Source organism: Kogia breviceps, chromosome 9 (genome assembly GCF_026419965.1).
Source record: "Kogia breviceps isolate mKogBre1 chromosome 9, mKogBre1 haplotype 1, whole genome shotgun sequence".
Taxonomy (NCBI): Eukaryota; Metazoa; Chordata; class Mammalia; order Artiodactyla; family Physeteridae; genus Kogia; species Kogia breviceps.
This window is the reverse complement of record NC_081318.1, coordinates 102718312-103295027: the sequence shown is the minus strand read 5'-3', so window position 1 is coordinate 103295027 and position 576716 is coordinate 102718312. Positions and strand designations below refer to the sequence as shown.

General features: G+C 41.3%; 4 protein-coding genes across 40 annotated transcripts in view; 2 read left to right on the top strand and 2 right to left on the bottom strand.

Moving 5' to 3' along the window:
• Positions 1 to 26942, bottom strand: part of HECW1 (HECT, C2 and WW domain containing E3 ubiquitin protein ligase 1) — a 463589-nt gene extending 436647 nt beyond the window's left edge. For 2 of the 6 annotated variants that reach the window (XM_067042890.1, XM_067042895.1), the window contains exon 1: positions 26394 to 26942. In XM_067042890.1, the coding sequence (XP_066898991.1) occupies positions 26394 to 26423 (30 nt within the window). In that variant the 5' untranslated portion in view covers positions 26424 to 26942. Of the gene's footprint in view, positions 1 to 19624; positions 19683 to 24934; positions 25341 to 26393 lie in introns of those variants that run through there. The other 4 variants (XM_067042893.1, XM_067042892.1, XM_059074683.2 and 1 more) reach the window with 4 other exon arrangements.
• Positions 26943 to 114189: 87247 nt separating this feature from the next.
• MRPL32 (mitochondrial ribosomal protein L32) lies at positions 114190 to 118325 on the bottom strand. Its single transcript, XM_059074693.2, has 3 exons — positions 118155 to 118325; positions 116884 to 117065; positions 114190 to 114748 (listed from the first exon to the last, which is right to left on the bottom strand). The coding sequence occupies exons 1-3, from the start codon at positions 118282 to 118284 to the stop codon at positions 114494 to 114496; spliced, it is 567 nt and encodes a 188-aa protein (XP_058930676.1). The 5' UTR covers positions 118285 to 118325; the 3' UTR covers positions 114190 to 114493.
• Positions 118326 to 118470: 145 nt separating this feature from the next.
• Positions 118471 to 128870, top strand: PSMA2 (proteasome 20S subunit alpha 2). The gene is made up of 8 exons (XM_059074692.2): positions 118471 to 118564; positions 122162 to 122238; positions 123261 to 123393; positions 124822 to 124944; positions 125680 to 125761; positions 127260 to 127333; positions 128446 to 128503; positions 128591 to 128870. The coding sequence occupies exons 1-8, from the start codon at positions 118524 to 118526 to the stop codon at positions 128705 to 128707; spliced, it is 705 nt and encodes a 234-aa protein (XP_058930675.1). The 5' UTR covers positions 118471 to 118523; the 3' UTR covers positions 128708 to 128870.
• Positions 128871 to 133673: 4803 nt separating this feature from the next.
• Positions 133674 to 556147, top strand: C9H7orf25 (chromosome 9 C7orf25 homolog). Of its 32 annotated transcripts, none has more exons than XR_010842304.1 (17): positions 133710 to 133876; positions 147816 to 147889; positions 244586 to 244646; positions 358828 to 358931; positions 368397 to 368539; positions 375889 to 376022; positions 376565 to 376640; positions 376738 to 377355; positions 381848 to 382048; positions 424301 to 424401; positions 429433 to 429529; positions 431006 to 431230; positions 448136 to 451575; positions 470516 to 470574; positions 549255 to 549474; positions 552258 to 552377; positions 555485 to 556147. XR_010842304.1 is itself a non-coding variant. In XM_067042886.1 (3 exons), the coding sequence occupies exons 2-3, from the start codon at positions 134578 to 134580 to the stop codon at positions 136090 to 136092; spliced, it is 1419 nt and encodes a 472-aa protein (XP_066898987.1). In that variant the 5' UTR covers positions 133704 to 133876; positions 134505 to 134577; the 3' UTR covers positions 136093 to 136459. The 32 variants fall into 32 exon arrangements, 3 of the variants coding, with proteins under 3 accessions (XP_058930667.1, XP_066898987.1, XP_066898988.1); XR_010842301.1 differs by having other exon boundaries at positions 376722 to 377355; XR_010842299.1 differs by adding an exon at positions 416752 to 416870 and having other exon boundaries at positions 376565 to 377355.
• The last annotated feature ends 20569 nt before the right edge of the window (positions 556148 to 576716 follow it).

Sequence of the window (576716 nt, the reverse complement as noted above, 5' to 3'; positions counted from 1 at the left end):
GTAAGCCCCACTAGATAAGCTCCAATAGAGAAATGCCAAGGAGGCGCTAAAATCTGGCTGGAGCTATGTAGCTCAGCAAACCCCTAGTGAACATTGGGACTCCTCTGATTCTAGCAGAACTCACACAGAAGTGAGGAGAGCAGACAGGAACATGGGCTGCTAGTCATCTGGTAAACATCAGCCTGGATGGTTCTACTGTCCAAAGGTGAATAAACTGAAACAAAAATGTGTAACAGGTAGATAAGGGGAGTACAACTCTAAAGATTCAGGGAAAAGCATACTTGGAGCTACAGCAAATAATAGGAAAGTCTAAAGTGTATTTTGCATTCTGAATAAATGTCATAAATTCATGAAAGGCCTTGTGAGACCAGATGAAAGATGAGGTGAAAAAGTACTTAAGAAACTTAATTTCAGAGGAAACTTAAATTCGGAGACAAGAAGAAACTGACTGAAGTGCAAGTTGAAATAACAACAAAAATATAGCAAGAAAAACTAAAAGTCAACAATAGAAATAAAGTCTGCTTTGGAGTGAAAATTCAAATTAGAGAGGTGAAAAAGAAATAAAAAGCTCTCTGAGAATACAAAAGAAAGGGTCAAAAGAAAAAGCAATGTATGAAAAGATGATAATTGTAGACAGTTTACCTTTAGGAAAGAGGTATTTGTTTATCAGAGAAGGATTTTGTTCAAAGACATTGACCAAAACAAGCCACTAACGGTGGCTTAGCCAAGAGACAAGTTTATTTTTCCCTCCAGTAGCAAGAAGTCCAGAAATGACAGATCTGGGCTGGTAGGGCAGCTACCTTACCAGGGACCCAGACTTCTTTTAGCCCTTGCTACACCATCTTTAGTGTGTGGCTCTCTTCCTCAGCTTACAAGACGGCTGCTGGCACTCCAGCCACCATAACCACATTCCAGATTGAATGTGGAGGAAAAGGAAGTGCAAATGCAGCATACCAGATGAGTTGGCTTCCCTTAAAGAGCTTCCCCAGAGGTCCCCACCCAATGACTTCCAAATATATCTCACTGGGCTCAAGTATGTCATATAACTACTTTTACCTGCATGGAAGACTGGGAAATAGAGCTTTTAAACTGAGACCATTCCAAAATTAAAACAGAGTTCTATGAGTAAAGAAAAAGCAGAGAGGGGATATCAGTTGACAAAGAGCAGCCTATAACAAAATTCCTGAGATGAATGACAAAGGAGCAGAGCCAAGTCACAAAAATATACAGATGAAGATTGTCCTGTGCTGATTTCTTCCAATGCAAATCAGAAGATTTCAACATGTTTCCAGTAAAGTCCAATAAAAACAATAGCGAGAAAGACCTATATTCCTAAATATCTTGGCAAAATGCTCTAATTCCATTTTTTAAATCCTAAAAGTATCCAAGCAATAACATTAAAAAAAATAAGATTATCTGGAAAGAATATAAATTTAGGCTATCCTCAAACTTATCCATGATCTCCAAAAGTAGAGAATCACAAAATAATATCTCAAGAGTCTTGGAGGGGCTTCCCTGGTGGCTCAGAGGTTGAGAGTCCGCCTGCCAATGCAGGCGACGTGGGTTCGTGCCCTGGTCCGGGAGGATCCCACGTGCCGTGGAACAGCTGGTCCGTGAGCCATGGCCACTGAGCTTGCGCTTCCGGAGCCTGTGCTCTGCGGCGGGAGAGGCCACGGCAGTGAGAGGCCTGCGTACCGCAAAAAAAAAAAAAAAAAAGCAAGAGTCTTGGAGAAAAAGTTATTACACAAAAATAATAGTCACAGTCCAAAAACTATTAGAAATAAGAGAAATATAAACCCCAGAAATCAAAAGACTCAGAAAATAGCCACTTAAAAACTTGTTTATGAATCTATGAATAGGAAACTCATTCTGTTCATGTTTAAGAATAAATTTATTCTGGATAGACCTAGAAGTTATCATACTAAGTGGAGTAAGTCAGACAGAGAAAGACAAATATGATATCACTTACATATGGAATCTAAAATGTGATACAAATGAACTTATTTACAAAACAGAAACAGACCCACAGACATAGAAAACAGACATAGGGTTACCAAAGGGGAAAGAGGGTGGGGAAAGGATAAATTAGGAGTTTGGGATTAGCAGATACAAACTACTATATAAAAAATAGATAAACAACAATGTCCTACTGTACAGCACAGGTAACTATATTCAATATCTTGTAATAAACCATAATGGAAAAGAATATGAAAAAGAATATATGTATGAGAATAAATTTATTCTTAAAATTTAAGAGTGAGAAACATGGCCTATAACAGACCATAATTTGGGTAAACTGGAACATAGTAAAGAGGTCTTGCAACCAATTATATTTTCCAAAGATGGACACAGCCATATCTCCATCCTACATGTGACGATGTATGGCTCCACGTTGAGAAGAATTCTTAGAACAAATCTGTGCTCAGCAGGAAAGGATGACTGGCTTAGGATTGTTAACACAACAAGATGGAAATAAACAAATTAACTTTTTATCCAAGACAGCATAAAGAGAAAAAAGTAGGACCTTATGGGGCCTTCCCAGAACAGACCTCACCTCCAGTGTCCTCTACCTGCCACTTCTCTGTAGAAAAACTTTAGCCTCCTAGGCCTTCCCCAAGTTCCAAAGAGTAAATTTAATCAGAGAAGTGAGAAAATGCAGAAAGGAAATCAGTCAAGCAAGACAAAATAATAATACTTTAGCCATTATACAAAGTCAAGGACCTTTAGTTCCTCCTCAAGAGCTATAGATAATATTCTGAGCCATGTCCTTTGAGCTGTTTTGCAGATACTGAAATCCCCACCAGGTGGGAGAAGTTAACTGTATGCTGCCCGCAAGCACGTAGACCCCAGACGGGTTGGAATCAGAAGGCTGATCATGTTGACTCCTGATTATCACACCACCACCAATCAGAAGAATGTCCACAAGCTAATCACACACTTTACAACCCCCCTCAACCCTGTGTTTAAAAACCTTTTCCTGAAAGCCTTGGGGAGTCCGAGCCTTTTAAGCACTAGCTACCTGGACTCCTTGCTTAGTGCTCTGCATGCACTTTCCTTCACCATAACCCAGTGTCAGTAGGTTGGCTTTACTAAATAATAAATATATTTATTACATGTATGCATATATAAAACTAAGCATACTGAATCAGCACAGAATTCAAAAAACATAAACAACGTTCAAATTGAGTGTATCTGAAGACATAAAGATAGTTTAATTACAAGGAAACCTATTAATGTAATTGATTGTTTCATTAGGTTAAAGGAGAAAACACCCTGGTTAATTCAGTAAATTCCCCCTTGAATGCAATGTTTACAACATGATTCTAAACTAGGAATAGAGTAACACTAACTTTTTAAAAACTGAAATAAACAGCCTGTACTATTTAATAGTGGAAAACTAAATCCAATTTAATTAAGCACAAGAGCAAAATAAGATCTCTTTTTACCCTTATAACTTAATATTGCTATGGTTATAGCCAAGGTTAGAAACACCTCCTACCCCCAACCAAAGAGACAGAAAAGAAAGAAGGGATGGACGGAAGGAAGGGTAGAAAATTACAAAGACATGTAAGCATTCAATTTCTTGTGTGTGAAATAACATAAAAGCTCCCACTGGCCAAAACTGGGTTAATTTGAGGATCAAAAAGAATCACAACTGTAATTGATTATATCACACTGAGTAAATAAAAATCTATTAGGACACAGTGATTTCTCTCCTCCCAAAAGAAGAGAGCGGAAAAGAAGGGAAAGCTCTTTTTTGCAGAAGAACGGCAGCTAATAAACATGGAAGAAATTAGATCATTGGAAAGTCACGGATTTGCAGTCCCCAGTGGATAACGGATTCTGAGAAGGAAACAGTGGAGGATAAAACAATAAAGTGACAGGTTATTGGGAAATAGGAGTTTGTCCCTATTGTGAAGACCAACTGTACCTTTTTTGTTGGAGACATCTGAAGATCGCCAGCTTAATTAGCAAGTCATCATAAATAAAATTAAAAGACATATTACAACCCCATCAAATATGATAGAGTTAATACCTGTAATAATAAAGACTTCATACAAATTGGAAAAAGAAGCACCAAGACCTTGCCTGGGGAGGAGGTGTTGGTGAAATACAGGTATAGAGGATTTACAGAAACAGCCTCACTGTCCCTTTGTCCCTTCACCGGAAGTGGACAGGATGGCACCTGCCTGAGTGTCAGAACCCCAGCATCAGAGACTTCATTAATCTGGGGTATTTTTCCCATGAGGTACGTGGAGGGACCCAGGGACCCCAGGCCACTTTCCTTTTGCCTGCTCTTCCTAGCCTGCAGCTTCCTGTCCTCAGCCGGAAGAAGTGGAAGGGCAAAGACTTGTGCCAACCGAACCTGTTATTTTTCATCCAGAAAAAACATCTTTCCCAGAAGTCACTCTCAGAGGAGTCACCTGGTCACAACTACCTACAGAGAGCCAGCCTGCAGCACCCCTCTTTCCTTGACAAAAGAGCAAAAGTAAAATGGATAAATCATAGTACTTGGTACTGAATATTTGGAGATCGGCACCTCACAGACCTTTGGTATATGGCGTATGTTGTTACAACTTTTCTGAAAAGCAACCCTTCAGTGTGTTTAAGGAAACCTCAGTGTACCTCTAGATTCATCACTTCTGCTTTGGGGAATCATTTCTATGGAAATAATGTGAAACGCAATTAATGGTTTATGTACATTGATATTCATTAATGCAATATTTCTAATATGCAATCCCCTGACAAAAACAAAAGGATAAATTTAACTTCAGTGTCCAGTAATGGTTGAGTGGTTGAAAATCCAGGGTCGGTTGTCAGAGAGCTGTGCGAGTTGGCAACAGAAATATTTCAGGTCTCATTTGTAAAACGGAGTTAATAATACTTCCCACATAAGCACTTAGAAGGATTAAATAAAATTTTATATGTAAAACATACCTCAAATACCACAATAAGAATCAATGCGTAATATGGGGAACTCCCTGGTGGTCCAGTGGTTAGGACTCCGTGCTTTCGCTGCTGAGGGCCAGGGTTCAATCCCTGGGCAGGGAACTAAGATCCCACAAGCTGATGGTGCGGCGCCTCCACCCCAAAAAAAAATCGCTGCATAATAGATATATACATGGAGTATTATATAGATTATTATATAGTCGATTAAAACAGCATAGATGTAGAATATTAAAAATTGTATGACAAGCAAATTCATCTGCTGTTAAATGAACACAAAATTGTGTTTATAGTGTGGTTTCAATTTTATAATGTATCTATGCATTAAAATACATTGAAAAGCCAATGGTTGTTACATCTGGTCATTGCAGGTGGTTATTTTATGCTTGGTACATGTTCTTGTTTTCAGATTATCTATCTGGTATGATCACTTTCATATAGATCAGGGGTCAGTAAACTTTTTCTTAAAGGGCCAGTTAGTAAATATTTTAGGCTTTTTAGGCCTTATGATCTCTGTCTTCACTACTCAGCTCTGCTATAGAGAAAGCAGTCATAGATAACATATAAATGATGGGTGTGACTGAGCTCTGATAAAACTGTACAAAAACAGGAGGCAAGCTAGCCCTAGTCTGCAAACCCTTGCTCTAGATAATGATAAATACATGCCGTATTAAAAAAAAACTTTTTTAAGGTGATGTAGCGAAAATCAAGAAAAGAGGAATTTTCCTAGTGGTGGGTGGGGATGTAGAAGGTGAAGAAGGCTTACACAATGTTTCATGGACAAGAAAGAACAGAGCGGGTTTCCCTGGTGGCGCAGTGGTTGAGAATCCGCCTGCCGATGCAGGAGACATGGGTTCGTGCCCCGGTCCGGGAAGATCCCACGTGCCGCGGAGCAACTGAGCCCGTGAGCCATGGCCGCTGAGCCTGCGCGTCCGGAGCCTGTGCTCCGCAACGGGAGAGGCCACAACGGTGAGAGGCCCGCATACCGAAAAAAAAAAAAAAAAAAAAGAACAGAGCAATTATGGGGGAAAATAGGAAGTAATCCCTTGGTAGAAGGAATCAAGCTGATGGGGTTTTATACGAAAAAGAAAGAATGAGAGCAAACTATATACACATCATTTTATCTCACTGGATTTGCCCTGAAAGCTTTTGGCCCATTTCGCACGGCATACTGAGGCAGCAGGAGACTCCCAGGATGACTGCAACGCCAGTTAGAGAACAACCTTGGAGTTTATCACCAAGTCGGTCATGGAAAGTGCCGGTACCCTAGGCCTCCATCCAGCATTCCAACAAAGGGCCCACTGACCTCTGCTCAGTAGCACCCAGACACACTCATGCCTCACTCCTCTTAAATCATTCTGAGTAACAGAAAATACTTATGATTGAGCCGAAATCCTCTGCCTGCTAGTTTTTTTTCCAGACTTGGAGCAAGTACCTCTGCCACCTTTCAGATTTTAAATATTTGCAGCCATGATCATGGTCCTTTCTTTCCATCCTAGAAATCCTCAAAACACAGTTTTCCTAGAGAAGGTACAAACTGGAGATTTACAGTTATACCTGGTTGGGCCCACTCGGTATTGTAAAATCATTAAATTCACTTAGTAAAAAAAAAATCTTGAAATCATAAAATTTCTCTTAAATATCCAGTCTTTTGGTTCTCCTAGAAAAATCAGAAGAATTACTAACATTGGATCACCATCCACATGCCAACAATTGGCTTGAAGCTGACTAACGACAAGCATGAGCTCCTGGTCCAGTCCCCCTACCCGCCCCCGCAACCCCGAAACCCACATCTGCCTGGACCCCAAGGATATCCGAGTTTCCTGCCCTGATCTAGATGAGCTAGCAAAGGATGCTGCAGAGCGCTGAACCAGGAGCCCAGAGGCAGCTTTTCCCATCCCAGGTTTAACAATTGCAAGTTCTGTGACCCTGGAGCTGGCTGTTTCATCACGTGACATATTAGGGGGTTGAGTGGGATATGGCTTAGGTTCCTTGCCCAGCCAGCATTCCATGAATCTATAAATGGCTTAGCTATTTTTCAAATCTCACTGAGCTCGTTGCCTGAAAAATGCCTGAAGTCATGAGTTCCACGTGCTAATAGCACTTTGAAAAAAAAAAAAAGATTTGAAAAATAAAATATCTGGATCTCTCAAAAGCAATTTGCAAATTCATCCCAAGATATGCTAAATGTAAAAACAAAGCCATTCACTCTTTTGCCTCTAAAATGAAATTTCAAAGGCAAGAGTTCGAAAAATTAAGAAAAAAATCCTGTCCCAAAGCTTAATGTTTCTGTGAAAATAGCGCATCAATTACACTATTCAGTAGGGACAAATGAACCCTGGAAAAGGGAAGAGGTCAGAACCACAGAACTATGGGTGAGCTTGACACTTCTCCCACCCAATTCCTACCCTCCCCAATCACTCCCACTCCCATACAATGTAGGTTTAGATTTGTTTTATTTCTCTTGCCGTAAACCCTGAACTTTCTCTATCCAGCTGAAATGCTTCATTCAATGCTTTCTCCAAGAAACTAAAAACTATGCCAGGTTAGCGTCATCTACACCATTAAAGCAAGAGCAAGACGCAGACCTCTAGAGAGAAGCATCTGGCCTTTGGTCACCTTGCTTCCTCTCCCCTCCCCACCAGCATCCCACCCCACCCGAAGAGCTTCGATATCACTATTTCACAGCATAAGGTAGGCAAGCAGGCTGGGGCCTGGCATTCGGTGCAGTCTGTGAATATCTGACACCACTTGTGCACCAAGCCAGGCCATTCACTTCACCTGGTCCTGGGAGCCTGTGGATCCTGAGCAGGTGGTGAATCTGATAAGAAAAAAAAAAAAAAAGTGCTTCTTGTTCCAGAAGATTCTCTGGATCCGCGGGAAAAGGAAAATTTGCGGCAAAGCTTCAAGTCAGGAGGGGAGCGTGTTCCTACAACTGTGAGCTCTCAGGTAACAGACTCGGTGTCTTGGCCCTAAGGTGCCTGAGATCAATGACAGGAGCATTCAATTTTGGTAAAATTAAGCTTAATCAAAGAATATCACAGTAAGTAAGTTCTAAGTCCCTGACAAGGGTGATGTCCGTTTAATGACCAGGAAGCAATACTGTAAATTTGAGGACCCCACTCTAAGAATGTGACTGTGTATCTATTCACCATTATAATCCAGTTCCCAGTCCACTGTCTGGTATATAATAGATGCTCCATTAATAGTGTGAAAAATAAAAGAATCACTCTTAAAGGACACAACTTTTTCAGTTTGCCTTCTACAACTAGATGTTTCTCCATGGCAGGGATTTAATTCTGCTTTGTCTTTTGCACATTTTCACCTTAAACTGTAAGCAGATTTGTCTGGATGGAAAAATCTCACACACAACAAAAACACTTTTATAATACTCATATAATAGTATGTATATATTACACTATACACATAACATCAATACTCATATAACAGAAGCTTAAGAAATGTCTCTGGAGTGAATGAGTAATTGAAAATTACTGGAAAACAGTTAAGAAGGATTTAAAATATATATACATATATTTCTGTCATATATATTTATATATATTCACATATATAAATGGGTGTATACATACATGTAAATGAATTTTTATTTTTGTTTGTGATCCAGCAGTCACTTGGTCAAATTTCTCATTAGAAGCCTGAAGCCTCCTCTTTAAAAATTTTTTTAATTTTTAATTTTTTTTAAATTTACAACGTTGTGCTAGTTTCTGCTGTACAGCAAAGTGAATCAGCCACACGTATACATACATCCCCTCTTCCTTGGATTTCCTTCCCATTTAGGTCACCACCGAGCATTCAGTAGAGTTCCCTGTGCTATACAGTCTGTTCTCTTAATTCCTTATTTTATACATAGTAGTGTGTATGTGTCGATCCCAATCTCCCAATCCATCCCACCATCCCCTCTTGGTATCCACACGTCTGTTCTCTACATCTGTGTCTCTATTTCTGTTTTGCAAATGAGTTCATCTATACCATTTTTCTAGCTTCCACATATATGCGTTAATATACAATATTTGTTTTTCTCTTTCTGACTTACTTCACTCTGTGTGACAGTATGCATATGGTGATATTTTTCCTCTATCCTGGGAAAAGGATGAAAATAACAATTTGTGACTTTCAACTCTTTTTCTCTGGGATGTCACATCATGATTCGAATGTATGTTTCTAAGAAAGATAAATTTTACTTGCTTGCAACAAAAGGATGGTGAGTGTTCGCCAAGTTCCTGTGGGAGATATCCCATCAGAAACTGTGCTAGGTTGCCATTGGAAGTTTCGTCAAGATGGGGAGTAGCACTGCCAATAAGGCCCCCATTGAAACCGTGACTGGATAACTTCACTGCCAATTATTTCTACCACTGCAGAGATTCTGAGACACACTGACAAGTAGACACCAGGTTTAAGCAAGAGTCCCAAGCACAGCCCAACAAAGTCAAGGGTCCACATCTGCTCAGGTATCTGCATTTGCAAAATGAATGGACCACACAAGCAGAAAGAGAACCAGTGTGGGAACAAATACATGTTGTCTCCTTTTGCAGTCTCCAAGTCCTTTGAAATTCTGCTGTTTCACTTTGTTGCTTCTTTCAAATGATCTAAAAAGTTAGGCTTCTTCTGGAGAAGGAAGTCCCTCAGACAGTATTATAAGGAAGCAACACTGGTGAGCATCACCAGTGTTGGAAAAGGATAACAGGCATTCTTACTTCAGCTCTGACACTGTTCATGGAAGAAAACAAGTTCCCTGTCCAACTGTGTGATCTCGGGAAAGCCTCTCCAGCCCACAGGTTTGCTCATTCATAAACAAGGATATTGGAAATTGAAGATGCCATCCAGCTGTAAACGTCATTCAGTCTTTAAATAGTTATTGTGTTCTGTTACCAAGCACTGTTCTTGGCACTTAGGAGAATCAATGAACAAAGCAGATAGAAATTCCTGTCCTGTAGAGTTCACCTCTTCCTTGTTCTACCCACCATTATGATACGCATTCCCTGGATGCACACATGACGTATGATGCTGTTCTAGAAGGAATAAAATACAGACCTTCTCAACTAATTCATTTAACGTTCAGAGAAGTACCTGCAGTGGCGGATACTGGGACAAGTGTCTTCAGGATACTAAGATAAATGTGACACAGTCTTAACCTTGGGGAGTCGTCATTTGGTAGAGAGACTGACAGGCAGGAGAGTTAGTCACGAGCATACAATGATACCCGTCACAGGGTAGCTCAGTGTGGGAGAGTCATATCTATTGGGAGACTGAGTGATGGCTTCTGTTACAAGGTGAGGTTTAGGCTAGATCTTAAAAATGGGTAGATTTATAGAGGAGTGGGGAATCTAAGAGTAGAAAAAGCAGAAGGAAAAAAGTACATAATTATAGGAAAGCACAGAGCATGTTTAGAGAAATGGAAAAAAGATCCACTTGGCTGTCGCTGAAGTCAAATGGTACACTGGGCACAGGGCGGGCCACAACCCACAGACCTATGAGGCCAGCCTGGGGAGCTGGTTCTTTATTGCATAGACTTTGGCGGCTCCCAGGGTTTTGAACACAGGAATGACAGGCTCACATTGAAGATGACAAAGTCAAGTGGCCCAGAGGAGGCAGAGACCAGAGGGCAGAGAGCAGTTTTATTGAGTCCTGGCAACAACAGTAACAACACAGGAGGGGATATGGGGATATATGTATATGTAGAGCTGATTCACTTTGTTATACAGCAGAAACTAACACAACAATGTAAAGCAATTATACTCCAGTAAAGATGCTAAAAAACAAAACAAAACAAAAACATAGGAGGGGCCAATTCAACAATAACTGAGTGACCAGTGGCTGCCTGCTGGATGTTGAGGAGGAAGCAAAGACAAGCTCGAGCTCCAACTGTCAGAGAACACTGGCCAGGATAAACAACACAGAGACCCAGTACCAACAAAATGCCCACCTTGAGGAGTGGGGGAAATAATTATGGAAAAGAAAAAGTATTCTCAGAGGATCCAGAAGCCTAAAAATACCATCCAAACTTGAATCCAGCAGATTCTAAAGGGATTTTTATCCTGTAAAGGATGTCCATTATATTCCAAGCACTGTTCCAGGCACTGGGCAAAGAGACAGGTCCCTGACTGAATGAGTTTACAAGTTAGAAGGGGAGACAGACAATAGACACATAAGAAAGAAAATACATAACAACAGATTGGTTCAAGATGGCCGAGTAGCAGGACATGTGCTCACTCCCTCTTGTGAGAGCACCAGAATCACAACTAACTGCTGAACAATCATTGACAGGAAGACACTGGAACTCAGCGAAAAAGATAGCCCACATGCAAAGACAAAGGAGAAGCTGAAATGAGACGGTAGTGAAACAGGAGGGAAGGAGGCAGGGCACAACTTTTGAAAGAATGACATAGCCAGAGGACATGACATAAACTGATTAGAACCAAATGGATCCAAGATGGTGTATGAGTCAACTTTTACCACTACACCTTGAGCCTCAGAATCAGCAAGCTCATATCAGCAAGCTAACTGACACACCCACAGGCACCATGACAGTTCCAAGACTGACCGTAAGGATCAAAAGTGGGCAGCGGCCCAATTTCTGGAAATCCCCACCCCTTCCTAAAATAGCTGGAATACTCCTCCCCTTCATTAGCCTATGAAATTACCCACTCCTATTAAAACTGACAACCCCATACCCTGGTGTCTTTCTCACTTTCTGAGATGGCCCACACTCTGTCTGTGGAGTGTGTTTCTCTCTAAATAAATCCACTTCTTACCTATCACTTTGTCTCTCACTGAATTCTTTCTGCAATGAGACATCAAGAACCTGAGCTTCATTAAGTCATGAAACCAGGTGTGTGATGTCAGTTGGAAGACTACAGGTTTTGGCTGGGTTTGAGTCCCAGCCGTGTCAGTTCTAGTCCCAATCAGGATTTTGGCCAGGTTCAAGTCCTGGTATGTAGGTTCAAATCCAAATCTGAGGTGCATGGTTTCGGGGGGGGGGGTGCAATCACAATAAAATCAAATCACATAACCGCTGGGTGGGTGACTCACAAACTGGAGAAAAATAATACCACAGAAGTCCACCCACTGGAGTGAAGTTTCTGAGCCCAACGTCAAGCTTCCCAACCTGGGGGTCCAGCAAGGGGAGGTGGAATTCCCAGAGAATCAGACTTTGAAAGCTAGTGGGATTTGATTGCAGGACTTTGACAGGACTGGGGAAATAGAGACTCCACTCTAAGAGGGCACACACAAGTACTGTGTGCATCAGGACCCAGGGGGAAGGAGCAGTGAATGCATAGGAGACTGAACCAGACCTACCGGCTAGTGTTGGAGGGTGTCCTCACTGCGGGGACAAGGACACTGGCAGCAGAAGTTCTGGGAAGTACTCCTTGGCATGAGCCCTCCTGGAGTCTGCCATTAGCCCCAACAAAGAATCTGTAAGCCTTCGGTGCTTGGTCGCCTCAGGCCAAACAACCAACAGGGAGGGAACTCAGCCCCACCCATCAGCAGACAAGTGGATTAAAGTTTACTGAGCTCTGCCCACCAGAGCAACAGCCAGTTCTACCCACTACCAGTCTCTCCCATCAGGAAACTTCCACAAGCCTCTTAGATAACCTCATTCACCAGAAGGCAGACAGCAGAAGCAAGAAGAACCACAATCCTGCAGCCTGTGGAACAATAACCACATTCACAGAAAGATAGACAAAAAGGAAAAGGCAGATGAAGGAACAAGATATGTACCAGATGAAGGAACAAGATAAAACCCCAGAAAAACAACTAAATGAAGTGGCAATAGGCAACATTCCAGGAAAAGAGTTCAGAATAATGATAGTGAAGATGATCCAGGACCTCGGAAAAAGAATGGAGGCAAAGATCGAGAAGATGCAAGAAATATTTAACAAAGACCTCAAAGAATTAAAGAACAAACATGTAGAATTAAAGAACAAACAACAAGTGATGAACAATACAATAACTGAAATGAAAAATACACTAGAAGGAATCACTAGCAGAATAACTGAGGTAGAAGAATGGATAAGTGACCTGGAAGACCGAATGGTGGAATTCACTGTCACAGAACAGAATAAAGAAAAAAGAATGAAAAGAAATGAAGACAGCCTAATAGACCTCTGGGACAAAATTAAACACACCAACATTCACATTACAGGGGTCTCAGAAGGAGTAGAGAGAGAAGAGGTACCAGAGAAAATATTTGAAGAGATTATAGTCAAAAACTTCCCTAACATGGGAAAGGAAATAGCCACCCAAGTCCAGGAAGCACAGAGTCCCAGGCAGGATAAACCCAAGGAGAAACATGCCAAGACATATAGTAATCAAACTGATAAAAATTAAAAACAAAGTATTAAAAGCAACAAGGGAAAAACAACATACAAGGGAACTCCCATAAGGTTAACAGCTGCTTTCTCAGCTGAAACTCTACAAGCCAGAAGGGAGTGGCATGATATACTTAAAGTGATGAAAGGGAAGAACCAACAAGCAAGATTACTCTACCCAGCACGGACCTCATTCAGATTCGATGGAGAAATCAAAAGCTTTACAGACAAGCAAAAGCTAAGAGAATTCAGCACCACCAAACCAGCTCAACAAATGCTAAAGGAACTTCTTTAAGTGGGAAACACAAGAGAAGAAAAGGACCTACAAAAACAAACCCAAAACAATTAAGAAAATGGTAATGGGAACATACATATTGATAATTATCTTAAATGTGAATGGATTAATTGCTCCTACCAAGAGACACAGGCTCGCTGAATGGATACAAAAACAAGGCCCATATATATGCTGTCTACAAGAGACCCACTTCAGACCTAGGGACACATACAGACTGAAAGTGAGGGGATTGAAAAAGACATTCCATGCAAATGGAAATCAAAAGAAAGCTGGAGTAGCAATTCTCAGACAAAATAGACTTTAAAATAAAGAATGTTACAGGAGACAAGGAAGGACACTACATAATGATCAAGGGATCAATCCAGGAAGAAGATATAACAATTATAAATATTTATGCACCCAACATAGGAGTACCTCAATACATAAGGCAACTGCTAACAGCTATAAAAGAGGAAATCAACAGTAACACAATAATAGTGGGGGACTTTAACACCTCACTTACACCAATGGACAGATTATCCAGAGAGAAAATTAACAGATGAATAGACAAAGAAGATGTGGTACATATATACAATGGAATATTACTCAGCCAAAAAAAATGAATGAAATTGAGTTATTTGTAGTGAGGTGGATGGACCTAGAGTCTGTCATACAGAGTGAAGTAAGCCAGAAAGAGAAAAACAAATACTATATACTAACACATATATATGGAATCTTTAAAAAAATGGTTCTGAAGAACCTAGGGGCAGGGCAGGAATAAAGACGCAGACGTAGAGAATGGACTTGAGGACACAGGGAAGGGGAAGGGGAAGCTGGGACGAAGTGAGAGAATGGCATGGACTTATATATACTACCAAATGTGAAATAGATAGCTAGTAGGAAGCAGCCACATAGCACAGGGAGATCAGCTCTGTGCTTTGTGACCACCTAGAGGAGTGGGATAGGGAGGGTGGGAGGGAGAAACAAAGAGAGGAGATATAGAGATATATGTATGTGTACAGCTGATTCACTTTGTTATAAAGCAGAAATTAACACACCATTGTTAAGCAATTATACTCCAATAAAGATGTTTAAAAAACAAAGAAAAAAGAAACACAAGATTTAAATGACATAATAGACAGATAGACTTAATTGATATTTATAGGAAATTCCATCCAAAAACAGCAGATTACACTTTCTTCTTAAGTGCACATGGAACATTCTCCAGGACAGATCACATCTTAGGTCACAAATCAAGCCTCAGTAAATTTAAGAAAACTGAAATCATATCAAGCATCTTTTCCGACCACAATGCTATGAGATTAGAAGTAAATTACAGGGAAAAAACATAAAAAACACAAACACATGGAGGCTAAACAATATGTTACTAAATAACCAAGAGATCACTGAAGAAACTAAAGAGGATTTCAGAAAATACCTAGAGACAAATGACAACGAAAACACAATGATCCAAAACCTATGGGATGCAGCAAAAGCAGTTCTAAGAGGGAAGTTTATAGCTATACAAGCCTACCTCAAGAAAAATCTCAAATAAACAATCTAACCTTACACCAAAGGGAACTAGAGAAAGAAGAACAAACAAAACCCGAAGTTAGTAGAAAGAAAGAAATCATAAAGATCAGAGCAGAAATAAATGAAATAGAAACAAAGAAAACAATAGCAAAGATCAATAAAACTAAAAGCTGGTTCTTGGAGAAGATAAACAAAATTGATAAACCCTTAGCCAGACTCATCAAGAAAAAGAGGGAGGGGACTCAAGTCAAAAAAATTAGAAATGAAAAAGGAGAAGTTACAGTGGACACCGCAGAAATACAAAGCATCCTAAGACACTACTACAAGCAACTCTATGCCAATAAAATGGACAACCTGGAAGAAATGGACAAATTGTTAGAAAGGTATAAACTTCCAAGACTGAACCAGGAAGAAATAGAAAATATGAACAGACCAATCACAAGTAATGAAATTGAAACTGTGATTAAAAATCTCCCAACAAACAAAAGTCCAGGACCAGATGGCTTCACAGGTGAATTCTATCAAACACTTAGAGAAGAGCTAACACCCATCTTTCGCAAACTCTTCCAAAAATTTGCAGCAGAAGGAACACTCCCAAATTCATTCTATGAGGCCACCATCACCCTGATACCAAAACCAGACGAAGATACTACAAAAAAGAAAATTACAGACCAATATCACTGATGAATATAAATGCAAAAATCCTCAACAAAATACTAACAAACAGAATCCAACAGCACATTAAAAGGATCATACACCATGATCAAGTGGGATTTATCCCAGGATGCAAGGATTCTTCAATATATGCAAATCAATCAATGTGATACATCATATTAACAAATTGAAGAATAAAAACCATATGATCATCTCAATAGATGCAGAAAAATCTTTTGACAAAATTCAATGCCAATTTATGATAAAAACTCTCCAGAAAGTGGGCATAGAGGGAACCTACCTCAACGTAATAAAGGCCGTATATGACAAACCCACAGCAAACATTATTCTCAATGGTGAAAAACTGAAAGCAATCCCTCTGAGATCAGGAACAAGGCAAGGATGTCCACTCTCACCACTATTATTCAACATAGTTTTGGAAGTCCTAGACACAGCAGTCAGAGAAGAAAAAGAAATAAAAGGAATACAAATTTGAAAAGAAGAAGTAAAACTGTCACTCTTTGCAGATGACATGATATTATACATAGAGAATCCTAAAGATGCCACCAGAAAACTACTAGAGCTAATCAATGAATTTGGTAAAGTTGCAGGATACAAAATTAACACATAGAAATCTCCTGCATTCCTATACACTAACAATGAAAGATTCGAAAGAGAAATGAAGGAAACACTCCCATTTACCACTGCAACAAAAAGAATAAAATGCCTAGGAATAAACCTACCTAGGGAGATAAAAGACCTGTACTCAGAAAACTATAAGACACTGATGAAAGAAATCAAAGATGACACAAACAGATGGAGAGATATACACAATGTTCTTGGATTGGAAAAATCAATACTGTGAAAATGACTATATTATCCAAGGCAGTCTACAGATTCAATGCAATCCCTATCAAATTACCAATGGCATTTTTTACAGAACTAGAGCAAAAAATCTTAAAATTTGTATAGAGACACAAAAGACCCTGAATAGCCAAAGCAATCTTGAGGGGAAAAAAGGGAGCTAGAGGAATCAGGCTCCGAGTTCAAACTATACTACAAAGCTACAGTAATCAAGACATCATGGTACTGGCACAAAAACAGAAATACAGATCAATGGAACCGGATAGAAAGCCCAAAGATATACCCATGCACCTATGGTCAACAGTCTATGACAAAGGAGGCAAGGATGTACAATGGAGAGAAGACAGTCTCTTCAATAAGTGGTGCTGGGAAAACTGGACAGCTACATGTAAAAGAATGAAATTAGAACACTCCCTAACACCATACACAAAAATAAACTCCAAATGGATTAAAGACCTAAATGTAAGACTGGACACTACAAAACTCTTAGAGGAAAACATAGGAAGAACACTCTGACATAAATCACAGCAAGATCTTTTTTGACCCACCTCCTAGAGTAATGGAAATAAAAACAAAAATAAATAAATGGGACCTAACGAAACTTAAAAGCTTTTGTACAGCAAACGAAACTATAAACAAGAAGAAAAGACAACCCTCAGAATGGGAGAAAATATTTGCAAACAAATTAACGGACAAAGGATTAATCTTCAAAATATATAAACAGCTCATGTAGCTCAATATTAAAAAATCCAACAACCCAATCAAAAAATGGGAAGAAGCTCTAAATAGACATTTCTCCAAAGAAGACACACAGACAGTCAAGAGGCACATGAAAAGCTGCTTAACAACACTAATCATTAGAGAAATGCAAATGAAAACTACAATGAGGTATCACCTGACACTGGTTAGAATGGGCATCATATCAGAAAATCTACAAACAACAAATGCTGGAGAGGGTGTGGAGAAAAGGGAACCCTCTTGCACTGTTGGTGGGAATGTAAATGGATACAGCCACTATGGAGGACAGTATGGAGGTTCCTTAAAAAACTAAAAATAGAATGACCATATGACCCAGCAATCCCACTACTGGGCATATACCCAGAGAAAACCATAATTCAAAAAGACACATGCACCCCAATGTTCATTACAGTACTATTTACAATAGCCAGGTCATGGAAGCAACCTCAATGCCCATTGACGGGCAAATGGATAAAGAAGATGTGGTACATATATACAATGGAATATTACTCAGCCATAAAAAGGAACGAAATTGGGTCATTTGTAGAGACGTGGATGGACCTAGAGACTGTCATACAGAGTGAAGTAAGTCAGGAAGAGAAAAATAAATATCATATATTAATGCATATAGGTGGAATCTAGAAAAATCGTATAGATGAACCTGTTTGCAAGGCAGAAATAGAGACACAGATGTAGAGAATAAACATATGGACACCAAGGGGAGAAAGCGGGGGTCGGGATGGTGGTCGTGTGATGAATTGGGAGATTGGGAGTGACATATATACACTAATATGTATAAAACAGATAACTAATAAGAACCTGCTGTATGAAAAAGTGAGATAAAATAAAATTCAAAAACTAAAAAGAAAATACATAACCAAGCGGGTGGTCCTAAGGGGTGTGAGGAAAGAGGGGACGTAGATGGCACAGTGTAAACAGAGGGTCAAGGAAACCCTTCCTGAAGGTTTGTTATTTCATTAACTGAGGGGGCAAGCTCACGGAGCTGGGAGAGATCCCCTCGGTTGAGGGAACAGCATGTGAGATGAGAATGTGCCCGGCATGTTCCAGGAAGAACAAGGAGATTGGGGGCTGGGACCCAGTAAGCAGGATGAAGAGAGAGTGAGGCAAGAGCTGTAGGCCCAGGTATATAGAGCCTTGGAGGCCAAGTAAGGGGTCTGGATTTCATTCTGAGCAGGACGGAACCATTGGGGGATTGTGGGCAAAGATGTAACAGGGATTTGTGACTGTTTGTGTCGTGTTTATGCTACATGCCGACATTTAAAATAAAGCCTGACACATGGAAGATATTTAGTCAATATTGAATGAATGAATGATCATTTGGGCTGCTGTGTAGAGACTAGGTTGCAGATGGGCAAGAAATGCAGGAAACCGGTTAGGAGTCAAATGCAAAAGTCAAGCAATCGTGGTAGCTTAGTTAGGGGGGGTGGTCCTGGATGGATCGGATGAGGTCGGGGAAGAGTCATCTACTGAAAACTAGATTTGGGTGAGAGAGAGAGAGAGAGAGAGAGATCAGGGGACTCAAAGGCACTTGGCCTGAGCAACTGGAAAAACAGAGCTGCCGCTTACAGAGATCGCTGGAGGGGAAGCAGGTTTGGGGAGTGGAAATCCGGAGTTGTGTTTTGCACTATAAATTTAAGAATGCGTGGCGTGCGAGGGGAGGTGCTGGTGACGGCATATTCAAGTCGGGCATTCGGGGAATGAGTCAGGACTTGGGAAATAAACTAAGGATCATCAGCATGAAGGCAGTATTGAGACCGAAGGCGGGAATACATAGGTACGGAGAGACCTGAAAGCCAAGTCCCGCAGAATTCCATCATGTAGAGGCCAAAATTCAGTAGGTCAGTAGGGATAAAACTTCAGGGGCCATCAAGAATGCCTGAGAAAGAAGACCCAAAGAGGCAGCAGGAAAACTTGGAGAACGCGGTGTCCTAGAAGCCAGGGGCTCGAGAAAGAGGGAGTGGTCCCCGGTGTGAGATGCAGCTGAGAGATGGAGAATCGTCTTGTCCTCCACAGGGCAGACAGCACTGGTGACTGTCATGGAAGAGTGGAAGGGATGGATGGGGACAGAAGCCTGGCTGGGGTGCTGCCGAGAAAGGCCGAGGGAGAGATGAGACAGGGCCACCAAGAGAGCCTCAAAGGAATGGACGGTGCTCTGGTCTCAGGCTGCATGGCGGGTATTTGTTTTGCTTTGCTTCATAATCTACATGTGGGTTAAATGTGTTATTTGTCTAAATCAAACATTATACATGAAAATGTGTCTTACCAGCCTGAGATGGAGAGAGCGGAGAAACCCCGTGTAGACCACTTTCTCGAGGCTTGTTCTAGAAGAGGAAACAGACCATCGATGATGGGGGGGGTGGAGTCAGAGGAGTGATCTGTAAGGTGTAACATTGCCGCCAGCCGCGGCGGGTCCTCAAAGTGCAGCAACAATCGACGAGAGGGGGTAGGGAACTGAACGCACCAAAGTATGGGATCAGAAGGGCACAAGCAACTGATGGTTGTAAGGCAAGTTTAATAACAAAGCGTAGCCGTATATATACCCCTAAAGCAGGGAATTTGCTTAGTCACGCCTTATCGGCATCAGCTGGTTGATTGGCTTCTCGGCTTCTCCCTCAAAGGCACCAATTTCCCCTCCAGGGTTGCTTTTCCTAGCTTTAGGGAACAACCAGGGACTCCCAGTAACTGAGCAGGTCCCTGGAACGATTTGGCCAAAGGCCATCTCCTTTTTTACGTTCATACCATAAAGTCCAGGATGCGTACCAAGGAGAGTACAATCGGGCCCTGAGGCTTATGAGGGTCTTAATGGCGCCTTCCTCAGAGGGCAATGCTCGCCACATAACATGTTAACAGTGCACTTGTGCGCCCACTGTTTCCTTACCATGGTCCCCTTTAGCGGCAGGTGCTGTGCCTGGTGACTGAGCAGACACGGAGGGCTGGGGGGAGGGGAGAGAATGCCAGCAAAACCCTCAAAACGATTTTTTTCCCTCAACTTCGAAAAACTCACTGCCACAAAAATAACTTGTGCTCAAAATAGAGGGAAACGTTTGTTAATTAAGTAGTTTTAACTTTTGATGGCAAAGGGGCTTAGGAATAACAGTAAAGAAAAAGAGAAGTCCTTTTAAGGATAAAAAATCTATTGATTGTGTTCTGTAGTTTTTCGGCTGGTCAGTGTATAACAGGAAGGAAGATGACGATAGCTCGTGGGTCCATTAGCTTTAAGCAAGCAAGGTCTAATGTGTTTATTTCTAGTCTCGCCATCTTTCCCCCCTTAACCCGAATCTCTGAATTTCAATAACGTGTAGGACTGAGATTTCTGTTTCTGAAACTGCTGTGACTTTTAAACCCCGAAAGCAAAAGCAGGAAATGTTTGTACAAGTTAAATGGGTGTCGATTTAAGGACAAAGTGATTGAATTACAATCCGTGGCGGTGGATGTGAATTCTGGTCCTTTTTTTTTTTTTTTTTTTTTCTTTCACACGCATGATATTTCCCTGACATCTGTGCAATACAAATAGATCTAGAAAGTGTGAAAGGGAAAATCTGCTCTACTAAATATATAAAAGGGACCCCGCATGAAGTCTCCATGATAACATTCGTCATCGTGGGCACAGATGGCGTCCTTTCCCAGCTCTCCCCACCTGCCCCCCCCCAATACCAGTTTAAGCTCCATCCACTGAATTATCCCCAAGATATTGCAATGCCATAGATGCCTGATAACACCAGAAGAGCCCGTCTGTACAATATATCCTCATTTTTCAGTCCTCCCGTGTGCTTCAAACTTGGGGCCAATAAATCAGGCGGGGTCTGAACTAATCCTGTGAACAGCGCACATCACTTGTTGCTATGGAATCCAGACGTTTTCTCCAGTGACCTGGGAGCTCAGTGGTCCCTGTGATATCTTGCCAAGAAGCAGCCGTATTATTGTCATCCCACACCGACTACTCATTTTCCCTACTGTGCCGTGTTATAGAACGTGACAGCCACTTACAAATACCCACACATCCAAGTATTATGGAGTGAGATATATAAAACATCTATCTCGTGCTTTGTTTCCTGAAGTGTTTAAGGAGGCTTTAAGACAGAAAGGCCCAGTGGTCAGAAAGTCTGTGAGCCACACACAACTATTATAAGCACGACGGGCCGACGAGCAGGTCTGCCTCTATCCCTCTGTATCTTAACTTGAGAAGCAAAGCTCACGAAGAGAGAAAAGGCTGCGACAAGGAGGAAAGTTATGAGGCTTCGACACCTGCATTTGGTGGGACAGGGTGGGCAGCATAGAGGCATACGTTTTATGGGTGGGACAGGAGGTCAGCGGAGTTAAGGAAGAACAAAACCAAGAGAGAGCAAAATGAGAAGCAGACAGAAATGGAAAGGGACGTTGCTGGGTGAATCTCAGGGAATACTTTTTTTTTTTTTGCGGTACGCGGGCCTCTCACTGTTGTGGCCTCTCCCTTTGCGGAGCACAGGCTCCGGACGCGCAGGCTCAGCGGCCATGGCTCACGGGCCCAGCCGCTCCGCGGCACGTGGGATCCTCCCGGACCGGGGCACGAACCCGTGTCCCCTGCATCGGCAGGCGGACTCTCAACCACTGCGCCACCAGGGAAACCCCTCAGGGAATACTTTTGAATGCAAGGGTTAGTTACTCAGCTGGGAGACACACTCAATGACCAGAATAAAAATGCTTTACAGTAGCTCTTGGAACCTTTGACCATCAAACCCTAAAACTCTAAACGTTTGATCCAGGAGTTAGAGATGGTGTGTTCTTCCACCACTGTTCTCCTCACTGGGATCAGGAACTGCCACAAACCTTTGCCTTTAATACAGCAAGTTTTAAAAATAAGAAAGAATTACTATACTTATAAAGAATTAGAGTGTTAACAGAGAGCTCCAAGGGATTATTAGATAACACGAAGCTGACACATGTGGCCTTAAGTATTTCTACTCTATATACCGCAAAGTTAAATTCTCGTTGATACTTTCTGCTCTCCAACTGGCACAATTGCATAAACCAAGAAAAACAATCACAGAATCATGGTGTTAATCCTTTGGGATTACCTGGTTCAACTCCCTACTGTTAAGGAAGAAGGAAGTAAACCTCAGAGAGGAAAAGTGTCTTGATAAACACCCCTCTGAACATATCACACCTTTTTCTCTTAAAGTCCATGAACAGCAAAACATGGCCAGGACTGAATTTTAGAAATGGCACGTGGGCACTTAACTTCCTGGTTTCCTAACCATAACCCGTCCTGTTTTCTAAGATGGAAAGGCAGGAGGTGATGGGAGAGAAGCAGGGGCCTCTCTGATGGGAGATCCCATCAGGGTGGGCTGGCCAGCAACAAGGGTTGTCTATGGGCTAACTGCTGGCTTGTTTCAGCAGCTCAGCTGAAGGTGGTTAAATGTGATTTGAACAAACAATGGGTCCATCAGTGGCTTTCCCTGGATGACCCCATCATCCTAGGAAAGCTCTGGGGGGTGGGACCAAGACGTGGAGAGAAGGAGGGCTGAGGGGAGCTCATCCCTTCCGGGTAAGTGCAGGTAAGAGGACAAAGTGCTTGGGCTGGACACATTTCCTTCTAAGGCTACACCAAGAACAGAGCGGTGGTCAGCTTGGGGTTTCTCCACTCTCTCTGTCTCAGCTCGATTTGTCAAAATGGACAATCCAGGTCTTAAAAAGTTTTTTAAAAATGCTTTTAGTTTGAAAAATAAAATAAAAATAAGTAAAAAAGAAAAAGTTTTTAAAATAAAAATAAAACAAAAACTAAAGAGCCCCAACCTGCAGGATCTGAACTTGCAGCCTACATGGCTTTTTACTGAGGGTGGAGCTGGAACCTCCCTCTGCCTGGATTTGAGGCCCGGCTCACTGGTTCCCTCCAGCGTCTTACATAACCTCTCTGATTCGCCCATCTGATTCACGAAGGGAAGATTTCCCACCTACTTCCTGCCTAAACAAGTAGAGGACATTTTTCTGACCTGAAACCCACTCAGTCAATACTCCTGAGCACACACCGTGCTCAGGGCAAAGTCTGAGGTGCCAGAGAGATGAGAGATGAATTTAACAATGCCCTTGTCCTCAAGAAGCTCACACCAGGAGTGACACCAGGGGACTGTGCCCATTCACAACTCATGTAACTGCAATATGATAGGTGATGCCTTAGCGGTGTGGATGAAAAGGCTGTGGGAAAACAAGACCGGAAGTGATACATTATGCTCGGCAGGTACTGTTATTCCAGGATGTTATTTTGTTCGTAACTTTAAAAAAAAAAGAGCACACCTACTGGGGAAAATTGTGTGGATAACCAAATACCCCAACCACCCCTAAAGTGTAAAAATTGCTATAAGTACGTGAAAACACTTTGCTTGCCTGTTTAGAATAACTGTTGCCTTATCATTTTTATAACAGCCAACAGTCCTAGCAAGTTTTATGAGCAACACCAAATTCGATCAGGGAAAGTAAGTTGGATGCTACTGACAATTGCTATGTAGGATTAAACAGCTACCCAGAGTCTTTCATTCAAAGCAGACAAACAAAATCAATGATTGGAAATAAGCTACATTCTCGATTATCCACAAAAGATGGGGCAGGAATCGATAATGAAGCCACAATAAGGAGAAAATCTGTTATCCAATTAATTCAACATTCTTCTCTGTCCCCCCAATCCCCATTAAATCTCTTGATATAGTGGAAAGAAAAATGACCTGTTTGAATTGTTGGCTAATTGCATTTATGGGAAAAATGCAGATGCTGGGGTTAAAAAAATGCAGGTGTAAAAATAAACCATAAATTCTATAATCAGTCCGTGGTTTGCTCGTATAGTTTTGGGCTATAGTTAGCCTTGCTAAATTGGGTGACTTTTCTTACTTCTCTACCATTATCATACAACGCTGGAACTGGAAGGAACCACAGAAATCAGCTAGTCCAACTTAGGTTACAGATAAGGAAGGGGACAGCAGAGGCTTGCCCTCCCATGGTCACACCTGGCCTTTTAGCATTTCCTATATTAACAGTCATATCTGATGCAAGTACCGTAGAAGGTAAAACTTAAAACAATCTTCGAAAACACCCATCCTTAAAAGCCAGAAGTGTAAAAGGAACCCAGTGATGCTGTGTGCACACATCTCAGCGGCTGCAGTCCCTCAATACTGATGCATTGATAGGCTGTTCCAGCCTGGGATGTGGTCTCCTTACCCAGTCAGTGATGTCACAGTCTGAACAAACTTAGGTGATTTGCCTTCATGAAATAAGTACCCCAGACAGAAACAACCGGCATTTCCACAAAGCTGCCAACTTGCACTAGCCTAGGATCCCAGAATTGGTCAGAACATGGTTTATTAAGCAAAACACTCTGAAGTCCAGCATGCCTGTAGGTCTAAGGAATTAAAATAGTGCCGTGTTGTCTCAATGCCACACTCCAGAGGAGGGAGCAAACAGGAGGGGGCAACAGGAAATTCTACCACACTCTATCTCTCTACCAAACAGACACACACATCATAGCAGGGTAGACATGTGGACTCTAATCCCTTCTTAGTGGAAAACACACATTTTCAAAATGAATCCCCGATCTAGGATGAATTACCGTAAGAGCCACAGCCGGAGCTAGTCCGCTGATGAGAAACGCAGATCTGGCCACCTGCTTTGAGATGGCTTGGACCACGACACTGCCGGGGTCTTTAAAGGCTGGCCTTTTCGGGTAGGCATCTGCCCTCCTAAATCGCGTTTAAACTCCAGGAAAAGAGAGACGATGCCTCCCTTGGTTTTTGAACTATGCTGCTCTTCCCGTATCCATTTCTGCTGAACACAGCTTTACCTCTTCAAAGAGAACAAAAATAAAAACAAGAGGAGAATTGCACCACTGCAGATCCCAAGAGAAGTAGGCACAAAACTACAGCAACGTCAAATAATATCTTCGGCAACTAGGAAAATCCCCACATGCTAGCTGGTGTCAGCCCAATGCAGACCGGGGCGCGCTGTGCCCGCAACCACAAGAAGCCGGGCAGCTCTGCAGCCTGTGTCCCTGCCAGCTCCCCCCACGCGCTGAAATTCGGCAGGAAGAACTTACGATGCCCAGCCTCTGTATGCAAGACAGACAGACAGATCACGCACCCACACACTGCAAATCTGCCAGGGGGCCGGGACATCAAAGAAGCAGAGCAATCAGAAGGCCCTGGGGAAACGGGTGATGGAGGGCCCACAAGGTGTGAGCCCTCGGATTTTGCTGCAGTGTCACGATCCAGGAATGGAGCGGCAGGAGCAAGCGCACCTCCAGCCAAAAATGGACCGGACGCGTTTTTGCCAGCGGCTCCCTCCCCGCCTGCGTGCAGGTCGCAACACGGTAGGCGAAGTGACGGGCAGCTCCCTCTGAAACTCGGCTGGCAGGCCCGGCTGAGCGTCCGGGGACTGGGAGGCGCTCGAGCAGCACCCACGCCGCGCACCCTCCCCGCCTGCCACCGCCCAGGGGAGCAGGGGCCGCGCCTGCCACGCGCCCCCTGAGCCGGCACCAGCGAGCACCTGCGGGGCTGCGCGCGCTCGCTCGGCTAACCCAGGGCATTGCCTGGGACACAATTGTCCAACCCAAAAGGGAGCCCGAGGCAAAGCCCAAATCCAGAGCTTTGGTTCACAAGGGGTGGGTGTGGGCTGGGGAGGGGGATTACGTAGGTCTCTCCGCCCCCTCCCCTGATACCTCCTCACCACCGGGAGGGCGCCGTGGGGGAGGGAGGGAGGGAGGGAGAGAGGGGGAGGCGCCGCGAACCCGCTTGGGGACTTCTTTGTTTCTCTCCGTGCCCGGCAGGAGGGCCCGGTGTGCCCGCCGTACCCAAGCCGCGGTCGCCACCCGGGATGCCTGCCCAGCCCGGGTGGCGGCACTCCCCAAGCTGACGCTTGAACCTCGCGGGAGAAGCAAGAGGGTGGGGAGGAGGGTGGATCCAGGGCCCTAGGGAGGGAGGGCGCTGACGGGGCCTCGGGAGCGGCGGGGAAGCCGCCCAGAGGAGGGAGGGGGAAGGGGCGGTAGGTAGAGTCCCCGCCCGGAGCCCGCTTACCTTGGCAGCCCCGGCCTGGGCACAGATCATGCTCCCATCCGCGCGCACGTTGGAGCCGGGGGGCGCACGTGCCCTGCCTGGCGCGCCGGACGCTGGGGACCCGCCGGGGGCGGGGAGGACCCGGGCGCTCACCCGCTCTCGTAACGCTCCTGGTGCCTGGGCAGAGCGGCGTCCACCGCCACGGCGGAGGGGCGCGTACGACTTGGCGAGTGTGTACGCGAGGAGAGGGCCGGCTGGGTCAGAGACGCACCGTATTTCTGCTCCAGCAACCGCGCCTGATGCGCGGTAACGCGGCGCACTTCATCGCTTTATCCTCCCGCCCGCATCCCCTCCCTCCCTGCCTGCTCCTCTGTGGGTACCAGACTCCCGAACCAACCACAGGACGGGCTTGCTCTCATTAGCGCTGCCCCGCCCTGCAGCCTCCGCGCACCCGCCTCCCTCGCCCCCGCCGTAAATATATATTGATTCTTGTTACCACCGGTCCCATCCTTCCAACCCCCAGCACGCATACTGGGCATATCCAGCACCAGACCCAGCCCTTTTGTGTGTGTGCAAACAGTGCGTTCAGAAAGGATGTGGTAGAGACGCCCCAGCAGGTACCCTATGACAGGTGTTCTTGGCCTCTGTCTTACACACTTTCCTTATCTACGTTATGCACCGTGTGAGCATTCACACATGTCTGGGCACCGTCCTGTTTTGCACCGCAAACACACGAAACAAACATGGTAATTACAAAGGCAAAGGATGAAAATCGCTCCCCGCCCCCCGAATATCTATTGTTGGGCAGGACTAGCTTTCAAACTGGGTTTCACATTAAACTGCACACGGTGTCAGAACACTGGAACTGGAAAGACATAACCTCCACGGTCTGTGATTTCCTGACCAAACTGCATTCTTCACAATGCTTTTTTAAATTTCTTCCACCTCCTGCGCAGCATCCTTTACAGTAGATGTCTTTCACATCCTGAGAAGTTATCTTTATTCCCATATGCCAAATGCCATCCTCCCTAAACTAGACAAAAGACCCTGACTCCAGACACCTGACTGAACACCAGAGGACAGACCTCCCAAGTCCCAGACTGTATGATGGGCTGCTTTTCAGTGGCTCTCATTTCACTGGCCCGCCTCTTGGTTTTGATTTCTCTCTCCTGACCAGAACTTTCCAGAAGTGGAAACCTTGGAAGATGTGAAGGCAGCTTCACCAGCTGTACCCCTTTCTCCAAGGAGACACACACATCATCAAGCCTTCCCTCTCCTCATTCCCCTGGCGATGGGGGTGCCCAGGCCTCCACCTTCCCTGAGAGACACCATCTCTTTGCCTGACGCCCTTAGATCTCAAACCTCAGCTAACGATCCATGCAGAAAGCTGGGCACACATCTCTCCAAGAGATTTTTACACTTCAATTATTATCAACTCCTAGATGAAGAAAATCCTCCAAGAATAGACTAGGGCAGGCTGAAGCAGTGAACAGCAGCATCAACCAACCATGTGATGTTTCCAACCAGAGACTTGCGTGAAAACGAGAACTCTGCATCCATGCTTTCTAAATTGGCACAGGATCACCAAACCACAATAAAGGCCTTAATTAATTTTTTTAAAGCCAATATTTCATAACAATTGTAAATGGAAAATGACCTTTAAAAAATGTATGATTAAAAAGAAAGACCAATGACAAGATTTTGGAGAAGACTAGTAAGTTATTCTTCCCAAAATTTAAAAGAGAAAAAGGGTAATTCTTTACGTCAATTAATTGCCAGGATGTTCACCTCACTGTTTTCAGTGATGAAGTGTCAACTTGGCTCAGAGATCCTCCTCTCTGTTCTCTCTATCAAAGAGATAACTTGACAAGTCAACATCTCTCCTAAAGATGATTGATGTAACAGTCCTGAGATGGGCTTTATTTTCCTCTGGAGAGTTTCTTTTCTTATACCGAAGGCAAAAGATATGAAAGCAGAAGTACACAAAGTTTCACATTTTAACATGTTGGATTGATAAAGTCCTTGTCAAGAGCCTCCTACATGCCAAGTGCAATGGCAACGTACACCCCTGTGTTTTGTCCTGTTTATCTCTCACCTCACGTGGTCTCATTTATTCCTCACGGTCCCACTGCAGTCTGGGAATAATAGCATCGTCTTATTTTACAGAGGAGAAGAGCAAGGCTACAGAAGGCTCTATAATTTCCTTAAGGTCTCATTGCCGGCAGAAGACCTCAAATCTAAAGTTAACTGACTTCAGCTACCCTACCCTTAAAGTGAGGCATATTTGGTGGAGAAATGCCAAGACTTGCCATGGATTTTAAAGCCACCCGTTTATTAATCACATTTATCAAGCTTCTAAGATACTCCAAAAACTGTTAAAATACAATAGTAATGTCACAGTCCCAATGACCTCAACAATACTAACCTCATATAATTGCATAAGCTGGTGAGGGCATTTGGAGAAGCATATAGAAGCGCCGGGTACTATCGTGATGCCAGTACATCCATCCCCATGTTCCCACCTTTGGCAACTCGGGGTCCAGCAGGATGCAGGGAGGGGCTGGCACGCCTGTCCATCTCAGGCTACATGCAGGGAAAGGGGAGCAAACAGGGCAAGTGGTGCCTACTGTGCTGAGAAAACTATGACTTGGGCTGACCGGGGGCTTCACCTTGGGGAACAGACCTTCATCATAACGTCAGAAGTAAATACTCCGTGGCTAAGGGAGGGAAAGGACCAAGCTGTTGGAACTGCGCTCCTGGTGTCAAGTCTGACACAGTCTAGCGCCGCAGGACTAACTCTAGCCAATGATACCAAATTATAATTTGAAGACCCCTCTGGTCCTAAGGCTTAGGATAATAACCCAGAGGGCAGGTGTCTGACTTGGTCAGCTGAGCAAGTTACCGCAGAAAGCAGGCCTCCTCTGATGAAAGGATTTTAATTTTGAAGGGTGATTATACCTGCACATGGCTGAGGAATGGCAGTGGCTGTCTTGGCAGCTATGAAAACCTTGGGTGGTTTGGGGTCAGGGAGGTCAAGCAGAGCCTGAGATTACATGAGGGAGCATTGGACTCTTCTTATGTGAATGTATTCACTCAGTCCGCCATTTGTAATATGCTAATTTCTGGGGCTGTAACATTAAAGATGGAGTCTCTGACCCTGGAGATCAGAGTTGAGAATATTAACATCTCTAATTAAACCAGTTGGCACTACATATTTGATAGATGAAATGCTAGGTCAAATGGAGGGCCATCATCACAGGTTACAAAGGCCACTAATCCAGACCCAGGTGAAGGGAGTGAGGCTGGAGTTCCAAGGGCAGACTTCTTGGAATCAGTGGTACCCACCTTGAGTCTTAAAGGATCAGTCGGAGTTGGCAGGTGAAGGGAGAGAAGGAAGGACATCCCAGATGGATATGGCAACGTCGGAAGACAGACAGAAATGTCTGTAGTACATTCAAGAAAATTTCTGTCCTATTGAAATGCAGGCAGCTGCATATGTGTAGTAGAATCTTTTTGAGATTTTAATTTGCATTTTCTTAATGACCAGTGAGGATGAGCATCCTCATAAGTGCTTATTTTCCATTTTTGCTGAAGTGTTTGTTTAAAACTTTTGCCCATTTTTAAGGGGGTTATTTCTCTTCATATTGTGAGTGTCGAGAGTGCTTTCTACGTTCTAGCTATAAGTTTTTGTCAGACTGTGATCTCTAAATATTTCCTCTCAGTGTGTGGCATACCTTTTCATTCTCTTGGTAGCATCTTTCACAGAGCAAAGATGCTAAGGTTGATGGATTTAAATTTATCAACTTTTTTCTTTGATGAATCAAGCTTTTAGCACCATATCTATTATTAAACCCCTTTGAATAACCCAAGAGTTTTGTTCATGTTTTGTTTTACAAGTTTTACAGTTTTATATCTTAACACTCAGGTCTTTGGTTCATTATTTTTTAGTGAAGGCATGGGTTGTTTTGGCTTTTTGCATAAGGATGTCCAATTATCTCAGAACTACTTATTGAAAAGACTATCTTTTCTTGATTGAATTGCCTTTGCAAGTTTTCAAAAATAAATTGACCAAATTTGTATGGATCTCTTTCTGGAATCTCTATTCTGTACCACTGATCCATCGATCCTTTTGCCAGTACTGCACTATCTTAATTACACAGATTTATATGGTCTTAAAATCAGCTAGTGTGAGTCCTCCAACTTTATTTTTCTTCTTTTAAAATTATTTTGGCTATTCTTATTTCTTTGCCTTTGCATATACATTTTAGAATCAGTTTGTCAATATCTACTAAAAAATTTCTGCTGGGGTTTTTTGTTTTGCTTTGGTTTGGTTTTTATGGTACGCGGGCCTCTCACTGTTGTGGCCTCTCCCGTTGCGGAGCACACGCTCCGGACGCACAGGCTCAGCGGCCATGGCTCACGGGCCCAGCCGCTCCGCGGCATGCGGGATCCTCCCGGACCGGGGCACGAACCCGTGTCCCCTGCATCGGCAGGTGGACTCTCAGCCACTGCGCCACCAGGGAAGCCCTCTGCTGGGGTTTTGATTGTGATTGTGTTAAATTTATAGATCAATTTCAGAAAAACTGAAATTTTAACAATCTTCCAAATTCATAGAGTATTCCAATCCATAAGCATGGTATGTTTCTGTATTTACTTAGGTTCTTTGATTTATTTCATCAGTATTTGGAGTTTTCCAGCACACAGATTTTACACATTTTTTTGTTAGATATATACCTAAGAATTTCTTTTATTTGGTACTATTGTAAAAGGCATTGATTTTAATTTTGAATTTCACCTTGTATTAAAATGTATCTGGGGTTTATTTTAATCAGTTATGGACATGTAGACACAAAAATGATTTTCAAGAAGGAAGAAGTTTATACTCACAGATCCCTAGAAACAGGAGCCATGAGGGGCCCCGTGGGGAAGCACAGGGGTCAATCAGGAGGCAGAGGGGCAAGAGGAGAGCATGGTCCAGAGCATCTATTTTGTTCTCTGCAGGAAAGGGTAGAAGAATCAGACGAGGAAAATTTGAACAAATTTAGGATTTGATAGCGTGAATAATTTTAGAGGGCTCTGGGCTACAGGGGTCATCTTGGGTTGTTCTGTACTTGGCCCTGGAGTGACTTAGGGCAGGAAAAATATTGGCTTGATGTGTGAGAGTTAGACATAAGAGGTGGCAGGGAGCATGAACTCAGAATTAGTTGCTTTGTATATGGAAGATGTGCTCATAGGAAAGTTGTTTGCTGTCTCTAGGAATTAACTAGTCCTGGGAGGGGATCTCTCCCCAGACAACAAGACCCCTAAGATTTCAAAACATCATGAAATACAGAAAATAAAAAACATGATTAATACAGACTTGTTCATTGCTAGAACAGAGATAAAATGTGGGGTTTTTTTGTATATTTACTTAGTATCTTGTGATTTTGCTAAAATCATTTATTAGTTCTAGGAGCTTTTGTGTAGGTCTCTTGGAATTTTCAGTGTAGACAATCATGTTGTCTGTGAATAGAGAGAGTTTTATTTCTTCTTTTTAAATCCGTATGCCTTTGGTTTGTTTCTTTTTTTGTATTACCTTTTCTATTTCTTGAATATATTTTAATGTTATTAATTAATTCAATAATTCATTATTTGCTGAGCTTCAGTTGGAAGATGAATAATATTTAAAGAGCAAAAAATGTGTGGTCAAGTTCAATAGTTAAGTACAATATGATGTAAGTGCTAAGGCAGATGTGTGCTGTCAGTGTGACAGGAGCGAGCTTGCTAATTATGGCCAGGGAAACTGGATACCTCCACTAGGAGAGTTTTAGAGGAATAACAGGAGTCTGTTGAAAGACCAAAAGGAGAAGTGCATCCTAAGAAGAAAGAACAGCATAGAGATCGAAGGAATAGAATGTACTTGAGAAATGGTGAAGGAGAGCTCAAATTAACTGGAGGAAAGAGAGAGTAGGGTCAGGAATAACTCGAAAGAAAGATTTGGGACAGAGTATAATGGGGCAAACATGCCCTGCTCCAGATTTTAGAATTAATTTTGTAAGTGATGAAGAACCATAAGGATTTTAAAGTCAGGAAGTAAAATAACAGTATTTGTAATTTATATATACAGCAAAGCAAAATTTACATTGAGACTTCAAGTTTGTAATGTTTTGATAACAGAAGTGTCAGGTTAGGATGGCAGTTGACTAATTTGCCCTCACCCACCTTTCTATCAAAATACTTCTTAAAGAGCACAAGACGTAGAAAAGTGGCAGACCATTATGAGGTATGCATGTTCATCAACAATTTGTCTCACTCCAGAAGGATTTTCACTAATCCTTCATGGATTAGGAAACATGGATTAGACATTGAAATATAGCCAGACAGAAAAAGAAAAAAATAATATGACTGGTTTCCCTTTCCTCCGAAGTGCAATGCCTCCATTCAGGAAAGGAAGATAGTGGTGAAGAGTTTGGACTCTCCAATGATCTGGTTTAAAAATGTGATTCTACTATTTACTTGTTCTGTGTTCTTCAAAAATTTATTTAAATTCAATTTTCTTTTGTGTATAAAATTGACTTATTTATATTGTTTACCTTAAAAATTGTTGAGGTTATGTGGGATAACAAATGTGAAGTTCATAGCATTGTGCTTAACATACAAGAGTATTTAATGTTCCTTAGCTTGTTCTATTAATAATGTTCTTTATAAATCCATTTGAAGATTCCAGCATGCTGTAATGTATATGACTAAGTTTTAAAGTGTTTGCTCAAAAGTTAGATATTCAAAATATGTAAAGAGTTTTTCAGAAAGATTTTTAAAAATCAATTTGTATAAGAGAAAAATGGGACAAAGGACATTCAAAAACTTTGACAGATGATTTAAAATTAACAATGAATGCATGAAAAAATTTAAAATACTCCTATGAATCAAATAAGTGCAAATTAACAGACCATTTTCACTAATTAGGTTGCACCTAAAAAAATACACCTTTAGGAAATTCCCTGGTGGTCCAGTGGTTAAGACTCTGCACTTCCACCGCAAGGGGGCACGGGTCTGACCCCCGGTTGGGGAACTAAGATCCCTCATGCCATGCAGTGCAGCCAAAGAAAAGAAGAGTACACATTTGGCATAATTGCTACTTAGGGTGCAGTGTATTTATGCTGGTGAGAAAGTAAAACGTTCCAACTTACCTGAAGAGAAATTTGCGACTTGTTTCACAGATCTTTAAACAACTCATGTGTCTAAGTGTAGGTGTATTAGTTAGTTGTTGCTGCAAAACAAACATCCCAAATCTTAGTTGATTAAAACAACCATATATTATTTCTCATGAGTCTATAAATTGGCTGTAAATTGCTGATCTGGGCCAGACTAAGCTAATCTCAGCTGGGCTCATTTATATGGGCAGTTGACAGGTTTCCTGAGAGCTGGCTGATCTCGGACAACTTTATCTGGGACAACGGTGCTCTCTTCCAAGTGATCCCTCATCTTCTCACAAACTGGTCCAGGCTTGTTCTCATGGCAGTGGCTGGGGCTGAGGAGAGAGGGCAGAAATACATGAAGCTTCTGAAGTCTAGGCTCCCATTGACCACAGCCCATCACAAGGCCAGCCCAGGCACACGGGGAACAGAAATAGATCCCACCCCTTAATGGGAGGAACTGTGAGGTCCCATTGTAAAGGGTATGAATATAAAGAAAAATTGAGAATTGAGGCCCCCAAAGTGACTGTTATGAGAAACAAGAGACAAGACCACATTGACCAAGATCTTGGATTTGAACAATTACATCCTTGATATGAAGGACTGAGAAGTACATTCTTGGACTATACTTCACAAGTTCCATCCTTTAGCATAGATCATATGACACCAAATAAAGTAAGATAAAACTTTGGATCCTCCCCCGTTTTTCTGCAATCTTCTGAACTAGCTAAAGAAAATCTTGCAACTGCCTCCTTTTTTTTTCTCTATGCATCTACTCAGATGTCTATTTCACAAAATAGACATAACAAAGAATAGAACAGCCAGCCATCGATGCGTTGCTCTCCAGAATGCTTATTTATCCATGATAAAAGCTTTACAATCTAAGCTTGAGCCAGGATAAGCTGTGGAAGCAGTGGATACAGCAGTAGGAGTACAGACTAAAATAAACCATGCTGTTCAACAAAACTGCAAACTGAGTCTCTAATTTAGCTAAATAAACTGAGCTGTCAAAGGAAGCATACACTTAACCACAATCCTGCATGCCCAGGTCACCTGAAAGTTTCTGAATATTAAGTGGAAACTGTGCACCCACACCTGACTTTCAGGTTTATATCCTGAAACCATCAAATGAGCAATGACAGGGCTAAGAACGTTCCAGCCAACCCATGTCCACTGAAACTGGATAACCCTCTGGCCATAAGACAAACAATCTGAAAACAAAAATGGGAGTTCTGAAAGTATACTTTAGTGAAAGAAAGAGAGAACATTGCTCCTAGAAATTAAAAAGCACATCTATGAATGACTTTCTATTGAAAAAATATTTTTAAAACTTAGAAGGTATATCCTAGGTACCTTCATGAAGCTGACAAAGGAAATAAAAAGAGAAAATATCTGATGCAGGTAGAGATGTAAAAAGGAGAGTGGGAAACAATAAAAATGCAAGAAAACTTCAAAGGTACAGACTGAAAACCCATATTGGAGACTGAAAGGGGAGAAAAGACACTACAGGAAAAACATAGATTGATATAATGATATAAAGTATAACCCTGAGAAACGTGTCAAACTCTAGAAGAAATGACAATGAAACAAATGAGAGAAAAAACCGAAAGCCATATATAACAGGTAAAGGAGCTCCACCCTTAAAACTGTTACATATTCCTTGGGAGAATGGGGAAACACTTGAACCAAAAAATCAAAAACATTTTAGAAGCAATCTTTCCCAGAATGAAGTAATCCTTGGGTCTATAAATCTAGAGGATTCTTCTGTTCAAAAGAATAAAAATCCTACACCTAAATATGTGCTAAATTTTAAATCATCATCAATACAAAAAAAAAAAAAATTATACAGGTTGCCAGTAGAAATAGAAGTAAGACAAAGGAACGAACAAAGTCTGGCTGGACTCAGATTTCTACTCTGCAACATCAAATGCTAAAACACAATGAAAGAGCATTGGGGAGGGCAAAATATTTTGTAAACAAAAATTCTCTATCTTTTCAAGTTAATCATTTGCAAAAGTGACAAAAGCTATCTCAAGATGCAGAGGAATTCAGAAACATAACACTCATGTTCTCCCCCCCCCAAAATAATTCCTCTAAGACTTGTCAAGGCAGCAAGATATAAGTGAAAATGAAGAAATGCAGGACTACCCGTGAGCATTGGTACCCATGAGCAAATAAATGTGTAGAGTTCCGTGTGACTTCGGTAAATAGAGTCACATCAAGTGCAAAAAAAAATTTTTTTAAACTCTTATTGAAATAGATCTTTAAGAAAAAAATCATAAAATAATAATTGTGTGATGATAAATTAGCTTGATAAGGACAACAAAATTAACGTCAGGTGGGAGGTAATGATATACCGTATTTCCTGTTCTGATTCTGATAATTAAAAAAATTAAAAATTACATAATCAGAAATTTTTTGACAAATCATAGAATTTAAAATAGGGATTCAGGACTTCCCTGGTGGTGCAGTGGTTAAGAATCTGCCTACCAATGCAGGGGACACGGGTTCAAGCCCTGGTCTGGGAAGATCCCACATGCCGCGGAGCAACTAAGCCCGTGTGCCACAACTACTGAAGTCTGCGCACCTACAGCCCGTGCTCCGCAACAAGAGAAGCCACCACAATGAGAAGCCCGCCCACCGCAACGAAGAGTAGCCGCTGCTCGCCACACGTGCAGCAACAAAGACCCAACACAGCCAAAAGTAATTTAAAAATAAAGTTGGGATTCGACTACTTAAATGTGGACTTTGAAAAAGGATTTTATCTATATAAATAGTAGAATTTAAAACAAAATTTTAATTGTTTCTTCAATCCAGAAGATAGAAACAAATAATAGGTCACATTTTTAATAACATAAAACAAGGACAGAATTGAGGTTAAGCATACTGTTTAGGGCTGATGGAAGTTACCCCATTTAAAACCAACGGGTTAAATTTCTCTATTAAACTTCTTCAAAAACAAAATACAACAAACTAAATCACATATATAAATTACATATGCATATATTAAAAGCCTAAGAATGCTAACATAAATTAAAAATGAACAGTAGACAAATTAGGATAAGCAAGTGAATACATTAAAATAACATTTGCAGGCTTCCCTGGTGGAGCAGGGGTTAAGAATCCGCCTGCCAGTGCAGGGGACACAGGTTCGAGTCCTGGTCCGGGAAGATCCCACGTGCTGCGGAGCAACTAAGCCCATGAGCCGCAACTACTGAGCCTGTGTGCCACAACTACTGAAACCTGTGCGTCTAGAGCCTGCGCTCCGCAACAAGAGAAGGCACTGCAGTGAGAAGCCCGCACACCTCAACCAAGAGTAGCCCTCTCTCACCAAAACTAGAGAAAGCCCGCATGCAGCAACAAAGACCCAACACAGCCAAAAATAAATAAATAAATTTATTTTTTTAAAAATAACATTTGTGACCCTGTTAACAGGCAAAATTCCAGCCTTAAAAATACCAACAAAGCAAAAAAATGCATAATAAATAATTTTACATTGATATGAATTATCTATAAGAAGTTTTAAAAGTCAAAATGTAGAGAGTAGCCTTTTATCAAAATGTTTACCAGTGTTAAGCACAGAGATTTGTTCCTAATATCTTTTTTTAGGAGACTTTAGCATGTCTCCAGCAGTCAAGGTCAGACTGCCCAGGGAAATTTAAAGTACATATGGTTAGAAAAATATGATGGAAAATCTCAAGTAGGAGACATATATCAAATATTTTAAAAATCAAACAGATGTGTTTGATTTAACCAGCCATGAAACATTTATAAAAATGGACTATATTACAAGGCTACAAAGTAAACCTCCACAACATCTAAAGTAAGACATTTTATACTCCACATATTATATTAAAACTTTTGCATTCCCTCACATTTTCCTCCACAGGATAAATATTCTCTGGTTATTTCTGCCTAGGTCTCAACTGCAAAATCTCCGATCTTGCTGGTACACATTAGCCACGTCCTGCAATTCCTTCAGTGTGAAACCTATTTCCTTCTGGAAGATAGACAGTGATCATTAGTACTTGACCCTAATTTATCAGAATGGAGACAAGGACAGGAAATGAAGGATAAGAGTCATCTTGTAAGGCTCCCGTGTCAGGTGAACCTCTACAAGGCTTTAAGCTGGGGAAGCTTCTCTCCTCTAACAAGGGGCATTGTCCCATGCCTGGGACTGTTAGGGCAATCAACCAAATTTCCCATTCTCCGTTCTCAGGGTCCCACTGTTTTCTTATCAGAGACCTAACTTTGACATAAGGAACCTATCAAGGATCCTCTGTATCACTATCTTACAATAAGATCCTAGGTCCAATTTTCAGCAGCGCCTGCCTTGCAGCTGAAAGACCTAAGCGTTTCCCAAAACCCTGCCTAGAGACCTCTGGTTTTTTTGTAGTGTGCCGTAAGTGGATAGTTTGTTAAAGAATTCCAAAGCAATTAGAAAAACCCAGGCAGGTTACCATTCCCGTGCACCTACAAGGAGAGGGTTACACATTTGTTTTGCTTTGTTGCAAATAGTGTGCATCCCAAAAGGTACCCATCCTCTTTCACTGCCGTAATCTTCACCCTAATATTCACTGCCTTCGTGACCTAGATGTCATGTGGAACCTCTGTTCACTATGGTTCTTGATATCTTCATGATTGGCTCAAACTCTAATTCCACACTCCGAGAAAGTTCAAAGCCTTTTCAAGGGTTCTTCAAATTGCTAGTGTGCCTGCATCTTCACAGTCATCGCTGGCCATGGACAACTTCTTCCTTGAGTTTTCCTAATGCACAGATGTGTTGCTGTTCTCCACATACCCGAAAAGGAAACAAACAAACAACTACTGACAAAAGTATTTCTGGATGTTGGGGGTGGGTTGTGGGAAGGAGAGGTGGCATTGCGAACATTTCCTGAATCAACGTTTAACAATCTCTTTGTTAAAATTCTTTTCTTCGGGCACCCTGTCACAGGAGCTTTGCCCCATCCCTCTAACTCTTCTCTTTCCTCTGTTCCTCGCTTCCTCCCACCCAGATTGCCTTGGAAACCAAAAGTTTTTCTCCTCACCTTTGTAGACGGCAATTCAGCTTTCTGCTAACTCTCACTCCCAGACTTTCCCACACGAACTCTTCAGCCGAACCGGAAAGGCTACTATTCAACTTGTAAACTTTGTTATCAACTACACAGACCGTAAATAATAAAAACTTTTTTCTCTTACACTTTTCTGATTCTATGACTTCTTGTTACCTCCCAGTGGTCCCAGAGATGTAGCTCCTAAATACATTCTGCCAACTCTTTGAAGAAGACGCAAGAATACTCTTCAAAGGTCAAGGTTTATTTATCCCATGGTAAAAACTTCTCAAACTCTGCCATACTTTATCACCTTATGTAGCCCTAAAGCCCAGTGCCTTCTTTTTCTAATTATTTCCAGCAAAAGTGGCTCAAATGTCTTTGGGTATGTTTTTCAACCTTTGTGTCAGTTTCCTTCATTTGAAAATGGGAAGAAGAATAATGTCCTCAGCATAAAGTTTGTTATGATGATTAAATAAATACACTTAGAACAGTGTCTACCTAGCACAAATAAGTGTTCAGTGTATGTTAATCATTTTTGTTTTCATTATACTTATCATATACAGACCCAAGAGTCTCTTAGCTCCCAGAAAGAATAAAGTAAAGAAGCATAATGTCACAGAATGTCAGCTAGGGGCTGGACAGGGGCTATTTGGAAACCCTACTGCAGGATGAAAATAGAACTCCCTACAAAATCCCATTTTGTTCCTAACATCTGACTCCATATTTAATTTAATACCTCTCTAGCTAGAGACTATCAAAATAGACTGAGTCCCATGTTTTCTCCACATACACCTACACTTACATATACACAATGTATGAAAAGAGAAGCCTAGATAGTATCAGAGAGATTTGAGAGAAGATCCACATGACATCTTTTCTAGCCATGCCTCAAAAACATCCAGATTTCAGAGCTTCCTCTTAGACATAAAGCCCATCTGTGACAGTCCTGTTTCTATGCATGTTGAGCAGCACTTTTTCTCTCCCAGGGAATATTGGGAGCATGTACTGCCAACATCCTGGCAGAGCCTTCCTGGGAAACCTCGCTCCTCTTTTCCTTTGGCTCTCAGAAGGGACTTATACTCAACATTTGCCTTTGTCAAATGGAGAAGACAAGCAATGCGTCTTAAATAGCACTCTTATAATTAGAAATATGCATGCAAAGATTAATTTTGGAATTTATGCTTTTTTTTTTCCCTGAAGAGCATAATTTTCTAAAACCTTGGGGGAAAAAAAGTTTATGTTCTCACTACCTTTTTAAAAACAACAGTCTCAAAAAACCTTCTTATTCCCTCAAATTTCATCTTGCAAAGTGAATTTTGTAAGTTGAGCATAAATGCAAAATGCAAATGGTAAGAAAAACTAGGCAACTTTTTTGGTCACCCGTATGATGGAGAAATCCATATTTAAAGATTACAAATTGATGAGAAAAAGGAGTGATCTGTTAAAGAAAAAAATAACCTAGATATGAAAGAATTGCAAGTGACTAAAAAACATGAAAAATGTTCCACCTTACTAGTAATCTAAGATAAACACGTTTAAAAACAATAATGATGGGATTTCCCTAATGGTCCAGTGGTAAAGAATCTGCCTCACAATGTAGGGGATGCAGGTTCGAGCCCTGGTCAGGGAACTGGGATCCCACATGCCATGGGGCAACTAAGCCCACGTGCCACAACTACTGAGCTCGCACGCCTCAACTAGAGAAGAGAAAACCCACATGCCACAACTAGAGAGAAGCCTGTGCGCCACAATGAAAGATCCTGCATGCCTCAACAAAGATCCCACAGGCCGAAACTAAGACCTGACGCAGCAAAAAATAAGTAAGTAAATAAATCTTTAAGAAAACACAAAACAATAATGATAGCTCATTTTGCCTAAGAAATCTGCTGATACTAATGATAAAGTAAAAAGAAAAATATTTGATTTTGGTGATGGGGGTGGCAAACTGACACTCTCTTATAGCATAGAATAGAAGGAGGAGAATTTGGTTCAAATTTTGTAGAAGGCAAATTGGCAATGCATTCAAAATTTTATCCTTTGATCCCCAAATTTCCCTTGTAGGAAACATATCTAAGCTATATTTAACTACTTATCTCTGGCGATGCTTAAGGGAGTATTTTTTTGTAATGAAAAAAATTATAAACAACCTAAAAATCCAAAATAGCAGATTTGTTAAAAGTAATATGGCACATTCTTAAAATGGACTATTATGCTGAAGCAGAAAATGATAATTTATGAAGATTATGTATGATACGAAAAAATATTTATGGCATTTTTAAGGGAGGATGAAGGTGAGAAAACTCTCCCTAGTCATACTTCTTCTTTTCTTAACACGATTCAAACCATCATCACTCCTCCAAATCCCTAGCCAACACACATTTTTTTTTTTTAACATCTTTATTGGCTAGCCAACACACTTTATTCATCCACAGGGACAATTCTCAACTCTTTAACGGAAAAGAATCTGCCAGACAGGATCTCTCTCCACTTCTATCGTGACACTTACAAGTTTCCTGACTTATACCCACAGCTGCTTAATTCTCTCTCATGACAACAGAAGAGACACCCCCAATTCTAGCCTCAAGCTCATTTTGCCACCTGGGTTTTTGGTAGCTATCTGTCTACCTGTAATGTACAAGGGACAAGGCAGATTTCAAATGGAAACTCATATATATGTGTCTAAACATTTTAGTCATAAATCAAGCTAACTCTTATGTAAAATATGTTCCATCTTTCTGATGAACAAATATGCCTCTCTGAGAACCTGAGAAATAAGAGTTGGAATTCAAATTCTTGGGAAGTACTGAGCCAGAATGGGAGATGCACTCTCAGCCTGCTCCCCTTCTTTCCCACTCTCATTGCAGTGTCTTTTCTTGCTGCGGAGCACAGGCTCCAGGCCCACAGGCTTAGTAATTGTGGCTCGCGGGCTCTAGAATGCAGGCTCAGTAGTTGTGGCGCATGGGCTTAGTTGCTCTGCGGCCTGTGAGACCTTCCTGGACCAGGGCTTGAACCTGTTGTCCCCTGACTTGGCAGGTGGATTCTTAACCACTGTGCCACCAGGAAAGCCCCCTCCAGTTTCTTACTGCATTGGTTAATACCTCTCAAACACTGTTGAGAACTGCAGGGACAGCAGGCTTGGTCTTTGTCCTGACTTTTTTTTTTTAACATCTCTATTGGAGTATAATTGCTTTACAATGTTGTGTTAGTTTCTGCCGTATAACAAAGAGAATCAGCTATACATATACATATATCCCCATATCCCCTCCCTCTTGCGTCTCCCTCCCACCTTCCCTATCCCACCCCTCTAGGTGGTCACAAAGCACCTGGCTGATCTCGCTGTGCTATGGGGCTGCTTCCCACTAGCTGTCTATTTTACATTTGGTCGTGTATATATGTCAGTGCTATTCTTTCACTTCATCCCAGCTTACCTAGGAATATTTTCAGTATTTCCATATTAATTACAATATAGGTGGTAGGTACTTATTGCATTAAACAAGCCACTTTTAATTTTGGTTTTTTTAAAGTTTATGCATTTATTTTAAAATCAGGATAGATGATTAATTTTACAAATACTTTTTTAGCCTCTGTGACTCAAGGATCTCAAGTCCAAGTAAAGCTAAGTCTGGCTGATCCTGGGTAGCCCAACCATGCCCAGGGAAGGGAACCAGGCCTGCAAAGTCCTCAGGAACTGGGGGGCATCACCAAGATGACCCCCAGATCATTGCATGAACCAGTGCAAAAAGATCACTTCTGAATGCCAGATGACCCAGGTGATATTCCCAGCACAGCTACCCTGCAGCCCCAGAGCTTGGGACATGATACCACCACTGTCCCTACTTCTTTGCTTTACCTACTTAATTTTGATTTAAACCCAGTGTCAGTGTGGCTGGCTAATCCTAGGACATGTACTCATGCCCTGGATGCAGGAGTAGCTGCTTTCATCTTCGGCCTCACCCCAATACTCACAAGGTACAGGATTCGCCCAAACAAATGAAAATGGTTTTGACGCTGGGTGGTCACCCACACACAGTCAAAAAGTTGGCTTCTCCACTTTAATTTAAATTATTGAATGGGTTGTCTCCTTTAATCTATTAAAGAGAAATATATATATATATATATATATATATATATATATATATATATATATATATATATATATAATTAGAGTTTCCAGTGCTGCTCATTGGAAAGTCAATTCTCCTTGGCTATGGTGCATTATTCTTTAAATATAGTCCTGGGTTTCAACTTGCTCATATGTACCTATATTTATCATCAAGAGTGGCCAGTAGTTTTCTGTGCTAACTCTGTCAGGGTTTTCAGAGCTACACAAAATGTGTTGGGAAGATTTCCAATTTTATCTAGGTCCTTGAGAAACTCATGTAACAGAGACATCATCTGTTCTTGAAGGGACTGGACTAAATGACCAGTAAAACAGCCTGGTCTAGCATATTTTGGGACAGTTCTTTGACAATATCCCCAAAGTTGTCCACGATTATTGATCTATTCAGGTTTGTGTCTCTTCTGGAGTGAAAATCTTAGAAAATGGCAAAGGTTGAAGTTAGTATGTTAAAAGCTGTGAGAGGCCAGCAAGAACTGATTTCTGGTCCATGAACACAAGTTATAGAGATTGCAAATGAATTATCTTTAGAGGGTGTGTAAGAGAAGCCTTTTCAGCTTAGTAAGGCTGTCACACTGTCTGTTGTTACCTATGCTGGATATATCGAGAAAGCTTCCGTCCAGAGCTTGAAAACTGGTGGTGTTTGTTTTGACATATAGGGTAGATTTCTTCTTAACTGAGCTGGTTCATTCTTGTTTGCTACGGTTTCTCAAATTCCCAGGCTTTGTCACACATTCACATCATCTACAAAGCCCTGCAAGTATCTAGGTCCGTTTCCCTTTATGGCACCATTTTTTAATTCTTTTTTTGAGCTTTGAAAATTATAACAATAATACATGCATGTTGCATAATAAGTCAAATAGTAACATTATTGTATATATCTGTACATATGTAAATATGTATAACAAAGCTAGTCCTCTCCCTGACCCCTCACCCATCCCTTTGAGGTAACCAGTGTTAACAGCATGCTATATACCTTATTCATACATACTCATTTAAACATATATGCTTTCTTTGTATCTTTGCTTGCTTTTACTGACATGGAATCCTACTATACTCAGTCAACAAATTGTTTTTCCTTTAAGGTTGTATTGTGGAAAAATCTCAAACATATATAGAAATAGAGGAAATACTGTAATGAATCCCTATGTACCCACCACAGAGCTTCAACAATTATCAGTTCAAAGTCAATTTTGGTTCAGACTCTACCTTCATTTCTCCACCCCCCCAACCCCTGCCCATATCTTGGATTATTATTTTTGTAACATGTAGAATTTTCCCCAAAAAATTTTAGTTTAAAAATTCAAACCTATAAAAAAATGTTTGTAGGCTAGTACAATGAAAAATCCATCTATCCATCACCTAGATTTACCAGTTGTTTTTCATCATAGACAATATTTTATGGATAGCTCTATAGTTAGATATAACTATCCTTTTCCCCCTAATTTCTTGATGCACAACACACACATATATTACTTTATATAATTACTCATTTTTATAGAGCACCACTGATGTGTGGAAGCAAGAGTTGGCTGAGATGCTTAAAGAAAGGTGGCCAAGTTCACCCAAACAGAAGGATTGAACCAAAACAGATGCCAAAGGGAGCAACATAAAAAGAAACTGTATAACAGTGGCACTCTTCATGCTTAGCTGGGGAAACTCCAAAAACCTCTTCTGCCAATGTGCTTGCAGACACCTTGCTTTGGGCCCAGGCAGCTGTCTATGTGAAGTAGCCTCACCCCCTCAGGGGAGAGAGGGCCCATGAGAGCACTAGCTCTTGGCCTTGAGCTCAGCAGACCTCTCCAATGGCCAATTGCTGGCCAGTTTCCTTTAACGAACTGTTGGAACAGTAAGTCATTCCAAGACAACTATTTTTAGATTGCTCCAATTGCCTTTCGGGTTGGGCAAAGTTTACCACTAATCTTGTATTTTTTTGTCAATTCTCCTTGTATTTCTAATTGTGCTTTATATACTTTCCCAAAATATTATTAGGCACATCAAAATTCACGATTACAGCTTCATTTTATTTTATTTTTTTTCCCATGGTCTATGGAATTGATGATATTATTTTATATTGCTTACATGGGGTTTTTGTGTGTGTGTGTGTGTGTGCTAGGCGGGCCTCTCACTGTTGTGGCCTCTCCGGTTGTGGAGCACAGGCTCTAGACGCGCAGGCTCAGCGGCCATGGCTCACGGGCCCAGCCACTCCGTAGCATGTGGGATCTTCCCGGACCGGGGCACGAACCCGCGTCCCCTGCATCGGCAGGCGGATTCTCAACCACTGCGCCACCAGGGAAGCCCTACAGCTTCATTTTAAATTTCAGTTTTTACGAAAGAAAAGTGATCCAACTTGACCCTGACTGGTAACAAGTAGCATACATTTACCTAACTTTCTCTGAGCGTATCTCCCACCTCCCCCTGCAGCAGCAGGAAGCAAGCCTTCTAGATCTGAGAAAGTTTGAATACCAACCCCTTCTCTCCATATACATTTTCCTATCTCGGACAATGATGAATTACATCACAGACTAAACCCCACTTACGTAGTGTTTAGATCTCCTTTCCAGATTCAGATATGAAGGGGATGTTGGATTTTGACCTGAAGTCTACAGCAACTAACATTAACGCGATCCCAAATGCGTTTTGGTTTGCATTTCCCTGACTTGCTGTTAGCCATTATAATAGGTTTAATGTATCCTTTTGTTTGAGGTTTGTTTGCTTTAACTTTGTATTTGTTACTTACTGCTGCACAACAAATTACCCAAACCTTAGTGGCTTAAACTGTACCCATTTATTATCTCACAGTTTCAGTGTGTCAGGAACTCAGGAGTGGCTTAGTTGCCTGGTTCTGACTCAGGGTCTCTCATTAGGTTATAGTTAGGATGTCACCCAGGGCTGCAGCCACCTGGAGGCTAGTCCAGGGCTGGAGAATCTGCTTTCAAGATGGCTGTCTCTCATGCCAGGCAAGTTAGAGCTGGTTGCCAGCAAGATGCTTCAGTTCCTCACCACTGGACCGCTCCACAGGGGTGCTTACGTGTATCCTCATGGCATGGCTGCTGGCTTCCACTGCCGGGACGGATCCAAGAGACAGGCAGGGAGGAAGTCACAGAGCCTCTTGACCTCTTGTTTCAGAAGTTACACATTATTGATTCTGCCACGTTCTATTCACCGAAGCAAATCACTGAGTTTCCACTTAAGGGGAGGAGAATTAGGCTCCACCTTTGGGAAGGAGTGTGGCGAGCATTGCCCTCTGAGGAAGGCGCCATTAAGACCCTCATAAGCCTCAGGGCCCGATTGTACTCTCCTTGGTATGCATCCTGGACTTTATGGTATGAACGTAAAAAAGGAGATGGCCTTTGGCCAGATCGCTCCAGGAACCTGCTCAGTTACTGGGAGTCCCTGGTTGTTCCCTAAAGCTAGGAAAAGCAACCCTGGAGGGGAAATTGGTGCCTTTGAGGGAGAAGCCGAGAAGCCAATCAACCAGCTGATGCCGATAAGGCGTGACTAAGCCGAGAAGCCAATCAACCAGCTGATGCCGATAAGGCGTGACTAAGCAAATTCCCTGCTTTAGGGTTATATATACGGCTACGCTTTGTTGTTAAACTTGCCTTACAACCATCAGTTGCGTGTGCCCTTCTGATCCCATACCTTGGTGCGTTGAGTTCCCTACCCCCTCTCGTCGATTGTTGCTGCACTTTGAGGACCCGCCGCGGCCGGCAGGAAGTGGCGCCCGAACAGGGACTTGACCAGAGGGACATCTGAATCTCGGTAAGTGAATCCCCGGAGTGAAGAGTGAAAGTGTGGCCACATAGTAAAGTTGATAGTAACTCGGGGCAATAGTCAGAAGTAAAAAAAAATATGGGACAAAAAGTATCCAAGGAGCGACCTGAGATCACTGATCAAGAGAAGGAGTTGTCCACCAGTGCTTTCCAGGCTTTCACAGCTAGAAATTATGATGTCTGTCTGCAACATCTTGCCTGCCTACAAGATATAAACAAAGACGATTATAAAATAATTTTGAATACGGCAGTAGCTGAGTTTTTCAAAAGTAACCAGACAACAACAGATAGTTTAAGACAGACACTTAACCAGTTGAAGAATCAGGTGCACTCGGCTGTTAAAGAAATGGATGGATTAGATGATGTTGAAAACAGTATGTTGTATTACAATCAAGCAGTCATCCTGTATCATGTCCGACAGTATACAGAAGCCATATCCGTTGGTGAAAAACTTTATCAGTTCATAGAACCTTTTGAAGAAAAATTTGCCCAAGCAGTGTGTTTTTTGCTCGTAGACCTGTATATATTAACCTACCAAGCTGAGAAAGCTTTACATCTTCTTGCTGTTCTAGAAAAAATGATTTCACAGGGCAACAATAACAAAAATGGAAAGGATGAGACTGGTAATTACAGCAACAAAGATGGGTCTAATCATAAAGCTGAAAGTGGAGCTCTAATAGAAGCTGCAAAGTCAAAGATACTATTTTTGTGTTGAAGTATATGTAGGAGGACAAGGGACTTTACTGGCCGGCCATAGTTTAAAGGTAGTTAAAGCTGTTACAAGTTTGAAGTTTCCCTCCTTTTTTCCTTCTGATTTTCCCCAGTCTGATTTTGAATTCTCAAATCTGGTGCACCTTAAATTATAATGATGGTACCATTTTAATTTCTTCAGTTTCTGTTACTAATAATAGTTTGGTTTTTTATAAGCATTGGGATTTGGGGAAGTTTGCATTGTCTTATTCTTATCAACCGGTTATTACTTGTGTTACACCCTCATATGCCTTGCTAATAGGAGATTTACAGATTGAGTTTACTTCTGGTTCCTTAGGATATAATATAACTTGTCAGAATTGTATTTTTAGTACTTGCATTCTGCCTATGAAAGGAACTTTTTCTGTTATGATGTTAAAACAACCTTCCTATGTAATGCTGCCTGTGAATATTTCTGAACCATGGTATCATAGTACTAGCATGCAAGCTTGGCTAGAATTATCTGAAGCTTTAAAAAGACCTAAACGATTCATTGGAATATTAATATGTAGCATATTAGCCTTAGCCGCTTTAACAGCCACAGCCGCTACCGCCGGTTTAGCATTAAGTAAAACTGTACAACAAGCACATTATGTTAATCAATTGTCTAAAAATACCAGTATTGCATTAGCATTACAAAGTCATATTGATACTCAACTAAACACTGAGGTTGATGAGTTAAAAAATGCTCTCATAGGTTTAGGAGACCAAATTATGGCTTTAAAATTGAAAATGCGTTTGATTTGCCATGCTAAATATACTTGGATTTGTGTGACTCAACACGCTTATAATGAAACTGACTGGGATTGGAACAAAGTAAAAATGCACTTTTTAAGTGTATGGACTGATGGACACATTAGTTTGGACATACAAAAACTTAATGGGGAAATACAAGCAATTCAAGAAGCTCATCTACAAGAAGACGGGCCCCAACAATTAATTCAAGGACTCTTGGATCAGCTTCAATGGTTAGACCCAATGCATTGGTTTCAAAATGGACTCACAGGATTGATTACCGTGGGGTCATGTGTATTGCTGATGTTAATGGCATTACCTTGTTTATTACGCTTTGTTGTTGGCCGTCTCGCTGCTCTTCGTCAGGAGGTGTATGGGTTGAAATTGCATTATCAAGCTTTAAAAAATAAAAGAGGGGGAAATGTGGCGAGCATTGCCCTCTGAGGAAGGCGCCATTAAGACCCTCATAAGCCTCAGGGCCCGATTGTACTCTCCTTGGTATGCATCCTGGACTTTATGGTATGAACGTAAAAAAGGAGATGGCCTTTGGCCACATCGCCCCAGGGACCTGCTCAGTTACTGGGAGTCCCTGGTTGTTCGCTAAAGCTAGGAAAAGCAACCCTGGAGGGGAAATTGGTGCCTTTGAGGGAAAAGCCGAGAAGCCAATCAACCAGCTGATGCTGATAAGGCGTGACTAAGCCGAGAAGCCAATCAACCAGCTGATGCCGATAAGGCGTGACTAAGCAAATTCCCTGTTTTAGGGGTATATATACGGCTACGCTTTGTTATTAAGCTTGCCTTGCAACCATCAGTTGTCTGTGCCCTTCTGATCCCATACCTTGGTGCGTTCAGTTCCCTACCCCCTCTCGTCGATTGTTGCTGCACTTTGAGGACCCGCTGCGGCTTGAGGCAAAGGAGTATTAAATAATTTGTGAACCTCTTTTTAAACTGTGATAAACTCTCATATACAACAATAGTTGGAATTTGTTTGGGGACACAATCCAAGGCTCTTTGTCATCTAACTGTAGAGTTTAAAACATTTACATCAATTATAAATCATTGATCTCTTAGAGAGTCTTCCATATCTTCTTATTTTATTCCTTCTGATTTTATGCATTCTAGCTGTTTTGCTCATTTTCTTGAACTGTAGGTCTACTAGTGAGTTCTTTCAGGTTTTGTATCTGAAAAACTCTTCATTTCACCTTTGTTTTTAATTTTTTTAAAATTAATTAATTTATTTATTTTTGGCTGTGTTGGGTCTTTGTTTCTGTGCGAGGGCTTTCTCTAGTTGTGGCGAGCGGGGGCCACTCTTCATCGCGGGGTGCGGGCCTCTCACTGTCGCCACTTCTCTTGTTGCGAACACAGGGTCCAGACGCACAGGCTCAGTAGTTGTGGCTCACGGGCCTAGTTGCCCTGCAGCATGTGGGATCTTCCCAGACCAGGGCTCGAACCCGTGTCCCCTGCATTGGCAGGCGGACTCTCAACCACTGTGCCACCAGGGAAGCCCAATTTCACCTTTGTTTTTTAAAAGATATTTTTGCTAGGTATAGCATTCTAGGTTGACAGTGTTTTCTGCTTTTCTTGTTTTTCTGTCAGTATTTTAAAATGTATCATTTTTAATTTTTATTTTATATTGGAGTATCATTGATTAACAATGTTGTGTTAGTTTCAGGTGTACAGCAAAGTGATTCAATTATAGGTATACACGTATCCATTCTTTTTCAAATTCTTTTCCCGTTTAGGTTACTACAGAGTATTGAGCAGAGTTCTCTGTGCCATATAGTAGGTCCTTGTTGTTGTCTATTTTAAATATAGCAGTGTGTACAGTATTTTAAAGATATTGTTCCACTGTGTTCTGGTTTGTAACAGCTTATATTGTTCCCAATAAGAAGTCCACTGTCACCCACAAGTTTTGTTCCACTGTATGCAATATATCTGTTTTTACTCTGGCTGCTTTCAAAATTTTCTCCTTATTACTGGTTTTGAGCAATTTGATTATATGATCTTCCACAGTGAAGTTTTCTTCATATTTCTTATGCTTGAATTATTGAGCTGTTAAAGTCTGTGGGTTTATACTTTCATCAAATTTGGAGGAATTTCAGCCATTGTTTCTTCAAATACAAGTCCCCACCCTTCTGTAGATTTCATTATATGTGTACTTGGCAGCTTGAAATGTTACCACGTATTATTGGTGCCTCATTTATTTTTCTAAGTCTTCTTCTGCAGTGTCCAATTTGCTGTTCATTCCATTATATATATATTTTCTAACTTAGACACTGAATTTTTCATCTTCAGAAGCTTAATTTGGGATTTTTTTTACACCTACCATGTCTCTCCTTCACATGCTCCTTCTTTGTTCCTCTTACTTGAACATATGAAGTATAGTTGTTCCACTTTGGTCGGTAAAAATGCAAACTATTCTTGGCCCTGGGTGAGTTCCCGGGATTGTTCCTTCTAATCCCCTTGGGTAGGTGTTTCATCAGCACCTAGTTGTTTCATCAGCTACCTTGGGTAGTTTCCTCACACACGTGTGCAGACTAGTGCTCAGCCGGAGATTTGAGGGGAACCCTCTGTAGATCTCCAGAGCTCCCTCTTTGTACAGCTCTCTCTTCTCTAAGCAGGTCCCTACTCTCTGGTACTTTGCTCTGTAAATTCTAGCCTCTCTCAAATCTTGAATTCTCAATCTATCTCCTTACCTTAGGGAGACTGCCAGGTCCTATTCCCTTCCCTGCACTGCAGTCTGGAAACTCTCTCCAGGCAATAAGATGAGACGATCTTTGGGCTTATCTCATTTATTTCTCTTCTGTCGGGTTCTGTGCTGCTTGTTATCAGCTGTTTGAAAATCCTTGATTCCTATATTTTGTCTGTCTTTGTAAATACTTAAGAAAGGAGAATAAATCTGATCCTCATTACTCTGCTGGGGTTGGCAACAGAAAGCTCTCCAGAAATTGGTTTTGAGATCAACAGTCTATATAATCATTGTATCTGTTACCTATGTTGTGCAGTAAACCTCCCCCAAACTTGTAGTTTAATATCTTAACGACTTATTTGTTCACAATTCTATGTGTTGGCAATCTGGGTTGAGCTCAACTGGAAAATTCTTTTGCTCACTATGGTATCCGTTGTGCTAACTCATGCATTTGACGTCTGGTTGCTGGCTGGGCCAGGAAGACCTCACTCATATGTTTGGCTATTGGTAAAGGCTTTTGGCTGGGCCCCTTCCTCTTCATGACCTCTCACCCTCCAGTACCCTAAACTTGGCTTTTTTAAAAATGTGATTACAGAGCATACTGTTCTTTCTATTTTTTATGGGTGGCTATATGGACCACACTTTCTTAACCTTTCTTCGTCTACTGTAGTATTTTGTAAGGTAAACATGTATGTATTGATGATTGTGACAAAGAAGGCCAGGGTTACCAATATTTAGTTCTACTCTCCTTCCTGGACTCAAAACTAACTACATGTCAAGCAACTGTCCCTCCCCCAACCCACATCAGCTGTGACCTTGTGACTATCCATTGAACATCAACCCTGGTTAGGAAATAGCCAGCACCATCTTCCTCATGTACTTTCTCTCTCTTCCTCTGCATGGCTGGAAGTGATGCTCTCCAGGATGGTTGGAAGAAACCCCAATTCCCGAGGAGGGCCATCCAACCAGAAGATCTGCATTGGACTTTGGGTGAGTAAAGAAAGAAACCTCTGCTGTGCTAAGCTACTGTGATTTTGCTACAGCAACCTGTTGCTTACTCAGTCTAATATAGTTACCTTCAATTTTCAAGTGTTCTTTACATTTCTCTAATGTTGAATGGAGAGCATGTTTTATCCATGCTACTTAAGCTGAGGACTCTGTAAAGTTTCAAGTTTCTTTCCTTCCCATCCCATGCAATGGTTTTTACTTTCTTTATTAATATAACATAAATTGATAATAGACAGGCAGAACTCCCTTTATTGTGCTTTGCATATACTATGTTTTTTTACAAATTGAAGGTCTGTGGCAACCCAGCATCAAGCAGGTCTTTTGGGGCCATTTTTACAACAGCATTTGCTCACCTCTTGTCTCTGTGTTACATTTTGGTAATTCTCGCAATGTTTCAAACTTTTTCATTATTATGTTTATTGTGTTGATCTGTGATCTAAATTTGATGTTACTATGGCAATTTTTTTTTGTATTTTAAATTTAAGGTAGGTGCACTTTTTTTAGACATAATGTCATTGCACACTTAATAGACAACAGTCTAGTGTAAACATAATTTTTATATGCACTGGGAATCCCCCAAATTTGTGTAACTCACTTTATTATGGTATTTGCTTTATTGCAGTTGTCTGGTACCGAACCTGCAATATCTCTAAGGTGTGCCTGTAATATATATATATACACAAGATTCAATTTTCAAGTGTTTTCTTAGGAAGTGTCTAGATATAAATCTCTTTCTTTTGATTTTTGTTTAGAATATTGTGAGGAAAAGGTTTATAATTTGATGTTTTATTAGCTAAAGAAAGTTTTCTTAAATGATGTCTTTAATTTTAATTGCTTGTTTCACTTTTCTGTGTTTCTTGCTTAAGGGAACTGTAATTCCTCAGTTGGATCTCTGTTCTCTGCGTATCATATACAGACTCTACAGTCCCTTGTAATGTTTGTTTTTCTCCTTTTGTCTTGCACTCTGGGAGTTTAACCAGGTTTGTTCCTCATGTTATTTACTCTGTGGTAACACATTTCCTTCTTCATTTCCTGCCATCACATGTGCTTTAATTCTTCTGATGTATTTTGGGTTTCCTTGCATGACTTTCCTACCTTAACAATCTCACTCTGCACCTTTAAAATTTTCTCAGGCTGTTCCTCCTTATGGATTTATTTTAGAGATCACGTCTTCAATTTGATTTGAAGGTACAGAAAATTTTGTAAAAATCTCCTGCTATAAAAGATACCTGAGTAAAAGGGTTTCAATGATATGTGCTTCTTCTGAGACTTTGTGATTTTACTCCATTTGCTGGATTTCACATACTTTTTCCTTAGCACTCCCTTCCCTACCCCTATGATAGTGTGAATTCATCCTGGAGTAAGGGGTTATTTGCAGACCGGGGTATGTTAACTTGCTTTTTACCCTTTTCACTGTCCATAGGTGGTGTTGCCAGACTTTCTTTTTTCTCTTTTCTTTTGTTTTTAAATTTCAGATGTTTAAGAAAAAGATCTCTTAAACAGAGTTTCAAGTAAAAATAACAGATGAAATTTTTATATGGACATAAGTCTGTTCTTGTTATTTGCAGTAGTTATGTTAATAAAGTTGCCCTTGACATCAAATTAGTAAATCCTGAACCATTACTCCTACTGGAAGTATGGGGTCTTGTCCCTGCAAACTTCTGGTAACAACATTTCGTCAGCTGATCAAACATAGCCTTGTTTTATGTGACTTTCTGTTTAAAGATACCTTTTTTAACATTTATTGTTGATTCAATAACATTGAACTCATGGCCAACAACAGCACTATAGCTCATACCTGAATGCAGTTTATCTGCACACATGTTTTCTCCGTAAGGCACACCAGAGCCTTCTTGTGTTTGGGACAACTGGACACCAATTCAGCACCACTCTTGGGGCCACTTTAAACAAAGAAATCACCATCAAAAACAACACATGCAAAACGTTGCACTGAATAGACTGCAAAAAGGACTAGTTTACAGTGTAAGAACTGAAATAAGAAGGTAGGGCATCCCCTTATTCAATCTCAGCTGGGAACATGCATGTTTAGAAACTCAGATTTTTTGTGGCTCTGCACATGTCTGTGAATGACTTCGGAAGTGCTGCTAGGATTGATTTGGGGGTTACAAATACATTTTAGGGAGCAGGAGAATTCTAAATCTGGAATCAGCAAATAATAAGGAACAACTGTGAATGTTTTAAAAGACTTTCTGGTCCTTCTGCTTCCAGTATCTACCATGTCAAGTCCATCCAACCCAATGAATGATCTTAACGAAGCATAGATATAATCACATTATTTCCCCTATATATGCTCCTTCTATGGATCTGTATTTCCTACACAATGTACCCAGCAAATATGCTGACCAACTGCCAAACAGGTTGTGACACAGTGGGATAGTATCAGATTCCTGAAACTGTGCTTTTGGATATAGTTCAGTGCCTGGGGTACCAGAAGTAGCAAGTGAAGGTTACAGTTGGGTGATGTAATTCCCTAGTGACTGTGGTTTCCTTTGTCTCAAGGCACAGCAAGCCTACTAAATATGCTGAAAACACCTTCTCAACTCAAATCAGCCTTGAGACAGTTTCAGAAGATGACTTTTAGCTGCCCATGGCAGCAGCCCAAGGAGCTTGGGCCCCGTTTTTTAAAAATCTTGATGTGATTGTTAAACTTCCAAACAGCTTTCCATCTTTTTGCATTCTTTGACATCTCCCTTTGAAGAACTTGAAAAAATATAGCGCTTTCTTTTGTCTTCCTGGCCTTCTGAAGTGTTGGGATAAGAGTCTGAAAGTTGGGCTTCCCTGGTGGCGCAGTGGTTGAGAGTCCGCCTGCCGATGCAGGAGACACGGGTTCGTGCCCCGGTCCGGGAAGATCCCACGTGCCGCGGAGCGGCTGGGCCCGTGAGCCATGGCCGCTGAACCTGCGCGTCCGGAGCCCGTTGCTCCGCAACGGGAGAGGCCACAGCAGTGAGAGGCCCGCATACCGCAAAAATAATAATAATAATAAATCTTTTTTAAAGCCTGAAGGCTTTGCATCTGAAAGACTTAAAACAATCTGCATGGCAGAATATCAAGTCCCACCCACCGCTTCTCCCTGCCAAATAGAAAAAAAAAAAAAAAAAAAGCAAGCAGTAAGAAGGAAGAGAAAAGGGGAACATCAGTGCTAGCAAATCAGTCAAGGTCCTGTACAATAATCTTTTTAAATCCATCCCTCAAAGTGGGGAGGGCCTTCTTTGGGTTTTTGGTGAAATCGACACCAAAGTCTGTCGACCGTCGCCTGGTTGACTGTCCACATTTATTTCTATTTATCTGCATATCAGGATCATCCTATGGAAATGATCCACTAGCACAATTATATGAGTACTTAGTAATTTTATCCCTTTACTCATTAATATTAATTAGTGTTTGGAGGGGAAAGAGGACAGAGAATGGCTTCTCCAATCTCAGCTAATTAACTTTGTCTAGCTTCTATGAAAGTGAGAAAGCACTTTATTAAAAACCGTAAGATAAGCACTCAAGGGACTCTTATTTTCTGCTTAGGCTAAACTGTGATAATTTGGATTTGAGAGACTCCCAAGAATTGCCAGTGAGAATAAAAGGATCATTACTGGAGAGCAAAATCTCCAGCGTGGTTTCCAAGGCACCCACTCAGTTGGTGGTAACATAGATTTGATGTTTTCATGCTATTTTAGGAAATGAAGAGTGGTTTCCAAGCCTCCTATACAGGACATGATAATATTCCAAGTGACCAGGAAAAGTAAGAGAACAGAAGTAGCTGTTACTTCTTTTTTAGTAACATGGATTGATATGTTATCAATACTGAAGCAGTGAGCTGAAACACTCTGTAATCTAATGCCTAAAATGTAGTTGGTGTCCAGCTAGTATTAGGACACTTTTCTAAACCAAAGATTTCATGAGACATATTTACTATGCCCTAGGAATGAAACACTGTAGCAACTACATAAGGGTGGGTAGCACTTAGAAGCTATGCATTCCATGCGATTTTTACCATAATATTCATTCATTCATTTGTTATTTTGGCAAATTTGATGGAGTGCCTACTATGCAGGAGGAACTATATGGAGCTCTAAAACTTTAGAAATCAATGCAAAAAAAAAAAAAAAAAAAAGCTATCCTAGTTTCCCCTCATGTTTATGCTCTCTGTTTGTCCAAGTCCTTTGAGAAGCAGACACGGAGGCGGGGTTAAACATGTGAAGATTTTATCCGGTGATGAAATAGACAGAAAATGGAGAGGGAGCTGGAAAAACTTAAGAGAGCTATCAGATTGCATTGCAAGGCTGTCCTCCAAGAGGAGAGAGGGAAGGAAGACTGTATGGGAGCCGGTCCAGATCGGCTTCTTTATGCAGCCAGCATAAAGAAGATGCAGAAAGACTGTCCAGGTCGGGGTGGGGAACTTAAAGGACGGTTGCCTGTCAAAGGAGTCCCGTTTCTCCCCAAATGGGCCTATTTTAATATTCCTGCTGTGCTCATTTGCTGGCTGGAAACATCCCATGGGAAGCGTGGCTTTGACTTATACAGGGCAATGAATTTCCAAACAAGTAGCTGGGCTACTGGTCAGCTATAATTCTTGCACTTAGAGGCTGTGAGAGGCGTTCTCATGGCTGCCACAGGCTCTGTTCATATCTTTATTGCAACGTTACCTATTTTAATTTGTCTTCCTGACTGATAGTGAACAAAAAACTGGAATCTCATTTATGCCCAAATCATAAAATGTTGATTCTGTTCTGCAGAATTAGATTTTGGAAACTCCACTGTAAAACCCCTAAAATATCTGGTATTTCGGTCCAAAACCTAAACTTATTTCTGGTTTATATATTCAGTGCTTGATGCTAACCTAATGGCAATGAAATGTATTTACAAAAAAAAGAGCAAAGTTTAAAAATCTTTTATAGCAAAATTGCATGTAAGATATAGACTATAGAGGAAAGCTTCTGGGATGTCCTAATAGTATTTTATTTCTTCTAAGCATCTTGAGTTGGTATTTTTGAATTGTTATCAAAGTTGATGTCTTTCCATTGTTTGAAAACAAGGTCATTGTGAATTCAAAGCATTGTCAAGTCTCATTGATATCTTTTACTTCATGGTATCAGTCTACTTTGAGGCCACTGATTCTTACTGACCTTTTGCCAGTTTGGAGCTTGATTTTTTTTGTTGTTGTTGCTCTTTGCTGACAGTAATTCTCTATTTTAAAATGGCCTTACTGCTTTAAGGATTTGTTTATTTTTTAAGCACTTTTGCAGCAGAAGTTTTGAAGGCTGTGCCATGTGGTGTAAAGATCATGGCCTTTGAGGTCAAATGGATGTATTTGGGTCTCACTTCTACCACTTATTCATTGCATGACTTTAAACAAGCCGATGAACCTATCTGAATTTGCTTTCTTCTCTGTAATTTAGGGATAAAAATTCCCACCTCTCAAGTTGCTGTGGGAAAGAAATGAGGCAGCTGCACGAGCTGATCCTGAGGCTCCCCATCTGGACTGTCACGTTACCCAGTGTTTTGGCCTCCTTCTCACTTGGGGTCACTGGAGATACACAGACCCCAAACCTGCTCAGTCCGATCTCCCAGGTCTCCAGCACAGCCCCTCTGCGCTGGTTGCATGGTGCCTGAGCTGACAGGGCCATGACTCCTTGGCCTCCTAGGGTCTTGTGCAATCCCTCCTTCAGCACAGGTGTCAAATGCTACCTCATCCTCTCATGTCCATTGCTATCCCATGATTATAAAAGAGGGAGAGTATGTTGTCTGAAGAGGCCCAGGAGTACAGGAAGCAAGTCTCTCAATGTCCCATAGACCTAGACCAGCCCATGGTCTGCAGTCACTGAGGTCCAGCAATCAGATGTGGCATGACCCCTTTTCTTGTCAGGTTTGCCATTCATCTTTGAAACTGAGCAGGACCCTGTGGGGCCTTCTCAGGGACAGACACCCCCTGTATCTCCCACCTGCCTCTTGTCTGTAGAAAAGCTTAAGCTTCCTAGGCCTTCCCCAAGTTCCAAAGAGCAAATTTAATCAGAGAAGTGAGAAAATGCAGAAACAAAGGAAAACATTCAAGCAAGACAAAATGATAGTTTAGCCATAAAACAAAGTCAAAGACCTTTAGTTCCTTCTCAAGAGCTATATATAATATTCTGAACAGTACCCTTGAGCTGTTTTGCAGATACTAAAACCCCCACCAGGTGGAAGAAGTTAATTGCATGCTGACCACCAGTATGTAGACCCCAGACCAGTTGCAACCAGAAGGTAGGTGACTGAGATTCCCAAAATATCACTCTGTTACCTCAGCATCAACCAGTCAGAGAATTGTTCATGAACTGATCACACACCCTGTGACCTTCTCCTTCACACTGTCTTTTAAAACCCTTCCCTGAAAGCCATCAGAGAATTTGGGTCTTTCGAGCATGAGCTGCCCATTCTCCTTGCTTGGCCCTACAATAGCTGCTGTACTTTCCTTCACCACAACCCAGTATCAGTAGATTGGCTTTGCTGGAGACACAAGTCTGGTTGGGTAACATCTTCTACAAGAGCTTGCTCAGTCAAGGTTCTCATACCTATCATCTTGGCTCTTAAAATTCTGTTCACCCTACTCTCTTAACTGCACTCTAATTTCCCACCTCCGCACACTTCAATCACGTACCCTCACAGACAGAGGGTCCCTACAGTGCTGGGCACCTGTGTGGCAGGGGCTCAATAATGCTCTTCTCCTGGCTTCCTGCCTCTCAGTCTGTGTGGCCTGAGCTTGACAGGTCTGCGGTGCTCGGCACACGTCCCTGTGTGAGATTCTCCTGTGAGCTGTTTGGTCTTTGAGAGACTGTTTTGGATGTTCCTTAGAGACTCTAAAGGACAGAACTTCGGCTGAAATATTTTTAAAGCCCTTTTTGTTGCATATGCAGAGCTGCAAATAATCTTGTGTACTTTGTCCATAGTGTGTTTGCATTTCATTCGTGAAGTCACAGAAAGGAATACATGCTGAGCAAGGAGAAACTTCGAGTTTGTGTGATTACCCATTCTGTGGTCCACTGGGAATCTGTGGGCAGGGCATTTGTTATATGCCTGCTGCTTGTTTGGTTTCCTCAACTTTTTGTACCGAAGAGAGCATAGTCTCGATTGCAATGAAGGGTCTGGTGAGTAGAGGGGCTCTGAAAGTGCTGGGGGAGGTGCTAACATCTCCATGCTTGTGACAACATGCACAGACCAAGGGTTATTACTGATGTTGGTATCCAGGGATAGAGAGTGTTTGAATATTGAGAGGTAGGATCAGGGTAAGGTAGGTAGGCACTTGCCTTGGGTGAAAATTTTGTAAATAATATTTTAATGCATTATTTTTTTTGCCATGTCCCATGGCATGAGGGATCTTAGTTCCCCCACCAGGTATTGAACCCACGCCCCCCTGCATTGAAAGCGCAGGGAGTCTTAACCACTGGACTGCCAGGGAAGTCCTTAGTGCATTATTTTTGAAAACTCAAAATGTATACAAAAAATCCATCATGAATGAAATGTCAAAACTGTAAACGAAGATAGGGTTAGTTACAGTGTCTCATCAAGTGTCAAGCCGTAATGGAGCCTGCAGCAAAAGGGAAAACCAGGAATGCTGGTTTTATTTAAATTTTTAATATTTTATTCATCATGGACATTTAGCATTCACTTGATCTTTCAGAAGATTGCATTAAAGTATTATTTTTCTTCATTACTGAGTCTTTTAGCATCCTTTAAACGTTGAGCCCAAGGCCAGTGTTTCTCTCACCTCATCCTACTTCCAACCCTGCTGAGAGCTGCTGGATTTTAAGGTCATCCATTTTGTTTCCTTTCATCTCTTGCCTATTGGTTGAAGGTAGTTATGGCCCAAGGGCACAAAACTGCCGCATATCAGAAACTGCATTGACAATATTTAATATGAATTTGCATGTGATTTATTTGGGCTTTGTAAATCAATCTTCTTCTCCACCAGAAATCCTTCAGGGGGGAATTGAATAGTACTAGAATAAATTAGTAATAAAAAACAAAATGATTTTTTTTAAATAGATTTTTTTCAAGCACTATAAACCTTCAGGGTGTGTTTAAGTAATGGCATTATTTTTCACTCCAACGTGCTTTCTAAGTAGAACGATAATCATCTTGTTTATGAGATGACTGCATGCTGGTGTATCTGAGGCATATTTCAAACTTTTGCCAATTGGGGGTCATCATAGACGTTAGCCTGTGTGTGTAGAGCAGCTGGTAGAAAGCTTGTGCTTCACCTTATGCCTCGCTTGTATCACAAGGTAAGATGACACAGGGTAAGTGCACAGTATTCACAATCAGAAGTCACTGATTCCTCATTCGCCACTTATTACCGGGGTTAAGCTTCAACTTCTCTAAGTCTTGATTAACTACATCCTTTCAATAGAAATAACAATAGATTCTTCCCAGGGCTATTAGAAAGAACAAATTGAATCATAGGGGAAAGTGCTTCGTAATCTGCCAAAGGGCTTTACAAGTAAAATGAGTTCTTGCCTTGATCAATGTTCCACCACAGAGCTGGTGAGTGTCTGATAGAGCTGAGGTTGATTTCTCTGCCAGAAGTCGAGAGAATATCTACCAGCTAGGTTGCATTTTCAGCTGTAGCATGTTATTCTAAAACACACTACCTAGACAAAGGGATGGTGAAAGGAAATCCTTCACGGAAAAGTTTATGCTTATAAAACGCAAAGTAATCGATCGTAAAGAGTAACTTGCAACAAAGCTTCCTGAGAAAGGTATAGACTTCAGATGAACTCTAGCTAACTGCACAAGATTTTAATTGATGTGGCAGTGTCAAAATAATGAACAAAGGAACGGAAATATGCCCCATGGAGAAGACAATTGTTTCTTCAGGAAATGCAGTATCTGCACCAATTCCTGGAAGCCGAGGGCCAATACATCCTAACTAACTGGACGAGCAGTTGGTCATCTTGACTTTAAAAGTATCCTACCTATTGGAGACTGGAATAGTCCCTTAACATACCTAAGGGGAAAACCAAAGGGTTAAAATTATCCTTTAGAATTTTCATCTGTCAGGTAAACAGACACCATTTTTGAAGAGTAATTACTTTTCCAAAAATCCCCTTAATTCAGAGAATGCAAGTTTCATTGATTTTGTTGCCCTTGTTTTGTGCAAGATGTATGGAGCAGGTGATATACAAAAGTCAGGTCTTCAGTTAAGCCACTGGCAATTCCTGTGGCGAGGAGAAAATGTTCTTAGATGGATCTGTATGAACTCAGAAGAGAGCATGCAAATAGTGTCGATTTTTTTTTTGAAAACTCAGTTACAACAGGAAGAAGGAACAGAGTAATATGTATCGTACACGAGCCCAGTTCTGTGGAAGAAAATGGATGTTATGATTTTTATGGCTTTCTAGTCATGACTTTTATTTTCTCAGGTAAATTTCTCCTTGTTCATTTGCAACTTCCCCATGAGTTTTTTTTTTTTATGTCAAATGATTTATGAACTATGGCATAACATAGTATGTTTCAAGAGTAGTAGTGTAGTAAATAGGTCCTAAGTGATAGGAAAGTTAATAATCCATACAAACTAATAAACACATTCTAAAACCTTAAAAAACAAACAAATAAAAAAACATTCTTTGAGGACTGCATTGTAAGATGGTTATGTCTGAACATGAACGTAGAGGTGAATCATCTCCTAAAACCTCAAAGCCCCAGAAGAACTCTCCAAGGGAAATAGCACTGCCTTGAAGGAGAAAGTTGACAGGGGCTTACTTCTACTGTACACTCATCCCAGGTCCCAGGAATGCAATTCCCTGCAGTGGAGGGTTTACTTGGTGCTGTGTAGTGGTCAAGTCTCCTACAATATTTGTCGATAGTAAACTAAAATATCTTGGTAGGTGAGGCTATTTTAAACAACACTGCTCATTGGGCAGCATTTTAAGAACTTGGGTATTGTATAGAAGCCATCAAAGGAAAGTAACGGACACCCGTTATTGATGTAAATTATTTTTCTTATACTGTTACTTAAAATACAATGAACACTGTGATGCAGTGAGCAGAGTTGTAGTGTGTACACACTGGGTTGCCTGGGTGATGAGCCAGCAGGGACTGTGGGACCCTTCTCCCCTGGGGCTGGCAGCTCCTTTCTCCCGACAGCAGGGCCTGGGCCGTCCTTTGCAGATCCACTCCTGCAGACAGGAGTCGGCACCCACATCCGCACTAATGGTTTGATTATCCCCATTGAGGGGGCTGCATCCCATACTTGCCATATAAAGAGGAAGACCTGCATAAGGAAGGTCCCTCTATTGAGATACAAGCTCTAGCGGGTGCCTGAGCTTTCCTCTCCATGGGGCATGGGAAGGTGGGATATCCCATGACTTCTCTTGTGTTAATGCGGTCTTGTCAGTTCTTTTCTTTACTCAGTAAAGCCTATTCCTTATCTTTTTCCTTGTGGAATGTGTCCCAAAGCACGATAGATGACAGATGAAAAACGGATCCAGTTTTTATGACAAACGTGAAGTTAGGTATAAATGCCCTATGAGTTTGGCTCTTTTATAACCATGAAACTAAAATTTTAAAATTAACTGCAAGTGTAAAAACTCATAACATTAATTATTATTAATAACAATTGTTGTCTTGGTGAAACTAGATCATACAAGTTGTGTTGAATAAAAGAAAAGAGTATCCTTAGTTTCAGTTGTATATTAATCCATTTTATATTTTAACTTAAATGATATTAAATTTAGAGAATGCTCGTTTGGGTAAGTTTGATGGGCAAAGTGATATTAATAACTTCAAGGCTTTTTCAGTAGATAGAGCCTCGTTTAACCAAAATTCTTGCAACAATTCTTGAGTGTGTATTTTGAAGGGATGTCACATAATAACTTGGAAAGCTGATTCGTTCATATGAAAATAAGGTCAGCATGGTGATGATATTGAATTCACTATACTCAGCGTCTAGTCCAATTACTGGAGGAATTAGAAATAGAAAAAATTCTTTATTGTAATTCTGGCAGTTGCTGCTAATGAATAGCTCCAAGTCACTGCAGAGGAACATGAGCTGGACTGTATGCTATGCGCCCACCTGAGATGGGAACACAGGGCTATTGCTCACCTGGTGCAGGCCCTTTGAGTTTTATGAAATTAGTACCACACGCTGTGTGAGAATTCACATCTTCCACCACTGTTCCCTATTTTTAGCACGATGAAACTTCTATTTAAGCAATGAGTTATGTGTGATTTGGCCTATATTCCACTCATCCATTCGTCTGTCAGAAACTTAGCACATACCATGTTCCAGGCACTGTTCTAGGCAATTACACACATCAGTGAACAAAACAGATAAGATCCTTGTCTTCATGGAGCTCATACTCTAGCAGAAGGAGATAGAAAACAAAGCATGCTAATAAGTGAGCTTTATAGCGTGCTTAAAAATGATAAATGCCTTTTAAAAAAGAAAAAACAAAAAGTAGAAGAGGGTTCAGGGAGTGCCAGGGCTGGGTGGGGGAGGTGCAAGGGGGTCAGGCTAGGCCTCATGGAAAAGGTGAGAATGGAGAAAACACTTGCAGGAAGTGAGGGACTGAGCTGAGGGGATATCAGGAGAAGAACCATGCAGGCAGGAGGAAGGGCCAGGGCAAACCCACCAGGTGGGAATGTGTTCAGGAAACAGCAGGAAGTCGGTGCGGCTGCACACGAGTGAGTTGGGGACACTGGTAGGACAGGAGGTCAGAGAAGTAAGGGGGGAGATTGTGTAAACTCCAGGAAATCAGGATCAGCTCTTTGGCTTTTACTCTGTGTGGAGTGGGGCGCACCTGCTGCGTTTTGAGCAGAGGCGTGATGCGATCTGACTCACAGTTTAGAAGTACTGGGCAATTCCCTGGCAGTCCAGTGGTTAGGACTCTGTGCTCTCACTTGCAAGGGCCCAGGTTCGATCCCTGGTTGGGGAACTAAAATCCCATACACCGAGTGGCATGGACAAGGGAAAAAAAAAAAAAACAAAGTGTCACTCTGGAAGGATGGAGCTGCCTTCAACCAAGGTGGGGAAGCTGCAGGTAGAGCAGAATTAGGGTGTGGGGAGAGAGATAAAGTATTTGGTCCTGATCCAATTAACTTTAGGACCATTGGTAGGCTTCCAAGAGGAGAATAAGCTGGGTACAAGAGTCTGGAGTTTGAGAGAGAGGCCTAGCCTGGAGATATAAATTTAGGAGTTGGTGCGTGTAAAGATGGCCGTTAAAAACAAGAGGCTGAAAGAATGAGACACAGGGAGTGGGTGTAGATAGAGAAGAACAGGACCAAGGATCATGACTCTTATAACATGGAGGACATGTTCACCAAAATCCTGCAGGTCTTGGGAGAAAGCTATCATCCAGATTGTCCAGATTGCACTGCAGTTACATTGTTCCAAGTTGTCATTAAAATGAAAACACACTTTATATACTAGAGAATTCACAGACCCCATGATATGTCTGTGGACCTTTATTTGAGAAATCCTGCCCCACAGACCTCAGTCATAAGCAAGGTATTTCTTCAGATTAAAATGGATTCATGTGACTCTATAATCATGCTCATGACTGACTTGCTCCAGAGAAGTGATTTTCACATTTATTCCCAGGTTCTATTGTATCGATATATTAGAAATTATACTCAAAATATTGTACACTGTAGAAAAAGTGGAATGTTAAAAGTGGGAGTTTAAAAAATAAAGAGTTGTAATACTTTCCTTCCACTCCCCACTAGGCTGTATCCCACTTGCCTTGGGGACCCTTAGCCTGGAGCAGCTGTGTTCTTTGAGATTCATGTCCTCTGGGCTCCCATGAAGACTTCAAAGGAATCAGTTTTCAAACCTCAACATTCATATGAATTCTTTCCCAATTCTGAACTCACCTGCAGCATCAATGCTTTCTTGCATCCCCTATCAAGATTTCCTTTCATGTAACTTACAAAAAATTCATCCACCTGGAATCTGATTCTGGTCCAGTGGCTCAAGGTGTAAAAATCTCTAGGGCTCCAGGCAAAGGAACAGTCACAAATATCACTTAGGAAAGTCACCTTTAATGAAGGCCTCATAAGCTCCCTCCAATCCATCTTATTAAGAGTTGCATTTCTAATAAATTTTTCTTTTCGTGTTTAAAAATTATTTATCGGGCTTCCCTGGTGGCACAGTGGTTGAGAATCTGCCTGCCGATGCAGGGGACACAGGTTCGTGCCCCAGTCCGGGAAGATCCCACATGCCACAGGGCAACTAAGCTTAAGTGCTCTAAAGCCCACACGCCACAACTAGAGAGAGGTCCACGAGCCGCAATGAAAGATCCCACATGCCGGAACGAATATCCCACGGGCCAAAACTAAGACCCGATGTGGTCAAATAAATAAATATTTTTTAAAATTCATTATAGGTTTAAGGTATTTTGATTTATAATAATCGCTCTATTTAAAATAGAAAGTTTAACTCTAGGGACTTTTAATATAGGGTACCAAAAATAAATTTTAATACGTGAACATATTTTTGTTTCAAAGAAATCTGATGGCGTAGAGAATAAAAGATTTTTTTTAAGAATAAAAGATTTTTAAGCATAAAAATTGTATTAGGATACAATTCTGTGGGGGAACTGGGATAGAAATATGATTTTAAGAGGGAAGTGGCTGATGTCCATTTTCTGATTGTTGAAGAAATGTTCAAGTGTTTTAAAAATGAATGTTATTGGGTATCAAACTGCAATAGTGTTTTTATTTCATTTTTTATAGTATATTCCATATTTATCAGAGCAATGTAACAGTTTTATTTTAAAATGTCAACGTACAGTATGTCAGAAATCACATCCTTTGCAACTATGTAACATGAGAAGTTTTAGATATCATTTAAAAAATATGAAAGGAATGCATCATTTTTCAAACTCCATTCAATGATTAGAATAGTTTTCAAATTTCACAATTACTTAAACAGCAACTAGGATAATCTCAACAAGACCTGCATCAAGGGTTCTTCTCATCAGCAATGGAAAACCTAATTCTTCAGAAGTAGAAAGAGCCATCTTGAGTCAGCTATTTCTTTTGTAAGTTTCTTTCCTACTGTCACTGACCTGAAAGACCTTGATAACAAATCTTCCTTGACTGTGGATTACACCAGGGAATATGTATCACGTTTAACCATTAACTGCAGTGATGATCACGTCCCAAACTCATTTCTTACAATGGGCAGAGGGTTATATAAATTTAATATACACAAGTCACTCAAGGTAGCATGAACCCAGTGGCTTGGTGTTTTCCCTTCACAAGGCCACACTCAGTATGACCGTTGTCACTAGAGAAGAACAGGTGAAGATGAAGGTTCTTCCATCTTGACATCTTGCTACTGCAGCAGCCCTCCTGTCCCAGTTTTCACTTTTTCTGCCACCAGTTTTCAAGCCTTGCTAGATGTGGCTGCCTGGGCGACTACCTTGTCTGTTCTCCTTATGCTTCTATTTAGCAAGCAGGAAGGAGCACTGGTTTCTTTCTCTCACTGTCACTAGCTCGTCCCCTCTCTTCTATCACTTTTCCATTCTTTCCTCAGTCCTGGTCTCCTTCCTGATGTCCTTCCTCTCTCCTCAGCCAGCCTCTGACTTCTGCCATCACCAACATCTCTGCCTAGATGTTAGAGGCAGGGGGACGGAAGAAGAGACACAGAGAGGTACATAATCTGCAAGCAGTGGGCTTCCTTACCCTGGACAAGACCCTGCACTACCCCCAGGCATGGATATTCCATTCCCCTCTTCTTTTCCTGGGAACTGTGGCCTTAGACATTCACCTCCATCAGGCGTTATGATGAAAGAGGAAGAAAGAGGTGACATAGTTCAAAAATGAAAGCACAGAGAAGATGCAGTGGGAAGGAAGACCCTTAAGGCGGTACATTGTTAACATGGTACGTTGAAGAGGTGGAGGGTGACCAGGTCTGCGATGGGGACTCTTAAGGGAAATGATTCATATAGAAAGGAGAACACTCACGGGAGAAGACATGATAGCTTGAGCATTGGAAAGAGGGCCAACGTTCTAGAACCATGAGTGTGATTAGAATGGGACATGCATGCATCTCCTCTGACTTTGGGAAACAGGTGCAGGTCAGTGCTGGTGTGACACCTGGAGAGTGCCCTGTCCTCCCACAGGAAGGGCACAGAGGCAGGTGCACACAGCATTTCGATTGGCTTCCCCTGGAACCGTGCCTGCCTCGGGAGAGGACCTGGTTCTCATGAAGGTGTGCTACTGGGCCCTTTGTCTCATGTCTAGCTTCATTTTGAGTAAGTTTAAGTATATTTTGAGGACACGTTTGTTCAGGCTCACTCATGATGCAGGATTCCCTTGGACTTTCCTGAAGGTAGGCTGGTAGCTCAACTCCTACTCCACACATCCAGGAGGAAAGGGCTCTCAAAACTATACCTCATAAAGCTGAATACATGATAACATGGGGTAGCCTTCTATTCTGAATTACATATGCGTGAACCTCCCCATAAACATTTATTTAGGAAACAGATGTTTCTATGCTTCTTTTAAAAATAGAAAGATCAGGGTAAGCTGTGACAATGTGAGAGAGTGGCAGGGACATGTACACACTACCAAATGTAAATTAGATAGCTAGTGGGAAGCTGCCGCATAGCACAGGGAGTTCACCTCTGTGCTTTGTGACCACCTAGAGGGGTGGGATAGGGAGGGTGGGGGGGAGGGTGATGCAAGAGGGAAGAGATGTGGGAACATATGTATATGTATAACTGATTCACTTTGTTGTAAAGGAGAAACTAACACACTGTTGTAAAACAGTTATACTCAAATAAAGATGTTTTAAAAAAAAAAGACATGGTACAATTCTAGATTGTACTCCATATGGTCCAGATCCAGGGATTATAAAAAAAATTTTTTTAATAAAAATAAATAAAAAATAAAACTAGAAAGATCAAAAGAGAAGTTGATCACAACTGGCTTCCACCTCGAGCCACTAATAGAAAAGGATGAGAGAGAGAAAAGCAGAGCACCAAAACTTTCGGTGAGGAAGGGGTGCGGCAGAGAATGAGCTTCTCCTGAGAAGCCATTTAGGTCTTCCCAGGACCTGCCCACTGGAGCCCACCAGAGCTGCAATAGGTCACCCCCTCTCTCCCAGTTGGTCTCCAGTCAAGCACGTTCTCCAGTAGAAACACCCTGAAACCTGCTCTCATTCATCTATTGACCTGGCTCAGTAAACTGTGGGTTAAATGAGCTTCTTGAGCTTGCCTGAAAGTATTTTTTCTTAAATGGAAAAGTTCATTTTGCATTTCAAACAAGCAACTTATCAATTGTAACAAAATCAATTGTAACAAAAGACTTGTTCGTTTCTTCTAATGTGTTATAATTGTAATTGACAGTCTCTGGGATTGTTTATCAATATTTCTCCCATATTGTGTTTATATATTTGCAGTTTATATTTGAAAGACTTTAAGTTATATTCATCACATGTGCAATTATATTGTATGTAATGATTGATATTCTATGCAGTGTTTTTCCAATTTACCAGTTGCTTGATTTGGAAAAGCATTGTCTTGAAATGGTAAATATTTTTCAAAGGACATTGTACTAAGCCCAACAATTCAAGGTGTGTTTCATGGAAAAAGAATAAAGAAGCAGAAGATCCCACTGATTTCAGCTTTGTTTTCTAAAAGAGACCTAATATAGCTCTAAACATGCCAATTCATAGTTGTTTTATACAAAACAACAAAATTTGGACATTATATATAGCCAAAGTAGTTTTTCTGTGATTGTGTGGAGGGGAATTTTCCTATAATATATTCCAAAAGTGTAATTTGACATCTGGGGTTTAATTCCTGCAATATAAAACTGTAATGCACTATTTCCTTCATTGAATTGTTTCTGAATTTTTAGATCAAAAAGTAAAGAACTACAACACCTCTTTCCACTGATAGACCCATCATTTGAATATGACCAACAGGATTTTTATGTCAATTAAATTTTATACATCTTTTTTCTCTTGAAAAAAATAGTACATGCTCATTGTGGAAAACTAAGAAAATTCAGTTAAACAAGAATGGTGCATGTCGCAAGTAGAGAATGTATTTTTTTTCAATTTACATGAACTATATATAAAAATTATTCAGGTCACCATCTCTGAGTACATATGAAAAAACTCAAATTAATTCAAGAAATAAAATTAGGGAATTAAAAGCAGACTCTTCTAAATAAAGCTTGAATAAAAAGGAAAATTAAAATCAAATCACAGACTATTAGATAATATACTACATGTCCAAACTAATGGGATATGGTCTAGGTCATACTTAAAAGAAAATTCCTGACTTTAAATATTCTTATTATTAAACAAGAAAAAAATACTTGGTTAAGCATTCAGAAATACAATGTAGAAAACACAAATGGATAAAAGACACCATAAAGAAGAAAATAGAATTAAATGTTAATAATTTTTTTTTAAAAACCCAAATAATAGAATTGTTTCATTTAAGAGCAGGTAATTCTCCACTGTTTCCAATTTTGCTCATCTGAGGAGATTTACTAGGAGAACTGGCTCCGTATCTTTTAGTGCTGTGTTTGGTTGGTCCTTTCATTATTCTTGACAATTATGTCTTTATTTTAGGTCTGCCTTTGATTTATGATATGGCCCCCATTTTTCCCGTGCTTCCTTTTTTTCCCTTCATTCTAGTTGGTCTGATATTAATATTGTCATGCTACTTTCTATTTGAGCTTATCTGATGTATCTTCGTCCATCCCTTTAAAACATTTTTTTTGCTTCAATTTGTTTTACAAGTTTCTTGAAAATAATATTTTGCTAGATTTTGTCTGACCAAATTGGAAACCAATCTCTGTTAAAGATGGAATTTGACCCATTTGCACTTCGTCTCAGTTAATGCAATTGTGTGTCATGCTTCTCTGTTGTTCTTGACTTTCCCTGTGGTTTTGTGGGGGCTTGGGGGAGGTGTACCATATTTTATCTTTCTACTGATTTGGAGAATATACATTCTACTCATAGTCTATTAAAAAAAAGAGCATCTTTCATTAAAAATATGTAAACCCTTCTTGCCCTGTTAATATTAACAATAAAGCCTCAGTGTCTCATATGAAGAATTTAACTTGCTCTACATTTTTTCTTTTTTCCTTACCTCCCAGATTGTGTTAGAATTATCTCAGCTTTTTAAACTAGGGTGTTACACTTAAGCTTTTCACTCTGTAGCTTCTCTTTCAAAACACTTTGACATTTTAATTACATATAACCATCCAAACAACAATTATTCAATGGGGACTTTGTTTCATTGGCATTCCTATTGTTCATCTCCTTTACTTCCTTCTTGGGCATTTTTCATATGACAAGGGTGTTCCACTGTCTGAATAATGGCATGTCTCAGAATATGTTTATCATTTCCTAGTGCTGGGATGATAAATTGTCTCCGTTTAGAACTCTGGGCCACTCCCTTTTCCCTCAAAACTCTGTGGATTTTGTTCCACTATTGTGGCATGATTCTTTTACACGGAAGATGGGAGCTAGAGCCTGAAGTTAACTGGGTTTTACTGCTTGTGTCCTTGATCTTTAAAAATCTGAAATGTCACCAAGACATTTAGATGTAAGTCTCTTTTTGTTTTCAAGGCAAAAAACGAATCAAAACAATACTCTGTTATTCTGAGAGCCTCATCAATTTGAAGTCTCAGAACTTTCTTCTCTTATTCCTTTGTTTGTTTTTTCTTCATTTGCTCTGTTTTTTTCCCACTCTGAATTTCCTTACTCCAGAACTTCAACCCACTGTCTTTTTCACTGATATTCTAGTTTCCATCTAAGTCTCTTCTTCTAGCACATTTGGGAAGGTTGCAAGGTTGGGGAAGAGGCAGGGAGAAAGGTGTAGGACTTTAGCTGTCTTGCAAATTGGCATCACCGCAGGGAGCTGTGGCCTATTAGCCCCCCTGGCTGCTGAGATGGTGCTCACAGGCTCTCAAGGAGTCTGGATTCCCAGCATTCACATCACCTGCACACTTGAGCCGTTCATGGACTCCGCAGACCCATTTGTCTGTGGCACCTGAGCTTCTGTGTGATGGATATGATCTCTTCCTTCGTAACTAAGATTAATCTGCTGACATTGGCCTGCTGTAAACAGAATTCTCAGTCATCATCTTGGGCAACTTCTTTCGCTCTCTCTCCTAGAGATGCATTCCACAAATGAGTATATTCCAGCATTCTTTCTGTTGCAGTAAGGGGACCCTTTCCAGGGCTTGTCTAACACTCAGAAGTGAATTGTTCAAGGAGACGCGTGCTGACAAAGCCAGAGACTTTAGTGGGAAGGGGTGCCCTGGCAGAGAGCAGTGGGGTGAGGGAGCTCAGGAGAACTGCTCTGCAACGTGGCTTGCAGTCTCGGGTTCTATGGTGATGGGATTAGTTTCCAGCTTGTCTCTGGCCAATCATTCTGACTCAGGGTCCTTCCTGGTGGCGCACGCATCGCTCAGCCAAGATGGATTCCAGCGAGAAGGATTCTGGGAGGTTGCTAGGACATATGGACTGGCGTCTCCTCTCTCCTTTTGACCTTTTCTGAATTCTACCGGTTGGTGGTAGCTTGTTAGTTCTACCAGGACCTCCTATTTAAGATAATTCATGCGAGTGGTAACTATCAGGCCTGGCCAGGGCAGGTGGTTTCAGTCAGTGTGCCCCCTAACATTTCCAGAGTTCTGACCTGCAGCTGGGGTCCTGGCATTTCTCCTTCCTGCGTGTTCCTTCTCTGGGAACATCTTCTTCCATTCCATCTCTCACTTTTCTTCTGGAGTATGTTCAGGCCCGAACATTTTCACCGTAAGCTTTTGTCATGGTTGTTTCCGTCTCTCATCCCACCAAATCTGCAACTTCTTGACCAGAGATTCCCTGGAAAATTGACAGGTGTCATATTGTTGATTTTAGTTTTTAGTTTGTTCCTTTCAGCCATTAACTCCATACATGGTCTTTGGATATGGACTCCAAAATACTGTAAATACCTTCAATAAACGTGAATGGCCTGTACTCGGCCAGGCCCCATTCATGTACAGGCCCCATTCATGGCCTGTACTCGGAAATAATCCAGCAGCAAAGAAAGTGCATTACAGAAACATTGACTTAAAAAATACACACAACCTAAAAGTTGAGAGTTATGTTTTATTCCGAGGGAATTTTTAGGACTTCAAGCCCGGGAGGTAGCATCTCAAGTAACCCTGAGAGACCAGCTCCGAGGAGGTGAGGGTGGGGCTAGGATATATAGGAGTTTTGCAACAAAGGGCAGGTAGTCTGAATGTCAAAAGATTACTGTTAATTAAAGAAAACCAGATATCCCAAGGTAAGGAACATAGCACTTTTCTATGTATGGGAAAGATGCAGGGGTCTGGGCTCACTGAAATCATTCCTTTGATATGCACCTCAGCTCTCTGGGGCCAGTATCCTGTGTTTTCACAACCGGAGTTTCCTCAGGGCTCACCTTAGGGAGGGGATGCAGTCTGATGGCTGCTAGATGGCAGGTATTTTTTTCCTTTCTGATTTCTCCCTGGGCTCACCAGCTCACCAAAGGCTGTGGCTGCAATCGCTGATGACCGTGACATTCTTTGGTTACTGATATGGCCATGGCCGGAAATATTCCGTATCTCAGAATGAATTTCCATGCCCTCACACTGGTAATCAGATTCCACCTTTCCCAGACATAGGAATCCTTCAGTCTTGGGACTTTGTTCTTTCAGACACCTCTGGCGTTGTACTGTGAGAAGCAAAATGTCGGAAGACCATCATATATTCATTAATTCTTGTGGGGAAGAAAGGGCTGGCTCCCGGCGCTATCTCAAGCTCTCAGATTCTGCTTTTGATTCTGTTAGCGCAAGTTTGTGTGCTTGACACACAGTGAGGCCAAACACACCAAAACATTGAGTCTGGAGCAGAGAAAGGTTTACTGCAGGGCCAGGTAAGGAGAAGGGTGGCTCAGCCCCTAAAAAGCTCTGAGTTCCCTGAAGGGTTTTGTCAAAGCATTTTTAAAAGCCAGGTTGGGGGTGGGGTCCGCAGGGTACGCCATCACCTTCTGCACAATTCTCTGATTGGCTGATGGTCATTCAGAACAGGGCATTGTCACAGGGGTTAACTTTATCAATCCTCAGGCTCCAGGAGGCCTGGGGCCCATGTGCTCATGGTCGTTAAGTAGTTAACATCTTGCATTTGGTGGGTCGTTTTAGCATCTGTAAAACCACTCAGGAACTGTGCATGGTATACTGTTATCTAGTACTTCAGAGAGGAGCTAAAGCAGAGGATATGGGGGAAGACCCGTCCCAGGAAGGCCCCATAGGGTCCTGCTCCATTACAATTCCTCTGCCTCACTATCCACCTTTTAGGAAGGATTTGACACATTTAACCCCAAATTCACTTTGAGGAGTGCCTTTCTTCTGCCCACCAAGTAAGCCTAAGAGGTTAAGTGTCCTTTTACCATTTAGAGATAATTTCCCTGAGCCATTTACATTGAGCCCATTCTCCCTTTCCCTGCATTTTGTCCATGGATCTCCAACTGCTCTACCAAGAGATGGAGATTCAACTGGGATGGCCAATTTGCACAACAGAATCTAGAAACCTTTCTTCAGCTCCTGGCCTTTCAATAGTGTTACAGTTTGTAGCTGTGTCCTGCCTCCTAGACCTGCAAAACTGGTGTCTTGTTTATAGGAACTAATGACTTACTAGAACAGCAAATGTCAGCATGGGGTCGGGGGTGGGCTGGGCTGGGCTGGACAAGCCACTAGGGGCCTGGAACACCTGCTCACATTCTTTTCTGCACCGACCTCCAATTATGTAAGAGGATTGTGACTCTCTTCCTCCTCTTGTCTTCCAAACGCTCCTCTGCCCTTCTCTCCTTACCAGGAACCCAGTTTGGAATGGAAACCCTGAGGTTGGATAATTAAGAAACTTTGCAATCATGGAATAATTTTTTATCAACCTTCTGTGGTCCTCAGTGACTCTCACGTTCATGCCGACGGCCCGCAATGCCAAGTTTTGAATTTACTGTTGTTCCCCCTGCTTCGGTTTTGCTTCCTCTTTTTAAATTTCCCTTCTCCATTTTAGTTAGTTTTGTATCTTTTGTTATATGTTCTGTATACTTTACTTTCTCTGGAGATTTTTTACTTATAAGAAGGATTTTTTGATATATGCACTAGTTTAAATTCTATATTTCAATGATAGTGTCGTACCTACAACATTTATATAAACCTGCAATTTACTTATACCAAAATTTTGCTATTCTTTTATTAGTTTTTCAATTAACTGGAATATGTTTTGATAAATCTTTATAGGAAGGTTACATATGAGGTATATTTCAAAATGATTTCATATGTGAACATATCTCTGTTGTTTTCTCTTGGTTTTATTTTTATATATCATGTAATATTGTGAAGGTGACATCTGAAACAAGCTTGATTTTTTTTTTTCATTGTAGGTAAGTTAGGTGAGTTTTTGTCCTAGGCTGAAGTAGAATTTTTAATTTATACGTGGGGTTGTTTGTGTGTATGTGTGTGTGTTGTCTCTGTGTGTGAATGTCTGAATGCTTTGCTAAAGTCTTTCTTTAACTTTGAAAATCAAAATTTCACTATGATTTGTTGAGATCTTCTTGGATCAATGCATGGAGTGGAAATACAGAAGACCAGTGAAATTTAAAAGATGTTCAGTCTCAGTGGTAATTAGGGGATCCCAGATTAAAACCGTTAACACGATACTTTAGGTTGTCAAGCATTTTTAAACTTTTTGTTTGAAGTATAATATATGTACATATCCGAATTGTACAGCCTGACAAATTTCCATAAACGGAACCTCGGTGTGTAACCAGTAGCCAGATTAAGAGCAAAACCGTGCCAGCTCCTCAGAATCCCGCTTTGAGCCCCATCCAGCTAGCTCTTCCTCAGCAGAAGCAACAGACTTCTAACAGCCTAGATAAAGTTTGAGTTTGGTAAACAATTTCAAGTTCGAGGACATCAAGCAATGACAATATTGGGGGAAAGACTTCTCTCTCACAGCCGGGGAAAGTGTAAATTTACGCAGCCATTTGGAGAGCAGCTAAACAATGCCCCGGTTCTCAGTCTGTCGATCTTCCTTTTACACATCATTCCTTTCTTACTCTCCTTGTCCTCTTTTTTTTTTTTTTTTTTTTTTTTTTTTTTTTTTTTTTTTTTTTTGCGGTACGCGGGCCTCTCACCGTTGTGGCCTCTCCCGCCGTGCAGCACAGGCTCCGGACGCGCAGGCTCAGCGGCCATGGCTCACGGACCCAGCCGCTCCGCGGCACGTGGGATCCTCCCGGACCGGGGCACGAACCCGCGTTCTCTGCATCGGCAGGCGGACTCTCAACCACTGCGCCACCAGGGAAGCCCTCCTTGTCCTCTTTAATGCAGGTTTAATTGTGTTTCCTCTTCCCTAATTAGGATCTGGCCAACCAACATTTGCTACTGTCATTTCCTCATTAAACAAGCTTGCTATTCGAGATGACTGTGAATGTTGACCTACAATGCCTCTCACCTTCATCAATTCTATGCTGCCTGTCAAATGTATCTTGGTTCCAAATATCTTTTTCAATGCCTCCCTGTCCTTCCGGTCATCCCCAATCCATTGACTACTCCCCTGAATAAAAGTGAAATTTCTGCCAACTGCAGAAATATACTCAAAGCTCCCCACAGATGGAATAAACGGAAATGAGAGCTCTGAGGCATCAATGACAACTTCTAGCACAGAGCGTGTAGTTAAAAATGGGAGTCTCCTTCCTTTGCCCCTTAACTTCAAAAGCCTCACTTTTAACCTCAAAACATCATGCGAGGCCACACTGGAGCACTTGCATAGAGTGGAGACAATCCGTTTCTCTTTCAGAGAAATGTTAATTGGTGGGTCAGAGTTTTTCAATAATATTTTGGCTTATTCTTTTGACAGTGATAAATACAATCTGTGAAAATGTAATTTCCTCCCGATTAATTCAAGTGTTTTCCAATTGGTAAAAGCCCCGTGGTGTTTTGTACTCTGAGTTGAGCAGAAAGAGTGGGGACTGAAAGCAAGCAGTGAAGCAGAAAGGCGTGGCCGGGGCATGCCGTGTACATCACCTCGAAAGGCAGGACAGGGGCTTCCCTTCCCTAGTGGCGCAGTGCTTGAGAGTCCGCCTGCCGATGCGGGGGGCGCGGGTTCGTGCCCCGGTCCGGGAAGATCCCACGTGCCGCGGAGCGGCTGGGCCCGTGAGTCATGGCCACAGAGCCTGTGCGTCCGGAGCCTGTGCTCCGCAACGGGAGAGGCCACAACAGTGAGAGGCCCGCGTACCGGAAAATAAATAAATAAGAAATAAAAAGGCAGAACATAGTATTGTTTGGGGTAGACGGCAGAATGTATGCCAGCGCACGGTCTCCTGGGCTACTTCAGGTACTGCAACATGGTGACATTTAGCCAGATTCTCCCCATTTCCATATTCCTCCGAAGTGACTTCCCACAGCTTGCTGTGGCTTAACTTGTCCGACTTAAAAGTATGCCACAGTGCCCCAGAAAATATTTACTCTGATCGAGACCTCATTTTTTTTGGATCCAGAGAAGTAGGCAAGAAGGCTGAGAAATCGAAACGTCCCTTCAAAAATGAGCTGCTGGAAGATTTACAGAAAGGGTTGTAAATTTCATGAAATCACTACTGGCTTATAGACACCAAAATAAAATGCCATCCTGCACTCAGAGAAGGCTCTTTTCTTTCTATAGTTTAAGTGAACGTGCTAAGAAGCCATGCAAGGATTTATATTTGGAGGTGTCTTTTATTTTCTGGTTCGAGTGGATTTGTACATAACTCCTTCATCTGCCTCTTTCTCCAGCGCCCTACATAACCGTGACACAGAGCTTTGAATTTATTTAACTTGCTTATTTAACTATTACCCAAAACTTAGAGAATAATCTGCAAATAAATATCCCTTTCAGAGACTGCATCTTTAATCATGGTCTCATTAGTACCTCTGCCCGTGGAAATAACCAACATCCTGGAAGGATGTGGAGCTCCAGTTAGTAATTGAGAAGTCCTTTGTTTGTTTCACCATCATCACTAAGGTTAAGTGGATAACTTCTTGGCCCTTGATCTTCTGAATCTCTGAAACACTGTTTGTATAACTATGGCTACCATCATCAAAGGACTCAATGACTAATCAGAACTCGAGGGAAATTGGAAGACCAGCATGGAAACAACTATTCTTTCTTGAACTTCTCTGCCTTCTCTTTTTTCCTGCCCCCTGGCCACAGCCTTGCCCTGCAGCTCTATCCCAGGGCATCTGTTTTTCTCTCACTGTACCTGGATGCTCAAGGTCCTTGTTCACTTCCTTATTTTCCTTGGGAGGAGTTCAGGACATGCCACCCCTAAACGTGCCACTTCGGTATACTGATTATTTTGAGCTGAAGACACTTGAAAAACAGCAAATGCAGGGAGAGGCTTTCTTTTTCTGAACTCCCCTCATCTGCCTAAAACCTGATCCTCCAAAAGGAACTCAGTTGTCATAAAGCCCCTCCCTGGAAGTTTCATCAAACAGGGAAGATGGCTAATCACCAGAGAGGAGACGAGAAGTTGACACCACATCCAGACACACTTCGTCACATGCTGTCATACCTCCCGTCTATTCTGTTAAGGGCCCATTCATCTTTGCTAAAAATCATTTCCCCTCCTTTAAATTGCCTACATCCCTTCTCTCTTTCCCCTATTGAGACAGGTATATAAACTCTCAAATCTCTTTAGCATATTCATATTTTTTTCCCCTGTGATGCCCCTTGTATGGAATATTAAAAACGAATTAATGGGGCTTCCCTGGTGGCGCGGTGGTTGGGAGTCCGCCTGCCGATGCAGGGGGCGCGGGTTCGTGCCCCGGTCCGGGAGGATCCCACGTGCCGCGGAGCGGCTGGGCCCGTGAGCCATGGCCGCTGAGCCTGCGCGTCCGGAGCCTGTGCTGCACGGCGGGAGAGGCCACAGCGGTGAGAGGCCCGCGTACCGCAAAAAAAAAAAAAAAAAAAAAAAAAAAAAACAACGAATTAATGTGTCTACTTTTTCTCCTGTTCATCTACCTGTTGTCAGTTTATTTTATAGAGCCAGCTACAGAAGTTAGGAAGGGAGAAGGAAAGCCTTTCTTCCACTGCACTTTGATCACTCCATCCTGATTAGTACATATCCAGTCTATAGACACATGTGATCACCAATTTTCGATTTTCAGCGTCTTCTAGGATATTGCCATTTAGATGGCTCCACCTCCCTCACTTCAAGTAAATGCATCCAGAACTGCTTATTTCTCCCTGTCTCCTAAAACCAGCTTCTCTTTCGCATTTCTGGATTCATTCTGGTTAACTTTTCCAAAAGACTGTTGACCTGATCTGGAACCTGAAGGGTACAAAGTATTTATTCTCTCTTGCATTGGTTAGAACAAGGGATGATGAGTTTCTTGAGGGTAGGAATTACTTTTCATGATTTGTATTTCCTATAGTGCCTAGTAAAGTATCTCAGTGAATATCTATTAATTATTGACTGACTGATGAAAATGCCATGATAAATGAGGCAAAATATTATACTCCCCCAAATGCGATCAGCCATTAACTAAAAATGTGTAAGAAAATGTACAGTCTCCCCATTTCTGCTACTACCCAAACCCTTACAGGTGCCTGGCTTGCCTGGTGGGTAGGTAGCAAAGTTTCTGATCCCTAACTGTCAGCTTTGGTCCTGTTTAACCAATCTTGTGGGGTGGACAGAGATAGAAATGACTTATGCTTTACTAATTTAATTTTAACTGGCCTTTGGGTGTAAAGGATAATAAATTAACCCCCAATGGTGAAATCCGAACACTATCTTCAATCATGGCATTATCATAATAGTAGCTGGAGTGACTAAAAACAAAGCAAAATAAAAACCAACAACCTTCATTCCCCAAATATTCAAACTTCCTTATAAAGGTAATGATTCTGTGTGCATAATCACTTTGTGTAATACACCATTAAGGGGACTGTGTATAGCCTAAATTCTTCAAAGGCACTTTTTTTTGAGAAGGAAAATGTCTTCAGAGACTCTAACCTATAGTGATTCATGAACTGTTTACTTTGATGCAAGAAAAACAACAGCTGAGGCTTACTGAGAGGGGCCTGAGAATTAACACTCCCTCCTTTAAGAATTACCCTGGCGCCCTAGATAATTAGTCAACTGTGCAAGATTTCTTTCCAGCTTTACAGACTAACTGTATTGCCACTCAAGATTAGAAGCTAGGTCGGCAGGATTAAGGGCTTTGCTATTAGAAAACAATGGCTTGAATACCTAGATTGACTTTGTTAGAAAGATGTCACAACTCCCCGCTGTGATGTCCTTAATGGAAGGGATACAATGTGAACTGCTTTGGAAAATAATTACCTTTTCAGGTGATTGCTGTGAAACCTATATACAATATTCTTTATTTAATGTCTTCCTGCTTATTGCATCTTCTTTTTCTAAGTCTGGAATTGACAATTAAATGCTTTTTGTGGGCTATCATCTAACTTTGGGGTTAGATGGGTTTTTAAAAGGTGTTTTCCTAGTGTTTAATGATAGGATTATGTATGTGTGAGTAAATTAGTTTCAAATTTACAGAACTAAAAAAAAATGTAGCACGTACCTCATCTTGGAACATAGGACCCATCGTAATGGTCCTAGCTTCATTCTGCTGCACTCAGCACAATAGGTTGTGTCAGCAACTTGTGTTTATTGTATTCTGCTAATGTGTGCACAGCCTGGCACCCATTCACTTTCTACTACGGACACAAAAAGAAGCGTAATTCCCCCCTGTGCACTGTGAACAGCATATCCTGCTTGGAGAAGCAGGGCTGGGGGCCGGTTTCCTTCCCCATCCATAAGTGATCAAAGGAATCATCTTCTGTTTCCACTGTGATCATTAGTAAGGCTGACGGGCTGTTTTTCAAAGCTAAAAGTAGAATAGGCATCTGTTGAAAGAATTAACAGGATTGCTTATTTTGTTTTTCAATGAAAAATAAGAGGTTGTAGACATTGGAAAAGAAGACACACATCTCATCTGGCTTGGAGCATCATTAGGATAGGTTTTTTGGTCTTGTGATCTCTCAACAGATATCTACTGCACATCCAACCTTCTGATAATTACACATCTCTTCTGCAGTTTTGTGGATGCATTGGAACCCCAATTGCCTAGGCTCTGCTGGCCAAGGGAAATACTAAAGAATAGAGGAAAAGATCAATAAAATAAAAGAACTAGCATGTACTAGATACATTTTGTGTATTATAAATACTTCATAATAAGCCCACTGTAAATATTAGAAACTATTTTGGTTAGCTATGGGTGGGATTAGAGGAAGGTTTGCAAGAATGGATTGGAAAATCTGGAGGTCAACCACATGTCTGTGACCACAGACGAGAACTATACTGCTTCTCTCCTCCCACTTCAGGTAGAGGGAAGATGCCTGAAGATGAGTGGTTGTGTCAAAGAGTCACAAGAAAGTATGACCTCTTGTTCTCAGCCTGTCTTTCTGCCTTCCACGAGGAAAAATATTTCTCTGCCTCAGCCCAAGCCTCACCAGCAGAGAAGACAGCCACCCGCCAAATACTCATTGTCAGAACTTGGGCAAATGCTTTTGTCTTTAAGCCTAGGCCTCCTCCTCTGTGGACCGAGCAGGTTCTCCCCAGCGATCTCTAAAGCGCTTCTTGCTCTAAATTTTGATTATTCTTTTTATCTAGGGACTTGCCCTCTAAAATAACTCATGATATTATTACTTTTAATTCCCCATTGAGAAAGGGATAGCTATTCTTCCCCCTCCTTAAGGATGAATAAAGAAAGATGGAGAAATTAATTTTGTACTGTATACATAATAACATATGATTAGTGAAATAACCAGAAATAGATTACAAATACACAGATGACTTGACTTCAAGTCAGTTTAGTATCGGGCTTTAGCAAAGCACATGATGTAAAGGGTCAGAACAGAGGTCAGAGTCAGGCAGGCAGGAACCTGAAGTCCAGTTCCACTTCCACTTGAGCCCAGTTTACTTTCCTCCTTCTCTGGGGAGTGGGAGACACCGTACAACTCAGAATTATTGCAGGACTGAAATTATTAAGCTATGTAACTAGTACGATGTTTGGGGTGCAGTAGTTCTCAATAAATCTTTGTTTCTCCCATAACCACTCTCTACTTTTTCTGTTTATCTTCATTTCACTAGCCTTTCTAAGGGTCTATCCAGGAAAACCTTTGATTTTTGTAATCACCCTTGCCTATTACTACATTCTGATTATGTACCTGACACCATGCTAAATCCTTTACCTGCATTTCCTCTTTCAATATTTACAAAAACTCCCTGAGGTAGACACTATTCTTATTGCCCACATTTTCTAAATAAGGCAGCTCTGTGTTTAGAGATGTATTATTCACCAGGGTTACACAACTAGTAGGCCCCAGGATTTGAACAAAGTTCAATTAAGTACCAAAGTCCATGCAATCAGCCACCACATTATAATTTATCATTTCCTGTCTTGAGAGGTGTAGAATCAGAGACCATCATTCTCTTTCCTGGTGGAATAAATAACAAATTAGTAATCAACTGCACTGCCAGCCTTGGTTTTGTTACCTAAAACCTAGAAGGTACAGTTTAGACAATGAGTCTTCACGAATGAAAAATGTCCACATAACCTTCTGGTTCTTGACTTTTAGGTAATAGTTCCAGTGGCTGCTGTCACTGGACAAAGCACATGCATTCCAAGAGTTAATTGTTGCTATTTTGCCTCCTGACATTATATCAACTAAAAGAAATACACATTCTCCTTTAGAGATAGAGAGAGAGAGAGAGAGAGAGAGAGAGAGAGAGAGAGAGAGGTTGCAGTATAATTAGTGATTATGCAAGATATCAACTCTTTGAAAGCTGGGATGCATACTGAGTTTAATAAACAGATATGTACTTTCCATTATTGGTATTATTTGGAGTAATAATTCTTACATGCAGCAATGAAGATGTAAAACACATGTGAGTTAAAAGAATTTTTTCTGAGATATGCATTATTACTCGAAGACTTTGGTATAAGTTTCCTTCTTTAACAGAAGAAAAAAGTAAAATATTTTGATTTTGCCTAAAGCTGTTCTGCATTAAATTAATGGGTATATTTTCTTTAAGTGCAATCTTTGCTTAATTAGAGGAGAAGGTGTCTCATAATGGCAAGGATATTACGGTATACAATGATAGCATACGTTTTAGCGTCAGACAGACATGTTCCAAATGTAGCTTCACCCCCTACTAATTGAGTGGCCATGAAATTTCATATATAAAATTAGCACAGTTATTCTTAGTGTTGTTGAGAGAACTAAGTGGGCTTCAGTTCAAACCTGGGAGCTTAAGCACACACTACTGCTACTCTCTTCTTCGACCCCATCAGAATGGGAGAAATAAAGTAAAAGCATATAAACCCATAAGGGAAAACAGAATGGGAAAGAAAAGGGTAGCAGTTGAGAGATATCAATACATTTTTTGGAAGATGAAAAGGGGAAGAAAAAATGGCAACTTACCTATCAGAGAAAGTTAAATCCTATGTGTTTCAAGAAGGATGAGAAGCAAGCAGACTGTGTCACAGAACTCCAGAAAGACCCAGGAACTGGAGGGATGGGTGGGGAGTACACTAAATACAGGAGGATTTATGAAGAGCCTTTGCAAGGAATACCTAGACCCATAGATCTAACTCGTATCCCCACACAGTCAGGTGACTGCCCCTCTCCTACCCCAGCATAAGAAGGGAAATGTACTCTCTGAAGGAACAGAGCACAGGTGGCACAGAATTCAGAGGCAACAGATGTGGCAGAAGGTAACTGTGAGGGGTGCAGTGAAGCAGGAAGATTAAGAGAAAGTCTACTTACTGAATGGTGACGCCAGCATCATTGATATAAAGATAGAGAGACACAGTCAGAGGATGTAAAATTTCATTAAAATTTGGCAAATATGAAAAATTAGAGAATTACATGAGCAGAGGACAATATAGCATGAGTCCAGATGGAAATGAAGGTTTCTTGAGACACTTAAGTGTTCTTTAAAAGGTCACATGCTGCTGCTGTTATCACTTGCCATGCATGAAGGAAGGACAACCCAGTTCTCCTAACAGGGTTTACCCTTCCTATAACCCAATTCTACGTCACTGTTCTGCAAACTTCTTACAGATCCACATGATCACCAGGTATAAGTCAAGACTGAAAAGCAAACCCAGTATATCCCTGAAGTTTTACGAGAAGATTGGATGGACTGAAGATCGATTGTCCAGTCATAGCACATCTCAGCCTGTAAGGTCCTTTCTGAAGCCACCTTCCATAAAGCTGCAAGTTTCATGCCAGATTACTCCACTTAGAAATAAATGACAAGATATGACCACATAAAAAGACTGTAATCAGTTTTTACATGCTTCACTCTTAAGTAACAATGCACAGTCCAGGAGAATTAGTCATATGAGAAAATAATTCTCTAATTAAAAACAGATGAAAACCAAACAGAAAAAATAATGACAACACAAGGAACATGAGAAAGTTACATGCATATGTGTACACATAGGTATGTATATGCAAGTGTGTGTTCCAGACAGAAATTTAATAAAATATCATGAAATATCAATAAAGTGCTATATAAAAAAAGAAAAATTAGAGGTTATCCAAACTCTTACACTAAAGAGAATTAGAATGCTGGAACAGAAATACATAAAATCTGCTTGACTGAACCAAGAAGGTGAAAGACTTGTACATTGAAAACTACAAAACATTGCTGAAAGAAATTGAACAAGACAAGATAAATGAAAGGCATCTTATATTCATGACTTGGAAGACTTAAAATTGTTAAAATGTCAATACTACCCAAAGTGGTCTACAGATTCAATGCAATCTCTATCAAAATCTCAATGACTTTTTTTTCTGGAAATAGAAAAGTCCATCCTAAAATTCATATGGAATCTCAAGGAACCTCAAATAGCAAAAACAATCTCGAAAACAAAGAAAAAAGTTGGAGGGCTCACACTTCCTGATTTCAAAATTTACTATAATGCTACAGTAATGAAAACAGTTTGGTACTGGAATAAAGACAAATATGTAGATTAATGGAATACAATAGAAAATCCCCAAATAAATCTTTACACATACAGTTTATGAAAAGAGTGCCAAGATCATTCAATGGTGAAAGGGCAGTCTTCCAACAAGTGGTGTTGGAAAAATTGGATATCCATATACAAAAGAACGAAGTTGGGCCCTTACCTTATACCATATCCAAAATGGATCAAAGATCTAAAGTAAGACTTAAAACTATAAAACTCTTAGAAGAACACATAGGGGAAAAACTTCATGACATTTGATGTGGCAATGGTTTCTTGTTTATGACACCAAAAGCACAGGCAACAAAGGAAAAAAATAGATAAATTGGACTTCCTCAAATTTAAGAAACACTTGTATATCAAAGGACACTATTAATAGAGTAAAAAGGCAACCCACAAAATGGGAGTAAATATTTGCAAGTCACATATATAATAAGGAATTAATAACCAGAATATATAAAGAACTTCTAAAACTCAACAACAAAAAACAAATAACCCAATTCAAAAAAAGGGCAAAGGACTTGAATAGACATTTCTCTAAAGAAGATATACAAAAGACCAATAAGCACTTGAAAAGATACTCAACATCATCAATCATTAGAGAAATGCAAATGAGAATGACAATGACGTACCATTTCACATCGATTAGAATGGCTTTTTTTTTTTTTAAAGCAAAACCAGAAAACAAGTGTTGGAAGGATGTGGAGAAATTGAAGCTCTTGTACATTATTGATGGGGAGGTGCAATGGTGCAGCCACAGTGGAACACAACATGGGAGTTCCTCAAAAACTAACATAAAACTACTACATGGTCCAGCAGTTCCACTTTTGGGTATACTCCCAAAAGAACTGAAAGCAGGGTCTCAAAGAGATATTTACAACATGTTCATAGCAGCATTCTTCATAATAGCTATGGTAGAAGCAACCCACATGTCCATTGATAGATGAATGGTTGAACAAAATGTGGTATACATGCAATGAAATATTATTCAGTCTTAAAAAGGAATGAAATTCTGATGCATGCTACAACATAGATGAACCTTGAAGATATTATGCTAAGTGAAATATATGTCAAACATAAAAGGGCAAATATTATTATTTCCCTTATATGAGGTACAAAATATGATCACTTTCATAGAGACAGAAGGTAGAATGGTGGTTACCAGTGGCTGGGGGAGGAGAGAATGGGAACTTATTGCTTAATTGACACAGAGTTTCAGTTTTTGGATGATAAAAAAAAGTTCTGGAAATGGATAGTGAGGATGGTTGCACAACAGTGTGAATGAGCTTAATTCCACTGAACTGGACACTTCAAAATATTTAAAATGTTAAGTTTTATGTTATGTATATTTTTACCACAGTAAAATAAATCTGTTTGAAGTTATCAGAGGCCTGACAAGAAGGTAAAGATAACTAAGTCAAGTCTCAGAGAAGGCAGCCAAAACCAAGCAAAAAAAAAAAAAACTAAAACCAGAAAACAAGAAAAGTAAGCCCATCATTTGGGGTACCTTTCTGTCCAGGGACCATTGCCAATGTAGACAAGGTAGCTGACAGTCTAATCAGCATTTTTCACAGTATTGTGGGGTCTGAGAGAAGAAAGCATTCAGGAAGAAGTAAGAGCTCAAGACTACTACAGCTGAGGTCCCTGGTAAACTCCACGTGCTCAAGGGTGGGTCCTAAAAGGTTGCACCCTAGGGAAGGAGAATTGGAAGAAAATGCTCATTCACATTGCATCCCATCTTCAAATCATCTGAGTGGCCCAGAAATGTCAATTCTGAAAATGAATTGATGTAATCTGGATTGCTAGGACCCTACAGGGACATGGCAAGAGTAAATAAAAATTGGTTTTGGAGGAAAATGATATGACCCCAGGTTTCAAGTTACTTCTACAAATTTTAAAATACAATTCTTGAAATGCCCCTCTCCACCTCCAAAAAAATAAATAAATCACAATCAGAGTCAATACTACATAAAGGAGAATCAGCAGAAACAAACTGCAGTAGAAACAGCTCTGTAGCTCCAGACATTGCAATTATTAGGTTTAAAATCAGTCTTCTTATTCTGGATTAGGAGCTAAACCACAGGATTTAAACCACTATTCATAGATCTAGAAAACAAAAAATAACATGGCTTTAAAAAGAACAAAATATAATTACAGAAAAAAAGTTTAAATATAATAACTAAAATTAAGAACTCCATGTTAGAGTTAACAGAAGACTAGAAAAATTTGAAGAGAAAATTAGTGAATTGGATAAAAGATCAGAAGAAAAATATCCAGAAGAAAGCATAAAATAAAAGGATGGAAAACACAAAAGAGAGGATAAGAAACACAGGGAATACAGTTAAAAGTCCTAACAAACATAATGGCTTTGAAGTTTCCAAGACGAATGAAAAGCATCAATTCACAGATTGAAAAATTTCAAACAAAATCCAAGCCAGAAAAATAAAAAGAAATCCACACCTAAAACTACCAGAGTAACACCATGGGCAGTGGTGGCAGAGGAGGTGTGGGGGTGGCAGGGGTTGGGGTAGAGAGACAAGGGAAAATAAAAGAAAAAAAATCATAGAAACAGTCAGAAAAATTACTTTCCAAAGAACAAGGTTGTCTAAAGTTAATGGGATAGTATCTGCAACGTTCTGAATCCGATTTTGCAGCAAAAACGTCCTTCAGAAATGAAGGTGAATTAAATATATTTTCAGACAAACAAAAACTGAAATAATTCACCACTAGCAGATCTAGTTTTAGAGAGAAAACTAAAGGATATTCTTCAGGCAGAAGAAGACTTATTCCAGATAGAAAGTTTAAGATGCAGAAATGAAAATAATAAATATATAGATTAATCAAAACTAATATTGACTTATGTTATTATTTTCATAAGGTTTCTATTGTAGGCAGACTTAAAATTGCATAACAGGAGAATAAACTGAAGCAAAGTGTTCTAATGTCCTTGCAGTACCCAGGAAGAGGGTAAAAGTGCAGAGTAATGTACAACTCTGATGAGTCAGGATGCACGGTGTGATCTCAGGAAGAACTGCTAAAAGAATCATAAGGGCATATCTTCCACATTGCCAAAGTAATGAAATAATTTTTTAACCCAATAAAAGTTAAGAAAAGAGAGACAAGAGAATATGGAATAAGTAAGAAAAATAGACATTTAAGGGTTATATATAGAATTATATTCAAATATAATATAATATACAAATATAATATTTGTATGTTATACTCAATATAAAAGAATAATAGCTCAAATAAAAGACAAAGCTTATAAGTATGATAAAAAAAAGTCTATATGCAATTTAGGGGAGGCATCTAAAACACAAGGATACAGAGAAATTGAAAATAAATGAATAGGAAAAATATTTCATGTAAACATAAACCAAAGTAGAATGAAGTAGCAATATTAATATCAGAGTAGATTTCAAGGCAAAATCATATTGATATTACTAGATAGGAGGAGAGGCACTTCAAAATAATAAAATATCTAATTACATAGCATTACATGTATGTAACTAATAGCATAGCATTACAATTAAGTCCTTACACGATCTATAGTATCAATTTCTAGTGAATTTTAACTGAAACGTGAATGAAAAGTAGTGAATCACAACATCATCTGTCATCAAGAATACATACATTAAAACCACAATAAATTACTATCTCACACTCCTAGAATGGCTAAAATTAGGAAGCTGACAAGTCTAAGAGTTGGTGAGGAGCAACTGGAACTCTCACACTTTTGGGTGGAGTGGGAATTGGGGGAACATATTGGCAAACACTGATTTTTCTTTACTAAAGTGAGGATGTGCTGACCCTATGACCCAGAAATCCCACTCCTAGGTATATGTCTAACATAAATATCTATCAATAGTAAAAAGGGTTCATGCATTCTAGCATATTTATAGAATGCTGTAAAGACTAAAACTGAACTTACATGCAACATGGATGAGTTTCTCAGACGTAATGTTGAGCAAAAGACGAAAAATAACATATATACTATAATTCCAGTTATATAATGTTAAAAAAAGAAAGGCAAAACTTAGCTGTAGTTTTTAAGAATGCATGATGTGATGACTATTACTCTAAAGAAAGCAAGGAAATGGCCATTCCCAAGGTCACGACAGTGGTTACATTTAGGGAGTAAAAGGAGATTCTATCTGGGGAGGAGTATGTATGAGCGTACTGGGGCAGCTGACAGTGTTCTATTTCCTACTTAGACTGGTAGGTAGGTATAGGGGGCTTATTTTATAATAATTCATTAAGGTGAACATTTATTATTTATACACTTATTCTCATGTGTTGCTTTACAATTCTTAATAAAGTTTAAAAAAAGGAAAAAAATCACAGAATAAAAACATGTCTTAGAAAATCAAAATGTGATTTCAAAAAAAAAACCCCAACAACTCTGGAATATAAAGTCCAGTATATTTCCTAGAAAGACAAAGAAATAGAAAACAGAAAATCAATAAGATAGAGGATCAACCTTGAAGGTGTGCGTTGAATGGTTAGTAGATCTGAAAAAAGAAAAGAGAGAAAGTGGATGGGAACATATTCACAAAGAGACAATGAAATAGTTTTCCAGCATGGGAGGACATAGTTTTTTAGATCGCAAGGGCCCCTTCAAAATAGCCCACACTAAGGCACATTACTGTGAAATTTCAGAACACAAGAGGTGAAGAGAAGATTACGAAGTTTCCTGGAAACAAACAAACAAGATAAGCTTACATAAAGGATCAGGGATCGGAATCCTGTTGTGCTTAACGACAGCAATGCTGGAAGCCTTCCAGTCTCTGGAACATTATTACCAACTTCTAGTTCTACCCCAACCATGTTGTCAATCAAGTGTGAGGGTGGAGCCCAGAATTGTAGACCTGTGAAGTCTCAGTTTGCTTCCTTGAATTCTTTCTCTGAAACTGAACTAATGCTTCCTAAAATGAGTTAGTACGAAGTGATAGTCATCTGATGCAAAAGAGAGAGGATTCAAGGTGATAGAGTGAGAGCAATTTCAGGAAGAGGTTAAAGAGGAGAGCCAGGCTGCCATCGGTGCTGGGAGAGAAAAAGACAGATCTGACAGGCGGTGAACAAAGGGTCCTGGGAGTGTGTCGGAAAAGAAACCAGGAGCTGGTAGATTTCCTAACTGGTGACTGGTGAATGTATTGAGGAATTCTAGAGCTTTTAAAGCTTTGGGGCTTTGGCAAGATTTAACAATAGTATACAGAAAATTAAGCAGATGAAAAAACAAGGTAATGATTAAATCCAGGAAAACAAAACAAATGTAAGAAAAGAAATGTAACAGTGAAAGAAAAATAATTAGTATCGATTCAACCAAATATTGTATGAAACTGTATTGAAAGATGGAAGGAGCGGGAGAGAGTGTAGGGTAGTGGGGACGGGTTTGAGGGCTAGAAGGTCTAAATTGTAATATTCAATCATTAGGAAGTTAATCAATAAGGACTAAACTTGTAAAGTCAAGGAGTAGGATAGGCATGTTATTTAAACATAAAAGCTCAAGTATAAGACTTCCAAAAGAAAGCATAATAGAAAATCTTTGCAACTTTGAGCTAGGCAAACAATTCTTAGACAGGACATATTTTTATATTATATGCATTATAGCACAAGCTATAAAAAATTGATAAATTTGACTACAATAAGATTGGCTAAATCTATACTGTCTTGATTACTGTAGCTTCATAGTAATTCATGACGTCAAGGAGTCTAAGGCCTCCAGTTTTGTTCTTTTTCAAGAATGCTTTGGATATTCTAGGTCTTTTACATTTCCAGAGTCATTTTATTTTATTTATTTTTATTGACATATAGTTGACTTACAATATTGTGGTATACAGCAAAATGATTCAATTTTTAAAATATATATTTATTAAAATGTCACATTCTTTTTCACTATGGTTTATTACAGGATATTGCATATAGTTCCCTGTGCTATACTGTGTGTCATTGTTGTTTATCTGTTTTATATACATATAGTAGTTTGTACCTGCTAATCCCAAACTGCTAATTTATCCCTCCCTGCCTTTCCCCTTTGGTAACCATGTTTGTTTTCTGTGTCTATGAGCCTGTTTATGTTTTGCAGATATGTTCATTTGTATCATTTTGAAAGATTCCACATGTAAGTGATATCATATGATATTTGTCTTACTCTTTTCCAAAGTCATTTTAGAATTAGCTTGTTAATCTCTACCAAAACAGCCTGCTGAGATTTTGACAATTTATTTTACTAAAACTTTATCAAAGTTCTTGACAGTTAGCCAAAAAGCCCCCAAATCTCCATGTCTGAGTTCCGCTGTTAACTAAGCGAGTATTATATTTGTGAATTGGGGGTGTGGCTTAGTGGTCAGGATGTCAGGGCCATAGCTACATGGCTCAGGTCAAAATCCTGGCTCTGTCAGTTACTAGCCGTATGACACGCACATGGTACTGAATGCTCTACGTCTCTACTGCCTCATCTGTAGAAACCCTGCAATAATTGCACCTAGTCCATGAGACAGTAGCGAGGTAGATGAGTTAATATGTAGAAAACTCTTAGGTCAGTGACTGGCATGTATCAAGTACTATGTAAATCTTTGCTCTTACAATTATATACTGTGTATATATTCTCCTTACCTCATCCCCAAATTTCTTTAAGGTGGCTTACAGTGGTACATAAAACATCAACATAGTTAAATTAAAAATCAGAACCAAAGCAAAGAAAAATAACTTGCACTAACTGATTCTGGATTTTTCCATATTTTCCAAAAGTTCTCACTAAAGATTTTTTTTTCTCCCTCTCATGGGTGTTATTTTTATGAGGAATTTTACATTTCTAATTCAGATACGTGGATGTAAGAGAAAGTAGATCCAAATGGAGCAAAAGTATGAGCAAAGCCTCAAGGAGGCCTGTGGGAAAACAAGCCCGGCAGAGCGTCCAGAGCAAACGCCACTGGGAGGAACAGGCAGGGAGAGGAGCTCCCACAGAGTCACTTTCCAACCGGCGTGGAGCTCACGCTGAGGGATCCCATTGAGGGTAACAGGCTTTGGAGAAAGGAGTTTGCATTATTCGACTGATGTTTCAAAATATTAATCTGAGCTTGGTTCTTATTAATTTCGTAATCAGATGTGTAAGAGTCATCATGGTGAGATCCAAGTAAACTTTTAGGAAAGGGAAACAGAAATGTAAAGTAAAATGACGGTAAGGAAATTAAGCTCTTCTCTTCATAGGGTCGACCATGCATAGCACACTGGCGATCACTCGTTTTCAGAAATCTAGGTCTAAAATACATATGGCCTTTAGGTAACTTATACCGAGCATCAAAGGGAAATATTTTAAGGCCTCAGAGCTCCAGACTTTCTTACGTTTTTCGTATCATTTTCCATAGTGCAAAGACATTTAATAGAAAGAGGGAGAGCCAGCGTTCCTGAGAAATGACTTTCCTTTTTCACCCTTCTTTGCAGTCAAGGTTGAAGTAGCCTGGGAGACATGTACCCTGCAGGGTCCGGTGGCCTGGGACTCTCACTCATCCAAGCTACTTCTAGGCAGCTGGTTAAGTTCACAGCTTTGCGGTAATATCATACCCAGGACTGAAACAGAAAACCCCTGAAGACAATGGACATTTACTACCCTGAGGGGTGATCTGCTCTTTCTCTAGTTTCCTGGGATAAACAGGGAGGTGATGGCAGATAAGCCCTCAGCACAGAGCAGTGATACTCCCTCCTTATTTTCCTAAATTTTCCTTTCTATAAAACTTTCCCAGTAAGTCGTAGAGTAATAGAAGGTGCAGGGGCTTGATTAAAGTAGAAAAAAACACATTCCAGATCACTAACATGCAACCAACAGTATTTCAAATGTAGGAAATAGAAAATAGAACAGAAGGGAAAATGGCATAGGGTCCAGTTACAGTATCTATATTGCCAAACCTACAGAATAGGGGAAATCTAAATATAAAACGAAATAGATGTATTTGTTGATTTAAAGACAGAGGGAGGTTAAAGATAAATAAATAAGGTTGGCTAGGACACTATATCCCACATTACAGGTGAATTTTAATTTGGACAGTAATAGTTGTATAAGCAGAGGACCATGATCCAAAACATTCCATCAACAATATTTCCTTGTTCCAGAGTGTCATTCTTTCCTTTTGAGAGGAGAACAAATTTTTCTTCTGGAAATAGCTGATATGTCAGTTTTTAATTTAAAAAAAAAATCCCTCAGTTGAATGCCTGAGCTGCATTCTGTGCTTCCTGAGTCAGAGTCTCAAGGTGGATGGAAGCATCTCTACATTCTTTTCATGCCAAAGGTGATTCACAGGGTTCTTTTCCAGCACTATTCCTAGTTTGGCTGAGAACTACCTAATGACCGTATTCGATGCTCAGGCTCTAAAAGCCAGTTCTGTTTTTAGCCAATACTTTTTTCTTCCCTTCTAAATTACAAAAGAATCAGCTTTTCTCTCTCAAGTTTCATCCGGATATTTTTCAAGAGCAAACGAATTCTGAAGCAGGAGAGGAAACCGAAAACGACAAGTTTCAGTGAACGGGTTTTATCAGCCTAGTTAACATTAAAAGTAACTTCAAGGTAGGATTCCAGGGGAGAATAAAAACATCTCTTGTCATGCTAAAGCACTGTAAGCGTTCATTTCATGGTACATTCATGTTGCATCTTTGGGTGACATTTTTAAAAAAATAAAGACATAAAGAAAAGGGAAGCTGTGTTAGTCATGTATCAAATCTCGACTCAGTCTGCTGTACAGTGAAAGGCTGAACGTGGGCGCAAGTGCTTTGTGGTTGGAAACCTATTACTAATTCAGGAGCAAATGCATTAGGAGGTGCTTCAGAGCAGCGGTCCCATCAGATACTAGCAAAGAGCTGCACAGGGAGCCAGCCTCTTCATAATTCATGGGGCAATTCCACTTTCTTTCAGCTGGGGGGAGGAGGTTTCTTATCAACAGAAATGTGTCCTTGTGAGTAAATTGTTAGGAATATCAATTACGTGCATGAGTATTTAATTTTACAGATCTTCTTAGTTAAGTCGTGAAAGCATGTAGCTGATCAAAATCGAATTTCAGCATCTTCTTACAGTGTCATTCTTCAAGAGCTCCAGTCTTGTTAAATGTGGGTTAATACAAAAGTAAAGTTTATTAGGAATAACATCTTTGATGTTCAGAATAGTTCTAAGGCTCCCCTTCTCCAAAATCACTGAAGTATCAATGCTCTAGCTGCCCCCTGCCCCTCAAAATGCTCCTGACTTTGATGCAAGAAAAGGAACATTTATTTTTTATTCAGCGTTTAATGTTCTCTTCTTCTTGACTTAGCAATGAGAATGATTCCCAGCTACTGATGAAAGCAAGTGAATTCATTTACCCAAAAAGGGACCGGGGAAGTCCCTTTTTAACATCTTAAAATACATAGGCAACTGATTGTAAATGAATTCACTTGCTTTCATCAGTAGTGTGAGCTGGGAATCATTTTCATTGGTAAGTCAAGAAGAAGAGAACATTAAATGCTGAATAAAAAATAAATGTTATTGGCTGCTGTGGCCATATGGGTATTAGGCCTAAAATGTAAACACCTTATTAGGGATTTGAGCGATAACTAAATCTTGAAGATGTGATTTGAAATCATCATTGTCCTCTGAGTGCTTCAGATTTTAAGAAAGCATTCTGTTAGAATCTGGTAATATTACCAGAGGGCGGAGGGGGAGACTCCGCCCTCCCAATGCAGGGGGGCTGGGTTCAATCCCTGGTCAGGGAACTAGCTCCCACATGCATGCCACAACTAAGGAGCCCTCAAGCTGCAACTAAGGGGCCCATCTGTTGCAACTAAGACCCAGTGCAACCAAATAAGTAAATAAATATTTTTAAAAGATGTTAAAAAGAGAAAAACTTGGGGAGGTTTAGATTGGGATTTCTTGCCTATATATATATATATATATATATATATATATATATATATATATATATATATATATATATCTTAATGACTCTGTGTTTTTTAAAAAAAATTATTTCCCATCTACTACTAAGAGTTACTGAGTTTTATGTGTCCATTTGCTGGAATTCAGTCCAGTGCTGACAGCACTTAAGGGCATAGTCTCATATAACATTAATTCATTTCACAACTAGACAGGGCAAAAAAAGTTAAAAGTTTAAATGGAAAACAGTGAAAAGTCTACATAATCGCTGAGATTTTTAAAAACCCCTAAATATTAGATCTTTACCAATTATGACAGAAAGGGACTGATTCCTTTTCTCAATGTAAGAATAATCCTAGGAAACCAAAAGGAGCTTTGAAAGGAAGATACTTAGGGAAAAGTACTCAGTCTTCCAAAAATTTATAGTGGGGAATATTTTACTGGAACATACCCAAATACCTTTGCCTTTTTATTTCCAAGAGTGTATATTTTAGAATTCTAAAAATAAAATTTTTGAAAAAGACATCAAAATCAATGAATGTAATATACAGCCACTGGAAAAATGAGGTCTCTAAGATTTATTTATACTGAGTACTGAAAAGTAGGCATGAGTACTGAAAAGTAGAGGGGAGTTTAGGCCATGGCTTTTTTCTGGGGGTGCCCACTGGTGTGACCTAGAAATGTCCAGAGCAAAGGGGATTTAGGGGAGAGAGAATTTCCCAAGTGGATGCAAACTAGCAGTGTCTCCCTTTCTACCGTAAATGATAAAGGAGTCAAGATTCTGGTGTTATGCAAGAGGGCAGATGTGGCATCCAGGAAGAAACATCAGTTTTAGGAAGAGATTCTCAATGGTAGACATTGAGTGCGGTTTGCTGTCCAAGTCTAAAAAGCAATTGGAGAGGCTGACCCAGATCAGGAGGGTGATTGGTCTGAAGATGGGGCCGCAAAGGTACAGCAGACCTTAGGTTAGGATGCTTTGGTGAGAGGACCAGAGGTTCGAGAACTAGATTTGGGATATATTCAATATTAGGGGCAAGGAGGGTGGTAGGCCCTAGTGCCAGAGACAGGCTTCTCCATGGCTTTTAATTTAATGCACATTTAATTCTCAGTATAGAGATTTATTTAGAAAGTTGGGTTATTTTCTTGATATTGGATAGGGAGAATTTCTAAGGGTTTATGTTAATCACTAAATTACTTTAGGCTTAAAAATATCATGTTTCATACAGACTCCCACTGGGTGAGCAGAGTGTAGTAAATAATTTAACATTGTTCAGCCAGGCAGGTTTTTTTAAACTGAAATACAGTTGATTTACAATATTACATAAGTTTCAAGTGTAAGACATAGTGATTCACAATTTTGAGAGGTTATACGCGAGAGGTTATAGTTATTATAAAATATTGGCTATATTCCCTGTGCTGTAGCTTATTTATCTTACACCTAGTAGTTTGTATCTCTTAATCCCCTACCCTTATCTTGCCCCCCCCTTCCCTCTCCCTAGTGGTAACCACTAGTTTGTCCTCTATATCTGTGAGTCTGCTTCTTTTTTGCTATATTCACTAGTTTGGTTTACTTTTTAGATTCCACATATAAGTGATATGATCAAGTATTTGTCTTTCTCTGTCTGACTTATTTCACCAAGCATAATACCCTCCAAGTCCATCCATGCTGTTGCAAATGGCAAACTTTCATTTTTTTTTTTTACCAGCCAGGCAGTTGCTTTCTTTTTATTATTTTTTTCCCTTTACTTGTTACCACATCTAATACTGAACAGCAATTTCCCTGCAAGGCAAGGTTATTCTCTATTTCTTTATCTTCCTCACAGGTCTTGAGAAATAGAATTAATTTTTTAAATTGAAGCAGTCGAAAGATTGCTGACTTGATGCAGTTTTTTGCATGTGTGAGTTGTAACAATATTGGTTCCTCCACAAGACATTTTCTGCATCTGATTGGAGACAAGCTCTTGCCTCCGTTAATATTACCAGATTCTAACAGAATGCTTTCTTAAAATCTGAAGCACTCAAAGGACAATGATGATTTCAAATCACATCTTCAAGATTTAGTTATCACTCAAATCCCTAATAAGGTGTTTACATTTTAGGCCTTATACCCATATGGCCACAGCAGCCAATACAAAGGCGAATTTATGATATGGGGATGGAAGCCTAGCTTTCGTTCTATTGTACCTAGTACTTCTAGTTGCCTCTAACTCCTGGAAGAGATTATTCTCTCTGAAGGGAAGGTGGTAGCAGGGCCACGTGGCCAGAGTGAGGTTGGGTCTCTCAGATTGTGGGTTGGGAGCAGGAAACTGCCACCTGGGAGAAAGGGAGAAATCAAGGAATAGAGTAGTTGGAGAATCCTGAGCTCATAAAGGAAATGTGAGGATCAAATGCTTGGGAGAGTAAAGGTGGAGCTGCCTCAAGATGAAAGCTGAACTTGGAGTTTGGGAGGCAAGAGGATGTGAATGAGAGACCAGGCACAGGGGCCCCGAGCTGCTTTCTGGAAAACTACTTTTGGGAAGCCTTCTTTGATTTCTCTAGCTGGTGTGTCCTCCTTTAATCTCCCTATTAGTATCTTTTTATGGTACAACTAGTAATGTGCTTTATGATCTTTTGAGGGTATATTCACTGTGCCAAGTCCACAGCACCCTTCATCCTGTGTCTTAGTACAGGTAATAAGGAGATAAGAAAACAGGCATTTATGGAGCACCTGCTATGCAGTAGGTACATTTATGCATTATTTAATTAAACAATTTATGTAACTGACAGATGAGGAAACTGAGGCTCATGATCACTGAACTAACAAGCAAGGGAAAAGCCAGGACTGAGTTCATGCCCTACCCCGTGGTCTGCTTCTCAAAGCATCGTCAGCCTGCTGGCCATGAATGAGAGAGGGTTCCCTGTTCCTGCTCTTGAAGCAGGAGGAGACCCACAAGTCACAGCTAGCTCCTGTTTGCTCCAAAGTGGACGCTCCAACCTGTGCATTATTCAAGCCCTGGCTTCTTAATTTGCCTGTTCTCCTCTTACTTCATCTTTACTATGACCTCCACCCAGGGAAGCAAAGGCAGGAAAAGGAAGGAGAACTCTGGTGTGGATTTTACTCTTCATTGGAAACTCTAGAGAAATTTTGCAGATAGAAATTATTTGCTTAAGTTAGTTTTATGGAGTGACTTTCTGACTTCAGAGAAGCTTAAAATTTCCTTTTTTTTTTTTTTTTTTTGCCACACAGCAGCATGCGAGATCTTATTTCCCCAACCAGGGATCGAACCTCTGCCCCCTGCAGTGGAAGTGCGGAGACCTAACCACTGGACCACCAGGGAAGTCCCAAATTTCCTATTTTGAAGGCGTCGAAGAGATCACCTGTATTACGCATTTGCCTCCTATTTCTCATGACAGATAAAAGTGACTTATAAGCACACTCCGGAGATCTCCGGAGATCTCCGGAGATAAAAAGGCCTATCGTTATCTATTGTAGATAATATATTACTATTATTTTTTAAAATATCTCTATCATTTTAATAAAAAAGGGGGAAAAGCTAAGTCTCCAGAATGCCTTCCCTTTCAACTGTAGAACCTCAGAAGGTAGATATTTAGCAAGGAATCTGCTAAGCTGGAGACTAATTCCCTCCAACTTTGGTTTAATTTCTGACCCCTCCATCTAAACCTCCAGTAAAGTTGTTAGGAATATTCATTCCTGTCTAAGAGCTGGGTGTGAACCCCAGATAGTTGTCTTTTTTAATTTTAATTTTTTAAAAAAATATTTATTTGTTTATGCTGCTCTGGGTCTCAGTTGCTGCATGCAGGATCTTTAGTTGCAGCATGCAGACTTCTTAGTTTTGGCATGCATGTGGGATCTAGTTCCCCGACCAGGGATCAAACCCGGACCCCCTGCACTGGGAGCACAGGGTCTTACCCACTGGACCACCAGGGAAGTCCCAGGTAGTTGTGTTTTGAGCACAAAGGTCCCGGGCACAAGATTTGCTGCATCACTGAGAACCCTTCCAAACATCTCTTTCTAACAGATACTTTCTCTTTGTGGCTTCCATCATTATGATCTGATCCCAGGCTCCATCTCCTCTGTAACCTCTCAGACAAGTAAAAACTGCAGTTGTCTTTGAATGACAGGAAGTAAAATGAAAAGTAATGAGGAGTTTCTGCCAGAGAGGTTTTGTTTTGATGCTTTCTTCCATCTTCCTTTACCTCCCCTGTGGGGAAAATTAGGGCAATGCGTTCATCAGCTTTTATTATCTTGATTTATAACCTTAGGTCACAGTTGGGAGGTAAAACATAAAGGCATAGATTTAAATACTGCTAGTCGTGCCTTTTCCATTTTGTTCTGATCTATCTTTTGCCAGAAATGAAATTCCTCATGCCCTGTAATTGTGTATAGATCTGCCAGTGCAGAGAATGTGTCATTGCTCCCTTGTCTTTACTTAACACTACCCTTTTCTACATTAACTCCAACCCACACGCTATACATTTGTGTCCTTTCATGTCTGGTTTGCACCCATTCAATTAGATGTACAACGTGCCTCCCCTAGTTTAATGAGTTGATCATAACAAGACTTGAGAGGAACGACATTCAGTAGCTTCGACTGATCAGCCAGAAATTTTCATTGTCCGACATCGATCAGGGAATTAAAAGAATAGCTAGTAAGCTGACCTATTGTGAGTCTTCATTCTCTTGCATCATTTCACATTCATTATGATTCACAGTGCAAAACGATGACATTCAGTCATTCATTCAAACAAGGTTCATTAAGTTGCCTTCTATGTGTCAGATACTAGTTGAGGTCCACGGGCAACAACAGGGAGATGACAGGCAAAAATCCTGGCTCTCAAGAGGCTAGCCAGCTAGCGGCAGGAAGGATCACAGACCAATGAACAGTCTGTTTGTAATACATCCAGGGGGATGACAGTAGGCAAAGGGCTTGTGAGCCATGGAAGGGAACTGGGGTCCCAGGAGTCGGGAAGACCTCTGGGTAGCCTTCCAAGCAGAGGAAGCAGTGCACGTCACGAAGCCCAGGACGGAGCAGGTTTGGCATGTGTGAGGAACAAAAAGGACACAAAATCTGGGGCGCAGAGAGCAAAGGGAAAGTGGTTGAGAGAGTAGGTGGCTGATGGACAGACTTAGGTATGGCCTTGTAGGTAAAAACTAGCAGCTTAGGACTTCCCTGGTGGCGCAGTGGTTAAGAATCCGCCTGCCAATTCAGGGGACACAGGTTCGAGCCCTGGTCCGGGAAGATCCCACATGACGCAGAGCAACTAAGCCCGTGCACCACAACTACTGAGCCTGCGCTCTAGAGCCCGCGAGCCACAACTACTGAGCCCACGAGCCACAACTACTGAAGCCTGTGCGCCTAGAGCCCGTGCTATGCAGCAAGAGAAGCCACCACAGTGAGAAGCCTACGCATCGCAATGAAGAGGAGCCCTTGCTCGCCGCAGCTAGAGAAAGCCCGCATGCAGAAGCTAAGACTCAACGCAGCCATAAATAAATTTATTTTTTTAATAGCAGCTTACATTTCATTCTGATAAGGTGTGGATAGCACAGGGGGGTTTTGAGTAGAGGGGGCATAATCTGACCTTTGTTTCAAAAGAGTCACTCCAACTGAGAATGGACTATAGGGGTAACAGTAGAAACCAGGAAGCCAGTTATGAGTTAATCACAGTAAGCCAGTGAAGGACCAGGATAGGAGTGGTGGAGGGGAGACAGGCAAGGTTAGGTTCATGCTGTACTTTGAAGGTGAAGCCAACAGGCTTTGCTGAAAGACTGGACATGTGGTAGGAGAGAAAGGAGACAGGGATAGCTCCAAGAGCAGGGGTCGCACTAGATGAATAATGCTAGTGTTTACTTAAAGAGGGAAGCCTGAAAGAAGAGAAGATCAGACAGAAGGAGAAAGAAATAAAGGATTCTCTTTCAGGCATACTAGCTTAGAGAAGGTTGTTGGATCTGTAGGGGAAGATGAATTTCAGTGTTGAGGTTAGGTTGCAAAGGTGAACCCAGCCTCTTTTGACATCTATATATCAAGCTAACCTTAGGTTTGAGTCTCTGTTTATGTCTGAAGTTTAGTTCCTTTTTTTCCTCTTCCCTTATCCTCACATCCTTTTATTTCCCCTCCGGAGTACACCTTCTGAATTCCCCTGTCCCCAGCCCACAAACCAAGTATTCCCAGAGTGCTGCATGTGAACTCAAGCACTTCTTCAGAAAAAAAGCAAATTCGAAAAAAAAAAGCAAATTCCTCCTCTCTAAAGTGTGTCTTGATTACTCCCTCATAAGCCACTTACACAGTATGACCAACAGCCTTCACATTTTGAGAAATGTGAAAGATTCTTTTGGGGAAAGTAGTTGCCTGTAGAATAAAGGCTGAACTTGTCAGGCTGGCATTTAAGTTTCTGAATAATCTCACCCTGTCTCACCTCTTCAAGGCTCCACGTGTTCAAATTCAGATCTCAGATCTGACCTCTGAACTTCAAGAGTTGGTCTAACCTTCACTCGGCAGGTACAGGCTGTTACTCCCAGACACTCAGGCAGAACAGGTGGTTGCAGCATAAAAGGAAGATCCACATGAACAGAAGCTCAGTCCCAGAGGGAAAGACTTTTAATTTTGAGGACAGGGATGGCCCTGGAAAGGTGATCTCCTGTGTACGGAGGAGCGATTCCACCACTGCTCAGTGCTTCCACGTTGTTTTGTGATTCCATGCTCTTTTGTGATTACACATCCCCAGAGCGATTCCACCACCCCCAGAGCCTCCATGCTCTTTTGTGAACATCTAGTATCTTGTTCCTGCAAAGAGGGGTGCCCTAAATTGCAGAAAATGTATTGGGATCACTGGAAACGGGGCTCCCGTCATGATCATCACTAATTAATAGATGGTTGTTCTTCTTATAGACAGATTAGTCTCATTTGCTGCAAGAACTATGGTTGAGCCTGGTCCCTGCTGCCTGTCTACCTGGACTTGGAACCTACCCATCCTGGGTCTGTGATGTGGAAGAAATGACTTGACTTTTCTGTAACTCAGTTTCTTTCTTTTTTTAAACTTGTTCTTTATTTTACTTATTTATTTTTAAAATATTTATTTAATTTATGTATTTGGTTGTGTTGGGTCTTAGTTGTGACATGTGGGCTCCTTAGTTGTGGCTCTCAGGCTCCTTAGTTGCAGCATGCAAACTTTTAGCGGTGGCATGCCTGTGGAATCTAGCTCCCAGACCAGGGGTCAAACCCAGGGCCCCTGCATTGGGAACGAGGAGTCTTAACCACTGCGCCACCAGGGAAGTCTCTGTAACTGCGTTTCCACACCTGCAAATCTACTTCAGACGGTTGGGGTGAAGAGCAAGTGACTTCATACACATAATGTGCTCAGAACCATGCTGAGCATGGAGTCATTGCTTAGTGAATGAGAGGGATTGTCATTACCACCCGTCCACCAGGACTGAGAATCTGATCATCTCTGGGTTATGAAGAAAATGCAGTTGAAGGAACTGAGAAAGCCTGACTTAGAAACTGGCTCGGCCATGGTGGTGTCCTTGAGTGATTCTGCCAGTGAAGGGCCACCTCTCCACGGCCCTCTCCTCCCAGACCCAATCCTGACCCCCATCCAGGCAGACCCACTGTCTTTCTTTGTTTCCCCCTGAAAAATACTTCTTCACTGGGGTAAAGTTAGTTATTGCTGAGTAAAAATTACGCTAAAACTTAGTGGCTTAAAACAATAAACATTGACTATCTTGCAGGATCCAGAAGGCGGCTCAGGCACACAGCTGTTGGTAGGAGGCCTCAGCTCCTCACCACAGAGACCCCTCTGCAGGGCCACCTCATGCAGTGGCAGCTGACTGCCCCCAGGGTGGGTGATTCAGGACAGCAAAAGGGAGCCACGTTGCCTTTTATGACTAGTTTCAGAAGTCACCTCCTGTCACGTCTGCACATTCCATTTGCTAGAAGTAAATCTCTAAGTCCCACTCATGCCCGTGCAGAGAGGAACTGAGCTCCACCTTCTGAGGGGGAGATTGGCAAAGAATTGTAGACATCTTGTAAAACCACAACAATCGGTGATTGAGACTCAGAGCTAGTGAGTTATAACATTTAGGACAATATAGACTCCCTCCTCTTTAAACCCCTAACTGGTTTATAAGACCTTGGGCCATCTACCCAGATGTTCAGTAAAAACTCTGAGAACCCCAAAGCAGTGCTCTGTGGTCATAAAACTGAGCAGGGCGCTGCAGGGTCCTCCTGGGTACGAAAGCCTTTGTGTGTCCCCCGTTTCTTGTCTGCAGGAAAAAGGCTTCAGCCTCCTAGACCTTCCCTGAGTTCCAAAGGGCAGATTCAAACAGTAATTAGGGAAGTGAGGGAATGTAGAAACAAGAGTGGATTTTGTTTGTTTGTTTGTTTGTTTCAAACCACTGAGATTTCAGTGCTGTTTTAATATAGGCAGACCCTAGCCTATCCCAATAGATACAATTGTTAAGCAGAAAAGGCAAGTGTTAAGAAAACTTTATTTCTTCTGTGTCCTTACATGAAAGGAGGGGGACAAATAGGATAGATATAGGTATTTGCTTACATTTTCAGAAAAACAGTGAAAGAATAAAACAAGAACAAAATTTTAAAAAATTATTGATAATGAAAGAGAGGAAATAGAGTTAAGAGGATATGGATGGAAGCCTGACTTCTATAATTATGTCTTAATATACAGTACTCATTTTTGAATCATGTAATTATCTTTCATATAAATCAGGAGGGGGTCCTTGTGGTGATGGAATTGTTCAGTATCTTGACTCTGATAAAATTATTTAGAGCTAAACACACACACACACACACACACACACAAAGTACAAGTAAAACTTGAAGAATCTGAATAAGATCCATGGATTGTCTGAATGTTGATATTCTGGTTGTGATATTATACTAGTTTTACAAATGTTACCATTGGGGGAAACTGAGTTAAAGTACATGTATGATCTCTCTATTATTTCTGACCATGTGAAAAATAGCATTTCATCACAAGAAATTTTTAAATATTCAAAACACAAGGAGAAAACTTCAAAAACTCAATTGTCATGGAAAGCTTTAACTCATTTCTCATACACTATGATAACAGATGAAAAACATACTTAGATTTGACTAATTTTATTTTTAATCCGTTCATCTATTTAGATAAATGGATATTTATGAAATAATAAAGGCAAAACTCTGATTAATGAATTGAACAAGGAAAAGAGGGTAACATTTATAAATAAGGACAGAAATTGCTTCTTTTGAAGAAAGGATCATAAAATAGAAACACATCTGTAAAATGTATTCAGTGTTGGTGATGTCGCAGTGAGATGGATTTTCACATGTAAGCCTGGGGAATTGTACATTATCATTCATTTAACTAATATTGTCTTAAGTATAAAATACAGAGATGAGTAGAGGTGTGTTAACCCCTGTATTTTGACACTAAGGAGACTTCGAAAATTGATAGTGTTCAGAGTGAACTCCATCAAATCCATTTTAATCCTTGATCAATTTTCTGTAGAGCAGTGCTGTCCCACGGGCCTTTCTGAAATGATGGAAAGGTTCTACATGTGCACCATTCAACATGGTAAACCTAGTGTTAGAGGAAATCACCAGGTCTATTATACTTACTGCTCTTTGTATAAACTGCTATCATAACCATGAGGAAAGAAGCATTGTTACCTCCAGAAGTTACAAGGAGAATGTCTCATCCCCTCAATTTCTGATGACGTTTGGTATTAGTGTTATTAAAAGAATGAACATGTGAAAAGTCATGTATGGCTGGGATCACGGTCCAGGTAAACCGTTCTAGACCCACGTGTAACATTCATTAGCTTTGTGATCTTGGGTAAGTCTAGGCTTGAATGTCGTGAGCTCCAAGTGAAGCCATTGGACGCAACATTTCCTTTCAAGCTTGAACAAATTCTACTATAAGTATCCATATGCCATCTGGGAAGCTGGCCAACATTTGTTCTATAGAATTAAAAGGTGCCGCTTTAAGATGTGCACACATCAACTCTGCGGAGGCCGTGGGGCTCACGTTGAACAGGAGCCCAAGCTGGCCTTAGACTCGGCCTCCCCACTGTGAGCTCCAGGCTGTGGGTAGGTGTGTGTCATTTTTGCTGTCTGTAAACCCCAGGGCGGTCTATCACAGTGACAAACCCCTAAGATTTCACTCTTTTTTTTCCTCTCTTTATTTATTTTTTATTTTTGAAATATAGTTGATTTATAATGTGTTAATTTCTGCTGTACAGCAAAGTGATTCAGTCATACATATATATATATACATACATTCTTTTTTAATATTCTTTTCCATTATTGTTTATCATAGGATATTGAATACAGTTCCCTGTGCTGTACAGTAGGACCTTGTTGTTTATCCATTCTCTATATAATAGTTTGCACTTGCTAACCCCAAACTCCCAATCCATCCCTCCCCACCCTCCTCCCGCTTGGTAACCATAAGTTTGCTTTCCAAGTCTGTGATTCTGTTTCTGTTGCATAGATAGGTTCACTGGTGTCGTATTTTAGATTCCACATATAAGTGCTGTTATATGGTATTTGTCATTCTCTGTCTGACTTACGTCCCTTAGTATGATCATCTCTAGTTGCATCCATGTTGCTGCAAATAAGCCCCTAGGGTCTCGGATTTAGAACCCGGTTTAGGTTCAAATGGTAGCCCTTTTGCTGGTCTGACACTGGCCAGGCCTTGCTTCTGCACCTGAGTCTACCTCACAGGGTGAGGCTCCATTTTGCCAGGGGATAGGCCCGGCTGCTGATTCAGGGTTCACGGGTCCCCCCACCACCACACACACACACACACACACACACGCAGCACCCTATCTTTCTCAGGGACGTTTTCCTTTTTTCCCTTGAGAGTTTGGAGGCCTTACCTAGTAACAGGTGACAGGAGACAGGGAAGACATAGGCTCTCAGTGTCCACTGAGAAGCCATCACCCTGTCTAGCCCTCTGGTCTTCCATCCACGTGACCTGGAGTGTCACCCTTGGTTGCTGTTGGCAACACGCATCAGGACCAGACCTTCTGTGGCTCCTCTCTTCCTCCCTGGAGTCCATCAGACTCCCCGAGTCTGCACCCAAAAAGGAAGACTCTAGGCCTCCCTCCAAGGGTTGAGCTTGACTGGGGATGGGGTGGAGCTGGGGCGCAGGGCACAGGGAACTTTCTCAGACTCCTGCTGTCTGGCCCGGGGCATTTATCATGTCCTTGGGACGAGAAACCGTATTTACTAATATGTGCCTTCCCCAAGACTACAGTTCTTTGCTTTCTTCCTTAACGGCCAGGATTTTTTAAAGCTTTCTTAATTTTTCTCTCTGTTTTTCCTTCCTTGAGAAATTAAAATATCTGGCTTTCTGGATCAGACACAGGGAAATATCACAGAAAAAAAATGTCAGAATTTTCCAGCAATATATGCCATATAAATTTTAAGAAGTTATCTATGTAGAACACTTAGCACTGGGCCTCATGCATTGTAGACACTCAACAAACAGTAGCTATGATGATTAATATCTACTCTACAATGTTATTTTAAAGATTATTTATAATGTATGCAAAATGTCTGACATATAATAGATGTTCATTAAATGTTCCCCATCACAGTGAAGAAAATGGTTTTGAGTTTAATATAAAGACTGATACTGTTTTCGAATGATGGCGTTAACTGGAAATAATAATTTTTTAAAAGGCTTTGAGAATTTGTCTTTCCTCTTGTTCATTTTTATCTCCTGTCAACCACATCCGATGCTAGCTCAAAGTATACACTTAGATGTCCCTGGCCTTCATATTACGGAAGATTGTATCAGCAGAAATAACCATTAAGCCTCTGGAATGACACATGACACATAACACCAGCCATTAAATCATCAATATATTGACCAAATAGAATTATTTGCTTCATCTAAGTCTAATGGCAGAAAAATGGGAGAAGCAAAATTATAGACTGGGCTGTTGTGAGGGCAGATTCAGAGACCCAGACTTCTAGGCATATTCCAGAAAAGTATGGAAATGAATCAGGCTTCTCCGATTTCTTTTGGCTTCTTCAGCTACTCTGGTAAATAGGACATGTCTGATGGAGGTGGAAGCTCCACTGGCTGACTAATAGGATACGGTCTCCTCTCCACTGCCAACATTTTGGGTCAAGGGCATTGAACTGACCCTTGCAATGAATGCATGGGATCTGTATGAGGAAAACCAGAGAGTCTTAATTAAGGGTAGGAAATACGGTGAAATAAATATAGAAAATACCATGTTATGTAGAAAGACTAAATATGCCAAATTCATTAAATTTTAGGGTTAATATTATCCCAAGCAAAATCCCAATGAATATAATACTGGCCCAAATGATTCTAAATTCTGTTCTGAAAAACAAATATAGAGCTGATTTTTTTTGAGACAATGAAGAGTAAGAAGGAGATACCTCCTTCACTACGCAGGAAAATGCATTATAACGTGGCAGTAATTAAAATGGCATTGTTGTGGTTCACGAACGGAAATGGGAAGGAATAGCCTGCGACAGACCCTACCATACGTAAGAATTTATAATGGAAAAGTGTGTAAATGTTAAATAGTATTCATCTTTTGTGCATCAAAGGATGCCATCCATAGAGTGAAAAGGCAATCCACGAGAAGATATCTGTAAACCATATATTTGATAAGGGGTTAATATCCAGAATATATAAAAACTCCCACAATTCAACAACAGCAACAAAATCAAACAACGTGATTCAAAATGGGCTAAGGACTTGAATAGACATTTCTCTAAAGATGAAATCAGTGATGCACCCGAGGATAAAAAAAAAAAAAAAATCATTGTAGATTCTGTCCGTATATCACATATCAAAATTAATTCCAGATGTAGTAGAGCTCTGCATGTAAAAAAAAAAAATCAAATCATAGGAAAGTTGAAGAAATGATTTTTGTTAATCCGACAACATGGAATAAGGTCATAAACATAAAAATAAAACCTAAGAAGTTATCATACATGTGGCTACCAGCCTGGGGATTCAAAAGAGTTAGGCTGCAACTGTTGTTTCCTTTGCAAAACCAATTTTTAGTTTCTCCCCATAAATACTACAACTACTCTCTACTCATTTTTTAATTTTAATTTTATATTGGAGTATAGTTGATTTACCATGTTGTGTTAGTTTCAGGAATACAGCAAAGTGATTCAGTCATATATTTATCTATTCTTTTTCAGATTCTTTTCCCATATAGGTTATTACAGAGTATTGAGTAGAGTTCCCGTGCTATATACTAGGTCCTTGTTGATTATCTATTTTTTTTTTTTTTTTTTTTTTTTTTTTTTGTGGTATGCGGGCCTCTCACTGTTGTGGCCTCTCCCGTTGCGGATCACAGGCTCCGGACGCACAGGCCTAGCGGCCATGGCTCACGGGCTTAGTTGCTCCGCGGCATGTGGGATCTTCCCGGACCAGGGCACAAACCCGTGTCCCCTGCATCGGCAGGCGGACTCTCAACCACTGCGCCACCAGGGAAGCCCGATTATCTATTTTTTATATAGTTCTACTCATTATTTTTAATGAGCAAAACCATTTCCTTGATACGAACTTGGTGCAACCTTGTCCCAGGTCTTCCTCCTGGTTTAACCTTCAGATGTTAGGTTAGAGGGCGCATTCCTCTTTCTGAAGAGTGAGCCTTGGCACCAACACACAAATGAAATCGCTTTCGTCATGTCACAAATCAATTCCATTTGCCTCAATCGTTGGGCCCTTTTCGCTCCTCATTCCAGGCACATTTGACAGAATGGATGGCTTCCTCTCCTCAACATGCTCTCCGCTCTTGGGATCTGTGGCAGGACAACATCTCCCGATTTCCCCCTCAGTTTATGGTTCTCTCCTCTCTCTTGAATACTTGCCCTGGATAATCCCATTCATTTCCATGGCTTTAAAAACATCCCATCTGGGGGAGTTCCCTGGTAGCCTTCTGGTTAGGATTCCAGGCTTTCACTGCCATGGCCCGGTTTCGATACCCGGCTGGGGAACTAAGATCCCGCAAAAAAAATTCCATGTGCTGACCGTTCCTGAGTTTACACACTCACGTGTCCATCAGCTGCCCCTACACATCAGCTTGGAGGTCCAATAGTATTTCAAAAAAAACTTGTTGAAAATGGGCATCTTCAGTTTCCCGAATAGCCTGCCTTCACCTCACAAAGGCTTCCTAATCACATCTTCTGTGTTGCTCAAGCTAGAAACTTGGGAATCATCCTTGATTTGTAATCACGAGTCCCATGTATTCTGCTTCTGAAATACATCTCAACTTCCTCTCGTTCTCTCTTTGTCCACTGCCACCATCCTGGTCTGTACTGTATCATCTTTGGCCTAGATTACTGCCCAAGACCCATTCTTACCCCTCCCTAATCATTCTCTTTGCATTCCTGCCTATGGCTCCAAACCAATTGCCTCAGGTCTCAGATATGTCATTGGGATTAAGTCAAGAGGAGTTGCTTTTGCATTGCATGTCCAATGAGAAAGGAAGAGAAAAATCAAGAATGACTAGGGTTTTGCTTGAGCAACTTTGCAGGAGGCAATGATTGTTATCAAGGTGGGAAAGTTTGGGTCAGGTACAGGTTTGGCTGATGGGGATGGGTTGGAGGGGTGATCAATAGTTTTCCATGTGCTAATACTGAAATGTCATTTAGCCAAGCAGGAGTGTGCGATAGTTGCAAAGAAATGTTAGACAGGATAGATGTTTGTTGAATGAATAAGTGAACCAAACTAGGCTACCAGAGAAGCAAATTCTGGGGAAAAGATTTGGAAGAGTTGGTAAGGCTGTGAGGTAACATTCTAATGGAAATCCCTGGTATTATTTGGATATATGGGCCTGGAGAGCAATAGGAAAATTAGACCTGGAGGCTTAGAACCGAGGGTTATCTCGAGAGTTTATAAAGTGTGGAAAAGATAAGATGAAAGTGAAACTTCTAGAAAACTAAAATATTTTCTTTTCACATATTTTATTCAACATAAAATTAGTTTTATTGAGTTTGATGGGGAAATGTTTAGTGTCATCCCTTCCTTCTACCCACTAGAAGCCATTAGCTCTCCTCTCCCTCCACTCCAAGTGGTGACAACCAAAAATGTCACTAGACATTTCCCATCCCCGGGGTCGAGGAGAGAATCTCCCCTTGTTGAGAAATACAGGATTACAGTAATGGAATTAAGAAAATCGGTACTTTTTAGCCACTGAAATGTTAATATTGGAGAATACTGGAGAGATAACTACAAAGTAGTGGCGTTCTGAGCTTTTACCCTGCAAAAAGCTCTTGGAAAGAATTTGATCATGAAGCAGGCTGCGTGCACCGCGAGGGCGTGGGGTAGGGAAAGAGGGCGGAGGAGCTCTCCCACGCAGGAGAGCATCGCCGAAGGCCAGGGCAGCGGAGAGCAGCCAGCACCTGGGCTCAGCGTTGCAGACAGCGCTGTCTCCCCCTGAAGAAATCCTTGCTGTTCTCCACACGCCGATGGCTTTGGTGGAAACAGGCATGTCCCAGCATTGCCGAACCCGATGGGTGTTGATCTCATTGGAGATGACTCAGTAACAGTTCACCTGCTGCCCCCTAGCGAGGCGGCTCGGGATGCCTGGTAAGTTGTGGTACCTCCCGAACTGCGTGTCCAGGCTGAACTGCCAAGCTGGCTCTGAGCGTGAATAACAGGGGTGGTGCCCTTTGCAGCAACATGGATGGACCTGGGGATTGTCGTGCTGGGTGGGGTGGGTCGGACAGAGATCGAGGTGGTGTCGCTTATGTGCGGAATCTAAAAGAAAGGTGACGGGGGTGAACTTATTTGCAAGGTGGAAACAGACAGACTGACAGAACGAGCTTGTGGTCGGGGGGGCGGGGTGGGAGTCGGGGGAGAGATAGTTAGGGAGGTTGGGGTTGACATGTACCACGGCTGTATTTAAAATGGATGACCGGCGGGGACCTGCTGTGTGGCTCGGGGAACTCTGCTCAGTATTATGTGACGCCTAGATGGGAGGAGAATTTGAAAGAGAATAGATACACCTATATGTATGACTGAATCATTTTGCTGTGCACCTGAAGCTGACACGGCATTGTTAATCAACTATCCGCCAGTATTTTTAAAAAAGTTTAAAATAAGCAAAAAAAAAAAAAAAAAAAAAAAAACCAACCAAAACACGAAAAACCAGGATCCAGGAAACCAGAACAGGTTGGCCTTCCCGTCCTTGCTCCAAATAGCATCCTTAACAGTCACTAGCGACTTCCCAAACGTGGCGAAGGGGACGGCACAGGACGTCAATGGGACAGCGGGGGCGGGGGTTTGGTGGTGACGGAAAGGCTCGACCACTGCAAGTGCTCCCCAGGCGGTAAAAGAAACCCTGCGAAAAGTGGGCTGGGGCAGCCGCTAGGGCACCAGGAACATGCTCTCTCTCGGTCGCCCTCTGCTGTCGAGACGCGTGAGGACAGCCCCTGCAAGAGACACCGTTCTGTTCCGGAGGCACGAATTAAGATGCTAGGCACCGATATAGGCCACGGGATGACACTGCTTCTTACCAGCTGCAGTGAAGACAGATCATCTATTTCAGTGTGTGTGCCAGGAAAAGAAACGCTAATCATAGACCGTAGAGTCCCAAAGCACAGATTTAGAGATATTGAGGGACTAATCCTGTCCCTGTCCCTGAGAGTGTTAAAATGATCTCCATACCGGGCATGTATGCAAGGCCCCTACTCTTTGTACTTCTTGTGAGAGGAAATCTTGAGTTTAAGTCATACCACACGAATTATGAAAAAAATCATTCATCTATTTAAAAGATTTATCACAACTTCTTTAAATAGAGGTCATTCTAAATACCTAAAATATTTTTGATTTACCAAAACTTATGAGGAATTTGTATATGTACATATGCTTGTGTGTGTGTTTGTGTTGATCACATAAAGCAAAAATTATCATGTATGTATCTGCATGTTTCATCTGAGTCAAGGTTTTGAATAAAGGAATTTGAAGAGAGAGGAGACATGATTTGACCTGTTTTGAAAGGATTCTGGCTGCTGTGTTGGGAATAGACTGTAGGAGATCAAGGTGGTGGCAGGGAGACCAGTTAGTGGGGTACTTTGGTTTTCTAGGCAAGATCATGGGGGCTGTGATCAGGGCGGTAGTGGTGCAGGTGGTGATGAATGGTCAGAATCTAAGTATATTTTAAATGTAGAACCAGTGGGATTTGTGGATGTGCTTACAAATTGGGTGAGAGAGACAGAGAGACATCAATGTCAAGGATGACTGAGCAGCTAGGAGAATGGAGTTGCCATCAACCGAGACGGAGGAGACTGTGGTCGGGTGGGAGGGGAGGGAATAGTAAGACCTGGAGAGAAAAGATTCTGAGTGTAGACACTGAGTGAAGACATCTGTTAGATATTCGACTGAAAGGCCAAGCATAGTAAGTCTCCTACATACGAACGAGTTCTGTTCTGAGAGCACGTTTGTAAGTCCAATTTGTTCCTATGTCCAACAAACGTAGCCTAGGTACTCAGCTAACACAATTGGCTATATAGTAGCATACTGTAATAGGTTTATAATACTTCTCACACAAATAATACATAAAAAACAAACACAAAAAATAAAGAAAACGTTTTTAATCTTACAGTGCAGTACCTTGAAAAGTACAGCAGTTGCAGTACAACAGCTGGCATCCAGGGGCTGGCATCGAGGGACCAGGCAAGAAGAGTTACTGACAGCAGGAGGGGGAGAAGGTGGGAGATGGTAGAGCTGCAGGATCGTCAGCAACAGGAGACGGAGGGCAAGCTGCAGTTTCGCTCACGTCTGACGCTGACGGAACGTGCTGATGCACCTTTGAAAGTTCGCAACTTGAAGGATCGTATGTAGGGGGCTTACTGTACACAGTTGAATATGAATCTGGAGTTCAGGGGAGAGGACTATGCCAGAAATTTGGCCCATACGAAATTGGAAGGCGTCAAGATAGAGTTGCCATTTAAAGCCGTTAACAGTGTATGAGATCCCCAAGAATGGGGCCTTGGGGACTCTCAAGAGGTTAGGGGGGAGAGAAGGAATCAGTAAGGGGGTCTGAGAGGGAGACTCAGTGAGGTGGGACAGAGTGGGCCCAAATGGGAATGGGGGGGTGATGTGTGCTGAGGAGGGTGTCACAAGCTCTGCTACACGTGGTTATGATTTCAACAAACTGAAGGGTGGGGTGTATACCTAGCTGTGTTGGGAGGTGGGCACAAAGACTGGGACAGATCGTGAGGACATCAGAGAGGGTTTCATTAGGAGTCTGGTTTTGATCAGGGAGTGACAGATCAGAAGTGTTTCAGAAACCACCTCGTGGCAGTGTGGCATTTCGAAGCATATACTCCATAGTGGTAGAGTAACAATTCTTCACTTTTCGCTTATATACTGTGCATTGCTTCATTAACTATAGTGATGTATTAATTTTGTAATTGAAAAGCTATTAAAATGAATGAGAAATATGAGAAGACTGGAAACCAGTAATTGGAAAGTGCATTGTAACAGCTCGGAAAAGAGATGATTAGGGTTCGAAGGAGGACCCTGGCTGGGAGACGCAGTGAAGTCAGACGCTTAGATCTTCAGCATCTGGCAATCTGCTAGGAACTGGCTAAAGGAGACAGGAAGATGGAGGGGACTGTCACCAAGCTCAGAGGGGACATCACCTCCTGACCCACCTCTCCCAAACAAAACTTGGATCCCTCCTTCCAGAAGTAATCTGTCTCAACATCTTGACGACACAGACAGGTAGGGATGAAGTTCATCTCTACTGTTCAGAACATGAACGAATCGGTTACGTAAATGGCTTTATTCAAACTCATGTGTTTTCTTTTTCCTGAGAGTTAAAAAAAAAAAATGGAGGTATTAAGTGATATAATCTGTTATAAACATAACTTTGTGGGGACAACCTCTTCAAAAAAATGATAGGCACTTTCCCTAATGACATGGCTTTCTGACATGAACCAGATATCTGGTTTTGCTAATTTGGGGATGCATTTGATGCTTATCTGTCCATGGGTAGCAAACAGAAAAGTGGACCTGCCCACACATTCTCATTAGGTTCATCTGTGTAGCTTTCTGCTACATCAGTGGACAATATGTTACCCAGACATACACTTTGCAACCTGGTAAGATAGTCAACTGAGATGCTGAGTAGGCGGTAGAAGATTCAGGTGTGCACTTTTTAGCCTTAGCTTCCAAGTATACCTGCCTGAAGTTTGACACTAGGTATTTCTAAGGCTTGTCAGGGTGAAAAATCAGTCATCTGCAGAGGATTGCGTTACTAAGAATATGCAACCAATTCCTCCAGAATTTGGGTTTTTTTATGTGTGGGTGGAGCTAAGTCTTAAAGAGCTATTTACTGGGACTCTGGTACTTTGGAAGATTTAAGGATTTGCTTTCACTGAATTGCACTCCAATATCTCATGGATCTGTGCTGTACCACATGACTTTGGTCATTTTACTTCTAGGAATGTTAATATGGATGACCCCATCAGAGTCCTCATGAAGTCCCAGGGGCAAAACTTAACCTTAGGCCTCAATACCAGGATAGAGGTATACTTCTGGATTATGTGTTTTTTTTTTTTTTTTTTTTTGGCGGTACACGGGCCTCTCACTGTTGTGGCCCCTCCCGCTGCGGAGCACAGGCTCCGGACGCGCAGGCTCAGCGGCCACGGCTCACGGGCCCAGCCGCTCCGCGGCACGTGGGATCTTCCCGGACCGGGGCACGAACCCGCGTCCCCTGCATCGGCAGGCGGACTCTCAACTGCTGCGCCACCAGGGAAGCCCCTGGATTATGTGTCTTAACTTGTGGAGACTTATCAATGGACGTCCTTTTCAAGGCAAAACAAGTTCAGGGTTGAATTCACTGCCTAATTCTTGTAAGTACTCAGGCTACTGTAGCATGCATTTTGTTTTGAATATATCCCTGGGCTTTATCTTATTTTGTCTATTAATTTTCCATTCAACTATAATTCTCTTACTTTGTGTTTTAATACACTACCTCACTTTTATTATTTTTTTCAACGAGGCAGGAAACAGCAAACCTTGGACTCAGGGTAGACACAGGAGTGGGGGAAGGAGACGGAAATATAAAATGAATTGCGTTAAGTTAAAAAGGCCATTGCTATAGAGATAAATATGATGAAATGTGAAATAAACTAACAGGTCATCCTAGAAGGAAAATTCAAGGGCAACCCCCTCAGCACATGTTCTGTGTGCTACTGAATTCACTCACATCTCCTTTAAAAAATCTCTCTCCCCAGACTACAAATTACAGATCTCATGAGCCATCTAATGAATTCTGAACGTCATCTTGATTTAATGTGAAATGTCAAGAACTACTTCTAAGTAAATGAACATGTCTCCTATAAAGTGCCATACAAAGGCCATTTTAATTTGCTAAAACAAACAAACAAACAAAACAGAACGAACTTTTTCTTACTGCTACATCTACCATCTTAAAAAAGCGATACCCAGAATTAAAATAACCTATTTTCAGGTGTTACTTAAACAAAAGCATTTGTGTAAGTATTCTTGTAAGAAAAACCAGTGGCAAACAAAAAAAAACCAGAGCCCAGACGTGTAATTCTGGCTACGAATTTTAAATTATGTTTTATTTTTCTGTCCTGAAAATTCTGTTTACTAAAACTTCATAGTATAATAGAAACAGACACAAATCTACTGAGCCTCTGCATAAACAAACATCTTCAGACTTTACTCCTGATGCATTCCTCAAATTACCCGCAAAAAAACTAACTGCTTATAAAGAATGACTTAGGCTATGCCGATGATTTAAAAACAAGCACACAACCAATATAAAAACAAAGAATCTTTCTCTTTTTCAGGAGAAATGTCTTGTGTGAAGCTATCCTCTCGAAACATGTTTGCTGTCAATTCTGGGTGAACCAGGACGGCCGCTTCCGTTCTCGCTCGATGACCCTCTTGCCCTGGTCTTGCTTGGAGGGTGTCTCCCCCAAGTACAGCACCACGGTCTCCACGGCAGGAGCCTTGAAAGGGCCTCCCTCCTGCTTCCCTATCTGTCGTCTGATTTCCGCTGTCTCTTTACACACCTTCTCATAGCAATAGCCACAGAGGATGTGTTTCTGTTTCAGGTGACCACATTCAGGACAAACGTCTATATTGTTCTTAAAAAAAAAAAACAACCAAACGAAAACATTTTAACAAGAGGCAACATAACGCACACGTCATCACTGACAGGAATGAGGCTTATATGTAAACTTTCTTGGAATGTCCATGCGGCACAAGGTCATGGGACCACCCAGTTCAACCTCATTTTAATAGGGTAACTGAGGACACACATTGATTTGAATTAGTAGAAAAACTGGGACTAGAACTCAGGTCTACCGACTTCGAATCTGGTACATTTTTACTTAAATACAACAGTCTTATTATGTGAAACGGTACTCCATTCCCCCATCCTCAAAAACTGAACATCTGATAAAGAGCCCATCAACACACTGGGGTGATCCACACAGCCAGCATCTTAAATAAGACACCAAGGTAAAGAGAATTCACTTTTTCTTTCAGTCTATCCTGGGAAGAACAAGATGATAAACACGTTACAAGTTGGCTTCCCCTGGTCATCAGAGTGCAATTCAAATTCCCATATGAAGTAGAGCTGGTATGTGGTGTGAGTTTTCTTCCTATAAATGAACACTGATTATTCCTTAATGTAAACTCCCTATATATTACAATTGGAGGGTATTTTCATGAGTTTTATATATCTACCCAACTTTAATAAGACAGTTCTAACCTCTAAAGAAGTCCTTTCATTGTGTTCTAAAGGCAGGTTTGAAATAGAAAGATAGTAAAGGAGAACATCAAAGAAACTCTGAGCACTTCCGAAGATTAATCTACAAACACCTGTGAACAGACGACAAAAAGAACTCCATCTTCTGAAAGAAACAGAAAACCCTGCAAATCATGTGCCTCACCGACTTCTCATCTTACTCCAATCCCTGGAAAACTGGATCGCACATCCAACTTCGAGGTATGGAAAAAATACCCACTGTCACTTGGTGTCCTTTACCTAACAAATCCCTCAGCATAACACACTATATGTAGCAGAAAACAATTCACCAAAGGAAATGAATGAACAAGACGAGAGCTATTCTCTTCCCTCGGAAAAAACAAAGTCAGGGAAGTCATGTAACAGATCTCATTCCTAAACTCTTAAATTCTCTCAAGCAAATTGTATGAATTACTGGTGCCTCAATTAATGAAGTATTTTTCCGTTGCACATTTTCAGTCTGGTCCCAACTGTGACTCAATAATACTTTAGCGCTTAAGTTCTAAGGGTTTGGTTTAATACTGAATGTGGAGGCTCATAAAAGTCCATTTCCTGTCCTTGAGTTCCATCTGTACTGCCCCACTGCTGGGGAATGCAGCGTTGTAAACAGGAACTCAAATCACGGCTGTTAGAGCCATAAATTAACAGATCAAAGGGAACAAACCGCTAACATTTTTGTTACTAGATCAATGAAGAAAAGGTACCCATGGGACATGGTGGGGGGGGGCGGTGAGGGAGAAAGGGCACTGAGAGCTAGAATTGTCTGAGGATAGGAATACACAGACACAAAGTTTCAAGAGAAGAATGTGACTTCAATAGGAGACTCCTAGGGTTCAAATCCTGGCTTCACCTTTTAAGTCTGGGACCATGGGCAAATTCTTTTTGCCTCAGTTTCTTCATTCTAAAACTGAGCAAAACAATATTTACTCTGGGGGGTTGTGAGGATATGATGAGAAAATTCATGTAAAGAGCTTAGATACATCATCAGCACTTAATAGATATTAGCTATTTTTATTACTCATCTAAGGATTTTCCTTTACAGTACCTTATTGGATACAGTGAAGAACAGAATAAATCTGTAAGGGCTAGTAAAACCCCATAATCGAATAGATCTACGCTTCTGACTTTAATTTTAGGGTCTGCCATAGTTAAAATGTTTATTCATATATGGCTCAAAATCACACAGCTTAGGACTAGCACAGCTCACAATACAAAAGTCACATAGACTCTTAACAATCCAGTCCTCTGTCCAGACTTTAATCTCCTTCCTTGACTATGTTTCTAAGACTTAGGCTATAAGACAGTAGATACACACACATACATAACGAGAATATTGTATTCAATTTAGGCCAGAGGAAGGTAGACATGTAAGATCTGAAAATAATTCACTCATGGGTTATGTGAATAAACCAAGAGAATATGCAGTGGTGGACATGAGAAAAAGCATACCCACAAAAATCACCATATTACCTTAACTTTAATAAGCTTATGAGGGTTTCTTCTCCTACACCTGTTAACTTCAATGCTGCGTCTGTTTTTGGGAGCTGCCATCCAAAAGATGTTGTCCAAAAAGCTGGAAATCTCCTTACTTCCATTGGTATCAGTTGCTGGTTCTGTAAACATAGCTGGACCTTGGACCGCTAAAGCTGGTCCTACAAAACAAACATGGAGATACAGAATCAGTTTCTACCTTCTAAATGACCATTTACAGGTATCATTCTCCTTAAAAATCAACAATGATATATCAAAAGGCACATATAACTTAAAATATTACATTCAACAGGCATTTAACAGGAAACCTTACTAGCTATTGAAATATAGTAAAGCTTATACATAAAGTAATTTTAAAAAACACAGAATTTTTCTTAGTGGCACCTGCTTAAATAAATCGGTTAAATTCTACCAAGAGTTTCTCATAATACAGAACTCAGGGGTTTAGTAGTAAACATGAATAAATCTAAGCTTGAGATTTCCAAAATCCACTTCCTACTGGCACTGAGATAACTGTTGATTGCCCTTTTATATTATATTCAAATTGGGTTAGCTCCTCAGTCATATCCTGGTGGGCCCTTTAAGTCACTTCGTTCTTCATAATATTTAATCTCAATCCGTCAGTTCTCTAAGGAAAAGAACTAGTTCATCACTCTTTGTAGAATGTTAATTTATTTATGTGACCATCAACATTTCACTTTTGTTTTTAAAATTGGTTATAAAATCAGAGAGATTCCTTTACCCTCTCTTTGCTATATTCCTCAGACTTGCAACAGTTCTTTTGACTTCAGGAACTCTTAAAAATATACAAAGCTGTCTAACACTTAACAACTGGTATATTCCTTGTCAGTATATCTAAAAGTATAGCTATGCATAGCCTGATGTAATAGCGCAGGCTCTGGAAAGTCTGTGTGACCTTGAGACCTTTCTGAGCCTACTTCTTCAGTTGAAAAGTGGAGACTGTTTTGGAGATTATCTCAGTAAACATATGTAGGACGAATGGGACGATCAGAGGACTTTTTCCCCCTTTATTTGCAGGGGACTGGGGAGCAAAAACAGGTGTCTCTTGTTTCTAAGTAAGTGAATGTCCGGGACAACGTCCCCTGCGCGTGGCCCAAGATCAGGACGCGGGAGCAGGGCAGAGTACGAGCGGTGCCCACCACTCTGTCTGGGGTCCCCTCCCCACCACCCCTCTCCGTGGAGAGGGGTGGGGGGGGGACCCCCACCCTCTCCATGTTTTCTTTACGTACCCCATTGAGGACTGGGAAAGCCTTGCCGGCTCTGCCGAAGTTTCCGCTGCAGTTGCTCCCAAAAGTTCCGAAGGAGTCCCTGGGCTGCGGGCCACCTCAGAACCTTCAGCATCAGCATGGCAGACGCCATGTTGCTCGCCCGAAAACCACGCCCACCGGACCGCTGGGTCCCGCCCCTACGTCGAGCATGCGCACACACGCAGAGTCGGGCAAACCCGCACCTGGAACTACAACTCCCAGCATGCCCCTGAAGCGTCTCTGACTTTCCTCCAATCAGAGAGAGGGAAAGGAAGGCGCGGGGAGGGGAAATGAAGAGAAACGGGCCGCAGTGCGCATGTGTGCGGATGTGCGCTGGGTCTTCGGGTAAAGATGGCGGAGCGTGGTTACAGCTTTTCGCTGACTACATTCAGGTATGGAAGGGGCTCCGGAGGTCCTCCTCGTAACCGAGGTTGCAGGAACTCTGCTGGCCCGGTTTTTACAGTCCTAGTCTCTGACTTGGTACTTCCGGAGGGCCCAGCAGGGAATGGGGGTGGAAATGAGACTTTGCAAAGTCATTTGCAGGGCCCTCCCGCGGCCTGGGGAGCAGTAGTGCCTGGGGTCCGTGGGAACGCGAGTCGGGGGGTCCGGGGCGACCTTGACGCTGCAGGAGGTTGAGGCCCTCACCCAGGGATTTTCTTTAGCTTTGGAGATTAGGGAAGAAAGCAGCTTTGCATTAGCTGTCTCCGGGTGTCCCGTTCAGAATTCAAGATTTCCTTCCTGTCCGAAGTAGGCCTGATTCGGGGGTTTCTGGAGCTCGGAATCTTGGTCAGACCTATGGGGTCCCTTTTTCTCGGAAAGCCCTAACTTTACAGTTTGGTCCGAGTCTTAGTCTCCATTTGGCACTAATGTCTCTCGAAACCTCTTCTCGTTTTCGTTTTCTTTGGTGCCTCTACTGGAAGCTTAACGACTGAAAGTGAAAGCGTTATTTATCTTTCTATAGTCTTTGTAGGCGCCAAACTACTAGGCTACATTTGCGTTTTGGCTATTATTTTGGGAAGGGGATATATTTATTTAAAAAGAAGATTGTAGGCTTTTTTATTTTAGAACAGGTAGATAAGAATATTTTTCAAAGTAAACTTGAGTTAAACTATCATCATTCCCAAAGTAAGAAAACCGTCACCAAAGGATTTAATAAATCGACCGGGGAAGGATTCAATTTGGCCATTTTCTTACAGACCAGTGATGCCCCGTTTAATTAAAATGTATTCTTATCTGACTGCTGAAGGTGGGCCCATCTGACTTGTTGAGGACTTTGTGTGGGTGGAGCTTAGTCCATCTCTGGGCTACCATCTGTGACAAATGTTATCTCAGCACCTTACACAAGAGCTAACTACAGCTCAGGCAAATTCAGTAACTCGTCCCTGGTCATAGGTGAGTAGCTGAGTTAACATTCAGACTGGGTTCTTTCTGACGACAAATTTAATACACTTTCCACTACTGTGCGACGTCTTCTTAAAATGCTAAAATACCTTTCTTTTAATAAAAGGTCTCATCATATACAACAATAGGGAACAATGTTTGCCAAGTAGTCACTGTTCATATTCGTGAACAAAGCAAACCTGGACCTCTATCTTTAAGAGAGTGTAACCCTAGTGGAGCTGAAACATAAAACAATCATATGTTATCAGGGACTGAATCTTTCTATAATAAATTTCCTTATTAAAACACACTCTTTTGCTTTTTAACGTGATAGTGCATTTCTGTTTTAGATTAAAAAATTTGTTTCTAGCCTGTTGTACTCAGTTAAACTACTAAAGGTGGAATGACAAGAGACTATAGTATAGGAGGTGTTCTTGAGGATTACATTTAGTTGGGGATATTGACAATAAGTGGATAAACAAATGGGTGCCTGCTAATGCATTCTGAAGAATGTTTTTCCTTTACTCAGGAATTTTTACCAAGAGAGGGAGAAAGAAGGAACAAAACTTTAGATTGGGTAGTCAGGAAAGACCAGTGTTCTGGGGGACTGAAAGATGAAAGAGAGCCAACAATTTGAAGATTTAGGGGTAGAGAGAGTTACAGACAGAGGGAAGAGCATGTATGAAAGTGCCAAAGTTGAGAAGGACCGAACTGATAAGAAGGCCAGTGTGTTAGAGTATAATGAGCAGAGAGTTAGCATGGGTCAGGCCAATTTTGCAGGGCCCTGTAGGCCAGAGTAAGGAGCTTTTATTGTAAGTGAACCAAGAAGTTATTATAGGATTTAAATGGGGAATGACATGGTACAAAAGTAACTCCGGGTGGGGGAAGGGAAGTAAGAATGGAAAAGATGAAAACTAGTTAGACGGCTATTTCAGTTATCCCTGGTAGAGATGCTGGTGCTTCGGAATTGGGTAGTGGCATGATTGAATACAAAGATGGTTGATAACTCGGTGAGTTCACAGGTTAGCGAGCTTTCATACAGAAAGATGCAGTGATAGAAGTGTGTATGTGTGATTATGGCAACAGAAGAAAAGCTAACTTTTAAGTTTACCTAATATTTTGAAATGTCCCCAGAGGTATTTGAACTAGGTATTGAAGAATAATTGAAAGCTGGATGGACCCAGAATGTCATGATACGATTATTGAAATAGGGACCATTAAAGGAAAACAAGTACAGCCTAATTTAAAAATTTAAATGCTTATTGCTGTTTTTCTGCTCAAGTCAGCTAATTTTGTCATTTAACAGTCTTTAAACTGCTGCCCCTAGGCTTATTCCTTAAATAGGTCTAGATGTGCGTCTGTCAGTCAAATGAACCTGGTCATAGGCTGTGTGTTGGAGTACTGACTGAACAGAGCTTACACTTTGTAAATGTTGAAAAAATAATTCAAGTAGGATGAATCTTAGCCAAAGAGGAAGCATGAGACAGTATAGGTATGAGTGTGTGGGATTCAACCTAGTCTGGGTGGTCAGGGCAGCTTCCCTGAGGACATGACATTTCTACTAGGGATTGGAGGATGACTTGGAAGGAGTTCACCAGGCAGTGGTGACGTGCCCGGCAGACAGAGGAATTCTCTTGTCAGGGGTTGAATGTGAAGAGCAGTAGTTGTGTGTCTGGAGCAAGGTGGGATGGTGTGAGATGAGACTTGAGTGACAGAGAGTATCTATAATTTTATGAAGATGAAACAGATGACCTTCTGAAACTGAAGATTATATTTTCAGTAGTAGACTAGAGATGTGGACCTAGCTATGTGTCACTTTGTACAAATTACTTTCATTCAAGGACTTGGTCAATAGGACAGAAAGGTTGGTGACATTTATAGTAATTGTTCTAACTCAGCAGCTAGATCGAAATAAAGTGTGACCTAAAAAGCCAGTTTGGGCCTGGCTAGTAGCATTTGGCTGCCAGACTCACGGAACCAGAAATGTTAAGTATAGCCAGCTCACGGCATCTCAAAATAGTTTTGTATTATATAGCAAATGCTTTGTTGTGACTGATATCTAGGTTTTATGTCTTAGGCCATGTCTGCTTTATAAAATGTTTAACTCCACCCACATGGATTGTTTGCTGTTATTTGGTATTTAACAGACACATACATGTTCTTAATAATATTACTATTTGGTATTTACTTGGCTGCTCATTTTGTGCCGGGAACAAAAGGCATCGCTTCATTTAGTCTTCACAACAACCTCTGAAATATTGATAGGTAACTACTGTACTACTCTTATCCCAGTTTTACAGATGAGAAGACTGAGACACAGAGAGGTTAAGTAATTTGCCCAAAGTCACAAGGTTGGTAAGTGGTGAAAGGCAACAGTAATGATGCTGCTTTAAGTGGCAGACAAGAGAAAACAACCTAAGGAAAGAGATTAGTGTTACACTATGAATAAACTTAGTTTCCGTACAACTTCATGATAAATTTTCAAAGCCCAGCTGTTCCTTGGTGCTTGATTAATGGATTTGGCCTATTTACCTGCCCTTTTCTCAGAGGTGTTCCTCTAATAAGTATTTGAGAATGTGAATTTAGCAATACCTTTGTTTCTCTTTAAGCCCCTCTGGTAAACTTGTCCAGATTGAATATGCTTTGGCTGCTGTAGCTGGAGGAGCCCCTTCAGTGGGAATTAAAGGTAATTAAATGCTTCATTCATTTCGGTTTCCTGTTATTAGTTGTCGTAATGTGTTCTTTTGGGATTAATAGATAATTAATGTAAAAGTAAATAGCTGTGGCAGCATAATTTTTTAACAGTTCTTTTTGGGTTTTTTGTTTTATAAATTTATTTATTTTTGGCTGTGCTGGGTCTTCGTTGCTGCGTGTGGGCTTTCTCTACAGGGGCTACTCTTTGTTGCGGTGCGCAGGCTTCTCATTGCGGTGGCTTCTCTTTGTTGCGGAGCATGGGCTCTAGGCGCATGGGCTCAGTAGTTGTGGCTCGCGGGCTCTAGAGCGCAGGGTCAGTAGTTGTGGCACACGGGCTTAGTTGCTCCGCGGCACGTGGGATCTTCCCAGACCAGGGCTTGAACCCGTGTCCTGAGTTGGTAGGTGGATTCTTAACCACTGCGCCACCAGGGAAGTCCCAACAGTTCTTTTTATTAATCTGCATTATTTTGATGTTTAAAGAAAGTAATAAGCCAAAGAAGATGATTAATTTTTTCTTCAAAATAAATATAGCGCCTTTATCTATTGTGATAACCCACAAATAGTTTTTCCTATTCAGAAAACTGAGTATTCTTTTGTTTTTTCCACTGATTATGTATCACTGTTCTCTGGCAGTTTCTGTTCTTTCCATAACTTAGAAAAGGTTAATCGTAAAACTTAAAGATAACTTATAAAAAGCATATCATTGGTTGTAAAATTTCAGATTATTAGAACAGTAGGCCAAGTAGGCAGAATTCCGTTATTTTAAAACATATGGACTCTTTCTTAAGAAAAGTTGTGTAATACCTTTAGCTGAGGGATTTCTTAGTGCAATACAGATGACCGTTGAGGGAAAGTTGATTTACCATTCCTTGGGCAATTTTAATATAGAAATCCAGAAGGAAAGGTTTTATAAATAAGAAAAAATAAAGGAGTTAGGCTGAAATGCTTCTGCAGCTAGAAAACCGTTGAAGGAGAGTCTCTAAATAACATTTAAGTTTTTTTTTATTTTTAAAGCTGCAAATGGTGTGGTCTTGGCAACTGAGAAGAAACAGAAATCCATTTTGTATGACGAGCGAAGTGTCCACAAAGTGGAACCAATCACCAAGCATATAGGTTTGGTGTATAGCGGCATGGGCCCAGATTACAGGTACCTTGTACCCTTTATTCTTTTTCTTACCATCTCATGAATTCCTTGTAATCTGTACTTTGAGGAGAAAAATCAAAGGATGTTTTTCCTTTAATCTCCCAACTTCTCATCGTTGGCAGCTGAACTTAGTTTGCCAGTATGAGACAGACTGGGGCTTATTTGAAGGAGAAGAACTCAGTGCCACTCAGTTGTAAAAGAGGAGATGGATACAGTACTTACCCCTCTCATCTCTGTTCACTGGTTTTCCCTTCTGATCATAATCCCTCTTTTACCGTCCAAGGGCTCAGCAAGGGCTTTGCTGTTCTCTAAATGTATTTTCAAAACAACAAAAGCAATACATGTTATAATAAACTATATTTTTTTAAAGTTGTCAGACAGCATACCATCCAGAGTTAACCTCATTTTATTTATTTCTGTTTTTAGCAAAGGGACAGAATTCTCAAAAGGCCACTGGAAGTTGTGGAGTATGACAGCCAGTGCGAATCCAGATGTTTATATAATCACTCCTTTGCTATTTCACAGGAAGAGAGTAATCCTGTTACATCAGGGCACCAGCAGGTTTAAAGGGATTGGCAGCTTTCTGGTTGTCATGTAAGAAGCAAAAGGAATATTATTACTTCATTCTTGATTTTTGCGGAGTAAGATAGGTAGAGCCAAAATTTCATGAGTTAGAAAAAGCACCAGTGTCCCTGGCATGTGATCAGGCTTCACTACAGTGGATCCTGTTACCACTGCATGGAAGGGAGACTGCAGTGTACTAGCACTCAGAGAATAAACTGACACCACAGGAGTATTGTTCAGAGGGATAATGTGCAGAGCTCAGATTAGTACACGAGCAGGCAAAGGTAAATCCTGCTGCTCTTGCTAATATATTTAATTGTTACACTTTTGATAAATTTGACATTTTTTAAAGTTATAATTAGTTTCACGTTGTTCATTAATCTCTGGAGGGTCCTCTTTGAAGTCCAGTCTGTGGAACAAGATTGAGGCAGAGTGAGAAAAATATGCCTGGACTCGTGTGTGTGTGTGCGTATTAGCCTGTTGCCTGGAGTGAAATATAAAAAGACAAGGTGCCTGCCCTTGGGATAAGGGGGCACAATCTTGAAGATGCTGTCGCGAGATACAAAGTTCTTGTGTACGCTAGAGCTGTGGCTGCTAAGCTAATGGGTACCCCCCCCAGTCCATAATTTCCTTCCTTTTGCCTTGTTCTTGTTCATATATGGTTTGTCTCCTCAGTGATGCTCTGATATTTTCTTGTCAGTTAACCATAATCGGATGTAAGAACAAGACTGGCTTAGAACTAAGAGCTACTGTTAGAGATACATGTCAAACTTGTGCTATAGGTATATGCCTATAGAAGGAGAATGAGTCTTTAAATAGTAAAGCATCTGAATTTTAATTAAATCTTATTTCTTTTCTGTTTGTCAGAGTGCTTGTGCACAGAGCTCGAAAACTAGCTCAACAATACTATCTCGTTTACCAAGAACCCATTCCCACAGCTCAGCTGGTACAGAGAGTAGCTTCCGTGATGCAAGAATACACCCAGTCAGGGTAGGTTGATTTTATTACTTGAAATGTGTCATGAATTAGAAAAAAAATCATTTTATGAGTAGACATATTTTTTTTAAAAAGAGGGCTTAGTATTCCTATATTTTCTTAATCAGTGGAGAAAATCACTATGATGAACATCTCTGATCTTAACTGAACCCGAAATATTTTTTTAAAGAGAAAATGGGAATGTTTTCTTGCTGTTCGTATGGTAGCAGAAACCAACTTCTAGATAAAGTCCTTTTGCTAGTAATTAAAACATTTCTGTATGGGCAGACAGTCATTGCTGCTTCCAAATTTATCTTCTAACCGGAAATTATTGTAAGCACATGATGAAAGCAATAACTCTTTGACACATTCATATTTATTTAATTCCAGTGTTCTTGAGCTTGGGTGTGAACACGGATGAGGTAGCTGCTGATTTGTAAAGCCAGTGGAAAAGCTGCGTTTGTTGAAATGTGTCATTTTGTTAGGACACTGTTACTCCACACTTAGTAACCCTGATGTTTGTATCAGTCCATTTACCAAAATGATTTGACTGTCTTTCCTCAGTACCATAAGGAAAATTCATTTTGAATTGATTTGTTTAGAATGGTGTTAAATACTTTTTAGGGAAGTTAGAAGTCTAATTCGGTTTACCTGATCACTTGCTTTACTTGAGGGTATTAATAAATTCTTAGCTTAGGTTGACTTTAACACCATGAAGATGGCAAGTAATTTTCATTTCTCTCTCTTCAGTGGTGTTCGTCCATTTGGAGTTTCTTTACTTATTTGTGGTTGGAATGAGGGACGACCATATTTATTTCAGTCAGATCCATCTGTAAGTATCATTAGATGTGTTTGAGGGATTTGTCGGAGGGCTCTTTGAATATCTAGTAAAAATGGAAGCCATAAAAAGCTTAAAAACTAGAGTATTTTCTCTTTGTTTTTCATTTGGGCTTTAGAAGTAGTATATACTCACTTGCACGTTTAAAATGTTGGTAATTCAGTCTTCTGATAAGGAAGCTACTTGAGTTCTGCCCCCCGTGTTCTTCTGGTATGTTGCTCGGCTTCACATACCTTGAATGATTAGTTGAAATAGTTGTTATCAAGTCTCTTTAAATCTGTGGAATTCTTTTACTTTTAAAAAATTATAATTAAAGCTAAGGTCTGGGTGGGGGCAGTGCCCTTTGCAGTCAGTCAGTTTAATCTTGGGGCTGACTTTAGTGTGACTCTTCCCGTACAAATAATGATGTCCGTCTTGAATTCGCTGTTTTGCACCATGGATGAGCTGTCTGCTCTGAAGCAGAAGGTTGGTGCTCAGGTTAGCAGGTGTCTGCAGAGGGTACCTCTCCTCCACAGGTGTCTCACATCTGTCACTCACGTTTGCTGTGAGGAGACCTGGAGCAAAACACTCGTGATTAGATACTGATCTTTCATAGTTTATAGATCACTAGATAATGGCAAGTTCACTCAATTCAAACTAGCTTTGTAATCTGAAAAGGCAAAAAATATATATATTTTGGTTGTTACTTAAATCAGAAAAATTAAGTGTTTAGGGAACTCTGACAGTGTCTGTTTCCCCATATCTGAGCTTCTGAAGCTAAATGACAAGCCCTCTTACCTTCCTTTCCTGGGGGTAGCAGAGCCAGCATCACTGGCATCCAGCTTTCACCATTTGCCCTTTTTCCCCTGTTGTGTCTCAAAGGCAGTTGTTTCTTTTAAAATATGTTTGGTCTGTTTCTTTCAGTGTCTGTGTGTATGTGTGTGTATGTATTTTTTCAATAGGTGAGTCATGTTATATACAACATACTGCTGCTGCTTTCATTTAACATTAGATTACAAAATATCAACACCTTTGAAAAATTTTAATGCAAAGCTGTGTCTTTAATTTATTCGCTGATGATGATAACTGGTTACCATTTTTCAGATATATATGACAGATTTCTAGAGCCCTTCAATCCTAGTAAGCTACAATATTACTTTTGATTATTTGCTCTAAGTTAACCAGTTTCCTTTTTTTATACATAAATTTTGTACAATAAGTTACACATATTTAAAGTGTACAATTTGATGGGTTTTTGATGTATGTAAATGCCTGAGAAAACCATCACCACAGTAAAGATGCTGGACTTCTCCATAACCTCCAAAAGTGTCTTCATGCCTTTTTGTGATTTATCCCACTGACATATTTTATGACGTATTCCGTTGCATTCCAGTAAATATTTTGTGACCTTAGAAGTTAGAGACGAACTATTGAACTGAGACAGAAATGTCAGCATCCTAGGTAATTAGGTTAATGATTTAAAATGTTCTTTTCCTCTTCCCTTCCTGACTAGGGAGCTTACTTTGCCTGGAAAGCCACAGCAATGGGAAAGAACTATGTGAATGGGAAAACTTTCCTTGAGAAAAGGTGGGCTCATAAAACTAGATCCATTAGCAAACTTACTTTACAGTTTTCAGCTCTCTTTAAATAATATCATGAATCTAAACTAATTTGTTGTATGACTGTGTATTCAAGCCTGTGTACCTGATAGAACAAACAAACTTTTCTCTACTCTGGCTCCCCGGCCTTCAATATATTACGTGGTAATATTCATTTCTTATGAACTTCTCTTTCTGCATTCTCATGCTTTTTTTCCTAAATATTATTTTTATTTTTTTACTTCATTTTTCCTACTATCTCAAAAAAAAAAAAAAAAGACCCTTGGATTTGGAGTTAAAAAATTGGGGAGGAAAATTTTTTAATGATTTAAGTGATAACAGTTTACATTTTGACAATTACAAAAAAAAAACCATTGTGAAACCAAACCTGGTGTTGATGGTGGATTAAAGTTGTGATGTATGTACTTGATAAAAAGTGGAGCGATATGTAAAAATCTGTCCTGCCAGCACAGCAGACTGTTCTCACTTACTTCCAGCTGTATTCTAGACTCGGCTTTATTGTAGCCCACCAAAAAATGTCCTACATTTTGAATGGGAAGAGTTCGCAATTGATTTTAACCACCAAATGAACCTTCTCAGTACATTTCCACATAATATTCATGTTAAGATTACTTAAAAATCTTAAAAACTCGGGATTAATTGGTAAATTTAAATAAGCTTAGGATCTTAAAGCATTTTTTTTTCCTTTTACATATTAGTGAGTCTTCCAAACATAAAAACCATAAGAAATTTTAGCAAAAGTCTGATTTCTCTGCTTTATTTTTATAAGTAGTTATAATATTGCCACCACACTCTGATTGTATTAAAATGTTTATACTTAAGGAAGTTTCCTAAAATAAACTCACGTTAGGGTTACGCTCTTCATGATGTCGGGAATGCACACCAAATAATTGTCAATTTATTATCTGGGGGCAGCTAGCTCAGTGAGGTGGCAAAAAGAATTAATCTGTAACTTAATATTTTTAAGAGTGTTTTAGATGTTTAAAAAATCTTACGCTGTTGCTGTCATTGTGTTTACATAGCCATAAATAATGTTAATAGCGCCGTAAATCATTGGGTTTTTTTCAAAACATTCTTCAGATATAATGAAGATCTGGAACTTGAAGATGCCATTCATACAGCCATATTAACGCTAAAGGTTAGTTCAGTATCTAACAGTTGGATTTGTAGTGATTGTATAATTAACTGCTTGGAAAATTCAAATTTTTCCCTCCTTCTTGATCAGGAAAGCTTTGAAGGGCAGATGACAGAAGATAACATAGAAGTTGGAATCTGCAATGAAGCCGGATTTAGGAGGCTGACTCCAACTGAAGTTAAGGATTACTTGGCTGCCATTGCATAACAATGAAGTGACTGAAAATCTGGAATTTCAGAACCTCTCTACTTAAACATGTTTAAAGTATGTTTTTGTTTTCCAGACTTTTTGCATACTTATTTCTACATGGTTTGATGGACTGATGTTTTTAAAATGAGACTTATAAATCATAATAAACTGTTAAATTCAACTTCCTGATTTCTAGGAATTAGTAAAATTTTAACATAGTTATATCCTGCTTTTCATCACAGTTGATTTCTGGAAACTACATTACAAAGCAGAATGGTGACACTGTCTTGAGTCCTCACGCAGCTTGGGTTAAGCCAACTCTTGTTACTCTCTTTACATTACAAAGCAGAATGGTGACACTGTCTTGAGTCCTCACGCAGCTTGGGTTAAGCCAACTCTTGTTACTCTCTTTGCTGTCAGATGTCTGCTTCAGTAAAGCAAAATGTTGATTTCGGTAAACATCACTGCTTTTAGAGTGGTGGGAGAATCTGCAGACTTTCATGGGTTCTGAGGCAAGGTGGAAGCACAGGTGTGTTTCAGGCACCATTAAGTGTGGGTCAGGGAAACCCTAGGGTGCTCTGTGCGATTGCACTGGAGCTGCCAAGAGTGCTAAGCCAGACAGTCTCCTATAGGAGACATATTGTGTACATACGTCAGAAATGGTGTGCTCGCTCCTGTTGGTTTTTCTGTCGCAAGTAGGTAAATGTATTTAAAAAGAGCCCCCTAGAATCTACTAAATCTTTTTAACTCAAAGATGAACGTGAGTGCTGGAAATAAAATACTAATACTTAAATGTCAAAATCATGGCTTAAGTCTCTCCCTCGTTCATGTAATCTCAGTGTAATCAGAACCTTCACTGCAGGGACTTCCCTGGTGGTCCAGTGGGTAAGACTCCACGCTTCCAGTACAGGGGGCGTGGGGGTTCGATCCCTGGTCAGGGAATTAAGATCCGACAAGCCTTGTGGCATGGCCAAAAAATGGAAGAAAAAAAAAAAAAAAGAACCTTCACTGCAAATTAAGGCTCATAGAAGCAAGCAGATAATGGGGTACCTGAAGCCTGTTTTCGTTATATGTGAAGGCATAGCACTTAGTTTTCTTTTTTTTGTTTTTTAAGGCATCATAGGATAAGAGAAATCGTGTCATTAGTCTTGCTCACAGAACATAGAGTTTATGAATGTCACTGTTCTTACCAACAAAGAGATCGTGGGCATTTCTGTGATTTAAATGTGGCTCAAAAGATCTTGGTTATGATCTAGCCAAGTTTAGCCTGGAGCATTTTGTCAGGATTCTCAGTTCTACCCACTCTCACTGTAACACCCCTGTAGTGGCTGAAGCGTTATGATGGGAGATACCAGCTTGACCTATTCCTAGAAGGCCTCATTTAACATAACAGTCTCTCCTCATGGGCTCTTGGTACGTTGTGAATCCAGCACGCTAGAAGGAGAACTTCGCGTTAAAAAGGAATGGTTTTTGGAGTTAGGTCTCAACTCTCCCACTTAACTGGCCGAGTGACTGTACAAGGTAATTATCTAAGAGGGTTTTCTCAGGACTAAACTTGATTATGCAAGTGAAAGGCCTGGCAAGGTTAATGGTTAAGTACCCCATAAGTTTTAGCTCCTTTGAATTTGCTTAGGCTCTCTCTAATGTCCAATATTAAGAAACCAAAGGAATGCCAAAATTCTACAAATCAAAGAAAGGAAGAGTAAAGGCATTTTTATTTAGGACAAAAAGAAAGCCCGTGGAGGTTCTTATTGGGTGCTAACACAGTAAGTCCAATGGAATAAAGAGAGGAAGAATTAGCTGAAGCAGATCTGTGTCCAGGTTCTATTCTCTGCCTCTTGCCCCGTTAAGTACAAAGCCCAGTTCAGCTGAAGCTGCCTAGAACTCCCTTGGTTCTCAGTTTGTTCTTTTCATTGACCTTAATTTTCAGTTGTCCCCTTTTGTTCCAGTTCTTGGGAAACTCAAGTTTTTGGTCTGACAGCCCATTATGCATCCCTGAATGTTCTCTGACTCTTCTGTCATTTCTAGCCGGTGGATTCTAGCTTCTTTTAATCTTATTTAAGTATCATAATGCTCCTAATATACATTCCCCTCTCCATTTTTGGTCCAGTTTTTTTATATCTTCTCTTAAAAAATTTTCCTCCACTTGTTTTTCTCTTCCAGTTCCTCAACTGAACCGTGAATCCAAGTTTGCAAAACAGTTATTAGCAGTGAAACATGGAAATGTTTAAACATTGAAAATGTTTAAATGTTTAAAAACATGGAAGAGGGAGTTGAAAAGGAAAGGGAAATAAGGAGGAAAGTAATACTGATCTTTATAATTATCCAGTGCTGGCTTATTGGGCACCGATTAGGTGAGAAGGGTGATCAAAGGATTTTTCATCTATTGCTCAGCTATGTTCTGAAACCGCCAACTCTAAGGCTTAACTTCACCTCTTTATCACGCGTCTCCTTGCTAATGTAGGCAAGCTCTGAGCCCCTGTTGTAAAGAAACACAAGGTGATATTCAATGAAGTGCCTGAGAACACGTAAGAGTTGGTAACTCCTTTGGTTTAGAATCCTAATTTCCTGAAACCCAGTCCAGTGGTCCTGTATTAATGTCACGTTGCCTCACACGGTTCCTTCAGTTCAGACTCCTCCCTTGACCCTGCTCTCAAGGACCTTAATTATCGAACCAGCAATACCTGCCTGCCAAGTAAGTGATAGTTTCCTAAGCATGAGCCTATTTTAAAAGTTACATAACTTTTAACACTTGATCAAAGGCCCTGTCCCTGAGTTTTATCACTTTTCCCATTTTAAGTATTCCATCAGGTACTCCCATATTTCAAAACAGTGGGCTTATTATGGTTATTTCTGGATTCCTGAAGGTCAGCCATCATATAAACATTTTATTCTGCAAGATGAGAATTTAGAACTCTCATACCACCCTCACTTCCCTCCTGCTTTAATTAGATCACAATGTTTAGCATAAAAGATTTTTATTAGGGGTATTGTAAGTATACTGTGATTGCTTTTCCTCACTTTTTTGCTTTGTTTTCTCTGTAGCTGTCACTAATTCTTGCCAGTTCCCCCCTAATGGGATTGCAAAACGCTCTGCACAGTTTTCCTCACTGTCAGATACAAGGTAAAATCTGACAGTTCTCACCCAACCCTTCGCAGCCCCTCTCCCCCAGCACCATTCCAAGAAGTTTCTTGAAACCCTCTCTTTCAGCTCTAATCCAAGCTGGTTGTGTCTTTGAAACTCTTTCTTCTCTTGTCTCTTGATTGGCTGGGTTTTTAAATTCTAGGTTAGAAAGAAATGTCTCCGCATTTAAACTATTAATTGGATACTGGAGCCTTTTGTTTTTGCTATATTTTCCACCTATTTTTTTAATTCTACTTTTTAGTAGATTTTTACACTCTTACATTTCTATTGATGTTTTTAAGATTTGGGATATTTTTAATTTTGAAGAACTCTTTCCTATACTCCATTATCTCCCCTTTAAAAAGAAAATTCTTCTTTGATTTATGGCTGAAATATCAAAAAAAATTTTTTTGTTGTTCTGCTTTCTGTTTCCTTTAGATTCCAAACAGAAAAATGTTTGGAAGTGCTGTGTTTGTGAAACCCAAACCTACCTGCTGGGGGATGCCAAATATCAGCACCTATAAACCATTTCTCTGTGGTCTTTCATTTGCTCTGTTTCTCCAGAGAAAAAGGGTTTGAGGGAGAGGGTGATGAGGGGAGTGGGACAGGAGTGCCAGCGTTCCGTGAGGGGCAGAGAAGGGGCCGACAGCATTTTACTATTCAGGACGAAAACTTAAAACTCTTTTCATAATGTGTCTGGAACCCCTCTGATTCCCTGTCTTCAACATCATAAACTCGACTTCTGCTTGGGGAAGGGTGGGTAACGGTCCCAGCTTCACAGGACAGGAGAGGGGACTTGGTGTCTGTTCCTTATACAATATGTAAACAATGCCGATTTTCAGCTCCGCCTCACTGCCCCCCTCCCTTCCAGGCACCTGTAGTTCAGCGCCTTCCTGGGGTCCTGATTTGTGAATCACTTGATGCAGCTTCTCTCTGCTAACTGCTCCTTCCGCAGAGAGGCTTCCTGGCTTCAAATAACCTCTCTCTGGCGGACTTAACTCTAAACCATATCTTTTAGGCTCAGAGGACTGAATATGTTGAAAAGCACTTGGAACAATGCCTGCCACATAATAAGCATTGAATAAGTGTCATTATTGCTCTTTGTCTTGAAAAATGTATCGACGTATCTCTTGTTCTTTTTAGTCTTGTGGGTTTATTCCTTTCCTGTCATTTAAGTAAGGTTTAGGAAAGGAGCAGGCAGACATAGGATTAATTTTAAAGTCCGCTTAAATTTTTTAAAATTAGCCTTTATGGGTGACTCTGGACACTCTACTAAAGCTAATATCAATTTCCCAGCCCTTCAGAAGCCAGCCACCGATCGTTTGTCCTCTTGAGAAGGGCAGCGCGTCTCTAATATGACACTTTCTAATGGAGAGCCCGTGATGGCGCAGTGGCAAGTGCTTTGGGGTGGGGTCAGAAATCCCAGCTACAGCACTTACCAGCTGTGAAACCTTTGACAAGCCTCTCCAGCCAGTTTTCTGTTAAAATGAGCCAAACTTTTACTAAGACGACAACCACTGTCTGGCACTCGTAGGGGTTTGGGCTTGATAGCAAAACGGTGTACCTGACCCGCGGAGAGGAGGTGGGCGCGATCGGGAGGTTTTCTCCACCAAAACGCACCGACTGCCGCCCCAGGCAGTCTAACCATGATTAGATGGTAGGATACGGGTTCAGCCTGCCTGGCACGCTGGGGATCGAGCGGCCGGTGCCCCAGTGGGAGATCATCTTTCCTGGGGCCAGGTGGCCGCGCGCCCTCGCGCTGGCCTAGCGGCGGGAGTGCGAGAAGCCTCTTCCCTCAACAAACATGGCCGCCGCGCTAGCGTCAGCCCCACTCTGGAGGCCGCGCTGCCGCCTGGGAATAGCGGGCTCGGCGTCACCCGGCGCGGGGCCACGTGACGCGGGAAAAGCCCGAGGCGGCGGGGCTGGCGCAGGCGGAGCTCGTGCCAGCCGAGCAGCAGCGGAGGCCCGAGTGAGGTGGGGGCTGCCCAGTGAAGCTACCCGGCGGGTTCCGGCCTCGCGCGCACGTGCCCGCCTGCTCGCGCTCGCGGTCCTGGGCGCTGCCGGTGAGGAGCTGGGGAAGGGGCGACGGTGTGGGAGAGCCGGGCGCCTCTTCCGAGGCCGGGAGGGGGTTGGGCCGGGTCGGCGGGGTGGGTGGCGAGCGCCGAGCCGCCGAGCGCCCTCCGCCCGCGCCTCGGTCCCGGCGCTGGCCGCGGGGGCTCTTGGAGCCCAAGCCTGCCCGACGGGGCCAGCGGTGCAGGTGGACCGAGCAGGGCCGGATGCCCGCCCGGAAGGCCCCGCCGACCTCAGGCCCGCCTGCCCGGGCCGCCGCGGGCTGCTCCGTGGAGTTTATCTTCGGGCTTTTTCCTCGGAGTGGGAGCGGAAGCCAGGTTGGTGGGCTCCTTCGGTCTTTAGAAGTGGGCCGGGTTGACGTCACATGCAGGTACGAGGCGATCTGGATTCCTGGGCGTGTGTACCGTTGGCCCCTGGGAAATCACGAGGCAGCAGGTTGAAGGAGACCCACTCATGGAAGGGTTAGCGTGGTCAATTGAGGAGAGTCTCCTGTTTTGGACAGTTTGTTCACCAGCTAGTCTGTGTGTTTATTTTTATTTTAATCATTTTATCTTGACCCTTCTACTAAAATTTCTCAACAACAGAACAGTAAGGCTGATTATAAGGGAATTCTTTATGTAGCAGGTTGCCAGCCCCCTGCGTTTTATCCTAACCCGGGATATACTGTGGATCCCATGACCTTCAAGATGAAGAAATGAAGGCGCAAAGAGTGTTAGAACCCAGCGGACGTAAGAAGCAGCTCAGAAGTCTAGCTATCATCCTTTCCTTAGCTCTCAGAGGAGGAGGGAGTCACTCCAGAATCAGACACGCAGAATCCCAGGTTCATAGACCCGGCCTCCATAATCTTTGTGGTCCGATTGAAGTCTTGTAATCCTGAGTGAAGAATTGCTTGCGGTTGATTTGTTTCTTTTCATAGGAAAGGCATAATGCTGTCAGCATGTCTGCACATTCCATGCTCTGTGAACGGATCGCCATAGCCAAGGAACTGATGAAGAGAGCAGAATCACTCTCCAGGTCAAGAAAAGGTGGCATCGAAGGTAGTGCCAAGCTGTGCAGCAAACTGAAGGCAGAATTAAAATTCCTACAGAAGGTAGAAGCTGGGAAAGTAGCCATTAAGGAGTCCCATTTACAGAGCACTAACCTGACACACCTAAGAGCCATCGTGGAATCAGCAGAAAACCTGGAAGATGTGGTCAGCGTGCTCCATGTCTTTGGTTACACAGACACCTTGGGTGAAAAGCAGACCCTTGTGGTGGATGTCGTTGCAAACGGTGGTCATACTTGGGTGAAAGCCATTGGCCGGAAGGCTGAAGCGCTGCATAACATTTGGCTGGGCCGGGGCCAGTATGGCGACAAAAGCATCGTTGAACAGGCCGAAGACTTCCTCCAGGCCAGTCACCAGCAGCCGGTGCAGTACAGCAACCCTCACGTCGTCTTCGCATTTTACAACAGTGTCTCCAGCCCCATGGCCGAGAAGCTGAAAGAAATGGGTGTATCTGTGAGGGGAGACATAGTAGCCGTGAACTCTCTGTTAGAGCCCCGTGAAGAGCTCCAGGCCAGTGAGAGCGAATCAGACGATGATGGCCCCGAACTTTTGCGGGTGACCAGAGTAGACCGAGAAAACATCCTAGCGAGTGTCGCGTTTCCAACGGAGATCAAGGTTGACGTGTGCACAAGAGCCAACCTGGACATTACTACTTTAATCACATATGTATCTGCCCTCAGCTACGGAGGCTGCCGCTTTATCTTCAGAGAAAAAGTGCTCACCGAACAAGCAGAGCAAGAGAGGAAAGAGCAGGTTCTGCCACAGCTGGAGGCATTTATGAAGGACAAGGAATTGTTTGCCTGCGAATCTGCCGTCAAGGACTTTCAGTCTATCCTGGATACCTTAGGAGGACCCGGGGAGAGAGAGCGGGCCGCTATGCTAATTAAGCGAATTAACGTGGTCCCAGACCAGCCTTCTGAGCGTGCCTTGAAACTAGTGTCCAGTTCAAAAATCAACAGCCGCTCATTAACGATTTTTGGGACAGGAGACACCCTAAAAGCCATTACAATGACTGCCAATAGTGGTTTTGTCAGAGCTGCCAACAACCAGGGTGTTAAGTTCAGTGTGTTTATCCATCAGCCCAGAGCACTTACTGAGAGCAAAGAGGCCCTAGCTACCCCCTTACCTGCACAACTGACAACAAACACTGATGATATCCTTTAAATACTGTCATGGGAATAAGTTATTTGTACCAAAGGCTGTGTCTTCCAGTTTTTAATTGGAAAAAACCCCCAAATGGTCTATAGTAAAAATAATACTCTTTAGAGCTCTTAAACCAATCAAGTTGACTGTGTGTCTCATCTATAAGGTATACAACTAAAAGTAGGAAAAAAGCACAAGAGGCAACCTTATTTATCAAACTGGCTACATTATAATTAGAACAGAAATACATCTATATAAGGCTTGTAGCTGTATCACAGTATTTTGATTTGCTTCACTCAGTAGGGCTACCACTCCCCTAATGGTAACCTCATCTCTTGGACTGTGGCTACATGGCATCTTGCATTAAATATCTGGAGAAACCTCTGAAGCTTGTTTTTCATTATATTGATTTAGCAGTCGATAATGGGTTGAGGCTGGGAGGTAATAGTTTTCAATTAATTTTAGATTCCAAAGTTATGGGTGTTATTGAAAAGACACTTATTTGATTGCTTTCTGTCAGGTGCAGTCTGGTGGTTATGTTTACAAAGAGGACATTAATATAGAAGGAAATAAAGGGAATTCTGATCATGGGAGTCCCATGAATCTCTTGATACACCATCGTGATAAGATAGACAACAGTCACGCTACTACAAACCTAAGGTATTTAAGGTTAAATATTAATTTGAATATATTGAAAAAGAATTATATAAAATAATAGGTTTTACTTTTAAATATAAATGGCCCCCACATTAGCAGTATTTGGATTATGAATACTACTTTTCTCATTCCTTTTGCAAGTGGGGAGGGACAGCTGCATTATTACGTCTCTCTCATGAAACAGTGGCAGGGAGATTCCATGCCTGTTTCATGACACAGTTGTAATTAAAAAGAACTTGTTATGTCCGTATTGTGCTAGGTGTTTCATGAATGTGCAGTGAGGACAAATTAGCAAAGTAGGTACGTATTCACATTTTAAAAATGGGGACTTGAGTCTTAAAGCTGAAGTATTAACTTGTGCTAAGTGTAGGAGCCATTATTAGAACTTGATTTTGTGTTCCCGCAGCCTGGCCTTCCCACTGAACCAGCCGCTCTTCTGTGAGTAGGGAAACTTCAGTTTCCAGCCACAGTGTTGAGCGGGTGGAACTCGCTTGTCGGGGCCCATGAAATGAAATGCAAAATTAAGTGTGTGTGTCGGGGGGGTTCTCCTGGGAGAGATTATATTACTAACTCAACACGTTTCCTAGGGGAAAAGGCTGTGATTGGGGCTCCCAGTTAGTGTGGAGAGGCAGATTTAACTTTCACTGCAGCAGAAATTGTCTAGTGCTAGAAATTGGGCTTAGGCCTTTTCAGGCACCTATTAAAGTACTAATTACTTGGTACTATTACGTACCAAGCATTGTAACAGTTATTGGTATAAAAGATGAATAATTGCTCTTTGGTCTAAGGAGTTCTTCGTGTGAAATGGAAGGAAACAATTGAAGTATAATTAATGTACTAAATTTTCTAAAAGAGTTACGTTTAAAAGACTGGGAACAGGGTGAGGGACTAATTCGTGCTATGGGGACAGGAAGTCAGAGAGGCAGTGACCTCTGAGGGGTTGGGTGTGAGACTCAGCAGGAAGTGTGCAGGGAGTGGATGGGAAAGGGACAGAAGTGTGAAGATGTGGGCCTGTTCAGAGACAGGGCTCGTGTGGACAGTTTATAAAACTGGAAGTGAAGTAGAAAAGCAGGCAAAGTTCTCTGAAGAGTTTGGCATTAGAGAGCCATTGGCCATTTTTAAGAAAGGATGGGTCATGATCAAATCTCGTAGTAAAACAACGAAGACCTGTAGTGTGGAGGAAGAATTAATGGAAGGAAAGATGGGATTATAATGATAGCTAGTGCAATATGGTGGAATGTAGTATATGCTGGGTCTGTTCAAGGCAGAATTGATGTGATACTCATTCGTTTAATAAACATTTTTCAAGTTCCTGTCATGTCAAACACAGTTTGCCATAGAGCAATATAGTTGCGGGTATCAAACAGGAAATTTTACTGATACTACAAGTGAAACCAAGCTGAATCACTTCCAAGTGAGGGGCAAGGGTGGAGAATAAATGTGGTCCATATAAGAGAAGACAAGTCAAAAGAATTCTCAAGAGAAGCATAAAAAACCAGAAAGCACAACATAAGAGAGCTGTAAGACCAAGAAGGATATAAAAGAGCTTTGGAGAAACTATAATTTCCCTAGTTAATTACAGGGAAATATACAATAGCTAGATACTATTTTGATAAGTTTAGAAATCTCAGTGAAACATGATATTCTTAGGAAATATGAGTTAAAATTGAGGAAGAACTAGAAAATCTATTTAACCCATAGTCCTTGAGAAGATTGTTCAAGTAGTTAATTAACGACCTCCAAAAAATTTCCAGGTCCAATTAACTTCTTTAGGTAAGTTTTTGTTTACGTTTAACTATCAAATAATCTCCTTGCTCTAAAAAATAATATGGGCAAACTGAATCTGACCCATAAGTATCATGCCAATTCTGCCCTAAACAACTTGGGGTGATGAAAATGTTTTGGCACTATATGATAGAGATGGTAGTTACACAACATTATGAATGTACTAAAGCCACTGAATTTTTCGCTTTAAGTCAGTTAATTTTATGTTTTGTGGAGTTCACCTCAATTAAAAAAAATAGTACCCCATAAGTGGGGTGGAAATATTTAGCATGGTAAGATGTGATGTTCCATTTTCTCACCCTCCCCTACCCCCAAATGGGAACTTGGGCTGCTCCTGCTTGAGGACCGTGTCCTGTGAAGGTGTGCAGCCCAGGGGCTGTATCTTCATTTGTGTAATTGCAAGCTGGTTGTCTCAGATCATTACTGTATTGGGAATGTTTTCAGATTCATTTTGTGGAATGTAAGCATGATTCTGATACTAAAACAAGATATCCTAAAAAAGAAAGCTGCCTGAAGATTTCAATCCCAGGCAAAGAACACCTCGCCCTGTGGGAATCTTGTTTGCCAGAGGATAAAAGACAGAGACGAACCTCCCAACTTAAATATTAGGGACTTGGGGATTAATCTCCATGCTGGGATAAAAGTGGAGGCAGGAGGCTTACTTTGAGGTAAAGAGGTAACCCCAAGACGCCTCCCTGCCTGAAGCCAGAATCTTGGAAAGCCTGGAGTCCCTGAGAAAAAGGATCTTGTAAACACTGCCCATGGCGACAGCAAGGAAATGTGACTGCAGTGGCTCTGAGTGGAAGAAAAGGAGCCCAGGCCTGTGGAATTAGTATAAAAATGGGTCCCAGGTAAGTACTATCGTTCAGATACCTCACAGAAACACTCATGGCATCATTCGTGACTTGTGGGACACTTCCGTTTCCCAAGCTTCACGGAGTCCAATGGAAATGAAGCTTTGCTTGGATGGGCTTTCAGTGAGACATTGTGAAATCATGTGAGGAAATCTTCCACCACCAGTGAGTCAGCAACACAAAGTTCCTCAACAACTTAAGATCATAGTAAAATAATCTGATAAATAATATTAAGTAAATATGGGGGTCTTTGATGTCTTCCCCGCGTATATTATTTTTTTAAAAAGAGGAATGAGTCAAAGACGCAGAGGCTAAACTACCATGTGTGACAAAACACTGCATGTAGCTAAGATGGAGGAAGTGGTTTATATCTGCAGAAAGTGGGCTGAACCCCAGAATTAGGCATACACTACCCACCCAGGTGCAAGTAGTGCTGGGCGTGTGATGGGAGAGCTTGTCTGGTGCAGAGGACACCTCACTTGTGGGAAGCTTGTTCCCAAGAGGAAAAGGGCAGAGATGAGCGGAGCATCCCAGGTGGTCCAATAAATGACTCTTCCCAGAAGGGGAGAAGGGCCAGGAGTGCACTGTGGGGAAGACCTCCCCCCACCTGGCATCATGGAATCAGAAATCCGTCTCCATATAAATAAAAAAATGTTTTAAGAAGGTGGTAAAATAAAGTATAGAAACCATAAGGAGAGAATACAAGCAATCGGGAGTTCTAGTAATAGAAAAAGCCTCACTAAAATGAGAAGTTCAGAACAAAACTTCAAAGAAGTCAATCAGACAAAACTAAAGAAAAGATTTTGAACTGAAACATAGCTCTTAATAGATTTCCCAGAATGCAGCAAAGAAGTAAAAGGATGGAAAATCCGAGAGGCTGAGACCTGGAGGACAAATAGGTCCACGAAGGTCACAGCAGATAGCAGGGGCCAGCCAGCACACTGCACCTGGTCCAAGTTCTCCCTGCCTATGCCTGCCTGTCCTGTGGGGGCTGGAAACACCCACATCCTTGCTCTCTCAGCCTGAAATCCTTGCCAGTGAGACCCGGGGGATGTCTGTTAATTCTGCTTCCTCTTCCTTCCAGCTTTTTCCTGGTTTGACGTGGGCAATGGCCAGGCTTGCCCCATGGAGGAATGATAGCTAGTGCGCCAAGGAAACAGTAGAGTCGGGGAAATCTCCACCTTGTGACTGAATAAATGATTTTATGAGGATGAGAGGAAGGCCGAGGGAACGTCATAGACTCTGGTGCTGATGTCAGCTTTCCTCAGGACTTCTTGCTGAGAGAAAATATAAAACCCCGATATATTTAAGCCACTGGAGTTGGCTTTTCCTTTCGTGTATTAGAAAATATTTCTAACTGCCATTAAGGTTTATTTGTCCCCAAAAGGAAGAATAGACAAAATGGGAGAGAAGCAATAAATACAGTTTACAAATGTACAGAAAAACAATTAGAATAGAGTATGAGCGTTCATCTATCCATCACCTCAGTTAAACAGGTGTTATTATTTTGCCCTATTTAACTTTTTCTTTTGCTGAAATATTTTCAAATAAGTTACAGACACCATGATGTTTTACCTATACCTCCCTCAGTATTCAGTTCCAGAAAGAACATTTTTTTGCACAACCATGATTCCATGAGCACACCTAAGAAAATTAGCAATAATTCTGAACATCATCTAATGCCCAGTTCATATTCTGATGTCAGGGGTTCTGTCTAACCAGGATCCAGTCAAACACTAGGCGTCACTTTTGGCTTTCATATTTCATAATTCTATTTTGATTTAACACATAATCTCACTCTTTCATGACTTTGGCTTTTGAAGATACCAGGACCGTTGTCTTACAGGATATCCTATATTCTTGATTTATCTAATTGTTTCTGGTGGTAAATTTTATTTCCTGTAAACTGAGAATGAGATCTAAAAGCTGGCTTAAATATTTTATAGGTGATACTGTATTCTTCATTTGCATTACACCAGGGGTCGTATCATATCTGGTTGTTCCACTGTTAGTAATGTTAAGTATTGTCCCTTTGGATAAAGTGGTGACAGCCAGAACTTTCCATTGTAAAGTGATGTTTTTTCCCCTTGGGACTAGTAAATTAACTATGAAATAATACTTTTGCACTATGTGAATACTCAGTTCCCCGTTGTCCTTTCACCTGATGATTTTAGCATGCAGTAATCATTATAACCTTGAATCAGTTATTTCATTCAGAGTGGCAAAATGGTGATTTTCCCACTTCTACCATTTCCTTTATACTTATTAGGTATCGTTCTTCTGTAAGGGTACTGAAAAGCTTTCCCTATGAGCTGGGGCCATTAGGTTGTTCTGAAATATAGTTTCTTCTTGAATGTCAGGGTATCCTTAATTCCTTTTCTCTAATGAATGGTTTTCAGAGTATGGGGTTGGTGTAATAGTCACCTTCAATAACAGCAATGAATTTTTTGGAGGGAGATTCTATTTTGTGAGTACCATATTGGACTCATGAGTTATTATATATTTAAATGTGCCCAAATCAACTACACTTATTTTTTGTTATAATAATTTATTTCATTGTATTTTCTTTTTTACTAATGATACCGAAAATTGGCCTCTGTATGCCGGCACCAAACTGAATCTCGGAGACAGAGTTTGGATGAAGTAGGAATAACTTTATTGCTTTTCCAGGCAAAGGCAGGCTAATGCCCTCAAAACAGTGTGTCCCGAGCCAGGGGGGTTGGTGGGGAGTATTATGATCAAGGAGCAGTGCTGCTGATAAAGATCAGGGTGCCTGCAAGGCCTGCATTCTTTCCATCCAGAGGTCATCTGGCTTCAGGTGGTTTTGTGATGGGCTTCTATGACCTTCTCTCTGGAATGAAGAATGCTTCATTAAGTAGTTAACATCTTCCATTTGGTGGGGGTTTTAGTTCTGTAGAAGAGCCCAAAGATAGTGTTAGGTATCCTTGAGGTAGGGTTAGGTATCTCTTGAGGGGGAACCGGGACCCTGTTCCAAAGGTATCCTTGAGGTAGTGTTAGGTATTCCTTGAGGGGGAACCAGGACCCTGCCCCAAGGCTACACTCTTGTTTCTTGACTGCTCCTCCCTTGTCTCCTCAACCCCTCACTACTCTGATTGGCAACTATTTGAACCTACCCTTTGGAACTCAGGGAAGGTCATGGAGGCTGAAGGAAGCCTATTTCATACAAACAAGAAACAGGGGACATGGAAAGACTTTTGTGCCCAGGAGCCCTACAGGGTCCTGCTCGGTTTCACCAAGACTTTATTTTTTTTTTTAGAGAAATTTTAGGTTCACAGCAAAACTGAGAGGATAAAGATACAGAGATTAATAAAGTACAGAGATTTCCCATAGCTGGCTGATCCTTGAAAAATGCAGGGGTTTGGGTGCTGAGCCCCAAGCAATCAAATATCCACATATAACTTTATAGTCAGCACTCTGTATAGGCAGTTCCACATCCAAGGATTCAACCAGTTGCAGATTGTGTAGTACTGCAGTCCCTATTTATTGAAAAAAATCTGCATATAAGTGGACCCGTGCAGTTCAAACCTGTGTTGTTCAAGGATTAACATACTCTCTGACCCCCATATGCACAACCCTCCCATTATCATCCCTCACCAGCGTGGTACATCTGCTACAATTAATGAACCTACAGTGACATTTCATAATCGCCCCAAGTTCATAGTTCATATTACTGTTCACTCTTGGTGTTGCACATTTTATGGGTTTGGACAAATGTATCATGACATGTATTCATCATTATGGTATCACAGAGTATTTTCAGTGCCCTAAGAATCCTCTGTGCCTCACCTATTCATCCCTCCTTCCAACCTCCCCCAAACTCCTGGCAACCATTGATCTTTTTTTTTACACTTTTTTTTTTTTTTAGAAGATGTTGGGGGTAGGAGTTTATTAGTTAATTTATTTATTTCTGCTGTGTTGCGTCTTCGTTTCTGTGTGAGGGCTTTCTCTAGTTGTGGCAAGCAGAGGCCACTCTTCATCGCAGTGCGCGGGCCTCACTATCGCGGCCTCTCTTGTTGTGGAGCGCAGGCTCCAGACGCACAGGCTCAGTAGTTGTGGCTCACGGGCCCAGCTGCTCCACGGCATGTGGTATCCTCCCAGACCAGGGCTCGAACCCGTGTCCCCTGCATTAGCAGGCAGATTCTCAACCACTGCGCCACCAGGGAAACCCAACCATTGATCTTTTTACTGCTTACATAGCTTTGCCTTTTCCAGAATGTTATATAATTGGAATCATCCAGGCTTTTCAGACTGGATCCTTTCATGTAGTATTAGGCCTATAAGGTTCCTCCCTGTCTTTTCATGAGTTGATAGCGGGTTTCTTTTCAGTGCTGAATAATATTCCATTGTCTGGATATACCACAGTTTATCCACTCATTTAGAGAAGGACCTCTTCATTGCTAACCACTTTTGGCAATTATGAACTGAACTGCTATAAACATCCATGTGTGGGATTTTGTATGGACATAAATTTTCAACTCCTTTTTGCAAATACCAAAGAGTGTGATTGGTTCTCCCTTCAGGTCCATTAATATTTGCTTTGTATGTTTAGGTGATCCTATGTTGGGTGCATAAATATTTGCAAATGTCATATCCTCTTGATATCATTATCATTATATAATGATTTTCTTTGTATCTTTTTACAGTCTTTGGCTTAAAGTTTATTTTGTCTGATATGAGTATAGCTACCCTTGCTTTCTTTCATTTCCATTGGCATGGAATATATTTTTCCATGTCTTTACTTTCAATCTCTGTGTGTACTTAAAGCTGAACTGTGTCTCCTGTAGACAGCAAATAGTTTGGTCTTAATTTTCTGTTTGTTTGTTTTTATCCATTCAGCCACTCTGTGTATTTTAATTGGAGAATTTAGTACATTTACATTTAAAGTAATTATTATTAGGTATGGACTTACTATTTCCATTTTGTTAAATTTTCTGACTGTTTTGTAATTCCTTTTTCCTTCTTTCTTTGCTCTCTTCCTTTGTGATTGGTTGATTTTCTGTAGTAGTGTGCTTAGATTCCTTTCTCTTTATCATTTGTGTATCTAGTCTAGGTTTTTGCTTTGTGAATACTACACTGTTTTGATCACTGTAGCTTTATAATAAGTGTTGAAGCCAGGTAGTTTCAGTCCTCCAACTTTATTCTTCTTTAATATTTTGTTATCTATTCTAGATCTTTTGCTTCTCTATAAACTTTAGAATTGATTGTTAATATATGCAAAATAACTTGCTGGGATTTTGAATGAGATTGCATTAAATCTATAGATCAAGCTGAGATAAACTGATACCTTGACAATATTGAGTCTTCTTATCTATAAATATGGAACATCCCTCCATTTATTTAGATCTTTGATTTCATTCATCAGTTTTGTAGTTTTCCTCATATAGATCTTATGCATATTTTGTTAGATTTATACCTGAGTATTTAATTTTGGTGGGTGCTAATGTAAATGGTATTGTGTTTTTAATTTCAAATTCTACTTGTTCATTGTTGATATATAAGAAAGTGAATGACTTTTGTATATTAAAGTGTATTCTGATGTCTTGCTATAATCATTTATTATTTCCAGGAGATTTGTTGTTGTTGTTGTTAATCCTTTCAAATATTCTACATAGATGATCATGTCATCTGAGAAATAGGACAGTGTTATTTCTTCCTTCCCAGTTTGTATACCTTTTATTACCTTATCTTATTTTATTGCATGAGCTAGGACTTCTAGTATGACATTGAAAAGAAGAGGATATATCCTTGGCTTGTTCCTGGTCTTAGTGGGAAAATTTTGAGTTTCTCATTATTAAGTATGATGTTTGCTGTGGGATTTTTTGGCTATTCTTTATCAAGTTAAGAAAGCTTCCCTCTATTCCTAGTTTACTGAGAGTTTTTTGTTTGTTTGTTTGCGGTACGCGGCCTCTCACTGTCGTGGCCTCTCCTGTTGTGGAGCACAGGCTCTGGATGCGCAGGCTCAGCGGCCAGGGCTCACCGGCCTAGCCGCTCCGTTCCATGTGGGATCTTCCCGGACCGGGGCACGAACCCGTGTCCCCTGCATCGGTAGGAGGACTCTCAACCACTGTGCTAGCAGGGAAGCCTGAGAGTTTTTATCATAAATGGGTGTTAGATTTTGTTAAATGCTTTTTCTGCACTTATTGATATAATCATGTGATTTTTCTTTTTTAGTGTTTTGATAGATTACATTAATTGATTTTTGAATGGTGAACAAGCCTTGCACACCTGGGATAAATCCCACTTGGTCATTGTGCGTAATTCTTTTTATATGTTGTTGGACTCAATTTGCTAATTTTTTTGAGGATATTTACATTTGTGTTCATGAGAAATATTGGTTTGCAGTTTTCCTTTCTTATAATGTCTTTGTCTTTGTTTGGTATTAGGATAAAGGTGGCCTCATATAATGAGTTAGGAATTGTTCCATCTGCTTCTATCCTCTGAAAGATTGTAGAAAATTAGCATAATTTCTTCCATCAGTGTTTGATAGAATTCACTAGTAAGCCCATCTGGGCTGGGTGCTTTCTGTTTTGGAAGGTTATTAATTCTTGAAGCAATTTATTTTGTATATATACGCCTATACATGTTGTCTGTTCTTCTTGTGAGAATTTTGGCAGATTGTATCTTTCAAGGAATAGTCTGTTTCATCTAGGTTATCACATTCGTGGCATAGAGTTGTTCACTGTGTTCATTTCTTATCTTTATGTCCATGGGTTCTGTAATAATGTCTCCTCTTTCATCTCTGATATTAATTTGTGAACTCCTCCATTTTTTCTTAGTTAACCTGGCTAGAGGGATTGATTTTGTTGATCCTTTCAAAAAATCAGATTTTGGTTTTACTGATTTTTCTCTGTTGATTTCCTATTTTCACTGTCATTGATTTCTGCTCGATTCTTATTTTCATTATTCTTTTTTAAATAAAAATTTAAATTTTGAGATCATTATAGATTCATGTGCTGTTGTAAGAAATAATACAGACAGAATCCATGTACCCTTTACACAGTTCCCCCAATACTGTAGTAACATCTTGCAAAACTTATAGTACAATAGCATAGTAAGATATAGAACATATCTATCACCACAGGATTTCTCATGTTGCCCTTTTATTATGCTTTTTGATGCTTAAGTTGTTCAAACTTTGGCCAGTAGGAACCCTTTTGACTTCCCTGTGTCTTTTTGATGTAATTACATTATCTTCATTTTCTTGCTTTCTGGCAGAATGAGATGTCTCAAAATTACCTGTACTATTCTACCAGAGACCTGGAATCAGCTATTTCTTCAAGGAACCTTTAATAACCAATGGCATTTCAAAACAGTATTCTGATGGCTAGGGCATCATTTCTCCTGGGCACTTTCAAAGCATAAAGATGAAAGTGTTTACATATTTCAAAGTAATTATATTGATGTCATCAAATTAAATCAACATTATAAGATTTTACTTAATATTAATTTCAAACTCTTTTCTCCTGCTCTGAAGATCTTTTCTTCCTAACAAGATTGCTTATTTGACTTATGCTACAATATACATTAAAAATTTCAAAATTCTATTATTCTGATTATAATAAAGTCACTAAATAAATGTGAATATTTCTTTGTAGTTCTTGTCCTTATAGCCCATTAAAGAGATATGGTTAAAGTACTGTTTTAAAGTCATGTAACAATTTCTTTCCTTGCAGTGTTATGTTACTAATTACATATCTAGTTAGGTTCACTAGTATCAGTTTACTATTGATTTTAGAGTTTTAAAAATTAATTTTATTCTTTAAAATATGTAAATTTATGTGGTTCAAAAGTGAAAACTATATAAATGTGTCATCAGAAAAATATTGTTTCTATCTCTCTCTCTCACATCATTTCCCTCCACCCCCATAGAAACCCATTTTTATTCATTTCATGTTTTTTTCCTTCCTTCATTCCTTCCTCCCCTTCTTCCTTGTCTCCCCTGTCCCCTCCCCTCAGTTCTCCTCCCCTTCCCCTCCCCTCCTTTGCATCCTTTCTCCCCTCTCTCCCTCTTTCTGCTATTTGGCTCTTGTTATTTTATTTTTTTAGCTTGAAATGATATAATCTGTTTCCCAACACTTATTTACAAGTAAATCAAGGAACTAATCATACTTTTTCCTTTCTTTTTTTCTCCTTTTTAGTTGTGCTGTTTTTACTTTGTCAGGTGGTTTAATGTTTACATACTGTTCTTTCACCCTTATTCTCACCTTTGTTTTAGTCTTAGATCTTCAGTTAAATATATTTAATGCTCACTACTAATTTCCTTTTACCAGTTTTTCCAAGTATGAACTTCGTCAAAAGGAGCTCATGGGTCATATCCCCTGAGTTTTTGCATGTTCAGAACTGTTTTTCTGTAGCTTTGATATGTGAAGGAAGGTTGATTGGATATAAAAGCCTCATTGCACACTTTCTTTTCTTGTTTTATTGTAGATGTTTCTCCATTATATTCCTGCGGTAAACGTTACTGTCAAGAAACCTGATGCCAACTTGACTTTCTTCCTTTGGTAAGTGATTTGGTCATTTTCCTTGGAGGTTCAGAAGACTTTTTCTGTAAATTATAATAATTTCTTTGGTTATGACTTGGAGTCTATTTTCATATATGTGCTATACCTTTTTAATATGTAGATTCAGTACTTCTTTTTTTTCAGGAAAGTTTTCTTAAATTATAGTTTTACATATTAGTTCTAGTTCTTGTATTTCCTTTTTTCTTCTTTGGGTATTCTACTTATATTTGTGTTAGATTTGATTTGCATTCTTTCCTCTCTGCTTCCGTTTTCTTGGCTTTTCTCATTCCTACTTGTGATTTCTATTTGTGATGTCCCTTATGACATTTTTTTGGTCATCCTATTCTCCCTTAGGCACCTAGTAATTTAATCTTTATTTCTGAGATGTTTTGTCTTTTATCTCAAATTCTTAACTGAATTAGGTCAGTTCTTATTTTCGTCTTATTGTTTATCTGTTTTCTGAGATGTTATTTAATATCTCCAATTGCTTATTTAATTATTCTTTCCAATCAGAAACATTACCCTTAGAAGTAACCATTATTCTGACCTGGATAGGTCTTATTTGTTTTGCATTCTATATAAATGGAGTAATACATTATGTATTCTTTCGTTTCTGCCTCTGTTACTCAATATTTTTTCCTCAGGATTCATTAATATTGTTGCATGCACTAGTAGTTATCTTTCATTTCTCTAGGGCTCTATTGTATGGACACAAGACTTACTTTCATTCTAATATTGATGAAAATGTGTTGTTTCCAGCCTTTAGTTATTATGCATAAAGTTGTTATGAATGTTGTTTTATGTGTATTTTATAGAACATATGCACTCATTTCTATTAGGTATATACCTAGAAGAGGAATTGCTGGGTTGCAGAGTATATGCATGTTTAGTTTTGCAAAGTACCACCAAGCATTTTTCCAAAGTGGGGGTACACATTGACACTATTAGAAACAATGTAAGTGTTTTAGTTATACCGCATTACTATCAAACACCCAGTATTTTCAGTCTTTTTATTTTAGCCATTCTACTGAATGGAAAGTGTTATCTCATTGTACTTTTAATTTGTAATTCTTCTTACTGATGATATTGAGCAACTTTTGTGCTTATTTTGGCCACTTTAATATTCTTTTATGGTAAAGTTCAAGTGTTTTTCCTATCATGTAATTGGCTTGTCTGTGTCTCCTTATTAATTTGTAGGAATTCTTTATATATTCTGAATATGAGTCTGTTGTTAAAGCATGTATTGCACATATCTCCTCTCATTCTATGGTTTTCTTTTTCACTGTCTTGTGTTGTTTCGTGAATGCATGTTCTGTTAATGATGTCCAATTTAATTATATTTTATTTTTTATTAGTAGTTTTTGTTGCATGTTTAAGAAATATTTGCCTACTCTTATGATGATATTCTCCTGTATTATTCTCCTATATTTCTTTTATAAGTTGCCTCAACTTTTATATTTAGGTTGGTATAAGGTAGGGGGTCAAGGTTTGTTTGTTTTTTCTGTATAGCTGTCCAACTGACCCAGCCCCATGTACCTTTTCCCACTGAATTGCAGTGGAGTTCCTCCCTCACAAATGAGATGCAGGAGACTTGTGCATCTGTTCTGAACTCTTATCTCTATATATTGGTCTCTTTGTGTATTCTAGTAACAGTACTGCATTGTCTTAATTTCTGTGGTTTTTTAAGTATGTTTTATATCTAGTGGATTAAATGTACTAGCTTTGTTCTACTTCTTCAGTATTTCCTTGGGCATTTTAGGTCCTTTGCACTTCCATATAAATCTTAGAATCAGCTTATCAATTTCTACCCAGCTCCCCAACAAAAAAGAAAAACAATTAGGATATTATTAGAATTTCCCTGAATTTATAAATCAATTTTGGGAGAACTGATATCTTAACAACATTGAATTTTCCAGTCAATGATTAGGATACACCCTTCTATTTACTTTAGTCTATTAAAAAAATTCCCATTAATGCTTTGCAGTTTTCAGTGTAGACATTTTATACATCTTTCATTAGATTATTTAGAGATATGTTATGTTTTGATGCTATGGTAAATGGTAATTCTAAATTTTATTTTCTGCTTGTTTGTCACTCTCATATAGAAATACAACTGATTTTTGTATAGTGATCCAGGACCCTTGATAAATTTCTTAATTATCAATAGTCTGTTTGTAGGTTTATTTGAATTTTCTCATTTTTCTCATTTATTTTGTTAATGTCATTAATTACATTGGCTTTCATATGTTAAACTAGTCCTTTATTTCTGGAATAACCCCCATTTGGTCAAGATGTATTATTTTTACATATACCTGCATTTGATTTACTAAAGTTGTGTTCTATGTTCACAAAATATATTGGCCTGTGGTTTTCCTTTTTTATAATGTATTTATTTACAGGTTTAGGAATCAACATTCTGATGGCTTCATAAAATGAATTGGAATGGATTCCCTCTTTTTATTTTCTTTCTCTCTTTTAAGGGTTTGGTTATGACGGGTCTTAGGTTTTTCTTAAATATTCGAGATAATTCACCAGTGAAGCCATCTGACCTAAAGTTTTCTTTGGGGGAAGATTTTTGAATAAAAATATGTGTTATTACAGATTCAGTATTGTTCACATTTTCTATTTCATCTTGTGCCAGTTATGGTAAATTGGGATTTCAAAGATTTTTTTTCATGTCATCTAAGTTATTGACATAAAAATTTCACATTTATTGGCATGAAGTTTTTCACAGCATCTTTGTATTATCTTTTTAATATCTGTAAGATGGTGTGATATTTCTTATTTTATGCCTCATAGTGATCACCTGTATTTTCTTCTCTTTTTCCCTTGACTAGTCTAGCTAGGGGTTATTAATTTTATTACATTTTTCTAAGAAGCAACTTTTGGTTTTGTTGACTTTCCATATTATATTTCATTGATTTTTGCTTTTACACTTATTATTTCCTTCCTTTTCTTATCCTTGTGTTTAATTTACTGGTCTTTCCCTCATTTCTTGAGTTGGAGACTTAGATGAGTGATTTCCAATCTTTTTATATGTATTTAAAACTATTAATATTCCTTGAAGCAACCTTTGTGGTATCCCATACATTTTGGTTTACTGTATTTTCTTTATCTTTCAGCTCAAAATATTTTTAAATTCCCAAGTGTTGCTTTTCTGTTTCTATTTAACTTTCTGTTATTGAGTACTCATTTATGTACTTCATTATGGTGAAAGGATATATAATGTACGATTTAAATCATTTGAAATTTGTTGAGACTTGCTATATGAGCCTACAAGATGGTCTGTGGTAAATGTCCTATGTGTAATTTATATGCATGTGGATGAATATATCCAAAAAGATATATTCAAAAGAAGGGAAGGGAAAACACACAATACATATATAATATATACAGATATATGATAAAATTTCTCATATTTTAATCCATTAAAAATATTTTTTAACTAAGTCCTTGTCTGCTAACTCCCAAATCTGGACCTTCTATTGATGTGTTTCTGTTGATTATTTTGTCTCCCAATTATCTGTAACTTTTTCCTGTTTCTCCACTTGCTTAGTAATTACTGATTTTTTTTTTTTTTTTTTTTTTTTTTTTTTGCTGGACATTGTAGATGATGAGTTATAGAGGTTCTTCCTCTAAAAACTGTTCAATTTTGTTTTGGTAGGCAGTTCATTTACTTGTGAATTACCTTGATCGTGTCCATGTTTGGTTTTTGGTTTGATAGGGCTAGTGTCATGTAACTTACTGTCTAAACTGAGAAATGTCTGAAAATAAAAGAAGATGGTAAGACAACAGGGATGTCCCTGTTGAACTAGGCTGTCCTGGGCAAATTGGACACCCTACCTTGCCCTAAACATAAATTCCTAACAATAGAATTAAAGTATTAAAATTGAAATAGAATTTTATTGCCAAAATAAATTGAGATTGAAAGTATTAAAACTGAAATGGAAACTTACTGCCAAATTGTCCTCCAATAAATTGTACCAATTTACACTTGCGTAACTCATTTCTGAAGGTGTCTTTAACCCACATACCCATCAATGCAAAGTATTATACAACCTTTTGAAAATTTTAATAAATCTGATTAAAACTTTTTAAATATTCTAAAGGAATATACATTTAATTGTGAGGGAGATTGTTGATGGCTTTATTGGCCATTTATACTTCATTTGCTTTGAATTACTTTACAGTTTTTGAGCATTTTTCTTGTTATGTTTTTCTATTTTTTTAAATCGACTTATAGGTACTCTTTGTATATGACGGACGTTCGTCTTTTGTTTATAATGTATTGCTAAATCTTCTACTTTGTAATTTGTGTGTGTGTGTGTGTGACTGGGAAAATGCTATTATGTTTATCAAACCCTATTTACATTTTCTCCTGAGCACACAGTGGAAGCACATTTATCAGCCTCCTCTGAAGTTGGACAGGGCTATGGATTATGGGTGGGGGTGATAAACACCACTTCCAGGCTTGGTTCCAAAACATCTTGTGTGATCCTTCTCACACTTTTTCTCATCTATAACCAGATATGAACGATCCTGTGGAGGACTCTGAGCCTGGGAGCAATTCCACCAGGCCTAACTGAATGACTCTCCCATTTTTTCTTCATTACTGAACTACATGCAGGTTTTAGGGGCATTATCTTCTCATATCATTGTAATTTGAATGGACTTCTTTGGATGTGATCTACTCTTTTCAGTCTCTTTGCAGAGTTTTGTCTGGTTCTTTGGATCTTTCTAAGAAGAAAGCAATACAAACATCAGTATAAAAGATTTTCCAATTTAGACACTAGGATTATCCCAGGAGATAAACACTTTTAATCCAAAAGATTTCATTTCAGGAAATAATCTTTTTTTTCTCCTCCACCTGTCAGATATGTTACCAGAGGGTTTAAGGAGTCATATAAAATGACTACAAGTCCAAACTAAAATTAATTTCAAATGGAGCATTTTGTCTTATTTCTTTGATGACAACTCCTTCTACCAGAGAGGTGTATAGCAAACACAACACATACCTACAACACAGACATAGCAATTATACACATGCACACGTGTGTGTGTACATGTTGCATGGTTTTCTTCCTTTAAATACAAAACCTCCCCCTAGTTTTTTTCTAAAATAAATTTATTTATTGATTTTTTGGCTGCGTTGGGTCTTCGTTGCTGCATGCGGGCTTTCTCTAGTTGTGATGAGCGAGGGCTATTCTCCGTTGCGGTGCATGGGCTTCCCATTGCGGTGGCTTCTCTTGTTGTGGAGCAAAGGCTCTCGGCGTGTGGGCTTCAGTAGTTGTGGCACACGGGCTCAGTAGTTGTGGCTCGACACTAGAGTGCATGCTCAGTAGTTGTGGAGCAGGGGCTTAGTTGCTCTGTGGCATGTGGGATCTTCCTGAACCAGGGCTCGAACCCGTGACCCCTGCATTGGCAGGTGGATTCTTAACCACTGTGCCACCAGGGAAGTCCCCCCACCCCAAATTTTTGTAAGTAATTTTTTCTCAAAACTGTATACACTAAGGAAAATAATTGTTCATAATCTAAAGATTAAGGGTGGAATTGCTGAATGAGTTGTGTGTGTGTGTGTGTGTGTGTGTGTGTGTGTGTGTGTAGTGGGGACTAAAAGAGGGCAGAGGGCTGTGGTTCCTAAATCTCCAGCTCAGAAAAAAAAGGCAAGAGCCTCTGACACTTCTTCTGGGATATTTCACAGTGAATAAAGAAGGAAGAATTCTCAGCCAGTAGGACCCTTAGAAGATGAAAATGATGACAATAGTAATAATAATACTGGTAATACCAATATCGATATAACAAAAATGTCGTCTCTGGGCCTAATTTAATCACTTATAAAACAAAGAGAGTGAACTCAATAAATTATCTTTAACTTCAATTCTAGCTCCATTAGCTCCATTTTTTCCCCAGTTTTTCTTTCCTTTTTTGAAAAAAGACAAGTGTGGAGGTGGCTTAATGGTCTTACATAGGTCCCTGAGGATGTGCTAGTCGTTTCTGAGGCCCTCTGGTGTGAAAGACAACTGTTCCCAGTGCCGAGAATGCAAAGGTGACACAAATTAGTCATAATGTGTAATTTATAAATTCCAGGCTGAATAAATTGCCATCAATGTGATCATGCGGTCAGGATACTTAAGAATCAATCTGATACGTGGACATATTTTTGCAAATCTGGTGCAATGAAGAATGCTGGATAAAAAATGGACTTTGGAGATCATTTTTGCCCAACCCATCTCATCTTATAGGTAGAAACCGTTTTAGAGAAATGAAGGAGGAACAGCTAGAATTCAGGTTTGGTAATTACCAGCTCTTGCCACTGGGAGGCAGCACAAGGTAATGGTCAGACATCACCTGGGAGGCAGGCAGGCCCTGATTTGATTCCTCATTTTGCTGCTCTTGGCGTGAACCCTGAGCAAGTGACTTAACCTCACCAAGCTTTAGTTTCCTTATCTGCAAAATAAGAATAGTATCTATTTTACACGGTTCCTATGAGGATTAAAATGAAATAAGACACTGTATGGACAGCATTTAAAGCAGAATCTGACACATAATAAATAAGGCCTAGTAAGCAACAGTCCTTGCTAGTTGTCATACTTTTTATATACTTTACATATGATTGCTTTGAGTTTTCATGCTGATTATTTCTTTTTGGAATAATTTATACATGTATATTATATATACTACATATGCTGCACACACCCAAACTTTGGGAACCCTTTCTTTTGCACCATTCGACCCTTTATTATTTTGCACCTCAACTGCGTTTCATTTTGAGAATTTCAATTCCTTCTGATTTTTGTTTGAATCCTAAAATAATTACTCCCCTTTTCTTAACTCCTGGTCATAATTCTGGCAATAATTCAGACACGGCAAGTAGAGGACCTTGAGAATGGCACTGCATGACCACACAGCTTCCAGAACAGGGCAGGTATTGTTAGGGGATACCTAACAATTTTAATGAGGGTCATTTTCAGTGTCTGTGATGAAGAGTACATAGACTTGGGATACCTTTCCCGTATGTCTGTGTGTCTTTGCGGGTGGGGAGTGTGGAGTCGGGGAGGTTGGGACTTTTGTGGGCAGATAGGTCGTATGTGGGTCAGGGGAGTTACAACGCTGATGGCAAACAATTCAGAGATTTACAAATGGATCTTGGTCTCCAGATTCAAGACTGTTCATCTACATGTGTGCAGCTTGCCATCTGCTAACTAAATTCTGAGTTTTACCCCTGCCCAACCACAGGGGGGTGCTTGGGTTAGATGATGGTGGGAGAGAGGCCACACACATTAGGGTCACCCAGGTGGAGCGAGGGGAACTGCATGGCATTCGTTCCTAGAGGTCTACTTCAGTTCTGATTCTAGGTAAAGTTCTGGCCTTAGTTTACCCTTTTCCCTTCTCACCTCATAAACCACCCTCAATCCTTTTTTGCATCAAAGTGGTGATACAAGTAAAATAAGCTCCTATTAAATGTCCTGCGATTGTAATAACCATCAATTTATTATTTAAAGTCACGTATGAGAAAAAGGAGTGAACCATACAATATCACTTGCAGAGCGTTTTGGGACGTGATGCGTGATTCTGGGTTCCGTATTTTACCACGGATGATGTGGAAGAAATGAAACGATTTGGCAAGAGGCAGAATTGGGGAGGGGGGAAGCCGTCTCACAGTATTTATATTCTTTGTGTCATTTTCAGACTTGATGTCTCTGTCATCAGTTCTAGTTTGTTCCATTATTAATGCCACCATCTGGTGAGATTCTAGCCTTCTTGGCATTTCTTCTGTTGAAGATTCTTGTGATCCTAGTCTATAAAAGAAAAACAAATGGGCATAGTGTGAGGAAGGACCAGAAAGTAAATTTACTTCTGCCCCCTAAAAGGGTGCCCCATGCATTCCGTGCTGTGTCCCTTGCTCCTTCTGTTTTGCAGTGTGTATTGGAGATAGGGAACATAGATTCTGCCTGCATGATTTCTCGAACATAGAACGTTGTTTCAAAGGACAAAAATGTGACAGTAGAGCAAGGTTACAGCTCTAAAGAAAATTCTGCAGGAAGAAAATCAAATGGGAGATGCTAATAAATCCCACTGATTTTTGAATTTCTGAGAACCGAGTGAGGCGATGGCTTGACCACAGCAGAGTGGTTGTTTCGTTTCCATGTTTGTCAAAAGGGTGGTAGGGTGGGAGCCAAGCAGACTGGTGGATTGTAAAAGGTACATGAATGAAGAGGGAAAACCGGCAGAAACAGGGTGAGCAGAACAAATCTGGAGGGTCAGCCAGGAGCCCCTACCTGCAGTCAGGGAGCAGAGTGTGCTTACAGACAGCGGAACTCCCAGGTGGGTCTGTTGGTGTTTCCGCAGTGGCACCGCCGGCCTCCGAGCAGCCACCACGTCATCCAGGTCGGTGACGTTGCTGACGTCTGGTTCCTGGATTGACTCTTGACTGGTCTCCTGGGAGAGAGGGCAGATGGTCCATCCGTGGTTGCTTCATTTTCACCTGGCTACATAAACCACAGTGTCATCATCTGCTGAGCCCTGGCTAGACGGAATAGTGATTTCTTCTGTAAGCATTGGACTTAGGTTCTCGGGTGGCAAAGTTTGAGATAACGCTGAAAAATAACAATGACAACAACAACAAATGAAACAGGACTCTCTGTTAGATTATTTTCTTCATTCAACTGCATTTATCCCGTTCCTAAATCAAGGCCGTTAAGTCAGAGAAAGGGGACAATGACAAACTATTTTAGGAAAAGTTTGCTTTCACTAAAAATCACGCCTGATGTAAAAAGATGCTCAACATTGCTAATTGTTAGAGAAATGCACATCAGAGCTACAGCTTCACCTCAAACCTGTCAGAATATGGCTGTCATTAAAAAGTCTACAAATCACAAATGCTGGAGAGGGCGGGGAGAAAAGGGGAGTCCTCCTGCACTGTTGGTGGGAATGTAATTGGTGCAGCCACTATGGAGGATAGTATGGAGGTTCCTTAAAAAACTAACAGTAAAGTTGCCATGTGATCCTGCAATCCCACTCCTGGGCAAATACCTGGAGAAGATGAAAACTCTAATTCAAAAAGATACATGCACCTCAGTGGTCACTGCAGCACTATTTACAATAGCCAAGAGACAGAAGCAACTGAAGTGTTCATCAACAGATGAATGGATAAAGAAGATGTATATACATAATGGAATATTTCTCAGCCATAAAAAAAAAGAAATACTGCCATGGATGGACCTAGAGATTTGTCATACTAAGTCAGAGACAAATATTATATGATTATCACTTATATGTGGAATCTAAAAAAAATACAAATGAATCTATTTACAGAACAGAAACAGACTCACAGACATAGAAAACAAACTTACGTTTACCAAAGGGGAAAGGGGGGAGGGATAAATTGGGAGTATGGGATTAACAGACACACACTACTATATATAAATAGATAACAAACAAGGACCTACTGTATAGCACAGGGAACTATGTTCAATATCTTGTAATAACCTGTAATGCAAAATAATCTGAATATATATATATATAACTGAATCACTTTGCTGTACATCTGAAACTAACACAATATTGTAAATCAACTATACTTCAATAATAAAAAAAAATAATCATGCTTGCATCACATGGTCCAGTTAATGCAAGCTCTCCTCCATTTCCTTTTATAAGAATTGCTCTTGGCCTCTAAATGTTGATACAAGTGATCAGATAACCAGGTCTGGAAAATAATGAATTTACCAAATTTGTATATTATAAGGCATTTGTTATGTTAAATCAAGGCAATGCCTTTCCATAAATATGGCACTTGTATTTGATTGTGTCCTGAGAGGGGAAATAATCTTTCCTATAACTAGAAATCAACAGAAATACATGATAGTCAACCCAGCATATTTAAATTTCAAGAAATTTCTTTTACCATGCTTGCTTTTCCTTTCTCAAATCTCTCCAAACAGTGGTTTAGATGACTGACGTGTTCTATGCTTAGCCAGGGATGGGACAGTTGCAAGCCAGCAACACAGAGAATAAACTTTTCATTCAAGAAGAATCTTTTCATTAAGGAAGAAACAGTCATACTGAACAAATTTTCTTATCGATGAACTCCTAAGTCGGAAAGTACAGAAAAAAAAAATTTTCAACTTCAGAATCATCATAGCAAAATACAAGCAAAGTACACGCTAAGATGTCTGGCTGCCAAAAGTCAACTAGAGTATAAAAGCACTATGTTTTTAAGAACTCGAACATAAATTCATTCGCTCTGAAAGTGTCAGCTTCTCCGAAGGGTTTGCGGTGACGAGGAAAGAGAAAACTCAAATTCCAACTGGAAAGCAACTCAATTCAGGTGCTGAGCTAGAAATAATATAGACATCAAATGAGGGCTGGAGGGAGTGCTGACCTGAGTTATCCTGCTCCAGCAGCTGATAATTAATATTGTGTTTCATTCATAACGCCTGTGACTTCAGCCAGCTGCCAACTACAAACTGGCAGTTGCCATCTGCCTCTAAAAGGACTAAGTCACAAACTACTGCAGCTGCTGACCTTCAGCACCCCCTGAAAGGAGTTCAGGGTGGAGATCAGGAGTGAGGCACCCAGTGCTCTGGGAAAAACTGGCAGAACAGGCCTTTAGATAGTTAGATATTTTCAGGAGAGGAATTTGGTGGGGGGGGGGTGTGTGTGCGGTGTGTGTGTGTGTGAATCTTCCTTTTTAAAAAAAAAATTGTATTGGAGTAGAGTTGATTTACAATGTTGTGTTACTTGCTGCTGTACAGCGTGGTGAATCAGTTATACTTGTACATATATCCACCCTTTTTTAGATTCTTTTCCCATATAGGTTATTACAGAGCAGGAGAGGATTTTATGAGCCCAATTCTTGCATCTTCTTACATCTACAAAAGCACTAAAATCATTAACGGTGAATCTGCTCCTTGTGACTAGCAGCCAGCCTCTGAGAAAACATGTGTGCGTGCCCCCCCCCCCCCCACTTCACTAAAACCATATAGAACACTGACCTTCCCCCCTACCCCTTTGGAGCAGTTTCTCGGAGCTATCTGAAATGCTGTCTCCGGGACTATCGTCCTCATTTTGCCCCAAATAAAACTTAACTCACAGCTCTCACGTTGTGCTTTTTCTTTTCAGCTGACAAGGCCCAGTCAGTCATTCATCACCCACCTTTCCCTCCATCTTTCCTCAGTGAGGCATGGGGGAACCATCTCCACATTTATCCTGTCTGAGAGCATGTGTCCAGAAGGCAGAGGTGTGAGGGAAATAGATGAGGTGTGTCTTCTGAGCTACGCTCCATTCCTACTTCTTCCCCAAACTGCATATTTCTTCCAAAATCTAGTTCATAGTTTCTCCTGCCTTAGTTAGTACATTCCCGAGGCCACCTGGGGTCTGGACTGTTCCCAGTGCTCAGAGCACTTTCTCAACCGCAGCGATCGGGCTGTCGGGACAGCAGGCTCACCTTCTTGGGTCCTTGTTGGACCTGGTCACCTCTGTCACCCAAGTGGCCCAATGGCCCAGGCTCAGAGGCACACTGGGATTTAAGACGCCCGGTCCAGTGGGCAGAAATTGAAGATTTTACAGAAAGATGTAAAATAAGACCTTCTTAGTCTCACCCCCAAGGATATTCTCTGTCAACCATTTGGTTATACGTCCCTCTAGATATTTTCATCTCATATGCTACGTTATCATTGCAAAAGAGTGAAACTCTATGGACATTGCTTAGGAATTTGCTTCCTCCTCCCCCTCCCCCATTAAAATACATATAAATTGAGCATTAATCATATCAGCTCCGAAAACCTGTCTTCAGGCATCCTAGACCAAAGGGCCAGTTTCTTCACAGGAGAAAAATGTGGGTTTGTTTCCTATAGAAATGTACCTTTCCCTTATTTATTTTTTTTCTGTAGGAATGTACCTTTTCCTTTCCAGAGATTTTTACCTTCATGCCAAGTGAAGACACTGTGTATCTGCCTTTTATTCTACAAGAACGAGGCCTAACCAAGGATAAAACAAGAGGCTTTCTGAAGACAAACCCCACTACCACCCTTCGAACCAGTGGGTGCCCATTTCTGAAAGTTTTATGAGTTTTCTTTCCTTGAAATTTGAGAACACCACTGAAGAAATATTGTGGTCCAGTCTCAAAGTAGCAATCTATTTTCCATAAAATTTGTAATATTACTAAATAAACTTTTGTGCGATCATTAGTTATTTTTCGCTTTACGAGACAGGAAGCAAAAACCCCAGACTGTCTGCTTCGTCACATACGTGAAAAGAAATCCACAAGAATTCATTGAGAGTGAACTTAGAATCATTGTTCCACCGAAGTAATTTTGGGTTTCCTTGATGAAGCTTTTGTTATCTGTTCAACCAAATCGTTCTGTCCCTTAAGGCCTGTGAGATTGTCACTTGATCCTGCTGATTCTGTCAGAGAAGACCTTAGGAAGATTATTCAAGACATCTTTAAATAAACAAAAGGAAAGTCCAAAGGGCATGGAGACAGGCGCTGGGAAAAGGCTCACCAATTAGCCCTCCGAATTAGATATTCAGGAAATGTGAGTGAGGGAATTTGGTTTATGAGCCCTTTATTTTTCCTTTGAAAGATGATGGTTGACATCCCGAGGTCCTAATGTACATTTGATCCCTCTACAGGATCTCAGTTGTTAGGGGATTTGTCTTGCTCTGCAGACATAATAGCAACCTTTTAACCCTTTGGTTGGAGATGTCCCTGCCATGACCAGCCCAGTGTGTGCTCTATTGAAAGGTTTCACGTTTCTCTTTGCTCTAATCCCATCCTGCACCTGGGAAAATATGTACCACCTACATCCCGGATCTCTCTACCAGCAGCTTTCCTGTCACAATGTTTTAGTAGGGCATCTGGACCCAACAGCAGCTGTGGATCTTCACCCGCCCATGAACCGGAGACTCTCATCATGTCCCACGGTGCCTCTGCATCACTGAGACATAAACAGGAGCCGGGCCGGATGTTCTGGGTGGGCCTCTTTTTTAAAAAAAAATTTATTTTATTTTTTGCAATTTATTTTATTGAAGTATAGTTGATGTACAATGTTGTGTTAATTTCTGCTGTACAGTATACACTCTTTTTCATATTCTTTCCCATTATGGTTTATCACGGGATATTGAGTATAGTTCCCTGTGCTATCCAGTAGGACCTTGTTGTTTATCCATTCTATATATAATAGTTTATACCCGAGCAGGCCTCTTTAAGATCTTCACCAGGGGGTTTTACCAACCACTCCTCTGTCTTAGCTTCCCCAAACACCATGACCAGCCCTAGCGCATCGCTGGTCTTAATGGGGACTCCTTTGTGTAATGCTGTCACTTTATTCCTTCAACTGCCCATGACTTTGGGAAAGGAGACCAATAAATGTCTCCTCCGAGGACATTTCCCTCTCTCTGGTCGCTCCTTTTGCATCTACCAAAGCCCCTCGTATCACATGATATGGTTGCCCTCTGTGGCTCTTCTGTGCTTTGAAGCGTTTTCCCAAAGCTTGTTGAGGGTACTGTCTGCTCCCGGTGCTCTCCTACCGTAGAACTGTGTACTTCTCGGGGAGAGGGACAGAGAAGTTATGGCCACACAGCACGGTCACCAGTTCAGATGGTTCCCTGGAACAGGTGTGGGATTCACAGCAACACACCAAGGTGTTTAGTCCGGTGGACTCAGTTTTCAGGTGAGGAAGCTGGGGCTCTGGGCGGGTAAGTGACAAACCCACAGCGACAGGGTCCTTGGTCCCGTGGCTAGACTAGGGACCAGCTCTCCTAATTCTTTTCCGCTCACTCCCGTTCTCACCATCTGCTGCAAACACAGCTCTGCTGCAAACAGGTATAACCAGGCAGGATGGGAACCCTCGTGATTTTGAGTTAGAAACACATATACGCTTCAGAAATGATGAAAATGCACATGTATCTTTAAATCAGGAAATTCACCAAGATGTAAGACTTCATCAACCGACACTTCCTATTACTTGAGAGATCTATCTAGACAAGGGTCTGTTTTTCTAAGAATTAGCTAGATTTTTTTCCTACTACAGATAATCCCTGGAAAGGTAACTTTTCTTTTGTCTTTTAATTTTAAGACAAAAATAATTTTGTCTTATAATTATAGGTTTCTACTACTATGACAGTTTCTAAATTCCTGTCATATTTAAAAGCATTGTAATAGTAACAGATAACTCTGTTTCTGAAAATCCAAATTTGGAAAATTTTGTTTCTAAAAGTGCCCTGGTTTTATTTGTTTCAACCAGGATTTCATCGTTAACAGACATTCATATATTAAAATATGTATTATGTTTATTTTTCCAAGTATAAAAGTAACATGTGTATTAACAAGAACTTTGGAAACCACAGAAAGTAGAAAGGACTTCAAAGTACTCCATAATTCCACTCCTATAGTTAACATTTTAGTACCTTCTTTCAGTCTTTGTGTCATTTTTTGTATATTACATATATAATATAATATATATAATATATATTAAAAATATATGTAATATACATAACCTCATGTAAATTTCATATATATGAAATTTATGAAGATCACTGTGTTTTATATATACATATATATGGTAATTTGAACGTTTGTAATGGAACATTAACAATAAAATTATCCAAATGTTATTTTAAAAATGTAGATAGAAAAGACAGTTGGTTTTTTTTTTTTTTTTTTAAGACAGTTGGTTTTTAAAAACAGGAATATGGTTAAAATGATGGAGCCTGTCTTCAAATGTAAATAAGGACACTGATGGACTCAAATAGCTATAATATAATATAATAGATGAATGAAAGTATAAAAATATGCATACCAGAAGTTAAGGAGGAATATAAATAGTACCTATTTACAATACAAAGCACTTTGTTCCAAAAGGTCATTTGGGGTTTCCCTGGTGGCGCAGTGGTTGAGAATCCGCCTGCCGATGCAGGGGACGCGGGTTCGTGCCCCGGTCCGGGAAGATCCCACATGCCGCGGAGCGGCTGGGCCCGTGAGCCATGGCCGCTGAGCCTGCGCGTCCGGAGCCTGTGCTCCGCAGCGGGAGAGGCCACAAGAGTGAGAGGCCCGCGTACCACCAAAAAAAAAACAAAAACGAAAGGTCATTTGCAGATTGTGCTGGGAAGTTTGCATTGAGAGGCGGAGGACATCTTCCCTGGTGGTGGTGGGGGGCGCACTTTCATGCCCGAACACTGGTTGGGGGTCCCGGGGTTGTGCCTGGCTGGGCTCCAGATGTGTAAGTGAGGGGCAGGCAGATGAGGCTGCAGAGAATGGGGGTCAAAGGAGTTCCTCTGTGGGTACAGCTCTCTTTCCTATTTGCCTTCCTCCCTCCCCTCTCTTCCTCTGGCTGCTACTGAGGACAGCACTGAAGTGGGGGTCAGAGAAGGGGAATGGTGGGGGGCTTCCCTTCCCTCTCTCCTTGCATCATCTCCTCTCTTTCTTCCTCTCCCCTCTTTCCACCAGATATGCTTTCAGAAGACTAGATGCTCCTGGCCCGGGACCTGGGGGTCAGAACCAAAGAAGTGTAAGGATGGTGACAGGTGAGGGTGGCCTTGAGTCTGTAGGTAGGTTAGCAGGGGGTGGGCCAGGCCGGAGACCCTCTTCGGCTTCACAGAGAGAAGGGGGTTATTTCACAGCCGTACGCGTGCAAACAGCCACTGATCTACAAGGCGCGTGTGTGTCTTGTGGACAATTCAGCAGCATCACCTTGATTTAAAATCCTGGTCACATCAGTCAGTAGACAAATCAGTAGGTATATCCAGCTCTAGGAGTTGAAAGGAAAGAAACTGAAAAAGCTAAGTCTACAAGGTACAGGGCATCGAGATATTCTTATTTAAGAAGTTGAGTGCACATTGGAACTTCTGCAAATTCAGAAGAGGGTGACTCGTACCGTACATATGTACGTATGAACTTAGGAAATTTTAACATTGGTTCCTCCTCAATGGTTTTTACACCTCCAAGAGGCACATTGTTTTTCTTTTAAGAGATTCTGGTGCATGTTACCTAATTCAGGTTTAACCTTCTTATTCATAGGTGCTTATTGTTACGTTGGGCCAAATGACACCAAGTAATGAAATTTATCCAGATCCAACATCGATAGAGGGTGTAGATGGTCAACCCTTACGTGTACCACCAAGCGTCAGAAAAAGTCATACCGGGATAGCAAGGGAAACAAAGTTAAACACAACAGTATATTACTTCCAGATTATCTTGAGGGTAGAAGGAAGGCAGGGAATATGTGATGATAGGGCTGAGCAGTGAAATTACAGCGCTTTTGGGGAAGAGGTTCATTGGCAAAGTTGAATGGAGACAGACATAGAAAATGGGAAAATAATCGAAATCAGGCATAAACAGCCAATAACTCTTTATTAAGTGCCCACAATGTGACGAATGTTGTTCCAAAACAAGGCTAGAAAATGTGAAGAAATTATCCCAAGTAAATCTTTCTAAATGGTTTGGTTGGTTAAATGTTGCTAGAAAGAAAAAATGGCCTGGCATTCTTAACTGAGTCTCAGTTTAGAGGCAGGCAGATTTTGTTCTTGGCTAGAAAAGTGAAATGAGTAAGTCAAGTTCTAAAACAGTAGGACCTTGGGAAATGTCTGGGGGACGGCCGTGAATCCACCGAAGGTGGGTGGTTCCTGATGCAGTAAAGGAGACAGCCTGGCCCCAGGCGTCCTGTTGCCATGGCCCGTCATTGGGTCTCAACACTGTTAATCTGTAGGTTGTCTCTTTTGTGGCAAGGGCCGGAGCATGGGCAGAATTGCCATAAGCAAAACTCACAAGACACGATGACGGGAAACCTCTCATATTAGTCTTTTTAAAAAATGTTTATTTAGGGCTTCCCTGGTGGCGCAGTGGTTGAGAATCCGCCTGCCAATGCAGGAGACACGGGTTCGTGCCCTGGTCCGGGAAGATCCCACATGCCGCCGAGCAACTAAGCCGGTGAGCCATGGCTGCTGAGCCTGCGCGTCCGGAGCCTGTGCTCCGCAGCGGGAGAGGCCACAACAGTGAGAGGCCCGCATACCGCAAAAAAAAAAAAAAAAAAAAAAAAAAAAATGTTTATTTAATATTGGGGTAGAGTCACAATGTCGTGTTAGTTTCAGGTGTACAGCAAAGTGATTCAGTTGTATGTATCTATTCCTTTTTTTTGTTAAAGATTTTTTTGTTTTGATGTGGACCATTTTCAGAGTCTTTATTGAATTTGTTACAATATTGCTCCTGTTTTATGCTTTGGTGTTTTGGCCCCAGGGCACGTGGGGTCTTAGCTCCCTGACCAGGGATTGAACCCGCACCCCCTGCATTGGAAGATGAAGTCTTAACCACTGGACCGCCAGGGAAGTCCCTCTATTCTTTTTCAAATTCTTTTCCCATTTAGGTTATTACAGAATACTGAGCAGAGTTCCCTGTGCTATACAATCAATTTAAAAATAAAATGAAAAAAATTGTTCGTTTTAAGACTCACAGACTTAGAAAACAAACTTACGGTTACCAAAGGGGAAAGTTGAGGGGCGGGATTAATTGGGAGTTTCGGGGATTGACAGATACACACGACTACGCTTAAAACGCATAACTCGTATTAGCCTTCATCCAAGCCCGTGACTGTTCCGCCGGCCAGAATGCTTTGTCAAGCTGATCGTGTGGTATCGGGGGTGATGACACCCAGGAAGCCCAAAGACCCTGGAAGTCACCTAGGAGCAAGGGCACCCGAGTTAACTGGACACTTACCCTGGCCTGCTTTTCATCCCTTTCGTCCACCCAGCCTTTCTTCAGATTAACTAGAGTATATTTTCTTTTCTGTTTGGTCATTTGTTTCGTTTCTTAGCCTGGTCTCTCCTGATTCTGCTTGGGAAGTGGCATGCCTTTTAAGAGGCGTGTTTGAACAGATCTGTATTGTTTTTACTAGTTAACTCGCAGACCGGGAGCTGGGCGGGCCTAATCCCCAACCCTGGGCGTGGATGGACGACAAGGAGGCTTATCACAGAGGGTCCTCGGAGAAGGTCCCTTCTCGAAGGGACGGGAGCAGGCAGAGCAGAGTTCAGGTTTGCTTCTGTGCTGTCTGGTGTGTGGATGAATTTCTAGGAAATATGGCTAAAACTATGTGAAAGCTCTTGTTTTCCTCCCTACTGTTTTCATCCAGTACTCCATTAAACAGCTATCCGCGTTGCTCTAGTCACATTTAGTTTCCTGCTTCTAAGTGCATCTGTCCTACTTCCTTATCTGTTCTCCTGCGATGGACCTCTGGGTGGCTGCCAACTGCCCACGAATACAAATAACTCTGGGATGAAAATCCTGATGTGCCTAGGAACCGACTCATGAGAGTTTCTCGGGGTACATCCCAGAAGGGGGGTTTCAGGATCCCGAAGGATGAGCGTATTAAACCCCAGAGTGACTGCACCCCGTTTCATTCCCTACCTACACTTACCCACACTGCCAACAAATGCATTTTTCTCTTCACTGTGCCTAGAATCGCGTGGAAGCCCACTTTCTAGAACGGAGCCCAAGGTTGCCCGTCGGCTGGTAGTATGGAAATACCAGTCTGACCCCTCCAGATAACACTTAGATCCTCGGGCCGGCTGAGTCTGTAGGTGGGGTCGGGTGGTCTCACCCAAAGGAGGGTGTGTTCGCGAGGCAGTTTTCTCACCCTGGCTGTCTAGACTCACGGAAAGAGACATTTAGGCTCCAGTATCTGCCTTGGTCACAAGTACTGCCTCCCCACACCCGTTACCTGCCCAGTGATTCTGCTACAGCTTGAGAACCACTGGGTTAGGTCAAGCTTTGATAGAGTAGAGATAGTGAATCTGATGGAGTGGAGCATTAAGCCATTCGCTTTCATTCATCACCTAATATCATTGTCTCCATCAATCCCTAATGCTAATAGTATAAGAACCGAAAGTTACTGAGCCACTTTCCCTGTGCTAGGCACCAAGCTAAACCCCTTATGGCAAAGTCCTATTCAGCAATAATTCTTACAAGAAACCTACCCCTGGGCACTACTCCCACTTGAGAGATGCAGACCCCTGCCAGGGAGATACACGTCTCACACATACCGCTAAGACACCAGGCTCCTGGAACCCCGCAACCTGGCTTTCATTCCCTCGCTGCTGCCTTGGATGAGCTCCCTCTGAGATGGAGGTCTGTGGGCCCGTGGAGGTCTCTTGGGGGGTGCCCTTGGGGTCAGTACTGCACAGAGTAAATGGAGCAGGGCTGTGCAGAGGGACCAGTTAAAACTCGAGGCGCAGCTGAGGCTGGGGAGGCCGGTGCAGTGGCGGCAGCCCTTCAGAATTGCCCGACGTGAGGCACCAGGGCTCAGTCTCTGTGCCCCTCCTTGGCTCACAGGTGTGACCTTTTCCCAAAGGGGGACATCACTTTGGGCAGGAGGCTCCCCTTGGCACAGAGCCGAGCTGAGGGGGAGAGGCCTGTGTCCGATCTGGGCAGTGGTTAAAGTGTAAAAGCGGATTTTATTCAGGACTATCGCAAAAGGGGAAAAGTGACCTCAGGAGAGAAGCGGGCTCGATTCCACGCACAGTGAGAGCAGGCGGGGATTTATGGTGAAGGAGCAGAGTGGGGGCCAGAGGATGGACGATTACTGACAGGATCCATCGGGGGTGACGGGGATTCTGGCTAAACCGACCTAACAGGATCTTTGCTGGAGGCGGGACCCAAAGAACAAGCACGGAAGGGCACCAGTATTCACCCCATTGGGCGTCTGTTCCGACTGAATGTTGCCCTGGCATTTGTCGCAAAACGAGGAAAGTGGCCACCGAACAAGCTTTTCCTAAACTTAGTCTCTGAGCACGTTTCAGTTTCAATCATTAGAGAAATGATAAGGGCTTGGCCTCTGAATGGAATGATCATCTAGCCCGATGCCCTGATTTTGCAAAGAAGCATGGAGGCCGAGGGTGGTCATAAGCTGCCCAAGACCTCACAGTCAGAGAGAGCTTCCCTGGCAGCAGATGCGGAAGGGAAGTGACTGGGTGAGGCAAGCCGGGCTTGTATGTCTGCTCTGCCGTGTGTGCCCGGGCGGGTCACATCCCCTCTGTACTACGAAGACAGGAACGCCGGCCCCCTGGAGCTGCTGTGGGGACTGAGTCCGGAGCGGTCGATCGCTCTTTCCCTTTCTAATCCCCAGGCCGTGCTCCTCCTGCTGTCTTGAGGCTGCCCCATTCATTTATGTGGACGGAGTGCCCTCTCGGAGAAAGTCAGATCCTTTACACTATTGTTTTTTAGGATTCTTCTCTATTTGGACCCATTAATAATTTACTATAAAGCAGAACAAAGTGTCTACACCTTTTTATATGCCAAAGAGGTAGAAGTCACCTAAGACATTTGCAGCAGCTAATGCGTAAGACCACAGACAGACAAAATATCCAAACCTTTTAGAAATATTATGATTGGAGATTGTTATTCTCTTCCAAAGAGAAGTAATTTATTTTTGATTACAATTAGGATAGGAGATCTTGGTTAGCATTTACGAGCGTATCAGACCTGGGACTTCCCTGGTGGTCCAGTGGTAAAGAATTCATCTTACGATGCAAGGGAGGCAAGGTTCGATCTCGGGTCAGGGAACTAAGAACCAACAGGCCGCAGGGCAAGTAAGCCCGCGCACCACAACTACTGAGCTCCTGCACCTCAACTAGAGAGAAGCCCGTGCGCCGCAACTAAGACCCGATGCAGCCAAAAATAAATAAAATAAATAATAAATGTTTTTTTTTAAAAAAAAGTGTATCAGACCTGGCAAAGTGCGCTCTCTTACAAGATCTGCCGTCTTAGGACAGAAAGGGATAAGGAGGCATCCAGCCGCTTTTATGTGTTAAGCGAGGCACGGCTTGCTTTAACCTGTGCTGGCCACACGGAGGCGCTTTAGTCCTTTCCTGCTTAGTCTAGTCGCCCCTCTGATATTAATTGGGCGGCTCCAGGACCAGAACCACATTTTAACCAAACGGATGACCCCTCTTCTAACAAGTACACGAAATGGTCATTTCAGGCGCGCTGTGTCACTAGAAATCAGTTGTCAATTTAAAGATACGTAGGAAGACAATACAGACATTGCGAAGATTGCTTTGTGGAAATGGCCTGTGTGGAACAGGTCATCTTTGAAGAGGAAGAAAATTTGCAAGTACGTCCCAGACTGCATATGTTCTGTTTTTACGGGATCAGTAAATAGAATTTGTCGCCAAGTTTGGAAGGGGGAAAAGACGCTACTTTATAAGGGTTCTTGAGCTCTTTGAAAACTTTTTTATTACTGAAAATTTCAAACATATACAGAGAAAACAGTACAGTGAACCTGATGGATGATTACTTATTCATGTATATCCTATGCAACTGTAATTATCAATACCTGGACAATCTTATTTCAACTATACTTTCTTCGATGTTATTTTGAACCCAAATCTGGACCAGACCTTCTCATTTCATCTGAATATTTCATTATGTACCTCTATAAGAGAGTCATAATACTGTTATTCCACCCAAGTAATAAACATTAATTCCTTCATATTCCTGGATATCAAATATCTAGTCAGTGCTCACAGTTTCCAAAGTTGAAACAAGAATGGGTGTAATGGCTCACATTACAAAAGGACCATAGGGTCTCCTTAAGTGGCATCTTCTTGGGAGCTTATTGCAAATCATTAAATACTTAACAGAGGGAGAAAGAAATAATTGATGTGCTCTGGGCCACTGGTGTTTAAGCAGCAATCAGATATAAAAACAAATCGGATCTGAAGTTACACTGATTTATGTGTCTGATTTTGAAATTTTGCCTTTTACTGGCCAGGGAGCTAAAGAATGAAATGATGCAATTTTATATCTAGGGACCTGCCAATGAAAAGTTGTTTCTCCGGTCCATACACACCTGCTGGTGTTGCCTATGCGGTGCATTTCAGTGTGCATACCAGGCCCCTAGGGATCTTGTTAAAATGCACAGTCTGGTTCAGAAACTCTGGGGAGGGAGTGGGGCATCTTCATTGCTGACAAACTCCCAGGTGGTACCAATGGTGTTGGTTTCTGGACCACACTTTGAGCGGTGAGGGTCTAGGGAACCTTTCAACAGAATCGAAATTTCCTACATTGTTCCTCTCTTGGAACAAATTAGGACCACTTTTTTTTTTTCCCCCCTACAGATAATAGCGTTCAAAAATTAGAATCACTCACTCGAATGAAACAGACACCACTGACCAACTAACTGATCAAGAGACTAACCAAATACAGACACCCCAGAAGTTTTCCTGTTCCTTACAATGCTCTCATGCTCTTCACCAAATCCCGCTTTCATACTTGTTCTCTCTTCACTCGTAGGTTTAAATACAAACAACTCACAGAACTGAAGAGCCACTTAATGAGCAGATACTGAGCACAGTGTGTGATGTTTTGGGGGGTTTCTCAACACTTTGGACTGTATTGTTATTTGCTGTGGAGGGCCGTCTTGTAGGATGTTTAAGAGCATCTGCTGGGGATTCCCTGGTGGCGCAGTGGTTGAGAGCCCGCCTGCCGATGCAGGGGACGCGGGTTCGTGCCCCGGTCCGGGAGGATCCCACGTGCCGCGGAGCGGCTGGGCCCGTGAGCCATGGCCGCTGAGCCTGCGCGTCCGGAGCCTGTGCTCCGCAACGGGAGAGGCCACAACAGTGAGAGGTCCGTGTACCACAAAAACAAAAAACAAAACAAACAAAAAAAGAGCATCTACTCACTAGATGGCAGTAATATTCCAGCTCCCCCCTCTCCCCCAGCCAGACACTGTTCTGGACATTCAAAAATGTCCCCTGGGGGATGGGGAATCACCGTGGTTGAGAACCACTGCTCCAGACTGTGCGTGGCTTGGGGGAACAAACAAGAAAAAACCTTAGAGTGGAGCAAGGAAGAAAGCATCATTTTCGATTGTCGAATCTCGACATCGACAAAGTCAGGGACAAGGTGCTGGGATCTCTGCTTCCGCCACCACAGAGTAAGGGCCACTGTACTTGAAGATCTTGGCTGCCACCTTCCAAACTTTGTATGGGTACGTCTCACTGGTGGAACCCCAAGTATTTGCTGAACCCTACTTGCAAGGGTGTTCAGGAAATGTGGTGGTTAGTTTTTCACTTCTGCGGTGAAGGAAAGGCTCTCTAGAAGAGTGTGTAATGGACACAGAGTGGGCCAGTCCATAGGTCCACCCCTCCCCTAAGCCTCAGAATTCCCTGGTAGCAGCTACACCTGGAGAAATTGAACTCTGGCTAAAGCCAAAAGCCCATTAGAGCTTTCTGTAACAGCAGGGCAATTCTCCTGAATAGTTTTAACATGATCATTTGCTTCTTCTCTACCAACATAAGTAAGATTAGTTATCACTAGAGAAATATACAAAGCCTATAGGAGACATCTGTCACCAGGCTCATCTATGGCTGATTGTTTATGATTAAAAAATGTGCAGACGTTCCATCAGTAGAATGGCCTTTCAACCTGGGACCTCATGAAAGATTAACAATCATGGCTGCTGCTAATAGATGTTTCCCGTGTACCAGGGACTATTTTTAAGGACTTTTTTCTATATTAACTTACTTAAGCTTCACAGTAATCCCCAGATAATGGCTTATAGACATGAGAAAACTGAGGCCCTGAGGTCTTAAATGTGTTGCCCAAGGTCACCCAACCAGGAAATGGTAGGGCTGGGATTCCAACTCAGAGAAATTTGGTTACAAAGGCTGTTTTTTTTTTTCCCCCCGGTACGTGGGCTTCACACCGCTGCGGCCTCTCCCATTGCAGAGCACAGGCTCCGGACGCGCAGGCTCAGCTGCCATGGCTCATGGGCCCAGCCTCTCCGTGGCATGTGTGATCTTCCCGGACCGGGACACGAACCCGTGTCCCCTGCATCGGCAGGCGGAACCACTGCGCCACCAAGGAAGCCCAATTCAAAGGCTGTTTTTTAATAACTATGCTATAACTAGGATTCAGTTCGATTTAATCTTATTATTCATAGGAGTAATGTGGTCCTAACAGGGAGAATATGAAAAAAAATGCAGAAGTGTGTCAATTCAAGGTCTTTATGGCTTGTGAGAAGACATTTAAATATTGTATGAAGGAAAGAAATGGAAAATTCATCTAAGTGAATGGGGGTAGCAGATTTTCACTGAGAAGAATTCAGTTAGATGAAACGAATCTAAGAGACATAGGCTCTCTGTGATGTCAACCCCTTCACTACGCTATGAAGTCTCCCTTATAATCTGTACCTGTGGTTGAAGGTGGCCCACTGGGCTCACTGGCTAGAATTTAGTCAGCTTCTTGCCTGATACCCCTACCCACCTGCAAAGCCTCAAATACAAAGTCATTCATGAAATAGCAAAAGCCTCTCCATGTGTAACTAACAAGAAGGCAGACGCATTTAGGAAAGGACAGAGAAGATTCATACCCTTTCTCCAAATTAGGAGCCTAAGTTTTTCAATTGAAAGAAAAAAAAATCAAATGGAATGTTTTGATCAATAATGTATTTCAGCTCTTTTGTGTTTCATCCTCTGCTCTCTTCTTTCAGAAATTTTGGGATGAGTTTCCCCATTCAAAGATCAAAACAATGAAGCAACTCTTAATAGCAATTATGAAGTTAATGTATTTCACAATAGACTGACTCTAAAGAGTCTATTGTGGTGGCTTTAAATGCTTCTCAGAATATTTCCTACTTTACTTAAGCAAAGGCAGGCCTTCGTCTTTGAAAACTTCAGTCTTGAGGACAGGGCTAAATCAATGTATCGTTCATGAAAAATTCAGAGTAAGATTTTATCCATTTGGCTTAGAATGTCATTGTTTTTAAAATAATTGATTTGTATCTATTTTATAGATTCTGGAAACTTCTAGCTGTAGAACTGGTTTTATGAGCAAAATAAATGTATTCATTGGAAAAAACTAAACAATATAGTGAAAATATTGATGAGTATTCTTTTTATAAGAATTAATGTAATTATGGAATTATGTTTACAAATATGTACCTATTTCCTCATTGAAATTGTGAAAATTCATGTCTTCTATGCATGTGCTTTTCGGTTTCTTTCCCAGAACCAGGGCTGGTTCTTGGTCCAGCGTTTGCAAAGGGTGGGGCGGGGTGGTGTGTCAGATGCTTCCATCTTTTGCCCCATCTAGGCTTTGGATTCTTCATTTTTAAAGGGAGGGCTCAAAGATAACCTCGGAAGGATGTCTTGGCATTCATAGGATACTGTTCGGCGGTTTAAAACCTGGTTTACTATTCAGAAATAGTCCCTGTTGGTGGCAAAAGCAGGGGAAAAATTGTAATGACTCTATTTACGGCTGTCTGAGCAGCCCCAGTTTAGGACATCTAGATGGCACAGACTTTTCCTCAGAGCAAAACATACTTAGCCCTGGAGAAGAGGCTGAACCTCGGTGTGTTCTAACTGTGAGATGGCAGGGTGCATCGCTCCTTCGAGGAGCCAGTGATCGGGAACTTAGCACAAAGCCGCCTCGTAGCACGGCGCCCAGCACTGTGGCAGGAAGGAAGAGCCGCTGCTAATCATCAATAGCAGGAAACCTCATCCCCTCTCGGCAAGACTGCAAGGTGACCCAGGGCTCTGGTTAGCAATTTTATGGCTCCTCTTCCCAGAAATTCTCTCCCACTTGGGGTCGTCACCCCCTCGCGCCAACTTCTCTTTTGATTAGATGCCCACTGTCTTAGGTTCATTCCTCCCCTTGCTTCCCCTTCCTCCCCTCTCCCCCCTTTCTTAAGATAGAATCTCATGGGGCTTCCCTGGTGGCGCAGTGGTTGAGAGTCCGCCTGCCGATGCAGGGGACACGGGTTCGTGCCCCGGTCCGGGAAGATCCCACATGCCGCGGAGCGGCTGAGCCCGTGAGCCATGGCCGCTGGGCCTGCGCATCCGGAGCCTGTGCTCCGCAACGGGAGAGGCCACAACAGTGAGAGGCCCGCATACCGGAAAAAAAAAAAAAAAAAAAATAGAATCTCATGGCTTTAGCTCCTGCTTTAAGCACTGTTTTGGACAACAGTCCACAGGTGACGTATAACTGCATCATCCAGGGCACTTAGGAAACTGAGGTCCCTCAGTCCCAGTTAAGACTTGGATCAGGTGCTTGTTTTAACAGACTCGTTTTTATATTTTGCAGTTTTCTTTATTATTTTCTTTTATTTTTAAAATTTTTACCAGAAGTACAATTGATTTACAATATCGTGTTAGTTTCAGGTGTCCAGCACAGTGATTCAGTTATACATATATATATATATATATTTTTTTTTCATATCCTACACCTTATAGCTTATTACAAAATATTGAGTATACTTCCTTGTGCTATACGCTAGGTCCTTGTTGGTTATCTATTTTATATATATAGCAGCGTGTATATTTAACAAACTCTTGAGCTGATTCTCAGTGCCCTAAACTTTAAGAGTCAATGCTCTAGGTACGAATGGTTCCTCAACTTTAAACGTAAAAAAAAATACTTAAAAGGGATACATGGTTTTAGGTCAAAAACGTGGAGCTTAAATTCCGTATTTCAGGCATTAGGAAGAAGGCAGGAGAGTTTGAGACACTAGTGGGAACTCTGGAAATTCTACCCAAGTTGTTATTCACCTTCTCGGTCTACTTGCAAAACCGGCCTCACTAGACCTGGTGATTTCTGGCATCCTCCTCCCCAGACAAGCCATTTCGGAGGTTAGAGTGACCTCTCTAGAAATGAGTTATTCGGGAGTGACAAATGTTTCAGAAGTCATAATTCAAGATCTTCGGGCAAGGAGGGGTATGGAATAATGACCAGACTAAATCCCAGCGTTTAATTGGAGAATGCTAACTTGAAAACTTTGGAAAATATCAGGGCACTAGCTTGTGTTTGTGCGTGTGCTGTGCCTGTGTGTACAGGTGTGTGTGAGTGACAGGTGTGAATATGAGTGTGTGGCGTATGTGGGATTGTGTGTATACGGTATGTGTGTATGTGGGGTGTGTATGTGCTGTGTGTGTGTGTGTGTGTGGCAGGTTTTGACCTCTGCTGAAGCAGCAGTGCAGGTGATGGAAACCTTCTGTTCAACCACAAAACAGATTGTTTTTCTCCAGATCCATCGGACGTTGCCAGACCTCTGAGCCAGGGTCTCTATCCCCCCACCATGATAAACACTGTAAGGCTGACAGATTCCCCAAACGAACTTTAGCTTGGGCTCCTATTTACTATAAGTTCCTAAGAAAATTATTTGAGAACATAATCTGTGCTCAAAATGCCTCAATCGGAGTGAGCTGTGGGACGGAAGAGATGATTTGAGTGTTAAATCTGTAAAAATACCATATCACGTCTTTTTAAAAAAATTATATCTTTATTGGAGTATAATTGCTTCACAGTGCTGCGTTAGTTTCTGTTGTACAACAAAGTAAATCAGCTATACGTATACATATATCCCCATATCCCCTCCCTCTTGCGTCTCCCTCCCGCCCTCCCTATCCCACCCCTCTAGGTGGTCACAGAGCACCGAGCTGATCTCCCCATGCTATGCAGCTGCTTCCCGCTAGCTAACTATTTTACATTCGGTCGACATATATTCATGTCTTTTTTTAAAGATGTTTTTTAGAAGCAGCTCAGGCAACATCAGTAGCATTTTCTTCCCTGGCCAATGTCTACTTGCTCCTTTTTCCTTCGGCTTTTCTTTCTGATCCATCACCCATCATTCCAGGACTTGCTAATGCAGCACACGCTTGCTGTTACCAAGTCCAAGCGCATTCTGCCTTCACATGACAGGCCAATAAATTGGGAGACGAGGGCTAGGACAAGGAATAGTGACTTTATTCAGAGAGCTGAGAGTCCAGGAAGATGGCGGACTAGTGTCCCGGAGAACCATCTTACTGGGGTCTGGATGCTAGTTTCTTTTATAGAACAGAGAGAGGGGGAGGTGACGAGGTAAAGTAAAAAGGCCATAAGTTTTGCAAGTATCTCCTGGTTTTGCCAGACTCAGGGAGGGGATGTGTTAATTTCTTCTTTCCTGCAGCTGTTCATAGGTGGGCAGGATCGGGACGTTTCCCTGTGAGCTGAGCAAAGGTACAGTAAGTCCCCTACATACGAACCTTCTAGTTGCAGGCTTTCAAAGATGTGATCGTGTGTTCCATCAACGTCAGGCATGAGTGAAAGTACAGCTGGCCCTCCGTCTCCTGTTGCTGACGATGCTTCAGCTCTACCATCTCCCACCTCCTCCCCCTCCTCCAGTCAGTAACGCTTCTTGTCTGTTCACTCGATGCCAGCCCCTGTATGCCAGCTCTTGTACTGTACTACTGTACTTTTCAAGGTACTGTACTGTCAGATTAAAAATGTTTTCTTTATTTTTTGTATTTGTTTCTTATGTATTATTTGTGTGAAAAGTATTACAGTACAGTACTATATGGCCGATTGTGTTAGTTGGGTACCTAGCCTAACTTTGTTGGACTTAGGAACAAATTGGACTTACGAACGTGCTCTCAGAATGGAACCTGTTCGTATGCAGGGGACTTGCTGTATTTTAGTTTAATATTCAGGCGGAGGGGGCAGGGTTTCCTGAGACGGGCCATTATGTATGCTTGTAGCTATAGGCAACATCCTTTTAGTGACTGACTTGTAACGAAAGCAAAAGAAAGCAAAGGTTAAAGTAAAAGAAACAGGGCTTCCCTGGTGGCGCAGTGGTTGAGAGTCCGCCTGCCGATGCAGGGGACACGCGTTCGTGCCCTGGTCCGGGAGGATCCCACATGCCGCGGAGCAGCTGGACCCGTGAGCCATGGCCACGGAGCCTGTGCTCTGCAACGGGAGAGGCCACAACAATGAGAGGCCTGCGTACCAAAAAAAAAAAAAAAAAAAAAAAAGAAACAGATCTAATAGGAGTCAGATTTGTTCTTCCCTGTTACATCACCACCCTAATGATCCCATGGACTCGGACACAAACCTCCAGGTGGAATATACTGGACTCTTCTCAGGCAAAGAATCAGGACTCTGAACCAGCGCAGAGGAGCTTTCTATCCAAACTGAACCGCCTCCGAATTTGCTGCATGGATCCATAGCCTCTCCCCTTTTAAAACTTTAGAAGGAATTTTCATGCAGCCTGGCTGAACTTGAAATCCCAGCCTGGCTTGGTGCACCGAATGGCCTGTGTAATTCCAGATCTAAGGCATGTGTTCAAAGCTTCTCACCAGCACCTTCCATGTGGTGGTTTGATGCTGAGAGAGAAGGCCTAGGACATCCTGTGGGTTGACTTCAGGTTAACTTTCCGAATCCTGTTTCACCGTCCTGCCCTTGTCAGAAAACCGTGGTGTGAGATTGGACTCTCTGTGAACTTTCTTGTTCTTTGTTCCTTCATTTATAAAACGAGGCTGCTACAGCTATGTGGTAAGACAAACAATGACTTCAGCAAAAGAATACAACGCTGTGCTAGAGCCAAAACCAGGATCAGAGCATCACAGCATCTTGAAGCTGGGAAGAGATGGGAGGGGGCACCTGATCCAGCCCCCATCTGAGAAGGCAGAACAGCTTCCAGGATGGAAGGGCGGTTTTCCCTTGGCAGCCAGCCCAGGACTTGGGATCGCAGCCTGTTGTTATCCAGGATATTGGGTTTCTGCAGCCTTGTGTGTGTGACTCTGGAGCCACAGTTTTTGACTCTGGGACAGGGAAAATGAGCTCTCTGATGTGGCTGACGCATGACCCCTGGGTCCTCCCATGAAACAACACCATTTCAACTTTCCTCTGTTGCTACTCCATCTGCAGAACTCACTTGTTTCATGTGCTCATTCATTCAGCAAATACTTTTGAGTTCTTCCTGAGTATCGGTTACTGGGCTCCATTGTGGGGCTCTTGCCATGAGACATCACTGCCTCTGCACAGCTTACAAAGAAAGCTGGGATGAATGCAGCCCATCTGACCTTCTTACGTCTTCACCTGCGTCCACATCCATGGGTATGGCCTTCTGTCTGAATCTCCATGCTGAACTTTGATGCCGGTTGAGTTCCTGTTTCATTTACTTTCCATGGTGCCATTCATGTAATTCACCCAATATTCCCAACTGCCTTGCAGTTTGCACCTTCTGGCCCTCTGGACTTGAGTGGAGTCACGTGACTGGTTCTGGCCAGTGACCTGTGAGTGTGATGGGTTTTGCTTCTAGGTCAGAGCATTGATCCATGGGTTCCAGACTCTCCAAAAAAGAACAATTCTGGAGGAGGACTGGTGGCTGCTCTTCTGCCTGGTACCCTAAGTGACTGTTAACAAACACAGTCTCCTGCGGACACACCAGGACCATGTGTTAGGAATGAGAAAAAAACGACCACTGGGCTGTTTCTTCACCAGGAGCCTCTGCCAGCTGATTACTCTCTTATAGAACAAGCGGTTTGGCTCCTGCTTTCTCTGGGCTAAGCAATGGGATAAATTCATTTATCTATTCATGAATCCAAAAATAGGTGTTGAGTGCCTCCTGTGTGTCAGGTGCAGTTAGGGGTTTGCAGCGTGAACACAGAGTCAGTCACTGGTCCCTCATGGTGCTTACTTTCCAGCAGAGAAGAAGAGACAGGATCACAATAACCTCCAAATAAGAACAGAAACACAAAGCCCAGTGGGCTCCACAGTTAATGAGGCTATTCCTGATGAATCCTGACATTTCAGAGTGTTGTGCACAATACGTGTGGATGACAACACCAGAAACTCCCGTACTGTCATCCAATAGATTGTGCTCAAAGGACTAGGGGCCCACAGCGTATGAACATACCGGGTACCACTGTCGAATGTTATTATTATTATTTTTTTAGATGTTGGGGGTAGGAGTTTTTTAATTTATTAATTTATTTTGGCCGTGTTGGGTCTTCGTTTCTGTGCAAGGGCTTCCTCTAGTTGGTGGCGAGCGTGGGCCACTCTTCATCGCGGTGCGCGGACCTCTCACCGTCGCAGCCTCTCTCGTTGCGGAGCACGGGCTCCAGACGCGCAGGCTCAGTAGTTGTGGCACGCGGGCTCTAGAGCGCAGGCTCAGTAGTTGTGGCTCGCGGGCCTAGTTGCTCCGCGGCACGTGGGATCTTCCCGGACCAGGGCTCGAACCCGTGTCCCCTGCATCGGCAGGCGGACTCTCAACCAGTGCGCTGCCAGGGAAGCCCCGTGGCGAATGTTTTGAGGCATCAGGTCATGTGAGGAAAGACCTGGAGCTCCCCAAAGCAGTCACGTGAATTCCAAGACTGAGGAGATTCTCTCCACTCATCTGCTTCCCAACTTCTGCTGTCACTCAACTCCATCCAGCCTATTCTTTTGCCACAGGGTTGGGGTCAGGAGTTAGTAGGAAACAAAAAGTAGTCTTCGAGGGAGTAGAGGGGACCATCTGTGAAAGGCGGGGTGGTCTCTTTCCCCTTTTTCTCAGGCACAGAGGTGAGAATGAAGCTCACAGAGAATGACTGTTACTGTTCTTTAGAATCATCTTCAGGTGGACTTCTAATCCTCTGCTTTCTAGTCTATGTGGCCTTGGCAAGTCACTTCCCTCTTTGAGCCTCAATGTCTTCCTCTGAAATGGGAATGCTAGCTACCTTACGGTATCCCTGTAAAGATGGGAGACAATAGGAAGAGTGCCTGAACACACACAAAGTACTTACTGGTGGCCTTTATTTTATGGAGGTAGAACATCTTTCTCCAAGGGTGTTAGAATCTATTGTCTCCTTCCTTATTTACAACACCCCCAAAGGGGATGGCGGAGAGGCACTGCCATTGTTGTGATTCCCCCAAATAAGAAAGATGCACACGGTCTACATAATACTACCTTCTTGTTATTAGGTCACTATGGTTTTTTCTTGAGATGTCTGCTTTCTCCTGAACATCAACTTTTCTATTTCAGATAAAGAAACATCTGTAAAGGTGATGTCTGATTGAGCAGAGAAGTGGCAAGCCCTTTAAATACCTGAGTCATGGGGGTTCTGAATGCCAAGTTCTGGGTTGTATTTGGGACTCATGAATTAAGAAATACTTCTAGTGGAACAAACTCACAGACATAGAGAACAGGCTTGTTGCCAAGGGGGAGGGGGGAGGGGGGAGGGATGGATTGGGAATCTGGGGTTAGCAGATGCAAACTATTATATATAGAATCAATAAACAACAAGGTCCTACTGTATAACACAGGGAACTATATTCGATACCCTGTGATAAACCATAATGGAAAAGACTATGAAAAAGAATATATATATATATATATACACACACTTATAACTGAATCACTTTGCTGTACAGCAGAAATTAACACAACATTGTAAATTAACTATGCTGCAATAAAATAAATTTTAAAAAAACAAAGATTTTGGTGCCAGTGGCTTTAAAGTCACTAGGTATTCATCCGTTCAACTAAAAAAAAAAAAAATGAAATGCTTCTAATGGTACTTATTAGTTGGTACCTTAAGGAGCTTAACATCTAGTCCAAGTATTTAGACCTGTCCCACCTGTGGTTGTGGACGCCTAGGAACAGACATAAGCCTAGAAGGTGTGAACTTGTGACTGCTCACCTGAGCTGAACCTGTGGGCGGGACCTGTGGGCTGCCCTTTCTCAAGAACTCAAACTGGTTCTTAAGTTTATTCTGTGTGGGAGGTACCCTGGACTCCAAGTCCTTAAGCAAGCGTCCAGATTAGAGTTCATGGTGGTTTATACATGAAAGCAACCTTGACCATTTACTTTTCCTTTCTGAGGTGTTGGTTAAGGAATGATGGCCACCTGGGCACATTATACTATGGAAGACCTATTGCTTTCTTTTTTTTTTTTTTCAGTACGTGGGCCTCGCTGTTGTGGCCTCTCCCGTTGCGGAGCACAGGCTCCGGACGCGCAGGCTCAGCGGCCATGGCTCACGGGCCCAGCCGCTCTGCGGCATGTGGGATCTTCCCGGACCGGGGCACGAACCCGCGTCCCCTGCATCGGCAGGCGGACTCTCAACCACTGCGCCACCAGGGAAGCCCTGACCTATTGCTTTCTAGAAAATGGTGCCTTCCTTTACATATGTCGTGAAACCATGTGTGGGTGTCAGCCTTTGGTGTTTTAGATGATGAATAATAAGAGATACTGAATCGAATCAATGCTTTTTGTTATCACTCTAACGGAGTGTTGGACATTATTGCTCTAATGCCCTTAAAATAACTGAGTGAAAAATGAAAAACCCTCTTTCTGTTCAACTACAGCCAGTTAACTTCCTTATATAAAAATGTAGGTTCCTTTTTTTTATTAAGCTACAAAACTATTTCAAGAAAATGAAAACCAAATGTATACCAGACAAGCCCATGTGTCATTGGTCCTTGCCTTTGGGCTCCAGGGCAGAGGTCAGCCAAGTCTCCCTCTTTCCCTTGTGCCTTGAGGTGGGAATAAAATATATACCTGTTAAGAACATGCTTGTGTCACTGGATTAAATAAATGATGTATTAAAATAGCCCCAAACATTTTGAATGGAACCATTCCAATGTTTGGTTAAAAGCTACTTAAATAATAAATACATGATCATTAAGCTGCAAATACTTACTATGGAAGAGAACAGTTCTTTATAGAGATTAATCTTAGTTTTTAATCGTCCTGAAATTGGAATATCTCTGATTTCTTGAAGTCTGTTGAGCAAGGGCCTGTGAATCTCTTAGTCACCAATGCTAATGGAATTTAATGCTCTAAAATGACAATTTCCACTTGAAATCAGTAGGAACTATTTACGTACCACAAAAGTCTGTGGGGTAAGAAATGGATGAAAATATGACCAGAACAGCAAGCCATCAAGGAAAAGAATTAGATGCTACAGATGCATACACATAGTCAAACCCACAACCACCTGCTCAGACACCCAATTTGTAAGGCTAAGTTTAATCACGGCAAACATGGGATAGTTAAAAATATTTTGTTCCAAAATTGAGAAAAATGGTATTAAGTGGAAAAGATTTTGAAGAAAATATCTTTAATTTCCTTGTATATTACTCCTTGAGCCTTCCCTGCTCTCTTTTAGAAGACTGGATTCACATAATGTTATCTTCTTGGCAAACTAGGCCACTGTGGCACACACAGTGTAATCAATAAACAAGCAATTAAATGCCCTACTACAGAGGGAAGCAAGGCTGGCCATAATCCAACAAGAGCCTTCCCTATCCTCTGTATTTATTAGACTTCGCATTACCCTTGTTCACATTAGGCTTAATAAAGGCTAAAAGAGGTGCCAAAGAATAGATTTGTTGAATATTTGACGCCCGTTTTTCTCACCATCAAAGCATCAGCTCTGATTAGGAGGAACACTGTCTCCAGCAGGACCCAGAGCTGGAAGTAGCGTTCGGTGGGCGGATGTCAAGTGCACAGATGTGATCTTTGAACAACAGAAAATCAAATGAGCTAAAGTCGGACCAAACCAGATGCAGAGCCTCCAAGCTCAACCAAATGAACTGTAAAGAAGCAGTTGTTCTGCTAAGGCAAAGGGATCCAAAAGTTATCCATTTGATGCTGAATTTAATAGGACTCTCCCAGCCTCCTCCATACATCATCTTGAAGTTAACATCCCTTTTCCCTAAGATGAGGAAATCATCTTAGCACGAGTGCTGTAAAGGGATGCAAAGAGGACGGCAGTCTGTCAGAGCCTTAGAGATGCAGCATCTTGATGGGTCCAGGGCCTGGGGGACGAGGTACTCATGCCCCAGGCTCATTCACTCAATTTATCAGTTCACCCAGAGGTAGTTCAATGCAAGGGAAGTGATTCAGGCTAACCCCAAGTTTGTAAACCAGAGAGACAGTGTTTTCCCAGCAGTGCCCATGCCCCCCTTTCTTGGTATGAACTTGCCTGGGGAACCAAATTTGCTTTCAAGGGATTGCTTACTAAGCCTCAGAAGTGGAGCAAACATTTTGAGGACTTGTCATTCAGAGCCTTGTGAACTGCTCCCTCCTTCACTATAAATGCAGCTTTCTGGGGAGAGCTTGGGAGGCCCCACGGTCTGTCTCACTTGACTGTCTCACTTGACTTGAGGTGTAGAACCACTGATACAACTTTACCTGTGTCCCCATGTCCTGCCTATGAAGAAAGTCTGAGATCCTGTCTGTCTCTTTTGCATTTGCTTTTTTTCAATTCAGTTTACTTTCATGGCATGTCTTAGTGTGGGTCTGTTTGGTTTCATCTTGTTTGGGATCCTCCATGGTTCCTGTACCTGGATATCTGTTTCCTTCTTCAGGTTTGGGAGTTTTACAGCCATAATTTTATCAAATACACTTTCAACCCCCATTTCTCTCTTCTTCTGGGACCCCTATAGTGTGAATTTGGTATACGTGATGTTGCCCTAGAAATCCTTTAAGCTGTTCTCATTAAAAATTTTTTTTTTCTTTTTTCTGTTCTGATTGGGTGATTTCCATTATTCCGTCTTCCAGATTACTTATGCCTTCTTCTGTATCAGCTAGTCTGCTGTTAATTCCTTCTAGTGTGTTTTTCATTTCAGGTATTGTATTCTTTAGTACTGTTTCCTTTTTATATTTTCTAGTTCTTTGTTAAAATTTTCACCGTGTTCATCTATTCTTTTCTCTATTTCAGTTAGCATTGTTATGACTAATTCTTTGAATTTTTTATCTGGTAAATTGTTTTTTCTGTTTCATTTGTTGTTTTTTTCAGGGGTTTTTCTCTTGCTTGTTCAATAAAACAAACTCCTCTGTCTTCTCATTTTCTTAACTTTCTTTGTTGTATGAAATTAGGTGAAATAGTTACCTATTGTGGTCTAGAAGGGGTGTCCTTAAGTAGGAGTGTCCTATACAGTCTGTGTGTGCCCAGTGCCTTTGGTAGGAGAGCTGGATTTGATATGAGCACAAGTCATGACTTTCCCCAGGTGTGCTGGCAGCGATCACCTTGGTAGCAGGTGGGCCTAGATGATGGAGGGGCTAGGGCCAGAGACATGTGTGAGCCAGGGCTTCTCCTCTGCTCATTGGCCATCACTGCCCTATATGGGTTGGGGATGGGTTCCAAGTTGCTCAAGTAGAAGACCTGAGGCTTGGGTCCAAGCTGGCTGTGTTTCCCACCCCTGCCCCAGCACTGGCACTCTTGCCCTAGAGGGGAGCAGGGCTGGTACAGGCACTTGGCATGGGTCCGGGTGCAGGCCGTGGCGGTCCAGCTGCAGCCAGAGGCCCAGATTGCCCCTGATGCTCTGCCTGTATGAGCTCCAGTAATGGCTGCCTCTGCCCCGCTCTCACGTCACGTCAGGTCTGAGCCGCCTTTGTGCCTCACAGCCGAGTTCTCTTCTAGGTCACGGCAGCTCTCACCCCAGTGTGGAGCTTCACTGTGGAGCAACTGGGGTCAGCGAGCTTGCTCTGTTCAGGCTGGCACATGCGCTGCTGCAGCCCCGGAAAACTGGCCAGCAACCCGTTCGGTCTCAACCCTCCCTCTCCGCCTGTTTTGGGAATAAGCAAGCACGTGTGCGCGCTCCCTACACGTGTGGTCTAAGCTTTCCGTGGCCCTCCTGTTAGTCCCACCAGCCCTCCAACCAGCCTGGGGAACTAGGCTGTCCAACCTAGTTGGACTGGGGTCCAGCTGGACTTCCCAGTGTCCAACCCCAGGACTGGGGTGCCCAATATGTGGCTCAAACCTCACTCCCCGGCAGGGTTCGCTGCCTGTGTGATCTCCCCCCTCTTCTGAGACCCCCTCCCAGAAGCACAGGTCCTGACCTGATTCCTTCTTTTCCCTTCCTACACAATTCCATGTGGGTCTTTCCTACATGCTTGATTGTACAGGAGTCTTTCTGTCAGTCTCCAGTTAGTGAGAAATTGAGAGTTTTTCCACACGTAGATGTATATATTTTTTTGCCAGGCGGCATGCTGGATCTTAGTTCCCAGACCAGGGATCAAACCCATGCCCCCGGCAGTGGAAGGGTGGACCTCCAGGGGAGTCCCCGTGTAGATGTATTTCTGATGTGTTTGTGGGGGGAAGTGAGTTCTGCATCCTCCTACTCTACCATCTTAATTTTTATTAATTCTCTCACTCTAGCCCTCCTGCTCTGGCTCTTTCCATGCATTATTTTGCTTATATAAGGGTTTTAATTTTTTTTTTTCACATTTGTTCCTGTCTATGGAGTGTCCCAGTCAAGAGGTACTGGATCTGATAGTATCCAAAAGTGCTCTTGTGAGGAAGACTAGAGCCCAGGACTCCGCTGGACGAAACCCCAGTAGGAAGTAGGATAGCAGGCTGCAACATGAAGAGTCAAATCCTTTCTCCAAAGGAGTCATGAGTGGAAAGAGCAAAGACAGAATTTAAATGCTACCAAAACTTAATATCCCATAAGACTATCTGGCTGAAATTCAGGCTCCATTTCTAAGTAAAATAGCAAGATGTGGCATATAGAAATATAGGATTTCAAATATTGCATGGGATATCCCATCTGTTAAAAAATTCCTTGTTTATCTCAAACTCAGGTATAACTGGGCTTCCTCTTACGTCTAGACATTAGGATGTACCTGGCAACCTTATCTCTAGAGGTTGTAACCCAGGGGTTCGTAATCTATCAGGTGGGAAACATTTTTAACCAAAGCTGTCCTCTACGTTGGAGACAGTGTAGTGTTTTCAGAGAAAAGAAGGGCTACCTTTAGATAATATTTCTTAGACCTGAAAACGTATTTGTTCCTTCAAAAGCTCATATTTCTGATCAAATTAGGCCAGCTCTGCCCCACACTCTTTCTAGTTGGATGTCCTTGAACTTAAGGTTGCTTACCTTCTCCAAGTCCCAGTTTACTCATCTCTAACTGCTTCGAGGACTGAATGGTGACTTATAAGGAAAAGTACTTCACAGACTTGTAAAGTGCTGTACAGACATAAACTATTATTATTATTTCCTCACTAATTTTCTTTTTAATCTCTTTTCTACCAGAATAATGATGCATGTTTTGATGTATTTTTAGTCTACTATACCCTGTAGACGTTTCAGAAAAAAATATTGTAGTCTTTTACAGGGAATGATGTCTCACTGGGCACCACTTAACACATGTTCCAAATTTATTTCCCTCCAGGAAGTCCTATCTCCCAACTCCCAGAAAATCACAGACATTTGGACTTCAGATAAACATAGAAAATGCTTCCAAAACTTTTCTTGCTTCTCTGACCCAAGTAATGAACTGCATAAATTTTCCAAATCTCCAGTATTTCCTGTTGACTCCACATTGCAGGAGGCCACTTGGTCACTGGATCACAGGTGATCTCACGTGGCTTTATTGACACTCTGTGGTGGGTGAGAGAGGTCAACAGATTCATGGGTCCCACAAAATTCCCTCCGTAAGTGGTCAGCCAGTGTACCACAGCTGACTCCAAACCCTGTCACCACCAAAACAAAACCCAAAACACGTTTCAGGGTTAACTGTAGAAAATGTTCAAAGTGCAAAAATGTATGATTAAGGAATTAGAAGTAATCAGGAAGCTCACCACCTAAAGAAAACCACTGGTGGCATATATATATATATAGTTATAAAATTTTTTATAGAGTTGGGATCATACGTCATACTGTGGAATTAAGAGTTTTGCATCCTACCTTTTTCACATACCATTATGATTTTTTCAGGCTATTTCATAGTTTTCAAAACAATAAAAAAATAATTATCTTTATACTAGTCTATCATATGGATGCACTCTGGTTTATTCAAGCATTTTCTATATTCTGAGGCATTTTAAAGCACAATACACCCATTAAACAGGTACTATTCCAGGGATATGTTCCAAGTGCATATTTATTTTTGTTTCCCTAGTTTTTCCCCATCCTATGGCAGGACCTGTGGCTCCTCTGTTATATCCTAGGTAATAGAAGGTCCTAGGACTTTCCATTTGATAATTAGAGTGCCTAGTCTGGTGTGTATTTCAAAACCTCTGAACTGGATTTAGAGTTAAATCTCCTTTACTAGCCGATAGCAGGCAAGAAGCTTCAGTGTGGAAAGTGAGGGTGGCTTCTCCCTATTGTACATTTTGAGCCTGGCTGCTGTTGAAAGCTGAGGATTTTCTCCAAGAGCACTTCCTGGCTTCTTCAGAAGGTCCCCTGCTGGACCTTCTGACTATGCCCTTGACATGGTAGCACCCCCCCTCACCATGCTCCATCTCACCTGGACTCTCCCTGTTCCCTCACCCTGTGACAGGTGTCCTCTCGGATAGGATCCATTAAAAATGACCTCAGGCCCATGTTCCTTCTCAGGAGGCCACATCCAATCTTTGAGCGTCCAGCAGCTTGGACAAGCTATCACTGTGCTCAAGCCTTTGCAGGAACTTATACTTTCATCTCTCTTTGGTAAATGTCTAACAGTGGAAAGGCTGGTTCATGTTTGGAAGTGATGATTTTACATTCCCACCAGCCATGTAGGAGAGTTCAGGTTAATCTAAATACCCACCAACTCTTGGCGTGGTGTCTTTTAAATCTTAACCATTCTACTAGATGTGTAGTGGTATGTGTAGTGATTTCATTAGGTCCCATTTGTTTATTTTTGTTTTTATTTCCATTCCTCTAGGAGGTGGGTCAAAAAGGATCTTGCTGTGATTTATGTCATAGAGTGTTCTGCCTATGTTTTCCTCTAAGAGTTTGATAGTTTCTGGCCTTACATTTAGGTCTTTAATCCATTTTTAGTTTATTTTTGTGTATGGTGTTAGGGAGTGTTCTAATTTCATTCTTTTACATGTAGCTGTCCAGTTTTCCCAGCACGACTTATTGAAGAGGCTGTCTTTTCTCCACTGTATATTCTTGCCTCCTTTATCAAAGATAAGGTGACCATATGTGCGTGGGTTTATCTCTCGTCTTTCTACCCTGTTCCATTGATCTATATTTCTGTTTTTGTGCTGGTACCATACTGTCTTGATTACTGTAACTTTGTAGTATAGTCTGAAGTCAGGGAGCCTGATTCCTCCAGCTCCGTTTTTTTCCCTCAAGACTGCTTTGGCTGTTTGAGGTCTTTCATGTTTCCATACAAATTGTGAAATTTTTTGTTCTAGTTCTGTGAAAAATACCAGTGGTAGTTTGATAGGGATTGCATTGAATCTGTAGATTGCTTTGGGTAGTAGAGTCATTTTCACAATGTTGATTCTTCCAATCCAAGAACATGGTATATCTCTCCATCTGTTTGTATCATCTCTAATTTCTTTCATCAGTGTCTTATAGTTTTAGACTCCATCATCTGGAGGTAGGCAGAGGTCAGATCATAAAGACAATGCACACCATATAAGGACTTGAAGCTTCATCCTTTAAGTCAACAGTTGTCACAATGTGGTTCTTAGAGCAGCAACACCACCTGGGATCTTGTTAGAAATGCAAAATTTACTGTTTGCAGATGACATGATACTATATATAGAGAATCCCAAAGATGCTACCAGAAAACTACTAGAGCTAATCAATGAATTTGGTAAAGTAGCAGGATACAAAATTAATGAACAGAAATCTCTGGCATTCCTATACACTAATGATGAAAAATCTGAAAGTGAAATTAAGAAATCACTTTCATTTACCATTGCAACAAAAAGAAAAATATATCTAGGAGTAAACCTACCTAAGGAGACAAAAGACCTGTATGCAGAAAATTGTCAGACACTGATGAAAGAAATTAAAGATGATACAAATACATGGAGAGATATAAACAAGGCAAAAAGACAACCCTCAGAATGGGAGAAAATATTTGCAAACAAAGCAACTGACAAAGGATTAATCTTCAAAGTATACAAGCAACGCATGCAGCTCAATACCAAAAAAAACAAACAACCCAATCAAAAAATGGGCAGAAGACCGAAATAGACATTTCTCCAAAGAAGATATACAGATTGCCAACAAACACATGAAAGAATGCTCAGCATCACTAATCATTAGAGAAATGCAAATCAAAACTACAATGAGGTATCACCTCACACTAGTCAGAATGGCCATCATCAAAAAAATCTGCAAACAATAAATGCTGGAGAGGGTGTGGAGAAGAGGAAACCCTCTTGCACTGCTGGTAGGAATGTAAATTGATACAGCCGCTATGGAGAACAGTATGGAGGTTCCTTAAAAAACTACAAATAGAACTACCATACGACCCAGCAATCCCACTACTGGGCATATACCCTGGGAAAACCCTAATTCAAAGAGTCATGTACCAAAATGTTCACTGCAGCTCTGTTTACAATAGCCAGGACATGGAAGCAACCAAAGTGTCCATCAACAGATGAATGGATAAAGAAGATATGGCACATATATACAATGGAATATTACTCCACCGTAAAAAGAAACAAAATTGAGTTATTTGTAGTGAGATGGATGGACCTAGAGTCTGTCCTACAGAGTGAAGTCAGTCAGAAAGAGAAAAACAAATACTGTATGCTAACACATATAAATGGAATCTAAGAAAAAAAGAGGTCATGAAGAACCTAGGGGTAAGACGGGAATAAAGACACAGACCTACTAGAGCATGGACTTGAGGATATGGGGAGGGGGAAGGGTAAGCTGGGACGAAGTGAGAGAGCGGCTTGGACATAAATACACTACCAAACGTAACATAGTTAGCTAGTGGGAAGCAGCCGCATGGCACAGGGAGATCAGCTCGGTGGTTTGTGACCACCTAGAGGGGTGGGATAGGGAGGGTGAGAGGGAGGGAGACGCAAGCGGGAGGAGATATGGGGACATATGTATATGTATAACTGATTCACTTTGTTATAAAGCAGAAACTAACACACCATTGTAAAGCAATTATACTCCAATAAAGATGTTAAAAAAAATAAAGGCATGTTACTGGTCCCAAAGAGAACCAGAGTAGAGGCAGAGGTACATCATTGTCGATCCATTTCTACAGGTGGGAAAACAAGTCAAAACATATTCTCTACTGAATCAGCCTTTTGATTTTTGCCTTTAATGAACAGGTCTCTAAAGGACATCTTGAACTCTAAAGCTATTACCATAATATTTTCTACAGAATGAGACAATCTTTTGCAAAGAGCAATGGTAGCTTAAGGAAGAGATCCATTAGTATTTGGGCTTTTGTTTTCCCACTTGATTGCATATGACCAAACATTGATTGGGTTAGAAAATGATGTGAAAATGAGACTACAAACACAGATGTATAGTTGAAAGATTAATGAAAAAATATCTAAAGTTTTGGGGTCAGTTGTTGGTCCACAGAGCCCTGCTTTGGAGTGTGTGTGTGTGTGTGTGTGTGTGTGTGTGTGGTACATGTGAGTCTGTGTGTGTGTGACATGTGAGTCTGTGTGTGTGTGTGGTACATGTGAGTCTGTGGGGTGTGTGTACATGTGAGTCTGTGTGTGTGTGTGTGTGTGTAGTACATGTGAGCCTGTGTGTGGTACATGAGTCTGTGTGTGTGTGGTACATGAGTCTGTGTGTGTGTGTGTGGTACATGTGAGTCTCTGTGTGTGTGGTACATGTGAGTCTGTGTGTGAGGGGTGTATATGTGAGTCTGTGTGTGTGGTACATGTGAGTCTGGGTGTGTGTGGTACATGTGAGTCTCTGTGTGTGTGGTACATGTGAGTCTGTGTGTGAGGGGTGTATATGTGAGTCTGTGTGTGTGGTACATGTGAGTCTGGGTGTGTGTGGTACATGTGAGTCTGGGTGTGTGTGTGTATGTGTGTGTGGTACATGTGAGTCTGGGTGTGTGTGGTACATGTGAGTCTGGGTGTGTGTGGGGGGGCTCTGGGTCGGGGAGGAGGTGCGGGGGGAGAAGAGAGGTTTCTTGAGGTTTCTCCCTCGAGGGGTCATGCACACCCACATAAAATCCAAATATAATAAATTTTGGAATGCAAGCACAGATTATCCATCTAGCTGCAGAGGTGGAAGGCTGCCTTCAGACACGGGAAATGATAGATAATTACCCAGTCTTTTGACAGCATGTCTGCTACCTAATAATTCAAACTATGGGTATGAAGAAGAAAGCCAAGAATCTTGATGAAGTTAGAAGAGGAGCCTAACAATTTGTCTCCGCCTTCTGCCCGGGAGTCTTTTCTTCTATATTTAGCTGCAGGAGTGGTAGAAGGTGGCCAAGCAGAGAAGAGCTCAGGTGCTTAGGGGGACTGCCACTTTACCTTTCAGCTCAAGCTCAGTGCCTTTTTCTGCAAATGGTAAGTGCAACTCCAAAGAATAGTGGAATAACGCCAATCCCTTCCATTTGCAGAGAGTGCTTCAGAAGTTAAAAGAGGTCTCACTTATTTCTGAGAACAGCCCTGAAGCGGAGGCAGGATGCACACCGTTGTTTCTCTTTTACAGATGAGGGCCTACAAGGCCGTGCAGAACGGCCGCTGGCATAGCTAATAGCAATTCATGTCTCCGATTCCTTGTCCACACGTCCCATTTTAAAATTAAAATTCAGTGCTCCCTTTATATTCATGGGGTTGGGTGTTTAATAAGGGGCCCCTAAGACAGTGCCTGAGCAGTTTTATTGAGAGTAATTTGATTAGTGCAGATGGAGTTCACAAATTCCTTTTACATCAAAAGGAATTTTTAAGGAAAGAATTACATAGGTACTTGTCTCAAAATTTCCCTTGATTCTGCTTCCTTTTACTCACACATTCTTTATTTATTACCCTCCTTTCCTTTGTATGATCTGAGTTAACAAATCTCGAATGATACATAAATCACTATTGTCAGCATCATCAGCCCTTGTTAAGAGCTGGAGTCCATCCAGGGGCCTCAGATGCCTTGTGACATTTCTATCCCATTGGTTATCTGGTTTAGGGCCCCAGAAAGAAATGTTTCATTCACCTGTTTAATAAATATTGTTCAAATGCATTTTCTTTAATTGTTAAAGTGTAAATGCACGTGTGCGTGTGCTCGCGCCCACACAACACCCATTCCTGAGTTACTTAGGCATGTTGAATAGGTGCACATATCACAGATTTCACAATATAGGAAAACTAAAAATGTTTACCTGGGTCCCAAGTGAACTTAGTTGAAGGATGATGTATAATGAACTAAAACTCAGTGCCTTATATTTTCCTTCACAGGAGAACCAACTAATTATTCGGTTTTACTATTTAAAGAATTTGATGAAAATTCTTTAAAAACTACTTTTGAGTCTTTTAACACATCAAAGCAACCTGTGTCCTTTCCACTGTCCTTTTGATTGAGATGAATATAAATAATAATTCTCAGATGGACTTCTCTTTTTCACAGTTGATAACGCCAACATCTCTGTCTCTGGGGCAGAGGAAAAGAGAAAACCTTCCTAAATTCTTTTCCACATCGTTTCCCTTCGGCCGGGTTCAGATAAGCTCACACTGGTGTCCTCACGCTTTGAGAAACAGCCGAGACTTTTGGGAAAGCCATCAGGCGTCGCTGCTGGGTATGTGGCCGCGTCCGAGGGGCATGGCCTCCCCGGGCTCCGGTTCGGCCTCTCTGGGCTCATCTTTCTTCAGAGATGAAACCAGTGGAGAAGGGAGGTCTCCTTTTTATTCTCCCTTTTCCCAGGATACCGAGGACAGCCCTGAACCACTCTGCACACAGGTAGTTCTGAGGAAATCGCCTCACCCTTGCCAGGCGGTGTGCACCATCCAAGAGAAGAAGGAGAATTTAATGAGGACAGAGCATGGCAGGGTCTGTGGCCAACTGTTGAATATCGGGCCCCATGGTCTAAACCTGCTCTGCTCTTTCTCACCTTCATGCTTTTTTTTTTTTTTTTTTTTTTTTTCCCCTCATCCGTCTGAAATTCTCTTCTCAACCCTCTTCCCAAAGCCAGCTTGTGACGCTGCCGCCTCCCCAAGTCCTGGGGACTAACCATCACCTTCACTTGCACACCCGGGAGAGGGCTTTCCCCGGGGACCAAAATAGCTTCTTCTAGTTGGAACCCAGGGCAAGGCCAATTTGACGTAACCATCATTGAATGAAATAATCTGAGGACTTGCGCAACATCGACTTTTCTTAAATCCCAAATTCCATTTGGAACTGCAACTGCAGTTAATCCTGCAGGCCCCCAATCCTGTCATATTTCACCTCTGCCCCAAAGACCCACTGGTCGTTTAGCTTTTCCTAATGCTCCAGATACCCCCTTTTCTATTCCTTCCTCTTAACTTCCTACTGCCCTCCAAACTCTCCCTGGAGCCCTCTGTCACCCCTGTTCCAACAGAAACAAACCCCCTTGCTGTCCGCTGACTCTTTATTGTCATTGGCTCTCCCCAAGGACATTGCTTCCTCTGCTGATTTTTCAGGGGGGCTCACCTTCCCATGGCTAGCACAGTGAGAGCTCAGGAGAGAAGATGGTATAGCACCCCTCCTGTGCTTGTAGCTATAAGGCATCCCTTTAGGTTCCTCTTCTCTCTTTATTAATGCATCGGTCATCCATCCTCCAGCCCCAATCCTGCCATCAACCAGGACAATTCCAATGGCCCGTGGGTGACCTAGGCAACAACGTAGCAGCAGAATTCTCTGACAAAGGCAGCCACATTGAACTTCACCTTCATTTCAGCCACCCATAGCCACAGCCTCATCCTGGGGCTGGACAGGCCGTCAACCTTTAATATTAACATCCCGCACTTTGGACACAGTGTCTCATCTAAAAAACTCTCCTAATTCCTTTATTCCCATCACGCTTATCTGGCAGCTTCAGGAGCAATTCCCCTTTAATCCTGCACTTCTCAAGCCTTAATGATGGTAACAGTCACCCGAGAAGCTTGGAAAAATGCAGTTCCCTAAAGCCTGCCTCCATAGATTGCAATCGCCCAGGTATGGGGGCAGTGCCTAGAAGCCTGCACCTCACAGACCTCCTAGGTGGTCCTGGTCCAGGTCCCACAGACAACTCTGAGAAACTGCTTAAACCCTTTACTTTTTCCCTCAGGGTGTCAGCTTTCTCCTGCTGCACTCTCACATGTAATCAGTGTGGGCTTTTAGCTGTAATTTCAATCACTCGCTTACTGCGATCATTGTGATGGTTAAGTTTGTGTGTCAACTTGGCTAGGCCACAGAACCCAGATATCTGGTCAAACATCAGTCTCGATGCTGCTATGAAGGTATTTTTTTCTAATCACTTTTTAAAAACGTTTTCTATTATCTCTTTTTAAAAGTTGTTGAAATATAGTTGATTTAAAATGTGTTAGCTTCAGGTATACAGTGCAGTGATTCAGTTATACACACACACACACACACACACACACACATATGTATATATACACACATATATATATATACAGTTTTAGATTCTTTTCCATAATAGGTTATTCCAAGATATTGAGTATAGTTCCCTGTGCTATACTTGTTGGTTATCTACTCCATATATAGTAGTGTGTGCATTTTAATCCCAAACTCCTAACTTACCCTTCCCCCTTTTCCTCTTTGGTAACCGTAAATTTGTTTTCTATGTCTGTGAGTCTATTTCTGTTTTGTAAATAAGTTCATTTGTGTTAGTTTTTTTTAGAGTCCACATATAAGTGATATCATACAATATTTGTCTTTCTCTGTCTGACTATGAAGGTATTTTTTTAGGTGAGATTAACCTTTAAATCAGTAGTAGGGACTTTCCTGGTGGTCCAGTGGTTAGGACATCGCCTTCCAATGCAGGGGGTGTGGGTTTGATCCCTGGTCGGGGAGCTAAGATCCCACATTCCTCACAGCCAAAAAACCAAAACATAAAACAGAAGCAATATTGTAACAAAGTCAGTAAAGACTTTAAAAATGGTCCACATCCCTAGAGACTGTCATACAGAGTGAAGTAAGTCAGAAAGAGAAAAACACCGTATACTAATGCATATATATGGAATCTAAAAAAAAAAAAAAAAAAATGGTACTGAAGAACCTACAGGCAGGACAGGAATAAAGACGCAGACATAGAGAATGGACTTGAGGACACGGGGAGGGGGAAGGGTAAGCTGGGACGAAGTGAGAGAGTGGCATGGACATATATACACTACCAAATGTAAAATAGATAGCTAGTGGGAAGCAGCTGCATAGCACAGGGAGATCAGCTGCGTGGTTTGTGACCACCTAGAGGGGTGGGATAGGGAGGGTGGGAGGGAGGGAGATGCAAGAGGGAAGAGATATGGGGATATATGTGTACATATAGCTGATTCAGTTTGTGATACAGCAGAAACTAACACACCATTATAAAGCAGTTATACTCCAATAAAGATGTTAAAAAAAATGGTCCACATCAAAAAAATCTTTAAAAATAAATAAATCAGTAGTAGACTGAGTAAAGCAGATGACCCTCCATAATGTGCATGGGCCTCACCAATCAGTTGAAGGACTTACAAGAAAAAGTCTGAGGACCCCAGAGGAAGAAGGAATTCTGCTTCTAGACAGCCTCCAGACTGGAGCTGCAACATCAACTCTTCTCTGTGTCTCTAGCCTGTTGGCCTGCCCTGCAAAATTTGGTCTCTCTCTCTCTCTTTTATACACACACACACACACACACACACACACACACAACACACATACGCTATTGGTTCTGTTTCTCTGGAGAAGCCTAATACAACCCTATACTTTTATGCCCATTTGAATAAGCACATCCTTTAGGATTCTAGGCTTCTGTCTCTGAGTTGCTGAACCAAACCTCAGGGGTTGAAGCCACCAGGCCTTCACATTCTTCAGCCCTGCAAGGATCTCGGTATAGTAATAAGTCCCCTACATATGAATGAGTTCTGTTCTGAGAGCGTGTTCGTAAGTCCAATTTGTTTGTAAGTCCACAAAGTTAGCCTAGGTACCCAACTAACAGAATCTGCTATATAGTGCTGTACTGTAAAAGGTTTATAATACTTTTCACACAAATAATACATAAAAGACTAAAGCACAAAAAGAAAAGAAAGTATTTTTAATCTTACAGTACAGTACCTTGAAAAGTACAGTAGTGCAGTACAACAGCTGGCATACGGGCACGTTTGGATCTCTGCAAGTTCGCAACCTGAAGATTTGGATTCAGGGGACTTACCGTATTTCCTGGTTGGCCTTCTGTGCATTTATACATTCTGCAGAACTGAGTTCCCACACGTGCTTTTTCAAACCTCACCACTGTTTTCAAAGCTCTGTTTCTAATCATCTCTGCTATAGATATTGACTGATGACTGGTGTCCTACTTTACTGAGAACGTAGAAATCAGGTTAGGAACTTCCTCTATTTCTTACCCACTGCAAAGTTTCTCTGTGTACATCTATCATTTGGTCTGGTGTTGGCGGCAAGGTAGGTCCAAGATGGATGATTTCCACTTTGGATTCCATCCTTTCACTCTTCCTCAAAGGGCCTTCTGTGCTCTGTTAATGGCCCGCGCTCCTCTACTGGCTCCATTCCTACTGCCCTATTCTTCTTGGGCACACTCCATCCATACCATCCTAAACAACTTAACAAGACTTCCCCCCCTCACCCACGTTCCCCTCTAGCTCCTACCATGTCTCCTCCTTTTATGGCTGTCTCCTCTTTTTCAACTCACAGTCACACAAATTTGGTGCCCCAAATTTGCCTGTTACTCCCACTGTTTTACTGAAAATGCTCTTGGCGAAGTCACCTTCCAGCTGCTAAATTCAGAGGAAATTTTCAGTCCTTCTCTGGCTCAGTGTCTCTGCACTGTTTTGCACTATTTATCAATTTCTTCATGAAACTGTCCTTCCACTTTTCCCCCCTCCAAGACACCAGACTCTATTGATTCTCTCCTATCTGTCTGGTCTCTCCTTCTCTCTTAGTTTAGTTTTTCCCTCCAAGACTCTGAGATGGGGGCGTGGGTGGAGGGAGAGTGCATGTTGTTTATTTGGGAAGTGATCCCAGGAAGTGCAAACAAGGAAACGGGGAAAGTGAAATAGGACAGGAAACAAGCCAATGAAAGGTGTGTTAGTGGTCAGGTTGGGGCACTGGGCATCATGGGCCTTGGATGAACCCTGTGGAACACATGTCAGAATTGACCCACCAAGGATAGGAAGCTGGATTATTTCTCTACCTGAGTTCATTAAGTTCTCAGCACCTGTGAGATGCCCTGTGCTAGCTGCGTCAGTTCTTCTGGCACCAGAGAGGGCCCTCAGACAATGAAGCTAGAGGTGGAAAGAGGCCAGCTCAGCAGGAAAATAAACTCAGATGTGGGTGGGCCGGGGAGGAGGTGGCATCAACAGCGTCAGAATCCTTTGTGAGATCTTCTTTCTCTTCCCTCCCTTAAAATACTGGTTTGCTAGTGTTTTGTCCTTGCTCCATTTTCTTCTCTGTCTCTACATGTATTTCCCAGGAGTGCTTATCCACTTTCAGGCCTTCAATCACCTCTTGATTCTGAAGTATATATTGGGTTAGCCAAAAGATTCGTTCAGTTTTTTCCGTCACATAGCTCTAGTAGCACTTAGTTGTCTTTAACGTCATTTGAAACAATTTTGTTAGACTGTATGTGACAGCTGTCATGTCAGCATGCGTTTTAAAAAAGACATCAAAATTGGTGCATTTTTGTGTAGCCATTTTCATATTGAAGATGGAAGAAAAAAGCAACATTTTCTGCATATTATGCTTTACTATTTCAAGAAAGGTAAAAACGCAACTGAAATACACAAAAAGATTTGTGCAGTGCATGGAGAAGGTGCTGTGACTGATGGAACATGTCAAAAGTGGTTTGCGAAGACTCGTGCTGGAGATTTCTCACTGGATAATGCTCCATGGTCGGGGAGACCAGCTGAGGTTGATAGTGATCGACTCAAAAAATTAATTAAGAACAATCAACGTTATGCCACGTGGGAGACAGCCGACATCCTCAAAATATCCAAATCAAGCGTTGAAAATCATTTGCACCAACTTGGTTATGTGAATCGCTTTGATGTTTGGGTTCCACATAAATTAAACAAAAAAAACCTTCTTGACCGTATTTCCACATGCGATTCTCTACTTAAACATAATGAAAACATTCCGTTTTTAAAACAAATTGCGATGGGTGATGAAAAGTGGATACTGTACAACAATGTCGAATGGAGGAGATCGTGGGGCAAGTAAAATGAACCACCAACCACACCAAAGGCCGGTCTTCATCCAAAGAAGGTGATGTGGGATTGGAAGGGATGGGATTGGAAGGGAGTTCTCTGTTATGAGCTCCTTCTGGAAAACCAAACGATTAATTCCAACAGTACTGCTCCCAAGTAGACCAACTGAAAGCAGCACTCAATGAAAAGTGTCTGGAATTAGTCAACAGAAAATGCATGATCTTCCATCAGTATAACGCCAAGAGTGCATGTTTCTTTGATGACAGGCAAAAACTGTTACAGCTTGGCTGGGAAGTTCTGATTCATCTGCCATATTCAGCAGACATTGCACCTTCAGACTTCCATTTATTTCAGTCTTTACAAAATTCTCTTCATGTAAAAAATTTCAATTCCCTGGAAGACTATAAAAGGCACCTGGAACAGTTCTTTGCTCAAAAAGATAAAAAGTTTTGGGAAGATGGAATTGTGAAGTTGCCTGAAAAATGACAGAAGGTAGTGGAACAAAAAGGTGAATATGTTGTTCAATAAAGTTCTTGGTGAAAATGAAGAATGTGTCTTTTATTTTTACTTGAAAAACTGAAAGCGCTTTTCAGCACACCCAATATTTTCTACCCAGACCTGTCCCTTGAATTCTAGACATATATATCTAGTTGGCTGTGGCAGTCTCCTCCTGTGTGTCGCCTGGGCATCTCACCCTACACAAGGTTGAATCCATAATGTCCACGGATGCTCCCTCTTCACCCCTAGACTCCAAATTCACTCCTGCTCTGTGATTCTCTCTTGGAGAATGGCACAACGAGGTACCCAGTTGCCAAAGTGAGAAAACCTAGAGAGAAGCCATCCTTGAAGCCACCACACTCTCTGTTAGCATCATATCCATTGCCGAGTTTGCATCAAGGTCAGCTGTCCTTAGCTCGGCCCCACCTCTCCACTCCCACAGGCATTAGTTCAAGCTCTTATCAATAATGCTCCCTCCCCAGTAGGTCTCCCTCCTGCAGTCTTACTCCCACACAAATACGACTTTTCTCCCATGCAGGTTGTAATGTACTTAAAAGTAAAGAACTGATATTAACTGACACCTCACATATATAGAACATTTTGCAGTTTAGAAATACTTTCAATTCCCTTTTCTTCTTCCTTTCTTCTATGACTCCAACGATCAAGGCCAGGTCCAGAGTTACTTAGCAAAGCCTATGATAGTGAAGTTGCACTTGGAACCCAGATTCCATTGTCCTATCACAATCCCAGGTGACCTGACCCCAAATATGGAAAGAGCACATTTACCAAATTCTCAAACAGACTGAAAGTATGAGGGCAATGCCATTAATACTTACAGAAGTTTGGGGATTGTTTATTCCTGTTTTGATTCCAAAAAGTATTTGAGGAAAATTATGGAATTATTCCTTTTGTAGGAGAACAATAAATAGCAAATGTTAAAAGATAAGACGCTGAGTCTCGTGACTGATCTACCAAGATTAAATGAAATCAGTGACGTGAGCATTGGTGCTTCTGGACAGAGCTGGCTCTGCCCTCACTCCCCGCATTACCTGGATGTGTTTCCTATCTTAATAGCTAGCTTAACGTTTATAAAATGAAATGGAAAACAGACTGAGTCCATAAATCCAGGTGAACCAAATGAATTCCTAGGGGGAAATGCACTCCACTTGTTAATAATTCTCATTTATATCTTGTAACTTGGAAAGGCTGAAACCCACAATCATTAAAATGACATTTCCTGTGTTTTTATCATTTTAGTAGGAATGTCAGTAATCACCATATTAAAGATCCCTAGAGGAGAGGATTAGTAGGAGGATAGACAGAGCCTACAGTATTCAGGAAGCATAAATCCAGAATGCAGCTTTATAACTTTAATGCTAAAGAGAACAGGTTTTGGAAAACTCAAGGTTTCTTGTTTAATTATTTTGAGAAATTTGACAAGCCTCTCACTACATTTATAAAATTCAACTGACGTTTTAAAGAAAATAACTGAAGACATTGTTAGAGCAGGGCATCTAATTTCTCTCTATAAAAAAATTCCAAAGGTATCTAGTGGTTGTTAAACACGTCTGTGCACTCAGTAAATAGTAGATCTCTTAGTGTTGTTATTATTAGATATCAGGTACTCAATAAATGTCTGCCCACTGAATAAACCGTTTTTCCATACTAAAAATTCTAAGTGCTTCCCTGATTATAGTGGTTCCTTGGTCAGAAACAATCCACAGTTCCCTATTGTCTAGATCAACATTATCCAATATGGTAGCCAAAAGCCACATGTGGTTAGGAGTACTTGAAATGTGGCTAGTCTAGACTAAGATGTGCTGTAAATGTAAAAACACACTGGATCTTGAAGACTTAGTATAAGGGAAAGAATGTACAGAGTTCATTAGTACTTGTTATACTAATTATCAATTGAAATAATATTTTACATATATTGAATTAAATAACACATAATTCCTTTCATGTATTTATTTATTTATTTACTTTTTGTTTTGTTTGGCTGCTAGATAATTTAAAACTACTTTTGTGGCTTGGATTTGTGGCTCACAGTATATTTCTATTGGACAACAGTGGTGTAGAGACCAAGCTCTCTCTTTTTCTCTGTACTTAACTTCCAAACCTTATTTCCTGTTATGGTTTCTGTTTTTGCTCTTCTCTCGCTCCTCCCTCCTCTTTTTGTTCCTTTGAAGGACTAACCACACTTTAGGATTTAAAATCCTCCCTTCTTTATGAAGATTATCTGCTTCTCCTAGCCAGAAGCACCATTTTCTTCCTCTAAACCCCTAAAACTCTTTACTTACAGATTTTTTTTTACGGCAACAGTCAATTTCTGTTTGTATTATAGATGTTTGTGCCTATGTATTATTTCCTCACTAAGCTGCGAGTCTTTGAAGAAAAGGGGCACTTTGAATTCTGTTTCAAATCCCTCAAACTGGGTGAAGATATCAGGGTATCAGTCAGAAACCACACTCGATGTTTTAACAGAAACTGTTTAATGTAGCGACCTGGTTAAATAGGTATGGGAGACCTAAGAAGTGAAAAAGGAATACCGAAGTGATGTAGAGGTAGTAACCGCAAGAAGCAGTTAGCACCCTTAAGGCAGCAGGATGCAGGGAAGTGTCAGGATGATCGGAATCTAGGAGCTGGGAGAGGGGGCTGGGGAAGGTGGAACTCAGACCTCTGAGGAGGTGGGCTCTCAAGCTGGTGCTTGGAGGAGGGGCTTCATGGCTCTAGAGTTCTAGCCTCTAATGAGAGGACGCTGCCCAGCTGGTGTTAGTACATAAGCGGTGTGATGAGACTGGTTCTGGGAGTATAGAAGAGTCTGGAGATTGTACCTAACTGCTGCTCGTTCTAACTGCTGCTTCCAAGATGAAGAGCCATTGCTGCAGTGACACTAATAGGAACGGTAGGAGATCGAAAGGTGCAAGATTCTCTCCCGCTTTGGCCTTCCTGCCTCCTCCAGGGTCCTATATTGATGGACCTTAATAGGAAGCAACTGACAATGAAGAAATGTAGAATCCCAGTCTGGGATGAGGGCTTCTGGCATGTCTCCCAATGATCCCTGCATCTGGTGTTCATGCACCTGTATAATCCCCTCTCCTTGAGTGTGGGCTGGACCTAGTGACTTGCTAGAATTTGGCAAGAGGTACCCGATGTCATTTGTGGTGTGACTTCCATCTATCTATTGTCTTCTTGGCTCTCGTACTTTAATAAAGGAAACTGCCATGTGAGAGAAACCCATATGTCAAGTAACTGAGGTTGCTTTCCAGCCAAGAGCAGGTGAGGACAGAAGGCCTGTGGTTCAATAGCCTGTGAGAAGTGGAACCACTGAATGAGACTGGGATTGGACCATTCCCCAGGTGAGCCATGAGATGAGACCCCAGACCCGGAGCTAACCCATTGCTAGCAGCTCTGTGAGGGATAGTGAAGCGTGCAGCTCAGCTTTGCCCGGACACTTGGTCCACGGAAATTGGGAGATAATAGATGTCTTGTTATTTAAAACTGCTAAATTTTGGAGTCATTTTTTACATGGCAACAGCTAACTAATACATAGCCCTAGAATCACAAAGTATTAAAAGATAGATTTGAAAATAAGAGATAATAGCTTAATAACGGGTAAAACTAGTATCTAGAATCTCTCTATATATACATACATACAGACAGAGAGGGATAGACAGAGAGAGAGATTTATCTAGCCGTCTATAAAACAATCATTTAATCACCTATCTATATTTCTTTAAATTCATAAGTAATAAATACCAACGACCCAATAGATAAATAGACAAAAGAGTGAACAAGCTCTTAACAAAAGAGGAAAAATATGACCAATAAGTATATGGCAAGAAACTCAATTTCAGTAATCAGACAAGTACAAATTAAAGCCACAGAGAGCAACAGTATTATATACGTACTGGTTGCAATAGATTTAAAAGATTGACAATACCAAGTGCTGGTGAGGTTGGGAAGCAATGGAAACTCTTATTCTTTGCTCGTGGGAGTGAATATTGGTCCAATGTTGATGACTATTGGAAAAGAAGTCAGTATTACTTAGAAAAGTAAAATGTTTGCACAGCAAACAACTCAGCAATTCTACCCTGAAGAACAGATCTTAGAGACACTCTTGGACTCATAGGCCAGAGACTACTCAAAATGTCCATGGAAACATGATTTATATTAGCCAGTAGTTGAAAACCCAAATGATCATAATCAGAGGAATGGAAAAATAAATTATAGTATTTTCATATAATGGAATAATATGCAACATCAAAAATGAATGCATTACAACTATCCCTATAAACATACATGAGTCTTATAATAATGAGCAAAAGAAGTAAGCCACAAACTAGTGCACACGGTATGATTCCTTGTACGTTGTATTCAAATCTGGCAAACCTAAACAAATATTGTTTAGAGATGCTTCCGTATACAGTAAAACTACTAAGTAAAACAAGGAAATGATCATTACAAAAGTAATGAAGGTGATGTGAATGTGATCTAGGAAGCCCCACAGAGAGTTTTAATCTCTTAACCTGGGTGATACCACGTGGATATATTGACATAAGTATAATTCTTTAAAATACACAGATTAACTTATACATTTCATTTGCAAAAATTTATCTGAGGTTCCTTTAGAAAGAATCCTTTTAGATTCCTTTAGAATCCTTTTAGATTCCCCTTTTTTGTGTGTTAAATTTGAGGGAATGAAGTGAAATATTACATATCCGTAAAAAGAGCCTATGGTGGGGTCATCATTCCTGCATCCATCCATCATTTTACCTTTGAGAGATATCTAGAAGGATGTTTGCCAAATTTTGATTAGCATAAAGTTATTGTAGTACAATTAAAAACATTTCCAGGGCTTCCCTGGTGGCGCAGTGGTTGAGAGTCCGCCTGCCGATGCAGGGGACACGGGTTCGTGCCCCGGTCGGGGAAGATCCCACGTGCCGCAGAGCGGCTGGGCCCGTGAGCCATGGCCTCTGAGCCTGCGCGCCCGGAGCCTGTGCTCCGCAACGGGAGAGGCCACAGCAGTGAGAGGCCCGCATACCGAAAAAAAAAAAAAAAAAAAAAAACATTTCCAAATTATCACATTGATCAAGGATAGCAATAAAAAAAGTTAATATTTGGATATTATGCTTGCAAGTTGCAATCATAAAGTACTTTAAATATTCACATTTTGAGGGGCTACAAAGTGTTGAGAAAATTTGTACTCACACAATCTAGTAACGAAAATTGTGCACTTTGCAACTGTTCACCTTCAATCTTGGAATGTTGTTCGTTCGATTAAATAGTGATGGCAGAAGTAACTTTACTCTTTAGTCTCAGGAAAATCCAGTTAACTTACCTGAATTGGTAACAGGTAGCTAAATCCCGAAGTTGGGTTTTTTAAATGAAGGTTCTAAAAAAAACTTGAAAAATGTTTAAAATGTGAAACTTGAATCAAGTGTTTGTGGAAGTACTTCTGTGGAACCTTACGGTTGGCAGGGATGCTACTTGAAAAGTATCATACTGGGCATTGTGACAGATTTTACTCTAAATATATGACAGCAATTCAGCAACACTGTTATAAAAGTTGGTCAACAAAGCCAGACAATTTAGATTAAAGCAAATGCTGTGTTCTTCTCTGGGCAACTAATTTAGTAATGAACTTAGTAAACAAAATGAAGCTGTTCATACGGGCACAGAATGTTTACCAAAGTTTAGCACAGATCATTTCTGTAAGATAAGAATTTGGGTGATGCGTTGCTTTCTTTTTAAAATTTTCTATATTGCTTGAGATGTATGTAACACACATGCATACTTTTTATGAAAATAATAATGGAATTAGTAAAAACAAAGAAAGGAAAAAAGCATTTTGACTCATTGCCTCAATGGAGTCTCAGGATAACCTCGTGAAACTTGCACTAGATAACCGAACTTGCCCCATGTCAGACAGAGACTAGCAGAATTAGAGGGCAGAGCTGGAATTCCTTTGGCCACATATCTGGACTCCAGTGCCTATGGTGTGTAGCTTGATGTCCTGCCCATAATCCTTACTCATGAAAAGCTCAGTGTCCTTCCATCCCCCACAGACTTTCATACAAGGCAGCAGTTCCTCTTCTTCACTTCAGGGACTCCATGGCTTAGCCATGTGACTCCAACCATTTGTTTTTACCTTGATGTCATCTAAACACTCCATAAACATTTAATGCTATGGCCAAGCACACGTGCACCAATTAATTCTCTGTCTGATCACTTCTTCCATTTCATCATGCGGGGAAGGTGACCTGTCAAGCCTGCAGCGCAGCCCTCTTAATGGATAATGTAATGGAAGCAAGGCACACCAGCCTTCTCATGTGACTTGAATCAATCCGTCTCTTTCCCTCCATTCACTGCCGGCATCTCAACTCCCGCAAGTGAAATCAGATTTTCCATGTTTGGACCAAATTTCTCAAATTTCCTACTGGCAGGGGATAAAGCTCCAATTAGTTTACGTGCACCAGCTAATTAGGTAAGAGGCTATTTTGCTAAGAATCTCATGCAAGCCTTAACCTGGGGTCAATTTGACTGTATTTGAATCAGAAGCTGCATATTCATGTCTCTGCGGTAGTGACAAAATGACAGGACAATCATTTAGTTTAGAAAAAAGAGAAACAAATGGAAATTATGATTTTTCCTATGATTCAAACCAACTTCAGGCAAAATTGTGCAGAGGCCAGGTTGGTCCCAGGTCACACTAGTCTACACTCCTGTGGGTTTTCTCTTACCTAGAAAGTTCTCTCGTGCTTTTTTTGTCTCTGAAGTTTCTCTTAGAAAATGAACTGATAAACTTCTTCATTCTAAGGGATAAATGACTATTTCTCATGGAGATATCCTTACTTCATAATGGGATAAATCCTTTCGCCAAATGGATACATTTTAAATCTGTGATTCAGATTTGAGCCACATTAATAAAACAAAACTAGTTTCTAGGTAATTGTGAATTTCATGTATTTTCATATTGTCATTTTCTATATGAAAGACAATAAGAACATTCTACTTACTTTCTTACACAGGAAACCTTTGGACAAATGTTTTTAGAGCAGCTCTGAAATGACTTCACTGACCATGGATTTCATTAATTTGGACCATGTCCTTATTAAGAGCTAATTAATTACACATGCACACAGTTGTCTAAACAACCACAGACCATCAGTTCCGGAGGTGTTATTCATGTTCATCTGGCTCTATTTTCCTATCTCAGAGAGGAAGAAACTGATACCCATAAAAGCAAACTTGACAGACCCCAGAATGCTGCTGGTTAGTGGCCAAACAGGGATTAGAACCCAGGTTGGCCAATTAACAACTAAAATAAGGAGACGGCTATGCCAGTCTCCCCTTAGGGCACAGAGAAGGAGGCTCCATGTACACAGAAGTAGTGAGCTAAAGGAGAGAGCTGGATTCCACAGGGGAGTTTGATGCCTTAAACAGTTCAGAAGATTACTCTGTATCCTTTGTAGAAGTCTCACCCTGGTGCTAAGCATCTAATACTAAAAAAGGAAGTGAAGCGTACATTTAAAACTTGTGTTGCGTTGGGTTCTATCCAGTGTTCAAAGGATCAGTGGCGCTGTGTTTATTCTGTGCAAAAGGGCAAACATCACAGATGACCACTGTGTTTTTCTAGTGCAAATAGAAGTAAATCCCTAGGGACACAAAGCTGATCTTGGGTCTCCAGGATTTAACAGAAACACGATGAAGTTTTCCAGAAACACATAGTAATTTACCTTCTCTGCAAGAAATATTCTTTTTACTGGCTTCAAAGTTTGGTGGCTACTGAAAGAACAGAGGTGGGTAGACTTCTTTCACATAACTTTTATGTAGATTGGTCTTTACTGTTTTGAAGTATTATCACATGTTCTCTTGCTGGAGTGTAAAAGAAAGCAACACATACTGAAGCTGTTCAGATGAGCTCTTTATTCCAAAATGGGGGAAAGAATTGCGACATCTACCTCTTCATAAAATCTCCTGCATGATTCCACTTGTAGCCGGCCCGTATGGTTCTAGCACATTTGTCTGATCGCTAACCATTTACTGTGTTATTCAGGATCATATTTTCTGTAATTGTGATTGGCTTTACATGCAATGAAACATCTAAGTCCTGTTTCCCTATTTCCTGGACTGGTTCACACTTCATAGCCTTTGTGGGGAAGCCTAAGTCTTTAAGTTTCAGAATTTTCTGGTGTTAAAAAAAGCTGCAGGGCTTCCCTGGTGGCGCAGTGGTTGAGAATCCGCCTGCCGATGCAGGAGACACGGGTTCGTGCCCTGGTCCGGGAAGATCCCACATGCCGCGGAGCAACTAAGCCCGTGAGCCATGGCCGCTAGGCCTGCGTGTCCGGAGCCTGTGCTCCGCAACGGGAGAGGCCACAGCAGTGAGAGGCCCGCATACCGCAAAAAAAAAAAAAAAAAGCTGCAGTGTCCCCATCTAAGCTATATCAAATGATTATTCTATACTAATAATCATATTAGGAAGGCATAAACATTTTAAAGGTTAACATTAAAATAGAAATAATAAGAGCTAACACTGATACCTGAGTCAGCCAAGGCCCCATATGCATAATTACACGTGAGATTTAAACTCTTGCACTGAGGAGCAGTGAGGGTCTTTGTCTGGATGGAGTTAATGACGTGGGTTAAGGGCGCCAGGGCTCCTGGCAGTTCCTTGTACATAGGGTGACAGTTGTTATTAGAAGTGATTTGCAGAAACTTCTCTCCTCCATTGGAAGACTAGAGAACGGATGTGGGAGGGGCGTGGGTCCCAAGGATTGAGTTCTGGAATTCATTCTCCTTAAAAATAGGTCAATTCTGTTTTCCCTAGGAAGTCCCCTGGGCAAAGACCCCATCTCCTGCACTCTTTCGAATATAAATTGACCCTGACAGTAAAACAACTTCTAACTTTTGCAACTCCCTTTGGGGAAGGGCTTTAAATACATCTCACCCTGCACGTTTAGAAATGGCCTCGGTGCTCTGGGGAGCTTGGGCTCAAGGTTGTAACCTCTCTTGGGCCCTGGGGCTTAGAAATCCAGGGACCAAAAGACCCCAGAAAGTAGGCTCACTGGCCTGCATTACCTTTGCTGAGAGGGTTGAAAGTAAACACTTTCTTACTTCCAACAGAAGCAATGCTTTTCTTTCCCTGGGCCTAGTGTCTCACGTACGTGATGATATCCAGACCGTGGTAACCTCTGGACTCCATGAAAAGCCTTTTAACTAATCATTCTGCCCTTAATTGTCAAGTTGTCCAGAAGACGCAGATTGAACTGATCTGAATAACTTTGGTTTTTGGGTTTCTTTTGAAAATATTTTTTTTTTTGTCTCTGTGGAAAATGAACTCTTTTAAATAGATTTTCCTTTATTGTTGAGAATTGTGGGAATGGGAAAGAAAAAGAAATAAATTGTACTGATGAAGGAGCATGCTAAGAATCTCAGAGACAAGACTGTATTGTTGAGAAATATTGCTTAATAAATGCAAATTATCTTCTTATAATAAAAACTCGCCTCGTTCCACACTTTGCAGTTGTGGTTATAACACTATGTTCAGATTTGATTATTTACAGAATCAAAGGACACATGTCAAATTCAGATTGGACAAAGGCCCTTTCTGTTTGTGTTTTTAAACCAGATCAAAGGGGCCCCTTAATTAAAACAATGACTGTAATGCTCAGCTTGTGTCCAGACACTGGTGACCCAGCCTCTTGGGAAAAGAGAGAGAAATGGTCTTGAAACCTTTTGGTCTGTTTTTCAGACTTTCTTCCAGAGAAAAGGAGGCTCACTTATGAGGTTCTCGCAGCCCAGTATGGCTAGGGTTGTTCTCCAGGGCTGGTTCACAGGGGACCTTGGGTGGGTGAGAAAACGTTCCACTCTCCTGAGCTCACCCCTTTGGTTTGGTTGGCCTGGGTCTATAGACAGAAGAGAATCTGCGTAGATATAAAGGCTAAGAGAAATGCTAAAATGTTCATTAAAAAAATCACCAACACTGGTGTCCTGCGAACTATATTAAGTCCCTTTATGTACTGATCAGTTTGAAAGCCATAATCCTTGCCTTGAACATCTTAACATCTAAATATGCTATACTGGCAGAGTCAAAATCAAAACTGAAAAAGAACTTTAAAAACTCCAGAAACCTACAAAACGACCTTAGCAACGTGACAATCATGGATGATTGATGACTTTTAGTGAAAGTCATAGTAAAAGTCTAATTTTTTTTTTTTTTTTTTTTTCGGTATGTGGGCCTCTCACTGTTGTGGCCTCTCCCGTTGCGGAGCACAGGCTCCGGACGCGCAGGCTCAGCGGCCACGGCTCACGGGCCCAGCCGCTCCGCGGCATGTGGGATCCTCCCGGACCGGGGCACGAACCCGCGTCCCCTGCATCGGCAGGCGGATTCTCAACCACTGCGCCACCGGGGAAGCCCGTAAAAGTCTAATTGACATATCTAGTTTGGGAATTCGTGGATATTAGGGAAGGAGATTTATTTTCCTCTATTACATCCTCTAGTAGAAATATTGAAAAGGAAATTCTGGGATCCATCACTAGGCCCATTGGATACCAGGATTCATCCACTTATTTATTTGATAATATTGATTGAGTTCTTGCTCTGTGCCAGGTGCTGTTCTAGGGACGTGTGAACCAAACAAGATTCCCTGTTCCCGTGGCACTTATTCTAGTGAATACTGTGGGCCAGATAGCAAAAGACATATGTGTGTTATATAGTGTGTTGGAAGAGGATAAGCACCATGAAAAAATAAAGTACGGAAATGGGAATATGGGGAGTGTAACAGCATGAGGGCTGAGTATGCCAGGGCAGCCCTCACTGAGAGGCTGACAGTTGGGCAAAGACTTGAAAGAGGAGGGGAGATTAGCCATGCAGATATCCAGGGGAAAGGCATTTCAGGAAGGAGGAACAGCCAGTGCAAATGTCCTCCAGTGGGAGCACACGGGGTGTTAGAGGCACCTAAAGGGAATAAGTGTGGGTGATAAGGTTGGAGATAGAGGGGGAGCAGATGGTGAAGGGCTTTGGAGCCATGGTAATGACATTGACCCCGAAGAACATTTCACTCTCAGCGAGATGGGCCATGACATGATTTGACTCAGATCTAGTGTGATCACTCTGGCTGGTTCTGAGAGCAGATTGTACCGGGCAAGGGTGGAAGCGACAAGGCCGGTGAGGAACCTCTAGCAGCTGCCAGGGAGATCCATGACGTTGGCTGGGACCATGGTGAGGGCAGTAGAGGTGGTGATCAAGAGTTATATTCTCAATATTGTGAAGGTAGAGACATGAGAAATTCCTGGGTGAATGGAGGTGTGGAATTAGCAGAGTTGGATCTAGGATTTAAAGGGCCAGAGGTTATACAATTTGAGGGCAGAGACTGGCATGGTGCCCAGCCATCCACGTGTCCCTCTTGAGTACACAGGACTTTACTTTCCAATCTTCCTTGCAGTAATTTTGGCCCATGTGACTGTGTTACGGCCAACGGGAATGTGAAAGGAAGAGATGTGCCACTTCCTGTCTGAGGCAGTTGAGTAGGTGGGTCCTCTTCACACTCTCTCTTGCCTGCGTAGCTGGAAGTGGAGGACTCTAAGGTGCTAGAATTACAAAATGCAAGCAGCATGAACTGCTGAATCGCCACTTGGACAGTAAGCAGCATAGAAAGTCACCAGAGCCACGTCAGACTGTGATGTGAACCAGAAGTAAACTTTTCTTAGTAAGCACTTGAAATTCAGGGATTTATGATTTATTGCAGTATGGTAATATCTTCTTGAGTAATAAAGTCCAAATCTGTAAAGATGTGAACACAATCTAATAAGGAGAAAATGTATACATATGTGTGTATGGATATACATACATCTCCATAACCCTTGCTTTGTTGTTCATGGTGAACAAGAGGAAACAACGTTGACCCCAGCAATCTAGTGTCCCACACGTACTTCCTGATTGAATCCTAGAGGGCATGAGAAAGGAAATGTTGAAATCAGAAGAACAAAGATATTTTATAATCCCCTAAAGGTTATACAAAGGTTGACCTAAGGAGCTCAAAACCTTTGGGGTAAAATTTTGTCTAAGTTGCAGCATGTAGGTATAGGATCGGTACTGAGGGGGGTAGAACATCGGGCTTGAGCGCAGGCAGGCAGGGAGGCACTAGTAACCTTGAGCGCGTGTGTCAGCCACCCCGAGAAACGGAGGCATCTGAATGGCTTGGAACCCCGGTGCTGCCATGCCCAGAGCTCCCTGTGCAAGGTAGTGGCCATAGATGAGTCCTTAAATGTAAGTCACAATGTAGGTCCCACAGGACTCCACGGTTCAGTCGGGCACAACAAACTGGTTCATGGAAGGGTCACATGATCTCAAGGTGTCAACAGCACACAGAGCTTTGGAATCAGATCATCTGGGTAATTCACTAACGGGCTCAAAGTCTTGGTTTCATTTTCTGTAGAAAGGGGCTAATACTTGGCACGTTACATGGTCCGTGGTACAAGATCAAAAACTTACAGCGATTGCTATTATCATCATCTTTTTCATCATTATTGTCACTTTTCATGTGCCAGAAGCTGGAAGTATTGATGTGAGAGATCGTCCCCATGGACTCTTTGATAAGCAAATTGTAGTAATGCTAGAGAACTAGCACAAGAGTATTGATCAATAAACTCCTCTGCTAATCACCCTGTGGTTGATGGCTAGAGCATAACTGGTTATTGGGTGGACTTTGCTCTGAACTCTGCTTCAGTCCTGACGATGTCTAGCTTCTTGGCTGTGGTGAAGTTCCATGAGTTCTAGCTGAGGTTTCTATCCTTCTCATTTCCATATGTAAGTCTGCGGTATCCTCTCCCCCTGTTACGCGCTTAACCTCAAGGGAATCCCTGAGTATACCTGTTCGCCAGAGCTTTGGGGCTGTAGAGAATCCCCTTTACTGTGCCAGAGCTGTTTCCTCACATATAAAATTAGAGCCTTTGTTCTAAGTACCTATTCTATTGGCACTGGCTGATATGACAGACATGTCCTGAGAGAGAGACAAAACCTCATAAACACGGCAGGGGGTGTATCTGGGTTTGATGCCACCACATTTACAGAGCAATCATCATCAGTCATCAGGGACAACATAGCTAAGAAGCCACCTGATAATATTTATTAGCCATGGTGACAAAGAGTCCAATTTATGACTGGAATTCAGTTAGTCTTTCTGTGATCCTCAAAACGGTCAGCTCTCAGGAGTTATCTCTAAAGCCTAGTTCTTGGCTTGCAAGGAAATCTAACTTGTCTTATAAGCACAGGGAGCAGGATGTCTCCTGAATATTTTAGCCTATGATCTGTCATAGAGATCACAACTTCACCATGAGAAAATCACTCCTTTCTTTTGGGTGTCTTTCCAGCCTTTAAGAGATTCTTTATAAGAACTCAGCAGAGAAGAGTAAAATGATTACCAGAATGGCATTGGTGTAACAGGAAAGGAAAGACACTTGAGGGAGTTAGATTGTTTAAGGCATTCGTATTTGCTATTATGTAACTAGCAACTTCCTCTGGGTAATATTTTCCATTTGCTCCAAAGTCGCTCCTCTTGACCAAAGCAGAGTCATGCTACTAAAGTTGCAGTAAATCATGGATGGTAAGGAGCACAGCTGGTCAGCCTCTTTCCCTTCCTGAAGCTACCATTTGATACATGCCTGGTCTAGCTTCTCTGCCTCAGATCTTTTGGACTGAGTCATTTCCATGGCTGCTGATTTGACAGGATTCCAGAGTCAAGCCCATTACTCCTAGGGTCATATGGATGGAATATAATCTGCGTGGCCTTAAATGGGGCTCAGTTTTAGGTAGTGGAGGCATTTTTAAAAATAATTAATAAAAGATGAATAGAAATATAAAATATGAAAAATGATAAGATTATCTATTGTTAGACTAGAATAAGATAATGAAATATTACACAGTAGTGACAAATATTAACTGTTTCTTCTGAGATGGTCTTATCTTGATATGCAGGGTCACCCTTAGGTATTTAGGAAGGTAATCTTTCAATTCTTTGACTTCCACTTATGGCTTACAGCACAGTCAATAAACTTCTTCTATGTGCCTCTGTCTCCCTACTTCTCCCAGTTTTCAGTTGAATTATTTCTACTTTGTCAAAACATACAACATTTACATAAAATTCTTCCACTCTTCCTCCATCTTTGATTTATTCTCAGCTCTATTCAATATATTTTGTTCTCATCACCAGACTTTTTGCCAGTTTCTCCAGTCATCTCTTGGTTTAAATCCTTTAGCAGATTTTTCAGGAAGGGCCTATGAGTGCAGTATTCACTGAGTTCTTGCAGATTAAAACTGTTTTTCTATAACCTTGGTACTTGAAGGGAAGCTTGAGTGGATTTAAGATCATTGAGCTTATGCTTTACCATCTTGAGTTTTTCAAAAATGTTGCTGGGACTTCCCTGGTGGCGCAGTGGTTGAGAATCCGCCTGCCAATGCAGGGGACATGGGTTCGAGCCCTGGTCCAGGAGGATCCCACGTGCCGTGGAGCAACTAGGCCCGTGAGCCACAACTACTGAGCCTGCGCGTCTGGAGCCTGTGCTCCGCAACAAGAGAGGCCGTGATAGTGAGAGGCTCGCGCACCGCGATGAAGAGTGGCCCCCGCTTGCCGCAACTAGAGAAAGCCCTCGCACAGAAACGAAGACCCAACACAGCAAAATTAAATAAATTAATTAATGAACTCCTACCCTCAACATCTTCTTTATTTATTTTTTTTTTTTTAACATCTTTATTGGAGTATAATTGTTTTACAATAGTGTGTTAGTTTTCCCTCTACAACAAACTAAATCAGTTATACATACACACATCAACATCTTCTTTAAAAAAAAAAAAAAAATGCTGCAGTGTTGTCTTGCATCCATGTTGCTGCCAAGAAGTCTGAGACTCACCTGATTTCTTCCCTTTGTAAGTGAGGTAGCCTTTTATGAATGAAGATTATTTTTAATAAAAAATCTAAATTTTGTTTAATAAAATATAAAGTTTAAACACTTTACTAAAATACATTTTGTAGTTGACAGTAATGATGCCTACATTGTAGGCATTTTCAGTATGAAGATTCAGTGCTATTATTTTTAGAAAGCTGCTTTGGATTGCAGTTCCCAGTATGCTCAAGTTAAATGTATGTTGCATCTTCTTTGTAATTTTACTTCTCATTTTTATTATATCTCTTTATGTGTTTTCTCAGCGATCCCTCTCTTCAATGTCTCCAATCACATTTTTATCCAAATCTCTTTTCCTTTGGGCACCTTGTAATTTAGTGTTCATTTCCGAGCTGATTTTAAAAAATTCAATTACTTTACTGAGTTTGATCAACTCTTTTTTCTCATCTTTGTGGGGTTTTTGTTGTTTATTTCTTCACTGAGTTTTGAATCTCTGATTTGAGATATTCCTTCATTAAATAGATCATTAAACAAATTGTATAATAATACTTAATTCTTGTTGGGATGCAGTGTTAAATTTCTTATAGTTTTTCTTGGGTCAGCAATTATAGGTGTTTACTGTAGGCAAGGGAGAGGAAACTGGGTGGTTTACTAAGTTTCTTGGTCTAAAAGTCTGTTGGTACAGTAAAATGATATTTCTTTAGTAAATGATGGCTTTTGGGTGAGGGGGTGGGAAATTCAGTGTGTTTCCTTGTTTTTACTTTGATTTTTCTTTTCCAGCGATTGCCTTTTTCTTATCCTTCACCACCATGTCCCTAAGCATTACCGCCCCTTCCAAATCTCCTTCTCTCCCAGAATCTGTGCCTTTCCAAGACTGCTGCCTCTGGTCAAACATACCTTCAAGCACCTTCCTTTCAGATCCTTAGTGGTCATGACTCTGTTTTACCACCACTGATCAGAAATGCTTTACTATTTTTCCACTCAATGTGGACTCTTTTGGGGGTGATTGTGTCTATATTCTGCCATTGACAGACTCTTATCTCCCTGTTGTGGACTGAATGTTTGTGTCCTCCCCAAATTCATATGTGGGAAGTCCTAAGCCACGATGTGATGGTATTAGGAGGTGGAGACTTTGGGTCGTGCTTAGGTCATGAGGGTGGAGCTCTCATGAATGGGATGAGTGCCGTATTAAAAGTGACAGTAGAGAGCTCCCTTGCCCCTCCAACCGTGTGAGAACACAAGGAGCAGACAGCCATCTTTAAACATGAAGCAGGCCCGCACCAGACACAGAATCTGCTGACACCTTGATCTTGAACTTCTCAGCCTCCAGAACTGTGGGAAACAAATTTCTGTTGTTCATAAGCCGCCCAGTCTATGGTATTTTGTTACAGCAGCCTGAATGGACTAAGACACTCTCTTTCCTGGTTTCTGCAGTCCATACCTGCCTGACTCTCCACTCCACTGTGGGCTTCAGAAACTAGCTCATATGGTCCAGAATGTTTATTTGCCCATTTTCATAAAAGTAAAGTTTGTAGTAGTCTTGGTCTTATGTAAGTATAGGCAAAGGAGTAAGTATAGGTAACTTGATTTGTCTCCTTTTTGAGCTCTATGATTTTGTAGTGTTGTAAGATTTGGCTTTAGAGGGCTTCCATTACTCCGAGAATAGCCTTGGTCCTAGAGGCCTTTTTAAAAAGGGAGAAGGCATAGAGAAGTGGATACATTTATTTAGTGCCTGTTATGTCTGTCATTTATTAACCACTTCCCAAGTGTGGGTAAGGTCTGGTCCATGATGTATGTTTATTAAACTTTGATGAATTAAAGTACAGCAGGCACTTCATATATTAGTATATAAATATATTATATCTGATTCTATATGGTGGGTATTATTATCACCAGTTAATAGAGGAGGAATCAAGGCTAAAGGGGAGTGAATACTTTCCTCTTGGTTACACAGCTAGTAAGTAATAGAACCGGAGTGTGAGTTCAGATCTCCCTGACCCCAAACTGCACATCCTTTCATTCTTACTAGGCTGCCTTAAGGGCCTTAGGAAAGAAATGCCGAATAAAAATTAGGAAGAGAGCCCTGGGAATGCAGAGAAAGGAGAAAAAAGGGACTAGATGAAAAGGAACAAGAGTTTTCAGATGAACAACACAGCTACAGTGAATCAGGACGTAATTATCCTTTTCTACATCTTAACTTCTTAATTATGCCAGAAAAGCGGACTCTGCAGAAAGGGTGGAGTTGCAGCTGCATCATCTGTTGATGTGGTCACATATTAAGTCAATCCCATTTCAAGTCTGTAAGCTTCTAGATTGCTTCATCTCATGTGTCTCAGAGGAAACATAACTCCTCAGAAGACCATACTGAAGGTAGAGCAAGAGCAGGAGGGAAAGGCATGAAAATCTCAGAGGACAAAGTTCTCCGAAGGCATGTCGAGCTGGAAGCCAGATGCAGCGAAATGGAAATTGCAGTATCTTATCTTTGCTACATGCTTTACAGTTTACAAAGCATCCTCGCATAAATCATTGCTGTCCACACATCTCTGAAGGAGGTGGGGAAAATGTTATTAACATAATTTTAAATACAGTGGAGCTAAAGTTTAGAGCAGTCAGGTATCTTATCCAAAGGTCCCAAAGTAGAAGGAAAATCTGGGGCTAGAATTTAGATGTTCTGCTCCCCCAAGCAGACCTTTTCCCACAGAGAAATATATTTACATACAGAGCAATGAAAGGATTTAATGTCCCTTTAGTAAACAAACTTGATTTTTAAAAAATGTGGTGAGTCTATTTGGCCCTCTCCTTTGGGTGACCGATCTTCTCTCTTGCTTGAAAGAGACTTGCTCCCTCCTTGCACTTTGTAAGATTAACAAGTTCCTGAAATAAGACAAAAAGTACTTTTCAAAAGAACAACAATAAATAGATTAACCTTGTTTTCACTCTTGAAACAATGTCAATATGATTTGATTTGTTGATTTTATGATAAACACTGATCTCTGGGATACTGAAGAGAGCAAATCTAAACATATCAAGAGTTTTTTTATTTATAGCCATCTGGGTACTAGTCCAACTGTTTGCTTCCAGGATAGTGATCAGCCATTTTTCTAGAATACAAGACTCTGGAAGTCAACTAGGGGTCAAAATAACATGGCAGAGTAGTACATTTCTACCACTGTCATCTACTGCTATTGTAGGATTTTAACATGCTCCTCTAAGACCCCAGACCTCTAGTCTTTATAGTTTTGATAATATCGTTGGTATACCCACAAATGTATCCTCTCAGCTATCACATGGATAGCTTTTTTCCTTCGTGTTTTTTTGAGATCCGCTCTTAGGGCCTCTGATCCCTGTGAAGCAGCTAACGTCCACCAGGGGCGCTAGACTTTGGACGCTGGACAAAGGTGTCACAGCTTTTGGAGATATTTGCCAGTGTTTGGGTTTCAGTGACTCATGCCTGCTCTCCAGGGCACTGGTGTCTGTCCCCCCCCGAGGGGCTGCCAAGAACTCCAAAGAATACAATAAGCCGACAGTGGCTGAGTCCATCTCCCTGAACTTTGTGCTACCAGATTCCAAAGCAGGTCTTCCCGAAGCTTCCCAAGTCTTCTAGACACTCAGCGGACACAGTTCTTTCTGTTTTCACTTACAGGTACACCCCAGAGTAGACCCATTCGTGCTCTAATCACCCCTCCTCACTGATGAGGAAGCACTGCTCTCATTTACACCCCCTCCTTCTCCACGGTCAGTCCTCTGCCAGGAAGCTCCTCCGACCCTCATGCAAACATCCTCATGGAGCCCACTTCTCAGCCTGCTCTATTCTTCTCCTCTTTTCAGAGGAGCCTTTGAATCGAAACTTTTTTAAAAAGTCAGATGTACACAAATGTATGCTCCTTGTCAGTAACTTCCTATTAATCACTGTGAAGTTATTCAAGTTATCATTATTTATCTCCCTCAGTTATTAAAAAAATTAAGTTTTAACTACCCCTGAAAGTTAGCTGAACTAGGGAGTTCAGTGGTTAGTGTATGACTCCACTAGGGGAACAAAAGGCACCTTTCCAATTAAAGTTAATAGTGGGATAACTTCAGACACACAAAGGGAGAAAAAGGCAGGTACGAGTCATGTTGAGTTCAAAGGGAAAGCGTTAAGGTGGAATCACGGAGCATCATGGGAAGGGCTATTCAAGCCGCCATGTCAAAAAGGCTGATTAACAGCAGTCCCCAGTCAGCCTCATCACCAGGGAGTCTTACTGATAAAATTATTTCCCCTCCAGAGAGAATCTCCCTGAACCGAATAAATGTTTCACTTCTGAATAGGATTCATGAAAAGGCAGGGGGATGGTAGCGGCAAGAAGAAAGGACCACATTCACAGAACAATCTGAAATGTGTCACCTGATATTGCATCCTCAGTGAAATCAAAATTTATACTTACGTCATTAGTGTGCCAACATTTCAAGTGTCCCTTTACAGGCGCATAATTAATAGTGCTACAATATGGGGAGCAGCTATTCTAGATTACTTAAAATATTATTTGCCTCTCAACTTCTGAGTTACTATTTTCAATAAACACGTTGGTAAATCCTGCTAGGTAGGAAGCTTGGAACAGCTTGATTTTTTTGGTAGTAATTTGACAGTCTTTTGAACTTCTCATTGTAAATGTTTCTTCTCCCTTGGAGCTACTTATTTTAAGACCTTTGTGTTGCCTTATTTCTTTTACGCAATAAAGAAACAAGCAAGCAGTGTGCAGTATATATGGGAAATGATGCAAACCACAGGGAAATAATGTACAGTCAGGAAGAAGGGTATTCATGTGCTCCATAGGAGCACGTTATTTAAAGGGGTGATATGTTGTTCCTGCATACTATAAATATGTCATCACTTTAATGAAATGATAATGAGGTACTTGTGACTGCATATTTGTTACCATGGAAACAAACCATGACCTCATAAGCACTCATGATTGACATAATTCTGGACGGCAGCTGGATGAGGAAGGAAGAAATCTCACATAGATCTAATTATTTCTGACAGCAACAGCTGAAATAACATTTTACAAAATTAAATGCAGTAAAACGATTTAGAACAAACTGTAATGATCGTCAATGACTACAGCTAAAATAAAGGACCTTCTCAAGTCTTTACCAAGTATGAAATTCCTCTACAAAGAAGGACCGTCTTACACAAACAGAGTTTTTGCCAAGATATCCAATTAAAAAGCTGCAAATGATCTTGTGGGACGTTTTGGGGTTGTCCAGAGAAAGAGCTGGAAGCTTTGGGTAGGAGCTGGAGAGATTGCTGTAAGTAAGCGGGGAGGAGAACAGATGATCTCAAGTTGCTGTAAGTAAGCGGGGAGGAGAACAGATGATCTCAAGTCAGAGCAAAGAGAGTTGCAGGAGTGCAGGGGTGGTCAGTGCAGCCGGTGCTGGACAGAGAAGTAGGTCATAGAAACACGTAGGACCTGGCTAAAGGGACGATGTGCTGCAGTAGGGTAGCTGGAGTAGAGGAAAATGGGAATGAAAGGGTGGAAAGGAAGTGTGTACAGACCTCAGCCGGGACCTCATCTCCTTTTGGTGTCTAAGAGTACACTTTGAACATTGATGTTGGAATTTTCTAGATTCTTAGCCTCATCTTATTAGTGCAAGCTCTTTCTCCCTCTCCTCAAAATCTTCATCCCTCATTTCTCAGAGTTTCGGAGAGAGGGTCACATGAGCTCAGACATAAATGTGCTCACGAGCTTCTAGAAACTCCAGATGGCTTGTGGGATTGCTTCTGCAAATTATTGGAGGGAAGAATTGGTACAGAGAAGCAGCAAGGTTGGCCTTGCCTCAGTGTGAGGGTAACGGCCCGTCTGTTCCCGCCAGCTCTCCCACTCTCCATGGGCGTGACGCCGTGCCACTGTCTCTCCACAGCCCTCGGGGGTGCAACTCTGCAGGCACAGCCAGGTGGCGGGGAGGAAAGTGGCCCCACCTATGCTCAGGAACTCACAAAATCGCTCTGAAAAAAAAACGGACTGATACCCAGTTTCCAGGGTGTTCAAAATAGCCCAAAGTAGGGACAGATATTATGGCATCTTAACATTATCCTGCTTTTTCCCCTCCTGTGTCTCTGGCACCCAGGTACAGACCTCTGCCCGTGGACTTCAGGAAGAAACATCCATTGTGCACTTCAACTCATGTGTAGAGACCCAGGCCCGGGGGAATGAGGGTGGAGAAGTGGGGGGTGACCCTGGACCTGCAAACCCAACCTCTGTTTAAGCATAGCTGTCTCCGTGGCTACTTCAGTGTTTCACGCTTCATCATCCAAGCAACTGCTGCTTTCCCTAGCTCCAAATCCTCATGTGAAATTTGCTGTTGGGTCTCTCTAATTCTATCCCCAGTCTCCGATCAAAGTGACGGTCTTCATTCCTGGAAAGCAGAATATTTTTCTTTCTTGGTCCTTTATTAAGGCAGCCACCTGGACCATGAATGCTGGCCCTGGATGCTGCCTACATATATTTTGCTTAATAGTTCTTTTGTAGCTCAGAACACAAAATTACCTTCTTACTTTCTCTGAACCCAGTGCTCTCACAGATTTCTTCACTCTCCCTCTGATCTCCTGGTTTTCTAAAGATGGCTCAACTAGATGAAAAATCACCCACCTCAACCTTGATATTAGGAATGCATCTTGGGTTTTTAACCTGGGACCGATGTGTCCGGCCCCCTGGGGGAGGCATATATCCCAGCTCCCATCCAACATTAGTTCTGCTCAAGTCAATATGACTGTAGCGTTACTTCAACATGTCACAGCTGACGTCTTACCCTCTGTCGGGTGCCTTCCAATGCATCTTATGTCTGGAAGTTTTTGCCCTATCCCCGAGTTCTTCCAAGACAAAGGATTTTTTTACATGGATTACATAGATTTGTCATAAAACCCTTTGAGAATTATGAATGATCTTCTCAGAGAAATGCTCATATTCTCATAGCTATATAATACTGCATTTGATTTTACAAATTCCTGAAGTCCTTCCTTGCTCCTGAACGGTCCTTTTCAGGATTTAGGGTTTAAATTAGCCTTCTCTACTGCTGGCCTACCAAAACCACTGCTCATTCAGGAGCAATGGATAGAGATAGACCCTCCTTTACATTCATTGGATAAACAAAACACCCCTGGACCAAATGTCAGTGAAAAGGAAGAGAAATGATCAAGTTGATACATTGGATTATCGTAATGATTCGATAGTAGCTGATAATAACTATTTTGCATAAATGAGCTTGCCTTTAGTAAGGTGTTTAGTAAAAATGAGTACATAAAAATGTGGCTACATTTCCATAAGTTGAAATTTCAAACACATGGGCATAATGGGAGACCTGTTCAAGTAGCATTTTCGTATGCTGATAATTCTCAGGAAGGTTTTAGACTCAGTACAAATGTTAAGGTATCTGTGGAATCGTAATTGATGAGTTTGCTAGTTCTTCTTCCTTGCAGGGATACTTAGGTATCTTTTTTCACTTGGGACTTGGAGCGAACTCATCTTCCAGTTACACCAGTGAACACTTGTATTTAAGGAAGTCAAATTCTAGTGTGCATTGCTCGAACCTCATACTATGAGCCCCACCGGGTTTGGTTTGTGAATTCTGGCCCAAGCAGTCAAGTACAGATTGAGTACAGAATGGATGGAAGTGAAGTGCTGTTGGATATTCCTCCTTTCTGAGTCATTTCTGGGAATAAACTCTAAAAATTTATTTAATCTCTGTTTCCCAGATAGCAATTCAAAACGAATCTATGAACCCTAAGTGGTGGTATTTATTGGTGAGTTTGGGAGACGAGCCTGATCTTGTTTAGGTTGACATTTTCCTTAAGAGGGCATAGGTTATAGGAAAACTCTATTGTTCCCTCTCTGGACCCTAATTATAGAAAAGTCAGTGGCCTGGCCATTGAATTCATCTTCCCCAGGGGCCTCAACGGAGGGCTGGCTCCCAGCCTGAGACTTTGGGGTGGAAGTCTCAGGAGTTTCGTAACTGTTTTCCCTGCTTCTTGTGGCTGGTAGGCTGGGTTTCGTGGAAGCACCGTGTGCTGGGTGGGTTCTTAAGACAGAGTGGTCCAACCCCTCATTTTACAGCTGAGAAAACAGAAGCTCAGTGGAGTTCAACAGCTTGTCTAAAATTACTTGGTTCTGCCTGAGTCACACGCTCAGTGCTCAGCATCTCTCCTCTTCTATTCCTCTCCCTCCAGCTTGCTCATTATGTCCCCAACTCACACAGCAAATCAAAACCCCGCTTTCGGGCTTCCCTGGTGGCGCAGTGGTTGAGAATCCGCCTGCCGATGCAGGAGACACGGGTTCGTGCCCTGGTCCGGGAAGATCCCACATGCCGCGGAGCAACTAAGCCCGTGAGCCATGGCCGCTGGGCCTGTGCGTCAGGAGCCTGTGCTCCGCAACGGGAGAGGCCACAGCAGTGAGAGGCCCGCATACCACAAAAAAAAAAACAACAAAAAAAAACCCCGCTTTCTTTTTACTACATCTCTTTCATAGCGTGAGTAGAGAGTCTTCATCACAAAGAATTTACTCCATGTCTGCATAGCAAAGGTATTCTCTGCTAAACTCAATTTATAGTTTATCTTTGGAATTTAAAAAATATTTATTGAAGTATAGTTGCTTTACAATGTTATGTTTAATTTCTGCTGTATAGCAAAGTGACTCATTTATATATATATATATGTAAATATATGTGTGTGTGTATATATATATATATATTCTTTTACATATTCTCTTCCGCTATGGCGTATCACAGGATATTGCGTATAGTTCCCCATGCTCTACAGTAGGCCCTTATTGTTTAGCCATCCTATATATATAAAATAGCTTGCATCTGCTCGTTCCACTCCCAGACCTTCCCTCCCCTACACCCCCGCCCCAGCTGACAGCCACGAGTCTGTTCTCTATATCTGTTAGTCTGTTTTTGTTTCGTAGTGGAATTTTTGTTGTTGTTATTTTTCTATTTGTGCAAGTGTAGGAATCAATGGAATGGTAACTTGAAGGAACCAAGTCAAGCGTACTTCAATAACAGTCAAAGAAAACATTAAAAATCTGTAGTTTTCGACCATCATCATTACCAAATAAATCCATAGGCAGAGTCCTATGAATAATTGTATTGTGTCTGCAAGGTTAACTAAGTGTTAGGTGAGCAAAATCACCCAAGAGAGGCTTTCACAGGCTGCCAAAGCCAGGCCAGCAGGGCACCAGCCGGCATGTGCAGCTCTCGCCTTTGGAAACTCTGTTTCAGACAGTGATGAAAATGTACACCACACACAAACCACTTGGTTCCTAAGAGAACACATTTTGAAAAACCATGTTTTGGAAGAAAGCCTCAATTTTCCATTGCACAACAAAACTCCCCAAAGAAATTTCCTAAAATTATAAGGAGTACTGAGGAAAGCATGAGTAGAGAAGGCTTGGAAAAAGAAAATAAAAACCTAGTTTAATCGTGAAAGACTTGATTGCCCAGCAAACAGAACTGGTGTTCTAAAGTGGCCTTATTCCCTCTTTCCTACACCTCACAACTTCTTTTCACAAAACCCCAACCCTCTGCCACGGCTTTTCAGTTCAAAGCTCCCTAAAATTTCATTCCTAGAGCTTAAGCTCCAGAACTCTACTAATAGTGAAATTTTGGTGGATGAGAAAACAGCAGGCTGCATACTCACATTAACTGATTTTGTATCTTCCTTGAGCATAGGTTTTGCTAAGAAATTAGCATGAGAGCATTCGGACACTTAACAAGAGTCAAAGGGAAAAGTTATAGGGCAGAGAGTTTGGAGACATGGGATCATTTTATCCATTTCATCATGTCTGGAGGGGCTAATGCAGCTGGCAGACCCCAGTTCTCCTTATGGTAAGGATGAGGTGGGAATGGAGCCAGAAGTGGGCTTTCTGATCTCTGATTGAATAGCCCTGAGCAAATGACATAGCTTCTTTGAACCCTCAATTTCTTTCTCTATAAAGTGAAGTTATACCTGTCTCCTACCTGAGAGCATTATTAGGAGTCCTGGATGTGATACGAGATACAAGCATGCTTCATAAACTATCAAGTGTGATTCATTTATAAGGATAAGCTTACATGTAATCATATCTTCACTTTATAATCAGAATTTATTAGTTTGAAAGGTTAAAATAAACTGAACACACTGTAAGTGGTTTGGATGTCTTCTATTCCAGCAATTAGTTACAAATACTTTTTGTTATTTTATTATCATTATTATTTTTGCGGTACGCGGGCTGTTGTGGCCACTCTTGTGGCCTCTCCCGTTGCGGAGCACAGGCTCCGGACGCGCAGGCTCAGCGGCCATGGCTCACGCACGGGCCCAGCCGCTCCGCGGCGTGTGAGATCTTCCCGGACCGGGGTACGAACCCGCGTCTCCTGCATCGGCAGGCGGACTCTCAATCACTGTGCCACCAGGGAAGCCCTTGTTGTTATTTTAAATAGCTAGTGAGAACTTGCTGTATAGCACAGGGACCTCAGCTCAGCGCTCTGTGACAATCTAGATGGGTGGGATGGAAGGGGAGGGAGGTCCAAGAGGGAGGGGATATGTGTATATGCATAGCTGATTCACTTCACTGTACAGCACAAACTAACACAACGTTGTAAAGCAATTATACTCCAATAGAAAAAACAGACATTGAATAATTTAAAATCAATGCCTATCCAATTTTAATGTATAAAAACAATGGAGGGGGAACATCTGAAGGCTCACCCAGGAATGTGAAAATGTGGTATATAAAAAATGAGGTCATTACTTTAAAATTATTACAACTGTGTCGTTATAATGCTGTGTGTATCTGCCCACACGAACTTGATTACCATCAAATTTAAAAACAAACCTTTCAGGCATACTACATATCCATTTCATAACATTTGTTCAATTTGGGTGAACTTTTCTTCCTATAAAGGTGAAAAATACAGAAAAAGACGTGACGCTGAATTTATATAGACATAAGACAACTGATAGAGAGGACTGTGGGAACTTACACATGAATGATGGTGGAGATGGAATCTGGTTGTTTACCAATGTATATACTGAGAGCAAAGCCAAGTGACTGAAAGGCAGCTCACACGCATGCTTCTCCCCCTCACCCCCTGTCATACTGATTCAAAACAGTTCTGTTTTCCCAGGCGTGAACTTCAATCTTGAGCTAGATTAATTTGCAAACTCAGAGTCCGTCTGAGCATTTTCAAATCCACCTCAAGGATTCCCAGGAAATACTGTGTCGACTCACAAGCTTTCCCAAGGTCAAGAACTCATTCCCAAGGTCAAGGATGTTTGCAGTCTGGCATACCTGATCGATTTTCCAACTTCCGTGTGGTTGGTTAAGGTCCGATTTAGTCAATTCTTGGTTTTCCCTGGTTAGCATCCCAAGTCAGGCAGCATTCATTAGAATTACACCCTTCCATTAAATCATTCTTTTTTGTTTCCTGTGACTTTTTATAAGTGAGCTGTGTGTTGACATTTAAAATTTGAGTTGGGGAAAAGTGCCTGTTTGCAGCTGCCCCCTGCTTTGGTGTGGATTTCTCATATGAAATGTTTAAGGAAAGCCATAGCCGTCACCAGGGTGAGTAGCCTGAAAACTCATAAAAAGCAGCGTGTCTGAGCTGGAAGGAGTTGTAGAGGTTGTCTAGTCCACGTCCTCAGATTGGAAATGGAGCTCAGACAAGTGTTTGGACCCATAATTCGGTGTTGTGTGGTAGACAAAGGACATGAACCCAGCTTTCCGGATCTTGGTCCTGTAATTCCATTAAACCACTCCTAATTGATGAAGAGGTGGAGTGATTATAAAGGCTTCATCTATTGCTTTGCATTGACTCTGAAATAATAAGTTGTTTCTCTGGGTAGCAGGTGCTGTTGGCACGTTGCCATATTTCTTCACCCAGCACAGTTCCTGTGCACACTGAGCCGTCAGCTTCCTCCTGGACTCATCTATGACTCCCAAGAGCCTTTAGGAGATGCCCTCAGAACAGCCCTCAGGCTGTTAAGTGGTCCCCTAGAATGAGACAACTCTGAAGTGAGTTCTACACCATCTCCCAATGTCCCCAGTAGGGTTGAGCCCCCAAGTGCCTACTGTAGTGACCTGCTTATTAATGCACATTCTATGGGCTTCCATCTCTTTTTTAAAAAAAATTTTGTTGGAGTGTAGTTGATTTACAATATCCTATTAGTTTCTGCTGTACAGCAAAGTGAATCACTTAAACATATACATATATCCGCGCTTGTTTAGATTCTTTTCCCATATAGGTCATTACAGAGGATTGAGTAGAGTTCCCTGTGCTAAACAGTTGGTCCTTATTAGTTATCTGTTTTTTATACAGTAGTGTGTATATGTCAATGCTAATCTCCCAATTTATCCCTCCATCTCTCTTTTTTTTTTATTGAAGTATAGTTGCTGGACAATGTTATATAAGTTACAGGTATACAATATAGTGATTCACAATTTTTAGAGATTATACTCCATTTATAGTTATTGGCTATATTCTCGTGTTGTATAATATGTCCTTGTAGCTTATTTTATACCTAATAGTTTGTACCCCTTTCTCCCCAACCCCCCTATCGTCCCTCCCCCTTCCCTCTCCCCACTGGCAACCACTAGTTTGTTCTCTAAACCTGTGAGTCTGCTTCTTTTTTTGGTATATTCATTAGTTTGCTGTATTTTTTAGATTCCACATGTAAGTGATATCATACAGTGTTTGTCTTTCTCTGTCTGACTTATTTCACTTAGCATAATACCCTCCAAGTCCATCCATGTTGCTGCAAATGGCAAAATTCTGTTCTTTTATATGGCTGAGTAGTATTCCACTGTTATGTGCACACGCTACGGGATTCCACCTTTCTGATGTCTCACTTCCACACTCCCTTTGGTGGACAGAATGATGGCCCCAAAGATGCTTACACCCTAATCCCTAAAACCTATGAGTATGTTACATTACATGGCAAAGGGGACTTTGCAGATGGGATTAAGGTTATGGAATTTGAAACAGGGAGATGATCCTAGGTTATTTAGGTGGGCTCAATCTAATGGCCTGGGTCTTTGAAAGCTGAGAACCTTTCTCAACTGTGGTGAGACAGACATGATGATAGATGAAGGGCCAGAGAGATGGAAGATTGTTGCCTTTGAAGATGGTCTCCTTCAGGTGGAAGAAGAGGGCCGTGAGCCAAGGAATGTGGGGGGCCTCTAGAATCTGGAGAAGGCAATGGCTACTGGCACCTTGATTTTTGTCCAGAGAAATCTATGTCAGACCTCTCACCTACAGAACTCTAAAACAATAAATTGGTGTTGTTTTAAGCCACTGTGTTTTGTGATCGTTCTTTTTTATGGCAGCAATAGAAAGCTTATTCATTCCCCTACTCATTCTAGAATTACCTCTGAAATAAACCTCTTGAATTCAAACCTTTTTCTCCGGGTCAGTTTCTTGGGGCAGTCCACTTTGCAGTGTACCCTACGGAGTCTTCTGTCACCTCTACCTATTCTTTGTATGTCTGTGTTCCCTAGTCAGGAATTAGACCTTAGTGTTTCGTAGTGTGCCTGTCATTATTTAGTATAATGTCTAGCAGTAAAAGCAAATACTCCATAAATATGTGTTGATTCAACTGAAGAAATGAAAGCATCTATTAAGTTTAAGTTCAGCAACTATGTACGTAGTCAAGTGCTGGGGTAAAAGTGGATTTTAGGGAAATTCCGCCTCAAATATCTTAGCAATGGCAACTGCCTTTCTCTCCTGGTCATTTCACTATTTGGAGTTTTCTAGTCTTAGTTACACCTAATCCATCCAAAGAGGAAATTGTTCTGAATTGAAGAGTAGGAACTATTGTGATTAGCTTAAACCTACATTGTGTACATTGTGTTTGAATTCATGCCTTTGCTTGAATCAATAAGCACTCAGTAATTTTTCTGTTAGTGGAAATATGACAGTAAACAGTCTTACTTTGACTTGAAACCACAATTCCTGCAACCTCTAGAAGTCATGCTGGCAGAGTTACAGGTGTGGCACAGGTCACAGAGTTACTTTGCTAGTGTTCACCAGTATCTGCTTCTCCCCTTCTGAGCTCACATAATATGGCACTTCCCAATCTCTTGTGGTTGGACAGGGCTGTGTGATTAGTTCTGGGTCAGTGTCACCCCCTGAACGGAAGCATTTCACTGCCCGTATGATACCCTCCCCTCACTTTCTTTTTCATGATAGTTAAGGAAGCTGTGTGTTTCAGATGTTGCAGCTTCTGAAGGACATGGAACCACTTTCTACTTGGACAAGATGGAGGACAGTTGCTCTGAAGATTAGGCTGGGTTTGCAGTGGGCTTCTCATCAAAAAGAAATGAGTCATTTATGTGTCAAACCACTGAGATTTTCAGGTTGTTCCTCAGCATCACCTACCTTAAATAGGCCCCTACTATGGTTACTATAGATGTGGGAAATACCTCGATTAGGGAACAGATGAGATGACTGGATGGCCAGAGGAATACATAGATCTTTTCTGCTTGTGGTTGATCCGTGCTGGCTTGTCTGAGGGGTCTTGGAAAAAAACAAGATTGGAGGAGGGTGATAGGAAGTCTTTTGAAAAGACACATGGACGGACATCTTGGAATGGGTGCAGAGAATGGGGACACTTGTGTTCCATGTCGATACCTCAGCAGAAAGCACTCACTGAAGGGGAGGCTCTCTGGAATCACATGGACAAACTTAGCCCCAGGGCTAAGTTTGCCTCCTCCTCTTGTCACACGGGCACTCTGCAGTGGTCGTGGCCAGGTAGACCTTGATTGGGAGAGTCCTGGTTGTTGGCCCCTTCTTAACCTTTAAGTTTGGACTTGCAGCTTCAAGGATGTCCCATCTCACTCCTGGGGCCAAGAGTAGGCACTGGCCACAGGAATCTTTCCGTTCGAGAAAACAACCATTGTTGAAATACCTACTAGATATTATTTAATCCCCTCATCATGTCTACAAGGCAAATATCATTAAAGTTTTTAGATAAGGGAACCAAGATTCAAGAGGTAAATTAATCATGACTACAGAGCTGGCTAGCAGAGGAAACAGCAACTGGTCCAGACCTGTCTGACGCTAAGCCCATGCCCACTCCATGGTACCCATGATCTCTCAGCTGCACGGAATAAGTGACTCTCCGCTCAGAGGCTCTTCTACCCGAGGTGGAACTGCCTTCTTTTTTTTTTTTTTTTTGCTTTCAACTTCTGCATCTCTCTTTTAAAAAAAAAATTTTTATAGGGCTATAGTTGACTTACAATGTTGTGTTAGTTTCAGGTGTACAGCAAAGTGAATCTGTTATACATGTACGTAGAATCCACTCTTTATTTATTTATTTCATTTTTTTAAACATCTTTATTGGAGTATAATTGCTTTACAGTACTGTGTTAGTTTCTGCTGTATAACAAAGTGAATCAGCTATACATATACATATATCCCCATATCCCCTCCCTCTAGCGCCTCCCTCCCTCCCACCCTCCCTATCGCACCCCTCTAGGTGGTGACAGAGCACTAAGCTCCACTCTTTTTTAGATTCTTTTCCCATACCAGCCATTACAGAGTATTGAGGAGATTTCCCTGTGCTAAATAGTAGGTCCTTATTAGTTATCTATTTTATATATAGTAGTGTGTATATGTCAATTCCAGTCTCCCAATTTATCCCTCCCCTCTCTGGAACCGCCTTTTGGAGCTGATCTGTGCTGCAACTCTGGGCTGTTCATTCCAGTCTATCTGGAATGTGAGCACTTCCCTCCACTCTGACGCTGTAACCTAGTCCAAACCTTCACCACCTCTTGCCTGGATTATTGCAATGCCTCCTACCTGGGATCCTGCTTCTATATATTTACTCTGTATGCCTATTCTCAACGTGGCAGGTGTGATTCTGTTCAAAGTCAGAACCTGTCACTCCTTTACTCAAAGCCTTGTGGCTACCCATTTCCCTTGGAGTAAAACCACGGTTACAGTAGTAGCCGCAAAACCTCGTAGATCTTGCTTTATGCTTCCCTTTCACCTTCTCTGGCCTTCACTCCCTCTACTTCACTCCACTCCAGTCACAATGACCTACATGCTCGCCTTCCAGCACAGCCGGTGTGCCTAGTATTTTATTTTTCCAGGTATCCTATGTTTTACTCCCTCACTTCAATGTGTTCAAATTATCATCCTCCAAGTGAGCTCTTCCTCCACCAGTCTATTTACATGGTCCCTCCCAGCCCAGAATTCCCTTTATTTCTTCCATTCCTTATTTTTTCCATAGCACTTATCACTTCTACCATATTATATCATCCATTTACATTATTTTGTTTACTCATTGGTTCCCCACACCCTGCACCTCCCTCTTCCTCACTGGACTATACGTTTCATGAGAATAGGGCTTTTAAAAAAAAATTAATAGAGTTTACTTTTTAGAGCAGTTTTAGGTTTACAGAAATATTGAGTGGCAAGTACAGAGTTCCCATATTCTCCCTAACCTGCTCCTACACCCCCCACTCTCACTCCTTCTCTTCCTCTTTCTCTCCCTCCTTCCCTCCAATCCAACCCCTGGTAACCACCGACCTTTTTATTGTTTATAGTTTTGCCTTTTGTAGAATGTCATATAGTTGGAATCATACAATATGTAGCTTTTACAGATTGGCTTATTTCACTTAGTGATATGCATTTAAGTTTCCTCCCTGTCTTAGCCTGGCCTGATAGTTCATTTCTTTTTGTGTACCAGTTTGTTTATCCATTCACCTATTGAAAGACATCTTGATTGCTTCCAAGTTTTGGCAATTATGAATAATTCTGTAATATTGCTATAAATGCTATAATAATGCTATAAATATTCATGTACAGGTTTTTGTGTAGACATATGTTTTCAATTCATTTGGGTAAATACCAAGGGGTGCAGTTGTTGGATCATGTGGCAAGCGTATGTTTAGTTTCTTAAGAAACTGCCAAACTGTCTTCCAAAATGACTGTACCATTTTGCATTCCCACCAGCAGTTAACGAGAGCGCCTGTTACTCTACATCCTCGCCAGCACTTGGTGTTGGCAGTTTTTTGGATTTTGTACATTCCGATAGATATGTAGTGGTATCTCATTGTTGTTTGAATTTGCATTTTCCTGATGATGTATGAGGTGGAGCATCTTTTCATGTGCTTATTTGCCATCTGTGTATCTTCTTCGGTGAGGTGCCAGTTCAGATCTTTTGTCCATTTTTTAGTTGGGTTGTTTGTTTTCTTATTGCTGAATTTTAAGACTTCTCTGTGTATTTTGGATAACAGTCTTTCAGCAGATATTTTGTTTCAAAGGTTTTCTGCCAATCTGTGGCTTTCCTTTTCATTCTCTTAGCAATGTCTTTCACAGAGCAGAAGTTTTAAATTTTAGTGAAGTCCAACTTCATTCAATTTTTTTCTTTCGTGGATTTGTGCCTTTGGTATGAGAGTAAGATTTTTCACCTGTTTTTTTCATTGCTTTATCCTTAGCTCATAAAACATTTCTTGGCACATAGTAAGGACCCAATAAATATTTGTTGAATGACCAAGTGCTGTTACCTTGGGAAATTACATGCTTTCCTTTTTGTTTTTTTTCTCAAGGGAAGTTTTCATTTGTTGCATCACCCTTGAGAAGCAGCCCCAGCTCAAAGCCCATCTATCCTACACAAAGGATCTGTAATGCAGATGTGAACATCATCTACCTGTGTGAAATGAATAGCAGCAGTTTAGAGTGCATACATTTTTTTCCAGGATGTTAAGGTTTGGGGTTAACCTATCATCTGAGCACCTTTGGTTAATGTGGATTCTCACTCTCTCTGAGGTTAGAATAAAAGAGAAATAATAAGGCTAGAATTTATGATGACACATAAAATACTAAGTACGTAAAGCTAAATAAAGCATGGGCTTTTCTTTATGAAAGAGAAAGCGCTTCTTGTTTGAGAGCCAGAATGAGCGTGCCTCTGGTTCTGTTAAAGAAGTACCTTTGTGGAGCTGAACTGCTAAGTAGAGTCAAGAAAAGGGACCCCACCAAGGATTGAGCCTTCATCTACTAAAAGCAAGAGAATGGCCTTCCTTCCTTCCTTCCTTCCTTCCTTTCTTCTTTCCTTCCTTCCTTCCTTCCTTCCTCCCTCTCTCCCTCCCTCCCCCCTTTCTTTCTTTCTTTCTCCTTTTTTCTGGGAGAAATGATTTTAGTAAGCTTTAATTACATCATGCAGTGATAAATGGAAAATACTGATGCATAGATATATGTAGATGGGTAAAATCTGATGAAGAGTAGAGGGCAAAAAAGTCCTATGAAGAGTAACAGGAATGAGAAAATGTTCCTGAATTTGTTATTTTTGAGTAAGATGTGAAGAAGGAGAAATGCAGGTATAATCTTTTAGAGTGAGAGGGGTAGAGGGGCTGCAAGAAGCAGGCTGATGAGGCTCTATCATCTTTATTTTGAAAACTCGGAATGCATTGCATCACACTGCTGCTGGAGTTTTAACTTTAAATGTTTAGGATTTTTTTTTTTTTTTTTTTTTTTTTTTTTTGCGGTACGCGGGCCTCTCACTGCTGTGGCCTCTCCCGTTGCGGAGCACAGGCTCCGGACGCGCGGGCTCAGCAGCCACGGCTCACGGGCCCAGCCGCTCCGCGGCACGTGGGATCCTCCCGGACCGGGGCACGAACCCGTGTCTCCTGCATCGGCAGGCGGACTCTCAACCACTGCGCCACCAGGGAAGCCCAGGATTTTTTTTTTTTTTTAAGAGAAAGGTTCCTTTGCCTCAGGTATGAAGTCTTTGGCTTTTCCCCATCTCCCCACGTCATATCTATAGACAGACACACGGAGTCCTCGGAAGTACTAGGATAAGACAGTGAGAAGAAAATGATCTTTCATGACCAGTTTCAATTTCGTTGTTGTACAGAACAGGGCTCAAGCTGGGAGCAGCCCAGGGCTGACTGACCTGTACAGCACACACCTGAGAGTACGGCCTCCTTAGATGCTGGCCCTGGGTGCCTGCTTGTGTGGGAGTTTCCATTATAACTTTAAGTGTTATATTTTTATTTCTTATTAAATTTTTTATCAGAAAAACAGTTACCACAGCTAAAAAAAGGAAACAGCAATAAAGACTTATGATGAGTACCGTTATTTTAATGGGCCCATTGGATGGAGCCAAGGCATGTACATGTGCTCGATTCACCATCTTAAACCCAAGGTCTGACTGGGAAGCAAGACATCTTGGGTAATACCATGAACTCTGCAGGGAGTCTGAGTTCTAATTCTTGCTCTGTCGCCTCCTGGTTGCGCAACCTTGGGCCCTATGTGCCTAATTTTCTTTATCTCAAAAGTTAAAATCGGGTGGCGCAGTGGTTGAGAATCCGCCTGCCGATGCAGGGGACACGGGTTCGTGCCCCGGTCCGGGAAGATCCCACGTGCCGCGGAGCGGCTGGGCCCGTGAGCCGTGGCCGCTGAGCCTGCGCGTCCGGAGCCTGTGCTCTGCAAAGGGAGAGGCCACAGCAGTGAGAGGCCCACGTACCACCAAAAAAAAAAAAAAAAAAAAAGTTAAAATGCAATAGGGCCAAACTTCTAAGGTTTCCATGAATGAGAGAGAATGTCCCGTACTGTAAAATATGTCAGGATTTAGATTGCACCTGTGGCGCATGCTGACTCTATGAAAAAAAAACCACGTCATCTTGGACTTCTTCTCAGGTATCAGTGAAAATGTGTCTGCTCAGAGCTCCCTTCCAAATTGTGAGGACTCAGTTAATGAAATAGGACACATAAAAGTATCTAGCATATGGTAAGCACTCCTAGAGAAATGCTAGTTTCTCTCTTTCAGTTCTATTAGGAATAGATAATGCTCTACGCACGAAGATCTTCTGTAGTTTTCTATAGTATCACCAACAGTTCCTGAGCTGCTTAATTGCTTACAGAATGTCTGTCAGGGGCTGCCATTGTTGCGTGAGCCTAAAAGTTCAGCCTTTGATAAAGAAGAAAAAACATTTCTCCTTCTAACAATGACAGAGAAATGCAGGAGGACACAAATTTCTTTTATTTAAATTAATGTGTGATTATTCATATGTTGACCATGCTCATTTTTATTGATTATTTGAGGAGAAATGCCATTTTATTTAATTTTCAGTAACATTATTTTATCTTGGTTTTTAGCTGTTCCAGTGTTAAAATTAATTATAGTTGACTTTCTTTAGGTCATATATATTTCTGATTTTGATTGATTTGAAGAAAGCACTCTAAATATGAAGAAACACGAAGATTTAGTATAACGTTTGCTTATACTTCCCCACGTACTAAGATTAATTCTAAACTTAAAAATGCCCAGTTACACTTGTGCAATAAAAAATATCTGCCGCAGCTTCTAATGTTTATGACGTTGTACAGGAAGATATTTCAAATTTCTAGTTAATTGTCCAAAGTAAACCGGTCGGTGGATTCTGGGAGCCCATTTCAGGGAAGAATTCTAGCTAAAGGGAAATACCAGCAACAATATTATAGAACATTAACAATTTTCTGTGTTTAGAAAAGGAACCATAGTGTGGAAAGAAGAGTCGTGATGACAAAGGTGTATCTGATGTTGGCGTACAACACAGTATTTGAATTATGTTCTTTCGTCTCTCCAGCGGGTTGAATTTGGATGAGATTTGGCATACTGAGTAGCTTAGACTGGGTTTCCCAGAAGTCAACCCTAAGTCAACGATGCCAGTTTATTAAGGACTAACATCCAAGAGAAACTAGTAAGGAAGTGGTTGAAGCAGGGCAGGGAGTAGGAGGGGGCCAAGCCAGGGTGCAATTTCAGCCTGATTCTTCGTGAGCTTCCACAGGGAAATGCCCTAAATTGCACTTGGGAGAGTCCTGCCCTGAGTGTGGAGGGCTTTTGTGTTTCCTCATCAGTCAGTCAGTTGTACCATGAATGCCTAGAATGTACTTCCAGCTACGGAGACAACAGATCTGGTGGCTTAAGGACAGTTTCCTCTAGGTCACAGATGGGAGCTGTTAGCATCAAAGCACATAGCAGCTAGGGGAGTGTCCAGGGGACTGGTACCAAGAACCAGGGAATCTGGACCAAGAACAGCGTCTGCATCTGGGCAAGACTGTTAGAATTCAAATTTGAATTCTAGGCCAGTCCAGACCAATCAATGGTATTAGAGAGAAAAGTTGAGATATTTTTGATCATACATAAGCAACAGGACAAAATAAAACCTTGAAGACATGTAGATTCGTTTTGAAATTTTCCATATATTTGTGTTTTTAAGTTTAGAGCCCTGTATAAATGTATAAAATTCTTAGAACCAACATGGCTTGGATTCACTTTTTCCAAAATGGTTTATCGCCTAGTAGGCCTGCCATTTCTTTTTATAGAGGTAGATTTTAATTCATACAATTAATATTCATGGAAAATCGAACGATGTGTTATGTATTCTGCTGGAAAGTCTGAGGAATATAAGCCTTGTTCCATTTCAGCCCTCAATTTGACTTCTAAAACTTCGAAAGTCTGGGGAAACAAAGCCGCTGTCATATGCTCTCCTGTGGGCAAACAGGTAGGAGAGAGGGAGCAGCAAACAAGGAGTAGGGACTTCCACAGGCTACTGGATGCATTGAGTTAAAATTCAGAATTGTGACTCTGTGAGTTATGTCTCCAATAAATGCAAATTCTATCAACCTGCTAATGTGCATCAACCGTCATCCATCTAGAGCCCTGCTTCTCAAACGGAGGCATGGGGAGCTCGCCTCACACTCAAGAGATGTTGATTCAGGACGTCTCAGAAGGGTCAGAGAATTTGCATTGCTAACAAGTTCCCAGGTGCCACAGATGCTATTGGTCCTTGGACCACACTTTGAGTGTATCCTTGATATAGATACATTTGCATGCTATTGGATTTGTTTTTAACAGAAAACTTCAGTCGACAGTGGCACATCAAAGTCATTTTTCTAGAGCTGGCAAATTAACAGATTAGCTTTTTTTTCCTTCTTTATCCTTAGTTCGATATTTTGATGTGAATATTTTAATGAGGCAAGAAAGAAAATTCATTGTGTCATACATTTAGCATAGAGATGTCAGCACATGCGTACTTAAAAAAATTTTTATTGGAGTATAGTTGATTTTAAATATTATGTTAGTTTCTGCTGCACAGCAAAGTGAATCAGTTATACATATACATATATCCACTCGTTTTTAGATTCTTTATCCATATAGGTCATTACAGAGTATTGAGAAGAGTTCTCTGTGCTATACAGTAGGTCCTTATTAGTTATCTATTTCATATACAGTAGTGTGTGTATGTCAATCCCAATCTCCCTATTTACACCCCCCCCATTCCCCCTGGTAACCAGAAGTTTGTTTTCTATATCTGTGACTCTATTTCTGTTTTGTAAATAAGTTCAGAGTACCAAGGGATCTTAGAAGCAAGACGTACAGTGCCATTACCTTATGATCACTTTGGGTCAGTCAACAAGCTAATGCATCCATTTTTATTTCTTGGCTTTCAACAACATAGACTGCTTTTGTCCATGTAAAGTAGAAAATCTAGTACTTTGAAATCAGTTTCAAGGTTACATTAGATCCATCTGGAATAGTCCAAATGTAACACTCAAGTAATGCTGTTTTATTTGTTCAGATCTTGGGCTAAACCACTAACTGGCTAGACACTCTAAAGTCTAGTAGGAACCTCTGTCTTTCTTTATTCCCCTCCTCATCTTATTTCGCATTTCCGATCAACACCATCGAGAAAAAGGGCCCCTGATATGAGTCAAAGAAAACCTAGTCTCCAAGGTCACAGTGAGACCACAAGACCCAGAGTACAGATTTTCTAGAGTAGGAATAGGGAGATTGCAAATAGAGCCAGACTAGGGAAAAGGCACTATTGTGATGTTTCTCACACTGGAGAGGTTGTGGATCCCTTGTGCTCCAGGCGTTCAGCAAGACAGAGTTTAAAAACAATTGCATTGCCTTTTAAATGATATCACTTAAGTGACGACTTTGTGTCAAAAGATTTTGCATATGTAAGTAGAAATGCAGGCACTGCAATGAAGTGGCAATATTCAGGTACAAAGTGATAAGCAAAGACGTTTAGAATACGTTTACAGTAATTTATTTTAGGTTATAGATGACATAAATTAAGGAATCAGATTTTATGGGAAATTTCCAGATGTATGATAATAAATCTATAGACCTCCAGAAGCCCAGTTTGAAAATCACGTTCTGGTGGATCTTTTGTATCATATTTTCTCTTTGGATTGAGTCTCCATTTCCCCTCCATGGGACTGTTGTGATGAGAAGGCAGGTCCTTCTCTCTTCTAGAGGAGGCATATCTTCCCTGATCCTCTCTTCCCTGACTTTAGAAGGCCATCTGGGGATGGGCTTAGAAGAAATGGGAGCAGACATCATAAGCCAGCTCTGTTCTAGGCTGTAGGGGAAATACTTCCCTTTGAGTTCATCCTTTCATGCCATTTACTGATTAACCTTGATTGAAGGCTACAATCAGACTACAAGCAAAGGGGCAATGCCTAAGCAGAATGCTCAAGCTATTTTTGTTTTTTAAAGCCACTTATTGAGGTATACTGCCATGTAAAAAAGCTGTACATATTTAGTGTATACAAGTTGATGAGTTTGGGGATAAGCATATACCTGGGAAACTATCACATAGACGTACCCATAACCTCCCAAAGTTTCCTCCCACCCTCACTATTGTTATTAATAATTTTTTGTATGTATATGTTATATGTACAAGTGTATGATAAGTACCCTTAACCTAAGACCTACCCTCTTGGAAAAGTTTAAGTATACAATACAGTGTTATTAGCTATAGACACTATGCTGTAAATCTCCAGAATTTATTTATGTTGCAGAAAGTTTTGTACCCTCTGACAATCACCTTCCCATTTCTCCCTCTCCCCAGCCCCTGGTAACCTCCATTCTACTATCTGCTTCTATGAGTTTAACTATTTTAGATTCCATGTATAAGTAAGATCATACAGTATTTGTCTTACTGTGTCTGGCTTATTTCACGTAGTATAGTGCCCTTTAGGTCTATCCATGTTGTCATAAAGGGCAGGAATTTCTTCTTTTTTTAAGCCTGAATTATAATCACATATATTCATATATAAAATGTGATATATATAGATATATGATGTGAGATCTATATCTCACATTTTCTTTATGCATTCGTTGTTGATGGACGTTTAGATTGTTTCCATATCTTGGTTATTGTGTCCAACTACTTTAAGTTCAGGCAAAAAGAGTCCTCGAATCATACCCAGCATCCAACTCTGATCACAAAGGTAGGAGAATAGAGAGGGATTTAGGGCTAGGGGTCAATTTTATATATATATATAATTGGGGAAGGTGATGGTCAAAGGATACAGAACTTTATGCAAGACAAATTCTGGAGAGGTATAGCATAGCACCTATAGTTAATAATATTGTATATATTATGATACTATATATATATATTTATGTGTTTGTATGTATAAAAAGCATGTTAGTGAGTTAAAGGTACTCTTTAGAAATCTGGGGTAACGGAATGAGCCAAAGAATCCTGGTGGAATCCATCATGGCAAATAAAAAACAGTGGATCTATCCATAAGTGTAGTTCTCTGCCACAGAGGCAATGACACCACCCTGCACTGTAAAAATAGATGCTCCCATTACAGAAACAACATGGAAGCATTTTCCGTTTCTCTATCATTTTAAATTCTATCTTCTCACATGAGCTTGGCTTGCTGACAGATCAGCCAGGATTCCAAGTTTTTCGTTTTATGTGAGCTGAGTTTTTATCCAGTTTGGATTGAGTGAGGAGTCAGTGAGTGGTTTGGGGGGATGTCCTAAGACAAGGAAATTTGGTCAGGATTATCATTTAAGACAAGGGAGTTTTTGAGACCCTGGACACTGTTTCAACTTGAAACTATAATTATGAAAGTATGTAACTGCAAAGTCATAACATCGGTCCCAGACCTCCAAGAATATTCAAGGAATGTTTGAATATTTTCTACAAGGTAAACCCATCATTAAACACATTACCTAAAACTCTGAGCTCATGGGAGATTTCCTTATGTAGTTATTACAGTTTTATGGGTTTTTTTCAGTCTTTTGCCTTCTTTTCTGGATTATTTATAATTGCTTTTTAGAGTAACATTCCACTCCAAAATATTAAGTACTTCTACTTAATTTTAGAGTCTCATTTCATAGAATCATGACTTGAAAATCTTCAAACCTATTTTTCCTAATGTTGATGATCTCAATGGCCTTTTCCTGGTATTCAAAAGGTGGTAAGGTCACTTTCTGCCTACCTTTTATTTCTAAATGCAGATCAAAATTAGTTTTACAGTACTTGGTGTCCTTAAGTAATTTCCACTATCAGGAGGTAGTTTTTCACTTTAATTTTTCAAAACTTATTTTACAGGTGCTACAGTTTCTTTGGAGATTTGTTTTTGTTAATCTTTTTTTTAAAATTGAGGTATAGTTTACTTGCAATATTATATTAGCTTCAGGTGTACAACATAGTGATTCAATACTTTTATACACTACCCACCGTACAAAGTTATTACAATATTATTGACTATATTCCCTGTGCTGTACATCACATCCCTGTGACTTATTTATTTTATATCTGTTAGTTTGTACCTTTTAATCCCCTTTACCTATTTCACCATCTCTCCACCCCCATCCCCTCTGGCAACCACTAGTTTGTTCTCTGTATCTGTGAGCCTGCTTCTGTTTTGTCATATTTGTTCATTTGTTTTGTTTTCTTTTAGATTCCAGATATAAGTGAAAAAATACAGTGTTTTTCTTTTTCTATCTGGCTTATTTCACTTAGCATAAAATCATCTAGGTCCATCCATGTTGTTGAAAATAGCAAGACTTCATTCTTTTTTATAGCTGAGTAATATTCCACTGTGTGTATGTGTGTATGTATGTATGTATCTATATCTATATAGATAGATTAGATATCCACACACATACCACATTTTCTTTATCCATTCATCTGTCGATGGATACTTAGGTTGCTTCTGCACCTTGGCTATTGTAAATAATGTTGCTATGAACATTGGGGTGCATGTATCTTTGAATCTCTGGAGATTCTAGACAGTCAGTGATCAATGGAGTAGCTCTTTAGGTATGGTAATAAAAGAATATTAATCCTAATTTAAGCAATTACCTATATATCTTTCACGTGGGGAGGCAAGGCTACTAGAGCTTCTTAAGTAATTTTACAGTTGAGGATTTGAGGCACACAGTTAATGATTACATCGTCACCAAAGTGTTTGTAAGACTATGTAGAGATGTGGACACCAGAAAACACATTTTATGTCTGTTTTAATTAATGTACTTTGCATACAAGGTGGAATTATATGCCACCTAGATCCAGGTAAAAGCTGGTTTTAAATCGCACCTGTGCAGATGTAGAAAACGATCTTATGGCTACCGGGGGGGAAAAGGGGGGTGGATAAATTGGGGGATTGGGATGGACATATACACACTACTATATATAAAATAGATAACTAATAAGGACCTACTGTATAGCACAGGAGACTCTACTCAGTACTCTGTAATGACGTATACGGGGAAAGAGTCTAAAAACAGAGTGGATAAATGTGTATGTATAACTGATTCACTTTGCCATACAGCAGAAACTAACATAACATTGAAAATCAACTACACTCCAATGAAAATCAAAAAATAGAATAAAACAAGTCACACAGACACCCTCAAAAAGAATTGCATGTGTGCACAGAGTTGGCAGTTCCAGTTGGTCTCTGCCATAAGCTGTTGGGAAATGGGTGAATGCTTGCAAATTGTTTAGGGATGAAAATGCAGAATGTTGCTCTAAGCTTTGCAAAAAGTTGTGGATCCAGTTGGAACTTTTTGCACTAAAATAATAGCTTGAGAAGGGAATTTACTTCCTTTTTTAGGCAATTAGGCAGTGATTAATTCACCCTGCCAATTCTAGAATTGTGTAATTTATTACTATTTTAAGAATTAAGTTTGTTTGTTTGTTTGTTTATTGGCTGCCCTGCAAGGCATGCGGGATCCTAGCTCCCTGACCGGGGATTGAACCCACACCCCCTGCAGTGGAAGCGCAGAGTCTCAACCACTGGACCACCAAGGAAGTTCCAAGAATTAAGCGATTTTTATTTATTTCTTTTCTTTTCTTTTTTTTTTTTTTTTTTTTTTTGCGGTACGCGGGCCTCTCACTGTTGTGGCCTCTCCCGTTGCGGAGCACAGGCTCCGGATGCGCAGGCCCAGTGGCCATGGCTTACGGGCCCAGCTGCTCCACGGCATGTGGGATCTTCCCGGACCGGGGCACGAACCCGTGTCGCCTGCATTGGCAGGCAGACTCTCAACCACTGCGCCACCAGGGAAGCCCCGATTTTTAAATTAGTGTGCTAATTTATATATCTTCCAGAGTTTGAGGAAAACAATAGGACCCCAAGTCCTGGTGGTCCTCAGACATAGCTGACTTGTCTGCTTGTGAGTGCTCTTAATGCAATTCATCAGAATGGCACCCACCCGCCCTCAACTCAGAAACAATCAGAAAACAAAATTGCTGTCCCAGGAGACAAGCTTGAATAACATCCCCTCAACATTCTCCAAAAACTGTGCTCTGAGTGCATTTTGAGAAATAGAAAGAGAAATCAGATCCAGCCTCACACGCTACTGACTTGGGTTCTAAAATGATAAAATGAATGAGGATGCAGGGGCTTCTGACACATCTCTCAGTCACGGGCACTGACCTGTCACACATCTGTCAAAATGACAATTAGCCCAGGGACTTAATATCTTTGAGGTAATAGAGAACTCCTCTTTCAGGTGGACTTAAAGAAATGAATGAAGGCTGGTCAGTGGGGTTTTAAACACACACAACTCTGGTTTAAACCTTCTCACTGGAAGATAGATGGATCTCCAGCATCATAAGTTCAGGAAGGAGTATTCATTGGTTATAAGAGCCGATGAGATAGAAAAAAATGATAAAAGATCTCCAGGGGACATCAATCAACTGGCCTGCTCTTTGAAACTCTCTCCCTCTGCATGATCTGGCGACTCATCCACTGCCAGGGTGCTGGTGAAGGCCTGCTTTTTCCACCTTTTCCTCCTCTGCCACTACATCCCTTGCCAACCATTCTAGAAAAGTCCACATCCCAGTTGCTGCTTTTTGGATGTCTGTACTAATAACTTCTACATTGTTGTGTATATTTCCCCCAGTGGCTATGAAAGGTTTCTAACTCTGTACAAGCAAAATGACATAGTTGTGGGAAGGAAATGACTTGTGTTAAAAATGCAATGAGCTACGTGGAGACCCTTCTTTAGGTTTTACTGATTACCTGGTCTGGTCAGACCAGGCCGTAGACTCTGAGACCAAGTAGCAGGGAGAAGCCACTCCATGCAGGGATTGATATATCACAATATCTACACGAATTGTTTAATTCATGACTTTATGAAAAAGAAAATGTATAAATTAGTTGATTGCAATACACTGTGAAATTAGGATTACATATGTTTTATAATGAGGAGGCCTGAAATATATTAACATGAAGTATGGTAAAAACATATTCTCCTCATAAAAGGAACCCTCTTGCACTGTTGGTGGGAATGTAAATGGATACAGCCACTATGGAGAGCAGTATGGAGGTTCCTTAAAAAACTACAAATAGCACTACCATACGACCCAGCAATCCCACTACTGGGCACATACCCTGAGAAAACCATAATTCCAAAAGAGTCATGTACCACAGTGTTCATTGCAGCTCTATTTACAATAGCCAGGACATGGAAGCAACCTGAGTGTCCATCGACAGATGAATGGGTAAAGACGATGTGGCACATATATACAATGGAATATTACTCAGCCATAAAAAGAAATGAAATTGAGTTATTTGTAGTGAGGTGGATGGACCTAGAGGCTGTCATACAGAGTGAAGTAAGTCAGAAAGAGAAAAACAAATACCGTAAGCTAACACATATATATGGAATCTAAAAAATAAAAAAATTTAAAAAAATGTTTCTGAAGAACCTAGGGGCAGGACAAGGATAAAGACACAGATGTAGAGAACGGTCTTGAGGACACGGGGAGGGGGAAGGGTAAGCTGGGATGAAGTGAGAGAGTAACATTGACATATAGACACTACCAAATGTAAAATAGCTAGCTAGTGGGAAGCAGCCACGGAGCACAGGGAGATCAGCTCGGTGCTTTGTGACCACCTAGAGGGGTGGGATAGGGAGGGTGGGAGGGAGACCCAAGAGGGAGGGGATATGGGGATATATGTGTACATATAGCTGATTCACTTTGTTATAAAGCAGAAACTAACACACCATTGTAAAGCAGTTATACTCCAATAAAGACGTTAAAAAAATGTCAACAAAGGAAATAAAAAACCATATTCTCCTCATGAAGAAAAATCCCGATACACCTAAGAAACAGGGGAGTGTTAACTCCTCCACTCCCCACAAAAAATGTTGACAGGAAAATGTCTGGCCAGAGAGGTGAAGCCCAAGAGAGGGTTCAGAGTAGTCAATTTTTTAAAGGAGGGACGTGAACGACCAAGCCTGCTGGAAAGTCCCGTAAGGTGAGCACCAAAAAGTGACAAGTGGATGTGACAAATATCTCCTTGGCGATTCAACCCATTTCAAAGTCACGTCTGAAGCCTGGAGTTAGTTCTGGGCAGGGTTTGGCCCCTGGTCCTCCCAGTGGCTCTGAAGGCATCTGGTATGTCCACAGCACCGAGCAGCTCTGTCAGCGCCAGGCTGGTGGTAGTCTCGTGGGAGCCAGAACGCCACCCAGACGCTCTGTCATCCAAGCGTGCACGCCTGATGTCCATGGGCTTCACTGCTCCATGCTGATCATTTGTCTGAGAACTTCCCTCCGGGCGTCCTGGCTGGGACCTCACTGCCCTTTCCAGCTGGCCCAGTGGACCGGTCCTTTTTGGCGTATCACTGCCCTCCAGGCCAATGTGGAGTCTTCCTATGGCTGTCGTGCTGACAATGATTTTCGTCTGTACATCCCTGTCAGGGGGACAGTTTCCATGGGACTCTCCTTCACTTGGTAAGGAACTAGAAATGGGGGAAGGTGGACTCTGGGCTGAACTGTAGGAGCAGAATCGCCATCAAGGAATTGAGTGCAAGTAGCTTACCTGGGAGGCGACCCCAGGAAACGTGGAGGCTTCATCCCCCCGGGGAACCCGAGGCCAGTGCAGAGGACGTGACTCAGAGATATCCCAGCTGGGGGTGAGAGTTAAGGCGTTCCTGTATCACCTCCTCTCACTCATTGGTGGGGGGCTGCTGGATGAGCGGAGGTTACTTAACCTCTGGTGTTCCTGCCTACTTCCGGGGCGGGCAACACGGACTCTGGCCGCTTAGGCACAAACAGGCGACACCGGCAGGTGGAAATCAGGCTGGTGTGCACTTATGAGCTGCAGCGGAGGAATGTCGGCGGGGCCCTGGCAGCCTCTGTAAGTCCGATGAGCTCTCTTCCTCTCTAGGGAGCCTTGCTTCACTAACTGGGCTGCACTCTGCTTCTGCTTCCTCCTCATCACAGCAACCCAGATTTTGGACCCTCCTTATGTTTCTGGGAACCTCTGAGACCAGCTCCCCATAACCACCCTGGAGGTCCCTGTGGTCAGCCGACACATGATCCACGTGGGTCTGAGCTTTGCTCAGCAGAGTCTTGACATAAGCTCACACGTACTGGTAGAGAAGGAAGGCAGGGAGACGAGTCTGTATACTTGCAAGAGGTTGGACTGAGGTGCATAGTTTCCAGTCCCCAGCCCCCAACGGGGCCTCCTCGGGTGCCGAGCAAGGGGGCCCTTGGGTGGGAGTGTTGCACAAAGATGGCGCCCAAAGTCTTAACGTGAGTCTGTGTTTCCGGTCTCCAGCAGTCAATCAATCAGCCAAGTAACAAATGTTCACTAGGCAACCACTGTTTGCCAAGCAAAGTGGCAGGTGTTGAAGGAAACACAGAGATGCTGGAAGGAGCTCTTGCCTTTGGCAAGTGTACAGTCTAGATGAAGAGACCACATTGATAGCATGTGACTCTAAGGTAGTCTGACTTAATTTTTAGAACAAACATGCCAGAATTTTTACACGGCATTCTCCCTCAGATGTTCCTGTACTAAAGTGTTATCATCTCCTATTACGTCACGTTTATCATTGTCGTTACACAGCTTTGCAGAGCAACATGTTTGTGGTAACTACACGGAGCGGCAGAAATGTGAAAATGACACGACTTTTCTCAGTTGCCACATGACCTGAGGTTATTCTCCTTGATCACCGGACAGTGATGTGCCATTTTCAGTAAATATGCACAGGGCTTGGAGAAGCGTTTTAGAGAAAACGCTAACAGTGCTGAACTAGCAGCAGGGCATGGAGACACATTTATTTCACCATTACTGGATGCTGTAATTTGAACTTGTATAGAACCAGGGATTTTTAACTTCAAAAAGCCTAATTTAGGATGATTCTTTCTTTACATGGAGGAGAGCTGATTTCTGCAGATACAAAGTACTACTGTGAGCCCAGGAATTGATATGTATTTTAACCTCACACAACCCTATAGATCAATTTCGTTTTCCTTCATTTGCCAGATGAGGAAACTGTGGCCCAGAGAGCTGAGACGACTGAGCTCCATCACACCTGGAAGTCAAGGTAGGTGTGAATGCTGCCTCTTGGGACTCCAAGGTCAGAATCATATACCTGCTGTCTCAGCCCAGTGAGAAGTCTCTCCCAGCAAGGGCTGCAATTAACAGGAGTCTTGTCTCTTCCTTGAGGTCTAAAAAGAGACCGTTGCCAAAAGCCCTGCTGGATTTTGTTTCCAGGAAAACCAAGGTGGACGCCTGCCAGGGGCTGCCACAAGTTAGCTGGCGCTGCCGAGACACAGAGGTTCGAGTGACGTTATCTTTGAGAGTAACAATCAAATCTGTGCTATCAACCTGGATTCAAAAACCCAAATCTAATTCTTGGGGTGAGAGATACAGAGCAAGGGAGAGGGCAAGAAATGTTCTAATAAAAGAAGCGGTGCTGTGTGAATTCCATTTCTTAGAAAGAATCTTAAGAAGTTCTTTCTTTTGTCTGCATTGTCATCAACTCTCTGCCTGCTGTGCTGGCTTTCTTTCCACTACCCCTTCCCCTCAATGTGCATCGAAACTTCTTTCTCGTCTTTTGTTCAGTTTAGCGGGGAAGATCTTTGGAGCACAAGGAATGGGCACCTTTCGCAAAGCTCAGATCTCAAATAATTTTTCACCTCCCTGTAATTGAAATCACACGATCTGGATTTGCTTCCCTTTGGCCTGCTCTTCTCTTGTTCTCTGGGATCACAGATGGAGTGGGGTGAGGGTGCTATTGACTCCCCACGGCTTGTCATCTGACAGACGGACACACCAGCCAGGAAGGGGTCTGACTCTTAGATGAATTCTTTTATCCTCAAAGGGGCTTCCTGCAAAGGAAACCATTAGTGTTTTGCTATTGGGTTTCTACTCCCCATGGTGTCTAAGAAATCATTCATTTAATTTTGTGACATTTTGAGTGGATTTGGAGAGCTAAGCCCATTTGAAAAGGCCTGTTCCTGTCTAGGAGGACAGAGGAAATGCAAATAAATTCCAAATGGTCAAAGCCCCAGCAGCCTGAGTGTGGGCCGGCCTGCATCTCCCTTCAGCCTGGGTTACATGTCTGAATAGCTGGTGATGCATTACCCAGCCTCTTCCCTGGCCACGGCCAGGAACTGACCCCAGAACATGAGAAAACTGGCCTGAAGTTCAACAGCAGAGAGCTTAAGAAATCTTACGTCGTAAAGAGAATGACACTGCACGTGTTCCTTCCTAATTCTCATCTGGTGGATGAAGGCGAGGCTGGGTGTCAAGGTGGAGAGTACGTGCTCTGTCCCACTCCAGCCATGTCACCTGCGTAAGGTCACAGTAATGTTTTTAAAAGATGTAGCAGGGCTTCCCTGGTGGCGCAGTGGTTGAGAGTCCGCCTGCCGACGCAGGGGACGCGGGTTCGTGCCCCGGTCCGGGAAGATCCCACGTGCCGCGGAGTGGCTGGGCCCGTGAGCCATGGCCGCTGAGCCTGCGCGTCCGGAGCCTGTGCTCCGCAACGGGAGAGGCCACAGCAGTGAGAGGCCCGCGTACCGCAAAAAAAAAAAAAAGATGTAGCAGTTACCTGCCCTGTGGGGCTGTTCTGAGACCAGAGGTGAGATCGTTTGTGTAAAATATTTAACATAGTACCAGTACACAGTAAAATCGTAGTAAATGTCAGGTGTCACTACTACTGTTTTCAATATTGCTTTTACATTCACGGTAGTTTTCCACGGTGATTTGTCATGTGCCCTGTTGGTTACCAGACCAGCATTGTCCAATCAAAATATAATGCAAACCGCATATGTAACTTTAAGTTCTCTAGTAACCACATTTAAAACGTAAAAGTAAAATTAATTTTAATGATATGTTTAACCCCCCAAGTAAAGACTACTATCATTTCAACATGAAATCAGTATAAAAATCATTGAGATATTTTACATTCTTTTCTCCATCCTAAGTCTTTGGAAGCTGTGTGTACTTCCATGCATAGATCATCTCAATTCAGATGAGCCCCATTTCAAGTCCTCAACAGCCACATAGAGCTAGTGGCTCCTTCCATAGAATGGAGAGGAGGTAGGTTCTATAATCTATAACACAGAGACGATACACTCCTTGACATTTGGGGGGGAAAAGGTGTAAAACCATTAAAGGCAATTCTTTGGGGATGTCATTTTTTTAGGTCAAGCTTTTGTTTCTTTTTGAGTCAATGTTGATGATTTGTATTTTTCTAGATCCTAGTCTGTTTATTCCATTGAGGTTTTTAAGTTAAGTACTGTTTAACCCACTGTTAACTTTTGATCTAAAAAAACACCCATGCTGGTGGTTATATCTTACAGTCCAGTCCTAATTTCATGTCACAAAGAGATGTCACTCCTGTTTTACCCTCACAAGGTACACAGTTACTGAAGAGAATAGGCACAAGTCTCTTTTTTTTTTTTTTTTTTTTTTTGTGGTACGCGGGCCTCTCACTGTTGTGGCCTCTCCCGTTGCGGAGCACAGGCTCCGGACGCGCAGGCTCAGCGGCCATGGCTCACGGGCTTAGTTGCTCCGCGGCACGTGGGATCTTCCCGGACCGGGGCACGAACCCGCGTCCCCTGCATCGGCAGGCGGATTCTCAACCACTGCGCCACCAGGGAAGCCCACAAGTCTCTTTTTTGAGAAATCTTAGTGAATTCCCATTTAACACAGACTGGGAAGTGTTCTTTGTGTTTAGAGCCAGGAGGTCATGATGGTTAGAGCAGATCTGGAAGCAGAGCTGAAACAGAAGCCACATGACCATGAGCTGAGGGGTCAAGGGAGTCAAGGATGTAGAGATACAGAGTATTCAGAAAAGAGGTCCAAATAAGGGGTGAGGAAGGGGTGGTGCCCAAGATTAAGAAAATGACCAGCTATGTGGTGGGCAGGCTGACACCCACGCCAGATCCTTGCCTACGCAAACCTATCCTCTCAGAGAGAAACCTCCGCACCCCTGGACCCAGGAGATCTCCCCAGATACAAGCTCAGGTGGCAGCTTGTGCTTCTGTTTTATAGTTCTTTTAATGTTCGTCATTATATACTCATTTTGTATGTATTATATATCATCTGTCTCGTTCACTAGACCCTAAGCTCCGTGAAGGGGGGGGTGGGGTCATGTCTGCCTTGTTTTCCAGTAAGTTTTCTTGCATCTGTCATAGTGGATGACACCTAGTAGGCTCTCGGTCAATATTTCTTAAGTGAAAGAAAATGAAAAATGTACTTCAGCTTTGCTTTTGTGTTAGATGGGAGATAATTGTAGGGTGTGAGGAAATTACCATCAGTGAGAAGAGGTTGAAGCTATGAGAGAGTGTAATTATAGCAACATCCTTCACAAAATGGGATTAAATGGGACTAAGAAGAAACATAAAAGGACAGTTATTGAGAAGGAGGAAGAAGAGGGACACCCATCTTTTGAAGAGGATTAAAAGATTGCCGTAAGTATTTGTAAGTGAGAAATAGAAATTTGGAGCCACTGTCTCTCAGTAACTCTTGTCTTGATGAAATGGGATGAAGGGTGGTTGAGGGGATTAGTGAGATCAGTTGCTGAAGAGAAAGGGGACGGGAAAAGAAATGCAGAAGGACAGGTAAATAAGCCAGTGATGGACCTTGGGTTTCAGCAGAAGGTGGAGAGCATAGATGGGGCTGTTTCCAGCCCCTCAGTAGCCCAGCTGGAACAGCAGGTGGATTAAGAAAATCTCCTTGGAAGATTTCAGATGGTTGGGTATAGAGTGGAAGACCAGGGGATCAAAGATGTTGAGGAGCTGGTGAGAGGACTCAGGGCACTAGCCCTGGGGTGTGGACTGAACAGGTGAGAAATTATGACCAAGAGGCTGTAATTATGGGAAGCATCGAGGAACAGTAGGCTGTGAGTCAGAGACATGGAGATTGGAGTTGAAACTTTCACAGGTGGAGTTGTTCCCAGTGACGGCATGGACCCTGGAGAGAGCAGGGGAGTAGGTAGCTGAAGCCAATAGAAGTGAGGCTGGAGTTTTGGATGGTTATTATCCTGACTGTTGGTATCCCTGGCATCCTTTTGGACCATGTGTTGTCAGAGAGGAAGACTCAGGTTTCACATCTTGAAGACCAGGGAATGGGTAAGTTGATAGGTGACAGAAGCAAGGGAAGGTGGAGCTGGAGGGTCACCTGTGAACCAGATTTTGTCCTTTGTCCCTCTTGCTGTCTGTCAGTTTCCCATCAGTGACTCCCAGACCACAAACCTTATGTGTGAGGCCTGGGAAGCTTCATGAAAGTCTGCAGTGAAATTGATGCCTATCCTTCAGTTACCCGCTCACAGTTGGGAAAGTAAAAGAAATTTGCAAGCTTAGCAAACTTTCAAACTTACCTGAGGATGATAAAAATCTTAAGGGAAAAACTATTTGGGATGTAGGCCAGAATATCTTCAGATTAATCAGATGTTCACCAGAGACCTGGACAGCCTGTCAGCCAGTGACTGAGATATATGAAAGATCCCATAGTAAGTTTGGAGCAGAGCTGAGGCAACTGACAGACACAGTCTGCTTTCTCGGAAGCATCTGGTTTTTAGGGCTGCAGGCCTGTCTCTCCAGGGAATGTATGATTCTGCTGACTGATGCATACAAGAAAAAGGAGCGATCCACTGAAGCCTGGCACGTGGTCTGCCGCTGTAATTACTTGGCAAGTCCGTTAGCGCTCTGGCCCTAGTTTCTTCATCTGGAAAATGAAGCTGGTGGTCAAGCTGGGTGTTTTCAAACAATGTTCCAGTTAGAAAACCTGGGGGATGTCCCAGCACACCTCATGGCTCTTGTTCTCATCTCCTTGGCTTTCAGATTCTTGATCTCATGGTCCCAGCTTTAATTACCTGTCTTTGGTGACTTATCTGAACCTCCCCTTTGGCTTTTTGGATCTCGTCTCACTACTCAGCTCTTACCTATACTCATGCTTCCGGCGTGAGGATCCCTACCAGCTTCCAGAAATTGAGTCCCTCTTCTTTTTCCAGGGGGACCTTAGGTACCCAATGACCAGAACACCTGTGAGTCCGTGCAGTGGTACCCTGCTGAGAACTGGGCATTGTACCTTCCACATCCGGTCCTCACCTCCCTGCTAGGTGTCTACATCCAGGACCACACGAGGCTACATCCCTGTGTTCATGAGGGGAGTTGAGCTCAGCCTTCTCCTACTCTGCCATCTTGATTCCACGTCCCCAAATCCATGCTTTCAAAGGGCGCCTCCCTCACCTTTGTCAGAACCAGTCATCCGCCCTGTGGGAGACTTTGTGTCTTGTCATTGATCCTCTCCTTCTCTGTACGACTTTGAAGCATTCACTGTTTGCTAGCATCTCTCCTTTTGAGGCAAAGAGAGAAGATGCAGTAGGTCCACAAACTTGCAACCAGAAGATGCATAAGTTCTGGGGGTCCAAAGCACAGCATCGTGTGATTATAGTCACCAGTACTGTATCGCATACTTCAAAGCTGCTAAGAGACTAGGTCTTAAATGTTCTCACCACAAAAATGAAATGGTACTTATGGGACACCATAGAGGTTTTTTTATTTGTTTGTTTTTTTGCCGTACGCGGGCCTCTCACCGCTGTGGCCTCTCCCCTTGCGGAGCACGGGCTCCGGACGCGCAGGTTCAGCGGCCACGGCTCACGGGCCCAGCCGCTCCGCGGCATGTGGGATCCTCCCAGACCGGGGCGCGAACCCGCGTCCCCTGCGTCGGCAGGCGGACTCTCAACCACTGCGCCACCGGGGAAGCCCCCAAGGGAAGCCCCCAAGGGAAGCCCCCACCCACCATAGAGGTTTTAACTAATGGTATGGTGATAACCATGTTGCAGTATATAAATGGATCAAATCAATACATTGTACACCTACCACTTATACAATGTTATATCAATCATATCTCAGTAAAAAATAAAAATATTTGTTGGCCAGTGTTTAACCGAAAAACCCAAACCAACTTTTTGGCCAACCCCATAATAAAATAGAAAATAATTTATATAGGACAGGAATAGCCGGGACTTGTGATTGTGTTAGACTGTTTCTCTACCTTGACTGCAGGTTTTTCTGGCACATCCAGGATGATGCTTGTTTGGTCCAATACGTTCACCATGTTTGCACTGTGGTTGGCACACAGCTGTGGAAAGAGGATGTCATGTATTATTTCTAGGTCAGTTAAAAAAAAAAATGGAATTCAATAGATTCACTTGTCTCTTTGGTAGTAAGCCACCAGGTAGTTTGGCAGTTTGAAAAGAAGGTCTCAACTTTTGATTCACGCTGTCAATTTTGATAGTTTTATACTCTATATGATCCTCACTTCTTTTTCACTTAGTTGAAGTCAGTCCTGATGGAAGAACTAAATCTATACATGTAAAAATATATATAATATATGTAATAAATACATATAATAATATATGATATAATAATCATATATATTTTATATTCCTTATATTTATAAATATAAATGTAATATTTATAAAGAAATATTTGTTATATTTAAATTATAATAATATTTATTTATATAAATAAAATATATACAAATATATTTTAATAGTTAAGGTAATAGAGCTTATGAATATCTAATCAGGATGAAGAGGATCTGAACTTTTTAGGCAGATGATTGAGCTCTGACCCTGTGTCAGGCACTGTGCTAGATGCTTTGACTATATCACTTATTTAATAATTTCAGCAATCCCATGAAGGAGTATTACTCACTATTTTAATATAAGATAACTGAGTCTCAGGGATTTGAAGTAACTTGCCAAAGTCTCTACAGCTAGTAGGAGATGGATCCAGAATTTGAATCTGGTCAGGTTGAAAAGCTTCTACTCCTTCCACGACACTATCCACAGGGAGACAACCCAGTTACTTGCTGTCACCCAGGAAGGTGACTCACGCTCAGACAGTCTTCCAGGCAGAATGACCTTTGCACTCTGTCATTCAGAAGAAGTCCCTGAGTTGGCGATTTTGGCTTGGAACTTTCCTAGGGTTCCCAGAAATATTCTGATATGGGGAAGCACAGTCAACGGCACCTTCAGCTGTGGGCCTGGGGACTGAAACGTTACCATTTGTCCTGTTCCTCTCTCAGGAGAAACTTTAGGTTGGAGGGTCAGGTGGTCCTGGGACTGAATGGACAACTCATATGTGTATATTGGTTCAGGTCCCCAGAAGAGGCAGCTGTAGTTGCATAGCATGTGTCCTCCCATCCTTTACCTTGGGCGGAGTGTCTTTCCATGAAATCGTATCTGAGGATATCAGCTGTGATGGTTCAAGGAAGTGTACAGTTTGCCAGTAAGTTGACGTAAGCAAGATGTTAGGAGATGGTCTGAAAGGGTCAGGGTGGGGAGAAGGTTCTAACATTCCTTCTGGCACACTGATTCAAGTTTCTTGCCATTTGATGAGCTGTAACAGGCTGACTGTCTGAAAGCTGAAGTCTGGTCTTCTGTACTGAAGTAGCTGGAACTTGAGGAGGTCCCAACCTTCTCAGATGTCCCCAGTCAGGAGGAAAGGACCAGCTGTTTCTAAACTGGATTTTTTTTTTTTTTTTTTTGTTTTGCGGTACGCGGGCCTCTCACTGCTGTGGCCTCTCCCGTTGCGGAGCACAGGCTCTGGACGCGCAGGCCTAGCAGCCATGGCTCACGGGCCTAGTTGCTCCGCGGCACGTGGGATCTTCCCGGACCGGGGCACGAACCCGCGTCCCCTGCATCGGCAGGCGGATTCTCAACCACTGCGCCACCAGGGAAGCCCTGGATATTTTAACATTAAGTAAAATGTACAAGAGTTCTCGTGAGTATTATACCATCCAAGCAGGCGTTGGTAGCAGACCTTCCATATCATTCAGGAAGTAAAAGGTTCTCAAATAACTTATTTGTTTGAAATACACCGAGTGATGGTCCCAAGAGTTAGTTTTGTGTAACACTATCTACGTTACTTCTGCTGTGCAATGAAAAGAATTCTATGATCAAAAAATGGGAGGACGTGAAACCTACTGTATTCTACTCCTTTTGAAGATTGAGTGACATTATAAATTCTGCAGTAAAGTTTGTTTATGTTTTCAAACCTGTTTGACCAAGGAATCCCATTGTATCTATCAGCATCCCTTAAAACCTATATTCTCCGGCACCCTTTTTGGGAAAGGCTGGGAGATGAGCAAGTCATAGGACAGAGCCTGGAACCAGAAGCCCTAGTGGTCCCCAAACCAGGTGGGCCCAAGACATACCAAAAAACCAGAACTTGGCAATCACACAGGTGGTTTGATTCACAAACTCAGCTGGGTCGTTCTGAGCCCTGTTGGTGTGCCGGCCACACGGATTATATTAATCAGATGACTGCCAAGTATGTGCATCCTTTTAACTCCTTAGGGTTTTAATGGTGGAGATGGAATAAGTCCTTTGATTTTTGGTACCTAAACTTCACCCTCTATGAAACAGGACCCATTTTCGTGCTCCTCAGAGATAGAGTAAAAATGAGGTGAAAGGTGCTCTGAAATCTCCAGTCCATGGGGCATTATCTTGGCGCTGAGTACAACTCTTAGAGGTAATGACTGCTATTAGTATCACAAAGGAGGTGAAGCACATTTAATACAAAGGAAAGTGAAGCTATTTTGAACAAAGATCACAGAGGGTGCATGTTGTTATGTGAATTTAGCTTGAAGTTAGAGTGAGGAGAATGGAGAAAGTAAAAAAATTCTACCAGTGGGCTGAGAAACTCCGTGCCTGTGCTCATGTTGTATATGAAAATGCAGGATAATAAGAATTTAGTTAATGAGCAATCAAAATGCCTCTCCATTTGCAGTACTGAGTATTTAAGAAAATAAACAGATATTGGTGACTTGGTTTAGTTATCCCCGCATCCCAACTCAGAGAAGCCCTTTTCCATTTGAGGGGTTTAGTGTTGCGTTTGTTTAGTCCACCTTTTTGTACACATTGTACATGGATTGATTTTTATATCTAGCCTACTGTACAATGGGAATTTATGTTCAGAGATGCACAAGATCTTAAATCCATCAAAAATATTCGAGCTCCATGGTACTTTGCTTACACCCAGGAGACAGACAAGCACTTATTTTTACGCATTGTGTGTAATTACACCCTGCCCCATTCCAAAGGATTTATAGGAGTTTATAAAGAGACATATAATAAAAAATATTTAAAATAAATTTAAATTCAGGTACATAGAAAATAGGGTAGAAAAAATAAGACCCGGCCATAAATAATGTTAATAAAAGCAAGTTCAATGCAACTCACTACAGTTTTATTTAAAACCTAAAGAGGATTTCATAGAGTTTGACAAGCTGAATCTGAAAGACACTTGGAAAGTAAAAAGGGCCACAAATGGCCAAAGCAAAGTTTCTGAAGAACCTCGGGAGGGGAGTTTTGTCCTCTGGGATACAAGGTATTGGAAGCCAGAGCACCTCGGGCGGCGTGGTATTGGTGCAGGATTCAGAAGCCGACTTCACCGAGTCAACAGATTGACTCACATGTGCCTGGACAACTGACCTGTGACACAGCTGGCCTTACAAAATGGTGGGCCTAGGTGAGCTGTTTAATAAAGGACGGGGGCAGAGCTGGTTATCCATCTGTAAAAAACATAAAATAGAATCAGCTCTCTATCTTACACCATGCCTCCAAATCAATTCCAGGGTGAACGTTGACTTAAAGATGATGGCAGGAACTGGATAATGCTTAGGAAAAAAGATAAGGAGAATATCTATGGTATCAGCATAGGCAGTGCACCTCAGACAAAGATAGAAAAAAGGAAAAAAATATTAATGCAACTGTATTAAATTACAAACTTTTGTGTAAAAATTTTTTAAAAAGGAAGAAAGGAAGGATAGAAGAGTCATGCTACAGATTAGGAGCCTTGTGGTACAGTGGATGGCACCCAGCTCATGGAACCACACACTTCCTATCCCTTGTACGAATCATTTATCTACATATGTTGCTTAGTGGAATCCAATTAACCTTCAAATATGACATCCGTGGTCTCAGTTTGGAGTTATTGTACCCATCTACCAAAGAAGCTTTATGAGAACATCTGTTTTAGCTCCGGAGTCATCCTGCACAAATAGAAATCATGCCTCAATCCACTTGAAAATCATTATATCAGTAAGATCAAAATAATCCGTAGCATATTCTGATTTACCAAGATAATGTTCTGACCAACACCAACTAGAACATTGATCTAATACTTGTTTTTCAATATCAACATACATTGGAAATACCTGACCACCAATACATACTGGAAATAAGTGTGGATTTTGGTGTCAAAGGACTTGAGGTTGAACCCTGACACTGTCACTCAATAGGCTGGTGACTTTCTGAAGTAATTTAACATCTCTTAGATTAATTCCCTTAGTTTCAAAAGTTTTCAATACTTTAACATTAGCACAACCATGTTATAGAAACATGATGTAACGTGTTAAAAAAAGAAGAGGGCTTCCAAGTCAAATACCAGAGATACAGTAGGTTAAAGGGAATGAAAAATAAAATTGGATATTATTCCTTCATGTTATTGATTTTTTATTTCTCAAAATATGGTATATTTTACAAGGATGAAAAACAGCATGGAAATATGACCTGAACACGAATCAACTGAACAAAATACAACAGAAGGTTTTGCTGTTGACTGACTTAATACAGGCTATATTTTTGTGTTCTGTCAGCAGAATGACCAGGTGCTAAAAGATCTCCATTACTTGTATTTCTACTTTCTTCAATTGTATTTCTGTATAAACTGAGGATATGCAAGAATTCCTGATCTGATTGAAGGGTCTAATAGACCAGAGTTTTCAGTTTGCTGAAAGAGAATGTCTGGCTCTTTCCTAATTTACGGATCCTTTGGTTATGCTATTACCGTGTGGTTTTTAAACTGTATTTTAAAATAGCGGTGTATTTTGTAAGACCCCAGTCTAACACTCTTTGGGGCAGTTAAAGATATTAGCTAATAAATTTGAGTTAATTTTTCAGAAAGTGAGTATAGGATGAATTCTAGCACTAAAAGCCTTTCCCCAAGGTTGACACAGAGACGGGAATGACACGGTGACCTACCTGGTCTCCCGCACCTGGGCCCGGGCTGTTGATGCTTAGCACCGGAGAGCCCAGCGCCTGCAGCAGCTAATAAACACTTAGCGTAAAACCCAGGTGGAATAAAGCTATTTCTGTTTCCCATCAGCACATCCTCAGAGCAGAAATTATAAATGAAACCTGAATCTGGAAATCCTCACTAATGGGAATCCCACTTTTGGCTGAGCCTTGATTTTTCATGAGCAAACGTATGGGAATCCCCTTCCTGTCTCCTCTCTCCTCCGCCTCGTCTCCAACTTTGCCTAGTCAGCGCTTTGGTGATAATCCACCCTCTCTATTGCTTTTATTTATTTATTTATTTATTTATTTATTTATCTTTTGGGCCACACCACACGGCACACAGGATCTTAGATCTCCGACCAGGGATCGAACCTGTGCCCCTTGCCGTGGAAACGCAGATTCTTAACCACTGGACCGCCAGGGAAGTCCCTCTATTGCTTTTATTTGTAGGATGTCTCGCTTCAAACTGCCCATAAGTTACAATAGAAAAGATAAGAATAGTGATTAGTAATGGTTATATACCAATATATAGATATATATATTTAATATAAAATTTAATACAAATATTCTCCTTTAATCCCCAGAACAATCCCCGAAATAGTTACTATTAGTCTTATTTTACAGATGAACACATGTGAGGTTTGGAGATGTTCAATAATTAGTTGGCCAAGGTCGCGCAGTTAGTTAATTACTAACTTGGGAATCAGACTCAGGCCCTTCTGTTTCCAGAGTCCCAGTTCTTGAGATGCTGCACTAAGTGGGCGGGGCAAGTGGGAGCCCCCGTGGGGAGGAGGAGACCCGCCCATGGGTGTGTGAGCATGTGTGAAAGTTGGCGGTGAAGGTCTCCTGCATTTCTAATCTTGCACTTATACCTCTCTGTTAGTTCCCCCTCCTCAGGAGCTTGCATACACTTGGGGTGTCAACAGACTGGGGTGAGCATTCAGAGTGAGTGCTTTCGACTGTATGTCCTATGACCAGCCTTTTCAACAATAGGGATAATTCTGAGAGAACCTGGTGTGGCCTTCCTTATAACTGTCTTTTAAAAGTAAAAACCAAACAAACAAAAAAGCCCTTCTTTGGTTAAAGAACCAAGAATCAACATTACCCAGTATTGCTAATTTCAGTAGATAGCCCCCAACTTGGAACCACGTTACCACTCAACACTTATATTATTAGTTTGGGTGTTTAAAATTCAGAACACATTTTCAGAAATAGTATTATAAATGGCAATTTGGTCTCCAGGCTACCTTATAAAAACCTATTTAACACACAACATTGATGACATATTTTGTATTTCTAATAAAAATAATAGACAATACTGCTATTGCAATGCTAGCAATTAAAGTTAAGTAATAATGGTGAGCTCATTAACTTTTACGTAATTTACATGACTTATACAGGAAATCCAGTGTAGCCTAAGAGCCAAGAGCTAGCTCTGGGATTAGAACGTCTGGTCCAAATATTAGCTTTATGGACTAAGAGTGACCATGGGACAAGGTACCATTCACTGAGCCTCCATTTACTTAACTGTAAAATGGGGGTAAAAACACTTCATAAGTTAGATGTGAGGATTAAATGAGATAATGTATTTAAAGCACTAGTGTTCTGGGGTCTAACACAAAGTTCCGAGGGTATCATAGCTGTGGTGGATATGATTGATACGTGTTGATCGTCAAGCCCTTCCCACTGGACAGAAATGTACCAAGGATTCTGCTTGTAATTTAAACCTATAGCGCAGTGGGGAAATGTAGTACTTGAGGGTCTCCGAGATGAAAAACTTTGCTCCAAGTCACATAGAAATGTGTCGACTTGACAGGGCCACAGGGTGCCCAGATTTTTGGCTAAACATTATTTCGGGTGTGTCTGTGAGGGTGTTTCTGGATGAGATTAATATTTGAATTAGTCAACTGAATACAGCAGATAGCCCTCCCCAGTGGGTAGATGCGTGAGCCTCATCTAATCTGTTGAAGGCCTGAATTGAACAAAAAGGCTGAGTGGAAGAGAATTTTCTCTCTCTCTGCCTGACTTTCTTTGAGTTGGGACATTGGTCTTACCCTGTCTTGAGACTCAGACTCATATGAAACTTACACCATCGGCTCTCCTGGTTCTCAGGACTGGACTCAGACTGGAACTGCAGGATTGGCGTCTTCCATGATCATGTGAGCCAATTTCTTGATTGTAATAACCTTTCTCTTTTTCCTCTCTCTTTCTATGTCTCTATCTCATTACAACTCTTCCTGTGCCCACTATAAATACTTCGGCCACACTGGCCTTCTCAGCGTCTCAAACATGCCAAGGTCATCTTAACCAAGGAACCCTGACACTGGTGTTTTCCAGTGCCCGGAATTCTCATGACTCTTCTCGTTCAGCGGCTTCTTCTTCTTATTCTGATATTGGCTTAGATGTAGTCTTTGTTATTTATAGCACGATGGAATCGTAAATTCCTGTTTTATTCAATGTGCTATAATCAATAACTAGTGTTATTCACTGTGCTGCTCCAGGTGTTCCTGACTCGGCCATTCGGGTTGCTTCCCATCTGTGCCCTTCCTGTGCCCTTTTGAGATGTCTCTGTTGTTCTTTGAGTACTTTACTATGTTCTGGTACAAAAAGATGTTTCAGGCTCATTGTATACTTTCTCTGGAATCAGCCATTTCTTCAAGGAGTTTTGATTCCTTTTAGTAGAGAATGGTATTCAGTCACCAAGATACGGGTTCTAGATGTGCTCATTGTTACTGGGGTGTCATTGTTTTTAAGGTCTTCTCTGTAGACAGACTAGAAGACACTCTATTTGTTCTGTTTCTCTGGAGAACCTAACACAGTCACATAAATGGAAGAAGAGGGCCTAGAATCCAGGTCTGGAGGTTTGAAAGCTGAGACTCCTCTGAGGTCTGATGGTGACTCCCTTTGGGTCCACGATTTGGACTCCACAGTTCTTACTCTGTACAGGGCTGCACTGCCCAGGGAAGGGCTGGGGGCAATCAGGGTTATCTGAGCCAGGATGGGGGAGGAGAAGTAGTGGGGAAGAACTTTCCAAGCTGCGGAGTTGTGTAAGCCAAGACAGAAATGAATCCCCAACTCTTATCAATTTTGCTTAATTTAACTTTGCAGTTCTGCCAAGGCTTACACTGGCTTACATCTTTTAACTTACTCCAAAACCTGATACTAGAAGCCAAGAGTCTTCCCAAGGACATGACCCTGAGGGCTTCCGGCACCACACCTGGTGCACAGTAGGTGTACGATAAACCTTGTTAACTGTGGATAAGCTCTCATAGCACTTACGTCATTTCAATGACTTTAACTTCCTTGGGAATGGGTGATGAAGCCTTTGATTTCTAGAGGCTCCATGGAGCAGAGTGCCCCATGCTCACCTCTGAACTTCCAAGTGACTCCCTGTGTGAGGGAGCAGGGCAAAGACATAGGTTTGCTAACTACAGGTGCCAAGAGAGAAATTCAAAATGCAGTGCCCCCACCAGAACCTGAACCCACAACTTTACAATTTTCCTGACCGGAAGAATTCTCTCTCCTGCTCCACTAATTTGGCTCCAGGCTTCTCCATTTCAGAAATTGATTCTTGCCAGATGGTGGTTCATTATCTTCAATGCAATGATTATGTTTATTTATTTAAATGTCCTTGGAGCTTCAAATCATAAACTTGGTTTTGCTCATCTTCCTTTGACTCAGAGTAAATGCTTTAGAATATAATATTTCCCATTTAAGTTTAACAGAAAGAACCTCACTGCATTGAAACACTGGCAGAATTAAAAATCCAGATGTATAAATAAAATCCACTTAAAAATTAAATATATATGGATTAAGAGAAATAAAGCTATCATAGAAAATCTAGAAAACAGAAAACAGTGAAAGGCAGACAAACTTTCTTCAGTAGTGCTAACTGATAAAACCACCCCTACCACCATTCTGGAGTAACCCTCTTTGGTATTTTCACTATTTGTTTTTGTTTGTTTGGTCAGTAGAGTTTCTTTTTCCTTGGCAATTTTACAATAAATAAAGTAAAAGAGATTTTGTTCAAAATGCCTGGTTCAAAGCAGAAGTGTAAGTGATTCCTTCTACTTTGTTAGAGCTCCCTTCCTGCCTTTCCGAGTGCTGCGGGCACAGAGAGTGACCCTGGAGACAGAGACAGTGCCAACTGCAGTTCTCCATCATGACCAGCACTGCGTTTCCTGGTTAGGAAAACCCTGGAAAATCCAGGATGCTGAAAATACCCAACTCAGGCTTTCTCCTCTGGAATTTATTGAAAAGGTGACAACATTATCTACTCAGGACCCAGCTGCCCTGTCCTTTTTTCTCTTCCACATGCTTTTTCTCTGTACAGAACTTCTGACACTGAAGCAGACATTTGTACATGAAAATATACACAGAAAGCTGAAAGAGACTGGAATCTCCCTCCTTATCTACCTCCATGTGGCTGTTGACAACAGAGATATATAACTTCTGGGGTACATCCAACACATGAGCGATTGGGACATCCATATATCACCCATTTCTTTCTTTCAAGAATAGTTTCCTAATTTTTGCAATCACTTGACAGGTCTATATTTCACTGCTTTATCTGCTTTCTCCCCATCACTGATTGCTGATATAAATGTGGGTAGCAAAGAATCATTCTTAAGACTTTTCCCTGAGCTTTAGAGTTGCTACCAACTGCGTTGACACAAAAACTACAAATAAAAATAGGCTCCACAATGAGTGAAGTCAACTGGGAGCTTTTATTTAGAACCCAATGAATTGGTGTCTAGAAATAGGTTTTCCATCTGCGTGCAGCCTCTTGGCAAAACATGTGCATTTTCACTAACCTATGTGCTAAATTACTGAGCTTTACTGCATTTTAAATTATTTCATATCCAACTCATAGTTGCAGAGATATGTGGCATTCATCCAAAGATTTTTTTGGCTTCAGTTTTACTCTTCTATGGATTAGGACAGAAGCAGACTTAAAGCAGAGTGTTACTGGTCAGAATCTACCCCCTACACAGGCCAACTGCAAATATAATAGTTCAGTGTTTGGCACTTACCTAAGTGAAATTGCCAAAAAAAAAAAAAAAAAAAAATGTTTAAGACAAATCTTTACCTGCATTAATGAACGAGTCCTGGGAGAAGGAAATAATGTAAAACTTAACATATGCCAACAGTTGTTGTGAATGTAAAGAGTCATTCCAGCTTGATTAAAGTCATCACATTTTGTTCCCCCATTCTACCATACATTCTAAGTAGAACAATGCCCTGGAAGTGACTTATAGTAGAGGGACCAACTTGAAAACAAAACTAATTATCTAGATAAATACCGTGGATTAAAGAAATTGAGCCACTATACACATATTCCAGTGACTGTACCAATTCCTTCACTTCTCATTTGAATAAGTTTGAGTCATACAGAAAAAATATGCTTGTTACGTTATGATAATTAAATCTACTCCCAAGGATGAAGGTCTATTACCATTGATTGTGTTCTCAAAACTGGATCTATCTGTGGGTTAGAAATAGGTCTATTAAAAACAAACTCATCTAGCCATTGACTGTCTTGATTACTGCCTGTAGGTGTATGATGACCTACACCCATGTCGAGCCAATTTGGAAATGCCCAGGCCCCTCTGGAGGGGGTGAAGGCAGGGCCTGCCATGGTTCCATTTCCATTGAGACAGACGGCCACCAACGAGTGAGACTCTTAGGAAGCCCATGTACTCAAGATGGTCCAAGAAGAAGTCATCATTGTTCGAAGGGAGGGCTACCTCAAAGTCTTCTGTCTGTCACTTATATGTGTCTGCCGAGTAGGAAGAGAAGACTGCAATTAAAATTAAAAGTGCTGCTGTTATTTATTGCAACTGTGCTTTAAAGAAAAGAATTCATAAGAAAGAAAAAGATTGCAAATAAATACACCAAGAAGTAAAAAGAAAAAAAAAAATTTAAAGGGCTGCTTCACTAAATGGCTGAAACTGCTCAATAGTAGAGTGAGGGGTAGCAAAAAATAGAGAAACGCTATTTTCATCGTTATTTGGATCAAACCATGTGTATAGCTATCTAATGAAACAACTCAGCAGACCTGGTCCTTCAACATTTAAAACACTTATTCATGGAGTCTTCAGATCAATACTTTCATAGTACTTATCTAGAGAATATAAATTATCACCAGAGTTTTCATTTAACAAGGGCAGTGCAGTGGTTAAGAGCTCAGGCTTTGAGATGAGGCTGCTGTGGGTTTGAACCCCAGCCCCACCCTTCACTGGATATATGACCTCAGGCTGGCCATTCACCCTCTCTGAGACCCAGTTTCCTAGTCTTACCAGAAAGAATGTTGGTGAAAAACATAGTACATTATCTAATCACAGTTGAATTTCTGGATTGCTCAACACAAGTCAGGAATGAAATCGTCCTCCACTTTTCTAGTCAAGTTGCCAACTACCAAAGAAAACTCTTATGTATTCAGAAACTACTTCTATTACAGCTCTTCAGATAAAAATTGGCCTGGGAAAAAATAAAAATAAATATTGACCCTTCAAAGCAGTGTCCTGTGGTTCTTTGCTTGTCACTTATCATCCTGTTGCTCCTCTGGGGACAGCAGTTGTGGTTTGAAGCAACGATGGTTCCTATTAGATCCAATTTAACTTAATCCTATATTCCCTGAATCTTGTTAGGAAATTCTTATTCTTTTTCTTCGACAAGCTGCATGATCCTTCTCTCTTTGATATCTTCTGTACTCTGTGTATTTACCATTCAACTCCTTTCATCTTTTTCTAGTTATCACAGGGCCAAACTATCACCCACACGTTGGAAATGTTCTTGATTGAAAAGAGAGAGTAAATCCTTCACTTCTTTTATCCCTTCTTTCCTGGAAACCCTGCTCTGGTCTCCCTGCCTCCAATCTTGCAGTCCTTCAAACTAGAGCAGGAATCATTTTTCTAGAGACAAAACATTATGACCTCCCTTTTCACCCTTCCACCTTTAAATAGTTCATTGGTTCTCCATGTCCTTCAAGATGAAGGTCAAGCATCTTTGCGTGGCTTACACGACCCTTTACAATCTAGCTCTTGCCTGCTCCTTAATTTGCTTTCTCCATCCCTTGCCTCCTGCAGACACTTCACCTGGCCACACTCCCTCTTGCTTTGGTGTCTTTGCCCACACTGATTCCATGCCCTGGCCTCCAGGGCTCCCCCCTTCTTCCTGCCTCTGCTCCTCATTCAGGAGTCAACATAGGGCCCACCTTCCCCAGAAAGTCTTCCCTGACCCAGTCTACCCCCTACCAACCAGTCAGGTGCCCCGGATATAGGATCTGAAGAAGGGTTTATGATGGAGAAGAAAGGGGATAAAGCAAGTGAAAATGCGCAATGCACAGTGAGCTTTCAATAAATGTTAATTCTTTTCCAGTGATGAAGAACAACTCTGACCATTATCTAGCCTGCTCCTGGGTTGCCTTTCAGAGTTTCTTCAAAAAATTATACCTTCTTTCTTGAACCTAGCACTTTCCCAACCCTTGTTGCAAAAACATATTGAGCATCTTGTCAGCTGTATAAATTATTATCCAACTGAAATTTATTTTCCAAAACATTCTTATCAGCCCCTTATTCTGGGATAAATGTGGCCTTATCTATCTCCTTAATAGATAGGGTTCTAAGGATCTTTTTAAAGGTCTCTTCCAGCTCTAACATTCTTTGATCATAAGATTTATTTTGGTAAAACTCCTTAACGCAGATGAAGTCAAATTTCTGGAACCCGATTATACAATTTAAAGATTATCTGGGGCCTCAGTTCCTCTTCCTCATCCCCTTCCTCCCCTCTTCTGTGTGCCCTGTAGTCATTTTTACTTTTCATAAACTCCCCCACGCGGGGAGGCAGAAAGGAGAGGCAATGCTAACGCCGCAGCTTTGGTAAAATGCATGATGGGAGAGGTTGAACTGTGGATTAAAAGAGATTTCTCAGATTCATCATCCCTCCACGTCTTTAGATTGACCAAGATAAGTTAGCTGGAAAATGACTAGACTTCTAATTTTTTTTAAGTAACAATTGCTGGGTCCACATAAATTATGAGCTCCCCACCATGGTGCTCCAATGCTTCCTTTTATTTATTTATTTATTATTTTTTTTTTTTTTCGGTATGCGGGCCTCTCACTGTTGTGGCCTCTCCCGTTGCGGAGCACAGGCTCCGGACGCGCAGGCCTAGCGGCCATGGCTCACGGGCTTAGTTGCTCCGCGGCATGTGGGATCTTCCCGGACCAGGGCACGAACCCGTGTCTCCTGCATCGGCAGGCGGATTCTCAACCACTGCGCCACCAGGGAAGCCCCTTCCTTTTATTTTTTATGTTTTAATTTTTATTGGAGTATAGTTGATTTACAGTGTTGTGCTAATTTCTGTTGCACAGCAAAGTGAATCAATTCTACATATACATATATCCACTCTTTCTTAGATTCCTTTCCCACATAGGCCATTACAGAGTATTGGGTAGAGTTCCCTGTGCTGTACAGTAGGTCCGTATTAGCTATCTATTTTATATATAGTAGTGTATATATGTCAATCCCAATCCCCCAGTTTATCCCTCCCCCCTTACTCCCCTGGTAACCATAAGCTTGTTTTCTACATCTGTAACTCTATTTCTGTTTTGTAGGTAAGTTCATTTGTACCCCTTTTTTAAGTTTCCACTTCTAAGTGATATCATATGATATTTCTCTTTCTGTGTCTGACTTACTTCATTCAGTATGAAAATCTCTAGGTCCATCCTTGTCACTGAAAATGGTCCAGTGCCTCCTTTTACAACTTTCAGCGAATCCCCTTTCTTTAACTAAGCTTTCTTGGGCTTTGCCTGTCTCTGCTTCTCTCTGTGCCCCGTCACACTCACATCTCTCTATTTTGATGAAACATGAAATGAAGGACAAGAGGGCTCAAAGGTTTGGAACATTTAGCTGTTTCAACCTGGCATCTTCTGTTCCCCTCAGGAAACCTTGCTGAGCTTGCCAGTGAACGCTATAAAGAGATCTCCTAGTTGTAACATCTGAGACCGACCTGGAGACTTTGTGTAGAACTTTGCAATGTCAGCAGCTGCTTAGCTGTACGTATTCCACACACCACCGCTTTTATAGCTTGACTTCGAGCTAACTTCTGTTTCCAGCTCCAGTGCCAAGAGCCAATGGCTGCTTGGGTTCTAGCTAGCTTATGCTGCCCTAGAACTTTCTTTGCAATTCAGCTGACAGAGGCAGAGCACTGCGGTCCTTAATTATCCCAGGGAATATCATGACACTGCTTTGCAGAATGAAGATTGGGTCCTGGTAGCCAGCTTGAATGCTGCTGTTTCTATGACTCTGCTGCCTTGAGTCTGCATTGTCCCCAGGTGTCTTCTACAACCAAGGCCAGGCAAACCAGTGAGTCCAGTTCTGGTTTGAGTTTAACCATTACTGACTTGGTTTCTTCTTAGCCATGGCCAAGAGTGTTTTGGCAAAGTTTACCAGACTTGAGTTGTGGGGAGAAAACAAGAGTAATGATGTGTGACCAAAACCTTTTCTAAACTGTTTAGCACCTCATGTCCCTTCATAACACAGCAGACCTCAGAAACTGGTCTTGCTTCCAGCTCATGAATTATGAGAGGAGAAATCGAGTTGACGGCTGCTGTCATGTGGACTGGGATCTGGCCACATTGTCAGGGCAGTATCCTTGATTAAGGGAGCTTTTTTGAATGATGATAGCAGCCTAATATTTCTTAGCTGTGTTCACATAATTGTAACATGGCCCTATTAGTTTTGTAGTAGTCTTATCCCCATATTATAGATGAAGGAATGTGGATTTTTCTATGGTCATAGAACTGGTAAGAGGCAAAGCTAGGCATTGAACCATGGTGATGTGCCTACGTTTTTACCAGCATCTCATACTGTTCCTTCTCCTTGGATCAGCTTTCCAGGTTATGGTTTTTCTATTCAAGTTTAAAGCAATGACTATGCGTCAGAGAAAGCCTGGCAGGTCATAGCCATCTTCAGCTCGAGGTGTGGAGGTTGGGTGAGTTCTGTCATTAATTCAACAAGTACTTGCCAAGTGTCTTACTAAAGCCTGGCACCAAGCTTTGTCCTCATGGCCTTGGTCTTGTGAGGACACAGATTCTCAGCAAATTGTTATAACTGGGTGCTATAGAAAGGAATTGACCAGGTACCAAGTTAGGTCATAATGAGGCCCCAGTCCTAAAGACCAACTGGAATCTGAAGGATGAGTAGGAGTTACTCTTATGATATGAGCCCGAGGAAGAGTGTTTTAGGTGGAGAAGAGGCATATCCAAAGCCTGGAGGCCAACTAAAGGCATTTGGCTGAGGTTCTTTGGTTCTCCAGAAAGTACAGAGGGGGATGGGGAGGAGCGGGGAACAAAGCTCACGGTTACTTAGGTAATGTGAGGAACATGTGGGTACACCTTATCATGGAATCTTTGGGGGCCACCCCTGCCAACCTCCTGCCCAGCCACCTCCATGGAAATGTAAGGAAGCATGGAGGCTTATTTCTGAGTTTCAGTTCTCCAGGGAGTTGTGTAGGTGGGGAAGAGACCAGTGGAGTCCAAACCACTGTGAATCAGCACAGGATCGTCAGTAGAGTGGAAGTCAGGTTGAGGTCTAATATAAAAATAAAATAAAGCCATCCAGCTCACCATTTAGGCAAGGAAGCCCAGTCCTCCAGTGAACTGTGATCATGTGGTTTTTCTTTCAGATATTTTTCAGAGTTTGTTATTCACTAATATTTAAAATCTTGGGAAAGAAAGTGCTATAGGCTAGATCACACTGTCCATCAGAAATAGATAGGAGTGATCCTAATACATTTTATTTCCGGGGGCTTTATGATACCCGAGACTCTTGCTGTCACAAGTGGAGTTTCCTTTTTGGAGTGATGATATCATCTCTGTGAATATCATTGATCCTGGTTACACACTAAGCTTTTATTCATTGATGAATGCTCTGTGCATGTTTGTTCTCACTGGAGTGAGACCAGTAGTGGCACTAGGACAGTTATGTACCAGGCAAGGAAGGAAGATCACTCATTCCAGCATCCCTCAAATATCTGAGTGCCTACAGCATCCCAGGTACAGTACCAGGCACTGAAAAAATTCACCCTTTGCTGGAGGTCACTGGGGCACATGGTTTCATGGGGGGAGAGGCTGGGGAAAGAGGAAGAGATTAAAAAGGGACCCAAGAGAGGGCTGGAGACAAAGCTCACCTGCTTTCCAGGTGTACACAGTGAGCAATGGGGCCAAGAGCCCAGGCACTGGGGAAGAAGCGCTGACATAAGTAAGATAATAAATGTTCTGAGATTTCATCACCATTGAAGAGTCCTAACGGATTACTGCCAGGACTTAGTTCTCTCTCTAATTCATATTTCTTCTCTGCCCTGGGATCATTTGGTTCTTGAACCTGTAGAATTACTGGTTGATTCCTTTCTGGTCAGATTCTTCTTAGCTACACACAGACTCCTCCTGTAATGAAAACCAGGTTTCCTGTTACAGCTTGCTTTACGTTCAGGTAACATGTTGCCGTCTGGAATGAGCAAGTGTCGAGTTTGAGTCATATTTTCCACCCTGATGCTAAGCCCCTGTGCTTCCTACGTCTGGTGCTGAAGGGGAGACTGGGAAATAAAAAACTGCAGTTAGGTCAGAAAATTTATTTCCCACCAAAGGGTTAATTGGCTTCTGGAAGGAACAAAGACACAGCTACTGTGGCTGCTTTCCAAGCACCAGAGTTAGTATAACACCTTCTAAGCCTCCCCAGAGAGGCTAGCCTCAGTCCGTGGAGAGTGGATCCATCTCCCCTTCGGGCACAGGAGGGAAGCTTGAAGTCATCTGATTTTCGGTATCTCTGAGAACCTCATTTTGAGTTGCCTTCAGAGACTCATAGAAGACCTTTTCGTCCCTGACTGAAAAGGGCTAATTGGGAAGAAGACCGTTACTGGAATTATCTTCCCCAGGGAACAGTCCATGTAAACAGGAACAAGTGTTTGGGGAAAAGTCCAACAATCAGCAAACGACAAGAGTTCTATGCCAGTGTGAAAACTATATGGGCACATACAGTAACACAGTAACCAGATTTTTTTGTGTTATTGAAGAGATTGAATAAACTTTTAAAATAGTTATTGGCACTAATTTGTTTGCAATCATTTTCCCTCTGCTCCAAAAGCAAGGATGAAGGAAAGACACGAACACACACACACACGCACACACACACACACACACACACACACACACATGAAGGACAGGATCTGGGGGGAGAGTTATTTCAAAAGTCTGATAACACTTTAAACCTATCGCTTAGGAAGAAGTCAAGATTACTTTTTATGGAGGAAAATACCTTAAGGTAGTAAAAAAACAGTAAGGCCACTTGGGCATAGCTTAGATAAGAAAGAAAATCACAGGAATTTGGTAACTGCAGTAGGAGAAGTTTCTTGAAGAGGGGATAAGCTGGGGAGACAGGAAGGACAGGCCGGGAGGAAACTCCCTGTGGTGCTAAATGACCCTAGGGGTTTTCCTGTATGATGATGCCTAGAACTGAATTTAGAGTTCCTTCTTTTCTGGCACTGTAGTTATTCTCAGCTACTCCAAATCTTTACAATTCACTACTCTGGTGTTGAACTTTGTGAGGAATGAAGGAAGAAGAGGCTAAGAACAGCAGGAAGAGGTCATCAGATCCAGAAGTCCAGAGGGAGGGTATGAGCAGGCTGCAATGAAGGTTTGGAAATGGGACACAGCTCATTTCCCCTAGATGTATTTGAAAGTGACACCAGAAAATGGGGGTGCAGCTGGAGTAGGGGAAGGGAAACTTTGGGGTTACTCCTATACTCAGGTGTCTTATCTTGAATTCCAAGAATATTTTCAGTAGCTACCACCTTGCTCTGTCACACACACCACCCCCCCATGCTTCTGCGGCGGAAAGGTAAACAAACACCTCCCTAGAGCTCCAGAGATGTTGCTTTAGTGTGAGAAGTCTGAATGCTTGTGTGGCTGCTAAGAGGAGTTTGACCCCTAGGGGGTGATCACACCATATGGTAAAGGGGAGGGCAAAACAAAGATAAGAAAACAGTCCTACGTTCCTGATTTCAGCTCCAACTGCTGGGTAATGACACACATGCACCCCTGTGAGTACAAGACATCTGTCTAGTTACAGCCCCAGGATTGAAAGACAAATTCTTCCTGGACTTGGAGTTTGGTGCCTTCCCAGCGCAAGAGGTTGAGAGCAGGTGAGCCAGTCCCTCCTGTCACTCACGGGAGGCTTGGGAGTGAGGATGGGACAGGACAGGACTCCTATTTCTGCCACAGTGTTGATTTCCACAAATAATCTACTATAATTTTGATTGGAATTATGTTAAGTTTATAGATCAATTTGGGAAGACTCTACATCTTAACAATGTTGAATCTTCCAATCCATGAACACGGTATGAGTCTCCATATACCTAGATCTTTTTGAATTCCTCTTGATAATATTTCGTGCAACTTTTCTGCTCAATTTATGCCTAAGTATTTCATGTTTTTTGATATTACTGTTAAGTGGTACTTTTATTTCAAATTCTGCTTGTTTATTGCTTAGTATATAAAAATAAAAATTTTTATTTATTTTATTTTTTTATTTATTATTTATTTTATTTTTGAAAATTATTTGTCTTAGTCACTTTACTAAACTCACTATTAGTTCTAGTAGCTTTTTTCTGGATTCCTTAGGATTTTCTGTATTCATGATCATGTGTCTTCAACTAAAGTAAGTTTTGCTTCTGCTGTAGTGTGTGCATCTTTTACCCCTTTTTCTTGCTTTATTGCACTAACTAGGATCTCCAGTACAATATGGGATAGAAGTTGGAAAAGTGGGCATCCTTACTTTATTCCTGATCTTAAGGGGGGCATTCAGTCTTTTATGACTAAGTGTGATGTTAGCTATAGGACTTTTGTGGAGGCACTTTATCAATTTAAGAAAACCCTCCTATTCCTACTGAGATAGGAGGTTTTATCATAAATTGGTATTAGATTTGGTCAAATGCTTTTCCTGCATCTGTTAAGGTGGCCATATCCATGTTCATTTTTGGGGCATGTTGCACAGCTGGTGGATCCCAAATTTCCGACTGTCTTTCATTAGTCTTTTTCCTGTGTGGAAAAAGTCTTTTATTAGTCTTTTTCCTGTGTTTTACTTTTAAAAATAACCCTCCCTGGCTCCTGATCTATCTCTCCTTATTCCTTATGCCCCACCAGACTGAATCACAGCAGAGGATTCAGCAGACTGAGTCACTGAATCTCCCAGCTCTAAGTGGGAGAGCAGAGGATTCGAGGCATGACTGGGCTATGTTCCAGGTCGTTTCTACCTAATAGGTCTGTTTAGGATATTAGTGCCTCTATCTTTTCTTCCTCTGTCTATGAAATGGGAATAATGTCTGCTGCATTTAAAAATATCATAAACTGAATGGAACAACTTGCCCAGAGAGTTACATATATGAGATATTTGTAACATAGTGGCATCATTATTGATCTCAAAACAGTTTTCTTAAGGGAAACTTAAAATGAGGAAATAAAGCAAGAGAGTGAAAACAAAAATTCTGGAAATACTTGCACTGGAAAGGTTTCCATACATTGTTAATCCCAGCTTTCCTGCTCCTACTTACTTGCAACCCATTCATACCTGGATAGGTAAGGAAATAAATGTTAGCATGAGGAGTATCTGCTGTCTAGGTGGCAAAAAGAGAAAAGTCATAATATATCTCCCAAGCAAACAAACAAACAAAAACTCTGATTGCTTATGTGATTGGGCATGGATTTTATACACAAATTATTTCAAAGGCCAAGGAAGAAAATAAGAGAAACCTAACTAGAAAAGCAGATTCTTGACTTACTTTTCTTGGAAATCTCTGATATTGGATTTCTTCACCTGCTGGATTCCATTGACATTTTGCAAACATACTGTAAAGTATGATAAAAATTACTGAATATTTATACATTTTGTTTCATTTTGTTTTGTCTTATTTGGGGTCAGACTAGTGTTTAAACCTCAAAGCCTACAAACATGCTAAATACACAATGATACAATCATGAACAATTACACGGATGCCTACTGGCTTTTCTTGGGACACCTTTGTTCATGCCAAGAGCTGTCACTGTGTGGATGTAGATGAATTATTTTCTGGGAGTAAGAAGTGGAGAAAAAGCAAAGGACATCTCCCTCGTTGCTTTAACCTTGGGGGAAAGAGAATAAATCTGGTTTTGGCATCTCTCTGAGGAAAAGAATATCTTGACATATACATAGAGCTCTTGGAGAAAGCCTAGTATCCATTGGCAAGAAAGGGTGAGATTCTGAATGCATCTAAATAATCGGCATAGCATTGAAATGCCTGACTATGGCAGAGTGCTCACCAGGATATAAATCATGCTGCTTTGCCATGTGAGACACATCACGCGTGACCATGACTCCAGCTCACGTAATGAAATGGCTTTGTATGAAGTTTGTGCAGGTAAATTAAAGCAAAATTGCTAAGAATTATGTGCAATGATCCAGTTTTGGGAACAGAACTGAATGGACAGAGCTACACCTGTAATGAAAATGAAGTATTTCTGCTAGGATGCTTGCAGATAGGTCTATGTGTTGAGTTCCTGTAGGATCTCCACATGCTCCTCCTTAAAGTTGGGGTGACTGGCGTGAATTTTGACATCCATCCTCACTTCTAAGATTTGTCCTTAATTTGTCCTCAAACCGTGAGGTACAAGAGCCTCTTGGGGGCAATGATTGTAAGGACTCTGCCTACCCTGGGGAGAAATCATGCTGCCAGAATCACTTTTCATTCCCTAGTGGGTCATATTTGTTAAAATATTCCTAACGTTGAAATTAGGATTCCTTTGATATCGTCCCCAGATATTTTTCTTCAAAAAATGTAGGACAAAAATAAAGCAAAAGGCATCTGACTTTTCTCCTACTTATGTTATCTAGAGGATAATTTTCTTTTCTTTATTTTTCTTTATTTTCTTTATATTTACTTTATTATTTTTTTATTAGAGTATAGTTGATTTACAATGTTGTGTTAGTTTCTGTTGTGCAGCAAGTGAATCGCTTATATGTGGAATAAAAAAAAAATGGTACAAAAATGAACTTATTTGCAAAACAGAAATAAAGCCACAGATGTAGAAAACAAATTTATAGTTACCAGGGGGGAAAGCCAGAGGGGTGGGGGAGAGAGATAGAGGATAATTTTCTATGCTTCTCTCTCTCCAAGTGGTCTTGGCTCAGAATCCAAGAAAGAAGGTCCCTCTCTTCCTAGGAGTCTGTAATGGCCATCACAGCCCGAGCCTGTGTGAAAATTCTCCCAGTTACCTGTCTGGCTGGTTCAGCTTTGTTCTGATCAGAACGTATTTTTTTCTTCGTGATGTTATTCCAGGGTCAAATTCCTAGCTTCCCTGGTGTAAATAAATCGGCTGTGTGTAACTTGTCTACAAGAGAAGGCACTTCACCGTATATAGAGTGTAAGAGAGATTTCCCTTTGATGAAAAAAAAGTTAAATGTTTATAAGAAATTCTGCAGGTCTGGATACCATTAACTTTAAACAATTAATAAAAGTGACACTAGGACACAATAAATTCTAGTTTTCAAAGAAACAATTTGACTTTCTACATTGCTTCTGCTTCACTGGTGTTTGAGATGAAAGGGACAGTAATTGAAGTGAAACTCATCAGCATTAAAGAAGACCTCATGGCGAGAAACAGAGGGGGGCTGTGGTTAAGAAGGCTGTGGAATCCTGCAGCACAGGCAGGGGCTCAGGGATCTGAGGGAGAGGCAGCCATGGGGACACATATCTACTTAAGAGCCAGACCAGGACCTGGTGAAAATATTTTTAGTTAAAAGAAAAAAAGAGGGAGAATAAGCAAATGGTGGACGAAGTACTTTTTTGCATCTTACTTTGTTCCAGTTTCGTTATTTAAAAAAAAAAAAAAAAAAAACCCTCATGCTTTTTTGTTGTTAACTTTTTATTTTATATTGGAGTATAGTGGTTTTACAATGTTGTGTTAGTTTCAGGCGTACAGCAGAGTGATACAGTGATGTCTATACACGTATCTATTCTTTTTCAAATTCTTTTCCCATTTAGGTTGTTACATAACATTGAAGAACCCTCACGCTTTAACAAAAGAGGTTTCTGTAAACTGACTCCAGAAACCAATGGAAGAATAAATCTATTATGCGAGTAAGGAATAACGAATATGTAACCTAAGTGGTCCCAAGTTTTCTCACCAGTTCTGAGGTTCCCCTTGTTTTGAAATCTAAACAGTTTTACTGGCTAACACTTGTTGCGTGCTTGCTCTATGCCATGTGCTGATCTTCTACCAGTCTTTACTGGGACCATATCTAATCTCACCTCCCCTACCCCCTTACTCCTAAAGAGTTGAAATTATCTTTTCAAAGCAAATCTAATTGTCCTTCCCTGGCTTCCACCTCCCAATCACTCCTCATTACTCAGGAAAATATCCCAAAGGTTTGACTTGCCCTACAGGTGCCGCAGGTCTCCAGAGACTTTAATGGCCCCATATTGCAATGGCCCACCTCTGTTGGGGGGCGGGGGGGCTCGGCTTGCTGGCTTTTCGGTTAATCTGGTGCTCACACCACCTCCTGCCTCAGGGCCATTGCCCGTGCTGGACCCTTGCCCTCTGCTTGTTGTGGTGAACACCGCATATGTCTCAGATCTCAGCTGAAATGCCACGTCCCGAGAAGAATATCTTGACCCCCCAATTTAGATCAGTTTCCATATCACACTCTCTCACCACACCTGTATTTCTCTCCTGTTGTCCTCATAAGAGTTGCAGTTGTGTGTTTTGAGGGTGACCCTTTGGTTCCTGTGTGTTTCTTCCACTAGACTGGATGCACTCTGAGGGCGGGGTCATCTCTAGTTTTGTTTACCGGAGTTCCTCCCAGCACAATGCCTGGCACAGAAAAGGCATTCAATACATTTATGGAATGAATGGGTGGATGGATTCTGAATAAAAAGACCAACCTGGCTTGCTTTAAATTAGGACTCATATTATGCCGGGAACCAGCATTCCTATAGGAAGAAGCACCTGCCACATCAACTGATGTGCTCTCAAGAGGCTACATTGCTGATGTTGTTGTTTTCAGGAACTCTAGACACACTAATTTAAGCCCCGTTTTCCATCGTTGAAAGTGACTTTGCCTGAGTGCATCAGTTGGCAGTGAGAGGGCTGGGGTTATTTACTGCATTTTACTTAAGGCTTGTATTAGTCACAGCATCCTTTCTCTCTCCGAAGTATTTCACAGTCCTTCTTCGGCAACCTGTCTTCACCATAACTGCATCCCTTCTACATTTTTATGAAGAAACTCCTTTCCTTTGAAGCTCATAGTTGACTTCAATTACTTTTTCTCCTCCTAGTTACAGCATCACGTTCCTTGAAGATGTAGGTGCCTGCCTTATAGTTTTCCTCTTGGACTCAATTCCTTCTGTTATCTGGGGGATTTCAATGTCCTTGAAGCTAATTCTTACCAAGCACTGTTCTAATAGCCTCCTTCACCCTCCACAACTATAGGCACACCTAGGATCCCTTGACCCCAAACCAACTTCCACCTGCGTTCTCACCCACAACTCCCTCCATCTCACACTTGCCCCTAATGCAACCGCTCTGCAGCCACACAAACTTCCTGCACTATATTTCCTCTTCTTCTACTACTCAGCACCCTGTACTCTCTCTCCAGACTCTACCTCTCCAGAAACTCTGCCCTGAAGATCCCCCAATTTACACTAATCGCGGCATACACCATCTCCCTTACTGTACCTGAGCTTTAATGGAGCTCAGCTCAACTGTGCAGGTGAGTGCCCTGGTACCTTGGTGGTTTGCAAAGGCAGCTGAGCCCAGGTTCTGTTTGGAATGTCTTTCTCCTGTCCTTGACAGCACCCTGTGACAGAAAGCTCCCCTCTCCCCCTACCCAACTCTCACCAACACTCCATGAAGATGCCGTGGTCTCCAACTCTTTCAAGGAAATGACAGAGAAGGAATAGAAAGGGTTTCATCATCCGTTGCTCTCCCACCTTCAAATTCATGTGGAAGCACATCCATCCTCTGCCTGCCTAAACCCCATGGGCTGATGTCCTCCCTGCTGCCTAAGGAGAGCCGCCTTCACCTCTGCTTTTGATCAAATCTCCTTCCATTCTCCCTCCTCCTTCTTCCTCCCTTTTGGACACAATAAACCATGACCTCTGCCTCTGCCTCCTTAATGAGCCTGGTGAGCTGGCAGCCATGCCTGCAGTGGCCTCGTGTCCTGCACTGCTCCAGAATTCTTCCTCCTCCAGCTCCAGGATTGCTGTATCCCGTTCTTCATGATGCTCTCTCAGATAGCTGACCCACTTTCAGACACTTTGCTATTGTGTTTACCTTGTATTGCTTCAGGACACTACTTCTAGAATCCAGGATGTAGTTCTAAGCATGGAACCCTCAGGTACTAGGAATCTTTCAAAAGTGCAGAAATCCTGGGAACTGACCTTGCCAGGTGCAGCCCTTTGAACTTCCCCTCTCCCGAATTAAGAAAGAATGGAAGATTAGACACTTACATTTAAAAAATGCTCTCTTCTTTTTGAATACTGTCTTCTCTCCTCATTCAGACTCACAGACATAGAAAGCAAACTTATGGTTACCAAAGGGGAAAGGTAGGGTCGGGGGAGGGATACATTAGGAGTTTGGGATTAACATATACACACTACTATATGTAAAATAGATAAACAACAAGGACCTACTGTATAGCACAGGGAACTCTACTCAATATTCTGTAATAACCTAATTGGGAAAATAATCTGAAAAAGAGTCTATCTATCTATCTATCTATTATCTACCTATTTATCTATCTGTCTAATCTATTTGAATCACTTTGCTGTACACCTGAAACCAACACAACATTGCAAATCAACTATACTCCAATATAAAATAAAAATTAAAAACAAGAAAAAAAAATGCTCTCTTCTCTTTGAATACTGTCTTCTCTATTTAAACTTTCGGAACAGAGTCTACTTAGGTGATCTACTCAGACATTTGATTAATTCATCATGGGGTGAGCTCATTCAATGTGAATGCAATGCAGTTTGCTTACTGACAGGGAAGGGGGGGGCAGGGAAAAATAAGGGTATGAATAAAGGAAGAAGTAGAAATTTTAAAGTCAACAGTTAGACACCAGGGCATGATACGGAGACTATCGTTTATTACTCTTATTTTCTGCATACATAAGGTAGGGTCAAAAACTGGGAAAGTTCAGAACATGAACATGTGCCCATTATACCTTGTCAAAAAAAAAGATGAAATAAAAGGAATATGTCCTTAAGTCTATCTCCTGGAAAAAGATAAGCTTGGCAAATAAGGGAAATGGTATGCTTTACCTGAAGGGGCCTTGGAGACAGAGAGTTCTCGCCTGGTGAGCTGGACAACCTGCTTTATTATGTCACCTCCAAATGCCACAGTTTCTCAGCTCTAATGAACGAGCCCTGGACTACGTCATCTCCAAGAGCTCTTCAGGACCTAAATTCTGTAGGACCTGTGTTCATCTTGGTGGGCACAGGAGTAGAAACTTAGAAAGTGCTTGTCTAACTTTTAATTCCACATGCACTTTAGATTTCCATGTAATGAAAATTCCATGTTTCCTCAAAGGTCAGATAAATTCAAGGAGTGAGAAAAAAAATTGCTAGAGAAACAGTCTGTCTGAGAAGTCAGTTCCTAATCCAATATCTCACCAAAGTACCCTGACAGCAGAATTGGGATTGTGAGGGTGAGACCACTCTGACCCACTGGGAGAACAGAAAGGCTGCAGGGTTCTCTGATTTTTCAGCTAGCACAGCCATCTTTCCAAATACGTAATTAAAAACCTGATTGTGTCTGTCCTCTTTTCTCTATGCATCTGAAGTTTCACATAGACTCTTCTGTTGTTCCAAAGGGAGTGAAGGGAAACCCGGAAAGGAGGCTGACAACATGGCAGTGTGGGGTGAGAAGAAGAGCGGGCGAGGCACAGTCTGGAAGTGATGCTGAGTCCGGGTCTCCAGTGGCCCCGGTGTCCTCTCCCCAGACCCTCCATCTCACGGGAGAGGTCGGTCCCGTCTGCAGCCTCTTAGCAATCCTGGTTCCTGACTTTAGGAACACTTTGTGTGACATTTTTAAAACAAGTTCTAAGGGATTGAAGTTTATGTTTTTGTTTTGTTTAGTTCCTTTCCTTAATCCCTTAAATATGTTTCTAGAGGACTGGTTCCCAGACATTCGTGAATTTTTTTTTTTTTAATTGAGAACATAGTTTGCTCTAGTGCAACAATTTTTAAAAATCCCACAAAACTACTAAGATTATCATTATCTCCTTTAAAACAGGACATTATAACACTAAACATGTAAAATGGAGAGAGGGTCTTATATCACAGAACAGTCTCTACCACAGGAGTTGAAAACCTTACAAAGATATATTTCAAAACACAACACTATCTTTATTTTTCTCATTTTGTCTTAAACCTGTTAAAACTTTGCCACAGATTGACACTAGTGCATGGACCAGCATTTTGCAATTACATTACTCTTTTAGGGAAGACTCCTAGATAAAAACTGATGGCCCTTTCCTATATTAATACATTTTTAGTAATGCTCTCGCATTAGTGAACTCCCCAGAAAGGTGGGATCACACCTTTCTCATACTGTATGTGTGTTGGGCATATTTTAACATGGCACATTCTCTACTGAACTGTGTGTCTTCCTCTCTTACCTATTGGGGGAGGGCAGGGACCCTTTGCGGCTCTCCACCCTTCTGCAAAGAAGCAGGATGGGCTGGTTTTCACTGGAAGCTCTTCTTTTGTATGTTGAAGAGGAGCCAGGGTCCAGACTCTTGTCCACAGACAATGGCCCCTTATCTCCAGTCATTATCCTCAAAGGGGAGCCAGAAACTCTGTCTAAACATTGTTATTGAGTATAGAAATGATTTTTCCCAAGTCAAGTGGATAGACTTATGAAAATAAATGTGGAATGATATGTTTTGTAATTGAGTCCTTCTGTTAGGGAGCCACTGACTGAAACCACCTGCTTTGACCAAGCATGATGATAATCTCTTGCCTGAGTTGTCTCACAACAGGACGTCTTGATAAAGAACGCAGTGCTGCTGCAGAAAACTAATCGGGAGAGTTCAGGAGGGGCCAAAAGGAGGGAGGAGATGATAGGTCCTGACAACGTCCCAGAAACCCTCATGCTGAAATCCATCTTGGCTGAGAGATGCGTGTGCCACCAGAAAGGACCTGAGTCAGACCAAGCAAGATGAGTGGCCAGAAATAACCCAGAAACTAACCCTATCACCACAAAACCTGAGGCCGCGAGCCACGTGGCAGAGCAGTTCTCCCGGGTTCCCTCACCCCGCCGCTCTCCACCAGGGCGCCCCTTCCCACTAAAGTCTTTTGTTTTGTCAGCACGTGTGTCTCCTGGGACAACTCATTTCTGAGTGTTAGACAAGAGCCCACTCTCAGGCCCTTTCTGCAACACTGATTTCTAATGCGAATGGGTGCATTACAGTATTACGGTAACTTTTAAATGACTGATTTAAAGCTAATATAGCGGATGGGAGTTGAGAAACAAAGTTTAGCAGGCAGCAGGACTGGTGGTTGTTGAATTTTCTCAGGGAAATAGATCCCAGACCTTGGTGTGGAAGAGGAGGAGTGAGACAAAGACACTTAAATTGGCTTGCCCAATAAAACAAAAATTTCATGGTGGCTTAAAGGGAAGGCAGTGTGAGACTTTATGGATGGATGGGGGCCAACTGCATGGAAAGAGGTGTGAGGCGGGGGGTCAGCCAGGGAGCTGCTTCCTCTGGGGAAACGGCCAGGAGACCTCCAGGAACAGGAGGGTCTCATATGCACTAACAGGCAGTTTCCAGCCATCTGCTATACGTCTCTGTGAGCGCTCTCCTTAATTCTGACTCCTTAGGAAACTTTGTTAAAACTGCCATCCTGCGTGGGTAAAACCTTGTGTGGAAACATTTTGGAAAAGTATCCATGTTTCCACCTTTGGTTTGATGCAGAATCGAGTAAGGAAGAGGTTGCAGAGACGAGAATCTAAAGCAAAACAGACCATTGAACAGAAGATATTAGGAGAGGGAGCTACTATGAGAAATGGAAAGTCCCTGAGATTCCTGGGAAGCACAGTTAAATGAGGGATGGTGGTGAAACTAGTTTTTATTTCAATATTAAAGAGAAGGGCGCTCTCATAAGATGGAGGGCTTGGAAACACCCACACAGCTCACTCTTGGGATGTGCTAGTAATTCAACTGATGTTTTTAGAAACGGCAGCTTCTCCTGACTTGTTGCTGGACGAGATGAGCGATGTCTTCAACTTTACGGTGTAAACAGGAGCCGGGATCCTGCCTACAACATGCAGCATCCTCACGTCCTAGGAGAACTTTCTTAGAGTTTTACTCAGCACCCAGAACTTTCCATAGGAAAATGATTATAACGGTCAGACTCCTTCAAACTGAACTGGTTTAGTGCTCAAGCCCTTATATTTCTTTCCTCCAGAAATTGTGGGTTTTTTGAGAAAGGAACATCAGACAGAAATTTCTTAGATCAAGAGCAGGAAATGAATGATTCAGCAGGCTGGATTTCACCCAAGGAGCTGTCTTCACAGCTGTAGAGAACAGCCGAGAAAAGTTCCAGGGGACTTGCCTGGTACTGCTTGAAAGCAGTCAGGCTGGGAACCAGAGAGAACTCTTTGGAGCAGGAGGTAGGACGATTGGAAAGCCCACCTTAGGCTCCCCAGAAATATGTCAGCTTGGTGCCACTGCTCCACTAGAATATCCTTTAATTGCCTCCAGGTCCACATTTGGAGGTGGTCCAGGGTGACTCGGGATTGGGGAGAGAGGGAGCCGTTTCCCAGACAGGAGCATCCAGGTGTTCTGCTCCAAGAGACGAATGAGACAATCTACACCCCGGAAGCTGGCCGTGCCGCGCTGTGTTCCAAAATTGAATGCAGTGCTGGTTATTGGGGGAGGGCTACCCTTCGGGCAGGGCTGGGCCGCACCCAGTTACCACTGACTCATTTGCTCACTTTCTTTCCCTCTCTCATCATAAAGAGCGATCAGCAGACACCTAACTTTGCTTGTTACCATCTGATGATTCTATGGGCCCAACTCCGCTGAGTCTGTGGAGAACCTTTTTGGAGGGCGTTGACCAGGCGATATGACTGGAGGCTGGCCATTGGAAAAAAAAGGCGTAGCCCTCAAGTGCATCTCCTTGAACCCACCGTGCCTTGATCTCGTCAGGGAGCACAGCCCTTCTACACTCTGTGAGCATCTCGGTACTCAGTCAGCCCCCAGACTCGCTCCACACTTGCTTCTCTCACCACAGCTACCTGCTCACGCCCAGCCAGATGCGCTTCCGCCTCACGCCCAGCTTTCTGTGACAAACCTGTTTCGTGGCTCTCCTTGTCTCCAGATTGTTCACACCCTCATGCATCCCTGTACCCAGGCTCAGTTTAATCTTTCTCAAACATTTTGATCATGTTACTCTCCCGCTCCAAAAACTCCTTGCATATCTGTAGTATCTTTACAGTATCAGATGGATTTTTTTTTTTTTCTGGATCTTACTTGCGTTATTTGTTATGCATTTTAAAAGTTTATGCATTTTATGCATTTTTACGTGTTTCAGCACCTGCACACAATATTTCCAAAACGAGCTGGGGTAGATACACTGGGACACGTACATGCATTGTATGCAATGAAATACCAGTTAGATTTTTCTGCCATCCAACACTTTCTGTCAAAGCCCCAGGCTGAGGAGGCTTGATAAGTGCCCCCAAATTCTTGTAAGTGCCCAAAGAGCCTGCATGGATTATGAGGAGGTGATCAAAGTGCTCTCACAAGTCTCTGAACCAAACCCCAGATATTCATAAAAGAGATGACTAGGAATTTGAGGGGAGTTTACTATAGTGGAGAAGTTTGGGGATCACTCTGATGGCTGAGAGGGGAGTGAGTGCCTATCGCTTCTCCTCTCCCAGACCAGATGAGAGGGGCTTGAAGAAAGCCACGTGTGAAAACTGGGGGTACGTGAAAGAAGGGAAGCCACATTTCCCTCCATGGCGAGATATTTGCCAAGCTAGTGTGTCTTCAGGCCTGGCAGCCTAGGGCTGGCAGCCCAGCAGAGGGAAGTGTGATGAGAGAGTCCTTGGGGTAATTTTCTGTGTCCCCAAGAGTCTGTGGTGTTTGTGAACATGGATGACAATGCCCGCTTCTCGCCTGGAGAACCTTGAAGGCAGGAGACGGGACTGGACAGCCTGTAAATGCAGGGTGAGGAAAAAGGTCAGCAGCTTGGCAAGGATGCTTGCGTTTCTCCAGGTACCCAGACACTGAAGAATGTAGCAACCTCCAGACTTCTTAAAGGTGCCTCTGTGAAAAAGACCACCTTCAGGGCCCCACGCCAGCTGTAACAGTCTTTGTGGAGGGGTCCCCCTAGGGATAGGGGGTTAAGGATGGTCAAGAGGAGAGGAAAGGAGAGCTGGAGAGTGTAGCACCCACGTCAGAGTCTGCAAGGGGCTTCTGGAGAAACAACACATACACCCCAAGAGAAATGTAGCCTTAGGCTGGCCTGTGTTGACCAAAAGCATCAGCAGGAAAAATTATGTTAAACCACGTTTTTAAACCCCCTATGCTCCATGCTTGAGAGGGACTGTGGAATCTGACCCCGATATTGATAAGGGAAGGGAGGGCCGACACAATGTTTAAGGCTGCGGATGGACAAAATAAGACTGCTTCTTGTTTTTACTCCAGTGAGTTTAGACTGTAGGATAAATATTTTACTTGTACATATATGTAAAAAATACTATAGCTAAAATTTTTATTTTTAAAATATTGATTCAATAAGCACTTTGCAGACCTATTATATCTTGGCAAGATGTGTGTCGCTCGTGCTATAGAAAGACATACTTAACAGATCTTTCCTTAAGGAATCCATAGGAGGGAGGCTGTCATAAAAACACATAAACAGAACGTAATATGTGCCGTCAGTTAACAGACATTTACCGCTTATTTTCTTTGTACAGGAGTTTGCACTAAGGCAACGTGATGGAGGAAGGGGCATCCAATGGGCAGTCCCAGCTCTGATGACCTGACCACCACCGAGCTAGTCAATTTCACGTATCGCTTGTTCAGAAATCTATTACTTTGGTTTTTCCCTAGAACAGAACTCAGGCTTCTCTCTCCTTGTTATCTCATTGACTTATTTTCATTGAAAATCCCATGATTCCCATTCTTGGCTTACAAGACATTACCCATCTTTGAGTTCCAGCTCAAGTCCTACCTCTTTCCCTAACCACTATCTACTGCTAGGGTCTAAGACATTTTTATCTCTCATTGGTGCCTAACCACATTGAGTGTCCTGACTGTTACTTAACTTTAAACTTGTGACACCGTCGTTTGCCTATTAACATGGACTCCCCACTTTCAGGGTCAGATACTCAGTTTTCTAGCTTCCTTGCACTAGTCACTGGTATGTGACACTCTCTGGTCAATGAGGCTCGGCAGGAAATCTGCATCTCACAAGAGAAAAGCCCCTCCACGTCCTTCTCCAGAGAGCGTTTTGTCTGTGTGTAATACTTGACACAGAGCAGCCACCTCTTGACTATGAGGGGACACTCTGACCACGCATTAGGTGATGCATCCTTCAGGGTCCAGCCAGGGGACAGTCACTTGACTAGAAAGTTTCATATAAAGGATTACTAACTACGCAGAGCATTAACTACTAAAGCATAAGGAGAACTCTAAGAATACAGGAATAGGCGAGTGGGGCTGTGGCCCAGTGGACCGTGGAGGAGTTAACTAAGGTGTCCAAGGATGAGGCTGGCGAGGAGGAACTCGCCCACCGACATGCAGGCAACACACACTAGGAAAGCAGCAGGCTTGCGGGATAGCTGCCACCGCCGGTGAATGCCGCAACTCACCAGGAGCTGGCTGAGGTGCAGGCAGAACTCCCTGGAAAGCTGTTCTTTGGGATGCTGCTGAAACTCCCTGGGCATCTGCCTGCTCGGAGACCCACCGGGACGCTGATGGGTGCACGGGCAGGATTCACCGGGAACCCACCCTCTGGAGTGGGGCTGAGCATGACAGGATGCCTCGGGCGCTGCCAGCCTTCAGGTGCTGTGGGAGCCAGCAGGGAATTGCTCAGCAGCACCAGAAGAGAAGCCCTTTCCTCCTGCTGTGTCCTCAAGTGCCCTCTACTGAAAAAAACTGAACAGCGTGCCTCTGGCAAAGGAGAAATGTTTACAGAGCCCACCCCCAACATCACGAAGCAGGGCAGGGAAGGGTACCTTTGAGGCTGAGAGACAATAGACTGAAAACTGGCACAGGTGAAGAGAATTAATAAATGGTGAGACACCCTGCAGGATGGCACCGACAGACTGCCAATGCGAGCCCCAACCTGCTCTGCTTCCGGACCTCCTCTTATGCGAAATCATAAATTGTTTTTTTTTTTCTTAATATTGCTTTTACTTGGAAATTCTGTTACTTGCAGCTGAAAGCATTGTATCTGATACAAAATCTAGTTGTTTTGTTTTTATCAGAATACTATATGCACATGACTAACAAGCCTAAATAGTACAGAGAGACTTTTTTTTTTTTTTTTTTTTTTTTGTGGTACGCAGGCCTCTCACCGCTATTGGCCTCTCCCGTTGAGGAGCACAGGCTCCGGACGCGCAGGCTCAGCGGCCATGGCTCACGGGCCCAGCCGCTCCGCGGCTCGCGGGATCCTCCCGGACCGGGGCACGAACCCGCGTCCCCTGCATCGGCAGGCGGCCTCTCAACCACTGCGCCACCAGGGAAGCCCGTACAGAGAGACTTTTAACAAAATATGAGTCCCATATTCCACTTATCTCTAACCCGGAGCCAACCAACTGCAACCTGTGCTGTCTCCTCAAAAACTGTTTAATTGTGGCAAAATGCACATAACATAAAAGTCGCCCTCTTAACTGTTTTTATGTGCATAGTTCAGCGGCATTAAGTACATTCACATTCACACAGCTGGATACTCAATTCTGTTTTATAATTTTATTTTGGTTGCTTCATAAAATGCTGGTTTTATTTATCAGCTGAAGATGTTATCTTTTTCACTTCCTCCTAAATTACATGCATTAAGTTCACTTATTTGATATCTCCTCCTTCTTCAGCCCAAATAACTGTGTAACCGTTTCAAATGTGACTCTAATTCTGTTCATTACTTTAGGAGTTTAACCTTGAAACAACCATTTCTTCACCGTAAAAAGTAAGAAATATTTCTCTCACTGACTTTTTGAAAGTCAAATATGCCTCATTTTCTAAAGGTAAAAGGAGAATTATGAAACCAGTTTATTTACCAAACTACCATGTAATGACTGAGGAAAGTGTTGGATTTTTTTTTACTGGAATCCCCAAGTGACCCGAGGTTATAGGCAGAAGGCCAAATTTCTATGTTTTATTTCCCAGCCTAACTTTATGAAGCCTTCTAAATAATGTGAGTCCTTTTCAGTGGTGTCACTTTTGCCAGGGAAGGTCCAGGCATTAGAGATGCCACATGCACCACTGCTAGAAGTTTATGGCTGAGCGCCTCTAGTGTATTCAAGACATCTTTCTGAGGAATTTGGGCAACAATGGCCCTTGTGTTTCTGCTGCAGAGCCTGCTGCTCAGTTCTTATTCTTGGGACCTGATTTCAGTGTTCCCTGGGTTTCATGTTCTCCTCTTTTTGGTTAAATCTTTTGTTTTCCTATGGTATATTCTTTAGTAGCTTCTTCTTTTTTTTTTTTTTTTAGCATCTTTATGGGAGTATAATTGCTTTACAGTGTTGTGTTAGTTTCTGCTGTATCACAAACTGAATCAGCTATACGTATACATATATCCCCATATGCCCTCCCTCCTGCGTCTCCCTCCCACCCTCCCTATCCCGCCCCTCTAGGTGGTCACAAAGCACCGAGCTGATCTCCCTGTGCTATGTGGCTGCTTCCCACTAGCTATCTATCTTATATTTGGTAGTGTATACGCGTCACTGCTACTCTCTCACTTCGTCCCAGCTTATCCGTCCCCCTCCCTGTGTCCTCAAGTCCATTCTCTGTCCGCGTCTTTATTCCTGTCCAGCCCACACTAGGTTCGTCAGAACCGTTTTATCTTTTTCTTTTAGATTCCATATATATGTGTTAGCATATGGTATTTGTTTTTCTCTTTCTGACTTATTTCACTCTGTATGACAGATTCTAAGTCCATCCACCTCACTACAAATAACTCAATTTCGTTCCTTTTTTATGGCTGAGTAATATTCCATTGTACATATGTGCCATATCTTCTTTATCCATTCACCTGTCAGTGGACACTTAGGTTGCTTCCATGTCCTGGCTATTGTAAATAGAGCTGCAATGACCATTGTGGGACATGACTCTTTTTGAATTATGGTTTTCTCATGGTATATGCCCAGTAGTAGGATTGCTGGGTCATATGGTAGTTCTATTTTTAGTTTTTTAAGGAACCTCCATACTGTTCTCCATAGTGGCTGTATCAATTTACATTCTCACCAACAGTGCAAGAGGGTTCCCTTTTCTCCACACTCTCTCCAGCATTTATTGTTTGTAGACTTTTTGATGATGGTCATTCTGACCAGTGTGAAGTGATACCTCATTGTACTTTTGATTTGCATTTCTCTAATGATTAGTGATGTGGAGCATTCTTTCATGTGTTTTGTTGGTAATCTGTATATCTTCTTTGGAGAAATGTCTATTTAGGTCTTCTGCGCATTTTTGAACTGGGTTGTTTGTTTTTTTGATGTTAAGCTGCATGAGCTGCTTGTGTATTTTGGAGATTAACCCTTTGTTGCTTCGTTTGCAAATATTTTCTCCCATTCTGAGCATTGTCTTTTCATTTTGTTTATGGTTTCCTTTGCTGTGCAAAAGCTTTTAAGTTTCAGGAGGTCCCATTTGTTTATTTTTATTTCCATTCCTCTAGGAGGTGGGTCAAAGGGATCTTCCTGTGATTTATGTCATAGAGTGTTCTGCCTATGTTTTCCTCTAAGAGTTTTATAGTGTCTGGCCTTACATTTAAGTCTTTAATCCATTTTGAGTTTATTTTTGTGTATGGTGTTAGGGAGTGTTCTGATTTCATTTTTCTACATGTAGCTGTCCAGTATTCCCAGCACCACTTACTGAAGAGGCTCTCTTTCCTCCATTGTATATTCTTGCCTCCTTCATCAAAAATAGGGTGATTATATGTGTGTGGGTTTATCTCTGGGATTTCTATCCTGTTCCATTGATCTATATTTCTGGTTTTGTGCCAGTACCATACTGTCTTGACTACTGTAGCTTTGTAGTATAATCTGAAGTCTGGGATCCTGATTCCTCCAGCTCTGTTTTTCTTGCTGAAGATTGCTTTGTCTATTCAGGGTCTTTTGTGTTTCCATACAAACTGTGAAATTTTTTCTTTTAGTTCTGTGAAAAAATGCCATTGGCAGTTTGATAGGGATTGCATTGAATCTGTAGATTGCTTTCAGCAGTATAGTCATTTTTACAATGTTGGTTCTTCCAGTCCAAGAACATGGCATATCTCTCCATCTGTTTGTATCTTTAATTTCTTTCACTAGTGTCTTATGGTTTTCTGCATACAGGTCTTTTGTCTCCTTAGGTAGGTTTATTCCTAGGTATTTTATTCTTTTTGTTGCATTGGTAAATGGGAGTGTTTCCTTAATTTTTCTTTCAGATTTTTCATCATTACTGTATAGGAATGCAAGAGATTTCTGTACATTAATTTTATAACCTGCTACTCTACGTAATTCATTGATTAGATATAGTAGTTTTCTGGTATTATCTTTAGGATTCTCTATGTATAGTATCATGTCACCTGCAGTCAGTGACAGTTTTACTTCTTTTCTGATTTGGATTCCTTTTATTCCATTTTCTTCTCTGATTGTTGTAGCTAAAAATTCCAGAACTATGTTGTATAATAATGGTGAGAGTGGGCAACCTTGTCTTGTTCCTGATCTTAAAGGAAATGGTTTCACATTTTTCATCATTGAGAATGATGTTGGCTGTGCGTTTGTCATATATGGCTTTTATTATGTTGAGCTAGGTTCCCTCTATGCCTACTTTCTGGAGAGTTTTTATCATAAATGGGTGTTGAATTTTGTTGAAAGCTTTTTCTGCATCTATTGAGATTATCATATGGTTTTTACCCTTCAATTTGTTAATATGGTTTATAACATTGATTTATTTGCATATATTGAAGAATCCTTGCATTCCTGGGATAAACCCCACTTGATCATTGTGTATGATTCTTTTAATGTGCTGTTGTATTCTGTTTGCTCCTATTTTGTTGAGGATTTTTGAATCTATGTTCATCAGTGGTATTGGCCTGTAGTTTTCCTTTTTTGTGACATCTTTGTCTGGTTTTGGTATCAGGGTGATGGTGGCCTCCTAGAATGAGTTTGGGAGTGTTCCTCCCTCTGCTATATTTTGGAAGAGTTTGAGAAGGACAGGTGTTAGCTCTTCTCTAAATGTTTGATAGAATTTGCCTGTGAAGCCATCTGGTCCTGGGCTTTTGTTTGTTGGAAGAGTTTTAATCACAGTTTCAATTTCAGTGCTCGTGATTGGGTTGTTTATTTTTTCCATTTCTTCCTGATTCAGTCTCAGAAGGTTGTGCATTTCTAAGAATTTGTCCATTTCTTCCAGGTTGTCCATTTTATTGGCATATAGTTGCTTGTAGTAATCTCTCATGATCCTTTGTGTTTCTGCAGTGTCACTTGTTACTTCTCCTTTTTCATTTCTAATTCTGTTGATTTGAGTCTTCTCCCTTTTTTTCCTGATGAGTCTGGCTAATGGTTTATAGATTTTGTTTATCTTCTCAAAGAACCAGCTTTTTGTTTTATTGATCTTTGCTATCATTTCCTTCATTTCTTTTTCATTTATTTCTGATCTGATTTTTATGACTTCTTTCCCTCTGCTATCTTTGGGGTTTTTTTGTTGTTCTTCTTCTTCTTTCTCTAATAGCTTTAGGTGTAAAGTTAGGTTGTTTGTTTAAGATGTTTCTTGAGGTGGGATTGTATTGCTATGAACTTCCTTCTTAGAACTGCTTTTGCTGCATCCCATAGGTTTTGGATCACCATGTTTTCATTGTCATTTGTTTCTAGGTATTCTTTGGTTTGCTCTTTGATTTCTTCAGTGATCTCTTGGTTGTGTAGTAGCATATTTTTTATCCGCCATGTGTTTGTATTTTTTACAGTTTTTTTTTTCCTGAAATTGATATCTCCTCTCATAGCGTTGTGGTCGGAAAAGATACTTGATACGATTAACATTTTCTTAAATTTACCAAGGCTTGATTTTTGATCCAAGATGTGGTCTATCCTGCAGAGTGTTCCATGAGCACTTGAGAAGAGAGTGTATTCTGTTGTTTTTGCATGGAATGACCTATAAATATCAATTAAGTCCATCTTGTTCAATATGTCATTTAAAGCTTATGTTTCCTTATTTATTTTCACTTTGGATGATCTGTCCATTGGTGAAAGTGGGGTGTTAAAGTCCCCTACTATGATTGTGTTACTGTCGATTTCCCCTTTTATGGCTCTTAGCATTTGCCTTATGAATTGAGGTGCTCCTATGTTGGGTGCATAAGTATTTACAATTGTTATATCTTCTTCTTGGATTGGTCCCTTGATCATTATGTAGCGTCCTTCTTTGTCTCTTGTAATAGTCTTTGTTTTAAAGTCTATTTTGTCTGATATGAGAATTGCTACTCCAACTTTCTTTTGATTTCCGTTTGCATGGAATATCTTTTTCCATCCCCTCACTTTCAGTCTGTATGTGTCCCTAGGTCTGAAGTGGGTATCTTGTAGACAGCATATGTACGGGTCTTGTTTTTGTATCCATTCAGCCAGTCTATGTCTTTTGGTTGGAGCATTTAATCCATTATCATTTAAGGTAATTATCAATATGTATGTTTCTACTACCATTTTCTTAATTGTTTTGTGTTTGTTTTTGTAGGTCTTTTCCTTCTCTTTTGTTTCCTGCCTAGAGAAGGACCCTTAACATTTGTTGTAAAGCTGGTTTGGTGCTGCTGTATTCTCTGATCTTTTGCTTGTCTGTAAAGGTTTTAATTTCTCCATCAAATCTGAATGAGATCCTTGCTGGGTAGAGTAATCTTGGTTGTAGGTTTTTCCCTTTCATCACTTTAAATATGTCCTGCCACTCCCTTCTGGCTTGCAGACTTTCTGCTGAAAGATCAGCTGTTAACCTTATTGGGATTCCCTTATATGTTATTTGTTGCTTTTCCCTTGCTGCTTTTTTTTTTTTTTTTTTTTTTTTTTTTTTTTTTTTTTTTTGCGGTATGCGGGCCTCTCACTGTTGTGGCCTCTCCCGTTGCGGAGCACAGGCTCCGGACACGCAGGCCTAGCGGCCATGGCTCACGGGCTTAGTTGCTCCGCGGCATGTGGGATCTTCCCGGACCAGGGCACGAACCCGTGTCTCCTGCATCAGCAGGCGGATTCTCAACCACTGCGCCACCAGGGAAGCCCTCCCTTGCTGCTTTTAATATTTTCTCTTTTTATTTAATTTTTGATAGTTTGATTAATATGTGTCTTGGCGTGTTTCTCCTTGGATTTATCCTGTATGGGACTCTCTGCTCTTCCTGGACTTGATTGACTATTTCCTTTCCCATGTTAGAGAAGTTTTCAACTATAATCCCTTCAAATATTTTCTCAGACCCTTTCTTTTTCTCTTCTTCTTCTGGGACTCCTATTATTCTAATGTTAGTGCATTTAATATTGTCCCAGAGGTCTGTGAGACAGTCCTCAATTCTTTTCATTCTTTTTTCTTTATTCTTCTCTGTGGTAGTTATTTCCACTATTTTATCTTCCAGGTCACTTATCCGTTCTTCTGCCTCAGTTATTCTGCTATTGCTTCCTTCTAGAGAATTTTAAATTTCATTTATTGTGTTGTTCATTATTGTTTGTTTGCTCTTTAGTTCTTCTAGTTTCTTTTTAAACGTTTCTTGTATTTTCTGCATTCTATTTCCAAGATTGTGGATCATCTTTACTATCATTACTCTGAATTCTTTTTCAGGTAGGCTACCTATTTCCTCTTCATTTGTTTGGTCTGGTGGGTTTTACCTTGCTCCTTCATCTGTTGCATATTTCTCTGTCTTCTCATTTTTTTAACTTACTATGTTTGGGGTCTCCTTTTCACAGGCTGCAGGTTTGTAGTTCCCGTTGTTTTTGGTGTCTGCCCCCAGTGGGTGAGGTTGGTTCAGTAGCTTGTGTAGGATTCCTGGTGGAGGGGACTGGTGCCTGTGTTCTGATGGGTGGGGCTGGATCTTGTCCTTCTGGTGGGCAGGGCCACGTCCAGTGGTGTGCTATGGGGTGTCTGTGAACTTAGTATGATTTTAGGCAGTCTCTCTGCTAATGAATGGGGCTGTGTTCCTGTCTTGCTATTTGTTTGGCATGGCGTACAGCATTGGAGTTTGCTGGCTGTTGCGTGAAGCTGGGTCTTAGCATTGAGACGCAGATCTCTGGGAGAGCTCTTGCCGATTGATATTACATGGGGCCAGGAGGTCTCTGGTTGTCCAACATCTTGAACTCAGCTCTCCCACCTCAGAGGTTCAGGAGTGACAGCAGGCTGGAGCACAAAGACCCTGTCAGCCACACAGCTCAAAAGAAAAGGGAGAAAAAAAGAAAAAAGAAATAATAATAGAGAAAAAAATAAGGTATTAAAATAAAAAATAAAAATAATAATATTTTTAAAAAGAAAAGAGCAACCAAACAATTAAACAAATCCACCATGATAACAAGCGCTGAACACTAAACTAAGATAAATGTAAAAATCAAAAACAAATCAGTCGCAGACAGCAAACACCAAGTCTACAGTTGCTCCCAAAGTCCACTGCCACAATTTTGGGATGATTCATTTTCTAGTCAGGTATTCCACAGATGCAGGGTACATCAAGTTGATTTTTGATTTAATCCACTGCTCCTGAGGCTGCATGGAGAAATATCCCTTTCTCGTCTTTGTTCATGCAGCTTCTGAGGTTCAGCTTTGGTTTTGGCCCTGCCTCTGCATGTAGGTCGCCCTCAGGTGTTTGTTCCCCGCCCAGACAGGAGGGGATTAAAGCAGCGGCTGATTAGGGGGCTCTTGCTCATTCAGGCCAGAGGGAGGGAGGGGTATGGTAGTTATAATTGGAATTCTGGGCAAGCCTGCAGTGGCAGAGGCTGGTGTGACATTGCAGCAGCCCGAGGCACACCTTGTGTTCTCCCGGGGAAGTTGTTCCTGGATCACGGGACCCTGGCAGTGGCAGGCTTCGCAGGCTCCCAGGAGGTGCGGTGTGGTTAGTGACCTGTGCTCGCACACAGGCTTCTTGGTGTCTGTAGCAGCAGCCTTAGCATCTCATGCCCGTCTCTGGGGTCTGTGCTGATAGCTGCGGCTCCCGCCCATCTCTGAAGCTCTTTTAGGTGGTGCTCTGAATCCCCTCTCCTCACACACCCTGAAACAATGGTCTCTTGCCTCTTAGGCGGGTCCAGACTTTCTCCTGGACTCCCTCCTGGCTAGCTGTGGCACACTAGCCCCCTTCAGGCTCTGTTCACACAGCCAACCCCAGTCCTCTCCCTGGGATCTGACCTCTGAAGCCTGAGCCTCAGCTCCCAGCCCCCACCCTCCCCAGTGGGTGAGCAGACAAGCCTCTCAGACTGGTGAGTGCTGGTCAGCACCAGTCCTCTGTGTGGGAATCTCTCTGCTTTCCTCTCTGCACCCATGTTGCTGTGCTCTCCTCGGTGGCTCCGAAGCTTCCCTTCCACCCACCCCCTGTCTCCACTAGTGAAGGGGCTTCCTAGTGTGTGAAAACTTTTCCTCTTTCACAGCTCCCTCCAAGAGGTGCAGGTCCTGTCCCTATTCTTTTGTCTCTGTTTTTTTTCTTTTTTCTTTTGCTCTACCCAGGTACATGGGCAGTTCTTGCCTTCTGGGAAGTCTGAGGTCTGTCAGCGTTCAGTAGGTGTTCTGTAAGGGTTGTTACACATGTAGATGTATTTTTGATGTATCTTTGGGGAAGAAGGTGATCTCCACGTCTTACTCCTCTGTCATCTTGAAGGTCCCCCCTAGTAGCTTTTTAAATAATGGGTGCATGAAAGGTACATTTTCTAAATCCTTGCATAACTGAATTGTTTTTATTTTCATGTACACTTTATGAATAGTTTGAGCATTTTTGATAGTTGGTGAATACAATTCATGTAACATAAAATTCATCCTTTTAAGGTGTACGATTCAGGGGGTTTTAGCATATTCACAAAGTCGTACAACCATTATCACTTATTCCAGAATATTTTCCTTATTAACTCAGTATGTAACTTTTATGTATTTTTGTGTCCAATCTCCTATGTAAATTCTTGGGAGCAAGGACTACACATCAAACACCTAGTGCTAAGCAAAAGCAGCTGCTCCTTTATGTATTGAGTAAGAGGAGAGGTAAATGAAAGTTTAGAGACTTCCATTGCTGGCTTGATGAAGCAAGCACCATGCTGGGCAGGCCCATGTAGTAGGGACCTGCAGGCAGCCTCCAACCAACAACCAGTAAGAAGCAGAGGCCCCCGGTCTTACAAGTGCAAAGAAGTGAATTCTGCCAATAACTTGAGTGAGCTTGGAAGAAGATTCTTCCCCAGTAGGGTCTCCAGATGAGAACACAGCTCAGGTAACATTCTGATTGCAACCTGATGAGATCCAGAGGAAGACTCAGCTAAGCCATCTGGAACTGTGACTCACAGAAACTGTGAGATAATAAGTGTGTGTTGCTTTAAGTTGCTAAGTTTGTGATAGTACATAACACAGCAATTGAAAATGAACACATCTGGCCTTAACATCTTCTATTGCTGAGTGAGTACTCCAGCATCCTGAATTTGGGGCAGCCAACCTTCATCCAGCCTTTGCCAGCACCAAGAATAGAATCTCATAAATTGAAGAGAAATCATAAAGGTGTTATTATGGATGTTACTCCAACTTTTGAAGAAGTCAGTATTCTTCATATTCCTTTGAAGAACAGTAGCCGGAAGGTCTAAAAGCAAATGTGCAAGGTTAAGACATGATGAATGGCTTCAGGAGTCTTTCCTCTCGCATGGAAAAGGCTGAGAAATATAGCATTGATATTAGCAGTGCCATTGCTAGGACTGATAATCTGAAAGAGACAGAAGGTATAAATCTCTTTCCCCCACCTCCCCGAGATATGATAGGAAACAACTTGATAGAGTGTACAGAGCATCAGATTTAGAGTCTGGTAGACTTGTGTTCAAATCTCACATCTGCTACTTCCTGACCTTACCAAGTTACTTAATCTCCATGATTAAATCATTCCATGTGAAAAAATGCAGCCATAATTTACCTTAAAACTTTCTTGTGATGAATAAATAACTAATGTGTAAATCATTTAAGATGTATTGACACTTAGTACATGCTCAATTCCTTTTATAAACTTCCCATTCTCACCCCATTCATAGTCACATGGTTAACGCTATACACAAGTTTTATTTTGTTTAACTTTTCCATCCTAATTACTACAACACTTCTCCAGGAAGCCTCTGACCCAGCCATGGCTGGGGCTATTGTGCAGTACAGCCCACAGTGCATTGGCAGAAGGTTGGCCATCCAGGTGACTTCGGAGATTGCATCTTGAGCTTTGCAGCTAAACAGGAAACAAATATCCAAGGACACAAAGTGTTAGACTCTATTTCCCTATCGGGATTTGCTTTTCTATATTAAACCCTCCTATTCTCAGGTTTCCAGGAATCTCCTAGGAAACATGGCATGAGATGCTACCTTCCACCTGGCTCCGGTTTGCCCTTGTCCAGAAACCCAGGACTCACATAGCTCTCAAACTCATTAAATTGGATGGAACATGATGGTTAAACATTGAGGGTCAGTGTCCTCACTGCCTGTGTTTGACCTTTTTTCTGAGGAGCCCTTCTTTCCAGGGACACATTTTTCCTGAATCTGTATCACTAAGGTTTCTGGGCTGGAGAAATAGCAGAAAAAGCACTGAGGTAGGGAAATATTTGGAGCATTTGAGGATATAAAAGAAAGTCAGTGTGTTTGGAAAATAAATGAATTTTGTTAGAGTGGCAGCAAATGAAACTGTAGAGGTAGAAGGAGGCCAAAATAAATAAATCCCTGCTGATTGTGGCAAGGAATTTGAAAACTTTCCCAATTGTAATGGGGTGTTTATCTTTTAATGATGTAATTTATCAAATAAACAACCAAGTATAAGCAACAGAGCATCACGTGTAGTGCCAGTTTGCCAGTTCCCTGGAAGTCAGTCTCTTTAGGTTCTTTCTCTTAGTTGGGTAAGATTCTACAAAGAATAACTCTTAACTTGCTATCTTCCATGTCTTACTCTTCTTTTTAATATTTTCCATCTCCTTATCTCTCTGCTGCCTACCAGGTAAATTTATTCAGTTCTACCTTCCAGTTTACGATCATTTCAGTTGTTTAATCCATTGATGATATCTTCCTTTAATAAAATAACTGTATCTGTTTCTAAAAGATTTTAAACAAATCTGCCTGACCATTTTGTTAGTTTTGTGTTTCTTAGTAATGTTTTATAGTCTGTATTTCTTTTGAAATAGTTCATACATACTGACTTTATATTCTAAATTTTTATCATTTTAATATTAGTAGTCTTTGAGGGGCTCTGTTCTTTGTTCTTCATCTGCTTACTTTTCTTATGGAGGACTATTTCCTTGATGTATGGAAATATATTACTGTAAGCTCATATTTGGTTGAGCATGACCTCTAGAAACACTGGTGATAATTCTCTTCAGAAAAGATGTTGTTTTATATTAATAACCTGTTACCATTTGAATTAAAGTTTTGGGGCTTGGATCTCCTGAATGCAGGTAGTATGCTTTTGAACTCTAGATCTGCAGGAAAGCAGGCTTAAGATTGCAAATTCTTAGTGATAATCATTATTATTTTATCCCATTTGCAAGAGGAGAAAAAAGATATGTTTTCTTGTAGGCAACTTTGTATCAGTCAGAATAGGCTCTGTAATGCTGGGTAACAAACAACTCTAAGTGATTTATACCACACTCTCAATGAGTTAGATTAAAAGAGTTAATTTCTTGTGCAGAGTCTGATGTGGATCCAAAAAGCTCTTCAGGGGAGTTGTCTTCCATGCAGTGGTTTAGAACACATACCACTTCAATTCTGTGGCTTTTCCAGCTTAATATGATGCATCAGGATTTACCACAGTGGTGGAAAATAGCTTGGAGGAGATAAGCACCAAGAGTTCTACATGAAGTGACACATGTCCCTCTCATTCCTAGACTGCTGACCAAAGCTGTTTTCACCCATCTGTAAGAGGGCTGAAAGCTTGGTCCAGCAAGGGGAAGAGAGCTAGAAGTATTTGTGAGTACTAGTAATATCTACCACACTTTTTTGACTGGCATTGGATTATTTTTCATCTTTTAAGATTGTCCTACCTTAATGGAGAAGACTCAGATTTAGCTTCCTGATCTTGTAGAATCCTATAGCTTAATATATTTGTGGCATGCAAATGTTAATCCCCTAAATGCTACGTTCTTCATATCAGTATTTAGCCCAGGGCAGTCTTCATTTTTATATTCATTTACTGCTTGCTGCTCTGTTTTTTAGTGCACAACTTTTTTCTTTGGGGGCTGGGGATTTCCCTTAATTTCTTGCTAGTTCCACAATTGATTTTAAAATATGTTCATGGTAATTCACCCAGAATTTGAGCTGTGTTAGGGGCAATTTTGAGAATAGCTAATTGATATTACTTCCAGAAGCAGTTAAAAAAATATATTTCCAAGTGGCAAATGACAAAAACATTTGAGACCAAATAGCAGGCCTCTAACTTAATAAGAAGCTAATGAAGACCCAAGCACTGCTCAGTGGTTATCTACAGCATGGCATTGGGGTAATTGGCATTCACTTAGATCGACTTTTGCATCATGTAGAATTATGCTATATGTTTTGTCCTAATGTGAAACATTTTTTATGGAGTAGAATCACATGGTAATGCTAGAGGATTTGACAAGGAGCTAGGAGGAACATGTCAGTCTACACATGCAATCTTCAGAAAGCTGTTTTGGAACTGCATGGTAAGAAACCAGTTAAGGAATGAAAAATCAACTTGTATCAGAGAAATCTAAAATTGAGGAGCCAATATTTACATGTTTGATAGAGCATTGATTCTGCTAGTATTCCTCCCACTGCTCTGCTAGATCAAAACAGCTTCATAGGGGGATCAGATAGAGGCCTTTCTATGGGCAGGTCCAGATCACCTGCACGCTGTTCCTTCTGCTTCAAAGCAGACCCTGTGTTCTGACCCAAGTCTCTTGACTTGATGGCAGTTGCTCCTACTCTATCCCATGGGTAGGGGTCCCCAGATTGGCTCTGGAGTGGAACAGTCCACAGGCACATATTCTCATCCCTGCCTCTGAAGGTAGGCTCATGTATCCTTTTTCATATTAATGGTTTTATGGAGGAGAAAAAAAATCGGGTTAACATGAAGACATACTAAAACATTTGTAATCCAATTTTCTAATTGTTTTAGTCCCCGATTTCCTTTCTCAGAAGGAAGTTGGGATCTAGATTGTTCTCTCTGTCCATATAGCAGAGAAGGACTTACCCGTGTTCTCCTTTAGGTGTGACTGTGATCCCTCTTTCCAGGAATTCCCTTCCTTCCTGTCAGGCATGTCATAAGATGCCACCAAAGCTCAGGTGAGTGTTCACATTTCTGAGGACCAGGAGATTAAACTGAATCAGACCCATTCCACAGAAGCTCTTTCCCATAAACATGTCTTAACCAACATGTCTTTTGGGAGGTTGTTGGAGAGCCAACTAGCATAGGGCCAAAGAGCTGGACAAGTTAATTCACATTCTGAAAGGAACTTAGTAGGTGGCCACACCTACAAGCAAAAATCAGGGGGGAAAAAAAGCTGGGAAATATCAGCTTCCATGCAGGTCCATACTGGAATGTGGAAAATTGATACTGGGAAGAAATTAGCAGGCTCTGCGTCTTGAATAATTATGTAACCAGTAGCTACCACAGGCACATCCTGGCCAGTCTCAACACCTTGTTAGGTAACTGGGGTACAAAAGTGAGAAAAGATACACATCGTGTCGGCTCATGGAGATTATACTCTCATGAGTAAGGCAAACATTAAAGAAATAGATCCATAGTTAATGACAACAGTTTAAGTATTAGGAAGAAACATCACTATTTTTTCCTTCCCTGTATTTTTCTAAATTCTTCAGTTTTTCATTTGTTTATTGCACTCTTTTTGTCTCACGTGGGGTTTTCCTACCCAACTGGTGTAACTGTCTTGATATAATTCAAGGTCATGTTTAGTGCAAGTATATGGGTCCTGTCCATGCACCAAGTATTACCCCAATCATGCCCCATACCAGAGATGTCCATCCCTGTGTCCCTGAGGGAAACCACAGATACAGGAAAATGACCAGCAAGTGGCACAAAGAGAAACTTTGTTCTTTAGCTGGGACTTTGGTCCCAAACCATAGTGTAGAACTCTACAAAACTGGCCTGCACGACATGTCACCCTCCCGTACTTAAATCTGTGTGAACTGGGGGACGGCTGGGCATTGTATCCCATTCAAAAAACCCTGATTCAAAAACTCTTGAAAAGTAATGCAAGCCTTTGCTGAAATTCTGGAAGACGTAGCAAAAGGTTGAATTACTTCCACACGTGCAGAGTGTCCTAAAATTCTTCTTCACACCTCTGTCTCCCCCAAGTCCCTCCCAGTGTGTTTGCTGCCTTAATCTCTCTTCTTCCTCTTGCCCTTTATTTCTGCTTCTCCTCAGAACCTCAAAGTCAACCTGCAATGGCTTAAAGTTCTCCATCCTTCTCCTGCATCCCCCTTACCCCTCCAGATGGACTCTTTTGCCCTTGCTCATAATATCCCGTTAGAAATTTCACATTTCTGTCAGTGCTGGCTTAGCTGATGTCAGTCTGGCACCTCTGCCTGGCTCTTCCACGGCCTCTTGGCAAGGTCTGGCTTAGCCTGCCAGCGACTGCCTCTCGTGTAAGATCTGGAAGGCAAGCTGGAAGAAGCCATCAGTCTGGAGGAGACGCAGTAGCTGCAGGTTGTTGCAAGGCTGGAGGTGGATCTCGACAACCACCAGCAATTCCTAAGATTCACTGGAGCTTTGGGGCTGGTTCCAGGAGTTCTATCCCTGACCTTGCTCCACCAGTGCTTCTTGTGGAAGTAAAGCTGTCATCCCCTGTCCAAAAGCCCTCCCCACTTGACATGTCTATAGTTACGGTCCTCAGACATCTGATCCACCTGGGACAGTCTCATTTACACCCGTTTTTCCCAATTAATTATTAATAATACCTCCCTTTTCTCTCCACGTGTTCCAGACTCGGTGATAAATTATACGATGGCTTTGCCTAGCAAGGTTTTTGTTTCTCTGATGGAATCCTGCCTGATATACCGCCACTTAGAATTCTCTCCAGTCATTGGCCTGTGGTACTGGAAGCAGGGAGGTCTGTGAATGCTTCCTTTCTGTCCCTGCCACGCTTCAGATCAGATGAGGTAGCCCCAAGGGGAAACCTAAAGCAGCCTCTGGGTGGAGCCCTCTTAGGCCTCTGTTCCTGGGTCGGGTCCTGGGTACAGCAGGGACAGCCCTCAGAGAAGTGCGGCTGAGCTTTTGTATCTGAAAGAGAAAGCACACACTCACATGTGCTCAGAAACTGCTGCGTTAGCTCCACCGCTAGAAACATGGCTTGATGACAGGTCTTTGAACTTGACCAAACTTGATTATCCACTCCCCACTTGGGGGTGAAGGGAAATGAATTCGATGAGAGACAGGGTCTTGACTTCCCTCAAGAGAAGAAGTATCTATGGTTTTATGCTGAACTGTTCCCCTCTTTGCTGACAAGCAAAGTTTTGGTGGTATGATTCTCGTGGTTAGTCAGACCACAGTCATTTCAGTGCTAAACGGTGAGCTTGAGAAAAGATGTGCTGGGACCAAACGAGTGAACAGCCCTCACTGCCTCTCCAGATGCAGCTGGGTGCCTTCAAACTGTATTTCAGAAAGGGGAAAAAGAAGAGATAATCGAAGATACTGCAAAATGACATCAAGGAAGACACATTGCCTCATTTTGAAGTCAGGGGGCCAGTGCCGGCCCAGCTGGGGTCTCCAGAGTGCCCCCAGCTTTAGGAATCACCGATGGTCTGAATGCCAGACAGTGAGAACAGGGAAACTCTGGATCTTGGCTCTGTATCAGCGGGATGGGCTGAAGATAGAATTTTCTTTGGACCCCCAAATGCTTTCTCTTTCTCCTGAGTTTGTCCTCCAAAATCTTTGATCCCAAGTCTTTAGATGTGGGAGAAGGGTGAATATAAGAGAGTCAGAGGCTATAAATTTTATCTACTGAAATAGTGCTGTTTCATTTGCTAAAGGACAGGAGAAGAACATTTAATGGGTAGAACAGAAATGAGAAGGAAAATGATTAAAGGTTAAAAAAAAAGTAAGCAGAAGGAAAAATTTAGGAGGTGAAATTTAAAAAAAAAAAAAAGAGCCTTCCCTTGATTGGAGAAATGGGAACACAGTGGAGGAAAGGATTTGTCAAATGGTAATACTATCACTCTCTTATTTTTTTTTTTTGCCAAAGCTATAATTTCCTGTCACTTTTGGGAGCAGTAGTTCTGAAAGGTTCAGAGTTACCCACCATGAAAGACAAAAAACTTTTGTATATCGCTGCTTTTAATTCTCAGCTAATATTGGGTCTACTCAGTTCAGTATGAGGGGGGAAGCTGGGAAATGATTTGAATCATCACCAATGGCTAATTTGGATAATTCAGGATCTCAAGGGTGAATTTTTTTTTTCCTCCAGTTTTCTTGAGATATGATTGCCATAAAGCATGGTTAAGTTTAAGGTGTACAGCATAATGGTTTGACTTACATACATTACGAAATGATGACCACAGTAAGTTTAGTGAACAGCCATCATCTCCTATAGATACAAAATTAAAGAAATAGAAAAAATATTTTTTCCAATAACTCTTAGGATTTTCTCCCTTCACAACTTTCATATGTAACATACAGCAGTGTTCATTATATTTATCCTGTTGTGCATTACATCCCTAGTTCTTATTTATCTTATAACTGGAAGTTTGTACCTTTTGACTGCCTTCATCCAATTCCCCCTCCCCTCACCCTTCACCTCTGGTTACCACAAATCTGATCTCTTTTTCTATGAGTTTGTTTGTTTTTTCCTTGTTTTCGAAGTATAGTTGACCTATAATACTATGTTAATTCCTGTTACACAACATAGTGATTTGATATTTCTATACATTTCAAAATGATCACCATGATAATTCTAGTTATGCTATGTCACCATACCAAGATACAAAGATATTACATAATTATTGAGTTATAGAAAACATTCTGGATTCCTCAAAAATTAAAAATAGCAATACTGTATGATCCAGCAATTCCAGTCCTGGGTATTTATCTGAAGAAAATGAAAACACACCCTTATGTTCATTGCAGCATTACTTACAATAGCCAAGATACGGAAGCAACATAAATGTCCATTAACGGATGAATGGATAAAGAAGATGTGGTATATATACACAATGGAATATTACTCAGCCATAAAAAAATAATGAAATCTTGCCATTTCTGACAACACGGATGGGCCTAGAGGGTATAATGTTAAGTGAAATAAGTCAGAGAAAGACAAATACTATATGATTTCACTTTTATGTGGAATCTAAAAAACAAAACAAATGAACAAACATAACAAAACAGAAAGAGAATCATAGATGCAGGAAACAAACAGGTGGTTGCCTGGGGTCGGGGGCAGTATAGGGGGAGGAGAGAAATAGGTGAGAGAAATTAAGAGACACAAACTTCCAGTTGCAAAATAAATGAGTCACAGGTATGAAATGTACAGTGTGGGCAATATAGTCTCCTGTTTGTTCAAGTGTTTTACATATGTTAGAAAATTTTAAATTCCTGCAGAGCTGGGTGATAGTACTGTAATCATCCCCATTTCCCGTATGAGGAAGTAGAAGTAAAGTGGTGATAAGCAAGTTGCCAAGATCACTCAGTTAGTAAATTAGAAAGTTGAGGTTTGAACCCACATCTCTCTGAATCAAAAGCCTGTGTGCTTTATCACTCTGAACTAATGCCTCAAGTTAAGGCCAGTTATGAAAATCAATACAAGATTCACATTCAGTGACCAAACCATATGGTTACTTTTTTCTTTTTTTTTTTTTTTTTAACCATTTAGCCGCACTGTCTGAATAAAGTTGCTGCTGGCTCGATTGTGGCCTCAAGCCAAGGTCTGGACACACTGCGGTGAGGTGCTAAATATGGTCTATTAGTAGACCATGTAAATTTTTTTGCATCAATGCTTATAAGGGATATTGTTGTGTAGTTTTCTTTTCTTGTAGTGTCTTTGTCTAGCTTTGGTACCAGGGTAATGCTGGTCTCATAGAACAAGTTAGTAAGCGCTCCCTGCTCTTCAATTTTTTGGAAAAGTTTGAGAAATATTGTTATTAGTTCTTCTTTAAATATTTGGTAGAATTCACCAGCGAGGCCATCAGGTCCAGAGCTTTTCTTTGTCAGAAGATTTTTGATTACTGATTCAATCCCTTACTGGCCATAGGTCTATTCAGATTTTCTATTTTTTATGATCTTGTCTTGGTAGGCTTATGTTTCTAGGATTTTTTCCACTTCACCTAGGTTATCCAATTTGTTAGTGTATAATTGCTCATAATACTCTCTTATAGTCCTTTTTGTTTCTGAAAAATTAGTAACAATGCCCCCATTTTCATTTTTGATTTTAGTAATTTGAGTAGTCTCTCTTTTTTTTTATTAGCCCATCTAGCTAAAGATTTGTCAATTTTCTTTATCTTTTCAAAGAAACAACTTTTGGTTTTATTGATTTTCTCTGTTGTTTTTCTATTCTCTATTTCATTTACCTCTGCTCTAATTTTTATTATTTCCTTTCTTCTTCTAGCATTGGCTTTGGTTTGTTTTTTCTTTTTCTAGGTAAAGTTAGGTTGTTGATTTGAGATCTTATATTTTTGTAGTAAGCATTTATAGCTATAAACTTATTCCATAAGTCTTGGTATGTTGTGTTTTTGTTTTCATTTGTCTTTAAGTATTTCTAATTTTCCTCATGATTTCTTGTTTGATCAATTGGTTGTTTAAGAGTGCGTTGTTTAATTTTCACAAATTTGTGAATTTTCTAGTTTTACTTCTGTTGTTGATTTCTAACTATCCTGTTGTGGTCAGAGAAGATGTATGATATTTATCCTTCAAAATCTATTGAGATTTAATTTGTGGCCTAACAGATAATCTATCCTGGAAAATGTCCCATGTGCCCTTGAGAAGAATGTGTATGCTATTTTTGTTGGGCAGTTTTTTCTGTATGTGTCTGTTTGATCTAGTTGGTTTACTGTATTGTTTAAATTCCTATTTCCTTACTTATCTTCTTTCTGGTTGTTCTATTATTTTTACAGTTCTCAGTTGGCAGCTCTTTTTCTTTTAGTACTTTTTAAATGTAGTTTTTATGTCTACTTGCTTGCATTGTTCCTAACAAGAAATCAGCTGTCATCTTTTTTTGTTCCTTGTATACAATCTATCATCTTTTTCTCTGGCTGCTTTAAAGATTTTTCTCTTTTTTCACTGCTTTTGAGCCAGTTAATTATGATGTGCCTTGGTGTAGTTCTCTACATTTTTCTTAAGCTTAGGGTTTGTTGAACTTCTAGGAAATGTGGGTTTATAGTTTTCATCATTTTTGAAAATTTTCAGCCAAATGGTTTTTTCCTTCACATTTCCCTCCTCTTCTATGTGGATTTCAATTACATGCTTGAAGTTTTTCCACTTCCACTATTCACTCAAGTCCTGTTAATTTTTTAAATTCTCTTTTTCTCTGTATTTGAGTATTTCCTTTTTTTTCTTTTTAGCTTTTTTTTTTTTTTTTTTTGGCCATGCAGCATGCGGGATCTTAGTTCCCCTACCAGGGATCGAACCCATGTGCCCTGCAGTGGAAACACTGAGTCTTAATCACTGGACCACCAAGGAAGTCCCTCTGATTTGCATTTGAATAGTTGTCATTACCATGTTCTCAATTTTACTAATCATTTTATTCTTCAATGTCTAGTTGCCATTAATCCCATTTATGTATTTTTCATCTCATTGTTATTTTCATCTCTAGAAGTTGATTTTTAAATATATCTATCTTCCATTTCTCCACTTATCTTTTTAACTTTTTTTAAATTTTTTAATCTCCATTTATCTTTTGAACATATGAATTACAGTTATTTTAATGTCTTTTTTTTTGGCTAATTTTAGCATCTGTGCCAGTTCTGCTGTGGTTTCAATTGATTGATTTATCACCTCATTAAGTACTGGATTTTCCTATTTCTTTCCATGCCTGGTAATTTTTTATGGGATTCCAGATATTATGAATTTTATCTTGGATGCATGTTATCTTTATATTTCTATAAATATTCTTGAGGGGTTTTTTTTTGGGGGGGGAACAATTTACTGGAAAACTTTTAAATTCTTTTGGGTCTTGCTTTTAAGATTTATTAAGCAGGATCAGAGCAACCCTTCATTCAGGGCTAGTTTTTTTCCATTAGTGATGCAAGATCCTTCAGGCACTCTATCCAATGTGCCACGATTCATGAGATTAACTAGTCAGTCTAGATTAGGCATTTTTCCTGGTCAGGCTGTTGTTACTTCTGTTCTTTTCAGGTGTTCTTTTCCTGGCCTTGGGTATTTCCTTTACATGCATGAGTTGATCAGCACTCAGCTGAGTACTTGGGGCATACCCTTTACATATCTCCCAAATCCTCTCTCTGTGCTTCCCTCTTCTCTCAGTACTGTCCTGTATATTCTAGTCACTTTGTCTCTGCAACTAAGCGATTCCAGTAGGCTACACCCAGGTTCCCTTGCCTGTGCCATGACCCGGGGACTCAGTTGGGTCAAAAGAAGAACTCACTTCATTTGTTTTCATAATTTCAGGAGTCACTTTTCTTCATTGCCTGATGTCAAGTGTGTTGAAATCTGTTGTTTCATGTATCTCAGATTTTCTGTATTTTGTTCTTTTTAAAAAACTGTTTCAGTTGGGAGAGTCAGTCTAGTTCCTGTTATTCCATCTTGGCTGGAAGCAGGAATCACTTCGATGTCTTTTAACCTCTCTTTCATATATTCCACATTTTTATCACTTCATTTTACATCCTGCCTGTGCTTTTTAAATCAATCTTCCAGTTTTGAATTCTTTTTTTTAAAAGCTGTGTTTATGTAATCTATTTAATCTCTTCAATGAATTTTGAGTTTCAATGGCTATATATTTCACTTTTAGGAATCCTTTATATTTTTTATGGTTTCTATTGCTTCTTTTATCCTTTTTGTTATTTGTTTTAAACAGACCTATTTTATTAATATTATAAAGACTTATAAAGGTTTTTCTGTCATTTCTAGATGGTAGAGCACCAATTTTCCCTTTTATTGTATCTACACAGTCTCTCTTGTGGTTATTTATTCCTTCATGTGATTTGATTTTTTTATTCTGACTATTAATCTTAGTCTGTGTTTTTTATTTGACTTAATTTTGTTCTTTGTGAATTCAAGGAATTGCTGTTTATGGGCCCTGAGTTATAGATGTGCCCTTACAGAGCAATTTTTTATTTCTTCTTCAGGATCCCCAAGTATTCCTTGGTTTTTGGATGGGATTTCATTTTAATGACCTGGTTAGTGTTCACTGAACCCCATACGTAGTATAAATTCTGACCCTACACCTGCCCATTGTACAAGCTTATATTTGATTTCTCACAGTATAATAATTTTTTTTCTCCTTCTTACAACTGGTTTCTCCCCTGGAGTCTATATATTCCAGTCTGTTCTATCTTAAAATAATAAAATTTACTTGAATATTATGCCCTTTTATCTTCTTTCATCCTTAAAGTCCTTAAAATTATAGTTTATACTCATACCTACCCATTTCTCAACAACCAACACTGTACTAAAATAGTTTATTAAAGAAATTCTCAGAAGCTCCATAGAACTGTCTGGCATAATCTTCATCCTCTTTTATTTCCATGACATTTTGTTGTGCTGACCCCCTTCCTTTTTTGCATCTTCTCCTTGCCCTTGATGAGAACTCATTCTCAGTGTAGCAAGGGGGCCATTTAAACAAAAACTCTGCACTTAACCTTCTAATGAGTGAAGAAGTGACATATATCTGTAAGGAACTAAGTGTTGATACTATTCCATCAACAGTTATGGATATTGGTGGGAAAAAGGAAGAGAAAGGAGATTTCAAGGCTTTGGCCAATTCTTCCATATTACTAAAGGGTAATTTAGTAGATGACACTTTGTTTAACTGAGTATGAGTCTTTAGATATGTAAATACAGACCCAGTTCCAAGGATGAGGTGAGGAACACAACTGGTCTGAATCATAAAGTGAAAGGAATTACATTTTAGCAGGGAAGGAGGAAGGAAGGGAAACTCAAGAAACAAAGAGACAGAGAGAGGCTGGCAGGAACTTGAAGGGGACAGGAAGGAAGCCAAAATAACTCCAGGCTGGACACCATGCAAGTATTGGCCAGGGAGAATCTTCCTGTCAACTACTGGCTTGTCTCAGGACCTGGGGGCATGGTGGGGCTGCCACAGATCTAGTTTCCATGAGCTAAAGGAGAACAACATATGAGGGGCAAAATTATTCATCTGGAAATCTGTCAGAAACCAGTCAAGACTCTTTTTTGCATGACTCACACTGTCCACACCACTTCAGTCAAATTCCTTAATCAAAGCAACAAGAAAGAAACTTTATAATAGAAATAAGCGCAAACAGTGCTACCTCAAACCTTGACAGAAAGTTTATCTAGACCAGTACAATGCAATAGAACTTGCTGCAGTAATGAGAATGTTCTCTATCTGCATTTTTCAACATGGTAGCTTTTAACTATATGTAGACATTGAGCACTTGAAATATAGCTAATGTAACTGAGAAACTGAATTTTTAATTTCCCTTAATTTTAATGAAGTAAAATTTAAAGAACAAATGGCTCGTGGCTACAGCAAACTTTTCTGTGAAGGGCTTTGTGAGCCACATATGGTCTTTGTTGCATATTCTTTGTTTTTTTGTTTGTTTTATTTTGCTTTGACTTGTTTTAATTTACTTTATTTTCACAACCCTTTAAAAATAGAAAGTATTCTTAGCTGGAGGGCTGTATCAAAACAGGCCACAGGACAGATTTGGCTTGTGGTCCATAATTCGTCCACCCCGACCTAATCTCTCAGTGCTTTTGAACATCTTTGTTTTTAATATTATTAAAAGTAATCATTACTATCATTCCAGTGTTAGATGTGTTAGTGGTCTTTCTTCTTCTAATAGAATTTTTTGCAAACTGTGTTCTACGGTACACGTATCCATTTTAGGTTCTCTCCACAACAAAACAACTCTGTTTAAATAAGTTGTGAAATACTCAATACTAAAACGCTATTTTTAAAGATTTATAATGCACATTAGTATATTAAGGCTCTGATGAGTTGATGCAGAATATCGGTTTCACATTGATTTGGGTTTTCTCTACTTATTTGACCACCATGCAGGTGGCATGCAGGGTATAGGTGTGTGCAAGAAGAAGTGTGTGTAGGTATTATATGCAGCAGGCATAGCTACATGGTATGTGCACGTGAAGGTGTGTACATGTTAGGGCTGGTGACGTCAGCTCTCCCTGGAACGTTCACAGATTTAAACAATGGGGTGAAAGAGGCTGCTGCCTGGAAGGATGTCCCACGGGCCCCTCAGGTGGCCAGAATCAGCTTAGGTCCACGCATCACGCAGAGCAGGCTGTGAGACCCAGGGAGATGGCTGGTGGAAATGGCTCTAAAGGGACTTTGGGGACCCTTGGCAGAGCAATTAAAAGTCACAAGACCTCTGTGAGGAAAAGAAAGTTCTTGGTCGACTTTAATTGAGGAAATGGAGAATGGCATGAATTCAGTAGAGACCCAACAACAGATTTTGTAAACTTAGGAACCCTAACTGGTTAATAAGGAGGAAATCCTGCCCCGAGGGCAGGGAAATTGAACAGCTCCATTGCTCTGCTAAACTTTGGAGAAGGAAGCTGGGTGCAGAAATGGCACTCAATTCAGGGGCCTTCAAGGAACACTTTCAGCTTCTCTGAGAACAAAATTCCTAGCTCGTCTTGTTTGTTTTCAATTTTCCAAGATGCTGAAGAGACAGAATAAAAGTAGAGTTGATTCACTGAAAACGCCTGGGTTTGAGTGCGGCCAGGAGAGGAGCAAAGCATCTTCTGCAAAGTTCCTCCTTCCTTTAGGCTATCTGGAAGCTGAGCTGCCACTTTCTGGGGACGTGACTTCGTATATTTACCTCCTGCTAAAGGCATTTTCATGTCTGCATCTTGCCTAGGGAGACGGGTATTTTGGTTCTTTTCTGCAGATGTTTATAGTAACATTCTGTCTCTACAATGGCCCAGTTATGCTCCATTGATTTCTCTTCTTGATGACTTTTAATAACATTTGAGGGAAATGGGTGGGTGAGTGAAAGATAGAAATACCTTTGCTATAGAAAGGGACACGTTTCTGGTGGTGACATTTCCTATCTACCTGCCTCGAGCACTCATCAGAGGCCCTCATAGATGTGAACGTCTGAGCTCTACTGATCGTGAAGGCCAGAGTGAAAGAGAATGTCGGTGGCCCAGCGTCAGGGCCGAGCGGTGTCTCTTAGCTGGAAGCAGCAGTGGCGAATGAGTGGCTGGCACATTCAGCAGAGCCCATGACTGGGTACAGCCAGACCGGCGTGAGCACTGCGTTTAAACAAAGAACGCAGGATGGCCGCAGGGCCGGCTGAGGCAGAATCCCCACTTCGACACCAAGACGGTCTTCTTGCTGTTGCGGAGTTTTACGACCGTGATGTCACCGAACGCTGCCGACAACAGAACTGTTATATCACTAATGAAAGGGCCTTAACACGAACTGAGGGACACTCTTATTATGCCAGTAGTGGAGCTTGTCATAAAAATCATCAGTCACCGGTGCCTCTGAGCTTGAGTCGGGCCTGGAGGGAAAAGAACTGTGAAATTTAGGTTCTATTCAGTTGTTTTGATCTGGACTTCTTTATGAGTAGAAAGAATGGCCATATGTGACCTTGTAGTTTGGCCATATGTGACCTTGTGTTTCAAGGAAATCAAATCGTTCAGACGAGAGAATTTAGCCTCTTGCCTAACAATTCCTCCAGTTCTCTCCAACGCCACGGTAATGGACTGAGGCCCCGCGTGGCTACATTTTACTGGCGTTTAGAGAACGGTAACAGTTGCATTGTTTCTCTGGTTACACCCCAAAATGCATTGCAGATTTCCTCAACTGGAATCACTCCCTGCCATCAATATGTTGTTGGAATAAAGGGCTGATTTTGGCACTGAAACTACACCACCAGCGGGAACAGCATCAGGCAGTGAAAACAGCCCGACTCTTTTCTTCCTGTCTTATCTGTTCATCCCTTCGCCTGACAGATATTCACTGAGCGCCAGCTATACACCAGGCATTTGTACTACGAACTGGAAATACGATGGTGCCGAAAAAAATGTGTCATTCTTGCCCTTACGGACCTTTGCATCGCTGGTAGGAAATACGCTCGTCTTTCGTTTCCTTAACTCCAAAACAGATCATTTCATTTACAGCTACTTGGTGGCAGGAAATATTATCCTGGGAAATGATGGGTCAGTAACAGAAGGTGGCCTTGAATCAAAAAACTAAATAAATGCTCATGGAACTCTACATAGGAGTTTAAATAAATATACAAATATACAAAACAATCCTCTCTGTATAATATACGTGGGAATATTCAGAACACCCAGTCACAGATGAGGCTGTTCTCTCTGTGTGTGTGGAGGAGAATGAGCTCAGAGACCAGGGAGGGATACAGGGGATTTCAGCAAGTGTTAATATGTAATTTTTTAGCTGGGTACTATGTACACAGGTGTATATAATATATATACATAATTATATGTACACGTAAAATGTATATAAATGCATCTACACATGTATACACGCATCCATGTACAATACATAGAATATTTTGAAATACAATTTCCATTTTACAATTAAATTTTAATTGTAAAATTTCACAATTAAAAAGCTATGGCTGAACAGCCGCTGCAGAAAATCAGGTACGGGCACTGAAAACCGGTGGGACTCACCTGTATCTGCTCTTCACTACACCCTTATCCCCAAACACAATTCTCTGAAACACAACACACCTGTCTATTTCTTTAATATTTTACTTTTTTACACTAGCCCCTGCTCCCTTTCTTTCCCAGATCTGTATCTCTAGATAGTTCAAAAGCTCCCTGGCAAGTGAGAGAAGCTTTCAAGGAAGCAGCAAGGGATAAAATCACCCCCTCTTTGCTCACTGACCCCCGTTTAAGAGGGGATGATGAGGTGTCTGAGAGCATCCTTAAGGAGTACCCAGTTCAAAGAGTTAATATTTATTTGTTATATTTTACAAATTGCGGAGAGTGGTGTAGAAGCTGAGATTCAATGGAGAGCTAACACTGACCATAGGAGGGCCAGAGTGAACTTTAAGTAACTCCTTGGGATTTCTCAACTGGAAGATTCCCATGAAATTTTGTGTTGGATTACCCTGGGGGCTCGGGGAGGGATTAAGTTGTTTAATTACTGTTGCCATTCTGTAGCATTTTAATTAGTTTTAATTTTGTACTCTACCCTGAGTCAGTTCCACCAAAGGCACAATTTTGATAATGATAAAAACATATCAATTTTTCCAGTAAATGACTCTATGTTCATCACAGCAGTGGAGAAATCTGTCAGAGCCAGACCATGATATTTGTTCTGTCTGTTTTATGCCTGTGTGAATTCTGAATATCTGAGCTGTCCAAGACAGACATTGCATTTATCCAGACTTTAGACCTACCTTGACTTTTACGGCTTTTTAACACAGCTGATGTATCAGCGAGCGATTTACTTTAAGACATCATGCATCCAAATTGGTATTTCAAAGGTTGATCTGAAATGCCAGAGTAGAGTATGCTAAGTGGTTAGAAGGCATTAGTTGGCTGGTAGGGGATGGAAGGCAGAGGAATGGGGCCTGGAAATGAAAAACAAATGAGAATTTCATAAACTGATTTCATTTGGAGGGCTGGGCTCACAGTGGAGATAGGGTCACCCAAGTATAGGCCTGGCTTAGAGGACTTTCAGAAGTGAGCACCGCCACATGAGTTAACCCTCCTGTGTTCATAGCCTGGGCAATTTCTCCTCCCAGATGTTGAAACAAAAATACTTTTGTATATGTGAGAAAGTAAGAATATATGGTCTGACATGGTTTACTCATAGTCACAATGGGAAAGAATATTTGAAGTCCAGACTATTCTGGAAATCTAATCACTACAATTATGTTTTGAACAGATCAATTATCTGATTTTGGAAAAAAAAAAAAAAGGTATGTATGGTATTAGGAGAAAATCTTCTGTGTTCAAAACTTGAAAAATCAGTGAGGTATTTACAAATGCCTAGTATTTGGTTTTGACAGTGAATGTGACACTTGGGAGCTACCTGAGTCCCAGAGTGGGTGATGGGTCAGCAGACAATAATGAACAAAAATGCACAGATATAGTGCTCCCTGGGTCCCAGCACTTGATAGTGACTCTGGAAATGTGTACTGCAATTATTCCCATTGAACAGACGAGAGAAACTGAGTCAAGTAACTTAGCCAAGGTCACACAGCTAGTAAGAGGTATAGTTGGTGTTTAAACCTAAACAATAGGACTCCAAAGTCCATCTTTTCTAAGCATTATACAATAGTTTCTCTTACACTAAGCTTTCCTTTTGCTCATTTGCCTCCTCTCTGCCCCTCATCTCCATTTCCTCCTGGTTCTCTCTATGTTTTTCTCTTCTTAACCTCTTCCAGAATTTCCTCTGGCTCTATTCCTACCTCTCCTTCTTTTCTGTCTTTGTTTTCCCTTTCCTCACTTTGTTCTTTCTTTTAGGGTCTTTGTTTTTCCCTTACTCTCTGTTTACGTTTCTTTCTCCTTTAACTGACTTTCCTACTACACGTTCATGGGTGTGCCTCTTTCTTCTATGTCCTTAATAGTCCTTTTCTGTAGAAATAAGGGAGGCATGGTACATAGTCAATAAGCCTGCTTATTGATCTAGCATTAAACGTGAATATGTGGTATATACACAGAATGCTATACCGTATGGACTTATTATTCTATGACTGACTTAATTTAAAAAGAGATAATTCTAATATCTTTTACTTCTAAAAATAATGCCAGTAAAGATAACTATATAATACTTGATAGTTATATTACACTCCTATGTCTTTTCCTTTTTTCCTTAATAAGTTTTAAAAAAGGAAAGAAAAGGAATTTTCATCTATGATCTAGAACTCATTTAGAAATCTGAGTGTACATTTTATTTGACAAAAGTGGATTTCTCCTTGTGAGATGGTGATGGAATACGTGCCTTTTTGAAGGGTTAAGAACCACTGCTGCCCAGGAGAAAAAAGCATAAATGTATTCAGAGGATATATATGACCAGGTAAACTTTAAGAACTCATATAAATCTGAGGTTCTATAAATCTAGGCAAAGCAACTTAGTGCAGGAACATTAGCATTAGCTAGACTTTGCCAGCAAGACTCTAAAAGTAGACTAGTTCTAAATAAACCTGCCTACCTGCGTCCTAAAAGACCACTGGACAGACTACCACGTTCATCTGTTACCTTGGATTCAAGTTCATCTCCACAAATACTCACCAGTGCCTTCTTGAGGGAGGAAGTGGGTTAAACATGGTGGCTACCAGGAAAATGAGGTCAGAGCTTCACCAAGGGAAGAGCTCGAGGGTCAGGGTAGAGACAGATCCCTGCGGTCCCCCAGAGGAACAGACAGTGAAGCTACATAGTCCCGCTGAGCTGTCTGCCCAGCGATTAGAGGGGCGTGAGAAGCTGCACAGTGACAACTGCAAGGAAGTCATCAGCGTGAGTCATGTGCACATAGAGCCAACTTTACGTCAGCTCCTTGCTTCAGCAGGTGGATCATGTATATTTTCCCTGGAAGCCATCCGCTCGTCTGAGTGTTGGCGTTGATTTGCTTTTCTGTGGCAGGGGAGAAGGTGGCACTCCCAGATGTAACTAGAATATGCCTGGACTCGGGCAGAGGTCCAGGCACAAGGGGAAAGATGGGGAGCTTTTGAAACCTTCTCTCTCCTACTGTGTGCCAGCTAAAGTTCCACGCATCTTTCTCTCCAAGGCTCTAATCCTGAGCGAAACATGCAGCTCCAGTGGGGCCACCATGGGGCTTCTTTGTTGGCTTTCTGATCTTTCGGTATTTAGCGGCTGGCAGTTAAAAAATAGGACGTAGCTGAGGAAGGAGAATTCATAACACACCTCATCTTTTCAGCACACTGTTAATTCCTCTCGCATCTAATGTTTAATCAGACAGCATTCTGACAGCTATTGAAAAAGAAGAGTAGTAACTATTGACTATTTCCATGAACGACCTTAGTCTGGGAAAGAGCGATCCTGAGATGGCACATCAAAAATAAATAAATAAAAAAAGTCTGAACATGTGAAATTTAGGGTGGGGAGGTTTAAGGGAAGGCGTCCTTTCTCTACTTGAACACAAGTGTTGCAACACTATGACAAAATGGAATTTCTCCTGTATGTATTTGTTTTCCCTTAGAGTTGGAGTCATATTTTTCTGGAAAGTTCTGTAGAATCTGGGTACAATCAAATAATCATTAATATTACAGTGGGCTTTAAATCATAAATATAGAGGAAAGCTAATTTTCTAGTTAATGATTATAATGATTAGATTAGCAATGGACCTATATTATTTTCACAGATGGCAAAATAAAAGGAAAAATGAAAGGGAAGAAGAAATCCCTTGGGCCGAGTAATTACCTACCTTGGCTTACATCTTACCCCCAGCTTGCAGTCTCAATGTGTGGCAAATTCAGACTTTCATGATCTGACAACTGTTTTCACTGAAGCAAGAGGACAAAACAGCTGGTTTTCAACTCCAGTCCAGTACAATTCTGCATGCTGGAACCACTCTAACTAAGCCTCATACGCCTTCCTTCTGGAAATGCTGAGGCAGCTCAGCCTGTTCTGGAACATTCTTTCCAGTTGCTTCTTGTCATGGGCACTCTTATTTGACATCACCCAGTGCAATGCCCCAGTGAAATCAAAATTCGCACTGTCTTTGGGACTTGTGTGGGCAGCAGAGTCTGGAAGAAGGGAGTAGAGAGTGGGGTGACAGAAGAGGAACGCCTCACAAACTGGTGCAGAAGAGGCTGTGGACTGTTCCCTTGTGAGTGGCCCGTTTGCTTTTTCTCTGGCTAACAGTGGGAGGCCCTGCAATTCCTCTTGGCCTCGATTTACAGCCAGCTTTTCCTGCCTTTTGCTTCAGGGAATGGGGTTCCCAGACAGCAACCCTCTGACTCTTGCCTAGTTCTCAAAGACCCACTTTCAGCTATCTGCCCAGCTCTCGGTGCCATTCTACAGAGCTGACTTTTCATGGTGATCCTTCCTTTCTCTTACATATTTGTCTGTTAAACCACAGAAGGCAGACATATATGGAAAAGGAACCATCAAATATGGGCTTAACCAACACTTAAGAGTAAATCTCTGGTCTGGAAAGACAAATATATGATATCACTTCTAAGTGGAATCTAAAAAACAAAAAACGGTACAAATGAACCTATGTACAAAACAGAAATAGAGTCACAGACGTAGAAAATAAACTTATGGTTACCAAGGGAGAAAGGCAGTGGGGAGGGACAAATTGGGAGATAGGGACTGACACATACACACTACTATATATAAAATAGATAACTAATAAGGACCTACTGTGTAGCACAGGGAACTCTACTCAATACTCTGTAATGGCCTACATGGGAAAAGAGTGGATATACGGATATATGTATATGTATATGTATTACAGTGGATATATGTATACATAACAGTTATACATATACATATATCCTAACAGTGGATATACATCTATGTATAACTGACTCACTTTGCTGTACACCTGAAACTAACACAACATTGTAAATCAGCTATACTCCAATAAAAATTAATTTAAAAAAATTCTCTGGTCTGCCTGTGAAGTTGGGTGACAAGCACTGACCAGACGTGGGAGATGGACTTTTACTTCCCAGGATCTCACCCATGGTTTTTAACCTTTAACAGGACTGGCCATTAAATAAACACATGGTCAAACTCTCCATCAGTTGGGCTACATACCAGCTCCTAAATATCTAACTGGGCTAGATTCTTTCTGTGGCTCTGGGTATGAAGGCTTCTATTACCCACCAGCTACAACTGCTGCAATTCAGGAAAATGCCTCTCTCTTCCAAGGCTGGGAAAGTCCCAACTTGTGTCCAAGGGTCTCTCATGGCCAGTTACATTGAGATTAGGAGCGATCCAAGCCACAAAGCCCTTCCACTGATGCCTTCCACTGTCCAATCAACATTTGAACGAGTGTATTCCCATGTGTCGAGCTGATTGTAAAGCTGAGGCTCTTCATATTGTTTTGTTTTATGGAAAAGGAAACCACAAACTTCCTGTGTCAGTATGTTCAGTGTGGGTAGGCTTGCGAGACAGAAAATGGGGAGATCTGGCATTAAGATGTGAAAGCAGTACTTTAAAAATTGACTCAGATAAGTATGGCCTTATTCAAATATAGGTTATAGCTCCCAGGAGCATTCTAGAACTGATTTAATCCCACCCATTTGTTTTGGGGAAGTAACAAAGATCAGGGGTAATTGACAACAGGGCAGTAGTTTTGAAGAACTACCACATGACTACAGGAAGACCATGAGGACAAAAAGCCCTTCTGTCTCCCAGGCAGCGTGAGTTTGAGTTTAAAAAGTGAAAGGGGGCCGGGTCTGCAAAGGTATCAACATCGGTGCTTCTGCTTGCACCACAGAAAACGTGAGGGTGTTCTGGGCTCTGTCCCGGCTTTGCTATTTTATACTCATCCTGTGATTCCCCTGGACCTCGTAACTGTTCATCGCACACCTTTATAATGAGGGTATTGTGCCAGAAAAACTGCAAAGTATCTTCTGAAATGTGAGGGTTTAGTCTCCACAGTTCTTAGACTGAGTCAGGCAACACAAGGAAAGACGATGGTTAGATACACGTTTCTTTTCTTTTTCTTTCTTTTCTTTTTTTTTTTTTTTAATAGCTCTGGGGAGTAATTGAGGCTTGTACTAGATTAACTCTTTTTTATTTTTTTTTTAAGATGTTGGGGGTAGGAGTTTATTAATTAATTTATTTATTTTTGCTGTGTTGGGTCTTCGTTTCTGTGCGAGGGCTTTCTCTAGTTGTGGCAAGCGGGGGCCACTCTTCATCGCGGTGTGTGGGCCTCTCACTTATCGCGGCCTCTCTTGTTGTGGAGCACAGACTCCAGACGCGCAGGCTCAGTAGTTGTGGCTCATGGGCCTAGTTGCTCCGCGGCCTGTGGGATCCTCCCAGACCAGGGCTCGAACCCGTGTCCCCTGCATTAGCGGGCAAATTCTCAACCACTGTGCCACCAGGGAAGCCCCTCTTTCTTTTCTTTATTTCCACCAGAGACATTTCTGGTTGTAGAATCAGGGGAAAGTAGTCTAGGAAACACTTAATGACTCTTCCTGGTCTTCTGATCATTCTCTGTTCAGTCTTCAGAAGTACTGGGGTGTGCTTTCCTGGGCCTGCTTCTTCTCAGAAAGAGACCCCAAGCAATCTGGATGACCTGGTGGAGAACCACACCAGTGGCCTAGATTAGGGACCATTCTTTTCAGGCTCTTCCTGAGGCAGGTCTGCACACCTTGCTCAACCAACACAAGCTGCCTCTTGTCCCATCTGCCCCCCTTCCTTGTGCCCCACGCTAACCTTCATTCGTCTCCTGGGGAAAGCTCCTTCCCATCTTAAAACCTCCAACCGAGGGGATTGCATCTGTCAGAAGTGCTCCTCCTCACTCTTCTTCACCCAGGAATGTCCTACTCACCACTAAGCCTTGACTTCCTTAGGGAAGCTAATAGTACTTCTTTAGGGAAGCTTTCCACAGCCCTCTGTCCTGATTACCATCCTAGGTGCGGGACTCTATGGCATACTCTTTATTTCCTTCCAAGTGCTTATTGCAAGTTTAATGATATAGTTTTGTGTGTAGGTATATGTGTGTGATCCTTTATTATCACTTTCCATCCCTTCACTTTCAGCTTATGTGTGTTCTTAAAGTTAAAGTGAGTTTCTTGTTGGCAGCATATTATTAAAATCTGTTTCTCTTTTAAGAAATGCATTCAGTCACCCTGTGGCTTTTTGATTGGAGAATTATTCCATTTCCATTTAAAGTTCCATTTATTTGATAGGTAGAACTTAGAACTGCCATGTTGTTAACTGTCCACTCTCAAATCTATTCAGTATTGTCCTAGAGTGTTATCCAAAGCAATAAGGCAAAAAAAAAAAAAAAAAAAAAAGGAGAAAAGAAAAGAAAGAAAGTAAGGAAGGGAGAAAGAAAGGAAGAGAAAGAAAGAAAGAAAGGAAGGAAGGAAGGAAGGAAGGAAAGAAAGAAAAGGTTTACAGATGGGAAAGGGAAAAATAAATCTGTACCTATTTACAGATAACATGATTGTCTATGTAGACAATGCCAAAGAATAGGAAAAAATCTTCTAGAATTAATAAGTGGGTTTGGCAAAGTTACAGAATACAAGTTTAACACACAAAAGACAGTATTTTGAAGTGTATAGAAATATATTTCTATACACTAGCAATGTACATGGAAATCAAATATTTTATTAACAATAAATGTGAAATAGGTTCAGAAATGAAATACTTAGAGATAAATTTAACAAAACATATATGCAGCTTGTAATCTGAAAACTACAAAATGCTGATGAAAGGAATCAGGTAAGAACTAAATAATTGGAGAGTACACATGATATTTATGAATTGAAAGAGTCAACTTAGTAAAGATGTCAACTCTCCCAAAATTTATGTATAGATTTAACACAAGCCCAATCAAAATCCCAGCAGGATTTTTTGTAGATATAGACATAGTAAAACTAAAATTTATATGTAAAAGCAGGGAACCTTAGAACATCTACTAAAACAATTTTGAAAAAGAAGATAAAGTTGGAGAAATTATATTGAGATTTTTAAGGTTTACTGTAACGCTATAGTAATCAAGGTAGTGTGATATTGGTGAAGAGATAGACATGTAGATTAATGGAACAGAATAAAGAATCCAGAGTAGACTCACACAAATATGGCCAAATAATTTTTTGACAAAGGTGCAAAAGCAATTCAGTTGGGAAATGATAGCTTTCTCAACAATTGATGTTGGAACACTTGGGCATTCATATGTAAAATAAATAAATAAGTAAATAAAGAGAACTTTAACCTAAACTTCACAACTTATACAAAAATCACCTCCAAATAGATCAGAGGTACAGCTAAAGTTATAAAACTCCTAGAAGAAAACATAGAAAAAAATCTTTATGACTTTGTATTAGGCAAGGCATTCTTAGACATGACACCAAAAGCACTCCCCATAGAAAGAAATGTTGATAAACTGGATCTCATCAAAGTTAAATACTGTTACTCTGTTAAATTGTTAAGAGAATGAAAACAAAAGGTATAGACTAGGAGAAAAATATTTGCAATCACACATCTGCTAAAGGATTTGTATGCAGAATATATAAAAACTCTCGAAGCTCAGTAAGAAAATAAAAAACCGAATTACAGAACTGGCTAAAGAGCAATTATCTGGTAACTCCCAAAGTTCACTGTACTTGAATGACCTCAAACTATTTATTAATGAGTTAGACGAATCCCTGCTTTCTGTGTCCCCTTTCTGCATTGTCTCTTGGTATAAGAAGTCCTTTTTACTCATATAGTGTTCTTTTAGATAACCTTCACACACAAATTCATTCAGATCCCATTCACACACTTACTATGTCTTTCTTCCTTAAAGAATAATTGTGTGCATGTGTACATGCTTACGTGTGTTAACACTATGGGTCTTCTTTTTTCGCTTGTAAAGTTTTTATTCAGATATCCTTTACCCATTATGCAGAGGTGAAAAAAGGTAATGTTCAAAGCTTCTGTGCTGGTTTTGGATCTGTGTGTATAGGTGGCCAGCACCCTGGGGGCAATGTAGGGGGCTCTTGGGGTAAAGGGGACTTCTCAGCACCCCTGAAATTGTAGCACATGGGAGGTGTGTCCACTTTTCTGAGAATACCAGACATTCCCCTCGAGCAGAAGGGTGTAGCAAAAGGGCACTCTCCATTTTGTTCTGAGAATGTAAGAAATTGGCTCACCTGAAAAGGAAAAGGGGAGAAATTCACCGTTTAAGGAAAGTCTCTGCATCATTGATTGCGACAACAAGTACAAGGACAGAACTCTCAGACGTCTGTGTGGAAGGCATACCCTCTTGCTGGCTCCGTTTTCTTCCTGCCCGGGGAACCGCTGATGCCCCAGCCTCCTTTCAGAGAGGAGGGGCCAGAGGTTGAGGGAGAGATGAGTCAGGGAGGTAGGGGGCCTCCTTCTTGTCAACCCAGGGGGCTGGACTCTCACCTGCAAGGCCCTGCTGGTGCCTCAGGGGATGCACTGGGAGCCTATCCTGTGGCTGCCGGGGGAGGGACCACGGAGGGAGGGCAATGGTCCCCACCCAACCCCCAGCCTCTGTGCGAAGGAAACGCGCTCTCGGTGTCCCTCCTAGTGTTGCGGCGATGATTAACGAGCCCGCCAGCTCCCGGAGTCCTTCCTGAGCTGGCCTGGAGCTTTTCCACAGGGACCGTGCTGAGCGTGTCTCAGGCTGCCCTGTCTCTTCTCACTTCCCGTCTGATCACTTCTCCGCCTGCGCTAAGCTGCCTTCTCGTTGGATTTGTTGCATTTTCATTTTCTTTCAAGTTTACGTCTCTTAAATAGAGAACCACCAGTCTGTAGAAGAAGCGTGACATCCTTAAACATGCATCAGAGCCCTGGGTATGGGGATACAGCAGATTATTCTATTGATGGTGACAGTAAAATAACTTGAGATTTCAGCAGTGAATTTCCAAAAAGCTGAAAACACTGTGTATATATAACCAGTCATTTACTCCCAAAGCAATCCACTAAGAAAGAAAGCATATTATATTTCTTTCCTTTCTCCCTCCCTCCTGCCCTCCCTCCCTCCTCACTTCCTCCCTTTCTCCCTCCTTCATCCCTCCCTCCCTTCCTTCCTGCTCTCCTTCTCTCCTACCCCATCTCTTTCCTTCCATAAATGGAACACACTAGGCACCAGGCATTTTGCTGTATGCAATACACAATAAAGCACAAAACACGAAGTATTTTCTGAAGTCGCCTGCTGACTCAAGGTATACAATTGAAAAGCTGGTGCTTCTGGTTCTGTGACATTCGTAACTCAGATATTAGACCTTATGGATCAAGACCATGAGATGACATGGTCCAGGCAGGGAGGTAGAGGCCTGCTAAACATCCTTTGAACTGAATGAGGCCAGGGAAACCCATCTGCCGGTGCAGCCCAGTGAGTCAGGAATAATGTCCAAAACACACCTCTATCTCAAGCACAGTTTCAGAAATGGTGAGCAGGAGGAGAGTTTGAGGTCAAGATTTTTTTTTTTTTTTAATTTATTTTTGGCCGGGTTGGGTCTTCGTTGTTGCTTGCGGGCTTTCTCTAGTTGCAGCGAGAGGGGGCTGCTCTTCATTGCGGTGCACGGGCTTTTCATTGCAGTGGCTTCTCTTGCTGCGGAGCACGGGCTCTAGGCACGCGGGCTTCAGTAGTTGTGGCTCACGGACTCTAGAGCGCAGGCTCAGTAGTTGTGGCCCACGGGCTTAGTTGCTCCGCGGTATGTGGGATCTTCCCGAACCAGAGCTTGAACCCGTGTCCCCTGTATTGGCAGGACGATTCTTAACCACTGAGCCACCAGGGAAGCCCTGAGGTCAAGATTTTAACAAGTGGGCAGAGCATGGGGAAAGGAAACCTTGGAATCTGCTTCTCAGGCAGGAACTAGACATTACCTGGGAAGGACTTCCATGGGTTTCCTGCCTTAGCCACTGCTGGGGTCAGGGACGAGGTTCTTGAATCTAGGAGAAGACTTGGAAGACCAAGATAAGGTACTAAGTCCAAGTCCATAGGAGGACGGGTAGACCATATGAAGTAACCATCCGAAGCAGGGAGAACTGGGACCAAGGCAGAAAAAGCAAACGTAAATGGCAAGGCCAATATAGGTGGAGGAGAGAGATCCAACCTGTGGGCTACATGGGGACTGACAACCTTGAACTTCATCTGAGCCCTGTGTTCCTGGAAAGCAGAGACAGATGAGAAATCTTCTCATTTTGTGTTTCAGGAAACAAGGACCACCTGCTCTCCATATTCTGAGACAAGACCCACCTCTATCCTTTCTTAGCGACTATATAAGTCCCTGTTTCTTTGCCTCTATGGAACCCTAGGCACCCTTCCTTTTCTTTTAGACGATCCTCATGAATGAGCATTCTCCCATAAGAGCATTTTCCTTAGGTGTCTGGTGCATTTTGTCTTTCGCAGGACCCAGATCAAGTTACGGTTAGCCTAAAAACTCAAAGTGGAGAGGAATAACAGGTAGGCCAGCCTACAACATGGCTCTGTGGTCTTCAGATTCTGGAGCTGGTGAGGTCAACAGTCTAAGTCCCAGAGCATGGAGACCTGGGCCATTTTTTTTTTTTTTTTTTTTTTTTTTTGCGGTATGCGGGCCTCTCACTGTTGTGGCCTCTCCCGTTGCGGAGCACAGGCTCCGGACGCGCAGGCTCAGCAGCCATGGCTCACGGGCTTAGTTGCTCCGCGGCATGTGGGATCTTCCCGGACCAGGGCACGAACCCGTGTCTCCTGCATCGGCAGGCGGATTCTCAACCACTGCGCCACCAGGGAAGCCCTGGGCCATTTGATATGTATCCTGCAGCCTTCAGGATTTGCTTAGGAACTGGAGTAAGGCTGAGCATTGTGTAATGGCTCCAACATGAGAATGCATCAGGGTTACCTGAAACACCCCAAGTTCCTGATTCAATAGGTCTGAGGAGGGGAGGGGGCTAAGAACTTGCCTTTCTAACAAGTACCCAAGTGATGCTGATTTTGCTGGTCCAGAGACCACACTTGGAAAACCACTGGGGTAGTGAATGCTAGTAGAACCACCTGTGAAAACTCAAAGAAGACAAAGATAAAGAAAATGAAGCTAATTCTCAATAAAATGAGAATGCCTTTGACATCCACTTCATAGGATTGTTGTAAGGCTCATAGGCATAGATAATGTATGTGCATATATCTATGTAAGTTATCAAATGCTATGCAAACATAAAGTATTTTATACTACCTTCAATATATGGGGTTCTCTTGAATACTTCCATACCACAGTCTTTAACTTTAAAGAATTAAGTAATAGTTGCCAGGGTAAATCACTGAGTTTAGGAAATGCAAGCTAGGTGAGGAGTAGTTGGCATTTATAGGATGAATAAAAGGTATATTTCATGGTGAAAGAGATGAAGTGCTTGATCCTCTCTCAGTTTCTAGGCTACACTGCTAAGGATTGGGAAACTTCTATGACTGACACTTAGATGTAAATCACCTTGGAGATTCCCAAGCGTATGTATGGGTCAGTCATTCAGTGTTGGATACATTGAGTTTTACATTCACGCAAAACGGCAGCCATTTGTCATTGCCCTCCTTGGAATATTTTACATCCTGAGTCCCACAGGGTGCATCCTTGCATTGTACTTCTATTTAAAAAATGCTATTCTGAAGATGTGGCTGCTGCTATATCCGACCTCAGCACCTCTTTGCAGCTTCTACTGATGGTTTTAGCATCTTTAGGGGAAAGGCCCTGCCAACCCCTTTAACTGCTACCTTGTCAGAGGGAGACATTGCCTGTGCCTCTTACATACAATTACTTGAGAATCTGGGTCTTCCTTCTTTCCGCCTCCCTACGCTCCTAAGTATAAGTCACCAGCCATAGTCACCTCATTTCTTTCTTAGGGCTCAAATGCATTAAGCCTATCAGAAAATGGAGGGCTTCCCTGGTGGCGCAGTGGTTGAGAACCTGCCTGCTGATGCAGGAGACACAGGTTCGTGCCCCGGTCCGGGAAGATCCCACATGCCGCGGAGCGGCTGGGCCCGTGAGCCATGGCCGCTGAGCCTGCGCGTCCGGAGCCTGTGCTCCGCAACGCGGGAGAGGCCACAACAGTGAGAGGCCCGCGTACCGCAAAAAAAAAAAGAAAATGGAAAACAACCCAAATTCTTAAAAAACCCAAAGGAAAGATAGCCAGTGCTAATTATCTTGAAGTAATGTGAAAGTTATTTTCCCCAATTACCTACTAGGTAGGCGCCAACCATTCTGCTTTCTTTAAGCCTTTTCCTAAAAGTCTTAACTTTTTCTATAGAGAAGATTCATTGTGGTACAGTAATGGGAATTTCTCCCTCCTTAGTACTGCCTGGGGCAGATCAACCCCACAGTCATGTCTGCCCTCAGTTCTTTAAGAATCAACTCTGGGGAACAGGGTCTCATTATCCTTACAGGACAAGGAAAAGGAGGAAGGAGGGAGGAAGGTTTGACCCAATATTCCTGGCTCTGGTCAAATGGCGATCTTCAATCCCAAGAGCTCCAGCACGGAGAAGGGCAGGGTAATCCTCTCCACTCTTGGATTGTCGGCACCTCTTTTCTCTCTCGTCTCCACCATCAAGCACAAAATGTCCTGGGACTTCCCTGGCGGTCCAGTGGTTAAGAGTCCACAATTCAAATGCACGGGGTGTGGGTTCGATCCCTGGTCAGGGTACTAGGGTCCCACATGCCGTGCGGTGCGGCTAAAAAAAAAAAATTTCTTCGGGTGAGAAACAGAGTTATTCGCTTTCTCAAATGTGTCAGGAGGCCTTGTGAACACACGTTTCCTCTGATAAGACCACACTGTTGATACGCTTTTTGCATTGGTGACCCGGGCAGACTACAGATAGGCTCATAAAAATCCTCTTTCCGACAATGGCTGGTCCTGAAAGCAAACCCTTGCTTAATTTCACATCCCTGACGTTTACATAAATGTATGGTCTTACACAAATATCAACCTCTTTAGGTCTCAAGTCTCAAACAGAAGTTAAGGGGCTAGGCTACATGATGTTTAAAGAACGTTTCTTTTAGTTCTGCAGAGTTTTCCTATGAGAATAAAAATGCATGGATTTGAGTTCCAGATCACTGATCCTTGACCCAGTTTTAGTTTGTTTTTATGTGTTCATTTGTTTGTATAATGACAATACTCTGTAGTTTATAGTACGATATATATAACTGTATCAGATTGAACAGTATGAAATTTGGCTTTGTAGGTAAAAATGGTTGAATATTTTCTATGGTTCAACCTAATATATTCTAATAAAGATAATAAAAAGCCACACTTTAAGTGGACTTGAATTTTTTAATTGAATATTATAGAATCAGGTTTTAAATTGGACATGATCTCTTAAGATCTAAGACATTTTTAGCTCTAACTTAATGTTGAAGAAGTCTCTTTGTCAGAAGGAAATTGATATATTTCTTTTTCTTCCTTTCCATTCTTCTTCACTTCTGGGAAATGTAGATCCTCTAGCCTGAGCCAACGGCCTAAAAGATCTTGTAAGCCTGGAAGCTCTCAGTCAGTAACTGGCTTACAGGTGCATGGAATCTTGGGTGACTTTTCTTTGGCATGGAAGTTCAACCTATGGAAACATCCACACTTTCTTTTTTCATAAGTCACACTACGTTAGCACAAAAACTCAGGAACTGACCAGCAATTTCAGTAGCGCTGGGCTCCGCTTTCTCTCTCTAACCATCCATTTCTCCCTTTCCTCACGTCCTCACCAGGAGGTACTTGCCCTAGTGGACTGAGATGCTTCACAGCAGCCCTCCAGCCAGACAGCTCACATCTGTCTGTCTTAATTTCTGTGGCTTCCTTCCCTTCTGCCGGAAGGATTTGTTTTAAAGGTTTGCTGAGGTCTAACAAACGGGGAAAGTGGGGTCCATCATATAGAGTGTGGTGCTAAAAGCACAACAGAACTACCAGAGGCTGTAAGGGACCAAAGCCAGTGGGCCCGTGGTTTTGGGGTACACTCTGTGTTTTTAGAGGTTCCTGTTGGCTTCATTCTTCAGCTGTAGGAGCTTAAGGATACCTCCAATTGATTTATTAATATCTCAACTTTATTCACCTTTCAAGAGGAGCTATGTGACATCTTTGGAATGTTTCAGCCAGAAATCTCAACTCTTAGGCTGCTCAAGTCTGTTCCAAATGGAAAAAAAATGGAATTTTGATACTTATCCCCTAATATCGGTTTCTTTTTTGTTCCTGCCACATCCTGTGTACTCTTCAGATTCTGGACTAGTGTGTGTAGGAAGGGTTGATTATAAATGGTCATTATTTTCCTAGACAACTAAAAAGAGTTAGTTACTTTGGGGAATTAAATCAGCTGAAATTGTATACAGCAACACAGATCCCCATACAGAGCTGGGGTACTCACTCAGAAAGAAGGAGGCGCGTGCAAAGAGGGGCTGTCATCTGAGAGGCAGCAACTCATAGCCTCAGGGCCCCAACTGCTTCCCTAAGTTCTTAACTGTCTTTAGACCTCCAGTGTGCAGCCCCATAAAGCCCATAGCTCCTTCCTTGGTTAATCTTCTCCAAGCACCAATGTTTTCTTGTTATTCCACAGCTTAAAGACTTATCCTTAAAGACCATATTCTGCCCTTCCCTTGTTATGGAGAACGGGTGGCTTTCAGCTTGGACTGTATAGGCCATCTTTTCCCATGTTAGCATCCAAAGATCAACCATTCCACTCGTCCATCACAAATCTGCAGCACAGTCAGCTCCCTGTTTATTTATTTATTTTTTAAAATTTATTTTATTGATGTATAGTTGATTTTCAAAGTTGTGTTAATTTCTACTGTATAGCAAATTGATTCAGATACATATGTGTGTGTGTATATATATATATATATATATTCTTTTTTATATTCTTTTCCATTATGGTTTATCACACTATATGGAATATAGTTCCCTGTGCTATACAGTAGGACCTTGTGGTTTATCCATTCTCTATATAATAGTTTGAATTTGTTAATCCCAAACTCCCAATCCATCACTCCCTCACCCTCTTCCCCCTTGGCAACTGCAAGTCTGTTCTCTTATGTCTGTGAGTCTGTTTCTCTTTTGTAGATATGTTCATTTGTGTCAAATTTTAGATTCCGCATATAAGTGATATCATATATTTGTCTTTCTCTTTCTGACTTATTTCACTTAATATGATGATCTCTAGGTCCATCCATGTTGCTGAAAATGGCATTATTTCATTCTTTTTTATGGCTGAGTAATATTCCAGTGTGTGTGTGTGTGTGTGTGTGTGTGTGTGTGTGTGTGTGTGTGTGTGTATATGTACCACCACGTCTTCTTTATGCATTCATCTGTTGAGGAACATTGAGGTTGCTTCCATGTCTTGACTATTGTAAATACTGTTGCAGTGAATTCTGGGGTGCATGTGTCTTTTCAGATTATGGTTTTCTCTGGATTTACACCCAGGAGTGGGATTGCTGGATCATATGGTAGCTCTATTTTGTGTTTTGTAAGGAACCTCCATACTGTTTTCCACAGTGGCTGTACCAATTTATATTCCCACCAACAGTGTAGGAAGGTTCCCTTTTCATGGAGCTCTTTGTTTAGAGATGAACATCCACTTCAGGCACAATTCAGAAACTTGACCTCAAAGCATTCCTGCCAAAAATATGGCGGAAACTATTATTTAGTAGACATCATTTAAGGCTTATACCCTCCATCCACTTTTGCAGGTCCTCTACCCACTCGTAGGTTAGGTTACCAAAAACCAGTGTACATGTTCGGCTCTCTCAAGAAAGCTTTCCCAGAGAATCATGATCATACTTGCCTTCATTTAAGGAACTCTGCAATATCAGTCTTTGAAGAAAGGACTTGTGAATCCCGTGAAAGTACAGCTAAAGATAGCATTCCTGTTTCCTCCACATGTGTTATGTGGCAAGTATACTGGACAACTCTCAGGCCAGCACTTTTTTTTTAGGAGTGTTGCTGACTCCAGTTTGGCTCCCCCCCACCTTCCTTTTTTAAAAACTCATTTATTCCTCACCTTAGTTACTCGGGTGTATTTCAAATAATATTGTAAACCATCCTCAATTCTTTCTGAAAAAATGGAAGGTTACCAGTAAATACCCCAGTCTGACCTTCAGTTGGACACCAAGAGACAGAAGAGTCAGGTCTCCAATGTCAAAAACATGCTCCACGTAGCACCGATCAGAGCTGATGCCTCCTTGACCACATCACAGCCTCGGACGCTTTGAGCTTCCTTGCAGAAACCTTAGTTGCCCATCCTGTTTTCTCATGGGTCCCATACCGCCCCACATTCTTTGCTTGCTTTGGTCCCTGTGGGTAACTTCATTTTCAATTCAGGTGCTTTCTGAATCCTTCCTCAACCTGACTTCTAAGGTTCAGTCATTAGAACTATTTAAACTAGCCTGCATAGGAAGGAACTTCTCTTATCGCAGCACCTTTCAAATTTCAGCCAATTGCATCCTGCTTCACATCTGTATCCTTATTTTGCTTAGTATCTTTTCTTAAATTCCCTCCCTGTACTTCCAATTGGACCTGCAATACAGAGTCGAGTTCATCATTATTTCTGGTTCTTGACAGACTCTTATCATCGGCACAATCAAGGCTTACATTTCCTTATTTTGCTAATTACTTAATTACTTCGAATATGTAATAAGTATCTGTAAACCAGCACCCCAAACAAAAGCCAAGATGTTGACAATAATTCCAGCCCTATGATCCTCTTCCACAACCTATCCCCTGACCATTGCCCCCGGAAAGGCATCTTGAATCTTGTATTCATTGTTCAGCTGCTTCCTTTTATACATGGTCTCATTTCATCAATACGTACATCTAAAAGGTGCAGTTTTAAATTTTAATTGTTTTTAACCTTAAAAGAAGAATCTAATGGCATGTAATCTTTTGAGTCTTGCTTTTTTCACTTTATATGACTTAGATCTATCCATATTGTTCTCAGTGGCTGTAGTTCATTCATTTTGACCATTATATAATATTCTGTTATATGAATTCACCACCATTTATTTTATTCATCTACTTTCCTGCCATTGGGTATTTGGGTGAGTTCCATGATTTTGCTATTGTTAAGAGGGCTGCTGTGAACCTTCTTCTGCATATCTCCTGCATTCAAGGGCTAAAATGTATCTTGGATATGGATACACAGGTTGGATGGTGGCTTATTAGAGCAGGCAAATGTTCCATTTAACGAGGCAATGCCAAACTGTTTTCCAAAGCAGTCACACCAATTTTTTCTGCCACCAATCACTACAGGTAGCTCTGAATTCACACCCCGCTCAGTACTTGTGAGTGTCAGACTTCTGAGTTTATACCAACAGGATAGGTGACAAGTCTCACTTAAACATTTTTTAAAGGGAAATTTTATATTTTTAACCATAAGTAGAAAATTCATATCACTTGTTATAAATAGGAAACCATGAAAATAAATAAATAAAACAAAACCAAAATCATGTTCAAAATCATCACTAGATACTCCAAACTACTGAAAACAATTGGCCTGAGGTCACCATTTCCTTTATTAAAAGGGGAAGCCAGCAGGTGTTAGAGACCATTAACGATTTCACAACAAACCAAGACAGTCTGACTGAAAGAGCATTGAAAAGGAAGTGGCTTTCTCATTCTGTGACTTACTGTATTTAACTTTGAATACTCTTAATTCTTAAAATCATCTTCATTGTCAGACACACAATTGCCCTAATTTGGTTCTCTGCTGTATTTCCTTAAATAATCTCTTGTGAATCACAGCCAATTCCTGAGCGATCCTATGAGGTTCTGATGCATTGTTGACGGTGTCAACTTGTAATCTGGGTCTCTTTGAATAAATTCCTATTACATTTCATATCAGCAAACAGTTCATTCCTCGGCTGCACCTAAAGAGGACAGCAAAGTCCGTTTAGATTTTACATTCTGCTTCAGTAGTTAAGAGACTTGTCTTGTACTTGAGGGCTCTTAGTTGAATAGTCTCTTGTCTGTCTGAACTGTTTCTGATCTTTCTGTCTTAGTTTTAACATTTTGTATCATATATATATATATATATATATATATATATATATATATTTTTTTTTTTTTTTTTTTTTTTTTTTTTTTTGCGGTACGCGGGCCTTTCACCGCTGTGGCCTCTCCCGTTGCGGAGCACAGGCTCCGGTCGCGCAGGCTCAGCGGCCACGGCTCACGGGCCCAGCCGCTCCGCGCCACGTGGGACCTTCCCGGACCAGGGCACGAACCCGCGTCCCCTGCATCGGCAGGCGGACTCTCAACCGCTGCGCCACCAGGGAAGCCCGTATCACGTATATTTTAACACTGGAAGCTGCCACAAGTGTCTTGGATGTGCTATTAAATAAATTATGCCATAGAAAAAAGGGCTTCCACTGTGAATGAAAGAATGAATGTGAATGAAAGCAGTGAACAATACTTCTTTACATCGTTTTTAAACTATTGTGTGTGGTTACCTCATGTCTTTTCACCTAGATTATAAGCTGCTAGAAGACAGGAATTACCTTACGTTAAATGTATGTGTTCCTTGGTCCATAGCAGAACACTGGATGGTAGGTATCACATAAACACTTGTAAAGGAGTGTGTTTAAGTGGCACACCTTCTAAAGTAATGGCAGGAAAGCTGCAAGTGGCAATGATCTCAGAAGGAGGTTGCCAAATTTTGCTTGAAGACTCGAAACTGTAATTCAAGGCTTTATTTAAGTTTAAGGAGATAATTGTGTAGTGAGAAGAACATATGCTTTGATAGTCAAAGAAACATGGGTTCAGGTTCAATTCGGCCAATGGTCAGTTGTGCTATATTGGGTACATTACTTAATTTTCCTGGTATGAGTGGTTAATCTATAAAATAGGATTCAGGAGTCCTTCCACATTTGACTAGGTTAAATAAAGGCAAGACATAGGCTACAGAGCAGATGTTTAAATATTGCTAATTTCCCCTCCCCCAACTTCTCTGAAGGAATTGTTTCCTATGTAGATTTGAACTTCAAAGAGAATTTCTGCTCACACCTAATAGTAAGCATTCACGTTAGCGTCAGTTTGATTATATACAATGAATTCGAGTGCTGAGTTTTCATTGCCTTGATGTATGACATCAGGCAAGCACTGTCTTATGTCGTGATAGGGAAGAAAAAGTCTGACTCCACATTAGATTTTTTTCCTTTAACGTTATGCTTTGTGCTCTGTTGCCTAAGCTTAGTCCTGCCGGCTCTGCACCTTTTGTAAAACAATGTCGCCTAGGGGCTTCCCCGGTGGCGCAGTGGTTGAGAGTCCGCCTGCCGATGCAGGGGACACCGGTTCGTGCCCCGGTCCGGGAAGATCCCACATGCCGCGGAGCGGCTGGGCCCGTGAGCCATGGCCGCTGAGCCTGCGCGTCCGGAGCCTGTGCTCCGCAACGGGAGAGGCCACAACAGTGATAGGCCCGCGTACCGCAAAAAAAAAAAAAAAAAAGGAATGTCGCCTATAGCCTGAAATATATAGGATAACCCATTCTCAAGGCTCTGACCTTTAAGACTCCATTCATATAGAGATAAGAAGTTGGAGAACAGAAAACAACATCTGTTTTTTTGGAGGTTTACAGGAACATCATGACCTGACCTACCTAGACATCTGCAAGAACAAAGGATTCTGACACCAAGAAGTCTGCAACAACCAACCTCATCCCTCCCTCACCTTGCCTTTAAAAGTGCTTTGCTGAAACACTTTGGGGAGTTTGGGGTTTTGGGGGGCAGAGTACACAAGCCACCTGTCTTCCTGGTTGGCCCTTCAACAAACCTTTCACTGCTACAAACTCTGATGTTTCAAGTTTGTTTGGCCTCACTGTGAGTCGGGCATACAAACTTGCATTTGGTAACAATGTCAGTTATCCTTAAATGACATCTGGATTAACTGTCATTCTCCTGAGATCAAGCCTTATAAAACAGAATGAGGAAGGCCTTCTAAAATCATGTTGCCTTCCCATGCAACAGAACTACTACAATACTGTTTTTCTTCGTAAAACCAGTCTGTCAGTTTGCTGGGTGACAATTCTGCTTCAGCTCTGAACACTCAATGTTCCTTCACCTCATACATAATCAAGGGTAAAAGATATTCAGAATCGTGTGGACACTGCATCTCTCCCAAAGGATTCGACTGACCCTGAGAATACGTGCTGGAGATGACGGATAACATTTGCGTTCCGCGTGGGATAGGGCCTTGCATACTCCAAGACACCCTGATGAGAAGGCTGGAGAATGTTATTCAGACGAGGCCAGCATCAGATCCTGGGCAAATCAATGGGGGTTCTTGTAAGATATGAATCACGTCCATTATTTGACCCACACTTAAGATTCTGAGTCTGTCAATGAAGTTGGTCAAATTGGCAGAAATGTCTGTTCTGGTCTCTGTGAACAGTGGAGAGGTATAAAATTGCTCTGAGTGGAAAATTCAACTCTAGCAGGAATTACAAGTCTGCAGCCAACACCACCAAGCAAACTGAAAACCAACCAGAATATTAAAAAAACAAATGACCACAAACCATACAAAATGTTCAGGTCCGTGGTATAAAGAAAAATACTCCAAGGACTCCAAAGGTCTGATTTATTAAAGACTTCGGTTCTTGCAAATGCATAAAATTGCACAATGACTCATAGAAAATGTGTCCCTCAATGCATTTTGCACCAGGTAGAAGATATATGAAGAAAAACCCCATTTGTATAAGGAGCCCAGGATCACTGTGATTTATTAGGCAATTTCCCCACATGCAATACTGTGTGAACCCCAGGCCCAGCATGGAACCCTAACCAGAAGAAGAAATCAGGATGAAGCCAGAGGGCCCAGCAAATGTCTGGATTCAAAGGCATGTTTGTGTGCAACTTGGCAGCCATGAGAACAAGTAGGGAGGTTGGAAATCTTAAAGAAAGAAAAACATTTCCTCTTGGGCTCCAACAGCTAGAGAATGAACGTTTTCCCAGAGACCATTCATTCCCAGCTAGCTCTCTGGTCCTACAAAATATTAGGGCCTCACCACATCCCCACTTTCTTTCAAAGAAAGCAGAGGTGGACTGATCCGCTGTGGACTGGCTCTGAGGGGCCTTTATTGGAAGTGTCTGTTCCCCTGCGGGCCCCCCTTCCCTGAGGTTTGCTTCCATTGTGCTGGTCCAGAAGACTTAAGATTTACACTGAGCTGCACTGAAATATTATGCCTTAGGGATGCAAAGGCAGGGAAGATGGTACTAGATGATAATGCTGAAGTCATGTTGGCTGAAAACAAAGTGTGAATTTTAGTCTAAAAACGCCTGAAACCACTCCCTCTGTGATCCTGGAGGCTACATCTAAAATGGAGCCTGTTTCGGATGCTTGAAGTGTATTAAGGAAATTTCATTTAACCAGATGACTAGGAATAAGTCATGACTTTCTCCAGCTAGTTTCATGGAATATTGCCATGTGGCATCTTTCTGTCTCCAGGTACTCACAGAACATTTAAATTACATGGCTGGAACTCAACATGAGATGATATTAAAAAGTTTAATTAGGAAGTTCATATATATTTAACAAATGATGTATGTGTGGAAAAAAGTATATATATGTGTGTGTGTGTGTGTGTGTGTGTGTGTGTGTATGTTTTCCATAGACACAGAGAATTCCTGGGCAACTTTGTTCTGGAAAGCCCACTCCCTTTCTTTTAAGAAAGCTCAAGGTGGGCTTCCGTGGTGGCGCAGTGACTAAGAATCCACCTGCCAATGCAGGGGACATGGGTTCGAGCCCTGGTCCGGGAAGATCCCACGTGCCGCGGAGCAGCTAAACTCGTGCACCACAACTACTGAGCCTGAGCTCTAGAGCCCGCGAGCCACAACTACTGAACCCGTGTGCTGCAACTACTGAAGCCTGCACACCTGGAGCCTGTGCTCTGCAACAAGAGAAGCCACCTCAATAAGAAGCCCATGCACTGCAACGAAGGGTAGGCCCCACTCGATGCAACTAGAGAAAGCCTGCGCACAGCAATGAAGACCCAACACAGCCCAAAACAAAACAAATAAAATAAATAAATAAATTTTTTAAAAAAGAAAGAAAAAAGAAAGCTCAAGGCATATGCAGCCTTATTTCAGGCTTGGTAGTTTGAATGTCATGGTGGAATTCTGTCTACTACGTTGACTACAGCTGTAGAAGCTGGTGGGCCTCCATGTCTCTTCCTGTACCTCTGGCCTTCTCCTGGGTGTTTTCACTGTAGATGCTCAGAGAATGAATGGCCTTAGTCTCAGGCTCCACTCTGTGTTTGATTTTTAAACTTGTGGCTGCAGGTCAATGAGACCAGGATCCTTCGGTGTGCGGGGATGGGGGAAAGGAAAAGAAAACTTGAATGTTTCACTTGGGGTCTTTCCTGTCCTCTCTTTTCTCCAATAAGATTTTTCTTTCTGCAGAGGGTCTTCCCTTGATTTCTTGAGTTCCCCCTTTCCCATATTTACCTATTCAGCTCTCTAATTGCATTAAAAAAGCACAGTCAAGGAAAACAAACAAGCCAACAGTTAACTCATCAAAGCACCTATTTTATTTTATTTTTTTACTATGCATTATTAAGTGAAGCCTAGTTCATTTACAATGTTGTGTTAGTTTCAAGTGTACAGCAAAGTGATTCAGTTATACATATATATATTCTTTATCAGATTCTTTTCCATTATAGGTTATTACAAGATATTGAGTATAGTTCCCTGTGCTATGCAGTAGGTCCTTGTTGTTTACCTATTTTATATATAGTAATGTGTATATGTTAATCCCAAACACCTAATTTATCTCTCCCCACCTCCAGCTCCTTTGGTAACCATAAGTCTGTTTACTATGTCTTTCAAAACAACCATTGGAATTCAGGTGCAGCTTCTAATCTCCATTTCACAATTTGCCAACATTTAATTAATCTGTCTGCACCTCTGTTTCCTCATTTACCAAATGAAGATAGTAATAACCAACTCAAAATATAAATGTAAAACATAGGGCCTGATACATGCAAAGTGCCTAATAAAAGGTTAAAAAAATCATTGTTATTAATATTAACAGCTGCTAGATGATGTTGCTTGATAAATTATTAGCAGTTCAAATTCAGACAGATTTTTTTCAAACAGATGTGTGTAGCTACTGTCTCACATAGCCTTGGATATCCTCAGAAGTATATCTGGAATACTGGCATGGAAAAATCCACTAACAGGGCGTCCCTGGTGGTGCAGTGGTTGAGAGTCCGCCTGCCGATGCAGGGGACGAGGGTTCATGCCCCGGTCTGGGAGGATCCCACGTGCCGCGGAGCGGCTGGGCCCGTGAGCCATGGCCGCTGAGCCTGTGCGTCCGGAGCCTGTGCTTCGCAACGGGAGAGGCCACAACAGTGAGAGGCCCGCGTACCGCAAAAAAAAAAAAAAAAAAAAAGAAACAGAAAAAGCCACTAACCACCCTTCCTTGCTGTTTCTCAGTTATTATCCTATGTTCCCTACTCAGATCCTTGCTTATACTTAAAATTGATGCATTATTTTTACTTCTCATACTTGATTAATGTTTTTTTCAGCTCTCTGTCTGTGATAACTATTTGCAACATGCTTTTTAAATCTTGCTTCATGAACAGACCAACAGTCATGGTGAAGTCCACATACACTTTGTGTAGCACAGCACTCGCTATAAATGCTGTTGGTAATCCTGAACGCAGAAGGGTTCATCACATTTTAAAAGCCTTTCTGTGGTTTTTTTTGGTAGTTTGTGCCTCACGTTGGGCCTTCACATAAGCCTACCTCTAGTTACCAAATCATTGATTGTCTTCTGCAGCCAACCCTTATCAAACTGTATGGTTTCAAGGGGAAAGTCACAAAAGGAAAATGTAAGTTACTCACATATATTGTTCCAGTACATGACCCCAAATTTGAAGGCAACCATCTCTCTTTTTATTCTTTAAATGAGCTCAGAACATCTGTTCTAGTGTCAGAAATGTTGTTAGAATGATGGTGGTAAAAGCATTTTTGACATATTTGTTGGTCTGGCTACCAGTGTACAAGAGTCACTAGTTCAGGAAAGTTCTTCCCATAAGCCCAAGTGATATAGATATATTACTATCACCCCCAAAGCAAATACGTCTGATTTTCAATTTATAAACTGATAACAGCTTAACAGCAATTATTATAAGTGGACTATATTAGGTCATCGTGTTAATCATCAACCTGCATTTCAGAGCCTTATGAGGTTCAATTGTCAAAATGTCATTTATAAAGTTCCATGGTTAAATGTGGAAAATATATCTCAGCTTGAAAATAAAATTATATATTGTGGTTTCAAATACTGTATTTTAGAGAGACGTATTTAACAATTACTGAAGTTAATTAAGTAACCATGAATATTAAATGCCTCGCTTCCCTACTTTTTGAGTGAGACGATAGAGTACAGATGGTACTTGGCATTTGTGGGCATTTATGGGGAAGGGGGGAAACATGAACTTTAAGTTAAAAAATTCCTGAGGAGTCCCCCCTCCCTCCCCGGATAAATTTCTGATGTCCCATTTTGTTTTACCAATAAAACTTTCAGGGAGTAGCTGATTAATTAGAGGATATATTTGAGAATATTCCACTCATTTTTTTTTTTTTTCTGGTAAGACTAAATGATGGAAAAGTAGTATAAAGTATAAGAAATGGATGAATTTATGATCTAACATGAGTGGAATCATGCACAAGTTGTGTGTGTGTGTGTGTTTTCTTATTTTGGGGCCCATCCTGATTCACTATTAATATGTTTTTAAAAATCAAGGAGGAACTTGTCCAAACCTCAGTTCATAGGAATGGAATTAATATTGCTGTAAAAACAAAGGGTGAGGGGAATAAACTCTGGCACTCTAGCTAACAGGAACCGTTGAACTCAGCAGCCGTGAGGACCATGTGACTCATTCTGGGAAAGAACTTTCCTCTGCCATTCTCTGATGGGGATTCAACTGCTTCCATCAGCTATTAGTTCAGCTTTTAAAATTAACCATATTAAGACCCACCAAAATTGCCTAGAAAAAGTCATGTGTTGTCCATGTATTTGAAGATACAAGGATTGTGAGAGATGGATGCTCTGAAGAATGTTTTTCCTTTTTGTAGCATTTCTTGTAAAATTTTTAAAAACTGAGTTGGAAAAATAAAGTTTTATGGAAAAATTTCTGAGTCCTGTTCAAATGAAAAACATTACAGGGATTTTTTTTTTTTTTTTTTTTTTTCCTTACCTCAATTGGTCTTGTTTTCAAAAAAATACGACACATGCCATTTAAAAACTTCAAGATGGGAGAAGAAAAGTCATATGATTTCAATTAAAATAGGTTCTTTTTGTCTCCCAGAGAGTATTTAAATATTCCATGGGAGCCTGAGAAATCAGTGCAGTATTATGCGTCTTTCAGAAGGGGTGTGCTGCATTATCGCACAATTTCTTGCCTGTGGTCTGGTCTCACGCAAATTTCTCAATTTGCTTAGAAGAGGAAGGCTATTTCCTGGTTGAAACAAATTTCTCTTTCACCTAATTTATCAGACTAGGTTTCAGTGATGAACCCTCACATCTCAATGGCTAAAACCACAGTGGTTTATTTCTCACTCACGTTACCCAACTACACATCCATCATGCTCATTTTGGGCACTCGGGGACCCAGTTGCTGAGACTCAAGCCAGGTGGAAAGAATGCTTTTGGAAGGTCTTGCCTTAGCAATTAAATACTTAGCTCATAATTGACCCAGTTCAGATATTGGCCAGGACTAGTCACATGATGCCATCCTACCCTAAGGAAGCCAGGAAGTACAGTCTTTCTGTGTGTTGGATTTATTTGATTTATTTGATTAACTGTATGAACACAACCGTACATATAATTGCACACCTACATTAATTACTTGGAGCTTGGTTCCCAATTCTTCCTTCTTGGGATGAAGGTGTCCATGAACTCTAAAATCACTTGCAATTCATGTAATATGTTGACCCATCTCTTCCTACCTTGGTTTTTTGTTTGTTTGTTTTGCGGTACGCGGGCCTCTCACCGTTGTGGCCTCTCCCATTGCGGAGCACAGGCTCCGGACGCGCAGGCCCAGCGGCCATGGCTCATGGGCCCAGCCGCTCCGCGGCAAGTGGGATCTTCCCGGGCCAGGGCACGAACCCGCGTCCCCTGCATCGGCAGGTGGACTCTCAACCACTGCGCCACCAGGGAAGCCCCCCACCTTGTTTTTATCAACAGACATCAGTTTAGGTTAAACATATGGACATTTTGAGTATGGTTATCATCAAGCTAGAGGTTGGACATATATTTACCGTAGATTCTTGTATTTTCATAAGCCAGATAATTCACCAATTATCATCCAACTGAGAATTTATTTGTGCTCTTTTTCATTAGTATGAGATTTTAAATTTCTCTGTTATGACTCACCAGAGAAATCACTAGTTGGAAATTGTTTCCCCTCCAGGAACTCACAAAATCTGACTCAGCTTTCTGGTTAGAAAAAGAGATGTTTTCAACAATTAATTTTAATAGCTGTCCATTCAGTGAATACTTTGAAGATAGCGTGAGGATTTTGCAACAATTTTGGAAAGCACTTTGAAATGTACTAATAATAATTTCAAGATTATGTCTAAATCTATTTTCAGTCTAACATCTAGTATGTGAAGGTATTTGGCAAATGCCTTGAATTCCTAATTTTAAAGATATTAATCATGAAAATTTGAGAAGCTGCTCTAACTAGATACTACTGCTAGGAAAAATATCCTAAGAATAATCAATGAAAGAGTTAAAGAAATGATGAGTTTAGAGATCAAGTGCACTGCACTGGTCTTGAAGCTTTCCTCTTCCCCAAATAAATATTTACTCAGAACCTTAAAAATATTAAAAGATAAAAGCAGGTCTGCTTTCCTTGACACGGAGCCACTGCAGGTAGTAGGGATGGGGAGGGGGCATTGAGGCGGGGCTATGGTGGAGGTTTTCTGCCCTAACCATCTGGGTTTTTCCTTGCTCCCCTCTACCTCATGATGGCTTCGGGGGCACTTTCAGAAACCTCTAGGGTTCCATAGAGTACAGGTTCAAATTTGCTGATCTATTCCAACTACTTATTTAGCAGATGAGGGCAAGGGCAACCAGGTTCAGAGAGGTCAACCTGTGAACCAAAGGGTGAAAAGTAAATTGATTGAAAAGCCAGGTGTCTACAAGTAAAAGATTGAGGTTTAGGGGTTTTACAAAATTATTTTATTGAGAGACTCCAAGCCTGGCTCCTATACTGGCAATATATGCTAACTATACATATAACACCTCAATTGGCTTACATTTATTGTGTCTCTACTTATTTACTGAGTAGGGTAATATATCCTAGGTGCCATGGGATTTAAAAAATAAGTCACATTTCCCACCTCCAAGGAATTTGTTGTCTAGTTGGAAGAGAAAATTCTTTTAATCTATTTTTCTGAATCTAGCATTCATCCATCTAGGCATTCCAGGAACACTTATTCAATAAATATTTAATGAACATCTGATTTATCAGATATACTCTATGTCAGCTCATATGCCTCTTCTACCTCTTGTATATCTTCTGCCTTGCAACTTGTCCCTTTACCCCTCCTTATTTCTGGTCTCTTCCTTCTTTTCTGTCTCCTCCTTCACCACTACCATCTAAAATATCCCTGAAAGCTAGTTACAGCCTTGTAGCATAGAAAATAGCCTTTCATTCCACATTGGAAGATAAAAGGATTAAAATGCAAATGAACAGTTGAAAGCACAGGTTATACTTGGGTGACTAGATTTCAGTTAAAGTGCAATTAATCAATCCATCATCAAGGCTAAGTGACTGATAACAGAGTCTTTCCTGTTTTCATAGGTGTAGTGGGTGGGAAAGGGAAAGGGGGAGTAAAGACAGTAAGAGGCCTTTGGGCAAAGGGAGGGCATGGGGGAGAGGTACCATCAAGAAACAGAGGGGATCTGGGACTGCCCAAGTTTGATAGTTTTGCCTGGGACAGATAGAAGCATTACCCTGAAGTATCTGTGCAGTGCAGCTGCACCGCAAAGGCAGCTCTACGTGATTTATGAAAGAGCCCACATGATTTATGAAGACTTAGAAAAACATCAGCACACAGCTGACTTTCTATAAAGGAGCTTCTTTCCCCCGGGATTCAAGGAGCTTGGAATTTAATGAGGGAAACAGAATCTACAATGAGAGATGATAAGCAAACTAGATTGTTTCTCACACAGACAGACCAGAATTTATGTATCCTGATACTCTGGCCTTCACAGGCCTCAGCCAAACCCAGCAACGCCTTGTTCTCAAAACACTCTTTGGAACTCTTCCACTCTGGCCATCACCCTGACACCCTTTCTAATATGGATCACCCCTGAGGATTTTCTCAGAATCTTTAGTTGGCCTGGAGTGCCTGCCGGCCCAACTCCTCTTCGCCCTCCCCCAGGGCTGCCAGTTGAAATCCTATGCAGCCTTCGAAGTTGTAATCCAAGTATCACAGAGCATCTCTCTTGCCTCCAAACTTTTCTAGCACTCTGCTCATGTCTCAGTCATACTAGGTAATATATTTTACTTTGTTATTGGTAAACATTTTTTCAGGTGAGTTTAAACAACAGAAAAGCAAAACCAAACAACTAAAAACAAAAGAAAACAAAACAAAGAAAGGACATGTTAAGACTAGGTGGTTAGGCGGCGGCGCATGGCCCTGCTATGATGTATAACAGATAACAAAGGACTCCCCATCTTCTAGTTTACTCCCATTGTCTCTGTGTAGAGAATGGAAATTGCTTCTGTTCGTTTGCCTGGCAAGTATTCCCATTACCCTGGTCTTTAGCCATCCACAGTCAGGGTGGAGCGGTGAGGTGTAGGGGAATGGCCGTATAGAACAGGACTGGGTTTGGTCCGTTACTTTAGTCCCCTTTCTGGGGATGTGCCGATTCGTCTAGGAGCCGGCAGGTGTCTCAAGTCCAGCCAATCAGAGTCTGAGACCTCTGGATGTAAAATTAGATAAGAAGCATTTGGGGCTATGATGTGGGACGGCTGGAATGAAGTCAGATGGACAAGTGAAGAAGCAGACAGAGGTAGAAAGAGACCTGGGTACATTACATCCTTGTTCCAATCCTCAAGGTCATGGGTCCTCCAGTTTTTGTCTCTAGATATACCCTAGAACCTTCTTTTTTTTTTTTTTGCTTGTGCTAATTTAAGTTGGCTTTCCAACACTTGCAACCAAATATCTTTGCTAAATTGATCTCAATTAAAGAGACTGATCTTAAGACCTGAATGAGCAGGATGAACTTTTTTAAGCCAAAATAGAATCACTTAATGAATGGGTGAAGTAATTCTAACAGAACTTTTTGACAATTGTTTGGATGTCCTGGTCTCCTGACAAATGCCTGTGAGCGATGCGCAAGGACAAAAAAAATGAGAGAAAAAAGAGGTACAGATATTTGCAAATAGAGTTACAGTTTTCAAAAGGAAAACAGGAAATGTCATTGCTGACATGGCCAGCTGCCCAACAAAGATTTCGTTTCCCTTTCCATAGCTTAGCGTGTGGCTGGAAGAGGCTAGAACGACACCATTTGGTAGAGTCATGTGTCTGGCTGTCATCCACGATGCATAGGTAAAGGTGATAGAAAGTTAAGGGGCCAGGTGTACCTTCTCCAGTTTCTCTTTGCCTTGGAAGCCCTGGTATATAAAAGAGCCATGAGTGATAAAGTCCCTAAACCATGACATGGATGTTGTAAGAATCATGAGCTACTCCGAGAATGAAATAAACTTTTGTTGCATTAATCCACTGAGATTGTGGAGCTTACCTGTTATGGCAGCCAGCAGAACCCCACCAGTTAAAGGTTTCTCAAGCTCAGTTCAGAGAGAGTACCACTAAGTCTTGGAAAAATTGTGTGCCAAATCTTGTATGTTAAAAAAGGAGGCTGGCACCTAAGAATAAGTTATGTCAGACTAACCTCAGTCCTTATTGAAACAACTCCTTATTGAAACAAGCGTGAGGTGTATTAGTGCATCTGGTATCTCTGGATGTAAACAGGAAAACTGACATGACTCTCTTGATATCCTTGGATACAAGGTGAATTTGTACAACAACTGACCTAGAGGAGTTACCATCCATTGATTATTAGATTGATATTTCCTGGGGGAGACAGTAGTGGTACATGACAGGACCTGATGCTATTCTTAACCTGTCATATTCTGTACACATTTTTAGATTTCATCAAAGGTATAAAACATTATCTTTATCAGATTAGAGCCCTTGTGTAAAAGGGATGGGTTATTCTCTGTTCAACAACAGAATTTAAAATCTAGATGACGCTTTGGCAAACTTTTCCTGTAAATGGATACACAGTAAATATTTTAGGCTTCATGGTCTAAGAGGTAAAATTGAGGATATTATGTAGGTACTTTGACATAATTTCCATGTGTCATTAAAATATATTTCTCTTGATGTTTTTCCAATGATTTACAAATATAAAAACAATTCTTAGATGGCGGGCAATAGTAAAACAGGAGGTGGGTCAGATTTGCCCATAGGCCACTATTGTCAACCCCTGATCTAGAACAAAATATTGGAATGAATATAAAAAGAAGTTATTATAGACTAAAATTAGGACAATGACATTAGACCTAAAGAATCAGCCTCACAAGCATAGAATGAGGGAGACAAGGTTTAGGAGTAGATGAGTTTCCCGCATGGACCGCATCACAGAGGAATAGTTGAAGGCCCTGGAGACAGTGCTAGGAGGGACAGAGGACACTAGGTTTGGGATAACTGATGAGCCGCTTACGAAGAGGAACCAATGCCTTTAGCTTAAGGCACAGTGAGTCATTAGGGGCATTCTTCCTGGGCTTTAAGTCTGCCCAATAAGGAGACAAGCCAGGGGATCTGAGCTCCCAGGGCAAGCTGGCCTAGAGGACCCTTAAGCCCTTTCCAATCTTGAGAGTCTGTTTCTTTTCTCTTACAATCAGCCTTCTTTAAGACATGGGAGGTATCTATTTCATGATTCTATCTCTTACCATAAATGAATATTTACTAGTGAGTGAACCTACTAGAATCTGCCAATTGCTTTGATATATGAGACAAGGAGAAGTAAATTCTCTAAGCAGGAGGGAGGTGGGCTGCCCAAGTGAGGGGCTTGGTGGGGTGAAATGCTCCGAGGTTACTGGATTCAATGCAAAGTTTGGCTCCTGTTCTTTTTAACCCTGGCCTTGAGAAGCAGAGAGCAGCCCTGGGGCTTTTCTTCCCAGCCTTGGATTGTATCCCATTCCCCCTTTCAACACCAGGACAAACGTCCCTCCGGCTTTCGGGCTCAGCCGATCCAGAATGCCCTCTGACACTCACCCACACATGGCAAGGCAGGAATCTTCCCCCAGAAAGGCTGAGATTTCCAGCCTGGCTCACAAACAGGCAGCACACAAGTCCTTGGAAACCCATTGAACGAATGTCATCCAGGACTTACAAGCTGGCTGCAAAAATAGAGAGAGCTCCGTAAAACACCCAGTGGTGGCAGAGCTTCTGGAAACCAAATGCAGGGACAGGCACCAGGGATCTTTCAGCGAAAGTAATTTCCAGAGCTCACATTCAGCGCCTGGCACTTTGATAAGCATTTAGAAGGAGTCCTATTACTACCGAGAATGAACCAGCAGCTGCCTCGCCTGGATTTTGCCCCAAGGGAGAGAGGGCAGCAGAAGGTCAACCCAGAGCAAGGCTGAGACCAGGGGGATGGGCGAGGGTCCCCGTGGTTCTCAGTTCTCACTCTTAGGAGTAGATGCTCTTCTCAGAATAACTTCCATCAGGCCTGGATGACAGGTAAGCAGATTATTTTCAGCAGCATCCCGGAGGCCTTCAGACCCCACCTCCTGGGAGATGACATGCCAAAGCACAGATGGCTCTTCCTTTGTGCATATCGCACCTAGCAGGCTTTAAACAGACACCGGAAAACTTGTTGACTTAATGAGAAGTTTTCTTAAGAGACAAGTCCCCCCTGTCTCTTCTGCTCCCGTGAGACTGTCCGTTTACTCAACAATTCAGTCCTCTCCCTGGGAATATAATCAGGAAGACAGAGACTCAGTGGCTGCCGGCTTCATGGAGCTACCTAGACGGCCTCTCACCGCAGGGCCAGGGCACCCAGAAGACAAGGTGGGCCACGCACAGCCCTGCAACCCAGATGTTCCACTAAGACTTCCAGCTTCAGGTTCTCTGCATGGATTTGAGAAACCCCAGGTAGAGCTGGGATGCTGCATAGGCCTGGGTGAGATTTGGCAAAAAGCTATTCGTACACTTACTTATTCCCGGGTCATCCTCTGGCCTTGAGCCCGTTCTGGGCCTCAACCCTGCTCCTCTGCTAAGGACAAGCATGTCAAGAAAAGGAGGCTCAAGGGACCAACATTCTTTGCTACTCTGTGGGCAAGAGGGGCAAATGTGCAGATGAGAGACAAGACGGCAAATGTTTAAGAAACATCTTCTGGGGGCTTCCCTGGTGGCGCAGTGGTTGAGAGTCCGCCAGCCGATGCAGGGGACACGGGTTCGTGCCCCGGTCCAGGAGGATCCCACGTGCCGCGGAGCGGCTGGGCCCGTGAGCCATGGCCGCTGAGCCTGAGCGTCCGGAGCCTGTGCTCCGCTGCGGGAGAGGCCACAACAGTGAGAGGCCCGCGTACCGCAAAAAAAAAGAAACATCTTCTGTGCTCTAGTCTCACCTCCCAAGTAGCCAGCTGGCCCCTAGGGCAGGCCTGGAACCTGCTGGTTCTCTGGGCCCCTGTTCACCCAACTACAGGGGGTTCCCCAGCCAGCTCAGAGGGATGGCCCAGCTATAAGATGACAAATGCTCCAGACTTCCACTGGTACTGCTCCAGGACCCACATCTGCTTTGATCATGCCTTGATTAAAATCCTTTGGAGTAAAGTGTAAAGTTCTAAAAATCATGTCAAAGGAGTTCTGGGCCCTTCCAACCTCTTTCATAGCATCTGCTGATGTTTTGCTCTCTGCTGCTTCTCACCACCAGTTTTCCCTCCAGGTGTCCACTCTTCTACTGGCCCTCTCCACACTGACACCCCCTCAACCCCAATGTACGTGCAGACACACACACATACCACCTGGCTAGCACCTATTTGCATCTACAAATCAGCATTGATGTCACTGCCCTTAGAAGCCTTTCTTGATCCCTTACTTCTCAAAGTATATTAGATGTCCTTCTAAGTTCTCTCTAAAACTTTGTTCTAACCTTCACAATTCAATGGTTATACCATCATGACTGAATCATTCACGACACAGGAAGTTCCAAGAAGGTAGGACCGTGTCTGTTTTTTTCTCCATTATGTTCCAGGCACTAGCACAGAGCCTAGAACTTAGTAGGAGCACAGTGAAAACTGGTTTATTCAATGAATGAATGAATGAATGCACTTTCCAATTGCTTAGTTTCTTTGTTTAGCTGAGATTATATCATAGTCTCTGTATCAGCTGCCTGTCTACAGCAGTGGATGAGTTACTGAAGGGTGCCATGTGATGGCAGCTAACTTGGACTGTCTCTTGCATTGTCAGCTGGTTCCAACACAACACTTCTCTCATTCTCATGGGGGAACTGTGATTCCAGGTCCTGTCCTCATCCAATTTGCTACCTTGGGTGATAGTTGACTGGGCCTTGCCATGTAGTACCTATAGACCCAACAAGTGGAGCTTGATAGAAATGCAACTTAGCATCAGTATATCCAGAAACATCCTCAGAATTTTAGTTGATGGAACATTCTGGGTGAGTCTGCCATGGAGCTGCCAAGGAAGCAAGTGCTAGGGTCTACTTTTCCTGAACTACGGTCCTGATGAAGAGGAGGCAATGGCCTATCCTACTGGGCATGTTTCATACCAAACCCATAGAGCCAAACTCAATTCAGCACATCCCCAAAGAGGGAAAATGAACAGATTCAATTTGGGAGAAAAACATGGCAAGTGAGGAAAGACTTGCATAAGTCAAGTCAAAGGTAGAGAGGAGAAAGAGATACTTGAGAGCTCTCTTCAAATACTTAAAGCTTGTCATCTGAAGGCATAATAGGTCCAATGAGGACTATGAATGTGTTTTGTTGGGATGGGGCTGGTACATGAATTCCCTGAATTATAAGCATAACTTCAACTGTAGTTACATTTTTCTTCATACTTTTATTTTGTTTTTCAAAGAGGTCCCCACAATATTTTTTAAAATATATGACTGAAAGCCAAAAAAGTATTAAAACTGATATCTATTATCAAGCAGAATTGGAGACAGATTCAAGGCAGGATTAAGTAGGAAATGAATATGTCTAGTAGGAGAAGGGGCAAGGGAAAGGACAGAAGGAAAACCATAACATTGATTATGGCAAGTGTTTATAAAAATGCTCTTGAAGCGAGGTTTCCAGATGAGACTTTCTCACATTCATTTTGCTGAAGCCTGACTACTCCTGTAGTTTATTCCTGTGGTTTCCTTTAGTTGGTCTTAAAGATGAGCTTTTCTAGCATTTGACACATTTAGTATATTATAAACCCTTAGTTTGATTAGTTTTTTCTAGATGTCTTTAGCTGTGTACAGTTGAGGGGCAGTGTAGAAGAGAAATCAACCTCCGAAATAGCCTCAGGTAGCCCCTGAAACAGTCTTGATTCAGGGCGCTCTCTGTGTAATCATCCAGAATCCTTGACACTCCTCCATACACCCCAGGAAGCAACCACACAGGTGTGTAATTACGTAGCAGTAGGTATGAGAAGCTTTAGCCTTCCCTGATGGAAGAGAGGGAGTCTGTATAGACCAGGGTGGGGGTCTAATTCTCACTCTCCAAAACCCCAAGAGTGGCCCTGCTTCCAGGAGCATGACAGAGTTGAGTATTAATTACTTGCTGAATTTCATGCCGAATAAAACCACATGTGTCTTTCAGCTGTGGTTTGGAAACATTTCTACCCTGGATATTATCTGTGAAAATTGGATGGGATTACATCACCTTGCTGCTGGTTTATGCATGTTCAAATTTCACATCAGCAGGGAAAAGAAGGCGCTTCTGTGTGCATTTAACTTCAGCCTGCACACCATGGAGAGCTACGTCTGCCATCTTGGGAGCCCGGACTTGATCCTGAAATCAATAGGGAACCCATGAAAAGTTCTGTTTGATAAGTTGAGTGAAATGTTAGCATCAAGCTAACAGCATGGAGTAAAGAGAGTATAGGAGGAGAAGCAAGAGAAAAGTTAGGGATTGAGAGCCTGAGAAAACAAGATATAAAAGGTAAGAAGCATTTTGAAAAACACTTAGGATAAAAAGTGGATAACTTTGATGATTCTTTGGACATTGGATAGTGAACGGAGGGGAGACTCTCAGAGGAATCCCAGGTTTTTGACCTAAGTGGCTGGAGCTATGATTAAAAAAAGGGGGGGTGGGGTGGGGAGGGACTTCCCTGGTGGTGCAGTGGTTAAGAATCCACCTGCCAGTGCAGGGGACACTGGTTCGAACCCTGGTCCAGGAAGATCCCACGTGCCGCGGAGCGGCTGGGCCCGTGCACCACAACTACTGAGCCTACACTCTAGAGCCCGTGAGCTGGACTACGGAGCTCACAGGCTGGACTGTGGAGCTGGCCTGCCACAACTACTGAAGGCCTCACACCTAGACCCCGTGCTCTACCACAAAGAGAATCCACTCAATGAGAAGCCCACTCACCGCAACCAATAGTAGCCCCCGCTCGCTGCAACTAGAGAAAGCCTGCACACAGCAACGAAGACCCAATGAGGCCCAAAGTAAAAAAATAAGTAAATAAATAAAATAAAGTTTATTTTAAAAAGTGTGTGTGGGGGGGAGGAATTACAGGGAATAAGTTTTAGAGGAAATAATGAGTCATGTTGGACCCTTTGAGCTGTGAGGTATCTGTGTGACAACTAAGTTACATATTTCAGGGAGCAGGTAGGTATACACATTTGATGTCCTTGTGAAAAGTCAAGGTGAGAAAGACAGTTTGGGGGTCAGTGTCCAATTAGGTGGCAGATAAACTTTAGTGTGGGTGGAATTGCCCTGGGACAGCAATCGAATGAGGACCATTGCAGCCAAGTTGGGAATTCTGGGAACACGGATGTTCCCATGAAGGAGGCTGAGAAGAAATGCTCAGATTTGGGGAGGATGTGTCAGATGGGAATAAAGAAGGAGGCAAAACTAGTGGGTTTGGAGGGAGAGGGAATATCAGGAAGTCATGGTTACAGGAAGCCAGGTATACACAGAGTTCCAAGAAGTATAATAGTAAAGTGAATCAAATTATGCAGAAAACCAAGGACCGTAATAGCAAAAGAAAATTATTTTTTACTGAAATGTCAATGGGGAGAAAGTTGGTGATTTTTCTTTTTTTCTGGAGCAGTTTTAGGGTTTTAGTGAGGGTGGACGCTGTATTATGAGACTTTGAGATGAGAATGGGCAGTGAAAGAATTTAGTGAGGAAATGTATTCAACTTTTTCAGGATCTTTGACTTACAAGAGAAGAAGTGGGATAAGTCAAGGGTAAAAGGATACTGTTAAGGGAGTTGTTTAAGTTTTAGGGTTTTTGCTTGTTTCTGTTTTTATTTTGATGAGGGAGATGTTATCAAGTTTATAAACCAAAAGAAATGAGACAGTAGAGTAGAACAGGTTGAAGGCAAAAAGCTTATAGTGATAAGAAATGGAGTCAGGTCTTTGGGGGACAAAGGCAGAGAAGATCAAGAGCTCAAGTGGATATCTTGGTTGTTAACAGAGGGAAGAACTAGGTGGGAAGGAGAATGTGATATCTAAAGATTGAGAAATTCATAGCCAATTCCCTCAATATCCTCCAAAAATGTTATAGAATACAAGGTCACCTTTGGAAAGAAGGGTAAGTATAGGATAGAGGGCTTGAGAGAAGTTGTGAGTGTTTTAAATTATTGCTTAGGTGAAGACTGAGCTAATCAAAGACTAGCAAAGGAGTTGTCAAGAACGATTACTGGGAGAATTGAAAGTTTGTTCCTAGAATTAGTAGGAAATTGTAATTGCATGAATGCCCAGAGTTGTAAGATTTTCCTATCAGCTTTCAGCCACTAAAGTGCATCAGTTGGCATGTGGCCATGAACTTGAAATGGTGGTGCAACTGACCACAAGGACATGAAATTCACATAGGAAGAAACATGGAATCGAGAGAAAGAGGCTGAGTCTTTTGTCCTTGTCTTTAGTGAAAATGAGAGAGTGTTCCAAAGTATGTTTAAGAGCATGAGTTTTCAAAACAAATACATCTGGGTTTGAGTCCCAGTTCAACCACTTACTAAGTATAAGATCTGACTAGTGGCCTTGTGGCTTCTTCTGCCTTGTAATCTACAATGCTGACCAAGGAACCACAAATTGGTATACCAGGTGGCCAGAATGCCTCCCTCACCATATCACTGGAACCGAAAGGACTGAGTTGTCTTAAACCAATGATGTCTGACCAAACTAGTTTGCCAGCCACCATCCTGCACCGTGTCTCACAAGAGAAGAGTTTCATGTGGGAAGATCTGAGATAAAGAGAGTTTATCTCTGATTGTCTTTCTGCCCTAACCAGGCCATAACGTGAGGACTCTGGTCACTAATCATGCACCTCCTCCACTCCTAGATGAGACCATGGCAGCAGCTGGAGATAAAAAGTAGAAGTGTGTCCAACCTTACATCCAACCTAGTGGAAAGATACATTAATGCGTCTACTACTACTTATAACTTGTTAGAAAATGAAAAATCCAGGACAAATGCAAAACCAAAGGGGGTTCCAAGACAACAGGCATAAACCAGAACTCTTTGAGGCAAATCAGAAAGTAAGGTCACCTTTGTGGAAGTATGAACACCACCCCCAGAGAAGAATAGATTGACGGTAACATCCTCGGGGAAAGAGCTTTAGATACAGCTGAGCCCTGCTCAAACTCCAAGCAGCTGTCTCCAAGCCTGTTTCCTACTAGACCAATAAATCTCCACCCTCAAACACAAATAAAGATGCAGACATTTCCAGGCATTTCTCAGCCTGGTCAGAAGAACAGACAGTGCTTGGATGTTTTCCCATCATGGCCTCTGCTAGGGTTGACTTCTAGCTTTTTCAGTGGCACCAGCTAAGAAAAGTTTTTCTGCTGTGAAGATTAGCTTTCATCTTGGAATTGTGGCTTCTGGTTTGGAGGCCAGAGGGATAAAGTTAAAGGCTTCTTCTTGCCTTCAGAAGTCCCCTTGCTTAGAATAGACAAAACCTTCCAGGGCAGAGGGTCTTGGGTCTGCTCACTGCAAGAAAACAAAGGTAATGCCATCCTGATGTAATGTAAAAAGCTAATCCAAAATCTCCCCCAGTATTCTATCACCATGGCTGATCCTTTGTGGTAACTTTTCCCTTACCATTGCCCTTGTTAAATGTAGACAGCCTCTAGAAATATAGGATAATCCCTCCTTTTTCACATTCCACTGTGAATTATTTTATCAGATTCTTTTTCATCAGACGTGGAGAAATCTGCATTAAGCATGGTGCAGGGGTGGGACTTATGGATCAAAAAGGAAAACACAGGGCAAAAGGACAAACAGGTGTATGTATGTGTGTGAGGGGGGCTGAGGGCTGTAAGAGCCATGTGACTGAGACAGTTTACCAGCTCCATAACTTTGCCAGAAGCAGATCTGCTGGGGAAATCTGGTTGAGTGAGCACTTCTTTGTTTTTGCTGTTTGAATTTTGGTCTTATAAACACTTTAGGTGAACTTACTTGACAGGGTCCATATTTGTTATCCCTGTGTCTGGTCTGGACTTGGCAGCAAAAGTAGAAAGATTGAGGTGTTTGAGAAATGACTTTCATTCCAGCCTCTCTGGAAATATTTAATGTCTAAAATATTTGGATAGTTAGGATTTACAACTTTAAGGGACCTGCAAAGAGTAACAGCATCTACCTAACTACTTAATCTGATCTTTCAGAGTTTTATTTTCACTTGTATTACTGTACAATAAGGCATACGCATATATCTTTGTATAAAATACGTATGTATGATTTTAAAATAACACAGGCATACCTCATAGACATTGTGAGTTCAGTTCCAGACCATCACAATAAAGCAAATATCACAATGAAGTGAGTAACACTAAATTTTTGTTTCTGAGTGCACATAAAATTCACGTTTACACTGTATTGTAGTCTATTAAGCGTGCAATAGCATTATGTTTGAAAAAAACACCAATGTACATACCTCAATTTAAAATATTCTAAAAACCCAATTATAATAGTAACATCAAAGATCACTGATCACAGAGAACTATAACAAATATAATAATAATGGATAAGTTTGAACTATTGCAAGAATCACCAAAATGGACACAGAGACATGAAATGAGTAAATGATGTTGGAAAACAGTGTGGATAGACTTGCTAGAAGCAGGGTTGCCACTAAAGTTCGCTTTGTAAAAAATGCAATATCTATGGGACACAATAAAGCTAAGTGCAATTTAAAAAAAAAAAGTAGGCCTGTAAATCAGGGAATGAGCAAACTATTTATGCATGGAACAACATAGATCAATTTCACAAACAAAATATTGAGGGAAAGCAGCCAGAAAAAAAAAAAAAAGAGTATATACTATGTAGTTCCATTTATATAAAGTTCAAAAACAGGCAAAACTGATCAGTGGTGTTGGAAGTAAGAATAGGGTTACCTTTGAGAGGGAGTTAGCAACTTGCCATTCCTTATTTTGTGTATTTTCACTCGTTATCTTTTTCTTTGTTAGGATAGCTAGTGATTCAGATGTAGGAAAGTTTTGGTGCTGGTGCACTGGGAGCTTTAGCTTCATTCATTGAGCTGCATACTTCTCTTTGTGCACTTTTGTGTATATATGTTCTATTTAAATAGCTTGCTAAAAGTAATACAGCAAATATCCGAGAACTCAACACCCATTGAGACTGTGCCATTTTCTTACATACCCCCTCTGTGCTTTGCTCCTATCTCCCCACCACATGTAACTACTATCTTGACTTTCATAATAATCATTGCTGTGCGTTTCTTTAGGAGTTTTGAATGTATCCAAGTATTGTTTTGTTTAGTTTGGTCTGTTTCTGAAACAGTACTGCATGTACTTTCTCTGACTTGATTATTTTGCTTACCATTATGTTTTGGGGATTTTTCTGTGTATCAGGCTGTAGTTTATTCATTTTCACTACTCTGTAGTATTCCATTACATAAACATAACCCAAATTATTTGGCCATTGATGGATTGCTTTTCAATTATGCTATAAAATTAAATACATATATATTGCATTCAGGGTAAGAGGCTTTCTTGTCTAGGAGTGACTTTTGCTGAGAGGTCTTAGGTCTGCCATCAGTCTGTTCTTCTTGGCAACATTACTGCATCTCCATGGCTTCTGAAGCTATGTCATTTGGTGCATATACATTTAGAATTGTTACTGTATATCCTACTGGTAAATTAAATCATTTATAATTTAAAATTAACCTATATCTAGGAAAACTTTTTTCCTTAAGTTCTCTCTTGTATATTATTAACATACAGTGGCTTTGGTTTTTATCATTAATATTTCATGATTCATATTTTCCATCCTTTTACTTTTAGCCTTTTGTGTCCTTACTGTTGGGAATCTGCCTTTTATAAACGCATATCTTATAGAGTCAGATTTTAAAATGTCCAGCCCAACAACTCTAGCATTTTAATTGGATTATTTAGTCTATTTACATTTGCCATAATGTCTGATGTGCTATATTTAGATTTTTATTTATTGTCTTATATTTGTGCTTTATTTTTTGGCCTCCACACCCCACAGGATCATAAAAGCTTAAATGGTCAAGTTTTTCAAATCTTCGTAAGGTAAAAATACTGGATGAAATGCTATGCTTGCTTCTCCAGGTTTTCCGCTTCACTTAGATTTTGGCCTAAGGATTCTTTTTTTTTTTTTTTTGCTAGCTCACCGAATTAATTATTCAACAAATATCTGGGGACATTCTGCAATAAGGCAGCTACTATTTATGTTCTGGGGATATAGCAGGGTAAGAAACAGGCAATAGTCCCTTCCCTCAGGGAATTTATATCACAACAATTGAGTGGTTTTATTAACAAGATTTTTTAAAAAAAATTTTCCTCCAGCATTTTTGTTTGTTTTCAGTGGGTTGATGTAGGTGCCTAGCCTGACATATACCAAAACCAAAATATCTTTCTTTCCATCAGGCCTTGTGAAACAGAATAGTGACAGTTTTCAGGGTCTTTTTTGTTTTGTTTTTAGGTGTCTTGGATTCAGTGTTTTGAAATGAGCACAGGACTGAGAAGTGGGAGACCTAGACATTAGTCCCATTCTGTATCTCACAAGTGCGAATACCAGACCTTCATTTTTTTCCTCCTGGGTTTAATGGGCTGATCATGTGTCCATCACAGGGTTACCTGGGGGCACTAATTATACAATGTAAAGGAAGACATTTTGTGTAGATTATTCTTCAAAGGTCAGTGTTCTGTTACTTTCGAACTAGAGAATTCGTTTTAAAGGAGTGAAGTATCATATCCGAAGTCACATAGTAATAATTTAGTGTTCAAATCAAATCAGTTTTCTTTGAGTAAGAGGGTAAGTGTGAAAGAAAAAAAAAAAAAAAAAAACCCTTCACTTCTAATGGAGGCTTTTAGTTTTTCCAGCTTGTAGTGAGAAATCATTCTCTTGAATTCACAGGACCCATCATACCTTACCCACTAAATGAGGTGTAAGTGACATCAGCGTGTTCGCTCTGAAGAGCTACACTAAAGCCACATTCTGTGCATTCACGAGGGCTGGAGAAGGAAATGGAAGACGGAGTGTGTGTGTGGAGGGGCAGAGGTGGGCGGCAGAAGGCCAACCCTTCTTAAAGGTCCTGCTTTCTAAGACCCACAGCCCTTTAAAAAACCATCTCATCTGGGTCTACTTTATCCCCTGATATCAGTGAGGGAGGCTGCAGGGCAAAGCAGCTATTGATGGGCCTCTTCCGGGTTCTGATAATTAGTGAAGTGCTGACCGAGGTGGGTTTCTCTCTCAGAGGCTCCAAGCACTTCTGCACAATTTGATTGTGATGTAAATCGGGAAAATCAAGACCATGTTCCAAGACTCTTCCGTGTAGCTGAATCGGCTGCTACACAGAACGAAGCAAAAGCGTGCCGTGGACTAGCTAATTGTTTGTCTGCTCTGTGTCCACTGGTGGACTCTAGCGAGATTTAGATCACACCTTGTGCTTCTGGCCCAGTCCTTGGACTAATGGAATTTACAGTCTTACCCGGACAAAGTGTTTATTTGTAATAAAAAGAGAATTTTTCTAATAAAGAGAGGCAGATGTTAACCATCTTGATTTATTTCAAATGTGCTTGGACTAATTCAACAGGCTTCAAATGGAGGCTCAGAGGGCAAGCCCTGTTTTGCTTAGACCCTTCAGGGTCACATTAAATCCATGTTGTGTTTTCTGAAAGATTAGAAACAGACTGCTAAATGAACTCAGCAGCTCTAAGATGCAACTTTTCTGGACTGAATAGAAAATCCCACAGTTTCGTTTTCATGCTAATGAGTAAGAGTTCTTATTTATGCTAAATAGCCTTTTACTCAAAAATCTCAGATGTTCAAGGAGGCTGCCTTAGTTGCTGATTATTCTACACTCTCTTTATTCGCCGTTTATTCATCATTAAGTGCCTGGTGATATCAAGGTAAGGAAAACTCAAGGGATGTGAGGAGAAACCTTCATAATTTCTTAACAATAAAAGTACATGTTTCTGAAACAGAAAAGACAGCGTTACATGAGCAAGATTCCGTGAATCCAGGAGATGATGTTTAACTCTGAGAAGTTTACTCTTGCCTCAAGTGAAAGAAAACTATTAAATATTAAACCTCAGTGCAGACCGACTGATTAACAAATTGCTTTAGTGCAAATGGAGAGGCTCAAATATTTTGACTTTACCATTTTTCACTAAAGTCTTTCACTAAACCTGACCACAGCTGTCCTTGAGGCCAGATGTTAGCTGTAAAATTCAGTGAATTTAATATACCATGCAATCTCCCTGCCTTTTCAGACAGGCTGAAGCCCACAGCGTCTGTGTGTATTAGCTTTACATAGCTCCGGTCGCAGTGCTGAGATGGCTATTATCCTCATGTGGTTTGGCTGTGGCTCAGATTGCCCCTAAGCTTGTACACAATCACTCCATTTAGAACCTGTGCTTCTCTTTGAGTGAAGGAACCTCACAAATGCACTCGAGACTGGCCGTTCCTAAACGTATTCGGATGCAGTCAAATACCTTCCATTTTTTATCATTGTTCAGCTGCCCAAGCCCAGCTCATTGCGGCCTCATCAAATGCATTTTCCTGGAGGGTTGCAGGACTGGAGCTTGGCATGCCTCATAGGAGAGCAAGCAGTCTGCAGAGTGCAGAGTTCTCGGGGCCCTCCACCCCCTGCCTTTGCCAGTGCATTTTCTGGTCTGTTAATTAGAGACTCGGGACGGCAAATGCTTGTCTGAAACTCCTCAGGGAGAATTCACAAAGCCTGGGGAGCAGTGATGCAATGGAAAGAGTACAGGGTTTCAGAATTGGAAAGACCCAGGCTTAAATCAAGCAACACCATTGAATTCCCTGAATGCCCGTTGATTCCAGTCTAAGCCCTACTCCTCCCAATTTAAGGCAGTCATTTTCAAGCCAGGTTCAGGACTGCTTCAGGGTCTGCAAATGTTTGAATGGCTTTCTAAAGAACACATTAAAGGCTTTTAATAAAATGGTGCTTTAAAAAAGCACACATACTCAAGTGTGTTCGGTACCAAAATGTGGTTTTCCCTAAACCGCCCCGTTTTTCTTATTGATTGCCCTTACAAATGTGAAATTATAAATTAAACTTTGACTCATAAAGTTCTCCTTCAATCTATATTATATGTTGGAATCTCAAGTAATTTTTCATATGAAAAACAGGCCTCCATCTTTACAAATGTTTAAAAATCACTGCTTCACAGCGTGAATTCCAGCTCTTCCAAAATGTTCTTTCTCTCCCAGGGAATTCACTGTTGCCCATCAACCCATGAAATGCTGCAGTTTGAAGGTGCTTAACTTCCAGATCTCTCTTTTATAATTTCTTTTGAGGTTTGAAAAATGACAGGGATGTGGGCAGGTTTGGTGAAACAGGTCCTCTGTGCTGGCCAAGATATAGGGGGGAACCTGGGCCCAGGTGGCCCCAGCCAGTGAACCCCCCGTGGAGGAGGAGTCTTTATCCAGTGGAGGGTGTGGCTTCCGGGCAAGGTGGGGGCAAGCTTTGCCACAGAGGGGGCAGTACTGGCCAAGGCAGAAAACAGCAAGGCATTTGAAAGTCCAAGGTGTGACCGGAAGTTGTTCTGTATGACCGAAAGGAGCCTGAATAAAAGAGATGGATCGATACCTACAGAAAAGTAGGTCATGAGCAAACGATGCAGGCTCTGTATGTCATGAAAATGTGTTTGGATTTTATCCAGTAAAAACTTGCTAAGCGCTCAGTGCTTTGTGACCACCTAGAGGGGTGGGAGGGAGACAGGAGGAGATATGGGGATATATGTGTATGTAGAGCTGATTCACTTTGTTATGCAGAAGAAACTAACACACCATTGTAAAGCAATTCTACCCCAATAAAGATGTTAAAAAAAAAAAAAGGAACTTGCTAAGCCATTGGAAGTTTTTTTGTTTTTTAAAGAAAGATGTTTGGAGACTTCTGCATGTATCTTCTGTATTTTCCTAGTGGTAGTATGACTCTTCCTGGAATTTTTCATCTCAGGTGGTTAAATTATACAGATTTTTTTTTTTTTATCAAATAGGTCAAATAAAGCGGTTTGGGTTTTCTCTAGTCCTTGTCAGTTCTGCGTGTGCCTTTGGCCAAGCCCTTAAACATCTGAATTGAGTTTTGTTAAGTCTGGTACCATTCCTCTAAAGCAAATTTGAGCTCACTGTAAAGGAAAACCTCATTTGCACATGCTCTTTCTTTCCAAAACACTCTTCTGACTCCTCTTCACAAAGTAAACTTTTCTTGATCTTAGCCAGATGTGCTTTCTCCAGGGACACTGTTCTCAGATGCTCAGGCTGGGTCCAGGTCACGTTCCAATAGCACCCAAAACTAGCCTATAGCCGTGATCACATCTGTAACGATTTGCAATTCTTTACTTTTTCTTTCAAAGAAATTATCATAGATGCTGTGTCCTCTGGGTTCTTACGTACTTGAGAAAGTCCGTCAACTGTCTTCATAAAATAAAATAAAATAAAGTAATATTGCCATGGAAAAAAATCTGAGGTTAGCTTGATCTTTTTCACCATTTTTAGTACTCGGTTTCTGTGCTTAGATGACCGAAGAACTAGTTTTTAGAGCTTTTGGGGAAGTATAATTTACATACAATAAACTGTACGTATTTATAGCATACAATTTGTTGTTTTAAAATATGCCTATTCCTATGAAATAATCACCATAACCCATAACCCAGATAATACACATGTTCATCACCCCCAAATGTTTGCCTGTGCCCCTTTGTAACTGCTCCATCCTGTCCCCATGTCCCCCTCCCTGGCAACCACTGCTCTGCATGTTTTCCTGTATTTCCAAGTATTATCTATAAGTGGACTCATACAGTGTACCCTCTGTTTTTTTGGTCTGGCTTCTTTCACTGAGCATAATTATTCTGAGATTCATCCATTTTGTTGCGTATATGAATCATTGCTGATTAGCATTCCATTGTACGCGTATACCAACATTTATTTTTCCATTCACCTGTTGATGGAGTTTCCAGAGTTTTGCTATCGCCAGTAAAGCTGCTATGAACGTTTGTGTGTGTGTGACTGTGTGTGTATGTGTACATTGGAATTTATGAAAATAAGAACTTCTGCCCTCTTTGAAAGACATTCTTTAGAGAATAAAATACAGACCACATACTGGGAGAAAGTATTTGCAGACTGCATATCTGAAAAGATCTTGTATCAAAAATACATATATTGTATATCTGAAAGTTTCTAAGAGGGTAGATCTTAAAATTTCTCATCACAAGAAAAAACGTTTGTAACTATGTGAAGTGATGGGTATTGAGACACATGCAGTGGTAAACTTTGCGTTATATACGGATATTAAATCTTTATGCTGTACACCTTAAACTAATACAACGTCATATGTCAGTGATGTCTCAATAAAACTGGATAAAAAGAATATATGAAGAACTTTTAAAACAGTAATAGAAAACAAAAAACTCAACTGAAAAAAAATAGGCAACAGATTTGGTCAGACATGTAACCAAAGGAGTTATTTGGAAACATTGAACAAATTGGAAACATTTGGGGTCTTGCTTCTAAGCTTTGTTAGGCTGGCTCAGAGCAGCATTTAGTCTAGAGGGAATTTTTTCCTACGAGTGAGACAGCAGAGCACTCTACCCGATGGCCCATGGTTTCTGAGGTTTCCCATCTGGCTCTTGGGAACAGGGACAATTTCTGGCCTTCTGTGATCCTCAGAAACTATTTCCTCTAATCTTTTCGGGGGTTCTCAGGTCCCTTCCTCTAGTGCGTGTGTTGCCCTACTCAGCTGCAGACAGGAGGGGGCGCCCTGCATATCTCCAGAGCCACCTTGAGGCAGCTCTCTCCTCTCCAGCACTCCGCCCTGCGTCCTCTGGGCACGTGGCCTCCCAGATGCCCAGCTCCGTCTCCTCAGCTCAGGGAAACCCCTCTGCTTGGCCTGGGGTCCCCTCTTCTACACTGCAGCCTAGAAACTCTCCCCAGGAAGAAAAGTGGGGCAGTGATAGGGTTCATCTTGTTACCAGTCTCCCAGGGATCACTGTGGTTTGTTGCCCGGAGGTCTAATGTCTTGCAAACCTTTGCTTCGTGCGGTTGGTCCATTTTTTCAGTGCCAGGAGAGTCAGTCCAGTCCCTGTTACTACACGTTGGCCAAGTGGAACCCTGAGTGATTGTTTTTTATGGAAGTGGTACCTAACAGTTAGTGACACACTTACTGAGAGTTGGTTAATCCTCATGACACCCCTGAGAGATGAGTACACTCTGAGCCCCCAGAGAGGTAGCACAGATTGCCTGGGAAGACAGATGGTAACTGGAAGAACTGTGGTTTGAACTCTGGGGGTCTGACTCCCAGCCCCACATACTTCAATGATACACCATACAGCCTTTTTCTGACATGTGATGCCTTAATCAGCATTTCTCCCATATCCAAATTCTCACTATATTTTTTTCTCAGTCAGAGTATATCTTATTTCATGGACAGCTTTTCGTTACAATTTGAATGCATCTTCAAAAATCTATTCTTTGCATTGTTAATTCAGGTACATCTGCCATGTATATGTTAGATTATCTTTGAAACAAATATTCATCGATGGCAGAATGACTCAAAGGCATATTTTCTTACTAAGCGGTAGCGCTCACAGTTAGGTAACGCTGTGTTACATTGTGTTACTGAGTATTAAACAGAAAAAACACAGACCTCAACAACTCTGAGTTGAAAAGGGACTCAGAGCAATTCGACACCATGAGAAGAACTAGGAATGTCTTAACTAATTTATCTTGTTATATATCTTGATAATGTATCCTTTTTGTATGCACCAGAACGATATGTGATGTAAAACAATCAACGTCTAAGGTTAAATGAGCTCCTTCAGTAAATACAGAAATTCTCAGAAATAAGACAGCCTTGCATCATAATGTATTTGCAGTGCATTTTTGCATTTTGAGTGGTACATAAAATAATGGTGTGTCTTACAGTTGATGGCACCTTTGATTTAACAAAACATGGTGTCATCTATCTTAATGTTTTATTTTTTTTATATTTGCCCTCTGCACTAACTCTTGTATCTCAAGCCTTTATTATAATAATTAAATTTCAGGCATGGTGTTCTGTTTATTATAGTTTCTAAGGTATGTGTTTCTAATATTGTTGTTTTATTCCTTGTTTTATTTCTTTAACTGCAATCTCCTTTTTTTCCCAGTTAATTCTATTGTGTTTACTATTCCTTTTTTTTTGAGCTCTTTCTTTGAAAATCAGTTTTCATTAAGTCCTATAGTGGTAAGGGAATTTATTTCATTTCCTTGGACTGAATTCTTGCCTATGGAATCAATTTCCCAAAAGAACTTTCCCACTTTATTTTTTCTACTGAAGCTCTGGTCAGTTTGTTCCACATTTATCCATTCCTCCCTCCTGCAGTGTGTTCTGCCCTGGCCTGCCCTGCAACTTCTGCTTGTCAAAATTCCCATCAACCTTCCAATGTCTATCTCAAATACATCTTTAATAAAGGTGTTATGGGAGTGATGAGACCTTTCCCTCCATCAAACCCTCATAGCACCTTTTCCCTCTCTTACCAGCTTCTTACCAGATCCTACCAGCTTCTCCCTTGAAGTTTAATTATTAAGGTAATTGTGCAATAGGTTTCTGGTTTTTTGTTTGTCTGTTTGTTTGTAGCATATCCTCGTATTCCCCAATCAGAGGAAGGTGACCTGTGCATAAATATTGGTTGAGTTGAACCAAGTTGATATATTTAATTTATATGGGAAAACTCTGTTATATGAACAATGAATTTTCTGAAATGATTTTTAAAATCATTGAGGAGTTATTATTATATCTCAAGATCATGGTTCTCTACCTTCAGGACATATCAGAATCACCCATGTAAATTTCATTTGTTTGTTTTAAATAGCAATGCTTGGTTCCAGCCAAATCTATTAAAACGGTAATCATTGAGAATGAGCCCCAGGAAATTGTTTTGAAAAGCTCTATAGAAGATCTTGATGCTCAAAAAAGGTGAAAATACTGGTTTTAGGAACTCAGATGATGATTGTCTTCTGAGCTCTGTGTAGACTTTGGGACCTTTCTTGGATCTCCTAATGATTGGGCACGTGTCCTAATTAAACAAAATGGTGAATGAACTAGAATAGTGAAAATCTATTTTCTGAGAAAGGGAAAGAGAACAAATAAAATATGTTAATATAAGCCATTCCTTTACAAATTCAATATATGTGTTGATGTAGAAATAGTCTAGCCCTGACAATATTCTCTTTCCATGAATATAACCTCACAAAAGAGAGAAATGCATATTATAATTACGTTGTGCCCTTCCAGTAACATAGACTGCTATACAAATATATACAAATCAAGAATATACATACATCCTTTCAACCAAGAGTAAAACACTTTTTTTTTTTTGGCAGCTTCATCTTTATTTTGTGTAAATAGTCTGGAAACGTGATTTTCAGCACGACTAGCAAAGCGTGTATGGACAAATTTGTAAAAGACTATTTATATACCACCCCAGGTAAGTCGTTAATCAGATAATGTGCACAGTTCTCTACTATGTACTGAGTAACCCAGCGTTAATCATCCTGAAGCATTAGAGTCCTTATTAAGAATTAATGTGTTTAAGTTAGTGTCTATACAAATTTCAGAGTAGCCTCTGGGGTCCCTTTCCTCCAGAATTTAGAATCTAATGTGGATGAACGAATGTGGATATAACTGAATTTATTTAAAAGACACAGAGTTGATAGAATAAGTACTTTTGTCCCCCATTGGCTGTAAATAAGCATGTCTTTGCAGATCTGAGACTGCTAATGAATTTGCACAAACCATGTAGCAGAAATGCTATAAATCGTCTGTAAAGCTACAGACACTTGCAATGCCAAGCTTTGGAAAATCAGGATTACCACCTCTTGAGTTTTAGAAAGAGGATGAGTCTGGACTTAAATCACCCATAACTTCCGTTATGGTGTCAGGTACCAGATCACTTGGACAGAAATGTATGGCTCATCTATGAGCTGTCCACAGTTAACCGATGTTCACACAGATAGAGAACGCCTGCTGAGTTAGTTGAGTTAGGATAAGATTTCCCACTCAGTGCTAGCTGCTTTAGCCCCTGAAACATACTTGTATTGGCAGTAGAGTCTGAGGGAGATGTTTTTGTGTGATCTGTTCCTAGGATGTAAGGTTCTACAGGGGAGAAAGTTGTCTGTTTTATCCCTGTTGTATCCCCAGCACCAAAAACAGGGCAGGGCGCATAGTAAATAATCAATAAATGTTTGCTGATTGAATATTTATGACTTAATTATAAAATTCTATGCGATACCTTCAATTTAAAACTACGTTTTAATCTTAATAAATTAATTCCCACTTATAAAATAAATAGGTTTACTATAAAAATTTGGAAAAAATTTTAAACACAAAGGAGAAAATAAAAATTATCGATGATACCATTAACTAGAGCTAATTGTCATATACTTTTTGATATATTTTTTCCAGTTTATGTGTGTTTTTATACACATGGTTTTGTACTTTTGTGTGTACACACGTGTGTGCGTGTATGTACACATAGAAAATAACTGGAATCATGTGGGTAAAGTTTTTGACTTGACATATCATGAGCTTTTTCTCATATGATTAAATTTTTTGAAACCATGATTGTTAGTAACTTTCAGCCATGTGGTTTTACCATAATTTGGGGGGCGTGTACCACCTTATTGGGGATCATTAAGTTTGCATTATTTAGTTATTGTTGGTAAAAATAAATAATACAATCATGAATATCTTTATGTTAGTTTTATAACATCATTATTTATTCCCTTAGGATAATTTCTCTCTGAAGTGGTTATAGAAATTGTTAGTCAAACTAAAAACTTTTAAGAACGGGCTTCCCTGGTGGCTCAGTGGTTGAGAATCCGCCTGCCGATGCAGGAGACACGGGTTCGTGCCCTGGTCCGGGAAGATCCCACATGCCGCGGAGCAACTAAGCCCGTGAGCCATGGCCGCTAGGCCTGTGCGTCCGGAGCCTGTGCTCCGCAACGTGAGAGGCCACAACAGTGAGAGGCCCGCATACCGAAAAAAAAAAAAAAAAAAAAAGAATGCCCTTTTATTTCGCACTTGATAACAGTGATTATCATTCCTTTAAAATTTTTCAACCTATGGAAAAAACTTCATTTATTACTTGTTTATGACATGCTTTCAAAAGTGGACTTTTTGGGCTTCCCTGGTGGCGCAGTGGTTGAGAGTCCGCCTGCCGATGCAGGGGACACGGGTTCGTGCCCCGGTCCGGGAAGATCCCACATGCCGCAGAGCGGCTGGGCCTGTGAGCCATGGCCGCTGAGCCTGCGCGTCCGGAGCCTGTGCTCCGCAACGGGAGAGGCCACAACAGTGAGAGGCCCACGTAAGACCAAAAAAAAAAAAAAAAAACCCCCCCCCCCCAAAAAAAAAGTGGACTTTTTAATTGAATAAATTAATTTTATATGTTATTTAATATTTTTAGTTGTCTTTTTCTAAGTGATGTGTAAAAAAGCACTTTATATATTACAGATAGGAAGCATTTATCTGTTGCACAAATTTTTCCCTCTTTGCAATTTCACCCTAAATTTTTATAATGCTTTTTTATGTACAGAAGATTTACTTTTTAATATATATAAACACATTAATTTGTAGTTTCCTTTATAGCTTTTATTTCTATGAGGCTCTTAACTAACATCACATATATTTACTTCATTTTAGTTCTTTTATGGCTTTATATCTTAGAAAAGTTAAATTTTTTAACCTATCTGTAACTTTAAAGTACAATGTGAGACAATAATTGAATATTATCTTTTAACAGTTGTCATAGTTTATTCAACAATTGTTTCTCTCTCCAATTATTTTGTATACAAATTTAATCACATACCACTGAATTATGTTTCTAAGCTATTCTGTTTAATTAAAATATCTGCTTCTTCATACTTGTACAGGTACTGAAACTTGATTATACTTTATATGTGGTAGAATAAATCTCTTTGTTCTTTTTTTAATTACAAGACATTTCTCAAAGTTAAAAATTTCAAGGAAACATAATCCTATTAACAAGTACAGAAATGGGAAGATGAGCTTTTTACTGAAATTAGTTAAATAATTTACTTAAAATTTTAAAATAACTTGGGAAGAGTTAATCTGCTTATAATATCAAATTCTCCAACATGTCATGCACTCACAAACACAAAATTCTGTTTACGCAAATGCATAAGTCCCTTTTTTTTCAAATTTTCTTTTATGTCCCTCATCAAAGTTATAGCATTTTCTTCACCTAGAGCAAGTGTATTTCATGTTATATTTATTAACATATATTTTAAGATTTTTCTCGAGATCTTTTAAAACAGTTGTTGGACATATGGGTTGTTTTCACTTTCTAGCTGTTATGTATAATGTGTCTATGAATATTCTTGTGCAAGTTTCTGTGTGGACATATGTCTTCATTTCTCTTGGGTAGATACCTAGAAGTAGAATTATTGGATCATATGGTAATTCTATATTTAACCATTTGAGTAATTACCAGACTATTTTCCATGACGGCTGCACCATTTTGCATTCCTACCAGCAGTGTATGAGGGTACCAATTTCTCCATTTTTTTATGTTAGCCATCCTAGTGTATGTGAAGTGGTATCATATTGTGGTTTTGAATTGAGATTTTTATAACACCTTTAAACTAGTTATTGCTGCTATAAAGTAAAGCTATAGTGACTCTTGTAATAGATATCCCCAAGACCTCTTCCTCCTGTGCCTCCTTCAGACATACTGGCTAATGCCTTCTGCATGATGAACAATCGTGGTCTGTCAGCTGCTCTCCAGCACTTGCACAGGAGAATCAAGGCAGTGCACTGCTTAAGAATACAGGTTGTGTGTCCAAACTGTCTGGGGTCAAATCTCAGCTCTGTCATTTACCTGCTTGTGTGACCTTGGGCAAGTTATGTACACTGGGTCACAGACATCCTTGAGGTCTTGGCATTAATTGATGTGATTTATGTAAGAAAGAGGAAAGGGAATTTTAAGGAGTGCACACACACTAAAAGAGATAGCCTTAACTTTACGCTCCCCCCAAAATGGCAAATTGTCTTAAATATTTAAGTTGAAATGTATATAATTATATTTTAAAATATATAATATTTAAATAAATATATAATTTTAATTATTCTTTACTTAATAAGTTGTTTTCAATTAACAAATCAAATACTATCAATTTTATCCAATAAAATGTTTCCCTAAGTATTTTTGCATTTATTTATACAGTTAGTTTTTTTCAATTAATTCTTATCAACTTTTAGGATATAATGATCATCTACAAAAAGTGCTGTGCTGGTAAATGTTTACTAACTGGCTCTGGAATGTATGTATGTACGTACATATATATAAACATACACAGAGGCTTATAAATTTTACTGATATAAAGGATTATAGCACCGATTTTTAAAAACTACAATACTTCTTATTGAAAGTCCTATATAGGTAATTGATTCTCACAGAATGCTTTCATTGATTTTTGCCAAACTCTAGTATTTGTAACCAACTTATGGTTTCAATTCAGCCATGAATTGAAAAGTAGACTCACAACCCAATTTGCTTTTCCTGATAAATTTATTGTCATCAAATTGGGTGTGTGATCTATGGTTAAACTCGTTCTCACCCTTGATCAAGTGCAGGCCAAGAACAATAATCCATAACATTCAGACCTTCATCACTGCCAGAGTTCTGCTAGAGAGGTTGTCAAGAATGTTGTCTGTAATTGGAATACACTCATCCCTGCTTTGATTGCAGAATGAGTTATTAAATCATTCAACAGGACAGAGGCTGCTCAGCTAACAGTTAAGACACTGTTCATATATATCAGCCAATGGTAGTAGAGGCAGTTAACTTTTATTTATTATTTTCCTCTTTTCATCTTTTCCATGTAACTTTAAGATTTCTCATGTATGTCTACTATTTTTCCAATGTGATTTTTACAAAAGCTAATCTATCATACTCTACTTGTTTTGTTTATAAGCCCTCAACTAGCCCATATATATTTTCATTCTTTTTGCAGACTCCCTTGAGCCCTATTCATGGCTGCTCAAATTTGTTTCAAAGATAAAATGTCCTCTTCAATCATTTAGAATTGAACATGAGAAGTCCTCTAAATTTTCTTCCTGTTCCTCATAGCAAGTTACCCTGTTTTCCTAGAGAACCTTTTTTTCCATTGATATGTGCGATTTTTGAAGACAGTTGATGATTTTTCTCACTGTGCTCATCTTTACACAGTGGACTGTGGTTAAACATGAGCTATAGTTATCCCAAGAATGGGATAAGCATCGTCATGAAATTTTTGAATCCAGAATGAAAAAAAAAAAGATGACATTTACTGTACTTATGTATTAGTTTACAGACATCCCCCAAACCTAGCAAAGTGGGTAAGCCATCCCTTGACAATCAGAGAGTACTTCGATTCTGATAGTCCTTCACTGAGTCTGAAAAAACACAGGGTGGGCACAAGCTCTTCTGGTAACCAGCTTTCCACTTAGCATGGCCCAGACTCTAGGAATAAGCAAAGGCAGGAGACGGCCAATCATGTTCTCCCTTCATGCCAATCACCCCAACCGCTATGGCCTCCAGTGCTTCGGTGGCTTCCAGGTGGCAGAGGGCACCATATGCCCCATGGTCTTTCTCACCTCTAGCTCTCCTATTGTTGCTGAGTTAGGAGACCTTAGAGGAGTTTTATTAGCAACTTCTCTGATTACTTCTCAGGCAGCTGCTGTTTCTCAGGAATGGAGTCTGATTTATACTACTTCCTGATAACTATATTCCCTGATGTTTCTCGTATGTGGATGGCAGTCCCAATGCTGGTGGAGGTTGATCTCTGTTTTTACTTCCATTCATCATTTAAATAAAAATCTGAGAGCTGGAGATGCTATGTGCCTATGCTGGTTTTGCTATTCTTCTCTGGAAGTCTTTATTGTTTATGTTAATTTTTATTATATATTTTTTAATTAATTTTTATTTTTGTACATATTTTATGCTAACTTTAAAAAATATATATGCAAGTCTTTCTTTAAAACCTCATTAAAGAAGGAAAAGCAAGAATATTCAACTCAAATTTTTAAAAATATAATTTTAATTGGGTGTCACCTTGAGGCAAATTTGATCTGTTTCATAATAAGCTGAAGAAAGTTTATAGGTAATCTTTATCTTAGATCTTTTAGGAAAGCATGAAATATGCTATGTGAATTTTAAAATACTATTTGAATGAAAACATTTCATCTCTGACTTTCGAAGGAGAAGCCAAGCAAAATAGTGGGAAGTGTGGAAGAGAAAATTATATTCAAATTAGATAAACAGATAAAATCAAATGCAAGTCTGAAGTTTCAGCTGACCTTTGGGCTTTCACAAAATGATCTTCCTTCCCTTCCTTCCTTTTTCTTTTCTCTCTCCCTTTCCCTCCTCCTCTCTATCCCCTTCCCTCTCTCTCTGTTTCTATCTCTATCTCTATCATCTCTCTCTTTCTTTTTTCTTCTACAGGGATTCCTAGAGAACCATTGGTTCTGGCAAATCACCTGTGATGCATGTAGTCGACTTCATAAGCCACCATGATTCCCTCATGTAGATACTACTCCAGAACCTTAGTATATTAGTTTCCAATTAATGATGTAACAAATTACCATAAACTTAGTGGCTTAAAACACACAAATTAATTATCTTATAGTTCCTGAGGTCAGATGTCCTAAATGGTTATTATGGGGCTAAAATCAAGGACAACATTCCCATTGGAGGCTTTAGGGGAGAATCCATTCCTTGCTTTTTTCATCTTCTGTAGGCCGCCCTCATTTCTTAGCTCTTGGCTACAGCACTTTAACCTCAGATTCCATCATCAGTCTTCTCAACTCTTTCTCGTATGAGGAAGCTTGTGATTACATGAGGCCCAACTGGATATTCCAGGATAATCTTTCTGTCTCAAGATATCTTTAACTTAAACACACTGCAAAGTCTCTTTTGTCATATAAAGTAAGATATTCACAAGTTCAAAAGATTAGGACATGGACATCCTTGGGGGATTGTTATTTTGCCCATGACGCTTGCTCTCTTATGCATATCTTATGTTGTCACTTCTGTGTTTGTATGGGATTTTTTTGCAAACAGTGTTACCAGGAGAAAGAAGCTTCTAAACTTCTGCTTCAGTTTCGTGTACATATGCAGTGATTTCTGGAGCAAACTATGACCATGGAGTATTGATCATCTGCTTGCCATAATGTAAAAAATATCAAGAAAATCCAAGCAGTCAAATATTCTTGGTATAAAAAAAAATCAGAGACCTTTCTTATGAATATAGTAAAAATTTTCTTTTTTGGGCTAAGTAAATGCAAAAATTACCCTTATACTTGATGGGCAGGAATCTGGGAATAGAGCTCAAAATCTTGGATATAAAAGGGGACATTCATTACGTAGAGCAGAAGGGATTCTGAAGCTTGTGGATTAATTATTATTTTACATAATAATTATTTTACATAATATAATAATAATGTGAATATTAATCTGATCATCTACTCTTCTATTTTATGATATCAAAAGACTAACTGCAAGTTACTATTGGTTCTTCTGATCAGTCTCTACCAGTCCTTTGTAATACAGATCATGCATCCCATATGGGACCTCACATTGACCACATCTTATTGTTGGCTTCTGTAGAAAATTGATTCTTCTTCCCCTTCTCTACTTTTCCTTCAATCTGGTCTTATTTAAATAGGTGAATTGTCACTTTATTTAAGGATAATAACTCTCTTTGAATATGATGATACAATTATGGTCATCCAGTAATTTACATTTTCTATAAGGTTTTATGTCCTGAGGCAACTGTGACTGCAGAAGTCTTGATGTTGAAAATGTCAGTATGGTAGGTCTTAAAGATGGGTGAAGAAAAAAAAAAAAAGAAAGCTGTAATCTCAGTTAATTAAATTTGTCAACGACTTTAGATTGAATTTAACCACACCAGGTGCAATATAAAGCATAATAGCTTTACATTGGTGGTAAAACAAAATGTTTTCAGAAGAGACTAAAAAGACATATCAGACTATACTATGAGAATAAAACAACATCATTTTACTAATGATAATAGTATTAAGATCACAAAAAAATTAAGACATATCTCACTGGTCAGATCCAACAATTTGAGATGTTTCCTTATGCAACAGACGAAGTTTAACTCTAAGAAATTATCCTGTGCAGAAGGTTCTGACTCCAGGCTAGATGGAGTAAACACACTTTATTCTGTGACATTCTCCCACTGAACAGAACCATAAACTCTGGACAGAATGCATAAAGCACTCTCTGAGGACTCTGAAAAGTAAATGATAGCAGGCATATTAAGAAAACAACCCACACCTTGATGTAATATGACAATAGCAGTGAGCTTCTCATTTTTTTCCTTTAGGATCATTCTGCCTGGACTCAAAAATAGCCAAAACCCAGAAGTAGACATAGAGCAGGTGGAGATGAAAAAAGCTCTGATAGAATTCCTTTGCTACAGACCCAAGGGCAGGCCACAAGACTCCTAAGTGTCATAAAGAATGGGGGAAATTCCTCCTTTCTTTCTTTTCTTTGCTACCCCAGCTCTCAGACAATACCATGACGGCATGTTAGAGGCAAAGATGATGGCAGCAGTGGCTCTACGGGAACCACCCTAAGGGAAGAGAATTCACTCTGACCAGAGGAGATGTGGTCGTAAGAGTGTGGGTCAATCCCTAGTGCTGTTTTTTTCTCTGTTCTTGCGATTCTTGATCCTAATGTAGATGCAGTCATGGGAATTGTGAAACTGAAAAGAGAAAACAAAGCTCTAGTTTGCTGGCTAAAGTACTGGGGAAGTGGGAGGGAGACCTGGAATCAAGAAAGTTTCAGAGAGATTGCAGAAGGGAAGGAGATGAAGAAGTCAATGCAATACTGTTGTTTATGAACTCTTAGGTTTATCTGAGAGTTGATCATGAGTGTATCTAACCTTAAATACCATACTGTAAGCTTTGAGAACTTCTTTAAAGCAAGGGTTCCCAACCCCCAGGCCGAGGACCACCCCTGCCCCATCCGTGGAAAAACCGTCTTCCATGAAACCGGTCCCTGGTGCCAAAAGGGTTGGGAACTGCTGCTTTAAAGGAGAGGCAACCAGCCAGGTCTCAGCCTGGCCACCAGGTTGTCCATGTAGAACAGCCCGAGTAGCACTGCAAAGGTGTAGGAAAATAAATGGGTATTGAAACTACAGCTGAAAGAAGGTGGATCAGAAATTGCAGACTAAAACTAACTAGGTAAACTGCCTGCTAAAACAAACAATCAAAAAATCAACAGCCTCCTCGAGATTTAAACAAGACCCACGGGGCTTCCCTGGTGGCACAGTGGTTGAGAGTCCGCCCGCCGATTCAGGGGACACGGGTTCGTGCCCCGGTCTGGGAAGATCCCACGTGCCGCGCAGCGGCTGGGCCCGTGAGCCATGGCCGCTGAGCCTGCGCGTCCAGAGCCTGTGCTCCGCAACGGGAGAGGCCACAACAGTGAGAGGCCCGCGTAGCACACACAAAAAAATTTAAAAAAAAGAAAGAAAAACTACACAAGGAATGCAGAGGAGAGCAAAAATCAGTTTAAAAAATTGTTGGTAAATATATAGTCATGTCTCACTTGGAACTATCTGTGTTCATCATCTTTCAGGGTGTAAAAGCATGGGCTTTTAGGCATATTTTGGTTCAGATCTAGTATCTGCCACTTACTAGTTAGTTGATCAGAGGTGATGCACTACACTTCAGTCCTTGGCACACAGTAAGTCCTCCATAAATGGTAGGTAATGGTAGGTGCAGAAGGGGGTGGTGATAGCAAAAGTAGGTAGGACCTTTAGAGACCCAGCACCCCGGTAGTCTGTGTGCTGTTGACTCAGCTCCTACATGTATGCGTCTTGCTCCTTCTTTCTTCTCCTCTCTTATTTTATTGTCCTTTCTTCAGATCCTTCAGGATCCTGGACTGCGACTTGCCTGTTTGGGGGATGAGCCCGGGTTCCATGGTTTAGCAACACCAGCATCATAGAGAGACAGCGCTCCGTGCTGAGGATTCAGTAATCCATTTGGTTCTCACCAGGACACCATGATGTAAATAGTTTTCTCTCAATCTCACTAGTTATGAACAGTGTCAACGTACCAAAGAATGATGTCTAACCAACTGCCAATCTCACACTGTCCTTTCTGTACTAGACTCTTCCCGAGAGAATCCAAATGGATGGCATTCCCCTCGTTGCGATTTTTGAGGTAGATTCCGGTCCCTCTGAGTTTTAGGAGGTCGCTTTCTCTAGCAGAGCTAACATATAGCAGAACTGACTTGAGTTTTCCCCTTCAGTTTCCATCCGCAATGAGCACTTGGTGGAAATTCTAAAAGGCAGTGAAATGATTAAAAGTCAGTAGAAATTATCCAACGATGAGAACATTCCTTTTCATTAAGAGTAGACTGATTTCATGCTCTAATTCGGATTGTCAGGAAGTTCCCAGAGGATCCGTCAGAGGATTGTTTAAACCTAACAGGCTCTGTTTGCCTCATTCCCTCAAGTCCTCAGTGTTTTGGCAATCCATGCATTAGAAACCTTTATACATCTGCTTCTTTGGATGGATTTTGCAGAGACATCCAGGACTATCTCAGGGAAGGGAGAAGAGCAGCTCTGAGTGCAAGGGGCACCACCCTACCAGGCAGCACCCTCTGGGGAAGAACCTTCCTTAGCCTCCCGCTGTAATCCATGCTGTGTCTGATCTCAGGACTTTCCCTTTAGAAAGAATCTCCTTACACTGCCCTGCATCCCCTGTGTTGCTACTTAAGCCCACTTCCTCTGGGAGAGGGAAAACAGCTGGTCACCCTTCTCTGTGTCATTATCCCTCAGGAAAGCGGGCACTTGTTGCTGGCATGTTTAATATATGTTGAGGTCACTGAAGCTGCCAGGATACTTGTTGAAGGGTGTGTGTGTGTCTTTGCCTTCCATTATTCCAAGATGACACTGCTGAAGAGTTGCTCTGCATGTGTCAGGAGGGCCGAAACAACTGACTTGTGAACTTAGAAAATGTGTATTTTGGGCTTCCCTGGTGGCGCAGTGGTTGGGAGTCCGCCTGCCGATGCAGGGGACATGGGTTCGTGCCCCGGTCCGGGAGGATCCCACATGCCGCGGAGCGGCTGGGCCCGTGAGCCATGGCCGCTGAGCCTGAAAGTCTGGAGCCTGTGCTCCGCAACGGAAGGGGCCACAACAGTGAGAGGCCCACGTACTGCAAAAAACAAAACAAACCAAAAAAACAACAACAAAAAAAGAAAATGTGTATTTTATCCTTAGGCTGTCTGTAGAATCTGTTGCTGTTTAGAGCTCTGCCTCCTGACTTTGCGCAATCACCTAGTGCCTCTGCTCAAACACTCTCCTCCTGTTCTCTGCCCTGTCCTCTTCCCAATACCTCTCAGATCGCTGAATCCTGGCGCCTCTGTCTTCCTTGCTTTCCAAGCATGGCTGAGTCATGCCACATTATCTGAAAGAGCTTCCCTGGTCCTCATCACATTTCCTTACCCTGCCTGGCTTGACTGCTTTCTGCACAAGCTGCTTTCAAATCCTGGGGCCACGCAGTTTCCAATCTGTCCAAATTCATGGGCTGTTCTTTTATTATTTTTATTTTTAATTTTTTTTAGATTTATTTTTCATTGAAGTATAGTTGATGTACAATGTCGTGTTTATCTCTACTGTACAGCAGAGTGACTCACTTATACACGTATATGCATTCTTTTTTATATTCTTTTCCATTATGGTTTATCACAGAATATTGAATGTAGTTCCCTGTGCTATACAGTAGGCCCTTGTTGTTTATCCATTCTATATACAGTAGTTTGCATCTACTAACCCCAAACTCCCAGTCCATCCCTCCCCCACCCTCCTTCCCCCTTGGTAACCACAATTCTGTTCTCTATGTCTGTGAGTCTGTGTCTTTTTCGTAGACAGGTTCATTTGTGCCTTACTTTAGATTCCACATATAAGTGATGGGTATCATATGGTATTTTGTCTTTCTCATCTGACTTACTTCACTTAGCATGATAATCTCTAGTTCCATCCATGTTGCTGCAAATGGCATTATTTCATTCTTTTTTATGGCTGAGTAATATTCCGTTGTATATATGTACCACATGTTCTTTATCCATTCACCTGTTGATAGACATTTAGGTTGTTTCCGTGTCCTGGCTATTGTGAATAATGCTGCTATGAACATAGGGGTGCACGTTCTTGAGTTATGGTGACTGTCCCCACACATAATTTTAGCCACCAATCTTACCTTAAACTTTGAAATCTAGCCACTAACCTTATCTTAGACATTTTGCTCTTTTCCAACAGTGGCCCTCAAACTTGAGTATGCATTTGGATTACTTGTGGAACTCTGGGAAAATAGAAATGAATAAGCACCATCTCAGACCAGCCGAATCCAAATGATCAGAAAAGAGCTCCACATGGTGGTCTGTTAAGAAAAATTTCCCTCTCCGGTTCTGAAGTGGCCAGTGGTTAAGTGGTTTTTAACTCTCTCTGGACAGTGGTGGTCCCCAAGCTTAAATGTGCTTCAGAATCACCCGCACAGCTTGAGCAAATACACATCGCTGGGCCCCAAGCCCAGAGACTTGCTTTAGCGGGTCTAGGATAGAGCCAGAGTATCTGTTTTTCCAACAAGTTTCCAGCTGATATACATGCTCCAGGATCACACTTTGAGAATCAGTCCTATAAAGAATCTTTTTTTTTTTTCTGATTGGTTTATGGAGTTAGTAATCTGTACAAGGACAAAGAGAATATAGGAGTCGGAGAAATATTTCCTTCCAAGTGAAGATATCTGATCAATGGGGTGACTATTCAAGGAAGCAAAGATGATAACTGTGACATAGGTTTAACATACACACTGCTATATATAAAATAAATAATCAACAAGGACCTACTGTACAGCACAGGGAACTCTACTCAGTATTTTATAATAACCTATATGAGAAAAGAATCTGAAAAATAATGGATACATATATGTGTATAACTGAATCACTTTGCTGTATGCCTGAAACTCACACAACATTGTGAAACGACTATACTCCAATATAAAATAAAAGTTAAATTTTTTAAAAAGTTGAATTAAAATAAAATAAATAAAATTAAAATAAATTAATAAAATAAATAAAATAAAAATAAAAAGGTAAAAGGCCTAACCTGGGAGGCACACAGACAGACTTTATGTTTGTGTGAAAAAATTTAGTGGCCATCTGTTGATTTTTTGGCCTGCCTGCCATCACATCTTCTGTCTTGTGTTAAAACAAACCAAAAAAACCCCCCCGAAACCTCTCTTATCAAGAACCTGCTCCACGTAGTTAGAGTGGAAATAACTCCCCCTCCTTCACCTCCATTGTGGGGTGAACACATGACCTCGACCTAGCTCCGCATCATTCTACATTCCCCTGTCCACAGTGTTTGGATTACAGATGGATATATCACTCAAGCTGGCCAATGAGCGCTCTCTCTGGATCGTGCTGGGATTCCCAGCAAAGAGGCATTCTTTCCTCCTGAAATCACAGATTTGCCACCTTATAGAAAGAGCCTTTTCAGGGGGTGGGGGAACAGAGAAAAGCAGAGCTGAAAGGAGAGAAAAAGCTGAAGGAGAGAGAGAGAAATTGGCCAAGAAAGAGCAGGAGACCAAGTCCTCTACCCGAACACCTACCCAGCCCTGCACCAAGCTGCTCTGTAATGCTTCTCAGCTACACAGCCAGTGCATTTTGTTTTTATTTCAGCTATTTTTGCATTGAATTTTTATCATCTCCATCCCTAAGAGTTCTTCCCAATCCAGTGCACCCTCCCAGATGTCTACCATCTTAAGGAAAGGCCCATCCCATAATAATTGGGACTTTATACCACGCCAAGATCGAATGCGTTTGAGTGACATTATGTCACATAAAAGGATCCTCTTGATCAAATTATGTTCTTCTCTTAGAAATACATTTCACACATTAGCGTACTTAAGGGCCTGAGAAGTTTTGAAGTAAATAAACCTTTTAAGTTTTGCAATCCAGCATTCCCCTATTACATTTGATCATAGAGACGTGTGTGTGTGTATAACTGGCTACCCAGAATCCGTAGCTTTCATTGTGCTTCTGTGATGAGGTCATTTTATATGGTCCATAGATGAAGTATTATTCTTATGTATAAACCATTCCTCCAAAAATCACATTATACCTGTTACAGAAGAAATCCTATGTGAAATGCAAAGACATGTGGCCCCTTTCCTGGAAGCATTGTTCTCTATATAAACAGCACTACGTTTAGCTTAGACTATGAAAGATTACGTGGCATGATCAAAGTTAGGAGGAAAAGAAGTCTTCCTTTGACTTGGGAAGAGACCCTGCCTCTTCTTACAGCTGGTCTCTCTTTTTGGTAGCAGTCTCAGAGTGTGACCTCAAAGTCTCTGCAGTGGAGTGGAGCATCTCTCACCCTGGTTCTCTGTAAAACTGCAGAGAAGAGCATGCGGACCTGGGGGTTATCACTTTTTATTGAGGAAGAAGTGCGTAGAGTGAAGTTAGGAGAAAGTCTGACCAGAGGCTCACACCCTCTCTGCCTCACATCCCTGCTGGTCCAAGACCAATTCTCTGATTCCCTTGGTTGCTTTCAAAACAAATGGGAAAATAATTCTGTTAGAAAAAAAATATTGAACGTAGTTCCCTGTGCTATACGGTAGGCCCCACACTCTGGCGTGGTCAGGGTCTATCTTTTAGCAACTCACAGAAAATCTTTCAAGGCTGGATTCCTGAGTGATGTTCTTTAACTCTCATCAACTCTGCCAGGCCCCCCGCGCCCCGGGGGCTATAAGCAAGCACTGAGCTTCTCTCTACACTTCTCGTACTGTAGCCTCCACCGAGCCTCAAGGGCTGGTACTTCTGTTCAGCTTTTTCTGTTCAACCAAGTTTTACTCAGTAAGCACCGCTAAGGCTACTGCTTTCCACCATCTCGGCTGTCGCATCCCCGAGCACCAAAAACTGACCAGAGTTCACACATGGCCCAAACCTCATGTAATGGTGTGGCACCATGGGGAGAGATGCCCCTCTCCCTTTCATTTGTGTGACTATATCCCCCTTCAAAGAGATCCCAGAGCAGCACTGCGTTTGACTGATCTCTTGAAGAGATTGTAGTGAAATAACTCAGTGAAAGAATTTTTTGTTAGAATGGGAGGACGTGAGTTCTATGGAGTTGGAACTGGAACACAGATTCACGTGACTGAAACTGAGCTGTGAGTTCTCCAAAGATGTTCCTCGGTCCTCATTAAAATGGGTTTCTGGATCCCCCAGCTCCCTGCCTACATATGACTGAGGCTCGTACGTGAGCTGGAACACCTACTATGAGGTCATTAAAGTGAAACAACAAAGATAGCAAAGGAAATAAAGAGGCTATCCGGACAAAACTATAATTCAAAAAGATACATGCACCCCTGTGTTCATAGCAGCCCTATTCACAATAGCCAAGACATGGGAACAACCCAAATGTGCATAGACAGATGAATGGACAAAGAAGATGTGGCACATATACACAATGGAATACTATTCAGCCATAAAAAAGAATGATAATGCCATTTAGAGCAATATGGGTGCAACTAAATATTATCATACTAAGTGAAGTAAGTCAGAAAGAGGAAGACTAATACCATATGAGAGCAGTTATGTGGGAAATCTAAACTATGACACAAACGAACTTATCTACAAAGCAGAAACAGACTCACAGACATAGAGAGCAGACTGGTGGTTTCCAAGAGGGAGGGGTTGGAGGGGAGAGAAGGATTGGGAGTTCGAGGTTAGTAGATGCGAACTATTGTAGAATGGATAAACAACAAGGGCCTACTGTAGAGCACAGGGAACTATACTCAATATCCTGTGATAAAACCATAATGGAAAAGAATATAAAAAAGAATGTATATATATATATATATATATATATACTTGTAACTGAATCACTCTGCTGTACAGCAGAAATTAACACAACACTGTAAATCAATTATACTTCAGTTTTTTCAAAAAGAAGATATTGATAATATTTCATACATTTTCAGGGCCTGGCAGTCATAGATACATGCAGCTACCCCTTATCTCCTTCCATGTCCGAGTTTGGAAAACATTTTCTAGAAAGGGGCAAATAGTAAATATTTTAGGTCTTACAAGCCATAGAGTCCGCGTTGGAGTCCCAAAGCAGCCATAGGCAACCTGTAAATAAATGCACAAGTCTGTATTCCAACAAAACTTTGCGAAAACAAGGGGCAGACTGGATTTGGTCTGTAGGCTGTAGTTTGCCAACCTCTGTTCTGCAATGATAGAAATGCTTCAAGATCTTCCTACTTCGAAGTGTTAATCCGATGCTTCTAATTCATTTTCCTGATATACATATAGAAGAAAAGCATTCGATTGATATTTTCTTTTGTCGTTGCTGTTCTTGGTCTTCCGTTAAAATGTTCGATGCTTTGTCACTAGGAGCTGTTGAAACACGCCTTTTAGCTCCCACGCTGCACTTAATTTGGAAGCCTGAGACACAAGCTGTCTGGGAAATGTTTATTTAACTCATTCTTATTGTCAGAGCTGTCCACCTCTTTTGCAAGTAGGGAAGATGAACACAGCCCGAACCCTACCTGCTGTGCACATGAGAAGGTAGCAGAGGTACCCGATTCCTTCAGTTCTGAAACGCCTATCATTTCCTTCACCCCAACCCATCCCCGAGAACAGCTCTAAGGCCCAAGTGTATTCTGTGTCCACTTCATGGAGCTGAGTCAAGACGGTACCATAAAAACTTCTTTGCCTTCTGGTCTATCTCCTTCTTTCCTCTCCCTCCCTCTAGTTCCACACTTTTCTAACTATCACTTAGACAAGTAGCTAAAAATCTCTGCCTATTTTAAATGAACTTATCTTGGTTAAGAAAGATATATGAAGAAGTAAATGCAGGTACATTACAGATTCATATAAGAGGATCTCAAGGTTGGAGAAATCTTTCCTTTTCTATTTCGAGAATGAGTTAGACAGCCTTGCAATCATCCAGAGAACCCGTGTGGAACACGAAGCATGCGCCAGGCCTGTGCCAGGTGTTTTACCTGGTTACTGGACTCAGACGCTGTTAGATTTCGCTGCCTGAAACACCACCCAGAGCTCAGTAAATCAGAACGACAAACACCATTTTCATGATTGTATGCCCTATTAAAAGGCAAAAATGGGTTTATATGCAAACATATTCCCCTGATAACTCCGCTAGTGAAACAACAAGAAGGACATTTAAAAGTGAAAACTCTCAACAAGAAATCAAGAACGTAATTTCATTAAGAAATGAAGTCATACAGTATGATTTTTTTTTTAAGTTTTCCCAAGTATCCATTGAAGGGGAGAGAAGGCTGGAAGGGCATAAGAACATCCCTGAGAGTTCCCATCACCAATTTTCCAGGTTTCTGTGGTCTGGGGCCTCTGCTGGGCCGGCTGCGCGGCTCCCTCTACAGGGTCCTCACCCTGTAGCCTTCCAGCCTGGGCTTGCTCACCCGGTGACGGAAGGATCCCGACAGCAGAAAGCAAGTCCCATGGGTAAGCACTTTCAAGCCTCAGTATGCATCACTTTTGAACTTGTCGCATAGGCTAAAGCAAGTCCCTGGCCGAGGGTTAGAGAACTAGACTTCACCCCTTGTGGGCAAACTCACATTGCAAGGGGGCCTGCATACAGGGAAGCAGGAACACATTGGGGCCATTACCGTAACAACGTCTTGTAGCCAACCAGCCTTGGAACGAGTATGCATCCCTCTTCGTTGTATTTCTTCCTAAAAAAGAATTAGAAAAGGTCTCTGCAGCCCCACATGCCCTATTACAACTGACAGAAGCAAATGAGAAGGCTGGCTGCCCCATTGCCAGGCTGTGGATGCTGCCATCCAGAGTCTTTACTGAATGGCTCCGCAAATTATACTTGGCTAGAATTATGGCTTTCTACCTAGAATAGCTGTTTCATTGGAAAAACAATGAATAAAAAGTAATAGAAAAAAATATATCCTTCCTGGCACTTACTGTGGGCCCCAGAATTATCACGTCTAAGAGATGAACCCATTATTTGGAGAATATTCTTTTCTTCCTTCTAGACGTTGGTTACAATAGGAGAAAAAAATCCTCCAGTGTCCAGTGAAAAACAGCACACCACATGACCAGAAACCCTGGGTAGGAATTTTCAAATGCACATAGTTGTGAAGATAATGTCGTGAACACAAAGTCATTATTCCTCAGTGTATTTTTTAACAGATACGCTGTATCCTAGAGAACTGAAGAGCCAAGAATGGAATAAGATGGGTGTCACCCCTGACATGAGGGATAAGTGGAAATTGTATTGTGGGAATTGGGAGTGTAGCTGAGAAACACTGAGCTTGCAATGTCCAAAGCCTAGCGGCTGTATTCATTATAATTACAGTCCGTTTTCCACATCTGCAGGTTTCCCCTCTGCATGTTTTGTGTCTGCGGATACAGAGAGTGAAACGTATTTATTGTACTCTGCCATTTTATGCAATTTATTTTAATTTTTCTGTAAAGCTATTTCTTTATGTGGACCATTTTTAAAGTCTTTATTGAATTTGTTACAATATTGCTTCTGTTTTATTTTTCCGTGTCTTGGCCCCGAGGCATGTGGGATCTTAGCTCCCCGACCAGGGATCGAACCCACACCTCCTGCACTGGAAAGCGAAGTCTTCACCACTGGACCACCAGGGGGAAGTCCCTGGGCTCTGCCGTTTTATGTAAGAGACTTGAGCATCCGTGGAGTTTGGTATCCCTGGGATCTCCTGGAACCAATCCCCTGCAGATACTGAGGGACAAGTGTACAACGTTTGAGCCTCTTCCGAAACCCCAGATTCTAACTTCTTGCTGCAACCAGGCATTCTAGGTAGGTTTCTAGTGCTTCTTAGTCCTAGTTAGTATAGTTAGATGACCACAAAACAAACAAACGTAAACAAACGTAAACAAACAAAATAAATACCTCTATAGTCAGGATTTGGGGGAAGGGAGGGAGGGTGAGAGGTGCTGTGAATATGGGCCCCTTTGTCAGTCATGGGCCATGCAGGAAGGAAGAAATCACTTTCCAGCTCTCACACCGGCCGTTGAAGAGCTGAGAGGCCAAACCAAGGAAGAGAGACAGCGAGAGATGAACAGCATCAGGAAGCCACGCCCACCCCAGGGACAGAGAGAACGTAGGAGGAGGCCAGCAGCTAGAGACATGCATTTGGGAACTAGAGTCACACTGCGCCCTTCAGTGGGAGCCGGAGCCCCACAGCTGCTGGTGGAGATGCTGCAGCAGTAGCAGTTGGAGGTGCTGTGTCCTCCTCTTTCTGGGTGATGCCCCATGGGCAGGTCGTGGGGGGGAAAGCTGCTACAAGGAGTCTCCAGCTGCCCCACCGGGGGATTCTCCGGGGTGCCTACACCCTTCCCACAGGCCGGGCTGCTCTACAGCTTTGCCTGAGCCTGTGGGCTACTAGAGACAGGATTCTCCATCAGCTAGGCCAAGATGCTCTCAGAGCTGTACCACCGTTTGAGGTTATCCTTGGAAGGAGTGGGCTGAGGTGAGTTTCCATCACTACAGTTATGGAAGGGTAGGTTAGATTTAAAGCATCAGATTTGGGGAGAACTCATCGGATGATATTTGAGGTCCTTTTGGACCCAGCAGTAAGATTTTGATTTTGATGACTTGTATGTTTAGATCATACAATTTCATGCCTGAAAAATATCTTAGACGTTAATGCAGAATCTCAGTGTTGAAACCTCGAAGAAGGAAGTCTATGAGGCTTGGAGTATGTATGTTTGGTTGAATAGCTAGAATTTTTATTATTTTAAGAGAAAGTAGATTATTTATTGAGATTAAGTTGCTTTCTAGTTAGGATATTTTATATGATGATTTTTTAATAAAAAAACCTCTAGTATAGCAGATAAAGATGAAAGTAGCATTGCACGAACATCAGCCAGTTTTGCCTACAGCTCTTGACCTAGTGGTTGGTTGGCGGTGTGTACAGTAGGGTCTTTGCCCAGCCATATCAAACAACCATAAAGTTGCAAAGCTCATCTTTCTTCCTATTTGGCCCCTTTATCTTTCCCAAGTCTCGTGCCCATTTCATCCTCCAGTGCTTTCACACTTTCACTGTGATCCCTGAAATGGCCCCCTAGATGCCTGGTCTGGAACAGTTCCTCCGGTTAGTGTACCACAAACCAACGGGAATAGGCCGCACCACCACAGCTTGTCCAATAGACTGGTCTGTAGCCATGTATTTTAGACAACACGTGTGCACGGAGTAACCTTTGGGTATAGGCAATTGTCCAAAACCAAACTCTGCAGACTGAGTCAAACAAAGCAGAAAGATGAGTTTGTTGGAAGGGTTTCAACCTGTAAGCTGGGAAGCTCAAAGCTAGGGGAGCAATGAGTTCCAAGTTGCTCACAGACTAAAGGGTTTTTATGGGGTAAATATGTAAGTTACTTGGCTTTTTCAACTGATTGATTGTCTAGTGGTCTTCTTCCTTGCTTAGATCAGGGTAGTTGAATCAGGGAAACAAAGAAGTCCAAACATGGTGTGAACAGAGTTGGCATTTGGGAGTTGGCTGGTGTCCTTTGGTTGAGTTTCATTTTTCTTTAATGCACCTGTGCTAGCCAACTGGCTTCTGTTCTCAACATAAATGACTCCATTTTACTTTGGGTTCTTTTTTTTTTTTTTTTTTTTTTTTTTTTTTGCGGTATGCGGGCCTCTCACTGTTGTGGCCTCTCCCATTGCGGAGCACAGGCTCCGGACGCGCAGGCTCAGCGACCATGGCTCACAGGCTTAGTTGCTCCGCAGCATGTGGGATCTTCCCGGACCAGGGCACGAACCCGTGTCTCCTGCATCGGCAGGCGGATTCTCAACCACTGCGCCACCAGGGAAGCCCCTTACTTTGGGTTCTTTAGCAGGTACTTCTGAACAGGCCTCTCCCACATTCACCATTCCGGGAGAATAACGCCTGACAGTCACAGTTTTTTAAAATTATTATAATTTACAACAGTAGGGCTCTGGGAAATACAGTAATGACAAGACCTTTCCAATTCCTGCTGAGCCCTCCATTCCTGAGTTTTTACTCTATGATATGCTAGCTTTGGGCTTATCCCATGACTCCTTGGTTAGATAAAAACAAATAAGCAAACAAAATAAAGGAACCAACAGGAAAGACTGGGAACATTTACCAAAGATACATCAGTCAATAAATGAATTCTATGTCAGGTTAAAATCCTCTCTTATAACCTCCGTATGCCGTTTCTTGCTCAATTACTCCTCTCTTAATAAAACTACCTGCTATATTATCACTGCCTCAGAGCCCTGCTAAATGCATTGTCATCTGATTTGTGAGAAATCATTTCATTAGAGTACTAACGCTCACCATTATTTAACATATTATCCTCTGCCCGATAATATTTGCATTTTAAGAGACCTTCAGTGCCCTAATCAGAATACGGAGCAGTATGTTAATTTTCGACACTATGTCAAATCTTTGGGAGACCTGTATTTGCCCATTAAATCTTAGAGGAAGCCACCCTCGTTTAGCACTGTTCCAATTTATGGTTCTAGTCGTTAGGGTGGGTTTTTTTTTTTTTTAACCAATGTTGGGCCAAAAAAATGTCCCAGAGGGTGAAATTCTAGATATATAGCTGGTGGAGGGTGGTTAGTGAGGGACCCGTTTTGGATCCAGTGACCACAGTTCAGCTTCCAGACTTGATACTTCATGGCTGTATAACCTTCGACATGTTATTGGCCCTTCTCTTTGTCTTTGTTTCTTTCTCTAAAGTGGTGCTTGCCATAACAAGAAACACCATTAGAATTTGCCATAAATTATTTTTTACAGGTTGAAAAAGTCCCGTTGAGACACACTATAAATCTGAAATATTTATTTACTAAGAAATGCCTGCGTTTTTCAGCTGCTTGTTACAGTGAGCTTTAGAAAAGCCATCCTTTTGTGGATGACAAGAGAAGTGGCTTACACGCGGCTAATGACAAATACCAGGGAAGGCTGAGCTATTCGAGAGTTGGCGGAGCTTTATGACTTGGCAAGCTCTCCTTTTTCCCTAACTGGTTAATTCATCTTTTGTTTACAGAATCCTGAGCCTCTGCTTATACCTTAAAGGCAACAGAATTTTACTTAGTTCCTAAGGCAGTTAAGCCTACAGGAAGATCTTAAGAAGATACCCTGAAAGTGGCATTTGACATTTGAAGGATGGATAAGTCATACTCAATGTCTCCCAAAGTTAAACTCTGTGGCTATTATTTTAAAGAGGGCAGTACAGTCTGCTTTACCACAGCCTAGAAAATAGCAAGTTATTTTCTCTCCAGGGGTGACCATTTTTTCCTAAACAAATAGAGATAATCGCCTATTTAATTTATGACTCGAGGCAAGTCACTTATTGCCTGAAAATAAGCATTGGAAGAGCCTGGCATTTTTAAATTAAAACACCCTGTAATTTAGGTTACAATCTGTCATTTCTTTTTAATCCAATCATCATCCATTTTTATATAAACAATTTTGATAGAAGATGTATATTTTTATAGAATAGCTCCTTTCCCAACTTCCTGCTAAATTACCTATTGTAGACCCAGAAAAATATAAACACTCAGAACAACAGAGAAAACTGCAAGTTACCAACAGTCCATTGCCAGAGTCTGGGGGAAACTTCTACTAATGACAGAGATGAGATAAATAGTTTGGAGCACTATTAGGCCACCAGCCAAGTGGTGAGTGTCCTAGATTGAATTCCATGAGGCTGGAACTAAGAAAAGAAGAAGGTCCTACCTAAAGCAACAGAAGACATCAATAAATGGAGAAACATTGCAAGTCAGAGCCTTTTCAGGAAAATTAAGGTTTCTACCGTAGCAACAACTGGTTTTAAGTATCAAATATATTTACAGGATTTCTTACACAGAATACAGAAAGCATTAATAATAAAAGAAAAAATGATAAATTCAACTTTATAAAAACAAAAACTTTCGCTCCTCAAAGACACCATTAAAATATAAAAAGGCAAGCTACAGACTGGAGAAAGTATTCACATATTGTAACTATATATATGAATATATAAGTATATATAAGTGGGCAAAAATTTAAACATTCACTTGTCAGCATAAGATATACAAATTGCTATATGGACATGAAAAATTGCTCAATAGCCATTGGGGAAATGCAAATTAAAACCACAGTGGAATACAATTCCATGTCCTCCAGAATGGCTAATATTAAAAAGAATAACAACACTGAATGATGGTGAAGGTGTGGAGTAACTGGAAACCTCATATATTACTTTGGAAAACATACATTGCTTTTTAAAAAAATTGTAAATATATATTTACCCTATGCTCTATCAATTTCACTTCTAGGTATTTATCCAGGAGAATGACAACATAAGTTTTCAAAAAGACTCATACAGTCGACAAAGAATTTGTCATATATTCACTCATACAGTAGAATACTTGCAATGCAGAGGAAAACAACACCTTTATTCCCTAAAAGACTGCATGAATCTCACAGATGTCATGTTGAGAGAAAGAAGCAAGACGCAAGAATATATACAACGTGGGGTATGTACTATCCTAATTTCTATCATCATCATTGAATTTTAGAAAAGGCCATAAGGGAAATTTTTGAGATGACAGATGATCTATATCTTAATTGGAACGTAGATTACACAAGTGCATCCATTTGCCAAAACTCCTCAAACTGTATTCTTTTTTTTTTTTTTTTTTAATTTATTATTTATTTTTTGCTGTATTGGGTCTTCGCCTCAGTGCGAGGGCTTTCTCTAGTTGTGGCGAGCGCGGGCCACTCTTCATCGCGGTGCGCGGGCCTCTCACCGTCGCGGCCTCTCTTGTTGCGGAGGCACAGGCTCCAGACGCGCAGGCTCAGTAGTTGTGGCTCATGGGCCTAGCTGCTCCACGGCATGTGGGATCTTCCCAGACCAGGACTCGAACCTGTGTCCCCTGCATTGGCAGGTAGACTCTCAACCATTGCGTCACCAGGGAAGCCCGCAAACTGTATTCTTAAGATTGTAGTATTTTGTAGTATGTCAACTTTTAAAAAGTAAAACATTAAGTAAAATTATTACGTTCAAGGAATTAAAAGGTAAGATGGTGAATTTTGGAAGAGTACTTCCAACTTGTTTCAACTTGGGTTCCCATAAAAGCACATTTTGAAACAATATTTCAAAAGTTTACAAGGTAAGTTTGGGGAACACGAGAAGAGGATGGGGAAGTAAAACAGGGAAAGAAAGTCAGCTAGTAATGGGTGTGTTTTAAAACAGATTCCACATTGGACAACTAGAGTTTCATTTCCTGGGGAAACCTAGGAACCAGTGCAAAACACAGGCCTCAGCGTAATTCTCCTCGGGGAAGAGGACGCTGGAGTGTTTATATAATTACTCTCAATAGCCTTTGGTTGACGCTGTTCACACAGGTTGTTAATTTCTGGACACCCCCAGCCTGCCATGTGAGTAAGAAGAGAAAAATTCTGTGATTCCATAAAATGTCTGCAGGCACAGTAATACAGATACCAGCAGTTAGAATTTATTTGTCCCGCACTGAATGATAGTGTCCAAGGGATATATGGGGACATTGATAGCATCTGCTAAAAACCTTTAAAAATAATCAAATGGGGAAATTTGGCTTCAGGTTGACATACGGGTAATATTAGACTGCACACTGCCAAGGAAAACTGTAAATATCAACTAAAAACAATCAAACAAACAAAACGCAAAAAATAAAAGGAAAGGAAAGGAAAAAAATAAGGAAGAAAGGAAGAAAACAACTGTCTTAAGGCACTGGAGAGCAACCAAGGTACTCAGAACTTGAGGAGCTACATTTCTTGGGAAAAGAGAAGAACATTGAAGTAAGCTCCACATCTGAAGTTACTTTGTCCCTTTGGGACAATTGCCAAGTCATAGTATGAGGCACAGAAGCCGAACAGCAAACAGTAGTTTAGAGTAGTGTTGTCCAATAGTAAGCCACCTAATCTTAAATGATCTAGTAACCACATTCAAACAGGTAAAAGGAAACAGGCAACACTAAATTTAATAACGTATTTTATTTAATCTAATAGAAACAAAATAACATTTCAACATGCATTTGATGCAAAGAAAATGAATGAGATGTTTTACATTTTTTTGTGTACTACAACTTCAAAATCTGGTGTGTATTTTACACTTACAGTGCATGCCAGTTCAGATTAGCCATATTTAAGTACTCAGTAGCCACATATGACTAATGACAACCATATTAAACAGCAGAGGTCTAGAGTTGGCAGCAGTATCACTGGGCTGTGATGTCTATAAGGTCATCCAGGACTTGAGGTGCCAGGATCCTGGAGAAAAAGAAACTGTAGACAAGTGAGCCAGAAAGTCTGCGTGCAACTTTTCCTCTAGATATCTGCTAAATCCAGTAATGTTTCAATAGAGTTTCAGAGAGACTCTGAAAACTGAGAATTTAGCTGCTAATATGGTTAGAAGTTTCAGCATTCCAAAGGAGCTGAAAAGCCAAAAATTGGAGTTCAGAACCTCTCAAGTTGAGAGGGGACTGGGTCAGCAATACAGTAGGTTGAAACCATTTAAAGGGTTATGGCAGAAAATACAAAAATAGCAGAAATGGAACAGTATCAATTGAATTCAGCTGAGATCCTCATACTATATCCCTGAGAGTAAGAATTAAATTCTCTCTAGAAGAAGACATCATTATTGAGAGTTTCTATGTCTTTTAAAATATCTGACATTTAGCCAAAAATTGCCACACATTTCAGGAAACAGAATGGCATGGCCAAATCCAAGGGGAAAAAGCAGAGAATTGAAACATACAGATGTACAGTTGAGCCTTGAACAACGTTAGGGGTGCTGATCCCCTGTGTAGTCAAAAATCTGCATATAACTTCATAGCTGGCCCTCAGTATCCTCCATTCTGCATCCATGGATTTAGCCAACCATGATTGTGTAGTACCATAGTAGTATTTATTGGGAAAAAAATCTGCATATAATTGGACTCACACAGTTCAAACCCATGCTGTTCAGGGTCAAATGTAATTCATACACAGCTAAATTTTTAAAACTGGACTTACCAAGTGTTAGCAAAGATATGGAGTAATGAGAACACTCAGATACCATTTGTGAGAATGTAAGTTGGTACAACCACTTTGGAACATCTGAATTTGTAAATATAAGATTATACATATAATTTGTTCCTGGATATATACTCAACAAAAATGTGAAAATGCACCAAAAAACATAAAAGGAATATTTATAGTGTCAGTATTTATAATAATTAAAGACTTAGAACTACTCAGATGTCCATAAAAAGAAAAATGAATTAATACATTGTGATATATTTATATAAAGGAATACTACTCAGCAATGGAAATAAAATGAGCTATTGCTGCACACACACAAGAGTGATAAATGAATCTCATATACATAATATTGAGGACATATACCAAAAAAGAAAGATTATACTCCACTTTATAAAATTTAGAGACAGCCAAAATGAACTATATGATAAAAGTTAACAGCTTCAGAATTGGAAGAAATTTCACCATGTGCCTCCTGATATTATGCACTTAGAAGGGCAGAGCATCACTTCTATGGTAATTGTGTAATGCATTATATAAAATATATATATTGCATTATATTCATATTTTATATATATATATAGTGACAGATTTATTATTATCAGGAACTAACTCACAAGATTATGAAGGCTCAGAAGTCCTGCAATCTGTCATCTGCAAGCTGAAGGCCCAGGAAAGCTGATGTTGCAGTTTGAAGGCCTGAGAACTGGGGAGCCAAAGGTGTAAATTCCAGTCCAAGTCTGAAGGCCTGAAAACCAGGAGTAAAAAGGGAGATGATTGATGTCCCAGCTCTATCAGTCAGGTGGAGAGAGAGAGAGAGAGAGAGAGAGAGAGAGAGAATCCTCCCTTTTTCCAAGTTTTTGTTCTATTCAGGCCCTCAGTGGCTTAGATGATGCCCACTTACACTGAGGAGGGCAACACACTTTACTCAGCCCACCAATCCAAATGCTATCTCTCTGGAAACATCCTCACAGACACACTCCAAAATAATGTTTAACCTGATATCCAGGTACCTGTGATCCCGTCAAGCTGACACATAAAATTAACTATCACTTATGCATAACCTAAATCTATTCAAGAGGAAATATCAGATAATTCCACATTGAGTCATCTGGATCCAAAATTTTATCTTTAAACTTCTCAGACCCATGCACATGCATGTGAGAGAGACCTGGAGAGGAGCGGGGAGCTAGAAGCCAGGCCTCAAGTGTTGCATATCACTTGAACTCACAGCCTATTGCCCAGAACCCCATAATATTATCAGTCTAACCACAGGGTAGCTGAGAGATATGAAGAGCATGTGGGTATGAGTGAGCACTGACAGTCTCTGTGACAACAGCTCAGAGCCAGCAGGGCCCAATGGAGAACAGGAATGAAGCCAGGTAATGTGTTCACCCAGCATTCACCCAGCACCACAATGACCAGACAGAGCCAGATGACAGCCCTCCAGATTTGCCTGTTGTTGAGTGACAGGCCTTACAAGGTCTCTTTAAGTTTGAGTATCAGAACATGCAATGATAGAACCCATAAACTAATCTGTGGAACCACAGAGAAGAAATATTATTCTGTGAAGTCAGAAGCATGGACTTCTAAAATTCATTTTCTACTGAAACCAGGGGAAATTTTTAGGAAACTGTTTGGTATTACCTCTGTGACATAGGAGCCTAAAGACATACAGATATTACTGAGATAGAATGAAAAAATGGGAAATGTATGAGATAAGAATGATTTATTGAGCACCTAAAAATGAAATCATAGAAATATAATATTTATTGGAGTTAGTAAAGAGCAAAATCAACAGCACAAGAATCATATCAGTGATGTGAAAGACAAAGACAAAGATCTCCCGGGATTCAGAGAAAAAGGACAAAAGAAAAAAGAATGACTGTGGTAGATACAGAGAATAAGGAGCAGAGATACAAACTAAAGATTTACATATATTCCTAAGGAAGATTCTAGAGCAAGTGCAACAGAAATAGTTGAAGAAAACTCTCATGAGCTGAAAGAAAAAAAAGGTGTATATCAATTTAAAAATATCAACATAGGCATGATAAATGCAAATATAATCACATTTAGGTAAATCCTAGAATTTTTTTGTATTACAAATATAATGGAGAAAACCTAGAACAAGTAAAACCTGCAAGAGAAAAATAAATAAATAAAACTGACCTCATATTTCCCTTTACAATAAAAATCCCCAGAAGATAATGGAATATTCTACAAAGTTTTGAGGAAAAAAGAAAGTAACCGGAGAATGTAAACACAGTTTTTGTGATTGACCCTTGGAAAAATACTAAAACCCACTAATATCGCCATTAGATGACCTTTTTTTTCTTCCTTATGAAGAACAAATGGAATTTATAGATGTGACTATTGTTTTAAACCATTTATATCTGTGTGCTTTTCCTCCAGAATATTAGCTACAGATTGCAGCAAAGTCGAGAAGAATCAAGGGAAAACATACAGTGCTTGCAAATTTCCTATTAAAAAATCATCTTTCTTTTTCAGTGTGCTACCTTATTTCATGTTAAAGGATAAAGAGAATCTTGTTGATATTATGTATAGAATAGATAAGTAAGGAGAACCTACTGTATAGCACAGGGAACTCTACTCAGTGCTCTGTGGTGAGCTAAATGAGAAGGAAATCCAAAAAAGAGGGGATATATGTACATGTATAGCTGGTTCACTTTGCTGTGCAGTATAAACTAACAAACTAAGGAATAAAGGGAATCTTACCCTTCAATGCCCCAAATGAATACGAAGTGTAATGACTGCAAGTCTCCATTAAACTTTCCCAAAGTAAAGGGTCTGATTCCCTATCCAGAGCCAACTCTTCCCCTCGGGCACTGATTCCCAACCCCTCTTATCTATTCAAAGACATCTCATCTATTTTCCCCTACAAGATCAAATTTCCTTCTCTATCAGATATTTTCCATCAGCATTCAAATAAATCGTACATATTTCCCCTCCTACTAACATCCCATTTCTCTGCTCCCCTTTACAGCAAACGTCTTTTTAAAATTTCCTTTCTTTCCTTTCTTTCTTAGTAAAGTTAACACATAGAATGAATCATCACATCTACCAAGGGCCTTGGCATTTATTCTTCCCTCTTCTTAGAACACTTTCCCTAGGTAGTCACATGGCTCCCTCTCTCAGTTCCTTCAGGTCTCTTCTCAAATGCTGTAATATCAGAGGGGTATACTCTGACACCCCCATATCTCACACAAGCATTCCCTGGTCCCCCCTTCCAACTATTATTTTTCCTCTTTAGCCTGTACCCCAACACCTGTTATATTATTTATTTCTTTATTGACTACCTTCCCTCTCTCAGCCCCCACTTGCATGTAAGCTTCATAAAGGCAGAAATTTTGTCTATTGTTTTCACTACTGAATCCCCAAGCCTGGCATATATTAGTGTTTCAGTGAATATGTGTTTAATGAACTAATATTTAATTACAACCATGGGGCTTCCCTGGTGGCGCAGTGGTTGAGAATCCGCCTGCGGATGCAGGGGACACGGATTCGTGCCCCGGTCCGGGAAGATCCCACATGCCGCGGAGCGGCTGGGCCCGTGAGCCGTGGCCGCTGGGCCTGTGCGTCCGGAGCCTGTGCTCCGCAACGGGAGAGGCCACAGCAGTGAGAGGCCCGCGTACCACCAAAAAAAAAAAAAAAAAAAAAAATTACAACCATGAAAATAATCTCACCAATGCAGAGAAAAGAGGGAGAAGATAAATGAAATTCACATATGCCAAATAATGTAATATTCCCTTGAGTTTTAGTATTTTGAGGGATTTCTCTTTCTTTTTTGTCCCTCTAGTTCCATTAAATAAAAATATATTAATAAAAGTTCTGGGCTTCCCTGGTAGTGCAGTGGTTGAGAGTCCTCCTGCCAATGCAGGGGACACGGGTTCGTGCCCCGTTCCGGGAAGATCCCACAAGCTGCGGAGTGGCTGGGCCGTGAGCCATGGTCCTTGAGCCTGTGCGTCCGGAGCCTGTGCTCCGCAGTGGGAGAGGCCACGACAGTGAGAGGCCCGCATAACACACACACACACACACACACACACACACACACACACACAAAGTTGTATCAACTGAGAAGAACAAAGTTGGAGGACTGATGCTATTTGACTTCAAGACCTATAAAGCAATAGTAATTAAGACAGTGTGGTACTGGTGAAAGAAAAGACAAATGGATCAATTGATCAGAATAGAGAGCCCAGAAATAGACTCCCATAAATATAGTCAGCTGATCTTTTATTTATTTATTTATTTATGGCTGTGTTGGGTGTTCATTTCTGTGCGAGGGCTTTCTCCAGTTACAGAAAGCTGGGGCCACTCTTCCTCATGGTGTGCGGGCCTCTCACTGTCACGGCCTCTCCAGTTGCAGAGCACAGGCACCAGACGCGCAGGCTCAGTAGTTGTGGCTCACGGGCCTATCGGCTCCACGGCATGTGGGATCTTCCGGGACCGGGGCACGAACCCATGTCCCCTGCACTGGCAGGTGGATTCTTAACCACTGCGCCACCAGGGAAGCCCCAATAGTCAACTGATCTTTGACAAAGGAGGCAATACAGTGGAGCAAAGGTAATCTCTTCAACAAATATTGCTGGAACAACTAGACAGCCACATGTAAAAAATGAATCTAGACACAGACCTTATACCATTCACAAAAAAATAAAATAGATTATAGACCTAAATGTAAAACACAGAATTATATAACTCTTAGAAGATAAGATTGGAGAAAACCTAGATGACCTTGGGTATGGTGACACCTTTTTAGACACAACATAAAGACACATCTGATAAAGGACTTATCCAAACTATACAAAGAACTCTTAAAACTCAGCAGTACAAAAACAAATAAGCTAATTTAAAAATGAGCCAAAGACCTTAACAGACACTTCACCAAAGGAGACATACAAATGACAAATAAGCATATAAGGACATGCTCCACACCACATGTCATCAGGGAAATGCAAATTAACACAACAATGAAATATCATTACACATCTGTTAGAAGGGTCCAAATCCAAACACTGAAAATGCCAATGGCTAGTAAGGATATGGGGCAGCAGGAACTCTCACTCATTGCTGGTGGCGATGCAAAATGGGGCAGCCACTTTGGAAGACGATTTGGCCATTTCTTACAAAACTAAACATACTTTTACCATAAGATCCAGGAATCACGTTCCTTTGTATTTACCCAAAGGTGCTGAAAACTTATGTCCACACAAAACCCCCCACAGGCATGTTTATAGCAGCTTTATTCATAACTGCCAAAGCTTGGAAGCAACCAAGATGTTCATTAGTAGGTGAATGGGTAAATAAATTATGGTAGGTCCAGGCAATGGAATATTACTCAGTGCTGAAAAATAAATGAGCCATGAAGCCATGAAAAGACGTGGAAGAACCTTAAATGCATATAACTAAGTGAAAGAAGCCAATCTGAAAGCTTACATATGGAAAAAGCCACACTATGGGAGACAGAAAGAAGATCAGAGTTGCCAAGGGTTGGAAGGTAGGGGAGAGATGAATAGATGGAACAGAGAATTTTTAAGACAGTGAAAATACTCTGTGTGATATTGTAAGATTAATACATGCCATTATACATTTGTCCAAATCCATAGAATGTGCAAAACCAAGAGTGAACCCTAAGTTAAACTATGGACTGTGGGTAATATGATGTGTCAATGTATGTAAAAATGTACCATTCTGATGAGTGATGTGATCATGAAGGAAGCTCTGCATGTGTGGGGGCAGGGGATATATGGGAATCCTCTGTACCTCTCTTGAAATTTTGTGGTAAACCTAAAACTACTCCTAAAAAAGTCTTTAGAAAGGTCCTGCCCGGGTTTCCCTGGTGGCGCAGTGGTTGAGAGTCCACCTGCTGATGCAGGGGACAAGGGTTCGTGCCCTGGTCCAGGAAGATCCCACATGCCGTGGAGCGGCTGGGCCCGTGAGCCATGGCCGCTGAGCCTGCACGTCTGGAGCCTGTGCTCCACAATGGGAGAGGCCACAGCAGTGAGAGGCCCGCGTACCGCAAAAAAAAAAAGACACTGATGAAAGAAATTAAAGATGATACAAACAGATGGAAAGATACACCGTGTTCTTGGATTGGAAAAATCAACATTGTGAAAATGACTATACTACCCAAAGCAATCTACAGACTCAATGCAATCCCTGTCAAATTACCAATGGCATTTTTTACAGAACTAGAACAAAAAATCTTAAAATTTGTGTGGAGTCACAAAAGACCCCGAATAGCCAAAACAGTTTTGAGGGAAAAAAACGAAGCTGGGGGAATCAGAATCCCTGACTTCAGACTATACAAGAATATACAATGGAGAAAAGACAGCCTCTTCAATAAGTGGTGCTGGGAAAACTGGACAGCTACATGTAAAAGAATGAAATTAGAACACTCCCTAACACCTTGCACAAAAATAAACTCAAAATGGATTAAAGACCTAAATGTAAGGCCAGACACTATCTAACTCTTAGAGGAAAACAGAGGCAGAACACTCTATGACATAAATCATAGCAAGATCCTTTTTGACTCACCTCCTAGAGAAATGGAAATAAAAACAAAAATAAACAAATGGGTCCTAATGAAACTTAAAAGCTTTTGCACAGCAAAGGAAACCATAAACAAGATGAAAAGACAACCCTCAAAATGGGAGAAAATTTATACAATTGAAGCAACTGACAAAGGATAAATCTTCAAAATATACAAGCAGCTCATGTAGCTCAATATCAAAAAAAACCCAAACAGCCCAATGCAAAAATGAGAAGACCTAAATAGACATATCTCCAAGAAAATATACAGATTGCCAACAAACACATGAAAGGATGCTCAACATCACTAATCATTAGAGAAATGCAAATCAAAACTACGAGGTATCACCTCACACCAGTCAGAATGTCCATCATCAAAAAATCTACAAACAATAAATGCTGGAGAGGGTGTGGAGAAAAGGGAGCCCTCTTGCACTGTTGGTGGGAATGTAAATTGATACAGCCACTATGGAGAATAGTATGGAGGTTCCTTACAAAACTAAGAATAGAACTACCATAAGACCCAGCAATCCCGCTACTGGGCATATACCCTGAGAAAACCATAATTCAAAAAGAGTCATGTACCACAATGTTCATTGCAGCTCTATTTACAATAGCCAGGACATGGAAGCAACCTAAGTGTCCATCAACAGATGAATGGATAAAGAAGATGTGGCACATATATACAATGGAATATTACCCAGCCATAGAAAGAAAGGAAATTGAGTTATTTGTAGTGAGGTCGATGGACCTAGAATCTGTCATACAGACAGAGGGATGGCTGGAGGAATAGCATCAATGGGAGGTGAGCAGGGCATGGGTGGAGAACAGTGGATAGTATTAGAAGAATATTTTACAGCTGTTCTGAATGCATTTTTCAAGGTTTCGTAAACTATGACAAAAATATAAATAACGATGATGATGATAGTAATTTAGTGCATGATAATTTGTGCAGCTTTCCTTGATCCTTAGCCTCTATTTGAATCTCAGCTCTCCCTGAATCTCACTTCTCCTCATCCATCACTTTATCCCAGCACCCTATCTCATCCCTCATCCTCACCCCTTCTCTAAGCCTATACTATTCCTCATTCTACCTCTGAATTCCAGCCTATGCCCAAGGTGCATTTGTTACCCTCCAAGAAATTAGTTGTTAAACAAATTTCTAATTCATTGGTAATTAGATACTAAACTTATTAATTAACTAATTAATAATAATTACTAATAAATACAGAACTAATTTTCTAAGTAATAATTAACTAATAAGTAATTAGTTAAATTAATGAATGAATTGATTATTAAACTGACTCACTGGTAATTTTTTTAAAGCTGAAATTTTAATGATTTGGTTTTGGCTACATTAAAAATTTCCTGCATCAAATACCGACATGAAAATGCTTTGTATTCCTTATATAATCTTGGTAACATAGCCAGGTAAATTACAGCGTAGTATTTACATATTGCTGAAATCAAAGTAAGGTGAAATAAAATTTGCTGTATCACTCAATATGCCTTTACATGGCCATGCCCCATGACTCTATCCAATTACATTCATCCTAATGTGCATATAATATTTTGATATGGCTTTTAATTTCATATTTCTCAGAGACCTTTAGATATCACCAGCAAGTGAACCAACAGTGAAACCCATGGTTGGGTTGAAGAGAAAAGGGGAGATGGATGTGTAAGAGCCCTGGAAAGGAGAAGGAAAAGGCTGCCCAGCAGTAAGGAATGACTAAGTGTCTGACTCAGAGTTAGGGGAGCGCTTAATTTTGAAAATACATGGCTAGAGGAATCCCTTCTAGTAGGGAGCTCCTTTTATACAGATTATCATTTTGTGATAGGTAAACTCCGTATCATCTTTAAGGCTGATGGAACTTAATAAGTATGGTGGATATAAAAATATCCACAATTCTTTGCCTCTCCTCCCACCAAGAGGTGGAGTCCATAGCCTCACCCGTGCTGGCTCTGGGCTGACGCTGTAATTTGCTTTGACCAATAGAATGTGCTGGTAGTGACATTGTTCCACAGCCTTGGTCTTCAGAGGCCTGGCAGCTTTTGCGTTTGCCATCTTGGAAGCCAGTTGCCATGTAAAAAGTACCATCACCTTCTCGGAAAGAGGGGCCATGTGCAGAGAGGCTCTGGAGAATGGGAGATTACAAAGGGAGAGATGCAGCTCTCCCAGCCACCCAGCTGAGGCATCAGACACGAGAGGGAAGCCATGCTGTGTCTTCTACGCTCATGAGTGACCCCACTCTCACCACAGCGAGCAGAGATAATCCACCCTGCCTAGCCTCACGCTGGCTGCAAATCATGAGCATATAAATTGTTGTTCTAAGTAACTAGGGTTTGGAGTAGTTTCTTCCATAGCAACAGATAACTAAAACAAAAATTGGTACTTGAAGCTCAGGTGCTGCTTTGAAATAAGTTAAGTAAATAAAGCCCTAAGACGTGTGGTGTTGGCATTGAGGATGAGCTGATGGCAAAGACTGGCAGGGTGACAAGGAAACTATTAGAGGAGCCTGAAAAAGCAATGAGGAAATTACTAATGGAAGCTGGATACAGGACAATCCTTGTTTGGTAGAGGCAGAATTTTGGCAACACTATTGCCAGCGGTAATGTAAAAGATAGAAAATCCAACTAATAAATTTGTGGATTTGGCTAAGCAGATTTTTGGGCAGAATGTTTAAAGTGCTATTTGGCTTCTTTCAGCTGTATATGGTAAGGTATTAAGAGAAAGATGAACTAAAATATTAAGTATTAAGAATGCAAGCAAAACAGAAGAAATACAGAGGCCGTAGACAGTGTCCCCGGAAAGCAGAAGTTTTTCAAAATGAGATATTGCCGTATGGCAAAGACCAAATCCAGGGTACATTGAGTAAAATATGGCCTCAAGCTAAAAAGCAAGTTAAGGAGGTGGACGTAAGATGCTCCTTAAGATTTCTGAAAGATTCACAGTAGAGTCTCCTATATTTGAAATCACAAAATTTTGAAAGTATCCTGAAGATTTATCCTTAGGAGACTGGTTAAATAAACAATAATGTATCTGCACAATGAAGTACTATGTACTCATAAAGAAGAATAAGGGAGATCTCTATGTACTGTTATGGAATAATTAGAAAGATATATTGTTGAGGGGAAAGAAACTCAACATAAAATGAATATACACAGTATGAGCTCTTTTGTGAAAGAAAGAAGAATAAAGATATATAGGTTACATATTTTTTTAAATTATTACATAAATATAAATATATAAATGGCACACACACACACATTTTTGCCAAAGGAAACAGTTAAGAATAAAGCAGATACTAATGCAAATGTTACCAATAAGAGGTGGGTGTAAATGAGGTGAAAGAGATAGGAATAGACATAAGACCTTTCTAGTATATCTTCTGATATAACTTTAAATTTGAATGATTTAAAAATATACACAGTCAAAAGTATAATTAAATTATTAGAGTAAACTTTACAGTTGAATACAAACAGCATAAAATGAACTCAACTCAGTATCAAACAGACAATCTAACCCTACAGGAAAAAAATATTAATTCCTATAATGTCTATACATATCGTACTCTGATTCTATACCTTTAGTAGGATAGAGTTTAAAGACAAAAAAAGAAATCTGAAACTTTGCTTAGTAGATTTGTTCTTGGTAGAGGTAATGCTGAAATCTTTTTGCATGAATTGTAGACTAGTGCAAATAAGTAAATATATTGATAGTTGGTTAATTCAGTCCAACTCACCAGTGGAAACAGAACACATTGTGCACCTTAAACTTTTACAATGTTATATGTTAATTAACTCTCAATTTTTAAAAGGTAGTAGGTGTGAGAATGATTTTGTGATTATATGTAGGAGAATGTCTTTTTCAAAGAAAGCAGAAATTATTAAGACACAAATTACTTTTTGCATATGCAACTTAATTCTACCTGTCTTCGTAAAAGTATTTTAAAATCACAGATTTACCCATCTCAGCCTTCATTTTCCCCAGTAACAGAGTTTTCCTTGAATAAATTTCTGTTTCTGAAAAGAAAGCTAAGTTACTGCAAAATTCTCTTAAGAGGGCTTATGATTTGCTAATATATGCTTTCCACAACAAGAAATCAGTTCATGATTCTTCAGACCAAGATAAAATCTGAAATTTCTTTTAAAAATTTTAAGCAGATTTACTCCAATTTTTCTGTGGAAAAAAATCCTCATTACTTTGAAAAGAGAAATTACTTTCCTTTAGAAGATTCTGTCTTTATGATGATTGTTTTAGTAGCACTTTACCTAAGGCTTAAATCTCTGTAACCCATTCTTCTCTTCTACTGAAAGCATTCTACACTTGCCCTCTTTTTGTCTGTGTCTACATCCTCACCTGCTACAATTCCTTGCTTTTTTCCCTAAGTTCTCTCTGACCTACTCTCCCATGTGGTTACTTTTGGCTTCATGCCCACAAGCCAATAAAGGTGGACCAATCTTTCTTTCCAAAGTTCCCAAACACACGCTCAATTATAAAAATCCTAATAGTTTCCAATAATCAGAATTTCTAATAATCAGTTTTCCTCATGAAGTCTTCTCAGTTTCAATTTTTTTATCCTTTCTCGTCTGTTTGCAATTTAGAATGGATGATTGTATATGTTTTCAGTGATTTAAATTTAAAATAATATTAGTTTAAATTCTTTCAATTAGAATTTCTCCCCATGACCTGAGACCCACATAGTCTTACCTTAGTAGTAGTCCTAACACAATGCAGCCATTTGTTCAGGCTTGGAGTACTTTAGAGCAGGAAGGCATAGGTAGGACGTTGCTAAACTGGAATCATTGATGCTTAAGACAGAAGAAATAGCCTACCTGAATAGAATGTTGGATGCTTTCAAATGTGTTTTAAAACTATATTGAATTTTGAGTTTATTGTTCCCTTGCTTTTTTAAAGTCAAAAATATTGATGTGTAATACGTACCGAATAAAAATCACCCATTTTAAGTGTACAGTTTGATAAATTTGGACAAATGTATAGTGTTATGTAACCAACACAGAAATCAAGACAGGGAACATTTCCATCAACTCGAAAAGGTCCCTCCTGAGTCATGATCTTTGGGGACATTCCCTTCTCTCTACTCCCAGGCTTTGGCAACCACTGATCTATTTTCTGTACCTATATGACATTTTGCAGAGTGTCATATAAATAAAATCACACAGTATGTAGATTTTTGTGTCTGGATCCTTTCATTTAGCATATTTGAGATTCATCCATGTTTTTACATGTATCAGTAGTTCTTTTTATTTTACTGAATAGTATCCCATTATATGGATGGACTACAGTCTGTTTACCTATTCACCAGTTAATGGACAGTTGGGTTCTTTCTAGATTTTTATTATGAAAAAGTCGCTTTAAACATTCATGCAAGGTCTTTGTATGGACATATGTTTTCATTTCTTGTGGATGAATACCTAGGAACAAAATGGTTGTCGTGTGGTAAGTGCATATTTAATTTTATAAGAAAATACCAAATTGTTTTTGCAAAGAGATTGCACCGTTTTGCATTCCCACCAACAATGTATAGATTTTCAGTTGCACCATATATTATACCTACCAAAACTCAGTAATATCAGTTGTTAAGATTTTATCAATTCTAGTAGGTGTGTAAAGGTATATCACTGTAGTTTTATTTTGCACTTTTCTAATATCTAGCAAATTTGAACATCACCTCTGTGTTCATTTGCCATCCATATATCTGTTTTGGTTAAAAGACTGTTTCAATCTTTTGCTCACTAAGAAAAAAAAAATCTGGTGGCCAACTTCTTATTGAGTTGTAAGAGTTTTTTATATATTTTTAATACAAGTCCCTTAACAGATATGTGTTTTGCAAGTATTTATTCCAACTGTAGCTTAGCTTTTCATTTTCTTAACAGTTTATCTCAAAAACCGGATGTTTCAAATTTTAATAAAATCATTTCTATTAATTCTTTGATAGTTCATGGCTTTTTTTTTTTTTTTTTTTAGTTCTATCTAGGAAAGTTGCCTAGCCCCAAGGGCACAGAGATTTTTGTCTCATGTTTTCTTCTAGAAGTGTTGTAGTTTTAGGTTTTACAGTTAAGTCTATGATTAATTTGAGTTAGTTTTTGAATGGCATGAGGTATAGATTGAATTTTCATCTATTTGTAAATATCCAATTGTTTCAGCACCATTTGTGGAATAGACTATTCTTTAAACATTGAATTGCCTTAGCTCCTTTGTCAAAACTCAGTTGATCTCATATGTGTATGTCTGTTTCTAGACTCTATTTTATTACATTGGTCTTTATATCTACTGTTATGTTAATATGTAGCTTTGTAGAAAGCCTTGAAATTGGGTAGTATGTGCCATATAACTTTGTTTTTCTTTTTCAAGATTTTGCCTATCCATGTAAATTTAAAATTTTTACTTATCAATTTCTATAAAATAACTTGCTAAGGTTTTACTGATTTTTACTGGCATTATGTTGAATTTATAGATTACTTTGGGTGAGAATTAACATCTCGGTCATATTACTCCAGTTATTTACATCTCCTTTAATTTTCCTTAGTAATATTTTTTTCATTTTAAATGTAGTTGTAGTACATATCTCTTGTTAAATGTATTCTTAAGTATTTCATGTTTTGGACAGTACTTTAAATGGAATTGTTTTCTAAAATTTAATTTTAAATCATTTGCTGCTGCTATAGGGAGATATAATAGAGTTTTAGTGTACAAACCTTTCTAAATTTACCTATTAGCATGAGCTGTTTTTTTGTAGATTCCTTGGGGTTTTCTATGTATAAAATCATGTCATTTGCAAGGAAAGACAATTTGCTTCTTCCTTTCAAATATGTATGCCTTTCTTTTTAAACTTGCTTTGTTGCATTGGATATAACCTCAGGTAAAATGTTAGATAAGAGTGGTGAGAGCAGACACCTTCTTCTTGTTGCCTATCTTAGAAAGAAAGCACATACTCTTTTGCCATGAAATACAAGGTTAAGAAGAGATATTTTATAGATGTTATCAGGTTGAATAGTTGAATAAGTTTCTTTCTCATCCTAGTTTCTATCTCTAGTTTTCATAAATGGATGTTGAATGGTTTTGTACCTACTCACAGATATTTGCTCATGTGGTAAATTACAGTGATTTATTTTTGAATGTTGAACCAATCTTACATTCCTTGGCTAATCCCCAATTGGTGATGATTTATTATACTTTCTACACAGTGCTGGATTCAATTTGCTAATATTTGGGTAAGAATTTTTGCATCTATGTTCATCTGATATATTTGTCTGGAGCTTTATTTATTTATTTTTTGAAATGCCTTGTTTAGTTTGGGTATAAAGGCTTCACAAAATAATTTGGGGAAATTTTCATCCTCTTCAAGTTTCTGAAAAAAAATTGTGTAGATTGATATTTTTTCTTCTGTAACATTTTGTAAAAATCACCTGTGTGTCTATCTCAGCCTGAAGTTTTAATTTTTATCTATCTATCTGTCTATCTATCTACCTACCTTTCTTGTGGGAAGAGATGTAACTATACATTCAAATTCTTTAATAAATATAGGATTATTCAGGTTATTTATTTCTTCTTGAGCAGTCTTTTGTATGTTGTGTCTCACAAGGAATTTGCCAATTTTAGTTAAATTATATTTATTGGCAAAATGTTTTTTCATAATATTCCATTAATATTCTTTTATCATCTGTAGTATCTTTAGTAATGATCCCACTTTCATTCTAATATTAGTAATCGTGTCTTCTCTTTCTTGATCAATATAGCTAGAAGTTAGCAATTTTCTTGGTACCTTAAAAAAAGTTTTTATTTTGTTATTTTTCTTTATTTTATTTCTGTTTTCATTTTCACTTCTATCTGCTTATTTTTATGGTTTTCTTATTAATGCTTATCGTGTATTTAATTTCCTCTTCTTGTTTTAGAGTATTAAGTTGGACACAAGTCACAGACTTGAATCCTTGCTTTTTTTTTTTAAAGCCTATAAACCTATAAACATCCCTTTTACTACTGCTTTCATTGATCTTACACAGTTTGATATGCTGTGTCTTTATTTTCATTCAATTTACAGCATTTTCTTATTTCTGTTGTGATTTCATTCGTTACTTGTGGGTTATTGTGGTATGCAAAAAAATCTTAATCATTTAAATATCTTAATCATTGCAACCAGTGAATATGATAAAAGGGACTTTGCAGATGTGATTAAGTTAAATATCTTGCGAGGGAAAGATTATCCTAGATTATCCAGGTGTACCCAACATAATCACTAGAGTCCTTATAAGGGAAAGAGGGAAGCAGGCAGTCAGAGAAGGAGACATGACAACAGAGGCAGAGGGTAGAAAGATGCAGCCTTGAGCCAAGGAGCGCAGAAAGATTCTAGAAGATGGAAAGACAAGGAATGGACTTTCTCTTAGGGCCTCCAGAAGAAATGCAGCCCTGCCAACACCTTGATTTTAACCTGCTGAAATCCATTTTGGCTTTTTCTGACCTCCAGAGTTGTAAGACAATACATTTGTGTTGCTTTAAATGACTAAATTTGTTGTAATCTGTACAGCAACAATAGAAAAATAATACAGTCATGTAGAATTATTTTAGAATAAATACGTAGACTAGCGGGATGACTACTTTAGAATCTCTCTCTCTCTCTCTCTCTCTCTCACACACACACACACACACACACACACACACACGTTGTGGACTTTCATTACACTCATGTAATCCCCCCCAGATCAAGATATAAAATGTATCTTTTTATTTTTAGTTTTTTAAGTAACATCCATACTGTTCTCCATAGTGGCTGTATCAATTTACGTTCCCACCAACAGTGCAAGAGGGTTCCTTTTTCTCCACAGCCTCTCCATCATTTATTGTTTGTAGATTTTTTGATGATGGCCATTCTGACCGGTGTGAGGTGATACCTCATTATAGTTTTGATTTGCATTTCTCTAATGATTAGTGATGTTTAGCATCCTTTCATGTGTTTGTTGGCAATCTGTATATCTTGTTTGGAGAAATGTCTTTTTAGGTCTTCTGCCCATTTTTGTATTGGATTGTTTGTCTTTTTGATATTGAGCTGCATGAGCTACCATATGACCCAGCAATCCCACTACTGGGCATATACCCTGAGAAAACCATAATTCAAAAGGAGATGTGTACCACAATGTTCACTGCAGCTCTACTTACAATAGCCAGGACATGGAAGCAACTTAAGTGTCCATAGACAGATGAATGGATAAAGATGTGGCACATATATACAATGGGATATTACTCAGCCATAAAGAGAAATTAAATTGAGTTATTTGTAGTGAGGTGGATGGACCTAGAGTCAGTCATACAGAGTGAAGTAAGTCAGAAAGAGAAAAACAAATACCGTATACTAACACATATATATGGAATCTAAAAAAAAAAAAAGGTTCTGATGAACCTAGGAGCAGGACAGGAATAAAGACACAGACGTAGAGAATGGACTTGAGGACACGGGGAGGGGGGAGTGTAAGCTGGGACAAAGTGAAAGAGTAGCATGGACATATATACACTACCAAATGTAAAATAGATAGCTAGTGGAAAGCAGCTGCATAGCACAGGGTTGGTGCTTTGTGACCACCTAGCGGGGTGGGATAAGGAGGGTGGGAGGGAGGCACAAGAGGGAAGGGATATGGGGTTATATGTATACATATAGCTGATTCACTTTGTTATACAACAGAAACTAACACAATATTGTAAAGCAATTTTACTCCAATAAAGATGTTAAAAATATATCCTTTTAAATAGCAGGGTAGAGAATAGCTTATATCCTGTCATCCCGTAACTGTAAACATGTATTTATATGTGTATAAATCTCATTTATAGAGAGAGAAATGTTTGGGAGATTGGTCATTAAAGTATTATTAGTACTCAGCTCCACAATATGTCATTAGGTGATTTCTCTTTCACATTTTTCACCTCCACATATTGTTTGAATAAGTCCAATGAGCCAGAATATGGTATGTAAATATCTATCAGGTTGGGCTTCCCTGGTGGCGCAGTGGTTGAGAGTCCGCCTGCCGATGCAGGAGACACGGGTTCGTGCCCCGGTCCGGGAAGATCCCACGTACCGCGGAGCGGCTGGGCCCGTGAGCCATGGCCGCTGAGCCTGCGCGTCCGGAGCCTGTGCTCCGCAATGGGAGAGGCCACAACAGTGAGAGGCCTGCGTACCGCAAAAAAAAAAAAAAAATCTATCAGGTTGTCCACTAAAGATGTGAATACTTGTCCCCATCCCCAATCTTCCATGAACAGGAGGCAACTTCAAGGTCTACATATCTCCCAAGGAGGATATGTTCCACAGTCCTACCACAGCTGTGGTCAAGGAAAAGCTTAAAAAGCAGAAATCTCCCTGAGGGTGGAGGAAGGCACCACTGAGAACAACGAATGAAGAAATTCCTCCCTGTGCAGACCCAGGACTTGGTCCGAGAATCCCCACACCCCACGTGGTAAAGCCTTCACCCTGTTGGCCAGGAAGATTTCAGAATTGCTATGGGGCTATCATTCTTCACTTTGAATACTAAAGTAATGAAAAATTCCAAGCATTCTTGTTTAAAACAACAAAAAGCTTTTATTCCCTTTTATATATCTCAGCAGGGCAACTCTGCCCATGTAGCCCTCAAAGATCTGGATTCAGGAACCCTCTCTCCTCCCTTCTGTCCCACATTTGGGCAGCTGATTTTTTAAAAAGCCCAGGTGCTCCCTGCTTTGGCACCGGTGGGAGTTCAAACCTTCAAATCCATCCTTGTGGAACCCTCATCCCAGCCTCACACGCTAACCATCTTAAAAATTCCAAGCCAATTTCCTTTCTCTGCTCTCTCAAGGCATTTTTCAGGCCAGCTGAGAGGTTTCTCCTGCTGTTCTTGGAAGACCTATTATGTGAGACACAAACATTTTCATTACCTCTCATGTGTGTGTGACATTATCAATCTCAACATCAAACTAGATTTTGAGTGGGGGTCCATACTGTCTCTTCACGGTATACAAAGCCCTCTGCTTCCTTGATACACCTTAGATGTGCAGCTTAACATCAGTTGCGATCCTGGAATGTAGACACTTTTTTTAGGCTCTGAGAATGTATAGAATCTCAGCTGACCTTACCTTTTTCAGGGCCCAAGAGGTCCATAGCTTCTGCTTATACTTATTGCTGTGTGGTCCTGATACACTCATATCTTTGGAGATATTCATATTGTTTTTGAGTTCAGCAATGTGTTTTGACTAAAAAAAATATGTTATCTATTGCTGCTATGTGTTTGTGGAGGAAAAAGTAGAGAGAGCTATAAAGTAGTTTGCAAATAAACAAAAAATGACAATACAAAGTGAAAAGTACTATGACATGGTAGTAGCATCAAAAAGTTTGGAAGATTTCAGAATATTTCCCATGAACCAATTAAGAAGAGATCAGGGAAATCGTCTGGGAACTTAATCAATAGTGATTCACAATTTTTATACTCCATTTATGGCTATTATAAAATATTGGCTATATTCCCTGGATTGTACAATATATTCTTTTTTTAAACTAATTTTTATTTGAGTATAGTTGCTTTATAATGTTGTGTTAGCTTCTACTGCACAGCAAAATGAATCAGCCATACATATACATATATCCCCTCCATTTAGGACACTATAGTGCATTAAGTAGAGTTCCCTGTGCTATACAGTATATTCCCATCAGTTGTTTATTTTATACATAATATCAATAGTTTATATGTGTCAATCCCAATCTCCCAATTCCTCCCACCTCACCCCTTCCCCCTTTGGTTTCCATACATTTGTTCTCTAAGTCCGTGTCTCTATTTCTGCTTGGCAATTAAGATCATCTATACCATTTTTCTACATTCCACATATATGGGTTAATATACAATATTTGTTTTTCTTTTTCTGACTTACTTCACTCTGTATGACAGTCTCTAGGTCCATCCATGTCTCTACAAATGACCCAATTTTGTTCCTTTCTAAGGCTGAGTAATATTACACTGTATATATGTACCACGTCTTCTTTATCCATTCCTCTGTTCGTGGACATTTAGGTTGCTTCCATGTCCTGGCTATTGTAAATAGTGCTGCTATGAACATTGGGGTGCATGTGTCTTTTTGAATTATGGTTTTCTCTGGGTATATGCCCAGGAGTTGGTTTGCTGGTAGTTTGCTAGTAGTTCTATTTTTAGTTTTGTAAGGAACCTCCATACTGTTCTCCATAGTGGCTGTATCAATTTACATTCCCACCAACAGTGTAGGAGGGTTCCCTTTTCTCCACACCCTCTCCAGCATTTGTTGTTTGTAGAGTTTTTGATGATGGCCATTCTGACCAGCGTGAGGTGATGCCTCATTGTAGTTTTGGTTTGCGTTTCTCTAATAATTAGCGATGTTGAGCATCTTTTCATGTGCCTACTGGCCATCTGTATGTCTTCTTTGGAGAAATGTCTATTTAGGTTTTCTGCCCATTTTCTGATTGGGTTGTTTTCTTTTTTGAACTTGAGCTGCATGAGCTGTTTGCATATTTGGGAGATTAATCCTTTGTCACTTGGTTGGCTTGCAAATATTTTCTCCCATTCTGAGGGTTGTTTTTTTTTTGTCTTGTACCTAATAGCTTCTACCTCTTAATCTCCTACCCCTATTTGCCCCTCCCCCATTCCCTGTCCCCACAGGTAACCACTAGTTTGTTCTCTATATCTGTGAATCTGTCTCTTTCTTTGTTACATGCACTAGTTTGTTGTGTTTTGGGGGGTCATTTAATTAACTGCACTTAGTGATTATCTGCAAAGCAGCAGAAGCAGAAACCTAGAATAACTTCAAGTCTATGCTTGGTCAGCTGGGTGCCTGGCAGAGCCATCATGATGATAAGCGATGCACCAGGACGAACAGGATTGCCAGAGAAAATGATCATAAAGATTCTGACTGTGTTGAGTTGGAACTATTTGTGGGAAACCTGGGGGTGATTTCCAGAGGGGGTTTGAAATAAAAATGTATATATCTGGACAAAATTTAGGGTTGGAGGTAGTGATTTAGGAGACATCTGTGGGAACATATAAGTGTCTCCAAAGAGAGTGGGTAAATGAGTACAGAAAGAGGTCAAGGATAGAACTTTGAATTGTATTAAAACCTAAAAGTGAACCCTATCTGTCTATAAATTTCCTTACTAGTTCCTATGTTAGACTCATTTCCCTAGCTAAATCATAATCCCTTTGAGGGAAAAATAAAACTAAGCAAAAAATGTGTCTCATAGTACAGAAAAGATTATTTGACACAAGATAGGTGAGCAAAAGCCAGGTCAGAAGACAAAATACAGGCCTGAAAATTATTGGATGCATCCGTTGAGTATACAAGATAGAAAAGCATATAATAAATGAAAATTAAATGGATAATTTGAATCAAAAGCCATAGAAATCAGGGTCTCTTCACACCTGTAAGTTATTAAATAACTAGTATTTACAGCATGATCCAGTTTTAACAGGAAAATGCAGAAGTTTGGTTTTTATGAGAAACAGACTTGATTTTAATGAAGTTGTTGAAACTCTTACTTTCACATGAGTAGGGATAAATTAAATCGTATTCAAGTGTTGTGCGGTTCTGTTTCTAAAATATCTTGCAAAATGATTCTAGGTAACACCAGCACCTAAGAATCACTTGGGAAATGCAGAGTTTTAATTGGCTTGAGTCTTCAGCCTCAGTCTTCTCATCTTGGGTTTCAATTTTCCAACTCATCCCTGTGGAGCGATTGTCTTCTAACCAGGAAACCCCTCCCAGCCTAAGTCCCTCCTGTGGAGCCTCCAAACGGGGACAGCCTAAAATTCCCCAGATTCCTCTGCAGATTCAGCCACCACCTGGGCTTCATTTCTTTTCAAACCAAACCTATAAAAGATTTGTCAGCACTCTTCCTGGGGGTAAGGGTCACTTTTTTCTTAGATAATAGGTCAAGCGAAGAAAGTAGAATCTATTTGTGCCTCTTGAAACTAAGGACAAAAGGGTCAAAGAAAGTGCTTTTGCTGCTTCGGTTAGCCATTCTATGTTGTTACGAGAAAGTTGTTTTAAGCCTGCCTCAGCTCCATCCAAATCCCTGTTTAGATATCAGTCATATCTCCCTGATCCGGCTACTCCCAGCCTGCATTAGATTTACCCTCCGCTGGTGTCTTGTGGTTGGGAAATGAATCACTCAGACTCATGCCATTTTGACAGAGAGCTTAGAGGCAGCTCAGCCGGGCAGAGTTGGACACATATGCAAAGGGCACCCCAGACCTGTCATGCTACACTCGGGTCTGTGTAGCTGAGCTACTTAATTGGGTTCTTGCTCTTCACAAGCCTCCAAATAGTTCTTCAAGTCCCAGAGTTGGTGGTGAAATTTTTCCTTTTTTTTTCTTTTTTCATCTGGCTAATAAGATTTTCCAAGTCACCAAAGCCAGAGGGGTTTGGGAAAGAAAAAGCCTCCTTTGTTAAATGAGGCAAGTTCTATGGGACTTTCTGCCTTTGAATTTAGGGAACCTGTCCCAATTAAAGTGTGAAATGATTGTGAATATGGAGGGATCTCAGTGGAAAAAGCAGCCTCTAACCCTGATGAGCATGGACTAGAAATATTAGTTTTAGTGCAAATCCCTTCTTTGAAAGATCCGGAGGCTTGGACTTTGTTCAAAAGAATTTAGAGAAATATCACAGAGTCAAAAGCAGCAAGAGACTCTCCAAAGAGTCTAGGAATTTTAAATGTGTTTGTTTTTCCAGTTATCATGCTACTGATTCTTTTTTTTTTTTTTTTTTTTTTTTTAAATAGAAACTCAGGAAGTAGCCAGCCCTGGCAGATGAATAGAATCCAGTGAAATTTCCTTTAGACCCCCCAAGTGAAGTGTAGCATCAGGTCATAGTGCAGGCTTCTAAGCCAAGGTAGGTGTCCTGGGGTATTATTTTCATCTAGCATATTTCATGTAAATTTATAGTAAGCTTATTTCCTGCAGATGTATCCATATTTAACACGATGATATACCGTATTATATATAGATAACAAATACAATAGGAAATGCCTTTCATTCTTCAATGGCGTTTTGAGCAACGGGAATAGGGAGGAATAATCCTGAACGATTAGTTGCACAGCTCCAAAGATACTTCCCATGGGCTCTGAGATTTGAATCGGCGTGTAACTGTTTCCTTGAGAATTTGGAGAGCCTGAGGGAGAAGCTGCAGGAAGGAGCATGTTCATCTAAGGGGGCAGCAGTTACCTCATCTCCAGCAGAGGGCTGCCTTGTGGCAATGCAGGCTAAGTGATAGTAGTGATGCTGAAAACTCGGCCTCTATGCACGAGTGTTGAATTGAATCTCAGAGATAGAGTTTTGGGTGAAGTAGAAAAGAATAGCTTCCTTGCCTTGCCAGGCAAAGAAGGACACAGCAGGCTTCATGCCCTCAAAACTGTGTGTCCCAACCTGGGGGGACTTGGTGAAGAGTTTTATAGCAAAGGTTCAAGGGCAGGGTTGAAGATAAGGATCAGGATGTGTGCAGGGTCTGCATTCCTTTAATCTGCCTCCAGTGGTTTCCTGATGAGCTTCTGTGGTTCTTGAGGTAATCAAACTGTGACCTTCTCTCTGGAATGAAGAATGCTTCATCAAGTAGTTAATGTTTTCCATTTGTTGGGGGTTTTAGTTCTGCAGAAGAGCCGGCAAAGATATTGTTATGTGTATCTCTTTAGGCGGAACCAGGACCCTGCCTCGAGGCTGCGCTATTGTTTCTTGACTGCTCCTCCCTTGTGTCTACATCTCCTCCCTTCCCTGATTAGCCACTGTTTGAACCTGCCCTTTGAAAATCAGTGAAGGTTATAGAGGCTGAAGCCTATTCCTTACAAATAAGAAAGGGGGGGACACAGAAAGGCTTCCATGCCCAGGAGCCCCACAGGGACCTGCTCGGTTTCACTAGTTAATCTGATTTTTCAAAAGAAGCTGGAAAATCCAGATTAATATGTGACATTTCCCAGTAGAACATGGTGGCATCTAATTTTAAAAATGGGAACAACTTGCATTTGGCAAACGAGTTTCTGACATCTGGTTGAGAGGACTGTGGGCAGGGCTACATAAAGTTATAATGTGCATGTATATGAAGATCTCAGATGGTACTAAAAGTCATCTCTTATTCAAATTACAGGATCACAAAATCCATACCATTGCCAGCTTCCTATTTCTAGGGCACTGGTTCTCAAAATGTGGCTGCAGAACAAGCAGCATTATAACCCCACCTGGGAACCAGTTAAAATGCAAATTCTTGGGCTTCACCCCAGACCTACTAAATCAGAAAATCTCTAGGAGTGGAGCCCAGGAATCTGTGTTTTAACAAGGCTTCCAGTGATTCAGATGCAGCGATGCAGCTGAAGTTCAATAACCACTGTTTTAGGATATTTTCTCTTGAGTTTCAGGACTCCAATTTTTTGTTGTTATTTTTTGTTCTCAGATGTTTTTAAAAGAGTATTTATTTAAGAAGAATATTTATTCCCATTTTATTTGAAATTTTAGTAGGTACAGTACAAACCAGAGCTTGCTTTGGTGAAGTGGAGATGGGGGGCCCCAGTCCTTTTGACTTCCTTCCTGTCCACTCCCCACCAAGGGGCTCCAACACCACCCTCATTCAACAGTTTCATAGAGCAGCCAGCCAACAATTTGTCAAAATCTGCCTCAGCTTTCTCTCTACAGAAAGAAGGTAAAACACTAAAATGAAATAACCTCTCATCTCAGGGGAGACATTTGCTAAGAACAAGACCTTATATTGTCAGCTTAGCAAAAATGTAGACAAATATTTGGAAGATAGTACAAAAGAGGGCTCATTAAAAGTGTAACTTAGGGATTCCCTGGTGGCGCAGTGGTTGAGAGCCCGCCTGCCGATGCAGGGGACACGGGTTCGTGCCCCGGTCCAGGAAGATCCCACGTGCCGCGGAGCGGCTGGGCCTGTGAGCCATGGCCGCTGAGCCTGTGCATCTGGAGCCTGTGCTCCGCAACGGGAGAGGCCACAACAGTGAGAGGCCCACGTACCGCAAAAAAAAAAAAAAAAAAAAAAAAAAGTGTAACTTAAAAATTCATCAAGAAATCAGCACTGGCTTTATACAGCAAAGCACTGGAAATTCGAATATCCTAAGCAACAAGATGCCACAGAGGAAGATGAACCAAGGAGACTGAAGGACTTACATGACCCTACCCTGACTTCTTCTAGGGCTGTTAGAATCAAGGACATGGAATTTTGGGGAAAGTCATTTTTTTATTATTGTTTTTTATTGACGCATAGTGTGCAACATAATGATTCAGTATTTTTATAGATTGCATACTGTACAAAGTTATTATAATATTATTGACTATATTCCCTGTGCTGTACATCATATACCTGTGATTATTTATTTTATAACTGGTAGTTTGCACCTTTTAATCCCCTTCACCTAATTCACCTACCTCCCTATCCCCAACCCCCCATCCTTGGCAACCACTGGTTTGTCCTCTGTATCCACAGGTCTTTCTGTTTTGTTATATTTGTTCATTTGTTTTGTTTTTCAGATTCCACATATAAGTAAAAACATACACTGTTTGCCTTTCTCTCTCTGACTTATTTCACTTAGCATAATACCCTCCAGGTCCATCCATGTTGTTGCAAAAGGCAAGATTTCATTCTTTTAATGAGTAGTATTCCATTGTATGTATATATATATATATATATATATATATATATATATATATATATATATATATCAATATCATATGTTCTTTATCCATTCATCTGTCAATGGACACTTGGGTTGCTTCCATATCTTGGCTGTCATAAATAATGCTGCTATGAACACTGGGGCGCAGATATATATTCTAATTAGCATTTTCATTTTCTTTGGATAAATACCGAGAAGTAGACTCTCTGGATCATATGGTAGTACTATTTTTAATTTTTTGAGGAACCTTGATACTGTTTTCCATAGTGACTGTACAAATTTACATTCCCACCAGCAGTAAACGAGGGTTCCCTTTTCTCCACATACTCTCCAACATTTACTTCTTGGCTTTTTGATTATAGCCATCCTGACAGGTATGAGGTGGTATCTCACTGTGGTTTTCATTTGCATTCCCTGATGATTAGTTGAGCATCTTTCCATGTGCCTGGTGGTTATCTGTATGTCTTCTTTGGAAAAATGCCTATGCAGGTCCTCTACCCATTTTTTAATTGGATCATTTGGTTTTTTGCCATTGAGTTGTATGTGTTCTTTATACATTTTGATTTTGGATATTAACCCCAATTTGGACATATTATTTATAAATACCTTCTCTCATTCAGTAGGTTGGCTTTTCTTTCTTTTTCTTTTTTTTTTTTTTCTTTTTTCTCCTCTTTGTTTTGATGGTTTCCTTAGATGTGCAAAGCTTTTTAGTTTAATATGGCTCCATTTATTTATTTTTGCTTTTATTCCCCTTGCCTGAGGAGATAGGTCCAAAAAAATATTGTTAGGATTGATCTTAAAGAGTGCACTGCATATGTTTTCTTCTAGAGGGTCTTTATGGTTTCAGGTCTTACATTTAAGTCTTTAATCAATTTTTACTTTATTTTTGTGTATGGTGTGAAAAAGTAGTCCAGTTTGATTCTTTTGAATGTAACTGTCCATTTTTGCCAACTTCATTTATATTCTTGCCTCCTCTGTCATAGACTAATTGACCATATGTGCTTGTGTTTATCTCTGGGCTGTCTATTTTGTTCCATTGATCTATGTCTTTTGTGCCAGTACCATACTCTTTTGATTACTATGGTTTTGTAGTATAGTTTGAAGTCAGGGAGCATGATACCTCCAGCTTTGTTCTTCTTTCTCAAGATTGCTTTGACTATTTGAGATCTTTTTTTTCCATGCAAATTTTAGGATTATTTGTCCTATTTCTATGAAAAATGCCATGAGTATTTTGATAGGGATTACACTGAATCTCAAGATTGTTTGGGGTAGTATGGTCATTTTAACAATATTAATTCTCCTAAACTGTCCATTTATTTGTGTAGTCTTCAATTTCTTTCATCAGTGTCGTATAGTTTTCAGAATATAGGTCTTTCACCTTGGTTAAATTTATTCCTAGGTGTTTTTTCTTTTGAATTCAATTGTAAATGGGATTGTTTTCTCTTTCTGATAGTTCATTATTAGTGTATAGAATGCAACAGATTTCTGTATTTTAGTTCTGTATCCTGCAACTTTACTGAATTCATTTGTTATTTCTAACAGGTTTGTGTGTGTGTTTGTGTGTGTGTGTGGAGTTTTTAGGGTTTCCTATATATAGTATCATCTCACCTGCAAATAGAGACAGTTTTACTTCTTCCTCTCCAATTTGTGTCTTTAGATCTGGAGTGAATCTCTTGTAGGCAGCATATAGGTAGGTTTTGGTTTTTTTTTTTTTTTTTTTTTATTCAGCCACCCTTTCCTTTGTCTTTTGATGGGAGTATTTAGTCCATTGATGTTTATTTGTTTTCTGGTTGTTTTGTAGTCCTTCTCTGTTCTTTTCTTCTTCTTTTAGTCTCTTCCCTTATGGTTTGATGATTTTCTTTAGAATTTTGCTTGGCCTCCTTTCTCTTTGTTTTTTGTGTATCTATTGTAGGTTTTTGGTTTGTAGTTATCATGACATTCATATCTATCTATCTATCTACCTACCTACCTATCTATCTACGTATTTATCTGTCTATTTGTTTTAAACTGATAGTCATTTAAGTTCAAACCCATTCTACATTTTTTACTCCCCCATCACGTTTTATGTTTTTGATGTCATACTTTACATCTTTTTGTGTATCCCATAACTTCTTATTGTGGATATAGATAATTTTACAACCTTTGTTATTTAACATTTCTACTAGATTTATAGGTGGTTGATCTACTACCTTTACTGTATATTTGCCTTTAACAAAGATTTTTTTTTTTTTTTTTTTTTTTTTTTTTTTGCGGTATGCGGGCCTCTCACTGTTGTGGCCTCTCCCGTTGCGGAGCACAGGCTCCGGACGCACAGGCTCAGCGGCCATGGCTCACGGGCTTAGTTGCTCCACGGCATGTGGGATCTTCCCGGACCAGGGCACGAACCCGTGTCTCCTGCATCGGCAGGCGGATTCTCAACCACTGCGCCACCAGGGAAGCCCCTAACAAAGATTTTTCCTGTCATAAGTTTCATATTTCCAGTTGTGGTCTTTTCCACTTAAAGAAGCCCCTTTAACATTTCTTGCAAGGCTGGTTTATTGGTGATAAACTCTTCTGTTTTTGCTTGTCTGGGAAACTCTTATCTCTCCTTCAATTATGAATGATAACCTTGCCAGGTAGAGTATCCTTGGTTATAGGTTTTTTCTTGTAGCATTTTAAAAGAATATCTTCTGTTCTGCAAAGTTTCCACTGATAGCCTCATAGGGGTTCCCTTGTGTATGACTGTTTTTCCCTTGCTGACTTTAAAATTCTCTCTTATTTTTGCCATTTAAATTATATATGTCTTGCTGTAGATCTCTTTGGGTTCATCCTGTTTGGGACTCTCTGTGGTTCCTGGACCTGTTTCCTTCCCCAGGTCATGGGAGTTGTTAGACATTGTTTCATCAAATACATTTTCTCCTCCCTTTTCTCTCTCTTCTCCTTCTGGGACCCCAATAATAATGGTAATGTTATTATACTTGATATTATCTCAGAGATCCCTTAAGCTATCCTCATTTTTTTTAAGTTCTTATTTCTTTTTGCTCTTCTGATAGGGTGATTTCCAATATTTTGTCTTCTAAGTCACTTATGCATTCTTCTGTATCACCTAATCTGCTTTTGATTCCCTCTAATGTATTTTTTATTTCAGTTATTGTATTCTTCAAATCTAATTGGTTCTTTTTTATAATCTCTAATTTTTTGTTGAAGTTCTCACTGTGTTCTTCTACTCTTCACCTGAGTTTGATGAGCACTTTTATGACCATTTCTTTAAACGCTTTATCAGGTAAATTATTTATCTCTGTTTCATTAGGGCTTTTTTCCCCCTAGGGTTTTATCCTGTTCTTTTGTTTGGAACATATTCTTCTGTCTCCTCATTTTGTTTGACTTTCTTTGTTTGTCTTTATGAATTATGGGAAAGAGCTTGAATATGTGTCCTTGTGTGGGTGCATCTCTATGCAGACTGTGTATGCCCAGTGGCTTTGGCGGGAGGGCTGGAGCAGAAGTGAGTGCAGGTTGGGGCTTTTTCTGTGGTGAACCAGGCTTATAAACTTAATGAGGGGGCCTAGAGCTGGAGCATGGTGCAGACCAGGGCTTCTCCTGGGGCATGCTGGGGGCCACTGCCTTGGTGGGGGCTGTTGGAGCTGGAGCTGGATGCAGGTTTTGGGGTGTGCAGGCCAGCTAGAGTGCCAGGCTCTTTTCAAGTCTGCTGTCTCCACACTGGGTCTCAGAGCAAGTAAGTTTGTGCACAAGTCCTTTAAGAGTGTAGTCTGGGTTTCCTATAGCCTTCTGGTTCTCCAGGTTGTGAGCCTCCCTGGCTTTCAAAACCAGTTAAGGGGGCTTGTCTTTCCAGTGCCAGTCACCAGGATTGGGATGCCCAATGCGGGGGTTCAAACCTCTTGCTTCTTAGGGAGGACCTCCAAGTTTGTGATACCCCCTTCTTTTCTGGGTCACCTGATTGCTCCTCTTCCCCTCTTACCTATCTTGGTATGATGTTTTCTTCATATCCTTAATAGTAGAAAAGCTGTTCTAGTCTTCAGGTCATTCTCAGAGAGAGCTGTTCTATATGTAGTTGTAGTTTTGATGTGTCTGAAGGTGGAAGTGAGCTCAGGGTCTTCTTACTCCACCATCTTGATCCCACCTCTCTCAGTAAAGTCTTCTTGGAACACAACTTCAGATGATCTGACTCTGTCATACTTTTTGCTCTTGCTTTTCATGTGACCCTTGTTTAGAGAAAGTCTAATGATTGGATTTTGATTTTACAGTTTCTTGGCTTGTTGGGAAAGTACAAATATAAGAGCACTGGAGCTAATTAATTGCTTCAATACATGGTTTTATCATCTTTTCTGCTTACATCTGAAATGTATGCCATCTTTAGAGTATATGAGCTCTTAATAAACGTTTTTGTATTAAATGAGTTAATGATGAACTCTCAATGGAATAATTATCCCATGAGCTAGTTAATGCTGTTACCCTTAACAATAATAACTAGAGGAAGAAGGTTTGGTGAGAATTACTTCCCATCTTTCTTTAGCTCGTTTATGGATTAAGTCTTAACTCTAATTCAGAATTGGCAACTTTCTGAAGTGAAATGCATCTCCATCTTGTAAAGTGGAGATACAGGGAAGAGGGAGGAGGGTGAGAGTTTGCAGTTATTCTCCAGCTGAGATAATGCATCTTTCATCTCAAGTGCCAACTCCAATCTGTCTGCCTGGAGCCATGCATAGAAAATCAGTCTCAGGCAGAGTACATCAGAATCACTGAAGGGCTGATTGAGTAAATCTAGGATGAAGCCTGATATTTTTTTTAATCTCTGCAAATGATTCTGATGTTCAGCCAGGGGTAAGAATTATGGCCATAAGCACATGTCTACATTCTGGAGGAAAGCATGCTCAAATCAATTAGTGATGTCTGCCTAGAGTGTCAGAAGAAAAAACAGAGGTGTATGTCCCCCATATTTTCTGACCTTGTTTTATAACCTTCTCATTTTCCTATAAATACACCATTTAAGCCTTTATTGTTGCTAACCTATCAGGAAAGATTATAGGGGAGAGAGGGAAATCACTCTAGGAAAGAAAGCCCACAAAAACCAAGGTTCCATACCTTTGTATTTCTTAAGAACTTATGCTCCTCTCCAAAGTAAAGTCATTGAACCATCAGAAACTATCTCATATATCTAGGGTTTCCTCAGCCTAAATTAAAGAATCTATCAACATTGGTTAGACCTAATTGTTGGGAATAAAATACCTTAACTTATAGCATCAAAAATCAGGATGGCCCCAAATCAGAACCCTATTTCAGAAAATTTTTATATCAATAAGCTTTCTAGACACCAAGTTATATATACATGTATCTTTAATTTCCTAGATTAATAATTAATCTAAATTAATAAATTTAAAAAAATTTTTTATCTAAATTAATAATTTCCTTATTAATCTAAAACAATAAATGCTGCAAAGATATTGGGGGCATCTAGGTTAACCCTCTGAACTTACTGATAAAGAAACCAAGGCCCAGCTTGGTTGAGGACTATTCTACTGATATGCACCTCCAAGTTTTCCCCTCAGTAATTCTCATTTTCGCTGCTCCTATACTCATAGAGACCTTGACTCCAGACTCTCTACTTTATCTGTACCCATCAGTTCTCTCTAGTATTCATTGCTTTCACGATCCAGCTTACATTTCATGGTTCCCCACTTCCATCACTTTCTTGCCAATATCATCAACTCCCATTTGCCACTGAACCATTCCTTGAGCCCTCTTTCAAAACCCCAAGCCAAGACCCTTTTAACTGTCTAGATTCTCTTGCCTGGGCTGCCATGTCTGGCCAGATAAAATAATGCAACAACAAAATACAAGTTCATTTACTTCTCACCCCATTACCCGATGCTGCTAAAATTATCTTCATTAAGGTAATGATCATCAATGACATCCTTGCTGCTAAACAGAGCTGCTCTCTAGGCTTCATTGGGATTAAACTCTTAGCCACATTAACCCTTAGGAATCATATTTTTCTTACTGAAACATTTTTTTCCCTTGGCTTCTATATTTTTTGCCTACTTCACGGACCAGTCCTTGTCAGTCTCTCTTAGGGGATTTTCTTTCCATTTTTGGTTCCTAAATTGGTGCCTTTCAGTGTTCTATCCTGAGAACTCATCCTCTCACTCTCTATACTCGTCCATGTTCATGCATTAGGTACCACTCTGTCGTTGGTTCTCAGCTGGGGCAATCTGTCCCCAGGGGACACTTGGCAATGTCTGGAAACATGTTACGTCGTTAACAGCTTGAGTGACGTGCAGCTTAGCATCTCGTGGGTAGAGGTAAGGGGTGTGGCTGGACATCCCACAGTACACACCTCAGGCCCCACGGCAAATAACTATCTGGTCCCAAATATCAACAGTGCCAAGGTCAAGAAACCCTAGTCTACGTGATAATGAATCACAAATCTATTTCCCTAGTGGGGGCTGCTGAGAGTCAGAGCCACAGATATTAACTGTCCACTAGGCCTTTCCACTTCTTACCCCACTGGCACTTCAAACTCAAAAATCCAGCACAATGATGTCATACTTACCTCCTCCTAGGATCATTTTTTTTAGGTAAATGGTACCACCTTTTACCCACTTACTCACAGCAGAACTCTGAATGTCAGCACTGAGTCATCCTTTCCCTTACCACTTGAATCCTCTCTTCAATGAAATTCTGAAATATAACTCTTAGAGATCTCTTGAATCCACTACTCACTGCCCCCCTTTGTTGGATTTCTACTTCTCTAGTCTTCTTGCCAGCCGTGGTCCCGCCCAATCCTGTAACAACAAGCCTGCCAGAAACAGGAATGTGCCATGCTTCTACTGGCCACCGAGCCCCCCATATATTCTGTTCTCTTTGTCTGCAACAGTTTGAACTTGCCTCTCCCCGCAGACACGCCATTACATGGGTAATGGGCTTCACCTGTTGAATTCGTTCAAGTCTCAGTGTGGATGTGATTTCTTCCAGGAAGCTTTCTATAATATATAGAGTCTGGGCGCCCCTCTAATCTTCTCCCCTGGCACCCTGTCCTTTCCCTAACACTATCTGAGTGGCTTGTCTACGAGACTGGAATTTCCGTTGTATCTTTGTATTACTGATGCACCTATCACGTTCCCGGCACCTGGCAGGCACTGGATAAATGTCTAGCAGGTAAATGAGTAAATGGATGTTCATCTAATTAGTACCAAAACGTATATTCTTCGTGAACACTCTTTCTCAAACACGTTTTAATATGAACCTGGCCACCTTGAAAATGTTTGGGTTAAAAGCAGTTTAACTTCAGACAGAGGGAATCAGAAATTGTAACACACCTTATGTGTTTGGTTATCTATGGCTATATAATATGCAAAGATTTTTGTGAAGAATGGAGCTTACACATGAATTGGATAAATACAGTTGGTATGTGTACTTTTTTTTTTTTTTTTTTTTTTTTTTTTTGCGGTACGCGGGCCTCTCACTGTTGTGGCCTCTCCCATCGCGGAGCACAGGCTCTGGACGCGCAGGCTCAGCGGCCATGGCTCACGGGCCCAGCCGCTCCGCGGCACGTGGGATCTTCCCGGACCGGGGAACGAACCCGCGTCCCCTGCGTCGGCAGGCGGACTCTCAACCACTGCGCCACCGGGGAAGCCCGGGGAAGCCCCTGTACCTTCAATCCTTTAGTGACAACTCATTCCTAAATTTGGGTAGAGTATATGAGTGGTATCTGAACGGCTGCAAACCCTTGGATAATAAAAAGAAAAGTTAACTAGACACTTTTATCTGATCTTTTAGCTCAAGTAAGCACACAAACTCTTTACCAGAACCTGAACTTGATCCTCATTTCTTAAGCGTTCAACACTGCTTACACTTAGCCTTCCAAATAGGATCATTCTAAAGCCACCCCAGTGAGCTTTCTTTGCAACTGTGCTTAAGGCTGATATTCACACACCAGTGCTAAGTCTAAGTAACTTTTACAGATTAAAAAAATACAAAGAAAGTGAAAAATGGAAAGTTAATGTGAATCCCTCGCCTGCAACTCGATTCTTTGGATCTTAGATATTGCAACATCCTTGCCACAGAAAAGAAGAGATTACTGGTGAGTTTCAGCCTCCTATCATCGTATTAGGTCACACTATGTAAAACAAATCTACCTCCACAATGTAGTCAGAGGGGGTGCAGGAAAAGCTACTCCACAAGATTTGGACACCTCTATGGATTTTACCTTAGTTTTCTTATTTTAGAGGTACGTGAACTTAGATCTTAGTCATTATTTGAATCTCTGTTGAATAGAAATTCTTTCACTGTGATATAACATATACATGAGAGGACTTTCTCTATGGAACATAAAAGAAAGTAAAACTTTGTTTACTTATATACTTTCATAATCTTTACCCAGTGACTCTGCAGAAAATCAAATGACCTCTTCTGAGGCTTCATATATTTTCAAATCCCGAGACCATCTGGTGGACCTTCTGCTTTCTGGCCTACTGACAAATTATAACATTCTCTGTGATGAATTAAAAAAAAAAAAAAGGCCGTGGAACTCGGTTGGTAGCTACAATCCTTCCCTTTCCTTCTTTGGAAAATGACCCCAAATATTATAGCCCCTTAGCCCTCCAGTGCAATGGAAGAGAAGTCTTCATCAGTGGCTCCTTCATATGGCATTCTTCTAGGTTGTCTGCAAGCTATTTCAAAATTGAAAGAAAATTAATTATTCATTCAAAAAAACGTAACCAATCCATGCTGTAGGTCAGGCTGTCTACAAAGCTTTGGGTCCATACATGAATAAGAGACTTCAAAGTCTAGGAGGGACAGCAGACATGTAAAATAATTATAATACAGTATAATATAACAAACGCTCTATTAAGAGTCAGCATTTATTGAAGCCTTGTCACTTACCAAATACTATTCTAAATGCATGATATGGCTAAACCCATTTACTCTCTATAATGGCCTTATGAGGTAGGTTCTATAGTTACTCCCTCCCCACCCTTTGGACAACAACTTTATCTGCTGCCCCAGTGTTCCAGCCTGCCCTTTCTGATGGCCTTGCCTTCATGGATTTCACACTCAGCCCTCGCAATCACACAAACAAATTCCTTGTAACAAATCTCTTAATATACATCTCCTGCTGGCCCTGCTTCTCTGGTTGAACCTGACTGATACAATAAGTGAGTAAACAAAGCCAGGGGCGTTAAGTAACTTGTCCAAGGTCACAGGGCTAACGCCTGGGGGAGGAAGATTTAACCTCAAGGAGTTTGAGTGCAAAACCCCTGCATCGAACAACCATATTCATGCGTCTGATAGAAATTCTGGTTCAAAAGAGGTTCAAAGGAAGCAGTCCTTAATTCTGATCGAAAGCATTGGCAGTGGAGTAGGAAGGCTTCTCATAGGAAGATTTACGATAGAGGAAATGTTTGGACTGGATTTTGAGGGATAAGGTGAACTCTGTGAGTGACTAATACATGAAGGATACACCGGAAAACAAAGGCACAAAAGCCACGGGTGCGATTCAACAGGGTGTGAAAATATACATATGTCCGTAGATAATTAGGGGCATTTCATGTCCCCACTGGGAATGTGTCTCTCCAGTTTCTCATCTGTGAAAAGTTGGATTAGATGATCTCTATAAAGCTTGCTGTAAAGAAAAATTAGACAAGATGTGTAAAGTATCTCGCAAGCTGCCTGAAACAGCTGGGTATTCCATAACAGTCACTTCTCTCTCTCCACCCCAACCCTACTCTCCCCACCAAAGTCCTCTCCAAGTGCTGTGTGTTCTGATCCTGATGACAAATTTATACTCATGACAGACATTCCATGATATTCAACCCCTTTCTCCATGGAATCGAACAGAATATACCCACCCAGTGCCAAGAACAATGAAGTCATGGTCTCTAACGTCAGGCTGCTTGCAGTCTGGTCTGAATGGCATAATTTTAAGCGGGCTGTGATGGCTGATATTCAGAGGAAAATGCATCGAGCTAAGAGAGCAAATAGGCAGAGGTTTGAGAAAGCAACTCAGACTGAGGCTGTCAGGGAAGGCTTCCTGGAGGAAGGGACATCTCAACCAGAACCTGAAAACTAAGTAGTAATCAGCTACATGACTGGGGCTCTAGTTAGTAGATAAAATGTGTTTGAAGTCTGGACATGAAACCAGGTCTAAAAGGCCATTGTCATTGTTTATTGTTGAAGGAGTAAGGAGCATTAAGAGTTCCTAAAGAAGATGTGGTACGTATATACAATGGAATATTACTCAGCTGTAATAAAGAATAAAATAATGTCATTTGCAGCAACATGGATGCACCTAGAGATTATCATAGTAAGCAAAGTCAGTCAGAAAGAGAAAGACAAATACCATACAATAGCACTTATATGTGGAATCTAAAATATGACAAAATGAATCTATCTGTGAAACAGAAACAGAATCACGGACATAGAGAACAGACAGGTGGTTGCCAAGGGGGAGAGGTTGAGGGAGGATGGAGTGGGACATTGGGGTTAGCAGATGTAAGCTATTATATACAGAATGGATAAACACCAAGGTCCCACTGTAGAGCACAGAGAAATATATTCAATATCCTATGAAAAACCATAAAGGAAAAGAATATTAAAAAAAGAATGTGTGTGTGTGTGTGTGTGTGTGTCTGTGTATATATATAAAATTGAATTCCTTTCCTGTACAGAAGAAATTAACACAACATTGTAAATCAACTATACTTTAATAAAGAAATAAAAGAGGTAAAAAAGAAACTCTAGACACTTAAACTTAGAACCTAAGAATAAAACTGAATGGATCCATTAAAATAAAGAGTTTCTAAAGGATCCCCTATTCACTACCCCCCTCCTCAAAAGTTGTCTGTAGGCTGACAAGTTACTGAGGTCTGCCTTTTAGCTGGCAGTGCTCAGACAGTGAGAAGGACCCATATATGGAATCTCCATCCTGTACAGACCATAAGTCAAAGTAAACATTCCTGAACTCAAGTTCACTGCATTTCACATTTGCCCGTGCTTCCCCTGAAGCTTGGAATATTTACTCACTTGGCGTTTGAACCAGACGCCAGCTTCTGCCTAGTTGGCTGGCTTCCAATGATAATTTAATGTCATGTGGTGTGACAACAATAATTTAGTGTCTGTAGTAAAATGGAAAGTAATAATTAGAGTGCGAGAGAAAAGAACACTGATTTTCCTGTGGCAGTACAAAAACTTTTGTAGCCACATCGGATCCATTTTAATCTCGATTTTTTTTTCCCCTTTACACGCCTTCTTTTTTTGTTGTTACGCAAAAAAAAAAAATTGTATAAAGAAACTCATGATTGATATATTTTATGAAGTAGCGTTGTACTTATGGATTTATGTGAAATCCATCTCTGTGTGGCATCTTGAGACAAGATCACGAGTAAACAGTCCTGACAGGACTAACTATACCAGCCCTTCAGAGAAAAGAGCAGAGGAAGGTCATAATCAGGTACCTGAGGTTCATCGAAATGGGCCCCAGGCGTCAGGAAGAGCTAAAGCAAAAGTTTGCAAAGAAGGGTCCCAAGGACTTCAGCTACTTGGCAAACTGACCCTTATCTGATCAGGCCTGTACCCCACTTCGTGCATCCAGGGGGGATGGAATTCCTCACGTGGTGCTGCTCAAGGGGCCTTCGACTCAGGTCTCAGAGAGTTGCAGGTGGATACAGGACATTCCTTGGAAGTCCCAGCAGCATGTAGCGTTGCATGGAATTGGGTGACTACGTTAAAAGTAATGAGCTTAGTTATTTGTCTGAAGGAGTCATTACTCTCTGGTGAAGTCCAGTCACCTCTGGGGCATAATTGTACTGTATGGGCCCGGGAACAGTAAAAGGTATCTGCGGTCTCAGAAATAGTAAGTTAGCAGCAAATCCCAGGGAAACACACCCTGAAGTCACAGAATGGCAGTAGGGCTGGGGGGTCAGGGGAGCAGGGCCTGGACAAGAGCTGCACAGAGGAGTAGCTGCTTCAGAAGAAGATACAACAGCAAGAACCAGCAAGGAGGACATCAGAGTTGAAGATCACGGCATGAGAACGTCATCTGTCCGCAACGAAGAGGCTCAGAAGCTGCATGCATGTACCCGAGGGCATGTGTGTGCGTTTGGCGGTTGGGAGCGTGGAGACCATTCATTCTCCACCAGTTTGACTGAGTCAGTGAGGCCCCATGCTGGAGCAGAAGTGACTGAGCATCCAGGCTCTGAGACAAGTGCAAAGGGGAGAGTGTTTGCTCTGCTCTGTCAGAGTTTACGCTCTCTCCCTCAAGCCTGAATAATTGTAGAATAAAATTCCAGCAAGTGATTGGAGCCGTTTTTCCCGGTTAAGGGAACATCCCTGATTTGATCCATATCTGTCCAAAGAAGAAATGCCTAAAAGGGGAAAGAGTCTGCTCCTAAGGGAAGAAGGAGAGGGAGAGTGAGAGAGAGAGAGAGAGAGAGAGAGAGAGATCCTCCATTTATATAAACCAGAATCACTAGGCATGGACAGACCTCTCTGGATTTCTAACTTTCAGTAGCTGTGCTATTCCCGCCTTAATTGGGTCTTTTATTTTTGCAAAGGATAGAGAGAGAGATTCTCGTGGCAGAGGGTAGGGGAGTTAAACTAGAAGATAAATAAATCCAACAGATGTAGAGCAGGGTCTCACGGAGTAAGACAGGCAACTGCAGGTGGAACGCGGGCCTTCTAGAGAAGCAGCACATCATTAACTGAGTCAGTCTCTGATTGTCCTTGTCATAGTGTCAATTATGGCTGCTCCATGCCCTTCCATTCTAGTATGTCCCGCTGGTCCGTCCACACGAACTGACCAGCAGGTTCCAGTCCCCTTAGGGCTTCTGTTTCTTATGTCTTCCGCTACATCATGGCTTCCTCTCTGTGTATTACTTGTTCCCCAACTGTCTTCCAGAGTCTACTGTTCAGGGTCCCTAAGATGCTGATCGGAACACTCAGTGGGAAAGTTTAGAGCCATCAGCCACGAATCCTGCCCCTCCAGCTGTGGTCACATGATGAACTGCTGGCCGTTCTTACTTGGTCAGTAGGGATCCATGGGCAGAGGGTCATGACCAATCTATTATAGAGATAGTACGATATATGGGAATATAGACATGGTAGGAAACAAGTAGATAAGTTGAACATGCTCAGAAAATACTATTAAGATATGTCACCATATACCTCTGAAAAAAAACTGTATTTTTCTAAAACACACACACACACACACACACACACACACACACACAAACACTTGCTAATAGAAGGCGATATTCCAAGCGATCTTTGTGTGGCTAGAACCTCCATGCACGTCATAGATAGGAGGGATTTTCTGGTTCCTCTAAGGATGAAGGAAAAAGAGAGAAAGGAGGAGGACTAGAAGAGGTGAATAATTATTAACAATGTCACAAAATATTTAGTGTGAGGAGAATTTTGTGATATTGGTGATGGAATTGGGTTCACACCCGGATGGATAAGAAGAAAAGTAGTACATGCAGATTGCAGAAATAGAGGGCACAGAGAATGTATTTTTGAAAAAACAGCGTTATGGTTAACAATTTGAGAAAGTAAAAGGCTTTGTTAAGCAGAATGTTTTATAAATCACTTACTGATCACTCACTCATTTCAATTCTCTGGAAAATACCTTACGTTCCTTGTCTTAAGTAATTCTCTTAACCCCTTGAGATATATAGATCTTCAGTTTACAGAAGTGCAAACTGAAGTTCAAAGCAGTTACGTAACTTGCATGAGGTCACACAGCTGGTGAGTGTCCCTGTGATGTGTTCACTTGTGGCATTAAAGTTCCTTGGTATAAAAATGCCCAGGAATTGGATGTAGGGGTGCCCATCAGCCAAGGAGACAGAACTGGGCTCCCCATGTGAACGGGAATCCAGGAAGATATGGTTAAGTTTAGAAATAAAAACCCAGAAATCATTATCCTCTAGACTAGAAGTTAGCCTCCTGCACTATGTAATGAGTACAAGATGTGTCACTTGCTTGAGCTTGGAACACTAAGCCTTTGTGTGACTAGATACAAACCCTGAATTTGAGCTATACGTCTGGGCAGTATAAACCCGGAGAAGATACACTTACATAACAATTGACTTGGAGCCAGTGAAATCCACAGGATCGAGCATAAGCAAGCAGCCTTTTAGTAGGTCCCCATATCCCAAGGCACAAGATGCAAGATGAACTCACAGTCCAAAATCCCAAAATCTGTGAGAAAGTTTAATATCATGAGAGACGGTTGCCAGATGCAGCCACTGTGTGAATTTACATTTTAGGAGTTACAGATAACAGAACAATATAAAAGAGACTCAAATTATGAATGTTTAAAATTTTCTAAGGAAGAAAAACTGGCATCTGCAAAACAAGAACAGGGGTTATGAAATAAGATCCAGTGGATTAAAAGAAAAAGTAGAAATGCTGGACATGAAAAAATATGGTCACTGAGAAAAAAATTCAAAAAACATTTTCATCAACAGTTCTTAATTCTGGTTATACATCATAATCACCTTCAAGCTTTAAAAATATTGATGTTCAAGCCCTTACCCACACCAATTAAACCAAAAACTCTGGAGGCAGGGCCAGTCATTGATATATTTTGTAATCTGCCAGGTGATTCTAAGATGTAGCCAGTGCTATGAAGTACTTTGTTAAATCAATTACTGGACACAGCAGAAGAGAGAAATAACAATTAATAATAATACAGATACTAATTTAAAAAGACAAAAAAAGTACTTTGTTAAATCAATTACTGGACACAGCAGAAGAGAGAAATAACAATTAATAATAATACTGATACTAATAACAAAAAACAAAAAAAGTACTGATACTAATAACAAAAACTGGACATAGCTTAAGACAGAGGGAAAAAAAAGAAAAAGAGAGATGATAAGATAAATATACAAGAGAATACAAAGGAATACAAAGGCCATAATGAGAAAAGTTTGGCCTCTACCCCATAAGCATTCCAGAAGGAGAGAATAGAAAGAATGGTGGAGGAGAAATAGTCAAAGAGAAAACAGTTAAATATTTTCTCACAATGAGAAAATACATGAAAACCTGTATTGAACTCTGAGTAGATAAACACAAAGAATCCAGACCTAGACACATCACAGGAAAGTGAAAAGAGAAAATGCCAAAGTAGGTGTGGGCGGAGGGCAAGCAGGCATCTCTAGTACATACGTGGTTGTTACGAGAAAAAGTATAAAATGCCATTGGAGTGTCAGAGCTTATTCAAGGAACAGTCCTACTCAAACCAATACAAGGTTACTTACCAAGCATGGTCTACGTACAAGTGCAGTCCTAGGAACTGGAAGATCCAAAGGTGAATAAGGCACAATGAAAGAACTCCAAGGAAAGAGAAGACAGGCACGTACAGACCTGTGGTAAGTTACACTGGTAATAATACCAGTGCTTCAATTCTCCCTGTATCCGTCCACTGTGTCTTGTGACTTTACAGGGCTTCTTAGAATTTATTTCTCAGTGTCTTAAGAACGGGCTGACCTTGAGACTTCCTTTGGCTAACAGAGTTTATTGGACTTGACGGTGGGCCAGTTCTGAGCCTAGAGTCCTCAAGAGGCTAGGAGGGATTCTGCTGTGCTTTGCCTTCACTTGGACAACACGCCCAGGTAAGCCTCCTGGAGGCTGAGGTGTGGGGAGCAGAGATCAGTCACCCCAGCCACCCCAGTCAAGTATGTGAGTGACCCCAGCAGAGCTGACCACCCCAGATGTCTGATGAATAGATAATTATAACTGTAGGCCACAGAGATGCCACTGGTAAGTAACAACCCCCCCCCCCACATTCCCATGTGACAGAGGACACAGCAAATATCAGCAGGAAAATAACTCTTAAAATCTAAACTCTTTCTCCTCTACCGTCTTAAACCTGTTTTAAACTTGTTTCTTCAGTTTCACAAAGTTCCAGCTAGCTCTGTTGGTGGCAAAAGCTGTGAAGGGTGGCGTCAGCCGACATCTCTTGCCCTTAAATAGCTGTCAGCTCAGAACTATAAACAGTAAATACTGTGAAGCCTGTCTTAAAACCGCAGCCCAGGGGAGCGTCAGAAATTGGATGCCTCGTAGAAATGATCCTTAAGTAAAGGTTGAATACAATAGCCGTGGGGATACTTTCAAACGGTGGCTGCAGACAGAGTTGTCTGATGGTTGGCGTGGCCAATCTTGGCTTCGCCGGGCGCGCTGGCTCGGAGACACCTAGTGAAAGAGAGGCCTTCGGAGTTCATCTCGGTGTTCGCAGAGGGGCCAGGGAGACCCAGAGTATTTGCAGACGTCCAGGGAGATCGTCTGCTGGTGGGTGCATTCATCAGACTTGAAAAGATAATAGGCCGAGTGGAGAGCTGAACGTCGTCTCAAAGCCTCCATTCATTTGGGGAGCGGCGTGCGCCACGCCCCTCGCCGTCAATCCTTCCCTTTCCGGGGAGAGCACCCCGCCCGGGACGCGGGGGATGGGGGAATGCTGAAAGCCAGCCAGAGCAGACAGGGGGGCCCTCTTGATGTCCACCGACAGGAGGTGGCCGGCAGCTCTGCCTGGCAGTCGGGAAGCACTCACTCTGCAGAGGCCAGAGTAGGGACCCTGGGGTCACAGGGGCAAGATGCTACAGCCCCAGTAGGAATGGCCTCGGGGGTCCTGTCGTCGCCAGAGCCACCTTTTTGTGGGCGGAGCGGGAGTGAGGTGAGCCAGCCTGGGGAGTGCCGTGCCCCGGGGGGGGGGGGGAGGAGGGGGTGGGGTGGGGGAACAGGTTTACCGTAAACGTTTCTGGAAGCGCTTAGGAGCTTCACGCCCACAAGGTGGACAGTCCTCTAGGAAGATGCAGACGCCGGCTCTTCCACGCCACCACCCAGCAGCCTCAGAGCACCCGCAGCCTTTCATTTTCCGTGTCCGCTGAGTCTGTAAAACCTCGCCCTGGGTAACTGACAAGAGCCCCTCCTCAGCAGTGGCCGCGGCGGGGCCCCCGCTGCTCAGCTGTCACCTGTCCCTAGCGGGCGCCCGCTCTACCCCGCATTCGTGGGCCTCAGCCCGCCACCCAACTGCCTGTTTCCCGCCTCCCCCCTCCACGAGACGCCGCTAGTAATTTCAGGCACCTGCCTGCGCATCTCAGCACCTGGCAGGAGGGCCATTGGAGGATGGAGAACGTGCTCTCCTTATCCTGTGGAGTCAATGCCAAGGGCATGAGCGGCTGTAGAGTTAGGCCCTGAGCCCTCCCCCTGCCTGGACACTAACAGGTCAATCACAGGTTAGAATAACATGGCATCACGCTAACAGTTCCTGATGTGCAATTTGTCCATTGTATTAAAATGCCCCAAATTTTACACAATATACTCCGTTTTGTTATCACATTTACGGTCTGTGGATTTCTTCTGCATGGGCCTCGCAGGAGTAAGGATCCTATGAGGAGGCCAGACTAGCCATCCGTACAGATGCCAAGCTGACCCCACACTCAAAGCCCTTCGGTATTTCCCGCCTCAGTTTTCTCATCTGTAAAGTGTGACTATCAACAAAACCTGTTTTGATAGTATCTGTTTTTTGTTTTAAAAAAAGATAGTCCGTGTTAATTGCTTAGCTCCAAGGCTTGGCACACAGTAAGTCCGCAATGTTAGTTAGCTACTATTATTCTAACAATTATTTCTAAAAATGCTATGGCAATGATTAAAATCTTTTGTTTTTGAGTTAGCTCTTAATTGGTGGGCTATATGAGACCTTTTCAGAAGTAGTTGAAAGTACTTTTTATAAAGCAAAGCCTCTGAGTTTTCATATTTTTCTGACTAAATGCAAGAAAAGCTTACAAAGAAAAAACAGCCAAGTAAAGCTATTCAGATTAAAAAAGGGCAGGGTGATCAATTTCATCATCAAATAGAGCAAAGGCTTTAAGAGGAAGATAGAGGGTCATGTTTGTGTTTATTAAAGACAACATCTAAATCAAAGATGTGACAGTAGAAAACGTACAGAGATGCTAACAACTTCATGTTCATAATTTTGAGATATGACTCCTAAAATGGTATAAAACTTTGGTCTCACAAACCTGAATCTGCCTCAGAAAACATGTAAAGGAAAAACTAGTAGACATACAAGGGACTTGAATAAATTAAACTTTCTTATATTTGACTAGAAAACAGATATAGGTGAATAACCACACAGGAAGATGATCCTGATATATTACATAGAAGAAAAGAACACATAATGTAGATTTTTTTTTTTTTTTTTTTTTTTTTGCTGAATCATATGGTACTTTTATTTTAATTTTTTTAGGGGCTTCCATACTGTTTTCCATAGTGGCTGCACCATTTCACATTCCCACCAACAACAATGTACAAGGGTTACCTGTTCTCCACATCCTCATCAGCACTTGTTATCTTTAGTTTTTGTTTTGTTTTGTTTTTGTTTGGAGTTTTTTTGTGTGTTTTTTTAACATCTTTATTGGAGTAGAATTGCTTTACAATGGTGTGTTAGTTTCTGCTTTACAACAAAGTGAATCGGTTATTCATATACATATATTCCCTTATCTCTTCCCTCTTGTGTCTCCCTCCCACCCTCCCTATCCCACCCATCTAGGTGGTCACAAAGCACCGAGCTGATCTCCCTGTGCTATGCGACTGCCTCCCACTAGCTAGCTATTTTATGTTTGGTAGTGTATATATGTCCATGCCACTCTCTCACTTTGTCCCAGCTTACCCTTCCCCCTCCCCATATCCTCAAGTCCATGCTCTAGTAGGTCTGTGTCTTTATTCCCGTCTTACCCCTAGGTTCTTCATGACCTCTTTTTTTCTTAGATTCCATATACATGTGTTAGCATACGGTATTTGTTTTTCTCTTTCTGACTGACTTCACTCTGTAGGACAGACTCTAGGTCCATCCACCTCACTCCAAATAACTCAATTTCATAATATAGATTTTAATACATGTGTCCTGAGGTCAAACCAGTTGTAAAGCACTCAGACCAGTTCACCTTTTGGAATTTACCTTTAAACTCCTAATTGGCATATCAATGGCTCTGAGAAATCCTAGGACTGAGTTTAATTCTTAAACCTAGTGTTTTCCATCACTTTTATGTGATCATGGAATACTCTTTTTCACAACACCCATATTAAGTTTCTTTGGAACTATCTTTAATAGACACATTTTGGGGATATGCTAACCTAGAAGCATTAAAATCAGGTAAATAGAAAGGAAGGATAACTCTATCAGAGTTATATATAGAGAGGAATATATATTGATAGATATATATATGTAAACACTATATAAAAGGGTACTGGAAAGAACAGCAATTATCATTTTTACACAGTTGACAGTTTTCTCCTTAGACTACTCAAGATGGTCAACTGAACAAAACTGGAACCATTCTAATATTCTAGAATATATAATAAAACCAGTTCTTCATATATGATGTTTATAACATCCTGGAAAAGATCATGAATAAAAAGAATTATTCACAGTAATCAAATCAACTACCTAGGAATGAGCTTCAGACTTGGTTCAGTTAACTCACTCTGCATGACTTTGCCTGACCTGCTTTCCTGGGCCCTTGCTCACCTTGCATCCTGTGCCTCCCTTGGTCCAGAGCTTATCTTGTTGGACTGCAAGTCACCTATTTACCTGTTGCTTTTTCCCAGCTCACACACATAAGTCAGCTCCTCCTGAGCCATGAGGATGTTTACTTATCTTAGCATCACCAATATACAGCCCAGGGGCTTAGATGCTCCACAAACATTTGTCCATTTAATTAATTAATCAACTATTTGAGACTTACAAGAATGTAAATATCCATCTCTTTGATGTCAACTTCTTTGACTTGATATTTTTATCTGTTACCTATCTACACTGTTGGAAATTTTATTTTCACACGATGTATTTTTACAATGTAAAAAGTCTCCTCCTTTGAAGTCATGAAGGGTTAGACATTTAGATTGAATGCAAATGACTACCAAATTTATTTAGAATCAAAACTTTTAAAACTCAGTTAAGCAATCAGTAGTGTCAAAGTCTGATAAGACAAGAATCTCTCAGAATGGTATGCATCTCTGTGGAGCTGGGCTCACTCCAGTTTGCTTGGAAATGACCTGGAGCTCAAGACCCAGTTTCCTAGGTCTCCAGGTCCAGCAGGGGAAGAGCTGCCCCCAGTTCAGTTTCCATCAGGCCCTGGGCCTTCCACGTCTCCAGGCTGGGGGGCTGTGGCATTTCTCAGCACCCCACCAAACAGGTGGCATCTGGGCCCCTCCCGCCAGCCTGATGCAAGCCCCAGTGTTGATCCTCTGCCCACCAGGTCGCTGGCACTGTCATTCTGCTTTAAAGAAAGAGCTGCAAGGGAGATGGGTCTCTCTTCTGAGCAGAGCCCAGAGGGCTCAGGCCCAAACGCATGGCCACAAGGACCTGTGACCTGCTCATCTTCTGCCCAAGTGACCCTGTCTGGTGTCTGGCCGAGGCTTTGGCTCGACAGGTGCACACGACCGACTCACCTGTGTCTTCTGGTTGCTTACAGAGTGGGACCGTGCAGATGAGTTAACTTTAACGAAGTGAGATTGTTTGGGTACTTTAGCGATGACCCTATCACCTCAAAAAATCAAACTTTACTTCTGGTGGTAGGGACATGAACTCAAGGGGTTTGTCTTCTTAGTTTTTACTTTTGCTTTATTTTGTTTTCTTTGGATAGGCACTTTGTACTAACAGTACTGCTCAACAAAGGGATTCAAAGCTGACGGAAACCATAATGCCCCCAGGTCACAGAAGGGAAACTGACTCACTGCGAGGTAAGTTACTGAGTTTAGGCTTTAATTACTAGTAACTGTGCTGGGTGCCTCCGAAGTCCATCCTAAATTCTCTTTTGTAATCTGTGTCATACATGAAAGAAGAGCAGGGCATTGGGGTAGGCTTTCTTGATAAGTCACTGAGTGGAAAATATTAATACATTTTCTTTTTCCCAAAGATAATGCCTTATCTTCTTACCATGGGCATTAACCTACAATGAATATATTATTAGGAGAAAAAAAACTTCAAGGTGGATAATTCACCCACTGGCAGCCATTTATTAAGTATGTTTAAGGGGCTAATAAATCCATTTGGACTACAAATAATTTGAGAACCAACCTACTTATTTGTATGAATTCAGCGATTCCCTGTAAATCTTCAAAAATCAATATTTTCACCAGATTATAGCAGTCGATTCATCTGTGAAGGATCACGTATTGGCCAATAGCTCATGATTTTTAAGCTCTACCAATATTTTGTATCTCCTCTTCCTGTTTACTCAAGTTAAATTATGAATTCCTGGAGAGTATAGTAGGAGCCTAATAATACCTTGTTGAATGAATGTACAAAGGATATTGCAAGTTCAGTGTGATCAGAATATATGGTATTAGGGCCAAACATTATAACAGGAGCAACTTAAAACCCACAATGGAGGGCTTCCCTGGTGGCGCAGTGGTTGAGAATCCGCCTGCCGATGCAGGAGACACGGGTTCGTGCCCCGGTCCGGGAAGATCCCACGTGCCGTGGAGCAACTAAGCCCGTGAGCCGTGGCCGCTGAGCCTGCGCGTCCGGAGCCTGTGCTCCGCAACGGGAGAGTCCACAACAGTGAGAGGCCCGCGTACCGCAAAAAAAAAAAAAACAACCCACAATGGAGAGGAAAATGGGAACAAGGGCTAGAGGTTGGTGCCCACACCCTACAGATCAGGCACATTTCTATCCTACAGGCACCAAGAGGAGTTTGGCAGTGAGATATTCAGGGTGTAGGGACATGCTCTTTGCTGTCTCTGAGGGGACAGTCAACACAGATCCTCAGGGCCATTTGCCAACCTTCTCACACGTTTCCAGGACCCCGTAATTGGCCCAGTGGCTACTAAAGAAAAGCCCGCTGGGAACAGTTGCAATTGGCAAAAAAAACAAATTCAAGCTAAAGAAAACCTGGATGGAGTTTTCTCTTTCTTTACCTTATTTATATTTGATATCCTGGAGAGAACTAGGAGATACATACTGCTAAGGAGCTCCAAGAGAGACAAGAGGAGGAAGAAGTAACTGAAGAACCAAAGAGATTCACGTTGCAGGAAGTAGCAAGGGGATTTTCTTTCTTTGAGGAGGCACTGTTAGTTTCTGAGGCACAGGACCCGAACGTACGACGGTAGACGATGGTTACAGCGGCCGTTCAGAATGCAATCCGGTGCTACCGTGTCGTCTATGACGAGTAAAGTAGAGCTACTACCCAGACGTCACTGGATTGTCTTTTCTAGAGGGTAGAGAGAATTGAATCCAGCGAGGAACCAGAACCTGTGCCATCCACATCAGGCGAGAGCGAAATTGCAGCTGGCCCTCCGTCTCCTGTTGCTGACGATCCTGCAGCTCTACCATCTCCCACCTCCTCCTCCTCCTCCTCCAGCCAGTAACTCTTCTTGCCTGTTCACTGGATGCCAGCCCCCGGATGCCAGCTGTTGTACTGGACTCCCGTACTTTTCAAGGTACTGTACTGTCAGGTTAAAAATGTTTCCTTTATTTTTTGTTTTTTATGTATGTCTTATCTGTGTGAAAAGTATTATAAACCTATATAGACGATTGTGTTAGTTGGGTACCTAGGCTAACTTTGTTGGACTTAAGAACAAACTGGACTTTGGAACCTGCTCTCAGAATGGAACTCGTTCGTATGTAGGGGACTTACTGTGCTATTTCTGGTGAGCCAGGATTTAGCTCTTTTTTTTTTTCCTTTAGGCAAGTAATTATCAAGAGAGCATAGCCTTTTTATTGTTCTAAATCCAATGAAGCAGCTGCCCCTCGTCTGACCTCTGGGGGCTCTGCCAGCTGAGGCTCAGCCTGGCAAATCCCGTGAATCCTTCCATTGTCATCTCTTCTGTGGGTCCCCCAGTTCCTGCCCACTTCCCGGCCCTTCACCCTCCTGCACACATGCACACTCTCACACCAGCTTCTCAGCACGGCTCCAACCACTGAACGGGGAAGCTTGTCTAAACTAAGAAACCAAGATCTTGTCTGGCATCCCGTGTTAGCAAAAAAGTTCCAAACCTTTATTAGGAAGGCAGAACTTGTATCACATCCAGACGTACATACTAGCCTAGAGAGATGGCTATCAGGCACCTGCCACCTATAAAATCCTCGCCAGGATTTTCTATAGTGTTTTCCCTCTCTACTTTTTTTTTTTTCCATTTGGATCTGTGTTGGATGAAACTGTTTGCATAATCTCTCAACATGACCACCAAATTAGTATGTGAGAAATAAAGATTCTTGAAATTATCTACTTCATATATAAAGTACCTGTATACATAGAGCTTAAAATGTTAAACGAAGTTTAAAAATGAACCATTTGGAGATGCATTTTTTGCTGGAGAAATGGTTCATACAAGAGTACCTATCATATAGGGACTCCACCCAACAGACTCACACAAGAACTCAGATGATAGAGTGAATTGACAAGATTGACACTTACCACATAGAATTCCTACCCCAAGTACAACTAGGGCAACCTCATTATCTTACAAGCAGTCTCATGCTATCATTTGAAGGTATCTCAGAAAGGACCTTCCTATGGAGAATGTCAAAGGGTAGAAAAAAAGAGCATCCCATAGCTCTTGTATTATTAGTTTAAAAAGGTGAGTTTGACTCTGGGGGAAAATGGCCTCAGATCAAAACAGATTCCATCACCATCATGGCAAGTAGGGTTTATGGTGGCAAACGAAGGGGTGGACATGGGTTCCAGCTGGGTGTGAAGTCATCCCAGTGGGATCCAAGGACTCAGGTAAGCCAGGAATGTAAGGGACCAGAAGCTGAGTGCAAGGCAGGTCCTGAGGATTGCCAAGGGAAGCCGCTCTGCCATCAAGTTCAAAAACAAAATGTGGGCACAGAAAGATAACAAGGACAGGAGGCCCAGGAAGCAGGGAGCTGTAGGGGCAAAGCAGGATATGAAGGACAAAGGAAAGACTGAAGAGAGAACTGAACACAACAGCGTGAGTACACAGGAGTGTGAAGCCAGGTTTGTGGCACATAGGTGATTTGGTCTGGTTTAAAGTCATGACTTCACGGCCAAAAGGTCAATCGACCTCCATTCTGAATTGTCCTCTATTCTTGCCCAGCTAGTGCCGGATAGGAGAGCGGAGTTCCCTTGGGATGTAAAGGACCGCTCTGGAATTGAGAAGGGAAACTAGACTTGGGGTTGTGGTCAAGAGCCACACGTCAGGAAGGAAGCTACTAATACAAAGTCTGAGCAAGTGAGAGAGAAAGCCCAGGGTCTAGCGTCCAAAACCAGCATGAGATGTGAAAAAAAGGAAGGCTAAAGGACTAGGACAAAGTCACATGGTCAATATGCAGCTGCACTGGCTTCTAGAAGAGAATAAGGACATCTTTTTCCTGATATTATTGACTCCCCTCTCTTTTTTATTTTATTTTATTTTATTTTTTATTTTTATTTTTTTGCGGTATGCGGGCCTCTCACTGCTGTGGCCTCTCCCGTTGCGGAGCACAGGCTCCGGACGCGCAGGCTCAGCGGCCATGGCTCACGGGCTTAGTTGCTCCGCGGCATGTGGGATCTTCCCGGACCAGGGCACGAACCCGTGACCCCTGCATCGGCAGGCGGATTCTCAACCACTGCGCCACCAGGGAAGCCCTCCCCTCTCTTTTTTAAAAACTACTCCTCTTTTGGTTAACGTGTTCCATTCTCTCTGGCTAATGTTACCTGTCATGCTTTCTCCCTTACTTGGGGACATGATGGCCAAGGAGCCTTTGGTGGTGTCACTGCTTTTTTTCCCCCTTTTTTTGGTACCATGGACAACTTGCTTGGCAAAGCAGGTGGTCTTAAAGATGGAGGGAGGTGTTTTGTGTATATGTATCTGTATAAGTGTATGTATAGGTATATGTATATGGGAGTGTATATAGTGTTGACACATTTTTTTAACTTGCTAATAACCGATTTAGGACCCAACACAGCAGTGTACTCCATGAAACTCCTACCTGAGGTTAGCCAAAATCACTCATCTAGTCAAACTTTCGGAGGAGAAACATCAGGTTATTACTGTGTGACATTTCATTTTTTTTTAAACATCTTTATTGGGGTATAATTGCTTTACAATGGCGTGTTAGTGTCTGCTTTAGAACATAGTGAATCCGCTATACATATACATATATCCCCACATCTCCTCCCTGTGTGACATTTCTAAATCACAAACCTAGGTAGGCATAGAAGCAGGTTTAGTCATCAGAGAATCTGACATCCTGGTTTTATGGTAACTATCCAGCTATCAAGTTTTCATGAGAGTTGATAGATTCCAAGAGGACAAGCTGTTAAAACTCAAAAGTTTCCAAGTTTGACAAGAGCCTTGAAAAGGGCCTTCTAAATGCGAAAGCAAGCTCTTTCCCGGTGATTGCAAGTTCAGAAATCCATCTGAAAACAATCATCCAAAACATGGTCTAAAGAGCCATTACATAATTATTTATATTAGCCAAATATTGTAAACAAATGTTCAACACTGTGGAATTATTAGGTATATTGGAAGTGATGAAATTCCATTTGATGGACTCTCGTTCAGCTATTAAAAGTGATGTTTACAAAGAGTTTTTTAAAGCTGGGAAAGATGTTTACATTATAATGCTAAGTGAATTATGAGGTTTCACCAATGTATGTGCCATGTGACCTCAACTTTTCTTAACATGTACCAAAAAATGAGGATAAAACATAGATAAATTTTAACTGTGATTATTTTCCCCTGAGATTATAGGTGATTTTTTTTTTCTTTTTTCTCTTCTGCTGTCTCCATTTTTTTCCAAGTAAGCATATATAACTTTTATAGTAAGAAGAATATATAAATATATGACATTTAAAAGCAGTCCCAAGGCAGCACTTGACTTCACTGTCCTTTTACTCATGAATCAACATGACATTGAGAACAGAGGACCTCTGAGCCATTGTAACAAAATACATGGGCCCCCAGAACCAGAGATGAGAGAATTCACAGAGAAACTTGAAACATGAAGCCCAATTTACAGAAGAATGGTGAAATGGAGATTACTATTAGTGAAAAGTGAAAAAACTCATAGTGGATTTTCAGTTACAGTTTGGTTATGCTGCTTTCTAGAAGCCAGGAGAAGCATCTCTTCTTTCTTTCACAGAAAGGGGTGAGGAAAGCTCAGAGGCTAAATCTGTGATAACATTCAATATTTAATGTGGCCAAACTCACAGCGAAGAAGTCAAATGTGGTTAACATTTTTGGTTGCAAGTTTCAGAGACTCACTCAAGTTAGTTCAACTCAAAGGACCAGTTATTAAGGACACACATGGAGTGAGAAGGAGGACAAATTTTCCTGGAAGACGACAAGCAGGGAGAGAGGGTAACCAGGAGCTATTATTAGAGCAAGTTTCACAGACATGTGACCTCAAGGGTCCCTGGGTATAAGGATGTTCTGAAGACTTCAGCAGAGAGAGTCCATACCTGGGGGCTGGTGCTCCTGTATTCATACAACTCAGAACTTCTTTTTTTTTTTTTTTTTTTTTTTGCGGTACGCGGGTCTCTCACTGTTGTGGCCTCTCCCGTTGCGGAGCACAGGTTCCGGACGCACAAGCTCAGCAGCCATGGCTCACGGGCCCAGCCGCTCCGCGGTATGTGGGATCTTCCCGGACCGGGGCACGAACCCGTGTCCCCTGCATCGGCAGGCAGACTCTCAACCACTGCGCCACCAGGGAAGCCCCAACTCAGAACTTCTGATCGCCTCTTTTTTCCTGTCCTGTATCAACTGACTCCTACACCTTCTTACGCCATATGTTTTCTGAACTGTGTATCTTCTATCCCATAAGTTCATTCGCCTATGGCTCATTATGGCCATCTTAAATTTCCTCTCCTCCATGGCATTCTGTGAGCTTCAACTCTGGTCAAAGAGAAGCCAACTACCTCATTCTCTCTGCATTCCTAGTACAGGAAGGAGTTGAAGTGTCTCATCTCTTATTTACAGGAAACCATTTAATAAGTCCCTGATAAGCCCATGTCATCACTGCTCTGGGTTCACACATTTTCTCCTTGTCCACGAAACAGAAATTCTACCCGTGACTGTTCAATGAGAAGGATTCTTGGGCTAAGCAGATTCACATAGAAGAGACAGGAAAAAGAATGTTATAACATAAGGATGGCACCTAAGTCTTCAGTCTTCACACCTAACATCTTGTGAACAGCCATTGACTGAGTTCTGTTTGCCTGATGAACATTTAGGGTAAAGAATCCTGACTCTGGAATGTTGACATGTCTGTCTCGAGTCAAATCAACATCATTGAGTCCACTGAACAGGGTGGCTGTATGAACTATTAATAGCTTGTGCCTATTTGCTAACAAATATTTCATGAATATTTTTATGTCAAGAAAAAAATATATAGGTTATTTACATATTTAGTTAAGAACCACACACCACATTTCTGATCCTTTATTATGTTTCACACAGACATACTCTCTATGTTGGTTATGTTACCAAAAGGAGTGGTGACATCTTGACTGCTCTAGGTTTCTTTCTTCTTTTTTTAAATTTATTTTTTTAACATCTTTATTGGAGTATAATTGCTTTACAGTGTTGTGTTAGTTCTGCTGTAAGGGTAAGCGGGGATGAAGTGAGTGAGCAGAATATATACACTACCAAATGCTCTAGATTTCTTAACCACAATCAGCTACTTAAGACCTTGATGCCTATTTGTTCCAAGCACCCCCACCCCCCAAAATAAGGAGCTTCCTCCTTTTCCTGCTCACTACTATTTAGATTGCTTTGGGCAAAGCTATAAGCAAAACAAAGCCAAAATGGAAATCTTGCCTTTGGTATTATCAATGAGAAAACTGTTGCCTGCCATATCAGTAAACAAAGGATGTTGCAGCCATCAAACCATCACACTACAGCCGACCCTGAGGTTAAGCCCTGAGGGAACTCAAGGTAGAAAAAGGATGCCCACCTTGGAGCAGTCAGCTGCTGCAGCCACCACCCCTCTTCAATGCTGAACCCTGAGGAGATTCAGGATAAGAAATGACAGGATGCCAGCCCTAAATAGCTAAGGTGCATATCAAAGGAATGATTTCAGTGAGCCCAGACTCTAGCATCTTCCCATACACAGAAAAGTGCTAAATTCCTTAACTTGAGATGTCTGGCTTTCTTTAATCAACAATAATCTTTTGACATTCCAACTACCTGGTCTTTGTTGCAAAAAATCCTAAATATCCTGGCTCCTCCTTTATCTCTTCGGAGCCATTCCTTAGAGCGATCTGAGAAGCTGCATCCCTGGCTTAAGTCCTCAGTTTTGTCCACCAGGTAAAACATAATTCTCAACTTTTAGGTTGTGCATTTTTTTTTCAGTCGACAGCATCTAGATGTGTTTATTAAACGGAGAGTCTGGGGGACTTCCCTGGCGGTCCAGTAGTTAAAACTTCGTGCTTCCACAGCAGGGGGCACAGGTTCAATCCCTGGTCGGGGAACTAAGATCGCGCATGCTGCAGGGTGCGGCCAAAAAAATCAATCAATAAAAATAAAGTCCAAAGACTGTATTCATTAAAAAAATTAAAAAAAAAAAAAAAAAACTGAGAGTCTGAGATGAAAGCAGTTGAAAGGAAAAAGTGGTCTTAAAGGGGAGGCCAATGGCAATTTTGCAAAGAAATGTTTCCAAATGCCCTTTCCATGGCAGGATCAGCAGGCCTCAATGTCCCTCGGCCCCTGTGATTCCATTACTCTCAGGGCTTGGCAAAGAAATATTCAGATAGCAGTTTGACGCTCGAGGATTGGAGGGAAGGAATGGAACGTTTAACAAGAGCGTGCTACACCAGACACAAGAGTTGGTGCCTCTCTCACACATTATCTCATTTAAACCTCACAAAAATGTTGGGAGTTAGGCATAACAATGGCCAAGTCTCAGGAAATTGAGGCTTAGAGGGGTAGCCTTTAAGAAGCCTAATCAGAAGAAGAGAAATTATAACTGATATAATAGAGATTTAAAAAATCATAAAGAATATTATGAACAGTTATATGCCACCAAATTAGACAACCTAGAAAAAGTATTGTTGTACAAATTTCTAGAAACATAAAATCTTCCAAGACTGAATCAGGAAGAAATAGACAATCTGACCAGATTGATTACTACTATTGATATAGAATCAGTAATCAATAAACTCCCAGCAAAAAAACAGTCCAGGACCATACAGCTTCACAGTGGAATTCTACCAAAGAATACCTATCCTTCTCAAACTATTCCAAGAAATTGAAGGGGAGGGAACACTCCCAAGTTCTTTCTATGAGGTCACCATTACCCTGTACCAAAACCAGACAAAGACACTACAAAAAAAAGAAATTTACAGGCCGATATCTCTGATGAATATAGATTCAAAAATCCTGAAAAAATATCAGCAAACCAAATTCAACAATATATCAAAAGGATCATATACCATGACCAAGTGGGATTTATACCAGGGATGCAAAAATGGTCCCATATTCACAAATCAGTCAATGCGATATACCACATTAGCAAAAGGAAGGATAAAAATCACATGATCATCTTAATTTAAAAAGAAATAAAAGAAGCCTAATTAAGTGAGCTGGGTTTATTCCTTTTTGCCTCAACTTGGTAACTGATGAGTAACTGTAATTATCTAGATTAATAATAGGTTGTACATTTCTCATGTCCTCCCAGCAGAGGTGGTATCCAGCCATTCAGAATACTGGCCAGTGGATCAGGTGCTAACGGGAATGGGCATACGTGGCCAAGGGGAGGAAGACAGAGCCTGATGAGAAGGAGAGAAGGACAGTCAACACCGCAGAGGACCAGAGCGGGTATTTCACAGATGGTCACACGTTCAAATAGAGACAGGCCTTGCTTGAAGGCTGAGCTTCCTGCCTTGCTGCCTTGACCCGTCTAGACCTCCATCTATTTCTGTCCTTGACTGCCAAGTTTACTTCAATCATCGATGCCTCTTGGTTCAGAACCCCAGATAAAGTAATGAACATCCTAACATGTTTGAGCAACGCGTGGTCAGTGGAAAACGTAACACTCTTCCCTGGTGGTTACTCTCTGTCCAATGTCTGCTAAGAAAATATAAATCTTCTTCTTTGCCCTTATGTGGTAGGAAAGGTCTTAGAAATAGCCTTCGTTTTAGACAGGCAAGAGCTAACTTCAAGGCTGAGTGCTACTTGACTTCCCCCCACTTTTCAGAGACCCATCACTCAACAGTCGTTACCCGCACACGTGGCGGAATGGCGTGGGCCGGGAGAAGACGCGGCTCTAAGTTTCACCCTTAGGGCCTTGTTGGTATTGTGCTGTTGTTTTCTAGCACTTAGATGGACGTTCCCTGCCTGTCGATACCCCTCTGTCAAAGTTCAAAATGACAGCAACAGTGAATAACAATGGTATGAATCAGCAGGGTCACCACGGAACGAATTCATAAGGACTGTGTACATAAGAATGAAGAATGCACTTGAAGTCTTAGTCAAGTGCAAGTCGAAGGAAACAAGCCAGATTCTGGATCCAAGAAGATACTTCAGATCCACGTACAATCGTGTGGGACAGGCAGAAGGGACGCAGAGGGCTTCCCTGGTGGCGCAGTGGTTGAGAGTCCGCCTGCCGATGCAGGGGACGCGGGTTCGTGCCCCGGTCCGGGAAGATCCCACGTGCCGCGGAGCGGCTGGGCCCGTGAGCCACGGCCGCTGAGCCTGCGCGTCCGGAGCCTGTGCTCCGCAACGGGAGAGGCCACAACGGTGAGAGGCCCGCGTACCGCAAAAAATAAATAAATAAATAAATAAATAAGCAGCAGCTTATAGTAGAACAAGGAGGCAGTCACAGGTCTGGAGAAGGGCCAGAAGGGATTCGCCAGGATCTTACACAAGGTCACCCACCATAAGACAAGCACCAAAGCATCTATAAAACGACCCAGAAACACACAGAGATCCAGCCCTTCTACTCTGCCCACAGGGTTTTGTGAGGTGTCTCATGGCTCCAGTTCAACCTCCTGTCGTATTGTCAGAGTTTCCAGACTACTGGGACATTATTTGGCAAAGGCCAGGCGTTACATCTCCTGTCGAGGGACCCTCTCCTGCCAGGAAGGGTGGAGTGCCTGCAGTGGAATAATCCATTCAGGTCTTTTCCATTCCCACTTCTGTGGTCTCCTTTAGACGCTCATCACATCATCACATGAATCAAAACAATCTGGAGACACATGATCAGACGAATGTCCCAACATGCCTTTTGTCCCTAGTGGCATCCTTCTCAAGAAAAAAAAAAAAAAAAAGACAGAAAAACAAAATTTCCCAAATAAGCATCATTCCAATGTGCTTTGGAATCGTCGGGAAAGAGAAGGCAGCTGAGCAACTTCTACTCCTCCCCGCAATCGTGTGGCACTTTGTTTACACTCAACTATTAGGATAAGCGTTGAAAGTAAAGGTACATGAATCTAAGGCTTTCTGGCCCCAGGCTGATTGTTTGCTTTTGCCTGACTGTCAAAATCCATCATAAGCTTCTCTTATTATCCTTCCCGTAAATATACCAGACTCGGTGGAAAGGAAGACATTCCTCTGGGCTGCTTAACAAGCAAATTATTTTTCAACTGCTTCATCCCCTTCCTCCCCACCCTCTTTTGAATAAACATTTGGGAGACACAATCCTGCAGCCTGGCAATTTGCAAAGACTCTCTTTGTCCTCACAAAGGCGAAACAAGATGGACAAGGTTAATGGAGGATGTGAGTTATCTTGGATAATCAGTTCAAATATCCACATCTCTAATTCAAGGCTTCCTTTGATTTATCAATGTCAGATTTCACATTAAGGCCCCCAACATCCACTTTCTTCATTTCCTTTCTAATTACTGCTTCCCAACTCAATAATTGGCTGTTATATAGCTTCTGAAGTCTTGCATCTAGTTTGTTCAGCATCTTGGAATGCGATGAGAAAAGGGGTCTCTCTGTTAGAAAAACCATATGGACTTTTTGTTCTTTTCAGTGGTCCGTCTCGTCCATCCTTCAGCGAGCATATCCAGGCTGGTGGCTAAGGATGCAGGACACAAAGAGTATTTAACTTTTCTCAGACCACTGGAGGAAGGGCTGGAGAGAATGGGCTCAGGACCCAGTGTTACCCTTTACCAGGGGCAGAAACTGTACGAGTTTCTTAACCTATAGGATTCACAGATACCTCATCTATAAACTGAGAGATTTCAAACTCTCAGAAGATGCAAACTCCGAGGGTTAAAAATAAAAATCCTGGGCTTCCCTGGTGGCGCAGTGGTTGAGAATCCGCCTGCCGATGCAGGGGACACGGGTTCGTGCCCTGGTCCGGGAAGATCCCACATGCCGCGGAGCAACTAAGCCCGTGAGCCATGGCCGCTAGGCCTGCGCATCCGGAGCCTGTGCTCCGCAACGGGAGAGGCCACAACAGTGAGAGGCCCACATACCGAAAAAAATAAAATAAAATAAAAATAAATAAAAAAATAAAAATCCATTCCGGGGTTGTGGAGAGAATCAGAGAATGGATACCACTTCTTGCCCCTCCACTGTTTCCACCCCAGTACAAGCCACTAGCATCTCTAGCCTGGATTTTGAAACAGCCTCTACTCCCAACCCAAGTCCATTCTCAGCACAACATCAATCAAACCATGTTACAGGTATCCTCAAGAATTCTCCCATAGGACAGACCCCTACTGTCTCTCTGACTGCAACTGTTACAACTTTCTTCCTTGCTTACTCCACTCAGCTACGTTGGTCTTCTGGTGTTCCTTGAATGCCTCTGGCATGGTTCCTCTCACCTCAGGGCCCTTGCACTGGCTGTTTGCACTGCCTGGAATATTCTGCACCCTCCCCTACGCCCTCAGCCCACCTGCCTTTGCAGCTCTGATGGGCTGTTCCATGTATGCCACCAACCTCTACATCGTAAGTATGCCACTACATCGCCCTGTTTGGCTACCCTGGAACCTTGGCTAGCCCGAGTTCAGGTGCAACGCGGTCCCACAGGGAAGTTAATGCGCCAACAGCATCCTGAACCAATGGGATTTGGTAAATCAATGGCCAACCTCCCATCCTGTGGTTGGGATTCTACATGGGGCCTCAGAGGGCCCCTGAAGGATTGAGTCCCAGCTGTGCACAGTGGTAAACAAGCTGAAGTACCCTCGGTTGATTTTCTTACTTCTCCATCTCACTCTTCCCCACTCTTTACTTCTGGTTCTGGGATCATCTGGGATCTCCAATCTCAAAGCTGTTTTCCTGGATGACATTCTAAGATGAAAAGCAAAAGGCAATGTTCCTTTTTGGTTGGATAACCATGGGAGCCTAGAAAAGGATGCTTCTGAATTTCTCAAAGTCAGACAAAGACTCACCTGCTCTTTTCCCAACTGTAGCTAGTTCTGGGAGTAGACAACCAGTGATACCTCTTATCAACAGCAAATTTGGAGATGAAAGTCAAAGCATGTGTCTCAAGGGGTAAGAGATAGGTCCTTCTAAAAGTATCCATGAAATTCCTTCCTGCTCTTGTTAGTTTTTGAGTCAGGCAACACTATTCTCAGATCAGAGAGTGCTTGTCTCTGCTTACCATGGTCTGCACTTCCTGCTGGGCCCCAGCACAGGTGATCTCGAAGGAATGGGAGGATGTCCGTCTCATCATCGTTTGGGGTACTTTCTCTCTCCGAGAAGAAAATCTCCCTGAGGCTTTAACAGAGAATAAAATGAAGCCTGCCACAACAAAATACCACAGGCTGGGTGGCTTACACAACAGATATTTATTTTCTCATAGTTCAGGAGGCTGGAAGTGAGATCAAGGTCTCGGCAGGGTTGGTTCCTCCCAAGGCCTCTCTACTTGGCTTACAGACGGCCGTCTTCTCCCTGATCCTCACGTGGTGTTTCTTCTATGTGAGCACATTCCTGGTGTCTCTCTGTGTGTCCAAACCTCCTCCTTTTATGAGAGCACCAGTCAGATAGGATTGGGGCTTCCTCTAATGACCTTGTTTTACCTTAATTACCTCTTTAAAGGCCCTCTCTCCAAATGCAGTCACAATCTGAGGTCCTGGGGGTCAGGGCTTCAACATGTGAATTTCCAGGGGCACAGTTCAGCCATAATAAGTGGGGACAGACAGAATGGTTTAACCAGACACGGCCCTCTCTGGATCACTCTCACTCACTCCCCACTTTACACTCTGCCCCAAGTTTTACCCTTTCCTAGCAAGGTATCTCAGGATGACCCAGTTTATCTCCTGTCCTGACCCTGGACCCTGTGGGACACTCGTGGGCTGGCATGTGGGCGTACTTTCTGTGTCACTGTCCCTGGTTCTGCTTCCTGTGAGTCACCCCCTCAACTGCTCTGTGCCCCTGACACATTATGCCAAAGGCACTCTGCTGGAGCGGGCAGGTGCCCCTCGGTGCAACCCCCCAGCACGCCAGCCCTAACATCTCTCAGAGATGGCCCTTGACATCCGCACTGCCATGTCTGTCTCTGGTTGTGGTCTCTAAGACCCACTAACAGATCTTGGAGACAGACACCACTTTACCTCCAAAACCCCTCCCCTCAAGGGCACAAATGCCCCTTCACCAAAAACAGCTTCTCTTTCGGTCACTCACAGAACACCTGTGTAATCCACTCACTTTGAAACTTCTCCTCACCTGAAAGAACCATGATTTGCAAGACTGAGATCAAGTGTTAGTTCAAGAATGACTCCTTCAGTGAGCTTCCAAACATAATCCTACTGAAAACTTTAAAAAAAAAAGATAGTTCAAGAATCTCTTACAGGGACTTCCCTGGTAGCCCAGTGGTTAAGACTCTGGGCTTCCATTGCAGGGGGTGCAGGTTCGATCCCTGGTCGGGGAACTAAGGTCCCACATGCTGTGCAGCGTGGCCAAGATATAAAAATAAGTAAATAAATAAAAGCAGAGAGAGAGAGAGATTCTAAGAAAAAAAAACAGAATCTTTTACATTCACATAGCATTCTAGAGTTTACTAAGAGCTTCTCTATACTCATTAAATCATTTGATCTTCCAACAGCCCTGGAAGGAAGGCATTTCCTCATCTTCACAGGTAACCTAAAACGTGGAAGTTTGCCTGGCATGGTCACGGTCAAAGGTCAGTGAAGGGAAGATCTAAGATTAGAACTTGGACGCCTATTTCAATGTTCTTTCAAAACTGCTGTCATTCTTCCCAAGCCTCCCTTACAATATACGGCAAAATCCCTAAGTTAATTTTTATTTTAAGGAAATCCCCATGTCAAAGTGGACATGTGTGACAAGTCATTAAATGCTTTCTACATTCTTTAAAAAAATTAGCTATAATGTAGCAATTTACTGTTATAACAACTCAGTTGATTCTTTTGACCACCCTTGAAATATTGTATTTATTTCTTAGGGCTTCCATAACAAGGTACCATGAACCGAGTGGCTTAAAACAGCAGAAATGTATTCTCTCACAGCTGTGGAAGATAGACTCTGAAATCAAGGTGTCAGCAGGGCCATGTTATCTCTGTAGGCTCCAGGGAAGGGTCCTTCCTTGCCTCTTCTAGCATCTGGTCCTTGCAGGCAATCCTTGGCTACCCTCAGCTTGTGGACACATCACTCCAATCTCTGCTTCCATCTTCATGTGGCCGCCTTCCTTCTGTGTTGCTTCTCTCTTTCTTATAAGGACACAAATCATTGTATTTGGGCCAATTCTAACCCAGTATGACCTCATCTTAACTTGATTACATCTGCAATGACTCTATTTTCTAGTAAGGTCACATTCACAGATACCAGGAGTTAGGATTTGAACATATCTTTTGGGGGGACACAACTCAACTTGTAACAGGTATGGTGTTGTGATATTATTACCTATATTCTGTAGATGAGGACCTTTGTAAGGCTCAGAACAGGGAAGTCAGTATTTCTCTACGCTTGGTCCAACAGATGCCCGTATCAGGTGCACCTGGGGGTTTATTACAGTGCAAACTCCTGGGTTCCGCCACAGAGCTGCAGAATTGGAATCCAGAATCTGCATCTAACAAGGACCATAGGTGGTCGTAGGCACACTAGATTTGGGGAAACCCGTAGATTCATGAGAGCCACCAGAGATTTTGTGAATAAGTAAACGCAAGCCCAAGCACTTAGATTTCAGAACTTTGTTTGCATAGTGGGTCACTTTATCTTTTAATTTTCTAATCTAAGAATTTGCTTGATTATTTGCCCCAAACCCTTGTGAATACTCATCTTCGTTGCTTGGCATACCTGTGCCTTGCAGGAGCCCTGGGCAATGTTGTACAGGTCGGCCTTGCTAGCCCATGTGGAAGCCTCATCCTCTCACCAAACACTTACTCCACTTCCCTTATCCTGCATCACTTCCTCCACATCACCTTGGGCTACGCAGCTGTCTCATCCATGTTAGTGCCGAGGCAGAGCTAGTTTCCACTCTGGTTGCTTACAGAATCTTCAGGTTGTTGCATTTTATACCATTTCCTCCTAAGAATTTTACCAACTGTCTCTTAGGAAACATTGGGCAGTTTCACTTCAGCCATCTCCTTCCAAGATATGATAGTGGTTTTGTCATGCTAAATCCTTTGTTCAAGAGGAAAATACTACCACTACGTATAAATAATAATGATCATAATAACTATACATAGCACAGGGAACTCTATTCAGTATTCTGCAATAACCTATATGGGAAAAGAGTCTGAAAAAGAATGGACGTATGTATACCTATAACTGAATGACTTTGATATACACCTGAAACTAACATAACAGTGTAAATCAACTATACTCTAATATAAAACATAAATTAAACGAAAAAATTTAAAAATTAATTAATTTTAAAAAAAAATAATAAACATTTATTGAGTCTCAACTATGTGCCAGACATCATGCCATATCATATAGTTTCCCATTAGATCCTCCTGCAGAGGGATGCCATTATCATACCTCTTTTATGGATGAGCAAACTAGCTCTTAACACCAAGCTCAGAACCAGGATTCAAGCCCGGTTATTTCGACTCCACCTTTCGCTAGTCTGCCTTCCAGCCCTACCTAGGCAGTCCAGTCCCAACTCCTCGTCCTGGGTTCCAATAAGCCTTCTCCTTTTCATCTGACACCGTCTGCAATCACCATTCACTCTTCTCTACTCAGCCGGCCTCCCCACTATAGCCTTTCACTTCCAAACACCACTCATTCCCACCGCTTGATCTTCCAAAGACATCCCACTTGGGCCCTTAGCATGGACTGTTAACGTGTTGTTGTTATTTATGAGCAAGGACAAGGCTGGGTGCCCACCACTCATCCTACCAGGAGGGCAGTTAGCACAGAGTAACCATATCTTTTTTTTTTTTTTTTTTAATATTTATTTATTTATTTTTGGCTGTGTTGGGTCTTCGTCTCTGTGCGAGGGCTTTCTCCATTTGTGGCAAGCGGGGGCCACTCTTCATCGCCATGCGTGGGCCTCTCACTGTCGCAGCCTCTCTTGTTGCGGAGCACAGGCTCCAGATGTGCAGGCTCAGCAGTTGTGGCTCACAGGCCTAGTTGCTCCGCGGCAGGTGGGATCCTCCCAGACCAGGGCTCGAACCCGTGTCCCCTGCATTAGCAGGCAGATTCTCAACCACTGCGCCACCAGGGAAGCCCCAGTAACCATATCTTGAATGAACGATGGCAGTCTGTCCTGTGGGTGGCCCCTCCGCACACAGGGGAAACCCTGAACTGAGAGTCAAGAGCCTTGCTTTCTTTCCACCTTTGTCTCTGGGACTCCTTAGAATCATGCCTGGACATGTCCATTCATCTCCCTGGCCTGTACAAAGAAGGGTTGGACTACAACGTTTCTGAAATTTCATCCAGGTCTAACACTCACTAAATCTGAGTCCTACTTCGCCCATGAAGACACTCCTATAACTTTTGCCCGTACCGATCGCTTCTGTTCTTAATCAAGTCCATATTTCAGTACTGAAAATCAGAACACTGGCCGACCAGAATATCTTGTACTGCTTCTGGATATGGGGAGCAATGAAATTGCAGCTTGAATTGCTACTGTGCTACCAAAATGCTGCTATGCTTGGGCTATTTCAGTAGCAACAAAGGGGCAGAATATTTGAAAACAAAATTGTCCCTGTAAAAACAGAATGTGTTTAGTCCTGACGGCAGAACTAAACAGTAAAGGAAAAATTCACAGTCTATACATTCGTGCTGTATATTGAATACCGTCTTTTGTACTTTTCATGTACTTGTCTACAGTCTTTATTTGCAATGTGTAGAGAACTTAGCTCCTTTCCAGATAAACTCCTTGAGATGCGAAAGTATCTGATGTGCTTTTGGTATCTCCACAGCCCTTACCCAATGCAGCCTCACAGTAGAAGCCCAATATGTACAGGCAACAGAGCTAGAAATACAATACAAAGTACTATATGGATTACGCATTAAATACTTACTGCAGGCTGTTAGCAAGCTAGAACTCCAAAAAAGGGATAATTTCAGTTGTAAAGGAGTCAACAAAAAGGGAGAACAAATGTATCCACATAGGCTTTCCACAGTCATTCGTTCGTTCACTGCCAGTGACAGCTTGCTGTGACTTTTCAGAGATCATCAGATCTAACCAAAATTGAATAATTAAATTCATCTTTTTCTTTCTTGACAGCCACAAGAGACTTGTACCCAAACCTAAAGGAATTCGGGGGTACAAGAGAATTGCCTGTTTCCAACCACAGATGCACAAAGTCACAGAAACCACCTGGATCTAGAATTTGATCATTAAAAGGACCTTTTAAAATGAACAGATTCACATTCCTCATTTTATTGATGGAGGAAGTGAGGGCCAGGATGATAAGGCAACTTGCCCAAGGTCCCAGAGTAAGTTAGAAGCAGAGGCAGAGAGGGAGAAAAGCCCTCTGACTTTCAGGCTGGCATATTTTCCAGGAGATAGACTGAGACTCTTTTTCAGTAGTACCATAAAGATATATATTTATCTGGAGTCATTTCTTCCCTTGACCCCCATCTCCCCATTTGGGTTTAGGATCGAGGTGGGGACCCCTAAAGAAATGTCGGTTGTTTATTACAGAATAGTGTGGTCAGGACAAGCTTCCTGGTTTGCCCAGGACTTTCCAGGTTTGGCCCTGAAATTCTCACATCCGGGAACTTCTTCCGTTCCAGACAAGCCAGGACGTGGCCCCCTTATTCCACAGGAAGCCTGTGTTCTGAACATTGCAGTTCCCCACGTTTGATTTGTGGCAGAAGCTGCTGCAGCAAGGGCTCTGTCAGCTCCCACTGTTCTGGTCTGTTTGACACACAAGTTTCAGGATGTCACCGTGATGCCTGTTCTATCTGACAGAGGTTCAAAATCTGCCAGATCACACTTTTATTTGCAAAAGCTCTTAGTCTTAGTTTCAGAAGAAAAAAAAAAATCTCCACTTATCTACCACCCACCCCAAATTTTCTGTTGCCCACTTACAGGAGATGCCCAGCACTGCTGAAGTCCAAGAGCCCCCGACAGTGACAGCACTCCAGGGGACCACAGAGCATCCCAGCGTCTACATGGACAGTCTCCTTTCACCACAGCAGCAGCTGCATGCCCTCTGTCTGTCACTTTGCCAGTGTCATTTTTCAATCATCAAGAGGCACCCAGAGTATTCACTCAATCCCTTGCTTCAGAATCTTCCTTTAGATCAAGAGTTGGCATACTACGGCCTGTGGACCAAATCCAGCCCTGTGGCCTGGTTTTTCCAAATAAAATTTCCCTGGAATGCAGCCATACTCATTTGTTCATATTCTGTCTGACTTCTCTTTACGCACTGCAATTGAGTAGTTGTGACAGAGGATGCATGACCTGCAAAGCCTAAAATATCTACTACCTGGGCCTTTTACAGAAGAAATTTGCTGACTCCTGAGCTTTGTCAATAGTCATGGATAAGATACTCATTACTAGTGGAATTTTCTATCACCATTATCAAATATGTTGATATGGCCTTTTAACTTATAATTGTTGCTTTATTCATTATTCTTGCCAGTAATATTGAGATGCATACATAATAAAGGGTACCTAGCTTTTGGCAAATGAAGAAATTAAGTCAAGAGTCTAGTGGAAAATGAAAGGCAGAAAGATAATTGACATTCCTGATTAGCACTTTTGTAGGAAGCTCTCCTTCCTGGTGAGGGCTGGATCAGGAAGTGACAGATCACAGGGAGGAATAACCACAAAGTTATTCCCAGCTTATCTAGAACAAGTGGAGTGGTCATTGCCAACAAAACAGCACTTCTAACTTCCCCAGGGCAGAGTTAAATGGGTAAAATGATTAGTTGTAATCAGATAGTCAATATCCGAACAGATTACAAAGCATCACCCACAGGCAACTTGATCTTTTAAAGGGCCAGATGGCATACAGAATAGGAACAAAACATTTTTTAACCCATGGCTTAAACAAGATAGACATTTATTTATTACACTCTCATACAAAAGTCCAAAGGAAGGACTGGATTGGTGGTACCATGGTCTTTAGGATCCCAGTCTGCTTTATCAACCTACCATAGGGCTTCCAGCCTCAACATCGCCTCACAGCCCAAGATTGATGCTGTCACTCCAGCCATTGTGTCCCACTTGCAGGCTAAAAGAAGGAAGAATGTTGATGTTGCAAAAAGGGTATTCCCCAGCAGAGTCAACTCTCTTAAAGAAGCTTTCTAGGAAGTACCACCCTGGACCTCAGCTTACATCTCATTGGCCAGAACTTAGTTGCAAGGGCAACTGGGAGCTGTAGTCTTTTAGCTGTGTACATGGACTTGTAGAGTACAGTTGGAATTTTCGCACCAAGGAGAAGGGAAAAAATTCCTCCTATTGGTACTGAAAACCCTGAGGAGAAAACTTACTTCTCTAGATTTACTTTCAAGAAGAATTTGCTCTGACTTTTGCACTTTTCCATAGATAATGAAAAAGCTAAAATTAATAATATTTACAAATGAAGTACCTGTCATTTTACCACCCGTTCTTCCCTAGGGGCTTGACACCTGAGGGAATGTGATGGATGCCTGTGTACATAGCTAAGAGACAGGATTGATGTCCGTCTTGTTTTTCTGTTCCAGAGACAAGAAAGTCTGAAAAGCCAGAAGCACAAACATGTGGGTTTGGACTCCTCCCACTCATCATGCTTTAAGTCTCACCTGAACTCGCTCCCCTCCAGGGACAGAGGGCAGTCTCTGGTCAGCCCCTTGGCCATGTGGCTACGCCCGCGGCTGCGGCGTGGCCTGAGGAGTACCTTCCCTACTCTCTGCTGAGGACCATGTGATGGCATCGCAGAGAAATGCGGTCACAGCCCCTGGCTGAGGGCCAGACACTTGCTGTGTAAATACGCCGCTAAAATAGATCCTTCCGCCAGGACCACGGAGGGGTGTTCTGAGGCGAGGAGGCCAGAGAGGAGGGTTTGCTTAAAAAAGAGAGACACGGCACATCGTCAAATATATGCGTGTTTTTTCCCAGCGTCATTTCTGCTTTCTTACCTCCTAGGTAATCTTTCCAAAACAAACATCAAAAATCAAACAAAGAAAAAAAATCAAATGAGAAAGTGCAAGAAGTTCGTCACCCTCACACTCAGTCACCGCATAACAAGATGCCAGAGGAAGCCGGCAGCTAGAGAGTAGAGAAATCAGACAAGGACACCCCAGAAAAGCCAGCGCTGCAAACTCCGCGGCGGCAAGGGCAGGAGGGGCCCGAGGAGGGGCCGCGGGCCAGGATGGGCGTGGCCAGATCGTGGGGAGGAGCCAAGGTGAGTGCGTGCTCACTGTAGACCGTGCCGCCCGAAACTTCGTCCGGTTCCCGCTTCTTCCGCTTCCGTCCTTCGGCCTTAACTTCCGTTCTTCTGCAAAGGAGCGAGGAGCGTTTCCTTGACTAGCAACTGTGCTGCGGTGAAGGGTCCCGTGAAAACCCTCAGGCGGGATTCCAAGTCTGGCCAAAGCCGCCTCCGTCCATCTCCCTGCAGCCGTAAGCCGTTATGATGACACACTTTATATCGCTGCATTTGCCACCTGGCTTTTCTGCCCACTTACTAAAAAGTCAGAGAAAATGGGAGAAAGCTGTCCACCGCTATACCCAGCAGTGCCAAAGGTCACTTTTCAGGAAAGCTGAGGGTCCTGCCTCAATGGGCTTCTGGGCTCTGTGAGAACTACTCCTTTTCCAGGTGGCCATACACTGTGTTGAGCACATTTTTCCCCAGCGAGAGACCGTGTCACAGATGTTGACAGAAAATGCTGCATCGATGACCGATGGGTCCCCAGCTTCAAATCTCGCCGTATTTGAAGGCATTTTTCTGGTGTGTGTCATTTTCTGCCAGAAGGTCTGTGTTCCCCAGCCTGCCTCCCGCCCTGCGCAATCCACAGCATGGGTCTCACAGGACTCGTCTGTGCCGGCCTCCAGGGAGACGCAGACCCGGCGGTGACCACAGATGCGCTGAGCTGTGTTCTCCGAGCACCACACTACACTCTCCAAGGCCCCATAGGTTGGGACTGAAGGACCACAAAGACCAGCTCTGCACCGCGGGCCCTCTTAGCTGCACGTTCCAAGCCATTAGCAAGGCAACAGCATGGGGCCGTTCCTAGCCGTGCCGTTTGTTCTGATGGATGAGCCCTCACTTATAAGAGAGGCTGAACCCTAAACAAGTCTCAACCCGGCTCCGCTTATGTTGTCCACCGACGGTTTGAACAGATACTGACTCCATCTGATGTTTGACTCCTAAATATGAACTGAGAGCACCCCTCCTACCAGTAAGTAAATTGCCTGCGTTTGGATTATAATTGAACTGTTCGGCTGCAAGCCCTGCACTTGGAAAATGATAGCTCTGTCGCAATAAGGAGACAGAAAGGATTCATTCACCTCCACTCTTTCCTCCCGGGAAGGATCAGATCAAGAGGTAATTACAAATGACTTATCGATAATCTTATTTATGTTTTTATTGGGCTATAAACAGTATGGTATTTATCCTCATTATTCTAGCAGTTCCACATTGGGTATATCCTCAGAGAATCTGGAAGTAATAGACCAGAATCTTCTCCCCTATGAACTTTGGCATCTTCTAAAAGATGAAGAGTTCTAATGTTGAGGGGAAGCAAATTTGACCTACAGTAGCAAGACCTGCTCCCAGAGTCCAGTGCAGGTTCCAGTCATTGCTTGCTGTTTCCCAGGGTGCTAGGAGGAGACTGGAGGGACCAGAGGGGTGTCTATACTGCCCACTGGGCTTTCTTCAATGGCTTGGAAATAACTTCCTTGCAGGGCTCAAGAGCTGTCTCCAAATAGATATCAAAAAGCAGATCCAGACACTGAAGGCAAGAACATTTAGGTTCACATTTAAGGACTTCTTTTTTTGTTGTTTTCTTTTCCATTATGGTTTATTACAGGATATTCATTATAGTTCCCTGAGCTGTACAATAGGACCTTGTTGTTTAGAACTTCTAAACAATAAGGTTCTATGGGAAAATGTTGGGTATTCAGTAGTACATAAAGCAGATATACTCCCTGCCCTTGTATAGGTCACAGTTTGGGGGGAAGTGAATTTAAAATGCATTAAAATATGTAAATCATGTTTTCCAACTATGGCAGTGGCAGGAGTGAAGGGTAATGGCGTGAGAGTGGAGAACAAAGGGTGATGATGAACTTGCTTAGGAAAGGTTCTCAAGGAGATGAGAACCAGACCTGAAGGCTGTGGGGAAGGGAGAGCCTGTGTGAATACCTAGGACTGAGAAGGAGCCCCGCCAGCTCACGAGCGAGCAGACTGGTTAAAGAGTTGAGGTTGGAGAGATAACATTTCCAAGTGGCAACTGGTCAACCACTTTGTTGGAAACGTGATAGTGGGAAAGTGTACCTAGGGGATAGAACTGACCAGTATGGACCTTCCTAAAGTGAGGAAGTTTAATTTTGCCATTTAAGAGGGGCTTGCCACGTTGTGGCACAGGTGGCAATAGAACCAGGAAGCCTACCTCGTGTATTTGCTTGGAGGGAAGAGCCTGCAGATGTCCGTGCTGCCCCTGGGCCCCACTGGGGTTCAGGAGCTCATCCTCAGACACCCCCCCGCCAGCTCAGCAGCTCCCTCCCTTTCTCCTGACCATTCCTCCTCCTCTCTAATCCGTTCTCCACACTGCACTGGAAATGGCTTTCTAACACCAGATCTGACTAGATCCCTTTAATACATCACTGCCTGTTATCTACAAAATAGAGCTACTGAGCAAATTCTTGTTATTTGTATCCTGCTTATCCCCTTCTTGGCTCCATCTCTTGCTGGTTTGCACTCTCATAATCTAAACTACCCATAATTTTCTAAACTCCACTCCACCCACCTCGTGTTTCCGTCAACAGTTTTTGCAGATCCACCCACCTCCCGGCTGAGCTTTGCTGCCTTCCAGAGATGAGCACAGCCTGCATCCTACTGACTGCCCCTGAGAATTCCTCAGCTCCCCTCTCCCTCAGTTGTGAGATGATACTAAGGAACTTCTTTTACTTTCTTGCCCACCCTCCTCATAGCTATGGCTTCTGTTCCAAACTGCTCTGTGAACCAAAATTGCAAGGCCACTATATTTGCTCACAGGCCCACCCAGATTGGACTAAGATCTGGGGAATGGTAGGCAAATATGTGTGTACATCATGCAGTCTTAGGGCTCTTGCTCTTCCTTCTGCCTGGAACACACTTCCCTCATTTCTGCACCTGACTCTTGTTTTGAGCATTTTGCAATCAGTCTACGATGTTACTGCCCTCAGGGGTCCATCCAGAAGCAACCAGTTAGATCTGATTATTCCTTCTCTCTGCTCAATACCTTGTAGACAACAGATACATTCAGATTATGTGTGTGTGTGTCCTCATCGTAATTTACACTCCTCAAAGTTAGCACTGTGTCTCTTCGACCTGTATATCCATTTCATCACTCTCGGTGGAACATTCAGTAGACACTCACTAAATGCTCATGAGACTTTGGAAATGTACAAGAAAAATAACAAAACAGAGAGCCAGTTGTAGAAGACAATCTTTGACTCTCCAGTTCCAGCCAGTGGCACATCCTGAAGACCTTCAATTTGTTGGCTTAGCCCCTCTGATCCCTGAACCACCCATAGCCTGGAGGTACATGGGGGTCCAACACTATTTACATTGGAGGCCTGGGCTTAATCTTATAGGAATTCATTCTTAATTCCCACAGCCCCTTATCTGAACCTCTTTGAGGGTACTTGTCACTTTCTACCTGTATACATTTTTATCTTTGTAACGTTATAGCTCCTTATAGCTGAAATATAAACTCAGTGAGGGTTGTACCTAGCACACAAGAGGTACTCAATACATTACTGGTGAAAAATTAAATTATGTCTTCTGCTGCATTCACATAAATCATGTGTGCCAAATAAGTTATGGGTTGTGATGAAATTCAATGTAAATCCTGATCTCTGATTATCTAACACATAATGAATGCTCCTATAGTCCTCAGCTGCTACAGAGGATGCCAGTGCAGATCCTAAATCTAATAGTCAGGCCACAAACAAATGGAAGCGTGAAGATTCCTCAGGAAGTTTCTCTCTCTCTCTCTCTCTCTCTCTCTCTTTTTGAAGTCTAGTTGATTTACAATGCTGTGTTAGTTTCTGGTGTACAGCAAAGTGATTCAGTCATATATATTCTTTTTCATATTCTTTTCCATTATGGTTTATTACAAGATACGGAATATAGTTCCTTGTGCTATATAGTAGGACCTTGTTGTTTATCTATTTTATATATAGTAGTGTGTATATGTTAATCTGAAACTTCTAATTTATCCCCTCTCCACCCTCTTTTCTCTTTGGTAACCATAAATTTGTTTTCTGTGTCTGTGAGTCTGTTTCTGTTTTGTAAATAAGTTCATTTGTATCATATTTTAGATTCCACATGTAAGTGATATCATATGGTATTTATCTTTGTCTGACTTACTTCACTTAGTATAATTATCTCTAGGTCCATCCATGTTGCTACAAATGGCATTATTTCATTCTTTTTTATGGCTGAGTAATATTCCATTGTATACATGTACTACATCTTCTTTATCCATTCATCTGTCGATGGACATTTAAGTTGCTTCCATGTCTTGGCTGTTGTAAATAGTATGAACATTGGGGTGCATGTATCTTTTTGAATTAGAGTTTTCTCCGGATATATGCCCAGGAGTGGGATTACGGGATCATATGGTAACTCTATGTTTAGTTTTTTAAGGAACCTCCATACTATTCTCCATAGTGAATGCACCAATTTACATTCCCACTGACAATGTAGGAGGGTTCCCTGTTCTCCACACCCTCTCCAGCATTTATTATTTGTAGACTTTTTAATGATGGTCATCCTGACTGGTAGGGAATTTCTCAAGAGTATCAGAACTATTATCTTTTTTTTTTTTTTTTTTTTTTGCGGTACGCGGGCCTCTCACTGCTGTGGCCTCTCCCGTTGCGGAGCACAGGCTCCGGACGCGCAGGCCCAGCGGCCACGGCTCACGGGCCCAGCCGAGCGCTCCGCAGCATGTGGGATCCTCCCGGACCGGGGCACGAACCCGCGTCCCCTGCATCGGCAGGTGGACTCTCAACCCCTGCGCCACCAGGGAAGCCCAGAACTATATCATTTTGACATTGACACACAGCTATGTGTTTAATATTTGTACATAGACGTAAACTTTAGAACACGAAATTATTTTTAAAATAATAAGACTGATTCAATTAAAATGATTCTATTCCAATAAACAATGACAACAAATACTCACTCTCACATACACCTAAAACATCCACTCTGACATTCAGTTCACGTAAGGATCTATTCAGCCTAAAAGGATTATGTTGAGTAAGACAGAAGTAAGTGTAGAATGTACTGTGTGTGGAATACTAACTGCAGAATTCACTTCACCCCACAATAATATTAATGATGACTGACATTTTGACTTGTGTAGGACTTGTTGTCTAAGGTGATTACACTGCAGGTACAAATCACCGTATAATCGCTCTAATGTGAGCTTAGTTTTAATCACAATACCAAAGTTTGATCTTGAACAATTCATCACACCATTATCCAAGAGAGAATTTATAAAATGGTAAATTGGACTATGAGAACCCACTTTACCCTTGGTCATGGGCAATAAAAGTTGGGTTTCAGTTGATGAGACATGAAGAAGACTAGAAATCTTACCTGCACCGAATTTCTTATGCTTCGTTTATGGGCTCCAGAATATCGTGAACATCAAATAAAATGGTGTTCAATCTTGATTTTTTTAAAAAAGACAGCACCATTAATTGAGTGAGAAAAGAAAATAGTTGTGATGTGTGGTAATAGAACAAATAGTTCTCTTTAAACTTGAAGATTTTGTAAGCATGCCCCTAAAAAGTTTTCCGGTTCACAATAGTTATCTACTTCTATTTTATTTTTATTTTAAATTTTATGTGTATTTCTTTCTTTTTTTTCCACTATGCATCCTCTATGTGTCCATATTTGAACATAATCCATTTCCATTTATTGTACTAATAACGTGTAGTATTACTTCTATTATCTTGTTTTATGCTTTATATGTTTTATAACTCATGACTGTTTCCTTCTTGTTTTTCAGTCTTTTACTATGTGGGAAATGTTTTCTAATCTTCTTGTAATCTGGTAATTTTCAAGCTGTATATTCTGGCTTCAGTTATATGGATAGTTAATTCAACTGCAAATTTTAAAATGCTCCCCCTGTGTACATTGTTTTCTCAGGAAGGAAACAGAATTGTTGACTGTTTGCATTTAATAGATAAGATGGCAAAATGAGCATTATTTTACTGTCCTTCCCTTTTCCCTTTTCCTGGCTCCCCTGGAATAGAGCATGATTCTGATGCTTCTGATGACACTTGCAATTATCACTATTATGCATATTACTTATATTTTTCCCCCTTTTTACATTTCCATTCAACTTTCTAATCACAATTACAACAATTATTTAGCCTTGATTCACTATTGACATGCTTTCCATAACACCACTACTTGCTGACTTTTACCAGTTTAGTTTTGATTCATTTATTGGTCAATTGCAACGTGTCATCAAGCATTTTTCAGGATGAGGATACAGGTGGTTTACTTGATGAGCTTTTCCTGTAGTAAGTCTTTATTAGCATGCTATATAATTCTGCACCTTGACATTAATGATACAGTTCTTTCATTGTTCTGTTTGTCCGATGAGAGGTTTTTTTTTTTCCTGTTTACTCATTCTTGAATGATCCGAGGGTTCTCCGTGCCTGAAGTTTGCCAGTATTTACAAATACATGGTGTCACTTGGTCCCATCAATAACCATGAACTAACTCCACCAGCATCTTCCTCCTAGACCCCAAACTGGAAGGCAGCTTCATTGCAAAATTCCATGCAAATTTTAGTCTTTAAATGTCAGTTATATAATATGGCCCTTTAGAAGTGGTGAGGGTCTGCTTTCCAGCCTGATCATCTTATAGTGGGAAATACAAGTTATTCATAGATAACTGACAATCTGTATGTCTCTCCCTTTCAGATGCAAGCTGAGGCTGCAATTCCCACAGTATGCTCTCCTCACTATTCTTCTGTCCCCTCCATTTATCTTTGTCAGTATCTCATACCTGCATCTGACTACTTCTGACTGGTCCCTCTTGCATTACCAAATGGTACTCCCCAAATGGATATCAAAAGGGAAGTGCCAGTGAAAGAGCTTGATTGGATGAAATAAACTAAGCCAAGACAGAAAGCTGTTGCTTCACCATTTAATTGGTGAAAGCTCCAGAATTCTAAGATACATAACTCAGTAAGACAGGGTGAAAATTTCTCAGTGTCTTTCTGCTTGATCTGGCTTGTCTACCTCGGGCACCATCCAAGCTTCAGTTGGTAGAAATTCCTCTGGCATCTAGCAAGTCATTAGTCTGTATTCCTGATTTCCAGTACTGTGGAAGATTTTGTCTCTCGTTCATTTTCCATAATTATTTCAATTAGAATTTGGGAAGGTAAATAACATGCCCCCAACTAGCTGCCATCTTATCTGGGAAGTTCATCTTCATAGGAATTCTAATGGGAACCGAGAGAAGGAATGTTAATTTGACACCATCTTAAAAGATAGTTTGCCCTCTTGACTTTCTTTACAGTAGAAATAACTTACGTAAAAGTAAAATAAAAATAATAGACAAAAAGATGACACTGATTCTACAATGCTGCCTTTTCCTGCCGACCGTCAAAGTAGCCAAGGGTCAGTGCCTGGTGGAGGCAATTATCTCACACCTGGCATTTCTCAACAGAGAAGAATTAACCAAAGCAGCAGCTGATCTAACAAACCAAGGCTGCCAAGAACAAAGCAGAGAGGTTGCTGGAAGAGGGTCTTTGTCTAAGAAAAGGATGCCAAAAGCTAATGTGAAGGAGTAGGGCAGAGTTTAGGACACAGGCTCTGGCCTCTGACTGCTTATCTTCAAACCCTGGCTCTACTGGCCGATTAGCTGTAGGTCCTTAGATGGGATAGCATGTCTACACTTCTGGTTCCTTATTGCAGAGATCGTAGCTATCTCAACAGGTAGCTGTAAGGAAAAAAATGGCCTTACACATACAAAATGCTTAGCATAGTACCTGGCCCATGGTGAGGGCTCATTAATGTTCATTATTGTTATGTTTGCCCTCATTTCTTAAATAGAGATCAGATACAGACAAAACAGAGCCAGCTACTGGACATACCGTTGAGCCAGGTGTGCAGATGAGAGACAGAACACGCGTGCTGTTAGTTCCAGAACAGCCCAGTGGCTCTGGGGGAGAATGAGGGCACACAGTGACCTGGACTCAGTGGGGAGGATGGCTGTTGAGATTCTGGGAGAGCAAGAAGTCACTGGCCTCCATACTCCCTGACAACAGGAATAGGGTCTTATCTTCCTCAAAATCACTGATTTTTCTGTGTCTAGCCTAGAGATCTGTCTATCACAGACACCTAATGAATATTTGTTAAAGGAATGAATTTGTTCCCTGAGTTCAGTAGGATCGGGACAAGCCCAGAGCAGTCACAGCAGACCAGAAGAAGCATGGAAACAGATACAGAGCCTGAGTAGACAGTCATAATGTTAGTGTCCAAAACAATAGCTTAGGTTATTTATTCACCAATTTACATGGTCCGGGTGAAGGACTTAGTATATTTAAAGTCACTTTATTTTCCGTCCTTACCAAACTTTCCGTTTTTGAAATGAAGAAACTGAGGAGTAGGGCAAGGAACTCATTTATTCTCTCTCCGCTCGCTTGTGTCCAAGCCCCAGCGCACGCCTCCCCGTGGCCGCACCACTGCTCAGCGTCCTGGGCACGGGCAAAGCGCCCTCGGCCCGGGAAAGTGCGCGCCACGAGGCCGCTGGCTTTGTAAGCAAGCGCTCACATCAGAATGCATGCTTGAGAGAGAGGGAGAGGAGGAATACTGAGGGATTTGTACCTCAAGATCCAGTCTGGGGCTTCCCTGGTGGCGCAGTGGTTGAGAATCCGCCTGCCGATGCAGGGGACACGGGTTCGTGCCCCGGTCCGGGAGGATCCCACATGCCGTGGAGCGGCTGGGCCCGTGAGCCATGGCCGCTGCGCCTGCGCGTCCGGAGCCTGTGCTCCGCAATGGGAGAGGCCACAACAGTGAGAGGCCCGCGTACCACCAAAAAAAAAAAAAAAAGATCCAGTCTGGAGGTACCAGAAGGAACAATGGTGCCTTGAGATACTGGTGAATCGATATGAGATCTCTAGCTGGACCAAGCCTCATATACCGTTTTGATCATAATTCGTCCCTTACTAGGAATTGAAATCCTAAAATACTCAAATATTGTTTGCCTTTTTATTCGGCTGCTACAGCATCCAAAGGGGCAATTGCCATGACTGTCAAACTGCTGGGTCATTGCAAGGAAGGAGGTAGAGAAAACCTGAAGGGAACCATTATTATTATATGCTTTTAATTCACTGCAAATGAAAGGTCATGTATTTCAAAAGAAAAACAACACGTGAGTGTTGCAATGGAACACCCATGGCACATCCCAAATTAATAAATAACCTTCCATTTCCACCTCCCAAATGACCATGATTACAAGTCTGACCTTTCTGGCCGATGACACAAGAAAGAAAGGCCAACAATGTAGCTGCTACTTGTCTCCATGAAGTGAGGCATGTTTGCATTTTGAAGGAAGTCTTGTAACATTGGAAACGCCCTGGAAGCTCTCTGAAAGGTTACAGGCGAACAGCAAAGTGCCATCCTGTGGGCTTCTCAGAACCCTTTTCCGCACCAGCCTGCAGTGCCAATGCATTGCCAGTGGACCCAGAGTGGACTCGGTGGGGGACGCCTTGGCCCAGGGGGTCAGCTGTGCTCTAGGGCCACCAGAATTCCCAAGATAGCCCCACAGAAGGAGAGACTGCCCACTGGTCAGAGGCCCCGGAGGGGAGGTGACGATGTCCCAGCCATATCACCTTTGCTCTACACCTCCGGTGCCACACCTGCCTGCCCAGAGGCAGCTGCTGTCAAGGGAGATGCCCTGCTGCTCACCAGGACCTGGCCACACTTCCAGGTGGGAGGGAATATAGGGGCAGCCCCTGGCTCCTCATCTGTTTGTAGGTAGATGACAGTAGTGTCTTCCTCAGACTGGGGCTTAGAAATGGCTAGGATCTCACCACTGCCCCACGGCTGGGAGGACAAGAGGAGGTCTGCGGAAGGGTAGACCCTACTGCACTTGCCCAGATCAGTGGGTCTTTTGCGGGATGTAGGGGGACTGGAGCCACCTGGGAAGAGCGTTTCGTAAAACCAGGATCTGGAGCTGAGAATTTTTGTTTGCGCTGACAGCATGCTAAAATGCACAGCACATGTGCAAAGTCTCAGACATCCTGAGTCCCATGATCCAGGTTCTAGGGGGGTCACAGCATCCAGGTGCCTCAGGGGCAGGTCTGACGGAGATGCAGGTCCAGACAGGCCAGCATCGGGGGAGGGGGCCAGAGAGAGTGGCCTGCTGCCTGCCCACCTTGGAGTCTGAGCCTCAGACTTATCGAAGTGTGGTCCAAGCATCAACACTTACAAGCGTTACCTGAGTTCCATGTTACAAAGGCAGAATCCTGTGTCCCGTGTGACACCTATGAAGTGGAATCTTTGGAGGTGAGTGTGTTCTGATCCTCAAGGGCCGGAGAAAGAGGGAGAGACTCAAACCCACCTCACCAGAGGTTTCCTTTCTTTTCCCAGCCTTTCCCAGGCCACCGCCTCTCAAACTGTCTCCAGGGCCAAGAGTCCCTGGGACAAAATGACTTCAAACCTGAGAATCCACTTAGCTGTCTACAAGGCTCATTACCCCCGGGGCTAATCCCCAGCGCCCTGCCCGCTGCGCCAAGGGGCCCGCATCATTAGTCTACGCCTCACATGGGCCGAGAGCCCGGCTCCCGGAGGTCACAAGCTCGGGGCTTGTCGCTCCAACGAGGGGACCTGTGCCAGTCCCCCACCCCCTGCCCTGCCTTAGCCTGGTCTTTCCCAGCTCCCTGGGGCCAAAGCTGCCCGCAGGCCCACCCGCAGGCTGCATTTGGTGCAGTTACGAAAACAATTACAGGCCCAGGACATCTTCAGTTCTCAGCAGTCCTGACAGGGTCAGAAGAATTATCTGCATCCAAAACCTGCCTTCTGGTGTGACTCAGGATCAAGATCTCCTATGATACACCCGAGATCTCCTGGCTGTGCGGCCTGCAGTGCCAGGCACAATTACTTAGCCATAAAAAGGAACGAAATTGGGTCATTTGTACAGACGTGGATGGACCCAGAGACTGTCACACAGAGTGAAGTAAGTCAGAAAGAGAGAAACAAATATCGTATATTAACGCTTACATGTGGAATCTAGAAAAATGGTACAGATGAACCTGTTTGCAGGTCAGAAATAGAGACACAGATGTAGAGAACAAATGTATGGACACCAAGTGGAGAAGGGTGGGTTGGGAGGAATTGGGATTGACACATATGCACTACTGTGTATAAAGTAGATAACTAATTAAAAGCTGCTGTATAGCACAGGGAACTCCACTTCGCCGTACAGTACGAACTAACACAACATTGTAAAGCAACTATACCTCAATTAAAAAAAAAAAAAAAAAAGCCACACAGGCAAAAATCAAACACTTGAGATGCTCTAAGTCACAAACCACCTTGCTCCCCCCCCCACAGCATGTGGCCTGCCCTGTCACCATGTCATCTGTTTGCTCTGCAGCAGACACTTTTTCAAAAAAAAAACAAATTTATTTTATTTTTATTTATTTTTGGCTGCGTTGGGTCTGTTGCTGCACGGGGGCTTTCTCTAGTTGTGGCGAGCAGTGGATACTCTTTGTCGCAGTACGCGGGCTTCTCATTGCTGTGGCCTCTCTTGTTGCGGAGCACGGGCTCTAGGTGTGCAGGCTTCAGTAGCTGTGGTACATGGATTCAGTAGCTGTGGCTCACGGGCTCTAGAGCGCAGGCTCAGTAGTTGTGGTGCATGGACTTAGTTGCTCCGCGGCACGTGGGATCTCTCCGGACCAGGGCTCGAACCCGTGTCCCCTGCATTGGCAGGTGGATTCTTAACCACTGCGCCACCAGGGAAGCCTGACACTGTCTTTTAAGACCCCGGGGAACTGTTTCTATTCTCCTCGAAGTTGGTTCTTGCTCTGTGTGCTCCCAGCCTCCAGCTAGAGGTCTAATAGCCCAAAGCAGGAATCAGCAAACTTTTCTGTAAATGGCCAGAGAGTCAATCTCTTAGGCTTGTATGGTCTCTGTCACAAATGTGTCACTCTGCTGTCCCAGTGCCAAAGCAGCTGTGGACAATAGGTGAATGGGTGGCTGTATTCCAGTAAAATGCTCCTTATAAAAACAGGCAGTGAGCTGGACTTGACCCGAGGGCTGTAGTTTGCCAACCCCTGGCACAGAAGGGGAGACCCTAAGGACAGATGGTTGGTATCCAATTTGAGCCCCATCAGTTTCCTATCTGTGCAGGCTTAGACAGATTATCCGACTTCTCTAAGACGTATTACTAATACCTATATCATGCTCTTCTGAGAAGACTGCAGTGAGAGTCGTGCATATAAAGTGCTTCAGAGGGTTTCCAAGCACATGGAAAGCAAAGCTACCAAAAAAGCTACATTAGCTACAAAAAGCGCTCATCACTCTTACTATGACCCTTTCAGACAGTGACAATTCTGCCTAGGACGTCTAGCAATGGGCTGACACCTTCCCCTGCAGCCCAAAGTGTCCCATGTGCTAGCCAGTGCCCAAACCAGGTCTGAGTCTGTGCCACTCTCAAAACATTATTTTATTGATTGGTCAGCTGTCCTTGCTGGAGCCAGCCTCTGCGACGGGGTTGTGTGCCATGGGCCCCTCCCCTGCACTACTGAGCAGGGGTCCTCCTAGCTCCTGTGTCCCCTATCCCCCCCCCGCAGGGCTGCCACGTGGTCCCCGATGCCTCAAGCAGCAGCCTCTGCCCTTTTGACAGCCTGGACAAACCGATAGGATCATGGGCCAGGCCATGGGCTTCCTATCAGTACTTGGCAGTGACTTTCTTCAGAATCACCATTCTCTGAGACGGTACCGAGTGCTCACAAAAGGGATAAAGGGACTTGCGGCCAATTAAGTATTGGAAACGTAGGGCTAAAGGCCCTTTAAAATGTTTCTTTTGTACAGAACGTCTCAGGGCCTTTAATAAGCTAATATGTACTGTTCATCTTCTGGGGGGGAATCCAAGCACTCCGGCCGCGTTTCCAAACTTTATTTTAACATGGGGCCGTTCTCAAGGGCCGTTAACACGCTCAGGATTCTAGGAGACACATTTTGGGAGCTGCACCTCTGGAGGAAGGGCAGTGTGTCTCCGCTTTCTGAGTTGATTGATGGCAGAGGTTAAGAGTGTGTGCCTGGTAGAGACATCTTTAAAACCCTTCCTGTCTGTAACCCATGTCCTCGTTTCCCACCACAGGTCACTCAGCACATTTGGGCCGTGGGTGCTGCCTGGGGGGCTGGGTTTTCCCAGCATCAAGGCTTGTTCCTTCTGTCAGCCAGACCGGCCGGATCTATAAAGAATTCCCTGAGTTCGTGAAATCCAATGCCCCTTCCTTCCTGAAGGCACCCCAGCCACCCCAGTCAATCTGTACCTTGCCAAATGTTCTCCTCTTTGACTCTTAAAAGAAGTTCAAAGTGGCCCACAATTCATGTCAAATGGACCGGCCTGCCATTTCCTCGTTGTCTCCAAGGGCTCCTGATATAAAACCGTGGCTTTATGGGCCTTAGTCATCCTAATATCCTCAGGGCCCTTTTCTGAACTCAGTGAACTTGTTTAAACATCCCAGGCCTTCTCCAGTTTCCCTTGCCCCCCTCTCCCTGCGCCCGAGCCCGGTGGCACTGACCCTGGGGGGGGAGGGGAGGGCACCGTGGAAATGCTGAATCTTCCTAGCAGTTTCCAGCACTGGGGATTTCGTTCTTCACCCCCATCTGTGTCCGCGGCAGCCTCAGCCGCGTTGTCCGGAAAGAATCTCTCCCTTTGCAGAGAGTGGAGCTGAGACCCTTATCCTAGAGGCCACCCCGCTCCTGCTGCTGGGCTACTACTACCCGTTCACTGGCAAGAGACTCCCCTTCCTCGTTTTCTTTATTGCAAATCAGTGGGAAAAGAGCTTCCAATCCAATGATTCCCCGGGAAGAACCTTGAAGTTTCCTGACAAAAGAGGCCGTGGAGTTGCCCATACTACGATCTACAACCCGCGAGGCAAGTTTGTGCCAGTTCCTTCCTTGGGTCCCAGCGCCCGCGTGGAGGGAACGGACGTATGTCTTTTTTTTTTTTTTTTTTTGCGGGCCTCTCACCGTCGTGGCCTCTCCCATTGCGGAGCACAGGCTCCGGACGCGCAGGCGCAGCGGCCACGGCTCACGGGCCCAGCCGCTCCGCGGCATGTGGGATCCTCCCGGACCGGGGCACGAACCCGCGTCCCCTGCATCGGCAGGCGGACTCCCAACCGCTGCGCCACCAGGGAAGCCCCGGACGTATGTCTTTCCCAAGCTGGGGCCACGGTGCTGGAAAGTTGCTCTGAGGGGACGTACGTAATTCTCACGAGCTCGGGTCAAAGTCGGCCTCTGGCTTACCTTTCTTCCCTTTTCAGCTTCATTCTCAAAACGGAAACGGGAGGGTTGATGTACTTCGTGGTTCCCAGGCTGCTCCTGCGCGGTATCACTTTCTTCAGGGGACACTTGCGGCCTCTCCACCAGCCAGGAGGAAGCCTGCTGGGCAAGGGGTCTCGGATCTGACTGCAGAATCAGATCCACTCGGATTCTCCACGGTATACATGGTATTCTCCATGTGTAGTTCCCCATGAGATTTTATTTGGGGGACAAACAAAAAGTTTCTTCTGTCTGAAAGTGACCAGGTTTTAAAATATTGCTAAGAACTTGTCTCTCTTCATGTCCTTTGACCCCAGTTCTAAGCACCTCCCTTTCACCCCAAAGCCTAGCTTTTCACGCCCCGTGTTTTCTCTCATATGTACCCAACTGTCAGTGAAAACTATTAGGATGTATTTGTGGGGATGAAATAAATGTATGTTGGTTTTGGGGTTTTTTTTTTTTTTTTTTTTTTTGGCCGCATGGCACGGCATGTAGGATCATCATAGCTCCTCAGCCAGGGATCAAACCCATGCCCCCTGCACTGGGAACGCAGAGTCTTAACCACTGGACCGCCAGGAAAGTCCTATACTGGGTTTTTTAAATCTAGTCATCTGGTGGAAATAGAACCCCACCTTTTATATTCTGGGTTATCAGGCGTGTTTGTTGGAATAGTCTTCCGTATCCATTGTTTTCCTCTGTCCTTCTGCCTTTACAGGCCAATTCCTACCAGCTCCGCAAAGATTTTGACACCTCCACCCAGCATCAAGCTAGAAACCATTGACATCATAGAGTTTCCACTCCCGTGTTTTTTTTCTTTTTAAATTTTAATGATGTATAGTTGATTAACAGTGCTGTGTTAGCTTCTGCTGTACAGCAAAGTGACTCACTTATACACATATAGACATTCTTTTTAAAATATGTTCTTTTCCATTATGGTTTATCACAGGATATTGACTAGAGTTCCCTGTGCTCTACAGTAGGACTTTGTTGTTTACCCATCCTGTATATACTAGTTTGCATCTGCTAATCATAAACTCCCAGTCCTTCCCTCCCACACCCCACTCCCCCTTGGCAACCACAAGTCTGTTTTCTATGTCTACAAGTCTGTGTGTTTGGTAGGTAAGTCCATTTGTGTCATATTTTAGATTCCACGTATAAGTGATTTCATATGGTATTTGTCTTTTTTTTTTTTTTTTTTTTTTTTTGCGGTACGCGGGCCTCTCACTGTTGTGGCCTCTCCCGTTGCGGAGCACAGGCTCCGGACGCGCAGGCTCAGCGGCCATGGCTCACGGGCCCAGCCGCTCCGCGGCACGTGGGATCCTCCCGGACCGGGGGACGAACCCGTGTCCCCTGCATCGGCGGGCGGACTCTCAACCACTGCTCCACCAGGGGAGCCCCTGTCTTTTCTCTTCCTGACTTACTTCACTTAGTATGATAATCTCTAGATCCATCCATGTCACTGCAGATGACATTATTTTTTAATGGCTGAGTAGTAGTCCATTGTGTATATATAAATATATATATATATTTATATTTATATATACCACTTCTTTATCCATGCCTCTGTCTATGGACATTTAGGTTACTTCCATGTCTGCCTATTGTAAATAGTGCTGCTATGAACATTGGGGTGCATGTATCTTTTCGAATTAGCATTTTCTCTGGATATATGCCCAGGAGTGGGATTGCTGGATCATATGGTAGCTCTATTTTTAGTTTTTTAAGGAGCCTCCATACTGTTCTCCATAGTGGCTGCACCAATTTACATTCCCACCAACAGTGTAGAAGGGTTCCCTTTTCTTCACACCCTCTCCAGCACTTATTATTTGTAGACATTTTAATGATGGCCATTCTGATGGGTGTGAGGTGATACCTCATTGCAGTTTTGCTTTGCATTTCTCTAATAATTAGCGGTGATGAGCATCTTTTCATGCGCCTGTTCTTAAAGCATCCCTCGCGTTTCAGTTTCCCAGCGAGCTTGGCTTCTGCACGCAGCCCATGGCCAGGACCCCTCCTTTATGTACTTTCCAGCTGTGGCGCTTGTGCAGGAGAAGCCGCCCCCAGCCCAGCTCGCCCTCTTGTGAGCTAGAACCTTCTAAGGGAGCTCAGGGGCTCCTTCTGAGGCTCCACTGCATCTCCTCTCCTTCCTGGGGCTTAACCTCTCCCCTCCCAGTGCCCCCCCCCCAAGTGCTTCTTTCAGAAGAAAAGGGTTCCCATCTGCTGGCTTCTTTCCTCCCTCCCCAAGGCTGCTCACCTCCACCAGCCTGATCTGTCAAAACTTCTAGGACTGCAGACCCTCCCTGTGTCCCTGTAGCCACCCCACCACCACCCCCCGCCCTCCCTGAGTTTCTCCAGGGATGCTGACACCCTTGGTGCTCTATGAGGAGGACGCAAAAGGGACAGAGCAGGGAGCTTTCCTGCAGGCCCGCCACCTGCTTGTACCAAGGATGTTCCCCCCTGCCGTCAAAGGCTGCCTTGGCCCCACGTGTTACACCTCCAACCCCAAATTCTCTGGCCATGAACTCCCACAGCAGCCAACTTTGTTCTCTGAGGCCTCAGGCAGCACAGGGAAGGGGCGGGCCATGTTGATGCCCTGCTGCCCACTTCCCTGTGCCAGGCCGCACCTAACCACTGGGGCTCAGTCGGGCGGTGGGGGGAGTCCATGGCTCCGGCGGCTCTGGAGGTCTCTCTGGCCAGTTGAGGAGGGATGGGAGATGACCTCAGGGTGTTCCTCCTGTTCCTGGGCTAGACACAGCTCCCTGAGAAGCTGTCTTCCTGTCAGCTTCCTTCTGGCCTTTGTCCCCAGCTGAGAACAGCCCTGTCCCCTCTCCCTCCCCTCCCCCCAGGCATACATCCCACCCTGACCTCCACTGGGCCACCTTTGGCCAGGCCCTTGGAGAAGGACATCCTTTGCCAGTGTGCTTCTTAAACCTCATTTGGCACGGGACCCCACGCACTTCATGGGCTCCTCCCTTGCCAGGGCCTGTGCCACAAGCCTATTAGTTAAGATGTTTCCATGCCGCAGTCTGACCCTGCATTTTCTGGCTATTTCCTTGACTTCCCCTCTTTGCCCCCAGCTCCAGGGCTCCCACACGTCGATTTCTCATCAGGGCTGGGGGCCTGAGAGCACAGCTTTCCTCTCTCTCTGATTCCTTTCCTAGGAGTCTGAGCCAGCATCTGGCTTGGGCCAGTCTGGAGAGATCTGGAATCCAAACAGTCTTTAAAGAGTTACGACTCCAGGAACCATGGATGGCAACGTTTTCTATTATTCACAGTTCCAACTTTCCCATCTGGCTGTTTTCAGAATGAAAGCTGGAGATTACTGTCAGCATTAATTACAATCAGGTGTACTTTTCTTCTACTCCATTTTGCCCCAATGGTTTCTCACACAGCAAGAAATCCCTAAAATGCATGTCCTTTGAAATGGGGCACATAAATCCTTGCTGCTGGTGAGAGCTGCTGTCAGCCCGTGGGGCTCTCCCTGGATCCGGTGACCTTGGCGAGGTTCACCGAGCTTCATCAGGTTGAGAGGTTCGCCTGAGCCCCTTGAATCTTCAGGGCAGGAAATGTCAAAAGAATCGGCTTCCTTGCAAGATTTCTGGCACTTCCTGCTCCCAGACAAACCCGAGCTACCACAAGGACAGTTTGCGGAATGTCTGTCTTCAGGGCCCTAGCTGAACCTGAGAGGGTGAAGCTGCAGGGGAAGGAAATCACTGGGTGCAGCAGCAGTCCACCCCCTCCCTCTAGCTATCAGCCCCATCTCCTTCCTCGTGTCTCAATTGTCACATCTTCTCCCCGCACCCCTTGCCTATTTCTAGTCAATGTTTGAAAAGCATTATCTCATTCTGAAGTATTTTCTCCCCCTCCATCTTTGTCCCCATATGCATATGTATATATGTGCCGCTTTCCTTACATTTTCCAGAAGTGTCTTTTTTTTTTTTTTTTTTTTTTTTTTTTTATTGGAGTAGAGTTGATTAACCATGTTGTGTTAGTGTCAGGGGTCCAGCAAAGTGATTCAGTGATACATATACATGTATCTATTCTTTTTCAAATTCTTTTCCTATACAGGTTAGTACAGAATATTGAGCAGAGTTCCCTGTGCTCTACAGTAGGTCCTTGTTGGTTATCTGTTTTAAATGTAGCAGTGTGTACATGTCAATCCCAAGCTCCCAATCCATCCCTCCCCTCCAGAAGCTTTTTAAAATTACTCTCCTTGAGTTTATTTTTCTCTACAGACTATCCATAATTTTTTTTTTTTTTGCTTAACCATCCAACACATTTATTTTTAAATTTATTTTTTTGTTGCAGTATAGTTGATTTATAATGTCTTCATTTCTGCTGTACAGCAAAGTGACTCAGTTTATATATATATATATATATATATATATATATATATATATATATATATTCTTTTTTTATGTTCTTTTCCATGATGGTTTATCCCAGGATATCAAATATAGTTCCCTGTGCTCTACAGTAGGACCTCCATAATTATTAGTCTTCAGGATTAATTAAAACATCAGGACCATTCTCCTTTTGTAAAGACATTTGAATTTCATTCCGAGAGGCCATTCTGATATTTTAGTTCCTCTTTTTAACAGCTCTGCTATGTAAGCCACGGCTCTTACTACTACCAGTTGCGTGATGCTGGGTAAGCTGCCTAAACCCGCTGCACTGGGGTTTCCTTGTCTGCAAAAGGAGGATGCTATATCTTCACAGGGCTCCTAAGTGGATTAGGGGAAACAACAGCTCAGCACTGGCAAGTGTAAAGTGTTTGCTACTCACCTAAGGCATGCTCCATGATTTTGGGCGTTGGAAGAAGGAACAAGGGTCCTCGTCTGGAACATTCACGAGGAGACAAATCTCTTTCTCTGGGAGAGTGGAGGAAGGGATTGCTGCTCAAAGACTACAAAATGTGTACGCAGTACAAAAGCAAAACTGTTTTTAACACCACCCATTTTTTCCTCGTGGAGCCCAATCTTCATGGGTTCCCTTTGTCACATGTGGCTCATTACATTTCCTACTGGAATCCAGCTGGCCTATTTTTTTTTTTTTTTTTTTTTGCGTTACGCGGGCCTCTCACCGCTGTGGCCTCTCCCGTTGCGGAGCACAGGCTCCGGATGCGCAGGCGCAGCGGCCACGGCTCACGGGCCCAGCCGCTCCGCGGCACGTGGGATCCTCCCGGACCGGGGCACGAACCCGCGTCCCCCGCATCGGCAGGCGGACTCCCAACCACTGCGCCACCAGGGAAGCCCAAGGCCTACGTTTTTATCCCTGAGCAACTGCAGTATAAAATTCCAGGGTTTGAAAAAGAGAACCATTCACTTAGAACCTTGGCCCCTCCCTAACATCCCCGGACACATCACCCAGAAACTAATAATCTTGGCAAAAAAAGAGAGGGAGAGAGTTGACAACTTTGAAAAAGCTGGACAGGGTATGACACTTCCGCAATAAAAACTGAATAAAGGGATTTACCATAACCACATTGGTTTTGCTGCTAATTCCAGCCTGGCCATAACTTGCCCTAGTTCGCTGCTCCCAAATCACTTGCCTCTTTGAGCTCTAGTCAGGCTGTATTTGCCTTATCCCACACATCTTGCCTTCCTCACCTCAGCTGCTTGGAGACCTTCCACAGGGGGTATTAACCGCAGAGCCCCGGCAGCCATCTTGCAGATGAACTCTCTGGCTGCGTTTCATAATCTCGGTAGAATAAATGAAGGTTTTGACAGTTAATTTATTTCCTTGATGTATTTCAGATGTCTCTTCAGATGAAGCACTGGGTCAGTCCGGCTGGTCGTCTTGAATCGGATATTAGGTAAGAACACTTCCTTAGCACTGTTATTGAGATGTGCATTAATTGTATTTGCACACACTCATGGAGCTGAATGAGCCTCTGAGCTCCTAATTTTTCCACTTCATCAAACTCAGTGGGTGTGTTGAGATGCACGAATGAGACAGTTATGAATGTGGTCACACCCGCGTGGGTCTGCTTAAAATCAGTATCTCATCCCTGTACTAGTGAATGTACAGGAATCATCCATTATGAGCAAAATTAAGGGAAATATGTTATGTAGACAAATGGCTTTGTCATACACTCCCCTTTCCAGGTTTTAAATGTTTTTGCACAAGGGTTTTTCTTATTTCTTTTTGCACAAGTGTTTTCTATTGTCCTATTTCTTTCCCTGTATTCTCAACTTCTGAAGGGAGCGTCAGCCCCCTGCCCAGACACGGACCTGAGGAGATGGCTGAACAGGCCTCAGATAGCCTCAGGTCACAAGGGCTCAAAGGAAGAATTGCAGGTTGAATGAACACAAAATTCTGGGTATGGCTGTTACCATTTCCTATTTCCCAGATCATGCTACAGGTCAGTCCTGTGCAGAGAAAGCCACAGGCATCACTGACTGTTTGGTGGCGAACCCCTGGACCACCCCAAGTGCCATGGCCACCTTCATTTCAGCGTCGTATCCGTGTACCAGTGATTAGGGTGTAACTTTTGGAGTCAGACAAATCCGTATTTCAATCTGGGCCCTGTTACTTACTAACTCAGGGAATCAGGCTGTCCTCTTGGGGCCTCCATTTCTTTATACGTGCAATGGGATAAAAGCTATTTCAAGGATTCAGTAGGTCGTGAGTATAAAACTCTCAGGACACTTTCGATGCCTGCCACACAGAATATGCTCTCTAAATGGTAGCTTTATTGTTACAGTAACTGAACCACAGACATGATCCACATTGGGAACCACTGACTCTTCCTGACAGAGGTTACCTCTGGCTACGCCAGTATCTGGACCATAACTACTAGTTTCCTAGGCTGTGTAACAAATGACCAAAAACTGAGTAGCTTAAAACAACCTACATGTATTCTCTCCCAGCTTATATGGATCAGGAGTCTGGGCACAAATTAGTTGGTTCTTCTGTTTAGCCTTTTGTGATCAAGGTGTTGGCTGGGCTGTGTTCTCATCTGCAGGCTCGACTGGAAACTAATCCTCTTTCCAGCTTAGTTAGGTGTTAACAGATGTCAGTTCCTTACAACTGTAAGACTGAGGGTGCCGACTTCTTCCTGTATGTCAGTAACCAGAGGCCACCCATAGTCCCTTGCCATATGACCCTCTCCGTAGGCCCTGTCACAACATGGCAACCTGCTTCTTCAAAGACAGCAACAGAGAAAAAGAATGAATCTGCTAGCAAGACAGAGTCTTGTACAACATAGAAGTAACATCCCATCACTTTGCCATATTCTCTTGGTTAGAAGCAAGATGCAGGTCCCACCCACACTTAATAAGAGGGGCTCATACAAGAGGACACCAGGAGGAGGGGATAATGTAGGTGACCCTAACGTCTATCTGCACAACCAGAAAAGGCTTCAGAGAGTAAGAGGTACAAGTAAAACCTACATCTGTGTTCCTTAAAGTATGGCTTCCTGACCAACAGCATCAGTATCACTGGTTCCATTCCAGTGCTACTGCATTGGTATTTTATTGCTGCTGTAACAAAGTACCACAAATTTAGTGCATTAAAAAACACAAATTTATTATTTTATCGTTCTTGAGGTCAAAACGCCTGAAAAGACTCTCACTGGCCTAAAATCAAGCTGTCAGCAGGGCTGCATTGCTTTTGGAATCTCTGGGGGCAGGGAGGATTTTTTTTCTTGCTCTTTTGAGCTCCTAGAAGCTGCCCGAAATCTTTGGCTCCCAGCCATACAACTCCGTCGTCAAAGGCAGCAAGAGTGGGTTGAATTCATTTCACAGTACAACACTCTGACCTCTTCGGCCTCCCTCTTCTACATTTAAGGATCTTTGTGGTTCCTTGGGTTTACCTGGATGATCCAGGATAATCTCCTTATTTTTAAGGTCAGCTCATTAGCAATCTTAATTCTACCTGCAAACTTTTTTCTCCTTTGCCATGTAGGGTAACATATTTACACGTTACAGCTATTAGGATGCAGACAGCATTATGGGGCCATTATTGTTCCTACTTCACACACTGCATCAGACGATGGGTCCAGGTACTTCTGGTTTACCAAGCCCTCCAGATGATGCTGACACACACGCAAGTTTGAGAGCCGCTGGTCTACCTCAACAGAGTTTGAAACAATGAATTTGTAAGACACTGGTGTCAACACCTGGTCACTGGCAAGAGTTAGGAGGCAGGAAATTATTGTGATGATTGAGTTGTGTTAAACAAAATATTAAAGAATCCAACAGGTATAACTAACAGGAGTGCTTTTTCTGGACAGAGTTTCTGAAATCTGTACTCTATCCACCAAAAAGTTAGGAGCAATCAGCCCCTCCTTCCATGTCCACGCAGTGTGAAAAGAGCACCAGAGGAGACGGAGTCAAGGGATAAGCCACTGGCACTGGTGTTTTTCAGAGATGGAGCTGAGGAGGAAGGCAAACCTTATTATGGCATTGAGGAGGATGTGAACCATGCATCTCTGCAGGGGGAACACCCCAGAACCCTCTGTAATTAGTAATAAAAGTGCACAGACAGACAATGAGCAGCTAAGTCCACTGATGTGAATCCAAACAGTATATAAAACAGGCCCCTAAGTCACAGGATGCTGCCTTGGATAGAAATGCTCACCTTAGCGGTAACTGGGCAAGCTGTCACCAAGTATGTTCTAATAATGTGATTTAAAGCACATTGTTCACGTTGGATGCTACATGTGATTCGTTGCATATTCTAAGGGCTAAATAGCGAGGACAGTAATGAATGTGCACCTCTTATTTTCTTTCTAAGATCGTGACTTTCTTACTCATCGGTCCAGGGTAGCCTCTGGGTTGGGAGGATGAGAGAAGAGTTGGGGGAAGAGGCAGATGAGGATTTGTTACAGAATTAATTCAGAGTTTGATTTCCAGCCCTCAAAATATGAGATTATTGAAGATAGTCTTTCCTTCCCTTTTCGCATGTCAAGGGTTAATCATGGAGGACTCTGATCATATATTTCTCTTTATGGAGAAAGAATTGCCTATTTTCTATTAAAGCCTAGTCATGATGGATTAAGGAAGAAGGAGGAGATGACCTAATTAGTCATTCTCAAACACTTGCTACATCAGAATTACCTGCAGTACCTGTTAAACGACAGATTCCTGAGCCCTACGCCAGAGATTCTGACTCAGGAGAGGAAAGCCTGCCTCTTCTCCTCCCTGGAGCGCTTCCGAAGGTAGAGGAAGAGAGGTAGAAAATGATAGAGCAGAGGTATATGGCCCAATCTTCCTCTTTTCCAAGTTCAACCCAGAGAAGCTAAAATACATTAATTAAATTAGGGTAATTCAGAGGGCAGAAGGGGGGATTGTGTTCCCAAGTCCTCCATTCATGGTTTTTGAAGATCAGTGCTCAGAGCCCTATGCCAGTGTGCTGCATTGTAGCCCAGATAAGAGAGTAGAACAGCGGGCTCAGACAGACAGAGCCCTAGTTGGTACCTTCACGCTTCCCATAGCCTGCAGGGATGGACTGCTGGGCCCGGGACACAATGGGGGGTGTGACAGTGACTTGGTGGTCCACAGCCACCAGAAGCAGAGAGGAGACCATGTCATCCAGTGGGAGATGAATGGTGACCCCACAGAACAACAGCTGAGCCGAAACAACAGACCACAATCCACCAGTCACAGACTTCAGACTTGGGTGCCAACAGGACAAAGGGCCACATGGATACAAAGAATATTGAACAGCCAATGGAGGGGGCCTCCAAAGACCGTCCACCATGCAGTCACGTAAGCCAGCCTACTCCCCCAACACCCACCCACAAGCCCACGGAAGAGCAGCTAGAAGAGGACGGACAGAAGGCTAAGAATCAAGAACCAAGGCTGACCATTACCAAAAAAATATCTAACTCAAGACATCGACTTGCACTAAGTTTAAAACAGGTAGGTCTAAAAGCGAATTTATTTACAGTCATCAAGACTTTATTGTGTATGCAAATCATGGTAAAATGGATGGTCACCTTGTGTTAATACCCATGGTGCAGTGTCTCCCTGGGGTGCTGTATTGAGGGTTTGGAAGTTTCCAGAGAGCCTGGGCATTCAGCAGTGACTGCCCTGAGTGGGAAGTCAGGTGACAGTTTCTGTGGCACAGGGTGGCCATCGCTGGGATAGGCTACGTTCTGGTTTTCGTGAATCAACGTAAGCGCAAATTCACAAAGAAGGGCAAAGAATCATGCTTCCTATGGCCCTAGAAATGTGCCTATTAACAACAGAAACAAAGCAAAATATCTGACTTTGAGTCTTTAGCAATTCGGCCAAGTATCTGTCAATATCATTTTAAGACTGAGACTACAGTCTGCAACAGATGTGCACAGAAGAGAAAGAAAGAAAATTAGTGAATTTTCAACAAATGTGTGCCGAGTACCTTCACGCATAAGACTCCGTGCCGGATTCTAGAGAAAATACTGTTATTCTGACCAACAAGCCTTTGAAATGTGGGTGGCTGATGTGTTTGCTAGACAGGTGACAATGACCAGGGCAATGGCAAAATGCCTTCTAGTGCCCATTGTGATATGAATCCAAAATCCCTTCATGTGCTGCACATACGCACCGGCGCCCTCACCCCCTTGGAAAGCAGAGAGCGATGATGCTGCAGGGAGCACGGGGTCTCCTAGCCAAATGCGTTATGAAGCTCCAGGAAAGCTGTGGGGAGAAATAGGTTTGGCAATAATAGTAATGTTAAGGCCATTTATTTAACCTACGGGATCATCCCAAGTACACATCGAACCCTTGAGCGCTGATGAGGTGTAGGGCGGATGGATGAGTATTTTCCTGCTGGTCACACCTAGTGTGAACACTGCACGATATTTCCTACCAGTAGTCACAGTCAGGTGACAATGCAATTCTTCCAGTGTCTTTCTTCCAGTTGTTGGGATTTTTTTTCAATATTCCCTGGGTTTCAGATCTAAAAAAAAAAATTCTGGAAATACATTTTGGTGAAAGGAGTAGTGTTTTCTAGAACGTGCATAGCATAATGTGTGTGGCTAAACTCTTGCTATCTAGAACCACAAATAATTTTATGTCTGACTCATTTATGAAATGTACTCTGAGGCTATTTTTTTCTTTGAGAGTCATACAAAATCTATTATTAAATCATGTTGTAATGAGTTTTTGAGATTATTTAAATAATTCTGTTAGTGCCATAGCTTAATTTAAAGATATAAAACACTCACGTATATTCAAAAATTTGATTACAAAAGAATTAGAAAACTTATGGCAATAAAACTTTATAGTCATTCATGTATTTGGAAAAGGCTGTTGGCTGTGTAGCCCTGTTCAGTTTGAATGTATATAATCACATACCCATTCTAGGTGATTCAATAAATGCTACATGATTATGACTTTTCACATTTAGTATTAGTGCACTAGAATCTAGTGGCTGTACAGCAGACCATCAATTAATCCAAATTCTTGGGAGTAGGATGCTTCTTCCAGTTAATTGAATTTACTGATACATTCAGGTTTCAATGACAAATCCTTTTATTTTTAACCCTTCTGAGGACTCCTTCTAAAATGCATTAGTTCATGTTGGTTCTACAGTGTACCAAGGATCCACATGTGATATTCACGAAAGATTGGTCCTCTCTGTGCGTCTTTTTATCAGCCTCAACACCAATTCTTAGAGAGTACTGGTTGCTGCCTTGACCCAGGGGGTGTAATTTGCTTCTTTCTCCTTAATAGTGAAGTAGAACAAAACATCTCAATCTTAATGTCTTTTGCTTAGAACAGTTTGCACAAGTTTAGAATTGCAAAATAGGATTTTTTTTTAACCAAAAGGAAATTCCCAGGTAAAAGCCTTGTGCCTTATGAACTTTCAAACAGGCATGTCTGTCAGGAGAGAGCCTCATTCTTTAAAGCTTTATGGCCAAGGCTAGAGTTACAGCCCTGAGAATGTGGGCCTCAGACTCGGGCAGGTGTTTCCATTCTTTTCAGATGCTTATCTGAACATGGAGTAAAGCTGAGTCTATAAAACAGGGGTGGGAATTTCACTGAGGAAGATTCAGGCCAGACCATAAAATTGCCCCCAGCCCTGTGTCTGCACTGCCTGTGTGTGGGCCCTCTAAAGAAACTTCTAGAAATGCAGTCAAGGACCTCAGTCTCCCTGGTGTGTGTGTGTGGTGTATAAACATATGCATTTTAAATGTATTCTAATGGATTAAAATTCATGACGAATTATAAACAGCCATTTTGGACTTTCAGCTCTGCTGTCAAGAAGCTGAAGGGATTTGAAAGCAGTTATGTTAGTCCTGTACTCAGAGATATTAGAGTCTTTTAGATCAAAGAAAATGGGTAAAGTAAAATTCGTAAGGAACATGTACCCGCTGGAACTGTGTCTCTAGGAGAAGTACTCACAGGTTTATAGAAACCGAGGCCAGGAGATCTGCTCACCATCTCTGTAGCTAAGAAAAGGGACGTTTTAAAAATGCACGTTAGGGCTTCCCTGGTGGCGCAGTGGTTGGGGGTCCGCCTGCCGATGCAGGGGACGCGGGTTCGTGCCTCGGTCCGGGAGGATCCCGCGTGCCGTGGGGCGGCTGGGCCCGTGGGCCGTGGCCGCTGGGCCTGCGCGTCCGGAACCTGTGCTCCGCAATGGGAGAGGCCGCAGCAGTGAGAGGCCCGCGTACCACCAAAAAAAAAAAAAAAAAAAAAAATGCACGTTAGAGCACATGACTCCCCTTGTATAAGACCTTCTGGGGCCCCTTCTTCCATTTCAGATCAATTATGGATTCTACGAGGGTCCGAGTATTCTTCCATGTACCCCCCAAGATCCTTTGTTCCCAGTTCCCTTCACACTGGCTTTTAAAAAAAATTCTCTAGAAAGCACCAGATATTCCCCCACTTTGGAACACCCTCTCAAAGGCCCTTCACGTTGGTGGCCCTGCCCCATTTGCCCTGCTAACTTCACTCAGGTCTCCCATACAGTGTCACACACATCCCCATCCAAAACCCATCTAGTTATGTGGCCAATTTTACTTTTAAACTTTCTCTTCGTTATACATCTCAGAATTTGTATCTCAATGAATGCTTGAATATTTAGGGCTTTTTGTTCCCATCGTACTCTATGATTGATGAAAAGAGGAGCTGCGTCATTTTCACTTACTGCTGTTTTCCTGGTGCCTAGCACAGTTCCCGAACATGAGAAGTATCCAGTAAGTCTGTGTTGAATGAATGAGTAAATAAATGAAGGAACACACAGAATAATATGAACTGGAGTCATATGTGCACTACATGTGCTCTTCAGTGATGCCGTTAGCAACAGACACCATCATCTAGTGATTCCCGTCACTTGTGAATTTATTCATTGGATGTTTTTTGCATGCCTGCTATGTGCTAGATATTGTGCCCAGGTATAGAGAATTCACTAGCGGCGCAGAGGAGCTCCGGGGCTTTAAATCCTGACTCCATCAATTACTAGTCAAATGACCTGGGTTACTTAATTGTGTAGACCTGAGTTTTTCTCATCTGCTAAAACAGGATAGTGATACCTGCCTTTTATGATTGTTGTGAGATTTTAAAGAGTTAATATGTATAAAGAAATTAGGATGGTGGTTAGTGCCTAGTAAGTGCTGTCTGCACGTCAGCTAAGTTACTATGATGGTTAATTTTATGTGTCAACCTGACTGGCCTAAGGGGTTCCAGATATCTGGTAAAATATTACATCTGGGTGTACCTGTGAGAGTGTTTCCAGACTAAATTAGCATTTGAATCAGTAGATGCAATGCAGAAGCTCATCCTTACCAATGTGGGTGGGTATCATCCAGTTGCTTAAGGGTTTAAATAGAACAAAAAAGGTGGAGGAAGGGTGGATTTGGTCTCTCTACTTAAGCTGGGATATCCATCTTGTCCTGTCCTTGGACAACAGTGCTCCTGGTTCCCAAGCCTTAAGACACAGACTGGGACTTATACCATCAGCTTTCTCAGGCCTTTAGGTTTAGACGGAACCACCAGCTTTCCTGGGCCTCCAACTTGCAAATGGAAGATAGTGGGACTTCTCAGCCTCCATAAGCATGTGAGCTAATGTCTCATAATAAATCTCTGTCTATCTATCTATGCTATTGGTTCTGTTTCTCTGGAGAGCCATGAGTAACCCAGTTACTATGTTGGAAGGAACCGTGGACCACAGCCAACCTATGTGTTAGTTCTCATTGGATTAGATGCTGGGACTGGATCTCAATGTCCTCACCCACAAATGGGGAGGGTAATACCAAATGCCGTACCAAACTTAGAGGATTATCAGTGAGATCACGTAAACTACAAGCACAATGCTAGTGTAAACTATTCTTCTTCCATGGGAGACTTCTTTATTCCACTTGGTATTTAAAAACTTAGAGGCTTCTGATATCATTCATTCTTTCTAAGTGAATATTCTGCTTTATTTGACAGTTTTATACTTCATATATTGTACTGGGGCACCTTTCACCTTTTTCTCGTGTTTTTTTTTTTTTTCATTTTCTCTGTAAATCTAAATAAAAATTCATTATCTGCAGTATTAAACATTACAATATTTGGAGCTTGAAACAGGAGAGCTGAGCTGCATTTTCAGTAAAGTATGTTTATTTTCTCAGTATCTTTTTATACGAGTCTATTATTATTATTATTGATAATAAGAGCAACCTTCTTCTCTACAATTGTGAAATACGTACATATTTTCAGAACCTTGGGAAGAATTTTCAAGGAAAATATGTTAGTCATGTTGCCGTTAATCACATCTGAAATAAATTAAAATTTGAAAGTCTTTAGTATCTCACATAGGTCATGGAGAAAATGCATAATTTCCCAGGAGGATGAGGAAGGGTGGAGGTATTGGCCTGAAAGGCCTTGTTTTCTAGATGCCATTTGATATGTTCTCACTGGAGTTTACAGTGGGCCCCTCACATTACCAGTCATGCTGTGTCCTCTTCTGCATCTTTTTTTTTTTTTTTTTTGGCATTTCACCCATTTCACTGTAACATAAAACATTTGAAACTGAAAGCTTCTGATCATCTTTAACTCTTTACATCACTTATCGTGAGTAGACATTTGATAAATTAATGTTAATGTTTTAGAACTTTCTGCACTTTTGCTTTAGTATACAGGGTCCTTAGGTGTTGAAAAACCTCACACTCTTATTGGGCTATTCATCACTTATCACCTTGCCTTCTATAAAAGAAATGCTAGGCGCACTTTTAAGGAGCCTCACCTATAAAGCAATTGTATGTGCCCCCCAAAAGCAGAGAATCTGTTGTTATGTTATTATCGGCATCATTGTCGTTATTTATAAGAATCATTTTAGGAAAGAACTTGCCATTTCTGGAGAGTCCACAATCCCCAAATAATGATCATAGCAACCTCCATAATAATGAGCAATAAAATCATTATTCATTTAGACAGTGATTCATAATCTGAGCTATTACCATATTATGCTTAGTTATGATGATGGTGGTGAAAATTACTATTTCCAGCTATTGAGTATTCAAGGAATGTCAGAACTCAAGGGAAGAAAATGAAAATTAAAAACTTGCTGAAACTTTTTTCTTAAAACTCTCAAGTAAAAGCTATTTAAAATAAAGCTAAATGTTCAAATTTTATTTTGATTGAACTCACACTCATTTGCCTGATCTTGAATAGAGAGATATGTGTTTTCAAGTTGTTAAAACCTCCTATTTGTGTGACTTCTTCCTCCCAAATTTCCACCAAAACCATTTCTGTTCAATTCCAAACTAAAAGCAATCAGGAGCAATCCTGACAGGAGGAGATGCTTGATTTTTGAAAGTCGTGGTGAGTGTTTATGATAAAGTTGGTCCCGCCATTCAGGAGCACGGCATCGTGACGTGACCACGGCACAAGAAGGGAAGGTGGGCTTCGTGGCTTTTTACGACTCTGGCATCAGAGAGCTGGATGTACTCAACGGTCTTGTCTGTGAAGAAAACAGAGGAGCATGTTTTACCCTCTGGGATTGCTGAAAGCCTTTTAAACGTGACATGAAAACCATAACCATAAAGGAAAATATTGACAAGAGGTTTGACATTTGAAAACTTTAAATTTCAGTAACAGAGAGAACATGATAAATTAGCTAAAAGACTTTTTTGAAACTAATGAAAGATATAGCAGACAATGGATTATTACTGTAACACATAAATAATTTTTTAAATTACCATGGAAGACCAATAGGCCAATGGAAAAGAACACACTGCTAGGGTGTGAATTGGCAATTCAGGTAAGAAGAAATATAAATGATAAAGACATTAAAAAATAATCATCCTACTTATGACTAATTAAATAAAAATAATATAATAAACACCACTTTTACCTATCAACTTGCAATTTTTTAACTGATAAATAATACAGTGTAGGGAAATGAACACCATCATGCACTCCTGGTGAAAGTGTTTTCTGGAGAACATACACTTTGCGAAGTCTCAATTCCAGGAATTTACTCTGTGGAAATATTGGCATAGTACAAAGATCTGTGCAAAAAAATGCTCATTAATGCTTTACTTGTCATAGTTAATCAGAAATTTCTACAGATATATCAGTAGACAACTAGTCAATTTATACAGACAATGGAATAAAATCAAAGGAAATTGGACCGCTCTTTTATGGATGTTTTGAACAGCACCAAATGATCCTGCAAATATCAAGAACCCTTTAGCAGGGACCAAATGTCTTATGGACCGATGTCTTATGGACATTTTGGTAGGACCAAATGTCTGCTAACCAGGAACATAACGGTAAGCAAGAGACCTCACTGCCTCCACAAACTTACAGAGTAGTGAAGAAAATGGATATCTAACATGAAATCACAACTCGCTGCGAGATATGGTGCAATACTCTCACTGAGGACACTGGAGGGCCCAATCAGGCCTGAGATAGAAAGAACCCACCAAAGGTGGCACCCGAAAGGTGTAAAGAAATTATTCAAGCAAAGGGTAACTAATTATGGTTGAAGCAGAGATTTCTAGGGAAGAAAGCAAGAGATATACTGGGAGGGTGCTCAGGAGACCCATAGAGAGCCTGATAGGCCATGCAAAGGAATTTTCATTTTATCCTCAGTGCAACAGAAAATTCAAGAAGGGTTTACACATGTTTACACAAGGGAGAGATATGGTCAGCTTTGTAATTCTGAAAGATACACAGCCCTGGCCACAGCAAAGAATGGAGTGAAGACTTCCTTTTCTGGCAGTGTGGCTGGCTGGAAACTTTAGGGCAAAATAACTCGATCTTGCATTAAAATTAGTCTTCCATGCGTGTGTGTGTGTGTGTGTGTGTGTGTGTGTGTGTGTGTGTGTGTGTTGTTTATTTTAATTGCTGAGTTTTCAGGAAATATGGGAAAGGGAAAACAGAACTCACAGTATTTCAGATCAGTGGTTCAAAATCATGGCCCGTGGGCCTCTGGGATTCCCCAAGAACATTTCAGAGGGTCAAGGTCAAACTTATTTGCATCGTAAGCTGTTGCTTGCTCGTTTTACTGTGTTAACATTTGCTCTGATTGTGAACGAACAATGATAGTGAAACCACATCAGCTGAGTGGTACAAACCAGTGTCTCTTCACCTCCATATGCTCGCAATGACAAAAATGCCAGTGTCCCACGAGAATGTCCTTGATGAGGCTGTAGAAGGGTTCATTTTGCTCATCTCAACACTGAAGAATCAGTCTTTAAGAGTCTCTGTGACGATGGGGGAAGAACAGAGAAAACACTTCCGCTGCCCACAGACGCAGGAAGATCATCTCAACGAAAAACAATCGTAAGGGGCTTCCCCGGTGGCGCAGTGGTTGAGAGTCCGCCTGCCGATGCGGGGGACGCGGGTTCGTGCCCTGCTTCGGGAGGATCCCACGTGCCACGGGGCGGCTGGGCCCGTGAGCCATGGCCGCTGAGCCTGTGCCCCACAAGGGAGAGGCCACAACGGTGAAAAAAACACTTGTACGATTTTTTTCAGCTGTGAGCTGAACGAGCCACTTTATTCATGAAGCAACATTTTTACCTGAAAGAAGAACTAGAAAAGTATAATTATCCAGACTTGGGTATTTGTCAGATATTTTCTTGAAAATGAATGAGGTGAGCCTGTCACTTTGAGAAAAACAATGACAGTCTGTATTGCCATTGATTGAAGTTTTCAAAGATTTAAATTAAAAAAAAACAACTTGTCCCCATCACATTGAGCCTGAAAGCCTCCCAATAATTAAAGATTTTTCTCATGTGATCAGTGGACTTTTAACAAATGTGTGTTATTATACTGTACAATGAAATGTGTCAATATTGGAAAGATTTGTATAACCCAATGAACCAATATTGTCCAAATGATCAGTATATGATCTATAAAATCACACATGAGTAAAAAAGTCCACCTAAATTGAAGATAGTCCAAATGGATTTTTTTTTTTTTTTTTTTTTTTTTTTTTCGGTACGCGGGCCTCTCACTGTTGTGGCCTCTCCCGTTGCGGAGCACAGGCTCCGGACGCGCAGGCGCAGCGGCCACGGCTCACGGGCCCAGCCGCTCCGTGGCACGTGGGATCTTCCCGGACCGGGGCACGAACCCGTGTCCCCTGCATCGGCAGGCGGATTCTCAACCACTGCGCCACCAGGGAAGCCCCAAATGGATTTTAATGTAAAAGAGAGAACAAAAATTTTATTGATAAAAGTACAGAATTACAAGTAACCTTTAAGAAACTACCACTTGTCTAGTTTTGGTGATATATCACAGAATAGCCACAATTACCTGGAAAAAAACTACTAAATACTCCTCCTTTTCCAACTACATAGCCTCTGTGAGGCTAGATTTTTTTCAAATACTTGAACTAGAACAACTTATCACAAAGACTGAACGCAGCTGCAGCTCTGTGACTCCAGCTGTCTTTTATTTAACCAGACATTAAAGAGATTTGCAAAAATGTAAAACAATGCCACTAAGTATTTTGTTTTGTTTTGGAAAATATAGTTAGTATTCCATTAAAAAAATGTGATTTATATTAACACAGAATGGACTTATTGTTAAAAGTAAACATAAAATTTTCAAGTTTTCATTGCTAATGTTGTAAATCTCAGCAGATGTCACCCATATTAAGAAGCTTTTCGGGATTGTCATTTTTTAAGAGTAGAAGGTGTCCTATAGAGAAAAGACTGATGGTTGCCAAGGGGAAGGGTGTTGGGGGAGGGGTGGGGTGGAACATTGGGGTTAGCAGATGTGAGCTTTTATATGTAGAATGGATAAACAACAAGGTCCTACTATATATCACAGAACTATATTCAATATCTTATGATAAACCATAATGGAAAAGAATATGAAAGAATGTATGCATATGTATAACTGAATCACTTTGCTATACAGCAGAAGTTAACACAACATTGTAAATCAACTATACTTCAACAAAATAATATTGATTGATTAAAAAAAAAGAAACAGGCTCACGGACATGGAGAACAAACTGATGGTTACCAAAGCAGGAAGGCAGGAGAAGGATACATTAGGAGTATGGGATTAACAGATACAAAACAGATATAAAATAAATAAGCAACAAGGTCCTACTGTATAGCACAGGGAACTATATTAAATATCTTGTAATGACCTATAATGGAAAAGAATATGAAAAAGAATATATATATATTATATACATACAACTGAATCACTTTGCTGTACACCTGAAACTAGTGCAATATTGTAAATCAACTCTACTTCAATAAAAAACTTCTAAAATTTTTAAAAAAGAGTAAAGATACCCTGAAACCAAAAAGCTTGAGAACCGCTATATTGCATCCTATCCTTATCTCTGAATAAAATTATTACAGTTCAGTGTCTGTTTGAAAGCAGAGCCTTGGGTAAGGACTCACGTGCAGGTAGCTTATTTGGTAATGAGATCTCAGGAATTCAGAGAAAGTGGACATAAAAGGCAAGAAAACCAATGTGTTATCAAGTCAAGCATGCCTGTGGGACCATGGGACCCTCTATGGACCTGTATGGACTAGTTCTCAGAACCATCTGCCTAGACCATGAAAGGCAAAAGGCATCCGTCTCCCAGCTTCCTTCCTCTTTGGGTCAAAGTTGTCTCCTCAGACTTTACCCTCCTGAATCTCCTGGTTGTCCGATGGCTGTCAGAGCATGAATGCTAATCCAGGTCCTCTGAAAATCCCAGGGCAGGAAGCAAGAGGCCCACTGCAGATATTCTAAGGCACAGTGTTGTAAGAGTGTACCTGGGTGAAGCTGGTTGGAGCCTGCACAGGCCTGATTGGCCCAGAGGTGGCCAGAATTAGAAGACAGGACAAGAAAATATGAAATAATACACAAAGTTTCCAACATAATCCACTCCCTTGCACTACTCGGATCTCTTCATGCCTTGGTTCGGTCGAGTCCCCTCCATGGTGGTGGTTCAAGTTAATCACTTCCAAAATCGATGACAGGGGATTAGTAGAATAAGCTATGGACTGCAGTCGCTCTGCTGCATCTGGTGCCAAGGCCATAACTGCTCTTCACCATCTCCCTCATCCACCCTCCAGTCTACATCTCCCTTACCTTTAGTGAGCGCTTGGGCTGGTCTACATGGCTGGTCAGGTGGGGTGACCCAGACCTTCATCACTGATAAATCTGTGCCCTTGTCCTTGTCAGGCTCTGGTTGCTGTAAATGTTCACTCAATTAGATCACCAGGCACAAGAGCAGCAAGACACATCCCAGTGAATATGCCTGATTCATTGTGGCAGCATAGCTGGCTCTACATGGCAACCAGGGTCAGCCACCTGTAGCCCAGAGTGACCCAATGGTAGTCATAGCTTCAAGTTCAAAGGAACCCTATACTTTGTGTTCTCGTGGAAGTGTCCACCCCACTCGCCAACCAGAGGATGTAGTCTATCTGATCTAGCAATATAATATTCTGCAAGTGGGAAGAGCCAATTCTATTTCCACCTCTCAGTTCCTGGACTCCTGTGTTCTAACTAACAGGGTTATAGCACCTTAGCTCAACCATTGGTTTACTGCATACACTGCAACGTGGAGAAAAAAATGTCCCATCTGCAGGCTCTCGTCCTCAAGAAGACCCATTAGCTGAGCTTTAACAGGCTACTCTAATATCCTATTATTCTTGCTGAATCTGGGTGATAATATGCCATGAGTGGATCCTGTGTCAGGTACTGGTTTTTGCAACTCTTTGGCATGAAATCAGTCTCTTGGTCCAGAGCATTGTGTGATCCCATGTTGATACATCTGGTATTCTGTCAGCCATTGGGCTGCAGTGATGGCAGAGGCAGGAGACATACCCACAGGTGGGGTAGAAGACACACTCACACCCTTGGTAGAAGGGATTTGATGGAATCAACCTTCCCCTAAGAGACAGGCTCATCTTGAGGGACCAGACCTCCCTTTGTGACGCCTCTGCCTCAGCTGAGGCCTTTTCCTGGAGAAAGTGGTCTTTTCCAGCAACGGGAAGAGGTCACATCTGCCAGCTGGCAGAGTTCAAGGGGGAGTTTGGGATTCGAGATTCTTAGGCTCATCCACTCAGCTGTTCCATCCCAGGTCTCCAAGTCCCACTCATTTCCTGTCATCGTTCTGATTCCGACATGGCAACATATTGAACCTATACACATTTGTTGTTCTTAATTGTCACATTTAAACAAATAACCTTGCTGCAGAACTCTTGTGCTTGAATTTTGTCTCTCTCTCTTTTTTAAAATTAATTTATTTATTTATTTGTTTTTGGCTGGTTGGGTCTTCGTTGCTGCGCGCGGGCTTTCTCTAGTTGCAGCGAGCGGGGACTACTCTTCATTGCAGTGCACGGGCTTCTCATTGCAGTGGCTTCTCTTATTGTGGAGCACAGGCTCTAGGTGCGCGGGCTTCAGTAGTTGTGGCACACGGGCTCAGTAGTTGTGGCTTGTGGGCTCTAGAGCGCAGGCTCAGTAGTTGTGGTGCACGAGCTTAGTTGCTCCGTGGCATGTGGGATCTTCCCGGACTAGGGCTTGAACCCGTGTCCCCTGCATTGGCAGGCAGATTCTTAACCGCTGTACCACCAAGGAAGTCCAAATTTTGTCTCCTTTTAAACACATTTTAGTCTCCTATATTTGTTGCATTTGCCCTATATATTGTGATTTTTAGGTATAGGTTCTATATTTTCATGGTAGTAGTAATTATTTTTTCAAAAGTACGTATGGACGTATATTTATCCAATCGGCCAAGTCAAAACCTAATGCATATTTTCATTCCCTCCTTAGTAAGATGAATAAATTTATGACACCTCTATTTCCTTATTCACTCACTTCATGGTGTTGCCGTACTTTGAAGTTTTAGAAACAAAAATATTATTGTTTCCATCACATGATATTCACTTATCAAAAATTAATTGGTATCTAATTTGTAGGTTATTTAAAATAAATATTTTAAATTAAATTATTAAAATAAATAATTTAAAATAAACTTTTTAACAATTTCAATGCTCATTGTCACATTATTCACATATGATTTGTACATTTTGAATTCTTAATAATAATTTTCTTCTTAATTATATTGACATTGTTCTTAAGTAACAGTGTTTCTGCCTGCTTGTTGCTTTGTTCTTATATGCATTGTACACTTCCTAAAACTGCTAATCTCGTGTTACCGTGCTATCATTCAAACACCATAAGGCTTGGATTGAATATACAATATGGAGTACAAACTTTCCCCAATACACTGTAATCATTGTTTCCGTATGTTCTGGCATTCAGAGTTACAAATAAATCTAAGACCAGCCTAACTATTATTCCTACATGAAAAAAGTAAATTACTTTACGTTTTTCTTTGAAATTGAAGAATTTTTGCCAAGATTTCTCCAAATGCAAGTCCCTTTTTATCAGTTTTGCCTTATAATGTAAGAAAAACACTTTAAATCTACATATGTAGGTCTTTAGTTAGTTCAGAAAATTTTCTTCTATTATGCACATTTTTAGTCACTACATTTTTCTAGTTTCTTGAGGAATTACTACTATTTGTATGTTAAATATAACACAGAGAAAAACTAAATCCTTCATCCTCTCCCTTTTCTTCTACAGCCCAAGGGAACTCCAGTTTATCCTCAAAAATTATCCTTCTTTTGTAGTGTCCATTTTTTTCTATATTGCATCCAATCTTAATTTTCATTCTGTGTCCTTTTTAGTTACCCAGAAGTCTTTCTTCTTCTCTGCCAGCACCCTTTTCATCTTAGACTTAAAATTTCAGCCTTTTCCCAATCAGTCTGTTCTCTTTTAATTATTTTTCCTGTTTCCTACATTAAAATTTTTTAGGAATCTACCATTCCTCTGAATCTCCAAGATAATTATTTCTTTTCCTTTTGGACCACTGTTTTTACTCAGGACTCATTTTGGCTATAAAAGCTACATGCCCTGTATAATATAGGAATCAGAGAAGGAAGAGCTTACAGACATGAAGGGGCCTGGAAGGTGTTCCTGAAGGAAGAGGGTCTCTGCTGAGCTGGAAACTACGAGATTGAGTGGCCAGGGAAGACAGAGGTGTTTTAAAAGAGACTGACTTGTTCTCACTATGTTTCAGACGGATAACTCTGGCAGTCAAGTGCAGGAAATGCTCAAGTCAGGAACACTGGTTAGGAAGCTCCTGAAATAGGCTGGTGAGCAAAGATGAGGCCCTCAACAAGGTCAACGTTTAAAGCAAGCCTTCAAAGAACAGAGCTTTCAGAAATACGTGAAAAGGTTAAGTCACAAAATGTGATGTCTCATTGTGTCATTGAGGAAGTGGGAAGATTCCACTATGACTGTAAAAAGAGCAGAGTTAGGGAGATGACATGCTGGGTTTTTATATACTGTATGCGCCGTTTGTATGGGATTTCCCGGTGCAGATGTTCGTACCAAGCCTGAAGCCTAGGGGAGATGCAGGCCTAAAGAAATGTGAAGTGCTTTGGACTATGATGAGGCAATCGGTCCTTCGTCTGCCAAACGAGGCTAATACTGCTGCACTCGCAGGATTTCTGTGAGACTTCCATGAGATGATGTATGCCCTGGCTCAGACTGATTCTGCCCATGGCCCTCTAGACATGATGTCTTAGGTCTTTTTCCCTCCTTTAAGAATCTCTCTGTTCCTTGATGGACTCTGCCTTAGTCTGTCCCCTTGGGTTTCTGAATCTCTTGCTACCTTGGGTAGAGACACCTGCCACGGTAATAGCTCCTTCCGTCCAAATTTCTGACTGTGCTCACTGGGTGGGCATTTGTGCAAGTCAAGCCTTGCTCCCCAGAAGGGGCCCTTGAGCCCTGCCTGGCAGAGCTCTGCCCCACAGAGCTCTGTTCATCAGAGCTGGACGGCGGGAGGAGGTGAAGAGAGGTTAAGATGGACCAGAAAATCTGGCAGCTGTGGAGGATCAGGCAGCTCTCTGTGGGCAAAAGTGACTAAAGATGGAATATTACGTTACTGATGGCCTCGGTGATTTGAACAGCTTTTGACTTTGCATCAGAAAAGGCTACTGGAGAGAAGGATACTGAGGCTCTAAGTTCCATGGCTTCTCCTGCTGCTCTGTGTGGTGCCTGGTTGGGGCTCCCTGGGTTGCACTGCAGAGCTTCTTAGCAGCCTCCAGATCTCCTCAACCCCACGTGGCAACAGGGAGGTGCTGGGGCTCCAGAGTGCAGGGAGGGGGCAGGAGTGGAGGGCAGATTCTGGGCAAGGATGCAATGAGTTGTTGTGATGTTTGATGGTCAGAATCATGGCAGGGTGAAGAAAACTAGTAAAAGGGACTATGAGGTCCTTTTTTTTTTTTTTTTTTTCCTCCAGAGTAAATGTTTTTCTGTCAACCTTCTCCTGAGACCCAAGGAGTGTGAAAGGGATAAAAGGAATTACAAAAAATATAAGGAGTAAGATACTAAGAGCTGTCACCACAAATAATGATTATAGACTTTAGCATCATTGTAAGTTCTCATTCTAACCCAAAGTAGAATGACTGGACCCCAGTAAGCACCTGGATGCCTTCACCTGCACTAAAGTATTTTAGCACATATAAGGTTTTTCCCTCTTTCTTTGCATATTAGTCATAAATTTTCTCAGACTCCAAAAATTGAATATTGTCTGCAGAGGGGAAAGCAATCGCTTTCTTGAATATTGATTGATTTAGTTTAGTTGTTTCGAATATAGAATTCGGTGGGTATTATGATATACCCATCACACAAATTATGCACACAGTAGTATATGGTATTAAACCAACAGTTATAAATATATATTATTACATGTAATTTTTTTCTATATTACCTTGGACAAATTATTTCACAACTTTAAGCCTTCATTGTAAAGCTTATCAATAAATCAATATTACCTATCTCTTAAGTATATAACGAGAAAGTGTGTATAGATTTGCTGAAAGACAGTAAGGTCTCAATAAAAGCTAAGTATTATTGGTATTATTGTTATCCTACAGGAAATGGCATGGAAATTGAATTAAGATGTCAGACTAACCAAAGTTTCCTCTCTTCTTTTTCTGTGTCCCTTCCTCCCCTTCTCTTTCTCTCTTTTTGTCCAAGACACTATAGAAAAAGTAAATTTTTTTAGAAAAATTATAACTGCTCTCAAAAAACAAAAATAAGGGAAGCTCCCTACCTCCTTTCATATGGCTATGTCTTAATCCCAGCTGTTTTGACCAACTTTGTGCACATTTTGGAGTTAGTGTGCTTTAACTTTTGCTAAAATATAATCAATTTCCTAAAATATAACTGAAACACATAAGTAATTACGTTAGAATGTGGAGTGGTTAAAATATCACTTCCGGATAACCAAAAAATTAATGATTGTTAATAAATAGCTGCTTCATATGCAATAAAATAGTACAGATGTCCTTTGTTGACATTTGGTGCACTTTCCAAAAATAGCCACATGTGATTCTGACATTCTACCTAATGTATTTAGAATATAACTTGAGAATTTTCCAATCCATCATTTTGTTTAAAATGTTATATTTGGGTTTGGGGAGGAAATGTAAATGTTTCCTACATTCATGTATTCTATGATTTGGGAATATGAAAAATGAAAAGAATTTCTACTGAGAAAACAGTAACCAGAAAGATATTTTATAAATTCTAAACATGCAAAGTGAACATTCTTTGGTGAAAAGCACAAACAATAGAGGAGTTAAACAGTAAAGATACAGCTTCAGATAGAATCAGTGAATGTGAAAATAAAGCTGAGTAATTCAAATACATGTAGTGAAGGGGTAAATCAGGAAACATGAAGGAAGTTAAATGATATGGAGGATGCAGAGAAGGACCACTATGTATCAAATAAGCATTCCAAAAAGAAAGAATAGCTAGAATAGAGGATGCGTGATATTGAAAGAAATGATCCTCTAAAAGTGAAGAAATCCATTAGTTCCCAAACAAGCTAAATTCCATCTAGAAAAACTATAATAAAATTGTAGAAAGTCAAAGAGAAAATTCTTCAGTAATTAGAAGAAAAAAAGATTGTATAATAAAGAATACAGAGCAGGAGAAGAAGTCTCTGAGTAATCAGTAATAGCATAAGAAATTAGAGTATCTTCAAAGATATTATACGAAGCAATTATATCACTCAGTATTGAGAGTGAAATAAAGATATTAATAGGCATATAAAAATGAAGATATTATTTACTGTATAAACTACTAAGGAGTAGAATGGAGAGCAAAATAACAACAACAAAAGGTGAACAAACAAACCAATAAAGAGATGATAAATCTTAAGAAGTATTGGCAAAGTTAATATTTCTCAGTTTAAGAAAAACGAAAACATCAGATATTAATAATAGAAATGGTGGAATTTGGAGGAAAATTAAAGCATACTAATTTCTTTGAGAAGAGAATAAAGATATTGAGCCATCTTAGACTTTGTTATAAAATTTAAAATTGATGTAAAAATTTTTTTCAAAATTTAAGTCAATCCTAAAAAAAAAAGAAGTAAAATATATAACCTTTAAGTTAGTAACAAATAATGAATAAAGAAAATCTCATCAGTTTATAAGAAGGTAATGAAGGAAAAAGAAAGATGCAAAGAGAAAGCACAATAAATAATCAATGCATATTAATTAGTATGGTCGAAATAATTTCAGATACTGGCAAAAATAACAAATAAAAGGTGGACTATTTTAAGACTGATAAAATTAGGTAAGTTTAAAATAATAGCTATAACAAAATCCAGCTATATTTTTACACAATAAAAACACCAGCATATAGAAACATTAAAAAAAGAGAGAACAGTTAAAAGAGATGGGTAAGTTATCTTCTAAAAATCACAGGCTGTAACAATTGTATAAAAATATTAGCAAATCAAATCCAATAGTATGAATAAAATAAAAATAGTACATTAGAACCAAATAGAGTTTATGCAAGGAATGTAAGTCAGGTTCAACATTAAACAATCTGTTAACATAATTTTCTCCATTAATAAATTTTTTAATTTATATGTTCATTTCAGTAGAAGTAAAATTTTAATTAATATAAACACTATTTTTTAAATTTGCAAACTATGAACAAAATAAAACTTCTAACCTAATATAGTAATCCATGACCAAATGCACTCCGGACCTGAGGACATAGTAAAAGTAAAATGCTGAAGAATGTAACAAAATGCTTAGAAGGACAAATTTCTTATATGGTAGGATGTAGACGTTGAGCCTAGTGTGACCCCCTCTCCCATGCTATTTGTATAAAAAACACTGAACTGGTGATTCTGAGTTCCTTTGACAGATGGGTTTCTTGCTCCTCGCAGCTGAAAGTAACCACCAATTTGGACATGGAACTCTGAGCAATAAAGGAGTTCTTGCAATCTGCATCCACTTAATTGGGTTACTTATTTCCTTAGAGGGCTTGTTTTATGGTTAGGAAACTAAAGTGAAAGCAAACCTGAACTAAGTCTGATCTAGTATTATTTTTGACCTTGGTGAAATGGTAGATTCAATCTCTCCTAGTTGAGGAATCCTTACTATTGAACACCATCACAAGTACCAGTGAATGTGATCAGACAAGAAATAGACATAAGGATTATGAGATTTGAAAGGGAGACACAAAGTTGTCATTATTGGCAGACAACACGATTGTCTACATACAAGAGTTAAGAATGCATCAAATATAAATCTATTAAAATTAAACTATTACATTTATTACATTTAAATTAAAATTGTTAAACTATTAAAATTAAGATTTTTAAGGTTTCTTGTTTTAACAGCCACATCAAGCATCAGCAACATCTTTACATGTCGGAAATAACCAATTAAACTGTGGAAAAGGAAAAGAACCTTATTCACAACAGCAACAAATACTAAAGATACCTAGGGGAAAAGTCTTCTTAATTGTACAGAAGACCCATGTGACATCACACACAATTAAGGACATACACATTAAAACAACAGTGGTGTAGTACTTCACACACTGAGGTTTGACAAAAGCAAAATGTTTGAAAACATCAATCACAAAGGATTTAGAGGACTGAGTAGTTATTCATTATTTCCCTATAACAACTACTGCTTAGGAGAGAACACACTAGCAATACCCATTTAAAATGAAAATGCATCTACTCTAATACCCAACATTGTGTATTTCTAGCTCTACATGATAGAAGATTTTTCCACTTAAATATTTAAGGAGATAGGTACAAGGATGTATAGCATTTTGTAAAAGTAAAAAATTAAGAACAACCTAATGGAAATGGATAAATAAATAATGTCATATTCACACATTGGACTCTATACAGAAGTTAAAATGAATGAACTAAAGCTATGAATATTAACATGCGTTGACATAGTCTTTTATGTTCATTTAAATTTAGAATAAAATAACAGGACTAGTTCAAATGACAGGAAAAAAGGAGTTGTTTGAACAATAAATTGTTTAGAAAATTGGCTATTAAACTGAAAAAAATGAAAATCCCTAATTCACAACCACACAACAATAAATTACAAATTAATTTAAAAACTAAGCAGAAATATGTAATTTTGTATTTGTAAACAAAGTGGGGTTTTTGTAATAGATATAATCACGTGTTTATATTGTTTTATGTGATTTTAAATGAAACCTGTAAAGCAATTTCTATTCCATGGAGTAAAAAGGAAAAACAAAAACAAAAAAGGAAGCTGTGGGCTTAAAAGCAGAGAACAAAAAGCGTTAAATTTTAAACACAACAACTATGACCAAATAATTTTTTTCTAGTAAGCTTTCCAGAATACTTCTATCTAAAGATAATTTTTTCAGGATTATCTAGATAATCTGGATAAAATTGTTTCTATTACCATATGTTTAATGCAATCCATTGCCTTTCCAATCTGTTTTATTTTTTCCTTCTAGTTTTATTGAGATATAATTGACATACAGCATTGTATAAGTTTAAAGTGTACAGCATAATGATAAAATCAAGAATGTCATTTTTACAACTATTTTAGTGGGGAAGGTTTTCTCGAGCCAATATTCAGAATCAAAGCAATATTGTTGGATTTGACAACGTGAAAATAAAAGTTTATGGACCCTTTTGTCATATAAAAATAAAGTACAAGTGGCCAAGAAATATTTACAACATAATATCAATTACATAGCGCTTCCATACTATAAAAGAACCACATACCCTAATGGAGAATATTATAAAACAGTAATGAAAGACAGAAAAGAACATTTGTGAGTAGAGAAAATTAATATTGCATGGATATTAATCTCTCCAACCTCATATATGAATTCAATGCATAGCAACATAAGAAAAAAATATGAACAACCCATTGAAAAATTTCTGAAAAAAAATTAAGAATATGAAATAGAAATGGCCAACAATCTCATGAAAATATATTCAAGTTCACTAACAAACTTAAGCAATTTATCACCTATCACATGGTCAAAAAATTTAAAAGACTGATACTATTCAGTGTTAGAGAAGACAAAGTTGGAACAATTGTCCTCAGGCTTTGTTGTAGAGGTGAGAGAGTTGAACACACAATTGTGGAGGATGATTTTGGAGGATCATTTAAATATTTAAATATGCATTCCTTTAGATACATTAAAAAATGTAATGGTGGTTTTTCCTGTTTGATTATACTTTGTAGGCCCCCATGTCATGCAAAATGCATACTACTCCCACAGACTCTAATTAAAGTAGATAGTGTGAAAATGTATAAATATTGCAGATCCTTTGGTTTTATAATGGGCTTAATATATGATGATTTAAGTGTTATTTGACACTAAGGTATTGTTCATGACTATCTTCCCTCAAAACTCTGAATGATATTTTCATTCTGTCAAATCCCCCCAAAAAGAAAAGCTTTTCTTCAGTATTCATTATTTTCCCGCTGTTCTCCATCCACTCAAGAAATATGTTAAGATATTTAATCTAGAAATATCACAAGATACAAGTAACAGTAGTGACACAGAAGACAAACTAAATTATCAGGTGAAAACAAGAGTTCAGTCAGTGAGGAAAAGAATACATATCATGCCATCTTATGTCCTTGTTGAAATCTGACATCCAACTTGATCACGATCGATCAAGATAACATCAAGAGGCGTGACCAGTTGCGTCATTCACAGTGTCTTAGGATAAGTACAGACCAGTCTCTCAGGAGATCCTCAGCCTGTCCTTACAGTAAGGCTATAGGACCAGAGTCCCCAGAAGAAGGACAAAGCAGAAAGCAACACGGGCAGTTTCACAGCAGCTTCACAATGAACAGAGTGACAGATTTTAGTGAGGCTGTTCCCGTAACTTCTCTTCATTTAGTAAATGCCACAATTCTTTAAAAATTATCAAATGGGAAGCCAATTCAATGCAAGCCAGGAACATGGCTCTCTGACAAACTGGCTTCCACCAAGAGAAGATTTTGCAGAGGTTGCAAACAGGCAACTAAAATTTGGCCTAAAATAAATTTGGTTTGGCTACAATAGTGGCTGGAGAGTTAATAAAAAATTGGGCAACTGCGTATAAAAATCCAGATTTTTCAGCATTCCTTGAAGAATTGTAAGATTTGGCAACACTGGACTCACATGGCCACAGTTAGTTGGCCCTGAGTATCAGTAGCCCCTTTTGGACAGGGAATAGGCAATAGATTTTCCGTAACCCTCAGTAGTCTGCATAACTCATTTATGTTACCTTCTTGGTCCACTTAGGCATTCTGCTTGTGATCAATTTTCAGACTATTGTGCAGTAATTCTCAGCGCTGGCTCTACAACCAAAACCCCCATGGAGGTTTATAACAATACAGATTTCTGGGTCTTACTATAGACCTGCTGAATATGCAGTTGCCTGAGCCTCACCCACTGAGTTCTGCAATGGATGAGGCTCAGGCATCTGTATATTTATAAGTCCCCATATCATCCAATACCCAGCCAAGGTTGAGAACTGTGAATCTAAAGAAATGAGTTTCCCCTTGGTGGGAATGTAAATTGGTACAGCTACTGTGGAGAACAGTATGGAGGTTCCTTAAAAAGCTAAAGATAGAGCTACCATATGATCCTGCAGTCCCACTCCTGGGCATATTCCCGGAGAAAACCATAATTTGAAAAGATACATGCAACCCCAATGTTCACTACAGAACTATTTACAGTAGCCAAGACATGGAAGCAACCTAAATGTCCATCAACAGATGAATAGATAAAGAAAATGTGGTGTATTAATACAATGGAATATTACTCAGCCATAAAAAAGAACAAAATAATGCCATTTGCAGAAACCTGGATGGACCTAGAGATTAGCATACTAAGTGAAGTAAGCCAAACAGAGAAAGAGAAATGTCATATGATATAACAAATATATGTGGAATGTTAAAAAAAATGATAAAAATGAACTTATATACAAAACAGAAATAGACTCACAGCCATAGAAAACAAATTTATGGTTACCAAAGGGTAAAGAGGGGAGATAAATTAGGAATTTGGGCTGAACATATACACACTACTATATATAAAATAGGCAACCAACAATGACCTACTATATAGCACAGGGAACTCAATAATTTATAATAACCTGTAAGGGAAAATAATTAGAAAAAAAGATACATATGTAAGTACAACTGAATAAATTTGCTGTACACCTGAAACAACTTCAATAAAAATAAATTAATTAATTTTAAATAAATAAATTTCTAAAACATTACTCCATAAACGTTCCTCTCAACTGAGCTTCTGAAAATCTATGAGTTTGAAAACCGCTGAGTCTGAGGTTAGGCTTTAAGAACAGTACTTTTTTTTTTTTTTCTTTTTTAAACATCTTTATTGGAGTATAACTGTTTTACAATAGTGTGTTAGTTTTTCCTTTACAACAAAGTGAATCAGTTATACATATACATATGTTCCCATATCTCTTCCCTCTTGCATCACCCTCTCTCCCACCCTCCCTATCCCACCCCTCTAGGTGGTCACAAAGCACAGAGGTGATCTCCCTGTGCTATGTGGCAGCTTCCCAATAGCTATCTAATTTACATTTGGTAGTGTATATATGTCCCTGCCACTCTCCCACTTCATCACAGCCCACCCTTCCCCCTCCCCATATCCTCAAGTCCATGCTCTAGTAAGTCTGTGTTTTATTCCTGTCCCACCACTAATCTCTTCATGACATTATTTTCCCTTAGAGTCCATATATATGTGTTAGCATACGGTATTTGTTTTTCTCCTTCTGACTTACTTCACTCTGTATGACAGACTCCAGGTCCATCCACCTCATTATAAATAACTCAGTTTCATTTCTTTTTATGGCTGAGTAATATTTCATTGTATATATGTGCCACATCTTCTTTATCCATTCATCTGTTGATGGACACTTAGGTTGCTTCCATGTCCTGGCTATTGTAAATAGAGCTGCAATGAACATTTTGGTACATGAGTCTTTTTGAATTATGGTTTTCTCAGGGTATATGCCCAGTAGTGGGATTGCTGGGTTGTATGGTAGTTCTATTTGTAGTTTTTTAAGGAACCTCCATACTGTTCTCCGTAGTGGCTGTATCAACTTACATTCCCACCAGCAGTGCAAGAGGGTTCCCTTTTCTCCACACCCTCTCCAGCATTTATTGTTTCTAGAGTTTTTGATGATGGCCAATCTGACCGGTGTGAGATGATATCTCATTGTAGTTTTGATTTGCATTTCTCTAATGATTAATGATGTTGAGCATTCTTTCATGTGTTTGTTGGCAATCTGTATATCTTCTTTGGAGAAATGTCTATTTAGTTCTTCTGCCCATTTTTGGATTGGGTTGTTTGTTTTTTTGTTATTGAGCTGCCTGAGTTGCTTATAAATTTTGGATATTAATCCTTTGTCAGTTGCTTCATTTGCAAATATTTTCTCCCATTCTGAGGGTTGTCTTTTGGTCTTGTTTATAGTATCTTTTGCTGTGCAAAAGCTTTTAAGTTTTATTAGGTCCCATTTGTGTATTTTTGTTTTGATTTCCATTTCTCTAGGAAATGGGTCAAAAAGGATCTTGCTGTGATTTATGTCGTAGAGTGTTCTGCCTATGTTTTCCTCTAAGAGTTTGATAGTGTCTGGCTTTACATTTAGGTCTTTAACCCATTGTGAGTTTATTTTTGTGTGTGGTGTTAGGGATTGTTCTAATTTCATACTTTTACATGTAGCTGTCCAGTTTTCCCAGCACCACTTATTGAAGAGGCTGTCTTTTCTCCACTGTATATCCTTCCCTCCTTTATCAAAGATAAGGTGACCATATATGTGTGGGTTTATCTCTGGGCTTTCTATCCTGTTCCATTGATCTATATTTCTGTTTTTGTGCCAGTACCATACTGTCTTGATTACTGTAGCCTTGTAGTAGAGTCTGAAGTCAGGGAGCCTAATTCCTCCAGCTCCATTTTTCGTTCTCAAGATTGCTTTGGCTATTCGGGGTCTTTTGTGTTTCCATACAAATTGTGAAATGTTTTGTTCTAGTTCTGTAAAAAATGCCAGTGGTAATTTGATAGGGATAGCATTGAATCTGTAGATTGCTTTGGGTAGTAGAGTCATTTTCACAATGTTGATTCTTCCAATCCAAGAACATGGTATATTTCTCCACCTATTTGTATCATCTTTAATTTCTTTCATCAATGTCTTATAGTTTTCTGCATACAAGTCTTTTGTCTCCTTAGGTAGGCTTATTCCTAGATATTTTATTCTTTTTGTTGCAGTGGTAAATGGGAATGTTTTCTTAATTTCACTCTCAGATTTTTCATCATTAGTGTATAAGAATGCCAGAGATTTCTGTGCATTAATTTTGTATCCTGCAACTTTACCAAATTCATTGATTAGCTCTAGTAGTTTTCTGGTAGCATCCTTAGGATTCTCTATGTATAGTATCATGTCATCTGCAAACAGTGACAGCTTTACTTCTTCTTTTCCTATTTGGATTCCTTTTATTTCTTTTTCTTCTCTGATTGCTGTGTCTAGAACTTCCAAAACTATGTTGAATAAGAGTGGTGAGAGTGGGCAACCTTGTCTTGTTCCTGATCTTAGTGGAAATGGTTTCAGTTTTTCACCATTGAGAACGATGCTAGCTGTGGGTTTGTCATATATGGCCTTTATTATGTTGAGGAAAGTTCCCTGTATGCCTACTTTCTGCAGGGTTTTTATCATAAATGAGTGTTGAATTTTGTCAATAGCTTTCTCTGCATCTATTGAGATGATCATATGGTTTTTCTCTTTCAGTTTGTTGATATGGTGTATCACGTTGATTGATTTGCATATATTGAAGAATCCTTGCATTCCTGGAATAAACCCCACTTGATCATGGTGTATGATTCTTTTAATGTGCTGTTGGATTCTGTTTGCTAATATTTTGTTGAGGATTTTTGCATCTATGTTCATCAGTGATATTGGCCTGTAGTTTTCTTTCTTTGTGACGTCTTTGTCTGGTTTTGGTATCAGGGTGATGGTGGCCTCATAGAATGAGTTTGGGAGTGTTCCTCCCTCTGCTATCTTTTGGAAGAGTTTGAGAAGGATAGGTGTTAGCTCTTCTCTAAATGTTTGATAGAATTCGCCTGTGAAGCCATCTGGTCCTGGGCTTTTGTTTGTTGGAAGATTTTTAATCACAGTTTCAATTTCAGTGCTTGTGATTGGTCTGTTCATATTTTCTCTTTCTTCCTGGTTCAGTCTCGGCAGGTTGTGCATTTCTAAGAATTTGTCCATTTCTTCCAGGTTGTCCATTTTATTGGCATACAGTGGCTTGTGGTAATCTCTAATAATCTTTTGTATTTCTGCAGTGTCAGTTGTTACTTCTCCTTTTTCATTTCTAATTCTATTGATTTGAGTCTTCTCCCTTTTATTCTTGATGAGTCTGGCTAATGGTTTATCAATTTTATTTATCTTCTCAAAGAACCAGCTTTTAGTTTTATTGATCTTTGCTATTGTTTCCTTCACTTCTTTTTCATTTATTTCTGATCTGATCTTTATGATTTCTTTCCTTCTGCTAAATTTGGGGGTTTTTTGTTCTTCTTTCTCTAATTGCTTTAAGTGCAAAGTTAGGTTGTATATTCGAGATGTTTCCTGTTTTTTAAGGTATGATTGTATTGCTATAAACTTCCCTCTTAGAACTGCTTTTGCTGTATCCCATAGGTTTTGAGTCGTCGTGTCTCCATTGTCATTTGTTCCTAAGTATTTTTTGATTTCCTCTTTGATTTCTTCAGTGATCACTTCGTTATTAAGTAGTGTATTATTTAGCCTCCATGTGTTTGTATTTTTTACAGATCTTTTCCTGTAATTGATATCTAGTCTCATAGCATTGTGGTCGGAAAAGATACTTGATACGATTTCAATTTTCTTAAATTTGCCAAGGCTAGATTTATGACCCAATATATGATCGATCCTGGAGAATGTTCCATGAGCACTTGAGAAAAATGTGTATTCTGTTGTTTTTGGATGGAATGTCCTATAAATATCAATTAAGTCCATCTTGTGTAATGTATCATTTAAAGCTTGTGTTTCCTTATTTATTTTCATTTTGGATGATCTGTCCATTGGTGAAAGTGGGGTGTTAAAGTCCCCTACTATAATTGTGTTACTGTCTATTTCCCCTTTTAAGGCTGTTAGTATTTGCCTTATGTATTGAGGTGCTCTTATGTTGGGTGCAAAAATATTTACAATTGTTATATCTTCTTCTTGGATTGATCCCTTGATCATTATGTAGTGTCCTTCTTTGTCTCTTGTAATAGTCTTTATCTTAAAGTCTATTTTGTCTGATATGAAAATTGCTACTCCAGCTTTCTTCTGATTTCCATTTGCATGGAATATCTTTTTCCATCCCCTTACTAAGAACAGTACTTTTTTGATGCCTCACCAACTGTAACAGTGAGCTAAGCATGGAGCAGGGTTGAAATCTGTCAATACATCTTTAAGAAGAGTGTTATGCCATTTCATTTTGGGCCCTAGAAAGCACTTTTAAAGGTCAAATTTCTCTACGACATAATCTGTTGCTGCCCCAGAACAGGGACATGTCGAAATCATCTCCCCATCCTCCTTCCACAAGGAACATGAAGACATTCTACCATCAGCACCTGCTGGGCTGACAAGCATTTGTCACCAAGAGCCCTTCTTAGACCCGCACTTTCTCTGTCCTTGTAGACACACTGATGGACAGCCCGAGAAGAAACATCACTTGTAGAAGTTTCTAAGGTGGAGTGATTTTATCTCCTCCCCATCCTTGCACACCTTGTCCCCCTCCAGCTCCTATTTACTATGGAACTTGGACACATCAAAATGGTATGGGGACCAGAATGTTCTAGGTGGCACCTTCACTCTCTGTCTTCTCCATTTCCTCTAAGACAAGAAAGGTAGAACTACACCATCCAGAAGAAATGATATCCTACTAGTAAGGTGTGATCTTATTCACTTACTCAGCACAACTGTTGTTGAACATCTTCTAAGTGCTAGGCAATGTTTAGGCCCTGGGAATACAACAGTGAACAAAAAGGGAGAAATCTCTGCCCTCTTGGGGTGAACATTCTAGTGTCAAGATGAGTGTCAGATAAATGAAAAAATAGATCATATCCCATATGCTGATGAGTCACCAAGAAAAAATGAGGGGGAAAAGGACAAATAGAGAGTGTTGGAAAGGAGAGTCAATTTTCGGTGGTGTGGCCAGGCAGGTGAGGAGGCATTTTGTAAAGATCTGAGTGAGCTTAGAGTGGCGAGGCCAGAAGAACATTCCAGGCAGAATAAATAGCAAGCAGAAGGGCCACAGGTAGGAGGTGTCCAGAACGTCCAAGGAAGATCAAGGAGGCACTTGAAATCAGCAAGAGGATCAGTGTTGGAAAGAGGGTGTCTGGAGACAGAAGCACCTGCATGTGTGTGACCCAAACCTGGGCCACCCAGGTGTGGTGGGTCCTCTCCTTTCCATGTTCGCTTTTTTAAACCCCTTACAACTCCCATCCTCAGGACCAAGTTTCAAAAGTGATTTGGGGAAAGTCTTAGAAAAACTTTTAGGCAATCCTGCAAGCCTAGGCGTTTGTCAGTAAAACCCCCGGGGTAAACTCTCCACCCCATCATCCCAAAGTAACAGCAGTGATTTGAACCGTATGTTCAAATTTGAGCATCTTTCAAAATTTCACGCTCCCTGGAGTTTGCACCCAGAGACTAAAAACCTTAGTAACCCTTAGATCTGCTTATGTTTGGAGTCCCTAGTCCACATCATAGTAAACATATGGAAATACACACAAATCCCATGTAAGTCTTTTGCCCCAAATTTGAACACATCTTTATGATTTGAATTTTCAGATTATTTTTTATTTTGATTTGGTCCCTTCCTTTTATATTTTCATATCTGGCACGACTCATCATTTTTCAGGTCTCAGCCATTTCCACACCCGTGAAAATCATCTTCACATAGACAATGTGCCTATAGGCACAAGGCGCCTGGTCTCACCCTGAGGGTCTGCCCCATCTCAGAGTGACTGCTGCCTTCTCCCCTCTTGTGAGAATGTCCTAAACCCAAGAGAGAGGTGCCCTGACAGCCAGAGAACAAAGCTTTTTAAAGTCCCTTCAACTCGTGCAAGACTCTTGGTAACCCCAGGTCCTCGATGAGGTGATGTGGAATTTTACAGTCTACCAGACCTGGCTCTACACTGAGACTTGCCTCCAGGAAGATGAGGTCATTTGCAGTTTCTGACAACCCAACCACACTAATAGCACGGCAGTGCTTTTCAAATGTCTTAGACTCCGGCCCCCTTTACAAGCTTAAAAATGATTGAGGACCCCAAAGAGCTTTAGTTTACGTAGGTTATATATAGTTGTCAGTAGTGACTATATTAACAATTAAGACTGGGAAATTTTTAAATGTTTATTAACTCATTTACAAATAGAAATAATAGACCCATTACCTTTTCATAACAAATAATATATTCCTATGAAAAATAACTATACAAATAAACTTGAGTGAGAAGATTGCTGTTGCTTTATATATTGCTAATCTCTTTATGCCTGGGTTGATAGAAAACAGATGGATTCTCACACGTGCTTCTGCATCAATCTGCTGTGACATTGGTTTAGCTGATGTACATGAAGACGATCCTGCCTCACAGACGTGTCCTTGGAAAAGCGAAGACCTCACAGCCCCTGTGAGATGCTCAGTGACCTTAGTGGGCTCGCAGACCACACGTTGAGCACTGTTGCTCTAGTGACAGGGATGAACAGGAAGCAGCACTTTGTGTGTCGACACGCGCAGTTGTGGTTAAGTGAGAAAGAGAGGTGGAGAACAGTGGGGCAGCTAATACTACACCAGCGCCCAAAAACAACAAAAAAGGAATGTTTAGCATTTGTCAATTTCTGTGGCGTAAGTACCCCACACGCCAGCTCCCACAGTAATGGCTGTGTTTAACAAGCAGCTCAGAGACATTTCTGAGAACTCAACATCAGCTCCAACGCATGGCAGGGAAGAACTAAGATCAAGAGAGTGCTGATATAGAAATTGTCCTGTATCTGATCATTTGAAATAATTGTGTAATTAAAGTAAAAATAGTAACGAACCGTTAAAAATTAAATGGGGAAATGCTGCAGAGGGTTGATCTCCCAAGTTTCTCTCTTTTAAAGAACAAACTGGGCTTCATGTGAAGCAGGTGAGTCAGTCTGAGTCCTAACTGCAAGCAACAGAAATAAACGGTGTTGATCTTAAAGGAAAGGGAGGTTAGTGGAAGCGTATTTGGTTTTATAGAATTGATAAAAGGCCAAAGAGCCAGGATTGAAAAAATGGGCAGATCCAGAGGCAGAAAGTATAATTGTGCTTCAGGAAAAAAAATTGGTGCCAGAACAATATGATACAAGGAAAGAATTGTTTCCTTGAATGGAACAATACGGGACATAGTCAGATATGGAAAGTGGAAAGGGATTATCAAATGACACTGGGCCGGATAATGACAGAAGGAGAGAATTCAGGGGACAGAGGTATTTCCCGAGCCCCAACTGGCTAATGATTTCACTTATACTTTGGTGAGAAAGTATAACACTAACACTAGAATTGTTCTTTGTTTTATGAGTTAATTATTTTTAGCTGGAAAAATATACATATAAAAAATATATATATGATATCTATAAATATAAATTGTGTGCATATATATAAAATGTGTGCATATATACGTGCATAAATGCATATATATGTATCTGTAAATCCAGTGCAAAGGTAAACGGCTTAGTAAACTGCACATAATGCATTCCACAGAATAGATTTAATACTTCCCAAACCCCCCTTTTCTGTTGTTTTAGAAATCCAAGTTAACATATGTCTCTAAAGTATTGTTACAGAAATGTGTATTGACTGCTGCATGAATATGGTTCATTCCTAATCATTATCACAGTCACACTGAGAAGAAACAGTACTAGCAAATGTTTGGGTAGGGCCAAAAGTGAAAGTTAAAGTTTGGGGATATAATCGGAAAGACTTGTTTTTAGTCCCTCTCTATTAGGTCTTAGACTTTATCAATAATGAGAAGAAAGGGGACATTTTTCTATTGAGGACCAGTCACAGGGAAAGAATTAAACTACAGCTAGTAACTAAAGGCCACGTTAGGTTTTGTTGATAGAAATTTAATTACTTTCTTTTAAGGCTAAGAACGGATAATGCTGCTTTCTTCCATCAAAGAGTAGATACTGTGTTAAATACTTCAATTTTGTATGTTTACCAGCAAGGGGAAAGGGAAAACCAAAGAAACAGAGGCAAATTGAAGAGCAGATAGAGGAGATGGGCGAGCTCTGTGCAAAAGAAGAAAGGCGAGAATAAGAAGCCTTGAGAGGGTGTGTTTCAGAACTTTCAACACAGAGTGGAGAGTGGTCTTGGGACCACACAGAAAAATCTCGAACAAACCTGTGCCATTACCCTTCTCCTCTTTTCAGACTGTTCTTCCTCGGAGCTGCCTCTGAGGGGCTTTGCACTCCAGACTGAAAAGCAAATGTACTGTGAAAGAGCAACTCTTATACGGAAGCTAAACTTACCAGGACTCTTTGTTTTTATATTCTTTAAATATCGGTCTTGCCTGGAGAAAATGCTGTGCTTCCATCCGCATTTCTTTCTTTCTCAAACACTTCTCTGTGAGCAGAGGATTTGCAGTAACTTGTCAGGGAGGGCATTTTCTGAATTTCTTGGAACGTGGTCTTTCCTACACCTGCTCTGGGCTCTGGAGCCCTGCATGGAAACTTCCCATAAAGTCTTTCCACAGTAAAATCTATAAATCACCCGGTAGAGCAATATTAAACTTTAAAAATCAGCTTCCCACCTAGGAGTGCTGGTCAGATGAAACTTCTCTGTGTTCTCTCTTTAGCTGTGTGACTTCTCTCTTGGAAAAGTTAAACTAGAATGAACGGATAAATGGTTCTTTTACGACTAACCCAAGTCTTCCAGTTCATCACCACCGCAAGTCAGAGGAGGTTAGGACTTACTGTAAATAATGCTCTTACAGCATCTTGGACCCCTTTGTAGCTGCGGTCACCAGATTTAGCCATTAAATACATAGGGCGTGGAGTTAAATTTGATTTTCAGACAAATAACAAATAACTTCATAGTATAAATGAGTTGGAAATATTTTTCTGAAATTTAGGTTTAACGGGATACCCTGGATATTTTCTGGCACTCTTATCCATCACACATGTTGCAAATGTCATGAATTAAGCATTTGTATAACTGTGTGTTTAAGGTCTGTCTTCTCCGTACAGTCTGTAAGTACCATGTGGTTAAGATTCTCCTGGTCTTAGTTGCAATCCTATTCTCAGCACTTACCCCAAGGTGGGCACAGGGTACAAGTTCACAAGGAATCTGTGGAGTGAATGAAGGTCAACTCTGAAAGGCATGGTCGTCACACACCACTGGGAGAACATTGTCCTGTCAACTCCTCTGCCAGTGACCAGTGCAGTATTACCTTAAGATTCAAGCCAAGTGGTAGATTTGTCCAAAGCCCACTCATACCCACCTCTGAAATAGTTACTCCATTGCTGTGTAAAATAGAAAGAAGAGAGATGCTGTGTGCATGACCTTCCACACAAGTGCAGATAGCGAAAACAGCAGTAAACGCAGCCAGCAAGGGAAGGGGGGACTCTCTAAATCCCAGTGCCAGGTGATTGTAGCAGGAGGATAAAAGTGTCTGGATGCCTGACCCAGCCAAGAGAAACGATCTGCCTTCGGTTTGTCACAAGCCTGCACCGAGTGGAATTCAGCTTCCAGACCCTCCCAGGGAAGAGTCCTGGTTTGCCCTTAGGATGGTCACGGGAGGGGGTCAGCTCACCACGTCCCTGTGCAGGGAGGGGAGAGCTGATATGGAAGAGAAAACAGGGCAAAAGCGGACTGATTCTTCCCCCCGTCCATCCACTGTTTCACGAATAGATGTCTCTTGGAAGTACCGTCTGAGTTAGGAGAAGTATAAAATAGTTGGATCAAGGCCACAGAAGGCAGCCCATAACTTACATATTTTGCTAACTTTCGCCCTTCTCTTGGTTTAGCTAAGCAAAATAAGCTCCACGGTACTGAGACAGGCCGGGACCTGGGACCTGGGACCCTTTGCTGCAATGTCTGCACCTGGACAAAGGTCAAAAAAACTATAAGGGACTAAAACTAACTGTGTCTCTGTGCAGTTGGGGCAAATTATGGACAAGACACAGAGACCAAAAACCCAGCTACCACTTCTGAAGAGCTGGGAGCAAAAGCAAGGGACTGTGTGTGCCCCCTGCACACAGCACCACTAAAGGGGCGGGCAGACCACCTAAGTCACCCCTCCAGCCTGAGCCCTGGACCCATCCTACCCTCACCCCATGTAAGGAACCAGCTCGCCCCCCATCGCGGAGCTAGCCAGCAAGCAAGGGAAACTGTTGTTTGTTCCCCCACCAACCCCGCTGCAGCGGGGATCCCAATAAAGCCTTGCCTGAATTGCTTGATCAATTTCTATTGATTAAGGAGGTCAAGAACCCTTGTCAGTAACAGTACGCTAATACCTTATGTTCTCCAAGGCCCCCAAGGGGTTTTTATAACTGCTATTTGTATAAGCGCATTACAGTTTCCAGAACTATTTTGCATATGTTCCTCATCTCAATTAACCCCTCACAACAACCCTGGGAGAAAACTACTAGTTCCTTTCACAGATAAGGGCACTGAGGTTCATGGACATATTTGGTACTTAGTAAACACTACTGAAGGACTCAAACAACAGCACTCAGATTCCCAAATTAACGTCCGGCCACTCTGCAGTGCTCCTCAGCTGGTGGTCTTTCTGCTTCTTTCAGGCCCATGGGGCTGGACCCAGTTCTCATGATCCAGGTCTAGGGTTCCTTGTCAGGCCCCAAGGTGGGGGCCTGAAAGCCAGTCTGCAGAATACTGGTGTGTAGAAGACATATTACATCCCAACCATTATCATTTGAGTATGAATTAGTTCATAGTTTTACCAGGGAAGGATAAATGCCTTCCTGTTTTGCCTGTCTGTTTTCTGTGCATTTTCCATCTCCTCTTCCGTCTGCCATTCCATAGGGGAAAAGACACAAACTTAAAGAAACAGCTCAGCTGAGGCGGGGACCTACAGATTCTCAGATGCACGTTTGCCTCCATGCACTAAACGACTGTGTATGCAGAGAAGAGGGAGGGGGCACAGGGTTGAGAACAGAAGATGGGAGAGGAGCAGAGTCCTTGACGTGGGGGAAAAAGGCAGGTGCTAAAACCAAAAGGCCCAGGAAGCAGAAAGAAGGGACTTAGGGCCCAGCTACGCTTTAGCTTTGGACAACATTCTGAGGAACTTGGTGAGGAATATGAACCATCTGTTTGGAGATAACGGATTTCAAGAGAAGGACCTTCATCTCCTGCCCGAGACATGGTTGAAAAAAAGGAGTGGGCTCGCTGTGCTGACACAGGCCACACAGGGATGAAAACTTCAAGGGTCAAGGCAGAACTATACTTCTATCTGTGTGTTTGTAAGAAACTACCATATGACCCAGCAATTCCACTCCTGGGTTTATGTCTGAAAAAAACAAAAACACGAATTCAAAAGGATACATGCACCCCAGTGTTCATTATTTACAGTTGACAAGACATGGAAACAACCTAAGTACCCATCAACAGATGAATGGATAAAATAGACATGTTTTAGATAGATGGATAGATAGATAGATAGATAGATATCTATAGATATATATCTGAATCACTTTGCTGTATACCTGAAACATTATAAATCAAGTATACTTCAATAAAATAAACAAATAAATAAAAATAATAAAGGAAAGGAGAAAATATAGGGAAAAAATTTTTTTAAGTAGAGAGTATGTAACTACTCCCATAGACCAGTCACCCAGCTTCAGCTACTATCAGCTGAAGCTAGTTTTCCTTCACTTACACCCCACCCAATACCTTCCCCTATCATGACTCCCTAGCGTTAGGTTGAATCAAATCCCAGACATAATTTTATTTTGTCTATAAATAGTTCAGTCTTTATTTCTAAAGATAGACACTCCAGACTAACTATTTTTATTGGTCTGGACTGGACTGGACTCCATGGGATCTGCTTGAGGCGTACACGTAGAAAATGGAAAAGGGAATTCCCATGGCTAAAGGCCATGGTTAGAATATAATAAAACCATTTATTTAATAATTTAATAACCCCACAAAGTTTTAGTCTGTTCAATAAAATTATTACAACTTGAGTATGAACAACTTTATGGCATTCACACAATGAGTTGATTCAGGAGCAGGAAGCTGGGAACTTGAGGCCCTGGACTAGGGCAACATGGCCTTGATCTCCAAGATGGCAGTGCCCGTGCTGGAGGTGGAGGGGGTCTCAAAGCAGAGGGAGGCTTTTTAAGAGGACCATGCTCCCCTGTGGGGAGACAACAGCATATCTCGTTTAAGTTCTACTACATTTTACTTTCGATTCCAAATTGACATTCAGTTTTTATACAGACGTATCAAAGTAGCACTGTTGTATTAGGGAGTGTATGTCACAGTCTAAATCAAAAAAGGAATATGGATTATTTCTTCCACTGTGTGTGGCGACCACTAAGGATGAAAACTTTGCAGTGTCCAAAGGACTTCATAAGCAAGACGAAAAGACGACCCTCAGAACGGGGGAAGATATTTGCAAATGAAGCAACTGACAAGGGATTAATCTGCAAAATATACAAACAGCACATGTAGCTCAATATCAAAAAAACAAACAACCCAATCCAAAAATAGAAGACCTAAATAGACATTTCTCCAAAGAAGATACAGATGGCCAACAAACACATGAGAAGGTGCTCAGCGTCACTAATTATTAGAGAAACGCAAATCAAAACTACAATGAGGTATCACCTCACACTGGTCAGAATGGCCATCATCAAAAAATCTACAAACAATAAATGCTGGAGAGGGTGTGGAGAAGAGGGAACCCTTCTACACTGTTGGTGGGAATGTAAATTGGTACAGCTACTATGGAGAACAGTATAGAAGTTCCTTAAAAAACTAAAAATAGACTTACCCAATGGCCCAGCAATCCCACTCCTGGGCGTATACCTGGAGAAAACCATAATTCAAAAAGATACATGCACCCCAATGTTCATTGCAGCACTATTTACATAGCCAGGTCATGGAAACAACCTAAATGTCCCTCAACAAAGGAATGGATAAAGAAGATGTGGTACATATATACAATGGAATATTACTCAGCCATAAAAAGGAACAAAATTGTGCCATTTGCAGAGACATGGATGGACCTAAAGACTGTCATACAGAGTGAAGTAAGTCAGAACAAGAAAAACAAATATCGTATAATATCGCTTATATGTGGAATCTAGGAAAATGGTACCGATGAACTTATTTGCAAAGCAGAAATAACGACACAGATGTAGAGAACAAATGTATGGATACCAAGGGGGGAAGAGGGGGCAGTATGAATTGGAAGATTGGGACTGACATATATGCACTACTATGTATAAAATAGATAACTAATGAGAACTCTGCTCAGTGCTCTGTGGTGACCTAAATGGGAAGGAAATCCAAAAAAGAGGGGATCTATGTAAAAAAATATTTAAATTCTAAGCTTGTGTCATGTAACACTTAGATAGCCCTTTCCCCTGCTCCCCGCAGCTCAACTAATTATTGTGTGTAGAAGGGGAGGGTTGAGATTTTGACCCCAAAATCCTTCAGAATGGCCATTCTGAACCTCGGGGCCTGGATAACTGAGAAATCTGTGAATTAGTGAATTGAGCCCTCCAATCTATATCACACAAGCATCATCATTTTGGTTTTTATTTAAATCCAATAAAATATGTGATATGGAGAATGAGTTTTGAGCGTAAAACAACACTGTCTATTTTACTCAGTAGATACATTAGTATCAGTAAGCAGCCATATGTTTTATAGATTGAATAAATGATATTTTCCCACACATACCCTCCCCTGCCAGTTCTAATGTATGTAGATATATTTTTGATTCATTAAAAAAAATTTATATAGCATTAGTAGATTCATAGAACTTTCTCAATCAGTGTTTACTTAAAGGACACTTGTACTATATGAGGGTCAACAAGACATTCTGATGTTTATAGAGAATTCTCATATCAAAATCATGGAAAGCACAAGGTTACCATGGACTTCATGAATAAACATACAGGGAAAAATGCCTGTAATTCAAAGTCCTCCATCACCGGAAACCTGGGAAGCAGAGGGAAAATAGAATATCTGTACATGTGTATTATGTATATACATATATATGCACATGAATATATACAGAAACATACATATATAACACGTACATTCACACACACATCCCTATATACATATACATGCACATACTTAGACATACATGTATGTGCACACATATATACATCCATATACATGCATGTGTATATGCACATATACACACAAGTACACATACATGCATGCATATGTGGGTTAAGCACATGGTTCTAAAAGAAACATAAGCAAGGAAAAGAAAGAAGGGGCAAAAACCTGTGTTTTCAGGTAGAATGGAGCTTACAGCACTGGCTCAGAAAGTGCATGTCCCTTAGGAGCTTTGATGCTCCACCTCCGAGGAAATAAGGGAGTGAGCAGTTCTGATGTCTGGAAAATGTCATCCACATATTAACAGTGGTTCTCCTTGGGTGGCAGAGATGATGAGCAATGTGTACTTACTTCTTTAATTTTCTGCTCTTTTTCATATTTTGTAATCAGCATGCAGCATTTAGGTAATCAGAAAAATACATACCTCTCATTCAGTGTGGACTAATACTACTGTAGTAGTCTCTGTGGAAAGTGGGTTTGTTGTCTCTCTAGAAAGGAAGCCCAGGCCAGTGGTGGCTGCATACGCAGTTGGACCTCCAAAAACAAAATGAAACGTGAGATAAGTTAGGAGTTTGGGATTAACAGATACACACTACTGTAGATAAAATAGATAACCAACAAGGACCTACTGTATAGCACAGGGAACTATAATCAATATTTTGTACTAACCTATAAGACAAAAGAATCTGAAAAGAATATATATATATATATTCATATATATAAAACGGAATCACTTTGCTGTACACCTGAAACTAACACAACATTGTAAATCAACTATACTTCAATAAAAAAATAAAGTAAAATAAATTTTTTTAAAAAGCAAAAGGAAACTCTCTCCAGGGACTCCGTGTTTCTAGCCTCTAGACCTCAGGGATTTTTCAGGAAAATCAGATCCATATATTTCTAACTTGTTCTGTATGAAATCTTCAAGATGTTTTCTTTAAGTGTTCTCTAATATGTATGAAATCCTTTGAACATTTTTTCTTAAAATAATTTGTCATTTCCGCTGACAAATGAAGGTAAATGAGTTTCAGCACCATACAGTGTCAGCCATAGAATGAAAGGTTTTTTTCTCTTTGATTGTGAATTTCAGCTAGCATTTTCTCCGTTGCTTCATCAGGTGCAGTTGAGAAATGAACAATCATGTATATCTTACAGTGAGAAGAACAGGGATTTAGAGTGAGATGGCAGGAGTTCAAGTTTCGGATTCAGCATATTCGGCAGGTTACTTCTCCCTGAGCCTTGGTGTCTTGAAATGTGAAAATACTTAGGTCAGAATATTTCGAGCATCAAAAACGTTGCATGTGAGAACCCTGGGGACAGAAGGAAATCTCTGCATTGGTTAGGACTCTGTCAGCTGCAAAGACCAAAAGCCAGCTAAAACTGGCTTATGCAAATGAAGGAATTTGTGGACAGATCATGGCTGGGAACGGAGCTGAAAGGACCCCACTTGTGTTAGAACCACACTTCTATCTCCGCTGGCAGGCAGGTCTTCATCATGGTGGCCCATGGCAATTCCAGGCTTTCATCCCACCAGCTTAGTGACTCCCCTTTTCCAAAAGCACCAAGAATAAAGTTCTGGGCTGGGCTCTTGCTGGCCTGATTAGGGTCACGTATCCACCCTGTGGTTTGGGGATGTGGTTCTGGGGTTGTGCAGGGTGTGGTACTCACATTGGTCAACCTGGATCATGGGCCCACCCCATGTGCCAAGGGTGGGTTTACACGATCCAAGAGTGGAGAGGCCCCCAATTCAATCAGCATGTATTACCTTAGGGGAGAACAAATGCTGATCCAATCAGGACACTAAAGTGCATTTCAATGATATGATAATAACTGCGTACGAGAATCGCTTTTTTAAAATATCATTAGTAAACAGCAGATTCCGTGAAGCTGACGGAAGTGAGAAAATCACTGTTATTGAAAATGTGTTTAGTACTCCTTGTGTTGAGACGTCCAAGAGCATAGAATCCAATGTCCTGTCTTTGAGAACTTAATAACCATGAATGAGGGCCCCCCCCCATCCCCAGTCAGAGACCCCAGGAGCAGACTCTGAGACGGAGCTTGCATGTCAGAAGCTTATCAGAGCATGAGCTCAGGACCACACCTGCGGGGAGTGAAGGAAGCAGGTTTGGTTTAAAGCAGGGGTCACCCATCCACGTACTAACCAGGCCCGACCCTGCTTAGCTTCTGAGATCAGACGAGATCGGGCGCGTGGTGGACACGGGGAGGGGGAAGCGGAAGCTGGGACGAAGTGAGAGAGTGGCGTGGACATACAGACACTACCAAACGTAAAATAGCTAGCTAGTGGGAAGCAGCCTTAAGAGTCAGGTCAGGAAATAGACAGGCTAAGCAGTCCTACCAGGGATGAATGTCCTGTCTCCCTGTGTTGCAGGACTCTCTTTCTGAAGAGTTCCTGCCCAGCTTATGAATTAGCTTACGAATTAGCAGCAACTCAAAGCCCATTCCCGATGCAAGGCTGTAGAGGAGAAAGCAAGCTCTCTTCGCAGGCTCAGCCTCTCCCCAATACCTCCCTTCTCAGGGCCCCCCTTAGAGTAATGATGGGGAGCTGGTGGTAGGTCTCCCTCTCTCTCCTGCCAACTGTCTGGCAGCCTTCTGGTGAGATGGCTGGCCAAAACTGCTGGCAGAACTCTGACCTTAGAATTTAGGAACTTAGTACCATTTGCCTATAATTGGGGGCTTTAACTGCAGTTCCTATCAACAGGGGAAAATCCCATTCAAATGCTCTGATATGTTTTTTCTTTGTTTTATTTGCGTTAGGTTGGTTTTGTTGTTGTTGTTTGTTTTGCCTTAGCAAATAACAAGGTACTTCTAGATATTAAAAAAAAAAAAAAAAAACCTCCCCCTGGAAAGCCCATCTTTGCTTTTCTAATCCCTTCTTGGCAAGTCCCCTGGATTGCATTCAATGACTGTGCTTTTTGTGCTTATCCTTGGGAAGAGCAAGGTTATATTTGCTTAGATGATAGACATCTTTCAAAGAAGCTTCTTCTTTCAAGGTTGATCTTAAATTAAGAATCGGGTACTTGGGCATAAAGAAATAGAGTATTCCTTTTCAGATCTAACTTTCTTAGAATTATGCATTCTATATTACACTCCTGGAACCGGTCATTGCAGAAAGGCTTGTACATACAGTTAGGGAGTCAGTCTCTAATATGAACCATAAGCAAATATCTACTAAATCCATGTCCATGTACACAGATTTGCACATACATGGCTCCCATCAGTGTGTTCCCACTGTTACACTAATGTGCATTTTAGTAGGACCGGGCTGGAAGAGAGCTTCCAGTGGGACATCAGTGCCTGTGGGGCAGGAGGCGGAAGAGAGAAGAGCAACTCAGCTAGGCCGCTGGAGGGGCAGTTTTCCCAGAAGGTATATATAGATTCAGACACACAAGATTCAAACTGCACTTTGAACTTTGATACAAGGGGGACTTGTCGCATAGGAAGAGGAAGCCTGACTGGTGTGAGGACGAGAAGCAAAAGCAGAGAGCATCCTTCTTGACTGCAGCATGGGAAAAGGTGAGAATTCAGTCCTTTCCTTCCCTCACCTCTCCATACATATGCAGCGTTGCAAAAGAGAATTTACATCCGTGTTTAACTTTTTTGGAAAAATTATTGTAAGTAGGCAGAGCAGAGAGGATTTTTAAGGCAGTGAAACTACTCTGTATGATACTTTGATGGTGGTGGATACGTGTCATTCTGTATTTGTCTAATCCCACAGAATGTACAACACCAAGACTGAGTCCCAAGATAAACTATGGACTCTGAGTGTTAGTAATGTGTCAGCGTAGGCTCATCCTTTGTAACAAATGTACCACTGTGATGGGGGGTAATGATAACGGGGAAGGCTGTGGGGGGAGGGACAGGGGATGTATGGGAAATCTCTGTACCTTCCACTCCATTTTGCTGTGAATTTAAAACCACTCTATAAGATAAAGTCTATTAAAAACTGCTACACAGACCTGCCTTCTGTAACACTGGAAAAAGCAAAGCTGCATTTGGCTCTGTCCAACCCACACTTAAAGCAAGAAGCACCAATTTACATTCCCACCAACAGTGCAAGGATGTTCCCTTTTCTCCACACCCTCTCCAGCCACTATGGAGAACAGTATGGAGGTTCCTTAAAAAGCTAAAAATAGAACTACCGTACAACCCAGCAATCCCACTACTGGGCATATACCCTGAAAACACCATAATTCAAAGAGTCATGTACCAAAATGTTCATTGCAGCTCTATTTACAATAGCCAGGACATAGAAGCAACCTAAGTGTCCATCGACAGATGAATGGATAAAGAAGATGTGGCACATATATACAATGGAATATTACTCAGCCATAAAAAGAAACAAAATTGAGTTATTTGTAGTGAGGTGGATGGACCTAGAGTCTGTCATACAGAGTGAAGTAAGTCAGAAAGAGAAAAACAAATACCGTATGCTAACACATATATATGGAATCTAAGAAAAAAAAAATGTCATCAAGAACCTAGGGGTAAGACAGGAATAAAGACACAGACCTACTAGAGAATGGATCTGAGGATATGGGGAGGGGGAAGGGTAAGCGGTGACAAAGTGAGAGAGTGGCATGGACATACTTACACTACCAAACGTAAAATAGATAGCTAGTGGGAAGCAGCCGCATAGCACAGGGAGATCAGCTCAGTGCTTTGTGACCGCCTAGAGGGGTGGGAGGGAGACGCAAGAGGGAAGAGATCTGGGAACATATGTATATGTATAACTGATTCACTTTGTTATAAAGCAGAAACTAACACACCATTGTAAAGCAATTATACTCCAATAAAGATGTTAAAAAAACAAAAAAAAAACAAGAAGCAGTATCACTTAAGACCTGTTTCAGGGTAGGCTTTTGCCAATAGCAGCTGGCTGGGATCTCTCTAGAGGATTCTCTGCTTTCCTGTTGGATGCCTGCCCCCATGCAATTGTAATCTAGCCCAGGTATCTAAGAAGATGCAGACACCAGCCCGGCAAAACAAGCAGGGGGCATGTTAATAAGTCATACCCCTTGGCTTTCTCCTGGAATAAGTCTTTTTCTCCGGCCACCATATGGACTTGGTTCACCCCCTGGAGAGGAAGGCTGCTGCTCCTGTCCTGCCATTGCTGGGAATTTTATGCCTAATAAAGGCTTCATTTAACACACAAGTATAATTATGGCTTGTACGCAATGGCTGGGAGGTCTAGCGGTTTGGTATATTTTACATTAAAATGTGCACCTTCTTCCACCTGTATTTTTTTAAGAAGCGGAGGAAAATAGTGAAAACGTGTCCATTTCTAATGATGCGTCTACTTGCAAATGAGATACAATATTGAGGGCTTCTCACACGTAGATGTGAATTTATTTAATAAATAGGAGTAAAATAGTTGTGTCAAATTCTGCTGGTATGGACCCCTTCTTCCTCTTTTCTCAGAATCTTTGACATTGAATGTGGGTTCCAGAAAGACAGGTTGCTCCAAAGACACAATTTATGCATTGCTAGATGCACCTTTGCAAGGGCTGCAGGCGACTTTAAGAGATTTAAACAATGTAGAGATGGCCTCAACGATGACTTCATTCTTGTTCCCAGAGAGCACGTCCATTACCTCTGCTAATGCCTACATTTTGGTTTTCTTGAATGGTTTGCCTCTCAGGCTCAGAAAGGATTCTTTCCCATTAGTTTCCACTACCACCTCCTCATTAACCCTTCAGCTTGCAAAGAAAAGAAAAATTGGCAATCTCTGAAAACATTCTGTTTGGGCTTTTGTGTGGTACTTTACAGGATATGCCTAAATTAGCTCAGAGGATTCTGGGCGGGCAATCTTTATTACATCTATTGTTAACTCATCAGTAGACCAAAACTGCCTAAACCAAGTTTTCCACTCAATAATTAGCCAATGGTTTCATTTGGTGGTTTCTTCCATCAACTAATTACAGCCTTCAAAAGAATGATATCACTGCCTGGCTAGAAGAAAAGTTCAGCTAATCAAAAGCCATTTTCAGAGTCGACTGAAAAGGGAGAAAATGCATTTAGGATATCAAAGAAATCAGTGCTGCCAGCTTTGGGGAGACAGTGAATTTACAGCTTGGACTTCTAAAACTCGTCTTTAACCCTGTGCTTCCTTGACTAAGTTGTGAAAATATGAAGCTAGGGATATCAACAACCTATTAGGATTATTAGAAAGTCCTCAGGCCCCAAATAAAAAAAGTGAGGTCAAAATCACTTCCTCAAAGTCTCAGAACAGAACTGAACTAAAACTTTGATCCCTCTAAGATTCCTTGAAACTTTTGGAATAGAGTTCTCTTTGAATAAAGTGAAATAAAGGGTAGAGGAAGAATAATCTTACACTGATTTGAATATATTCACAATAATTCTTTTTATTTTTTATTTTTGGCTGTGCTGGGTCTTCACTGCTGCGCGTGGGCTTTCTCTAGTTGCGGTGCGGCGAGCGGGGGCTACTCTTCAATGCGGTGTGCGGGCTTCTCGTCGCGGTGGCTTCTCATTGCGGAGCACAGGCTCCAGGCGCGCGGGCTTCAGTAATTGCAGCACACGGGCTCAGTAGTTGTGGCTCACGGGCTTAGTTACTCCGCGGCATGTGGGATCTTCCCGGACCAGGGCTCGAAGCCGTATCCCCTGCACTGGCAGGCAGATTCTCAACCACTGCGCCACCAGGGAAGCCCCACAATAATTGTTAAGCATAGTAATTAGTCATTAATATATAGTAGTTTGCAGAGGTAGCTCTGATTACTGTAAATTTCAAAGAGCCAAACCAGGATTTCTGTGTCTTCATTGGTTCCTGGGCACCCGACAATGGTGTAAATGGACTGGTGGTTTGGAGCGTGTAGAATTTACAGACGCGCATTCACTGTCACTCACTAGACCCTGACACCTCAAGGTGATGCTGCTCTGGCAACCCAGGCCTTTGCGCCGCAGATGAGCAGAGCTGTCTGCCAGAATTGAAGGAAGATGATCCAAAAACGTACCTTTGTCGTTCAAACCCTGAGTCTGGGGGTTATGTGATACCTGGTAGACATGTTCCAACCTTTTCTTTGTCTTTTTGCTCTTTGTACAAAGTTGAATGCCTCACTTTTGGTTTCAATATCATTCAAATAGTCTCCTAGTCATCATTTTTAAAGTTTGGCTGTTTCGCTCAGTCTGGAATTTAGTTTTGCTTATGGAATGAGGAAGGATCTAGTTTTATCCTTATTCCAAATGGGAAGTCCAATATTTTCTTGGTTAGTTCATTTTTTTTTCCTCACTAATTTACAATGCCACCTCCTGCATATACTTTTCAAATATGCATATGTAGGGGTTTGTTCTGGGCTCCTTACTTTATTCCATTGGTCTATCCTAGAAACGGACACTACACTGTCAATTACTGTTATTTTATAATATATCTTCATACCTAGTAAAATGTGTCTTTCTTTATTTTTATTCTTGTCCAAAACTGACCTAAATGTGCTTGACCATATAATATTTATATGAATTTCAGCATCTACTTGTAAAGTGAAAAGTCATGTTGGGACATTATTTGGAATTACATTGAATTTATACATTTCTTTGGGGACAATTGCCATTGAGTCGTTCTTTCTCTGAAAATAAAACATGGTAGGGCTTCCCTGGTGGCACAGTGGTTGAGAGTCCGCCTGCCGATGCAGGGGACGCGGGTTCGCGCCCCGGTCCGGGAGGATCCCACGTGCTGCGGAGCGGCTGGGCCCGTGAGCCATGGCCGCTGAGCCTGCGCGTCCGGAGCCTGTGCTCCGCAGCGGGAGAGGCCACAACAGTGAGAGGCCCACATACCGCAAAAAAAAAACAAACAAACAAACAAAAAAAAAAACATGGTATAGCTCTCCATCTATTTAGGTTTCCTTTAATTTTTTCCAAAATTGTTTTTTGTTCCTAGTTACTTTACAGTTTGTGGTGCCATACGAATTATATCTTTTTTTATTTGCATTTGTGATTATTTGTTGCTCACATATAAGCATCTAAGCATTGTTACATGTAGAAACCTTGGTGAAATTTCATTAGTTCAAATAATTTGTGAGAAAAGGAAACTTTATTTCTTTCCATTTTTAAAAATTGATCTTAGTGCACTACCTAGGACCCCGATTAAATGAGGGAAAAAGGCAGAGATACTGGGTAGTCTTCTCTTTTTCCAGATATTTAAGGAATTGCCCCTAAGTTTGCATGTTTATGTGCACCTGTTGTGGGTATCGGTGGAGTTTTTTTTAACCCTGTATCGAGTTAAGGAAGTTCCCTTCCCATCATAGTTGTTAGAATAAAAGAGAAAATCTCATATAAACATCTCAGTTTAGCAAAATCTGGCTTTCCCAAAGCCCATTTTGAATCTCATGGACACTGAGTTACTAAACAGTTTCTCTGAAGAGGTTTTGCATTTGCTTCTTCTTGATGCCCCAAGAATATCCACTCCTCTGAACCAATTCTTCTACTAATGCCTTGGCTTGTGATTTTTCACCCCTTAAGGGTTAGGATTCCAATTCAGGTGCAGGTCCAGTGATTCAATTTCTCAGAAGGATTTGGTTTTCCATGTCAGATTCACGGTATAGATGAGCTTCCTTGTCATCCCTCAATTCTGTAAAGGGAGTTTAATACTGAGACCAAGCAGGACCCTGTGGGACCTTCTTGGGGACAGACCCCTCCCATGTACCCTGCCCCTTGTCTGTAGAAAAGCTTTAGCCTCCTAAACTCCTTCCCTGAGTTTGAAAGAGCCAATTTAATCAGAGAAGTGAGAAAATACAGAGACAAAGGAAAACAGTCAAGCAAGACAAAATAATATTAGTTGAGCCATAAAAAAAAAAGCCAAAGGCCTTTAGTTTCTCCTCAAGGGCTATAGATAATATCCTGAGGCCTATCCTTGATTCGTTTTATTTATTTATTTATTTTTAAACATCTTTATTGGAGTATAACTGTTTTACAATAGTGTGTTAGTTTTTCCTTTACAACAAAGTGAATCAGTTATACATATACATATGTTCCCATATCTCTTCCCTCTTGCGTCACCCTCCCTCCCAATCCCACCCCTCTAGGTGGTCACCAAGCACAGAGGTGATCTCCCTGTGCTATGTGGCAGCTTCCCACTAGCTATCTAATTTACATTTGGTAGTGTATATATGTCCCTGCCACTCTCCCACTTCATCACAGCCCACCCTTCCCCCTCCCCATATCCTCAAGTCCATGCTCTAGTAAGTCTGTGTTTTATTCCTGTCCCACCACTAATCTCTTCATGACATTATTTTCCCTTAGAGTCCATACATATGTGTTAGCATACGGTATTTGTTTTTCTCCTTCTGACTTACTTCACTGTGTATGACAGACTCCAGGTCCATCCACCTCATTATAAATAACTCAGTTTCATTTCTTTTTATGGCTAATATTCCATTGTATATATGTGCCACATCTTCTTTATCCATTCATCTGTTGATGGACACTTAGGTTGCTTCCATGTCCTGGCTATTGTAAATAGAGCTGCAATGAACATTTTGGTACTTGACTCTTTTTGAATTATGGTTTTCTCAGGGTATATGGCCAGTAGTGGGATTGCTGGGTCGTATGGTAGTTCTATGTGTAGTTTTTTAAGGAACCTCCATACTGTTCTCCATAGTGGCTGTATCAACTTACATTCCCACCAGCAGTGCAAGAGGGTTCCCTTTTCTCCACACCCTCTCCAGCATTTATTGTTTCTAGAGTTTTTGATGATGGCCAATCTGACCGGTGTGAGATGATACCTCATTGTAGTTTTGATTTGCATTTCTCTAATGATTAATGATGTTGAGCATTCTTTCATGTGTTTGTTGGCAATCTGTATATCTTCTTTGGAGAAATGTCTATTTAGTTCTTCTGCCCATTTTTGGATTGGGTGGTTTGTTTTTTTGTTATTGAGCTGCATGAGTTGCTTATAAATTTTGGATATTAATCCTTTGTCAGTTGCTTCATTTGCAAATATTTTCTCCCATTCTGAGGGTTGTCTTTTGGTCTTGTTTATAGTATCTTTTGCTGTGCAAAAGCTTTTAAGTTTTATTAGGTCCCATTTGTTTATTTTTGTTTTGATTTCCATTTCTCTAGGAGGTGGGTCAAAAAGGATCTTGCTGTGATTTATGTCGTAGAGTGTTCTGCCTATGTTTTCCTCTAAGAGTTTGATAGTGTCTGGCCTTACATTTAGGTCTTTAACCCATTTTGAGTTTATTTTTGTGTGTGGTGTTAGGGATTGTTCTAATTTCATACTTTTACATGTAAGCTGTCCAGTTTTCCCAGCACCACTTATTGAAGAGGCTGTCTTTTCTCCACTGTATATCTTTCCCTCCTTTATCAAAGATAAGGTGACCATATGTGTGTGGGTTTATCTCTGGGCTTTCTATCCTGTTCCATCGATCTATATTTCTGTTTTTGTGCCAGTACCATACTGTCTTGATTACTGTAGCCTTGTAGTAGAGTCTGAAGTCACTTGACTCGTTTTAGAGATACTGAAACCTCCACCAGGTGGAAGAAGGTAACTGCATGCTGACCACCAGCATGTAGACCCCAGACTGGGTTGAACCAGAAGGTTGATTATGTTAACTCTGGAATGCTACCCTGTTACTTCACACCAACCAATCATAAGAATGTCCACAAGCTGATCATGCATTCTGCAACCCTCTCCCTCATCTTGCCTTTAAAACTCTTTTGCTAAAAGTTTTCTGGGAGTTCAGGTCTTTTGAACATGAGCTACTTGTTCTCCTTACTTGATACCACATTGGGCATCTTGCAAAAACATTGTACTTTTTCCTTCACCACAACCCAGAGTCAGTAGATTGGCTTTGCTTTGCGTGGGTGGGTGGACTCAAGTTTGGTTCAGTAACAATATTCCCCTCTCTCCAGGATTATTCGGTGTTTTGAAGTCTTGACTTCATACAGAGACCTCCCATCTGACTCCCATTTATTCGGGAACAAGAAATAGGAACCCTCTATGGGCATTAAAACTCAAATCCATAGCCCTTACTGAGTCACTAGACCCTGGGGACAGTTGCTGCATTGCTCATGGCTTCCTGTCCTGATGTTCAGCTCTTCTCTGCTTCAGACACACTTAATGTCAGTTGTTCTCAAACTTTTTGGTTTCAGGAAACCCTTTAAATTTGTAAAATTTATTGACAACTCCAAAAACCTTTATTTGGGTGGATTATATATGCTAATAGTTACTGTATTCGAAATTAAAACAAAAAATACTTATTTAATAATTCATTTTAAATACCAGTAACAAATCCATTAAATGTTAACACAAGTTATGTATTTTTATTTAAAAATACACTCTCCCAAAGAAACACATTTGTATAAAGAGTGGCATTGCTTTACATTTTTGCAAATATCTTTGTCTGACTTAATGAGAAACAGCTGAATTCTCACATCCGCTCCTGCATTTAATCTGTCATGATATACTGTTTTGGTTGAAATATATAAAGAAAATCCAGCCTCACACAGATAGGCAGTTGGAAAAGGGAGGAATATTTTAGCAGCTTTTTCAGACAACTATAGATACTCTCCTTTGATAACACACCTGAACTCAAGTGGTAGTTTTTTACAGACTGGTTGCAGTGTGGAATCTGAAACGACGATGCTGCACCTCTCTACTCCATGACAATAAAATATGTTTGGTCTGTCTTACAATTGGGTTGGATCTTGCATGCATGATTTTATACATTTAAAAAATATTGGTTCACTGTTTTTCAGATCTTCCAAACATTAATATATTTCATTCACAGTATTTAAAAACCACATTCATAAAATCACCAGCTATCTCATAAATATTATGAAAGTAGTTTAAATGCCACAGACCTCTACAAGGAGTCTTTAGGGGTCCCTAGATCACTTCGAGAACCACTGCCTTAAGTGATACAGTTATATTTTATTCACCATCTCTCAGGTTTCAGCTCTTCCATATCTGCTAATTTTCCTAAACCAGAGACAAGAAATCTTTTCTGTCAACAAAGGTTACAAAAAGCTGTCAATAATCTCAACAATGTCTTCAAGCATAAACTTGCTGCTTGCTCGCCATGGGCCAGGCTCTGTTCCAGACAACAGTCCAGTGAGTAAGAGAACATCAATTAAATTTATGAATAAAACAGTTCTCTTGGTTTCTACTGGAGATCCAACTTCGTTTCTCTCACAATAGTCCAATAACTATCATTCATCAAAGAATTCATACTTGCATTTTAAAAATACAAGTTGCCAAGGGTTATATGGGAACTCTCTGTGCTATCTTTAAACCTTTTCTGTAAATCTAAAATTATCCAAAATAAAAGTTTGATTTTACATTAATTAATACAGTGTGCTTCCACCAAGCTTTCTTGAGTCAAAAGTATTGCATTATGAATTCAGTTTAAGCTGGTAGCCTCTCTCTTATAAAGACATTGGCTTTATTTAGAAACTTGAATTCCAAAACAGAAAAATGATTTGATCACAAAGGAAGAGATGAGTTTGGAAGGAGTATAAAAATGAATTCAAACTATACTCCAATATAAAATTAAAAATTAAATTAAAAAATAAAAATGAATTCAGAAACACTATAAATTATTAAAACACATATATTATTTTAGTATGTATCCTACTGCATTTCTCTCTTACTCTGTGTCAGTCTGTAAACTAAATGTACTTCTTTTAACTTTTCCAGTAACCCTATGCATTAGGCACTATGAATCTACTCTTCACAGAGCTACTCAGAAAGTTCAGTAACTTGTTTGTCCGTGACAGAGCCAGAGAGCAAAAGACAGTCTCTCTGGATCCAGAGCCCCTGCTTTTAGCCACTTGGCTCTACAGTTCTTATTCATGTGATTTCCAGAAATGGAAAAATGTACAGCCATTGAAGCCACCACAGTGAACAGAGAAATGTTTTCATTGTTGTTGGACTCAGTCCCTCATTTTCATGCTACCTTTCTCCTGAAGCCACTTTTAAGGATGTGACTGTGGATGGTTTGCTTGGGTGTCTGGAGGGTGGCTTCATTGGGTGATAAGTCAAGGTATCCAAGAGCAGAAGCCCAGAAATCTAAAGCAGTCCTCAGAGGAAGAAAAGGGGGATTTTAGATCCTCTCCCTACCAGAAGGGAAATTAAACAAATGAATTTAATACAATTAATGTTTACTTTTTTAAAAAATGTTAAACATTTCATCGAAGTAGAGTTGATTTACAATGTCATTTTAGTTTACGTATACAGCACAGTGATTCAGATAGATAGATACATTAATTCTTTTTCAGATTCTTTTCCCATTTAGGTTATTACAGAGTACTGAGTGGAGTTCCCTGTGCTATACAGTAGGTCCTCGTTGGTTATCTGTATTCATATATAGTAGTGTGTATCTGTTAATAATTTAATGTTTATTTTTGCTTACACAACACCTGATACGTTTTGTAAGCATTTTATTCTGGAGATTTTTAAAACATACTCAAAAACAGAGATAACAGACATATAAGCCCTAATCAGCTAAGTTAAACAATTATCAACATTAAAGCAATCTGGTTTAATCATTCACTCACACACTTTTTTGGAAGGATGGCTAAAGCATTTTAAAGCAAATCCCATATATTTTTAAGATAACCATGGTATAACGATCTCTTAACAAAATGAACGATTCCTCAATAGCATCTAATACCCAGTTTGGGTTTATATTCCCCTGATTGTCTCAAACATCACATTGTATGGTTAGTTGATTGAAATCAGGGTCCAAGTAAGTTCCATACATTGCATTTGATTGATCAGTCTCTAAGGATTCTTTTCCTCTCTAACAGTCTCCCTTTCCCTCGTTTTCTTTTATGTCATTTGTGAAAATAACCAGGACATTTGTCTCCTTGCATTTTCTACATTCTACAGTAGGTTCTTTGCTTCCTTGTGGTGTTATGTAACACATTTCCCTACTCTTTATATTTCCTCTAAACTGATAATCAGATGAAAAGTCTTGATGAGATGCTGGACGTTTGCTTGTTTGTCCAAGAATGTGTCACGAGTGTCCCATTCTGAGTGATGCTAGATGTTAGTATTGAGTCAGTAGGCTCCAGTGCTGTCAGCCTGGTCCAGCTATTAGAATTCCCATCGACCTCACCTAATGATTTTAGCAGGCACTTGCTAAGTGGTTGCCTATGTTCACTTTCTCATGAGGGGCTACAAAATGATCATCTAAGTCCATCATCCCTTCTGCTTTTTATCAGCTGGAATTCTTCTACAAACTTCATTCTGAAATAGGGTTGGATTTTATTTTATTTCTCTATAAATTCATCTAAGAGCTTTTGCTTTTTAATAAGGGGTCTAGACCATGTATGTTCAGTGACCTATTTGATAAGTATCCTCTTTCTTTCTTTTTTGCTCATCATATTTTTGTTTTCCTATGTTTTGCTATACGGACTATACTTTGCATTTTTGTTATTCAGTGTCTTGGAGAGTATATATGGTAGACAACCTTTACGACTTCTTCTCAGGCCATGCCTCTTTGCCTAAGAATTCTTCTCACACCCCTGTGGCTGAGCCCTTGGCAACCGTATTTGTACAGTACGACCCTAGAACCCTGGCCTGACTTGAATGAACTAAGGGTAGACGTTTGACTCTAACTGGGCTGATCAAAATCTCTCCCCTGGGGCTTTGGAATTGGGACATTACATGCACTTAGTCAATTTGGGGTTCTTACTAGAAGTAAGAAAATCTGTCAGCTTGAGCTGTGTTTGCATGTTTGCACCACTCATAGTGGAAACTGGGGAGAAGGAACAAAATGAAAGAGAGGTGCAAAAATATGTAAATGTATGTACTCTAGAGCAAGAGAAGGCAAGGGGCAAGAGAGGGTGGGGTAGCAGGAAGAAGGAGAAGCCTGCCTGAGCCCCCAGGTTATCTGCAGCTCTTTGGTCCCTGAATCTCATCCTCCATGGCCCTGCGCATGTCCTGCCTTGGTTGCTGGGAGATATCCCAGCCACATTTTAGGGGGACCAACCTGGTGTTGGCTTCTGGCCATGTCACATTTTAAGGTGGCTGTTTTTTCTCAGAGATGACATGGGGCAACTTCCAAAAGGACTCATCATTGTCGACTCACTGACCCCTTCACTTTGGCTCCTGGTTCTCTGGTGCCCACACCCACTCAGATCCTCTCTGTTGAAGTCCCATCACCTCTCTTGGGGTAGAGTCATCTCCTTAAAAAGGTGGCTCTTTTTCTCACACACACCTGGCCCACATCTGATCGTAGGACACTTGTGCCTTCCACAAGGGAAGGGGTGTATCTGGGGAGGTGGACCTGGAAGCTTCTCTCACTAGACTTGAGATTAAGAGAAGCACTTCCTCCATGGGTGGGGACAGAGGTCACAGCACCACCACCCTCTCTCCACCCTACACGACACACACACACCGGACAACATTTTGTACAGAAATCCACTCTGGAATTTCCAGCTTCAAACATTTATAAGCATCAGAAGTGTGTTGAGCTCAGGGTCACAAAGTTAGCTCTTGGCCACCTCCTTTCCAGATTATGCTTAGATGATCAGCTCTTTACTGCCCTAGGGCTCCGGCTAATGGGGCACGTTTTCATTTCTACAACGTAGTGCACACAAACACATAGTATTTTCTAAGTCTCATCTGCTCATTCAGAACTAAGGGTTATTATTTATTCAAAATATACTAAATGAATGGGGTCAACTGGAAATCTCCTAAAACTTAAAATAATCTGAGTGTTTAATAGATTGATTCATTCTTTGATTTTTTTCTCTCTCATTTTCTCATTTTCTCTCTCATATTAATAGGCTTAATATTTCTTTAAGTTTAAAACTAATACTTAATACCAACATCTTCTATTTGCCTCTTCTTTAGCATTTACAGCATGATTTCAGGTGAATAATTTCATTCTACCTTCCTACCAATCCTTTAGTGTTAACCTCATTACAGAGGATAAGAGAACTTGATCCATTATACAGATCCAGATGCTCCTTATTCTCTGCTGCTACTACAGCTTAAGTAAATACATAAATACAGTTAAAACAACAACAACGACACATGGACCCCTGCCTGAGAAAAGAGATTTTCATCACAAGTCACGTTTGTAGTGGAGTGAGCTATTTATTACCTAGAGTGGAATGGCAGTCAGCAGGGAGGCCACCAGCTGGATGGATTAAATGACCTTCTTTATGCCAATGGCTCAATCTTCCTGGTGAGGTAGGAGTGGGACGTGGGGAGAACGTAAGAACTTTCTTTCTTGAGACCCCCAAGCGAAAGCATCCCTATGTTATAAAGATGTCTGATCTCCAATGCTCTGCAGGCCTGTGAAGTTAAGAAGACCACGTTCATGTCAAAGTCATGTAAAAAGAATACAAACTGTGAGTACCTCCATTTCCCTGAGTTTCACATGCTGGCATTCCTCCTGAGCCGCAGATCTCACCCCGAAATGCCTTGGTCCCCCAGGAATCAAAAGTTCTTACAACACGCACCCAGCCTCTTCTTTCACCCCTTCACTGCCAGCTGGAGCTTCCCACCCAAGCCCTTTTTTGAGTTAAGGTTAATAAATATATTTGACACTGAAATCATCTTTTCCCCTGTGCCTTCTCCCTTGCTCTGAATTCTGACTCCTTTCTCAAGGCATGATAAATACATACATAATTTATTATGGGATAGATTTGCCTTCTCCTTTTGCTGCACTTCTTCCGTTTGCAACTTCCTAGCACCTTCCAGCTTTAGGAGAGAAATTCCTGCCCATTCCTACCCCCATCCAAGTCACTAACAGTGTATTTTGTAAGTTCCTCCAAGTTGTCTGTATAATATTCTATTTTGCTGATATTCCAAAATATATTCAACTCTTCATTAGTTCATAATATTTCCAAGCTCTTTGTTGTTGGAAACAGACCTGTAATCAGCATCTTCTTCTCCCCATATTGTTTACCATATTTATGCTTATATTTCTGTGGGATAGTTTCCTAGCTGTCAAGTACTGAGTCAAAAGGTACACCCGTTTTCAATTTAAATAGATGTCAAATTGCTTTCCACAATGTGCTGAAACAATGTACGTTCCAAGTGTCATGGATGAAAATCCTCTTTTTTTCCCTACCAGTATTACGTGTTATCACTCATGAATTTTTACCAATCCGGTGATTATGAATGATATCTGATTGTTACCTTAACTTGTAATTTCCCTGACTGTTAGGGGTGTGAAGAATATTTTCATATGTTTTTTGAATGTATTGTTTGGATTATTTGCTTGTTTGGGATTTACTTTTCTATGAAGTGTCTATTCATATTCTTTGTCCATTTTCAATTCGAGTTTTCTCTATTCATTATCAGTATAAAAAGCTACTTTTTAAATATGGAGATTAAACTTTAATCTCATCAAAACACAAATATATCCCTATTTTACACTAATTTATAGATTTAGTGTTTTTTCTATTAATTTTTGGTTTTTTTAATTAAAGCATGCTCAACTCTCTTTGATAGTGTATTTCTTAACATTTATTTATTTAATCATTTAATATTATTATTATTATTATATTATTATTATTTTATTATTATTATATTATTATTATTTATTTATTTATTATTATTTATTATTTTTAATTATTTAATTCATTTTTTGTATAAGGTGTTAAGTGAAAAATTACTTTCTTTTTTTCTAAAGCACTGAGAAACTTCTTAGCAACATTTATTAAAACATCTCTTGAATCAAGCATAAGAGCACTTTAATTATATTCAAAATTCTTATGTATTTTAGGGCCTATTAATGTCTCATTAGGAGCCAGTGAGCCAGCTATTTTTATAACAAGTTTTAATAATTTCAAATTGGTAGGATAAGTTCTTCCTCTCTTCTCTCTTTTCATCTTTAAAAAAATAAGATATAGGAGATTATACTGTGCTTATTGAGGTGAACTTTGGAATAACAGTTTCAAACTTCACGATTTTGATTACAGTGGCGTTACTCAGATAACATACACTAATTTAGAGGTCATCACCATCTTTAGGCTTTAGGAACAAGGCTGATCTATTTAGACAAGTCTGAATTCAGATCTCAAGTTCTTATTTAGTTTTCTTTATGTTTCTTATTAGAGCTGTTTTTACATATTTTATATTACTTGTTGTGTAGTGAATCAAATCCCCCTATTTATTAAATTAAATTATTTAATTTATTATTAATAAATATATAAATATTTATAATTATTATTAATAAATATATAAATATTTATAAATAAATTTAATAATTTATTAATAATTTATTATTAAATTATTTAATTTATTATTAAATTATTTATTAATTATACTTTAACTTTCAGAGAAACTTTAAAAGTGTTAATGATTCAATGCTATGAGTCTGTAGAAGGAAACAGAGTTTGGGAAGATTTCCAATATTAAATCCTTTGAAACCATAATAAATAATTCCAATGAGACATCTGTTTGAATAGGCAATTGGCTAGCGGCCACCAGTGTATTCTCTCTTGATGTCTCCCCAAAATACCCACGAAGACACAAGAAAAGTTGAAAACATAAAACAAAACTGAAAACTAAGACAGGCAGTTGACCTAATTTTAGAATTGACACTAATTATATGTCAGATAACACAGGATTGAGAAAAAAGACAATGAGGGCTTAGCTCGTGAACTGTCTTGAATTTTCGTCACGAAATCAAAGCATGAGCAAAGGGAAGAGAGGCTTTGCATCTCCCCAAACGTGTATCCCAGGAAGCAAGGATTTAGGGTTTGTACCAAAAAGGAAATGGTATCATCATTCTTCTGCCTCCAAGATGCTGATCTGGGAGTTGATCGCGCTAGTTCCTGTACTGCTTCTTTCCCTGTCTCTCTTACCTTAATGTATCTACTTACTCAAAGACCTAAAAAAAGATTCAATCAAACCACAGGGCATTGTTCCCTGCTAACCCTCGGGGGCCACTCTGCAAAGCAAATTAAATGTCTATTACTGCCACTTGATCTCTTATGGTCATCCTTCTACGTTTCAGCCAACCAACTCAGGGCTAGATATAATCCTTAAAAAATGAGAAGCACATGAAGTGAGGGCCACATTCACTAAGGCTTTCCCTCTCAAGGCATTTTCCAAACCATGGCAACAGGAAAATAGAGCCCAGGAAATGAGTAGAAATCTCACAGGATGGGAGAAATGAAGATGGGAGTTTGGGATTGCTAAGGTGGCTGGTATTTGGGTGTCAGGACACCAGAGAAGAGGAAGCTGCAGAAAGGAAGTTCAAAAAGTCTGTTTAAGGGCTTCCCTGGTGGCACAGTGGTCGAGAGTCCGCCTGCCGATGCAGGGGACGCGGGTTCGTGCCCCGGTCCGGGAAGATCCCACGTGCCGCGGAGAGGCTGGGCCCGTGAGCCGTGGCCGCTGGGCCTGCGCGTCCGGAGCCTGTGCTCTGCAACGGGAGAGGCCACAGCGGTGAGAGGCCCGCGTACCACCAAAAAAAAAAAAAAAAGTCTGTTTAAAAGTATTGTTTTTTCCTAAGCCAACTTCTAAGCTGTGCATGCCCAACATGGGAGTCTAGGAGGCTTGAATCAGTAGCTGCTGGGAGACTAAAAGCTTAACAGGGATTTTAGGGGGTCACAGAGCGAGTATATATTAAAACAATTCCAGCTCAGTCAGAGTGGAAGGATCCTGGTGAACATCTCAGAGAGCCCAGAAAGACCACACCCCAGGAGAAAGGACTATGCCCCAGGACTAAAACAAATGCTGAAACAGGGGTGAGGTGAGGTTCCCAGGGTGCAAACTTTCATGCCCCTGAGAGTGAATGGTTCATTTAATACTGTGCTCTGGGCAACTCACTTGCCTCATCCTAGTTTTGGCCGTGCAGACAAGGACTTCAACATCACTGTCATTAATATGCTTTAAAACACACACACACACACACACACACACACACACACAAAAGGATGTATAAAATGATTGAAAGGGAGGACATTTTAATACAGAATTTAAATTCTCATGAAAAAACAAAATCAATATTTGAGAACTAAAATACCTAAATAAAATCATTAAAAATTAGTGAATGAATTAACAGCTGGAGGGACAGAGCAGAAGTCATAATTAGTGAATTCAAAACCAGGCTGATAGAAAGATAGCCAAATGGAAGTATAGAGAGGAAAAAAAGGAAAGAAAAAGAAAACCAAACTTAGAAACAGAAGATAAGAGCCATATGGGACATAGTCAGAGATCTAACATAAGTGTAATTATGCTACACCTCAGAGTCACCAAAAAAGAAAAGAGAGAAACTGAGGAATTAAATTAGAACTCAAAAAAGAAAGATAAATAGAAAATCTCTTAGACATTAAAACACATATACACACTTCTAAATGACTGCTAGTTCAAAGAAGCAATAATAATGGAAATTAATAAGTACTCTGAGCTAAAAGATTATGAAAATATATTCAGAAATTGTGAGATGCAATTACTTAGCAGGAATTTAAAAGTTTAAATGCATGTATTTTTTAAACAAGAAAGTCTTAAAAACAGTGACCTAAGCATTCAATCCAACAAGCTAGACAAGGAGAGCCAATTTAACCCAAAGAAAATATAAGAAAAGGGATAATAAAATTAAGAGCAGAAATAAATGAGATAAAAAACAGCATATAATAGAGAAAATCAACCAGGCCAAAAGTTGATTCTTTGAAAAAAATAAATTTGATAAATCACTAGTAAGACTGCTCAAGAAAAGAAGAGAGAAAACACAAATTATATGTATCATTCATGAAAAGAGAAACATTACTACAGGTCCTACAGTTATTATTTATTTAAAGAATTATGCAAAGATACTATAAACAACTTTGTGCTAATAAATTTGAAAATTTAGATGAAATGAACCAATTCTATGGGAAAAAACTTACAAAATAACATCAGTCTTACGTAACTTCATTCTGAAAATAAAAAGAAAAGTTGTGGTCAGGGATTTTTTTTTTCCTGGGAAAGAGCAGAAGGGAACTTTCTGGGCTGAGGCAAATATCTATATTTTGATCTTTCTGGTGGTTACAAAGTTGCATACATGTGCAAAAATTCACCAAGATGTATACTTATGATTTTGCACTTTATATGAGTTACATCTCAAGAAATGCAAAGCAAAAAATAAAAGCCTTTTATACTCAGATTTCTCTAATTTCATACTCTAAGGCAGTTAATTTTTGACAATGTAAAAATAATTGTGATCTATTTAGGAAAGCACATAGAAAGCCACTCAGCAGAAGCATACACAAAGAAAAAGACTTGATCCTATCGCGTGATTGTGGCCAATGATTGTACACTTATAAATTTTAAGTACCAATCAGTGATATTTAAAAAAACTTATTTTACTATGCCTATGTCATGAAGATATTTTCTTACAACAATTTCTATTAACATTTTAGTTTTGGTCTTTTATCTATCTGGAGGCTATGTTCCTATGCCATTTTTAAAAACTTTTTATTGGAGTATAGTTGCTTTACAATGTTGTGTTAGTTTCTTGCTGTACAGCAAAGTGAATCAGTCATACGTATACATATATCCACTCTTTCTTAGATTTCCCTTGCATTTAGGTCACCACAGAGCATTGAGTAGAGTTCCCTGTGCTCTACAGTAGGTTCTCATTAGTTATCTATTTTATACATAGTAGTGTATATATGTCAGTCCCAATCTCCCAGTTTATCCTACCCTCCTATACCATTTTAGGTAAGGATTCAGGTTTGTTTTGTTTTTTTTGTATAGTGATCAACTTATTTGCTTGTTGAAATAATTTTCTTCATTTTTATGCATTAATTTCCACTTATACATGGATCTGAGTTCCCAAGTCTATTCTATTTGTTTTCATGCCAGTCCTACACTCTCGCCATTCTGTGGCTTTGTCTTAATATCAGGGAGAGTGAGTTCTGCTCAAAGTTATCTCCTTGTTAACTTAGCTAATCACAGATTTTTATCCCTCAAAGGATGTTTAGTAAATCAAGTTCTTTATAAAACTTCCAGTCAGGGGCTTCCCTGGTGGCGCAGTGGTTGAGAGTCCGCCTGCCGATGCAGGGGACGCGGGTTCGTGCCCCGGTCCGGGAAGATCCCACGTGCCGCGGAGCGGCTGGGCCCGTGAGCCATGGCCGCTGAGCCTGCGCGTCCGGAGCCTGTGCTCCGCAACGGGAGAGGCCACAACAGTGAGAGGCCCGCGTACCGCAAAAAAAAAAAAAAAAAACTTCCAGTCAGAATTTTGTGTGGGAGTGTGTTGAATTATGTTTATTATTTCAGCTCCCATATTTTTCATATTTTATGAAATATGAAACTTGGTTCTTTTTATGATTTTTTCCTGCTTTATATTGATAATATCCCCCTTATATCTTTTTCCCCCTTATATCTTGGACGTATTATTATGCTTATTATAAATTTGTTGTTGACCTAATCTAATAATTCTCCTTTTTGCAGTATGTTTTTCCCTTTTGTTGATGCTTTTTAAGTGGTTGTGTTTTTCTCTTGTCTGTTCTTTTGACCTATGACTTGAAGTTTCCTTGGGAACATCAGCTACCTTATCCTGTAACGTGCATAGGGAAGGGTCAAAACACACACACTCTGGTTCTCATCCTACTAGATAATCTAGGGGAGAGTAGGGGTGAACCCATAGAACTCCACTGATCACCATCTCTTTGCTGTCATGCCACCAGGCAACTGTCGGGCCAGGAAGCCATCTATAAACTCATCCAAAGAAACAGCTCTGGGGTTTAGGAGGGTGATGGGAGTGGTGGATGTTAAAGGCCTGGGCTGGTTGCCACATCTGATTTCCTCAGCTCTGCAGGGCTTCAATGAAGCTCTGATATTTCCCTGTCGGTGTGCGGTGCACTATGGCAACCTGCAACAGTCTTCCAACTGAATGGGACAGGCAACAGCCAAATGTAAAATCCTCTTGAGGTTCCATATCTTGATTGAAGTGTGGCTTACCTGGGGTACACATTTGTCAAACACATTGAACTGTACACTTGAGATCTGTGCATCCCACTATAAGAGCACAATACCTAGGAAAGACGGGACATGTACTATCATCACCCTTATTTTACTGCTATTGAACACTGAGCTGCAAAAGCTAGCAATTAAAATAAGTGGTAAAACTAAATAATAATTATAAATATTCAGAAAAAAGATATAAGATTTCTTTGCTCTTATTGCATTTTCTCTGGAATCCCCAAAAAGTCATTGAAAAAAATATTAGAACTACTGAGAGTTTAGTAAGATTGTCGGTTAATCAATAAACCCACACTGATCTATAACTGGGGGCACAGTTCAAATGCTTACAGCATTTTCACCTAATGAAAATGGATGAAAGAAAATAAACTGTTAGGAAGGCAATACAATTTTTTTAATTGTATTGAATTGTGGTTTAAACGAGTGAGATAAACATCTGTGATACTGAAGATTATATTTTAAATTTGAAGTAGAAAAAATATGAATGGAGAAATCAGAACAATTTTATTTTATATATTTTTTTCTCACTTGGGGATGCTGTTTTAAGCCTGAAAAAATGACATATTTTGCATAAAGATATCAGTATCAAGCTTTATATTTCCATTGTAATGTGCAGAACAGAATTCAACCTTGAATTCTTTAACTGGGTGCAATATTTAATTTTATATGGTTTCATATTTCATGAGAGAAAACAGCTGCTCACAAATTTAGGAAGTTCCGAACCTAACAGAATCTTTGTACAGTGCTTTTTTTATTTAGTGCAATCACATTCCGGATATTTGTAGAATTACAGAATTCTGGCGTAATGATGTAAATATGTACCACAATATTGTACTGAGCTCAGAAACTTTTCTTTGTAGCTGTTCATTCAGTCTTCTTCTGATAAAGAAAAAGTGAGCACTATTGGTAATTTTTCTCAAAACATGAAGTTATCACAGTAGACTGTGTAGACTGGTTTAGAGGTTTAAGAGAATTGATTCTGCGGCCAGACCACCTGAATTCTATCCTTGCTTCAACACTCAGGAAGTGTGACCTGGGGCCAATTTCTCAGCATCTCTGGGCCTCAGTGCATCATCTGTAAAGTGATGAGGCTTATAGCACCTACATCAGCAAGAAGATTAAGTTACCTAATATACGCAAAGCTCTTAGATGATTCCAGTGCATAGAAAGCTCAGTTATTATTAAGAACCTGTTTTTGAATTCAGTCTTTTAACCCACTATTTAGAAAGTGACTATAGAAACTAAAAATGATAAAATCTTTTGGATGGCAGAATCCAAATATATATGGATGGTTGTGCATGTTTAAGTGTCGGTTGTGTATGTGTGTATGTGTATATGGATATACTCTTTATTAATGTTTGTATTCACTTGGATCCAGTAATTCCTCCTATGGGACTGAATCTTGTGTCTAAATAATAATCATTTCAGTGTCAAAACAAACAAACACCAAAGAACAAATAAACAACCCAGAAACTGACTTGACTCAACAGGAGGGAGACTTATTATTAAGTCAGAACCTAAGAGAAACATTTGAGGTCAAGTTTGAGACAGACCCATGAACTGGAGGCCTCAAGAACACAGGCAACTCTCATCCCATCCTTCTCTTTACCCGAGGACAAACTCTCTGAGGAGGGGATGTGAGAAGAGCCTCTAAGAAGGGAAACAGAGGAGTAATGGGAAGCTTTTGTAGTAGGCTAAAGAAATAATCATGGATTGTACAAAGATGTACCCAAAAACTTGTTTATAAAAATAATATATGTCATACAATGTCTAAATTATAGTAAAATATATAGGCATTTAAATTACATTAGAGAAGACTATTTAATAATATGGAGAATCAGTTACTATATAATCTCTATTATTATGGAAAAATACGTATTTCAAAAAATGATAAATATGATGTGAATTAAATTTACGTTTAAATTATAAATATAGCCTGCAAATGATGATCTGGTTTCACCAGAATGCAACTAAAAATTAAGGGGATACTGCTTTTTCATGTTCAGTAACGACGGAGAAGTGGTTCAAATGGACTACACAAAATACCTGGTCATTTCTGCCCTTTCCACGGGTCCTCTCACTCGGTGTTTCTGGGGACTCCTGGTGGTTGGTGCCAGCATCTCAGGCAGTGGTCTGGTTTCCTACATGGTTCTGTTGTCCCTTGGGACATCGCTTGCCCTCCTACAAGGGCCTTCAGCAGTCTCAAGACTCCTTGCCTCATGCTTACTGCTCCCTGCTCTCGTCTGTGTCCGCATTGTGAGCACAGACTCTACTCCATTACCTAGATCAATAGAAAGGGTTAGGCTGTAATGTTCTCTGAGACATTAGTTAAATTTCATGGATAAGTAAAGGTAATATCACAAAGGTGAAGGCTAGACATGGCCATGCAAAGAGCCCACGTACAAGGCTTGGTTGGGGGGGGGTCCTCAAAGAGCATCCTCACTTTGTATCCTGATCACCTCCCCAGGCTGGGGACCCCTCTTGACCTGAGCCCTGGGAGAGCTTGGGGAGTCTCCTTGCCTCAGATCCTAAGCCCAACCTCCAGGAAACTCCTAAGGAGAGACTCCACCTCCCCTTATCCCATTCCATGATTCACATTTAAAACTTTTTAAAAATTCAGTTGTTTTTACTGAGATAAAACTCACACACTAAAATTCACCATCTCTCAGGGGTGGGATGAATTGGGAGATTGGGATTGACATATACACACTATTGATACAATGTATATAACACGTAACTAACGAGAACATACCGTAGAGCACAGGTAACTCTACTTAATGCTCTGTGGTGACTTAAATGGGAAGGAGATCCAAAAAAGAGGGGATACATGTATACGCATAGCTGATTCACTTTGCTGTACAGCAGAAACTAACACAACATTGTAAAGCAAGTATACTCCAATAAAAAAATAGTAAAATAAAATAGAATGAAATTCACCATCTTAAAGTGTACAATTTAGTGGGGTTGTTTTTAGCATATTCACAGAGTTCTTGAAACCACCACCACCATCTAATTCCAGAATATTTTCTCTGATTCACTTTTCAATCCTTATTTCCCATTCCTGGTATTTGAGAACAAGTTTGAGAACCTCACGTCTAAACAGTGGTTCTCAAAGTTTAGCCAAGAGGTTGGATGTGTTTCCTGTTGCATTAATTCAATGTATATACTGTAGTACAAGTCATGTTTTAAAAACTACTCTGTGGCAAGGACATCCCTGGTGGCACAGTGGTTAAGAATCCGCCTGCCAATGCAGGGGACACAGGTTCGAGCCCTGGTCTGGGAAGATCCCACATGCCGCGGAGCAACTAAGCCAGTGTGCCACAACTACTGAAGCCCACCCACTCTAGAACCCGCGAGCCACAACTACTGAGCCCACGTGCTGCAACTACTGAAGCCCGCGCGCCTAGAGCCTGTGCCCCACAACAAGAGAAGCCTGCGCACCACAACAAGAGAAGCCCGCGCACCGCGACGAAGAGTAGCTCCCACTCGCTGCAACTAGAGAAAGCCAGTGCACAGCAATAAAGACCCAATGCAGATAAAATAAACAACAAACAAAAAAACCTCTATGGCAATATACAAGTAACACGGAAGACAACAGAGGTACCCATCATTTCCTGAAATGGCATTATTTTTCTTTTTAATTTGCCCTAAATCTCACTGTGGTCAGTGTAAATGAAAGAATTTTGCTGATAGAACAAGCACTGTATTCTGAAATCGACTGTGGCAATGATTGCACGATTCTGTGACTATACTAGATCCATTGAGTCATACAGTGTACACGGCTGAATTATATGCTATGCGACTTGTATATCAATAAATCTATTACCAAAAACAAAAAAAATAAAAATAAAAAAAATAAAAAATAAAAAATAAAAAAGTTTAGCAACATCCAAATCCCCTGAAGGGCTTAACACACCACCAGCTGGTCTCTGATTCTGCAGAGCTGGGATGGGGCCTGAGAATCTTCATTTACAACAAGTTCTCAGGTGATGCAGCCGCTGCTGGTCTGGGGACCACACTTGGAGAACCACTGGCCTAGATATTTAAAAAACTTAGTTTTCGATCATTTTAACCTACCTTTGAGATTTAGTTTGCCCACTAGTCTTTCAGATTCCTGTCTTCTGCAGAAGGTGGGATTTTAGGATCTGTGCACTAGGGAGGGCTCTCCCCTCCACTGGGTCCCCGGGAGCTGTGGCTACCACTCTGCCCCCATCATAGACTGTCTGCTGCTGTCAGGCTTGTGTCTACCCAGTGTTGAACTTGGGATCTGTCCTGGGCTCACTTGGAGCCCGGTGGCCCCTCAGCTGTCACCGGTCCTACATACCCTGCCGGGACTGACCCTGCCTTTGCTTGTGGAGGGTCGCCTTGTCCCCCCTCGACGGGCCCCGTGGCCAGCCCACTGGGCTGACGGACTCAGCATCACAGCGTCTCTCTGTTGGACCATGCTGCCCTCCCCTTTTAGCTCTGCCTCTAACAGGAGGACAGCAAGGTCCCTCCAGGCTTTGCCTCCTGGAGCAGAGGGGTGAGAGCACCCTCTGATCATAAAGAACCACTGGATGAGAGGGAAACCCCCTCAGCGACTCCAGGGCGCTCTGATGGAGGGGCGGGCAGAAGCCAGGGCTGGAAGGCGGGTCCCGGTTTCTCAAGCACGACCTCTGCTCTCCCTTATAGCAACCATGGCCCCTGCTCTGCTGTCTTTCCTGCTTAGCTGCCCTCCTTACAGGTGGCTCCCTTTTTCTTTTTTTCTTTCTTTTTTTTTTTTTTTGATGATGTGGACCATTTTTAAAGTCTTTGTCGAATTTGTTACCATATTGCTTCCGTTTTATGTTTTGGTTTTTTGGCCGCGAAGCATGTGGGATCTTAGCTCCCCGACCGCTGCATCGGAAGAGAAGTCTCAACCACTGGACCGCCAGGGCATGTCCCAAGGTGGCTCACTTCTGACTTGCAGGTGTTGTGACATATTCCTGAATCCTTGCTGCGAAGTGCCTCTTGCCTGATCATCAGACCAGGGTGTGGTTGGGGGGTGCGGGCAGCTGCATCACCTGCGCTGCTAGCTGAACAGCAGGCTCTCAGGCCACAACCCAGACTTAACCGAGTCAGAAACTCCAGGGATGGGACGCAAGAAGCTGCACTTGAACGGGCACCCCAGATAATTCTACGTACACTCAATTTGAGGACATCTGTACTAGGCTAAGAGCCACAGAAACTGAGGGATAGAAACTGTGCTGTTGACCAGCGTATTTTCACCGCGTGGCACACAGCGTGTGCAGGAGTCGCCGTACAGAGGACTGGGTTCCACAGTGGGGATGGGGTGGGGACAATCACAGGTATAGTGACATGACGCTTGCAAATTGTGCGTGCGTGTGCGCGCGCGCGCGTGGCATCTCAGCACCACCTGAGTCCTCTCTGGCTCCGGAACAGACCCCTGATTTTGCTTGGACACTGCTCCCCAGAAGCGATGGGGTGCTTTAAACACCAGAGCCACAGCCCGTTGCTTACATGAGAAGAGAGGCACAGAAACCAGGACCCACGCAAGGTCAGAGTCGGGGTACCCTTCTCTGGTTTTCCATTTTCTCTGGTTTTCCCTTTTCTCTGGAGCAATCGCTGGTGGAGTCAGCGAGTGGTCAGGACTGTGCTGGGTAGATGCTCTCTCTCTCTCTCTCCTTGTGTGGTTACATTCACGGAAGCTAAAAGCACACATTATACGTCTCCACTGTGAACACAAATAAATGTTGGTTGGAGGAATGAAGGAACAATATGTGGCAGTTCATGGTCTGCAATGAACTTTCTATAATAAGGAAAAATAGCTGTCGTCCCGTAGATCGTACTTTTCACGCACCAGGTCCTGTTCCAAACGTTTTCCATTATAAGACTCAACAAAATCTTTGATTTTATTTTTTTTTCTCTTTTAAATTAAATCTTTGATTAAAAAAAAAAAAATTTCCCATTCGACAGAAGCACAGGCACAGAGATGAAGAAACTCACTCAAAGTCCCAGAGGCAGGGGCTGAGCCTCAGCAATGAGTCACAGCATCTGGGTGTTTGGCCACCTCCCCCTTGGCTTCCTGAACACACATACCAGGGGATTCGAGGGCCTTTCTGAAAGTATTCCTCAGCCAGTCCCCCTGTCATGAGCACATATGGATGTCCCCCTGAATCAAACTGGAAAACCAGGTACAAATATTTCCAGAGACAGAAGCCACCTTCTACACTAAGGCATGTTTCCTCCAGCATGTTTTGTGCTGGTGAGGAATTGGTGGTTGGCTGGATTGACATAGCTCTCTTTGTATTTGAAAACCACACACACAAAAGAACCCCACAGCTCCTACTTAGTTTGCTTTCTCCTGCACTTTATATGATGTTGCATTCAGGTGGAATTTTGATATTTCAAGTCAGTGTAAATTTTATAGCTGAGTAAACGCCCCAATTGCAGGCTGTACTGTGTAGTCAGGGTTAGGTGTAAACATGAGAAGCTTTAGCGGAATTATTATAATAAATGTTTGCATTTCAAGATTAGAAAAATTCTGCTTAAATAAAGTAGTCCACATAACCTACATAACATTAAATTATGTCATAATCATTCTTCTACACACACAAAATTTGAAGGCATTCCACTGACAATGATGGACAGTTTCAATAATTTGAACCTTTTCTAACAGAACTAGAGTCTGTTTTGCTTGTTAAAATGCATAGTGATTTACAATATAGTCAAAACTGCATTTGGCAACAAGTTATGTTGAAGACAAGATAGTAGGAAATATTTTCTTGATTAGATAATGGTTGGTGGAAATTCTTTCCAGCTTTGGCAAAACAAAAGTTAGCAAGTGAACGCATATCAGATGATGCATCAATTTCCCATAAACAGAGGACTGTGCAACCTACTTTATTGAAAAAACCTTTATGCGGAGCTAGATTTAATCTCTCAATTTAAGAAGCAGTGCCATGAAATAAGACGTTTGCATGCAAAATCTCCGGATTTCCAGTGGAAATATAAAACAAAGAAGCGCTCTGTTCCCTTGGGGATGGCACCTATCTTGGATTTGTTTTTTCTCTGATGTTCTTGCATGGCTTTATCAGTGGCTTCGGGGAAGCGAAACAGCAGTTTGCTTCCTTCAGAACAAAGGCTTGGAGAATTCGGAAAAAAGAAGAAGATAATATATTAAAAGCAGTTCCCCTACTGTTCTTTATATTTGTTATGGATTTCCTGAGGAGTAATCATTGTTTCAGATAATTTGTCTTTCAATGATTTTAATATTTAATCTAGCAACTAAATATGACCTGACTTTATGCTTTGTTTTCTTGGTTTTTGTTTTTCTAAATCACACGTGCAGATGTTTCTTGAAGAAGGCAAGTCTTAACTATGTAACACTGAAAAGAGTACGGACTTAAGCAAACTATACGTTTTTCCTAAATGGCTAGTTACTTTACCAAAAATAAAAGCGAAACTTTACTAGCATCTTTAAATTTATTTGGTAATTAAGTATTTAGCACACAATATGTGCCTGATAAATGAATAGATGACAAATAGGACATGGTCCCATGGTCAAGCTCCAGTAAGGTAGTTGTGCATCACTGGTGTATATTATAAACATGGTGCCCAGGGGGAGAACACATCCTTTCCAGCACATGCACCTTATTGGCTATATGGCAACCATATTGGTTTCTCCTCTTTGTTTCTGTAACAAGACAGTCATTTCACATGCTGTAAAATTTACTGATTTCTATTTTCAGTTGTTAAATGCTCCAAAGTTCTACCTGCTTGTTTAAAGCACTGCTGCAAAAATGTCTAGCGTTTCACAGTCCAGTTTTATAAAGTCATTTCTCTCTATGTATTTATTTGTGTCTTAATAGGCAATCTTAGTTAAAGTAAGCATAATTTCTTACCAAAGCAATTTAGCCAAATTTAATTAGCTGAAGCCATAATATCGTGATGTGCTTGGATGGTTTTCCTTAAATACTGTTTCCCATGAAAGGGAACCAGGCAATCTTGAAGAAATCTCCAATTCTACATCCAATTTCTATAGCTGGAAATGTACAAGACAAGCCTGGATTATCTCAAGATTGTGTCAGAAAGACACAGAGCATTTGAAGAGGTTTCCCTGGCTAAAAGTGGGACGATTTCAGCATCAAAAAGCATTGATATCCTAAAACAAGTAAATAAAATGAGCCAAAGAAAAAAGTCAAGCACATATACAATACAAATACAAACAGCAATATAAAAGCCTGAGGTCAAAAATAATAATTCAGGGCACTTCCCTGGTGGCACAGTGGTTAAGAATCCACCTGCCAATGCAGGGGACACGGGTTCGAGCCCTGGTCCAGGAAGATCCCACGTGCCATGGAGCAACTAAGCCCGTGATCCATAACTACTGAGCCTGCGCTCTACATCCTGTGATCCACAACTATTGAGCCCACGTGCCACAACTACAGAAGCGCATGTGCTTAGAGCCCGTGCTCTGCAACAAGAGAAGCCACCGCAATGAGAAGCCTGCGCACCGCAACGAAGAGTAGTAGCCTCCGCTCGCCGCAAACAGAGAAAGCCCAGGTGCAGCAATGAAGACCCAGTGCAACCAAAAAGAATAAATAAATTTTTTTTAAAATAATAAGAATAATTCATGTTACAGGTAGTAATGAGACATAGGGGACATTTTAAGTTATTAAAAGTACAATTCACAATAAATATATATCAATCATAAAGATTCATGTGATAAACAATCTTATGTCTGAATATTTAAATTAAAAATGAAAATGAAACATGGCAAAACATAATAGTAGAAGATGTGAACATATCTCCCAGCTTTTGTCAAGGGAGTAGACAAATGTTTCAAGAACGTATAAGAAATTTTATTAAGGCAATGAATAACTATTATTTTTTAAATGTTTTTAATTTTTTTTTTTTACCTTATAAGCAGAAAGTATCATTTTGTTTGCTGTGTCCACGAATAGTTTTTAGAAAATGATCTTATTTTAAGCCACATATTAAATTTCAATTTGTTTGGAAAAACACATTCTCTCTCTTCAATAAAATAAAACTAGAGGTAGTGGTAAGGGTTTAAATAAAGAATTCCTCCAATTAGAAATTTTACAATGGCATTCTGAATGACTTCTAAGTTAAAGTGGAAATAAAAACTGCATATATAAAAATTTTGTAAAAATTAAAATGCCAATTCAAGAAACTTCAACAAGATGTTAAAGTTTTGCTCAGAAGGGATTGTGTATCCTGATGGCTTTATAAATCTCAATACATAATGATGTAAATGAATGTATTATTCAAAACGCAAGGATTAGAAAAAGAATAAACATTGAAAACTAAAGAAAGGACTCGATAACTATAATTTCTACATTCATAAATTGACAAAATGCCATCACGTCTAATCAGGATAATATAGAAGAATACAAAAGTATATACAACATTAGGCACAAGAATGAGTATAGAGAGACATATAGATAAGAATTTTTAAATTATATTGACTTAAAAATGTTATAGCTGTATCTCAAAAATATATCAATGTAAATTTCTGATGCAGTAACTACTTAAATATTTTTAAATCACTAAAATAAGAAAGAATATTAATATTAACCTTGGATGGAGACAGATTTTCTGAGCATTACAATAAATGCAAAACCCAAAATGTTAAGTATTAGAAGACTTGAGAGTTTGTCTACAGCCAACTCTGGATCAGTGCAGACAGATTCAATAAGTGAGTGTTAGTGAGAAGAGCAAGTGACCCAATAAAAGACCAATGAACATGTCTTTTTTGGATGCTCCAGGCCAACCATTCAATCCAGATTGAGATGGGGCTCCCACACTGGCTTGGATTTGGTGAAGGATATTTCCAGCAATGCCACTTCCAGCCATATTTAAAAAAATTTTTTTTTCAGTCAAGCAGGGTATATTTCCTATGAAGCAGCCAGGTCAACTGGCTCAGACCCAGTGTTTTTTGAGCAAATGCTTATTTGTTTTAATAGACCTTAGTTTTCAGAGCGGTTTTAGGTTCACAGCAAAACTGAGTGGAAAGTCCAGGGAACCAGGGACTCAGATGAGGTCATCCAGACATGATCTGACTCCCTCCGTCCTCTGTGTTGGCTTCATTTTCAGGTAAGCTTGTCTCATGGATGGCAAAATTAGCCCCCGGGGAGCATTAGGCCATGCTTTGCCAGTCCTTTCCTCCTGGAATCTTGTTGTGGTAAGAAAAAGAATGTTTTAAAAAAGCAGAAAACTCCTTTTAGAGGAGAGAAAAGTCTTTGCTGAGCAGAACACCTTGAGGAGGCTTTGTGGATATAGAAAGACGCACTGAGGTCATGGCCAGTTGGGCTAGAAGAAACACGTATTTTATTATCAAATCAGGACACTTTGGAGGATAAGAGGGAGTACTGTTAATCACTTCACTAGAAAACAGGTATCATCTGGCATCGTTCCCTATAAACTAAGCATATGCTCCCCTTCTGAAGAAATGAAGCCAAGAGGTAACTAACCAGCTGTGCTAAAAAAAAAAAAAAAAAAAAAAAAAAAAAAAGCACGATGAGATGACTGAATGACTGGCCATAGCAAACGTTGGTGAGCCCACAGAGCATCTGAAACTCTCACACATTGCTAGCGGAAGTGAGATGGTACCTATCGGTATTTGCCGAAGAAAACTGAAGTCACCAAAACCAAAGATTTGTACGTGAATGTTCGTTGGAGCTCCATTCGTAATAGCCCCAAACCCAGAAACAATCCAAATCCATCAGCAGACAAATGAATAGACACGCTGTGGTATATCCATGCAATGGAATGCTACGCAGCAATAGAGACACATGGCTCCTGATGTACACAACAATGTGAATTAATCTCAGAATCATTACACTGAGTGCAAGAAGCCAGGCTAAGAAAGAGAACAAATTGTATGATTCCACTTATATAAAACTCAAGAAAATACAAGCTAATCTATATACAGAAAGAATGTAGATCAGCAATTGCCCGGGGATAGAGGTAGAAACAAGAATGGATGAAAAGGGGCACGAGGAAACTTTTGAGAATGATGGAAATGTTTGAGAGGCGATAGTTTTGTGGGCTATGTATGTCAAACCTAATAGAATTGTACAGTTTAAATATGTGTAGTTTTGTGCACTTCAATTAGACCACAAAAAAGTTGGAAAACTTCTAAAAAATAAAAATAAGTGAGATTTTTTTTGGGAGAGGTGGGGATTGGAGTAGTTTGACCCAGGGTAGAGAGGAGGGGGTTGAGGGAGAGTGAAGGCACCCAAGAAGAAGCAGGGTCTGAAGCTAACAGAAGAGACCAGTGCACATTCCTCAGTTGGGCTGGGGCCCCTGGAGACAGGGTACCAAAATGCTTCCAGACAAATGATATCTGACAGTCTACTTTATCTGCCACGGTATTCTCTGATGCAACCTTCATACTTACACCCTACGTCTTTAATAAGAAATGGCCTTGGATGAGTGCCCTTTAGGGGATGTAAAAGAGCTGAATCTCTGATTCAGGATAGTGAGAAGGGACAGCTAAAATATGCAACGTTAAAGAAAGATCCAGGATTCGCTGGCAGCACAAAATCAGTCTGAAATGAACCAGTGAAGTACGACTTTCAAGAATCGTCACCGAGATTTGGAATTTGGCTTAAGGTCCCAGCACACAGGGAAGCAGGGGATTTGAGACAGTGTCATTTGACCTTTGAAGGCTGTTAGAGCCTGACTGACACCTGATTTACATGACTGTGTCAAAGGGCAGTGGTCCCGTCATTCCAACCAAATGCTGAATTTTGGAGCCACTGCTCTTTATAACCATTTTCACCTGGGGTCAAAGAGATCAAGGTCAATGGCCTTCTGCTTCTTAGTCATCAGTTGCAAAGGTAAATTTCAATTCAGGGGGAGGGAGAGGTGGTGGAAGATGAGAAGGAAAAGCAGTTTTCAATTTTCTGTTTCGATACCCACGGTGACAACACTGGAAATGCCGTAATGAGCAAGGTACTTGAGCCCTCTATTCCCAGAACAGAGAAGCCAGCGGGAACATAGACGTTACATCAGGAAGAGCAATGCATGCTAGCATAAAGAGGAGAGGAAGGGAATTCCAGTGTGAATTAAAAATAACTGAGTCTAGGGGACTTCGCTGGGATGTCAAGGGTAGGATGGGATTTGAAACATGAACAGGGAATGTGCCCCAACCCCAAACACTCCCACACCCTGTCCTGACAGAGCAGTCCCCACTCCCCAGTCAGTGAAGTTCGGCCAGGCTGCTTGACAGCTACCTTACAGTACAGTATCTTGAAAAGCACGGTAGGGCGGTACAACAGCTGGCATCCAGGGGCAAGTTCACATCTTTGAAAGTTCACAACTTGAAGGTTCGTATGTAGGGAACTTACTGTATACTTGAACATTCGGAATCAGAGCCTGGCTTCCTGGGAGTCATGGCATGGGATGGCACAGAAGAGCCACAGATGGACACCGTGGGCAATGGTAATAGACATACCTTCAGCCTCCACGTTTAGTCATGGACTTTTACTTCCTCTTCTGCTCTTGTATATAGACACTCAGCCATGAATCCCAGTATCAGAAGCATTTTTATCTGGTTCTCCTGAGTCTACTGCTCTACTACAGAGCAGCCTGTGCTGGACCGTTTGTTACATTGGTGACCGCCAGAATCATGCTTCCCGGTCCCCTCATCCCTATGTAATTCCTTCTCCCATTGATCCTGGGCTTGACCATGTGACTTGCTTGGACCAGTGGGACATTAGCAAGAGTGAGGCAAGCACGGGTTTGATGAGTACCTGCCCACTGGGTCCTGTCCTGTTGGAATTCAGCTGCCATGTTATATAGAGGGAAGTTCTTGCTCTTCTGTTGTGAGAGATCGGCCACGGGGAGAAGAACTAAGGCATCCCAGCCCACAATCAGCACTGAGGCCTCGGGTGTGTGAGAGAGGCCTTCCAGAAACTTCCAGCCCAGCCCAGGCACCAGCTGGCTGAACCAGCAAGAATGGGAGAAGTCCAGCAGAAACCACAGAAGCAGAGAGACCCCTTAGCGGAGCCCTGCCAACCCACAGGGCCGTGGAAAAGAATACACTGCTATTGTTTTAGACTCATAAATACTGAAGTGCTTGCCTCACAGCAACAGTTACCTTATAGATGTGCCCCTCAGGCCTTGTTTTCCCGGACTTGTCCACTCTGAGCCTCCATCAGTTCATCAATGACAGCTCAGATTTTCCTACCCGGGTGCTGGTTCCCATGGGGGTTTCTGTTCATGGGTCCCCACTCTAGCAAATTGTGATTCTTTGTATCCTCCTGTCTGGGTCTCCAATCTGGGGGCAGGGGTTTCGCCCTGTGACTTCAATTCTCCAGCAGATGTAGAAAGAGTAGTTGATTTTTCGTTTTTCAGCTTTTTACTTGATGCTATGATAGAGTGACAGCTTCCAAGCTCTTTCCATGCCAGATTGGAAATTGGAAACTGGAAATCCAATGCTGTTTTTTTTTTTAACTGAGATTATATTGAGAAGCAAAATTAAATTACTTGTTTAACATATTAATAGTTGGCTTTTTTCTGCTTTTATTCTTAGAACAATTTTCCTGTGGATGCTATGTTTTCTGGTACAAGTTATTGAGTTGATCATAGTCTCTACCGAAGGCAGATACCTACCGAGTTTCATTCTATGATTGCAATTTTCCCTTTCATGGGAAGCCACAGGGTCTAAGGAAGTGTGGGCAGATTCCGTCCATCCTCTGTTTCTTTATTTGCTCCACTCCTCCCGCAACTGATTCCACTGATGAAAAGTAGAAGCTCAGGATAACTGTAGAAATGGAGGTGCTGATGACAGCCATGGCTTGGGAGTGAAGAGTTAGGGCGACTCCCATTGCTTTGGAAAGCAGAATTGTCACGGTAAGAACAGGTACTGATTTTATAGAAGTGAGGATAAGTACCCAGATGTACTAATTAGAGTCCTACCAGCTTCTTCAAGAGATAAACTGCAAATCAGATTAACACAGTAGCAGTGTGTTTCTCACTCACATTAAGTCCATTTGGCAGTTAACTGAGCAGGGAATAGGGAGGGAAGCTCTGATCCATGCAGCCATCCATGGAGCCAGGCGCCTCCGTCTCGGGGTTCTTGCATCCTTTGGAGCCTCAGAACCCTCTCCACTCAGTCAGAAGAGAAAGTGGAGAATCATGCAGGAGGTTTTATGAGCCTGGCTGGCAAATAGCACCCACCATACCTGGTCGTATGGCCACAGCTAACTGAAAGGGATGCTGGGGAATGTAATCTTGCAGTAAATGAGAAGATAAACATTGGGTTTGGTGAACACCTAGTCAACTTCTTTTATACCAAGATAAGGGTAGACAAGGCTGACAAGTATTTGCTTCCTACATTAGTGACTGTGTTTTAAAGGATTAATGTGGGGCTTCCCTGGTGACGCAGTGGTTGAGAGTCCGCCTGCCGATGCAGGGCACACGGGTTCGTGCCCCGGTCCGGGAAGATGCCACGTGCCGCGGAGCGGCTGGGCCCGTGAGCCATGGCCGCTGAGCCTGCGCGTCCGGAGCCTGTGCTCTGCAGCGGGAGAGGCCACAACAGTGAGAGGCCCGCGTAACGCAAAAAAAAAAAAAAAAAAAAAAGGATTAATGTGCATTAGCCACAGATTGTGTTTTTCAGCATACTCTTCTGTTTTTTTTTAATGTCCTAATATTTATTTATTTACTTTTAACATCTTTATTGGAGTATAAATGCTTTACAATGGTGTGTTAGTTTCTGCTTTATAACAGAGTGAATCAGTTATACATATACATATGTCCCCATATCTCCTCCCTCTTGCATCTCCCTCCCTCCCACCCTATCCCACCTCTCTAGGTGGTCACAAAGCACCGAGGCGATCTCCCTGTGCTATGCAGCCGCTTCCCACTAGCCATCTATTTTACGTTTGGTAGTGTCTATATGTCCATGCCACTCTCTCACTTCGTCACAGCTTACCCTTCCCCCTCCCCCTGTCCTCAAGTTCATTCTCTACGTGTGTGTCTTTATTCCTGCCCTACCCCTAGGTTCATCAGAACCTTTTTTTTTTTTTTAGACTCCATATATATGTTAGCATATGGTATTTTTTTCCTCTTTCTGACATACTTCACTCTGTATGACAGACTCTAGGTCCCTCCACCTCACTACAGATAACTCAGTTTCATTTCTTTTCATGGCTGAGTAATATTCCATTGTATATATGTGCCACATCTTCTTTATCCATTCTTCTGTCGATGGACACTTAGGTCAGCATACTCTTCTTATCTAAGCCATAATTAGTCAAAACTTCCACCGAGAAAATAATTGCAATTCATATGTATCTGACAAGAACTCTCATCTTGAATACATTAATAATTCCTAAAATCAATAAGAAAAAAAGAAAAACAACTTTTAAAATTTTTATTTTATTTTGGAATACGGTTGATTAACAATGTTGTGTTGGTTGCAGGTGTACAACAAAGTGATTGTTATGCATATACCTATATGCATTCTTTTTCAAATTCTTTTCCCATTTAGGTTATTACAGAATATTGAATAGAAAAGCCATTTCACAGAAGAAGTCATCCAAATGGTGCCTATCATCATCAGAGAAATCCATATTAAAAGCAAAATGAGATCCACCACAGAGCCATCAGAATGGTGAAAGTTGAATTTTCAATTCTTATTTTTAAAAAACTGGAAATACCAACTATTGGAGAGAATATGGAGCAACTGGAATTCTCGTATGTGTTGGCAGGTCATAAAGCATTACAACCACTTTACAAAAATGTTTGCCAGTCTCTACCAAACATATATATCTAAACTGTAATCCACCCATTTCTAGCTCAGGAATTGAGTGTATTCCAATTCCAAAAGAATCAAAGGTGTATATCCACTAAGAGCCTTGTTTCTGAGTTTCCATAGAGCTATATTTATAGCTGAGATTTTTTAAATGTACATTAGTAAGAGAATGGGCTAACTGATCTGGGTGGTACCTACACTGAAGTTTTGTGCATTTTAACTGTATGTAAGTATTTTTAGATCTGAATTTTTTAAACATCAGGTTTATTGAGGAACAATTGAGGTAAAATGTCCCCTTTTTGTTCAGTTTCGTAAGTTTTGATAAAGGTATATACCACTCTAATCAATATGTAGTATATTTCCATCACTCCAAAAAGATTCCTAATGGCTATTTGTAGTCAGTTTCCTCCTTCCAGCCCCTAGTATCCACTGATCTGAGTTCTGTTTCTAGAGTTTTGTGTTTTCTAGGTTGTCATACAAATGGAATCATACTTTATGTAGAATTTTTGTGTCTGGCTTCTTTCACTCAGCGTAATGCTTTCCAGATTAATTGGTAATGCATATATCAGTATTTCATTCCTTTTCAGTGTTTAGTACTATTCCTTTGTTATGGATTTAGCACTCTTTGTTTATTCATTCACTAGTTGATGGATGTTAGAGTTGTTTCCAGGTTGGGTCAATTACGAATAAAACTGCTGTAAACATTTACATAATCTAGCCTTTCCAAATGATGTGTAGTGTCATTTTGAGTTTAATTTGCCTTTACCTAAAACTAATGAGGTTGACCATCATCTACATGTTTATTTGCCATCTGTAAATCTTTTTTTGCAAAGTGACTGTTCAAATCTTTTGCCCATTATTTGTTGGGTTGTTGCATTTCTAGCAAACAGTATGTAAAAGTTACATGTTTTGTTAACAAGCCTTTTTTCTGACATGTGTTTTGCAAATAGTCTTTCTCAATCTGCACTTGCCTTTTTATTTCCTTACTGGTGTCTTTCAAAGGACAAAGGATTTTAATTTCAATGAGCTCCAATTTATCTTTTCTTTTTATGATTTCTGCTTTCTGTGTCCTAAGAAATATTTGCTTCACCCAAAGTCACACAAATTTCTTCTGTGAAAGCAAATCAAAACTGCAATGAGGTATCACCTCACACCAGTCAGAATGACCATCATCAAAAAATCTACAAACAATAAATGCTGGAGAGGGTGTGGAGAAAAGGGAACACTCTTGCACTGTTGGTGGGGATGTAAATTGATACAGCCACTAGGGAGAACAGTATGGAGGTTCCTTAAAAAACTACAAATAGAACTACCATACGACCCAGCAATCCCACTACTGGGTATATACCCTGAGAAAACTATAATTCAGAAAGACTCATGTACCAAAATGTTCATTGCAGCTCTATTTACAATAGCCCGGACATGGAAGCAACCTAAGTGTCCATCAACAGATGAATGGATAAAGATGTGGCACACCGGGCTTCCCTGGTGGCGCAGTGGTTGAGAGTCCGCCTGCAGATGCAGGGGTCACGGGTTCGTGCCCTGGTCCGGGAAGATCCCACATGCCGCGGAGCAACTGAGCCCGTGAGCCATGGCCGCTGGGCCTGTGCGTCCGGAGCCTGTGCTCCGCAACGGGAGAGGCCACAGCAGTGAGAGGGCCCGCATACCGCAAACAAACAAACAAACAAACAAACAAAAAAAGAAGATGTGGCACATATATACAATGGAATATTACTCAGCCATGAAAAGAAACGAAATTGAGTTATTTGTCATGAGGTGGATGGACCTAGAGTCTGTCATACAAAGTGAAGTAAGTCAGAAAGAAAAACAAGTACCCTATGCTAACACATATATATGGAATCTAAAAAAAAAAAAAAAAAAAAAGGTTCTGAAGAACCTAGGGGCAGGACAGGAATAGAGACGCAGACGTAGAGAATGCACTTGAGGACATGGAGGGGTGGAAGGGTAAGCTGGGACCAAGTGAGAGAGTGGCATGGACATATATACACTACCAAACGTAAACTAGATAGCTAGTGGGAAGCAGCCACATAGCACAGGAGATCAGCTCAGTGCTTTGTGACCACCTAGAGGGGTGGGATAGGGAGGGTGGGAGGGAGACACAGGAGGGAGATATGGGGATATATGTATATGTATAGCTGATTCACTTTCTTATAAAGCAGAAACTAACACACCATTGTAAAGCAATTATACTCCAATAAAGATGTTTAAAAATTTTTTTCTTCTGTGTTTTCTTTTGGAGGTGATAACCAATTTTAGGTCTGTGCCTTTGCCAGTTAATTACCTCTCAGCTCCAAATTCATCCTCTTTGCCTGCTCTGTGAAAATGCATCAGGGCCCATTACATATTTTTTCTTTGCCTTTTTGGCACTGGTAATGATTTATCATACAAGCTTTGAGGTTTTTAAAAATACATCTTTATTGGAGTATAATTGCTTCACAATACTGTGTTAGTTTCTGAAGATGTGGCACATATATACAAGCTTTGAGTTTTATTCATTCAGTTCTTCAATAAGTATTTATTGAGACCTACTAGTCTCCTGAATTAGGTGATTAGGAAGATCTGTGCTTGGTTTTCTAATGAGATAGTCCTGACTCTATATAAGTTTTTAGCTATATGACCTTCAACAAGTCATTTCACTTTTCAAAGCTTCATTTTTTAAAAAAGAAAACATCAAACAGAAACAATAATTATAACTTGCCTTATCCTGGATTCCCACAGGGCTCATTTGTTTCAGCTCTATTCTCCTGGAACCATCTTCCAGAAGCCTTCCTTGACCACCCATGGAATGAGGCTCTTCTCTCACTCCCTTACTCCCAGCTTTTTTCTATGACACTTCAGGTATGAATTCATACTTTCTGAGCCTGTCCAGTACAATTTAATCTCCACAAGTTCAAAGTCTTCTGCTTTCAACTTTAGTTCCCAAAGCCTAGAGGTATACCTGATATGGAGATATGATCAAATTGTATGATGAATGAAGAATAAACTAAATGAGATTGTACATGAAAAGCATGTAAGCCTTATCTGGCACAAGATAGATGTTCATTAAAACTAACTATTAATATAAATATGTACTCTTTTGTGTGTGTGTGTGGTACGCGGGCCTCTCACTGTTGTGGCCTCTCCCGTTGCGGAGCACAGGCTCCGGACGCGCAGGCTCAGCGGCCACGGCTCACGGGCCCAGCCGCTCCGCGGCACGTGGGATCTTCCCGGACCGGGACACGAACCCGCGTCCCCTGCATCGGCAGGCGGACTCTCAACCACTGCGCCACCAGGGAAGCCCAAATATGTATTCTTCATTGTGCTTTCTCATATATGTTCCGAGCATGAATTGTCAGGTCCCGGCAGAAGGCACACTCAAACAGGGTATTTGAGGAGAGTAATAAATGGGATTTTTACAAAAGGTGACTTTAGGTGGAGAAGTTTTAAGGGAAACCAGTGAAGGTAAGAGAGGGCTGAATAACAAGAGGGGCAGACTTTGGGGCATGGACCCCATCGTAGGGCAAATACACATAGACCCTAACATCACTCCTCTCCAGCTACTGGCTGAGCCCAGAAACCAGAGGGCAAGGGAACCCCAGCGAGGTGCTCCGTAAAGGCCAGCCTTTCGGGGAAAGAGACAGAGTGGAGAGGTGTAAGATAGATCTGGAGGGGAATATGCAAACTGTCCAGCACCCATAACACACGAACCAATTTTCCAAGTTTCAGTGCTCAACAACCAGGAAATTTTACAAAGTGCTACCCTTCTAGGCTACCTTTCAGAAACATCTTTTTGCCCCATCGTTTCCCTCCTTGACGGAAGGGTGGTTTGGCTGAATGCAAGCCTTGGGTAAAAGTGCTTTGTTCCTCTAAGATTCTAAGAAGGGCACGTTCATAAGGGCCACTGTAGTTCTCCCAGGCAATTTCCTGGTTCTGTTCTCCCGATCTGTGTCTTTTGCCATACAAAATAAAAGAGAGCTGCGAACCCAGCAGCCAACTGCGTTCACGTAGCATGCAGTCTGTCTGTGCATTGTGAAGCAGCTGCCACAGTTTCCCCCAGAGGTTGCTACATTTCAGAGCTGGATGAGGTAATGGGGATATTTAGCCCGAATTAAGCTTGTAAAAGTGCTTTGGGAATCTTTGGAATGAAAAGAACTGTGCATACACGAAGTTCGCTATTAATTACACGATGTATGCCCAGGGTTGGGGAAAGATCTCTGCGTGGGTGTCTCCCAGTAGTAAATATGACTATTTCTCTGCTTGGACAAGATTAATCTGACAACTGAAATGCAGTAAAATAAACTTCAGGCAGTATTAGTGGTGGAAAAATTTGAGCTCATTCCCCGACCTACAAATTGGAAATACTGATAATTATTACATCATCGAGACCAGGGGAGGGTATAATGGCAGTACTCTGTATGAATTCATTTACGAGGAGTTTTCCTGAGGTGTCAAATAACATTCTTGGAATGGTCGCTGGATCATGACAGGTCTCCTTGTCACGTAAGGCTGGTTACAGAGCCATCCACCTGGAAATGAAATGCACCTTATCCCTCCGTCTGGGTTATATCTGGAAATAACAGTCGGCATGACTCGATTTGTTGAGTGGACTGAGGGGCCTGAAGACAGTCCGACTGAGGGCTGGGGCTTTTCAAAGCAGACCTTCCCTCCTGGAGTGGGACAGGTGGTGGGCAGCTTAACCCAGTTACTGATGCTTGGAGGAAGCCCAGCCCAGCAGGCGGAGTTCAGCGCCTAAGAGAGAGGCGAGAGGCCAGGCCAACAGTCAGTTTCAGAGAGTTTACCGAGAAGGTCCTCATGGGATAGAACAGTACAGCCAGGAATGGCATATACATGGAAATCCAAACGGGCAAGGACCACCATGGATGTCCCTCAGCAAAGGGGCTCCAGATTTTTCCTTTCCAGAAGGAACACTGGCAACTGTAAGCCCGAGATGGGCGTAAGAGGCAGAAGGTCTATGGAGAAAGACACCCAGGTGCAGGAAACATCACTGCTCCAGAATTCCTATCTGAAGTGCATTTGGGCAAGGCAATCTGCTTGCAAGGGGAAGTTTGAGGCTGTGTTTACATAGAACTTTACATAAAGTTGATAGGATGACAGTTTTCCATATCACAGAACATAGTAATTATGGAAGAAAGGAGATTACAGCCCTACTCGCCCACACATACTCATACACACTCACACACACACACACACACACTCACAGCTACCTCCACGTGCTACTAGTAGCCCAAAACTAGCCATCAGGATTAAAGTCCAAAGTTAGTGCAGGTAAGGAGACAGCCAGACTGAGGTCAGGATCTCAGCTCGGTCAGCTCTGCCAAGTACCAGGTGATGCCTAAAAGGCCCGTCCTAATACACCCCCCGTTCGTGACATCCACTCCCAGTGGTCCTTTTCACCTGCATGTACGATACAAATGAAAGGCCTGTAGAATGATCATCCCTGCGCTGTCCCCTGAGCCATACATAGTAAAGGGAAATTAGATGCTTAAGCAGGAGAATGCATTCAAGACTCTTCACATCCAATGTATCCCATCCACCTTCTCCCTTTATCACTTTCCCCACTAATTAGTGCCTGACATGTCCTACTGGCCCGAGGATGTCTCTTCTGTGACTAAAAACCTCCCAACAGACAAAAGCCCAGGACCAGATGACTTCACAGGTGAATTCTAGCAAACATTTAGAGAAGAGTTAACACCTAAACTTCTGAAACTATTCTGAAACATTGCAGAGGGAGGAACACTCCCAAACTCATCCTATGAGGCCACCGTCACCCTGATACCAAAACCAGACACAGATATCTCAAAAAAAAGAAAATTACAGGCCCAGTATCACTGACGATCATAGATGCACAAATCCTGAGGATGTTTCTTGAACCGCATCTAATTCAGGGGTGTTTTGACTCCAGAACGCTTAAGCAGAGTTTTCTTTTTTCGTCTCTCTTTTCACAGGTTGTGTCAGTTTTATGCATAAGACCCTGGACTGAGGACCCAACACCCTGAGCCTCAAGAAGCGAGAAAACTCCAGCTTCCATTTTAGAGCCGGTTCCTTGTGACCGCGGCCCCCGGCGTCATCGTCAACAGAACTTTCCTGACACCCAATAAGACACCCCAGTACAGCCCCGAACCATGGACTTGTTGGGCCAATGGGTCAAGATTACCTATAAAGTTGGAAATAAAGAGAGGTGCCCGGGCCCATCCATGGAGATCCAGTACTGTAGATCTGGGGTGGTATCTGGGCACTGAACCAGAGGCAAGAATGCAATCAGTCAAAAGCCAAATGACAACCATTATGGAATGAAAAAGATTTCTAAGAGTTCCCGGTGATATATCCTTCCGCATGAAGGGAGGAAGAGAATTTGAATTCAGGAAACACAGGTCTTCTTCACTGCATTCTGTTCTGCATGCAAAACTCTACAGCCCTCTACACCATTGCATATTCTCGGTGCATTTCTCCTCCGTTTGAAAACCAAGTGGGGAAAGTGGCAGGGGTGGTGGTGGTGTGATGAATTGGGAGATTGGGATTGACATATATATACACTAATGTGTATACAATGGATAACTAATAAGAACCTGCTGTATAAAAAAATCAATAAAATAAAATTCAAAAATTCAAAAAAAAAAAAAAGAAAACCCAGCAACCAGGAAGTGACTGCTGTCATTGCCAGCTTGGCAGGGGCTACCTACTCCACAGCAGCCCTAAACAAGGAGCCTCTGGCCCCGTGTTGTGTGTGGATTTCAGGGATCTGTTCTGAGTGTCAACTAAATTCGTCTTGACCTTAGAACAGGGTTTTCCGCTTAATTTTTCGGAGCCACAGATGGTAATCAACTTACAGCAAATCTTGGTCTCACATACAGCCACCTGGCTTCCCAGAGCAAAACTGGCGGCATTTCAGCAAATCTCCGGATGGAGAACTTGGAGGAAAGCAGAGAAATGTAATGCTTTTGTAAATGCCAGGTGTGGTAGGTGCACAGAAAGAAAAATTGATTTCGATCAGAAAGAATGCAAGATGCATTCCATAATCAAGGACCCTGGTGGCCGAGCAGGATCCCCTTAGGAGATGAAGCTCAGAGCTCTGAGATGGTGTACCTCAGATTTAATGTGCGTACAAGGCACCTGGGTGCTTCTTAAGATGCATATTCAGATTCAGTGTTTGGTCCTGAGACTCTGCATTTTGAAAAGCGTCCCAGATAATGCTGATGCTCCAGTCCAACAGCCACATTCTGGTAGCAAGACCCAGGCCACAGGCCTCTGCACCAAGTTCAGTAGACAGATTATCAGCTTTGGTGAATTATCAGCCAAAGACCACAGTGACTTTAAGGCCAGAGAGGAACTTGATCTTCATCAGGCTCTGCAAGGGACAAAGACCTTCCCATCCACTGAGATGCAAAGTAATTTTGTATCCTCTCTCTCCCTCTCTTTCTGATCAGAGCCCCAAATAACCCGTCCTACAGACTCCAATGTTTTGCAATTGTGAGTTAAGTAAAAGAGACATTAAGATGATTTCAAATTTCGAATACAAGTTGAGTCTGTTTCTTAGGCCACGTTTAATTCAAACTCTTGCCATTGATTGTTTGTGGGGGGATGGGGGTTGGATTCAACCACATCGTCACTTTCCCCCTTTCTACACAAATGAAGGGCTGAAGAGTTGGATTTTAGGAGGAACTGGGTGAGTGTTCTTCTCAGTGTCTGCCATATTCAGTCCCCCAATCTCCTTGTGACAAATGGCAGCTGGCTCAGTTTCAGACCGCTGCCCCAGGCCCATGTGGGGACTGAATTCATGACTGGGATGCAATAGAACCACCATGGTAAAGCAGCTGAGCAATGGACCAATGAATGTGACTAATGATGCCGAAAATTCAGCCTCAGTGCACTGGTGCGGAATTGAATCTCAGAGACAAAGTTTTGGGTGAAGTAGAGAAAAATTAGCTTTATTGCTTTGCCAAGCAAAGGGGGACACAGCGGGCTCATGCCTCAAAAACTCTGTCCCGGGCTTCCCTGGTGGCGCAGTGGTTGGGAGTCCGCCTGCCGATGCAGGGGACACGGGTTCGTGCCCCGGTCCGGGAGGATCCCACATGCCGCGGAGCGGCTGGACCCGTGAGCCGTGGCCGCTGAGCCTGTGCGTCCGGAGCCTGTGCTCCGCAACGGGAGAGGCCACAACAGTGAGAGGCCCGCGTACCACACACACACACACACACACACATAAATAAATAAAAATTAAAAAACATCTTTAAAAAAAAAAAAAAAAAAAAAAAAAACAAAAAAAACTCTGTCCCAACCCGGGGCGGGGGTCAGGAGGGGTGGGGGATTTGGTGAGGAGTTTTATAGCAATGGTTCAAGGGCAGGGTTGCTGGTAAGGATCAGGGTGTGTGCAGGGACTGCATTCCTTTAATCTGGCCTGAGGTGGTCTCCTGATGAGCTTCTCAAGGTTATCAAACTGTGACCCCTGGAATGAAAAATGCTATCATCTTCCATGTGTTGGGGGGGGTTTTAGTTTCTGCAGAGGACCTCAAAGATATTGTTATGTGTAACCCTTGAGGTGGAGCCAGGACCCTGCCCCAAAGCTGTAGCATTGTTTCTTGACTGCTCCTCCCTTGTGTCTGTATCCCCTCCCTTCTCTGATTAGCAACTGTTCCGAATCTGCCCTTTGAAACTCAGGGAAGGTCATGGAGGCTGGAGTGTCTGTTCCTCACCAACGAGAAATGGGGGACACAGAAAGGCATCCATGACCAGGAGCTCCACAGGGTCTGCTCGGTTTCACTAACAGGAAAAGCCAATTCTGGTAAGGCAGGGCCTCAAATCCCAGGGCTGAAAGCATGATGTTTAATGGTACACCAGATATGATACACAATCACCTAACGCATTCACTAAAGGGCAGAACCGTGGCTGCCTGTTTGCTATGCCTGTCTGAATCCTTCCCTCCTTCCACCCTGACAGCTCATGTAGCTGGCCTGATTCCCCTTACCATGGTGTTTTTGTAAGTCAAAATTTAATACGTGTTTGTTGAACCATTTTTTCACCATAGTCATAAAGAAGAAAAATGGTTCTTTCCCAAAAAAGTCTTGCTAGGATTTATCAATGGAATATGGAATTTATCAGAGTCAAGCTGGTAGAACCCACCATGTTGACCACCCCCCTGCCGTAGGCATGACTAATATTTAAATATCCCTGCTTATTAAGACCTTTTGTGTTATTTTATACTAAGCATTAGAGAAACAGATTCTATAACCTTCTTAAAGAATGTCATTTGTGGTTAAGAGCATCTACAGTAAGGAGATTCTTCTGCCACCTGGTTGTATTTCTTTGCACTGACAGTTTTAAAAGAAAAAAAAGGAAACAAAGGATCACAATGCAACTACCATGAATTCTACTTCCAATATCACACCTGTTAGTGGACATCTTTCTTAGCACATTCCCTTATAGGTCCTAGAACAGAATGACAAAACCACTATTCAGTTCCACAAATAAGCAAGCCCTAATGAGCAAAACCACCAAGTTCCTGGCACTAACAGTTTCCTGGAATTCCTTTCTGACCAATATAAATAAAATATGGTTTTTGAAAAATCTATGTTTCTATTGAACATTCCAGTTTGCATATTCAAAAAAAGACAAAGGGGAGCTTGGGACTGACGTACACACACTACGATATGTAAGATAGATAACTAACAAGGACCTACTGTAGAGCACAGGGAACTCTACTCAACCTTCTGGGATAACCTATATGAGAAAAGAATCTGAAAAAGAATAAATACACATCTATGTATAACTGAATCACTTTGCTGTACAGCTGAAACTAACACAACATTGTAAATCAACTATAATCCAATAAAATTTTTTTTTAATTAAAAAAAAAGACACAGACCACAGCAATATGGCAGCCACCAGCCACATGGAGCCATGTCCACATAGATCTAAATTAATGCAAATCAGGTTATATTAAAAGTTTAATTCTTCAGTCACATTAGCCACATTTCAAGTGCTCAATATGGACAGCTAGTAACTATTCTGTATAAGCGAAACATAGAACATTTCCACATCAGAAGAAAATTTTCTTGGACAGTGTTGGTCTAAAAGGATGCATAGCGGATAGTAACTATTACTGATATCCCAGAATACTAGTGGTGATTATCTCTAGAAATTGAGATTGGAGGGTGGTGGAAATGTTGTTTTCTCATTTATGTGCTATTGACTTCAGTTACTTTAAGGAGTCTTATTTGCTTTTATTCTTTTTTTAACATGAGAATCCTGAAGGTTGGTGAGGAATCTAACTTTAATTAAATGTGTTTTGGAGCCACGTTGGGTCAATGTGTCCTGTTTCTTTATGTGCATATAGGAACCAAGCTCTTTTTAAGTAGATATGGAGTATGCCCATGTGAGCACAGCTCCATGATCAAAGCAGAATCATTCTCACTGTTTTTCCCATTTCTCTTCTATGAATAAAGGAATGAAGGAACATAAGCTTGGAAGCACAATTCTAAGTTGAATTGAGTCTAACAAAAATGTATTGAGCTTCTGTTGTGGTCTGCCCTGTGTATCAGACAGGTCTAGAAACAGATTATTCCAAGGCAGGGAGGCAGGTGTGATGATGGAGGTACATGTAGCAAGTGACAGGAATCCAAGAAGGGTCATTAGCCCCACCCTGAAGATCAGAAAAGTCATAGTTCAACTGACTTAGAAAAGGGGAGTACATATTAATGAGGCAAAGAAGGCATTTGGGGAAGGAGAAGAAATCCATGCTTGGAAAATGATATGAGCAAAGGAAGGGGTTAAAACAGAGGAGGGTGGTGCACTCCCCAGGCAGGGTGGCCCCAGTGGGACGGGCCACCCTTTGGCTGAAAGGCTTATGCCCTGCCTGACTCTGGAAGGGATGGACGCTGCACTCCCGGTGAGAACAGCATGAGCTGTCATGTCCAGCAGCCCTGGGTCTGAACCCCAGCCGCTTTCCTTCCCAGCTAAATGAATGTGTGAGCCACCTCACTGATGCAAGCCTTCTTTCTCTCTGTGCAAAATGCCCAGTCATACCCAGCTGGCAGGATGGGGTGAGGCCCAAGCGGGATAAGATGCGTAAAGCACAGCACACTGCTGGCCCTGATGCCCTGTGATGCTCTATCACTTTCTTCTTTTATCCCAATTGTACCGTTTACTAAAGCGTGTCATTCCTGGGACTCATGGAAGAGGTAGAATCGTGATAACAACATCACCGGCACCGTCATACTCATCCTTTGTGCCATCGTCCCTGTGTCGAGGGCAATCACAGTACCCGTCTCTATCCTCCTAACAAAGCCCTGGAGGAAGAATTATTCCCCTCCCCGCCACTTTGTAGCAGGGAAAGCTGAAGCTTGGAGTGGTAAAGTGACCTCCCCAAGCTCCCACGCCCAAACAGAAGCCCCAGAACTTGCAGCAATGTCTGCCTGGCTGGCAAGCCTGCCTGGGGACCTCGGCGCGCTGTGCTTCTCCAAGAGGAGCAGCTGAACATCGTTTTGATGCAGCCAAGGATCCACTTTTCAGAAGAGATTTTGGAAATAGTGCGAACAACAAAGAATTATCATTCATGATCTCAGTTCCCCGAAGGACCTCGCACAGGACTCTGTTTTAAAAGAGCACGGAGTTTCTCTTAGGATAATATGCCTGCATGATTTAATTTTTTCCCCCAAGGCAGGAAGGGTAGCCTGATTTGGACGTTGACCTTGGAAAGCCAAGCTCTAGCAAGCCTGGGCAGACCTCCGGCCACCCCTCCAGCCTCCATGGGCTCTAGGTGGCTGCAGGGCGGGCTCTAGGAGACCCCAGACCCCAGCTGTTCAAATTCTGATCAAGGAGTAATTCAAATAACAATAATTGCAATGATAGCTGCAAGCAGTTTCTCCATCTGACACTAGGCAACACAGGTACCTCTTCAAACCCCCAAAGCCCAGCCTCAGGTGCTAACCCGGGCCAGCTGTTAACCAAGCCAAGGAGCCGACGGGCTGGAGCCACGAGACGGGACCCTCTTAGTGTTGGCTGGAGCCCATCTACCACCCTCTCCCGCGCTGTCCTTTCCGGGCGCCTCCCAGGGCCCCTCTGCCTCTGGCCAGTGTCTTGTTTCAAGAGAAAACAGAGGGAGCCACACCCCTGGGAAGGACATTTTTAATCAGTTACCAGACGCCTTTGAACTTCAGCATGAGTCCCCCTCAAGGTGTGCTTCAACTTTAAAGTGGAAGCCGTGGAGAGCAGCAGTCTGAGATAATCGGAACCAGAGTGGCAAACGCCAGGCACGCACGAGTGCATCAGCCAGGCCCCCAACCCCCGTCCTGCAGACACAGACATTAGACGCAGGACTCGGGAGCTCCGGCTCCGCTCTGAGGATCACCTGTAACTCTGCTGGGATGCGGCTACGGAACCAGAGGTCCCCCTGCCGAGTCCCCGTGGGGACCAACATACCTCTAGGGTCCCAGAGCCAGTGGGTTTGTCATCTGTGAGCAAGAGATGCTGATTGTCATTCTTCCTTATCAAATTTATTTTTATAGAAGTTTAGTTGATTTACAACATTGTGTTAATTTCTGCTGTACAGCAAAGTGATTCAGTTATACGTATACATACATTATTCTTTTCCATTATGGTTGATCCCAGGATACTGAATCTAGTTCCCTGTGCTCTACAGTAAAACACTGTTGTTTATCCATTCTCTAGATAAGAGTTTGCATCTGCTCCCATTATCATTCTCGATATGGTTGTTTATTATTTGCATCCCGAGACTAAACAATTACTCTGAGGCAGTAAACATTGTCCAAAGCACTTTAGCAATAAGCCCTCGTTTAACCTTACCCAAAACCTTGCAAGGAAGGAAGCACCATCCCCTCTGTACAGATTAGGAAGCCTAAGCTCAGAGAAGTTAAACAAACGGGCCCAGAGGACGCAGCGCTGCGTGGTGGAACTGGGGTTACTAAGGACATATTGTGATGATTAGGAAAGAAGGGCTGGAGAGCAGAAAGCTGGCTTTAGAGCAAAGGATGTTTGTTAATTGGCTTTAAGTGACATCTGTGCAATTAGCCCTCATGGCGAACTGATCTTAATTTCCTCTGGGCCACGGATCTCCCGTCAGGAAAATGGGACTCATGGCTCTGCCCCTTAAGACCTCCTCGCTAATTAATTGACTCACCTATAACCTCTACGTGCAAAGGGCTCGACTCTTCATCGTGAAGCACTTATATCTCTCTGCTCTTTCAAAGAAAACTTCACAAAAGGCGTGCAGCCTGTGTGTATATGTGCACACATGGGTGAAGATGCAGCATCTATTTAGCCAGTGGTCCCCAACGCAGGCAGTGTATTGGATGCTCTGGAAATCACGTTTTATTTTATTTTATTTTATTTTATTTTTTTTTTTTTGTGGTATGCGGGCCTCTCGCTGTTGCGGCCTCTCCCGTTGCGGAGCACAGGCTCCGGACGCACAGGCTCAGCGGCCATGGCTCACGCGCCCAGCCGCTCTGCGGCATGTGGGATCCTCCCGGACCGGGGCACGAACCCGTGTCCCCTGCATCGGCAGGCGGACTCTCAACCACTGCGCCACCAGGGAAGCCCGGAAATCACGTTTTAAATGATGGGGGGTGGGTGCTGAAGAGAACATGTCCGTTTAGAAGAAATAATGAGATCTTTGTCTAATTACTCATTCATCACAGGATTTTTATCTGTCTGCCAGCCCACAAAAAGGAAAAGGCAGCCACTGATTTAGCCTCAGTTCATCTACGACTTTATCCAGCATGTGCTTCTAATGAAGCGAAGACTTTTGGGGCTGGAGAATTTACTGGTCTAGAAGGTAACCGAATGTTCCATCACCTCCTCTAATTGAACAGTAATAAAAATGTCACAAACGGTGTCAATTACCCATTGATGGGTTGCTTTCCTCCTATGTACCTTTTAAGACAGCAAGTGGGTCTGGAAAATACTCCAGGCTGCTTTTTTTTTTTTTTTTTTTTACCTCCAATTCTCCCCACACCCAGTAATATTTCTTTCAGAAGTGACAAGGACAGAGTGTCACTTGTTGGTGTCTGGTCATTAAATATCTGTCGGAATCCGTGACTTAGGTTGGGTCCAGACACTCAATCACAGAATGGGTGGGGCGGTGGGGGAGGGGGAGTCAAAATAAAAGCAAAAAGTGAGTGTTGGTTAATTATAATCTAAAATCAATAAAGTCATCTGATGGCAGATTTAGGGGAACTCATTAGAGAGTGGAATTCAATTGTGCAGAAAAGCAAGCTGCTACAGCTCCCAAACCAGCGCATTTCATTAGGGTCTTCAAATAGGAGAGAAAAATGCCTCCAGGGCCTGAGTCTGCCCCCCCACCCCACACCCTCCATCCCAGCAGCCTACCAGTGGAGCATCTGTAAAGCATTTGCAGGAATAAGTCAAGAAGTAAGAAAAGAATAAGATAGCCAGGTATCCAGCACAAGCTACTTTCTTCTCATTGCACAGAATGAAATCCCTTACTTAAGAACGCCAGACAAACTTATGGACCATAAGGATTGCAGGGGCTGCAGTGGCCACAGTTGTTTGCTCGGCCAGCATTAGGCATCTTAAAGCCACAGGCACCAGGGAGAGATGTGTGACACTTTCGTGTGTGTGACCATTTTGAGTGTGGCTATTCATAAGAAACCGAATAGTCCAAAAAGGCTGCGGAAGATGACAGTGAAAACTCTTTGCGAATCATATAGTATATATTTGTTTAAGAGTGGAATTTGGTCTGGAACTTAAATCTCCCAAGGCAAAGCTATAAAACAGGCAGTGTTTATCTCTGGCTTCTTACTGCCAGAACCCTCTCCTTTTGGGGGCCCTCCATGCCCTGCATGTTTGTCCGCATGGCTCAGGGTCCTGTCTCTCAGCCTCTTAAAACTGACAAAGCAACTGACAAAGGATTAATTTCCAAAATTTATAAGCAACTCATGCAGCTCAATAACAAAAAAACAAACAACCCAATCCAAAAATGGGCAGAAGAACTAAATAGACATTTCTCCAAAGAAGATATACAGATTGCCAACAAACACATGAAAGAATGCTCAACCTCATTAATCATTAGAGAAATGCAAATCAAAACTACAATGAGATATCATCTCACACCGGTCAGATTGGCCATCATCAAAAACTCTAGAAACAATAAATGCTGGAGAGGGTGTGGAGAAAAGGGAACGCTCTTGCACTGCTGGTGGGAATGTAAATTGATACAGCCACTACGGAGAACAGTATGGAGGTTCCTTAAAAAACTACAAATAGAACTACCATACGACCCAGCAATCCCACTACTGGGCATATACCCTGAGAAAACCATCATTCAAAAAGACTCATGTACCAAAATGTTCATTGCAGCTCTATTTACAATAGCCAGGACATGGAAGCAACCTAAGTGTCCATCAACAGATGAATGGATAAAGAAGATGTGGCACATATATACAATGGAATATTACTCAGCCATAAAAAGAAATGAAACTGAGTTATTTATAATGAGGTGGATGGACCTGGAGTCTGTCATACAGAGTGAAGTAAGTCAGAAGGAGAAAAACAAATATCGTATGCTAACACATATATATGGACTCTAAGGGAAAAAAATGTCATGAAGAGATTAGTGGTAGGACGGGAATAAAACACAGACTTACTCGAGCATGGACTTGAGGATATGGGGAGGGGGAAGGGTGGGCTGTGACGAAGTGAGAGAGTGGCAGGGACATATATACACTATCAAATGTAAAATAGATAGCTAGTGGGAAGCTGCCACATAGCACAGGGAGATCACCTCTGTGCTTTGTGACCACCTAGAGGGGTGGGATAGGGAGGGTGGGAGAGAGGGTGATGCAAGAGGGAAGAGATATGGGAACATATGTATATGTATAACTGATTCACTTTGTTGTAAAGGAGAAACTAACACACTATTGTAAAACAATTATACTCCAATAAAGATGTTAAAAAAAAAAAAACAAAAAAAAAACGTACCTATCAATCTTTTATGGATGAAGAGCCCAGCTTGTGACACCTTGCTAGGCTATGGGGGAGTGATAAAAAAAGATGAGCAAACTGGAGTCTGTGTCTCCCGGGATCTGTTAATATTGTTGGAGAAACAAGAGATGAACATATGCCAAGCATCCATCCTACTCTGTCCGAGCCATTCCTTAAATGTCCGGTTCTCCCCATTTATCAGACAAGGTGATCTGATTTGAGGCTCGCAAAAATCTGTACCTGAACATGTATACCCAGATCCCCATACTAAAAAAAAAAAAAAAAAAAAGCCACATGAAATCAAAGCATCTCCTCAAACAATCAGGCCCTGGTAAAGTGCAAGAAGCAAGGTAGTGAATTCTCACAGTATGTTTATACTACTGAGTGTGCTTACATGAGTCCATTTCTATCGTCCAACCCTTAGGAATCAGATTTTCTCTGCCTTAAAACATGGAAATAAAAAGCTGGCATCACATATTTCTCTGAAGCTGGTGCCTTCCCTGGAAGGTAGGGATTTCACAAATCAATATGAAATAGATGGGCCCCAAAATGGAAAAAGAAATGGGGGGGGGGAACATACCCATTAAGGGAGAAAAGAATTCAATTTTATTAATGCGCAGGTACAAATTAAACAACTGTGAGTGTCATTTTTCACCTATGGTTAGTGTCCAAAATTGGTGAAGGGTTAGCAAAAAGGGGACAGCACTTTCCTGCTTAGCGCAAGTGTAAACGGGGACAATCTTTTTACGGAGCAATTTTCTGATCAGTAATCATCAAAATGTTCATAGCCTTGGGCCTGGTAATTCTCCTTCCAAGAATGTATCCTTAGAAAATAAGCTCAGATGCATTTGAGGCTCTAAGTGCAAAAGCATCCAGCACACATCCCCGCCCCCAAGCATGGCTGCCTCGCCCCGGGCTGGGCTGCCAGGAAGCCTCCTGCACCAACTTCCCCCCTGGGAGCAGCTTACACTTTTCAAACACACTGAAGGGATCCAGATGTGCTCCTGACCTCCCGATGGTCTAACGTCATGTCGGCCCTCGATCCTTAAACCTAAGGGCTATTAGCAGGTTTCTGCCTGTGTCTCTGCCACTTATTCTGTCTGCTCACTGCCCCCCTTACACTGAGGGTGAGTCATGAACTTGCCTTTTCTTTCAATTCATTCTCCTTATGCAGAGATTCCTGGAGATTTGGTGTGCACATTTCAGCCCGACCAAGCATCAGCACTGGCTGCAGTTTTTCCTCTTCTTTTTTCTATGGGTCATTTTATTTATTTTATTATTTTTTTAAAATTTTTATTTATTTATTTTTGGCTGTGTTGGGTCTTCCTTGCTGTGCATGGGCTTTCTCTAGTTGTGGCGAGTGGGGGCTACTCTTCGTTGCGGTGCGCAGGCTTCTCATCGCAGTGGCTTCTCTTGTTGCGGAACACGGGCTCTAGGCGCGTGGGGTTCAGTAGTTGTGACTCGTGGGCTCAGCACTTGTGGCGCATGGGCTTCGTGGCTCCACAGCATGTGGGATCTTCCTGGATCAGGGCTCAAACCCGTGTCCCCTGCATCGGCAGGCGGATCCTTAGCCACTGCGCCATTAGGGAAGCCCCTCTATCGGTTCTTTTAATGGGGATCTGGAAGGAGAGGAATTAAGACACTTGTTCTGACATAACATTCTTACCCAGAAGTCCTGGGTTGCTTTTGTAATACCAAAGAGCATCAGATGCAGGCGAAGAGGGAGAAGAGAGGGGAGATCCATTTGCATGACTCCTCTTCATAACTGCAGATAAGTCGCTGCAAGTTTGTCTGTTGGTGTGAGCTACTTTAAAAAGTTTGCCACTTGTCTGGATGTTACTGAGCAGGGATTTGCGGGGGAGGGGATTGGAACAGAAAGAAAAATAGCTGCAGACTTCTGGTGAAGAGTAGATTTAGATGTGACACCATGATGCAAGGGAAGGGATTGGTTTGCCAGGAAGGACCTTTAGAATCTGGAGTCAAGATAACTGGCATCCTGAGAAGTCACACAGAGTCAGTGAAGTACACCAAAAAGCAGAAGGGAGAGAGGTTTCTGAAAGTCTTATTTTGTCCCCTCTTGCAAATTTTCCTACAAATCTGGTGGTAGCAGCCATCTCCTTTGCAATCCCTGAATCAAAGGCCCACCTTGGTGAATTGCACGGAGATGTTTGGCTACACAAAATCTATTTCCTCAGAGAGCGATTAATTTTGTTGGCTATTTTGAAAATGAGAAGTGGATAGCCACATGCTTTCAGAGTAACGTACAGATTTGCCAGAAAACAACCAGAGCCGTGTGGAGCAGTGTTGGCTTTACAAAACCCTTTAGAACACACGAAACCATGCAGTTGTAGTTTCTTTGTCTTTTAATATTCATCTGAGGTCTACAGACTTCTTTTTTCCATCTTCAAACGACCCATAGTTGATCTTCTCTAGAGGGTCTTTCGTTCTATATGGCGCATTGTAGTAAAGATAGCCAAGCTGATAGGGAAACTCCAGGCTTGATTTGGCAGTTATTATTTTTGAATCACTGAGAAACCTCACAAAATTGTCATTGAGTTCAACAAAATTTGTCATAACATCAGTGCTGTGTGTGTGTGTGTGTGTAAAAATCTTTTTTAAAACCAGGCTGATTATAACTGGAAAATGCTTGAGAAAAAACAAAGCTGATCAAGGAAATTTGGGTGATGTTTAACAGCTGTTTCCTGGGTACATATCTGTTATATTTTTTCAACCACAATTAAATGTGATTTTAAGAATCATTTGGTATTTAAATAATATACTATGATTGTCATATGGAATTTTAATTAAATGCACATTTTCTTCTAAAATATGAAGCGTTACCACTGTGAGAAGACCTTTTCTCTCCTAAGAACATTTTTAAAGAGTAATGTTCCCTGTGATTCAGTAAAAACAAAAAAATTCTTTTCCAATATTATTTACCCTCCTCCACTAATCCGGCATTTGATGAGTCTTAAGGGAATAAAAGACAAGAATTTTAAACTAAGTAAGTGTTCTCATAATCTCCAAATGAGGATAATGAAAACAGTGCACAGAAGGATATGTTTAAGATAAAACATTCTTCAAGTAAATAGCACATAAGAAGCAGAAGTTACTTCCATTCTGTCTCTGTTCAAGGCATTTCCTATACGCCATGTTTGTAAAGCAGTCACATTCCATCTTCTTTACCTTTGTTCTCCTTCTCTTTGGGAAACTTTATATCTTATATATTTTCCCCTCAGCATTCAAAGGCTCTGAACTTAGATCTTAGTTAAAAGCAAGCTTGTAAATGGCACTGGTCAAATCACCATCCATCCTTCCCAGACTCCAGAAAATCACTGTTTGGGTGGCTCACCACATTTGTGTGCTAAAAACCCCTTTACTTTCTATAATTTTATAGAATCATTTTTCAAGTATCATTTTTCTGGTGGTGTCCTTTTATGATTCCTACCACCTGTTCACCTATTCTTACCTCTGGTTTCAGTGTGTCTACTGAACTGTGACCAGCCCAGGATCTAAGGATTAGTGTTGGAAATCAAACTCCTGATGCATTCAATGATAATTAAAAAATAAAAAAACTAAAATGTGCAATAATTCCCCTTCATAAAGCGGCAAGAGCTCCAGCAGCTGCCTTTTCCTTTTGTCCTTCTGTTTGCTCTTCATCTTCCTGGAAATCCAAGAACCCTTCCTGTTAGAAGCATGTAAACCAGATTTCAGTCCCATTTCAGAGTGAAAGACAGCTTGTCATGCAAGGAGTGAAAATCAGACAACTTCCAGTTATTTTTTAAAGCCAAGGGTTAGCATACGTAAGGGAAAACATTGAGCCTTGTGAATAGCTACTGAATCTCTCTCCTATGGCTAGAAGGAGGGAGGAAATTATGAGAGGCGGGGGAGAGGCAGCAAGAAGCCTCACCTGGTCCTCAAGAAGGAGTCCTTGAACCTCAGGTTAGGTAAGAGAACGTCTCTTCCCCTCAGCATAGGGAGCCTGACACCAGTTGAGCTGAGAGGCAAACAGAAAGTCGAAGTCTGTAAAACCTAGAAGGGATTCCACGCGAGCCACCAAATGCAGGGGGCAGAGCAGATATCACAAGGTAGAGTATGGAATCAAGGACTAGAGGACCAGAGAGGCAAGACCATGGAATCAAGGGCCAGAGCTCCCCAGAATGTCAACCGAGGTCCTTAGTGACATCCCCTAGAGTACCATCATGGTCACCAGGGCAGAGGGCCAGGATGAGGTGTGGAGGGCAGGGTCTGGGATGCAACAGCAAACACCGAAAGGTGGGGGTAAGGAGGTATCTCTGGTACCTGGAAAGACCACAAGAACCATATTTGAGAATTGGCAGGTGGTGCATAGATGTGAAAAGAAAGTGTAATCTCTCTCCTATTCCCATATACATCTCTACTGCTAAGGTAGGAAAATATGCTTAGGATGAAAAATATGTGGAATAAAATCTAACATGTCCTTCTTCTTAGCCCACAGTGAGCATTGCTTATGGACTGTGGGACTCTTTGCATAACCAAGTTTCAGAATTCTTTTTAATGCAGCCTTCTAAGTTCTTAAGGACCGCTAGGAGTTAACACTCAAGTTAAACCCACTTGCCCTCTCTACTTCATGCTGTTCTTTGATACAGACAGTCCCTGCATCTCTTCCTTCTCTAGTTACTCGTTGGCTGCTGGTGACATAGCATCGTCGTAGGGTTGGCTCATACCAGCTCACAATGCCAAGTGTTAAATTTTCAGGAATCTTGCAAGACAGTTGTTAATCACAGCCATCTTTAAGAGTTAAATTATATAGGGAATCCCCTGGTGGTCCAGTGGTTAGGATTCCAGGCTTTCATTGCCAGGGGCCTGAGTTCAATCCCTTATTGGGGAACTGAGAGCCTACAAGCTGTGCAGTGCAGCCAAAAAACAAGAGTTAAATTATATTCAAAACAAACAAATGCTCAAAACTCCCCACTTCCTAATTATTTTACTACTACCTGTGAGGTTATTTACATCTATTGTATCTATATGGTGGACATACTATTATTACCTGTGCTCTTGAGGTTAGGTATTACATTTCTCGTATCTGTATGGTGGAGAGATCTGTTTTATCTTTTTTTTTTAATGCTCTGCCATGAGACATCTCTTCCTCACTCCACTATTCAGTGGCAGTATTGGTCGTTTAAAATTGGCCAGGGAAATAGGCAAACACTGTAAATCAGCCCTTTTTACTCCTCCAGGATAGCCTGTTACCAAACATTTATCAGCACACTACTGGAAACAGTAGTGCTTGAAGCTGGGGAAAATGTCGGAGGAGTGGAAGTTAGACATTTGAGAAGACATCATCTGGTGAAAGAGTAGAGTGCGACTTGCTATGAGGATTGGCTTTTGTGTACTCATCTTGGTGTGCTCCATGGGCCAATCACCACCGTTTACAGGGTTAGTGAAAGGGTCAACAGTCAGTGCCTCTGAAGGCACCATTCATCTTACCAAATGAAAAAGTGCATCACAAATGATGGATTTTTCTGTAAACTGTCATGGAGGACCCTTGAGATGATTCTCATGGGAGAAATGAATAGAGTACAGGTGGCCAGGAAAGGAATGGAAATTAATATAAATCAACACAAAGAAACATAACGAAACTACAAAACAAAAAGAGGAATTGGAGATAATAGTGATGATATAAAAAATAGGTATGTGGAAGATGCCCAAAATAAATATTTTAGAGGAAATACTAATGCAGATGGAAAAACCAAAGCCATGGCATTGCTCCGTTTTTTTATCATACTTGACAGGGTAAGCCAGTGGATGTCAATGGTGTTCCCTAGAGAATTCAGAATGCAGGTCAGAACCGAAAAGGAGGGTCAAGATTACAGAAGACCAGGTTCCCCTACCCTCTCACCAGGGCAGCTATTTTTCTCATTTCACGTTGTTTTCTAATATGATTCCATTTGAAGAAGGCCTTCTTCTGATTTCAAAAAATGGGGGAAACATGAAAAAAATAAATATTGGGTTTCTATCTCTTTTATTTGAAACGTGAATTTATAATCAAAATCACTACAAGAATCCTATCAAGCATTATCATTAAAAATATTATTGAAAAATCCATTTTAAATGCAACAACTCTAAATTATCTACCTATTCATGAACCCCTGAATGTACTGTGCTGAATGTGGTATGCTTTGTGCATAAATATTTTTAATGTCTTCACACTGAAACATAGTTTGATTAACATATTTTTGCCATCTATTAAAACATTCGCTAATTTTTTTAAAGTAGGAATTAGGTATGAAAGGCTGAAAGAGCAGAAAGGAGCCATCTCATATAGGGTCTTCAAAATGCGGGTCTGTAGTTTCAGTTGAGGGTGACATGATTAGATTTGCATTTTGAAAATGGACCCTGATTCAATGTGGAAAACAGATTTGAAAGGGCTAAGAATGGATGTGGGAAGATTAGTTAGGAGACAATTAAAGTGGTCCAGATTTACTATTGTGGAGATGTGAAGATGTACAAAAGTGGATAAAAGAGATATCTGGGAAGTAAAATAAGCAAGACTTTTAAAAAGAAGGAAGTATAAAGAATGATTCTTGGGTTGCTGAACTACGCAACTGAAAGAGAGAACTGAGTTATACAACTGAGATTCAGAACTCTAAAAGAGAAACACGAGGGGAGGAGGAAGATTGCCGCCAGCCGCGGCGGGTCCTCAAAGTGCAGCAACAATCGACGAGAGGGGGTAGGGAACTGAACGCACCAAGGTATGGGATCAGAAGGGTACAGACAACTGATGGCTGCAAGGCACGTTTAATAACAAAGCGTAGCCGTATATATACACCCCTAAAGCAGGGAATTTGCTTAGTCACGCCTTATCGGCATCAGCTGGTTGATTGGCTTCTCGGCTTAGTCACGCCTTATTGGCATCAGCTGGTTGATTGGCTTCTCGGCTTCTCCCTCAAAGGCACCAATTTCCCCTCCAGGGTTGCTTTTCCTAGCTTTAGGGAACAACCAGGGACTCCCAGTAACTGAGCAGGTCCCTGGAGCGATCTGGCCAAAGGCCATCTCCTTTTCTACGTTCATACCATAAAGTCCAGGATGCATACCAAGGAGAGTACAATCGGGCCCTGAGGCTTATGAGGGTCTTAATGGCGCCTTCCTCAGAGGGCAATGCTCGCCACATTTCCCCCTCTTTTATTTTTTAAAGCTTGATAATGCAATTTCAACGCATACACCTCCTGACGAAGAGCAGCGAGACGGCCAACAATAAAGCGTAATAAACAAGGTAATGCGATTAACATCAGCAATACACATGACCCCACGGTAATCAATCCTGTGAGTCCATTTTGAAACCAATGCATTGGGTTTAACCATTGAAGCTGATCCAAGAGTCCCTGAATTAATTGTTGGGGCCCGTCTTCTTGTAGATGAGCTTCCTGAATTGCTTGTATTTCCCCATTAAGTTTTTGTATGTCCAAACTAATGTGTCCATCAGTCCATACACTTATTCCAATAAATCGTTTAGGTCTTTTTTAAAGCTTCAGATAATTCTAGCCAAGCTTGTATGCTAGTACTATGATACCATGGTTCAGAAATATTTACAGGCAGCATTACATAGGAAGGTTGTTTTAACATCATAACAGAAAAAGTTCCTTTCATAGGCAGAAGGCAAGTACTAAAAATACAATTCTGACAAGTTATATTATATCCTAAGGAACCAGAAGTAAACTCAATCTGTAAATCTCCTATTAGCAAGGCATATGAGGGTGTAACACAAGTAATAACTGGTTGATAAGAATAAGACAATGCAAACTTCCCAAAATCCCAGTGCTTATAAAAAACCAAACTATTATCAGTAACAGAAACTGAAGAAATTAGAATGGTACCATTATTATAATTTAAGGTGCACCAGATTTGAGAATTCAAAATCAGATTGGGGAAAATCAGAAGGAAAAGAGGGGGGAAAATTCAAACTTGTAACAGCTTTAACTACCTTTAAACTATGGCCGGCCAGTAAAGTCCCTTGTCCTCCTACATATACTTCAACACAAAAATAGTATCTTTACCAGTCTCATTCTTTCCATTTTTGTTATTGTTGCCCTGTGAAATCATTTTTTCTAGAACAGCAAGAAGATGTAAAGCTTTCTCAGCTTGGTAGGTTAATATATACAGGTCTACGAACAAAAAACACACTGCTTGGGCAAATTTTTCTTCAAAAGGTTCTATGAACTGATAAAGTTTTTCACCAATGGATATGGCTCCTGTATACTGTTGGACATGATACAGGATGACTGCTTGATTGTAATACAACATACTGTTTTCAACATCATCTAATCCATCCATTTCTTCAACAGCCGAGTGCACCTGATTCTTCAATTGGTTAAGTGTCTGTCTTAAACTATCTGTTGTTGTCTAGTTACTTTTGAAAAACTCAGCTACTGCCGTATTCAAAATTATATTATAATCGTCTTTGTTTATATCTTGTAGGCAGGCAAGATGTTGCAGACAGACATCATAATTGCCAGCTGTGAAAGCCTGGAAAGCACTGGTGGACAACTCCTTCTCTTGATCAGTAATCTCAGGTCGCTCCTTGGATACTTTTTGTCCCATATTTTTTTACTTCTGACTATTGCCCCGAGTTACTATCAACTTTACTATGTGGCCACACTTTCACTCGTAACTCCGGGGATTCACCTACCGAGATTCAGATGTCCCTCTCGTCCGGTCCCTGCTCGGGCGCCACTTGCCGCCGGCCGCGGCGGGTCCTCAAAGTGCAGCAACAATCGACGAGAGGGGGTAGGGAACTCAACGCACCAAGGTATGGGATCCGAAGAGCACAGACAACTGACGGTTGCAAGGCAAGCTTAACAACAAAGCGTAGCCGTATATATACCCCTAAAGCAGGGAATTTGCTTAGTCACGCCTTATCGGCATCGGCTGGTTGATTGGCTTCTCAGCTTAATCACGCCTTATCGGCATCAGCTGGTTGATTGGCTTCTCGGCTTCTCCTCAAAGGCACCAATTTCCCCTCCAGGGTTGCTTTTCCTAGCTTTAGGGAACAACCAGGGACTCCCAGTAACTGAGCAGGTCCCTGGAGCGATCTGGCCAAAGGCCATCTCCTTTTTTACGTTCATACCATAAAGTCCAGGATGCATACCAAGGAGAGTACAATCGGCCCTGAGGCTTATGAGGGTCTTAATGGCGCCTTCCTCAGAGGGCAATGCTCGCCACAGAAGATTATGAATCCAATTTGGGTATACTGTCTTTGAGACATCTTTGAGGTATTCAAAAGGAGATTTAAGGTGAGCAAGTGGATATTATGCCTCTGGAGCTCAGAAAGAGCCATTATGCTCATAAATTTATAATTCACATAACATAATTCACCCATTTAAAGGGTACCATTCAATGGTTTGTAGTATATTGACAGAGTTGGTAATCATTCCCACAACCAATTTGAGAACATCTTTATCACCAAAAGAGAACCCTATTCCCATAAGAAGTCACTCCCAATTTTTCCCTCACCCCTATCCATAGGCAATCACTAATCTACTTTTGATATTGTGGAATTACATATTCTAAACATTTTATGTAAATGGAATCACAAAATATGTGGTCTTCGGTGTCTGGCTTCTTTCAGGTAGCATGTTTCCATGATTCATCTGTATTGTAACATGTATCATACTTTATTTTTTTTATACCTGAATACTATTTCATTGTATGGATATAACATAGATACCACATTATGTTTACCCAATCATAGACTCATAGACATTTAGGTTATTTCTACTTTGGGGTTATTATGATTAATGCTGATACAAACATTTGTTAATGAGTTTTTGTGCAGACATATATTTTCATTAACCTTGACTGTATACTTAGGAGTGAAATTGCTGGGTCACATGAAAATTCCATGTTTTGCATTTTGGGGAAATGCCAAACCGTACTCTGCAGTGGTTGTACCACTTTACTTCCCACCATCAGTGTATGAAAGTTCCAATTTCTCCATATCCATGCCAACACTTGTTATTGTCCATTTTTTAGGGTATAGCCATTCTTAAAAGTGTGAAGTGGCATCTCATGTATTTTGATTTGCATTTCTCTAATGATTAACGATGGTGAGTATATTTTCATGTGCTTAGTGACCCACTGCATATCTTCTGTGGAGAAACATCTATTTAAATCCTTTACTCATTTTTAATTGGGTTATTTGGGTTTTTACTGTAAATATTTTTTATATATTCTAGAGACAAGTCCTTTTATCAGATATATGATTTGCAAATATGTTCTCTCATTCTCTTCACTTCCTTGATAGTGTCCTCTGGTGCACAAAAATGTTCAGTTTTTTTGGAAATAAAATTCCTTTTTTCTATGGTTGTTTCTGCTTTTGGAATCACATCCACCATTGCCTAATTCAAGATCACAAAGATTTAAATGTATGATTTAAGAGTTTTACAATTTTTGATGTTACATTTAAGTGCTGGATCAATTTTGAATTAATTTTTGTATATGGGGTGAGGAAAGTGTCCAACTTTATCCCTTTGCATGTGGTTATTCCGTTTCCCAGCACCATTTGTTAAAAGGAGTGTTTTCCCCATTGAACTGTCTTAACATCCTTGATGAAAATCAATTGACCATAAATGTAAGGGTCTGTTTCTTGATTCTTAATTCTATTCCATTGATATATGTCCATTATTATGCCAGTATCACATTGTCTTTCTACAAAGCTGAATATTGCAACTCTGTAGTAAGTCTTGAAATCAGGAAATATGAGTACCCCAACTTTGTTCTTCTGTTTTCAAGATTGTTTTGACTATACTGAGTCCCTTACATTTCCCTACAAGTTTTAGGATCAGCCTATTAACTTCTGGGGAAAAAAAGGCAGCTGGGATTTTGATAAGGATTTCATTACTTCTATAGACAAACTTGGGGGGTGTTTCCACTTAACAATCTTGTCTTCCAATCCATAAACATGGAATGTCTTTTCATTAGGTCTTATCTAGTTTCTTTCAAAAATGTTTAGTAGTTTAAAGTGTACAAGTCTTGCATTTTTTGTTAAATTTATTCCATTCCTCAATATTTTATTCTTTTTATGCTATTTTAAATGAAATTTTTTTCAATTTTATTTCTAGATTGTTCATTGATAGACATGCAACTTATTTTGGTATTTAGATCTCGTATCCTGCAACACTGTTGAACTTGTTTAACAGCTCTAAAAGGGTGTTTTTTTTGTTTTTCTGAATTCCTTAGCATTTTCTG

Bases quoted from the DNA above. Each gene is read 5' to 3' on its own strand.
- MRPL32 (XM_059074693.2), bottom strand. From the start codon at position 118,284: ATGGCGTCTGCCATGCTGATGCTGAAGGTTCTGAGGTGGCCCGCAGCC. The intron at 117,066-118,154 runs GTACGTAAAGAA...TTTGTTTTGTAG, and splicing joins CTTTCCCAGTCCTCAATGGG to GACCAGCTTTAGCGGTCCAA. The intron at 114,749-116,883 runs GTAATATGGTGA...TTTTTTTTTAAG, and splicing joins ATAAGCTTATTAAAGTTAAG to AACAATATAGACGTTTGTCC.
- PSMA2 (XM_059074692.2), top strand. From the start codon at position 118,524: ATGGCGGAGCGTGGTTACAGCTTTTCGCTGACTACATTCAG. The intron at 118,565-122,161 runs GTATGGAAGGGG...TTTCTCTTTAAG, and splicing joins TTTTCGCTGACTACATTCAG to CCCCTCTGGTAAACTTGTCC. The intron at 125,762-127,259 runs GTAAGTATCATT...CTTCCTGACTAG, and splicing joins TATTTCAGTCAGATCCATCT to GGAGCTTACTTTGCCTGGAA.
- C9H7orf25 (XM_067042886.1), top strand. From the start codon at position 134,578: ATGAAGGCGCAAAGAGTGTTAGAACCCAGCGGACGTAAGAAGCAGCTC. The intron at 134,704-134,799 runs GTTCATAGACCC...TTCTTTTCATAG, and splicing joins TCAGACACGCAGAATCCCAG to GAAAGGCATAATGCTGTCAG.